The sequence below is a fragment of the Castor canadensis genome, chromosome 2 (genome assembly GCF_047511655.1).
Source record: "Castor canadensis chromosome 2, mCasCan1.hap1v2, whole genome shotgun sequence".
Classification (NCBI taxonomy): Eukaryota; Metazoa; Chordata; class Mammalia; order Rodentia; family Castoridae; genus Castor; species Castor canadensis.
Window position 1 is genome coordinate 96,659,509 of NC_133387.1, and position 488,285 is coordinate 97,147,793.

Sequence of the window (488,285 nt, forward strand, 5' to 3'; positions counted from 1 at the left end):
TGTGTGTGTGTGTTACTTGGGTGTTCACTCTTTTGACTTAGGAGCACATACCAATGCTGTTGAGGCCTTACCTACACTCAGCATTATTAACTCATCAAAGCCACACAACTCCAGGAGAAAAGACATTCTAATATCATTTTACAAGAGGAAATTACAACAGAGAGAACTCAATTACTAGATATCACCCAGATGCTAAATTACAGCCCCAGGATTGAAAGCCAGGCCCTCTGGGTCCTGAAACACGCTCTGAACAACTCTGTCACAATGAGACTAAGACAGTTCTTGTGGTGACATTTTGAGAATGAGGAAACATGACACTGTGAAACACCAGTACAAAGCTGAGACACAATAGGAGTCACATCGTAGGTTTTCCTGTTGCCATCAGAATGTCTCAAAACAAGGACTTGAAAGACCAGCACCATGGACATCTGCACTTGGCTGTGCCTTTTCCTGGACCCAAGACCCCATGGAAAGCATCATAACCACCATCTCAGGGACAGAATTAGCCTGTGATGTTGGACCCTTGTTAACAACCAACACTGAATGTCATTGTCATGCTGCTTCTCACCTTCAACTTTCAATTCAGTTTCATCAAATTAAAGCATTCCTGGACCAAAGCAGGCTTTAATATTTTTATTTCTGTGTTTATTAAGAAAATCAAGTCACAGAATTCAAGAGGCAAAGAAAGCTCTGCAGGGTGTGTAGAGTGGTAGCTTTCTGGGGGTTATCTGGTTAAATGGCATCAAGGGCTGTGACTAGAGGCTACAAGTTGTGCACACTAGGGCTGGGATGGTTTGGGATGTTGAAGGGACTACAACTGGTTTGAAAATCTCAATGTAGTACTGTCAAAAAAATATGCAGAGGACCTTAAGGAGTTAGAAGCAGGAAGACACCGTTTGGGACAATAGTTGATGAAGACTGTTAGGATCTCTTCCCATCTCCACAGACAGTTATTCTTCTAAACAGGCAGAAGGTGACGACAGCCAAGTATATGGTACTCTTGAGGAGTAGGAGGAGGTAGGTATAGTAGTCAGAGGTCCTTGTGAGCTGCAGCTGAAACACATCTAAGAGAAGTTGTGTATTAGTTTCACTTGTTCTTTCAACAGCATAGCACACATTTTTGGGGAGTCTCAGGTTTTACTTCTCATGACTTACAATGAAGTGGTACCCTCTCCCAAAATGCAATACTTACCACTCTCACCAGATCCACCAAGAACAGGATTCACCTCGCCAGTCAAGTTAATTACTAAACTCTGCTAAATTCACTCAGAACCTTCCCAATATTAAGAAGCAAGCTTGCATTTATACTGGATGAGTCCATTGTGGACAAAAGTAAGTGTGCTAACAAGGTTTTAGAATTTCCTTACCCCAACCTGTCTCCATGTAGTAATTAGAGATAATATTCATCAAGCACTAACCAAATTTCAAATAAGATTGTGACATCTTTGAATGAATAGTTTAGTCTTATTTAATATATATAACAACCTTTGACAGGGACAGTGGGATTATTTCCATTTCCAGTTTGCAAACAGAGGGCACAGAAAGAAGTCATTTGCTTCCAAACACATGAGATCATGTGTTTAGTTAGTCAAGTACAGATTTCATCCACAGCAATATAACTTTAAAAAACATATTTTTATCTACTTGATGTTTCAAATCTCCCAGTACACTAAATATCCCAGACATAAAAAGGACATGTATAAATGTAAAGTTGCATTTCTGGCCTGAAAGTACCTGATGGTTTGCAGATTATGCATGCAAAGAGATCTGTAGGAAGGTACAGTCCATGGAAATTTGAGGATGTTGACAGTTTGGGGCAGGAGAGATTATAGAAGAGGAAAGTACAGAAAACAGTCAATTCCAGTTCTCTGAGATGTTAGGTGGTTGTGTTGAAGACTTGTACAGTCTCAGATCAGAATATTTTGGTCCTTGTGCTCTGATGAGGAGGAATCCAAGCAGACACTTGGATGTAGTGAGAGAAATAATGGAGTTTTATTGTAAGAAAGGGGAAAGTGGATAACAGGTAGGGTCTCTGCCACAGAATGGAGGCACTGCATGTAGGAAAAAAAGGGAAAACCTATTATTCTAGGACATTTTAGTATCATCCTTAACTTGCAGGTGGGGAAGGTGACATGGGTCTTCAGGCTAGGGGGAGGATCTAGTTGGACTCATGCATAGATCTAATGCTAATCCTCAGGTACCCTAAGTCCATGCAGAAGGAAATTTCACTCTAATTTAGCAAAGGATTTGCAATTGAAATGGAGCTCTCTGGGCTCAGTGGTGATGGGTAAGGGAGGGCTGAGCAAGGTGTTCTAAATCAGGCTGTATGACTTTTAAAAGTCCTGAGAGTACCTCAGTTGTGGCACACTTAATAGTCTCTCAATGTGTGTTATGATTATGGTGTTATTGGAGTCAAGATTCCTTGAAATTTTGTAAGATATATGAGATGGCAAGTAATATTAAAAATAAATATGATAGACCCAAGTGGCTACTTAGTGAGCCACAAGGTCTAGTTTCTCCCTATGAAAATTTCCACTTTACACGGTCATTGTCCATAATCAGAACTGAAGGATCACTAGCCCTTGGCAGAGAAAGAAATTTCAACAAATGTGTTTCCATTTCTTTGCCTGTGGTTAGGTGAGGATTCCTGCTCCCACTTGCTCTGAGACTCAGAGCCTTGTAGATATAGGAAACAGAGGGAATGTCTGCACAGCTGGAGCCAATGCTTCATGTCACATTCTTGGTTCACACATAGGGAAAAGGGACCAGAAACTAGAATTTACTCTGAGTCTGTTAAGTGAGACACACTAGGCTGAGTATTTCACATTTGGGCTCTATCTCTTCAATAACTGAGAGTTTGGATTAAGTATTCACAATGTGCAGATGGTCAAAATATTACAGAATGGAAGTCCCTTACCCATGTCACACAACTGCTCATTGAGAGACCTGGCTGCAGTTTAGTCTGTGGTAACCTGTAATCCATGCATTTCCCCACCCAAACCAGATGTCCATGATTTGGGCCTTTGCTTTGGAATTTCTGGCTCTATGAATCTATCTCAGAATAGAATCATACAGAGAAGAATAGGGACATGTGTAAAAGTATGAAGCCTTCACTCGATAGCCTGAGTTGAGACCCCAGATCTAGCTGTGTGGCACATGCAAGGGACTCGATCAATCTTAGCTCAGTGTCTTCATCTGTAAAATGAGGGAAGCTGCTGTATCATGTGATAGCAGTATTACATGGATTAAACAAATAACTGCAGGAATGGAAGAGTACCTGCAAGATCTTGTGTGTAAAATGCACTCACTAGTGCCACTTCATGGTTTTAAGAACTAACTAGAAGACTTCAAAAAGCTAGAATGAACTTGATACATTTTTGTTAGTCATTACAAACAATAAACACATGGATGAATGAAGTTGCTTTGTTAAAACAGCTCAGAGCATCTCCCTGTATCCTTTAACTTACAGTCACCTCATTAGCAAACCAGTTGTTCATTATGACAATATGATGACTAAGAAATGATGAATTAATTTTAAATATCACTGAGTCTATTCTGTAACATCCCACCATTCTGATTTTTCTACCTTAAGCAAAGGGTTAGCTTACATTGTTAAGATGATCTGGAGCAGATAATATGAGAAATTATAAAATGAAGACAAGCATACGTTAAAACTTACCATTCTCACCTTTCAAACAAGCTTTAGGATCAGTATTATTGACACCTAGAAGAACTGAAAACAATCCCATTCAATTACTTGTGACCATTATTTGACAGTGTGTGTATATGTATGTCACTATATTCACATATACTATCTGGCTAGACAGGAGAAATAGTCAATCAATATTAGTAAAAGCTAATTTCTAACAACTGATCATTGCTATATCAGGCACACTATGTTACATATTTCACATTCATTGTGTTTAATTTCCCAATAACCCTTAAGTGAGTTGAATTCTGGATGAGCAAGTAATTAAAGTTGTATAGCAGAAAGTCTAACAATTTAATTTTTCTTAGCAAATGTGTATATATATAATGTACATGTAAATTTATATAATCTGTTGACACACAGACAGGAAATAGTATAACTGTCTAGTCATTAAAAATATGAATATAGAAATTCCAAAAATAATTTGTCTCACTCTTTGTAGTTCAGTAGATAATGTTCACATGAAGATATCAAAGTCAATACATTTTTTTCTTTTGAATCACACTGAAGTATAATATTTATGACTGTTTTTCTTCTGTATTCATGGCTCCTAGCACAGTAACGCCACAAAGTAATTAAATTCAAGTAGAAAATTAAACAGGAAACTGGCTCTTTTCCAGCCTCAGTATACACTGAAGGCCAAGGCATTGCATCCCAAAGGGACTGTCCAGATCTGGAGTCCATTAGAGAGTTATGCTTGAAGTCTGATTTAGAGAAATCATCTAAGTGGAGGAAAACAGCCATATCTTTCCAAATCATGCACATCCCTAATGTCCTGGATTTGTGCATAAGATTTTCTGGAGATGAGGATGACAATATTATTAAAAAACTGATACCTATCACTGTTATACCAAGTGCTGTATTAAATGCTTCTCATGCCTCATCCTGTTTACTTCCCCAATAACACTTAACTGAGTTTTATTCTGGATAGCTTGACATTATTAATGAGGAAAAAATCAAAGAGTGCAGGTAACTTAATAAGGGAATGGTAGAGAGTATTCAGAGAATTATGTGTGTAGAAATATATTGTAAAAATAATCATATAATATAAAAATATTGATTATAAAGAAAAAAATAACACCAACACAATGGACAGTAAGAAAATCTTCTAACATCTTAATTATTCTTAACCAAAACCCTTTTTGCTTTAAGTGCTGAGCATTTAGGTGCAATTCATTCTGGATATAGAAAAATAGGCCAAGTTACATTTCTAGTACTCTAGATAAAACCTGAGGTGTGAATTGTAACTTTCTATGATTATAAAACAACTTGATAGAATAACTTGATATCATGCTTTTCCCAGTCATTACAAACAAAAGACACAGGAATGCTTGAAGTCCTTTTGTTGAAATAGGTTACAGTATATCTCTGTATTCTCTAATTTATTTATTTCTCTTTATTTTTATTTATTTATTTTTTCTTTTTTTATTGTTTTATTATTCATATGTGCATACAAGGCTTGGGTCATTTCTCCCCCCTGCCCCCACCCCCTCCCTTACCACCCACTCCGCCCCCTCCCTCTCCCCCCACCCCCTCAATACCCAGCAGAAACTCTTTTGCCCTTATCTCTAATTTTGTTGAAGAGTATATTCTCTAATTTATATTTGCCTCAGACCAAGGTCATTAGTTTATTGTGTTAACATGACACCAAGGAAAGGATGGATTAATTTTAAATGTCACTCAGTCAGTCCATTGTACATAATTCATCACTTCAGGTTTTTCTACAATAAGCTAGGAGGTTTCAAAAATTAAAATGATTATGAGAACACAAAGCATGCTGTACCACATTGTCAAAAATAAACTACAACTCACCACTATCATCTTTCTGACCAGCTTCCCTGGGATTAATGGTGGTGGCAACTAAAAAAAATGAGAGCAGGAGTCAGTCAGTTAATAGTGCCCATAACTGAGAGTGTGTGCATGAGGGTATAAACATATAAACCTATGTATGTGAATAAATATATCCTGTCAACAGAGAGACAGCCTGGCAAAGACTGAAATAAATGGTTGCATTCTATTAATTAAGTAGTATCATTCATATATTGCTTCTCCACATGAAGACTGAAATTCATGATTGCTATATTATTTTGTCACAAGTGGAGTGTAACATTCAGATATTGACCTTCATGAATATTACAGTTATTGCTTTTATTACAACTGGAGTGGAATATCCAACACTATCTGCTTTCCTCTATATCCAGAGCTCTTAACACAATGTCTGCTACAAAATAGGTGACATAAAAACCAGTATATTGGTCACTTTACGGGCTTGAGCATACATTGTTGACACAAAGTGTTTCACCCACAATGAACCTGTTCCATCTGTTAGAATCTTAATTACTTTTAGCCAATAGCCTTATTATGATTATAAGAGCAGAGTATTTCAATGCAATTCTGGGGAGAAAAAGGAGGCCTAGTCACATTTCCATTTTTCTCCATAAAACTTGAGGTGAGAGGTATATATGAGTGTGTGTGTGTGTGTGTGTGTACATATACATATGTATATATGTGTATATATATATATATATGGTTTTAAGAGCAAAAAATTAAGATGAAATTATTCTAAAATGCTTTGTTAGGTTTACACCTAGATATTTGATTTTTTTTGAGGCTATTATAAATGGAATTGTTTTCATATATTCTTTTTCAGTTTGTTCATTATTAGTGTATAGAAATGCTAATGATTTTTCTATGTTGATTTTATATCCTGCTACCTTGCTATAGCTATTGATGGTGTCTAGGAGCTTCTGAGTAGAGTTTTTTGGGTCTTTAAGGTATAGGATCATGTCTGCAAATAGGGATATTTTGACAGTTTCTTTACCTATTTGTATTCCTTTTATTCCTTCTTCTTGCCTAATTGCTCTGGATAGGAATTCCAGTACCATGTTGAATAGGAGTAGAGCTAGTAGGCATCCTTGTCTCGTTTCTGGTTTTAGAGGGAATGGTTTCAGGTTTTCTCCGTTAAGTATAATGCTGGCTGTAGGTTTGTCATATATAGCTTTTATAATGTTGAGGTACTTTCCTCTGTCAGAAAAACAAGTCACAAGTGTTGTTTTGCTAATTCTTTTTCTACTACATGTTTCCTTGTCTATATGGATATGCTTCCACTGTGTAATTTTAGAGAACATTGATTTCTTTTGTGTGTGTGCTTTAAAGAATGGATTTGAGGAATAGTTTTTTGGGGTAAGTTAAGACTGAGAACATTACTATGGTCATATATGGTTTTAAAATATACTTACGTACAGAGTGATAGACATGGATCTAGTTAGTTTCTTGCAGATGGATAACCACTTTTCCCAGCAGCATTTGCTGAAGAGGCTGTCTTTTTCCATTGTATATTTTTGGCCCCTTTTTCAAAAATAAGGTGTGTATAGTCATGTGGATTCATATCCAAGTCCTCTATTCTGTTCCACTGGTCTTCATGTCTGTTTTTGTGCCAGTATCATGCTGTTTTTATTGCTATTGCTTTGTAATATAGTTTGAAGTCGGGTATTGTGATACTTCCAGCATTGCTCTTTTTGCTGAGTATTGCCTTGGCTATTTGCTGTCTCTTGTGTTTCCAAATGAACCTTAATATCAGACCCGAAACTCTAAAGTTAGTACAGGAAGGAGCAGGAATCACTCTGGAATTAATAGGTAGTGGCAAAGAATTCCTCAATAGAACCCCAGCAGCCCAGCAACTAAGAGAAAGAATGGACAAATGGGACTTCATAAAAAATTAAAAAGCTTCTGCACAACAAAAGAAATGGTCTCTAAACTAAAGAGACCACCCACAGAGTGCGAGAAAATATTTGCCAGCTACACATCAGACAAAAGACTGATAACCAGAACATACAGGCAACTTAAGAAACTAAACTCTCCCAAAATCAATGAACCAATTAAGAAATGGGCAACTGAACTAAATAGAACTTTCTCAAAAGAAGAAATTCAAATGGCTAAAAAACACATGAAAAAATACTCACCATCTCTAGCCATAAAGGAAATGCAAATCAAAACCACACTAAGATTCCACCTCACCTCTTTTAGAATAGCCATCATCAAAAACACCATAAACAGCATGTGTTGGCGAGGATGTGGGGAAAAAGGAACCCTTGTACACTGCTGTTGGGAATGTAAGCTGGTGCAACTACTCTGGAAAAAAATTTGGAGGCTTCTTAAAAATCTAAACATAGATCTGCCATATGATCCAGCAATCTCACTCCTGAGGATATACCCAAAGGAATGTGACACAGGTTACTCCAGAGGCACCTGCACACCCATGTTTATTGCAGCACTATTCACAATAGCCAAGTTATGGAAACAACCAAGATGCCCCACTACTGACGAATGGATCAATAAAATGTGGTACTTGTACACAATGGAATTTTACTCAGCCATGAAGAAAAATGAAATCTTATCATTCTCAAGTAAATGGATGGAACTGGAGAACATCATTCTGAGAGAGGTTAGCCAGGCTCAGAAGACCAAAAATCATATGTATGTTCTTCCTCATAGGTGGTCTTTAGATCTATGGCAAATACAGCAATGTTGTAGGACTCGGGTTACATGACAAGGGGAGAACATATATGGGAGGTACAGGGTTAGATCGAAAACCCAAAACATGAAAGCATTTGATGTCCCCACTCCAGAGGAAATAATACAGAAACCTTAAAGCAACAGAGGTCAACATGAGAAGGGGATCAGAAACCAGTGTAAAGATCAGTTAGAGATGAATCAACCTGATTGATTCACCACATTTGTACATGAAAGCAATGCTAGGAATCTCTCTGTATAGGTGTCCTTATCTCAACTAGCAAAAATGCTATGTCTTCCTTATTGTTTCTTATTTTTACTCTTCAATGGAACTGGAGAAAAGCGCAGAACAGGACCTGCCTGGAAGGGAGGGGGGAGGGAGTGAGAGGGTGAGGGCAGGGGATGGGGGGAGAAATGCCCCAAACAATGTATGCACATGTGAATAAATAAATAATAATATGTAAAAAAATAATAAAATAAAATATCCTTACGAACTGTGTTAATGGGTCTAAATGTCTATTTTTTTCCTTTGTGATGACATTATTCATTAAAAGACAAATGAAAATTCCTATCAGCATGAATTGACTAATGTAAAAATGTCAAGAATATAGTTACTAGTAATAAACTCCTTGTATATTCTTATTTTTCTCAATCAAGCTTGATTGCAAACTTGGAGCAAATTAGCTTTATATTCCTTCAAAGTCACTTCATGATTCTGTCCTTCATGTGTTATTTTTTAGATTTTATAAAAAACACAAAACCTTAGGGAAGTAGCATCATGTATTTGCTGTAGCGTGCCATTAACAGGAGTGTCCTCTCTAGGGTTGTTACTATGAGAAGCCCACAAAGGACAATTATTTTAATACTGGTACCAAGAAGAATTGTAAACTAGATTCTTCTCCTGCATGATATTCATCCCTATTCTTTTAATTTTCCCTGACCACTAGAAAATTATTATATATGCATTTGTATAAATAAATACAGTTATGCTTCATTATTGAAAGCAAACAATTTTGTTGACATCATTCATTTGGTCTTCATCAAAGCCCCCGGAAAAGTCAGGAAACTGTTCAGACCTCACAAGTCAATGCAGAAACTATGGAACCCAGAGGCTGAAGTCTTACCTAAGATATCCAGATAGGAGAACCCGACAAAGGCCTCCACATACTTTGTCATGTGTGTGTGCCCCACTGGTTCTAAAGGGCTTGTTAATTATAGGGGAAAGAACAAGATGATTCTTCTTCATGCTCACTCTGGATCCCTTTGACTATTTTTTCCACTCAGAATTAGGACATACAGTGAATTAGTGGGCCACAGCCAGGCCCTCTGTACCTTCAGCCCTCTGTATGGTTGTGTAGATATGCACTTCACCACATCAAGGGGTTTCTTTGGGACATGGTGCCTGATTCATGTGTGACCATGTGTGACCATGTGTGATTAGCAAAAGCGTAAGCTCTCTTCTCCACAGCACATCTACCTGGAACACTAACTTATCCTAGACTATTCATCCATGTTCCCACTCAGGCTGTAATAAACTAGTGATAGAATCCATGTTTGTGTAGCTGCATTTACCAATGTCATCATGGAGAATGGATGTATGTTCACATATGTTAGCCTCATCCAAGCTTAAATCATTATTTTGTCTAACAGTGAAATATATAATAAACTCATAAAAACTCACAGCTGACATAAAACCTTAGTGACAAATGTTATTCTATTTTTTTCTTGAACCACATTTTAGTGCTTTTGTCTGAGCACAATTTAGTCAACTGAAACCACATTGTAGATTACACATTATTCATAGAGAAAATGTTTACTTACAAGGAGGAACATTTCTGAAAGAAGCATATTGTTCTTTTTTACTTCTTTCTTTATTTTTATTATCATATTATTGTTGAGCTGGGGGTACATTGTGGTATTTATAAAATTTCTTAAAATATATCATTGTTGAATTCATCACCTCCATCATTGTCCTTCCTTCCTCCCCCATTCCTGGAATAGTTTCAACATGTCTCATTTTTTCATTTTCAACATGAGTACACAAGATTTCCACACATTCATCCTCTCACACCCTTTCCTTATATCCTGCCCCATCTCACTGTAACCAACCCACAGACAGGATCTCTTTTATCTTTCTGTTCTCTGTTTTTGAAAAAAGACATTTTTGTTTGTGTAAGACACCTATAAAGGGAGATTCATTGTGACATTTCAATGTATATGTGTATTAAAACCCGAATTGTTTCATTTCCACTATTTTTCTTCTTTCTACCTTAGTCCCCATCATATGGTGATTTCAACAGGTTTAAAAATTCTACATTCATTCCTGCATAGAAAGTACATTCACAATATGCACCTTCTTAACAAGTATAATTTTTCTTAGTTTTAAATCAAATAAAGTCATCAAAAGTTGAAATACCTTTCAGCATTTAACATGCTGTAAGCTGCTAGGTGTTTCCATGCATACTGCTTCTTTTAACACAAATAACAATTCTAAAATATCTTGTGATCTGAATATGCAATAGTGTAATGGACTAATAAATCTTAAGTAAAATTTTCAAGTTCTTTCTCCAAAGCTATTTTCTACATCTTAATTCCATGGGAAATATATCAAGGATTTATGCTATAGTAGATGTAATGAGATTTAAAAAGATTTATGTTTGTTTTTCATAAATACATTTTCTGGAAGTTTATATTTTCATTGAGATACACATACCTTCCATTATTGGAGGGAATAGAATCTCTTGATCAACTCCTCTTTTATTTTTCTCATGCTTGATGATACATCTGTGTTCCTTATTCATTGAATCTTCACTCACAGTTAGCCAGCTGAACTTCATGTATGTGTCCTTAGTCTTCATCGTGTTTCCCTGCTGGGATTCCAGAATCTTATCACCATCCCTTTCTTTCCAATATACCTTAATAACATCAGGGAAAAAATTCTCAAGAAGACAAAGATATGTCCCGGCCTTATGGCGATCTATTTCAGCAACTGAAGGAAGAAAAATGGTGGGCTTGGGGGAAATATCTGTATCAAAGCTTTTATCTGTGGGAGAAATGGAAAATTAACAAAGAGAATTATTAGAGAAATCCAAACATTGCATGGGCTGGAACACCCTAGTGTATAATACTAAGATGACAAGTTGCCATTGTGTTAGTGACTATCATGGTCCTTCAAAAAACATAGGTTGTCAGGTGGTTATTATTGTCCTGACTTTAGAGCTGTGCAGAGTTTCAATAGCTTAAGTAAGTTTGAAATATCACGCTATATATATATATATATATCACAGCTATATCACAGCTCACAGCAGAGCTTAGATGGAAACCCGGCTTTGCCTTTGTCCACACTCCAAGTACCTAGGATTTAGGTTTAAGCAATTGGCATCCAACCGTATCTGAAATCTACTCAAGTCAAGAACAGTGCACAGAGAAATAAGGTTAATGTTCATTTTATTATTCTAAAAGGCATCTAACATCTTTTCATTACTGGGATAAAAAAAGGAAAATGTTACTTACCTGAGGTGGTTACTATGAGCTTAGTCCCTTCTCCAAATACCATGATCCAATCTGCCCTATCACACTGCTCACAGCTTCTACAAAAATCTTCTATCAGAATCTTCATGGAGTGACCAGAAGTTTTTTGTGTTTGTCCTGGCAATTTGATTTCCTGGTTTCTGTTGGAAGTCTTCTAATATAGGTTTTGTGTCATTGTTTGCAAGTTTCCTCATAAACTGACCTCATCAATTGTTTTCCACTAGGGCAGCAATTATTGGAAAACACCAACCGAAAATGGAAATGTGACATCAGGAAAGAAGAGAGCTGGGTCCACTGGTCAAACAAAAACTTTTCCAAATTGCCAGGAAAAGAACACTAAGGTTTTTGCTTTTTGTTTTTAGTTTGCAGGTGTTCATTTGTGTGGAACTGCTCAGGATAGCCTCTGTTCTCACAAGCATCAACCCTCTCAGTTGGTAACTGGGGAAGAGTTTCTAAAGCAGGAAGCTCTGTAGTAACTGAAAATGCAAATAGCAAATGAGTCAACACATTTGAGAAATGTGAGCCACTGTCTCTATTTTCAATAAAACCACACTTACCTTTTGGCATCATGATTCATTATCAGACAATGCCAAATGAGAAAATAAGTTCCCTGGTGACTTAATATCTTTTCTTACAATAACAGAATAAACTTGTAGAACTGTGCCTTCTATAAATTTTTAGATTCCCTTTTAAAACTAGAATGTGGAAAAATTACACTTGTCTGATACGCTGAAAGAAGGAACCATTTGAAGGCAGTTCTGTAATCTTATTCCAGACCTGTGAGAATAGGAAAAACAAGTTTCCAGAATCATCTGGGTCCTCACCTGAGGTCAGATGAGGTGTCCAAATTCAAGGACTGAGGAGAAGAGGGCCTGATGATCACCATGTCCTTCAGATCCACGCTGTCCAGGACAGAGTTCCATGAGCAGACATGGCCTCTGGCCAAAGACAAAGGGATGCACGTGCTCATGGTGGACCACTGCCATTCACAGCAGCTCACAGCCACAACCCAACTGGAGAGGACAAGAAAATTAGAAGGACATTATGTTTGGAAAGAACCATTAAATATTGAAATTTTTAGTTTTGGAAAGTTTTTTTTAAGCTAAGAATTCTGTCTATTTTTAATATTTAGAATTGTTGATTACCAATTGCATCTAAGGCAGACTTGAATGATGCTCATTCAAATCTTTTTGTTTACTATTTTTCCTCATTCCAAGAACTATCAGAAGCTTTAAGAATTTTCTCTATTTTCAGAGTCATGATGTAATAAAATTCAGGATAATAAGCAATAAATTATAAAATATTTCATTATTTTAACAAGGAAAACGTGAACTCTAAGGATAACACAGTATAAAATTTACTAAAGATCTAAAATAAAACCTGAATGGAGATATACATAATTGTGACGGCAAAACTTCTATTGTAAAAAGGCCAATACCCTATAAATTTGCATGCAAACTGACTGACATTCCTGTGAGAATTACTATAATGTTTTATTGATTTGTTCTGAAGTTTGAGTGCTAGTGGTGAGCTGGGTAAGTTGACTTTCAAATTCATAAAGATGAGAGAATTTGATAGATATTTATTTTTATAAAAACAGTAAATAGACATTGGACATAGACTATAATAAGCTATTACAAAGTACCAATATGACAATGATATAAAAATAATGAAATAAATAAATAAATCAGAAATTCTCCAGCCAATTCCAAGCATATGTAGATATTTAAAATATGATACAAGACCAGAGGTGTGGTTCAAGTGGTAGATCACCTGCCTAGAAAGCACAAGAATCTGAATTCAAACTTCATTACTGCCAAAAAAATTTAAATATGATACAGCATTTTTGAATTATTGGGAAATACTTGAGTATTTTAAAACTGATATTAGAATACAAATATCTGTTGGAAAGAAAAAAATATCTCTCCCTCCCACCATATAAATTAGGTTCTAGGTAAATTAAAATTAAAACAGCATTTGCAAATCCAGATATGTATAGAACCAATATCAAGGAGAATACTATCCTTTGTTGGGGATGGGTAGGTGACCCTTCACTGAATGTGTCATTTCCTAAGAGGTAAGAATATGGAGAATTTTTATTTTCAAATAAATTTGTATTTTTGAATAAACATATTAAAAGTGTAGATAAGGAGGACTTACTGAAGATGTAAGGAAGAAAGTAACATTATCAGCCCTGAGCCTTAAGAAAATTAATGCATTTGTAGAAAGAAAGGAGAGCAATTCCAGTAACACACACATGTCTTTTAGGTGATTGACAGAGTCAACAGGAGGCAAGCAAATACCTCCATAGCTGAATATATACAGAATGGCTCCTGTAATGAAAAACAACAGGTTCAACAGAATTTTAAAGAGATTGCATGAAAATAAAGTACAACATTAAATGTCATGTTGCCAAAATGCCTTTTTCTGTCCTCAAGGGTCTAACCAAGCCACTGAGCAGTGGAAATCAGCCAGGAGTGCAAAATGAGAATGCTCACCCCAGCACACTGTGAAGCAGAGGCACTGCCATTCTCTGTAAGGGGAACCTGCTTCCTGCACATATGCTCAGTCACCTATTTCTTGGACTGCTGATCATACAAGGACAAAGCAAGTCAGCAAGTTAATGATGTGACTGCTTTTGCAGTCTCACTTACACCTGGGATAAGTAGTGTGGTAAAGACAGCACTGTGCACAACACAAGTGTTCTTGGTCAAGGCTACACCACTGGACCTAACAGTGAGTTTCCTGTGCAACCCACACCCCTGTACTCCCTTTCTGCTAGCATGTTTCAATGAACTTTATGTCACACATGTGGTCTCTTGGTGTTTTCTTCTGTTTGACAACCCCTACTGCCTTACTGCACCTGTGCTAGGTATATTACAAACAGCAAGCCACACAGTAGATTGGAGAAATCCCCAAACCGCAAAATCTTGGAATGAGCTTCCAGCTCCGTGTGTTTGAGCGATCCTATTATGGATGAAGTTCAGATCCCAGTCCTTCCCCTACTGTGATGTGACCTTGGGTACCCACACTTCTCAGGACTTTGGTTCCCTCATCTTTAAGATGGAGATGATGAGGCCCATTTCTCAATCCTTTGTAATATTCAAATGAACTATTGTGTCTAGAATAGCAACTGGAAAATAGTAGACATTCCAAAATTGTTCATTTTTCTCTAGTGATTGATATAAAAGTTCAGGCAAAGGAGATTTGTTTTTTTAAAAAAGAAAAGAAATAGCATAGACTTGTGTATAAAAATCAGTATTTTGATTCTCACCCTGCTTTATGTAACATACACACATCCTACCCAGTGCATCCTGAGAGAACCAGCACAGACTACTTCAATCCTACTTCAAATGTAAAAATGGGTAGTAAACAAATTTTAAAATGACAACACAGTCACATGGGGTAAAGAATGAGTTTTAACTTAATTGTGAAAAGTTTTTTTACATCTTTTTCCAAGTTTGACATTGACAATTTTCATAATTAACCAACTTCAAACAAATTTGTTACAATATCAAAAGTTATAAAGATATATCACATTTTAATTTCAAGGAACAGTTGCTAACTTGATAAAAATAGTAATATATCCACTTGTTTCACATTGGTTTATCTCCTAGTAATTTTTATGTCCTTTTTTAAAAATTTTATTCTTATGTACATACAATGTTTGGGTCATTTCTCCCCCCCTTCCCCCGCCCCCTCCCTTAACAACCCCACCCCCTCCCTCTCCCCCCCACCCCCTCACTTCCAGGCAGAAACTATTTTGCCCTTAAATTTAATTTTGTTGAAGAGAGAGTATAAGCAATAATAGGAAGGACCAAGTGTTTTTGCTAGTTGAGATAAGGATAGCTATACAGGGCATTGACTCACATTGATTTCCTGTGCGTGTGTGTTACGTTCTAGGTTAATTCTTCTTGATCTAACCTTTTCTCTAGTTCCTGGTCCCCTTCTTCTATTGGCCTCTGTCGCTTTAAAGTATCTGCATTAGTTTCTATGTGTTGAGGGCAACAAATGCTATCTAGTTTTTTGGGTGTCTTACCTATCCTCACCCCTCTCTTGTGTGCTCTTGCTTTATCATGTGATCAAAGTCCAATCCCCTTGTTGTGTTTGCCCTTGATCTAATGTCCGCATATGAGGGAGAACATATGATTTTTGGTCTTTTGGGCCAGGCTAACCTCACTCAGAATGATGTTCTCCAGTTCCATCCATTTACTGGTGAATGATAACATCTCATTCTTCTTCATGGCTGCATAAAATTCCATTTTGTATAAATACCACATTTTCTTAATCCATTTGTCAGTAGCGGGGCATCTTGGCTGTTTCCATAACTTGGCTATTGTGAATAGTGCTGCAATAAACATGGGTGTGCAGGTGCCTCTGGAGTAACCTGACTCACATTCTTTTGGTTATATCCCCAAGAGTGGTATTGCTGGATCATATGGTAGATCTATGTTTAGATTTTTAAGAGGCCTCCAAATTTTTTTCCAGAGTGGTTGTACTAGTTTACATCCCCACCAGTAGTGTAAGAGGGTTCCTTTTTCCCCTACATCCTCGCCAACACCTGTTGTTGGTGGTGTTGCTGATGATGGCTATTCTAACAGGGGTGAGGTGGAATCTTAGTGTGGTTTTAATTTGTATTTCCTTTATTGCTAGAGATGGCGAGCATTTTTTCATGTGTTTTTGGCCACTTGAATTTCTTCTTTTGAGAAAGTACTGTTTAGTTCACTTGCCCATTTCTTTATTGGTTCATTAATTTTGGGAGAATTTAGTTTTTTGAGTTCCCTATATATTCTGGTTATCAGTCCTTTGTCTGATGTGTAGCTGGCAAATATTTTCTCCCATTCTGTGGGAAGTCTTCAGTTTAGAGAACATTTCTTTTGTTGAGCAGAAGCGTTTTAGTTTTATGAAGTCCCATTTATCTATGCTATCTCTTAGTTGCTGTGCTGCTGGGGTTTCATTGAGAAAGTTCTTACCTATACCTACTAACTCCAGAGTATTTCCTACTCTTTCCTGTATCAACTTTAGAGTTTGGGGTCTGATATTAAGATCCTTGATCCATTTTGAGTTAATATTGGTATAGGGTGATATACATGGATCTAGTTTCAGTTTTTTGCAGACTGCTAACCAGTTTTCCCAGCAGTTTTTGTTGAAGAGGTTGTCTTTTCTCCATTATATATTTTTAGCCCCATTGTCAAAGATAAGTTGAGTATAGTTGTGTGGCTTTATATCCAGGTCCTCTATTCTGTTCCACTGGTCTTCATGTCTGTTTTTGTGCCAGTACCATGCTGTTTTTATTGTTATTGCTTTGTAATATAGTTTTAAGATGGGTATTGTGATACCTCCAGTGTTGTTCTTTTTACTGAGTATTGCCTTGGCTATTCATGGCCTCTTGTGTTTCCATATAAATTTAAAGGTAGAGTTTTCAATCTCTTTGATGAATGTCATTGGGATTTTGATGGGAATTGTATTAAACATGTAGATTACTTTTGGGAATACAGACATTTTTACTATGCTGATTCTACCAATCCATGAGCATGGGAGATCTCTCCACTTTCTATAGTCTTCCTCAATCTCTTTCTTCAGAAGTTTATAGTTTTCCCTGTAGAGGTCATTCACATCCTTTGTTAAGTTTACACCTAGGTATTTGATTTTTTTTTGAGGCTATTGTAAATGGAATTGTTTTCATACATTCTTTTTCAGTTTGCTCATTTTTAGTGTATAGAAATGCTAATGATTTTTCTATGTTGATTTTATATCCTGCTACCTTGCTGTAGCTATTGATGATGTCTAGAAGCTTCTGAGTAGAGTTTTTTGGGTCTTTAAGGTATAGGATTATGTCGTCTGCAAACAGGGATATTTTGACAGTTTCTTTACCTATTTGTATTCTTTTTATTCCTTCTTCTTGTCTAATTGCTCTGGCTAGGAATTCCAGTACTATGTTGAATAGGAGTGGAGATAGTGGGCATCCTTGTCTGGTTCCTGATTTTAGAGGGAATGGTTTTAATTTTTTTCCATTAAGTATAATGCTGGCTGTAGGATTATCATATATAGCTTTTATAATGTTGAGGTACTTTCCTTCTATTCCTAGTTTTCTTACAGTTTTTATCATGAAATGGTGTTGGATCTTATCAAAGGCTTTTTCTGCATCTATTGAGATGATCAAATGGTTTTTTGTCTTTGCTTCTGTTAATGTGGTTTATTATGTTTATTGATTTTCATATGTTGAACCACCCCTGCATTCCTGGGATGAAGCCAACTTGGTCGTGATGAATGATCTTTTTGATGTGTTGTTGAATTCGGTTTGCCATTATTTTATTGAGGATTTTTGCATCAATGTTCATTAAGGAGATTGGCCTATAATTCTCCTTTTTAGAGTTGTCTTTGCCTGGTTTTGGGATAAGTGCAATACTGGCTTCATAAAATGTGTTAGGCAGTTTTCCTTCCCTTTCTATTTTATGGAACAGTTTAAAGAAGGTTGCTATTATTTCTTCTTTAAAGGTCTGATAGAATTCAGTAGGGAATCCATCAGGTCCTGGACTTTTCTTTTTAGGGAGACTCTTATTGCTGCTTCAATTTCATTTTGTGTTATAGATCTATTGAGGTGATTACTGTTCTTGGTTCAGTTTTTGATGATCATAAGTATCCACAAATCTGTCCATTTCTTTAGGATCTTTGAATTTATTGGAATATAGGTTCTCAAAGTAGTCTCTGATGATTTCCTGGACTTCCATGGTGTTTGTTGTTATCTCCCCTTTGGTATTCTTGATTCTACTAATTTGGGTTTTTTCTCTTCTCATTTTGGTCAGGTTTGCCAGGGGTCTATTGATCTTGTTTATCTTTTTGTTTCATTAATTCTTCATATTTTTTTTTGTTCCTGTTTCATTGATTTCAGCTCTTATTTTTATAATTTCTCTCCTTCCACTTTTTTGGGGATTTTCTTGTTTTTGTTTTTCTAGGAGTTTGAGATGTATCATTAGATCATTGATTTGAGCTCTTTCAGTCTTTTTAATATATGCAGTCATGGCTATAAACTTTCCTGTCAGGATTGCCTTTGCTGTGCCCCATAGGTTCTGGTAGGTTGTGTTTTCATTTTTATTGACTTCTAGGAACTTTTTAATTTCCTCTTTTATTTCATGAATGACCCATTGTTCATTAAGCAGTAAGTTATTCAGTTTCCAGCTGTTTGCATGTTTTTTGTCTTTATTTTTGTTGTTGAGTTCTAGTTTTATTTCACTGTGATCAGATAGAATGCATGGTATAATTTCTATTTTCTTGTATTTGCTGAGGCTTGCTTTGTGCCCTAGGATATGATCTATTTTGGAGAAGGTTCGGTGGGCTGCTGAGAAGAATGTATATTGTGTAGAAGTTGGGTGAAATGTTCTGTAGACATCAAGTAGGGCCATTTGATCTATGGTGTATTTTAGATCTAGGATTTCTTCATTGATTTTTTGTTTGGATGACCTATCTATTGATGGTAGTGGGGTGTTAAAGTCTCCTACGACCACTGTGTTGGAGTTAATATATGCTTTTAGGTCTTTCAGGGTATGTTTGATGAAATTGGGTGTGTTGACATTGGGTGCATATAGGTTGATAATTTTTATTTCCTTTTGGTCTATTTCCCTTTTTATTAGTATGGAATGTCCTTCTTTATCTCATTTGATCAATGGAGGTTTGAATCTACTTTGTCAGAGATAAGTATTGCTACTCCTGCCTGTTTTTAGGGGCCATTGGCTTGGTAAATCTTCTTCCAGCCTTTCATCCTAAGCCTATGCTTATTTCTATTGGTGAGATGGATCTCCCGTAAGCAACAAATTGTTGGATCTTCCTTTTTAATCCAGTTTGTCAAATGGTGCCTTTTGATGGGGGAATTAAGTCCATTAACATTAAGTGTTAGTACTGATAGGTATATGGTGATTCCTGTCATTTAGTTGTCTTAGTTGTTTGAAGGTTTGAGTGTGCATACCTAAATTGAGGTTATTCTCTAATTTCTTGCTTTTTCTTTTCTTGTAGTTTGGTACTGCCTGCCCTTTCATGGTTATGTTGGGTTCACTTTCTGTGTGCAGAATCCCTTGAAGAATCTTTTGCAGTGGTGGCTTTGTGGTCATATATTGTTTTAGTTTCTGCTTATCAAGAAGATTTTTATTTCTCCATTTATTTTGAATGATAGTTTTGCTAGGTAGAGTATCCTAGGATTGAAATTATTTTCATTCAGTGTCCAGAAGACCTCACCCCAAGCTCTTCTTGCTTTTAATGTTTCTGTTGAGAAGACTGCTGTTATTTTGCTGGGTTTACTTTGGTATTTTATTTGTTTTTTCTCTCTTACAGCCTTCAATATTCTTTCTCAAGTCTCTGCACTTTTTGTTTTAATGATAATATGCTGTGGGCTAGTTCATTTTGGTCAGGTCTGTTTGGTGTTCTGGAGGTCTCTTGCACCTGTATAGGCATAGATTTCTCTAGATTTGGGAAACTTTCTGTAATTACTTTGCTGAATATATCATGCATTCCCTTTGCTTGCACCTCTTCTCCTTCTTCAACCCCCATGATTCTCTGGTTTGGTCTTTTGATGGAATCAGTGAGTTCTTGTATTTTCTTCTCCCAGGTCTTGAGTTGTTTAACTAATAGTTCTTCAGTTTTTTCCTTTAATTACCATTTCATCTTTGAGTTCTGAGATTCTGTCTTGTGCTTGTTCTGTTCTGCTGGATTGACCATTTTTTTTGCAGTTCTGTTTCATTCTTTTTTCTGAGGTTTTCCATATCCTGAGTCCCTTCCTCTTTAATATTGTCTATTTTCTTCCTGAGTTCATTTATCTCTTTATTTATATTGTTCTTTGTTTCACTTTGGTGTTTATACAGTGCTTCCATAGTTTCTTTTATTTGTTCTTGTGTTTTCTCAAATTCTCTATTTTTGTTGTCTTGGAATTTCTTGAGTGTCTCCTGTGCATTTTGGTTGACCATATCCAGTATCATCTCTATAAAATTCTCATTGATTACTTGCAGGATTTCTTCTTTCAGTGTGTTCTTGAGGGCTTCATTGGGTTCTTTGGCATAGTTTATCTTCGTTTCATCAGAGTACGGATCTGAGTATCTGTTTTCTTCATTTCCCTCTGGTTCCTGTACAAATTTATTACTGAGGGGAAACTGGTTTCCCTCTTTTTTCCATCTTCCCGTTTTGCCCTTGCTATTGTTACTGTTCCTGTACTGTGTGTAATTCAGTATTGTCTAGCTTGTAATAATAACAATGGTGATTTCTAGAATGGAAGGGTGAGAGGAGAAGGAAAGCAAAGACAGTAAAGAAAAAGGGAAAAACAAACAAACACACAACTAAAACAAACAAATAAACAACAAAAAATCCACTGCCTAAGAAATAAACAAGGAAAGATAATGTACTAATCAACAGTAAGCTAAACAGGAATTAGAAAGACAGAGAGAGGATTAAAAAAAAATCCCCAAGTTCAAATGCAATAAAGTTTCATTCTTAATAATTTTGGTTTTAGTCCCTTAGTTTGCAATCCTGGAGATAGTGTCTCAGAAGTAGTTCGGTCATTGTCACATCAAAAGGGAAAAAAACAAAAAATGAAACAGACAAACAGAAAAAACAAACAAAAAACAAAACAGAACAATACAAAAACCCTAAGTTCAAATACAATGCAGTTTCAGTTAGTCCTTCAGCTTCCCATTCTAGTTCTGTTGTCTCATGAAAGGAAGAGAAAAAAAGAAAAAAAAAGAGTCTGGAGATAGCTTTGTGAATGTCTATCTGAGGCTGTGGCTCACCTGCCCACTACTGTCAGCCAGCTGTTGCTGGAGGCTTTATTTCTGCAGATCTCAGGAGTGAGCTTAGCACTCACCTGGCCCCTCAGGCTTTGTTTACTTAGAGTTCTCCTGGGCACAACCGCCACTGCTACAAGCTTTCCCCTTTCCAAGCACACTGGGGGAGGTGGCGCTACACCCGCCTTCTCTGGCCAGCTTGTTTATTTACAGATCATGTGGGAAGTACCCCTTCCCTGCTCACAACAGTCACTGTTACAAGATTTCCTGCTCCTGGTTGCTGGGCGGGTGCCGCCACTCCTGCCTTCTCAGGCTGGTTTGTTTATTTGTGAGGGATTGCCCCTCCCCTATTCTTTGGAGCTCAGGGCGCCCGCCCTCTTTGCTACATGTCTTTTTGTTGTTGTTGTTTATTTAGTTTGTTTTTTTTTCTCTTTTTTCCCTGGGTGGGGGTCAGCCTGTCCAGGGGACTATGCTGATCTGGCCCAGGGTTGTCTGTGGGAGTACTGCATGCCGCTTAGCTCACCTTGTGGTCTGTTTCTCTCAAGCCAGTAGGAGCTGGTGTCTGGAGGCACAGAAGCCCTCCTGGTTTCTCTGTTTACCATGGAGTGGGGATGATATGCGTGGGCTGGGGGTGTGGAGGAGTTGGAGTTTTACCTCTTCCTGGTGGTTTTTCCTGCAAGGTGTATCTCCAGCATCTCTCCAAGATTTTACTTTAGGAAGCATGCTTTCTGCTTCCTCCCTCTAGTTGCCATCTTGCTTTCTCTACTGATTTTGATGTCTTTTAATGAAATCTGATCCATGAGTTAGACATGTCCAAAAAGAGAAACTATATCCAATCATATTAAACACAATAAGCATATCTTAAATGCTTAAATTAAGAGATTAAAGCACATACTTTTTATAAATCAGTTATTTTATAGTCTAGCATAATTTAATTTCACATATGACATTGTTTAAGTAGTACTCTATATGATCCTATGTGGTAACGTACATAGGTGCATAGTTTACTTCGTTGTGGAAACTCAAGGGTAGTGTTTGGGAAAGTTGAAGTCACTTCAATTCTCAGCAGTTTCTTCCCTTAAGAAATTTTACTGTCTGTCTCCCTTGTGAATTTGTTGATCATCTACTCTCTTGGGGCTTCTTTTTCACTTGACATGCACCTACATGTGTTATACATTCATGCAACAGCCACAGGGAAGCAAGCCTGGTAGAATCCCAGTTTCTTTTTAGCAAACAAGTGATGTCTGTTCTGAATAGGGATTCATGGAAGGTACTTCTGCATACAAGAATCTTTCTTGTGTGTTTAACACTCTACCCACAACTCCAAATCTCCTCTCTAATTCCTTTCTCCCTGTTCCAAAATGACAAGGTCCAAGGATCTCTGGATTGAACAGGAAGAAAATTCATAAATGTATTGAGGGAGATGTCACCTGTCAATTTCTTTCTCAGCTTCACCTGTAAATTGTTATGATCACTAAAAGTCACATGGGAAATAGTGTTTGCAAATTCAAATTGACCTGGGTTTTGGGCTCAAGGTTGCCAGAACCTAGACCCTGCTCGTTCAGCAACTTTACACTGTATAAAGCAGTTGGAAGGACAGTGTGGCTGGGATCCTCTTCAGGTGCATGCTAGATCCTTAAAAGACAGAGGATTTGCATCCAAGCTAGCCATACATTATATTGAGTTTTGCTTTTTGAGAATCTCAGGGAACATCCAAATAAATAAAATGTTGATAAAGTGATTTACTTTTTTCTCATATTCTAAACAGCAATGTACCAATGATTGTAGTGTGAATAAATGCACAGAATGGTGACTATAACTAACAACAATGTAGTACATATTTCAAAAGCAGAAATAAAGGAGTCTGAATGTTTTCTCCATAAAGAAATGTTAAATGGACTTCTAAAATGGCTGGTTATGAACTCCCAATACATTCCCAATACATCTCCACAAATCTGAAATAGAACCTTGAATACATAGTTACAAGGAAAGGCAGGCATTTAGAAAGGCAGTGGAGGGTACAAGTAAAAGAAAAGACAGAGATGTAGGAAAATTCAGAAATACCAAACTTTGATACAAAGGAAAAACTTCACACAGTAGGAGCCCAGAACATCCCATGTTCTGAATCCCACTGTCTAGTGCTAGCTGTGGGAGGGGGCAATCTCTTTGGAGCACATCCTCAACCATGCCATACATTGGTCCACTAACCCATGTAATTGTGCAGTGAGGGTGAGCTGTGTGCTGGATACTGTTTTCTAGAGTACCAGCCTGGTGGTCTAGTGGGTAAATGTCAAACCTCAAATAAACTGGAGATTCCTGGTGCCCCTGAATCCCCCCACCCAGGGCATGGCATGGCATGAACACAAAGAAAGCCATGGGATTGGCAGTCTCTATGGAAATGCATCCTGGCCTAATCCTAGACCTACCAACTGGTATGTTTGTGTAGTGGGAGGGAGTTGCTTGCTAGATGCACTTGAGCCAGTTTAGGCTGAATAATGGGTAAACACAGATCAATCTGAGGTCTGATGCAGGACAAGGAAATGTTTCTCTTAGCATGAAGCTAAGACCCACAAGCAGTAGGAATGTGTTCCAGAGTATCTCACCAAGACCTCCTATGGAAATTAACATTCTAATTCAATTTACTATCCAATGTCTCTCATTATTTTTACTTCCTGAAGATGTTAATGTAAAGAAGTAATTTCTTGTTAAAGAACTACAGTTCTTTACTTGTATAAACCTGAGGTGGAGCTAAATATAGAGATAGAGAGGTAGTGAAAGATACAGAGAGAGATGGAAATGATAGAGAGAAAAAGAAAGAGAAAGAGAGAGAGACAGAGAGAGAGAGAGAGAGAGAGAGAGAGAGAGAGACTCTAAGTCTCCATTTGTCATGCTTCCTGGGAAACTTTTTGGTAATAACACATAGCTGCTTATAACTACACTTTACCTGTCATTTTTGACACAGGTTAAAGAGAGAACTTGTATGACCCAACTTCATACTTTGGACTATCCAGCCAAAGGAAACATATTTAAGCAGCTTTTCTTGGTTTTAAATGTTAAATGAACCACTAAATGAACAGCTTACATATGACATGCTCCTGGATCACCATAATATACGTTAAAAACAAAATCCATGTGTGTTACTTACTTCTCTGTTGCTGTGACACAATACTTGAGAAAATCAACATGAAGAAATGGGTTTTTTTGGCTCACAGTTTCAGAGGTTTCAGTTCATGGTCCTCATTTCAGGGTCTATTGTTTGGCAGATTGTCATGTCTGGGAGTATGATGCGGATGGGAGCTCCTCAGCTCATGGCAGCCAGGAAAAAAAGAATGAAAGAAGAGGTGGCAGGAACAGATATACCTATCCAGGGCATGACCCAGTGACCAACTTCATCCAACTAAGCCCCACCAGATAGTGTTCACCACGTCCCAATAACAACATCAAATTATTAATTTATCAATGGATTAACCCACTTTTGAGGTTAGAGCCTTATGTACCAACTATCTTCCCCAAAACCCATCAGATGCAAACCAAGGTTTTGACACATGAGCTTTTGGGGACATTTATATCCAAACCATAATATGACAGTTTTTATTTCCTGTTGAAAATGAGCTCATAACTCAGTAGGGATCATAACAAAACAAAAGAAACAAGTGAATTTTATGTGATCACCTAGAAACAGTTATTGCATTAGCATAGCACTTAGCATTTCAGATGAGTTTCTGCTCATCCTTTTAACTTATTTCATAAATGGTATTCTGTTCCATACTCATTTGTGCTCTGTCCTTATCACTTAGGCAGATATCAGGAACATATTCTAACTCTGCAAATTCTTCCTTGCAGCACTCTGACTCTAGTCAAGATTCCCTAGTTCTCCTATTCATTGGTCATCAGATCATTTAGAGGCCCTGGATTGTGATCTTTTTATATGGCCAGCTCCACAACACACAAGAGAAGAAAACACAAAGTAACTTCTTTAAATCATTTCACAACTTTGTAGCCACTGGCATGCTGTAGTCACTCACTTTGTAGCTGGTAAGTAGAGCATGCTTTCCTGCCTGCCTTCCTCTCCCCCTTCACTCTTGCTAGTCTTTTTGTTCCTCTGGTATGGACTGTCTATGCTCAATGCCTGAGGCTCACCTTTTGGGGGAACTAAACTAAGACAGGCAGGTCATGATTTTTAACTAAAGGCCACAACTCCTGTTAGGAACCCTCCAACACAGACACCCCCCCAGCTCTCATTCACCGCTGTGACCCACCAGACCTAAAACTAGCAAGAACATTTGTTGCTGTAATGCTGTGGTGAATGATTGGGACAGAGACTCTGTGGCCCCCAAATCAACAATGTTTTCTATTGGAAAAAATAATCTGCATGAAGGGCTTAGCACATCCTTTCATTCACTTCTTTCTGGAAAGAGTCCATATTCTAAGAATATTCTACCCATTTCTGAGACCTTATCTTTGTGTCTATTCACACACTAACATTAGTTGACAGGAGACATTTGTTAAGACTTAGTCAGGGGATCTACTCAATCCCACTGTGGAGCACTAGGGACAGTGTGTGGGAACCAAGGTCCTCAGTCTGCCCTGGAAACCTCTAGTGTCCCATCCTTTGGCTTTTGATGGTGTCTTTGCACTGGTCCTTATAGGTCCTTATAGGGACAAGGGATTAGGGAGCATGAATGGATCACATTTATTTCAAGGACTTAGGTCACCTCCATGCATGGCTACTATGTGGTAAGATAACATGTCCATATTACAAAAGGTGTTAATAATAGCTGAAAAAACTTTCTTCTCTTTTGTTTGCTTTTTCATTCTTTTCTTCCCATTTCTTTCTTTCCTTCCTTTCTTTTTTCTTTCTTTCTTCCTTTAGATTTCATTTGTTTTCAAAACAGGGTCTCACTCTATAGCACAGATTAACCTCAAATTTGTGATCCTCCAACGTCAATCTCCAGTCATGGGTTAAAGGCCTTAACCCACACACATGGCCAAGGGTAATTCTAATGTCAGAACTATTCCTTCTTAATTTTCACCCTGTAAGAAATAGATTTCAAGGAGGAGGAAGAACAATCTTTATATTTTTACTTTTGACATTTTGTTATAACATTTCTTATATGTTCTCAACCATTCATCTACTGATCAGAGAATAAACCCATTAAAGTTATTAATAATTTTTTATTTTGTTGATGTTTAAGGGATATTATATTTTTATCCCTATAGATGAGAGAGAGAGCAGGTATTATCTCTTCTTTGAATTCAATGATGCTCTTATCTGAGATTTTCAGTGTTCTTGGCAGGATTCTGCAGTCAAGGTCTTTAAGGCCTGGGACTGGACCAGGACTTGCTTTGTCCCAGCCGTGAGCACTAAGTGTAATTGAGCTGCATCCTATTCTACCAGACTCAGGGTTTGTATTTTAGTCTCTCATATCCCCAAAGATCTGACTGTTTGATCACTGGTGTATGGGCACTAGACTTCTTCAGGAAGGATTCAGAATACCATTAAAATGCATGCAATTCTTATGTTTGGGGGATCATTTAACCTGAGAAACTCCCCAATGCAACAGAATGAATTAGGAAAATAATAACCAGAAATATTTTCATAATATGTACACTTCTTTCCTGGCACTTAACCTCCCCCCTTCATTCTAAACTATTGAGCTATCGCACAATCAATTAACAAATAACTAGATTAGGTTGTGAGTTTTCTGCCTGTATTTTCAGAGTTCTCAGGTAGCCAAATTTGACCATAATTGTTGACCCCACGTGGGACTCACTGAGAGAGCAGAACCCACAATGTCTCCCTGGGAAACTCTGGAAGTGCCACACGGTGGAGAAGCTCAGGGCTGATGTTCTGTGTAGCAGCGCTGTGGTTACCCATGTTGAGAAGGATGTGGGTGGGCACAGATGTGGGAATGGTTCTTGGGTAGGTTATTCTAGGAACTCCGACACTGTGCTCCATCCAGAGGGCACAATAGTACATGGCTTCATCTTCTTTTGTTAGGAAATTTATCTTCAAGGTTGAAGTGGAAGTTTGAAAATTTTTACTTGCTTCAATTTTCTTGCTTTTTCCTGCTAAGGGGCGTTCGTTATAACTTGTTCGAACATATAATAGATGTTCCAGCCTTTGATTTGATTTCTGTCTGTACCAATGTATGTCTACTTTGTCAAAGTTTTGGAAGGAAATGTTACAAGACACCTGGGCACTCTGATGAGTTGCTTTGGAAATTGACATTTCAGGCTGCTCCACCTGCCCAAGTCCATCTGCAAGCAAAGGAGAGAAACCCCATCAACACAGGACACACGAAGAAGCAGCAATAAGGAAAGACTTTATCTCAATAGGTGGAAGTGATGGAGGCAACTCACAAGCCCAGAGAGAGAAGAAGACTGTTTCTAGGAGTGGCATCCTGTCAGCAGGGTCAGCAACACAGGGAGAAGATGAGACAGTGTGGACCTGTGAGCTGGAGGCCTCAGGTCCGTAGCACGAGGGTGGGGCTGTCCTAGTATATCAGAGGAGTGGAGGGTCAGGTGATCTCCTAGGGTTCTTCATGATCTACTGCTGTTACAAGCAATTCTGGGGTTTCCTACACCACAGTAGCTGGGCAGATGGGGTAAGTGGGTTAACCGTCTCGGAAGTCATTCCTGGTATGAATGTGTTCATCTGTGCTGTGGCAGGGCAAGTGAGTGAGTGTCACCCTCTGCAATTTCATACTGTAGTAATGATGTTGCTTCACAAGTCTGAAGGTGTACCTGCTCCATTCTGTTCTTACATCTATGTTTCAATGATTTTCTGTTCATTCTGACTCAGGTGAGAAACTCAATGCATATTTTGTAACAACACAACCAAATAAAAATCAGATATGAAATATTTCATTGATATAATTTAATATGTCATAGGTAAGATCACATGGAGTATTTTCATTTTTTGTTTCAACTAATTGGGATGTCACCCAGAAGATTATGACCCAGATAAATGACACTTCATTTGTAATCTGGATGCCTCTAAGGAGGAACTAGACAGTAATTCTTGACATATATGACCAAATAATCTGTGGAAATCAGCTTCTCCTCTCTCTGGACCTAGGAAATGTGAAAATGTGATGTAGAGGAGTATTTTCAAATCAATATTATGTTTAATATGATATGATATTTTTATAATTAATATAGCATGTAATAACCATTGAAGACATGCCATTTGGTAGGTATTATACTAGACATTTTCTTGTATTATTTCATTTAGCTATTTCCACAGCCCTTTGAGATAGTTGTTATGTTCTTCTCCATTTGACACAGGAGAGCAGCTAGAAAGAGAGCTAAAGTGGCTCAGTAACACAAAACTATAAAATATGAGAAGTCAGATAAGCAATAGTCATTTGCTAAAGAAAATCTGAGATTTTCTTTGGCATAAAAATGTCAACAAAGACCCATGTCATTTACGTGTTCTTCAAATTTGTCTATATGTGTATGAATGGTAGTAGGATTGCTTCACTACTGTGCATATACCCAAAGGATCAGAAATGAGCATGTCAAAGAGAGATCTGCACCCTCATGTTTAGTGCAGAACTATTCACAGCAGCAATTAACTTTGGTGTCTATAAATGTATGAATGGATAAAGATGTTGTATATATACATATGCAATGGGATATTTTCCAGTCATTCAAAAGCAAGAAATTCTGTCATTTGCAGTAATATGGATGGAACATGGCTCAAATACCAAATATCATTCCATTTAGCTTATCAGACTCCAATTGTTTATATAAAACATTTATAAAATTGAAACTAAAAATAATAACATGTAATTCCAGTACTGTTATCAGGATTTAATGACATAAAGTGTGCTAAGTCATTATGGCATTGCTGGTACATAATGTGTATTGAATGAAAATAGCTATTACACACTTAACAGAACATTCATTAGATTGTTTAATTTCATATAGAGCTGAATTCTTTCAGAGAATTCTTTGCATATTCTACTTTACATATATAGATTAATTAATATTTCAGTTTTTTTATTGTTGTTGCCTTAACACAAAATATATGGGGTCTAGAAGTCTGAATACCCATGGACTGCAAATTTGGATTCTGTCACTTTCAGAATAAAACTGAATTTTGGAGAATTACACGGCAAATGTATATGTTAAAAATGGACAACAGAAGGGCAGTGGAATACTAGTGATCAGCATGAAATGGAATAGTTAAATATACCTCACAAGGGTCAAAAAAGTGGAGGAAATCTACAGAGGACACAATTCAACAAAAACCATGTGCAGATAAATTTTAGATTATAGAAATGTGGCAGACGTTTCTCTATATTCAGCTTTTAAATAAGAGTTTAGCTTGATTTTGCTACCCTGTACTTATTAATTGCTGTAAAGAACAATGCAGAATAGTATTGTATAGTAGTATTGGTTCACAAAGCATGATAATCACTTATCTAAGTGTGGATATGCTTATGTTACTTATTTTATTCTACTCATATGCTGGTGATTTACCTAAGAGTCAATAAATATCTGAGAAGGTAATTGTTAATGTATTGATCCATCACCTAACCCCAGACCAAAACCATTGTAAATAACCAACAAGCTCCTCTCTACTAAGTAATGGACAAGAACAGAGCAGAATTTAATTATATCCTCTCAAGACATGTCCAGTTTTTCATTTGTTATTGAAAGAACAGTGACACATATGTCATGTCAGAGGTCAGATCTTTCTGGCTTTGTAGAAAGTGAAATGAATTAAACTGGATGAATTCATCTTCCTGCTCCCGGGGTGTTGTGTTCATTTGGGGACAAGCACAACCCACATCCTTAACTTCTTGTTTAATGTTTTCCTCTGCAACTCTGGGTCCATTTTCCACCTCCCTCTGCTCTCCACAGGCCTTGAGTTTCTGACCCACAAGCTGAGTTAATGATCACTTCGCCCTCCAGGTGATGTTTGGGAGCAGCCAATGGAAGTATCAGCAGGAGGCCAAGGAGGTGAGGGTTCCCTCACTGACAGGTGGCCTTGCTTTGACTGTATCTTCCCCAGTGTCCATGATACAGTACTATCCACCCCAGAAGCTTCCTGTCCAGGTACCATTAGGAGGAAGTGGGAATAGCCATTCTCTTCCAGGCCAGTGAACCCACTGGAGTAATTTATTTCTCTTTCCCCAGGACTCTGAATTCACAGGCCTCAAATCCAAGGTGCCAAAGAAGATTTAACACACCCAATAAGCTACCTGAGCACCCAAAGTGTTAGCAAATGGTATCAGTAGAAATTGGGATAAAATGCTAGATTTAGTTATTTTCAATTAAAGCTATATTATATTACATAGAAAAAAGAAAAGTTTAAAATAAGTAAACATGCAAACAGATAAAATATTACTTTCCTCATAAATCAATGCTTGTCCTGTTATGAGAGGGAATACCAGTTGTTTCTTAATAGTTACTCTCTTTTATCTTGTATTTTATTCAAATTTTAAAATATTAATTATCCTATAATAGTTGTACAGGGTCATACATTGTGATATTTACATATGTGCTTACAATATATCTTAGTTAGATATACCGCCCCCCCATTCTATTTCTTACCTGTTTTCCCTTTCTTAGAACAATTTCAACAGGTTTCGTTCTCCTTTTTCATATATGGATACAAAATGCATGCATGATATTCACCCTTATCCCCATTTCCTTGTGCCCACCCACCTCCCACTGGTATCCATCCCTAAAAAGGACCTATTTTTCCCTCCTGCCCTTAATTTTTAAAAAGTATACGTCAATACTCCAAGGAGGTTTCATCTTGGTATTTCAGGTTTGTATATATCATCATTTAATCAGATTAATCCCCTGTTCCCCCATTTCTTACCCATTCTCTATCATCATGCTCTCCTAATATTCAACAACTTACAGTACAGTGCTTTATATTATATTCATATAGAGATGGGTTGTTTTAATGTTTTTCATTATCTAACATTTTCTTTACTTCTCCCACCTCCTGTAATTCCCTCAGGCAGATTTACTAATACAATTTTGTTCAGGGCAATAAACATTTTTGGAGAAAAGGAAAAGAAGTTTGACCAAGCAGAACCCTTCACAGGGCTTCTAAACAGAAAGTTTCTTATGTCATCAATATTGGCTCAATAGTATGAAAAGATAATTTAATCATGAACCATGTGTGTCTTTTGAAAGAAATCAAACTTCTTTGTTAGACAGGATCTCCCTGTGTATGCCTGGCTGGCTTCATAATCAAATCATCCTGCTATAGGTTCCATGGTGCTGAGATTATGGGTTTCTGACACAAAGCTCAGCTTTGAAAACTAAACATTAAAATAATATTCCAGAGTAATAAATGTTCCTATTTGACAATTTAGAAAATACAAAATACTATAGAAGAATCCTAGTATCAGGAGATAACCCTAGTAAGAATCCTAGCATCAGGATCCCGGTATCTGGAGACAACCCTTCAAGTCAGTGCCCATTCCTCTGCCCCAGGCTGCCTCTGATGAACCACTCACAGGATGGGCAGCAAGAAGCACCCAAAGCAAATACTCAACTTGGATATCCAGATTAGTGATTTCTAGAACTGTGATTTTTATGAGATGACGCCTAGGAAATGGACACCATTTTACCCACAGGACTAGTGTGTATGAGGATACGAAAATGTTATTTCTTTGAACTGTAATAGCCACATGATGGCAAATGGGGGGGCAGGGGGCTAAGTCCCTGGCAGTAAATAGAACCAAAAAATGGAATAAAAAATATACAATTGAAGATATCAGTGTAAAGTAATGTGATCAAAGTACATTATATGCATGTTTGGAAATGTCATAATGAAACCCCTTACTATGTACAATTTAATATATGCCAATACAATCTTAAAATAAATAAGTATAAGGAGAAAAATAAAGTAATTGTGAAAGCAAACAAATATAGTCCCAAGGACTACCAGAGCTAATAGCTACAGCTGTCACAGCATGGCTGGTGGCTGTCCTCTCCTTCAGGGCAGTCTGTCTCACCACTGAGAATTTCAGAGCCTTGTGTCTTTGCTGAATCCACAAATCAAACTCCCCATTGTTTCAGGGAAATCCAAGCCTCCTCTCACAGCTCTCCTGCCTCATGGTGAAAGGGGGCTCTCCCCACTTGATAGCATATCCACTTTGTGTAAAGACTGTCATACCAGGACATCACCTACATCAAAGCACCTTGTAGAAATGTCCACCTCAGAACTACAAGGGCTGTAACAGAACCTGTGGAAATGTGGACTTAGGATATTTAGTTAAGGTTTAGAGGCTGTGTAAGAAATGAGAAAGTCACCCAATAGTGCTTTGCCAAATAGATGATTTGGTTTCTCTTTTGCTTGACTTTGTCCTTATGTAGCAGAGTGGATGGAAACTGTTACTTTTGCCTTCCTCTCCCAAATGTGTCACATGATGTTCTAAATTCTGGAGAGGCCTCTGTAACTTCTCCCCCTGTCCTCAGTTTACAGGAATTGACTTGCAGAAACATAATTTGTCTAAAAGAAAATACAAGTGTTGGCCCCAGGAGGCTGAGGTTGCCTAACCAATGATTTTAGAAGAAAATAAGAAAGACTGCATTTGCTCTGGAGAAAGAGATTCTGCTCAATGGGGATTTTCTACCCTGTATCTCATTGTAATCCTTGTGTCCTGTAAGGGCTCTTCACAACCCCTAATCCCTTCCCAAAAGATGGTGATCTGAGACAGAAAAGTCTCTTCTATTTTCCTCAGGATCAGCCTTGAATAAATCTATTTCCTTCCACTCATTTCTGCTTCTCCATTTTTCAGTTGAGTTTTAAGCAATAGGAAACTTAAACTCTGCTCAAAAGATGACACATGCACACATTTACATTCAGTGTTCAGTAAGGTTCCACTGTGTACAAGGTGTGGAGCATCCTTCCTTGAGACATAAATGCAGTGACATGGCACCTGAACACAGTGGGCTGTCTAATGGAGAGAGAGCATGACTTACATCAATGGTCTTATTCTTCTGTTTTTTCTTTTCTTTTTTCACCTGATAACTTTCCTAGAGTAAACACTCAGTAATACCAGTGAGCTATCAGGCCAGTGTGCAGAGTAGTCAGGGGGATGAAAGAGGGATGATGGGGAATATGATAGGTACATAAAATCTGCTTTTATTAAAAAACACTCACTACTTACTTGGTCACAAGCTACCCAACCTAGAAAAGAATGGCAGAGCCTAGAAGGACAGATCACTCCCAAAATGTGGACAATTACCTGTCATGACGAGGCTGCACCCTAAGAATAATCATCTCAAAAGAAGCAATTATTCCCCTCAAGTGGTGACAAGACAACAACTTCTCCATATCTCCCCCCAGAACCAGAACTGAGGTAATGATCAACCAGGCCAGACTTTTCCTGGGACTATTTAATTATGCATACTTCTCCCTCGGTTCTTCCTCCAGTTAAACCTGAAATTCATGTGTTGATATCTAAGATGGCTTGAAGTTCTTACTTTGTGTCTTGTGGTGTGCCTGTGTCATAAAGTAAATTACTTTTCTCTGCCTTTCACCAATACTCTTCTCTTTATTTAGCATATTGGGGCAAGTGGCATCTCAACATACTAGAAACCCTGGAGTTGGGACTCTGGCTACAGAAACATACACACCCATGTTTATCTCACACCTGTTTCCTGAGACACCTGGGTGTATATCTACATGACCAGAACCTCAAACTGAATGTGTACACAGTCAAAGTGAATTCATTCCCTCATAATAACCTATCTCTTAACTCTGAAGGCATCACTACTAGAAACTTCTACCAGCCAGGGAACTAAGTGTCACCCTTACTCACACTTCTAGCTAATCCATCATACTTCAGTTCCTGTGGATAGTTGTACCCAAATAGATCTTGGCTGAAACATGTGTGCTCCATTCATGCATGACTTCAATATTGCCCCTCCTACCAATTTCCCCTCCACCTGGGACGGATCTCATCTGCTCACTTCCCTGCTTAGAATTGCTTCACCGTTCTCTACCCTACTTCTGAGATTGAAGTCCAGAGTTCTTAAGGACATGAGATAAGACATAAAATGTTCCAATGACAAGCTATGAAACTTTGAGCCATTTTCTTATCTGCTTCCAAAAGACCACAGAAGAATTGCACTAAATTTATGGAGTTCAAGATGATAATGTCTACAAAATACATAGCCCATTGAAGGCATTCAGCAAGTGCCATCACTTGCTAACTCTTTTCAAATGTTATATTTTCAGTGGTGATGTTACTGAAATGAGAATAAAAATACATCAATACCCATTATTCCACTTATCCTGTCACTCTTTCATCTATTCCAGAGATATCTGGGAATAAAAGGAAAGTAGGTATGGCCTCACTCCCCTGGGAATGTTTCCAGGCTTTACTAAGAGAAAGCAGATTTACCATTGTTCACTTGGGCAGAAAGGGCAATGAGAGAATGAGACACGAGTGGGCAGCACTAAGATGCAATTAGAGTCACCACCAAGTTTCTGGTGCAGGAAACTTCTAGAGAGACAGTGACTGAGCTGAGCCTGTGCCCTTTAAATAGCTACCTCTGCTTCTCTTTTCTCATTTATCTAATGAGAATCAAATCAGGACTCTTTTAAGTTAGCCAAGGTACTCTTGCACACAAGGGAGGGGTGAGGATAGGTAAGACACCTAAAAAACTAGCTAGCATTTGTTGCCCTTAACGCAGAGAAACTAAAGCAGATACCTTAAAACCAACTGAGGCCAATAGGAAAAGGGGATCAGGAACTAGAGAAAAGGTTAGATCAAAAAGAATTAACCTAGAAGGTAACACACACGCACAGGAAATTAATGTGAGTCAATGCCCTGTATAGCTATCCTTATCTCAACCAGCAAAAACCGTTGTTCCTTCCTATTATTGCTTATACTCTCTCTACAACAAAATTAGAAATAAGGGCAAAATAGTTTCTGCTGGGTATTAAGGGGGTGGGGGGGAGAGGGAGGGGGCGGAGTGGGTGGTAAGGGAGGGGGTGGGGGCAGGGGGGAAAAATGACCCAAGCCTTGTATGCACATATGAATAATAAAATTAAAAAAAAAAAGAAAATAAAGTAACTTAACAATGTCAAAAAAAAAAAAAAGTTAGCCAAGGTAGAGAGTTTACAATGGTGCCTGGGACACAGCAAGCCCTCAGAAACTACTGATGATTTCTGTCACACTGGGCCATGAGGCCTTCAGTGAATCTTCCCAGATGGCAGCAGAAACATACCAGTCCGGCTCTTGTCATGCCAAATTCCTCAGGTAGAGACAAGTCAATAGGATGTTCCCCAAGTAAATAATCATGTAGAGAAAGAATTTAGGACTATTTGCTGAAGGTAAATGATTATGAGTCCATAATCATAATGAGTTATTACCATAACACAAAAAGTTATTATATCTTGGTGTCTAAAAGTTTTCCCAAGAAATTGTCAATCAGGAAAGGAAAGAGCTGGACTAACACTCTAGATGTTGACATTGAAATCACATAGTAGAGTTCAGGGAAGATCAATTTTTGGCACTTTTGTTTTCTTCTTGTTGGAGATGAGACAACTGATGTTTATTGGAGCCAAGACCTAGCTCAGGTCACAGGGTTCAAAGGGTGAAGCAGCAGTGAAGAGGGATGAGGCTCCTAGCACTGGCAGAGTCTCCTTTGGGGAAAGTAAAGGGCCTTGCCTTGTGAGGATGTATCTGAGGAGCTTGGTCCTCCTGGGCCATGGCCCCATCATTAACAGCTCACAGAGCTTACTCCTGTTGAGAGTCAGGCACTGGGAGAGGGGGAAGGAGGTGGATAGGTGACTGTCTAGTGGGGAAAAGAAATGAAGGACCAACAAGAAAACAGCATCAAAGCAAGTTTCACCCACCTCCCACATCCCTTCTCATATGTGCTAGAATGTCTTACCTTTGACATAGATCTTCAATAGCTGGGAGTGGAAAGGTGGATGAATGGTTTTTTTCAGGAGCCATGCATGTCTTAATTGTAAATTTCTAGCCACAGAAACCAAACCTGACAGAGACAATGAGTTAAGGAATCATTGAAGATCCGTCTCCTCCAGAATCATTTGGATTTTCTGCTATCGATCATTGCTTTTACTTTATTGAATTTATGATGTTGAGATCATACATAAATGCTAAACATTCAACTGAAAAGAAATTTAAAGAAAGCTTTGACTTCAAAGAGCTTTGGTTTTGCTTCCCGTCCATTCACAGTGCACCAGAGAGATTTGCTGCATGATGCTAGAGAATTGGGAATTCAGGTGTTCTTCTTTTCACGTACTTTTCTGTTTAAAAAGTTGAGTATTATAGGTGAAGAAGTGGGTATATTGATATTTTAACTGAATGGCTGTGCTTTAATACAGAAATCATGGTCACATAACTTTGCAATCATTTGGTTAAGTCTCTTCATTTATCAGATGAGAGAAGAGAAATCCAGAGCAGCTGGCATGCCTGCATACCCTACACTGGGGTGACCTCAGGGAGAAGTGGAAGGCCACAGCCCCACTGTGTGTATCCCATCACTGTCTTGACGATTACTTCCTAACATCAGTTCCTGTGCCATCCATGCCAGTGGATGGAGGACTGCACATGGGCACAACTGTTTCCTGGGCTTCCAATCACTGCCTTACTCCCACATGGGACAGTCCCTGGGAAACAACCTGGAAGCTATGAATCAGAATAGGCTTCTCCTCTCATCTTTTCAGAAACTGTGGGGTAAATCCAGAGCCTTTTCATCTTTGATATCTCTTGCAAAATGTTTTATTTGTGCAAGTTTTAGGGGGGATGACCAAATTATTATCATCAGTTTCTAAAAGTGCTGTCTATTAGATAAAAATGTAAGTCACCCACGAGTCACAAGTGCAAAAATTTCTAGCTACTGCATTAAAAAGTAAAAATTGTTAAGATTGGTTTTATTACAACTGTTATTTAGTCCAAGATATCCACAATCTTGTCCCTTCAATACTCAGTCAATTAAAAGTTGCTAGTAAGTTATTTCACTTTTACTACAATAAGTCTTCCAATTACATGTTGCATGTTTGACCTATAGCGCATCACAGCTTGGACCATTGCAGTAGCTTATTGAAGCCCTCAGAATCACAAGAATCCAGAGGTACCTGGGTGGAACTGCACAGGATATCCTCCAAATGGAGCAAAAGCACTAAACTCAGGAACTTTAAAGGTTCCTTCCCACTGAATTGCTCACTCAAGTCTGTGCCACACTGAGAATACACCTCTCTTTATTCTTATCCTATTATCCGCAGTGAGAGTGGGGAGAGGCAACCAGGAAAACCCATGATGCTGAGGGACGGGAGAAAGACTTCACTTTCATACCACTGAAACTCACACGGGGACCAAGAGTCAGGGGAAATGTGCAAGCCCTGACTGGATCTGGAAACCAGAGATCTTTTGTTGCAGAGGCCGGTTGCTGTGCATCCCTCCTGAAAGTGGCCATTTGGAGGAGCCTCTGAGGAGCCTGGGCCTCCTGTTCTTTGTAGATGTGGATATAGCTGACCTTGATGGGAACGAAGTACTGCAGGATGACTGAGCTTTCCATGGGCCCCAATACCTGGACCAACTGCTCCAGGTTGATGAATGACTTGCCAGGAACCAGGAAAACAGCAGTGAGACAGAGGTCTCCTGGAAACTGGGAACCTCTCTGCCAATTTCCAACCTGAGGGAGGTCTGAGATTCACCTGAAAACAGGAGGGCCCAAAGAAGGGTGGCATGACCCAACATGGTCCTGCCTCCTGACCATGGAGAGAGAAGCCCAGGGTGACCTTTGTCAAACTGCTGGTATGATGCACAACCTGGTGGGTGGTGGAGGCCAGGTGAGAGTCTGAGCTGCTACTTCTTTGGTATAAAGAGGTAACTGGTAAGAAAAGTGGAAGAGGGAAGACAGAGTCAGAAGAAGACACAGAAATCTGACCACAAGGGGAAGCAGTGGAAGAGGAATAGCTAGAATTGTGACAAACATCTGCCTACCACTGACTTAGCTGGTCTTCTCTTATTCCTGGTATAATCCTGGCCAATCCATACTCACTGAGTCTTGGATTTTGAAATTTGAATTCCTGTGCACTGACAAACCACAGGCTTGGGATAAATTCAGCTGGCCTCTTTAATAAAGGTTTTTTCTTGCCTATAATTTTTTATTATCATATTATAGTAGTACTGGGGGTACATTGTGGCATTTACAAAAGTGCACAAAATATATCTTAGTTAAATTCACACCCTCCATCATTCTCTTTTATCCCCTTCCTCCAATTCTTAGGTTTGTTTCAACAGGTGTCATTTTTCCATTTTCATAAATGAGTACCTAATATTTCCACCATATTGACCCTCCTACGCCCTTTCCTTATATCCTTCCCCATCCACTTGTACTAACAACCTGACAGGACCTCTTTTACCTTCCTGTCATCTGATTTTGAAAAAAAAAAGACATTTTTGTATGTTTAAGATATTTATACAGAGAGTTCATTGTCACATTTCCATGTATATATGTATTGTATCCCAAATCGGCTCACCTCCTCCATTTTTCTGCTTTCTACCTTAGTCCTCTTCTTTTGGTGCAATTTAATAAGTTTTATCACAACACAGACCTATCCATAAATTTACATATTCCCAGGTAAGTTTTGCTAAGCCTTACCTATGTATTAATTACTACCTAATTAACTTAGATTTGTTAAAACCATAGAGGCCAATGATGTGACAGTAATGTAGTGTCCCTTTTTATAATTTGTTCTCATTAAAGCCAAGGCTTAAAGTACTGAATATTTTACAAGATAATATATTTTCAAAACTGAGAGCTGAGTAATGATAAGCAGGAAATGCACCTTTCCTCCTGGAGATTCTTAAAAGAACAGATCTCTCATTGGTCAGAGGATGGGAAGGTTTTGGTTCTTTCCTGAGCTTCTTTGGTCAACTCTAAAGTAAACTAGACTTCCAACTTGAATGAACAATTCATCATGGCCGGGGTTCCTGGAGGATTCTCTTCCCTATTCACAACTTAGAGTGATAAGAAAGGGGATCAGAGTGACAAAATGGCAGAAAATGCTTCCTTTTTATTTTTTAATACCTTGAATCAAAAGGCCTTTATTGATACTTGCTATCTTTAAAAATTATATTCTAACACAATAAATTACATTAGCACTGGCACGCTTCTAAGTTGATGTGGTTCTGCCATGGCTGACTATGGGGCCATTGCCAAGCCAATTAATTTCTCTAAGTTTCTTTTTTTAAAAAATAATTTTATTAGTATATAACAACTGTACATGGGAGTACATTGTGACATTTACATTTGTGCTTACAAAATATCTTAGTTAGATTTACCCCCTCCATCCTGTCTCTCTCCCCCTTCTTGGAACAATTTCATCTTGTTTCATCCTTCTATTGTCGTAAATGAATACAAAATACATCCACCTTCGATACCCTCAAATCCTCCTTTCTTTGTGCCCACCCAACTTCCCTGGTACCCATCCCAGGAAAAGACATATTTTCTTTTTTTTTTTGCGGTACTGGGGTTTGAACTCAGGGCCTACACACTGAGCCACTCCACCAGCCCTTTCTTGGGATGGGCTTTTTCAAGATAGGGTCTCTTGAACTATTTGTCCCAGCTGGTTTTGGACCATGATCCTCTTGATCTCTGATTCTGCCATACTTAGAATTATAAGCATGAGCCACCAGCACCTGGCAGTTTCTTAATCAGTCCCCTGAAGTAATATCCATCTTGCCTTCCTTGTAGGTTCTTATGAGGATCCAATGGAATAATGTATACAGAAGCCCCTCTCAGTTCTGAACCTTTACCAACTATAGGTTGCATAATTTGATAATAATTAAAATAAATGTAACACAGAAAGAGAAAAATATTAGCTGCTATTCTGTCTCTATTGTTTCATTTGAATTACCAGTACTTATCACCTCCTAGGTTCCAACTTGAGTCTATTGCTCATTTTCGCTGTGTTCAGTAGGTGAACTGGGAAGAGAATTGCTAATGGAAGGGCAGTGAGAGGGCTGGGCTCTCTGAGGGAGTGAGTGGGAGATGGGCTGTGAGTGGGCTGCAGGAGGGGATGGCATGTGAACCAGGAGGAGAACCTGGGATTGGGTTGTGGAAGCAGTGAGGCGAGTGTTGAGCAGTCAGGTGAGCAGAAGCACTGAGGTGGGAGTGTGGGTGCATGCATAGATGTGTGTGCATGTGTGTTCACTGCAGGATCAGGGACAGAGCAGAGGAAAGACTAGCCTGGCTAGAAAGTGAGGCGTGCAGAAGAAATGTCATGGCACAGGTCGCTGTCACTGTTATTAAAGTTGCCAGCTCTGGAGTTGTGTGTATACTTGCTTCAAGGCCAGCTGTCAGACATCCTGTGCCAAGTTGGAAAGTATGGTTTGAGACCTGTGAGAAGTGGGTCTGTGTCCAGCCTCTATCAGTCTACAGACTCAATATGCTCTCCCAAAGAGCCCTGCTTATTCTTCAGTAAACAAACTCATTGCTCAGGCTAAACAGGAGATCCATCTTTATAGATCTGCTTTTTCTTTCCATGCCACATAACCAGTCTAAAACTACATCCAATTAAATCTATCTGAAAAATTATTATCTTCCCTTGTAGTATCACCACTGTCAATCATGCTGGCAGACTCACTCTTTTAGACGACACACAGTGTTCCTGACTGGCTTATCTGCTTCCATTCTTGCTCTCCTATAATCCCTTGTCCCCGTGGTAGGGAGAGTGTCCATTTAAAAATTAAGTCAGATGGTATTACTTCCTGTGACACCACTCACAGGCCAGCCAGAGCACTTAGAAGAAACTCCACGTGCTATATCTTGCCTTGCACAGCCTGCTGGAGACTCCACAGGCATCCTCTCTACCCTGTGTCCAGGCTCTCCACAGGACAGCCATCTATGCCTCCTGCTGCTCTGATTGGAGCAAGCTCTTTATTGTCTTGGGACCTTTGTACCAACGGTGCCCTCTCTTATGAAATGATCTTTTTCCTTTTTCCTTTTGTAGATTCTGAGAGCCTATCAGACCAGTATCAGTTTAGTCTTCATTGTTTTATTGCACTGTTCTGCTTCTGTTCTCTGCAATGCACTTACTTTCTTATTTGTTGTCTCTCTCACTTTGCAAGAACATAAGCTCTATGAAGAAGGCAGATGTTGTTTTGTTTACTGCCATATTTCCTATAATCGGAATGGTGCCTGGCACTCATAGGTGCTCCGCAGATATTTAGCTATGGACAAACATCAACATGACAGTGGTGAGTGGCTGCATTAAACTAGGGGCAGGTGGTAGTAAGAATGCTAACTCAGAAGCTGTTTAAGGAAAGCCATGGGAGATGGTGGGAGAAAGAGGAAAGAGCTTGCCTGAGAGAAACTAAGGAAGAAGTAACAGAAGACTTGCTGAAAGGCTGATTTTATCCAGAGACAATGCTAAGGTGTCTAATGATGAAATGTAGAATATCCCTTTTCTGAAATGCTTGGGACTAAAGGAGATAGGAGTTTTTAAATTATTGAATATCTAAAGAATGAGATATCTTTGGGATAGAACGCAAAACTAACCCCCAAATTCACATGTTTCATATGTACTTTATACACATAACCTGGAGATGGTTTGACACTCTACTCTTAGTGCTTATGGGACTAGGACTCGTCACAAGACTATAACGTAGAGTTTTCCACTTCTTACGACATGTCAACACTAAAAATGTCTCAGATTTTGAAGCATTTTGGACCTCAGAGTTTTGGGTTTTAGGGATGGTCTGTTTGTATCAGAAAGAACTGTGATTTGGAAATGATTATTCATGAAACTAAAGATGACTATCTGAGACATCTTCAGCTAGACAAATACTGTGAAATAAGGTTTTAGGGTACAAGTTAGTGTTACAGGTATAAATTATAACTAGCTGTATTTAAAGGCAACAGAAAGTGATGATTTTCTAAAGTATGTAGATTCCAGAGAAAATCTTTTCCTTCTGGCAAATCTGCACTGGCAGCTTTACTCCTGCTCACTTAGGAATGGAAGGGAGGTGTCTGTGGTAGAGATCTCTCGTGACTTTGGCCACTTGGAATAATTATTCCTTTCATATTGGAAGTTTTGTGAAGTTCATGAATTTGGAGAGACCCAGCGATGAGGTAAGTGACTGGCTGACTTTTAATAATGTTTTTCCCTTGCTCCCAGAGTTTCAGTTCTATTCATTTGTATGGGTCTGTAGCCATGTAGTCTGTAGCCAATCCATGCTAAACACCCAGAACACTGATAGACACAGAGTAGTGTCTATCAGCCCTTTGTTTTGTCTTTTTCAGAGCATTTGCATTTATCTCCAAGATCGTGTCCAAAATCAGAAACTCAAATGGACTGCTGCCTGACATGGTCCTTCTGACCAGGAGGATCCACAGGCCCTTCAGTGACAGAAAGCCCACCTGGTGCTGCATCAGTGGCCCAAGGCACACTTTCTTACTAGAGTTTTACAAAGACATTATGCACCATGCTTCATTTGTAGGATTTTAAGTTGGTCATTTAAAACTCATTTCAAAAGTAGCATGAGGAGAGGTTACAAAATTCATCCTGCTGGGTTTGATTTTCATTGCTTATTTTGGCCTTATTACATATATTAATAAGTCTACTCTGTTCCTGGTGTTTTTAAACTAAACTGCATATTTAAGTTGATAAGAGTGGAGAATTTTTAAATGCAAGGAGAAAATACAGACAAAAAAAACCCTAGAGAATTTTTAACTTCTCTGCTGCATCATAGTAACTGCTCTCATCAATGTTTGCTGTGAGTCAGGGGACCCTGGGGCTTCAAGAGCCCAAGACATTGTGATTTGGAAGAACATCAGAAATTTTCTTAGGTGGATCAGTATTTGTAATACCTCCAATTAATTTTATCCATTGTTAAAATAAAGCACAAACTACTTGCATGAAAATTAATCTTTGCTTTCACCTTCTAGAATATTTGCAAGGCTACACTGTGGCTTTTTCTTTCTTTCTTTCTTTTTTTTTTTTTGTTCAGTACCAGGGATTGAAATCTGGGCCTCATGCTTGGTAGTCAGGTTCTCTACTTCTTGAGATACTCTGCCACCACTTTTTGCATTTGTTTTTTTCAGATAGATTCTCTTTTTATGCCAGGCTGACCTGATCCATGATTCTCCTATTTATTTGCCTCACAGAGCTAGGCTAACAGGTATTCACCACATGACCAGAGAATGGTTGATATGGGGTCTTGAAAACTCTTGATCAATCTCTGCCTCCCATGTAACTAGGATTGAAGCTTGTCCACTGCACCAAGCACCTGTACTATGAACTTTTAAGTCTAATTATAAGAATTAATTTTTTCAATGAAGTTGGTCAAACTTCTTGTTAGTGTTTGTTATAGTCATTAATTGTTACAATTTGAGATGGAACAAAAAGGTTTTTGATGATGGATTAATCAGCAGAGTTTACTTACTTTATTAGTGTAACTGGTGTTATGAATAGGAATTTTTTATTTATGAGCTGCATGCTAGTATATATATATATATATATATATATATCTGATTGCAATCATTAACAGTGTAGCAAACTTACACTGAACTTCAGTTCTTCAAAGAAGATGGTCCCTACTGGGCTTTAATTTTTTTCCTCATGGTAGTATGCTCTATATAACAGAAAAAGAAATTTTATACTGATTGGAGTATATAACTCATTTCAGTCGTCAGACCATTTTAACTACAGGGAGATATTTTACTAGGACATGTTATTACATATTAGGGGCCCTTTCTAGTTGTTTCAGGATAGAATTCCTCAAGTTACCTTCAGATAACATAGTGAAGGGGGACAGTACACAAGTACTGGGATAATAGGAATATATTATCTTGAAGATAATATAGTGCAATGCACTGAAAGCTGTTGAATAGTAGGGGGACAGGGAAAAAGAGAAAGAGTTAATAAGGAGGGAGTTAACCTGATAAAAGTACATGTCTGAAATACCAAGGCAAAAGACCCCTTGAATTATCATTATGCACTTGAATTATCATTATGCACTTAAAAATGAAGGCAGGGAAATAAAACAGGTCCTTTTCAGGGGTAGGTACCATCATTTGGGGAGGGGCAAAAAGAGGGTAAAGACAGTGAATTTGGTAGATCTATTTTGTATTCATATGTGAAAATAGAACAATGAAAGCTGTTGAAATTATGCTAAAAAGGGGTAGAAGGGGGATGAAGGAAGACTATGGAGGGGGTGGATCTAATTAAGATAAATTGTAAGTACATATGGAAATGTCACAATGTATCCCCTATGTAGATCTATTGTATGCTAATAAAAGGCAGAAAGTTAAAGGACTAGCACAACAGAGGTTGTCTCTGAAATCTCTGTTGTAAAAATACTAGCATTAGGTAATGTCTATTGAGAGTTTAGTTTGTGTCAGGCACAGCCTAGCCCTTGTACAAGCATTTCCCTATTTAGGCTTTATGCGACCTATCTGAGTAGGCATTATGATCACGTAGGAAACTGAGAATCAGAAGATAAGAAACTTGCCCAAGAACACTACGATTCTCTGCCTTTGTTTTGCTCTAACAAAGACCTTGATCTGCACAGAGCAAGCTGAGATACCGGGGAGGCCCTGAGAGGCACAATGACTTTTAGTGGCTCACATACCTAGTTGGAAGGAAGGGGTAGGTCTCAACCCAGCTCTGCCTCCTCAAAGCTGAGGCACTGGACTGAAGGTATGACTAGAGTTAGAGCACCTGCTTTGAAAGTGCAAAGCCATGAGTTCAAAAATCCAGTCACACCAAATTAAAACAAAAACAAAAGCATTCCTGTCTTCCTGTGCACTTACTGACATTTTGCCACCGCTCAGCAGGTACTGGACCTGCTCTTAATTAGGTAAGTGCTATGTCCCAAGCTAGAGGACTTCTCACCAGCTGCTTACGAGTTGGGCATGCCTCATGCCTATCAGGCCCCAGTTTGATTGTGGGAAATTGTGTACTCAGAGGTCATCTCTCATTGGGTATTGCTCAGAGCTCTGAGCTATTCTGGTGTCTTCCCCTCCCATGAAGCAGCTCTCTGCCTGAACCTCACTTATCTTAAGCATTGGGCCAAGCATTTTCCCCAATTGTAAAAGTGTTTCCACATACCATCAAGGGAATCCCTGAACTAGCAATCACAAGGCCCCAAATACCACAGTGCTATCCATGAAGAAGCCAATTGGATTTATTCATTGCACAAATATATAGGTAGGACTTATTGTGTATGGGTACATTTTTGGACACCTGGTATAATTCAGTGACATGAGCAGGAAAAATCTCTGCCCTCCCTGGCTCCATTCCTGTTGGGGAGTCAGCCAGTAAGACCAGACGTCATAAGCAGATGGTAGATGTGACATCCTCATGGTCTCCTCTAGATATGTCTCCTTTGTCCTCTACTCCAGCAAGGATGGTGGACACAGGAACAACTCAAACTGTGAGTCGACTTTGGGTCAAGAGGGAGGGTACCTTTCTCCAGAGTAGAGACATTTGGAGAGCCGGAAGGATGGCCAAACTTGGAGTTCCATATCTCTTGTAATTTCCACTAGAGGGCTTTGGCCTAGGGCTTCACCTACAGGTGGAGAAAGACAGAGAGCTGTCCTGAATGAGCACTGTGGGTAGAGTCCTGAGTACCTGGGGAACAGAAGGGAGGTTGAGGATTCAGAGTTGGCCCTGTGAGAATCCGTCATCCTTATCACAACCTATCACAGTTAGACTTGGCACACCTGTTCCACATCATAGCCACATAGAAGGTATGAGGCCCTTTCTCTTTAGTAGTGGGCACCCAGCTAGTTCCTAGGGGCTCAATGACTTCTCAGGGAGCAGGTTGTGTCACTAAAAGAATAGTGTCACAAGAAGATAGCCTACACATGGCTCATGCAGAACGGAGCAACAGGCACCACAGTAGGTGAGTGCTGTAGAGGAGAAGCTCTTGTGGAATTGACAGTGTAGACTACAGATGCCAAGGACACAGGACTCACAGAGCAGGGCAAGAAGCTTCACCAAAGGGAGATCTGCTCACATCTTTGATCTAAAGTTTCCTCCAATGGAGATTGTCTGGAGCAGCTGCCTGATTACCAAACCTGACACTGTCTGGAGAGCCAAAGGGGCTTGGGTTAGGGTATTCTGGCCTCTGGATTCACAGGGCCAAGCACAGGAGTTCATCTCCCTCATGTGTGCTGTGGGAAGGCTGGGGAAGGAGAGGCCGAGCCTGACTCTGCTGTCTGTCTGTCTGCCCCCAGACCCTTGTCCTTCATCTTGGCAGCTCAACATGTCTGACTCACACGAAGAGTGCCATGTCCAACTTCTCCTTGCCCAGCAGGAGCACCTGGAATCCAGCAGGGTAAAGCCTGAAAGTGACGAGCCTGAGGAAAGCAAATAGAGCACAGGAGGAGGGATCTATGCTGGGCCCCATGTCCAGGAGGCTCCAAGGCTGTCATTGGGCCAAGAGTAATTAAGAACCAGGGAGCCCACAGTGAGTGGACTGTGGTCTGGCAAGACATCCTGTGAGCTTCTCTGGCAGGCAAGGGCCTTGTCTCTCTATGGAAATTCTCAGCACAAGGCAGGTTTATTAGGGGATCTTGTCTTCCTACTGCATCTCTCTCTCCATCTCCAGTGCTTTTTCTGAGAACAACTTCAGAAGCAGAACCTGTTGAAGCACCAGTTCTGGCACACAGCCCAGTGGCAACACCACCATCAAATCCAGAGCTGGTGTCATCAGAAGACTCAGAGGCAGAATCAACTGTAGCACCTGCCCTGGAGCAAGATCCAACTCAGAGCCTGAGTCATGTCCAGCACCTGCTCCAGAACTGGCTACAGCTCGCTCACACACCCTAGAGTTTGATCCAGCTCTGGCATCATTTCTATCAAGGGATCCTTCCTGGGAATCCCTTATGTCCATAGAGAGCACAGTGAGCAAGGAGAAACCTTCCATCTTGGCCTTCCCTTCCCAGCTGGTAGCAGAACAGTTAACACAGATGGATGCTGTGAGTGCTTCACCAGGGCAGGGTATAGGTGGGCTTCCCTCTGGACTCTGGTGCCCAGACTGGCCAAACCCTGGTCCAGCAGGGATTTCCAGTCCAAATACCAGTGCCACTGTTGCAAATTCCATGGCAAGGGTTTAAACCTAAACCCTCCTTTTCCATTTGAACAGTGGAGTTGGGACCAACTCTCAGTGACTATGAAGATTCAGGGATTGCAACAGGGGTGCAGCCAGGCCCATGGATCACTTCTGTCTGTCCAGGAGGCCTCTCTAGCCTCAACACTCATTGAGGGCCTGATGTACACTAGAATCATGGCAGTTGCAGGACTAACCGCTGGTTGTACAAAAGTGATTGCAGACTGGAGACAGACAGGTTTGCCTGGAGGGCAAGGTGCCACCTTGACTGTGTAGTCTGAGTCACTTTGTGATAAGTGGAATAAGAAATTTGTAGAAAATCTCACTCTCCCTTTTCTGGCATCTTTTCATTTTGGTAACTCATGTGCCGCATGTTCTCAGTAGTCAGGGAACAAAATCCAGACATTCCCATAAGACTCAAGCCACATCCTCAGCATCCCAAGTTCCAGCCCATAACCCTGGAATCCAAACTGAGGCAAAAGGTGGCAGTTTGCATCAGGTCATGTAACAGTGACTGCTCCCCAGGAGCTGTTCAAGAATGTGGTACCCTACCACTGCCTTAACTATATCTGGTCCCATTGGGACAAGAATGGCAAGGGACATCTGGCACCCACTATCCAGGCCACTGTCACTCACTTTAATTGTGTCTCATCACCACCTGCCTTAGGGACCAGAACGTGAATGTTACAGTCAGAGCCAAGGTGGTAGAGCACTGGATCAATGTGGCCTAGGTATACTTCAGGAGAGTTCTAGGGACACAGTCCTTCCTTCTCTGTTCTCAAAATATGGGTTGTGGTTAAATCTCCTGCATGGATAGTGGCCCCTCCTTCCCAGGGCCACCCTGACTGGACAGTCATAGTAAACAGCACTGAGTCCCCCTTGTTGCTCTGCCCTTGGGTTCAGCTGACATCCTGGTCTTCTTACCTCTTGGTTCTTGGCATGTGCATGGAGCTTCCTGCAGCACAAGCATAACAGTTGAACTTACTTAATGCACATACAGAATATTTTATCCATTCTACCCAGGCATTAGATTCTCCACATTCTGTCTCAACTTCTAGGGTTTTTCTTAAATCTGTAATTTTAACTTACTGAATCTTAGTCATGGCATTAGCCAGATTTGAGGCTTGAGCTCAGAATAGGGGACAGCTACCCATGCCTCCTTCTCAGGGTTTTGGTCTACAGTTCACCCACTGAATTCTGTGGCACATCATACATTATCCCAGGTGCCACAACTGTCCTTATTTTTATATTCCCAACTAAGTTCAAGACATAGGTAATAACGTATTTCCCATGTTAGACTCCACAGTATGTTACATGACAACATCAAACTTTGTGGTTTGTGAATTTAGGTTAGCAGTTACATTAACTACCAGTAAAGCAGCTGCCCATGGCTTAGCAACAGTCTTTATGGACAGAAGTAGAAGGGGCAGGAGTTGCAACAATAGCAGGCTCATGCTGTCTCAAGGTGACTTTTAGGGGATTGTCTGAGTTGTTGTGGGTGGCCCAGTAGTCCTTTGATAGGCTCTTAACTTGCAGTGTTGATGGTTAGGAGCACTTGATAGGGTCCATCCCTGGGTGGCTGAAGCTTCTCTTCCTCCCAGGTTTTGAATAAGACATAATCTCCTGGCCTGTAGGGATGGACATTTGGTAGTTTGGGCCAGAGACCCTTTTTAGTCTATGTGACAGAAGAGTGGTTGAAATAGCCATATAAGCTTTAGTTTCCACAGTTAATTACCCACAATGGGTAATTCTGAGGATTGTCCCACTTAAGGGAGCCCATAAAGCATCTCCTGAGGGGAGATCCCACATCTTTTCTGGGAGCCATTCTAGTTAGAAGTAGAGGAATAGGGAGGCGTTGAGTCCAGGAAACTTTTGTTTGTCTGTTTAAGGTTTCCTTCAGTCATTCCACCTTTCCTGAAGAAGGAGGGTGCCAAGAAGTATGGTACTCCCAGTCTATAATAGAAATTTTTCATCAAACTGAATCTGGGTACACTCTGCTCTAGGACCACTTTGATGAGGCTCCCTCCTGTGGCAGTAGAGTGGGGGAAGGCCTCTACCCAATTGGTGAAGTGATCCACAATTGTCTGTGGATTACATTTCTGTGAAGTATACCTGAATGTTCTGAAATGGTTATAACCCGGGTGGTCTTCCTCTCTCATCTGTCTCCTTACTGCTGTTTTGTTTGTTCTTTGGCAAGTCACACATCCCCCATACACCTGTTTAACAATCATGTGAATACTAACAAACCCATAATTTTTCAGAATGGCATCTCAAGTAGCTGAAGGACCCCAACACTCCCCCTATGCAGTATGGACATCAGTTCCCTCATTATGGATTGTTTAGTAGGATCTGAATTAGGATTTTAATAGAACAAAACATATTAAGATCTTTGTCCACATATATCTTAGCAGTCTTAAATAGCTTTACTTAAAAATAAGTTTACTTTAATATTAAATACTTAAAAGTTACCTCTTGAATACCTGTTCTTTTGATGACCTTGAGTATCACATTAACCTTATAATAGCAGTTTAAGAACTTTCCTGAAGATGTTTGTGTACACACATATGTACGTGCACACACATACCCAGACAAAAAGTTTTATAAGTTAGGCATGCAAAAAAAAAAAAAACTGTCAATTTAAGAATGCATAAGACGAGCTGGAATTCCAGGAGCAAATTAAGTTTTGCCCAATGCTGTTTTAGAACTCATTTTGTTAGAGACTTATCTAGGCAGCTGAAGCAAAAGTAAATCTCTAACAAGACTGTTACGACACCTCCAGGGTGAACACAACTGCCCACAAGCACACTGTCTCAGAGTTCTCCATCGCCCTCTACTTTCTGTCTCTCTGTCATTAGCAGGAGGGGGACAATTGTGTCATCCAGGTCAGCATGGGTGAAGATAATTGCAACATTTCCTAGAACATTCCAAAGAGCCAGAGGGCAGGCCATTCCCTCAGTGTCCTAGCTCAGCCAGGCTTCAAGCATGCATGGAACCCTGGACACTGTCCCTGCCTTCTTGTTGACCTGCTCATGTTCAGGAAGGAGAGACAAGCCTGCAGAAGAGAGTGTCTAACACTCAGAGGTTGACCAGCGAGGAGGGAGGGAGCAGAGGGCTCAGACTGCAGGCATGTTTGGGACAATAAAGAGGACTGAAGTGAAGGAGCAGAGTCAGAAGCGAAGCGGTCAGGACTGTCTCAGGCAGAGTTCAGTCGAAAGAGAGTCAAAGTCGGGAGGACTTTGACTTTCTCTTGGAGGAAGATGGAACTGTCAATAGTAAGATCATAGGAGGTGAGCAGTGACTGTTGGCCGATCCACGGGTTTTGCCCAAGATGGAGGGATGCTACTTAGAAGTTGCCATGGCAATCAGCCTGGGAGAGTGGGGACCGCAGCAGGCTGGTGGCCATGGAGGTGGCCCGCAATGTCAGCATCTTGGTGTCACGTAAGCCTGGTGCCTACAGGATCTGCTCACATGTGATTATGTATCCAGGGAATGACACTTTTCAGGTGCTGGGTTTCCAGCTACACATGAGTCATTAGTAGCCCTGCCCTCCCCTGAAGGTTCAGGTGCCAAGCCTCGTTGATTCTGTCATCCTTGTGGCCTTTCTGAGGTGCCCTGGGAAGAACTGGCAGGCTGTTGTGGGAGACTTCCACTAGGAGCATAAAGGCCATTCTCAAGAATCAGGAGAAAGTGAGGTCCCCTCAGCCCAGCTGTGAGCCCCGTGCTCAGTGCAGAGATAGGTCCACAGGGTCCCTGGACATTGTATATTGAGAGTTACCTAGGGTTCTTGGCTTGATGCCTTCCCCTCTGTTCTGGTCCAGGTCAGCAGCCAGGCTTGTGCTCTAGCTGTGATTCACAGGGATGTGGAAAAACACACCTGAGATCAGGACAAGTCCAAGGACTCTAAACTGCTAGAGATCATGACTGCCTATTACAGTAAATGGGAGAATCAGAGAGCCACCAAGGACCTTGGCCCCAGAACACTAGCCTCAAGGTAAGGGTGCACAAAGTGACCTAATGTAGGAAAAACCTTTATATTCCTGGGCCCACTCACTACCCTAATAGCTACTGTGCCCGTCTACCTTGCTAGGCCTAGGCGTCAATAGGCAGAAGGGCGGAATGAAGAGATAAGTCTGATTTCATGGGCAGGGTGTCCAGACAGCCCTTTGTAAGGGATATTTTCTGGGTATGATGGAAAATATATGCTTCAGAAAGAATCAGGAGTTGAGGATGGAGCTCCATCATAAAGCATTTTTGTAGCATGCACAAGGCCCCATTTATAAATCAAAGTATACCTTAAAAAAAAGAAAAGAAAAATCACCGAAGAATAGGGATTGTGTGATATGAAATGCTACATGTTAATATTCATGCATGTGACACAAAAATGCACAAGTGAGAGCCAAAACAATGTTCTAGACAATGGGAAAAAGAATCAAGAAGAAGCCCAGGCTCAAAGCCAGCAGTCTGAGTTCGGAGACCTTGGGCAAGTTCTAAGTCATTTGTACCTGTGTCATTATCCGCAAGAAGAGGCAAAGTACTCAGGCTTTTGAGGTGCAGGTCACTGCCACTTTTTAGTGTGGGCTCCCCTCAGGGAATCCACTCATATAGCATGGCTATCTATCATGGTTCTCTTCTGGTGCCTACCAGCATTGTCTAGTGACCTTCAGCCTTCACAGCATTATGGTCCCTTTTATCTTTTCTACAACCTCACTCATACTGCACCTGATTGCACTGTTATGGCTGACAGAGAGTAAAGGAGTCATCCCATGACAAACATCACCATTCCACAAGACAGAGAAGTCCTCTGTAAGATCACAGTACTCAACCCTATGATTGCATATAGTCCCACTGCACTTCCCTAGGGCAGGCACGGCACTGCTGAATCTGACAGAGGGTTACTCAGACAGAAAAGTCCATCAGATCTACATGTACCCTGGTGGGAAAGAGGAGACTAGCAGAAAGTCTTGCTGGGTTCCTGGAGCCCACTGGGTGTGGATGTCTCCCTGGAACACAGCTCAGGTTCCCTGGGGAAATAATTGCCCCTTTCAAATCCTTGGAACCTTCAGACTTGGGATAGCAGCATTCAGCACAGATGGCAAGAGACTAGAAATCCTGCTTTTGTGGGAAATCCTGACCAGCCAGAGACCAGTGAGGGGTATGAAAAGACACTTTGCCAGCTCCAGGCTGAGCTAGGGTATATGGGGGTCCTTTTTAGTGTCATTAGGTTTCCTCATGGCCATTGCACAGTCCACCCATAGTTAGGAGTCCCTGAGAGGGGCCCTTCATTGTCCTGGAGCTAAGCTAGGGATATGTCAGGGCCATGGCCCAGATCTGGTTGTCTAGAGGCTCTCAAGTGGCAGGGGTGTCTCAGCCACCTCTGTTTCTCTCCCACCAGACATGAACATCCAGGAAACATCAAATATGTCAATATCCATGTATGATTTCATCTAGTTAAGGCACACTTTCACTGAGGGAACTAAAGTCAAATGTGGAACAAGTTGGACCTTCCCTCTTAGGAAGCATAGGAGATGTACACTTGAGAAATGTGCATCTCAAGCTGTTTTGTGCAGAAGTAGGAAGAGCTAGCCATTACTACCATGCTCTAGGAAAACAGAGCAAGTGTCCATTTCTGGATCATTAACCTGGGTAAGGCACACTGGCCCCTCAGGACTCTGGTTAGAGGTTGGAGGTACTATCACAGAACCTAGAATGACCACTGGAATTTGGGTATCTTTAAAAATATCATTTGCCAATGAAATAGCTGAGGGAAAGGGCTGGTGAGCAGGGAAGCATCCATTAAACTGAGAGGGCATGGGATTCAGAATCAGCAATGTGAGGACTCTGGAAAGTGATCAGACACAGTAACAAGGGGAGGCTGCAGAAAGGGAGACACTGCTGAAGTTCAACCACAGATAAACTCCGTAAAACCATAACCACATTTCTTGAAGACAAAGCAAATTTGTAAATCTCTAATCAGATTGATTAAAGAAAACAAAGAGGAAACATGAAAATTATCTACATTGGACATAAATAAAGAGACTCATTGCAGATGGCATAGCTATTCAATGACTAATAAGGAGCATTGCAAATAGTTTCAACAACAGATAAAATGAAAAATATTCTTCAAAGACACAGCCTACCATAGTTCACTAAAAGTAACTGGATCAAGTGAATAATCTTATATCTATTAAATAAGATAAATTTATAGTTAAGAACCTTCTGACAAATCTCAAGGCACAACTTAATAAATTATAGAAATAATCTAAGAAAATTAATATCATTTGTACATAAAATATTCTAGAAAGTGGAAACCACAGGAGCATTTCTCATTTTACTCATTATTGCCAGTGTTCATTAGGACCAAACCACCAGGATGCCAAAATCAGAGAAAGCATTCCAAGACAAGGAAACCAGAGACCAACACTCCTCTTACTGCAAAGGACAGATCCTCAACAAAACATCAGCAAGTGGACCCTAGAAATATATCAGTAGGATGAGAACTTATATTCAAATAGGGTGAATCTGGGAATACAAGAGTGTCAACATTCAAAAGTAAGTTTGAGTGTATGTATCCTTATTAACACATTAAAGAAGAAGCCACATGGTCATTTTGTTAGCTGTAGAACAAAGAAGAACCCAATGTAAATTCCAAGCATGATGAACATAGTCCACAAATCAGAACTGAAAAGATTTTTTTTAACCAATGACACATTTTGCATAAGAATGAATTGAAGCCAGGCATTGGGGATCCCGTCTATAATCCCAGTGCTTCTGAATGAGGCAAGAGGAGCTCAGTTCAAGACCTGCACAGGAAAGGTCCTGATGAGGTCCTGAAACTGAAAAGAAAAACAAAAGGATTGCAGGATACCTCCCAAAAGAACATTTGCCTAACATGCACAAAACCCAAGGCTCAATCCATAGTACAGAAAAAGATTGAATTGAGCTATTTGCCTTATATATTTCTCCACACAGGTGACCTTGCCAAGATAAAATATTTTCAAACTACTTTTTTTGGAAATAATCAACAATCTTCACAGAAACACAGGATATGCTATAATCAAATTCTGTTTGAACTGAAGGAAAATGAAGTGAAATTAAACCAAGTCTTGTTTACACCTTTAGCATCAAGTGCAATATTTGGTAAGTATTAAGCATTCCCTTGGTAATTAATGTATAAAGCCATCTATTGTTTTTCTTGCATGTAAGTAATTTTATTTATGCTATCTGTTCTTGAAAATATATCAAAGTAGGAAAAGAAATAGAAATGAAATCCATTCCTGTTATCCCAAGTATTCAGTAGGCAGAGACTGGGAAGACTATGTTTTAATGCCAACCTAGACAAAAAGTTAGCAAGACCCTATCTCAAAGAACAAGCTAGGCATGATGGTACTCATCTGAACTCCCAGCTACATGGGAGGATTGAAGTAGAAGCTGAACTCCAGAAAAAAGGAGAGAGAACCTCTCTGAAATACAACTAAAGAAAAAACATCTGACTGTGTGCTAAAATGTAGGGTGATGCCTAGTGATTGTAAGTTCCTATGTTCAAAAATCCTATACTGCCAAACACAAAAAGGAAATTAAAGTAAGTACTCACAGATATTTGTACCCCTGTGTTCATAGCAGCATTCATGGCTATGGCAAGTGAGGAAAAACAACCAAAATGATGATAAATTGATGAAGAATGGGGAACAAAATGTGACCTGTGTTTCCAGGGGGATGCCATAAATCCTCAAAAAGGAATGACATTTCGACATGTGCTGTAATGTGTTTGACTTGTGCAAACATGCTAAGTAAAATAAGCCAGACACAAAGAGGCCAACCTGTATGATTCCACCTTGATGCTGTGCTAGAGGAGGCCAATTCAGAGTCGAAGTATGCCAGGAGCTGACAGGTATATTGAATAAGCTGCGGGTTTGAGTTTGGCACAGCCCCAAACCACACAAGGGAGCAAGTATAGTTATACCCAGTAATTGCACTCTTTATTGGCACAGCCTCAGCTGCAGAAGTGGACAAAATGCAGTACAGCTGTTTTTCCTAAGATGTTTATGTTCAGAGAGAAGCTGTCACAGGTTCCTGCTTTTCCTGAAGATCACTGTGTCATGCTCCCTCCCCAGAGAACTGCCTCTCTGCCTTGTGTCATGTTGCTACTGTATATAATAAATGCACTGGAAGTGGGGGGGCTAGTGTGTCTCCATCCCAGCACACAGCCTACCTGGCCCCAGCTTTATGCATGTTTTGTCTTCTGTCTGTTGTCCTTCCTGCATCTCCCTCAGTTAGGTTTCTAGAACAAGCTCGTGCAGGACATGAGAGAAGTAGAATTTTTGCAGGGAGGGCAGCAGGTGTGGAGTGTGGTGGCAACTGTTACATAACAATGCAGATGGCCTTACAGCACTGAATGGTCAAAAATGGTTAATATTGTAAACATTATTGTGGGGAGTGGATTATGAGAAGCCTATGAGAACTGGACATAACCAAGGTGAGACACAGCTTAGTTGCTTTCCCTAAGATGTTTATCTGTGGGCTGATTGGTAGAGCCTGGCCACAGAAGAGGAAAATGCAGAACAGCTGCTTCTCCTAAACTGTTTACTTTCAGAGAAGCAGGAATGCAGGTTTCTCCTGTCACAATGTCACACCCCTCCCTGAGAACCACTGCTCCACCCTGTTTACCACTGGATATAAAAGACTCACTGAAGGAGGACACGAGGCTTTTACTTTTGGGCTTTTTGCTTCAGAGGCTTTTTGCTTTGGGGGCTTTTGCTTTGAGGCTTTTGCTTTTGCCTTTTGGCTTTGGGCTTTTGGCTTTTTGGTGTGGGAGGTTTTTGGAAGGGAAAAAAATTGCTGAAGGGAAAAGGATTGGTGAAAAGGAGAATTGCTAAAGAAAGAGAGGTTGATAGAAAGTCTGCACCGAGAACTTTACACATAGGCTATAGGAAAGCTAAGCTAAAGAAAAGATAAAGAGAACATGGGACAGTGCAAGTCTGAGCACTAAGACTTTAAGAAAGCTAAAGAGAAAACATGGGACAGAGCAAGTCTAAGGAAAGAGGTTTTAAAGAATAGTGAAGCAAGGTTTTATTTATTTATTATTATTTTTAATTTTTATTGTTTTATTATTCATATGTGCATACAATGCTTGGGTCATTTCTCCCCACTTCCCCCACCCCCTCCCTTACTAACCACTTCCACCCCCTCCTTCTCACCCCTACCGGGTATCTCTCATCGATACCCGGCAGAAACTATTTTGCCCTTATCTCTAATTTTGTTGTAGAGAGAGTATAAGCAATAATAGGAAGGAACAAGGGTTTTTGCTGTTGAGATAAGGATAGCTATACAGGGAGTTGACTCACATTAATTTCCTATGCTTGTGTGTTACCTTCTAGGTTAATTCTTTTTGATCTAACCTTTTCTCTAGTTCCTGGTCCCCTTCTCCTATTGGCCTCAGTAGCTTTTAAGGTATCTGCTTTAGTTTCTCTGCATTGAGGGCAACAAATGCTAGCTAATTTTTTAGGTGTCTTACCTATCCTCACACCTCCCATGTGTGCTCTTGCTTTTATCATGTGCTCAAAGTCCAATCCCCTTGTTGTGTTTGCCCTTGATCTAATGTCTGCATATGAGGGAGAACATATGATTTTTGGTCTTTTGGGCCAGGCTAACCTCACTTAGAATGATGTTCTCCAATTCCATCCATTTACCAGTGAATGATAACATTTTGTTCTTCTTCATGGCTGCATAAAATTCCATTGTGTATAGATACCACATTTTCTTGATCCATTCGTCAGTAGTGGGGCATCTTGGCTGTTTCCATGATTTGGCTATTGTGAATAGTGCTACAATAAACATGGGTGTGCAGGTGCCTCTGGAGTAACCTATGTCACAGTCTTTTGGGTATATCCCCAAGAGTGGTATTGCTGGATCAAATGGTAGATCAATGTTTAGCTTTTTAAGTAGCCTCCAAATTTTTTTCCAGAGTGGTTGTACTAGTTTACATTCCCACCAGCAGTGTAAGAAGGTTCCTTTCCCCCCGCCCCCCGCATCCTCGCCAACACCTGTTGTTGGTGGTGTTGCTAATGATGGCTATTCTAACAGGGGTGAGGTGGAATCTTAGCGTGGTTTTAATTTGCATTTCCTTTATTGCTAGAGATGGTGAGCATTTTTTCCTGTGTTTTTTGGCCATTTGAATTTCTTCTTTTGAGAAAGTTCTGTTTAGTTCACTTGCCCATTTCTTTATTGGTTCATTAGTTTTGGGAGAATTAAGTTTTAAAGCAGACTTTTAGAAGCAAGTTTTAAAGAATTGTAAAGGAGTAAGGCCTGAAAGATTAAAGATAGAGAAAAGAAGGAATGAGGCTGCTGGACGTCTCCATCTGAGCGCCCAGCACGCCTGATCTCACCCTCTGTCTGTCTGTCTATCCTGTGTCCTTTCTGAATCTCCTGTTGCCGCCCAGTTAAGCCCATTTAGGTTCAGTAATAACCAGGAGTGAAAGCTTGCTCCAACAAGGGAGCAAGAAAACGCTCACTTCACATTATGTTAGATGTATTTTGTCACCATGAAAATACTTTCAAAGTTGCTAAGACCTTATAGGTACCAGGTGCTGTATTCTGAACTTTACCAACATTCCTTCATAACTCCTCATAGCCACACTGTGTGTTAAACACTTATTATCCCCGGTGTGGGAATGAGAAAATTGAGACTGAGAATGGAAGTGATCCTCCAAGCCTACACAAGTATACTAGTGGAGCTGGGATTAGAACCCTGGCTCCAATGTGAGAGTCCATTCTGACTTAACTGCTCAAGTTTAAGTCTGTCAACAGCCATGAAAATGTAAAACTAATCATGTCAGCTTTGGATAAAGCACCTTCATCTAAAATGTAAACCATAGAAATCAGAATTAAGTATTAAAGTGCCCACTACTTCATTGTAGGGATTTGTTCCTTCAGATGTTTATGTCCAAGGACTTAATTTTTAAGAAGAGCAGTTAACATTTTTCATGTTTTTCTGCTTTTTCTAGTACTAAAAACTATTAGATACTACTTTCTAAATCTAATTCACTTTCCCAGTACTAATGCATTAGTTTAATTAGAAGCCAGCTCAGCCCACTAATAAGGATGCTAGGAATCCACCTGAAGCCTTTCTTCCCCATCAAGCTTTCTAGTTTGGGATCTCTTGGCTTGTCGCTGACGCTCATTACCATCTAGCGGTCATCTGTGACATTACCTTTTTTTAAGTTAGAATCTGGATGGGTCAAGAGGTAAGAGTGCTTGCCTAGAAAACCTGAGGGCCTGAGTTCAAACCCCAATGCTGCCAAAAGAAAAGAAAAAAAAAGTTAAAGTTTTTGGCCAGATGCCTGTAATCCTAGCTATTCAGGAGGCATTGATCAAGAGGATCGTGGTTTCAAGCCAGCCTGGGCAAATAGTTTGTGAGACCCTATCTTGAATAAACCATCACAAAATAAAGGGCCAATGGAGTGGCTCAGGGTGAAGGCCCTGAGTTTAAACCCCAGTACTGCAAAAAAGAAAAAAAAAGAGCAATCAAGACACTCAATGTTCCACTGGACAGCTGTTTTGCTTGAGACAAAAATGCAGATGAATAGTGGACAGAGAAGGAACACTAACACGTCTTGCTTTATTCTATTCTATTTGCATTGTTTGAAAGTCTGATATTGATAACAAGTAAAATTGAAAATTATTACTGGGATTGAAATGCCTAAAAATAGAACACTAAAGATTTTTCATTATGCCTATACCTAAAAAATGAAAGGCTGTTCAATAGCTGAAGGTATAAGCTGCTGTTTCCCTGGCCCAACTCTGCCTGCCCTAACAGATGTGAGGGCATCTGAAAGGCCAGCTTGTCTGTCCTGCCTTCCTTTCCCCCTGGACAGTACCTGGTACATAATGGATTTTTATCACTTGAAGGGGTCAATTAAAATAAGAGAAAAAAAGTGAATACAGTTTAATATAAAATGCTAGCACTTTTCTTTTTAAATGAACAGCTTAAATTTTAGAATCAAAGCAATTAGGAAAATGAGTATATTTCAGCAGATGTACTTTTGTTTTGGTGGGACTGGGGTTTGAACTCAGGGCTTTGCTCTTGCTCAGCAGATGTACTTTTGACAGGAGTTGGTTTTTGAGCTTGCTTATTGACAGAACCACATCCTGCATGCCGCTGTACTTGGTGGTAAGATGAGGACCTATAGTCTTCCACTAGTTAGAGTTGTCCTCTGTCTTCAGAGAGCATAAAGGAACCATGTGTGACACGGAGGTCAGGGGGCTCTTCACCCCAATCTCACGGATAGCTTGACCTCAAATGAGGAATAGTTCAACCGCATGATATAATCTGCTTTAAGAAAGTCTAGACAAACTCATTAAAATTCCAGTTGAATGCCCACCATGAAGACCCCATGTTGTGGTTTGCCTGTGTCCACTTTGCCTTATTCCTATCACCTGGGGGAATTACTATTTTTTTTATTATTGTTATTATTAGATTTCCTTTTATCTCTCATATAGGAGCTTCATTAGATGATCAGGTACCTGATCACACTATGAATAGTGAATTAATTTGAAATAACATTTTTCATCATTTTTAAATGTATTGAAAGCTCATTGTCAAGGATTTTTAATAACCGTTTTTTTTTTTTAAAAAAAACTGCACTGAGAGCTCTGAGAAGGAACCCATCTAAATCCCTTCCCATCATGAAATGAATGTCAGCCTCATAGATACAAGGAAAGGAAGTACCACATAAATTGTAGCAGCAATGACTCTGCCTAGTTATTTAGCCACAGAAGAAAGCAGGAGCTGTGGGACTGTGAGTCTTGGGAAGCCAGGACAGAGGCAGGCGGGCTGCTGGTCCTGCCAAGGTCATGGCAGATGAGCACCGTGTCAGCAGCAGCATCTGCAACACCTACAAAGCCACAGCCCCTCTCCACAGCAGCAGTGTACACAGGAAGCAGAAAGCCCAAACCAAGTAGTCCGACTTTTCTAAAATGCTTTAAAATAAATTATATGTGTTCACCCATGTCCTTTATGTGTCTCTGTCACAGCTCACCTTCAGCACAGACATTATGGAAATGTCAGGCAGCACAGCATTTTGTGTCAACACCACAGCTCAACACTTGTCTTCACTCTTTTTTCGAAGTGTGAAGAACCCTCACTGAAGGTTATCGGAGGGAAAGGAATGGAAATCACATCTCCCATTGACAGTGGAAATAGTGGCATCCCCGATGCTATCACATTCACTTCCAGCCTGGGCCATAGGAGCATGGCATGACTTTTGCTCTGTTCAGTGAAACTCAGTCTGATCTGTAAGTAATTGAAGGAAAGTCTTTTCTGCGGCTGAATCAAAGCATTTTCTTTCTTTCTTCCTTTTTTTTTAGCGGAACTGGGGTTTGAATTCAGGGCTTCACACTTATGAAACAGGCACTCTACCACTTAAGCCACATGTCCAGTCCAAAACACTTCTTAGTCTATTGAAATAACACTTTTGTAGTAAGCAAAATACCTTTTTGTTTTAAATCGCACATGGATATTTTTGGTTTCATATCTCAGATATTTTTGAGTTTGTTTTTAAACAAACATAAAATAGAAACGGGAACCCCAGTGTTTCCATTGGGCTTTTAAACTCGTGTGTATGTTCTCTTTATTAAAAAATAATTATTCTTTTTATTAAAAGGTAATAAAATCTAACATAGCAAGATTATCACTTGTGACTGCCTTGGTGTGCATTATGTATTTCTTCTAAAATGTTGGAATCACAAAAGGCAGATAAGGAAGAATAATGAAAACATGTAAGATATCTCTGTATATTTTGCATATGGAAATAGAGTTCTGAAGTGTTATAGCTCATCTTATTAGGATTTTTTTAGATAACCTGAATTAAAATGAACTAAATTTTGAGTTATTCTTTCAAACATGAACATTCACCTTTCTTTCTGGCAGAAAGACAGAATGACTATTAGTTTTCCTTCATCACTGGTGTGTCACTAATTATGAGTGCTGGTGATGCTGCTGGTTTGGGTGGAAACTGAGCACTTGTGCAGATCCAGTAATGCACATGTGGTATACTAGAAGAACACCAGATCCCAGAAGTACCGCTGGGAATCTATCTGGGACTGGGAGGTTATGTTCCCTGCAGGAAGAGCCATTGCTTCTCATGGCAATGAAGGCTGGGGAAACTCTCCAAGGGACAGCTTTAGGACAGGACCTCAGGTACTCAATGGTGCTGTCTTATGGAAAATTTTCTGTTTCAGGAGAAGACTTTTATATACCCCAAGCTCAAAAATGAGCCCTAAGTCAAAAGTCAGGATATTAATTCAACCTGAGAAAGAGTGCTTCCTGAGATATGCTGAGTTGAACCATTAGGACAAAGGTTCCTTTTAGGAAGAATGCAAATGTTGCCTACAGGTTACCTCTCTGAGCACAAACCCAGGGGAAAGTTGTATGTGATTTGGATGTACCAGCAAGTGAGACTATACTTGGGTCATGAACAGATGAGCCCATGGGCCTAGATGTCCAGCCTTCACCATTACTTGGCAGCATGGAGGTGGGTGTATATACTTTTTATGCCGTGATTTTTGAACAACTCTCCTCTAAGTGTTCCTAATACCTCACTTACCTGATGCGTATATTCTCTATGAAGCCTTGCTCTGGTTGACTCTGATGTCATTTTGTCCCTTTAAGGAAACGGTTATCTCTCAGTGTCTGACTTTCTGTTACACAGTTGAACTCAGCGCTTCTGTATCTCTGTGCTCCTGAAGCACCTCACCATTGCTTATAGATGTGTCTACTTATGCTACAGAGTTCAAGACTTGGTCATGTGCCACTCTGTCTACAGAAAGAAAATGAAACCAAAGGGTGTTAACATCAAAAATCAAATCCCAGAGAAAATTACAGATACTTGGTGAAATGCTAAGATTGGGTTGGTGCTGAGGACACACTTCTTTGCTCTTCAGGAGAGAAGGGTGATGAAAGGCACAGTGTCTATAGTTCTGGGCATCAGATTCCAACCCCACTGCAGCTGACACGCTTGTTTATCAAATGTAGGGAGCCCAGCCACCCACAGCTTGGAGAGTGAGTATGACAGCCGTCTCCTCTGTGTGGAGATGAACGCTTTTTTTCATCTAGCCATGGCATTTTGAAAGTGAGCAAAGTCGGTTGTGGTTTAACTGTTCCATATTCTTTTCTAACACTCCAGCCACTGCCGCACTGTTTTAACCAGTAGAGGCTGGTTTGGCTTTGAGCATTTTCCAGGAAGCAACCACACTTGTCAGAGCAAGTAAACAAGAGAAAATAAAACACCACTAGGCACAGCAGCACCCTCAGTCCCCATGTCTGTCCCCTCCACCACCAGTGTTCTCCTTCTCTGTTCAGGGCATCCTAGGTGGGCAGAGCAAGGAAGGCTCTAAGAGGTTTGAAGTCACAGGAGACATTGCCTAGCATGCTTTCCAGTGTTACCAGGCCCACAAAACTCTGGGTGATGGACCGTTTCCAGTCTTCCTGTCTGAGTTTCCCCAATGCAAAAATGGTTCCACATTTCTAAACAGGGGCCAGGAGTTTGGCCTAAAGGAGACTGATGCATTCCATATGCATGAAGGAGTAGATCTAAGTTAAATTCATCCTTTCTTGAGATTGGTTGTTCTTATGTTGTTTCTTTTGCCTGGTCTCTAAAATAATGTGTTTAGCTGAATCTGAAACTGATTGTAAAGAAACAAAAACCCTCAATATTAATAATATATTTTAAAATTATGATTATGAAAGTTTCTTTTAATGGAAACCAATTTATTAGAGCCACTTTTGGGGAACTCTGAGCTCTAACAGGTTTGAAAGAAAACCTGAAGTTTTCTTTCAGGTAGCAAGAGTCAAAGAACCTGACTTCTTAATTAAGGTTCATCCCAGGGATGCAGGGATGGTTCAACATATGCAGTTCATTAAATGTAATACAACATATTAACAAGAGCAAAGACAAAAACCATATTATCATCTTCAATAGATGCAGCAAAAGTCTTGAACACAACTCAACATCCTTTCATGATAAAAGTTCTGATGAAACTAGGAATAGAAAGAATGTACATCAACATAATAAAATCTATATAGAGCTACCTATCCAGCATCATACTAAATGGGGAACAACTGAAACCATTTCCTCCAAAGTCAGGAACAAGACAAGGATGTCCATTCTCTCCTTTCTTGTTCAACATAGTCTTGGAATTCCTAACTATAGCAATAAGACAGGAAGAAAAAAAATAAAAGGAATTCAAATAGGAAAGGAAGAAGTCAAGCTACCCTATTTGGGAATAAACTTAACAAAGGAAGGGAAAGATCTCGGTAATGAAAACTATAACACTGAAGAAAGAAATTGAGGAAGACTACAGAAGACAGAAAGATCTCCCATGCTCATGGATTGGCAGAATCAATATTGTGAAAATGGCTATATTACCAAAAGCAATATACATGTTCAATGCAATTCCAAATCAAAATTCCAATAACATCCCTCACAGAGATTGAAAAGTCAATTCTGAAATTCATATGGAAGCACAAAAGACCTTGAATAGCCAAGGAGCAAAAAAAGCAATTCTGGAGGTATCACAATTCCTGACTTCAAACCATACAGAGCCATAGCAATAAAAACGCATGGTACTGGCACAAAAACAGACATGAAAACCAAAGTAACAGAATAGAGGACCCAGATATGAATCCAGGCAGCTATGCCTACCTGATTTTTGACAAAGATGCACAAAACATACGATGGAAAAAAGACAGCCTCTTCAGCAGATGTTGCTGGGAAAACTGGATAACTGCATGCAAAAAACTGAAACTAGATTTATGTCTCTCCCTCTGTATAAATATCAATTCAAAGTGGATAAAGGACCTTAATAGAAGGCTTGACACTTTAAAACAGCTACAGTAAGTAATAGGAAATACACTGGAACATATAGGCATAGCCAACGACTTCCTAAATAGAGCTCTAGTGGCTCTGCAAATAAGAGAAAGGATGAACAAATGGGATTGCATAAAACTAAAAAGCTTCTGCACAGCAAAAGAAACATTTAGTAGACTTAAGAGAATGGGAGAAATCTCTGCCAGGTATTCATCTGATAAAGGACTAATTATCCAGAATCTACAGGAAGCTCAAAAAACTCAACCCCCAAAGAATCAACAACCCAATGAAGAAATGGGCACATGGATTGAAGAGGGAATTTTTAAAGGAAGAGGTAAAAATGGCCAATAAATACATGAAGAAGTGCTCAACTTCTTTGGCTACAAAAGAAATGCAAATCAAAGCTACACTAATATTTCATCTCACTCAGAATAGCTATCAAGAATAGCATAAACAACAACAAATGTTGGAGAGGATGTGGGGAAATAGGAACCCTTATATGCTGTTGGTGGGAACATAAATTACTACAACCGTTATGGAAGGTAGAATGGAGATTCTTTTAAAAACTAAAAATAGAACTGCCATATGATCCAGTGATACCACTCCTTGGCATATATCCAAAGGAATGTAAGTTGGGATACAATTCAGACACTTGCACACCAATGTTTATTACAGCACTGTCCACAATAACTAATCTATGAAAACAACCCGGATGCTCTAGAAATGATGAATGCATTAAGAAAAAATGATTCATATACACAATGGAGTTTTTAGTCTGCCATAAAGAAGAATGAAACTTGTAACACATTTGTACATGAAAGCAATGCTAGAAATCTTTCTGTATAGCTTATCCTTAACTCAACTAGCAAAAATGCTTTGTCTTCCTTATTATGCTTATGTCTTCTCTTCAACAAAATTAGAGATAAGGGCAGAACAGTTTCTGCCTTGAAGTGGGGGAGGAGTGGAGGATGGGGGGAGGGGGGAGAAATGGCCCAAACAATGTATGCACATGTGAATACATGAATAATAAAAAATTAAATAAAAAAAACAAGAATGAAACTATGTGGTTTTAGGGTAAATGGGTGGAATTTGAGGACATCATGTTAAGTGAAGTAAGCCAGGTCCAGAAAGACAAAGGCCACATATTTTCTTCCGTATGTGGAAGATAGATCCAGAAGATAAACCAATACACAAAAATAAACATGATCATATTCTAATTTGTATGTAGAACATGTTTGTAGTAGTGGAACTACTCTATGGCACTCTGGGGAGGAGGAAAGGAAAATAGCATAATAAAGAGTCAGCAATATCTAAATGCTTTGCATCTCTGAAGATAAAGGACATGATGATTTGTACTGAGAGCTGTTGAATGAGGGTGTGAGAAGGAAGAGGTAAGAGAGAGTAACAGAGGGGGTCAAACTGACCAAAGTAAAGTATATTCACAGCTGGGATACATCAAGAAACCCCTTTGAACATTGACTAAATGAAAGACAGTTATTGTGTGTGGAGAGAGGATACTTGTGGGAAGGGGGAGGGTGAATGAAGCAGATGAAAGTGAGGGAATATGATTGATGGGCTTCGTATACATGAAATAGAATGATGAAACTTCTTGCAATTGCTTTTTAAGTGGGGTAGGGAGGGGTTTGCAGGTGGGTAGATAGTGAGGGTGATCTAACTAATGTATGATGTAAGGCTATTGGGAATTGGCACAATGAATCCCCCCATACAGAGAATATGTGGTAATAAAAATGAAATAAATAAATACAAAATAAAATAAAATGTCAAAAAATAAAAACAATAGAGTAGCTATTACTTCAAAAGGACTCATTAATGAAATCAGTTATTTATTCCCCTTTTGCCCACATATCATAGAGTGAAAATCATGTTTTATACATTTGTCTCAAAAATGCAGAGATACACAGCAAGTGTCATACTTCATAGAAAAAAGTCAAAGATATGAACAAATATTGGCCAAAAATGTAAACAGTCAAACACCTGAAGAGATGTTTATCTTCACTCAAAATAGAAGAAATGCAAGTGAAATCCAATGTGAGATCCTATTTTCATATGTCAGATTAGCAAAATCATGATGGTTGAAAGCTCACTTTAGGGCAGTCCCATACATGGCAGTAGATAACATAAAAGCAGCTCCTGTAAAGGGCTAGTTGGCATTGCCTATCAAAATTACCAATGCACATGTTCAAAATGACATAACACTTGGTATTTATTTCAGGATTTTCATAGTTCCAAAACACTGGAAATGAACCCAGCATCTATTAGGGAGAATTTATGAGATAACACTTTATGTTCATTAGTGATATATCATGTAGCTATCAAAATGTCCATATATATGGAAATAAAACCTGAGATTTATACATGGAAAAGTGCAGAGTAATGCATGTTCTATCCTATCTTGTGAAGAACAGTGACTGTATGTATATATATATATGTATACATATATATATATGCATTCATGTTTACATAAATAAAAATAGGAATGATTTGATTTTTTTGAACCTTGTAAATGTACTGTCTTATAATTTTAATAGTTTCATATGATACACCAGGACACCATGTCCTGATTATTTTCCATTTCTTTAAAGAATTTGCAATTTTAGAACATGCATATTGATCTATCTTGTGACATCCTTTAGTGATTTTTGTTTGGGCATTTGGGTTAATTTGGAGTTGATCTAGGAAGTGCTATAATGAATGAACACCCTTGCACATGATGTTAGAATATACATTTCAGTTCCAGAGTACATTGATGGATGAAATGGTGAGAAAACTTTTTAGCAGAGGCCTGTCCCATACCTGGTAATGTGCTCCATGATGGCCCCTCATGGCTTGCAGTTGTGACAGCCATACTGGAGTCCAGGGGCTATTTCAAACATGTGCAAGCTTTAATCCTGGCTGTGCATTAGAAGTACTGAAGATTTTTTTTAAGTCCATATACCTCTGGCCTGTGAAAAAGTCCTGCCTCATGTGGAAACTATACATTCAGACACATAAGATTTTGTGACACGTGAATACGTTGACTTTCTAAGCTTTTAGCTGAATGATGTCATCTTTGTGCAGTATCTATGGGTGTATCTGATTGTTCAGTATTTCATACAGGCAGATATATAGGACTTTGATTTATATAACAAAGAAAATAAACTGGCTATATTCTGTTTGATAGACAAAAAGCCTTCAAAAAATGAAGTTTATGAGGTAAAGAATTGCAAAGCAGTAGAGAGAATGCATATTTGAGAACTGTTTCCCTGAAGTTTTCCCATTTTTTTGTAGTTGAGAACATATAGATTTTGTTTGAGAAACATATGGAGTACTCTAGCACCGTAATGACCATTGAGATATGGGTGTCTTCACAATGCTTACATAAACCTTTGCTTCATTTTTCCATTGAAGAGTTGAGGGTGCAGCCTGCTGGACTGGTATGTATTTCATCCATCCATGTGCCCTAGACTTGAGTCATAGAAGTCTTCTTGGTAGGAAGTCAATGTGTATGTCTTCTCAGCACCAAAAATCCTGTAGCAGGGCTGGGGATATAGTTGAGCAGTAGAACCCTTGCCTTGCATGTGAGGCCCTGGGTTCTATCCCCAGACACACACACACACACACACACACACAAGCATACACACAAATCCCTTGCCACATTGGCTTATTGATCTCTAGTGGTAAGAATAGCACAGGAGTCAGGAGAGGAAGTTGGGCCCACTAATGGGGTTGTTTTCAACAGCACTGAGCCTAAAGAGAAAGGAGATTTTCCTAAACAGAACCTGTTTCTACTTTTGGAGCAACTGTTGTAGAGGGTAAACACAGAGTTCCTGAAGCCAGGCAGCTTAGATTCCAGTCCTGGCCCTGATGCTCATTTGCTCTTTAGCTAATTCTGCCTCAGTTTCCCCAATTATAGAACAGTGACAATTTAATTCTTGTTAGAATTAAATAAGGTATTGCACACTTAGACCAGTACCTCTGTGTGGTTGCTATTACTACCTCATAAAGGTGTTAATCACTGAATTTGTAACTTTGCACAGAAATCTGGTATTATTTAATTTGAATACATTCTTCTCAAGGTGGATAAATGAGGTAAGATGGGAAAAACTACAGATAAAGAAAATTGACTACTTTTTAAAAGCTAGAGGAAAGGATTTTGAATGTATTCACCACAAAGAAATGGTAAATGTTTGAGATTGATACTCTCATTGGACACTCCACTATGTATACATATATCAGATCATCACATGGTACCACATAATTGCATGTGGTTTTATGTGTCATTAAAAATAATAAATAATTTAGGTAGTTAGAGCCAGACCAGGTAGCCAGGGCTCTAACTATCTGTGAAGTGAGGCTCCGAGTCCAGGATCCACCCACCACCCGATATGGCTTTCCAATAAGTTTCTTACCACAGCTGTACTGTGGAAAGAAAAGTCCTGTACCACGAAGGATGTAGCATCTCCTTCCAGTCTCAGACATGCACCTCACCACATCTGACTTCACAGGGTGATTCTGAGGACCTCAAGGTTTATTCAGTTTATGGAGGTACTGGGGTGTCAGAGCACTGCCCACATCCAGAGAAAACCATTACGGGTCCTACCGTGCCTGAGGCTCACAGTCCACTTCATTAGAACTTGCCCCAAAAGACCACATGTAAATCAAGAACAAACATTCAATGGAAGAGAGAATTTCTGCTCTATTTTTTAACCAACGGAGTCAATTACAGTGATTCCAGAGTAAGTCACAGTTTTACCAAAGAGGAAAGAATGAAGAAATTAGTGACAAACCAGAGACCTGGACTATACATTAGGAGAAAAAGAGCTGCAGTCACAGTCCCTGAAGGAAATCCTCACTGATTTATGGGAATATGCCTTCAGTAAAGAAGATATGCATATTTTGTTTTGGGTTTTCCCAATTGAAAGTAAGTGAAATAAAAAGATACTTGATACTGGGTGAAATCAATATGTATACAAACACACACACATGGGTCAGGGAACTGAATTTTAGATTATAACTATTATTTAAAAGTAGGGGCCATGGGCCTGGAAGTACTGCAAAGTGGTGGAGGGCAGTCTTAGTGAACATAAAGCCTTGGGTTTGATCCCAAGAACAAAATCAGGAAGGAAAAATGTGACCTTGAGTAGGTAACAATTTTTCTAATGCATATACTGTAGACCAAAATTGCATCTACTTGGATTTTGGAAGATTCATGGGTTGCCTGTTACATTGTAGAAGCTGAGTTCCTATTCCATCCCATCCTACCTCTCTGCAGAGTAATAGGAAGAGAGATCATCATTATTACTTTTGTGTGTGTGTGTCACTGTGGTGTGCACCATTTAAAGTAAGGAGCATATACAGTGCTTTGAGGACTCGCGTGCACCAAGCATTAACTCGTCTAATCCACACAACTCTAAGAGACTAGACATTCTACTTTCATTTTATGGCACAGGGAATTAATTTATCTGAGGTCACCCAGATACTAAACTCCAAACCTAAGCTTGAAAGCCAGGCCCTCTGCTTAAATCCTCTATCATACTGGCTCTCTGCTGTGAAACACCAGTACTGAGCTGAGCACGCAGTGTGAGTTTCCTATTGCCATCAAAATATCTCAAACCAAATGAACTTGAATCTGGTGACCTTTAAAAGAGCAGTAGCATGGGCATCTGCAGATGACTGTGGCTCCTCTATGACCCAGTGCCCCATGGAAAGAATCAAAACCACCATCACAGGGACAGAATTAGACAGTGGTGTTCAACCCTTGTTAACAACCAACACCGAACTTCATGGCTCAATTGTCATGTTGCTTATCACCTTGGATTTTGAATTCAGTTTCATTAAATTAAAGCACCAATGTACAAATGCAGGTTTTACTAGTTTTATTTATTTGTTTCTTAAGAAAAACAAAGCACAGAATTCAAGAGGCAAAGAAAGCTCTTCTGAGTGTGTAGAATGGAGGCTTTCAGGGTATTACCTAGTTAAAGGGCAACAAGAGCTGTCACTAGGAGCTATAAGCTGTGCACACTAGGCCTTAGACCTTGGATGGGTTGGGATGCTGGAGGGGACAATGGAGATAGTGAAGAAAGGCACTGCCATGGGTTGTTCCTTTTTGCAGAGTGAAGCAGCTCAGTTTGTCCACTAATTTGAAAACCTTTATTTAACAACAAGTGATGATACACATGTGACCTTAAGGAGCCTGAACCTAGCAAGCAAGCCCAGCTGCATCCTCAGCAGACATTATTGGGATAATAAACCATGAAGACAAGATGACCCTTTGTTCCACCATTCATCAGGAAGTCTTCTCATTGCCACACATATCTGTTCTTCTGTACAGGCAGAAGATGACGATGGCCAAGTGCACTGTACTCTTGAGGAGCAGGAGGAGGTAGGTGTAGTAGGCAGAGGTGTTTGTCAGCTGCACCCGCAACACATCTAAAAGAAATTGTATAATTAGTTTCAACTATTTTATGGGGTGGGACATATCATCATGATGGATGTCACAAATAGTTTTCTGATGACCTACATTGACATGATACCACCCCACCAAAACCTAAAAATCAACACCTACCACTGTCACCAGAACCATCAAGAGCAAGATTCTGCTCGCAAGGCAAGTCAATTAACAACCCCTGCTTAATTCCCTTAGAACCTTCCTAATATTGAAAAACACCCTCTAATTAAGGCTACATTGTTAAGGAATAAGTTAAATGGGGGAAATTATTTGTGATAACTAGGTTGAAGAATATCTTCACCCCAACATGTCTCTATATGAATATACTAGATAGCATTCATTGAACATTCTTCTAAGAGCTTTGTATGTAAAGCTTTAATTTCATTTAATGTTTATAAGAACCTATAAATGAGGGAAACTATTTATATTCCCTTTTTGCAAACAAAGAAAATAAAGACAAGAAGTAACTTGCCTGGCACTTTACAAAATGACTGTCCCAGGATTTGACCCCAGGATGACTACAAAAACACATTCATCTCTTCTCTATAACTCTGTTCTCCAAGTGCAATAAATTCATAGGACATCACAAAGTTAAACCTAAATATGAATTTGAATTGCTGATTTAGGAGCACCTGGACAATGACATGTTGCACACTGAGTGATAATCCGGTTCAATCCATGGAAATTTGATGAGTTTTTCAACCCAGTGGGTGGGAGATTTTTTTTTTAAGGGCACTATAAAAAATGAAAGAAAGTGGTTAATCTAAATTCCCAAGATATTCCATGGCTGTGACATACTCACAAACCTTTTCTCAATGTCTCTCATTGGTGCTATAATATTACGGGGTTATTGCACTTGATATCCCTTCAAATTTTATAGAAATATATGTGATGTCAAGTGCCAATTAGAGATAATTAAAGTGGTAACTTGAGGACCCAAAGAGCAAGTCTCTTCCTGTGGAAATTTCCATTTTATATGTTCCATCTTCCATATAATCAGAACTCAAGAATCATTAACCCTTTGTGTAGAAAATATTCTCAAAAATGTGTTCATAATTCTTTGCTCTTGATCAGGGAAGGGTTACACCTCTTCCTGCCGGGTATAGAGGCTGAGTTCCAGAGCCTTGTGGATGTGGGAAACGGAAGAAATAGGTAAGAGAGGAAATGTCAGCATGGCTGCAGCCAGTTTCAAGTCACATTCTTGGTGTATAAGTAGGGAGAAATGCACAGAAACTAGAATTTACTCTGAGTTTTCTAAATAAGAAAAACTAGCCTGCATATTTCACATATGGACTTTTATCTCTTCGATAACTGAGAGTTTGGGGTAACTATTCTCAGTGTGCAGATAGTCAAAGTATTACAGAATGGAAGTCACTGGCCCATATGCACACAACTCACCATTAAGAGATCTGGATGCAGTCCAGTCTGTGGTACCCTAAAGCCACCCAAACCAGATGTCAATGACTGGGGGCCTTGGCTTGGGAATTTCTTGCTCTATGACTCTGTATTAGGACAGAATCATACAGAGAAGAAGAACAGAGACCTTCACTTGATGGCCTGTCTTAAGGGCCCAGATCTAGCTATATATCATGTGTGAGAGACTCAGTCAATCTCAGCTCATTTTCGTCATCTGTAGGATGAGGAAATCTGCTATACCATGTGATACCACATGATAGGAGCATTAAGAGGATTAAGCAGATAACCACACAGAGCAGAGCCCAAACCCTTCTGCGTAAAATGCACTCATTTGTATCAAGTCATGGTTTTAGCCTTAAAAAGTCTAGAATGAATTTGATAGTATGCTTTTTTCAGCTGTTACAAACATAGAACACACAGAATGAAAGGAATGAAGTTCTTTTGTCAAAATAGTTCAGATAATATCACTGTGTCCTCTTATTAAAGTCATCTCATATCCAAACCAGTAGTTTACTGTATTAAAAAGATGCCTAGGTAGTGCATGTTATTAATTAAAATATCAGTGAGCCCATTCTGCAACATCCAGCCATTCTGATTTTTATGATTTAAGCCAAGGCTGTTCAAAAGTTAAAATAATCCACAGTGACAAAATGGGATAGCACAGTGTGAAGGTCAACATACATTAAAACTTACCATTTTCATCATTCGAGCAAGTTGTTGGATCCATAGAAACTAGGAGAAACAGAAACAAAGACTAGATTATTATTCAGGCTCATTATTTGACAGTGTGTATGTATTTTTGCATATATGCATGTATCTGTATGTGTATATAAATAAACATATATCATCAGTCCACAGAGAGACAAGAGAATTCAGAAGATATCATTCATATTGTGGAAGTTCATGGAGGATACATGATATTTTTTACCCTAACTGTAGTATAATGTCCAAAGATAGTCTACAATGGAAAGCAGCCAAACCATGCATAGTCCTGAGGAACTATAAAGCCCTCATTGATCAATGCAGAGACTAAGGATTCTAGAGGAGGAAGCCTCAATGAGAAATCCAGACAGTGAAAGCCCAGAAGGATTGCTCTTCATAGTCATTCTGGAAGCTGTGAACTATTCTTTGCACATTCAGGACTGTGACACAAAGTAAGTTACCAGATCACAGCCAGCCCTGCACATCCCATTGTCTGCCCAGCCATCTAGATATGCACCCTATTGCATCAAAGGGATTCTTTGGGACATGGTGCTTGACCCCTATGAGACTCTGAGTGATTAGAAGAGCATGTTCTTCACTATAGCACATCCTCCTCGGGATACTAACTCTTTCTAATCTACCACCCACATTTCTATGTGGGCCAGGCATATGCTACTAGTGTAGCAATTGGTTTTTGAGATGCACTTACCATTGGCAAGAAATGCATTCATTATGGAGGATGGAAGCATGTTTGCATATGTCCATTATCCTCACTTAAATCTTTAATTATGAAACTCTGTCCAACAGTGACAAATGAAATAAAAACTCAAAAAAAAATCAAAGCTTCCATAAAACTGCATGGGTCAAGATTATTCTAATTTTTATTGTGCCATATTCTGGCTCATTCATTGAGCATTTTGTCAAACAGGAATTAATTCTTTGTAGGTTACATGTTATGTATAGCATCCTTGCAGTGAATGGCTGCTTATTTGGTATATCATTCATAAAATACTCATAATTATTATTTCCCTGTCAAGTCATTAATAGTGGAAACTTTAGGGTAGTGTTTATCATGTACTGAGTTGATTGGAGCTTTCATATAGGCTGTTTCATTTATTCACTTAACAGTGTCACCTGGTGCCTATGCCTCATCCCTGTAATCCTAGCTAGGTGGGAGGCTCAGATCAGGAGGATCATGGCTTGAGGCCAGCGTGGGGAAATAGTTTGTGAGACCTCATCTCCAAAATAACCAAAGTGATATGGACTGCCTGTAGCTGTGTGTTCAAGCAACAAAGTGCCTGCTTTGCAAGTTCAAACTCCAGTTCCATCAAAATAATAAATGAATAAGCATAGAAAACATCACTTTGGATGATGAAAATAAAATTGAGAAAGTTTAAGCAAGTTTTTCAACTGTTTCTCTCCAAAATGTCTATAGTTATAAATAGGAAAATATCAGAGTATTTATGTTTCCATTAAATATAATATCATTTTAAAAGTACTTACATCCCTTTTCATTGAGACATGATAGAAAATGTGGAATAGACCCATTCCTGTCCCTTTTCTGGAAGGGCATTTTCGCATTGAGATATACATACCTTTCTTTATTGGAGGAAAGAGAATGTATTGATCAACTCCTTTTTTATTATTCTCATGTTTGACGATACAGTTGTGTTCTTTATTCATTGCCTTTCCACTCACAGTTAGCCAGCTGAACTTCATGTATGTGTCATTAGTCTTCATCGTGTTGCCCTGCTGGGATTCCAGAACCTTATTGTCACCCTTTTCTTTCCAATGGACCTTAATAACATCAGGGAAAAATTTCTCAAGGAGACAAAGATATGTCCCGGCATTATGGAGATTTGTCTCAGCAATTGAAGGAAGAAAAATAGTGGGCTTGGGAGAAATATCTGCATCAAGGCTTATATCTGTGGGGGAATGGAAAATTAATAAAGAAGAATTATTAGAGAAACCCATACAATGAATGGTCTGGACACCCTCATGCATAGCATTAGGAAGAAAAGTAGGCACTGAATTAGTGACCTCCATGGCCTGACATCCACAACAGGTCGCAACGTATTATTATTGCTATTACTTCACAATTGTGCATAGACTCAAGAAATTAAGTAACTTCTAAAAATCACAGGTTGGAAGTGCAAAGCCAGATCTCAGCCTTCACTTTATTCAACTGCTAAGATGGGGTATAGTTTTTTAACTTTCAAATGAAGACTTCTAGCCTTCACGAATCACTTTGTCTTTTTTAAATTCCCTTTGCTTCTCATAGTTGAGCATGTTATCATAGTGGCTGGCAGAAGAGGGGAAGGAGAACAGGTAACTTTCATGATCTCTGTACAGATGAGGATCTGAGGTCCCTTGTAATGTGCTTCCCTTCCCCATTCTTTATCACTTATGCTCTCTCGGCATGTAACTCTCTTTCCATACTCTGCAGTTCTGAGTAACCCAGTCTTCATTTAGCTAATTCGACACTGCACCTTATTTGTCTGATTTCTAGTACGAATAAAAGTCAGAAGGAAGGTTTTCAGTTTTGTTTGTAGTTATATGCAGTCTCTTGTTTTAATGGGGATCTACTTCCATGCATATTTACAATCTATGAATTTGATTTCTTTGCTTCAAATGCAGACCCCATGCTGCTCTGTTCTGAAATTCCTGTAGCTCTTCTAGTTAATCTGTGTCTTTACCCAACATCTCATTTTCACACCTGAACTACTTCAGGTTTTGGGGTCAGGCAGTATTTAAAACTGTGCCTCCAAGTTATTCACAGTGTCTTGAATTTAAAAGTAAAATAGCAACATTTCTACAACGCCTAATGAAACTTTGAGGATTATTTTGAGAAATGCTCTGGTGTTAATCATAACATCTGATGTGATTATGAAATTTTTGTTTTGCTTTGGAAAATGTTCACCAAATCCACATTGCTTTAAGATTTCATTTAGGTTGAAGCAAGACTAAGAATACACCTTCTCATGCGTGCTTTAGTATGAATTGACTGTGTTAGGAGAGGGTCTTTATGCATCTGCAAATCCGTAAATCAGTATCTCTCCACAAATTAACATCTATCCTATATACTACTTAACTGTTTTGGAGCTCTTAATGATTTTCATCTTAACCTGCTGATTAAAGTCTGGGTGAAAATGATGTAATATAAAATTTATGGTTTCAGAATTTCTTGAAAACATAATGTCAAAATATATAACCAAGCATCTTATGTTCACAAAGACGTATCACATGTATCTGGAATGTTAATTTGTTATACATTTATTTTTAATCTAATGATTGAAAATATAAATATTGGAATACTTTCTAAATTCCAATTAAAACTCAAATGCTTTACTAACATGCTTTGGGCTAATTTGGAGTGCCTCTAATAATTAGGTTTCTCATTTGATAAGAAATGAACAAAGGCTCTTGATCTATGACCATATAGCAAATATCCTAATTTTTATACAAAACAGGAAGCATACAATATTAGTATTTTTAGCATGCTATAAATAGAATTGAGTCACAATGTGCTAATTTTAATTTCTTGCTTTTAGTGCACATAGTAAGGTACTGTATATTTTTTCAACCACATACTTTACTTTTAATTTTAAAAGCATGTTTTAAAAGATAATATTAGTTTTCAATTATACGTTATATTTCTATAATTTGTGTCTCTATTCCATATATTAATAAATCTAATTTTCATCTGAGGAACTTGTGTTTCTTCATGGGAACACTTCTCATTCATTATAATTAGGAACTGAAAATCCATTGAGGAACTTATATGTGTAGAGTACCACGCAATTTGCTCTTTTCTCTCTCTTTTTCTTTGATAGATTCTTTAAAATTTCTTGTTTTTGAGGAGGAAATGAATCTTGGATTTCTAAAATTTTCTCAATGTAATAGTTGACTCACTGTTAAAGAATGCATTTGACTAAATCGTAAGTATCTTCAATCTGTTTGAAAGACATAACCATTTACAACTTTTCCTTTAAATGTATTTATTAAGAGTGTTTTTCATAATCAAAATTGTTTTTCATGAAACATAGGATGGCAGCTATCCTATTTTATTTGAACAATGAAAAGTTCTACCATATATTTTATTCATTGAAAAAATAAATAAACCTGTCCAATTCATTTAGGTATATTCATTTGCACAATCAAACAATATTTTATGAGTTAAATTGCTTAAGAGGTTTGTGTGCTAAGACGCAGGAAAATGAATTTTATACAAATTTATCTTTCAAATGTATCTTCTATTGAAAGTATATTTCAAATATAAATATGAGGATGTATCTTTTTGAGGATGTATTTGAGTGCTCTCTGTTTTTTGTTTTTGTTTCATCAAATAAATAGCTAGAGCTATTTCATATTTAAATATATTTCAGATTTATGATAACATTCAAACTATAATTAATCTTATATTATGAATATTTTCTAGGAATTTAAAGTTGTTTTCTAATATGAGCAGAATCCTAATCTTACTGGCTATAAATTGTAAGATAGTAAATACTGATGTTAGAGAAATTATCAATTAAGATAAAAGATTAAATTTCAAAGTACATAACACAAAAAACTTTAAAACACATTTTTGTATGATTTTTCTTGACAAGTGATGAAAATATTTGCTAGAGAAAAGCAAATACCTAGAGATTAAAACCTCTGTGTGAGTTAATGTTAAGGCAACCTTCATTTTTAGCAGTTAAGGTAGAGATGCATCATCTGGAAAATTTTCACTCTGTAGTAAATAATATTGGCTAAGAGCACCATTGTGGAGACAATTCTCCATTTCCATTTGAATGTGAAAATCATCTATTGAGCATCTATTATGGTTTAGACAATGAGCCGAGAGCTTCAGTCATATTATCTCACTCAATTCTCACATAATCTTGGTGAGTTTATACTGTTATCTCATATTATGAATTAGGAACTGGGAGCAAAGTAATAATGTCCAAAGATTACTGAGTCAGAGCCAGTGAAGAAGCCAGAGCTCCAGGTCTGCCTAGCTGCAAAGCCCAGACTCTTTCACATGACACTTAACCATGAGAAAGGGGAACATATCTACTCCATTGATTCTATTACATAATTACCTGTAATAGTAAACTTTATCCCAGGGTCAAACACTTTAATGATATCATCTCATACATTATATTCGAGCACTCTATAGAATTCCACATGTACACTATATCAAATCTTGTTAAAATAACTGTACAATGTTCTCCCTCCTCTACTTTAGCACAGGACTTATATTAAAATCTCTTAAGTTTTCTACATGAAATCTCAATCACATTCCTGTTTAAGCATTCTTTTAACTCTCCCAATATGATCATTTTTTGCCTTTTCTTTATTGACTTTTGCATTCTCCCGTTGGATACCCACCTGTGACAACAAGATTTGTTCCTCCTCCGAAGATTTTCTGATAACTCCACAGTGACTTGGACCATATCAAAAACATGTGATTAGTTTAGTGTTTCAGAATGCTTTAAATTCCATTGGAAACATGATGGTCTGGAATTTTTAAGAGACTAGGGTTCTGGCCCTGGTTCATTTTGCTCATAACAAGTTCTGCAGCTGAACAAGTCAAATGACTTTAAGGTTATAGTGGTTTATTTATTCGAAAACAATGATGTTACTGCAAATAAGTTCAACATTACTACCAGCACTGAAGTGAGACCCAAATGAAACAAGATAAGAAAACAAATTGGTTAAAAATATTGTAGAAATACAGAGGGTATTATTGTCATCATCATTATTATAAGTAGCAGTCTGCCTGCAATGACTGTTATTGAACATATTTTAACCTCAAAGGGCCAAACCTTGACATTACTCACAGAAATTAAGCAATAAAGTAGATATATTCCCCTTTTGCTTTCTACTTTGCTCTAATATACTTAGAAGCCATCATCACAGGAAGCCCCCCTTGCACACACCAAAGCTTCAATAGGCTCCCATCTGTGTGTGCTGCCCTTTAGGACAATCAAGAGAACCCTGGCTCAAGCCAGCATGTAAGTCAGTGCATGGAACTGCTTTACATCTGCTATCCAAAATAATGGCTTTTTGCCCATCCAGCAGCACAACACGTGAATTTCAAGCCTTCACCAGAATGTTCAGCCATAAACTTTTCAATCAGCTCCTGTGAAGCCCAGCTGGGCACATCCTGGCTTGGCCCTTCCGGGCCAAATGACTAGAGAATGGCAGGAAATTTGGTCCTTAGAGTCAGTTTGTGTCACTCAATGTTATCTGCCTGGCTTTAGCTGCTGAGGGTCCCCATGTACATATGATGTTAAACATTGTAAGGCCCAGAGCACTGAGGCAGTGGTGATAACAATGAATTTAACAACCACTTCCTGAATTTTTCAAAATTAATGTGGATGGTAATGTCTAATTGATATCTACTTTCCTCCTAAAGGATTCATGCATTGAAATTCTTTCTAATTTTATAATAGAACAAATATCATACTGAAATTTTGGGGTGCTTCTTTTAATAAAACATGTGTGTTCCACTACATTTTCTTTTACTTTTGAGAATAAAATTTTACACGTCCATCTCCCATGTATCCACAGTTGCTCTGAACTCCTTGTTAATGTATCCCATGTGATATTACATACAATATTGCCTCTTAGGACATGGACCAAGTTGCCTGGTCTTTCTGGATAACACACTATGAAGAGTGATCAAACCAGGATGAATTCAAGAACTCTGAACCAACACCTGCCCTGGGGCCTGAAGCACCTGCCTGTCTGCTTCTCCTCTCCACTTTACCCAGCAGGATCGAAAGAAAATTTACCTGTAATTTGAGTTTTGTGCCAGGATCACACTTTGATTGTTGTCATCCATTACCCATTATCTCAAAAGCCTTAAAAAAACTCCCTTTGTGCTTGTTTTTAAATTGCACCAATATTTTGTCACTATGTAAATAAATAGTAATTGGCCTTACTGATATTAAGCAGAAACAAATCACATTAGATCTGTGTGTAATCAGGAATTAAAGGACTGAGCCTACACTGTGTAGCAGCTTGGGTTTTCACTGTTCTCTTGCATCACATATGTTGGATTTTATCTTTTCTAGGGGTGTTCCAGCATCTTCTAAATTTGCTAACTTAAAGTCTTTATCGGGGCTGAGCTTGTAGCTCAATGGTAAAGCACTTGCCTAGCATACTCAAGACCCTGGTTTTGATTCTCAGTAGAACCAAGAGTTTTCATTTGGGCTAGATTAATATTTCTATAATTTTCAAATGGCAACAATAATAGTAATCACATATGAGTATTTAAAGTGTATATTCAAAATGATTAATGGGTATTTTCTGATTTGTATGAATGTAGAGATGGGTATCTGGATCGATTATAAAGTAAATTCTCTATTTTTTTATTGTTATGCTGGAGGTATATTGTGGCCTCTACAAAAGTTCTTACAATATATTAATATGTCATGCTTGAATTCACTCTTCTCCATAATTCTCCTTTATTCCCCTTTGAGTTATGCAACTGAAGAACATAGTTTTGTACAATTGCCACAACTCTTAGAAGCTTCACTATTTCTGGCAAATTTGATGCCAATATAAAAATAAAATTCAAGGGAATACTGCCAAAATGACTTGTCATTCTATAGAAGTACCCTAATAATTATATCTTGAGTAGTTAATAAATGCTTATAAATATGATATCCATGATCTTCTGAACAGGAGAAAAAGGTAACTACAGTACCATACTACAATAATATAAATTGTGAGTTGTTACTAATTAGTCAATGAAACAGTCCATATAATAGGTCAAGATATAGAAGAGGAACATTCAGAGCCTAAAAACACAACTTAATTTTGTAATATCAGGTAAGTTCCACACTAGGTGTTTTAAAATGAACAAATCTCAATTGGGTCCCAAGCTGCCCAATTACTAGTATAGTGATTAAGAAGTAACTGCACCTGTGCCTCAGTGTCTTCACTTGTCAAAAGGGAGTAAGAGGTTCTATTTTACAGGGCAGGTGATTAATGGCACTAACATGGTATATTTTAGCATGGTATCCTGCCTGAAAAAAATTAGCTAATATTTTTCTTTTTAATAGTATGATATTGGGCCATTTCATCAAATTCTTCCACTAAACAAAGTACATATTTAACATTCCATACAAAAAGCTTAAGACCAGAAACATTTCAGAGCTTGGATGTTTTTGAATTTCACACTTTTGGATTAAGGATGTTCATCTTGTTTATGAATTTTATAATCAATAACTACTACACAAATTAAGAAAGGAAAAGAGCCCATGAACCCAGGACCTCTTCTCTCTGCCTCTGTGGCAGCCTCAAGCAGAAGAACACGAGGAGGCACAATCAGCCCAAAATCTGGAACACTAATCCAATCACTTTAATTGTTAGGTACATGTTTTGTTGACAGTTTTATATCCTGCATACACCACAAAAACTGCCTTCAATAAATATTTACTGAAAGAATGAATAAGCAAATGAGAATGTAAAACCATGAAGAGTCAGAAATGGACAGAAATGGTTTGTGAAAGCTACAAATCCCAGTAAACTGGGCAATCTCCAGGCAATATAACAAGAGTCACAGGGACATGAATTTTGACTAAAAAATCAGCCTAGCCTACACAAAGTTAGAGAAATAAGAAGTATAATTCATTTATGTCCTCTATCAATTTACTGTACAATTAAGTTTTTCACTATTCTTGGGTAAGAGATCAAAACTAAGAATCCAGATTTTTCAGGTTGTCTAGAGAAGGGAGCAGAAAGGAAACAAAATTCCATTTTGAGGATTCTTACTTACAAGAACTGCTACAAAAAAAGCACCTTTAAAGTAATAACTTACACTAATTGCCTAAGGACACGGTCCTCAAGACATTTTAATGTCTAGTCTGAGGCTTTCTTTTGTGATGTGCATTTTAAATTTAGAATTTCAATCTACTCACTGAGAGGGAGGGAAGAAATCACTTAGAAAGTAGTTTTCCTTCCACATCCAGTAGGTAGTACCTGCAAACTTTCTATGCATGGATAGAGTTAGATAAGAATGGTCATCATTGGTTTTTGTCCTAAAAAGCACCTATCCATTTTTCATTATTAGGATAATAAGAGAAATTTACTTACCAGGGGCAGTTACTATGACCTTTGTTCCTTCTCCAAATATCTTGATCCAGCCAGTGCTATCACAATGCTCACAGCTTTTACAAAAATCTTCATGACATGACAAGCAGTTTAACGACTTTGTCCTGACATGTTGAACTTCTGGACTCCTTTGAAATCATTGAATATAGGTTTTGTGGCATCTGATAGTTTATAAATTTCCTCATAGACTAATCTCATAAATTGGTTTCTACTGAGGCAGTGATCATGAGAAAGTGCCAACAGAAAATGGAAAAAGTTAGAGCAGGAAATAAGATTGCTGGGCCAACTGGTCAACCAAATACTTTTCTAAGTTCCAGGAAAAGTGTTCTAAGAATTCTTTTTTCATTTCCAGGTGTTCAGTTGTGTTAAAACTGCTCAGAGATCGCATCAAAGAAACATTCCCCTTTTCTCATAAACACCAAGGCATCTCCCTTAGCAATTTCTGAATGGAAGAAGTGCTGTGGTAACTGAATATGCAAATGTATCAACACATTTGAGAAATATGATCCAAGGTCTCTATTTTCAGTAAAACCACTTTTTCCATTTGGCATAATGATCAGATCAATGCAAAATGAGAAAATATGTTCTGTATTAACTTATTATTTTTCTTGGATTAAGAGAATAAATATATAATTATATCTCCCATGAAATTACACATTCCTTATGTAAACTACGATGTAGAAAAAATTCTGTTCTTTGATATAAAACTCTTGAAGGCAGTTTTCTGATCTTATGTCACTCATTTCAGAATAGGAATAAAGGAGTTCCCAGAATCAACCAGGCATTCCCAAGAGTGTGCATATGGTGTCCAGCTGCAAGGACTTAGGAGGACAGGTTCTGATGACCATCTTCACTTCAGACCCACCCTGTCCCTGCCTAATTTCCATGAGCAGACATGGCCTCTACCCCTGAGAATGAAGGAATAAATGTGATCATGGTGGACAGCTATCCATTTTTGAAATCTCAGAACCACTAACCTAATTAGAGAGGATGAAATGGCTGGATGAAAATTATATCACTTTATAATATTATATTGACTTATAAAGAATTTTTAAACTGAGAATTCCAATTTATTACTTGAAGGGGTTGATTACCCTTTCTTTGTACTTTTGGTACACATCAATGACCCATACTCAATCTCTTTTTGTCTATTCTTTTCTCTTGTTCCAAGACCAGATGTAACATTTTATAAGTCTTAAGAATTGTTTAATCCAGTACTGATGGCTCACACCTGAAATCCTAGTTAAAGAGAAGGGTGAAACCAGGAGTTTCATGCTTCCAGGATAACCTAGGCAAAAAGTTTATGAGACCCCCATCTCAACCAATGAAAGCTAGGTGTGGTGGCACATACTTGTCATCCCAGCTACTGTGGGTAGTATATATAGGAGGATCATAGTCCTTGCCAACCCTAGCAAAAAGCAAGACCCTATCTAAAAACATGAGCAAAAAAGGGCTAGAGGCATGGTTCAAGTTGGTAGAACACCTGCCTAGCAGTCATGAAGCCCTGAAAAAAAAATTATCTGTATTTCTAATATTTCTAGAACCACAGGATTTAAGTAAGAAGAAGCAAAAGAATAACTAATGAATCATAAATTTATTATAATTAAATAATTAAATTTATTTACTTATTAAATTTATAAGAAAATATAAAACCTATGAAGAACACAGTACAAAGTTTTAGTAATGGTCCCTAGTAAAATGCAAATATATGGAGAAACATTAATAAAGAAAAAAGTATCATCATAAGGAGGCCCATGTCTCTGAAATCCAAATATAAACTGACTGCAATTCAAATCATAATTGCTACAATAGCTTATCATATGTTCTACTATGGGAAGATTAGCTATAAGAACTAGTGTAAAAAGGGGAAAAATCGAGGAGATGAACCTATTTGGGTTAAAATACATATACACATGGAAATGTCACAATTAAACTCCCTGTATATTTATCTTAAACAAACAAAATGTCTTTTTTCAAAAATGGAGAATAGGAAGGTAAAATAGGTCCTGTCTGGGAGTTGGTACAGGTTGGAGAGGGGGGAATATAAGGAAAGGGTATAGGAGGTGAATATGGTGGAAATGTTATGTACTCATCCATGAAAATAGAAAAATGAGATCTGTTGAAATTATTCCAGGAAGGAGGGAGGAGGATAAAGGAGAATGATGAAGAAGTGAATTCAACTATGATATATTGTAAAAACTTTTATAAATGTCACAATATACCTCCAGTGAATTAATAATATGATAATAAAGAAAACTAAAAATAGTAGTGAGTAGACATTTGGCATAGTAAACCTTAATAGCTATTACAAAATTCATGACATAACATGATAATTCTGTAAAAATAATGAAATAGGTAAATACAGCAGAAATCCTCCAGAAAAAAAATCTTCTAACTATACATGGATATTCAAAATATGAGGTAGCATTTTTAAATTAAAGTGAAATGAAAGATCACTTTAAACTGGCATTAAACAATGGTTATATGTTGGAAAGTTTAAAATGTCTCACTACCTCATTACCATATGAGACAGGCTCCAAGAAGACTAAAGTTAAAATGACAATGGAAAAGTTACACATGAAAGAACATTTTGGAGAATAATTGCATCCACTGAGTAGAGGAACATGGGTTGGGAATGCAGTAGGACAACCTTCATTCAAAAAATAATTTTTTAAGAAATAAGAATGTAGAGAATTTTAATTTCCTGTACTGTATGTTCAAATAAATGATTATAAAATAATAGATGAGAAACTTACAAGAAAGCTGTAGGGTAAAAAGTGGTGTCATCTCTCTAAGCTTTAAGAAGATAAATGCATAAGGGAAAAGGAAGGGGAGCTGATGGGGGAGAAATTCTGATAACACATACTTAGGAGGTAACTAAGGACTTACCTTGCTGCTATGACACAGAGGGCCCACCATGGCTGGTGCTATAAATGTTAGCAGGCTTTCAAGAGTTTGAAGAAGAATTTCATGAAGGAATTCAAACGACCACCTCAGAAGATCGAGGGTGAAGGAAAAGACCCATCAGAAAGATGAGTTCAGACCCTTCTCTGTTCTTGGCTATGTGACCTTGGCCATGTCCATGTCTCAGAGCCTGGGTTTCCTCATCTTTATGACAGAAATAAGGAGCCTCATTTCTCAGTTCTTTGTAGAGCTCAAATGAAATAATGTGTCTAGAGTAGACACAAACACAGAAGGTGTTAAAAAATGCTGCATTTTCTCTTATCATTGATGCAAAATTCAGGAACAGATAATTAACTTTTTAAGAAAGAATGGAAATATTTTAGACCTGAGTAAAAACATCAATAATTTTCTATCTCATTCTAATTTATATAACACACACACACACACACACACACACACACACGTCAACCATGTCCTGAGATGACCAGTAGAGACAACTTAAACTCTACTTCAAAGTGAGAATGAATAAATAACGATAATGATAGCAAAGCTGAAGTTTGAATTTTGCTGGGTAAACTTTTGCATCATCTTCTAAAATTTGACAATGACAAATTTTACAGTTGACCAAATTTGTTATAGGATCAAAAAATATGGAGATATGTCTCATTTTTCACTTCAAGGTTTAGGTGCCATCTCAAAACAAAAAAATAACATATCTACTTTTTTCACATCTGGTCATCTTCTGGAAATTTGTGGGGTTTTTACTAAAATCTGGTACAGGAGTAAGCTACAGAGACTTCTCAGTGAAAAAAGTAACAAAATAAACATGTTATTCAAATATACAAGAGTTAAAAGTCACATGCTTCTGTAAACCCTTACTTTCACAGTCTATCATAATTTCAATTTCACCAATGACATCACTTAAATAATCTCAGATGTGCTCAGCAGATGAAGTCCAGAGTTTACTTCTTTATAAATATTCAAGGACAGTATTGGGGAGAGGCTAGGCTTCTTCACGTTCAAGCATGTTCTTCTGTTTTGCAATTTTACTATCTTCCTTCTGAATTTGATGGCCATCTATCTCTTAAGGATTCTTTGGGGGAAATGCAAATTAAAACCACACTAAGATTCCACCTCACCCCCGTTAGAATAGCCATCCTTAGCAACACCACTAACAACAGGTGTTGGCGAGGATGTGGGGAAAAAGGAACCCTTTTACACTGCTGTTGGGAATGCAAACTAGTACAACCACTCTGGAAAAAAATTTGGAGGCCTCTTAAAAATCTAAACATTGATCTACCATATGATCCAGCAATACCACTCTTGGGGATATACCCAAAAGAATGTGACACAGGTTACTCCAGAGGCACCAGCACAACCATGTTTATTGCAGCACTATTCACAATAGCCAAGTTATGGAAACAGCCAAGATGCCCCACCACCGACGAATGGATTAAGAAAATGTGGTATTTATACACAATGGAATTTTATGCAGCCATGAAGAAGAATGAAATGTTATCATTCGCTGGTAAATGGATGGAATTGGAGAACATAATTCTGGTGAGGTTAGCCTGGCCCAAAAGACCAAAAATTGTATGTTCTCCCTCATATGTGGACATTAGATCAAGGGCAAACACAACAATGGGATTGGACTTTGAGCACATGATAAAGCGAGAGCACACTTGGGAGGCATGAGGATAGGTAAGACACCTAAAAAACTAGATAGCATTTATTGTCCTCAATGCAGAGAAACTAAAGCAGATACTTTAAAGCAACTGAGGCCAATAGGAGAAGGGGACCAGGAACTAGAGAAAAGGTTAGTTCTAGAAGAATTAACTTAGAAGGTAACACATGGACAGGAAAGCAATGTGAGTCAACTCCCTGTATAGCTATCCTTATCTCAACTAGCAAAAACCCTTGGTCCTTCCTATTATTGCTCATCCTCTCTCTTCAACAAAACTAAAGATAAGGGCAAAATAGTTTCTGCCTGGTAGCAAGGGGCTGGGGGTGTAAGGGAGGAAGCAGGGGTCGGGGTGGAGGGAAGGGGGGAGAAATGACCCAAACATTGTATGCACATATGAATACAATAAAAAAAGAAAAAAAAAGGATTCTTTTGCAATTTGGGTAATTAACAAGAAACAACAGGTATTACACATACTTTCCAATTCACCTATAGGCCCACAGGCCTGTTAGAGTCCACGTTTCTTTTTGGCAAACAAGTAATGTTTGTTTGCTCTGAATAGGGATTCATGAAAAGTACTTCTTTGGGGGAGAATCATGAGAAATTAACACTCTACAATCAGAATTTGAATCGCCTTTCTAATTTCTTTCTCCCTGTCCCAGAATGATAAGCCCTGGCTCCTGGCTCTTTGGTAGTGAACGGGAAGAAAATTCATAAATATAGGAGCTACCATGAATCAGGCATCATTCGCACATTTATTTCTTTCAGCTTCATCAACAATAAATCATTCTGACCACTAAAAGTCAAATAGGAACCTGAGAGCTTGATAATTAAGAAAAGTGAAGATTTTGTCAATTAGAAAAGAAGTCTTATTGTACAAGTCCTTGAAATGAACACTGACTAAAGTAAAACATAGTTACCTGCAAATTAAAAAAACAAACAAACAAAAAACACTGAGAGTTTGAGAGTTCAAACTGAGGCAGGACTTGAGATGCACTTGTGATCTCTTGTGCCTTCAATTGTTCCACACTTCATGGGTAGAGTTAGAAGGACAATGGGGAGGTTTGCAGGTCTGTAAGACAGAAGATTTGCATTTCAACTTGCCATGTATCATATTGGGGTTTGCTTTCTGAGAATCATAAGAATTATTAAGCCAAATAAAAGGAGGTAGAAGAGTTGATTTGTATATTCATAAAAGCAATGTTACCAGTACATGTCATTGTGAACCAAATACATGTTAGGGTGACCACAGAGAATAATGAACTGTGTGTTTCCAAAAGCTAGAAGAAGGGAGTTTGAATATTTTCACTACAAAGAAATGATAAAAGTTTGAGAGAATAGATAATGTTTGCCCTGATTCGAACATTCACATGAATGTATGTATGTATCCAAGCTTTATATGAATATTTATGCATTTTGTTTGTATATATCATTAAAAATAAATGTAAAGAAAACATTGAGAAAAATAAAATTTTTCTGTTAAAAATTTGATGTCATTGAACTTCTAAATGCCAATTTTTAATATTAATGATACTCCATGGCTTTTCTCTAAAAACTATTTTTGAATTTCCTCAATCCATAGTTTTCCAATTCTATTTTCTGCAGAATAAGAGATTAGTGTGACCCCTATAGGTACAGTGTTTATAATGATGGATATTCACCACTCAGAAATTTAAATGGTCTAATGACTAGGTTAAAATAAAAACTTCAAAAACAATGAGCAGATGTGCAAGCACCAAGGGGGGAAAAAAATCTATGAGGAGTAGGTCTAGTTTAACCTGAATATCCAGTTGAATCCTACAGGTTACTTCATTTCTTTATCTGTGAGTAATACCAGGTGATTGTAACATCCATAGGCTATGAATTTATGAATCACAATTAGCTCATTATTATAGTCCTGGGTAGATTTTTACCATGCACATGCACATGTATGTCAGTGTGAACATAAGGAGATGAAAATTAGAAAAGGATGTGGAAGTCCACTGCAACGGTATTTAGAGTTTTGGTTGAGAACTCTGCCTTGACAGCAAACTATAGTGTCAGGTGTTTGGTTTGGTTTGTGGTTGACTTTCTTTCTTTTTTTTTATTGTTTTATTATTCATATGTGCATACAAGGCTTGGGTCATTTCTCCCTCCTGCCCCCACCCCCTCCCTTACTACCCACTCTGCCCCCTCCTTCTCCCCCCACCCCCTCAATACCCAGCAGAAACTATTTTGCCCTTATTTCTAATTTTGTTGTAGAGAGAGTATAAGCAATAATAGGAAGGAACAAGGGTTTTTGCTGGTTGAGATAAGGATAGCTTTACAGGGTATTGACTCACATTGATTTCCTGTGCGTGGGTGTTACCTTCTAGGTTAATTCTTTTTGATCTAACTGACTTTCTAACAGGTAACCAGAGTTCTCAGGATCCTGTGACCTTCTTTCAGATTTCACATACAGAATAGTTGCTTTTTCTCCTCTTTTCCTCTCATCCCTAGCACAGGCAAAACATGTGCAAGGACAAGAAAATACTATCCACTTAACAAAACTTCCTCACTATTGGGATATAGGACACAGTATACCTTTACTACTACTAAGATAAGAAAGTTTGAAGTTAAATGTTGGGGAAATTGAATTGAGGAACTAAGATTGGAATCAATAACTTTGCTTGGCTACTTATTAAGCATTCAAAAAAAAAGTATTTCCCTAAAATACATTGACATAGATTTTGTTGTTTCTATTCTTATTATTTTCGAGGTGTGACTGGAGAGACATTATACATGAAAAAGTCCTGCATCACTATAAGAAGGTGATAACAGGCCAGTGGCACCATATTTGAAGAGAGCTTATGATCACTGAGTTATGATTTGTATCAGATTTCACAATGAAGACAAGAAAATCTAGTCCTTATACCAAGAGTTCCTTCCAGAACTTCACATGCCATTATGGTTGGTATATATGCAAGGAGACTCTTTTAAGTATTAAGATTTTAGAATAAGCAGGAAGCTACCAAAATTAAGGGCGGTAAGTAGCCATGGCATGATGGTAGATGGAGCGTGGAGTCCATCTGCTATCAACATTCATCCCCTTCTCAATAGGGTGGTAACACGTACTTGGCCTATGTCAGAACTGGTTGAGACAAGGGGACATCACTGGGGAAGAAAAAGCATAGCTATTACACCTCCTTTTCCAACAAAATGTGATGTTGCTGAAAAAACCTTAGCACTGACCACAAGAGAGGAAGAAAGAAGAACTAGTCTGAGACTCTGAAACATAGAAGTACAGCCTGCCTCTGAGACAAGACCCTGGCCCTCTCTGGGCCCCATCCTTCCCATGTGAAGGGGAAGCTTTGGGTAAATACATCTCAAGGACCCCACCAATCTCTCCACCCCCAATCCTGTTCCAACACCTGTGAGCCAATGGATGAGAGCATTGAAGAGTTCACAGTTGGTTGCAGGACGATGAACACAGCTGAGGGCAGAAAATGGCATGGTTTTCTTACAGGTCCCTTCCGGCTCTATGACACGCTGAGATCCCAGCAGGCACAATGGTATGTGGCTTCATCTGCCATGATGAGATTATTAATGATCAGATAAAAGACATCACTGTCTTTCTCATCTGTCTCCAGACGGGAATTGGGCTTGTCTTGTTTGTAATTCTTGGCTGAGGGGCTGCCCTTCTTTCAGTTGGTACCAGTGCACAATGGTATTCTGGAAGGGGACCCCAGAGAGCTTACAACTTATGTGCACTGTTCTGTCTGGTCTTCGAGATAGTCTCATGTTGGGTTCTCCATCTGAAAAGCAAGAAGTAAAATCGGAGGTTTTAGAATTATTTTTGTCCATAATTAGCTCTGTACACACAGTAATGAAATAAGAAAAAGGAAGGAGTAAAGTCAACCTACAAACACAAGCCAAAGGCACAAGAAAAAGCCATGGGCTTGGCATTTCCAGTCACTTGTTGGAAGACAGCATAAATAGAGCCTCAGATACAGTGGTAGCCCTGGCTCTGTGGAGGAGACAGGAGGAGGAAAAGGCTTGTTTTTGAGCCAATGAAGATCCTGCCCAGAGAGATGTGTCACAAGGCCATCTTATCATGTCCCCAGTGTAATGCTTCTGGAAGACCTCAATGAAATACCTCTGTTAGAACAACACAATGTTACTTTTCCCTTGAGACAATTCTCCCTCTGGTGCTCTTCCCCAAAGATGCATTGCCTCCTAAGACACCTATCCTTGAAGTCTTTTTCATTCCCTGAGTTTTATATTTTGCTCCATATTTTAGAAGAGCTCTGGGTAACTAGGTATGCCTCTCATCAGCATGGAAGAAAACTAACATCATTGCATATAGTAAGAAGTGACTAATTTCACAATCTTATGCAGTACCATGTACATTTTATAGATCAGTAGTTTGTGCAAAGTTACTAACCTTGTAACTGCTAACAGTCAGTGTAGTAGTAGATACTGAAAAGTTATCTTCCATTATGAATGAAGCAGTGTTGAATGAAAAAGTTCTGTTTTTCATTACTCTCCACTCTTGTCCAAAATAAGAAAATATTTCAGAATGAAAGTTCCACTTTAATGTTGCTTGGAAGAGGATGTAGATGCAATTTGCTAAGACTTTCTGAGTATCCCCACATGAGCTGAGATAACTCAATGACATTATTAAGTTATAATGGGGAAGACACTGGGATTTGTTGAACATGATGGTATGAAATTTCAGATGTGACTTCATGAAGTACTCAGAAAATCTGTGCAGTGTTTAAGCTATGTCCAGGTAAAACTGAGAAAACAGAATGAAAGGCTCTAATAGCTTTCCCAGGTAACACTGTCAGCCAGTGGCACAGAAAGGTGATATGCAGGTCAATCACATTCAAAAGGCCTTGCATTCTCCCTCATTCACTCACTTGCTCATTTGTTCAGAGTCAATAAACCATCAAGTACACTGGATTATTTCCCAGGAGTCTTCTTAGAGATGGGGAAGCAGGGACCACCCAGACATTTACAAAAGCCAGCCCAGGACTGGAGGGTAAGGAGAGGTGATGCAGTTCCTAGTGATGGAAGGATCACAGCAGGCCCTTGGGCTTCTGCTGAGACCCCGCTCAGGTGTAGAAGTACAGGGCTGTATGGACAGAACCAGGACCCCCGGAGGTGGAAAGGAATAGGTGTGTGTGTCTGCACAGGTGAGACACACCTGGAGAGTTTTGCTAGAGTGCATACCAGCACACACAGTAGTACATCCCTGCATCTTCCTCAGCCACACGGTATATTTGAAGGCTAGAGGACAAATTACTGCATCTCTTCATTGCTTCATATCTTTCCTCACTAACACCTGACTCATGGACAATATTTTCATTTGAGGAAATAAACAGAATTCTTTTCAGGGGCTGGTCTGGCTTTTGTCAGTACCAGTGCATATACACATTCTTTTTTATGGTATTTGTCTTCAGTCAGCATTCTAGAAAGGCAGTATTTCCCTTTTTCTTAGTGATATATGGTAGAATTTGTAAGAAAAGAGTGTCTCTACTTATATCTGAAACATAAACAAAAGCCAAAATTTTTGAAAAGTTTTAACACTGTGAAATGTTGAAGTTCATTAACATAGTATATATTTGATCTCTATGCTACACTTAGTATCTGAGCTTTGTGTTTTCTTTCTGAAGAATTCAAGGTCACGGTGGAATTTTCCAGCTCAGGTGAATGACACGTGACTGTCTTCCACCTGCATATGGTGTGGCTTAACCTTCCTTTCTTTCCACTGCCTCCCTTCCAATGGTTAAGACGATGTCCCTTGCTGAAACCAATCACATGTCCAGAGGGAAGCTCGCCAGACCTGCAGCAGGAGCAGCATTCTGCCAGCATTCGGCCCAGAAGGAGCTGAAGAATGGGGCAAGCGAGCAGCCCAGAAGAAAAATAAAACCCAGGGCTACCCCATTCAAATCTGAGTTCTGATGCAGAAAGAGGAAATGGTACTCTGAATTCATAGCTAAGATCTGAGGACTGCAGGAAAAGGGGCCCAAGGTATTTCACAAGGATCTCTCATGGAAATTGGTTTTCTAGCACAATTTATTAACAGATCTTGTTATTTTTTTTACCATGAAAGATGTTAATGCAAAGAAAGAATTTCCTTTTTTATTAACAAGTATCAATTGTATACATTAGTGGAGGTTCAACATATTGCCGTACATGTATATAGCATGCACTGATAAACTCCCGCCACCTCTTTTCCACCATTACCCCTCTTCCCCATCCTTACAGGATGCAGGTAGGGGAGAGTTCTTCCTATGAAGCTGGGGATGTGGGAAGGTGGTGACTGTGGAAATGAACATCATTTTCCCCTCCCCTTCCCCCGGTCCCTGCTATTTTGATTTCAGTAGCAACAGTCCCGTAATGATAACACAAAATTTTTGTGCTCAACACAAAAAATTACTCTAACTCATATAAAAAAACCAAGTAAAAGAAAGAGCTGTGTTTTCAGGAAATAAAATGCCAACTGAAAATTTGCACTGATTTTATGGTGCATTTTTATAAATGAAAGTAAAAATGCACATGCATGGACAGTGGAGTACATCATTTTCAAGTTAATTTGGAGGTTGTCATACTTTTTGGGTTTGGAGACACCAAATAAACAACCCACTATTTCTATTGAGAAATCAGAGACGATGCTAGACAAGCAATTCAATGGAAATTGAATAAACTCTAGTTGTCTTGGACAGAGACTCATCCCTGGAAGAGCCTGGCACTTAGACTAAATTATCTCAGAGCATTCATAGGATTCTGTGAAATGAGATTTGGACTTAGCAGCTCTGGACTGAGGCTTGATTTTCTGCGTGTCTTCTGTGAAGCTGGGGCTTCTGGTTCACAAGTCAAGCTTTTAGTGCCAATGATTTAGAGTAATATTCTAAGTAATTTACATTCAAACATGCACTAAAAGACATAAGGTCAGTCTCTTGTCTCAATTATTGAACACAGTAGCCATGTTGCACACAGTTGTAAGAAGTTCATATGTATCTTTTGAGTTAGTCCTCTCAACAGTTCACTTGGGTTAATATTATGTTGTCCATTTCAAATGAGGAAAACTAGTTAAATACATGTGAAATAACTTAACCAAAGTTACACAGATAATATGGGAAGGATGGATTTGTAACAGGATCTTCAAGGAAATATTGAGAAACAGGAAATTATGAAATAAAATAACTATCATTCAAAAATATATCATTCTGAGCATCAATTGAAAATATGTTCTAAAAAAGAGCCAAGTGGTAACTACTTTAGGCTTTGTGAGCATTTGTTGCAATTACTCAACTGGTCCACTCACTGCAAAATCAACTGTTGGTACTATATAAACAATGAGCAAAACTGTGCTTTAATTAATCTTTATTCTTTATTCAAATAAACTGTGGGTTGCTGGGCCTGGACATAGACGATGACCCTCTACTTCACAGAAACCACTGGTACTCGTCATGTTTATTTAGTTCGTAGTTGTTTTTTCTTTCAGAGGGCTATCAAGTAGTAACATGATTGAGTAAGAAAATATAAATATATAGCAACTTTAAATGTACCTTATATATATATAATTATATTTTATATGAACAATTACTTTACTTTTGTTTGTTTTGATTTTATGGTATTGGGTTTGAACTCAGCACTTTGTGCTTGCAAGGCAGGCATTCTACCACTTGAGCCATTTCTTCAGGCCACAATTCCATTATTAAATGCATATATCAGTAAAATGTTGAATCTAGTATGCATACATAACTTTATAGTTAATAGAAGCTTTTTGCTAAAATACATAAATTCTATGACAATGCCAAAAAGTTAAAATCACCTCTCATTTCACAAATATCTACTCTTAAATTTCAGAGAATTTCCTTTTATTCAATTTTTGTCAATATTTTATATATTTTAGTTTTTAATTATTATATTTTAGAGATTACTATATAAACCAGGTCTTTGTTCAACATTCTCCATTCAATATTTTCAACTTAACTAGTAATTCTTCAAAAACCTGTTAAATGGCTCCATGGTATTTTTCTCACTGTAAACCAAATAAATAACATGTATAATTCCCTACTGTTTAGCACTTGAGTGTGTCACCAAGTTTCCATCCCCATCAATGTCTAAGAAAGTCTAGCCACCTTCATCTCTGAGCTATGACCTTATGTAGCCACTCAAATGGGGCTCTTCATTTGTCTTTTGAGGACCAAATAAAATAATCTGCCTGAAGAATCTAGCACAAATTTATTATAAGATCAATTCCATCCTTTCATCCATTTCTTCCTGGAAAGGGTTAATATTCTGTCTTCTTGATTTTCTTCTTTTCTGCAGTATTGGGGTTTAAATTCAGAGACTGGGGCCTGTTATGCAGCTGCTCTACCACTTGAGCCACACCCCTAGCCCTTCTTATGTTTGTATCTATGCATACACTAACATGAGGCACAAGGCAAAGTCTACTGAGACTTAGTCAGGGCTCTGGTCATTCCCACCGTGGAGCAATGGGGGCAGGAATCACCATGGACAGGGTAGGGTGTAGGACCTAGGGGTCCTCAGTCTGCCTCTCGTGAGGTACCTGGACCTCCCTAGTGTCCCTTTCTTTGGCTTCAATAGAAAGCCTCTACACTTCTTAGCACAACCTGATCCTTAGAGTAGAAAAATGGAGCATGAATGTTTGCAGTTATTTCAGGGACTTAGGTCACTGCACACATGGCTTCTATGAAGTAAGATGTCTGTATTACTAAAGGAATAAATAAGGAAAAAATTTCTGAAGGAAGAATTTTTTTCATTAATTTTCACCTTGTTAAAAGTCTTAAAAATTTTTAAGAAGATGGAAAGGAATGTTTCATCGTTGTATTACATTTAATATTCTCTGCCACTAATCCTTGAATGGTCTCAAAAATCCAACTAGTCATCAAGGAATAAATAGTAATTGTCAATAATTGTTTTTTACTTCACTGATTTTTCAGGGATATTATCTTTGTTTTCTCTGTAAATGGAGGAACAGATAATGTCTTTCTTCTGAACAGTCTGATTCTCTTATTGAGGAATTTGATTTTCCTTGCAGAACCCTCCAAGGCAACCCTCAGAGCTTGCTTTGTCCCTGAGTGGAGACATAGCTGCATTCTATTCCCTATGACATAGGATTTCTATTTTGGTCTCTTATATCCCCCAAAGCTCTGATTGTTTATTTATAGGAGGAATGGTAGCTACATTTCTTCAGCAAGACCCAAGGATACCAATAAAAGCTGTGCATTTATAATGCTTCACATATCACTCTACATCTGAAACGCTCCTGAGTAAAATGGGGTACTATAATTAACAAGCAGTATCTCTGCCATATGCACACTTCTCTCCTGGTATATAGTCCTTTCTTGCCTTCTTTCTAAACCACTCAGTTACTGGAAATCTCTGTACAGTCAAGAAACAAATAACCAGATTACGCTTTGAACCTTCTATCCTATATTTACAGAGTTCCAAGATACTCTGATTTAGTAGGAAATAGTGCCCAACTGTCTTTAATTTGAACCATAATTGCTGACCCCATTTAAGACTCACTGGGAGAGCAAGGCTCATGATATCTTCCTGGGAAACTTCAAAAGTGCTGCAGGGAGGGGAGGGGAGACTGAGTGCCTAGTTGAGCAGCCTTTTGTGGTTACCCATGTTGAGGAGGATGTGGGTGGGCACAGACCTGGGGCATATGGTTCTTGAGTAGGTTACTTTAGCAACTCTAACACTGTGCGGTAGCCATAAGCACAGTAATATGTAGCCTCATCTTCTTTCTTTAAGAAATTTATTTTCAAAGTTGATGTAGAAGTGCTATAATTTTTACTTGCCTCCAGTTTCTTGTCCTTTCCATCTAATGAAAGTTTAGTATATGCTCCAATAACATATGTTATATACTCTAAACCTTGGTTTGGCTTCTGTTGGTACCAGTGTATAGCTACACTTTTAAAGCTGTTAATGGATGCCTTGCAAGACACCTGGGCACTTCCATCTATTGCTCTGGAAATTGAGAAAACAGGCTGTTCCAACTGCCCAAGTCCAACTGCAAGCAAAGGAAAGAAACCCCATCAACACATGACATATGAGAAACAGCAATAAGGAAAAACTTCATCGCCTCTAGATAGAAGCGGTGGAGACAACTCACAAGTCCAGAGGGAAGAGAAGAAGACTGCTTTCAGGAGTGACATCCCCTCTGTCAGGCTGGCTTCCCAGGAAGAAGGTAAGAAAGTGAGCTGATAAGCTGGAGGCTTCAGGTCAGTGGCAGGAGGGCGGGGCTGTCCTGGAGTCTCAGAGAAGAAGAAGGTGAGGTGATTTCCTAGGCTTCTTCATGATCTGCTGCTGTTATGAGCAGCGATGGGTTCCCTGCACCATAAGAGCTAGGTAGGTGGGGTAAGAGGGTTAAATATGTGGAGAGACACCCCTGATCTGTATATGCTCCTCTGGGGCTGGGGCTGGGGCTGGGGAAGGTTGAGTGTGACCCACTCGCCCTTTCTCTTTGCAACTTCCTACTATAGAAATACTGCTCACAATTCTGAAGGCATACCTGCTATGTTCTCCTCCCATGGCTATGTTTCTGTGATTTTTTCTTGATTCATGTCTTGGGTAAGAAAACTGATGTTAATTTTCAACAACAAAATTAAAAAAAAAAATCAGGGCTGATGGAGTGACTCAAGTGGCAGAGCACCTGCCTAGCAAGTGTGAAACCCTGAGTTCAAACCCCAGTACTACCAATAAAAAAAAAACCTGAAAGTACACAGAATTTTAAAAAATCAGTTACTGAAATATTTTATTGATATTACTTAATATGCCCTAGGAACAAGCACTGAGTATTTTTTTTCAGTCAGTTGGGTTGTCATTGAGCAGCTTATAACTCAGAGAAATCATTTCATTTATAATGTGGGTGCCTCTAAGAAGTAACTAGATTGGGAGGCAGAGGCACGATGGTTGCAAGTTCAAGCCAGCTCAGGCAAAGTTAGCAAGAGTGTATCTCAAAAACCAAACCAAACAAAAAGTGCTTGGGGTATAGTTCAAGTGGTAGTGCACTTGCCTAGCAAGTTTGTTGTCCTAAGTTTTACCCCTAGTATTGAGAAGGAGAAGAAGGAGAAGAAGAAAGTAGATAGTGATGATTGAGGATGTGAACAGCAATCTGTGTAAATCAGCTTCTACTCAAGCTGGACCATAGAACTATCTTGTGAACGTGAAGGTAATATTTTCAACTGAATGTTATATTTAATATGTAATAGCAGCTTTAAAGTTAACCTAGTATCTAATAGACATAGAGGAGTTGCTACACATTGAACACTGTTCTACATGTTTTTTTATATTATTTCATTTAACCCTCTCAACAGCTCTGTGAGGTGGGTGCAATGTTCATCTCCACTTGACAGATGAGATGAGACAGTGGCAGAGAGAAGTTCATGACATATTCCAAGACTTTAATTCTTTCTTCATGTTTATGAATAGAAATAGTGTTGCTTGGTACTATCTGTATGAGCATAGACATAACTATTTGAGTGGTATGTGGATAATTGGCTTTTTATTCTCTTCTTCTGGTTTATTCATTGCATGTAATGGTGTAGGTCTTCAAATATCTATGTGAACATTATATTTAAGAACTAAAGACAAACACGATTCTACAACTCATAACCCTGTAGAGTGTTGGCAAAGGTTTTTAAGCTTTGGGGGGCCTTAATTTCCACATGTGTACCTTGCCTACATACATTTTTACAAGTATTAGGTGGCTTACATTAACATATTCCACAAGGGCAACACATAAAGTGGTCAGATATTACTAATCTACACATCCTGAGTCTTCAAGGATGTTATCAATTCTTGGTATTACTGTGTTTAGCAAACAAGATAAAAATATGGGCTGTGGATGTAGCTCAGTGATACAGTACTTGCTAAGCATGCACAAGGCCCTGGGTTCTATTCCTAGCATTGAAAAAATAGAAGGAAAAGAAAAGAGAGAAAAAAAATTTTTTAAAAAGAGCATAGTGTCTTATTTATGAAAACATGTAAATTTAGGGAAAGTATGAAGTTAGCACATCTATTTTCTTCAGAATTATTATTAAAGTTTTGGAGAATACTATTATCTTTTCTAAAAACTTGTTTTATCAAAAACATTACATTATTCAGTGATTACTAAATACTTCTTTATATTTAATCATGAATAGCTCCCAATTTTATTGATAAATGCATAAAACATTGATCTCAAAGGCTGCACGGGGCTCTGTCTCTTGCAGTGTGTGAATCAGCTATCTCATTCCCTGTTGGTCTCTATTTCACCTGAGGCTGGAAAGGCAGCTGGAGAGCATTCTTCTGTGATTTCACCTGTGGACACCTCATTAGAGCCTAGGTAGTGCTCTTTGAGGCTCTTTGACTACTAGATAAGGCAACTTTGGAACTTTCTCACAAACATTGTCAAAGATAGGGATATTTTAAAGTAATGTTTAGTTTTTATTTGTTGTAATAATCCTATACAAATAATATGTTAATATTATTATTACCTAGTGTCTACTGAGAAAGTGCTAACTTGTACTGTGTCATTTTCAATTTGTCCAAATTCAAGAGGTATGTGATCTCCCTCTGACAGAAGAGAACAGTGGAGTAAAGCTGACCTGCCCTAAGTCATAAAGCTGGTACCTAAGTAACAGATGTTCACTAAGCAGATCCAAGTAACTGTGTCCCAAAATGACAACAGTAAAAAACATCATTATTTACATTCAAGCATTTTCTCCACATATTTATAGAGAAATAGATTTATATCACTGCACTTTTTTTATTTTAAATGGACTTACATATGCAGCTTCACATTCTGTTCTTTTAGTTAACTTTACACTTGAAAGTATATTACTTAATAAGATTATGTTAATATCTTAAATCATGACCTATGACAATAAGCACTTGTGCTGGTTCCTAATCCATCTGATTTCAGCTGAGTTGTAACATATTTTTGTGCCTCAGTTTTTACATCTATAGTTACATAAATATCTTTCAGAGACTTAAAAAGAATGATAATGAACATGAAATGTAGATAATACTAGCTGGCATATACCTACCCTTACTCATGTTTTCAAGTTGTATTTCATTATCATTTTAAAACAAAAGAAAATTACTTTGTTATATAATATTTTAAGTAAAATTTTTGTGCTTTTAAAAATTTATATATAGATAGATATAATCAATAAAAATTTAAGAAGAAAATTGCTCTATAAGGAAAAACGTCTACCCTAATACTGCAATATTTCTTTTCCTCTTGTTTCCTCTAACAATTTAGACTTTTGCATCTTTCCGAATTAATACATACCTATTCATACTTCATGTGTTTTTGATATTTTTATTAGGATAAATTTGTTGTATGGGGGGGATTCATTGTGACAATTCCAAATAGGCTCAAATTGTACATGGGTTAGATCACCCCCACCATCTCTCCTCCTTAACCCCCTCCCCCACCCCACTTAAAGCAGTTGCAAGAGGTTTCTTTGTTCTATTTTGTACGTGTATATGAAGTCCACCCACCATATTCCCTCACCTCCATTTCCTTCGTTCACCTTATCTGCTCCCAGAAGTACCCCCCACCTTGTACCTATTTTACAGTTCTGTCTTTCAGTATTAATTTCTAAGTTATTTTCACTTTCATTAATAATGCCTCAAAAATGTCATTTTTAAGACTTCATATATACTACCATTTGAATGCAACACAAAGTATTTGCCCATTTGCTTTGGTTCATCATTGGCACTGTCATCATATTTTCTAGGGATCACATTAAGAAGGTTACATAACATTTTCTCCTTAAGTTTGTCCCTCAGTCAACATTGCATCACTAAGAAGCACTGATAAAACCCATGCAAAGAATTTAGCAAAGATACTTCGAGAAGACAAATCCATATTTTCCCATACATTCCTCATGGAAAAGGCTCATCTTCTCCTATTTGATGTGTTGCCCTCAGTTGATGTTTTCTAAATTTGTATGTATAAAATGTAGGAATTAAAGAAGGTTACATAAATATAACCCACAAAAGCAATGCTACCCATTGAAAATGGTTATTGTCAGAAGTAGTATAGATGAGGATGAGAATTAAAGAAAGATGGAGTAACAAAATTAGAAGCAGGTGGAATATGTGTCAAATTCCAACTTCTGTGTCTGCTTAGCTTGCAAATTTGTTTTTATTTTCACTCAAATATTTCTCACAATTAAAAAATAGGCCATGGATCCCTGAAATAGGGTACAGAAAAAATGAATATTTTGATGCTATCTGAGGGATACTTAAGTAAGGTGTACAGGAATATGTACAGGAAACATATAAAGAGATATGTATGTTCTTCCTAGAAGACCATTGCAAACATTATTATTAAAAATAGACCACAAGGATTTTGTATTGTTTTATATTGAGATGTCAAATGGAAATTTATTGACATTTCACTTATTTTGTAAAGACACATAATCTCTCAAATTCTGGGCACATGCTTCAACATTTAGTTATAAATTGTGTCAGTTAATGTTCGGTGATGTTTCCATGTCTCCTCTGTGGAAGGGGAACAATGTGCTGATTCTCTGTTCCCTCTGAGATGAAGAAACAGTTTAGTGTAGTAGACAAGAGGGGTCCCTCCCCGATCTACCACGTAACAGCTGTGTGTCTTAGACAAGTACCTGGAACTCTTAGTGCCTCTCGCCTACCTCCTGAGTAAGATATGCTGGACTAGAAACACAGAGCCTATGGGTAGTGTGGGCTAAAGGAACAGATATATGCAAAAAATAGAGGACATGAATGGAGAATTTGCACACACATGATGCTCTCTCTTGTTAGACAGGAACAGAAGTTGTTATCTCAGTGTCGTGGACTCATCTAATAGCCTCAGTGACTCCAGTTCTTTTCTGATGACATTATCCTGGAAGAATCTTCTTCCTGACACTTCACAGAAAACCAGAAGTTGCTCTATCCCTAATGTAGCCCACATAACCTAACACTCACTTAAGGAATTGCAATCCTTAGACTTCTCGGTGTGACCTTGCAGTCCAGTTTGAAAAACAGAGCCTTGTCTTTGGTGTCTTTGGTGCTTCATTAGGCTTCAATTCTCTGATCATAAATTCTTCAGTTGAACAATGGACCATTTGCAGAGGGGCTGTCTTGATGACATGTGAAAACAAGGACACACTGTGGTTGCTGCTCTCAACCTACACCCTACCACCGATAGAAAGTCTGGATGCTGATATTCATTACATCTGATACAATGATGTAATGATGTAATGAATATCAGCACAGCCTGTGTTCTCTCAGTCCACACTCAGGACTTGAAATTGTTAGGAAATAGGGTCAAATGAAGATTTGGAGAACACCATAACCAGGTCACTGAGAACTCATGTGCAATCCCAATCCATGAGAGATTCCTGGAAAGTCCAGGATTGAGGCACGGAGGCTGCCTGAGGCTGGGAGCCCAGCTGGGAACTGTCTGTGGTTGCCTCTGTTAAAAAGGATGTGGTGGGCACAAAAGCAAGGAGTGGAATCTTGTGTGGGTTGTCTCAACAAGTCAAATACTGTGGGTCCCACCCAGCACAGTAGTAAATGGCTTCATCTTCTTTTTCTATAAAATTTATGATTAGAGTTGAAGAGAAACTTTGAGGATCTTTTATTGCTTCAACTTTGCTGCTCCCCCCAACCACAGAACCTCGAACTGAGGATTTTGCTGGGGATTTTGTTGAAGCAACGTGAACCAGATGCTCCAAAGCCTGATTTTGTTTTTGCCAGTACCAGTGAATGACTTCATTTTCAAAATTTGTGCTCCATATCTTGCAATGTATATAAACACTTTTTTTTACTTCTGAGAAAACAGATATCTGAGACTGCTCCACTTTTGACAATCCAAGTCCAACTGTAAGGAAAAGAGAATTGTTAATGAACTTCTAAGTATAGAGCAAGGAAACATGGAAGAATTACTCTGGTTCCACCTCAAGACTGAAATGGGCAGAGAGTGACTTACGAGTCCAGAAGGAGAAGAAAGTGACTGCTTGCAACAGTGACATCCTGGATGCCAGCTAGTATCCTCAAGTAGAAGACAGGAAAGTGAGGACCTGGTAGCTGGACCCCTCAGGTCAGTGTCAAGAGGGTGTGGCCTGAATTAGAGAGAGGGAAGGAAGTGGTGGGTTGAATGTTTCTTGGGCCCCTCAGAGTTGGCTACAGACTCAACACAATGTGCCCTGTAGAGCTCAAGGTAGGGTTGTGAGTACCAGAAGGCTCTTTCATATATGTGATCTTCCTGAACCTGGGAAAATTTGATCATCTCTGCCACAAATTCTTCATCTGAGTGGATACAATTATTAGACTTTATAAAAATGATTGGTGCAGGCCAATAATACACCTTCTATCGCTCCTGTCATATTGTAAACTTGCAACAATTATTAACGATTATTGCTGCTATATGTTTAAAGTTTAATTGTTACAATGCTTTGGTGGCTTCTTTGAAGTAGTGACTTGGATAGGTCAAGGAAAACTAGTCAAGTGCTTTTAGCTCTCCATTTTCCTATGTTAGGAAACTGACTTTTCCTCTATTCTTTCTTCAGCTAAGCTTTTTCACTTCCATGTTATGATTTCCATGTAGCTTTCTCTGAAACCTGGGCATACCAGAGCTCCTTTAACCCTTATCATCCCTGACCTTGTGTCTGGTCTGTAATAACCATATAGGGCTGGTGTAAACTCAGACTGGTATGGGTCCTCCAGAGAAGAATGGAGAGGAAATGACTGGCTCAAATGGCTGGATTTCCCTTCTAAGTTTGCTTTCCTGATTTCCCCCTTGTCTGTAAATATATTTTCTGAGGTCCCCAACAGTGGTAAAGGAACTGTTAAGGAGGTAGATTGCAGTAGACCAGAAGGTTCTTGGGCTCTGACTGAAAAGATTCTCTCTAACCTTGCACAAATTAAGTCCTAGTATGGGAAGAAGGAGGAAATGATGTGTGGATGCTGCCGCCAGTCAGTCTGTGGGTGTCAGCTCAGGATCTTGGGTACTGCTGTCAGTAGGGTGGTCATGGCCACCTGAGCCTCACAAGGTCCCCCTTGTCATCATGGCTGCCAGACAGCTCCTCCCACACCATGCATTTAGGAGCATGTGTGTGCTGTGTGTGTGAGGAACAAGAGGAGTCTGTTGTAGGAAGTGGGTCTAATTGATGGAGCCCTCTGTACCTGACTACCTAAAATAAAGACTAAAGATATATTACATTTTTCTTTCCTATTGAGGGGAATGAATTCATTCTTTCACCAAGAATCATGAAGTGGAAATTCTATAAATTCAGGACAGGTTTACTAAGAGGCAAAAGAAAGACCAACAGCCATTTCAGACACATACTTTTATTTTTTTATGAATTATTTCAAATAAAGACATTTATTTTTACTTATTATTACAAATACTGTAAGTGTAGGTATTTTAATTGTATGCTATTTGTTTCTCTTAACATTAATAGCTTGCATTCATTTTGAACATTCTCTGTGAATGGTACCTGCTACAATCACTTTTATCCATTTCGTATTGAGAAGGTACTCTTACTGTTGTTCCCATATTTCAGATGGAAAAACAGAGGCTTTGACAGAGCAAGGTCTTTTGTTCCAGATCAGCCAGGAGCAAGTAGAAGAATGGTAACTTGCATCCTAGGGTCTGACTCTGTAGAACAATTTTTTTTGGTAGGACTGAGGTTTGAACTCAGGGCTTTGCACTTACAAAGCAGGCGCTCTACCACTTGAGCCATACCTCCAGTCCAGGGTCTGACTCTGGAAAGGGTTCTAGTGGGAGGGGAAGGGTAAATGAAGAGGATAACAGAGGGTGAATATGGTTAATGTATTTTCTACACATGTATGAATAAGGAATATTGAAACTTGTCCAAGTCATTTTAAGAAGGAGGAAGGGGAAGAGGGAGAATAATGGAGGGGATGAACCAAACCAAATATATCGAAGTGTCACAAAGAAAACCCCTTTGCAACTATTATATACTAATAAAAAACAAAAAGACAATCAACAACAACCTGTTAGATGCTTAGGCTAAAAACCAAAAGGCTGGATCTCTAAGAAAAAAGTAAAATTTCAGAAACAAATTTTTCCATTCCTGTATGTAAATGGTGCCCAAAATGCAAGGGGAACATTACCGTAATCCTTCCCAGCCAAAAAGTGGCATGTAATGTCTTCCTCAATGATCCTTCCAAAGATTCATTTCTTGCAGTAAATGTTCATCAAAGATCCACTCCAGGCATCATTCAGGTCAGGGAATGGCGCAGACACCATCAGAGGTCTCAACTTATGTGATACTTTTATTCTAGCAGAACTTGAAATCTTCTTCATTCGTTTGGTACAATACTTGGACCTCAAAGTCACATTCTCAATGACCAAGGGTGCCCACCCTTCATTGCAATTCAGCCTGTGTCAGCCACATTCCTGGACATGTCAGGACAAAGGAATGATGACGCCTAGTTCACTCATACTATTTCCACAATTCTTTGGTAGAAACTCTGATTACAAGGAAATCAGCACAAACGAGATTTAGAACACAAAACTCCAAATAGTATGTGATGTGAGTCCTTATAGTCATCATCCTACTACACTATGAGTCCTAAGCAACTTCCAGCACCTTGGCTCTCTGTTGTCTGCGATTTGGCTTCTTCCTCTGAATTGCTAGTACAAAACCAGACCTCAGTTTACCATTATTTACCTCACTTCATGCCATTGGGATTCAAAATCCCAGCCTGTGCTGTGTCCCACTGATACTTCTGTACCTGCTCAGAGACACTGAGATGTGTTTGGATTTCCCATTTGCATGCAGCTTATGTAGAAAGGCAATGCTGGTTTGGACTCAACTTTTCAAACACTTTCCAGTGTGGATGAAGCTCTACCCTGGCCATTTGGGGGAACTGGACATCAACTGATGTCTGAGTCTCCCTGTCTAGTTGGTGTTCTATTGGAGTTTCTTTCTGCTCTGGATTAAGGCAGTCATGGGTAAGGGAACTGGGAAGGAGCTTCACTTAATTCTCTTCATCTCTAACTTTCCCCATCATCTTACAATGCTGCCCAACTAGAAGTGCTACCCTCTGTCTGAGTGGATGCTGACTTCACTGACACCATATACCAACTCTTCTGTATCTGTGATCTGAGTTTGCTAGCTTTGTTTGTTTGTTTTTTTTTCCCACCTCCCATGAATGGGAGATTTAGACTTTAGAAAACCCTTTTTGGTTTAAACTTAACCAAAGTTAAGTTTTTGAGTTTTAAATCCACTTTCTCAACATTAATTAAAATAATAAATTTTTCTGGGTACATGTAGCTTCTTCTTTGCAGGTCTTAAATCTTATGGGTTAGTCTTAATAGAGGAAGGGGTAGAGGTGACATGACTTACTTATGTGGGGGAATAAAAGTATGCTGATGACATATTTGCCAAACAATCGCCATTACACATTTTGAACATTTACTTATGATCAGACTGCAAGGTTTTGACCCCGCTCTATGGATTCCCCCCATAAAACTTCTAGCTATAGAACTTCGTAAGAACAGAGAGGTTTTCTTAGCTCTTTCCCCTCCAGTAAGGTCCTGTGGCAGAATATCCAGAAAAGGCCCACTTCTAGATGTGAGATCAAGGTGACCCTTGGCCCTGGCTTCTTGAGTGTTGGCATTCAGTCCTGACTAGGTTCTGCTGGGCTAGACAGTATTTCTGGGGGAAGCCCACTTTTGCCCTTAAATGCTATAGTATATTCTTAGGAAGTTAATAAACACTAAGGTTATTCAAAGTAGCTGGAGTACAACCGAAATGTCATGAACTATTTATTTAAACAGTGTACTGACCCTCTGTAAGCATCAGTTCTTTTTTCTCCTAACAAGTTTATCTGCAGAATTTTTATGATGCTCAATGTAGGTTCTGAGGAGAAAGAATATTTATTACATTATGTGGCAATGAGGGAAGTTGAAGTTATGTGAATTCCATCACGTACCTTCTCATTGCCTTTCCCATGAGATTTCATCATTACTAGGAATTGCTGGAAAGGAAATAATGAAACTTGTTTTCTCTCGGAGGTAGTCAGACAGTTTCCACATGCTTAGTGTCTAACTAAGTCAACCAGAAACGATTTCGAGCAGACATTTGGGCATAATTATTAACACCTGTGGGGGGCAGTGGATAGCCATCAGACTCCTTTTCTGGCTTATTCTGATACAGATGTCAACCTGAGGAACACAGGAAGTGCTGCAAACTAGGACTGAGACCTAGCAGGGCTCAGAGATAGATTAGCTCCCCACTGGGAAGGAAGTGGTTACAGACCTGCTGAGTGATGTAGGTACTCATTATCTTTGCCCTAATGACATGGTAGATTTCTAGGGGCAAATTGGCTTATCATTCTTCTTTTTCTGTGAATTTTACTTTAAGGACCAAAAGAAAGACAGAATTTTATATAACTTGTGATTGGAGCTCTTTGCCTGTAACTAACCTTGAATAAGTCTTTTTATTTTCTCCAAAGTAAATATCAGATTTTCAGAAACCTGATTTGAAGTTTGTTGGTACCTAAATGTTTAAGAAAAGTTATATCTGGATACTGTAAGTGAAAAACATGCCTTCCTTTCTGCTACTGAAATATTTTCATTTACTACACTAGATGGCAGTAGTGCTGCCACCTGCTATGACAGTCAACAATGTCTTCACATACTGCCAATGTCCCCTGGAGCAGGGAATGTCTCCAGCTGAGAACCACTGGCTTAGTAGCTTTTTTAAGAAGCAGGTAAGACTTAGTATTGTTGTCTTGAGTTTGGGTCTCAGCCATGATAGGAGCAAAATGAAACTCTCACTAAACATCCAGCATGTAAAAATCTTACTCATTAACTAAAGTATCACTTAATCTTGTGGCCATTACTCTTCTTGAGAAATGGGAGTAAACATAACAATAACTCCATCATTCAGTATATAACACTGCTCCTTGTTCATCTGTTGTTACCTGTTACTTCAATTTACATATGCTAAATTCCTTTGCACTACATGACACTATATGTTTTAGTAGTGGTCAAATCCTTTTAGTGATTACATAGAATGACTTCCATATAGTAGAGCTCAATAAATAAATATTGGCTATCATTAAGAGGCAATTATTATTGGAGATCATTTGGAATTAATAGAAATGATAGACCGATAATTTCTTATTTTGATGTGGTATTTGAAACTTCCATAAACACTTTCACATACACTGGTTCTTTCTATGTGATCAATGATAGCCTGGGGTAGGAAGGATTGCAGAGGGAGTGAGCTAGCAAATGATGGAGCTGGAACTCCGTCCTGGTTTTTTGTTTGTTTGTGTGTTTTTGTGGTACTGGGCGTTGAACTCAGGACCTTGTGCTTGCTAGGCAGGCACACCAGCACTTGAACCATTCTGCCAGCCCTTTTTATGTTGGCTAGTTTTGAGTTAGGGTCTTGCTTTATATCTGGGCCATCCTGAACCACAATCCTCCTATTTGTGTTTCCCTGTGTAGCTGGAGATGACAGGCCTGTACCACCAATCCTAGCCATTGGTTGAGATGGGGTCTTAGGAACATTTTGCCAGGGCTTGCTCCAATAGCTAGGATTACACACTTAAGCCACCATGCCTGGCTGAATCCTATTTCTTTTTTAAACACCAAGGCCATATGGTCAGTTACACTCCAATTCTGCCTGTTGTCAGTTTGACTTGTACTCTGTCACTCAGTGCCCTCCAGTATAAAAATGAAATAAAGTTGTCTACCTCACAGCCTCAGTTTAAGGAAGGAGCACAGCAGGGCACTTGCATAATGTACAACTCAGTGAATTCCATTCCTTCACTTCTTCTTTCCTCTGCCTCCTTGTTGAAGTAGTTTCAGGACAGAACTACTATTGGGAGGCGTACTGTGGATCTCATATGCACTTCACGTGATTACTTCCTTGACTCAAATGGTGATATCAATAGCGTTTACAGCAAAAAGATGCACTATGGGGAGCTCAGCCTTGCCCTCAGCAAGTAGTGGACACTCAGTGAGGTGGAGGCTTATGGTCAAGGTCCTGGCCAGGACCACCCTTTTCCCCCAGAGACACTCCCATACTTCACCTCACAGAAGCTATGAGTAGAGAGGGACCTGGTGTATTGTACTATTTTTCCTGTATCTAAGGAGGTTGTGGAAAATAATTAATACAGAGTTTGCTTAAAAATAATACAAATCTATATGAACAGCATATTTGGAAATTTGAGATATTATTTTTCCAAGATTTGTCCTTTTGGTATTTGAGGACTTGATAGCAAAAGCTGCTTAACTAATAATTCTCCTTACTATTTCGACCAGCCTGTGTGACAAAAGTTTGCTTTCTTACTTTATTGTGATACTTTTACACGAATCTTCTAGCATAATAAGTCTTACACAACAATCTGCTAATTTCTGTCTTCTTGGGACACTTAGATACATCAAGGAATCAAGGAATTATTACTTTAATTTTTTATTTCCTTTAAGGTATACAGTGATTAGCACAGTGCTATTGTTACCATTGATTACTCAAATATTCAGACTATTTGATTTCTTAATAATGTGTACACAACATGTTGTAAATCTCTCTGTTTCATTTAAGAACTAAATTGGGTATACTTCTAAGAATGTCCTCTGCATCTTCGTGAGTATACAATCAAGTCTGACCCTTTCTCTTATTTTCCTGTATTCCAGTCCTTGTTTAGTCAGTGTGGTGTAGTGGGGAGTATAATGGGTTTTAACGACAATTATACTGGACTTGAAATCCTTCTCTGCTAACAATGCCTGTGTGATCTTGGATGCTTCAGGGTCTCTCTGACTCTACATTCCTCCTCTATTAAAGGAGATAATAATATATGTCAGAAAAACATGTAAAATTCAGGATCTGACAACTACTTGGCCTTATCCCACACCAGGTCCTCCCTGGATGGCCATACAGGAAGCAGAGCAGAATATGGCTGTCTCAGACAAGGCTGCAGTTTGGTTCAGCGCTAAGCTCTCTTTTCCATACACTTTGAGTAATATTTCTCTGTTCCTAGCAGGTAGAGTGGGAAGTGCAGTGTCAAAGGTAATAATCAAGGAACACATCCTTGTGATCCACCTTGGAGTTCTTCTATTGCTCAATTGTTATGCCCTTTCTTATTTGTAGCAGAAATCCTTAGAAACTATATGCCAGAAAAAAATTGATTGTGTAATAAATTTCTCAACAGATAGTTTCTAAGAAAATATTTGGTTTAAACACTAATTGAAATAAATCATAAGGCAGATGAGAAATTTTCCTACTTCTCCACGAAATGTCTCCATTAGGCAGATTTTGTATTGGTGGCTCATCACTCTGATAAGGCAATCAGACAAGTGGATTAAAATACCAGATTTCAAGTCATCTAGTTTTTCAAAGCCTCTAATCTGTACTTATCAAATATCTATAAAATTGAGTGATAGCACCAATAATAGCTATCTATTATTTTTAACTAGCATTAAAAGATAAAGTACATAAAGTGCTTATTTCTGTGGCTTGCATATAAACACTCCATAAATAGTGGATATTATGATGAAATTCTTACGAGAATACTTGACTTGTTTTTTAAAATATTTTCCTACAGAGCTGAGGTGCTACTGTGAATACTCTGTATATTCAATTTTGTACAATTAATTAATTTTCCTTTAAATTTTTCAGGTTCTTTTTTTGGCTAAGCAAAGAAAATAAGGAAAGTCCAGGCAAGCTGACAATCTGTAGACTGTAAATTTGATTCATCCTTTTTACAATATAATTATGGATTTTTGGTGATTATTCTATAACTTCTTAAGTCAAAAATAAATATAAATTCAAAAGGACTACAATAGATTACTAGTGATCAGCTTATGAATGAAATAGTGAAATGTGACTCAAAGCTATCAAGAAAATTGGTTAAATGTACAGAAGAGACATCAAGTATAGCAACTGTGTAGGGGAATGAATTTTAGATAACATGAATGTAGAAAGCATCTCTCTATTCTTGATAGCTAAATACGAGTTTTTGATCCCCAGCATGACAAAAAAAACCGACCTGGAACACAGAATTATATTTATCATAACATTGGTTCATGAAGCATGACAAGCTTTCTAGACCTCTTTTTATGCCAGTTATGCTATACTATTTATGTGTTGGTGATTTATTTAATAAGTTCATGAATATCTGAGAAGAAATATTACTGAACTTGTTAAGTTACTCAGCACAAGAACAAAAGCATTACAAATGTCTACTATCTATATCTATTAAATAGACAGTAAGATAAAACAGAGTTTAGAGAAAACCTGTCAAGACTTTTCCAGTTTCCTGTTTGTTATTGAAGAAACAGTGACACATCTGTCAAGCTAGAGATAAGATCGTGGTAGGCTGGTAGAAAGTGAAATGAAAGCAGCTAAAATATTCTTCCTCCTGTTTCCAAAGTGTTGTGTTCATTTGGGGACAAGCATATAAAATTCACATCCTTTACTGCCTGCTTGATGTTTCCCTCTGCTCCTCTAGGTCCATTTTCCACCTCCCTCTGCTTTCCCCAGGCCTTAAGAGTCTGACACACAAGCTATATTAAGGGTCACCTCATCCTTTAGGTGATGTTTGGGAGCAGTCAATGGAAGCATCAGCAGTAGGCTGAAAAGGATGAGGTTTCTTCATATATAGACATTTTCTTTATAAACTTTATTAATCAGTTCCACTAGGAGAGATCTGATGGTAAATCCTGGGTGTACAAAGTTTTCTATGTGTTTGTTCCTACATAGATAAGAGATAGATAGATAGATAGCAATAGGTAAATATTTATATGTGTTCTAATTGTTATTTTTTTCTATTGAGCTTTATTTTTTTTTTTAATCAACTGATACTTACTGAGCTCTACACTTCATGGTCACTTACAATGTGCCAGGCACCAAGACAAACTCTTTACATGTGTCATTTCAAGAGGCTTCACCAGAACCCATGAAGTAACTATAGCACCTTTGCTTTAGAGGTGAGGAGACAGGCATACAGTACATCCAAAGACTATGCCATGTCACACAGCCTGTAGACAAGATAGCCTGAGTCTGACCTGGGTCTCTCTGATGTGAGAGGTCTAGGATTTGCCACTTTGTCTGTCATATGCATAGCCAAATTAGAATTGAGTTGCTACACCACTAAAAACAGGGGTTGGCGAGGATGTGGGGAAAAAGGAACCCTCTTACACTGCTGGTAGGAATGTAAACTAGTACAACCACTCTGGAAAAAAATTTGGAGGCTTCTTAAAAATCTAAACATTGATCTACCATATGATCCAGCAATACCACTCTTGGGGATATACCCAAAAGACTGTGACTCAGGTTACTCCAGAGGCACCTGCACACCCATGTTTATTGCAGCACTATTCACAATAGCCAAGTAATGGAAACAGCCAAGATGTCCCACTACTGACGAATGGATTAAGAAAATGTGGTATTTATACACAATGGAATTTTATGCAGCCATGAAGAAGAATGAAATGTTATCATTCGCAGGTAAATGGATGGAATTGGAGAACATCATTCTGAGTGAGGTTGGCCTGGCCCAAAAGACCAAAAATCATATGTTCTCCCTCATATGCAGAAATTAGATCAAGGGCAAACACAACAAGGGGATTGAACTTTGATCACATGGTAAAAGTGAGAGCACACAAGGGAGGTATGAGGAGAAGTAAGACACCCAAAAAACTGGATAGCATTTGTTGCCCTCAACACAGAGAAACTAAAGCAGATACTTTAAAGCAACTGAGGCCAATAGGAGAAGGGGACCAGGTACTAGAGAAAAGGTTAGTTCAAGAAGAATTAACTTAGAAGGTAACACACGTGTACAGGAAATCAATGCGAGTCAACTTCCTGTATAACTATCCTTATCTCAACTAGCAAAAACCCTTGTTCCTTCTTATTATTGCTTATGCTCCTTCTTCAACAAAATTAGAGATAAGGGCAGAATAGTTTCTGTCTAGAAGCGAGGGCGTAGGGGAGGAGATGGAGGGGGTGGGCTGGTTAAGGGAGGGGATGGGAAGAAGGGGGGAGAAATGACACAAACATTGTATATACATATGAATAAAAAAAAGAATTGAGTTGCTAAAGAATCAGAGTGTATAAGAACTACTTGAGAAGACAAGATTAATATATTTACCAGCATAAACTTCATTTTATCTGTTTCATATGTGTAAGATCCTATTTCAAGGAAGGAGCTCATGGAAATAATTGAAACAACGATGACAAATCATAAGCCATGAGTTGTGCTAGATATAACCACAATTCATAGATACTATATCCATGGGATGTATTTAAATTGAGTGCTGTCATTTTAGAGGTGCAAGCTCTTCCAAAGGCTGTAAGTCACTCAACAGAAGCAAGCTCCAGCCGTGACAGAGCAAATGAGTACTGTGATTTCTGCTGTTCATGATGCGTGACTCAGAGCAATCTATCAAAAACATATTGTCTGGTAAATGGTGCATTAGGCCAGAAAATAAACTATGCATGAGTCCAATGGAAAGCAGACTGTGACTTGAACTCCATTGGTAGATTATTCATAACTTTTGTGAAAAATCAAATATCACCACTGCAAGGCATGCATGAGATACATTTGTCATTGCAATCTGCTTCGGCTATTAAGATCATGCCATGTTTGTTACAATTTAGCCTCTTGGAAAACTAATACTATTTAAGTTTTTTGTTAATAGAGGAAGATCTCTGGATCTGAGATAACTAATGTAATGCAAATTAATACAAAAGAAAATTTTTAAATGTATATAGATATATATCTTAGCAGAAAAAATTACAGCAAGTGAGGAGGTTGACCCAGATGAATATACCTGGATGACCTAGAAAATCAGTTGGACAGATAGCAGATGTCTGAAAAGATGATGCTGATAATTTCCACATTCTATGTAAAACTTCTTCCAGAAATTGTAGAATATGACAATTCCATGTAAAATAGGAATCTATGTAAAATCATACTCATAGTAACTGTTTTTCTAATTCAAAATAATGAATGAGGACTTGGTGAACATTTACTGAATGAGATGGCTCTAAGTGCCTGCTACCGTGTACCTTCCAGAAGACACAATAATCGACAGCAGAGTCTTGTTTCTGTATCCTGTGGATGGTGAGAGTAGATGCAGAAGTTACAGGAATCTTGTCTGTGTCAAATTTGCCTAATGTAGTGTCTGATTCCACATTGACAGTGCCACCAGCTGAAGTATACAACAGATGCTGCATAATATGACCAGGTCTTTCCTGATACCAGTGTTAGACATAGCAGAAATGGTTACTCCAAATATCACACATTCCAAGCACACTGTTTTGACATAGGTGCAGTAATGAAACATTAAGGTTGCTCTAGATGACAGGCACCATGCACACACACTGGAAAAAAGGTAGATGAACCAGTAAATATAACAAAAACTTGGAATGTTATAAAAGCACAATCTTTTGGGTATATCCCCAAGAGTGGTATTGCTGGACGAATGGATTAAGAAAATGTGGTATCTATACACAGTGGAATTTTATGTAGCCATGAAGAAGAACAAAATGTTATCATTCGCTGGTAAATGGATGGAATTGGAGAACATCATTCTGAGTGAGGTTAGCCTGGCCCAAAAGACCAAAAATTGTATGTTCTCCCTCATATGTGGACATTAGATCAAGGGCAAACACAACAAGGGAATTGGACTTTGAGCACATGATAAAAGGAGAGCACACAAGGGAGGGGTGAGGATAGGTAAGATACCTAAAAAACTAGCTAGCATTTGTTGCCCTTAACGCAGAGAAACTAAAGCAGATACCTTAAAAGCAACTGAGGCCAATAGGAAAAGGGGACCAGGAACTAGAGAAAAGGTTAGATCAAAAAGAATTAACCTAGAAGGTAACACACATGCACAGGAAATTAATGTGATATGTACTCTCTGTATAGCTATCCTTATCTCAACCAGCAAAAACCCTTGTTCCTTCCTATTATTGCTTATACTCTCTCTTCAACAAAATTAGAGATAAGGGCAAAATAGTTTCTGCTGGGTATTGAGGGGGTAGGGGGGAGGGAGGGGGCGGAGTGGGTGGTAAGGGAGTGGGTGGGGGCAGGGGGGTAGAAATGACCCAAGCCTTGTATGCACATATGAATAATAAAACAATAAAAAAAATAGAAACACAAAATTAGTGGACAGAGTAATTAATTAATTAACTTAAGAGGAAAACAACTTACAGGCCCCAAGAACTGTTAGAGCTAATAGCTGTAGCAGTGACATCATGGCTGGTGGCCATCTTCTTCTCCAGGGCAGCCTTTCTCACCATTGAGAAGTTCAGAGCCATGTGTCTTGGCTGAGTCCACAAATCAAATTCCCCACTGGTGCAGGTGGAACAGGGCCTCCCCCACACAATTGTCTTGTCTCATGGTGAAGGGGAGTCCTCACCACCTATCAGCACATCTACCCTGTGTGAGGATAGTCAACAAGATCCTCTACCTTACATCAGTGAAGTACAGGTGGCCACCGAGAGTCACAACATGATCCCTTTATTCAGGCAATATAAGTTCACCTCCCACTTCATCTGCAAGACATGGGGCTTTATTCTTTGGAGCACAGATGCAATGTTATGACATTTCACCACAGAAAGCTGGCTAGAAGAGAGAAGCATGACTTACATCAGTGGCCTTGAGTGCATTTTCTGCTTTATCTACTACATTTCAAAGAGTAATCCTCACTATCCCCAGAAAGCAGTCTGGTTAGACTGGTGGACACTCTGGACTGTGCATCATTTGGCCAACAGACAGCCTGTCCTCCACCAGCTGGAGATTTTGCTTCATCAGTCTGCAGAACCCCTTTCAGCTTCCTCCACATCTTACAAGGTTGCCTTGGCCACCTTCACATGTCTGAATGCTACATCTCAGGTGGTTTGCTTTGAGATTTATGCCTTCCCTTAGCTATCTGAACTATACATGTGCACTAAATCCAGGCTGTCCTCTGTGAAACAGAGGCTTTTCTTTTTGTGGGTTTTTTTCCCTCTAACCTAAGACTAGAGTCTTAATCTATACTAGAGTATTTTTACAAACTGCTCTTCCCAAATCTACCCCCTAAAATTTGTTATTGTCTAGATTTCTGTTTTTACTGTATCTACTCTGTTTAAGTGGTCTCCCCATTCTTGGCTTTAATTATCCTGGAGGAGAGAAAGGAAGGGATGATGGGGATATTGCATGTCCATCTTGATCTCATACTGTCTCCGTATGCACATGTCCAACTGACAACAAACCACTTTAAGATTATTTAACAGGAGCTCAGGCTTAATATGTACATAGCAGAGGAGACTCAGTCCTCATCTTTCTAACTCACAGGATATCATTGCTTCACAATTTACCCAAGCCGGAGACCCGAGTGTCAGCCTCAATTCTTCCCTCTAACTAATTCATTACACTTCAGTTCATTATGTGGATTCTGCCACCTAATGATTTCTTGGCTCACCTGTCTCCCTACAATCTTCACCATGTCTTCAAACTTGCTCCTCCCACACAACTTCCTCTCCCCTGGGGCTGGCTTCATTTGGTCACTTCCCTGCTTAGAATTCTTCACCCTGCCTACCCTGCTTCTGAAGTTGAAGTCCAGAGTTCTTAGGACAGGAGGTACTTTGGGGTATGTCCTTTCCTTCCTCAGTAGTTCCCTGCTTAGAATCCCCTGATCTGGATCTATGGATTGACTGGCAGTTTTTCCTGTCTGGATTGCTATATAGCTCACGCTTTCTGGCTAACTCCTATTTCTTTTTGGGCTCACTCAAGTGCTGACTCCTGCAGGCAACATTAATCCACCAGTAAGTCAGGGATTGAAGTACCAATTGTCTGAAAATGACTGCCTCTAGTGTCTCCCTGTCCTATGGCCCTTCCTGATCACTTACTCAGTTGTTCTCTCTTCTAGAAATCCTCTGGGCACCATTAGCAGGGGAGTGAGACCATGTCTTATTTTTCTTTTATTCCAAATTGTCTGTGGAACACAAGGAAGAGTGAAGGAATGAGTGAATTTGTAGACACTGAAATATTTTTCTGTCAGTGTAAGATTACCATTTAAAGTATAATTTGTTAAAAAGAGTACCAAGTAATAAACACTTACAAAATGCATTTACTATGACAAACAGTTTGTAGCTTCCTTCATATTGAACTCCAAAAATTTAGTGTAATGCCCCTGGAACCCTACTAGAAGAAGTTATGAAAATAGCTCAAGGTATCACAACTTATCAGTGACAAATTTAGGATTGATTCTGTCTGGCTACAAAGCCTGTTACCCTTTGAATACTCACCTGTATTTCTGTTTCCTTATCTATCCCATGAGAATCAAATCAAAATCTTTCTCCCTGGATGTTTTGAAGAGCAAATAAGTTAGTCTTAGTAGAGTGTTTAGAACGGCATGTGACAACCAATAAGTCCTCAGAAACTAAAGTTAATTTTTGTCATAATGGGCCATACTGCCTTCAGTAAATGTGCCCAGGTGACCACAAAAATGCACCAACCATTCTCTTGTGATGCCGAATCCCTCAGATTGAGGGAGATCAGTAAGAGACTCCCCAAGAAAGTGACAAAAAGAAAGAACTTGGAATGACTGGGAGTGTGGTAGAACATTTGCCTACCGAGACAAAGACCCTGGATTCAATCCCAACACAGAAGAAGGGAAGAAGAAAGAAAGAAAGAGAGAGAGAGAGAGAGAAGGAAGGAAGGAAAGAAGGAAGAAAGGAAGGAAGGAAAGAGGGAAGGAGGGAGGAAGGGAGGGAAGGAAGGAGGGAAGGAGGGAGGGGAGGGAGGAAAGGAGGGAGGGAGACTTAGGACCACACTTGTCTTTCACCCTAGTGGGTGAAACTGAAGTCAAGTGCTTTAGTTCAAAGTAGGAAACATTTCATAAAAGGTAAAGCAGGAGATGGTAGGGATGAGGTTTCCCAGTACTGCCAGAGTCTTCTTTGGGGAAAGTGAAGGTCCTTGCCCTGTAAGGAGTTGTCTGAGGAACTTGTTCCCCCTGGTCCACCCTCATCAACACCAGTTCACAGAGATCACTCTTATTTTGGAGCCAAGCACTAGGAGAGGAGTAGGCAGGTGGGCAGGCCTCTCCTCTTTGTGCTGTTTAGTTGGTTCTAACAACAAATGGAGAAGAGGAAATGAAGGAACAACAGGAAAACAGCATGAAAGTAAGTTTCAGCTCCTCTTCCTTCCCCATACTGGGAGACCTTAGCCCTGACATAAGACTTCAAAAGCAGAAAGGGATGAGGGGCTTTTTGAGGAGCCAGGAATGTCTTAATTTAAAATCTTCACCCACAAGGAGAGGAGAAGAAAGGGGAGGGAAGGGAATAGAGAGGAGGGGGAGGGAGGGGAAGAAAAGAGAGAAGAGAAAAGGTATTTATTTCTAAACAGAATTCAGTGAGCTTTTTGTGTGTTGTTTTTCTTGCACACACATTAATAGAGTGGTTTGCTGTGTGGTGCTGTAGGTTTGGGAACACAGGTATTTGTATTCATTTTTTTTCCACTAAAGAAGTTGGTTATTTTATATTAAAGTAATGGACATAGTGATAGCTTACCTGTATGACTTTGCTTTAATGAAGAAGTCATGGTCACATAACACTACAGTCTTTTGATTAATCTCTTCATTTGTCACATGAGGGAACAGTAGGCCAGAGTAGCTGGGATGCATGCATATATCACACAGGGTTGACATTTGGGAGAAGTGGAAGGCCACAGTCCCAATGTCTCCTCCTTGTTTATCCCATCACAACCTTGACAATCACCTCCTAGCATCAGTTCCTGGCCATCCCTGCCACTGGACTGGGGACGACATGTGGGTACAACTGTTTCTTGTGCTTCTGATTGCTGACTGTGCTCCCACATGGTTACTGGCCCCGGCAACAACCTGGAAGCTGTGACCAGGATAGTCTTCTACTCTCAGCTTTTCAACAACTGCAGGCTAAATCCAGAGTCTTTGTATCTTTGAAATCTATTGCAAAATGTTTTATTTGTGTATTCTTTAGAGGGTAGTAAGATTATTATCATCAGTTTCTAAAAGTGTTATCCAGTACATATAAATATATGTCACTAGCATGAACCACAAGCTTCAGTTTGTAGTTACTGAATTAAAAAGTAACTGTTAAAATTAGTTTTGGTGCAAGGGTTCCTTAGTTCAAGATATCCACAATATGTTCATTTGAACATCCAGCCAATATAAAAGTTATTAAGGAATTATTTCACTTTTATTACAGTAAGTCTTCCAAGTGTGCATGTTAGACCCGCAGTCCATCACAGCTTGGATCACTGCAGTAGCTCATTCAAGTGCTCAGTAACCACATGGACCCGGTAGCACCTGGGTGGAACACACAGGATATCCTCCACGTGGGGCAGAAACACTAAACTCACGAACTTTAAAGATCTCTTCTCACAGAATTGCTCACACAAGTCTGTGCCATGCTGAGAAAGAACCTCTCTTAGTCTTACACGGCAATCTGCAGGGAGAATGGGGAGGGGCATCCAGGATAACATGTGATGCTGAGTGATGAGAGATGGGGTTTATTTTCATGCCACAAAAAATCCCTAGGGAACCCGGTGTCAAGGGAAATGTACAAACCCTGACTGGATCTGGAAGTAAATGACCTTTTAGGTGGTGCAGAGGGCTAGGCTGGTCCCAGGCAACATAATAGTACAATGCCTGTATAACACTGTTCCAGTCTGGGCACCATCACGGAACAGCCACTGCCATTTTTGGTGTTCATGGCTGTGATTTTGTCCCCTTTCAGGACCAAATCCCACTGTACATCCTCCTGATCATGGCCATCTGCCGGAGCCTCTGGGGAGCCTGACCCTCCTGCTGCCAGTACTAGTACATATACCTGACACTGGTGGAGACCTGGCACTGCAGATGATGGCACTCCCCTTGTGCCTAAGGACCTGTGCCAGCTACTCCAGACTGATGAGCAACTGGCCAGTTTCCAGGGAAAGAGCAGAGAGACAGGAGCCTGTCAGGGCCCGCCAGCCACTCTGCAGGCTTGCACCGTGAAGGGAGTTCAAAGATTTACTTGAATACAGGAGGGCCTAAAGTAGGGTGATGCAGCCCAGTATGGCTCTTTGTCCTCACCAAGGAGAGAGCAGCCCAGGGTAACCTTTGGCCTCAAACATGGGTTGGCACGATCCACAACTTGGTGAGTGGTAGAGGGCCTGAATGGCTGTTTCCCTAGTGCAAGGAGTTAAATGCTGTAAAAAATAAAGGAAGGAGGGACGAGCCAGAGAGAGGAGAGACAGAAATCTGACCACAATGGGGGAGGAAGCCTGATTAGAATTCTGAGAAACACTTAAAGAATATTGTTAGAATAGTAAGAACAGATTAGGAAATTGGTTGGACACATCTGAACTCTACCATTGCACTAATTGATTTATAGTCATTGTTTATTAAGTCCTGGAAATTACCAAGTGGAACCCATCTTGAGCTTAGAATATTTTTAGGAACCTGACAAAGGTGACACGCCTCAGGAATGAGTGTTGGAACATGAAGTCAGGTCTGGCTGGTGCCATGTCTTCTGCTTCATTTAGATGCTATACTAGGAGAGCCATGCACATGGTGCTTGCCTTGGAAGAAGGGATAAGCCCAGAAACAAAATTGCTGCCCAGAACACCTACTACCCATCTGAGCTGTTACTGGAGTGTGTCACCCAGAGGTCATGTTGAAGATCTTCAGTGCTGTGAAATAGTAGGAGAGCTGTGTGGTCTGAGACAAACTGTTTCTTCTCCTTTTCCTCATCTGTAAAATGGGGCTTCATGGGGTTGTAAGAGGAGCTAATGGAATTCTGTGAGCACAGATTCAGATGTAAAGAAAACACTGAAGACATGGGGTTTAACATAATATAAACTCTCCTAACCATGGAAGGATATTTAAAAGGACTTGTGGCATACTATTATTTCACTACCACCTGGACAGATCAGTAGATGACCTCTGGGGATCCTAAGAAGAAGAAATCACAGGCAATGACACAGTTTCAAAGAATTCTTTCTCTCTCTCTCTCTCTCTCTCTCTCTCTCTCTCTCTCTCTCTCTCTGTGTGTGTGTGTGTGTGTGTGTGTGTGTGTAAAGTAACAAGTCTAAGACGTAATCCTGAATAATGAATAAGCATCTTTCACAAGCATTATCTCTGGATCATGATTGGATAAAGACTTGATACAACTGGGCTTCCCACAATGTTCTCCTAATCAACTGCCATACAATGATTCAAAACTGGATGACCTAGGCTTCTACCAGTCCATAGGAGAACTGAAGGAGTGATGCTATCAACCATACTACCAGGCCAATGCCGGAGAAGGTATTTTGTGGTTGGTGTTAGGGACAGCTGTTTAAATGAGAGTGGGGTATGAGATGGGGGTTGGCTGTTGATCTCAGATTTTTCCTTTCTTCAGAGTACAGTGAAACTGGGGCAAGAAGTAAGATGGGGGCAGGATAAAGCTGGTTAAAGGAAAATGGGGTTAATATAAGGAGGCAGTTTGAAGTTGGCCTCAGATTTTTCTTTTGATCTGATTATAGTAATGTCTGGGTGAGGAAGGGAGATTGAGATTGAACTGATTTGTGCACCAGGAACAGCCACAAGCCAAATTTTCAGTAAAGATAAAGACAGATATGAATCACTGTGGTAGTCCAGGTGGCGCAATAATATATTCCAGTATCACTTTCATCTGCATTTCGTAGTACAAATTTATAGTTCTTGTCTGTGCCTGCATAAGCATGGTACTTCTTTGAACTGAATTCGGAATCTATCACAGGTCTAGAGTAGAAGAAGTCATAGTAGAGAAGGCGTTGTGGGGCCTTTCCCTCCTTGGATTGGTACCAGTGGATGTAACTTCCTTCTTCATAAAAATCACAAGAGATTGCAATAAGTGACCCAGTTGACCTGGTGATTGATATCATTTTCCCTTCCAAGTTGGAAGATGTTTGACTGCCTGCCGTGATAACAAAAAATGATAAGAAAGAAGGAATAGGAATTCTTTAATATGGCTTCCCCGTGGAAAAGAAAAAAAAAATCCCATGAGCCCTAGGTCACATACTTACCAGGGGTCAAGAAAGGTAAAAGTAGGGCTAGAGCCAATATCATGTCTTCTTTCCCTGGGCCTTAGAAGGAAAGGGACCAGATGATAGCAGGAGCAGAAAACCCTCTCAGAACTCAAAGTCTGCTCAAGAGGGAATTATCCTGTGCAAGAATGAGTTCAAGCTGATCTTCCTGATTGAGTCCCAGACTGGCAGAAGTAACTGAGGCTATGTTTAAGAAGGCAACCAGCTTCTAACCCAGAACTGATAGGTACCTGGGAGGAGCTCAAGCCTCTCTGCACTTCAGAAGTGACCCCCTGTGGCAAATGAGAGCAGGTCCTATCTAGAGAAAGAAAAGCCAGGAGCACTGAGAGCTCAGAACTGAGCTCAAACACAGTGGGCAGCAGAACATGGGATGTAATTAAACAATCTCTTTTGTTGCACATTTCAGCATTTGCATATGTTAATGCTGATGCTATGGTTTTAGATCACTAATATCTATACTGCATTTGGGGCCAAGATCCACAGCAAATCAGATAAGTCTTCAATTTACTATATTAAAAGAAACTAGGGTCAAAGATGTATATACTTGACACTCCTCAGAGGAGTACAACAAAGGTGTGTGGTGTGTTTCTGCCCCCCTCCACTATTTTGTGTGTGTGTGTGTATACAAATCAACTTGTTAGACCATCTCTCTTCACCCTCAAGTCAAAGAGCTTCTTCAGGTATGGTTGCAAAATTTACCAAAAAGTAAACAAGTAAGTACTTAGTGGCATGCCATTCAATGTTTGGGATAGCTTGAACCAAAAAAGTTATATTTTCTGTTTATCTGAGTTTCAAATGTTTCTGAGAATTGTATTTTCCAACCCTAACCCCAAAAACTATACTGACAACTAGAATTAATTTGACCAAAAACCAAATAAATGATGAAAAAAGTATTGTACAATAATGATAGAATTTAAGTGGTGCTTATATAGATTTCCTCTCACCACATTTATAAATACATTTCAATATATGCTTAAAAGATGCATAATTAAATGTAGAAAATGATTCTCAATCATTTTTTGGTCTCTCCTAGATAATTCATTTTTCTGTTGCTTTGTTTATTTAAAAGAAAACAGATCTGGTTCTGAGCTGAATTCCAGTAAGGGTATTGAATAAAATTTATGGGAAGCCACTGACAGAGACTAAGCTCTGGTCTCAGGATCCCAACAGACTAAACCAAAATGGAATCCCTCATGCTAAGATTACATGTCATCAACCTAAGCTGTTTACTTGAAAGAACTGAGCTTCTAAGAAACTATGAGAAATACAATAGGCAAAGGCCTAAAGAAGATAATTTGCTGAAAATGCCAAAAGAAAGGAACAAAAAGGAGATGTACCACAACAAATTACCAGGGGTCCAATCACCTGAGGCAGTATGGAAATGAAGCCCCTCTTCTTCATTCCATAGGAGGAGAGTAGCCAGTGTCACCAATCTTCTTTATGTACTGTGCTACATCCTTTTTCCTGCTTAGACTGCTATGCAAACCCATAACCCTTTCCCATTCAGTTGAGCTCCCATCTGTTTGCAGAATGGATGCCCCTAGTTCACGAATCACTGAGAAAATCCAATTAGATCATTGAAATTCAATTCATTGAAGTTTTATTCTCTGTCACAGTGTGAGTAGATACTAGTGTGCACATCTACAATCACTTTTTTCTAAATTCTCATTCCAACAATACCGTGCTTGATTATGGTGAGGGAGATAACAATTTATTCAAAAGACAATCAATATGACTATCTGCATGAGGTCTCCATGAAACACCAATTTTTCATTCCATCATTTCTCATAACCCTAAGTAAGTTATAAGCATCATTCCCAGCCATTTTCTCTGGATTGTGATTGGATAAATGAATCCATACAAATAGCTTTCCCATATGGCCATATGGTCTCATAATCATCTCATGTAAGAGATAGACCCTAGGTGACTTGTCTGTCTGGGTGACATCAAATTGAATGAGCCTGCACCAGCCCCTGGGAGAACTTGGCCAGACTGCTTGGCCAAGTCTTGGATATGGTAGTTGGCCTTTAGGAAAGCCCTGGAGGTACAGTTGTGGGCAAGGTTCAGTTGTTGAGATGAGAGTGCTTTGGTGATGGTCTCAGATTTTTTTCTTTCTTCTGAGTACAGTGATGTCCGGGACAGGAAGTGAGATGGGGGCTGGTCTAGCTTGTGCACCAAGAAATGCCACAAGGCAAATTTTCTGTGTAGATAAAGGCAAGTCTGAATCACTGTGCCAGTCCAGGTGGCACAGTAATAAATCCCAGAATCACTTTTGTCCACATTCTGTATTACAAATTTGTAGCTTCTGTCGGTGCCTTCATAAGAATCATATTTCCTTTGACTGAGCTCAGAAACCAATACATGTGTGGATTTCAAGATGTCATAGTAAGAAAGGTATTTTGGGGCCTTCCCCTCCTTGAAATGGTACCAGTGGATGTAATTTCTTTTTCTGTGAATATCACAGGTGATTACAGCATATGACCCAGTTGGCCTGGTGATTGATAGCATTCTTCCTTCCAAGTTGGAAGACATTTGACTGCCCGCTGTAGTAACAACAATGAGAAAGGGGGCATAGGAATTCTTTATTATGGCCTCCCAGCAGAGAAAAAGCTTCCTATGAGAATGTATGAAATGTACTTACCAGGTGGCAAAAAAGCTAAAAGTACAGCCACAGCCCACAGCATGCCTTCCTGTCTTGGTCCTTGGAAAGAAAGTGACCAGATAATAACAAGAGCAGAAAACCCTCTGGAAAATTAAATAATCCCTACAACAGTGAATCAGGCCTGATCTTCCTGCCTTAGTCACATGCAGGGGAAGAAACTAAATCTCTGTTTTATAAGTTGACCAGCTGCTTACCCAGAAGGACCTGGTGCTTGGGTGAAGCCAAGGTTCTTTTCTTCTGTGCACTTCATCAGCGCCCCCTGTGTCAGCTGAGAAGAGGCCCCATCAAGAGGAAAAGAAGCCAGGAGTACTGAGAGCTCAGAACTGGAGCAGGCTGAGTGCAAACATCATGGGAGGCAGAGCTCTGGATGAAACTTGTGTGTCCCCTTGTGGGAACAGATATGCAACCTACAGTTCAGAGTTCTATATGTTAATGCTGCTGACATGGTCTTGTCCTGAAATAAAACTTCCTTATTACTGCCCTGAACCATGCTCACATACATCTGTAAATAGACTTTGGGGACCTCTGATGAGACTTGAATCTAGTGTTTTAAAAAGAAGTTAGGATCAGTGATGTAGATTACCTCTGGCAGTCTTCAAAGGTAAATTGATGTGTGTGTGAGTGTGTGTGTATGTGTGTGTTTGTACATAAGTCAATTTGTTAAAAAAAGTTCAAACTGGGCATGGTGGCTCATTTCTATAATCCCAGCACTCAGGATGTTGAGGCATGAGGATCACAAATTTGAGGCCAGCCTGTGTCACATAGAGTTCCCGTCTATTCTGGGTTTCATATTAAGACCCTGTCTTTCCCCCAAAAAACCATATCTGATCATCCTAAAAAAAGGCCTCCTCAGATCAGATAGAATACATAGCTCAAAAAAAAAACTAGTATCATTTCGTGCAAGATTCACTTAAATTAAAATTATATTTGCTGCTCATCTGAAATTCAAATGTATCTGGCCATCCTGCATTTTATTTGATAACTCTACCCTTAGAATGTATACAGACATATTCAATTGACTTGGGCTGATTAATGATTAATCAAATAATCATAGTAAAATAAGGATGGAATTTAAGTGGTGCATTACAGATTTTCATACACAGCAAGTGTAAATATATTTGGATATATGCTTAGAAGATTCATAATGGTAATTCATTTCCTGCTGCATTGACAGCTAGGAAATCAGGAAGGTATGGGGACATCAGTGGTCTTACTTTGGCTTATAGGACCACAAATACTGGGACATGAGTCTGCTGCAGGGGCCACTCTGATTTCGGAGAGACCAGGCCACATGTAGGATGACTGCAGCCCTGGAAGGTCCTTTCTGGGAGAGAACGTTCATGGTTAAAAATGAGGTAGGGATAAATCGTGATAAACCTAAAATAGAAAGAAAATTCTTAAGAGAGAAAATCAGAAAAGAACAGAAATCTACCAGATCTATAAATGTTACATGATGAAAAAGGTCAGTACTATTACAGAATGGAAAGATCTGTGGAACACAATGGAAAAACCACGAGGAGATCCACGTCTACGTCAGATTTTAAAACTATGATGAGGTTGTGCATGCAGGTCAGCAAGGAGACACTTGATTACTCAATAAATTCTCTTCTGGAAATTGGCTCACTATGTGGATACAAATGTTGCTAATGTGCTATCTTAACACTTAAAATTAGAAGTTTAGCTGTAAAAACCTGAAAGCAGAAAGCGCTACAATTTAACACTGACAAGGATTGCAGGATGTGTCTTTGCTGTGCCTCACGTCCAAAGCAAAGGCTGGCATGATTCTCTCACATGTATTTAGGGAAAAACAAATAAAAAGTTGGTTGTTTAAACCAGGTACAAAATATTTAAAAGAGCAAATGTTGTAAGGAAAAACTGGTAGATTTTATTAAAAGCAACATTGATATTCTTATTCACCATAAGGTGCCAAAAATAAATAGTTAATGAGTGGGAAAGTCTTTACAACACATTTGATAAAGTTTCATATCTCTGAAATAGCACATAAGACCTCTTATAAAACAGTAAAAATGAATATACCAATGGAAGAATGGGTAAAGGGAATAATTCACTAAAGAAAAAATGAAAATGTTTGATGAATTATGAAATAATACTCAGTCTCATTATAAATAAATGAAAATTGAATTTTATAATCTCATGTTTTAAGCACAGTGTTGGTCTTAATATCTCCACCACTTCAAAGTCTATAGTCTTGAAAATGTCAGCTAACCCCTTCTTGCTATGGTGTTTATTTGTAAGACCTGACCTTCCAAGAAATCAGAAGAGTATATTAGCTAAAGAAGAAGCCAATTTTCAGAAAAATCACAAGCAACAAACAAAATAGTCATAGCAAGGAATGAGCAGCAGCCCAATCCACATGGGGCAGCAAGGTAGGGAAGTCTCTTTGCTTCCCTCCATAATAGGAGAGTGACCAGTGTCACCAGTCTGCTCTTGACACTGTGCTGCATCCTTTTCCACTCAAGTTGCCATGCAAATACCACAGCCTTGTCCCATCCAGATGATTTTCTCCCTGTTTGCAGACTGAATGCCCTGGCTCATGAATCACTAACAAAAGTCAATTAGATCTTTGAAACTCGGTTTGCTCAAGATTTGTTCCCTGACACAGTGTGAGTAGATACAATGGTAGGCACATCTACAACAATCACTTTTTCCTACATCCCAACAGTACCATGGGTAGTTATGGTGAAGGAGACATCAATTTATTCAAAAGATAAAAAATATGACTCTAAGCATAAAGTTTTGGTAGTCCTAGGCATCAGATCAAATGGACCTCCTCCAGACCTTGGGTGAGCTGAAAGGAGGATGCTATCAGACATAGTGCTCAGCCAAGGCCTGAAGGTGGAAGTTTGGCCTTTAGGAAATTACTGAGGGTGCTGCTTGGGCAGGGTACAACTGTTAAAATAAGAGTAGAATATGAAATGGGGATTGATCTTTGGTCTTAGAGTTTCCCTTTGTTCAAAGTACATTATGTCTGGGGCAGGAAGTGAATTGGGGGCTGGTCTTTCTTGTTCACCGGGAGAAGCCACAAGTCAACATTTTCAGTATAGATAAGGGCAGGTTTGGATCACTGTGCCAGTCCAGATAGCACAGTAATACACACCAGAATCATTTTCGTCCAAATTACGTAATACAAATTTACAGCTCTTCTCTGTGCCTTCATATGCATGGTATTTCCCTGAACTAAGTCCTGTATCCACCACAGGCTGGGAGATGAAGTGGTCATAGTAGAGAAGGTGTTGTGGACCATTCCTCTCTTTGAGTTGGTACCAGTGGATGTAGTTTGTTTCTCTTTGAATATCACAAGTGATTATAATAGATGACCCAGTTGGCTTGGTGATTGACATCGTACTCCTTTCCAACTTGGAAGGACTGCCTATAGTGATAACCAAACCAAAAATAATTAAGGAAGAAAAATTCTTTGGTGTAGCCTTCTCATGGAAAAGAAAAGAAAATCCCATGAGTATCTATGCCGCATACTTACCAGGTGGCAAGAAAGGTAAAAGTAGGGCTAGAACCAACAGCATGCCTTAAGAAGGAAAGGGTCCAGATAACAGCAGGAGCAGGAAAATCCTTCAAAACCCAGCCTCTTCTCAAAAAGAAAGTGGTGCCCGATAATAGAGAGCTCAAGCTAATCTTTCTGACTGTCATAGACTGGGAAAAACAACTGAAGATCTCTCTTAGAACTAAACCGGTTCTAAGAAGGGGAAACGGGTGCCTGGGAGGAGCCCAAGCCTCTCTGCCTTATGCACTTCATCAGCAACCCCCTGTGGTAGATGAGATCAGGCACTGTCCAGAGGAAGAAAAGCCAGGAGTACTGAAATTTCAAATTTGGAGTAGGCTGAGTGCAAACATGGTGGGAGACAGAGCTCTAGGTGAAACTTACCTATCCCCTTGTGGAAATGGTAAGATAATAAATATTCACTTTCCATACATCAGTGCTACTGCCATGGTCTTGTCCTGAGAGAAAACCTCTTTATTATTACCCAGAACCATCTTCCCTTACTCTGTAATTAGACAGTGAGCCAGCCATCAACAGCAAATCTGGTAAATCTTTAATTTATTTAAAGAAGTTAAGATCAATTACATTGGCTCCCTCTGACATTCCTCAAAAGTAAGTGAATGTGTGTGTATGAGTGTGTGCATGTGTGTGTGGTGTGTGTACACAGATCAGTTTGTTAAATAAATTTCTCAAGTACTTTATCAGATGGAAGGTTTTGTTAAAAAATAAACACATGGAATATGTGATCATACTTAAACTAAAGAAATTTCTTTGTTGTTTATCTGAAATTCAAATGTACCTGGGCATTCTGCATCTTGTTTGAAAACACAACCACCCTCATAAAAAGTGCTGATATCTGCAATTGATTTGGACTGACAGATGGAAAGATGGATGATCAAACAAGTATAGTAAAATTAGAATAGAATGTTGGCAGTGCACATACAGATTTTCAACACCAACTTACAAACATATTCAGATATATCATGAGAACATTTATAATTAAGGTTGTATGGCAGTTTCTCTCTCAGTCATTGTTTTGGTCTCTCAGGTAATTCACTTTGCAGTGCTATGACAGCTGGGTAATCTGACAGGCAATCCCTCTGGCCTGTGAGAACACAAGTGTGAGGATCTTAAGCTGCCACAGGAACAGCTCTGAAGTCCAAGGACTCCAAACCACATGCAGGATGACCATGCAGGATGACCATGCAAGCTCTAATGTCATGGAGCCTGGAAGGTCCTTGCCTGGACAGAAGGTTCATGGTTAAAAGTGAGGAAAGAGAAAATTGCTATCACCCTAGAGTGGAAAGAAAATTCTTTAAAAGTCACATTCCTCATCACAGGGAGCTTGTGAGCTCTGTCTGTCTCTAATTTCATGTGATATATCTCAAAATAGAACTTCTGGCTTGTAGTGATGTTTTGATGCCCAACTACTGCTTTAATTTGCTATTTCTGTTCTTCACAAGAATACATTTTAAGTCCTAGCAAATATATATGTGGTTTTCCTTACCATTGATGAATCTAGTGTTGGGCTCAGAATGCATAATCATGACATTTTTTTGTCTGAAATGAGTAGAAGATACTGCAAACACAGTTCAGGGTAAATTACTCAAACAGAACCAAAAAGTAAAGGCTAAAATACCAGGAGAATGGGGGATCTGGTGAATTCATCCTTGCTCTACGTGAGCTCCAACCCAATTATTTGTATTCCAGTAACTGCAAACAAACAAAAAAAAGTGATAGATCTTTTGTTACCATATTTGGTATTGATATTTTTGTTTGGGGGTTTCCATCTTTTATACATTTTAATTTTCTTTTATTTTCTGGCATGTGAGTTTCATGCTCTACCTAAAATGATGCTCTCACTTTAAGAACATACAGAAAGAAGCCCATGAAATCCTTTTAATATTTTTATTCACTTAATTCACTTATTATATAGTTTTGGTATCATCAATCCATCTGAATTTCCATGCAAAAATTGTTGTAGCAAAGGTCACAAAAATAATGAATAGTAAATGTGGGAAACTCCTTCTCTGGTAGCTACTGTGATAAGCATTCCACATATATTGTCTCATTTATGCTTTACAACAACCCTATTGAGGATTCAAGTTTAACTGACGTTTTTAAGGTTATAGAATGTGAGGTGGTACACATATTAATGCCACCGCTGTGCTCAAAAATGAGATTAATTTAATTTGGATTTTCTCTGTAATGAGACTTAGTATTATTACACAACTCTATTGATCATTTACATTTCTTCTTTAATGAATTGACTTTTAGTACTTCTTATTCTTCTATTGGGGTATCCATTTTTTCTTATTGGTTTGTGAGAGCTCCTATGTACTATTTTATGCCTTTATCAATTGTGTTGAAAAGACTTCCTCTCATGGACTGCTTAGTTTGGGCACCTCTTGGTGAATAAAATGTTTTAATGTTATTTTAAATAAAATCTAGCAAGTTTTCATTACAGCTTAGCTTTTGATGTCCAGAATAGAGAAGACTGTCTTTTAACTTATATGTAATAAATCAGTGTTAGTTTTTAATGATTTCTGCTTTCAGTACTGGGGTGTGAATTCAGAGGTTGGTGCTCGCTAGGCAGGTTCTCCACAGCTTTTTTCTGTGGTTATTTTGGAGACAGGGCCTACACCTTGAGGTTTGCTTTTTTTTTTTTTTTTTTTGAGATAGGGTCTCACACAACTATCTGACCCAGCTAACTTTGAACTGCAGTCCTCCTGATATCTGTCTCCTGAGTAGTTAGGATACAGGCATGAACCACCAGCACCTGGTGATTTATTACTTTTAAGGTGACAGAGTTTTCTTGAATAAATTTAAAAATGTTAAATTTCCACAACAACTAATAAAAATATTGTAACTTTAGGGTGAGGAAGAGGGAAGAGAAATCTAAGAGGAAAGGATCTTGTTTTGTAATTTTGACTTTAGATTACTTATATGAAACCAACATTAAGAAAACCAACTCTAAAATTTTAAAATACAAACTGAAAGAAACAAAGCTACCTACACAGCAAAGGTGACACAAACATACAGAGCAGAATTATTTTTAAGATAGAATTTTACGTTTATACCCTAACACAAAGAAAAGAAAGAAAGAGAGAGTGGGAAGGAGGAAGGGTGGGAAGGAGGGAGGGAGGGAGGGAAGGAAAGAAGGAAGGAACTTTAAATAGTATCTTCTTTGCTGAGTGTTGCCAGTCGTATTCATGGTATTGTTTATAGTTACATTTTTATGTACTTAGGTTGTTATTCTTATGAACCAAGATTAATGCAAAAATCCAACATAAAAAGTAAAAACCCTATGACCTACAACTTAGTTCAATTTTTCCTAAATAATGCTTACTTTTAGCAATACACTGAAAAAAAATCCTAGAAAGCAACGATAATCCAAAAATAATGTGCTTTCCTAGCAACTATATTGAGGTATCTGAAAACCAGTTCTTATTAAAATTTCTAGGGCTGAACAGAGAAATGGTCAAATCCAGACCAGGGCACAACTGTACAGCATAAGGCTAGGTAGGACATCTTGTCTACCTGAAAGCAAAGAAGCCAGCAGACTACTGAGTTGTGTTAAAGAACATGGAAGCCAATGCAGTGGTTCTCATTGTGCATTGTAAATCCCAAAAATAAAGCCTACGTAGACATTTTTAAGAAACATGAAATTCAAGACACAGGAATTCACAATAAAACTAAAATTTAAACTGAATTTAGCAACCTTGGAGGTTACTAAGGCACTATATCATTATTTTGAACACAGAAATAAAAAGGAAAAGAAAAAAGCATACTTCCTTATGGAGTTATTACAACCAGTAAGTCTAAGAGAAATAATAAAAGTTAGGAAGTCACCACGCAACCCCTGGGGGTAGAGACACATGAATTGCTTTATAGCTCTGTATACACGTTGGCTCTGTTTTCCTTTCACTGCATCTGTTCTCTAGCTCCCTCATTGCTTTCTCTGTCGTTCTTTACATTCTTCTGTCTTCCATCTTTATCTCCACATTTTTGTCTTCTTTTCTATTACCTATTGCTGTTTCTCCTATTCTTTCTCTCTATATCTCCCGCTCCATTTCTCCTCTTCTGTCTCAGCTTTCTAACTATCTCTCATCTCCCTAGGTTTCTGTCTCTCAGTGTTTCTGTAGTTCAGCATCTTCTACCCACCTAGATTTACAACCTATCTTTCTTTCTTTATTTCTCCCTCGTATCTCTCTTGCCTATTTTATTTCCTAATTCTCACATCCTTTCTTTCATTATTTCCCATGTTTATGGGGCACGATGGCTGCTTTAAAATACGTGTTGCTCTAACATCTGTGTCATCTCTAGGGTGGCATCTGTGGATGACATTTGAATTGTGAGATGTAGTTTTCTGGTTCTCCCTGTGATGAGGAATGTTTAGATTGTATTCTGCACATTTGAATACTGTGTATAGGGCATTAGTAATTCTTTGAATGCAGAGCATCGAGGTGGTTTGTTTGTTTGCATGTTTTTAAAGCAGACCCTTGATCCAGTAAGGATTGAAAATTCCTACCTGCCTCTGGTGTGCAGTTCCAATCAGTTCCTTTCCAAGCTTTGCTGTGCTGTTCAGATCTGTGCTCTGTGTGTGCCACTCAGTGGCCACTCTTGATCCTGGGCAATGTTCTACTCCTACTTCAGTTACACAGTCTGATAGGTGTCATACTCAGGCATGCACAGCTCTCAGGAGTCCAAACACCACTGCAGGATATTTCAGGCATTCCCCCCAGTCCTCCAGCCGAATGATGGGAGTTTACATACTGTTGTGCTGTGCTGTGCCTTTGCCACCATGGTGTTTGCCTCTGGGCCAAGAAATGAGAGGACAGAGAGAGCAGACGCCACCAGGTTTCTCTGTAGGGACCATAAGTTCTCTAGTGAATGAGAAGGCACCTTTTCTGTACAGTTTAGGCTCTAGTGCAGCCACCACTGCTGTCACTGCCCTGGGATTACACAGGAGCCAGGAGAGAATGGAGAAAAAGAACAGAAGCACAAACCCAAAACAGAAAACCAGGGCACTCTGACTCACAGAGCTCTTTTCTTCTTGAGTCTCAGTTTATAGGTCTATAATTGCTTAAATATCTTTCAGAGACCGAACAAAGACGCACTACCACATAACAGTGATGATGAATAGAAAGTATAGGTAACAGTATCAGAGTCTCATACATGCTAAGCAGGTGCTCTACCACTTTGGAGTGATGCCCCAAATTTTGAACTGTGATTTTTCAGTAGGCTATCAATGTGTGTGGTAGGTTCTAGCAGTAGCAGCAAGCTGTAGATCCAGCCAATCCCACCATCTTGAAGGGAAACAACTAAAACCCCACATGGTGCTGTGCTCTCAGGCTAGGATGATCGGTAGGTTAGAAACATTTTTACCTCATAGTTTCAACTTATGAGAGATTTAATTTAAGGAGGCTATATACATAAACATACACATATCTCTAACTTAATTTTTCCCTTTAGAAGTATTTTCTATCTAAATATTTACTGTATTTCTGTATATCTGTTTCTATCTAACTCTGTTGTACTGTGTACTCACTCTTGCCCTTCCATCTCCATAGCCCTATCATGTCGGTTTTTTTTTTCGGTACTAGGGTTCAAACTCAGGGCCTACACCTTGAGTTACTCCACCAGCTCTTTCTTGTGATGATTTTTTTTGAGATAGGGTCTCACAGCTATTTACCTGGACTGGCTTTGAAGTGCGATCCTCCTGGTCTTTGCCTGCTGAGTAGCTAGGATTACAGGCTTGAGTTACCAGGCCCAGCCAACTCTATCATTGTAAATCTTGAACTCCAAAGCTCTTTTACTTTGCCTTTCCTATTTCTGTATCTCTGTGGACATGACAAACTCTGTCTGTTCTCTTCTGTTTTCTCTATCTCCATTTTTCCTTCCTTTTCTGTATCTTCCTCTTTCTCCCTTTGTTTCTGGCACTCCCTGTCTGTCTTTTTACTTATCTATTTTTCTTTCTCCCTCTCAGGATAGATAAATACATCTTTCTATGAATATTTCCAACTTTCACTAATTCACTTTATGCATATATGCCATGGTCTTAGCTTTTCCCTATTTTTCTGTTAGTCCTCTCTTCCCCTCTCCCTATCTACTACAAGTTTCTGTTGCTTCAGTGTCCCTGAATTACTCCATCTCCCTGCTCATGCTAACCTCCATCTCATCTCTGTTTCTCTTTCTCCCTCTGAAGTTGTGAAGTAGAGGCCCTGAGTCTGGCCAGCTCACTCTGATGGGACAGTGGATCCAAAGTCATCAAATTAAATTTACTTCACCTGCTTCTCCTGATAATTATACTTGTCTCATATCAAGAGATCTGAATTACTATGGTGATGGAATTATTTTAAAAAATGTGACACTGCCTTAGAGAGAAGTTTATATCTTGTAGATTATTCTTTATATTTCTGTTTTAGACTGCTGTAAGATGTTACCTGGCAATGATACAAAACTAGTCTATTCACAGGAATTTTTCTAACAAGTTCCCTATGGTTTCAGGACCTCTAAGTGGGTATCAGTTCCTTTCTATCAGGCTGTGACCCCAGTTAGGTAGGTCACCATTGTTTATAGCAAGCTCCCAAGAGGCACACATCTCTCTAACTAGAGCACTCAACACAAGACCTGGAACATTGTCAGCACTTAATATAAGTCCATGAGAAAATTATCATGCATATCTTTTGGGAAATTACAGGGGCATCGGTATAGCTAAATCATGTAATGTGTGTTTTTTCTACAGAACATAAAAAGAAACTGTCAAAAACAGACTTTCCCTACTGTCAGCCTGGGCTGGAACGTGGATGGGAACCAGTGACTCATGAAAACCATACTGATGCTAGTGAACTAAACCAGAAGTTGATGGGGAGCCAGAAGAAGTAGAGAAAGAGGATTCAGGTCATGTCCTTGTACCTATGCAGCACACAATGTGCACAAGTTCCCAGAAAGCAGTGGCATCTCCCCTCCACGCCCCTCCATGTGTGGATGGGCTGTGTAAGGCATCATATCCAGGAAGTTGAGTGTGTCCCAGGAATCTCAGCCAAAACTTCACATCCTGCCCACTTTTCCCAGTTTCTGGGGCCTCCAGATTCATGAGGATATCAGGAAGCTACCAGTTCTGATCAACCTCTGTCCATGCCTCATGGTCTTCCAGGCTGCACATTTCTTTTCCCTGTGTATTGTTAGGTCTTGTGTAGTCCCATAAACAGTGACCTGAGGATATTTCTCAGGATGGATCTGTCAAAAAAGAGACTTTTGGAAAAGTTTGACAGGAGAACTCATAATTCTATGAGAATGTATTGCTTTGGGAAAGAAAGAATGACAGCTCAAGTCCAAATGCCACCACCTGTAGGTTGTGTATCCTTTGAAAAGTCACTATAAACAGGAACAATAAACCCTTACTTTGGATACACCATCCAGGAAGTGCTAGGAATTCTGCTAACTTATTGGTTTCTATGATAACTGTTAGTCTTTAGTAAAATTAATTCTTATAACATTTTAATTCTTATAAGGAGATATAATCAAACACATTTGACAGACAAGAGAGCTGAAATCTTTTTTTTTTATTCATATGTGCATACAAGGCTTGAGTCATTTCTCCCCCCTGCCCCCACCCCCTCCCTTACCACCCACTCCGCCCCCTCCCTCTCCCCCCGCTCAATACCCAGCAGAAACTATTTTGCCCTTATTTCTAATTTTGTTGTAGAGAGAGTATAAGCAATAATAGGAAGGAACAAGGGTTTTTGCTGGTTGAGATAAGGATAGCTATACAGGGCATTGACTCACATTGATTTCCTGTGTGTGGGTGTTACCTTCTAGGTTAATTCTTTTTGATCTAACCTTTTCTCTAGTACCTGTTCCCCTTTTCCTATTGGCCTCAGTTGCTTTAAGGTATCTGCTTTAGAGAACTGAAATCTTAAAAAAATTTATCTGCACTAAGTTCACTTAAGAAGTAGGTAATCACGCCTAGACTTAAGCTCAAGTCTAACGAGTTCCAAAACCCAAATGACTGTCCATTTAATATATAAAGAATGCAATATATAAAGAATTTCCTTCTTTTTTTTCTTAGTTCACAATTAATTCTTTTATTTATTTATTTTTCCTCCTCCTTCTCTCCCTCTACCCCCTCGCTACCCGGCAGAAACTATTTTGCCCTTATCTCTAATTTTGTTGTAGAGAGAGTATAAGCAATAATAGGAAGGACCAAGGGTTTTTGCTAGTTGATATAAGGATAGCTATACAGGGAGTTGACTCACATTGATTTCCTGTGCATGTGTGTTAATTCTTCTAAGTTAATTCTTCTTGAACTAACCTTTTCTCTAGTTCCTGGTTCCCTTCTCCTATTGGCCTCAGTTGCTTTAAAGTATCTGCTTTAGTTTCTCTGCGTTGAGGGCAACAAATGCTATCTAGTTTTTTAGGTGTCTTACCTATCCTCATACCTCCCTTGTGTGCTCTCACTTTATCATGTGATCAAAGTCCAATCCCCTTGTTGTATTTGTCCTTGATCTAATGTTTACATGTGAGGGAGAACATATGATTTTTGGTCTTTTGGGAAGAATTTCTTTCTTAAACTAGAAAATATGAAGGATAAAAATTTTTTCAGAAACTCAAAAATAACTCTCAGATATTCTGGAATAGTAGTAATTCAGCAATCATGGTGGCCTCAAAAAGTGGTAGAGTTAAAGTTAATAGTTTACAACCTTTTGTGTTAAAGTTAGCATGTTAAAGTTAATAGTTAACAACCTTTTGTGAAAGATTAACTCTTGATCCATGAAATGATAACATATCCTTTATTGAATGTTAAATGTTGAATATAGTTATTCCTTCTTTGCAAGCAAAATTTGATGTAGGTGACAATGAGGCTTAAGTAGGTTAAATAACTTATTGAAGTCACCTAGCTATCAAAGAGCACACAAAGAATTTGAACAAACCATTTAGTCTCCAAGGCCTGGGCCCTGCATAAATTTCTTGGGTGTTTATGGTTCAGAGATTAATATCTGGCTTCATTGGGGTGTACATTTCACCACAAAATGTGATGTTTTTATACTTTTTCAACTTCATGTTTCCTGCTTTTAAAAAAATAGTGTTTTGACAGCATTTAGTTATTTACACTAACTTCTAGCACCCCCTCCTGGCCACTGCATGTATAACATGCATGCTATGTTGAAGCCTCAGTAAGTGACATCTATTTAAGAGCAATGACTGCATGATGACTGGAAAATGCCCTGAAATACAAGGCAGGTTCCAATTGCACACCCAGTGTGCTCAATAGTTTTAGATGGGAGATTCCTCTTTGAACACTCTTATTTCCCCAGCCTGAAAGTGAAAGGTATGTGTGACATTTGGGGCTCTTTCAGATCTGACAACTTGTGATTCTGGCTTGAACTGATGCTCCAGATATTGAAAAAAGAAGTGTGGTAAGATGAAAAATGGAAGTGTATTAATTTTGATCCAACAATAATGGCATGTTGCTTGCTTGCTCGCCACTTGACACTTCTCTAGGAAAACTATTCTGCATTGTTTCCTTAAGAAAACATAGATCTTTTGAGTGTTTGAATGGCCAATAGGTTTGAAACCCAGCCTGGCTACTACACAAAGGTAGGTGACTTCAATAAACTTGTTTCAGGCCAATGTGAAGATAATGCTCAAAAATCTTACTAAGAAGAAGACTGAGGCTTTCAGAGGTAAAACAAGCACACATGCACACATACACCCATGTGGACACAGCTACAATCCATACAAAAAGCTGAATTGTGCTGATTCTTATTGGTGCTTGCTCTACAGCTGTCTAGAAACTAAAAGAGAAGAACCTTTGTAAATTTAAGTATGCACGTAAGGTAGAGTTCTCTTGGGGATACTCAGAATTTGTCAACTGTCTGCATCACTTCAGACACCTCACCATGCTTCAGATTTATCTATAACTTTGAGTATTTCATGTTTCACTAGCTTTAAAAATCACAAGAACTATCAGCAATGTATTTAATATGCCTTGCTCCTGAAGGACATGCAAATTGCCTATGTTTGAAAAATGTCTTGGCTGGAGTCATATTCTCACCCTTGCACCTCTCATTTTCATATGACAGATCCAGAAGTACTTGGATCAAAGACTGACTTAGTATTCTTTTTTTTATTTTTGGTTGTGCTGGGATACGAACCCAGAGATTTACACTTGCTAGGCAGGTGGTCTACCACTTGAGCCACTCTACCAGCCCTTTGTTGTGTTGGGTATTTTTGAGATAAGGTCTCATGAAAGATTTGCCTGGGCTTGCTCTGAGCTGTGATCCTCCTGAGTAGCTGAGATTATAGACACAAGCCATCCACACTGGCTGAATCAGTGTTCTTAAATGAAAAAGTGTCCTTATTCCAGATTGCCTCAGTCATCTTGGAGAAGAAACTGCCTTGAGGGTGCGACAATTCCCTCTGAGTCTAGAGGCCAGTGGCCAGGGCCAGCTAGATAGTGGTTGGCAGCCAATGGACACAGATTTTCCCTAAAGAAGGAAAGTGTCGCATTTTCCACAGACCACTGAAGAAAATGAATGAATTCCCTTAGGGTTACCCTGATCTTGATTTAGCAGTTGAAACCACTCTCTGTGATTGATGGGCTACGGATTGTCTAAAATTAAGTCTCAAAGCTTAAACACAAAGTTTTTATGGGTTATCCAGAAATTAAAGCCTGGTTTGTTTGGGTTTTTTTTTAAACCTTGGTTCTCATATGTTTCTGTTATATTTCTGAGCACATGAAACAGTATCATCAATCCATGCCAGCTATTTTGTGTAGTTTTGCTTATTTTTGCTTCTTCATTCCCATTATCTTGTAGGTACTCCATCTAATGTACTTGATGTATGTCCTTAGAGTCTTTGAATCTGTGAAAATGATGTAATATTTGTGATTAGTGTGTTTTTAATCCATGTAAATAGCACACTATCCTCATCGATCCACTGGGCGCTGTCCATACTCCTCGTTCACTGCTCCTCCCTGCTCTCCTTTCTCCATGGCTGGTAACCACTTGCATCCTATTCCTCCATCCCCCAGGGTTGGACACTTTGCTACCACCAGCAATGCTGTGATGAAGCCCTCAGAGCCTCTACACCACCATACGCACTGACCCCGGAATGTAATTCTAGGATTTCTGGCCAGAGGGCACACACACACACACACACACACACACACACACCACCATTTTCACTAAATACTGCCACTGCTCTGTGTTATGGTGTTACCTGAAATTTGTATTTTTGCCAACTCGATGGCCATCAAGCAGGATTGCATTGCTTAATAGGCACTGATCTGATCATTAGGAACTAAGAGTCATTTTTCATTCCTGGCCTGTGTCCCCTCCAGGGTCCTGTCTATGCATGTCCTTTACTTACAGCAAAAAGGAAGTTGAAAGCAGAAAGGTAAAGTCAGAGCCAGTTGGCCAGGGTTATATATAGCTTGCCATTAATTGACTGCGTCTGTATGACCTTCCTGTTAGTATCTCTTAACTTCCTGGTCTGGAGTAAGTATAAGCAGCAACTTCCTCATAGGTTTGTGAAGATTAAGTGAATTAAAACATATGAAACCCTTAGAGTGCCTGGAAAATAACAAACATGAAGCAAATACTATTACATTCACTATTCATGTTAATTTATCAGTATCAGACATGTTAGTAAATAAATATAAATAAAATATCATAAATATAAATTAGTACAATAGCAATTATTAAAATCAATTTCTGCTTTTATAAATGGCTTATTTATTTTAGAAATTTATCGTTTGTGATTTTGGGGGTCTTACAAATATAACAAGCTTGTCTGACAGCTTATTATATTATATTACATTAATAATAAGTACAGTTAGTAGACAGGTTGTCACCTATCTCCTATATATTTTCATTACATAGAAATTCATAATTTTGTACTCATTCTTTGTCTTATACTTTGTATACTTTGTTTAAGAAAATTTTTCACTCTCCATTATAACAAATTCATTTTACATTTCTTCTTATATTCAATTTTTCCTTGCATGCTGATCCTGGGGTTAGTTTCTGGACTAGCTGATCAATTTGTCTCTCTTGGCTCACTCAACACACTTATATATGAGGTCCTAGTCTGGTTGCAGATTGATACAATTTATTACTCTGTGAGGGAAACAAAGGGCTGAAGGATATCCTATCCACTCTACATGCAGGAAAGAAGACTGAGTGGGGAAAAGCATGAGTGAACAGGTACAGAGGCCTTTGTTTAAGAGGTAGAACTTGAGCTGTTGCCTAGAGGGAAAGAAGTTGGAGGAAAATAGGAGAGGGAGGGGCATTCCAGAAAAAGGAGCTTGCAGCAAGATAAGCAAAGGTATAGTGCTGTGGTAGAGAAAGCAGGATGAGGCAGTGAGGATACTGACTTGATCTAAACAGACAATATTGGTGAACCTGTGGTGACTTTGAAGGTCAAGTAGTGGCACCAGTATTTGACATGACATACACACATTCAATAGATATTTATCACTAGTACGTGTGCATGAGAGAAAGAGACAAGGAGGGGAAGGGTAACATGCCAGCATTAGTGTTAGGCATGTAAAATAGGTTGGGGAGTGGGGCAAACTGGGAAGGTAGGAAGTAGGCAGACCAGGAAGGCAAGAATTACCAAAATCATCTTCACTCACTATGGGAAGGACCATTACTAGAACAATTCATAGAAATTAAAGTGGCATGATGTTTTGAGGGAAGAAATAATAGCAGGTGCTTGTTATCTGGAAAATGAAAGACAAGAGAAAGCTCCCAAGTCTACAGGAATAGGAGTCTGAAGAATGGGGAGCCCCTGAACACAAGGTCTAAGTCTTATACAATGTGGCCTCAAGGCACAGTAACTCACACTTTGCAAGAGCTTGATAACCATTTAATGAGCAAAGAAACGTGGACTTGGAGGCAATCACTGGACCTTCCAAAGGGAACATGCCTTGAACAAATGGGTTACAACCTGAAGGATAGAGATTGATACCACCCACCCCATGCCCCACTCCCAGCACCTACAGGAAGAAAGAAAAACAAAGGTGAAGAAGGAACAGTCAGAGGCATAGGAAAACAAGGAGAATTATTATCCTGGAATCTTAGGGAAGTTTGGAGACATTTGATGGCATTACCAAATGCCACAAGTCACTTGGTGGTTACAGGTAGATTTGTGGAAAACAGAGGATAATGACAGAGTTCAGTAATATTTATTGAAGAGTGTAAGAGTACCATTCATGTGGCAAACTGCTTATGGATAAGGCACTTCCCTATTGCACTGGATTTACACAGCTTTAACATAGTAGGATGTGTTTCTCTAGAGCTAACTGTAGACACTTGTCAGTGCTGCAGGGAGAGAGAAATTAGCTTACAACTTCAGTTTGACCTGAGCTAAGAGGGCCCTGGAGATCACAGGGCCCTGGGAGTTCATTTGACTTCAGAAAACTAAGAGAAAGTTTAGATTTCTTTAGAAAGACCTTCAAAGTATTCATGGGCCTTTCTTTCAACTTGCATAGATTTAGGAGTTGTGTCACAATTACCTTTAGAGCTGAAAAAGTCAGTGTGGCCTTCCAGTAGGTAATTTTTGGAAAGTATAGCCAATGAGTCACAAAGTATTTGGGTGGACCATTTAGTTTATTCAAGCACAGTTTGCTTGATGTTATGAATAACTGACCCATCTCTTGCCATGTGCCTTGAAGAATGCTACAGGTGAGAAGCTGGGTGGGTCTTAGCCTGGTGGTACAGGACAGGTTAATCTCAAATCAGGTCTGAGATGGGCTGAAGAGCCACCTCAAGGATCAAAACAGAACCATGTGGCTCTGAATTTTCTACATTTGACAACTGAGTACTGTCATTGTCTTCTCCACATAGCCTCCAAGTATTTGATTCTATTTATTTGAGTCCTCAGAAGAGGTAACATGCTTGGGAAGACAGTAGCTACACCATCACACGAGGAATGCCGTGGCCTGTTAATCGCCAAGGTCTGACACATAGTGTTTAAAAGGATTTTCATTCAGTCCCAAGTTTAAAAAAAAAAAAAAGGCAGTGTTTCTAGTTGGGCTCCTTTGAAAAGACTAGTAGAGTCCTGGAAAGTCAATCTGTTGACCAGTCTGTTTCTAAGACTTCAAGGTGTCAGCCCTGCTATCATATGGAATAAACACCGAGCCCCAGTCATCTTTAAACTTGTTGGTTTCTCCTGTATTTTGTAGTTCCCCAAGGGTGTTTTCTTTAATGGATCATCTAAATTGGCCAGGGAGACATGCTGAAATTTTTCTAAAATGGCCTGATTAAAGGCTCCTTTATGTCACCAAAGAACTCTCAGAATTTTGACCCTGTATCCTGTACCTGACAGCCCAAGATGTGATGGATGTGGTTTTCTGATTCAAAGCTTCCTAATTTTATTAGAAAGAGCTTGTGCATGGAGTTTCTGTCTCAGGGGCCCTGGCTACCCTGAGATATCATTAAAAATTCAAATTTCCAGAGGACTTTGCTTTGCAGTATCCACATCACACAGATTTAAGAGGAACTACAGGGGCTGGTGGAGTGGTTCACATGGTTAAGAGCACCTGCCTAGCAAGTGTGAAGCCCTGAGTTCAAATCAGTGATGCCAAAAAAAAAAAAAGAGGGACTACAGGTAGTATTGGTAGGAGGACCAGGTAGGCATATGTCCTATAAGAACTCCAGGCTTCCTTTATCTGACTTATTACTACTTGGAAATCTGTATACCATTGAGCTTGTAACAGGAAGTTTCCAACTTGGAGAGGATGCTCAGACAGGGCTTCCTGACTCCAGGTCTTTAGGGTAAAATGTAGGTACAAATTCACCAATATATGACTAAGTAAAGTGAGTATGATGGGTTGGTGGTATGAGAACCTGAATTAGACTGAGGAAAAGAAGTGGAAAGAGCTCCACACTAGTAAACACAGAAGTCCTTGAAACTACCTACATAGCCTTCAGAAAGTCTACTGGAATGGAAAAAGAATATTAAGTGCATATCGAGCAGGGGGGATTTCTGGAGAATATCACTACCACCCACCCTCATTTCCAGCTCATTCATTTTCAGTACATTGGGAATTCTTGGATCTTGGCAATCCCTGAAACAAGGAATCCAATTTACTTTTATTTAGTAATTTTTTTTAAACTCCAAAGGAATTTTTAAATATCAGGACTAAATATTTAAATGAAAAATTATCTTTACAGAACATTAGGTGCATTGCATTGTTAGAGCTAATTTTTCATTCTTGGCCTTTACCATCCCATGTGTAGTCTCAATGTCAGGATTGACTTTCACTTATCATCTCATATTGCTGCATTTCTCTTGCTGAATTACCAGTCCCACTGCTGAGTAGGTAGTGGCATGTTATTTTCTTACACTAGACTAGTATTCATTATGACCCAGCCTTCCTGTAAATCAGCCTGTAGAAAAATGGTGAGTTAGTAATAGATATTTGCCTATTGACACTTAAAACATCAAAATCAGTAATCCTCCAGAGAATTCAAACCATGAGTCAGAAAGATATACCATAGTTAAAATGTACATTCTCAATTAGCCCGTATAGAAGCATATATGCAGACAAAAAGTCTAAATCAAAATGCATTTTTGTTTGAAGAATTTTCTTCTGGCAACAATGGACAAATGAGTTGACTCTTCTATTCCATGAAATCTAATTTTTAATGGACCTATGAACATAAACATGCCAGAAAGAAAAGTGACTTAAAAATGAACCTGGCATGGGAAGAAATTACTGATTATGGAGGTTGTAAGATTGTCAGTGATTCACAGCCTGTAGTCTACAACCAGTGGTTTTAAGGAACCTCCCTCCATAGCTGTTATTTGTGGTACAGTAATTGCTGGTTATCAGGGAACACTGAGTGACCAGCAATGACTGGAATGAAGGGGGAGGAGTGAGGCAGGGCCATGATGCACAACCAAGGGAAGAAACAAAAGTATATCTACACAAATAACAACTCCAATACAAATTGTCTCAAGTAGTGTGTCCCACTGGAACAAGATTTCAGAAAAATAAGACTCATAAAAAGGAATTAGGGTAATTGTTGGAGATTACCAAAGGTTTATTTGGAATGACACAGCACTGAAAACATAATCGTTACAGATGATTTGTGAATACAGCATACATCACCTAGTATCTTTTAGAATGATCTGTGAAGATGAATTGCATAAACATAAAGAAGTGGAAATATATAGGAGCTTTTTTTTTTTAAAATAAGTTCTTTTGGGGGTAAATTCATATGTCCCCATCTTCTGGCCAATCTCATGGAAGCAGAAGTGAAGACCACATAGCTGCTGGTCCCAGCCTAGCCTTCCTCCAGCCACAGTGGCTGGACAGCTGCTTGATTAGGCAGGTGCTCTCTCTAATGGGGCAGCAACTTGGAAGTACTATCTGTCATCTTATCCTGAAAACTGCACACAACAAACACAGATACTGTCGACTGTTTTGGCAATGGGATGGCTGGTTTTGCCCAGAAGCAAAACTGCAACTGTAATGCCAGACAGAATAAGAGCAATGCATGTATCAATGACACTTGAGAGGCAAAGAGCTACAATGGAAAGGAAAGGAAGCAACTATGTATATGTAGCTTTCTGCATACACATAGATCCGGCAGTCATGGGAACTAGCTTGAGTGACTGTGTGTCCATATATATGTCTATAGAGGTGTGTTGGAAAAGACCATTGAAAACATTTGCAGTAGTGTAGTTTTAAACACAGTAAACCTGAACAGGAGAAAGAGCACGTGCTCACACCTGGGAAAGGAAATAAGGTAATCTCGGACTACACGAAACTTCATCACATCTGCAGGGCGGCCCACTCAATACCACATACTTGGTGCAGAGAAATCAAGGACTGGTCTGGAGAAAGCTATTTTAGAACAGGTGGGAGGGGACTTGAGTACAAGTGTCCACAGCTTGGACAAAGCACTAACAGACCTGCTATTGACCACATGGGAACAAAGCGAGAAGTTTTTCTTTGATTTGCTTTGTTTTTCCCCTCTTACATTTTTTTGCACACATGCTCTGCTGACAGGTCTTCCTTTGTCTGGCCTCAGTTTGTAAGTCATTAGGCATGTAATAGCAAAAGTGAACTCTTCAGGATTCCACGGAGGTTGAAATCCCAGTCATCAAGCTCTTTTCTACAATACTTGCAACTCTACTCTAGGCGTCGGGTGAAGTTCTCTGGAAAGAGGCCTTTGTAAGTGGCCAGGTCTCTGTACTGAAGCCAGTCTGATTCCTTCACTCCCACCAGCCAGCCTGCGTCCTGCAAGATAACAACAGGTTTTCAGAGCACAACAAAGTACTGGAAACATCTGTACTGCCCACTAGTATTGTGTCTCAGACTGTCACACTGCATATAAAGTAAGTGTTCCATAGTGATTAGTGAGAAGGCCTGTCCCAAATAATTTGGTAGTTAAAAAAATTAAGAAATAAAACATTTGAGAGTATTTCTTTACTATAAAAGTATACTTCATTGAAGATTAATATTGGCATTCTGATTTTGTATATAGCATAGTTAATTGATGTTAACTGGATTATAATATGAGTTCTTAAGGAAGAGAAAAGAAATTCCATGACCTGTTGCCCTATGGGTCAGAGTGAAGTAAAACTTGGGTTAGAAAATAATGCTGAGGCAACAGACAGTCTTACTTATAAGAAATGACTCTGTCCACAGCTCACATCATGCAACCCCAATAAATCACCCTAACACAGGGCTCATCAAATCCTAAAAGTTAGATATGTGCAGTCTGGTATTACTCTGCTTATTGTTATTATTAATACCGGATTTTTCAAGTTTATATAAGCTACAAAATACTCCAATGTAGTGCCATTCTTGTTGGAGACAGTCATATGTTCTTTATAAATTAACATTTGTTTGTCATATAAGAGTGCCATCATAAAAAGAAAATATTTAGCCATAGAAAGCTTAGAAAACAATCATTCATGGCTGGTCCTACTAAATGGGAGATGATACTTGAAACTGAGAAACTATGGCTATAATTCACCCTCGGCCTTCTGAAGAAAAGCAGAGCCTTGCTGAAAACAGCTGAGTTGGAAGGAACACTAGGAAGTGCAGAGCTGAAGGAAGTGAAGCCAGAGGGAAGACTATCTTTATAATGTTAACCAGTGCAGGAAAAGGATCCCACTTACAATGTATTGGGGTTTAATTTGAGTCAAACCCCAATACAGCTCAAGTACATCTGATAATATGAGGTCTCAAAAATTAAATAAAGGTCTGAATACATTCTCTTTTGATATAATCTGAGACTATAAATTGATACTGCCACATAGACAAGAAATATAAGTCTTAGAGAGGCCAGTTTTTGATGAGAGAGATAGAGGGAAAAAAAAAACAAGGAAAAAAATGACCTAATAAAATAACAGATAATATTCTTGCTGATGAGGAAAAGCACTCCTTTTAAAATTATGATGTCATATGTGTGAAGGACAAAGCTGCACTTAAAGGAAAAATTGATAACTAAGTATTTTTTAACTGCTATATGCATATAAAAGGTCAAAATTTCTCCCCAACAAGTATCTGTGTCTGATTTTATTTATAGTGAATGAAAAATCTAATGGGGCAAGAGGAGTCAAGCATGTTAAAATTGAGAAAAACAGGACTTCCATAAACCCATAATCAAGATGTATTTCAACACATAGACTCTGAAATACAATTTAAATCGTAAAGAGAAGGATATTAGCCAACATAAATCTTTAGTGGAGGAAAATTAAATTTAAACTGCTTAAGATGTGTGGTAGACAGTGATTTCCAGTTTCAGTAATAGCAGAATATCTTGTATTAGACAAATGCTTCCACACAGAATTTTTATAAATACTGTAATAATTATGTATACATGTATACCTATCTGAATCTACATATAAGCAACTGTTTGCTACAAAATCTGTAGGTTTATGAGGCAGATATAAATCCTGCACACAACTATTTGAAGGCACCAAGAGTGACTAAAAGCAGGAAGAGATCAGAGAATATTTAACCAACCCCTGAATGCAGGGAAACGCAGTGGTGAGACCAAGCTAACACGGCTTTTTCACCTGGATTGTCCTCACATCCTGTGACACAGAGCACTCAGAGGACAGCGTTTATGGTGACAGAGCAGTTGTGCATTTGTGAGGGAATATCTTAAAAAGGAGGGAACCACAGGAAGGAGTCCCTAACTATGAAGAGAAACTTCCTTGAAATCACGTGACCTCCAAACTCACAAACATAAGGGGTATTCCTACAAGCTAGAGATAAAACAACAGCAGAGTGGCTAAAAAAGCTGATTCAAAATTTAGGCACTGCCAAAGGAGAGGGCAGGATTTAGAGTTTGGGTCTCACCAAAAAAGGAGAACTGTAAGCAGTGCAGGATTTCTACTTAAATCCTCCAAAAACCCATTTTTTAGAGGTAGGGGCAATGTCTCAGAAATAGGAATTTATGTAGAGACCAAAGGCGCCCACTTTGACAAAATGTGAAATAAACTTCTACAATTTTATGGTAATTTTTCAGTAATGGAAGTGCCTGTTAGTACACAAAAAACAATCTTCAGATATGAATAACTGAGTCCACCCACTATGTCTAGTATCAAGAAAAATATTACTAGTCATGAGGAAAAAGATAGGAAAAAATGACCCAAAATAAAAGGCAGTCAATAGAAATACGCCAAGAAAAATTCCAGCCTTTGGAATTATCAGCAAAAAATTTAAAGCACCTATTAATAAATATGGTCAAGTATTAAAGTTGAAAGACAGTAATAATGAGAGAATAGATAACAAAACTTAGCAAAATAGAAACTGTATTAGTTGGACTCTGGTGGCTCACACCTGTAACCCTAGTTACTCAGGAGGCAGAGATCAGGAGGACTGTGGTTGGAGGCTAGCCCGGGCAAATGGTTCGTGAGATGCTATCTTGATAATACCCAATCAATACAAAACAAGGCTGGTGGAGTGCCTCAAGTGGTAGAGAGCCTGCCTTGCAAGCATGAGGCCCTAAATTCAAACCCTAGTACTGCCAAAGAATAATCTGTATTAAAGCCAAAGAATATTCTGTATTAAAGAATAACAAAGAAATTATACAATTATGTAGGTATAATATGTGAAATGGAAAAGTCACTGGAGAGGTTAATAACAAATTTAAAGTAGCAGAAGAAAGAGTCATGGTACTAGAACACACATTAACAGAAATTATACAATCTGACTCCACAGTGAAATTAATATTGATAAAAAGGAACAGAATCTTAGGTATCAAGAAGTTGAACACATAATGGGAAATGGAGAGAGGGAAAGAGTAGGAGGGATGGAAAGAGACAGAGACAGAGAAAAAAGAAAGAAAATGAGGCAGAAAAAAATTAGAGAAAAAAATAGCAAAAGTTTTCTAAATGTAATAAAAAATGTCAAGTTACAAGTCTAAGGAGCTCATTGAAAACCAAGTATGAAACCCTCCCCCTACACAAAACAAAACATGAGCATATTACAATCGATGGTGAAAACTATAGACACAAAGAAATTCTTTATATCAGTGAAAGTTATATAACATATAGAGAAATTAAGCAAATGATAGCTGACTTCAAATTATAAATAGTAGAGACCAGAAAACAATGGAACAACATCTTGAAGAGTAGATGGAAATGAAGTCTATTCAGAATTCTTTCCCTAGTGAAATAAAAATCTTTAAAAATGAATATAAGTGAAGACATTTTCACATAAACAAAAGCTTGGAGGGTTTGTCACCAGCAGATCAACATCACAGGAATTGCTAAATAAAAATTTTTAAGCAGAAAGGGAATGAGAACAAACCAAAACTCATTTATAGGAAGGAATGAGGAACACTGGAAATAGATAGTAAGTATAAAAGACTAGCTTTTTTTCCTCTAACTTATTTTTAAAAAATATATCTTATGGCTAGTGCAAAAAATATAAACTTATATGATAAGATTTTGATGTTTTTGAGATAGGTAGAAATGTCAATGCTTTTGCCTTTATATTAATAATTTGTGCTTTTTTTCACTTTTTTCTTAAAGTCAAAGATTGCAATAAGAATTTCAATATTCTTTTCAAAGAACCAATGTTTGGGTTTGTTAACTTTCTCTGTTGCATGTTTTTGATTCCACTTCTTTGTGAATTTATTTTTATTATTTCCTTCTATGTACTTTCTATTTAACTTCATGAATTTTTGTATTTTAGGCTTACTACTTAGAATCCATAATCATTATGAAATATGTTTAACTTACACTATGATTTCTTTGACAAATGTATTTAGAAGTGTATTTAATTTTTAAAAAAATTTGGGGCTTTTAACAATATGCTATTTTAGTAATTTCTAAATTAATTTCCAATTAATCAGGTGTACCAGCACCTGATTCATATTCGTAGGTGAGTGAAATGTTGGATATGTCCGTTTTAAGCTTAAAAGCTATGGTGCTTTTTAGGAGGAAAGAGTCATAAATAAAATCTCTTTAAAATAGCATGGACATTATAGCTCTTTCTCCAGAAAAACATGTTCACAGACTCGCACAAATTTCGCCTACCATTTTGAGTGTTCACAAATCACAAACAGGGACAAAATGGGAGATCCCAGCACCAAAACATCAGACCACTCTGCGAGGCATCTCTGTTACACTGAGGTGTAATTTAAATACTGTATCATGCAGTGTCGTTAGGTGTACAGTTCCATGACTTTTAACAAATGCATACACACATGTGACCACACTGCTACTGAGATAAACAGCATTTCCACCTCCCCAGAAAGTTCTCTCATGTCCTTTTCCCGTCAGCCTCCCTATCCCTGGAGACATGCACAGTGCCAGCCTTTCCTGAAGACTGGTGTTACAATCACAACGTCCCTAGGAAGTGATTGTAAGATGAGAAAAGGTCACCTAGTTGTATACAAAGGACACAGTGCAACAGCACTCCCAAGGGGTATCCTGAAAAGCAGGTGAGTGAGGCACTGTGGCCACAGCCCTTAAGCTCCTCTCAGCCTTGGTGCACAGCATCTCAGAAAACAGAAATGCTTCCAGAAGGAACTGTGCCCAACTGACCCTCAGGAAAAACGAACATGGCAGAAATAGCTTCCGGTCTTGTCTTTTACCTGGTCAGCTTCCGAATCTGAGGGGACCACCAGCACCACATCACCCCTTTGTAGGTTAAGTTCATCAGAATTTGCTGCCTCAAAATCATGCAGTGTTTCCACCTGCAAAAGGTTTTAAAAGAACTGCTTAATTTTAGAAAGAAAAGAAAAAGATGTAAAAATCAGTTTCCCAGTCAGATATAAGGAGGCACTCATAGAAGCACTTTCCAAAGGGGATAAAAAAGATGAAGATGTATTTTCATCCTGTTGTGGATTTTTTTTTTTTTTTGTGGTACTGAGGCTTGAACTCAGGGGCTACACCTTGAGCCACTTCACCAGCTTTTCTTTGTGATGGTTTTTTCAAGATAAGGTCTTGTAAACTATTTGCCTGGGTAGGCTTCGAATCACAATCCTCCTGAGTAGCTTGGATTACAGGCATGAGCCACCAGGGCTTGGCTTGTTATGGATGGTTTAGATGTGGTTTCTCTCCCAAAGGTTCCTATGTTGGAAGCTTGGTTCCCCAGTGTGGTGGTGTAAGAGGTGAGGGAACCTTTAAGGGGTAGAAGCTACCAGGAGGTCATTAGGGGTGCTGCCTTCAAAAGGCATTCATGTAATTTTTATAGGATCCTGAGTGGTTCCGTGAATGGGTTATTATAAAAGACTATGACTAGCCCTTCTTCACAGCTCTGGGTTCCTGTCTCATCATGCAGTCTCTCTCTGATGCATGATACCTTGTGCCATGTGATACAGCTAAAGCGTCCTCCCCAGAGCTGAGCCAGTGCCTGTGTCATGCTCTTGAATCTCCAAGACTGTCTGCTAAATAAACCTCTTTCCTTTATAAAGCATCTAGTCTCAGGTATTTTATTATAGTAACTGAAAATAGCTAATAAACAACCCAAGGAAAAAGAAGGCCTCTAAAGACAAAAAGGGAATACTATTCTCTCTTTACTTAATACCCTTGGCTCTTACTAACTTACGTAAAGCCATTTGGATGTATATTTGTTAATGCAATGTGCTCTTCAATAGCTGAAAGTACTATGTTTATTGCATTTTGATTACCCATGTTTTTTATAGAAACTTGCCTTTTAGCATCATTGATATTTTATTATTATTGTTTGTCATTTAGCTTGAACTAAAAAAAAATGCCTACCTAAAAGTTCTTCTAACCCTGGCTTCTGTCAAATAATTAAACATCAGGAAAACTACCACTTGAATCTTATATGGAAATTACTATTAAACCCTGTGATCAATTTCTTTGTAAATAAACTTGTTCCTTTTCATATCCTACCCTTCATGACATCGCAATCTGCTTTTACTTTCCCCCACCCCCCAAAAACAAGATTCCTATAGAATTATATTGTAGAAAAAAGCAGAAAGAATAACACAGTGAGTGCCCCATACATCCATCTCCCACCTTGAACAGCAACTACATCAGTCCTAGACAGTCTTCATTCTCTCATGTCACTCCCCCCTCAATCCCCTGGAGATTAAACAACTGACATTTTTTTTTTTTGGCTGCACTGAGGTTTGAACTCAGGGCCTACACCTTGAGCCACTCCACCTGCCCATTTTTGTGATTTTTTTTTCATGATAGAGTCTCACAAACTCTTTGCCTGGGCTAGATTCAAACTGTGATCCTCCTGATCTCTGAGTAGCTAGGATTACAGGTGTGAGTCATAGGCACCTGGCAACAACCTACTTTTAATTTGTGTATTTTACATATAGAATTATAAACTATTAGATATGGAAATTACTATTACCCCAACATTGACTTCTCTAATGAGAAAACTGATGCCCAGAGAGAGGGGTTAAGTGATGTGCGTTAGGTTACGCTACAGATAGTGAGGAAGCCCGAGATGGGCCTCTCGAGCTCTAGCCTTGCCCGGCCCACGGCTTCAGAGTTCCTGAGTGGTAATTAAAACAAACACAGCTGGACACAGACGACCCCCTAACCCACAGGTTCATATTTTTTCTCCATATTAATTAATTCATAAATCCATTATACCATTTGAGGGAGCAAGAGAGGAGTTACTTTATAAAAGTATGTATGTGTGTGTGTGAGTGAGAGAGAGAAAGAGAGAGAGAGAGAGAGAGAGAGAGAGAGAGAGAGAGAGAGAGAAAATGACTATGACTGTTCAACTCCAGCCCCATGAACATACACAGATTTAACATTTTAAAAAATATCACAGAGAATGTGGCTAACTTTTGAAATTAAATCAAATTAATATAAATCTATTAGGGAGCATTATCTACCTTCAATACTTGGGCTTATGCCAAGGATTATATATTGCAAAAAGCAAAAATAAAACATCAGAAAAACCAAAGGTTGGAGGAAACAGGACTCAAAGTGAAGAAAAGACAAAAGGTCATGGGGTTATAGTAAAAAAGACCTTGTAGAGAAAACCAGGAGGCACATCCTGGGTGGCCTCCCCTGCAGATGCGAACTGGTCTACAGCACCCGCTGGTGCAGGAGGCACAGCGTGAAGGTCCTCCAGGGGCTTCTGATCCGTGGCCAGCTCTTGAGTCTCCCCTGTGGAAACTACAGGATCCACATCCTTGGTGGCCTCCTTAATCTCTCCTATTTCGTGATCTCCCTCCTCTTCATGGTTGGAGGCAGGCTCAATGACGACGGAAGGAATGACCTGGAGGAAGAAGGTAGTGGTGTCCAGCAGGGCCTGAGAAAGAAAACATCTGCATCTCCCAGAACCGACTTTAGCCTCTGTCATCCACACTTCCTCTACCCCACTAACTTTCCCAAATCCAGCAGAATCTCAGCCTCTAGGTCTGTGCCTTGAGCCTTGGCCTGGCCTCATTTTTGTCACTGAGTAGCGGGGTTCATGGCTGGGTCCTTGAGCAGTCACACAGTCAGGATGGGAAAAGGACAGGATGTGTCAAGAGGGGTCAGGAAAACCATCCTGAAAAGCAAATCCAATTTAGTATCCCATGTTGAACGTCTCATTTTTGCACAGTCTATTCTTGTCTCAGTCACAGCACATGTCATTTGTTGCATTTGAGCTCTGCTCTGAAGCAGTGAGGTGCTAGGCTAGCTCCAACTTCATGTGCATAGGTTTGGGTTGGTCCCCTTCCCTTTTGAGAGTGCAGCAAGGCATAGGCTCTTGGTGAAAGGAGACGGGTGGTGAATCTGGGGCACTCTAACAATAATAAACACAAAACAGAGACAATAGCAATAAAATTTCTCACCACATGCCTGCACTGACTTAAGGCCTTTGTGGGTATTTTCTCACTCCATATATATATATATACATATATATATATATGTATATATATATATATATATATTATATATATATTTATATATATATAATTTGATATATATATTCATATATATATATGAATAAGAAAACTGCTATAAACGTATTCCACATGTAAAGAGCTATCATATCACCCTTCACCAGCAGACAGAGCACTCTACTGGGCCTTCTCCCCAGAGCTTCTCTCATGACCACACTTACTTGAGGTGCTGCTGCTGCTTCTGTCTCTGCTGACTGAGGTCTGTCACTGTCTACAACCTCGGTGGTTTCAGTATCAATTATGGCTTCCTCTAGCTTTCCTCCTTCCCCAACAGGGAGAGCTGCCTTCTCTGCCTCTGCTTCCTCCACCAAGGCCCCCTCAGCTGACACGGAGGGTCCCACAGCCACATCAGCATCAGTTCCAGGTAAGACCTGTAAGACAAAAACCAAACAGGCCATGTGTGTGTCTCCAGGCCTGCACTTGGCCTCAACCTCTACCATCTCATTCTCTTCCCTCTACGGAGGATCATCAGATCACGAAGCTTGCATTGTCCTGTGCTGAATCCCAGCATTCAGGGGCAGCAGAATCTGCCATCTGTTCACCACAACTCTGACTCCTCTTCTTCTTGAGAAGATGCAACAATTCTGTATCCTCAGCTTTCCCAGCAGTCAGGTGTAGCAAAGGAATTGAATGGAAGGGACACACGCTATCCCTGAGGTGCTACTTTCAAAGTGTGAGTGGTCCCCTTCCACAAGCTATTTCCATTTGTGTTGACCAAAATCAGATGGCAATGGATGAGTGTTTAGGGGACATCTCAATCACAAACAGAGGGGGCTGAGCCGGGTCATGGAAGGTAGCCAGCTAAGTAAAGCATCCTCACCGTGCAAAGTCAGAATTTAGAACAATTGCATTTAGTATAAATTTTCAAATCTTTGTGGAGAAGGTTCCAGAATCAGTATAGCTTTCAGAGATAAAAAGAAGGAAGGCTTTCTGATTGAGAATTCTTGAGAATGAAGGAAAAAATAATTTTCATAATCAAACATGTATTATAATATTCCACATATCGGTACAGGCCACATGCTGGCTAAAAAAAAAGTTAAATCAATTTAAGATTTTTCGTGGAACAAGCAAAAAGAAAAGAAAAAAATTAGTAGTATTTAAAATGTACAACAGTGAAAAATAGAAAAAGAAAGAAAATCAAAAGGTTTAATCTTGAACAAATTGGTTTGGAGCTTAACAATCAGGTTGGCAGACAATAACCTGTATGGAGCATGTTTTCTACAACATAATATTTTACTTTGGGGATGAAAAAATGTTAACAGATATACTATTTGTTTCATGACCAAGTGTTATTCACATTCTTAGAAATTTACTTCCCTGTCTTATGAGAATTTCCGATTATGAGAATCTGGCTCTTCATATAATGTGTTTGCAACGATCCAAAATGTAGCCACTAGCTACAATATAGCCTTTATTTATTTTTTTCTACCTTGCCCTTAAAGTACATGGCTCAGAAAAGAAAAATATTCTTTTATGTGAATTGTAACAGATACTTATTTAAGGTGAATTATGAATGTTTATAATTACTGGAACAGGATAACAGCTGTATGGACATTTATATTTTGGTGAGCGACTGAAAATTCTCTCAAACTTTTAGTTAAAAGTTTACCTTTTAGTTCAAAGTTTAGGAGAACTGAGTCTCTTGTTTGAAGTAAATACTGATCTTTTTGGATGTTGTCACAAAAGGAATAATAAGAACATAAATAGGAGGGGATCTTAATCCCACGAAGAGCAACGAGCAAGTGCTCATAGATTTATTGGAGGAATCAACAGGCTTCACCATGATACTAAATACCTAGCAAAATTTCTTCTGTGTCGGGAACTATTCATAAAGAAAGAGTGCATATAATGGACTTATAGGCTCAAATTAGAAGGCAGTTTGTGTGATCATAATTCTGAGTTATTTCTTCTTCCCATCTGTCTGGAAAATCACACCTGTGAGCGTGCCAGTGGTTAACAGTTTTGAACCAGATGGACTTTATATACAGGTAGACAGTATGGGTGAAGATAGCATGCACACACACACACACACACACACACACACACACACACACACTGCTTTCAAAAAACAGATGTTGCTATTTCATAGGCTGCTTCCCCAAGTATACATACAACTCTTCTCTAGATATATTTTCCAAGTACCATATATTATTAACAATTGGATTTTCCTCTCAACTGAACTGATATTTCATCTTAGAAAGAGGACATATTTCTGTGACGTATTAATGGTATTACCAAAGGTAATTTTTAACTTGTTCCATATAGAGTATTAATCATGAGCTCATAATCTACATATCTATCAACTGGGCTGTATCAGATTTTACTATCACATAATATACATAATATTACCTTTCCTTTGCTAAATAATTTCAAGAGGCATTGTTGCCTGGATATGCTTCAGCACTGACAGCATAGCTGCTGTGATGCCACCAACAGGTGGAAGATAAGAACTCTAACTGCTCTGAGGTTTCCTGACCTCATAGGAACAAATAAGTACTCCAGCCTCAGCACCTCAGCAATTCACCTGATGTCTGTTATAAAAAAAAAAAATGCATCTAGAAAAGTGTTGATAATTATGATGGCAATAAAAATCACTAAAATAATGAATTAAACAAAGCTGGCAGAGGGAAAATGGCAAGGAAACTAGCATTTTGACTTTACAGAGGAAAAGACAATTTGAATGATCTACTTACAAAAAAGGAAGAGAAATCAACACTCCCCCATTCTTTTCTGAGTTCATTAGTAATGAACTCCCATTTGTCTAGCTGCTGCTTCATTAACATTCGGTATACTTTAAAAACAATACAGAAACAGAGAAGGATGGTCTGTCCACTCACACATACTCACAGCTTTCTGTTTCTGGCATTGGCCTGGCTTTTAAGGGTACGTCAACCCTCCTTTGACATCTACCATCTCTTCTATAGTTTTCGTTCTTACCAAAAGTTTTTTTCCATGGGGCTGATCCCAGTGCCACCAAAATAAAACCAACATTTTCTCAATGCATATTCACTGAGTGCGCTACAACAACATAAAAACACAATGGGAAGTAGGAACAACCTGTTCAAATCTAAAACAAGGCTCTAACCTTGTTAACTGTAGATAAAAATCAAGGAAAGGGTGGAAAGTTTTTCAGTCCTAAACTTACCCCCCTCTTTTGTTTTTATTTATTCCAATTTGCTAGCTATTTGGAAATCTAGAAAACAAAAACATTTTCTATGCTTCACTTGCTACAGGAAATGTTATACCTGACAGGACAAACCACACTGATACATAACTATTCTTTTTTTAAATTCTGTCAGGGAAGACCAAAGGACAAAATCTATGGGAAATATCTCAAGCCTTTGATACTATCCAATTTTTCTCTTCACTCCAACTGGTAGAGTACAGTTCGGGCAGAAGGTAAGATACTGATAAGAGAAACACTAGTATCTTAACTTCTGCCCAAACTGTACTATCTGTTGGCAAAATATATTGATGTGGGCAATATCTAATACAAGGAGAGAGACTAAAAGAGCACTCCCTGACCTTACATACATGTGGTTCACTGTATTCCCGAGGTCCATGAGACACTGGTACCAGGATTACTGCCAACTTGCACATGCATCCCCGATACCACACAGGCCAGGGTGGAACCCTTCTTCGAGATGGTGACCTGTGGCTCTCACTTTAATACATCACACACACCTCCCTGCTTCTTATCTTCTGCCTTGGAAGAAAGTATCAGGATTATAACACTCATGTCAGACTCCTTTAAATACCAGGAACTACATTAGCAAAACTTTTTGGAAGTGGAATGACATGGAAAAAATGCAGCAACAGCCTCAGCATCAAACCTGTAAAGTAAGGAAACACCACTGGGTGACAGAAACCAGCCCGTCCCCACCAGGAGGCTGTGCCATGAAAATAGGTCCACCTGGTGAGACCCCCAAACACATGAGACCAGTCACAGGCTGAAGGAGAATTTGTAATCTCTGGGGATTAGGTCATTTATTTACTTATTCACTCATTCATTTGCTTTCTTGGCAATATTAGCTATGAACAGCGCCTGAAAAACAGCTTGTCAATATGAAACTGTTGTGGATGTGGACTCTACAGATAATTTGATTCCCTTTCAACTAACTATGAAATTCCATATGTATTCATAAGGTAGGTTATTTTTACTGAAAATAAGTGTTTTTCTAATTAAAAAAATGGATATCAGAAGTGTGGATCAAGTGGTAGAGTGCCTGCTTTGTAAGTGAGAAGCCCTGAGTTCAAACTCTAGTTCCACCAAAAAAAAAATGGATATCACAGACTTAATAAAAGAAATAATGTACAATAACATTTTGGTGTGTTTATTTTTATTCATTTTCTAATCATCCAGGGGCTTTCTTACTTTATAAATTATGGATCATATTTATTAAAAAATTTATCAATGGCTATTATAAAACTTATATTGCTTTTTCTGTTCGACCATTTATTTTGCTTGTTGCCAGTTTTAAAAATCTTATAAATAACACAGATAAAGATATTTATTTTGGTGTGCAACCACTCCTGTAGGCTGCCTGTACATTTAAATGAATTAAATACTCAACTTGCTATTATTTTTTATTTATGATGCCTCCATTGAGTTTTTTTGGTTCCTGACCAACATTTCATTACGAAAAATTTGAAATAAAAAAACCCTGAAAGATTGTTCAGTGAATATCCAAGTACCCACCACTTAATGTCTTCAAGTGACAAGTTGCTACATTTGCTTGAACACATCTGCCACCTTATCTATATTGATTTGATTCATCTTTCAGTAGATTGCAATATATCTTTTATAAAATGTTTTTTCAGGAGTTTTGTAGGGATTTGATAGCCCCTACGAATGGGATAATGTTTTTTTTTATTTTACTATTTTCATAATGTCCAACTATTGACTAACATTGCCCAATATGGTTTTTTCCTGAGCTCAATATCTATATGCTTTTCTCAAAACATCTAATCTTGCATTGAGAAGAATAAGTCTGAGGCCAGAATAATTGTGGTTCTATTTTAGTGCCTCTTTATTTCTGATCTAGATGCTTGCATCATTTTGTTTTCAACTTTGACCTTAAAAAATTTAAAAGAATACATTTAAATGCTATTCTCTCCTCATTAATTTTGCCTTTTCTTGGTGATTTCTTATGATCTTCATGCAGTAAATCCTTCAACTAAGAAAATTTCACCTTAAGCACAATCAAAAAGGTTGTTCATTTGTCATTGTTATTCTGGCTCCTGTTGCTTCTACAAAACTCTTTAGTCTTTGGTTGTGCCTTCACTCTGGCCTCCCAGCTTACCACCTTTGCCTGTCCTTTTCCTCTGTGTTGGGAGGCCTCTTGTGCATGCTCTTATCAAGTCACTGTTGCTTCTGGCCTTTAACACTTTTATGCAAATTTTAATTATAATATTGCATCTCCTTTCCTTAAAATCCTTTCTTATATCCTTGTGCTCCCTTTTCATCTAACTCACAATGACTGTCTTTTCTGGCTACCTCACATCTCACTTTTCATCTTTTGTTTCACATATCCAGGTCATCATGAATTTCACTGAAAGAAAGGGAAAGTAGTCTTCAAATTTTTCCCTTGTTTTTCAAGCAATATTTTTCACACTTTGTTCCCTAAGTAAAATTTAGTTCTATCCAGTACACAACTCTTTCCTTTTTTTGTGTTGTTCTATAGCTTCTATACTACTTTTAAAGTGTACTCACTTGTATAGTTATCTCGAATAAAGTGAAGCCTCCCAAAGGCTGATGTTTTCAGCAGATACAGAAACATTTTCTTTGTTCCATTTTGCTCACTCTCTGGGGACTCTCAGGTGTCTTTTTCAGATCAGAAGCTAGAGAGGGATTTATCAAATCTTTATATATAGCCACCTATTTTGAATCTCCCAAATACACATGTCAAAGGGTGTAATTGTGAGGCAGTAACAGCAGGCTTCACAGGCCTGGATGCTTTAGAAAGGCATGCTCACACTTATGGGGGCCTAGTCACCACTGTCTTCTGTCTAGGTGGGAATGGATGAAACTCTCATGCATCTTTGTAACCAGACTCTGCTCAAGGCCCTGTATGCTTTGGTTTGTGGAAAGTTTTTCTGGGTTTGTCTTATGTTTCTAGACTACAATACTATTGAAATTTTGACCTTTATTTTTTTTTTTTGTCAAAATGCTCTTTTATTTTTAATGCAAAGAAAAAACTGATAAAAGTGAATTTTATTTTTTGTGTACTTTTTTAGTGTTTTCAGTTTTCTCATACCATACCATTTATGCATTTCATTTTCTTTAAAATGTTCCTGGGGTAAATGACACAAATTTTAGATAAATGACACCTTTTTTTTTTTTTTGGTGGTACTGGGGCTTGAACTCAGGGCCTCTTGCTTGCTAGGCAGGCACTCTACCATTTGAGCCATTCCTCTAACCCCTAAATAACACCTTTTGATGGCTATGAGACTAGAGTCAGAGTGTAGACACCTTCCTGACATTTGCTCTTACAGAAACACTTGACTAAAAGATCACTGAATGCTAGGATTACCAGTTTACCCCAAATGTGAACAACAATGATGATGCACAGAGAGGCCTCTGCTTGTCAGTTTCTATGTATGTATATTCTGCCACTTGTGGGTAAAATGACATTTACTGTGTATCTACAGTTTTCTGGGTGCTATCTCAGAGGGTTTACATATATTGGATATTATTTGTCTAACAGCGCTAGTAGAGATCATTCCTATTTTCTAGACTAGTTAACTTAAAGAGTTTAAGTAACACCCCATCAGCAAACCAGGATTGCAATGGTCTATCTATATTCTGAGTTTCTCACACCAATCTGCACCCAAGATGACAACATACCTCTCAAAATAAGGAGTTTCATAGCAGTCCTGAGACCTAGAGCATCTCCTACAAACCCACTGGTTCTTAGTCCCAAGCCAAGTGACGTTTAATGAAGAATGTCAAGGTATCCTTACAAACATTGATGCATTCCCTTACACTCTTGGAACACTACTCTTTAAAGAGAACTGCATATATTATAAATAATTTTGTCTTAATTCATGTTCTACTTGGGCTCTTAAAATGTCATAAAATCCCTCTTAATAGCAAATAATATAGAAAGAAATCAAGAAGAGGTTAGTTGGATAGACATTTTGTATACTACCTTTGCTAACTGTCCTACTGACTCACTGTTTAGAAAGATATGCACATAATGGGAAAGTGGGGAAAATGGCCAAGTGATTTTTGCAGCACAACTGGGAATATTTGAAAAGTGGACAGCCTGACATTCCCAGTGATGTCCACAAGTTAGAGACTAATATTATCCCAATGCTGGAAGGCTTATAGGGCCCATGTCCTCATTTTATAAATCATATGAGGACATATGATGGAGTGGAAGGAGTGCTAGAGGCAGAGCTGGAGATGGAGTGTTAGTTCCAAGTCTTCCACTAATTAACTATGAAGTTGGAGCAAGTCGCTTTGGCGCTGTCTGTGTAAACTCACAGGAAGAAGCAACAAAGGGAGATAAATGCAGTGGCCATCCTGGCTACAGGTGACTGTTGCCTTTTCCTGCCTGCCCCTAACTCAAGATCCAACTTGAGTTTTTGATTTGTCTCAGGATCCTGATATTTTTATAAATTCAAAAGGATGAAAATTCAAGATTAAGGATTTTCTTCAGGGTCAAAAAGAAGCTCAAGAGGCAGCTAGTCTACAGAACATCATTATGGCCCCAGAGAAAACATCCCTGTACTAAGAAACAGGATGGTACCTGGTACTCCTCTTTACACAAATATATTTAAAACACTGCAGGTCATAATTACCTCCAGCAAGACTGTAGGGCAAGGTTTCCCCTGGAACACCAGGTCCCGATGGCATTCCTTTCAAAGGTAGCACTTGGAATTACAACTCTCATTTGACATGTTTATGCCCTTCCTTTCCAATAAAGAAATTTAGTAGGAGTTTCCCTCCCTAAACTTCATCTGGATCATCTCTTTCAATGTGCTGCCCTTGTCTTGCATGGAGCTCTTTCATAAATCAGCAGCAGCCTGGTCCCATTGCATCTCAACTGCCAGCAACAGTGTCACCATAGCAAAGTGTGTTGGAATTAGCTCTACAACGTCCATGGAAAATTATCTTCTGCAGAGATGGTCATATTGTCTTTCACATTAGGCTATACACAGTACTTCTCAAAGGTAGCACTTGAGCTGCCTGAGACTTGATATTGGAAAAGAAAAAAAATTTGCTAAGGAATATTTAAGGATCTCTGATTTCAAATCAAGCACTTTTTCTTGTTTACACTTGTGGTTTCTGCCTTTGTATACTGAGGTCTAAGGAAGAACGGTCCACGAAGCAAGGGGCCTTTTGACCTAGAGGTGTTGAGGGGATGGATAGAACAAAAAAGGACAAGAAGTAGGTACAAAATCAGGACACATACTGGTCTAGATATTGCACTGCATATTGCACAGATTAAAGAAATCTTGGCACTGTCACCTATCCAGCAAGGCAGGTGGGCCAATGGAACATATCTATGGTTCTCTTCCAGGTCTGAATTCTGACTCATGTACTGGGTTGGACTAGGCTTGATGTTGGGGTCGAGGGCTTTATTGTCTAAACACAGTTGTGTTTTTGACATTTGATTAGATCTGGTCTTCTATGAACTCTTCAATTGTGTTCACAGCCACGAAAGGTTTCAGTACAGGCTCATGAATTGAGGCCAATATGCACTAAGAAGAGATAGCAAGAATTTTGTGAGTCCTGAAATTAATTACAGCCAAGGTCACACTATATTATTAAGGTAAAGCACTAGATTTGTTATGTGACAAAAATGGTGCAAAGTAGGCACAAAATCATCACATATTGTATGATTCCACATATATGAATATCTAACAGAGATAAATCCATAGAGCTGGAAGGGCTGAGCAAAGGGACAATGGGAAGTAACTATTTAGTAGATATAAGGCTTTTAATTTGTGGTGATAAAAATATTTGTGTCTAGATGGAGTCGATAGTTATACAATTGTTCACTTTTATGTTATGTGAATTTCACTCAAAAAAAGTATATGCAAAAAGTAATACTTAAAAATCACTAGGCATCCGTATCTATAAAGGAATCCTTCAATAATGGTAGGATAGTCTGAATCCTGATATTCATATTCACATATAATTATAATAATGTCCTAGAGAAATGACATTATAAAATTCTCACTGGAACTTGTTTAAGAAGGGGCTTTGGAGGATCAGACTTCAGAAATCAGGGAAGGTGGTTTATGTGTGCCACTGCTCCACAACTGGTAGATGGCTAACAAGTACTGATATCAGTTACATATCAAAACATAAGTGACTCTGTATTCCAGAGATGGGATAACTAACAAAGCCAGGTCAACCTGCTCTGAGAGTGTCAGAAGTGGGCCACCATGTTTTTATCTTCATTTTATTCTTAGCTAAAATTATTTCTTCCTATGATTTGATACAAAGATAGAAAGATCTAGGACCATTCACTTGAATTAAACTTAGATGTATTTGAAGATGATCTGCCTTTTTTTCCTCCTTCAATGACCACCTTAAAGGAAGACCCAGCTAAAACGACTGGTATTGCCAATTCTTGGGGTGCTCACATCCCCCTGGTGGTAAAGGCAAGAAATTTCCTATTGATGGACTCAGTATGAAGGACTCCGTATGAAGGACTCCAGAAGAGAAGGGCCTTCTTAGGAAGGACAAGGGATGCTGATGGGATACAGCTTCTTTAAGAGCAAAAGGGAATTTGTGCTGGTGGAGACCAAACAGAGGTGCCAGGTACCTTGCCATGTCTGACAGGTAGCAAAACTGAAAAATGGATTGTTACCGTTCATATCTGCTACCTTCTCTTTCCCAGACTTCCCACCTCTTCTTATTTGCTTTTCACCAACTTTTGTGATGATGATGATAATGATATCATAAAGCCAGTATTGATTGAGATACCTCTATGTGACAGATGCTGAAACAATAAGATGGATTATTTCTAAGCCCTCATAGGAAGCTTTTAAGTTAATTATTATTAACTTTATTTTATATGTGAGGCAATTGGAGTACAGATGTCATAGCTATTGTGTAGCAAATGAGGAAACTGCCATTGCTTTTTTTTTCTTTTTGGTAAGACAGGGTTGTGCTATAATATATCTCAGGCTGACCTCAAACTCACAAACCACCTGTCTCAGCCTCCTGTGTGCTAGGATTACAGTTGTAAATCACTACACCTGGCTTGGCATTGATTTGGATAACAATAACTGGCTTACTTTTCCTAAATATAAAAACCAAGGTATCTGAATAGAAAAAACAGAAAGAAAAAGGTCTTTATTTTCATTTAAAGTGACCAAGATACAGATCCTTTAAGGACTTCTACATTATATTACTAATCAACAAACAAATCAGTGAATCAGAATTTTCTTGGCTTGTATTACCCTTGGAAAAAGAGAAACAGTGCCACTTTTTTGAGAGAAGGGCCCTGATAATATGATTAATTGCTAAAGGGAATACAGTCAATTTCAGAAAATCAACATTTCTGCTATGTTTTTTTTTCTGGGAAGGATAAAAAAGATACATCCATATCCAAGGCTCTTGTACATACCATTAATTTAAGCCATGCTTTAATCTGAGTACTTAAGGGCTGAGAGGTTATTCTGTGTTAACAAAGGGTAGACAATAATTCCAGCTCCTTGGCTTCCTGGCCTCAATGTTTTCTCTGACATTTTAGTAGATCACATCTCAAGGCCCAGTATAAGCCCCCACTCTTGTGTTTACTCTGCAAAGAAGAAATTCAGACTGTTTCCCATGCACACGACTGCCACGGAAGGGTGCCTGGAGCCCCATGTACTATTAGTCTCACCCACCAGTCTGTGGAACCGACAATGCAGGAACCATATCTATTTACTGCATTGCTGTGTCCCTGCGCCCACAGTAGAGCCTGACACCTATAGAAGACTTCTGCCAGCTGAATGAAAGTGGAAACGACCACAGGCATTGCATTAAAGCTATGAGAAATATTCCTAGCAGGATAAAGTTCAGAGACTATAGACTGTAAACTCGTGTGTTTATACTTTCTGGATTTATTGGTCCTGACAGATCAACATAAGATTGGTGCAATTTTTTAAAAAACAAAACAGCAAAACCAAAAGCAGTTCCCAAAATAATGGGTCAGCAATGTTTTCTCTTCCAGAATCTTCAACAATCCAAAAAACATCTTTGCTTCAGGTTCTTCTTTATTTATGTGTTTTAGAAGTTGTGCTAACCTTAAATTTAATTACAGTATGTTATTTATTTTGAAATAAATAATAGGTAAAAATGGACATTGATCTAACTCACATCATTCGAGTGAATACAAGATTGGACAGGAATTACATTTTCTTTCTTTAAGAAAATGAAATAAATGTCAGATTTAATTTCTGAAAAGAAGTGACATGCATGACAAATGATTAACTGTAACTAAAGACTACATTATGAATTGATTCTATACTTATCTGCTTTTAAACCCAATTCTCTGATTTATATCCTAAAACAAACATTAAAATTATTTTTCCTAATAATTATTTTCATTATTCACATAATTTAGAAACATCTGGAGAAGATGAAATAAGAGTGTTTTTAAAATGCATCCTGTAGACATATCAGTAAAGTTAGATTGGTAAAACTAAAGGAGACATTAGCTATGTTTGGGAATAAAACAACACACAGAACTATAACAATTAAACTTTGCTTGAACACCCTGGTTTCTTTGTGAACTACTACTAATATTTCCTGATTTTGAAATTGCACTTGAAAGTTTCTTTTTTAACAAAGCCACCACAATCTTCACTTCAGATGAAATGCCTTCTGTCAAAACCTGAACTAATAACTGTGTGGTGACATTTCCGCAGCAGAAAGGATTACCTCCAAAGGTCATGCCAACTCAACAGATGACACCACAGCCAGCTAAGAACACGAGGTGGATTGTTATGTTTTATAACCAAATAGACACATCTAGACATAGTGAGGCCCTTCTTTAGAAAAAATAACCCTAACATATTACACTATTCTGAGTAAAAGAAAGAAGATATAAATTGCCTTTAGGAAACAAAGAAGCATTCCATGTGGTGTGATTCTCCTAAGTAGAAGGAAGAACAGGGGAAGCACTGACTCCATCTAAGTATGTTCATTTTGAAAACATGGAAAAGAGGCACTTTTGATGCACATTAGGCAAATTGAATTACAGTAACTGATCCTCCTGATTAACATTATTACTATTATTTTTCATTCCCAATGAAGAAATCAACTGGATGGATATTTTCTCTTTGGAGAGAGCAGATCAGACTGTGAGTTCTGCACCTATGTGCTTACTATACCTATGGGTCTAGGAGGTGTTTACATCAAAAGACTCTAAACGGCCATATATTTCACAAAGAATTCAATTTTTTGATTCTCTAAAGTCACCTATAAGCTTTAGGAAGAAAATTATTGCTAGAATGAAGAAGACAGCCCTTAAGAATTGGTAGCTATTAATATTGTTTATTATAAAACCAATGAACTGGGATTCAGTGAAAACCAAAAACCTAATCTATGGAAGTTTATAATGAGGCTGAGTGTGAGGGCAGGTGACCAGGGCTTTCTGAGAGGGAATCATACAGAATCCATGTCCAAGTCTATTTCACATCTCCCATCTACTGCAAGACATCCAACACTGCTCCTGCTTAAAACCACAGGCGTTAGAGCATGAAGCCTTCACTGAATGGTCTAGGGCCTGAGATCAATGGAATTTAAAACATTAGTAAAGATAAAGTCTGTGTTGCTATTAAAAATGGAAATTTGGGCCAGGTGTGGTGGCATGCACTTGTAATCCTAGCTTCTGAGAGGCACAAGTAGGAGCACTGTAGCCCAAGGCTGACCCAAGGCTGACCCAAGGCAAAAATGCAAGATTATCTGAAAAATAGCTAAAGGAAACAACAGCTAAAAACACGAGTATAGGAATTTGACAAGAACTTCTCAAAATCAAAATGATTCCTTCAAAGTCTAAATCAGCATATTTCTAGCTCCCTGGCATCATCCATGTTCATTTTATAAGAAATCATCCCCTTGATTAAAACAGTAGTCAAAATTTCAACAGAATTTTCCCTTCTATCTTTTAAATAATCATAAAGTAAAGTGGATAGACAGATTATAGTTTGCTGTCACATGGAATGTGACATCTGCACAGAATTGTTGAGATCAGGAGGGTAGTCAAGAAGAAACCCTGGACACAGCACTCCCCAGTCTGAAGTCCACCCAAGCAATGGACACTTCTAGGAGAGATTCAACCCAGCAGAACACATACCCCTTGTTTTCTCTACAGGACTTGGTCCAACTGTATATCTTCACATGGAAAATGTGATAATCTTTCTTGAGTCCTTATTCATAAGTATTTCCCATCACTAACTTGCCTTGCTACATTAATAAATGATTGATTTGACAAATGACTTATCCTTTTCTCAGTAAAATGACCTCAGACACCAACATCATTTAATAAAATTTCCATTTCTCCATGTATCTGACCTAGGTAATGTCGTATTTGGTAACAGGGAAATTGGTTTTCCTATTTGTATATATTTCATAATGTCTGCAATAAATAGGACCCTCACTAAAATTGTTGGGAGACATTTATTGTATTTCATAAACATTTTTCACTCAATGCGTTCTTTTCGACATTCTGCCTTCAAGGGAGATACATTATCTAATTGAACTTGGTGCATTTTAGAGATCATCCCAATTTGCAGTATAGTGTTCTTTATGGCTGCATGGATCAGGATAAGAGTAGGTGTCCAAGCAGACAGACTAATCTCCATCCTAACACTAAATGCATACTCAAGGTCCCCTTATCAGAGCCTGCATGGAGCAAATGGCTGTACATAGAGAAAACCTAACAGACTCATAGATTTGTAAAATGGATTTCAGTCCCTCATTTGGGCCTTCACAAATTTATAAAACTAATATTATAAGTAACCACTATGTAGATACAACCAACAAAGTTATTATTCTTATGTTTATCTCATGTAGTTTAGTCCTTATTTAAAGATACATCTCCAGCCATCACAAGTAAAACATAGAATTAAAGATCTGATTCTTTGCATGTGCTATGACCTATCTACCATGAAAGGGAAAGTACCAAATAGAATAAGACATCCTTTTTTAAAGAGACATCCCTGTGACTCTATGAGACTTTTGTATAGATTAGAAGATCATTTCTATGATATCTCATTTTGCAAAACATGAGAGGGAATGGAGTTTCACTATCAAACCAGTGAAGGCTATTTGAACCTGGGGAGCCAAGACAGATAGATATGCAGTTAGTTTGGCCCAATGGAGGCATGCAGGAGAAGCGATACACAGGGTCATGAGATGAGCATGACAGTGGCAGCAAGGCAGGTGGAGGGGGACAGGAGGTGGCTCTCACTTCAGTCTCCTCTACTGGCTCCTCAGCCTGAGTGTCCAGTTCAATGTCCAGCCCAACAGCAGGTGCAGCAGCAGTGGTTGGAGGTTCCTCTGCTTTCGGCTCTGTGGGGGGAGCCTGTTCAGTTTCGGCCTTGGATTGTTTGTTTGGAGATTAAAGAAAAAAGGTTCAGCATGTGAGTAGGTAATATTACAAAATACTGGACAATTAAGATATTGGCAATTTCTTTGTCAACCCACTGGTGACTAGCTTCATTAGATCTGTACTAGAAAACAATTTGGCATCATGAGCCTTTACAGAACTGAAAAAATCTTGGAAGAGAATCTCATTAAAATTCTTTTTTACCATCATCAAGAACTGTTGTTTTCCTTAAAGTTATGCAAATACTACCATTTTGGCTACTCATTTACTTACTTGCATCATTTTACTACTTAAGAGATCCTAAAATGGTAGAGAGAGAAAGAGAGAGAGAGAGAGAGAGAGAGAGAGAGAGAGAGAGAGAGAGAGAGAGAGAGGAGGTCCCATATTTGCCAGGTAGAAAAAGGGAGGAGAAAAAAATCACAGGACATACAGTTATGGGATCTTTCAGTCCTATAAATGTTACTACACCCCCCTAAAATCAAGAGGTCATCTTAATATTCAGATTAAAATATGTTAATGTGGCCCAATGGGTGACTATGAAGCTGGTGTGTAACTTCCAAAGCTGGAGGGAACAGGCTCAACTACTTGGCTAATAATCCCTACCAAGAATAGATGCTTTGTGGCCTTGTTTTAAATTCTTGTTTAATTCCTCTTTTTCCTTCTCCCTCCAACAAAATCCTTAGCAATCAATTTATTTCATACAGTAAAGCAGTTCTTTAAAGAACCACAGGCAATATTCGCCATGTTCTAAATTAGATCCTTTTAAGTGTGCAACCAGGTGAGGTCTTTTTGTGCCCATGGGGCCTCCACACATAGCTATTGTCCTAATTCCAATTATATGTTGAATTAGGCCTCTAACATTTCTTTGCTAAGAACTTTTCAGTTCTAAAATGGTACTATAAAATAACAAAATACTATGGCCAATGCATCTTCAGATGCATTTCACATCTGAAATTATTCCCTCTTTTTCCATTCTTCGTAATGTAGTGTGTTTATCTAGCATGATTATTTCATTAAATGGATGACCTCTAGAGGGCTCATTAAGACCCTTTTCCACCAGAACATTTAAACTAAAAAATTTAAAAGTGGTTTCCCAGTATAGTACAAAGTCTATAGTTATTACATTGAATAAATCAGCACTTCTACCAGATTCTCACCATAAGTAACCAAAAGCTACTTCTATTTCTTCTGTAGGTTCATCTGAGTCAATGGACATGACAAGTTTCAAAGAAAAGTAATGGGAAAGTTATATTGAGATTATAGAAAGTAACTCAGTGTTGAATAAATATACAAATTTTCTTATGCCCTTCACTAAATCATTCATTGTAATTCATGCCATGTCCACATCACTGATCATTTCAAAGGGCATGACAAAATTAAAGGACACCTTGGTAGACAATTGTACAAAGACTTTTGTATTTTTACAAGATTTTATAACCTTTAAGAGGTGGCACAACTTTTAAGAAAGAATGAAGTAAAATTCACTCTAATTTGCTCTCAGGAGCCCTTTATGAGAAAAGGCATCACTTTTGTTGTTTCAAAAGAATTATCTTTATAATGGACCAAGTTTTCATAGCTGTAGCTATGGTAAGTGCTTCTATGATCTTTCCATTTGGATGTCAAGGTGATTTGCTATGACAGAATGGTACCAAATGACCTGCACAATGGAAGGTACAATGGGCAATTTGAAAAATCAAGAAGAAAGCTATGAGCTCCTCCCTGGCAGGCTGAGGTTATGCTAAGGAGAAAGTTTGAAACCACATAAGGAGCCAAGACAAGTTTCAAAACACAATACATATGAATATACTATTATGTGTTTTTTAAAATGCAAAGGTAACTTAAAATACAAAAAAAATTTGCATTAGAATCTAAGGAAATTCTGAAGTTTTATGTAAGGCAAGAATAACTAGGGTGACTATATTTATAAATGAGTTTAAATGCATTTGCTTGCCGAAATTTGACAGTGTAACTGTAGTATAGTATGAAGAGAACACAGGAATGTTATGTCCTCACAAGTCACAACACATTTCACTATATTAGACTACAACACCAAAGATTCTAATATGGCATGGTGGCTTAAATTCTAGGGAGATTAATGTAACTCACTGAATAATGAGTAAGGATGAAGCATGAATGTACATAAAATTTGCCTCTCAAATTCAGAAATAGAAGTCACTCTTTTATTCCTTCTGAGATAGTGTAAAATTGTAAATATTTTGTCAAAATCAAGAGAAAACAAAGACAAATTGTTACATCCTGCCTCTAGCAACATCTTATGGAAAAATCTAAAATAGTTCAATAGGAATTGCACTCTCCCTCAGCCATCTTCTTTCCTAAAAGATGTCTCGACAGATGTTGCTAATGGGTCTATATCATGCTATATTTGTTTAGGAAATGATCTCTTCTTGTTTGTTGGAATAGCAACCACTACATATTCAGAGAAGATATAGAGTCTTTAAATTTATTGGTGGCAGCTGGATGCTGTAATGGTTTACGTCTGAGAATCAGAAAGAGATTTTTTCCTTTAGAATAAAATGAAAGTGTTGCCTTGGAACACATATTCTGGAATCCTCTGTGAAAAGATGAAGCCAGGACAATGCAGAGGCAGAAGGAAGAATTTATTCACAATCCAATATGGTGCTTGCCTTCTAGTTCTGTTTCTCCAGTCCTAAGAGAGCTGTTCCAAAGAGACCTGCAAATAGCCCTGGGGTTAACTCTGACCCTTAGGCAAAGGTGCAGATTTAAATGGGTTTCTTTTTTTTTTTTCCTTTTTCTTTTATTATTCATATGTGCATACAAGGCTTGGTTCATTTCTCCCCCCTGCCCCCACCCCCTCCCTTACCACCCACTCCGCCCCCTCCCTCTCCCCCCCCCAATACCCAGCAGAAACTATTTTGCCCTTATTTCTAATTTTGTTGTAGAGAGAGTATAAGCAATAATAGGAAGGAACAAGGGTTTTTGCTGGTTGAGATAAGGATAGCTATACAGGGCATTGACTCACATTGATTTCCTGTGCGTGTGTGTTACCTTCTAGGTTAATTCTTTTTGATCTCATCTTTTCTCTAGTTCCTGGTCCCCTTTTCCTATTGGCCTCAGTTGCATTTAAGGTATCTGCTTTAGTTTCTCTGAATTAAGGGCAACAAATGCTAGCTAGTTTTTTAGGTGTCTTACCTATCCTCACCCCTCCCTTGTGTGCTGAAGCTTTTATCATGTGCTCAAAGTCCAATCCCCTTGTTGTGTTTGCCCTTGATCTAATGTCCACATATGAGGGAGAACATACGATTTTTGGTCTTTTGGGCCAGGCTAACCTCACTCAGAATGATGTTCTCCAATTCCATCCATTTACCAGCGAATGATAACATTTCGTTCTTCTTCATGGCTGCATAAAATTCCATTGTGTATAGATACCACATTTTCTTAATCCATTCGTCAGTGGTGGGGCATCTTGGCTGTTTCCATAACTTGGCTATTGTGAATAGTGCCGCAATAAACATGGGTGTGCAGGTGCCTCTGGAGTAACCTGTGTCACAGTCTTTTGGGTATATCCCCAAGAGTTTCGATGTGTACTCAAGGGATCTTCTGTAGAGTCATATAATACAGGCTGAGAGATGTAAAGCTGAATAGCAGCTTTGACCCCCACTTTCCCTCAGTGTAGTCAATGAACCTAATGCTGGGTTGTTTTCCTGCTCCTGGCAAGATCCTGTATAATCACAACTCACTGACAGACATACATTCACTGTGATTTCCTAGTCCCTCACAGAATGAGGAATGTTAGCAGCATTGGCAATGAAGGGCATGACACCCTAAATTCCCCAATGGACAGAAGAAGCATGGTGATGTCTGCTTCCAAGACTACGTATTGAGAGAAGGGAAGGACAAACATGAAAGCTCCTCCAACTAGCTGTGGAGCATGAGGAGGTACCCAATTCTTCCCATCAAACATCACAGTGCTGTAAATAAACTTCACAAATTTAAGTCCTCTATAGTGCAGCAGTGTCAAGCTCATAATGACATCATTCAAGGTCTCTCTGAAAGGAATAGGAGGTCTCAGCGGGCCCCAATCCCCTTGTTGGAGAAACCAGTACCAAACACCCCGTGTAGATAAGATAAGCAATGCGGCAGGGCTCGGTTAGGGCATATAGAATGTGGGGAATGTGAGCGGGAGGTACATGCAAGATGTGAGGTACGCGCAAGATGTGCTCTGCCTGCTTGCCCAATGTTGATAACGAAAATATGCACACCACCGCGGTCTATATAAGATTTCCCCTAAAGAGGCTCAGGGTCGTGTTTTTCCTAACCGGTCCTGCGTGTCCGTGTGGGAGCTCGACCCTGGCTAGCCAGCCCAATAAACTCTGCTTTGTTGATTGCATTCTCGCCTGGCTCTCTGTCTCTCGGGGGAATAGGATTCCGGGTCCTAACATCTCCAGTCAACTTTATTACTAAGTTGCTGCTTAAGAGGATACCCACGATAAGTGCAATGCCAGTCTTACAAGAATCTCCTCTCAAGCCACAGTGATTCTTTCTGCTTCTTACTTCTTCCCTGATATTTTCTCTCCCACGATTTAGGACTCAGAACTCTACTATGCATTCTTTCTTTCTACAACTCACAAAATGAAGGGATGAAATAACAAATGAGGTAGTTCCAACCGCAAGATAAAAAATGCAAGGCTGTATTTTGAAGTATAAATTCTTGAGGCAAATTCATTTTGAACCAAGTAGCCTACATTATAGTCACATGGAAAGATCCATACCTTTTAAAGAGTCACTGTGTTCCACTGAGGTCCCTAACTAGGAGACCTTGGTTTTTGCTAGGATCACTGTGACTTTATGAATGGGAGTAACTGAATTCAAAGTCACACTGAGATTTTAGAGATGCTTTCTTTCCTATTTTCTAGATAAGAGGGAGCTTCAGAAATCACATTCAACTGTAGCCAATCTAGCACAGTCAACTTACTTTCAAACATTTGGTGGTAACTAACAACTTCTCAAAGACACACTGGCATCAACTTACCAGGCTGGAGACCATGCTCTGATCTGCCTGCATTGCAAATAGTGAAGTGTCCTGGGGTTGAAAATGGGAAGAAGACAGAAAACCTTTAAAAAGATACTTAAGTTAGCAGCCATCACTTGCATCACTAAACACATATTAAGTTTTTAGGGTTCCCTCTTAAATCATTAAAAGAAAAAAGTGCAGAGTAAGTGTTAAAAGTTATTCCACATATGAATCTTTGTCAGCAGAACATAACAATAATCATTAAACAGAGGGCGCTGGCTTTGAATACCTGGTCCAAAGCTTCTCTTCTGGATATTGACACAAAATTAGAAGTCTCAGGCTGAGTATGCCCGTTTTAAACTTTTCAAATGATGGGAACGTGATCTCATTGTATTACCTAAATGTGTGTAATTTTTCTGAGCTACATGTTAAAAAATTATAAAATATCCTCATTCACCCAAAAACTCCAGATGGAATTAAGCTAAAGGAGAAGCTATTGATCTCTAATTACACTGGTAGCCAAATTCTGATTCCCAGATGGAGACCAAATAGTCCTTCCTGGAAAATCTAAGCAGGTTAAGAAGAAAAAGAATGCCTGAAGAATCTGAAATCAGAGGCTCCCTAACAGAAAAGAGAGCCAGTGACTTTTGGTAAAAGATGATGGATTGAACGTATGTCATTACCTCTGCTACCTCCAGAAGTCAAACTAAACAATACAAAGGGGAATTTTTTAGAGGCATAAACCTACAAGGATGAAAGAATTGAGAAAAAAGGCAATGTAAAAGGATTTGAAACTAGAAAGCAGATGAATGAGCTATAAGTAACTTGGTTACAAATAACCTGTATCTGAAGCTGATGATAGAAGAGCCAAGAATCAATCCAATTCATTGCTCAGATCTCCTAATGGGTCAAGAATCAGAAGCTTGGGTAACCATGGGAAATAGGAGGTAAGGGATGCTGATGACAGGGGAACAGGTTGAAAGTTGATTAAAAAGTAAATAGACTAAAGGATATTCTCACTTATTCTGAAAACCAACCAATGTCCCTTCCTACCCAGCAGAACACTTGAGATTAATTCTACAAAGGCTGAAACCCTGGGGCTATGGGCTACAGGACATACAGGCAAATCAGGAACTAGAAGGATAAAGTGAGTATTTACATATTAAGTGTTGAAAACATGTTCTCCCATAAACACACGCGCACACCTTCTAGGTCACCTCCTTCATAGGCCAGCCAGGCTTCTACTCCTCAGACAGGAGACCACAGGAGTCTTCCTTAAGGACTCTGACTTAGCCCAAGCAAAATGTCTAAAAAAAATCTGATATCAGAAGTTCCCCATTAGAAGTGAGCTGGAAATTCTATAATGATGCAAAAAGTTAATGAGGTCCACCTAACTATACATATTTCCAGTCAGATTTTAACATCCTACTTTTAAAAATGAATATTCAGCCAAGACTACCAAACACTGAGAAAAGTACCACTATGAAAGGGAGAAACTGAATATTAAAAACTATAAGTAGAATAAGAAAAGACTAAATACTGTCAAAAATAATTATTAACACCCTAAGAGATATAATGGAAGATGCTGTATTCATGACCCCAGAAGAGGATGCTATTTGAAAAAAAAATGCAGAAATAAAAAGAGCTCTTAGAAACTGAAAAACCTGTAGCAATGAAAAAGTTGGAAAAGATAGAAAGCGGAGAGAGTGGAGAAACATGACAGAGAAAAGGAAACAGCAAAAAAAAATAATTAGACTCGCCTACAATGCCAGCATATGAAAAAGAGAAGCCGAGAAGCCTCAGAGAATGACAGATAAGGAAAACAAAAGAGAGAAATCACTGCTGAAATAATAACAATTTAAAAGTATTACTTATGCTTACTTTTTGGTTTGATTTGCTTATTTTTAATGCTGCTTCTTGATTCTAAAGGCTTATGTATTGACCCTGTCTCTGGAAGGTGAAGACAGTGTTTGACACCCCTACCCTCCAAGTCTACCCCTCTTCTTCTTCCTGCCTGTCCTCTGATAGAGTCTCATTATGCCCATCTAATCCATCTGTGGAAATATTTTAATGACATCAATGTTATCAGCAGACAAGTTCTGAAGTTATGTTTCATTTCATGTCAACTCTGTTTTCCTTTCAATAATAATTGTTGATCTTGTTTGCTTGTCCATTGGTTGGTGTACTTAGTTTTCTAGGTATGTTCTTATCACCTGGTCAACCACATATGCTGTACTTATATAAACCTTTCTTCATTTTGATGAAAATATTGGCTATTCAAGTAGTTTCATCTTCTTGAAGAAATTGCTCATTTGTCCTGGGCTGCTGAAGTTGGAACAGAACTGTGTGCTCCATGACATAAAGTTTTAGATGAACAGGACATAATCTAATAGGTGAAAAAAAGACTCAGGTTATACCCCATCACTGTAAAATTACAGAAACATCAAGTTTAAAAGAGGATCTATAAAGTTATAGAAAGAAAGTGAGAAAGAAAAAGAAGGTAAGAGAGACACAGAGAAAGAAAGTCAGAGACAGAAACAAAGTTACTTCAAAAATATCAAATGTCTTAATGGGTTTCTCAAAAGCAATATAAAGAATTAAAATTGAGATGAGCAATGACTTTAAAATTCTAGAGACATGGTGGCATTGGCCTGTAAGTCTAGTTACTTGGGAGGCAGAGATGAGAGGATCACAGTTTGAGGTCAGCCTGGACAAAAAGTTGGTGTGACTCTATCTCAACAAACAATCAGGGTGTGGTGCTTCATACTTGTAATCCCAACTATGCAGGAAGTGTATGTAGGACAATCATGGTCTGAGGGCAGCCTTGGGGAAAAACGTGAGATCCTATCTGAAAAATAACTAAAGCAAAAAGGGTTGGTAGAACACCTGCCTAGCAAGCACAAGGCCCTGAGGTCAAACCCCAGAAAAAACAATTCTCTGGGAAAATGATCTATAACTTGTAATGCAATGTCCAAATCAATAGTCCTTCATGCATACAGGACAAAAGACACGCCACAAAGATGGGTAATGTCACAAATATACTTCCTATGCACATTTTCCTCAGTTAGGTCCTGGAGGATGAGCTCCATCCAAATGAGGGATTAAATCACAAAGAAGGATGGTTTGCATGCAGAATGCAGTGGTTGTACAGCAGGAGGGGTGACAACAAGTCGCTGGGTATCTACCACAGGGCAAACGTAAACCATAGTCACGGAGCACACAGTTCTGACAGTAGCAGCCCAGGATAGATAGGCAATTTGTTCAAGAAGATGAAACTGCTGGAATAGCTAATATGTTCATCAAAATGAGGAAAAATTTACATGACTACAGGGTATGGGACTGACTAGGTGATAAGAACCTAGAAAACTAAATAAACCAACCAACAGATAGGCAAACAAGATCCACAATTTTTATGGAGAGGAAAAAAAGAGCTGACATGAAAAGGATACATAAACTTCAAGACTTGTCTGCTGATAGCATTTATATCATTAAAATATTTCCACAGCTGGGTAGATGGGTTTTATGGAACTCTGTCAGAGGACAGCAGACAGAAGAAGAAGGGTGAACTGGAAGGTAAGGGTAGCAAACACTGTCTTCATCTTCCAGAGACAAGGTCAGTAGATAATCCTTCAGAATCAAGAAGTAGCCTTAACAATAACCCATACACACATGGGTGAAACTAGAGAATGTGTTAAAAGACATGAAAATATCTACCTCTAAGAAACAGAAAATGGGGGGAGTATGATGGTCTGAAGTTTTAAAATTAAAGCCCTTGTTATTTTACAAACCATTAAATATCTCTGATAGAAATACAAATTTGAAAAAAAATGAGTAAAAGATCACTATGTCAAGCTTCCAAGAGTTTTCTGCAGCTGGAAAAGATGCATTGTTCTTTATCTTCGTGATTGTGTGTTCTGTGCTTATGGTTTTGTCTTTTTTATAAGTAACAGGGGAAAAGGATAAAACTTGTAAATAAAGAATTCTATTTGTGAATATATTGTAAATATTTATTTAGAGAATTCTAAAAGCTAAAATTATTAGAAACTGTGCATGCTGACACAAAGCATTCATCATGAACAAGCCTCTGGTTGAGATCTCCTGTAAAGACATTGTCAGACTGAATGGAGGAGCTGGATAGCCATGTAGCCTACCTTTCACATGAGTTAAACCTGTCTGTCTATTGGGACACACACAGTGAATGGGACCATCTTGTGGTTCCTTCTTTTCACACCACCAAGGAAAACACCGCCATAGTAGACGGAGCCCATATATAGTTTATGACCTCCAATGGCTCCTTTCTGGAGAACTGCGGAAGGGTAAGGCTCTGTATATGGAAACTGAATCTTTAGAAGAAGGATCCTAAAAATCTCTCAGTATTTTCTAAAGATCCATTCACCCCTTTTGCAACAGCTGAATATGGAGAATCTCTCAGATCAGGACAACTTCTAATAACTAATATAGAAATCAGCAGAAAGTATAAGTCCATGATAGCTAAGACCATTCATAAAAACTAGCTGAATTTATATGTGCTAGGTTGCTGGGTAAGTGGCCTGTGTGCATATCTCATTTAATCATCACAACAATCCTACAATGTTGCTACTATTCTGTTTCCATTACTTAATTTGTAAATACTGGGGTCAAATTTTGTACTGACACTCTTAATCATTATTCTAGACAAGTGGTACAAGATTTGTATTAAAAAAACTTCAGTATTCTCTGCAGAGGGATCTTGCTAGAAACTTGATTCCTTACCTGTGTGAACCCATTAAATGAACCACCAGAAGCCTGAACAGAAATAGAAAAGATTGTATTATTTTCTCCATCATGTGTATAGGATTAGTGAATATCCATTAGACAAGATTGGAGAGTAATGACTACTATAAATTTTTAAATAATACAAAAGGGTACTGTGGATGGAAGGGCTTAGGAAATGTAAAAGGCCATGCTGTATTATTTTAAATAGGCTGACAAGAAATCAAAGATTAATTTTACAGTTATTACTGGTAAATGGCTCAATGCTAACTGAAAATCTACTTGCTTTGTCTTTTTTTGGTGGCAGTCAGACTTGAACTCAGGCGCTCACAATTGCTAGCTGGGTGCTCTACCACTTGACCCACTTGGCCAGCACCCAACTTTCTCAATAAGGAGAGAATGGATGATTCCTAAGAAGAGCCATAGGGACTTAACAACTTATGAAAATGAAAGTAGAAGGGATAAATTTAGAATGTGAAATGGTGAGATGACTATAATACTAAACACAATTACTCAGATTGTGTAGAATATTTTTTGTCAACCTATTTGTGTTTTGTTTGCACATACTTCAAGAGGTACATAACAATCTGTTCAAGGAGATCAAAGGATGGATAGTGAAGAAGGTGAGAGATATTAGGAAAAACAGAACCCACAGAAGTCTTCTGCTAGTCTATGCTACATACTGGGGAAAGTACCTCGTCTTTATCAGCCTCTATTCCTTGATACAAAAGTCCATATCTCTGGTTAGAAATTTCATCTTCAGATAATTCTGAGTTGTTGATGTCATTGTCTCAGGAACTATCAGAACTCTCAGTATTCCAGGAAGTTCCCAGAACCAATGGTCTAGCTATCTCCTGGCTTTGTTCTAAGTAGTTAGCATGGTTTGTTCCCCACATGCACGTGCTATGGAGTCCATCTGCAGTCCTTTCTTACTTTCAACTATATCTAAGTGTTCCCAGCAATTTTCTAAACCTTCCATATCTCTGAGAGGCCAGTTGTTGTTAGAATCTAGCCAATCGGCAAAACCACTTGGTTGGCCATCTGGTATACCAGAGAATCCTGATACATCTGTATTATTCACTGCTAAATTCAAGCTCAGCTGCCAGATTTGAACTGGATCTGTTTCCCAAGAGGCTGTCCTTGCAATTCTTGGCAAGTCAATGGTATGACTGCAGTTCCCAGTTGCTGCACTTTCAGACCCCACTAGGAGTGACTCTTCTCCCTTACATGAACACTGATCTCTTCTGGTTGCATTAGTTTCCAGAGAATAATTAAGGTCTGTCCTAGACTGATCTTCTACTGCATATTTCATTGATAAAATGACTGCCTGGTTTTTATTTTCATCCTGTACATGAGCATTTGACACAATGCCACACCGAATTTCTTCAGCATCTGCATTACCCTGTGCTGGGTGACATATTATAGCATGACTAACAGGGTCTATTACATTATTCTTTACATCTTTTCCAGATAAATTCCATTCTCCAGACAGACATCTTTAATAATAGATACGGAGTTGCTGTGGAGAAGTGGAATCAAGATATCTACATAATTGGTAGATTTAGGTACAGAGCCTTCTACATTTTTATTATTACTGATTGGTATTTGAATCCCATCATGTAGCCCTTGCCTTCTGTCTGTCAATTCATCTGCTGTATTGAGTATTTCCATGTCTTTTTCTAAGGTCAGCTTCCTCAAAATAATTTTCATAGGTTTCAATACTTTCCTTATACCTCTTTCTTAGATGTTCCCTAGTTTCCATTTCATTAATTTTGCAGGTCTCCTGTTCTTGCTCTGCTATTGTTTGGAGATCTAATGCCCTGTCTCTTATATTTTCAGATACTTTATCTTCAAACTCCTCAGTACTTTCTAATGCCTTGATATCAACAGCTCTAGTGTCTACCTTTTGACATGTCTCCACACCTGCCCACACAGAATCTTCTGTCTTCTGCTTCTCTTCATCTGACTGTTTGGTATCTTCATGGCCTTCTTTGAGCAGGCCATCTGTTTCCATGGCTGCCATCTCTGAGTCAAGTGATTCATATGGCTGATACAGCTCCATGCATGCATCAATGGCAACTTCAGTCCCAGACATGGGCTTTGGGAACAGCTGTTCATTTCCAAATGCAGGGTCTGGCCCCAGGACATGCTCACCCTGTTCAGCTACAGTGGACCAGTCAGCAGAAGAGAATATTCCAGTGGAAAACTGCATGTCTTGCTCTGCTTCAGAGAGACATGCAAAGTCTTCTTGAGACCCACTTGGGGTAATTTCCTGGCTGACACTGTCTGTACTAGCATCAAAGCCCCAAGTAAATGCACCTATATCTGTGTAAGATCTTTGAATTTCTTCGGCCGACCCACTGTCTGGAGTCTCCTCCATGATCAGGTTACACAGAGAAAGACTTTTTGACGAGTCAGTCTTTAAAGAATGCAGAAGAGCAAAGAAAAAAAAAACATAAGATGAAACACACCATGATAAGATTTGATGAGAAACACAAAGCTGTTCAGTAGGGTAGCACCAGTTAAACAAAACTACAAAATGTTAAAATTAATTGGCTTAGGGTTAAATCTATGACTAGCAATGCCATTGGTAAAAAGTTCATTCTATAAAACAAACAAACAAACAAAAACCAAGCATGTACATTAAATATTTTAAAAATCCAGAATTTTCTGGATATTGACCTACCGGTTGTGCCAAATCAGTGCTTGTCTGTGTGGGTTTAAAAACAGAATAATTATAAGACAAGGAAAGAAAGTTCACTAGCAGATTAAAATCTTACACTATTCAGAGAAAATATTCTGTTGATGCATCAACAGGAATGTTTTATGCTTAATATACAATTTTTGCTTTAGTAGACTCTGAAATGCAAATGCTTATTCAAATAAATAAGCAAGTCTGAGAATACTAAAATGAGATCAAGCATTAGAGGTGAAGAAATTACATAATACCATATACTCCCCTAAACTCTTCCTTCGCTGGGTTCTGCCTTTGAGGTGGGTGTTTAGATATGGAATGATCTGCTATTAACCATTCTAATAGCCTTAAGAATTCTTTTGACTTTCTTCCCTCAACCTAGAAGTCATTTTCTGTGTATAAGCAAAAACCCAAGAGTAATTGAGAGGATTAAGAACAGTAAGCAATTATGTCTAGAAAGCCATCATTTTGCATTCTTTACTTTTTGTCTAAGAATTTTTTAAAATTGGGATATATCCACTGTACAGGAGGGATTCATTGTGACAAATCGGCTTATATTGTACATTGGTTAGATCACCCCCACTGCTTTCTCCCTCAACCCCTCCCTGACCCACTTAAAGCAATTGCAAGAGGCCTCTTTGCTTATTTCATATAAGTATATGAAATCCATCAACCATACACCCTCACCTTAATGTCCTTTATTCACTCTCCTTCCTCCTACAAGTAACCCCCCACACACATACACTGCACATATTTTATAGTCCTATCTTTCATTATTACTATTTAAGCCAATGTTCAAAGGAGTTTCTCAATGTATCCCCACTGTGAGTGTATTTTACTTTGGTCCATTCAACTCCTTCCATTACTTTCCTTACCCTTTTACCTACCACCACCCCTTTTCAACAGCTTTCAATACATATCTTTATATTCTCTACCTTCACAGATGTTCTGTTTTACAGTATCACTGATGCTCTATCATTCTCTTTTCCTTTCCCTCCTTCCCCAAGTTCCATAGAGTAGTTCCACTTTTACAAACATGTTTTACATATGAGTTTCTAAGTGATCATGTTTGTTTTGGTATATATGTTTATCTTTTTGCTATTGTTACTATTCCTAGCAAGTTTGTCCTCTGAAACAATCAAATGCTCCTTCTAGATGATATCTTCACCCATACCATACCCTTTCTAGCTAAAGATATAAAATCCAAGAATAACAAAAAATAGCATTATTCCTTTAATCACAAGGAAAAGTAACACAGAGTTGAGGTTATAATTAAAATATCCTGAATTCCAATCCATCCATCCATCCTTGTTTGTGATTATACGGTAAAAACAACTCACTATAAAAGATACAACTTAATCATGGATGGTTTCAAACAACAGTACTAGGTTTTCTCTTGAAAGGCTCTCTTTATGCTACAAGGATCCTGAAGAATGAAATGTAGGAGTCTTCACTTCCATTTCCTGCATGGGGAATGAGAAATGTTTCTCTTTTTTTCCCCACTTCTCCATACTTTCTCCTGTTATACTAAAATAAATTCTTGCTAAAACTTCAAGGAAAAAAAAAAGAACGAACTATAAACCTGCTTTTGCAGATGGGAAGGAGATCATTGTCATCCTTTTGATTTTAGGGGGAGAAAGTAATAATATCACTTCAGAAGACGGAGCCCACAAATAGCTAGATATATCTACTGTTATACCACTATCTCACTAAAAAAGAAGAAAACATGAAATTCAAGCTATTCTTAAGATCACAGGACTAGCACTTTTCTAGGACAAAGGCCCTACTAAGCGGTATCAGGTTTGGCACAAGTGCTACCAGTCTCCTAGTTACACAGTGCTGATGAAGCACCACAAAGCTCTCTTCATATCTCTTTGCCAACTCTAAATTCTGGAAATACTCATTAGATTAGCAGAATAAATAACATTAGTAATAAATAATATCTACCTTTTATTGATACGTAATATACATTGAGCTAAATACTCTACAAGTAGTGTATTAAATCCTCACACAACTCTCTGGGGTAGGTATCACTACCTTTATTCTACAAATGTGAGGCTTACAGAGTTTTAGAAATTGCTCAAAGTCACAAAATTATTAGTCCAAGGCTGTGTGGCTCTAAAGTTCAAATTGTTATTAATCAAGCCTCATTGAATATAGTAATGAAAAAATAGTTGCCATCACCTTCCATTTTGTCACCCACACTTGTTTATATTTTACTGTAAAGCAACCATATATGTGTGTGCAGCTCATCTTGTCACCAATCTTCACAGGAAGAAGCAAAGAGGCACAATGTCACGTTCTTGGTCACCAGTCATCCAGAAATCTGGGCCACTGACATACTTTTCTTTACCGGGATTGCCAGGTTGTGGATATGTACAGAACCTTTGGGTTCTGTTCTAGGAGAATACATTATCATCAAATGTATGGTTCTTCTCACAAGTGAGATAAAATATAAGACTTACAAATTTTTACAAATCAAGGTACATAAAAAGTGTTATTAGAGGTCGTACCGTCCATAAGTCCCAGGGCAATGTCTGAAAGAAACAAACAAAAATGTTGTTAGTATATAAATTCCAAGCATGTAAAAAATGCATAAGTGATGATAAATACAAAGAGGCAAAGAAAACTTCTTGAAATCATAAACCTTGTTAAGCATTCATTACAGCACTATTCCATAAAACTTCTCACTGGTGATGGAAATGTTCCATTTCTATGTTATCCTGTATGGTAGACTATAATCTCTAGTCACATGTGGACATTGGGAACCTGAAATGTGCTAGTCAAAGAGCACCAAAAATTCAATTTTGCAGAATTTTACTTAAGTTTAAATAGCTGCATGTGGCTAGTGGATAACATGGCAGCTAGCACAGGTCTAACCAATCTGCCTTTTGCTCTGTAAGTGGCAAACTATATCATATAAAGATATATCTGATATATGATGAATGAGGTCACTGTAATACACACATCATTTAAGTAAAAAGGTATCCAGATGTTGGAGTTTATCACATCACTGAGGAAATACAAATTCTAATCATGTGAGTGCCCATCGTCACATGCAGGAGCCTACATTATGACCAGTTTGATGGTAAATGAATCCCAGAGAAGTAGTTCTTTAATATGCTAAGTTAGATAACACACAGTTAAATTAATTGGTACTCATGCACAATAGCAGGATGCCCTCTATGACATATGAATGAATTACACTTACTACTGGGATTTTAATTATAAAGGTTACTGACCCTGAAGAATGAATCCAGGTGGTTCAAGTGACTTCCAATGTTGGTGGGGATGGTGGGGGAGACCTTTCTTTCTTAGACTGAGAATTGCTGCTGAAGTCACATCCTTTTATGTACATGTTTTTGTGACAGATCTGTGTTTGCCCACTTGTTTTTAATCATTAAATGTGAACACCAAGGAGGAAAGTTAAGAAAAAGTTCCAATAAAGAAATCTAGGCAAACTAGGAGCACAGATCAAATGGTAGAGTGGTTGCCTAGCCAGCACCAAGCACTGAGTTCCAACCCCAGTACCAAAAAAGAAAGAGAGAAATAAATAAATACATAGGTAGGCAGATAGATAGATAGATAGATAGATAGATAGATAGATAGATAGATAGATAAATCTAGGTGAGCGCCTCTAGCCAAAATTGCATAAAAATCAATCAAGAATGGAGATTTGAACAGTACCAAGATCAAAAGGTCACGAGGTCTTCAAAAACCAAGGAAGAAGTCCTAATAGTACAATGCTATAAAAGATGTTAAAGCAAAAATGAATGCAAGCAAGTACAGAAAATACGAGTCTCTTCCTAAAGTCGAAGACAAGTTCATTGGTTATGTGAGACTTTCTTCCAGATGACTGATCAGGAAGCCATTAACAATCTGTCAGTAGAGGGATCTTTTTAAGAAAATGGTTTAAACAGACTGTTAAAAATGCCATCTTGCTTCATTTCTATGACTGTTGATATCTGGCCATCCTTTTTATAATCCAGGTTCTCTAGGTTCTACAAGTAGGAATACATTGTCCAAAATACCTGTTTAGATTTTAAACACAGAACTCCACCCTTTGCTTGCTTTTAAGTACGTAAGGAATATTATGTAAGGTTATTTAAACAGTGGTGGTCAGATATGGGAATGGTGAGGAGACAAAAATATATATGTGGAATAAACTCAGTATTTTAATAAAGTATAAAGCAGAAAAGAATGTGAACAGCAAACTAGGGAGCCTGGCATTTCCACTTTAAATTGTGACAGTTTCCAGAGGAGAACATCAATGTCCCATTTGAATTCTCCACTTTAGAAAGTGGGCCTTGTGGTTCTGACTGATGAGCCCCACTTGGTCTGGGCCCATCCTAACTGCACTGAGCTGCCCACCCAGCATCTCTGTGCTGCTTGGTTTATCACTTGCTTAGCACCTTCTCATAAAACTCAGGACAGTTCAGTGGTTCCGTGGAAAGCCACATTTTTTGTATGTGGCCTCCTTCTGCATCTAATATGCCTTTTCTGATTAGCCAGATGGTTTCTGTTTCCTTATTCCACAGACCTTTAACAAATACCAGATAATAAAACTACTGCAAATTTCTGCATAAATGCAGACAGCACCAGAAATTTCTTCAAAGGAAGGTGTCAATGAGAAACATCAGGTTTACTACCCTCCTCAGGATTATGAAAGGATGTCAGCTCACATGGACACTGTGGGGATCACAAGATCAGGTGTTCTGCTGGCAGCAAGCATGTCAGCTGATAATAAGCGGTCAGTGTTGGGTAAAGAAGACCATTGTGAGTGAAGTGGAAAACTGGCTGCAGAATCTATTATCTTTGTGCTGTCTGTCCCTCTGCCTCAGACATTTTCCTTAGCAAAAGAGGAGAGAGTAGAGGTACTACTCTGTGGAGAGGTGACTCATTTATGGCCTACAGGAGGCAATAGGAATTTATTACTTGTTCTGGAGGGATGACTGGGGACACAAAGCTTGCTCTAACTGCTCTAATGTGCTTCCTTCAGTACGAAGACTTTTGAAGACATCATCAAAATTACTTTTGGTTTATTTTTTGTTTTTTAATTCTGAAAGAATCCATTAAACCAAGTGCAGTGGCACACATTATAGTCCCAGCTACTCTGGAAGCTGAGGCTGGAAGATCACTTGAGCAGCATAGTGAGAACCCACATTGAAAAAAATGAATAATTTAATCTTAACTCCACACAAAGTTCCATGATTTATGGATTCTTTTAAACATGACTTGATATAGAAGACATTTTTCTCCTGATTCAAATTTGCACACAGAAATGGTGTGGACTCTCAGCCACTCATTGCCTTCTGCCATGAAAGTAATAAACTGTACAGAGTAAGGCAGAGGGAGTTCCATGGATACTGCTCTCTGTCTCTATAGTGACAAAACTCTGAGAAGGGAATATACTGAATTATGTGGACATCCATTGTCCACTCTTCTTAGCTACCAAGGCATAACTTTCTTACAGTTACTTTCACATCTCCTAAAATCTGGTTAACAGAACATTCCAATGAATGGTAAGGAAAATTTCATTAAAACAAATTTCTAAAGTCAAACACACCTTGGAAAATATAAGTTAAACAATCTGAACAGTTTTTTTTTTTAAATAATTGTATGACTTCTCAGAGTCCTTAGTAGTCTAACGCATATGTGACTCTACTAGGAGGGAGTTAACAATTTCCTCAACCATTTGTCTAGAAGACCAATTTTTTGCAAAGCACTTGTAAGCTAGTGACTGGCCTACTTAATTCCTCTACCTATTGACATATTTGACTTTTATTGTCTTATTTTATGACAAGGAGTCCTTCAGAAACATAATCACAGTCTAGAACAAAGCATATTAGAGAGAACACTTATTTACTGAGGTTCATATTGAGTGATTCTCCCTGTCCCCAGTGGTTTACTATAAATGAGGAAGAAGACTTCAAGACCAGGAAATTGAACAAGGTCACAATACCTAAATGGAGTTTCACTATATACTTTCATTAATTAATTTGCAGCAAATTCTAGTTTGGATTTGCCCAAATTCAAATGTAAGCCACTAGGAACATCAAAACTACTGATATAAACTTTGAATCAACTTCCTCTCACTACCATAGACAATTGTAAACTAACTATATTCCAGAAAAACCAGTAGAGCAGCTACCACTGGTATCCCTCTGACAGGGAATCTTATTGCAATAACTATTGGAGGGGAGAGAAGCTGAGAGTGAAGAAGTGATGAACAAGAATAAGCATGGGTAAGCAGGGGCAGCTGTGAAGTCAGGATCACAAAAGGGGAGTTTCTAAAAGGTAAAAGATGAGCACAATGCCTGCAAGTTCTGAACAATCAAGACTGCAAAACATGTCTGTTGGGGCACAATTTCATGGCTATTTCAAATATGCCTTCACTTGCAAACTATGAGAAAGAAAATTAGAGAAAATGAGAAGAAGAATAAACAAGGCCAAAACAAAGAGCCTTATTTAGGGAGGTCATAAAATGTATCATCCAAATCTGGACACATTTGAAAATAAATAGGGCACTGTTAATTACTCTGCAAGAGGTGATTCTTTGGCTATCATCAAGAACACAAACAACAACAAATGTTGGCAAGGATGAGGTGGGGGGAAGGAACCCTCTTACACTGCTGTGAGGATATAAATTAGTACAGCCACTATGGAAAACAGTACGGAGGCTCCTTAAAAAACTAAACGTAGATCTGCCACATGAGCCAGCAATCCCACTCCTAGGGATATACCCAAAAGAATGCAACACAGGTTACAATAAAGATACTTGCACACCCATGTTTATTGTAGCATTATTCACATTAGCTAAGCTGTGGACACAGCCAAGATGTCCCACTACTGATGAATGGATTAAGAAAATGTAGTATTTATTCAGCCATAAAGAAGAACAAAATTTTGTCATTTGCAGGTATATGGATGAAATAGAACACATTTTAAGTTAAGTTAGCCAGGTTCAGAAAGTCAAAGGTCACATATTTCTCTCATAAGTAGAATACAGGCCCACTACAAATACAAGCAACATTACGAAAAACAGGTCACACTAAGGAGAGGTCACTAGTGGGAGAGGGAGGATAAAAGAAGGAAGTTAACAAGGTGAATATGGTTGATGTACCTTCTATACAAGAATTTTTAAACCTGTTGAAATCATCATAAGAAGGAGACTAAGGCAGAAAGGAGAAAAATAGAAGGATGAACCAATTTTGGTTATAATACATATATATATATATATATATATATATATGGAAATTTTGGGTCTGGAGACCTAACGCAGATGAGTGAGTATCCCATTCCCCATGGAGAGCAATATCATTTTTGCATGCTGAGGAGGTGGAGGCCTGCATTCCTGCATCCTAAAGGAGAGATACACATCTGCCACAGGGCTGATGAGCAAAATGCTCTCAAGATTGTTTCCCCACCCCCAATAAAGGTGCAAACTAAACTAGTTCACCTAAGAAAAACCACAAATCCACAGCCAATGAGAAAAACCCACCTAACCCAGAGTTAAAACGTCCATAAAAGCTCCAGCCTTCACCTTAGCAGCGAGCTACTGGCTTCCAGGTTTTCCTGTGCTTCTCTAGCTGTAGCCTTTCCTTTCTCTCTAATAAATCCTACTTTCTATACTGGCTTTGGCTCATTATTCAGCTGCCTCACAAGCCAGTTCTCTGGCCTATGAAGATAAGGACCCTTGACACCAGCCCACAACACTTTGACACTGGCACATAACAGAAATGTCATAAGGAAACTCCCTGTATACTATCTTAAACAAACAAAAGTGTCTTTTTTTCAAAAAACAGAGGATAGGAAGGTAAAACTGGCGCCGGTAGAAAGGGGGAGGGTATATGCAAAGGGTGTAGAAGGGTGAATATGGCAGAGCTATTATGAACTCACATATGTAAATGGAAAGATGATATCTGCTGAAACTATTCCAGGAATGGTGGGGGGAGAGGGTAAAGGAGAATGATGGGGAGGTTGAATTGAACTATGATATATTGTAAGAACTTTGGTAAATATCACAAAGTACCCCGAGTACAACAATAATGAGAAAGAAACAAAGAAAGAAAGAAGTGATTCCTGAGAAACAGGAATATATGTTTATGCCAGCTCTGTGGGAAGAGACAGCTAATGGAATGGGGGAGGTTAGAATAACTGATATTGATAAAGTCTTCTTCCTACTCCTCCTTCTTATTAGGAAATATTTTTCAACCAAAATAACAGGTAATACTCATTTGAAAAGGATAGGGATCATTGTTTACCTTACTGAACTTATTAAGATTCAGAAATATCATGAATAAACATCCAAAAATCACTTGGTACCTGAGACATGGGTGAGTGAGTCACTCCAGCAGAACCCACAGGTGCCACCTCAGGCTTGAAAGGGTCAAAGTCCAGATCTAGCAAAGTCTCCTCTTTCTTCACCTCTGGGATATCGTTCTGCTAAAACAAAAACAAAACAAACCATTTATTGGCTTGAACCTGTTATGACTTACTTCATGATATACCTTATTTGAAATCCCTCTAATATCACTGTTTGGTATCCCCTAAGCATGCTCTCATAGTTTACCGTTTGCTGGCTTGACCGACCATGTGCTCCCAGGGTCACTCAGATTAATGTAGTGAGAGGAGAGATAACTACCTCTGATCAAGTATAACCAAAATATCCCTGGAACATACCCAAGGCTATACTTTCTATCTTTTGTTCATCTCCAAGTCCAGCCAACAAAGCATGTCTAAGAGAAGTATCCAAATATCACCAAGATGTGAGGAATCTCTTTTTGTTAGCTCAGAAAATACAGATTAAACAAAAAATTACAGATGACCAGAAAGATAAAAAGGGCCAAGACTAGGGCCCATTACAACAATTCACTGCTGTGATGATCCTTTATGATGCTAAAATTTAAACAGGAAGGAACCAATACATACTGCTGACCACATCTTATCTGCATCTTCCTCCCAATTGTGCCCTATCTCTTGAGTCAGTAATTGTATAATCCATATCAGTGTCTGTTTCCACCCTTTGTACGTGGGAGAAACAGTGAAAGGGAGAAAGAGAGAGAGCCATGTCCCTCAACTCAATCATTCCCTGAAAAATTATCCCTAACCCCTTAGCATTCTTAGAAAGCAGGTGAGCCAAATAAAGCATAGAATGAAAGTCCTGCTAAGTTAATAACAAAAAATCTATAATATCAAACAGAAACATTTGTTTATTTGCTTGTATCATGACATAGGAAAACAACATGGACTTGAAACCGGGTCTCTCTGGGGTCAAGGTTCACAGTCAAGGGCAGAACTGAGACAAAGTCTCCATAAACAATATCCCAGTAAAGAGAATTGGGGTTAGTTTCACACAAATCAAGTTACATGTTTTTGGTATTTGGTAAATTTCATTTTTGAACATTTTGTTTTCCAGAAACTGAAAGGTCACATCAATGGGTAAAGAATTTCATAAAAGTAGAAATGTCTGGAGAAAGAGTTTAAAGAACGGGAGTTGCTTTCATTAATATTGATCATAAACATAAGCTTTTCAAAACCTAGAAATGCATGAAAACTAGGGAAAAAGCAAAACAGATAACACCTTCTTAAACATATTCACACTCATCATAGAAGCAAAGCTGCTTATATGTCATGCTATTTGCCTTGAGTTTTCTATTCTGCAGCATGATTGCTCCTCATGTAAGTCTTAAAATTTCATAAGGACAATACTCTTCTGAAAACCCTTCATAGTTAATAATCACAATCACAAAATTTATTGCATTGTCCTCTTCAAAATCTGCATGAGCTTTGTTTTCCACCAATGCTTGTATTGGTCTCCATTATATTTTTGGCTTATATAACAAAAAGGATGTGCTAGGTACTGCTCCAAGAACTTGTTGCACACAAACATTACCCCATGCCAGTGCCTTTAAAGCAGTGACTTTACTGTGAACTCCAAATTGCATTTTACCTTCATTCTCTAATATAATCCCTACAAAAACTCAAGGGTATCTTGTCATCATCTGGAAGAGTAAGAGTTGGTTGAATGATACCAATCTATTACCCTGAGTTCAGGTGCTTCTGACTCCAACACTTTTCCAGGCTGCAGCTGAGACTCATATCACATCTGTCAAATACAAACTCCAAAGACCTCCAGAGGAATCCTGCAGCAAATTCAGGCACATGACTATGTTCTTTATTCCCTTATGGGTCTAATGGATCCCCTTAGGGAGGCTCAAATGCAGATTTAGAGATCAAGGCTGAAAAGAAGCATTCAATTATAATGGGCTATGCTCAGATTTCAATAGCGATTAGTCTGGGTTTGCACCACAATTTTGTCATTTGCTAGTTGGATTTGCCAGGGCAATTAATTCAGCTTCTTTGAATCTCAATTTCTTCATGCATAAAATGCAGTAACTAATAACAAGTAGAATTACCATGAGTAATAAAGACAATAAATGCAGTACACATAACATGTAGAAGATACTAAAAATGGAAGCTACTGTTACTAATTATTAGGAATAACAATGTATTATCTGTAACTATGTAAAATTGCTATCATCAAATATCCATAGGATTCACTTGACCATCTTCAAAATGTGTTTTGGGCTTCTTCAGGCTCAACTTCTATTAGTTACCCTCTTTATCTTGAGGGCTATCCTTTAAGCTGCACACCTCATGCTTTGATAGAGCTACAAAAAGAGCAAAAACGGGTTGGTATTTCTATTTAAAGAGGCAGAATAGTGCTCATAACTTTGCCATTGTATGTTGAAACATAGTGCAACATAATTTCCCTTAACACAGCAAGAGAAAATTGGTATTTTCCCACCCCTTTCACTTACATTGCCTTTAGAGTAAGTCTGGTATGGTACCAGTGTTCTTAAGTTTTGGGGAAACTTGTTCTTAAGTGCTATTTTACCAACAAAAGTCTGGAAGAGGTGATCTGGAATATGCTTCTAAAAAAGGAGACAAGCTGTAGAAACTACAGCGGGGGAGGGGGGAGCCATCCAATGGCCAATTCTGATCATCTTCTGCTACAGACATCCAAGTTTATCAAAGTACTAGACTACTTCTAGTTGAACAATGCCTAGCCTTGTCATAGCTTCATGACAGATGGGTTTACGTCCCTGTTCCTTGTCTTGGGATTGACCTTATATCATGATTTTGTCAATGAATATTAGTTAATATTATGCAAACAAAGTCCTGAATTGTGCTTGCAGGGTCAAATTGATTCTTTTTCTCTGATATTCACAATAAAAAGTACAGTCTTGGATAGCTATTGGTCCAAGAAGAATGAAAGACACATGGATACTTAAACTTATCAAGCATACTTAAACTTATCATAATCAAATTTCCCAAAACCAGTATTAAAATGAAATTCTTAAAAGGCACCAAAGGGAAAAAAGAAGATATGTTACTTACAGAGGAACAATTAAAAGATAGCAAGAAGATTTCATACCACAATTAATAAAAGCAAAAAGATAGTGGAAAACATTTGTAAAGTTATGAAAGGAAAGCACTGCCAACTTAGAATTCAATGGCTTTGAAACTATTTTTTAAAAAACAAAAATGAGCCAGATGCAGGGTGTGCACCTGTCATCCCAGCTACACAGGAGGCTGAGATTGGGAAGATTGCAGCTCCAGGCCAGCTCAGGAAAAGTTCATGAGACCCCATCTCAACAGAAAAAACTGTGCATGGTGGTGTACACTTGTCTTCCTAGCTATGGCAGGAAGTTATAAATAGGAGGACTGTTTTCCAGACCGGCATAGGCCAAAAGTGAAACCATATCTCAAACGGCTGGGACCATAAAGGGCTGGGAGCATGGCTCAAGTGGTAGAGCACCTGCCTACTAAGCACAAAGCCCTGAGTTCAAACCTCGGTACCACCAAAAATAAAAAGAAATGAATACTTTTTCAGACACACACACACACACATAAAAGAATTAATTACCATTAGAGCTATATTACAGCTAAAGTAAAAAGATATCCTTCTGGCAAAAGGATAAGAGCACATAGAAAACAAATCCAAAAAGGAGATGAAAAGCACCAGAATTGGTGAGTATATATGATTTACTCAAAATTTACATGTCTTTAAAGGATAGCTACTGCTTAAATAAAACTACTTACAAAGTAATATAATTGGAGTTTATAACATAGGTAAGAGTAAAACTCATGACAAAATAGCACAAAAAACTGGAAGAAAAGAAATTAAACTATGCTATTTTAAGATTTTTATACTATACCTGAAATAGTATAATACCAATTAGAGGTAGAATATAGTAAGTTAAAATGTATATTATAAACCTTAAAGCAATCTCAATAACAGCAATACAGTAAATTACAGACAAAGAGCAAAGAAAATGAGTAATAGTAATGATGATGATGTTCAATTACTCCAAAAAAATGAAAAAAAAAAACAGGCAGAAGGATTTAAATGATCATATCACATAACAGAATAAAAATCTCAGGTGCTAGATTAAAATCTTGCCACAAAAGTAATCACTTCAAATTCAAATGATCTAACAGTGCAATCAAAAGGCAGAGATTATCAGAGTTGATAAAAAGCACCTAGATTCTGTCTACAAGATAGTAACTTGAAATATAGAAACAAGTTCAAAGTAAAGGGTTGCAAAAAATATATCATGCAATCTAACTAAAAGGAATCTAGAGTAGTTAGGTTAGCATCAAAATAATTTAATATCAAACAATTTTACCATAGGTAAATAATGCCATTTCCTAACAAAAAAATGTCAATTCCTAGACACTTACACACTCAACTAGAGCTTCAAAATACACAAAACATAAAACCAAGATACTGCAAAGAGAAATAGAAAAACAGGTAACCTTATAGGAAATAATTTAATATTCCTCTGTCAGTTATAAAAATGGTAAGAAGGAAGAAAATCAACAATATTATAAAACCTTTAGGCAACATATGCAACATATGACCAAACATGATTGAATTTATACCTATAAGACCTCCACCTAACAGTAGTAGAATATACATTCTTTTCAACTGAGCATGGAAATATAACACGAGAGACAATATTCTAGTACACAAAATTTTACGAATATTCCAGTCATTCAAAGTATGCCCTCGGACACTAGAATCAAATTAGAAGTAACAGAATAGACTCTGGGAAACTCTACAAATATTTGGACTATCTAGAATGAACTCTAAAAATCCACAAGCAAAACACTTCTAAACAATGAGTCAAAGAGTAAATCAAAGTGGAAATTAAAAATATGTAAATTTAATGAAAATGCAAACAAAATTTGTAGCTTATTCCAAACAAGAACTTAGGGGAAATTTATAGAACTAAGTCTCTATATTAGAAAAACAAAGAAAGCACTCAAATCAGTAACCTCAGCTAATTTCTGGATTGTAAACTAGAAAAACATTAAAATCTAAAAAGCAAACAAAACCCAAAGTGAAGGGGGAAATTATGCAGATCAGAGAGGAAATCAATGAAATAGAAACAAGAGAATGAGTAAGCAAGACAGAAAGAATTCATAAAACCAAAAGCTACCTCTTTGAGAAGACCAATAAAGTTAATAAACATTTATCAATAAAATTATTAGCTTGACTGATCAGGAACAAAAAAGAGTATTCAAATTGCTCACATGAGGAATGAGAAAGGAAGCATCATCACAGATTCTACAGATATTACAAAAAAAATAAGGAAATATTATAACCCACTTTATTCCAAATACTTTTGAAACTTTAGATGAAATGGACAAATTACATGAAAAATATGAACTACCAAAGTCACTTAAGAAGACATAGATGTGCTAGGTACCAGTGATTCACATCTGCAATCCCAGCTATTTGTGAGGCTGAGATCAGGAGGACTGTGATTTGAGAACAGCCCAGGCAAAATGTTTGCAAAACCCCATCTCAACCAACAGCTGAGCATGGTGGCACACACCTATCATCCCAGCTTACTTGGGAGGTATACATGCACACACATGCTCATGCATGCGCACACACAAACACACACACGGTGATTTCTTAAATCATAATGTATTATTATAGTAAGCCAGACTGCCATGAGGCTATAGCTACTACTTCTTCCAGAAATTTTTCATCTTTTATTCTTATATTAAGCATATTTTGATGCCTGCTTAGCATGTGTGAGGCCATGAGTTCAAGCCCCAGTACTGCCTATAAACCCATATTTTGAGAATGTTTATTATATTCTAAGTATTGTACTAATCTCTTATAGAGGAGGGCAAATAGGAAGTTTAATATGGAAAGGATAAAGCTTTTAGAAACAAGGCTGATTAAGAGTTATTTTTCATGCAATGTAAATACCTTTCACTTACAGGTCATAAAATAACTTGCAATTTCTAACAGTGAGTGACGTTTTAGCATGTCATCAATAAATATGATGAAGTAGTGGCCTAGAGAAAGCTAACTTCATGGTTGGGAGCCTATTACAAGATTGCTACAGACAAAGCATTACAATTAATGTGAATAATGCAATTTTCTATAGGGTATTGACAGGGTCTAAGCACTTTAAATTTCCAGTCTTGACACAGAACATCTTTCATTAATATAAAATGATGTTGGTCAAGTGTTTGTTCCACAGCATTTATTATACAGAGAGTCAAAAGAATAATACAAGGCAAATCTTTTTACCCTCAACCTAGAGTAATCAGTTGTTCTCCTGATGTCAATTTATATGACCCTGCAGTGCCCTAGGAGTTGACACACAATAAACTCAGCTTTCTAGGGCACTGTTTCCCTAGTTGTTTTGCATTTGTTTGCATGGAACAAGTTGGTCAATTGCAAAGTTATTTTTAATGTAGCATGTCATGGACTTTGTACATTGCTCTTACATACATTGTGACTAAGTGTGAAAGTTAACAGTAATGAGAATAGGGTAATAAGAATAGGCAGGATAAAGCGTAGGATTAGAATGAAGTTCTGTTAAAACTAGTGGTTTAGCAGATGGCTAAACTGGTTATGTTAAGACCTTCCTATCACTGGATGCTGATATTTACTAATAATATTGATGATGCCAACAACCTGAAGAACTCTACAAATTTTGAAAACCACATAAATTCTAGAGAATGTGCATCCTAGACATTGAGGAGAGGTGTAGATAAACAGGTTTGATTGTGTACTGGCTGTCTAGCATACGCTACCTTTCAAGTGCTGGCACAAGGTGTCTGTGGTAGAATACTTTTCATGTCCGCCCACAGACAGGTTCGCTCATCTACACAGCAGGGATAATGACATGTACATCACAGATTTCATGATAAGATTAAATCACGTGGATGTTGCACGTAACATATCAGGAATGCAGATATTTTGTTAGAAGATCTGGAGTCTGAGAACCTTGCAGATTGTGAGGCCAGATAACGAAATGGTTTAGAAATATTTTTAGGACACCAGATGATAAGTGAACTGCATTGCTTAGCTATCCTTGCTGAAGAAACACAGCAACGATGTTGACATCCCCCATGATAGTAAATTAACTGAATTTTGGCTTGAAACACCTTGAGTAATTTTCTGCCTTACAATTTCCATCTTATTAATTCTTTCTGTATTAAAATAATGTTAACATGCTTACTTTGAAGAATTACGAGTAAAATGAGTCAGCTGATCCAAAAACATGTGACAATGTAAAGAAAAGCCAATGTCCTTATTCCATACAAGGTTACAGACACCCAATTTGTGAATGGTGTATGCGTCTATACCAGCAGGCTGGGCTCATCTGGATTGCAGAGGTGAAAGGGGTCTTTTATGGACTGATTTTACAAGCTTAGTATCTATTTCTATTTGATTGGCTAGGAAAAATATGATGGTTTCACAAACTTAAAATGTAAGATTCAGTGATGGGCTAGAAAACAGATATTTGAGGGTAAACTTAATGGTGCTAAATTGGTCACAACACTCACAGAACTGAAAGTGTGCTCATGTCTTGCCCCAAGCACTGCACACATTTCACAGGAATGATGGACACAGCCTAGGGGAATAAACCTGGATGTTCAAAGAATAATCTCTCTGCATCAAAGAGAAAATACGTAACATCTTTGCTGAGAAAAGTCTCAGGAAAAATAGTTGGGGATATCTGCTATGAAAAATTTCTAAAACAGACAACTTTTTCTTCCTCTCTGCCACTGGGCATAGAAGGACCCCACCACCTCTGACCCTGCACCTCAGGGTGCCCTGTACTACTGAGCACCTTTCTTGAAATTTTCTGAGTCCCCCTCTGGAGACAGGGATCAAGTGTAGCTGGCAATGCTGTCTGTTCAGGGAACCACACATCTGCACCAGGACCTCTATAGAACCTGGTCCCTATTTCTTCTATTTGAGCATCTTCAACTCCATTCCATATGTACTAGAATACTGCAAGAACTCTGGGGCTCATAGCCAGAGAGCTGTCCCAGAATGTGGTGCTATTTGCATGAGGACAGCTGATGAGTACACTGATCCCTGAGTCTGCCATGACATTTCACTTATGGGATCCCATGAGACTGCCACCAGAATATTGCTGATAAGCACATTTCAAGCGACCCAAATTTTTATATGGGTTCTCAAATTGCTTAGGCCCCATAATCCCTAAGGAAGACTCTAGAGGGAGGGGAGATGAATACACTGGATGTAAAATCAAGCATCAAGTTAGACTAAAAAACAGTTCAAAACATTTTCTGAGGAAAAGTGAGAGAGGATCCTGCATATATACATACATGTGTGTATACACAATTGCTACCAACACACTGAAAGCTGTTAAACAACACAGGATATAGGGAAAGGGAGAGGAAGTATAGTAGAGGAGTAGCAAGGCAAAAATCCCACTGAACAAGAAACAGATACCTAAACAATGAAGGACATGAATGAAAAACAGGTCACGCTAAGAGGAGGGCACTAACAGGAAGGAGATATAAAAGAAGGAAGTAAAGAAGGTGAATATGGTTCATGTACTTTCTATACAAGAATGAATATAAAATTTTTAAACTTACTGAAATCACCATAAGAAGGGGACCAAGATAGAAAAAGAAAAATAGAGGAGATGAACTAATTTGGGTTATAATACATATATACATGGAAATGTCATAATGAAACACCCTGTATAACTATCTTGAACAAACAAAACTGTCTTTTTTCTAAGACAGAGAACAAGGTAAAACAGGTCGCTTGTGGGGATGGTACTAGTGGAAGGGGGGAGAACATGAAGCAAGAATGAAGGAAGGTGAATATGGTAGAAATATTATGTAGTCATATATGTAAATGGAACAATGAAACATGTTGAAACTATTTTAAGAAGCAGAGAGGGATAAAGGACAATGATGGAGGGAATGAATCTAACCAAAACTTATTGTAAGCATTTTTGTAAATGTCACAATGTACCCCCAGTACAACAATAATATGCTAACAAAGATAAAAATAAAATAAATGAAATGAAAGTTCTGATATCAAAATAGAAAATAAAATGGAAGCTGTAACATCAAAAAAGTCTTATTTTTATGCATAGATTCCGTTTCCATGACATAGTATTTTTTAAATCTTCATTTTTAAAAATGTTTTTCCAAGTTCCCATTACCCAGGAACAGCAAGTTTGCACAGGGTAGGGGTAAGAAAGGGGGGCTGTTAGAGAAAGTCTGGCTTAAACAAGGCACTGTAAAAGCAGACAGTCCCTTTCCAGTCTTGTATGACCAGGGTCTCTTTTATCACAGGGTCTCAGATCATCAGTGTTCTTCAAGCACACATTTTGGAAACTGCTGTCTGAAAAGAATAATGCAGGGACACATATACAGAGGACATCTTCCTATTGAGGTTCTTGGTAGAGAATCTCAGTGAAGGATGAATTTGTTCTTTAGAAGTTTGATTTTTGTAAACAATGAACCAGGAAAGCAGGATAAGCCTTTTGGTCAATCCAGCCTCTCCCTGTGAGAAAGTGAAGGCCTCTCCTAGAGAAAATTCTATGCTATAGTCAAGGTTTGGGCCATTAGAGGGCTCTCTAGGCCTGATGGATTTTTATTTTCTATCCCAGACCACACCAAGGAGAGGATCACTGCTGTGGTAGACAAGAAACAAATGCATCAGAGAATGGATGTATTTCAACCACTGCATTTGTAGCTTCTGGGCAGGATTAGCAAAAAAAAAATTTTTCCCCTTTAAGTGCATGACAAAAATCAGCAAACTGAGGACATAAACTTATCTTCTAAATATAGGATAACTCATTTAGAAAAAAGTATCAAAACACCATTAAATGGACCGTTTGATGTTAATGTATCAGAGGGAAAACCTTTTCAGACACCTCTCAGCTCTCTAGTTTTTAGTACTTCCCTGTAGCATCTTGTTTTCTCCAAGAATTGCTGTTAATTCTCTTTTATCATTCATCTGTACACTGCAGACACATTATTTTCCAGATGACACAATTCATTTTCTGATAAGTCTTGACATACAATGCAATCACATTTCATATTATAAGCACATACATAAACATTTATGTGTCCAATAGACCTAGACATGGACCATTTAAGTCACATTATTTTTAAACAGGGCAATTATAAATGGTCAGTCATAACATAAACTTAGGTTGGCTGGATATTTCTCTGGAAGAAATCTATTAATCCACTGAGGTACTTCGTTACTGGTCACAGCTTTGTACCATGCAAAATTCTGACAGTTTAAAACAGTCATTCCCACAGTGGGATCGCAAGACCACAGCATCAGCAGCACCTGGAGCTCATTAGAGATGCAGATTCCTGATCCCAAACTTGCTGAATCTGGAATTGCTAGAAGGGTCAAAATAACACACAAGGCCTATTCACAGGCACAGAGGAACAAGAGACTAAGGAAATTGTTAAGACACTGCAGTAAAAGGTAGCACTTGTCTATTTCTAAATAAAGCTAGTTATCTTCCTCTATAACCCCAAAAGTAGACAGAAATATAAATCCTGCTTCACTTCCTCTCTTGACATGAGATGAGTGGCCATTAGTCAATAGAAATGCTTCATATCACATTCTGTGGTCCCACTGCTTGAACCAGGCTGTTTCTCAGATTCAGAGAAATAACAGAAACCCCCTTCTGTCTCCTCCCTAGATTAAAAGAAAATGACATAAATACAGTACACCCCCCCCCCCAAATGCACCCTCACAATGTCTCTGGTGGTTAGTTCTCTCAAATTCAGTCGGCACACTAGGGGACATGACAAACAGCCAATAGGTTATGAAAGGTGCTGCTGGGAGGCCCCTGTAAGGCACCAGCAAAGCCCAAGCTAGAGTGGGCTTCCAGTGAGTTGTGTCTAGGCAGGAGCCACAGATGGAAATGAGTGCTTCCATCTTTAAAGGATTCCTCTCCCTCCCCCCAACTCTTAAGTGTTTCCATCATTCTCTCTCAACAATACCAGCAAAAGTTAATGCTCCCAGAAGTACACAAGGGCCTCTCCTACCATTTGTAATTTTCAAAAGTGCTTTGATTCTCTACCACCCACCCCCACCTCGTTATGAAGGGTCCTTATCTAGGAGCCAACAAACTGAAAGTAAGAAAACATTTCAGAAGAAAGAACACTCTGGGACCTCATCTTTACTTCAAAACTTCTAAGTGTCATGTTTTCGCCACTTGAGTTGCCTCATCTCCGAGAAAAGAATGTTCTCAGCTAAGTACATAGGCTTCTAGAGGACCAAAGCCCCTACTTGTGGTGGAATTGAGAGGAGGCTTCAGGATGGCCCTGGTGAAAGCAACTGAGGAAAAGCATTATCACCCTAAAACACTTTCAATGTGAAAATTCATGTACCAAAAAAGAAAATGAAGCTAGGTAGTAGCAAAGGTAAGGCACAGTACAACTTGAAAATAAAGACTGCTGAAGTTTGGTGTCAGGGCAATTGGCAGGTGCTGGGTAAGATAATGTGGTCTAAGACAGCCATCCCTGGAGCAAGTGTACGTCCACTAACATGCAATCTGACCACACAGTGATAAACATACAATTCCCCTTATGCAAAGGAGCTGCTAAACCACACTTCAAACTCCTAGCTTATCAAAATCAACATCCTGTAAACACAACAGAAGGAAGAAAACAATAGCTCAAAGCACTATGCCTTTTAGTAAATGTCCTCAAAAGGGACGATAAATCATGATCTGCCACCACAATGCTCCTGAGATTGGATTTTCTGAGCTTCTTGTTATTATCAATTGACTACTTCAGTAATATCAATGGGATGTGATCAGAGCTAGGATATTAAACACAGTATTGTTCTGACATGCTCAGTGATTAGAGTATGGTGACAGAAACTCCTGCAAAATATAAATATTATTTCTGAGCCTGAGAGGAAATGGCATTGGCATGAATTTTCGGGGACTTTCACTTTTTTAATAGTTTTATTATATTTTGAATTAGAATACATTAATAATATGAAAGCATTTCATTGTGGTAATTCCATACAGGTGTATGGTGTAGCTTGAACAAGTCCATATCCTCTATCAAATTTTCATTCCCCCTTACTTTACCCCACATTTTACACAGTTTTTGGTGGGTTTCATTATACTGTATCCAAACATATACATGTAGCATACTTCCATTTACTTCACCCCTCTGTATCCTTTCCTTTCCCACTCCCCTGTCATGTTGACCCCCCAGATCACCCCATTCACATTCATGTCTCATTATCATTACCATCACCATTATCATCATCTAGATCCAGGTTCCACAACTGAGTGGGAATTGCAATGTTTAGCTTTTTGAGCTTGGCTTATTTCTTAGACAGCTGGTTTCAAGCTGTACTAGGAGCAGTTCTGGAAGACACGACTATTCTTGAGTTCAGGAAACAGTTGGCCAGTGGAACGGATAGGTCTTAAGGTTGACTATAGGCAAGACATGTGTATCCAGGTGTCTTCAAAGCAGTAGGAACCCTGACTTTCCCATTTACTGAGTCATACAAATGTTACAACCAAGCTGAAGAGCATAACGCTAACAATTATTCACTTACTTTTATCTTCCTAAGCTGGACTAGGAGTCAATATAAAAGAAACAGTAGATGGCACAAACATGAATTAATATATGTACAGATATTCACTGAAGTGTTGATGAAGCAACAGAGTAATTACAAACAACCTGTTGCCAAGAACCAGGGGCTGGTATATTTAATTGACAGAATACTAAGGTTAAATATGTCTTTCCTGAGACAATTATGAGATGAAAAAATGCTCAGTAAGCTTGTCAGGACTATGTAACAGTTCAATCTGAATTTCAAAGTGACAAATGATACAGACTTAGGGAAAAAAACCTAAAAGAAAATAGACCAAAGTGCATTAGTGGTTATGTCACAGTGGGATAATTTAAGTGATTATAAAAATTCATCATTTTATGCTTTTTAGCATTTTTACAATTTTCTGCAATAACTATGTATTACTCTTAATAAAAATAAGAGTATTCAAATACTGTACATCTTCCATTTAAGAAGCCTTAAGACACACAAAGTAATTAAGACAAACCTGAGTGACAGCTAAAATGATATAGTGGCCACTTTCTCTAGGGCCAACCCGACAGTCCTTGCACCAAGGTACTTTCATAGGCATCCCGGCTCTGTACCCAGAACTCACCTGGGAAGGAGTTGTTACACTGATTTCTGGAACAAAGTTGTCCTCAAAGAAATTGATGATGTTCTCCTGCTGCAGTTCCTTTGTCGGGGTGACTTTAGGCAGAGGTGGGACAGGGGGACCCTTCCTTGTCTAGGGAACATTAAATATAAACAAAAAAGCAGCAAAAGATGTTGGTTGAGACACAAAGAAATGTCACAGGGACAGAGCTAGATGGACAGGCTGATCTCCAATTAAAACTTAGATCACTGTTAGATATAAGTCTTCTTGATTTAAGCCAAGAATGCTGTGTTCTTGGGTGCCTCTCTGAGCAGGGTTAAGCACTGGAGCAATAGGAAAAACTCAAGCCATGAGATGAATCCATTCATCTAAACACAAGCACCAAGCACAGGACTCCAAGGTCTATAAGGTCAAACTGAGGCAATACCATCTTTGAGCTAAACTGGAAATGATTTCTTACTTTAGCAAAAACTTAGAATTTTGAAGTTAAAATCAAGAAAGCTCTTCCTTGAATCAGTGATACAAACATAGGCAACTTCCATTTCACTTTCCACCATAAGACTTTGAAATAAGAACTTTTAGAATCTATTATATTTATCTTCTTATGACTTTCCTTAGATTCTACCATAGTCACAGAAGTTTGAACTGGACTAGGAACTTCAAATTTTCCTACAAGAATTTTATTTTCACTCCAACTAGGTAATGTAAGGGTGGCAATTTTTCTTTTCCAACCCTTACTGCTTCTTTTCAATCATTTGTTCCACACAGTTTTGTTGAGTGGATACTCATGTGCAATGCACCATGGGTGTTATAAAAATATGAAATAATGCACAAACATAAGTGCTTTCCTTGACAGTACTTGCTTCAAGTATAACCTAAAGCGCTAGAAAAGAGGTTTCAGGTAGAATTAAGAAGAGCTTTGGAAGACAAGATTCTTTTTTTTTTTGCAGCCCTGGGGATGGAACTCAAGGCCTCTTGCATGCTAGGCAAGTGCTCTACCACTGAGCAACATCCCCAGATTTTGAAAGATAGGATTCTGAGTGGAAAAGATGGTAGAGGAGGACCACATTGTAGCCTGAGGAAGCTGAGGATATGGTCAGAAGTCCTAAGATTTAAACTCAGAGCACAGGAGGAAGTATAAACATCAAATGAGAAAAACAGATGGATTCATTAGTGTTAATCACAATGTCTAAGTCTCATGCCTCAGTCTCCTCAACTGGAAACTTCTCTTACTTCCTTCACAACATGGGATGTTCCTGGATGGGGTCACCACACCATTAGTTCTCCCACACTCCCAGTTGTGTGCCCTTTTCCTACCTGTGAAGGCGATCTGGGCCGCACTGGTGCAGGAGATGCAGGTGCTAGCGTGTGATTAGGACTGGCTGTTGGGCTTGGCAGGGGCGAAACCTCCTCTGGTGGTGATGGTGTCTTTGCAATACGGAGAGGTCCAGAATCACTGTGTGAACACAGGGGATCAAGCAATGACCTTCTAAGAAACAGGGCTCATTCAATTAGAGGTTCTCCAGCCCAGAAAAATTTTGTCTATAATTTTGTACCCCCTTTTCCAGGTTAATTCTGGTTAGTAGAATCAGTGATGGTAATAACTGTCCATTTATTGTCCCCTGTGAGTCAGATTCCATTCATATATTATCTCTTTTCTTCACAAGAACCATGCATTATTGTCCCCACTGTACAGGTAAGAAAAATGGAGCATAGAGAGGTTAAGGAAAAACCCTAAAATCACTCCATGACTTAGTGCAGCTGAACTCGAGTCTTAGTAATGCAAGCCTCTTTTTTTTCTAATATGCCAAAAAAGCTCAGAAGAACCTTCCAAACTTAAACTGAATTAATTTAACTAGTTTCAGTTTTGATGTACAAGAGAATCTTAGCATGTCACAATCTATTGACAAACCTACCCAGAAAATTGTAAATTTTGTATTGAAAGGCATCTCAGAAGAGTATTAATAAATCCTTGGTAGGATTTTTGATAAAAATCAGAAAATTAATTCACTAATTCTTTCCTTCTACATATTATGAAACAGTGACTCAACTCAGACACCTTGAAATGTGCAAAAAAAAAAAGTGATGAATGAGATTCACTAATGTTTGCTGACAGCCCACCATGTTCTTGGTACTAGGCCAGATGCTTGGGAACAGCAAAACACGATGACTAAGACAGCACTCAGGACACATCCTAGTCTCTAAGAATTTCTAAAGACTATAGCTAGAAGGAACAGAGTCAGTACCCTAAAATAAGAGCACAAGCATAGCAGCTTTGTGTACATATTCAAGGGCAAACAGAACAAAGTCTTTTTAGATAATAGAGACCACATGATTAGGGCTACAAGCCAGAAATCATGGCTCTTATGGGAAACACAGTCCATCTATTATCTAGAGAGGTTCCACCAAGCTCACTCACCACCTTGTTCTGCAGAGAAATGTTGGAAAAAATTAAAAGAACATTTGTTAAGTGGTCAAGACCCTGCTTTCTTTCTCCTCATTTTGTCTGATTTAGCAACCCTAAAATTTTCAGATGTAGGTATGCATTAGTTTATAGGGAAAACCCCTTAATTTTTAGTGAATTGCATTTTAATGACATCAATTTTGATATACTTGTGCTAAATCTTCCTTTGTTTCCAGCTCAATATTAAAATAACCATATTGGAACACTAACAGTGCCTTTTCATGTGTTCTTTTAGGTAATATTCTTTCCCTTAGAGAAAGAAAATATGCTTACTGCCCACTTAGGACAGCAGTCATAACAGGGAATACAAGGATAGCCAAACCAAAGAGCAAGAAATAAGAAAAATGGCAGTCTCCACAGTGTCCAGGCACTGACATATGTAGATACTGGTGTATGTTATGAATATGTGTGTCTATAAATGCATGTGCATAAGTGTTTTCACTGTTTGATATTAAACTCACAACTACACCATGTCAGGATGGCCTATAGCTTTAGAGGTTATTTAGTTTAATGGTATCTTACTTTTTTTTACATATTAAAAAGATATGAGCTCTTTAACCAAAGCAAATTAACTACAGAGGCATAAAACTGAAAACTGGGGCTTTTGACTTCCATTTCAATGCTTTCTAAGCTGCATTTTCTGAGTATACAGGGATGGAATGACAGAGATTCCAAAATCACAAAAGAAAGTTGTTATGAAGCCAAACCGTGGCAAAGTGGACAATTCACCTATGAGTCACTGGGCTCTTGGTGGATTTGAGTGTCACACTAATATCAATAATGTGCATTTGCCAGAGAAATGCCAAAACAGAGGTAAGATGATCGTAAGGTCTCTCCTACCTCTTTCTTCTCCCAAACTGGGTAAGAATCAGTACTCAGTGATGGATTTTAAAAATTCCTTTCTTTTCCAGAGGAGGTAACAAATACACAAGAAATTACTGCAACTTCACACTATTGCTTATAGGCCTCATGTAAACCAAAGAGAGGCAGCTAGTTAATTTTATTGTGACATCAAAGACCCTAGTGGGATAACTGAAGGCCAGAAGTAAATGTGAAAGCACAAAAGTAAGGCTGCTGTCAGCCTTGGGATGGAGTCTAACTCCATTTAGACTTTTACAGGATGAATAAAATAGGTAGACTAGTCCACAGACTACATGAAGTGTCACAGGTACATGGAAATGAACTCTGCTTTTATGAGCAGCAGCCTACCTGGGGGCCCCTTGAATGGTGAAGGCCTTGTCAGCATGCTGGTCACCCAGTTTCGTCATCACTTCATAGAGTTTGTGGCAAAGCTAAGGAAACAGAAGTCATTTGTCTATTAGCTACAAGTCATCCTAGAGCCAACCCAGCAAATTCTCCCCAAGAAAGAAATTGTTTATTGAGAAAATAAGACTCTTATGAGAGTTAGGGTAGTCTTGGGATACTTGAAATTCAGTAAGGTGCAAATTTAAAATCCACATCAAAACTGAAATAAAAAACTAAAATAACTGAAAAGTATATATGTTTATTCACCAGAGTACAGAGTAGAAAACAAAAGCTTATTGTGCACTTTGACTCTACTAGAAATTAGTCACATAGCTACTCTGTCACACTAAGAAAATATCAATCAACAACAGAGCTGCTGATTATCTAAATATTTTGAGACCAATCTTTCCTCAGCCACAAGTACCACTTTGAAATTCCAATTTTATAAACCAGCTGAAAAGAAAAAACAAAATGATGCGGCTGAGACAAAACACTTAAAAGATAGAGAACTATGTGGTCACCAGAAAAAAAAGACAAGAGTACACATATTAAAGAATAAAAACACACTATTACAAGAAACATGCAAGGGGAGAATTTCTGTTTTTGGATAATGCTATGTCATCTTATTTGTTTCCAAAACAAATGTTTCTTTGCATACTTCTGCTCCATATGTAAAAATAATTGTCATCACTCACCACTGCAATTTCCTTATGAAACTTGGCCTCAAGGCTGGAGACGTTTTTGAAAGTATTGACATAAAATCCAACTCGTCTGCCATGTAGAAATGAAGAGGAGAAGAAGGGTAGAGGCCATTTAGCAAAAATGGATTTTTTTATGGCAGTGAAGCATATTAAAACAAGTTTTTTATACAATCATGAATGACATTGGATTAAATAAAATACTTAACCCACAGTATACCTGACTTTTCCTCATCTGGTAATGAACAGAAAATCATTTTTTGAAATAAGCACAGCCTCTGCTGAAATTGAGTTCCCACCCTAAGACAGTGGTTCTCAAATCCTTTGTGTGCACCCAGATGGCCTGGGATGCTCGCTCTGTCTCAGTAGGTCTTGGGGTGTAGGCTGAGATGTATCATTCTAATAAGTGATGTCTAGGTGACTCTGATGCTCTATTCAGAAACATTACTTTTGGAACCACTGTCCTGACAATTTGTTTCTATTTTTAATTTTTATAAAATATAAAGGGTCTAGGGCTGTGGAGGTACTTCAGTGATAAAGTGCATGTTATGTGCAAGACCCTGAGTTATATCCCTTGTACTGCCAGAAAAAAAAACAACATAGACAGTCTAATTTTATACATTTGAACTCCCAAATCTGTTAATAGAGGGAAATATAAAACCCACAAAATAAGTCCAATTGTGCAGCAAAAGTAAGAGTGCACTCTCATTGGGCAAACAAAAACATAAGCTGCCTACTGGCAATATCTCCAATCTGTTTGTGAAGGACAGCCATTGGGCAGTGTTCTGGTATATGAGCAAAGTCTCACCGGTCCTCATTTTTTTAGTCTTAAATATTAAATACACCAGTCAGATGTGGATGCAGACCAGAATTCCCCAAGATAAGTTCCCTCTAAATGATGAATTTAAATGATGAATCTTTGCATGCTTTATTAACTTAATTCTACTGAATATATCTGAGAAAATTACCACTTTATTTAATGTTTTGTTTCAGTGTCATTCTCAAAAATAACCCCGGTACCCCAATTGTTGAATGAGACTCTAAATCTTAATCAAAACCAAGTAAGGACTTATGTGTCAGAAACACTAGGAAGATCTAACGTATGCAATAGCACACACTCAGGATTTATAATACGGCCGGGGAATAAGCTGTTCCTGCACACAGCACAGTGAGATTAAAGTCTGAGGAAACTTGGTGAATGTCCTGTGGTTGAGCTACCTTGTGGCAAGCACAATACCATTAAGCAAAGGGAGACAAATGTCCCATCAGCATAAAAGCCAGCAAAACAACAGCTGTCCAGGTACATGTATAGGCTCCCTCATGGAATTCTCATAACTGTCCCCTGATCTCCGTTTTACCATGAAAGCCGAGACGCAGAGAATTGTCCAAAGTCACACAGTCAGTATGTGAAGAACTAGCATTTGAACCCAAAAGACTAGAGGGCAACAGAAAATCATGCCATACTTCACAAGAAATCCTGCTGAGCCTGATGCTTGAATTAGGTGGTTTAGAATTTTAAGCAAAATAAAGGCTTGAAATTCAATTTAAAGACTCAGAAATGAAACAGTAAGTGGTAAATTCAGTCCCATCTACTTATTCATACATCTGTGTGTATACGGTTGGCTCTCCAGATCCACAGTTTGTGCTTCTTCTGATTCAACCAAACACTGATCAAAAATATTAGGAAAAAGTCAGGTGTGTGTTGGCTCATGCCTATAATTCCAGCTGCTCAGGAGACAGAGGTGGGGGATTGTGGTTTGTGACCAGCACATTAACGGTTAGTGAGATCCTATCTCAAAGAACAAGCTGGGTATGGTTGCTCATCCTGTAATTCCAGCTATACAGGAGGCATAAGTGGGAGGATCGTGGTCCAAGGCTAGCTTAGGCAAAAGCATGAGACCCTATCTGAAAATACCTAAAGCTATAAGGACTGAGGCCATGGCTGAAATGGTAAAGTGCTTGCTTAGGAAACACAAAGCCCTGGTTTCAAAACCTCAATACCACAAAAGAAGTGAAAAAAATCGCATCTGCACTGAATATATACAGATATTTCTTTCTTTATTCCTTAAATAACAAAGTATAACAACTATTTATATAGATTTACATTTATTAAGTATTATAAGCAACTCAGAGATGATCTGTAGTATATGTTAGTATGTGGTGTGTAGGTTATTTGCAAACACTGCATTATTTTATGTAAGGAACTTGTTCATGGATTTTGGTGTCCATGAGGGGTTCTGGAATTAATCCCTTGGATACTAAAGGATGACTGTGTATATGTACACACTATATACACATAGGCGTACAGATATATATTGACAAAGAAAATCCTGGCACAGTCTGCTTAGGAAATAGTAAGCATTCAGAAAGGTCAGACCAGGGCCTGGGAGATGAGAACCCTTGACAGGCTCCAAGTACTTTTATTTGCAGGAAGGGGCAGCACCTATGAGTGAGGTAGGGGAGAGTGGAGCATGCTAACTAACATGGCAGCTGGATGGCAGGAGAGATCCTGCAGCTTTCTGCCAACACCATGCAGAGGGAGCCCACTCACTGTACTGTCTGGTGAGAAGTCCTCTTGGTGTTCTGAGTGGCAACCCATGACCCCTGTCTAGAGCCCCATCATCTCAGCCAGTATTCTTAGCACCTTTACCCCTTCACTCACTCAGCACAGGACCTGTCCAACGCTAGGTACATATGTAGCTGTGGGCTTATGAGGCTCCACAAATTTACAATTCAGTTCGAGGAGCACCCAGAGGGGCTTGTTAACAGGATATGCTCCACTTGTGTTTACAATGGGATTATACTGTAAGAGGAAGCAAATTACAAAACCACATGTGAATGTTAAACTACCACAGAAGGCCAAACACAAGTAAATGTCAAAAATGAGTTCATGTGGGTACTGAGAAGAGAAGGAATTAACAGACCCTGTGTCATCTTCCTAAGAGGACAAACTTAGGCTGCCCAAAAGGATGTCAGATTGAAGAAGGTGGATACAGATGGGAGTTAATTGGCAGGTATTGTTTCATCGGTATTGATTCATTGTGATAAACAAAGCCCTAATAAAGGTCTACAATTAAGACTTTGTGCACAGCTTATTATTTCCTTAGAGCAAGGTTCATATGTGTAAATGCTGGTGAGAGGCGTGGAGATTAGAAGCTTTGATGTTCACTGTCAACTGTTCCCACCAGGCCAGTCCATTTACATTTCTTCAATATCACCTTAAATACAACCTTTGTAAAGTCGATAGAATCTTTTAAATTTTTAATTTTTATTCCTTTAAGTAAGATTAATGCTTTTTGCTTATTTATTGCCCATTTTAATCACCTATTCATATTTTTGCTTATTTCTTAGTGCTTTTATTATTGATTTCCAAGTGCATTTCCATTAAGCATATTAAATCTTGAATACATTTAGCAAAAAAAGAGTATCTATTCTATTTTAAAATTTTGCTATCCTGTTCACAGCTTATGTTTTTATATCAATTATTTCTTTCTGCAATTGCAATATCAGTTATTTAGAACAAGTACACAAACATCTATACTTTTCTAATATTTTTATTTTCTTTTTAGAATGAAGAAATTAAATTTACTAGTATGTACTTACACAGGAAGAAAATGTTCAATGTTTTTGATAAACTTATCAAATAGTGATTTTTCTCCAGTTTATGAAATCAGGAGCTCTATTAAAGTTGGGAATGCCTTTGACTCATCCTCAGTTACAGGCTCAGCACCTGCTATGCAGTGAACACTACATGCATGCATGCATGCATGAATGAATGAACAAGTCCATGAAAGATCAAACTTGGCACTCATTGGAAAGGAGTAATCTGATGTACCCAGCTTGTAAAAGACTATTGTCACACCAGCAAAATACACATTCACAGAGTGCCAAGTTCTAAATTCTGATATTATCTGCTTGGAAGGCTCTTTTCACAAGTTCTTCAGAACAAGGGACTCTGAGGCATTACCAGTTCCCCAAAGGACGTCTCTATGGCTTCACCAGGGCCCTTCAGATTAGCTGTCAAAATCAATTTCCTTATTACCTGTTTCCTGTTGTTGGAAACAGTGGAAAGAATTAAATGTGATCTGATCACAGCCACAGTCTGCAGGCCAGAACACTGTCCCCCTAAATGTGCTAAGGGAAATCTGTCTTCCCGGAAAGGGTTGTTGCTGCTTCCCCAGACCACCTGTGGTGGACGAAGCATCCTCTGCCAGCCCACCTGGCATGGAGATGGAGTGAGAGAAAGAGGAGCTTTCTCCTAAGTCTCCCTAGACTCTGAGCTCACTCATACCTACACTGTTACATATTCAACCTCCTGTCATTCAACAGCTCATCTATCAGCTCCCAGCAGCACCTCCATCTCATTCATTGTGCATTGGAGCCCCCTGATGGCTTCCCTCTTTCTCCCTCACTCAATCCTAACACCAACACAGCAGATTTCATCATCTATATGAATGCCTGGCTGAAAAACAGGCCCCAGCTCATCACCCAGCATCCTACTTATACACATTCTGCCACCACCACTGTCCAGCCTGAATCTCGCCATAATTTACTACTGCTTCACCTCTGAAATGGGGTGATCCAGGGGTCCACATCTAACCTATGCTTGACATAAAATCCCCACTCCTTCATTTCCATCTACCTGCTGAATTTTTACTTTTAAACCCTCTGTAAGATCACTGCCCCTTTTTTTCCAGGTGACTGTACCCATTTGGGTTCCATTTTTCCTTTTTTGAGCTTGGGTCCTGTAGCTTAAGCTTCAGCACTCTCTGGCTAGCCAACACCCTCACGCTGTCCATATCCCCTGTTTGCCCTACATATAGACAGATATAGATAGATAGATAGATAGATAGATAGATAGATAGATTTTTTTTTTCAAAGTCATCCTACCTTTGCCACTGCCCTTGCTATCTTCGCAAAGTGATGAGTTACTTTTCTAAGGTTACCCTTACCCTATCATCTCCCCATATCTGCCATAATTCCTCAAGGCCATTATAATCAAGATCCTCAAAACAATGGATGTATCCTCTGTGGCTGCTTCCTCATCTCCAGTGGATTCTCCAGTGCCTACAGCTGAGCCTGATCCTGCCACCTACTGAAGCCTTTCTGGAAGTGCAGTAAAGGCAAAGTAACTTTAGACTTCATCTGCATGATCTCTCTACATTGGAAATAACACTCCATTATTATGCCTTCTCCATTCATGACTATTTGATGTACCACTCTCTTGGAAAGCTCCTTGTATGTCTCTAATTGTTTCTTCTTTGGTATTTCTTCCGGGGCTTCTTCTGTGCACTGCTTTAACATTGCATCTCCTAAAGGTTCTGCCTTTGGCTCTCACCTTTCCATCTATGCCACCCACATGCTAATGTCTTCCAATCTATCTCTTGTGCTCCAGATCTAGTTATCTTAATAGACATATGCCTTTGAGTTTCTAAATGATTCTTCAAACTCAGCATATATAAAATGGAACTTAGTGCTTTTGCCAAACTTCCTATTCTTTATATAATGTCTAAGTCTTTGAGAGAAGTCTTTTCTAACCACCATGGATACTCTGGCTATCCATTCTGTGTCATTCTCTATTATTTTATCTGGGTTCACTTTCTGCTTAAGACTTAATTGCCTGACATTTTAGTTTTCATTTCTTTTCTTGATAATTGCTTTTCCCCGTCCTTCAATGTAGGCTCCAAGAAAACAAAATGTGTTAGTATAGATCTGTTACACCTCAAAGAAGGTTTGACACACAGTGCGTGATCAATAAATATTTGATGAATAAATGACAAATGAATCTGACCCTGCCTTTCCTGCTTTCTTACCACAATCCCCTCCTGGGTATTCTTACTCTGACCTCATGCTACATTAAATTAATTAAAGTTCCATGAACCCACAGATCTGTTTCAATCCCCATGTCTTTATTCATACTCTTCGTCCGCCTAGAACATTCTTTCATCAAATGCTGACTTTACTCATCTTAAGAGATTCAGTTCACAAATTCCCTTTGGGATCCCTTCCTTCTTAATAATAATATGTCACCATCATCTCTTGTGAACTGTAAGCTCAAACAAACAGGGATGGGGTATCTGAGTGGTAGAGTGCTTGCCTAGTAAGAGTGAGGTCCTGGATTAAATTCCAAGCATGGCAAAAACTTACAATGAAAAATAAATAAAAACACAAACACACCCTGGCATTTCCTCTTTTGAAATTGAACCTATATCACCCAATAGGTAGTAGCATATTTATTTTCTCTTTCATCCATCCAAACTTTTGAAACAATTTCCTACACATAGATGCAATGGTGAATAGAGGGACAAAAAAGACGTAAACATACTGAAGGCAATGGTGAAATGGCACAAGTAAATCCTAATTTATCAGAAACTACATTAAAGGTAAATGGACTAAACACACCTACCAAAAGGCAGAAGTTGGCAGAATGAATAAAACACAAACACTTACACACATACATGTACATATACACCAATAAATCATAACACTTCATACTATCATCAAGAGGTACATTTTAGATTCAAAGATGTAAAGGTGGAAAATGAAAGAATAGAAATATATATACCACACAAAGAGAAAAAATTAATATCAGACAAAATAAACAAAATTTATAATTGTAGACAAAGAAATACATAAAGATAAAATGCTCAGCCATTATGAAAACACAGCAATTAAGCTGGGCATAGTGGTTCAAGCCTGCAATTCCAGCTATTTGTGAGGAGAAGATGAGGAGATGAGGAGGATCATGGTTTGAGGCCAGTGTGGACAAAAAGTTAGTGAGAATCCCCATCTCAACCAATAAAAGCTGGGTTTGGAGGCGCATACCTGTCATTCCAGCTATGTGGGAAGCATAAATAGAAGAACTGTGGTCCAGGCTGGCCTAGGCATAAATGTGAGACCCTGTCTCAAAAATAACCAAAGCAAAGGGGGCTGGGGGCGGCCTCAAGTGATAGTGAAGCTACCTAGCAGCACAATACCCTGTACTATCAGGAAAAAAAAAAAGAAATGAGAACATACTAATTTCAAACGTATAGAGACCTAACAATAGAGTTCAAAAGCACACACAGCAAAAACTGACAGAACTGAAGAGAGGGGTAGCCTAATGTTAGTTGGAGGCTCCAATACCTCACTTTCAGTAATTAACAGAAAAATTAGGGGGAAGATTAGTGAGAAAATAGGAGAACGTGAACAACACTGTGGTCCAACTGGACCTAAGACACATACAGAACATTCACTAACATTCTGGATGGCTAACTGTGGACAGTTCACTGCAGGATTTCATGCATGCATCATGTAATCCATGTCCATTACAGAATATCCAATGTTTTGCCTTTCCCATGGGAGGACAGAAGATTCCAAGTACTAACTTCGATTTTAAGGTTGAGCAATATAGCTGGGAAAGGAATGTAAGTACTTATGAAATAACTTGAAAAGTCATGACTGAATGCAATCTCATTGTGTTAAAGAGTGGCCCTAGATACAGGCTGAAGGATTTATGGGGAAAATCCACAGAAGTATTTGTACATACTACCTTTGGGATACATAAACTTTACAATCTTAGGCAAGGTGTTTAACTGATAGGACCCTTAGCCTTCTCATCTTTAAAATGGAGATGTCTATAATTATAATAATTAGAGCCTATATATGTCAGATATATAAAATGATATCCAGGAAAGAGAAAAGAATCAACAAATACTCACACACACATACACACACCATATAATAACTGTGGCTGAGTTATCTGGACTTAGACAAGGAACAATATACTATAGAGAAAGGAAGGCCTAGGACAAATTTTAATCAAAGGGCAGGCTCTGAATTGACCTAAGATAGAACTCTTAGAGCCAGAATGATAAATTAGATTGGGTTATAAAGCACTGAAAGATTTATACTGTGTGTGAACTAAGAAGAAGAATGGGTTCCTTCTAATAGTATCCTTGAGGTATTTATTTCTTTTGCTTTTAAGTTACAAAGTCAAGTGACAAGACACTCTAACAATTGCTCTATTTTTAATAGGCAAATGCTATTTAGGAAGGGCACATAGAACTGAAATAACATCAATTAATGCTGGTTCTGGATCTTTATAGAAATTATGAGGAAAAATATTTACATGCCTAACACATAGTAATGAAAATAATGTATTTGGTTCTGGGCAATTTTTCCAAGGGTATTACTTCATGATTGTCAACTAGCAATTTGCCAGGTATATTATCTCATAATTGGAAGTTTTGAACTGATTAGTTTAAAAAGCAATGGGGTCAGGAATAGTGGTACATGCCTATAATCCAGCTACTCAGGAGGTAGAGGAAGGAGGATTGTTGTCTTAGTCCAGCTTGGGCAAAGTTAGGATAAGACCCGATATGTAAGACAAATTAAAAAACAAAAAGACCAAGACACAGCTCAAGTAGAACACCTGTTTAGCAAGTGCGAGGAGCTGAGTTCAACCCTCAGTACCACAAGATAAAAGATTTTTTAAAAAGCAGTGGACTAAGTGGGGGATCACACAAATTCTTTACAGAAAAAATGAAAAGAAAAATGGTTTTATTATATGAAAATGAAAGTAAGTTAGGAAGGGAATATCTGTTAAGGACAATATGAACTATAGGAAACCACTGGTGACTTGAATATCTTCAACGAGGATAAAGCCTATCATGCCAAGAACACATGTAAAATTTTCAGATGCAAGTATTCTGTGAAGTGTGACAGCAACATAAGGCCTCCCTTTCACCCAGCAACTTCTGGATTTTCCCATCGAGCAAAGAAAAAAGAACAAACTACATAAAATGCACTTGATGTCATGCAAAATACAGAATGCCTGTAAGTAATAAGCACATGCAGTCCTTGAAATAGGATTGGAATTCAGAGTAAAATTTCAAGGCTGAAAGCAACATCAAAGCCAGAAGACTAGATGAGCTCTTGGAGTAAAAGAAGTTCCACAAGAGCTGCAAGCAACTAGCTGTAAATTTTAGGCTTGAGGATAATTCTCCTAATACCTCTAACTGAGGTTTGAGTTTCCACTTGAGAAATAAATCAAGATCCAGTGCTCACTTTAACTGCACATATACTAAAATTGAACAATTCAGAGAAACATCTCAAGAAGCACATCTGTGGTATCTGACATGGACAGCTGCTAAACACATGGGTTATTTAAATTAAAATTAATTAGAATAAAATAAATTAAATGAGAGTAAAATAAATTAAATGTAAAATTCATTTCCTCAGTCACACTAGCCATATTCCAAGTACTCAGCAGGCACATGTGGCAAGAAGCTGCCATATTGGAAAGCAGCAAAGTGTAGGTATAGAACACCTCTGTTGGATAGCACTGAAGCATCACAAGACAATGAATACAACATAAGGGATAGTCACTCTTCTTGAACTGCTAAAAGGGATATGCACAACTAGTACAGAAACATTTTTACCTTGACCATAATGATGGTAACTCTTCTTGTAGGTCAACATTGAACTCTTCAAACACTTTCTGTGCTTTCTGAAACTCCTCTTCTGCCTAAAAATGATACATAATACATGTTTACACAAAAAAATCCATTTCTATAAACAATATTGTTTAACATAAAATAGGAATAGTCTTATGGCATCCTGAATAGATTTTGAGGAGAGACATTTATTAAGGTACACATCATTCTCTCAATTAAATGTGAAGACTTACTAAAACAAGAAATTGGATTAATTACAATGGTTTCTCTTGCAATAATCATCAATGGATGACTCACTTGTTCTTAAAAACTATGGTAACTGTCTCACATAGAGTGTTGCTGTGGATGTTGGACATGAATGCTCCCCCAAGAAAGTCCAACCTAGTGAAATAGCTAAACAACTGCAAGCTGTATTTTCAGAGGGAAGATATTCCATTATAGATCATTCTATAGGGACGATGGTGCAGAGAAGAGGGAACACAGCCAAGGGACATTTTTGATGAATTAGAAAAAATGGAAGAGGGAAGACATCACAATACATAAAGGTGGTGGTTCTAGCTTGCTTAGGGTGTGAACTTAGTTTGCTTTTCCTTCCTGTATGCCAACAGTTGTGATGACTACAAAAGAAAAAGAATGTGCGTGAAGTGTTAAACAGTGCCTTGCCTAGATAAAGCCTCTTGTGAAGGTAGTTGTCATTGTGGTTTCCCAGACTCTGCCTAGTGTTTGCAAGGGATAAGAAGAGGAGGGGAAAAGACTCGAACACTGGTAAAGATAGACGACATTTTAAGTTATAACCAAATTGTGAAGGTCTTACATACCGTGCTAAGGAATATAGGTCTTTTATTTTCCTACAGGGAATGGGACCTATTACAAGAGGTAAGTAGCAGAGAAACATATCTAGATATCTTATACAGAAAGACTATTCAGGCAGCTGTGTGTAGGCAGATAAGAGAAGGCGAGACTGAAACCAAAGGGAGTAGTGGGTAGGCGAAATAAGTTAGTTGGCATCTGTAAATTACTGACATACATAATAAAAACTACTGAGATGGGTTCTCTAAAAGAAAATTAATTAATGTTAAGCAATTTTAGCATATGTCTGTGCATTCCGAAAATCACGATTTATGTTTGAGAATTTCAAGTTTGGTTTCCCATCTGAATCTATATTTTAGCACTAATTATGAGCCACACCACATAAGGAAGTGCAGACACACACACACACACACACACACACACACATTCTTTAATCCTGCAACTCTGCAGGAGACCAAAGTTTATTCTGATCAAAATGTGTGAGTCACTTCACTCACATGAACTCTGTAACAAGAAAATCCTCCTTTTAATTAAAAATAATGGAAAGGGACTCAGAGCACCATGTTTCACTTTAAATCCTGTCCTGATTTTAGTTTTTCTTTAAAAAAGAAAAATTTAATTTTATAAAGCAAACCTGACACAGATCATAAGATGTGGAGAGTGGCATCAACCGTGGGATCAATCCCTACCTTAGAGATCCGACTCTCATCCTTCCTTTTGGAGCTCTGCAGAGCTTCCAGGTGGTGGCGGGCACTGTCGTAGTCCACCAGCTTCCTGCTGCGCTTGGCGATGCGATTCTGCCAAACGGACGAACACATGGATTGAGAAAGAGACATGGTCATAAAGTCTCTATGACTGTCAAATGTCAAAATGGGACTGGAGGTGTGGCTGAAGTGGTACAGAATCTGATGTGCAAGCATGAAGCCCTGAGGTCAAACCCCAGTCCCACCAAAAAAAAAGTCCAAATGCTTTCCTTGTCCAGAGAAGCTGAGGATTTTGAGTGGATATAGAAGTGAGTAGAAATTTCAGTAGGAAAAGGACCCCTGGAAACCAGAATACAGCTTCCAGTCTTTCATATGAAAATCACTAGGTAAATATCTTCCCTTCTGGTAATAATGAGGCCAATCATGAGGAGTTGTACAATCACAGACCAGGAAAATTCCAGAACTTATTTGAGGAAGCAGGCAAACCTGTACTCACCACTAGTCTCTAAATCTTGAAATATTCCAGTTAGAAGATAGTAGAAAACTATATGAGATTTGATTTTGTAATTTTAATAACAAACTACCAACAGTTCTATAAAATAAATTTACTTTCTAAGAAACTCCCTTTCCTACAATTCTTTGTTCATTAGAACCACTTGAGCTAATGCATCAGTTTGGAAGAGATGGCATGACTGCTCTAAAAGGCAGGCTATTCCCCATGGGCCTCCATTCATTGCTATGAGAAAGCAGGGGACAAGACATCCCTTACAGTGCAAGTAAAAATGAGGTGAGTTGTGGCTGGTAAGGAATGGTCATACAATCCTCATCCACATGGAACATTTTTTCTCAACTATGTAAAATCTCTAAACTGCTTAAGGAAGAAGCACCAAACCTCCTCCCCACAGAGGCAAGGAAAAGATCCCCTGTTTCTATGGGAAGGCAGAAGGAAAACCAACATGACTCACGGGAGCTGAAGGCATAAGCTGGTGATTGTAGAAAGCCACTAACCAATAGGATACAGAGAAACAGAAAATATTCTGTATATATGCTATGATAATTGCTATATGCAGAAGGGTAAAAGGAAAAAAATTCAACGTTCCTGGGCCCTATGTCCACCACAAGCCTAACACTGCAGAACAATCAATAGCTGCTGACCGCTGAAGGACAAAGGCATGGGAAATAATGCAGGCATGGAAGGACAACTGAAATATGATAGAGAACAGGAAAACTGAGAAAAATCATCCAGCACCCAAGGGTTCACCATGGAAGAAGCAAGCTAAAATGAGACTTCAACCCAAGAGACCAAAAATACTGTGATTTTAGACATTGGAATATAAGCATAGCATTCTTATCCCAATTCTAGAAAGCTTGAGAGACATAGTGTGCTGAAAATAACAACCACAACACAATCCAAATCCCACTCAGGTGCTAATTAGAATGTTACCAGGTCTCACATCAATGACATGACAAAAAGATTTTCCAATTTCCAGGAAAATATATTACTACACTGTCCTATCATGATGTCTGGCACTTGATCAAAAATTACAAAACACACAAAAATAAAAGAAAAATAATCCATAAGAAAAAGCAATCAACAGAACCAGACTCAGGTAAGCCAGATGTTGGAAGGAACAAATGAGAATTTAAAAATAAACTATGGCAACGACTGTGTTAAATTATCTAGTTTGGCAAAGTAGACAGCATATATAAACATATGAGGAATTTCAGCAGAGACATGGAAACTTTAATACTCAAATAGAAATTGTAGAATTTTGGGGGAGGATGCATGTGGAACTGGGATTTGAACTCAGTACTGCAAACTTGCTAGTCAGGCTCTCTACCTCTTGAGCCATGCCTCTAGCACTTTTGCTCTGATATTTTTTGGAGACAGTATCTTGCTTTTTTGCCCAGGCTGGCCTGGACAGTGATCCTCCTATTTTATGCTTCCTGCCATTTCTGGGATGATAGGTGCATGCCTCCATGCCAAGCTTTTTTATATGGAGATGGGGTCTCGCAAACTTTTTTGGCCCAGGCTGGCCTGAACCAAAATCTTTCTGATTGTGTATAATCCCAGCCTTCCAAAAGACTAGGACTACAGGCATGGGCCACCATGGCACAGTAAAACGCTAGAAATTGTTAAAAATAATTATTAGAGTGGGGAAATGTGTCCGACAGGCCCACCACTAGACTCAAAACAGCTGAGGAAAGAAATAAAGCATTTGAAGAAAGGACAAAATCAATTATTCTCATTAAAAACACAAAGAGAAAATAAAGTTGAAAGAAAAACTCAGAGAACTGAGCACACAAGACCAATGACATAATACCAAATGGTCTAATAAAATGTGATTGTGATTGAAGTCTCCCAAAGAGATGAGAGGGGGATACAGAAGAAAAATTCAGGCATTCAACCCTCATCCAACCATCCACCTCAGCGTTTGAGGTGAGTTGTTTCTGTTTAGGTGAGTGACTCTCACTCAACTGTGTGCCTTACACCTGGAGATGTATTTTTACTTTCCTAGATAAATCACTCTTTACTATCTTCCTACTCTTATGGTTCTTTTTCTGCACCTGGAGAAGTGTCTTAATCATAGACATTGTACTCAAGAACCAAAGAACATCAGGAACACATCATCAATTGGTAACATTGTGGTGCTATGACTTAGATGATAGGATTCAGAGGACAGGTATGGGTCTCCCTCCTTAAGGTAAAGATGAAATTATTCTCCAGGTCAGTCTTTTTGTGTGCTCTTAGGCTGGGAATGCCACTTCCTCTGCTTTTCTAAGTACCCATCCAGTACCTTTGAGTGATTTGTCCTTGCTCAGTATGCTAGCCTCATGCTTGCTGTGTTTATGCAACTTATCAGAAGACAAGATATGCTGTTTTGCCTTCCCATGGGAGTCTCTCTGTTCTTGCTTTCCTGATTTCTTCAAAATTTTTTAAATATGCAAACAACATTAAGTCCGTGCAACTGTTACTGGATTTCACTGTGTGGTATGCTCCAAGACTGGGTTTACTTTCACTTTTTCTGACAAGTGGATTTGTAATTTCTTAGTCAGAAAAGTAGCCCTAATCTAAAAGCATATTGGACCCCAAAATGGCCTATTAGTACTTCATTACCTACGTGGCCACTGAGATATTCCCAAGTTCTTTCCTACCTTCATGGAACTCTCTGCCCCTATGTTTAGAAAATCTCTGGGGCTGTCTACCCCAGAGATGTCTTTCTCCAACTCAGGTTGGAAGGTAGGGTATTTCCCTACCCTCTTTCTCAGGCACCTCACTTGTTGAACCCAACTTCTCCCTACTTGCCATAGGACCTTCCACTTTTCAACATCGTGCATCTATTACCTGAATGGCTCTTGAACAAAGAAAGGATAATTTATCCCCATGCTCATCCACTAAGTAGGAAGAATTTTGATGAGGGTATACTTAAAGTTAGACAAAAGGATATTAAACTTAAAAATAAGAGATGGCAAGATAGAAACATAGAAAGGTGAGTGGATCCCCAAGGGACACCATGGAGGTCATTTCACTGTTCATAGGACAATACTCATGGGACAACCTCCCATGGTTAGCTCTTGAAAGGCCAATTGGGAAAAGGACACTTGAACCAGTAAATAGCCATGGCTCTCTTCTTGTTTCTTTTACAGTTGGGGAACACTGACCAAAGAATCATAGTCTTAACTACAATATGGTCCATCAGTTAGATTTGTTTTGTAAACAAAAAGGAAAGTGGGCAGAGGTCCCACGAATGTCCACACATTCATGGTTTTATGCACAAATCCAGGGTGTGGATCACAAAATACAAAAGACAGTTTCTACTCTGGCCATTTTCTCAGTTCTGAGCCCTTTTATCACCTCCTAATACAGAAAGCTTCCCGACTCAAGTGGAGACAAGTCAATTCCCTCATCTGAGAGAAAGATGATAAATCCCTTGCTCTAATTCTTTGTTTTTAAAACTAAACCTCATTTCTGTATACCAAATATGGGGTCAAAATGCTTACCTCTTTCCATGTGGTAAGATTCTCCCTGAATCTTAACCTAATTCCATATGTCTACACCAACAAAGCTTTCATAAGAACACTGAGCTGCTCTTAATAACATCTGCAAAGTACTGGCCTGGAACTCTAGGGATTTTGTGTTCTATCAAGATAATTGCTTGTGTTTTCTCTAATTTTGTTGGACTTTTGACTATTTAGGTAACATGAGTCCTAAATAATCAGAGTTCATTTAAATATCTGTTTACATAAAAGTCTTTTAAATAATAACTTAATAACTGGTTAAGTAACTATTATTTTAATAATCCTAGTACATGTGTATAACTAAGAATATGAGAGCTATGTGTCTAAATTTTGAGTGTTATGCAAAAGATTACATGAGATTAGAAATATGTAAGTTTAAAAGATACAAAATCCTCTAGATGTTCTACATATAAAAATGGTCAATAAAATCTTTGGCATTTCTGCTGTCTGTGAGCTATACTACTCAGACAGGAAAAGAAATCTGCCATTTGGGCAGTCCTGCTTTTGAAATCTGGCCTACACTTATTTGCTCTGGCTATAGGAGCATTTTGTTATTATATATATATATATGAGATGCACTTGTACACCAGATAATAAGGCCATTTGGGGTCAATGGCACCTTCCTAACTTGTAAGAAATTTAAAGTTTTGATTTTTCAGTGCTGTATACCTATTATCTTACCTCGCCAAAGACTCAAAATTTTACCCAAAGGTAAATACGTATTTTAGATATGGATAGATATACATCTGTGTGAATATGATGTTACTTAATTGTTGGTGGTTCATTTAAATGCTAAATGTATATATGTCCTTCCAAAATAAATCTAAAATGCAAAGTTTAAGAAAACATTTTACCAAGCTGGTATCCTCCAAATTAAATTTATTAGTGGTTCTAGCCTTTTCCAGGTTTGTGTCCATGTACTCAGTGTTTCATGACTAGACATACCCAAACATTGCAGTCCACACTGTGCCAATTTAATAGTTAAAAAGAACAGGTATTGTTCACCTATACTGTACATCTGTAAATAAGTACATTCTTTATGCTAAAAATTGAAGTATATCTTTAAGAAGATAAGTGCAGCATGATGATCCTGGCATAATTTTGTTAATGATAATTACTATCCTAAAATACTATCTCCAAGCTGGTGGAGTGGCTCAAGTGGTAGAGCACCTGCCTAGCAAGCCTAGCAAGTGTAAGGCCCTGAGTTCAAGCCCCAGTACCACCACCAAAAAAAAAAGTGTTTCTAAAATGTTATCTCCAAAAAACAAAAAATCTACATTGTTTTGTTAATTACTGTCTTTTTAAAATTCTCCCGAAGGCTATTCTGAGTCTTTCATCAACTACAGTTCTGATCCCTTTCTAAAGCATTTACAATCAAACTCATGAAAATTGACTCTAGCAAGTACTTATTTTTCAAATGAAATTATTTTCTTTAAGTGCTCTTATTTGTCTTTTGTTTTCTTGTATTTCCCTTTTAAGGGTTTTCTGCTGACATTCTACAGGAAAAACTTCTCAGATTCTCAGAAAATAGCTTAGTCAATGTTTCAAGGTATCACCTATGCAACAAACAGAATTAAACTTAAAAATGGATGTTCGAGAAGCACAGCCAAAGAGCCATTCCTTCTAAATCTTTTAGTTGCTTAAATTCAGTCTTATGGCTCTAACTACCACCTGAACTTCCTGTCATTTCCCCAGTCCAATGTAAGATAAGATCAGATCATCCAGGAAAGAGCTATCCCCATGATGAGAGACTATTAAAGTCAAACTACAGAATGATTAATCAGTAAAATACTCAGAAAATTGTCCAGAGATAAGGGAAAATTGTCAGAATAAAAATGGAGTTGAGCTGGGCATGGTGGCACACACCTGTAATTTCAAGCACCTAGCAGACTGAAACAATAAGATGATGAACTAGAGGTGAGCCTGGCCTATATATAGTGTAGCAAGGAGAGGGCCAGAAAAGAAGCAAGCAAGTCTGTGTTCTGATAATGTAGCAGCGGGGTGGAGATGGCATAGCAGGGAGATAAAACATAAAGAATCTAAACACGAAGAAGAAGGTCACATAGCAGTGAGGGTTGAAGCAGCTAATAGAGTTTCATGCAACCATATATGAGTTAAACCTTGTATATAAGGTAAGGCCCATTTGTTCTTAGGGCTCGGCCTTTGGCTAGGAGTCCACTGAGTCTGTGCCCACACAATAAAACATTGGTTCCTGCTAAACTGTCCCATGTCTCTGTTCAAGAATTCCGCAACAATAGAGTTCCAGATCATCCTCAACTACATAGTGACATCCTGCCTCAAAACCAACAGCAAAAATGGAGTCATTTGGAAGGATTTGTGCAAATCCTTCCAAAAGTAACTAAAGCCTAGATGTTAAGGAAAATAAATTCTAACACATTGTTATCTGACACTAAAGACCATCCACACACCTCTCACAGAAGGTGAACTTATATCCTTTGACTTTTATTCCCTCTATGTTCTGCTTTATAATGGTGCTTCTAACTTTAGGCTTAAATGGGCTCTTTGCACTTGTATATTGCAGTCATTACAACTTGTCCCCTTCTCATATGCTAGTTTTCCTCAGCCGAGAATCTATAAAGATAGATTGGCAGATACCCCAATTCTCCCACAAAGGGGCCATAACTGGTGCTTAAAACTGCTTTTGCTAAATGCTGTGACTCCTTAGGTGGACTTGCAAATACTCTGCTCCATTTTGTGTCTGACACCTTTGTTCTGAGTCATTGTATTCCCAGGTCACCATGGATCCCTGCAACAAAAAGAATGACTCACAAACTTCTTGTGACAAGAGGTAAATCTTCCCCCATCCTTTCCCACACCACCAAAGACACCAACAACATAACTGGACCCCACCCCACACCTTTGACAGAGACTACTTAATTATACATGCCTCCTGCTCCCAATTTTGCTACTTGTTTCATTTAGGCTTCTAATTTTAACACCCTTATTAAACTTCTCACTTCTAGGATACAGAACATCTTTTAACCCTTGGATATGAGGTCTGCTTTGTTTCATGACAACTATAGTCCAGCTGGTCTAACAACAGAAAGGCTACCTTCTCATCAGCCATCTCTGCCTAAGCCTAATCACCTTTCCTATGTCCTCACGGAGAGCAAGACTCTGAACCCTGAGTTGTCCCACGGCCCCTGGGACAAATCAGCCAGATCTATGTCATCACCCATACACCATCAAGATTTCAGGGTCCTGAGCTTTTGGGGGCAGAATGCAGGCATACGGGAAGACTTAAGAAAGAATGAGAAAATGCCCTGGGCTCTGAGACTCCATTCTAAACTCCTCCAAGGCCCACACAATTAGTACAATGGCCCATGCCCTGGGATAATGATTAAGATGATGGCCCTATATTCTGTAGCTTACTCTTCATTTCAAGGTTCAACTGGGAAGGCAAAGATGCTCAAATGGAAAAGGTAAATCAAATACACAGGCATATGTCTTTCCATATTCAGGCAGCCTCTGCTTAGTGCTCAGTTGAGGAGGGCCACCAGGGCAGGGCCTTTGGTTTTGTGCCATACAATAACCCCACACTACTGGAAAAACACCAAGCCCCAACAGCTACCACAAGCTTAGCCCTTATCCAAGGGTCTGCCTCACCCCTGAGAGGAATTGTGTCTGATTAGGTAGTTGACTCTCACTCATCTGCCTACCTCACACCTTGAGGTTTACTTTTACTTTCCTATTAAATCACTCTTTGCTCTCTTCAAAAAAAAAAAAAGAGAAATAGTGACTGAGAATTTTATAAAATAATGGAGATGTGAAAGTACATATCCAAGAAACACAGAGAATCCTAGTGAAGGACAGACTGCAGGAGGTCTCAAGGAGGGAAAGTGGACCGAAGTTCTATATGTTCAAATGTTCTTTTTCCTAAGAGACCACCCAGGAATGGCTTAGCAAATGCAGGCTAGATACCCAGACTATGGTAACCCTTTGCAAAAAGCCCCCAAACTCCCTTGAACCAAAGAACCCATCTGATGCTCCACCAGCTCCACCTCTTCCCCCTTACCCAGCTACCTCACATACCAGACATCATCCCACAGGACTCCACCCCCTCCAGTTAATTCCTGGAGGGGATAGGGTTCATGATCCTTTTAGAGTGAGTGAACTTAAAGAAATAAAAAAGGATTTAGGAAATTACACAGAAAACCCAGATCAGTACATCCAGGCATTTAGAGAAGTCAGCCAAAACTTTGAACTGAGCTGGAAAGATGTAATGCTACTGTTATCTCAGACCCTTACTGCTCTTGAGAAACAGCAGGTACTAGATCAGGAAGTCAAAGCTGGAGACAATTGTCACTTAGATAAATGTGGCCCTACAGGCCTGTCTCAGACTGGGCCCTCACAGGAGGAGGAGGGGGAGGGAGAAAAAAGACAAAGACACTGGATACCTAAAAGGGAACCTCGACTCCCAGTTCCAACAGGAGATCAGGCAGTACCGAGGTATGACCCTAAGTGGGACCCTGAAAATGACAAGAATGAATGGAGTCATAACCATTTCATCCAATGCATTCTTGAGGGACTAAGGAGAGCCAAGATAAAACCTCTTAATTACTCCCAAGTCATGGCCGTACAGCAAGGACCCTTAGAAACCTCAGTAGCTTACCTACAGAGACTTAAGGATGCTTTACAAAAGCATACCAACATTATACCAGAGTCACAGGAAGAGGAAATCATCCTAAAAGATAAATTTCTAACACAGTCAGCACCAGATACCTGTAAAAAGCTTCAAAAACTGGTGACTGAGGGAAGCAGAGATCCAGACCAATTGGTCCATGTAGCCACATCCATATACTATAATAGGGACTTAGAAAAGAAAAGAAGGACTTGGAGAAGGAAATGAGAAAGGACAAATGGCAGGAGGCTCTGATTGCAGCACTCATAGAGGCTTCCCAGGGCAAAGTCCACCCGAGGACATGCTTTCAATGTGGACAGGCAGACCATTTTAGGAGGGTGTCCCCAGAGAAAGCTACTTCTGGGACCTTGCCCCATTTGCCAGGGAAAACATTGGAAGGCACACTGTCCTCAGTTCCCAGGGGAACAAAGGCCAGAGCCTCCCATGCAATGATGGGTCCCTGGGCCTCCCATCCAGGCTCTGTAATCACCATAAAAGCAGAGGAGCTCCGGGTTAAGCACAAGGTCAGCCCCCTTATCGATACTGGAGCCAGCATCTCAATTATTCCTTTCTCTCCTGGACCCAGGTCCTCTAAGAAAATTACTGTTTGGGGCATCACTCCCCAGCCAGTAGGCTACTTAAGCAAGGAATTTATCAGGTAGCCAAGGGATGGCCAGGATGTCTTAGAACAGTGAGTGCAGTAAGCCTTCTAGTGCCCGAAGCTCAAAAACTTAGCCTAAACTGCCCCCTAACAGTTTATACCACACATGACCTAGGGGAATTTTAAACTTAAAAGAAGAACTTTGGTTATCTGACAGCTGTCTACTTAAATACCAGGCCCAGCTTCTGGGAGGGACAGAAATAACTTTAAGGACCTGTCAGAGCCTAAACCCTGCATCCCTTCTACCAGAGGCAGAGGGAAATCCTGAAACTCACGTGAGGAGGTACTTATGAAAAATTATGCTGCCTGACCTGACTTAACTGATCGGCCCTTAAAAAACCCAGATCTAGAATTATACACTGATGGCAGTTCTTTTGTCAAGAATAGTGTCAGACATGCAAGGTTTGCAGTTGTGACAGAATTTGGCATCCTCAAATCAGGTCCTCTTCCTCCTAATACAAGTGCTAAATTGGCAGAATTAGTGGCCCTAACAAAAGCCCTAAGGTTGTCAAAAGAACAGAGTCAACATCTATACAGATTCTAAGTATGCCTTCCTGACCCTGCATGCTCATACAGCCATCTGGAAGAAAAGACAGATGCTAACAACAAGAACAACTTCCCATAAAAATAAAAGAGAGATTACTCTAATAGTTTTAGGGATAACAGCATTAGTTGCAGCCCTAGCTGGAATCAGCTATGGCGTAATTGCCAATCATGTAACTGAAAAAAACTTAACCAAAGTAGTAGAGGACACCTCAGACCATGTAGGCCTTGCCATTAAGGACATGTAAAGGTCTTTGTCTGTCATCCTTGCCTGTATGGTTAAGGACCACCACCTGGGCCTAGATTTTCTTGTGACTAAACAAGGAGGGGTAAGTGCCATTGCCAATACTTCCTGGTTCACATATATAAACATTTCAGGCATTGTAGAGGAACATGCAGACTACATTCTCCAACAGGCTAAGTGGCTCCAGGAGCAATCTCTTGAAACTCAGGTTTCTATACAGGTATGGGAACCAAAAAAAAATCCTGGCTCCTCTCCAGGACTTGGTTCCTACACTTTCTGGGGCCTATAGTTGCCATTATTCTCTTGCTTGTGTTTGGGCCTTGCATTTTAAACTTACTTGTCAAGTTTGTTTCTTCTCACCTAGAATCCATCAAACTACAAATGCCTCTGATGGAGATTTAAACGACCTACTACTGTGGTCCCCTTGACAACCCCTCTTGTGGTCAGCCCTGATGCTGTGGGCCCTTTCATCACCCCCTGTCAGCAGGAAGCAGTTACTGAATAGACTTCATCATTGTCCCTATCCCTAACAGCAGTTAGGCTGACCATTGTTGGGGGGATTGAAGGATGGACTGCAGGAGGTCCCAAAAGGTGATAAGTGGTCAAGGAGACACCTCTCCTTCCCAGGAAACTTCTGCCTGTACCTGAGAGACATCTCTGCCCTCAGGCAATACTCAGAAAGGCTATAAAAACCCAATCCCCAATCTGACCCACGGGACCACTGGTTTCCAGGTCCCCCTACATTCCCCACTATGAAGTCTTTCTCTTCTCTTCTCTACAAATAAAATGTTTCTGACCTCTGTTGCTGGAGTCCACCTGTGCTTTCATTCTCAGAGCAGGCTTAAGGACCCTGAGCATCTGAAATTCCTGCATGACCAGGAAGGACAAATACCAAACAATATACATCTAGCTATGTCATACTTATACTGCTTGAAATCAAGTATAAAGGAGAATATAAAGGTAAAAATTACAGCAGGCTAATCTTCACAAACTATGCAAGACAGAACACAGTGGAACACATGCTTACATAAGGAAAAACTTTAAAAAAAATAGGGGTGGGTACTAGTGGGAGGTGAGTGGGAATAAAGAAAGGGGAAATGAGGGTATATATGGTAGATGTATTTTGTATGCACACGAAAATAGAAGAATTAAACCTGTTGAAATTTTTCTAAGGAGGGGGAAGAGAGGAAGAGCGAAAACAGTGGAGGAGGAGGTATAGCTAACTAAAATATTTTTGAAGTACATATGTAAATATCACAATGTATACCCCTATACAACTATTATATGCTAATAGAATTATTTAAAAAAAACTGTCAATTCAGTGAAAATACCTTCCCAAAGTGAAGGTGAAGTAAAGGATTTTTTCATACAAGTAAAATCTGAGGGAATTCATTGCAGGATAAGAATTAATCCTAATGAGGGCTACACAATGAAATGCGTACCAGAAAGGATAAAAATCAAGGTAAATATACAAAATTGTCTTCTCTAACTTTGAATTACTTGAAAAGATCACTGATCATTAGGAGAAGAAGACATAAACAATGTACTGTGTGGCTCATAACATATGTAAAGAAAAGTCTATGCCAGTAATAACACAAAGGGAAGGAGGGAAAACTAGAAGCTACTGTTGTAAGGTTATAAGATGATGCCTGAAGTGGAATAAGTTGTTTGATGTTAGATATGGTCATTGAAAGATGTATATTTATAAAAAGTAGGGTAACCCTAAATTTAAGTTAAATAAAGAGATACAATCAATATGCAAGGAGGGTAAAATATACTGATTCCTGAGCCCCAGACTAAGCTTCTGATTCAATTAGCCTAAGACCTAGACATCTATACTTTTTATCAAGTCTCTCCAGTGGTCCAGTTGTGCCCTCTCACCTAATAATGAGAAGTACTGCAGGAAGAGACACTTTAAAAGCTATTAAATTTTATATGGTAGTAAGAAGAAAGAAACAATAACACTACAAACATTTATGGTTTTCAAAATGTAGTCATATTCCATGGATCCTCATAGCAACCTATAGTATGGTGTTGAAGGGATGAATTATCTCCATTTTACTAACAGAGAATTTGGAGCTGCATGACATTAACCTCCAATTGGTCCAGAATTGATCAGTAAATCTGTGACAAAACAAGAACTGAATTAGAAATCAATGCTATTGACCAGCACCAGGAGAAGGCTGAGGCAAGTGAAACAGTTGGAATACAAAATTTAAGAGGGCTACTTCCTCATAGGTTTGTGTGATCACAGATTTAGCAATTGCCAGTAAGGTCTTGCTTCTGCGTTGTACCATCAGACTCCTGCCTGCCTCCCTTTTCTCTGGAATCATAGTTAGTGACCCTTCCAGTAGCCCAGACTGTGTCTGTGACAGACTGTTAGTAAATGACCACCTATTCTTCCTCTAAATTCCCCAGGACTGGTGACAGGTTGGTTGTGACAGTTACTCTTAACTGAGTTGCTCATGTTTTTCTCTAATCACTGATATTTTTCTTTGCACCTACCACTTCAAACTGGTGTTGGCTTAAAGATATATGACGACATAGCCCAGACAGGGTAGAAAGAAGCCCTTCAACAAGGTTGGTGGGCACCGTGTGCCAATGTGATGAAGTTGATTACTTTTAACAAACATCTGTTACCTTCAAAGGAGCCCTTTCCTTTGGAGCAGAGGCCAGTGTAACTATATGCAAACTCCTACAGAGCTCTTCTTTATGGCCTTGCCTTCTGGCCTGGGGACACCCTTAATATCTTCCAGATAGCAACTCTTGATTGTTTGAAGGTGGATTTGGTTCTTGAAAATAGTTGAAATTCAATTGCTTCTAAGTCTGGGAATAAGATGGAAGTGTGCACTGGGTAATCTTATTTTTGGTCAAAAACAAGAAGTGAAGTAAATAATGTGACTTATTTTCTTGTGCAATTGACAAGTCAAATACAGAGAACGGCTTACCAGGGTAGAAGTGATACTTTAAAGGCCAACACTTATTTGATGCACACATTTTTATATTGGAGAAACAAATCAATCCTATTTCCTTTCTCATATGACATTTGAAAAAATTTGTGGAGGGGGAATCTCATAAGAACATTGTTAACACAGAATAGTTTTCAACAGAACATGACACAATCTTTTATTTCACTGCCCAATAGTAAACTTAGTTAAATAATAAATAGGTAAATTTAATTAATAGTAAATTTACTTTAATAAATTTAATTAAAATTTCTCACTGTGCACTGAATTTCTTCAATTAAGAAAATAATTTACTATGCTTTAAAAATTCTAATAATAGCCCCAATTTAGAATTCATTTTGGTACATTGCAGTAAATATATGCTTAGTTGCTCATGCATGATTGCCAAGTTAGAATCTAAACTACATTTTACAATAACTACTCACAGCTGAAAGCCTGCCTGGGTTGGTGACAAGCAGGCTCTTATTATAACATTGAATTTCGATGTCAATGCTGCATAATGGGAACCATAACACAAGGTGCCCTGCCAATCACATCTGGAAAACACAAACACCATCCTCTTGTGAATGGTACTTCACAGCCCTCACTTATGGGCTGCAGTAAATATTTGGAAATTTGCCTGAGGTTTTAACTGCATATGGCCTGTTGATTTTAATGGGAGTCAAGGAAGTCAATTATGTTTCATGCTTTGAAAATTCTCCACTCAGTATTTTTAATTGCAATCTTCCTTTCTATCAATAACCCATTTATTACATAATTACTCTTTATGAACTGAGTATATATCTAATTCTCAATTCCATTCATTGAATAAAGACATGTAGAATAAGTTACGCCCATTATCACATACGAAAAGTTCTTTAAAATGTTAAATATAGAAATCTGCCACTCTCCAATTCCACATTGTCTCTTCTCCAAGTTATTACTATTTCTTCAAATTTTTGTCATGTTTCATGACTTCCCAATTCTCTATCTTGGTTGACAGCTCTGAGTGTGCTCCAATCTTCTAAATGTGGCTTGAGAGAAAGGGAAACAAGGAGATAAGGGAAGAGGAATAGAGATTAATTCAGTCTCTTTCTGTGATGCATGTAACACCTTGACATATATTTATCTTCATAGAATCTAGCAAAAGACCTAGATGCTAGTATTCTCAAATCTCCAGAGGTTCAACATCTGGAAGATCATCTTTGTATGTCAGTTCAATGATGGATGCCAAGAAAGGAACTGCTTAGGTAAATGGTCTACTGAGTTCTGTATCTTTCTAACATGGAATAAACAGTAAATACTAACCAGTATAATATATTACAATTTTGTTTTATATTTCTGTGTCTCACCACAGGTACTTTTGTGTGTGTCTTCTGAAATTGTATGCTATAATGGAGTATAGTCAATTTTTAAATACCTGTCTTTGGGAAGTACTATAACAACTGAGATCTTCATAGTTTGTGGATGGTACTAAGTTTTCATTCATAAATTCAACAACCTTTCAAACATCTACTTCTCTAGTCAATTTCAACCTTCCTTTGCTTAGCTAAGTCAAACTATGAGTATATAGTGAATTGTAAGCTTCTTTGAATTTCACATAGTAGAACAGTTTTTCTAATCCTCTTCTGATTTATTTTATTGATTGTTATAGAAGAAACATCAGAAAATGGAGGAATAAGAAACCCTGGTTTCTCTTTCTCCCTTGGATGTACTGATTAAACAGCACCCCAGGAATAAATGTCCTTTGAGAGAAACACAGAAATTAGTAGAAAGGCTCCTGCACCTTAGGCAAGTGCAAATTGAAGCTGTGCCTGGAATTGTTTCAATTAGCCCGCCGCCATGTGCAATAGCACCACAATCTGAGTTGGATAGTAAAGCCCAGAATAAATGGATACTAAACCCCAGATCCCAGCTTTTACCTCGTGAGGGAGAGTTGAGACATCTGTCCAACAACTCAGCCTTTCCAGGGAAAGTCAAATAACGTAGCTGTGTCTTGGAAACACTATCATGACCCAGTTTATTCTAACCACCTGGGGGCTAGTAAGAACTACGAAGGTAATTTGACCACACAATTAGTCACCTCAGCCCCTTCCACTAGCTCAGTGCAGATGTTTTTAAACCCAGATCATAACTTTTCCCCAGGGAAAGAAAATTTTAAACAAGTATGCAATAATCCATCTTTGGGTTAATTGCCTGTTTCACTGGTTTCAGTCTTGCTTGTCTCCGAGCACTGATGGGACCCAGCATACTCTAGCTAAGAACAATGAAAGTGGGCTGGAAAAGTTTGAGAAGCCTCTATAAATCTCTAACTGGCCAGATGGGTGAGGGTCTTCTGTACAGGGACAGTATGCAAAAAATGAGAGGTGACTATATGGACCAGTGTACATAGATATCAACACAGTCAAAGAAAATGAAGAAACAGGGAAAGCACTGTCATCTGTGATGAAGATAGTACCTAGAGGAGAACATCACTGCACATCCATCATTTGGATTTGCTCCATTGTACCAACAAAAGTAATACATCTAGATCGACACATTTAGGTTCTTATCCAGGACTCTGGAACCCCCAAAACACTCTTGTCAGTTGCCCTTAGCATACTCTGTGGGAGCAGGAAAACTAAAGTTGTTGCTATGACTGGTGTTTGGTTAAGAAGCTTCATTACATCTCAGTGCCAACACCAAAGATCATTAAAACAGTTACCTTCCTGGTGTTTGACCATGACCACAAAGAAGGCCAATTAAAAGTGAGATTATGCATCAGAAGACAGGTAATGAGATACTAATGCAGATGCCAATCATTGCTGGTTCATGGCCTCCTCACTCTACCAGGATTGCACATGGTTGTCCTACCTGGTTCTACTCCTTGACAGAGAAAACAAATAGGAGGACAAGTGTGTAATGCTACCCATTTGTTGTATATAACCTGAATCTTTGTTTAAAAACATGCTTACTTCCAGTGTTTAATTTCAAATCTACAAGCCAATACTTCATTTGTGTATTCACCCTTGTGATGGATCCAAGTGTCAAATAAGATATATATTTCAGAAAATATATTTTTAGGTCCAGATGAAAGTATATTTGAAATGCTATATCTTACTATTTCAATTTGAACCTGAAAATGTCAAGGAGAGGAAAAATATTAAGGTGCACTATGACCATATGCAAAATAATCAGCAAAGGGGGAAAGATCACATTTTGCCCTCATGTTTATAATGAATTTTTCCCTTCTCTGTAGCCATTGTTAAAATATAATGGAAATCCTTGTCCAATGTTATAAATAGAAGTTTTAAATATAATGAAAATTAAAATGGTTGGTACCTTTTATTTATTATTTTATATTAATAGGTGTAAAAAGACTTATGGAAAGAAATAAAAGATTGAAGAGTTCACTAAAGTAGACAATGTGATTTCTGTAGCTAGATTTAATTTTAAACTGACAGAAATAGAACAAAAATTCCATGCTTTAATACATGAAAAGTTATGAAATGTCTTTAATGTCAGTTTCAGGACTTTTAATTCTCCTTATCTTGCCCATGTTTCAATAGCTACATGAGACCATTCAATTCTTCCCTTTATACACACAGAATAAAATACCTTTATGTCAGGAAATTGGCCCAGATAAGTGTCCAGTGTCAGCAAGGACCCATCCACTAGTTTCTGATGGAAGTCTTCCCACAGCACATCACATTTCTAAAAGAAAAAGTAAAATAAAGAGATACCTACTGCATTATTTTCATTGGATACACTTCACTAAACTTCTAAAATATCTGAAATTATGAAGTTAGGAAAGTATTTTCCCAGATATTAGATGCTAGGGAGAACGTGGATTACTTAGGAATACAATAAAATTTTAAGACAGTTTATCCACAATTTTAATTGACAATACGGGCTAAGAGCTCATCTCATTAAAATATATGTATTTCTGATTCTGAATAATAAAGAATGTAGAAGCTTTGAAAGGTCCCAAAACCCCTGTAGATGGACTTTGGAGCTAAAAGACTGAGAATCCCATTGAAACAACTAGTTTATCTGAAGCAATTCATAAAATTAGAAATCAGCTCAGATAGAACAAACAGCAAATCATTGCTGAAGCCTTTACAGAGTGAGCAGAAAATTTACAGTCATACTGGGAATTTACTTCATCTGGCTCTTGCCATTTATGAAGTAACTACTGTGATAAACACACAATGAATATTAGTTACAAAGTTATTAACCTATTCAAGTAATAGGTTAAACACTTTATTTTGGGGGGGAAGGAATGGGCAATTAATTCTCACAAAAGTTTTATTAGGAAAGACTTGTTATTTCCAATATACAGAAGAAAATAGTGAAATCTAGAGATGTCACATAATTTGACCAAGGTCATGTGGTTGATAATTGAAAGATCCAGCCTTCAACCCAGCACTATCTCCCTGATTCAAAGCCTGTGTTCTATTACACCAGCTGCCTCACCAGAGCAGGGTTCACATCCCACATCCCGGTAGTGTGACTGCAGGAAAATGAACCTTCCTGGATTTTAACTTCTCCAGTTAAATGAGTAGGTGAAATAACATGCTTCACAAATTCTTGGGCCATAGTGATGCTCAAGAATGTCATCCCTACACTCCTCTCACTTCTACATTTGGGGTCTCCTAACAGAGTTATTTCCCAGTATCTACCCTTTCTTTTTCAGTAAGTGAGCCTCCAATGTTAGCTGGGCACATGACTGTCTAGGATAGATGCTCTACTTCCCAGATGCCTTTGCAACTAAATATAGCAAAGTGACTAAGCTCTGGCCAATGGAATGTACCTTCAGGAGTGGGCCCATCTTTCCAATTTTATCCTTCTGCTAACCGGAATGAAACAATGAGAGGCAATGGCCAATCTTCAGAGTCATTTTAACCCTAAAGCCTAACGATGTCAAAGACGAGCTCCTCGTACTTGTGGTTCTACCATGCCATACCTTGGTTGCTGACCTTCAAATTACTTTATGTGAAAGCTAAGTTTTCATCCTGTTAGAAAACACTTGTTTAATTTGTATTTTCCTTTGTGTTCTTCAAAAATAATACTAGTTGTTATGACAAGAATTTTATGCAAACAAAAACATTTAAATGCTAGGGGTTCAGATCAGTGGTAGGGTGCTTGCCTAGCATGCCTAAGACCCTGAGTTTGATCTCAAGCACCACAAAACTTTTCTTCTTAAACCCACTGAATAAAAAGGCCCATCCTCTGATAATAAGTAGACACACTGAACATGCAGTATCTAGTCCCTTCATCAGTAGAGCCCACATTTGCATCTGCAACTAAAATTCCAAAAATCTTGGCAGGGATGAAAGTATGATAGCAGTCATGTCCTTAAGGAATCAACGTTGCTAGTGTCATTACCATACATAGACAGTAACGACCTCACGCTCTACAACTATGAACACAGGTTTCCATTATTCCCTTAAAACTCCTCTTTTATGATTAAGTTTTGCTAATTCACCTTTAACGGGAAATTTACAAAGTGAGATAAACACTTAACAACATGTCATTGAAACACAGTGTCTTTATATTGGAAAGCATGTAAGAAGATGCACTTCCTTATTAATTGCACTAGAAAATGATGTTTGGAAAATGATTTTGCCAAATTCACATACTGAAAGTTTTTGGAAGATGTAATAGGGTCAATGAGAGGTTTCCTCATAAATAAACATCTTTTTAATCTCAGTCCTGATGAGATTGTGAAGATAAACACTGGTATGTCACAGTGGTCATGGAGTAGCCCCGGGTTCCATTGTTAATCCACCTTCCCCAAGGCTGCAAAGATATTTGGCTTATCACATTAGACCTTCCCCTGAGCTATGGATGCCACATGTAGTTCAGGTCTTCTGTGCCTAAATGAGCTGCAATAATGCATCCAAAGTGAAGAACATGACAAACAACTACTCTTTGTTTCAACAAAGAACACTGAGGTAAAAGAATCCATGGCTGACAGCGGGCTTACATCAGTTATCGTAATGCACTGAGGTCTATCTAGGTGACCAAAAGGCTTCATATGTGTTATTAGTAAGTACGTTATTACCCTCATTTTGTAGATGAGGAGACTGAAGCCCAAGATGATTAAAGAACTAGTCCAATATCACATGGACTTGGTCACTGTCCAACTCTGCTTTCCACAAAGCAGCAATACCCATTTGCCCGCTTTCTACAGGCCAGAAGGACCTGAGCTAGTTTGGTTTTAGATGTTAGGAAAAGTCTAGGGCCAAAGCTTCTCTGAAACTTAATTCCTTTTTGCAGACTGATTTTGTATGTGTCCTCAAACTCTGCAGATTGGGAGATGAACTGGCTACAGTTCCAGTGGAATGGATGCTCTTCTGAGTTCCTGTCCCTGTATTCAGGAAGAGTTGGTTAAAAGGCGGACTGGAACAAAGTGGTGAAATTACTTCATAAAATTGCACCATAATCCAGTTCTGCTAGAAATGGTATGGAACAGAAAAATGCCATTGCTGTTTTGAAGAAAATAATCTTTAACCAACAGCTTTCTACACGAGTGGTTTTTATAATCACTTTCATCTCTCACCATGAGTTTGGGATGGTTCAGGTAGCAGAGCTACATGTTGCTTTCTGAGTACCTGATCTTCCCTTGTGATTAAGACCCTGAAGTGGGAAGAAGAGGATTAGGGGATAGGCAGAAGAGCAGGACTCAGCAGGAGCCTTTTCCCAAGTCTCCTGGGCACTGCCACACCAGCTCTTACCTCACCCACCATTTTCACATCTTCCCGCCCATACCAATCTGGCTCATAGACTTCATGCAGTGACTCGGTGAGCTTCATTGAGGCCTCCTGCATGCCTGGTATTGGAGAGAAACAACTCTTGTTACATAGAAATGTGTGAGGAGTCTCTTCCCCCATCCCTGCTTTGATAAGTAAGAGAGGGAAGAAAATTGTGAAGGCACTACTGCCACTAATATTCATAGTCACATTTTTATCTGAGGGTCTCTGAGACCACATTGTGTATTTTCTATTATTTACACGGTGATGGCAAATACTGGAGGTATGCAAAGGGTTGAATACAAAAGGGAGAAAACTTAACACTCAAACCAAAGATGAAAACTCAGCTACATGTTTGTTGGACAGAGGATAGTCAATTCTGGGTTCAACAATGATTCAAAAAGGACAAATAAAAGAGCCTGAAATGATAGAAGTGAAACATTTACGAATCTGTATAAAAGTCAACATGCAATTTGATATTTTATCATACTGTTTTTCTCTCTAGGCATAGAACTTTTGCTTCACTTGGAACTGTAGACAGATATTCTTTCCTTGAATCCTACAGGTTTAAACATGCTTCAGAGCCACCTGAGGTGTAAAAGCCTATAACCTTCTCTCCATGAATAGTACATCATGAAACATGGCCAAAAATGTTCTTGACAGTGACGTGTGTAGCCCACATGATTTAAGTGACTTGACTATTCCTGGCAGAGGAAGGTAGAGGTCAAGGTAGGAAAAAGAACAGTGATGACCCAAGTTTCTGTGAATGTTAATGAAACAGTTGAATATGTGTAGAGACAGTCAAAACGGATATAAAAACCTGCTTCCGGCCCCAGAAGTGTGAATCCAAGAAAGTGAGAAGACTTTCTTATGATATGGTCACCACTGAGGTGACAGTAACATTATCGCAAGTGTCATGTTCACCCCCACAGAGGTACAAGCAAATTCCTACCAAGAAATGCACCTCTTAAATTCATGCCAAAACCTAGTCACTGACTGATCTTCTTTTGTAATTTGATACCAAAAATCTTCTGAAGTTTTCCTTAAATCTTTGTCTGCTTCCGATGAAAATATGAATAGCTATGTAAATAGGTTCTTGACAATCTACGACAGCTAAGTAGATAGGTTCTTAAGAAGAAAAGTAGGAAAAATGGCATTGTAGAACAAATGACCTTCGTGATGACAAATAAAATTGAACATAATTCTTATTTATTTTTCTTTCTTTTGTTTTACCATTTTTACATTTATTTACATGTGTATACATTGTTTGGGCCACCTCTCCCCCACTGTTCCCCTCCAGCTTCCTTTTGTTCTCTGATTTTATTGAAGAGAAGACATAAGAGAGAATAAGAAAACCATAGCATTTTGCTAGTTTGAGGTAAAGATAGCTAGCTATACAGAGATTCTTAGCACTTGTGTGTTGCTTCCATGTACTTGTGTATTGCAATCCACATTGGTTCATCTCTGCCAGACCTCTTCACTACTTCCTAGTCCCCTTCCTATAGTGGCCTCTATCAGTTTAAGATACTATGTTAGCTCCTCTACAGTGAGCACATCAACCACATTCAAATTTTTTGTTTCCTTCCCTTTCCCTATTCCTCCCATGCCTGTTCTCCCCTCAGTGTGTGACCCATATCTAATAATATTACTGCACTTATTTTAGGTGTATAATCTGCATATGAGGGAGAACATGAGACTTTTGGCCTTGAGTCTGGCTAACTTCACTTAAGATGATGTTCTCCAGTTCCACCCATTTACTTGCAAATGACAAGATTTCATTCTTCTTTGAACATAATCTTAAAACAAAATTATATATGACATTACTCATTGGGGCAAAAAGCACAATGTTGCAGTAAATATGTGTATTAGTAACTAAATATAACTATTTATCACTGTGTGGATAAATAGTGACAGACAAATTTGGTAAGAAGCCATTTTGACATATAAATTGTTTCCAGGTCATTTACTCTACAGAAAGTACTTTGATGGATACATAGGTGAGTAAACATAAGCCTTGTTCCTAAGGCACAGAATATTGGCAGAGATGGTAGCAATTGAGAATTATTATGGTTTGAATGTGTCTCCCAAGGTTTATGCTTTAGAAACTTAATCCCCAGTGTAACAGTGTGGGGAGGTGAGACCTTTAAGGTCCTCAGGAATGGATTGTTATTGTCCAAAGAATAGGTTCACTATAGCAAGGATAGGCCCTTATAAAGGAAGGGCTTGACCCTCTCTTGTTCTCTGTTGACCATCCGATGCCTTCTACCATGTTATAACACAGCATGAAAGTCTTCACCAGATGTGGCCACACAATTTCTGTTCTTTATAAATTACTCAGAAGCACAAAATAGACTAGGACAAGAAGTTATTCTGTTGACAGAATATAATAGAGGAAGTTCTCTTTAAAGTAATTAGTCAACATTAGAGCAGAGTACATTCTGGCATTTAACAGTACCTAATATCCAATATTTTCTTAAAAGATTAGTGATTTATAAAACCACAAAGCAAATGATTAGCATCATTATAGAAGAATCATTTCTTTTCTGTTGGATGGCAACCTCTTCCCTCTGTTCAAAATTTTTTACCTTCTCCAAAGCATTTGATATAACATCCTCTATTTCCATCTGTAGCCAAATTTGTGAGCTACCCTTTTCATTCTCTAAGATTGGTTATATAGATAGCACTGCTTACTCTTTGCTTGCATAGTCTGAGGTTATACATTCTAGTCAAAAATAACATCAGTTTAAATATATTATGACAACAACCAGTAGCAGCAATAAACCATTAAAAGAATACTGAAAATATAGAGAGCATCCATCAGCTTTGACCCATGATTTAGAAGATAGCTATTTAAGAGACAGCAACTGCCTCAGAAGAAAGCAGGAAGAGAAGTGTGTCTCTCAGAGTCTCAAATTGGTGAGCAAATACAAGAGCAAGAGTGGAAAAATCAGGCAGATGGGGATATGACTCAAAACTATCTTCCCTACCTCTCAAGTCTTGCCTGCACATAACAAGTAACATGCAACTAACACATATAATTTACACTACCCACCATGTTCCATTTAGAGAAAGAACCCATGAGATCTCTGTCCCCTGTGTCTGGCCTCCATGCCCACCACATTCTAATGACTCCTAATTCCAAATCCCTACTAAATGTCACCACTTGTATGTCTTACCAGTATCTCAAACTTGACTTAACCGAACAAACATCTAACTTTCTTATCTAAACATGTTTCTACTCCTTTTCCCAGTCCTCATGAATATCCCCCAGTTGTTCCAGGTAAAAAAATCTGGAAGTCAAGTTAAGTTCATTCTTTATAGTGAATGTGTCACCAAGATGCACCAATTCTGCCTGATTCTGGAATTCAGACCCTCCATTCTGTGACCACTTCTACTGCCCCACATTAGGTAGTCATCATCTATTATCTATATTAGATGAGATCTAAGCTATAGAAATGGTCGAGCAAAGTAATTGGCACACAGCAAACATTTAAATGTCAGCCATCATTATAAAAATGTTTTTGGAGCCAAAATGGCATGGGAATTAAGACTATTATTTACAATCAGTAAGCCTTTGCTAACTTCTTGGTTCCATTGCATACCATCTGTATGACTTCTTTAGGCAAATCACTAATATTCCTGAATCTCAGCTTTCCAAAGTGTAAAATACCAATAAATAAAAATAGTACTATCATAATTCTGTATTGAGAATTATAAGAAAGGAAGCATGAAAAAGGTTATCTTTGTTCCTGGCATATAAGAACTCAATAAACGTTACCTACTACTATTATTGTTAAACTATTGGACTACATTTCTCATAAGTCTCCTGATAGTTTTACTTCCTGTAGCCTGAACTCAACATAATCTCAATAACTCTTTTCCTAAAATGAAAATTTGATGATGTGAATAATCCCTTCCCTGCAATTGCTTATTGACTTGCTTCTCCATTGATAGGAAAAACAAAAAACAGGCATGATAAAAAAAGCACTTCTTTATACAAACTCAGTATATCCTTCCACATCTCATCCAGCTCAGTTTTTTACTTGCATCTCAATAGCCTATTTGTTGGTTTAAAAGACTATGTTTCCTGCTGCTTCCCCTTGTCCTTTGACTGATTCTCCTACCTAGAATGTCCCTCCAACATCAACCTCTTTCTGAAGTATACTTACTTGATGACCACCTATTCCCTTGGGTCCACTAAAGATTAAATTCCTTGGAAGGACCATTCCTGACCCAGGCCCCTGCCTTTCAGGTAGTTAAAAATAACATAGGCTTACTGATAACTCAATCTAAACAACTGTACTAAATCATAAAGATTCACAAAGGTGAATGCTACCCAGAGACCAAAGATAAGACAAAGTGTAGAACTCATTTAGCCAATTTCACAGAATACCAGCTCTAGAACTTTGGGGATCTCAGAGAGAAAATGTAGCACTTTCTAAAAGAGCACTAGAAGAAGCTGGGAGACTCAATGTTTTTTCTACAATTGCCTCAGGGGCCAGAAGTCTCCAGAGTTGATCTCACTCACATTGCTCCTAAAATTCTGCTTTGATGCTGCCTGCACTGCAGTACTATTAGGTAGCTAGAGTTCTTTGTGGAAAAAGAAATTGGCCATGAAAGCACTTAGAAAATGCAAATTATAACTTACTTACTACATATCCCCTGTCTTTAAGTGTGTTCCCAAAACCCAAAGTGTATTCCAAGGAACCCTACTAATTCTTCATGAGACATAATTCTTCAGTGAAACATTATCCAGTCAAATAATTCAGAGAAATCCTGCCTATCCTACAGGCTTTCTGAAGATCACATTAGCTTGATAAGGGCTCTGAGAAGCTCAGTAGTAACATTGTTAAGCATTCATTATTTTTGGAGTATCATGTATTAACATAATTCAATCAGAAAAACCCAAAAGGGGCAAAAGCTGATTTAACCATTTCTCTTTCATAGGACAGAAAGACCCAGACTCAGAGAAAAACTGCTCATATGCTCTACCCAATTTCTCCCCAGATCTATCACTTCACTCTGAATGGATTCCCTTCTGGGCCACATTAAAGAACAAAATAATGCTAGTCTTGCTAAGTAGCATTCTTCATACTAAGGAGAATAGACCAAGTTACATAGATGGTCAAAAGAGAGAGCTCACTCATTCGTTCAACAAATTTATCCACATAAAATGATCAGCTAACAAACAGAAAAGTCCTGTGCATAAAATAATAAATGATGACTTGTGTTCATACCCTAAATTAACAGTGGAAGAAATATTTAGAATGGCTTCTGCCCAAATGGTTTGCAAAAGCATATTTATGATTAATTTTGTAGCAGTTGATTATGAACTCTTTGAATCTGTGGAATTAAACTCTTTGAACCTTATTTCTTTGCAAATGTAAAATAAAGTTATTAGTGGCATTAATCATGTAGCTGTCTTGGAAGGTTACAAAGAGGTAACAGGCTTAAAATGCTTAGCCTGGAGCCTAACACACAGGAAGTGTTCATAAGAAAGTAATAGTAGTACGTCCCATTTTTCCATTGTAAAAACGAACTAGAATTTTTTAAGTCAATACCTACCATTTGCCATGTAGCTCAAAAGCAGTATAAGACTGAGGATGAAAGGAAGAACAGAGCTTGTGCCTTGACCCTGTTGTTTCATTAGGCATTCAACCTTGGATAGCTACTTAAGTAGCTAAAAAATGAAGATAATGAAAGCACCTACCTTACAGAGCTGTTGAGGATTAAAATTATATCCCTGGCATATGAAGGCTTACATTTGACTTCAAAAATCAGCTGCAGCAATTACCATGACTAATTTTTCATCATTAGGACTTTCACTGTTTCATTATTTATCAATATATTTGTCATCAGTTTCACACATTCACATTGAAACTGTAAGAATAAGTTCTTAGAGATGGAATTGCAATGCTAAAACGTATGCCAAAAAATTAAATACTCACTTCAAGGCTTCGGCCAACTGCTCCTCAGGAAAAACATCCTATCATCAATGCACGGAGGTCTCTGCTCTGTACAGATTTGCCAGTGCTGGGCATTTATGGTTCTTTAAATTTTTCTTTGAATATTTGGAGGAAAAATTATGGTATCATCCTTTTAATTTTATGTAATATCCTTTGATAACTCATGAGGATGAGCATTTTTCACATTTATTACCCATCTTTAATTCTTCTTTCACTAATTTTCTCTTCAGGTGTTCTGCCCATTTGTTATTTAACCAAAGAATCTCCATCTAGTTTACTTAACAAGCTTCTTATACCTTAGTTCAATTTTACTAACTATATTATCAAAATGATGGTAATTTAAAACATAAGTCTGTAAGCTTTACATATTTTTAAAGCCAAATCTCTCAATGTTTTTGGTTCATGGCTTTTGGGATGCCTTATAAATATTTCATCACCCAGGACAAGAGACTAAATCTACTGTTTTATTATAGTACTTTAGCACTTTAGAACTTTTCTGGGTAGGCATATTTAAATCTTTATTATATCTGGAATTGAGAAAGAGGAAGTAAAGTGACTGGGACTCTCATGTTTGTCTAAGTAGCCAGTTTTCCCAAGACCCCTTGTGAAATAATCCATTCTTTCCCCACTCATCTCAAAATCTGATATACCATATAGCATAGTTGTGGGTGCACTTGGCTTGAACTAAGGGCAGGGGACCTGATGATGATTGAAGAGCAGACACAGGCTCAGCTCACCTCTCCATAGCTGTCTATTTATTCCCTTTTCCATCAGTCTCACTTCTTCGCCTTGCATGGCAAAGGCCAGAAACCAATGCCAGGGCCTCTCTATTCCCTGTGTTGCACACTGGCAGAGCTGCATGTGCAACTGGGGTGTGTAAGTCATAGGCCATGTTTCCTTGTAGTCCTCCTCCTGCTCCACTGCCACTCTAGCAAGAGGGTACAAGTGTGAATCTGCGAGTGTTCTACTCTTGGGACTGGCCTTCTGTAGGGATATAAGCCAGCTGCAGCTTTGCTTAAATATGTCTCAAGCTCACTCTGTCCAACAAGTCTTCCTAGAAATCTCTGGCATGTGGGTGGCATTTATTCTTAGTTTTCGGCAGAAGGGCAGATATATATTTGTCCTTGTGTATTCTTATTATCACTTCAATGGGAATTTGGAGGTGGTGGAATGAAACACCTGTGTTCAAGTACCCTACTTGCCAGAAAGCCAAATGGCTTTGTAATTAACATTCAATCATCTCTTGCTAATTCCAAGAACAATTTGTGCTTGGTAATATGCAGTAAACAATGCATACACATTACCTTTGATTGCTGCTAAATATCCCCGGAGTTCTCGCTGAAGTCTGGTACCCTCTGCCTGAAAAATACACAAGCACAGAGATGGTAAACATCTTGTCTATATTTTGCATGCAAACATGTAAGAAGTAATAAGGCTCAAAGTTATGGCCAGAAGCTCATTCTTGAAAGAACACAAATATATGGACACAGACTAGACAAAACCAAGTATTTCCATCAGTCTAGATTTTTATAGGTTTTATTCAACTTAAAAGAAGAAAAGAAGGTAAGTAAGCTTTTGCTAAAAATAGAAAATATGAGATACCATCCAGTCTCAGATATATATTCAAGAACTGTCACTTCTTGTAATTTTGATACATGGGGAACAATAGTACAGAACTAGTCACCTCTGTCCAACATGGTAGTCACTAGTTATATGTGCATTGTAATGTGTCCAGTCAAAACTGGACTACATCATCAGTGTATTTTACACTACAGATTTCAGTACAAAAAGAATCACGTTAATATGTTATACCAATAATATTTTAAACTGATAAAATTCATATGAGCTGAATAAGCTGTATTAGTATTTTTCATGTTTCTTAATGCAGCCTCTAGAACATTTTAAATTATATGTGTGATTTGCACTGTTTTTCTATTGGACTGCCCTAAATTAGAGAAATTATTGAATCATAAATTTTGTTTTGGCTTGGATTCACCCTAGAAACTCTAAGACTCTGAGACGCAGGTTACATTTCAAGTAGTGTAATTTGGAGTAAATCTAGGAAATGCCAATGGGGAGTAGAAGACAGAGACATGGAAGGGAAGAGAACCAAAATGGGTGCATTATGAAATAAGTTAACCACTGTAAGCAACTGGACCTTGGTCCCAGTAAGGAACTCAGGGTGATAGTATCAACCAAACATCTTTTTTTTTAAATTCTTATTTTATTCATATGTGCATACAACGTTTGGGTCCTTTCTCCCCCCTAACCCCCCTCCCTTTCTCTTCCCCCTTTCCCTACTCCCTCTCTTACCCCACCCCTCTTACCCCTCTCTACCCAGCAGAAACTATTTTGCACTTATCTCTAATTTTGTTGAAGAGCGAGTATAAGCAATAATAGGAAGGACCAAGGGTTTTTGCCAGTTGAGATAAGGATATCTATACAGGGAGTTGACTTGCATTGATTGTGTGTTACCTTCTAAGTTAATTCTTCTTGAACTAACCTTTCCTCTAATTCCTGGTCCCCCTCTCCTATTGGCCTCAGTTGTCCCAAATTATCTGCTTTAGTTTCTCTGCTCAACCAAACATCTTATAGATACTCTAAATGAGGGCCATGGGAACTGGGAATTTATCCATTGACTGCTGTCACTTGATGGGCAAGGGCTGCACCTAAGGGTCATTAATACAGTATGTCCATTCATGGACAGAGTTCTCCAGCAGTGAGAGAAAGTCCTCAGGCAAATAGCTGCCAATTCTGACAGTTATAAGTCGGTCCAGTGAGCTTGGAAAAGGTGGGTGCTGGGATCACATGGCTGGGCACCACAGTGTCTGCTTTGACACTGCAACTGAAAAATATAGAAACTACATACATTTTAATTGCACAATCATTTCACAAAATTGCAGAGAGAATGACTTACCTTGAGTTCAATAACAGCAACTACAAACCATATGCAATTCAACAAGTATTTGTTAGTTTTTGCCCCCTACCCCCAAAAAGGTAGAGAACGAAAATATCTAAGCAGAAATACTGCAAGATAGATAACACTTAGTTCTGCAACAGCTATTCAAATTATGGGATATAAAATGACCATAAAATGCCCATCATATTTAAAGATAGATTGGGATTAATACAAAGAAACTCTCAAAATAAGTATTTACATTAAGACCATGCTTGGCTATAGAGTACAGGTATAGTGACATTATTACTGTGAAATATATATAAAGTTCAGGCAGGGTTGTCTGTATTTGAGGTACGTTCAAGTTATTTTTTATATCTGGAAACTAAGTGACTACTAGATAAAAGGCTAGGGTTCATTCATTTGCTAATACAGTTGAGTTTCAACCAGGATGGTTCTATTCAGAATGGATAAACATAAACGATCTCAGTTCTAAATAACTGACTCCCTTTCTCGTGTCTCAATATGGTTTATAGTTAAAATTCCAGGTCTCCCTTATCTTGCTGAGCCATTCAGAAATCTAGTGTGAAGGCATACTGCCACGCAGTAAGAAAAAAACAACCTATCATGGTAGACTTCTAAAACAGCAAAGTATAGTGGGAAACTATTTCCACAGAGGAGATGAGGAGAGTGAAAATAAAATGTTGATGGCAAAAGTTGAGAAAAGGTAGATGATGAAGATGATTTGGAGAAGAAACACCTAGAGTCCTCACTATTATCAAGAAAAATATTGGAAGGAAAGAAGGGTCTTTCCCCTACTGACACAGCTAGCACAATGTCAGGTTCTGAAGAGAGTAATCCCCGCTGCTCCTAGTTTCTCTTTCCATAGCTTCAGTTACCTGAAATCAACCATACTAGAAAAATATGAAGTACAAAATTTCAAAAACATTCATAATTTTTAAATAGTGTGCCATTCTGAGTAGTATGATGAAATCTTGGGCTGTCCTACTCTGTACTGCTCAGGAATATGAATCAGCCCTTTGTCCCTGCTATATAGGTTACTCACTTATTAGTCACTTAGTAGCTCTCTCAGTTATCATATCATTGTTACTTTATCATAGTGTCAAGTAACCTTTATTTTACTTAATAATGGCCCCAACCACAAGAATAGTGTGGTTGGCAATTAAGGCAAGACAAAGAGAAGCTGTTAAGTGCTTCCTTTAGGTGAAAAGGTGAAAGTTCTCAACATAAGGAAAGAAAAAAAATCATATACTGAGGTTGCTAAGATCTATGGTAACTTACTGCTGTTAATATCTTACTGTGCCTAATTTGTACATTCAACTTTTTCATAGGTGTTTCTGTATAGGAAAAAACCATAGTACATTTATAGTTTTTGTACATTTGTCTTTTCAGGCATCCATTGGGGGTCTTGGAATGCATCCCCCTCAGAAAAAGAAGGACATTCTACATATAAAAGATGAAAAACTTAGATTTGGGAAATTTTATTTTGGTCAATGTACACCTCCCTACCAGTTCTCACCCCAGCAACATCAGACTTGGCTGTAGGAAATTCTGAAATTTCCAAGGAAATGTGAATGGAAGTGGCATATGTTTTAAACCAAAGCTATAAGAGTCATCATGCAGTTCAGGCATTTCTTTTCCCTCTGCCATGAGCCCAATAATATGTTACAGATAAGGATATTTTCATCAACATGGATCTCCAAGTCAGGGGAGAATGCAGCACTGTTGCTGTTCACATTTTCATTAGAAAGACAAATTGTCTGTGTGGACAGCCTGTGGTACTACAACCACTGTGTAACTTAGCTTAAACTGCCTGATGAAATGAGTCACTACCAACAGTGGAAGGCTGACATTTGGAGAAAGCTAAAATCTAACAATGGATTTAGTGAACAGAAAAGCACTAAAGGCATTTACAGAAGCATTTCAGAACATAAATCAAATTGGAAACACTGGATGATTTGTCAATGGAAGCCCAAGAGATAGGAAGCGGTGGACAGGAACTGAGAGAGTGAAGCCAGGCCCCAGAATCATCTCTATACAGCAAACAATTTACAGAGAATCACATCTGAAATCAGACACGTGATTTTCCTGGCAGATCTAGAACCAAACCAATATGAAACCTAGCACCTGAAGAGGTTTATTAGGAGGGTTTGGATCCCCCAAGGCCATATTTCTCAAACTCGGTAAGTGTACAACCTGGGGAATTACTTGACAGTTTGTCTATAACACATAGAGCAACAAAATAAACCAAAAACATCTCTTTGGAACATCAATTTATTGAAGTGGAAGGGAGCAAATGGAAGAGATGTCATTATTTTACAACTACTGGGTCATCTATTATGAGGTAGAATGAAAAATTGCACAGATATGAGACCCAGAATGTCATAGACATTTCTGGTTTTTAGCTGTCTGCTCTGGCACTCATGGGTCTTCCATGAAAAGTATGAAAGGTGCTGAGGAAAGATAAGGCTCACTTCCCACCCAGAATGCTTTGCCCTCAGAAAGGCATGCAAAGATCGCCACAAAAACTGATGGTTATGATTCACCTGGATTGTTCAGAGTATCTAGAAGTAGCAAGACTAGCAAGGAAGGGCATTCTTCTTCCCAAAACTCACAGAACAAAATATGTCACATGAAGCCCACAATTAAGTCACAGCCTTTCCTTTCAGAACAAGAAGGAAAATGAAGTAATTCGGGCTCCAACCCACGTACTGGATTTATCTCACCAAAGGGAAACAATAATGGTTTTTAAAATAATGAAATGAGAATCTCAGAAGAGATTTTTTATGTGTGTGGAAGAAAGTTCAAATTGTACAATAATGCCTTGCATAGATGAGTTCAACTTAAGCAGGTAAACTAGAGGCTAATTTAAATGACTTTCTTCTTTTCCAATTATTAAAATATTTAATTTTCCCCCTGAGTATTAAGGTATCATAAATCATTCAGTAATAACCACATTAAATTTCATCTGAAATTCTGCCTGAATAAAAAAGATGAAATGCTCTGGAGAGGAATTCTTCAGGTACAATATGACACAGAGTAGTTTCTTCTGCACAAAACTTATCATATAATGAAATTTCCTCAACATTATTTTTGTGTGAGGCACAGGTATTTGTAACTAACAAATTTCTCATGTATATGTATACATCTTCATATTATATTCATCTATAACATATGCCAGGATCTCTGCCATTAATTAGCTGTATGATCTAGAGAGACTAATATATAATATCTTTAAGGCTTAAGGAAGATGGCTTGTCTGAAAACAAGGAATAATGTTATATCCCCCTCTAGCATTATCTTATACTTTTCTGTAATACCGTTCTCTGTGACTTTTCTTTCCTTCATTCCCCTTGTCTTCCTGTTAGTTACATTTGATAGCATTGATATGGCACTCTTTCTGGAAAATGTTCTTGCTTCGTTTGTTTACACTGACATCACACTATCCTGATCTTTGTTTTCAATCCTTTTCTAATGATCTCTGTGCTTTCTTTAATGCTTTCTCTGTATCTTCACAGATCCCACCTCTCAACATCAGTTCCCTTTGATTAAAACTAACAAATTCTTACCACTCTGCTCAGATTTCACTGAATCTGCAGTTCATTCCAAATTCCTCTAACAATTACCATTTCAGTAATACAGTTTTGAATTATGTATTTCATGCATGTGTGTGCAGAAAACAGATTCAAAGTTCCACACCTGTGGGAACCATACCTGTATTTTTCCTCCTATTTCTTTATGTCATTCTCGACAAGAAAAGACTAAGATTATTATTCTGTCTCCTGATCACACTCTCTTCAGGGCTCATGGCAACAGGAGAGCAAGAGAATCTATTATAATTTAGTTGTCTGAATTGCCTAGCAATACTCTTCTTTGGACAAGATTCAAGAAAGATCTTCCACCTACAAATTCCTTGCCCTACCATATACTAGAATAGAATAACACAGCTCCAGTGTTGGTCAGAAGTTATTTATTGTTTCAACTGAATCATTCATCATTGTGTCAGGAGTGGCAGTTTCTCAAGACCAACTGGTCCCCCAGGCTCACTTTCTTCCCACTCAGCCCAAGGGAGTTGGAGCATTCCTCCTTCCTCATCAATGCTACGCTCACCCATGCCCTCACATAGGGTCTCACAGTCTCACAGAGTCAGCAGCGGGATGCAGCTTCCCCTCTTGAAAAAACGAGCTAGGGTCATTTTAGGTCTCAACATGAAGATATCAAAATTAACAAGAATACACAAAATGTACATGGTCAAAAAACTCTACAAAGGTCTGAGAATCACTGCCTCTAGTCAAAAAGTCCTTTTATTCCCTTATTAAGTGGTACTTAGAAACTATTGCTGTAGTCCCTTATCCTCTGTGTATCTCTCATCATCTCACCCCCTAAAGATTAGATTGAAGCTAAAAATCAAATTAAATAGTTAGAGAAGCTGTGCAGCAGGCATATCAGCAAGGAATATTTCAGATATCTTTGTTACTCAATACAAAGAAATCATATTCCATGTCTAATTCCATGTGCTTCTCTGTTGTTTAGTACCAGGTTGGTCTTCAGTAACAAAGATTCCTTAATTATCTATCTATCCATCTATCTATCTATACATATATAAACACACATACACATGTACACACACACACACACAACTCGCACGTGCAGTATGTGGGCAGTGAGTGATTCTCAGACAGCCCTGGGCTCCAGGACAACTGATTTCTAAGACTCTTCAGCACTTTGGACAGCTCCAAATACCTACTGGTTCTCAAATGTTAAGACATCCTCTATGTAATACCAAAGGAAAGGCTACAAATGCTGGTGAACCAAAATGTCCTACTATACTTTGGTGAGAGCACGGAAGAGTTTCAGGCAAGCTTCCTCCAAAGTGAGCCACTCCTCTGATATGAGGAGTTATTGCAGACTTTGACAATCTCTAGGTATTGAACTTTAAAACCAGGATTACATTAAGGTATAATGAATGACATTTGCAAATTGATGAGCAAAGTTGTTTAGATAACTTTTGAAGCATTAAAAAAAACAGAAATGTTAGTAAATACTTATGCTTAAGACTTTGAGTCACTAAAGAAGAATAATTTTGTTAGCTTTACCTTTATCCCAGTTACATATTCTCAGAAGAAGCCATAGTTGAATATTAATTTGATGAAATTGTGAACAAAATGCATAGAAAGAATTAACGATTTCCAGTGAACTAAATTCAGGGCAGCAGCAATCCCTGCACAATTAGTTGCAAAACCAAACCTAGTAGGTAATATTAGTGAGGTTATGCAGGTCTGGCAAAAGCCTTATGGCAACAGGCCTTTAATAGCTACTAAACATTAGGTAGCTCATAGAATAGTCTCATTAAAATATGGCAAATGTAGTTACTTTCTCATCTTTATAGGTAGCTTTTGTCATGAAGAAGAAAACAAGGAGAGAAGAAGCATAGCATCACACAGATAAAAAGTGTTTTCATTAAGCTACCTCTCTAATTCGGAAACTGTTAGCTGGCTTCAGAACAGGGCCCAGGTAGAAAACTAGCAGTACTAACAGATGCATGAAACCTAGATCTGAGAAGACAGAACTTCACAAAGTTCAATTTCATAAAGATAACTCCTGTCATTTCATCTATGACTGTAACCCTATACAAGTTTCCATCAATAAATTATGTTTGGCCCTTGCTGACATTTTTCTCTTGAAATTGCTGAACTAATATATCAAAATTAAAATTTGCTATGATTTTTTCAGTTCAGACAAGCTAACTCGATCATGAAAGCAATGTGAATAAATGTGCTTATCATTTTTGAAGCTTATAAGAAATTAGTTTACCAAGGAGATGAGATTTAATAAGGCCATAATCAGCACCCTGATTGCAGGTGATTAATAAGGCATAATATCTGAATCCACTTATGATCAAAGGCACCAGGCAGTATACTAAGCACTGCAGGTACTCTTGGTGTGCAAGGAAACAGAGCTCTCCCTATGACAAGTTCAGGTGCTGTTAAATTGGAAAACAAGAGCATTTCAAAGGCAAAAGCAACCATGTCTCTGAAATTTACATTTCTATCTCCTCACTGTGAGTGCTTTGTAGTAACAGGAACTGTCATTAAGAATCCAGACCTAACTTCATAAAACAATTTCTCTGATCATTTGGATGCCTTCTGGTATATATTAACACAGAAGATACAACACAGAGAATAAATAAGAGATGTCTGAAATCCTGGTCCTGGGCTTATAGGAGGGGTGAGGAACAGTATACAAGCAAGGGAGAAAAGCACCAAAGAAACCACATCACTTTTCATAATTTTAGCAAATATTTGTGGAATAATTTCTAGCTCTCCTTGTCATCAGAACAATAATACCTACCGTCAGAAAATTAAATCAAACATACTTTCTACTTTTCAACAAAACAAAATTAGATTGCTAGCTAATACTCACTACACAATTTCTCCATTAATTTCCCTTAGGTCAACTAACAAGTTTATACCAATCTGTATTCAGATCTCTTGGAAAAGCTAAGCCACTGTGTGTGCCATGGGCTAGAAAAGCCTAGTTAGAGCTCTAAAGCTTATCACTGCCTGCAGGCATGGTACAGCTGGAAGACGTGCTGCACCGCCTTTAGGCAATTGAGTTTATGACTTGAAAGTCTACTTGGTTTTTCTTCCTTTAGTGTGTGTGTGTGTGTGTGTGTGTGTGTGTGTGTGTGTGTGCGTGTGCACGTGCCTGTGTGTGTATAGAGACCTGACTTGTAAGGTACATTTGTATTGAAATATATTTTCAACTTTTGCCTTCATACCTACAGCATAGTATTGAGTGTATTGGGGAGCAGTGGCTGATCCAGAAATCAAAGGAAACTCAAAGGAGCCCCACCTCAACAACTCTTCCTGTGGCTCATTGATCAGCATCCCTTTCTGTGAGTATGGATGGCAGCTCTACCTACTGTCTTCTTTCATGACCAAATTGGACAAGGAAGTAAAAACCCTAGAAAAACAGCTGTGTGTCAAGGTATGGGAATGCACTAGTGGGAAGGAAGGAAATACTTCATCTATCATTACTCTAGTTGTAATATTACATCTATAATGTTTCTTGGCTGACATTTACAATGTCTACATTAGTTTGCTAAGGTTTCTGCAACAAAGTGTAAAAGTTTAACTGGGAGAAATTTATTTTTCTCAAGGATCTGGATGAGGGAAGTCCAAGATGACAGTACTGACAGGTTAGTTTTCACACAGGTCTCTCTCCTTGGCTTGGAGATGGTCACCCTCTCACTGTGGCTTCACATGGCCTTCATCTGTGTATGTTCTTGATGTCTATGTCTCTTATAAGAATACCAGTCATATTGGGTTAATGATCGCCCCCTGACCTCATTTAAACTTAATTACCTCTTTAAAGATCTCCAAATATAGTCACATTCATGATATGGGAGTTAGCACCCAACATAGGAAACTGGGGTGAATATAGATCACTCCACATTTGAACAACGTCCTCAATAAAGACTTTAATACAGCAATACAATCACATAGGCTAACACTTACTAAGTGATGGTTTTGTTCCAGAAACTGTCTCAACTATTGCAACTGTGCTGTCTCACAACTCCACAAGGTTGGTACCTTTGTACAAATTAGAAACTGAGGCACAGAGGCTAAGAATTTGCCCAAAGTCATATATATAAGAAAGTCAGGAAGTCTGGGTTATTTAAGCCCTATGTCTGCCCGTATGCTTGGCCATGCTCAAGCCACTTCTGTGCCCCAAGCTGTGAAGACATGGATGCCAATAATGAGGGATGAGGCTCTCTTAGAAGAGCCAAGTATCAATCAGTGAGGACAATTTAACTATCTGCACCATTCCCTGTGTACTCACGATACAGTCTTCATCTATAAATAAAGATACCAAAATAGCTTTTCTCAAAAGCTCACGATTCCACAGATTTATTCAATGTGATTCTTTATCACATAATGAATAAGTCTGTGGGTGCTAAGATCATACAGCCTGGCTTTTAAGTAAGAGATCTTCCACTTCTAACTGTGCAGTCTTGGGGAAGTTACTTAGGCTAATTCTTATGTGCAAAATGAAGATGATCACAGGACTCACCTACCTGAGCTATCATGAAGGCTGAGGCAGACAATCCATGGAAAGTCTCAGCAGAATAAACATGGGGCATATCATGCACTCAGTATATATTGGGTGTCAGTATTATTATTGAATATTTTAAGTGATAAACTGTGCCAAGTGTAGGTGTTTTATAAATGCCTGATTGAACTACGTTCTGCTACATGTCATAGTGCAAAAGAATATCTGCATGAGTAATATATACAACTTCTCCAAAACAAGCACCTTGGGAATTTATAATGATTCCTCATTTTCTATTTGTACTTGCAAGTTTCCAACACACAGTCAAATTTTTCAGAAAGTTTTTTTATAGCTTTAAATATTGCAGTAATAAAGAGTCCCAGGGTACACAAGAACAATTTCTACAGATGTATGAGAATCATTTAACAATGGATATGAGAAAAATCATGTCAACATGATAAATTGCTGCTTAAGAAATAGAAAGCATGAGAACCAATAACCAAAGGAATATTCAAGTTCTTTCCCACAATGAAAGTTTTATGACATATGTAAAGTATGTATGAAAGTTTTCTCATATGTAAAGTAGAACTGCAATTACTCATCACTATGAGAATTAAGTAGATGGTATACCAAACATTTTATAAATTCCAAAGCTATTCTTGAGAAAAGTCTTAAAAATAAAAATATTTTGTCACTGCTTTTGTCTAAGGCAGACTAGCTAGATGTGGAAATTTGAAAAATTTTGAAGTTCCTTGAAAGATTCTTTTAAATAATCAGGTGTGGGCATATATCCAAACAGACACAACATTAAAGAAACCATTATCTTTGCTATCTCTGTATAATCTCAGGCATAAACCTAAGATGTTAACATCAGGGTGACGCCTTAGAAACACCAAACATATGACCTGATTCAGAAGTTTGGAGTAGGACCCAGAAATCTATACTTTTAAAGGCCTGCAGAAGATAGCTATTGGGAACCTTTACTATAAATTTTCACTGTTTATTATTCAATGAACACTTAATGTATTCATGCATATGCTAATATAAGAATTTGGTATAGATTACTTTAAAAGACACTGAAATACATGCCTGGCTTTTGGTTTTAGTCAGTCACCATAAGACATTTAGATTCCACTCCAATGACAAAGTCAACTATGAGGTTTGCAGCCAACTATGGGCTACAAAGGCCACTATGGACTCCTAAGTCACCCTGACAGTCTATGGGAACCAGTAAAACTGATGCAAATCCAAAATCCACTGCAGCACACATATGCAGATGCTTACAACCATATCAGATAGTCTCCCTAGACTAGGATAGCACTATGCCAAAATTTCTGCATCTCATTCCAGAATGGTATAGTCAACATGGGGCTCATTTAGAGAACAGCCTCCAAATGAGAAAATGATCATTCCTCATCACGGAAAGTAGAAGATACATGGAATTGGTTTCTAAATGAATGCTAGTCTCTCCAAAAACAGAGTATCTATTAGACATTACTGAAAAGAACATAAAGCTGCTCACATTGTATACTAAATGGTCATGAAATATTTTGTAATTGGCTATGAGGTCCTGGTTTAACTGATTTACAAGTAATTATATCCACTATAAGACAAACATAGCAAAGGAATTTGGCCACCAAGCTCTTAGTTAAGACTGTCACTCTCCTTTTTAATAGTGGCTTTATAGAAATATGTCTTTGGTTGATAAAATCTTGATTTAAATTCCTTTAAAAAAGTAAGTCTAACCCACAATGACTGACTTCTGTGAGACAGACCAGATAGTGAATACCTGTAGGTGTCAAAGGAAATGTACTGGCCCTTGCACTTAAATCTTTTCTGCATTTCTCTATAGTGTCTATTTATTTCATTCCTAACACACCCATTAAATCTATTCTCTTTGCTCATTGGGAAAAATGTCTGTCTAATTCATCCATGGAGCCAAAAGAAAAAAAAAGAAAACAAAAACTTTGTTTCATTGGTTGGCAAACTTGACCATCTATTAATCTTATTACATTTATTCTATTCCATTAACCAGAATATATAACCTGAATAAATCAAAAGCTTTAAATTGAACTAAAATTTGACCTAGCAAAACTATTGATATTTCAAGCATGAGGAGACTAGCCAGAAATGGGATTGTGGAAACATAGAAATCATTTCTTTTCAAAGACTACCAATTAAGATAAAAGTACACTTACATGCTAAAGTGAAGTGAAGAAATTAGGATACCGAATCATACCATTATGATGGAAGTACCAAAACATCATGTAAATATTTGCTTTCTTTTTTTCTACCACTTTAATTGCTTCAAAAGATAGCTTCTTTGCACTAGAGCACAGCTTGGCAAAGCAGAACTTATGTCTGAATTGTCCATCACTTTTTCCAGTACCATGTACAATGTTCTGAACTTAGTAGGCACTCAATATGTGTAGAGTCAGTCCAGAATGCTTTTGATGAACATTTACCTGTAGGTAAATTATTCTCTTTTACCTGTTATCTTTAAATGAAATGTCCTCCTCACTCAAACCAATCCCCCTACTCCATCCCACATCCTCCTCCTGCCCAAGGATACATATCTGCTGATCACTCCTTTGTCTGAGGAATTACCACATTTTCCTTGTAGAATAAGTGGGGTCCATTAGTACACATAGATACATTTGCCATTTTAAGAAAATGTTTTCTTTACCCCACTTTCTCTGCTGTCTCACTTCGTTGTTCCCATTGGAAACAAAACTTGAAAACTGCTCTCTTCAAGCATCCCAGTATCAGGCACCTTACTCTTTTTATTTCCTACTTACATGCTTTCCTCCATAGCTCTCATCATTTTCTAGAAAACAATATAATCTATTTATTTATTATATTGTGTCTATTGCCTTAGGATGTAAGATCCACAATGGCAGTAATTTTAATCTGTCTTTCTCACTGAAGTTTCCCAGTGGCCTACATCTGCTCCAGGCTTATAAAACACCATCAATAAATGTCTGCAGTAGCACTTGCTTGCTACTGTTCTAACTAAGCCTCCATATGATATCACTTATGAAAGACTACTTTGAAAGCTGATATTAAAGTAAAACACTTTAAATCTTGTAAAAGATTTGTACCCTAAATTGCTTTCAGTATTACAGAACTTCTAATGAAACTAGAATTAAGAGAACCTGTTAATTCTAAGTAAGAGGTTCTAAGTAAAGTAAACTTTACTTCTAGAGATGGAGATGTGTACTAATTCTCTTATGGAATACTATGTGATTATTGAGTTTGAACTTTAATAGAAACCAAGTATAAGCTTGAGAAATAAGAACCGGAAGCAATTCATTCAATTCTCTCAGAAGCAATTCACTCAAATAAATGAAATATACTAATGTTTTGCAATAAAAGTGTTTTCTTTTCAGAGAATATTGAACTTCCTCCAAAACATAGTAAATAAAAAAATTTAATTAGATAGAGAACATAATTGGGATTCAAAGATAAGAACAACATCCTTCTGCATAATTAAAATTACTTATTATAAGATTATAAAAGTATGTAAGGCTCTTTGAAGATCAAAACCAGTGTATCTGCCAGCAGATACTATGGGACAACAGGACTACTAGGGCAGCTTCAGAACCCAGATTAGATCATGTAAGAGACCTCCCAATGAGTATTTTGCTGCTACAAATTAGTATAAAGGATGTAAACTAAGTGACAATAATGAGGGGCTCATGAGAATATGTTTGACAAGGAGGGAAGACAAAACTGGGATGTACTTATTAAGCACCTAGCAGGTGCTAGAGGCTGTGGAAGATTTCTCAAAATGACGAGGACAGACTGCCTTTCTTTAAACATTTTATAATCTAATGAGGACATAGACACACATCTAAATAACAGTCATGAAGGAAATGTAGAAAACAAATCATGTACTAGTGTATACCCACACAGAGGAAGAGAGACTCCTGACTTGGGGAACTGAAAAACATCAAGGAGACTATATCTTGTGAATCTTAATGAAGACTGGCCTTGAACATGGACTTGGCAGGTTGGGTAAGGGTAATCCAATCATGAGGGAGCAGGTACAGTGGGGGAAGTGAAAAAGCTTGGGAGTAAGCTGTTGAGACCTTAAGAGACATCAATGGACAGTAATTACCAACTATTCTCTGCACCAACTTCCTATCTGCCTTTAGTTACAATAGAGCACCTTCATTCAGATGGGTCTCCTTAAAGTGGTTCAAAAAGAAAATTCCTTTGCTTCGCTAGTAGGCTGTAGAGCTCTGCCAAATACTAAAAGGCAAAGTGTAATCAAATGCCTAGGTATAACCAAAGAAAGGTTTAATGCTCTGAAAGCGACAGGAAGCACAGCTAGCCTACAAAGGGGACTGAAGGAAGACAAAGACCAAAGGAGCAGAATTTGCTCCCAGTCATGTAGATATACATTCTTAAGGGAGTAATTTAAGGCAAATCCCCCATAGATTATTCATTCTCTGTTGGAGACTTTGTTTGTAGCCAGGACTTTCAGAAGGTGCTTCCCTTACACATTCATTATTGAAATGTCACCACAAGTCTTCCTCCTTGTTTCCATGCCCATTAAAAAACCTCGGGGGATTTTCATCCTGGGTCAAAACATTTTCCTTTTCTGCTATTTAACACCCTTGCCCATTACAGAAAGGACCCAAGGATAAACCTGATCCAATTTAAATGTGTTGTTTTGCTAAAGGTTGTCTACAATGGTCAATGAACTGAAGTAGCAAGCAGCTACTTCATCCCACACTTGCTGGCTTACTCTTGAGTGAATGTAATGAATGCTGTGCCATGGTCTTTCAAATATTTTCACCTCTGTGACTTTAAAGAACCCTGCTCTATCCATAATTTAGATATTTTATTTTTCCACACTTGTCTGGCTTAAACAAATGATTCTTTTCTCAACATGACCTGGAATAATGTTTATTTTAGACAAAAGTGCTCAAAATAGACAACAGAAGAAATAAACAAACCTGTAATTTGTACCAGAGCTGCTCTGGCTGAGTGCACCTTCATCTCAATACTGAAAATCCCACTGTGATTTCTCTTAGTGGTCACAACAGAACAGGGACAATAAGGTCATTTCTGCCATTCAGTGAAATTTACTACTACACTTCTCATAATAATTTCCTGATGAAAAATTACATATGGCCAACTTGGGATCTCTGGGGTTGCTGCATGAGGCAGAGACAAAGAAGACCTCAAGCAGGGAGCTCGTACTTTGAAAACTGAAGAAAGACATTTCATTCTTTAAGGATAAATGCAAACGAATCATACGCTTTTAACTAACTGCATAACTACTAAAGTCTAAAAGCAGATTACCCACTGAGTTAACATTGTATTAACTGCTAACTTTCTTTTAGGACAGTATCATTCAGTATAATTGTGTGTGTAATAATACTTACATGTTTAGTATAGAGCAGCACGAGGGCCAACTTTGTCCTGTAGACATGAATATTTAAAAAGTCCTCATTAAAAAGTTAAATTAGGTGACAACATTTAATATAAGTAGGGTATTTCCACTTGTGCACAGCCAGAGTTAGTGGACAGGGGTGGGGGATACTCTCCAAAGGCATGGTACCAGAGGTTTGGGGCAGGGGGTACTCAGCAGATACAGCACCAGGCAAATGGATTCTTGGCTGGTGGGTGAGCGGATGGGGGTCCTTGGCCAGCAATCCTTGAGAATGGAAGGGAGACAGTGCAGTAGGAATGAGTCAACCCACAACCTGAGAGCAGGGGACAACACAGGAGGGAAGAAGATGGCTCAAATGTCAGGAGACTGATTACATCAAGGGCATTGCACACATACATCACATACATGCATACACGAACAGTGGAAAGCAAGTTTCTTACTCTCAAGGAAAGAGGTACAAATACAGAGAGGGGTATAAGGTCAAATAAAGCAGGAAATACTGAATAATAATTGGAGGTATGTTATAGTTTCCAGAAAGAAACTGTATTTTTTCCTATTTTCTGGAAAAAATGTGTAAAATTGGTGTTAATTCTTCTTCAAATGTCATAATTCTCCAGTGAAACCACCTGGGTCAGGAGATTTCTTTTTTTTTCATATTTCAAATTAAAAATTCACTTTCTTTAATGGTTACAGGACTATTCAGATTGTCTATTTCATCTTGGTAGTTTGTGGTTGTGGAGGAATTAGTCCAATGTGACTGTCAAATTTTTAAGCACACAGTTGACCACAGTATTTCTTTATTATCCTTTAAATGGCTAGAGGATCTAAAATGATAACCTTTGTTCATTTCTGGTACTGTTGATCTGTGTCTTTTTGTTGTCAGTCTTGCCTACAGGTTTATCAGTTCCATGGATTATTTTCAAAGAATCAGCTTTTTGTTTCATTTATCTTCCTGTACTGCTTTCCTGCTTGGGTTTATTGATTTCTGCCTCCATATTTCTTGTTTGCTTGTATTTATTTTTCTATTTCTGGGGTAAGAACTAGGTTATTGACTTGAGGCCTTTCCTTGTTTCTAATGTATGCATTTAATACTCAAAATTTCCCTTCTAATGTGACTCCAGCTGCTTGGAGAGATGTGATGCTTTCACTTTCAAGACCTTCCGTTAGTTGCACACACCTGATTCTCAGAGAAATACTCTTCCTTTTTATATCCCAGGATCCTATCTCTAGAGTTCTAACACTTTCTGTACCTTCCCCTATTAAACCAGACAATCTAGAAAGAGCCTCATTAAACTCATTCTCATTATGAATATTTTAATTTTAGTAAGGTATCCAGCTTCCAACTTGGGAGAGAAGAAGCGCCAACACTCAAATCACAGCAGTTAAGGATCAGATCCTCTGGCTGATTTGATCTATGCAAACTATAGATAATCCGGAACAGGACCACCAATTCCTTATCCGTATTTTGTCTTAAAAAAAGTAAAAATATGCACCAAACATAGGATTGGAAGCCTCCAACACTAACCAGAGGGAGCACTTAGAAAAACTGTATGAGTAGATATACTACACTAGTCCTTAGTGTTGTACCTGGACGAGCATCATCAGACTCATCTGGGAACCTACAGAGGCAGAAACTCTGGGGTTGGGCCCAGGAGTCTGTGCTGTACCAAGCCCTTCCAGATAATTCACAAGCAGCTAAAGGGTGACAAATACTGCTCTAGTAGGCACAAAACTCAATGCTTGACATCTTTATTCTGAATTCAAAATCTCTAGTAACCTGACAAGAAGAGATTTGGGCCGACTGAGGTTCACCATGCTGTCATTTAGAACTGGACCATCATTCAAAACAGATATGATGGTCTCACATTTAATCAAGGCAGTGACTTTCCCAGAAAAAGGTCACGATTAATGTTTAATGAAAGGTGAATGGGCCAGTATGTTCACATCCGTGATTTAAAAAAAAAAACAGCCTGAAGGTAAATGGTAGTCCTATCTACTCAAACAAATTGCAAACATTTTCAGAGTATAAGTACAATTTACCATAAATAAAACAATTCATCTCCACATTAACACATGGTGGCAGCATACATTTTATTTATGTGCATTTTAAAATCTTCTATTCTGAACTTTTCCTTTTTAATCATTATATACATATACCAGGTTCTAAAAACTGGCATAAAACTGCCTCCAAATCTGCACACAATATACATTATGTTCAGTCCAGAAGTGAAAACATATTCTAGGAATGCATTCACAATTATAATTTCTGCCTCAGGTTTAACAAGTATTTGTTAAACTTCAGTGCAAAGCATTTGGTCCTGTGGGAGTCACAAAGATGAAACAGGCAAGGTAAGGTCTGTGGCCCAGGAGGGTCAACTCAGGGAAAGAAGAAACCATGACCCTCACTTCCAAAAACCTGTGAGCTGCCTCCTAACCGGAGTTCCTGGCTCTAAATTCTTATGGCTGGAAAGGATCTCAAGATCCCAAGATTTCTTTCCTTCTTCATTTGGACAGGTTAAGCATCCCTAATTGGAAAATCCAGAATCTGAAATGATCTGAAATCTGAAACTTTTTGAGTGACAATATGACAGACAAAAATCTTTGGGTTAGTTTTGGATTCAAGAGCATTTCAGATGTTGGATTTTCTAACTAACCATGCTTCAACCAGTAAAGTCTACACAACTATTCCAAAATCCAAACATCTCCAAAATTTGAAACAATTCTTGTCTCAAGCATTTTAGACAAGGAATATTCTTATCCTGTGTGTGATGCCAAAATCAGGGTACCCTCAAGAGTGGACATAGACAGAAGCAGCAAAAGAACACTGCAGAGGTATCTTGAAAGGAAATGGAAAGCTACGGAGGCAGGAGAAGGAGAATCAAGGCTTTCTTTTCCTATATTGGAAGTATTGCTCTTAGATCTGACTAGGGTTAGGATGCTCACATCTGTACTCACTGAGGTATGTATGATCCAATAGTAGCTGATTTGGGCTCAGCCAGCCACAAGGTATTTTGTTGCTGTAATTAGCGCTGTTGCCAAAGGTGAGTTTATTATCTGGAAGGATGAACTTATTAGCAGGAAGAATGAGTTTATTAGCAAGAAGGACAGAGAGAAGCAAGGGACCCTCCTTGCACTATGGGACCTTTTCTCACTAAGGGGTCTGTCAACAGGCAACCAGGTGAATTGAAGGCAGTTGGTGTTCACACCAATCAATTTTGCTACTTGTTAGCAGCTCTGATAAAAGAGAGAAAATAGAAAAGTAAAAAAAGCCTCTGGGGAGATAGGTTTAAAGTCAGGTTTTGTTTGTTCCTGCTAGATTTCTCTAATCCTTGTTCTACTCTCCTTAGCTCGCATCATGGAAAATTCCAAGATTTTTGTAGAAGAGTTCACAATATTACTTTTGTGAATATTACCCTCACTTTTCCCTTTCTTACTTAAGCAGTTTGAAATATGGGCCACAAAAACCACAACTGGAAGTCCAATGAACAACCAGCAGAGTACACGCAGACATTTCATCTGTGCTCTTTCTCACATAAACCACCTTTCAGGGAAAGAAGTTTGGAATCAAAGGGAAACTGGGGATTAGAATAAATTAAAAGCTAAGCTCCAAGCCAGAACTTAAACACAGACCTCTATGTCACCCTTGTTTTCAACATGAACAAGCAGCAAACCCACTAGTAACTATGAGAACTCTTACAAATTTATAAAAGGGAATTTAAAAACAAGATCATTAAGCCCCCCGCCCCCGCAAATGCTTAAAGACTTACTAAAACTTTCTAGAATGATCTACTTTTTATCTACTTGAGTGTGATCAGATGACCATAATATAATGCAAAAATTCAAGTATAGCTCATTTTATTTTGGCCATCTGGACCCCCAGCCTATGAGGATTGTGTTGACTACACTAAGGGCAGACCTTTTCCCATTAGTTAACCCTCTCCTGAGTTGCCTGCACAAGCATACCCAGAGGTGTGCTTCACTAACCTCATAAGCACTTCTCAATCCAATCAAGTTAATCATCATGGGCTGGGCGTGGTGGCTGATGCCTATAATCCCAGCTACTGGGGAGGCAGAAATAAGGGGATCTTGGTTTAAGACCAGTCAAGGCAAAGTTAGAGCAAGACCCTATCTGAAAAACAAACTAAAAGCAAAATAGTTGGAAGCATGGTTCAAATGGCAGAGTACTTGCCTACCAACAAAAGGCCTTGAATTCAATCCACAACAAGAAAAGATTAACTATCACAATCACAAATATATATTGAAGGTAAAAAAAGTTTTCTCAATGTTAAAGCATTAATATATTTCAGCCTTAAGCCATACTTCTCAAGATTTAATGAGAAGTCTTCTTTTCTTCCTCTAATACAGGGATAGCATCTTCTATCTTCCTTGCACTGTAATGACTACAAACTTATTCCTTCCGATTACAACAAAAATATCAAGATGAGGATATACAGATACAAGATGTTTTTGATGACAAAAATATTTTCAAAGTCAATCAAAAAAGCTCATGAGATTCCTTAAGAAATCACATTTCCTACATTTCCAGTCTATTTGCTTCACTCTTATAAAACAGAATTACTTGTTCAAATTTCCCCCAAATTTTGAAGTTTTACCCAGATTTTGAAATCTGTTAATAAGCTTGAGAGAACTAAGGTATAAGCCTTCAAGAGCATTATGAGCCATTTGACCCACCATATTTAGAGATGGCAGAATGGCAATGTAAAGTCACCCCACACTGCTCTCTTAGTGACACAGACCATTTAAGTGGTGTGATCAATGATTTAACCAAATGCATTTTTTCTAGTACTTTAGAAAAACAATCCTTACCTGGTTCAGAGAAGAAAGTCCATAAAAATAAGAAGAAAAATTAATGATAATTGGAAAGTGTTTCCTAGTCATGAATGCGTTACTCAACCAGATAGATTTCCTAGGGTTCCTAGGGTTCTAACAACATCAAAATGCCACAAAAGTGATAAAACAATCCAAGGGCAAAGAACTAATTGACTCCATAGAGATACACCAGACAAGGAAGGACTAGGTTTCCAACTAGAGTATAAATCCTCAGGTATGAAAAACTGTAACAAGAGTCACTTCTTCAATCTAAACCCAAACTCTTAAAGCAGACTTTAGGGATTGTCTTGCAAAGTAACGTGGCATTGATTGACAGGTTTTCCTGTGGGAAGTTCTTGCAATCCAAGAAAACAATCTGTGTGAGTGCCACTAAGTATAGGAGAGCATGTGTTGGCACTCCCCAGGTAAGAGCAGAAGGTGACCTACAGACTCTGTTCTCCAGAGGGTAAGACTGGAGACAATTTATCCATATCCAAACCCATTTTCCAGAATCTGCTGGCCCTACCTTCTTCCCAGCTGCCCTCAACTATGATCTACACTGAGGCTTCAAACTTCAGAGGCCATAACCTTTTTTCCTCTTCCTGACCCCCTCAAACACGCTCTTGGAAATTCTAGCCAATTATCCAAGCCTTAATGATCAAATCATTTAAAAAATAGTTGTTTCTTAAGTCATGTGTCAGTTAAACACAAAGTTGTCCAAAAAATGAACAAGTACCACAGATAGTGTTTTTCAACCTTTATTTTTTCATTATCACCTCCTCTAAGGTGACATTTTTTTTCTAATCACATGCTTCATGAAAATCGTCTACCACAGATGTCTTACATACTTACGTATCTAATGCATGTTTATCTATGCTTTATGCATTAAAAGAGTAAGATTTTTTTCACCTACCAAGAATCAAGTTTCACCCCCGTAAGGGAGATGTAATCTGTTTTAAGAATGCATGATTCTGAAGCACACAATAATGGAAACCATTTTGCCAAAAGTGTTTATTGCCTTTCTAATATTTAGTGGAATATGAATGATCAAGAACACTATCTTTCCTTTAGATCAGTCATCTGCGTTGAAGAGGTTCAGAGTAGCAAAGCCTTTATCTCCTGAGATTGCAGGTGCCACACTCACTTCTTACAGTCCCTACAGGTTCTTTCCTTGTCTTCCACTAGGGTATGCAGAATTAGCAGTTATTATCTACAAATTAATACCAACCTCACTTATTGTTAGTGCTTTTTAGTTATAAATGGTGTTGGTCCAATTTCTTTGTCATTAACACAACACAACAGACTAAGTGAGTTATAAAGAATATATTCTGGCTCATGGTTCTGGGGAGCTCGAAGCTGAGGGGTTACATCTGGAGATGGCCTTCTTGTGGGCAGAGTCCCACAGCAGCACAGGGCATCACATGACAAGAGGCAGGAAGCATGCGTGTCTCTGGTCTCCGTCCCTTTTCTTATAAATGCACCAGAATTCAATCCTGGGGCTCTACCCTGATGAATTTATCTCATTCTAATCATCTCCTAAAGGCCCCTCCTCAAAATACTGTAGTTGGATTGAGTTTCTGTCCTCGTATTACTCACAATGAGGATTAAACTTTCACACATGAAATTTGGAGGACACCAAAACCATATCCAAACCATATCGTGTACTAAAATACAACCAGTTAAAACAAGATAAATGGACTCTAGAAACTAGATGAATGGACTCACCTCCTGTCGTTTGAAGTTCTGCACATATTCTTCAAACTGTTCATCTTTTGTTTCATCAGCTTTCCCCAGCTTCTGGAGGACCTAGTTTGTGAATAAAACAAAATGGTTTGATTTAATGTCTTCAGATGAAGATGTGGCTTTTCAATATAGACAAAAGAAGGCTGATGCTTTGCTCTGAGCAGTCTGAGAACAGTCCACCCTCAGCACTAACTTTTCTGTTCTCAGAGCCTCCTGGATTGGTGGCTTTTTGCTGACTGGACCTGGATTTCAGTCACAGACCCATCCATTACCCATGGGTTATGTGTTTTTGAGTAAGGACCATGCTACATTGTATTCATTTATATATATCTATTTTCTACAGGAGGCTCTGCATGACTTAAAGACTGAAGCTATCCCTTACTTATCTTTTAGTCCAAAGCAGAGAGCACAATGTTTGATACAGAACAAATACTAAATTGTGTGTTAAACAATAAACCAAAGCTATTTGACTCAAGTATTTACCTGCTTCCTACTTCTCCTCAAGTGTCTTCTGATACTTTCTTTGATTCAATAAATAGTCAAAGAGGCTGTGGTATACACATGGCCTCATACTAACCATTGACAATCCAGAAATACAAAGAGGAATACACACGGCTTAGCACTTATTCTTAGAAATTTATACCAAGTGAAATAGACCAGGCAAATCCATAAATAACAAATCTAAGATAATGGGTTATAAGCAATGAAGGTGGTTACAAAGTCTTCTGAGCAATATCTCTTAGAGCTGAAGTCTTCACAGAAAGCATTGCAGAGGTTATTTACATAATTGCTATCAAAAATTCCAAGAGGCAGGAGTGCAGCAGAGTTCATTCCATCCAAGGAGGTGGCCTAAGCAAAGACCACAGGAAAACTCATCCTGTGTCGTGGGATGGGGTATGAAAAGTTCTGTTTGCCTAAAGCACAGGATGTGCTACCAAGAGACACTTTTCTTAGAAACAGGCAGAAAGTCACTTGGGGACAGAGTAGAAGGATCCTGAGAACCATGATTTGGGTTCACTATTCACCATTCAACATTCTCTATTCTTGTATATAATACACCAATTTACCCAAGAAAACGAAAATTCAATTTAGCATTGCCTCCTAGAAATGCATATGCCCTAAGACATTATCAAACATTTTTTTAAAAAATTAAACATTTGAGCATTAAGAACATGTAATTATACAGGGGAGAGTGTATTGGTGCACACCTGTAATCCTAACTAGGTGGGAACCGTAGGTGGATCGAAGATAGTGGTCCAAGGCCAGCACTGAGCAAAAGCTAAAGATGCTATATAAAAACTACTTAAAGCAAAAAGGCTGGGGACATAGCACGAATAGTAGAGTGCTTGCCTAGCATGTACAAGGCCCTTAGTTCAAACACCAGTACCACCAGAAAAGAAAAAGAAAAATCCATAGAATTATTAAATCACATTCTTGACTAGGGTTTGCTTTATGCTAATTTTTTTCTCAAAAGTCAAAGCTTATAGAAAGCCTTACAGAAATTGAGAAGTTGTTTTGTTTTGGAATTTTTTTTATTCTTTTATTATTCATATGTGCATACAAGGCTTGGGTCCTTTCTCCCTCCTGCCCCCACCCCCTCCCTTACCACCCACTCCACCCCTTCCCTCTCCCCCCACCCCCTCCCTCTCCCCCCACCCCCTCAATACCCATCAGAAACTATTTTGCCCATATCTCTAATTTTGTTGAAGAGAGAGTATAAGCAATAATAGGATGGAACAAGGGTTTTTGCTAGTTGAGATAAGGATAGCTATACAGGGAGTTGACTCACATTAATTTCCTGTGCGTGTGTGTTACCTTCTAGGTTAATTCTTCTTGATCTAACCTTTTCTCTAGTTCCTGGTCCCCTTCTCCTATTGGCCTCAATTGCTTTTAAGGTATCTGCTTTAGTTTCTCTGCATTAAGGGCAACAAATGCTAGCTAATTTTTTAGGTGTCTTACCTATCCTCATATCTCCCTTGTGTGCTCTAGCTTTTATCATGTGCACAAAGTCCAATCCCCTTATTGTGTTTGCCCTTGATCTAATGTTCACATATGAGGGAGAACATAGGATTTTTGGTCTTTTGGGCCAGGCTAACCTCATTCAGAATGATGTTCTCCAATTCCATCCATTTACCAGCGAATGATAACATTTCGTTCTTCTTCATGGCTGCATAAAATTCCATTGTGTATAGATACCACATTTTCTTAATCCATTCGTCAGTAGCGGGGCATCTTGGCTGTTTCCATAACTTGGCTATTGTGAATAGTGCTGCAATAAACATGGGTGTGCAGGTGCCTCTGGAGTAACCTGTGTCACAGTCTTTTGGGTATATCCCCAAGAGTGGTATTGCTGGATCAAATGGTAGATCAGTGTTCAGCTTTTTAAGTAGCCTCCAAATGTTTTTCCAGAGTGGTTGTACTAGTTTACATTCCCACCAGCAGTGTAAGAGGGTTCCTTTTTCCCCGCATCCTCGCCAACACCTGTTGTTGGTGGTGTTGCTAATGATGGCTATGCTAACAGGGGTGAGGTGGAATCTTAGTGTGGTTTTAATTTGCATTTCCTTTATTGCTAGAGATGGTGAGCATTTTTTCATGTGTTTTTTGGCCATTTGAATTTCTTCTTTTGAGAAAGTTCTGTTTAGTTCACTTGCCCATTTCTTTATTGGTTCATTAGTTTAGGGAGAATTTAGTTTTTTAAGTTCCCTATATATTCTGGTTATCAGTCCTTTGTCTGATGTGTAGCTGGCAAATATTTTTCTCCCACTCTGTGGGTGTTCTCTTCAGTTTAGAGACCATTTCTTTAGATGAACAGAAGCTTTTTAGTTTTATGAGGTCCCATTTATCTATGCTATCTCTTAGTTGCTGTGCTGCTAGGGTTTCGTTGAGAAAGTTCTTACCTATACCTACTAACGCCAGAGTATTTCCTACTCTTTCCTGTACCAACTTTAGAGTTTGGGGTCTGATATTAAGATCCTTGATCCATTTTGAGTTAATATTGGTATAGGGTGATATACATGGATCTAGTTTCAGTTTTTTGCAGGCTGCTAACCAGTTTTCCCAGCAGTTTTTGTTGAAGAGGCTGCTATTTCTCCATCATATATTTTTAGCTCCTTTGTCAAAGACGAGTTGGTTATAATTGTGTGGCTTCATATCTGGGTCCTCTATTCTGTTCCACTGGTCTTCATGTCTGTTTTTGTGCCAGTACCATGCTGTTTTTATTGTTATTGCTTTGTAATATAGTTTGAAGTCAGGTATTGTGATACCTCCTGCATTGTTCTTTTGACTGAGTATTGTCTTGGCTATTCGTGGCCTCTTGTGTTTCAATATAAATTTCACGGTAGATTTTTCAATTTCTTCAATGAATGTCATTGGAATTTTGATGGGAATTGCATTAAACATGTAGATTACTTTTGGGAGTATAGACATTTTTACTATGTTGATTCTACCAATCCATGAGCATGGGAGATCTCTCCACTTTCTATAGTCTTCCTCAATCTCTTTCTTCAGAAGTGTATAGTTTTCCTTGTAGAGGTCATTCACATCTTTTGTTAAGTTTACACCTAGGTATTTGGTTTTTTTTGAGGCTATTGTAAATGGAATTGTTTTCATACATTCTTTTTCAGTTTGCTCATTATTTGTGTATAGAATGCTAATGACTTTTCTATGTTGATTTTATATCCTGCTACCTTGCTGTAGCTATTGATGATGTCTAGAAGCTTCTGAGTAATTTTTTGTGTCTTTAAGGTATAGGATCATTTCATCTGCAAATAGGGATATTTTGGCAGTTTCTTTACCTATTTATATTCCTTTTATTCCTTCTTCTTGCCTAATTGCTTTGGCTAGGAATTCCAGTACCATGTTGAATAAGAGTGGGGATAGTGGGCATCCTTATCTGGTTCCTGATTTTAGAGGGAATGGTTTCAGTTTTTCTCCGTTAAGTATGATGCTGGCTGTAGGTTTGTCATATATAGCTTTTATAATGTTGAGGTACTTTCCTTCTATTCCTAGTTTTCTTAGAGCTTTTATCATGAAATGATGTTGGATCTTATCAAAGGCTTTTTCTGCATCTATTGAGATGATCAAGTGGTTTTTGTCTTTGCTTCTGTTAATGTGGTTTATTATGTTTATTGATTTTCATATGTTGAACCACTCCTGCATTCCTGGGATGAAGTCTACTTGGCCGTGGTGAATAATCTTTTTGACGTGTTCAGAAATTGAGAAGTTTTAAAGAGGACTTTTAAAGGAAGGACAGTGCGTGTGAGAAAAGTCACCTAACAGTTGAAAAGAAGCAAGAGAGATCTCTGGTTATTCTTCAGTTCAGTGCTTACTTTGCACTATGATTGCTTTCCTCCTAACTGGGCTACTTTACGCCAACTACTCTGCAGGGGCAGAGATTAACTTGAAAATTTTGTCCCAGCAGAGATGCAAATTATTTCTGTCCAATGGAAAAGATAATCCCAAAGATGATGGTTTATGACATTAACTAGCTAAAATTCCTTTATGAAATAGTCCATAAATACCTAGCTCCTTGAATACACTTTGAGCCAGTTTTAATATCTAACTGCATGCCACATTAATTAATGAGTTGAATAAAACCTTTAAAATGTTTATTTTAAATTTATATGAGAAATTTTATCTTAACTTTTAAAAAATTGTACTCTAACAACTTAGAAGTGTTATGCAAATAGAAGATGTTGCTATTTTTCATTTGCAGGATGTATAATAGTTTTAATGCCTTTATTGATAAATAGATTATAGTTATATAAGTAGGGTGATAGTGTGTTGAGTAATGAAAATTAAAGCAGGAATGCATGTGGTACACCTGTAATCTTAGCACTGGAGAGGCTGAGGCAGGAGAATCATGATTTCAAAACCAGCCTGGCCTACATAGTGAGCTCAAGGCTAGCTGTGCTACATAGTGAGATCCTATCTCAAAAAATATGGAAAGATGGATGGGAGGGAGGGAAAGAAAAGAAAAACATTGAAAAAAATTTTGAAAAAAAATTCAAACTGAGTATCATGTTCCCTTGATACAACCCTATAGCTCTCAGCTTCTGCCTTTTTGCTGGACAAGTTGGACAATGAGTCCATGGTCCCCTAGGGGCCTCCATCTTCCTGCTCAGGTATATAAGCAGCAGCTCAGACCCACTGCACTTAGGAGGAGCAGCTGCCTTGACTTTGAGCCTCTCCCCAACACCCACAAAGTTGCCATGTTAGAAGCTTTGGCTTGGTCACCGTCTTATCTTTGGTTGAAGAAGCAGCACCATTACTGACCTTGATGGCCCTGGGGTTTGAACTCTTACTATTATTTTTGTTACTATTATTGTAACAGAGATCTAGTAAAGTAAAACTACACAAGCCACAGTTGCAAAAGCAGTGAAATTTAATGACATAGGGATTCTTGTCCCCACCCTGTATTTTTATTTTAAATATAACTTTAGGAAATAAGAATTCAGCCTTATTGCTTCTGTATTTTTTTGCCTTTTTAAAAAGATTTATTTTAAAGTTAATCTACCAAATGACCCCCCCCACCCACACACACATGCCTAAAGGTAACAAGGGGAAAGGCTTTTAGCACATGGCTTTTCCCCCTAGTTCTCTGTGTACTAATTCATATATTTTCAGATATCTTCTGACTCACGTAACTCCTTGAGAAGCTGCAGCAACTCATCTGATGACAGCAGTTCAAAGCAAGGAAGGCTGCCAATCTCTGCTGAGCAACTGAATACTCAGTTCTGCTACTCTATCTAGCAGTGAAAGAGTGAGCACTACAGTCTTAGTGAGTAGGAGAAAAGAAATGTAGTACTTACTGACCACCCGTGATGAGCCTGAAACTGCTGAGGTGATGTACACATTACATCCTTACCCTCACAACACTTCTATCTGGCATTTAGGTTATACATATGGCAGCAAGGAAATAGGTTCACACAGTTCGTAAGTGATTTACTGTAGACCCTCAGGAACCCCGAGGCTTTATGCTACTCCCAGCTCATGTACAGTAGGCCCTTGGTATCAGTGGGTACATGATTCCAAGGACACCACAATTGAGGAAAAACCATGAATGCTCAGGATGCATCGAGTTCAGTGCTGCACTGCAGATGTTTTACTCATTTTTCCCATAACACCGCCCAACTTTCACTAAAGGTGTGCAGCATTTCAGTGAATCTAAATTTTCTCTATATTACTTAAATAAAGCACATGCACTATGAGCTTGTGTTGGGGGCAGCATTTGCACTTGGGGAGGCATATTTTCAGAAATTAAGGGCAAGAAAACACTCAGCTGATCACCCAATAACTTAAACACAACTGAGGAAAACATGGGACTGACTGAGAGCTTCTCCATATTAACTGAATGCCATAATACATGCAGGAACTTAAATTTTTTGTTTCTGAAATTTCTTTTGATTGGTTGGTTGATTTATGGCACTTAGAACTATATGTAATAAATCCATAAATAAGCTGGGCTTACCATATGTATAGCTTTTTTCCTTCTCATGATCAACAAATGGGACACACACACATCATAAATATTTTTTTCATTTTCTCATGCCAAATGCCTGAAAGGTCACTGTGTCCTAAGAAAGCCCTGTCTTCTAAGCTGCATGACTATGCTAGTGGGAGGATCACTCACAGATTCCTGCATAAAGTCTTCTATTTAAAATTCCAATCATGATTCCTTACTTTTCATGTTTCTAAAACTGGTACAGTATAAATAAAACAACCACAAAAACTGCTCCTTGGTGCAAAGAGAGACAAAAGAATTATTGTTGGATTGTACCATTGGCTCACACTTTCTCATCTAGGGAAGATAATAAAGTATCTTGAATTCTGAGTTGTAGCATCCTGGCATCTTGATGGTAGATGCCTTTGACAGAATTAGTGACTGCAGAGAGATGGGAAAGGCATGGAACAGAGGGACTTGGAATCTAGCTTTTACTAGGAATATCTTCCATGCCAGTAACAACACTGGGGGAGTTGGGTATCTTATTTCAGCTGATGCCCATAACAACCTGCTTGTCCCTAATTTAGAGATGAAGAACTAGAGACTGGCGTTGTGAGGACTCCCTGCTCAAAATCATTCCCTTTGCAAATAGCACAACCCACATTCAGACCTATTCTTCCCCAGTGCCTTCCCCACAAGACAGTATCACCAAGGGCTAATCCGCACAATGAAATAGATACCTATAGTAAGATCCTGAGATATAAATGCCAAATTTTTCTAGATATTAAAGTGTTAATGTGTTCACAATAGGCAGTATCTATAAGAGGTGTTAAATTATTTGCCTTTATTTTCACGTATCCAATCCATACAACACCACGATGACTCTTCTTACCAGTAACTCTTACCTTCTGGTTTCAATCTTTCTCTTTTTTTGTTTCTACACAAACATTTTAAATCTGTAATCTGAAGAACAGAAAGATCTGCCTTGCTCTACCACTAGATTTTACTATCACCACCTCTCTTCTTGTTTCCCTAACGTTGTAAAACTTTTTCTTTTTTTTTTAATTTTAATTTTTTTATTATTCATATGTGCATACAGTGCTTGGGTCATTTCTTCCCCCTTTTCCAACCCCCTCCCTTACCCCACCCCCCGCACTCTCTCTCTCCCCCTCACTCCCTTGCTACCCGGCAGAAACTACTTTGCCCTTATCTCTAATTTTGTTGAAGAGAGAGTATAAGCAATAATAGGAAGGAACAAGGGTTTTTGCTAGTTGAGATAAGGATAGCTATACAGGGAATTGACTTGCATTGCTTTCCTGTGCATGTGTGTTACCTTCTAGGTTAATTCTTCTTGATCTAAGCTTTTCTCTAGTACCTGGTCCCCTTCTCCTATTGGCCTTAGTTGCTTTAAAGTATCTGCTTTAGTTTCTCTGCGTTGAGGGCAACAAATGCTATCTAGTTTTTTAGGTGTCTTATCTTTCCTGATACTTCCCTTGTGTGCTCTCGTTTTTATCATGTGATCAAAGTCCAATCCCATTGTTGTGTTTGCCCTTGATCTAATGTCCTCATATGAAGGAGAACTTAAGATTTTTGGTCTTCTGGGCCAGGCTAACCTCACTCAGAATGATGTTCTCCAATTCCATCCATTTACCAGTGAATGATAACATTTCGTTCTTCTTTATAGCTGCATAAAATTCCATTGTGTATAAATACCACACTTTCTTACTCCATTCGTCAGTAGTGGGGCATCTTGGCTGTTTCCATAACTTGGCTATTGTGAATAGTGCTGAAATAAACATTGGTGTGCAGGTGCCTCAGGTGGAACCCGTGTCACAGTCTTTTGGGTATATCCCCAAGAGTGGTATTGCTGGATCATATAGTAGATCAATGTTTAGCTTTTTAAGTAGCCTCCAAATTTTTTTCCAGAGTGGTTGTACTAGTTTACATTCCCACCAGCAGTGTAAGAGGGTTCCTTTTTCCCCGCATCCTTGCCAACACCTGTTGTTAGTGGTGTTGCTAATGATGGCTATGCTAACAGGGGTGAGGTGGAATCTTAGTGTGGTTTTAATTTGCATTTCCTTTATTGCTAGAGATGGTGAGCATTTTTTCATGTGTTTTTTGGCCATTTGAATTTCTTCTATTGAGAAAGTTTTGTTTAGTTCACTTGCCCATTTCTTTATTGGTTCATTAGTTTAGGGAGAATTTAGTTTTTTAAGTTCCCTATATATTCTGGTTATCAGTCCTTTGTCTGATGTGTAGCTGGCAAATATTTTTCTCCCACTCTGTGGGTGTTCTCTTAGTTTAGAGACCATTTTTTTGTTGAGCAGAAACTTTTTAGTTTTATGAAGTCCCATTTATCATATGCTATCTCTTAGTTGCTGTGCTGCTGGGGTTCCATTGAGAAAGTTCTTACCTATACCTATTAATTCCAGAGTATTTCCTACTCTTTCCTGCACCAACTTTAGAGTTTGGGGTTTGATATTAAGATCCTTGATCCATTTTGAGTTAATATTGGTATAGGGTGATATACATGGATCTAGTTTCAGTTTTTTGCAGGCTGCTAACCAGTTTTCCCAGCAGTTTTTGTTGAAGAAGCTGCTATTTCTCCATCGTATATTTTCAGCTCCTTTGTCAAAGACAAGTTCGTTATAATTGTGTGGCTTCATATCTGGGTCCTCTATTCTGTTCCACTGGTCTTCATGTCTGTTTTTGTGCCAGTACCATGCTGTTTTTATTGTTATTGCTTTGTAATATAGTTTGAAGTCAGGTATTGTGATACCTCCTGCATTGTTCTTTTGAATGAGTATTGCCTTGGCTATTCGTGGCCTCTTGTGTTTCCATATAAATTTCATGGTAGATTTTTCAATCTCTTCAATGAATGTCATTGGAATTTTGATGGGAATTGCATTAAACATGTAGATTACTTTTGGGAGTATAGACATTTTTACTATGTTGATTCTACCAATCCATAAGCACAGGAGGTCTCTCCACCTTCTGTAGTCTTCCTCAATCTCTTTCTTCAGAAGTTTGTAGTTTTCCTTGTAGAGGTCATTCACATCCTTTGTTAGGTTTACACTTAGGTATTTGATTTTTTTTGAGGCTATTGTAAATGGAATTGTTTTCATAGATTCTTTTTCAGTTTGTTCATTATTAGTATATAGAAATGCTAGTGACTCTTCTATGTTGATTTTATATCCTGCTACATTGCTATAGCTATGATGGTGTCCAGGAGCTTTTGAGTAGAGTCTTTTGGGTCTTTAAGGTATAGGATCATGTCATCAGCAAATAGGGATATTTTGACAGTTTCTTTACCTATTTGTATTCTTTTTTATTCCTTCTTGCCTAATTGTTCTGGCTAGGAATTCCAGTACTATGTTGACTAGGACTGGAGATAGTGGGCATCCTTGTCTAGTTCCTGACTCTCTAAAATTTTTCTATTATCACATTATTGTTGTAATGAGGGCACATTGTGACTTAGTGCTTACAGTATATCTTAAATTCAACCCCTCTAGCATTCTCCCTCCCCCCATTTTTAGAATAGTTTCAACAGGTCTCATTTTTCCATTTTCATACATGAGTACATATTATTTCCACCATATTCACCCTCCTACACCCTTTCCTTTTATTCTCCCCCTTCCCACTGGCACCAACCCCCAAGCAGAACCTGTCTTCTGTTTTTTTCTTTTTTAAAGGACATTTTTGTTTGTTTAGGATATCTACAGAGGGAGTTTCATTATGACATTTCCATGTATATATGTACTATATCCTGAATTAGTTCACCTCCTCCATTTTTCTACTTCCTGCCTTAGTCCCCTCCTTATGGTTATTTCAACAAGTTTTAAAATTCTATATTCATTCTTGTATAGAAAGTGCATCACCCATATTCACTTTCTTTACTTCCTTCTTTTACCCTCCCCCTCCCCTTAGCATGACCTGTTTTTCATTCTTACCCTTCATTGGTCAGTGGGGTTTTCCCCTCAGTATTATACATGCATTTTGCTTCCCCCCAATCTTGTGTCGTTAAACAGTATTCAGTGTGTTTCCTTTCGCCTTGTTCTTATACAGATATGATGTACTTCATTATTATTCATTATCTTTCTTTCCTTGGTGTCTACTGGGCAAAGGATGATGGAGATGATAGAGTGGTTTTAAAATTCTGCTTTCTCCAACCAATGTGGCATTTCTGAGACCTGGGTTTAAGTCTGTGTTACTACACAAGCTATGTTATTATGCAGTATGGAGCCACCCTGAGTCTCTCCTCATCTGTAAAATGGGAAAGTTTCTGGTATGTATTAAATGTGTTTTACTGTTATTAGGCCCTGTCTTCCTTTTATTTGCTTGCTCTGTGCAAGTATGAAGGCATCGTGCTCCTACAAGTTGAGGTGACACTCATCAAGAGAACACAAACCTCACCAACATGCAGAGTTACGCAGACCCACTGATAAGCAATGGGAGCCTCATTGTAATTATTCCTCTGGCAAACAGAGCACTGAGCAGCAGAAGTGAGGTCCAGGTAGTGCAGTAACAAGTCCTGAACTGCCAGCTACTCTGGAATGACCTGGAAAACCATGGGTCCAGCCATTCTTCAAAGAAAAGAAATATACCTTGAAGGAGCTTGTTCTAGGGCCAGAGAACATTAGTTGATTCAGAAATGCTTTCCAGATGAGAATATGAAGAGGGGTGAGAGAAAACAAGTGAACTGGAAGGAGACATCCCACTTTGCAGGATCACTCAAGGATGGAAATAAAGATCAGATGTCCAAACAGATCTCACTCCAATGCTGCTCAAATAAATCAGAACTGTTCTTGGCAGAAATGAGTATTCTGGAAAAGCAAGCAGCACATATGCAATAGTGAAAAAGACCACTTCCAAAATGTGTAAATGAGTCCATCAGAGGAAAGTAATTTACATGGACAGAAGCAAGAAATTGTCCTTACTGTATTTAAAAAGTAAGGCAGGAAGAGGATAATAGGATATTTTAATAATAAATAGAGAAATCTATTAGTTTGAGTAACAAAACAAGCAATCAACATGTCTTGTGTACTAAGCATTCTCTTTTTTTTTTAATGGGATCAAAATTTTGTCCTGTCCTTAATTTTTAAAATGTAAACATTCTCAGTGCTGCTAACAAAAGCTGCTGGAATATAAATGGATCCAAAGTATTTGGAAATAGTTAATATAAATCAGAGGCCTCAAAAATGACTCTGCTCTTTGATACAGCAATTTTACTTTCAAGATTTTTATTTTTTATTTTATTTTATTTTCATTTTTCTTTTATTATTCATATGTGCATACAAGACTTGGTTCATTTCTCTGCCCTGCCCCCACACACTCCCTTACCACCCACTCCGCCCCCTCCCTCTCCCCCCCTCAATACCCAGCAGAAACTATTTTGCCCTTATTTCTAATTTTGTTGTAGAGAGAGTATAAGCAATAATAGGAAGGAACAAGGGTTTTTGCTGGTTGAGATAAGGATAGCTATACAGGGCATTGACTCACATTGATTTCCTGTGCATGGGTGTTACCTTCTAGGTTAATTCTTTTTGATCTCACCTTTTCTCTAGTACCTGTTCCCCTTTTCCTATTGGCCTCAGTTCTAAGCATTCTCTTAACTCATATATTTTCTCCCAAATCCAATTTATGATGGTAACAAACATGTCAAGTTCATTGCCCAGTAAGACAGAATCCATGTAGATTTCCTCAAAAACTAAATTTTCATTTCAAAAGTCAACATTACATATAAATAATATGAAAGATATGTTATTTATCAATGCAAACTTGCTAAACATAAGCTAGAGGGATCTACTAGCATAAATATAAAAAAGATATCTAATAATTGTACCAACTCATAATGTCCTCCCACTTATATAAAGAGTTCCTTTGAAAGATAGACCAGAATGCACTGCATTTTTTGAAGAACTGGACACTGTAACTAGGGAAGAGATAATAAGCATAAGAAACATGAGATTATGTATACATGTTTTATATAATACTAAAAATATGTTTTAAAAATTAACTGGTTATTTCCTGCATGAAAAGATTAAAGGTGATGTAACATATACTTTTTCACAAATTTCTCAATGGTTATATACTACTAAAGTATTCAGAATCAATCATAAAGATAAATAGGAATATTTTTTATACTATATCTTGTGTTATGACTTGGATTTGAAATGTTCCCAAAAGTCCCTTGTGTTAGTCCCCAACCAGTGCAGCAACAGTAATGTTTACAGGCAGGGCTTTGGGAAAGTGATTGGATCGTGAGGGTGCAGGCATCTTCAATGGATTAGTCCATTGATGGGTTTGTAATTTGATGAACTATTGGAAGGTGATGGACAATTTAACAGATGGGACCTAATTGAGGGGAGTGGGGACCTTAAGGACATGTCCTTGGGAACTGTAAATTTTCTCTAGCCCCTTCTTTTCTCTTTGTTTCTGGGCCACCAGATAGTGAGTAGCCTCTTCTTTCACACTCCCAATGTTCTGCCTCATCTCAGGCCCAAAGCAATTTGAACATAGATCGAAATCTGAAATCATGAGCCAAAGTATATCTTTCTTCCTTTAAGTTGATTTTCTCAAGTATTTTGTCACAACAATGGGAAGCTAACTAACACATCTTGCATATGAAATTTTTATGTATCAGATTCTAGTATAGGTAAGGGAATTTGTGATTAAGGGAATTGGTTAAAAGACTACTCAAAGATCTGATGAATGAGCAAATAGCAACTGAAATTAAAATTTCCAGAGGCAGCTGTCAGGAACCTATATCCAACTCAGCAGCTCATGTATCAGGAAAAGGTATTAATAGCGTCTACTTCACAGTATTTTGTGGAACTTCCATAGATATACATGGAAATGCTGAGCTATAATGCCAGAATATAGTTAATGCTCAATAAATGGTCTATTATTATTCAACCTCCTTTTTTTTTGTGGTACTGGGTTTGTACTCAGGGCCTTCACCTTAAGTCACTCCACCAACTTTATTTTTATGAAGGGTTTTTCAAGATAGGGTCTTGCAAACTATTTGCCCAGGCTGGTTTCAAACTGCAATCCTCTTGATCTCTGCCTCCTGAGTAGCTAGGATTACAGGTGTGAGCTACTGGTGCCCAGCTTATTTAACCTCCTTTAATGATTTCCTCAATGATATAAGTCTACACTGATAAAAGGCTGGGCCAAATATTAAAAATGTTACATGATGAGAATCAGAATTCACAAAAGAACTTCTCTAACAAGATGAAATTGAACAGGAATAAAATTTAGGTCAAAATTTAATTGTACAAGAACCTAATGTATTTATTTGACTTTCAACCCAAATGCAACTTGATATATGTTAGGGATACATAGTTTCTACCCCTAAGTAGAAACAAGAAATGACTTCAGCAGGTAGTGGATAAGATTCAGCAAAGTGTTGCTGTTGCTAACATATCTAATGTCACCTTAGGCTGCACTAATGAAGCTTAACACCTATCACAAAAACAGTCCAGAAAGCCCTCTAAGGTGCACAGATGGTAAACACATAAATATACTAATTATACCCACCAAACTAAAGGAGGCCTACAAGGCAAATAGAGTTGACACCATGTAGTAAGAAGAATATTTGATATACCTTTGAATATTATCAGAGAGAGAAGACAAAGGGAAAGAGTATAGATGTCTTCAGATATTTGATGGACCATCATAACAAAGCAACATCAGACTTATTCTGCCAAAAACCAAGACACCCAAGCATCATGGTTCATGTCTATAATCCCAACACTCAGGAAGCTGAGCATGTAAAAGCTATATAAAGAAAAAAATTTCACAAAACAGTTGTCATCAGAGTTTCTGGAAACTAAATAATCTGTTGTCATTGTTAGTAGAGATAAAGAACTCACTCCCCTAGAAGTTATTTGAATTTAACTAGAAGTTAAAGTACTAGAAAAGAGACTTACTCATCAAAAAATTAAATAGAATAAGTCATATTTCAAATTCTTTCTGAACCAGGGAATCTATCATATTTGATGTTTTCCTTAGTAGGCATAGAAGAAAGCTTTGTCATGCTTACAAAAGACTGTGTACCAAAAAAAACCCACAGAAAATGCAACCTGTGAGGGTGTGATTGTACTAAAGCATAGGTTCCAAGACAGTTGGTGTGACAGGCAGAGGGTAGATTAAGGAAAGGTTTGGTCAGGAAGATTAAGGACTTTAATTTTCTTATATGGACCATGAATCGTCAATGAAGTGTTTCCCTGGAGGAAGCCACACGATTAGGTCTGTACTCCTTGGTGACAGTGTTAAGAGCAGATAAAGAGAAGCAATGGAATTATAAGTCCCAGTTAAGAGGCTATTTAAATAGTCCAGGCAATAATTGACAGAGCCTGAGCTGAGGAACAGATAAAACAAATCTTTAACACACAGTACTTAAGAGCATATGAGATGAAAAGGATAAAGGACAAAAAGGAGTCAAAAATGATTATGCTAGGGAAAATGAGTAGGCAATTCTACCTTCAAGCAAAATGGGCACCATTTTATACCTGCAAAGTCTGAGACATGCCTGTTTCATCCAGGTAGAGATACGGTAAATATCACAAGATGACCAAGGTGCGGAAAGAATATCTCAGACATTCTTTGAAAGGCTTCAGGATACATCAGTATTTTCAGCTACTGGAATATAGTGGAGAGCCCAGAGAAAACATGGTGTGAAGAAAGAACTAGACCAAAAAATGAATCCAGGACAATCACTGCAGAATGGGCAGCAGAAGAGGATCCTTGCCAGGAGACAGGAGACTAGGAGGTGTGGTCAAAACAGGAATAAATTCACAGAAGGCAAAGAGAGAGACAGTTGTAAGTGCTACAGAGAAGCCAAACAAGGTAAATAACAAAAGACCTTACAGTGTCCACTGAATTTATCAACCATGGAAACCCTGCCAGGAGATACTTAGTGGATTTATAGAATCAGAAAACCAATCACAGTAGGCTAGTAGCAGTAAGTAGTAAGAGAGCAGGTGCTCAAGAACTTGGGGATTGCAGAATCCAAGGAGAACTTTCTAAATTGGGTGCCGCTTAACCATGTTTCTCTTCCAGGAGTAACTAGCTGACAACTGAAAGCAAGAGCTATGAGAGAAAGGGTTGCACGATAAGGACTTTTTCAAATGGTCTGATAATAGAAGCATGCTGGTGACACATGGGAAGAAGCACCATTATCCCTCAGGAACACAAGGAAGGATGGCTGGAAAGGCAGAGCATTCTGCTATGCAGAGGGAAAATTTAAAGGAGCACATCCACAGCAGCTTCATCTTCATCTGCAAAGAAATGAGGAATATCCAGTCACAGTAAATATCCAGGAGACAGAAACTGTTCAGATACAAAACTGGACAAGGTAAGAATCAGAACCCCACAACAAAACTTCTGAATGGATCTGAAGGCCCATCTCAGGCAGTAACCATGGAGAGCAGAGATACCACTTTTTAAAAAGAGTTTTGTGATTTTTCCATAGCAGCCTCAATATGGATGGTGAGATTGAATGTTACATAGAATATGTCATTTTTGGGGGGGGATGTACTGGTGTTTGAACTCAGGGCTCTGCTCTGCTAGGCAGATGCTTTGTTACTTGAGCCATACCTCTAGTTCCTTTGGAGATTGGGTCTCATCTTTTGTCCAGACCAGCCTGGACTGTGATTCTCCTATTTTAAGTTTCCCTATATTGAGGATGACAGGCGTGCCCCACCATGCTCAGCTTTTTTCTGTTGAGGTGGAATCTCACAAACTTTTAGTCCAGGCTGGCCTGGAACTGTGGTCCTCCTGACCTCAGCCTCCGAAATAGGAAGGATTACAGCGTGAGCCACCTGGACCTGGCTTACATAGAAAATATCTTAAGGCACCAGAGACAGTGAAACAGAGAATTGGGTTGACTAACAATGCATCTTTTGCATTATTTTAGGTCACTAATATTTTATGGTGAGTCAAATTTAACTGACCTTTCTCATTCACTACTCAATCAGCTATGTTGAAAATACCAATGTAGTCTGAATGTTCTGTCACTATTGATGTCACAAGAGGGTTGGTACATATTCGCACATCTGCTATTCAGATTTTGACAACATGATACATCTTCTACCTTCCAGCAAAAGAAAGAAAGTTCCGTGACTCCCATGTTCTGTTTAGGACTCAAATCTTTCACTTCAATGACAATGTCATCTGCATTGACTCTTTGCTATTGTAGAATAGCAGGATTTTTGTCATTACTGCCATTGCTGCTCTTTTTCAAATGCCAAACAATGTATCACGTTGAATAAGCTTTTCAAATTTTCTTTCTTTTCAATGGGATTCTGAAATACTCTCCCAGGGCTGTGTAGTCATCCTTGATTTAACCTCAGAAATTCTAGTTCTAAAATATATAATGTCACAGGCAAATAAAAAATCAAGTAGGAAGGAAAAGCAAAAATATGGTAACTTGGAAAGTTTCAGAAGCCCTCTTTTCTTTCAGTTCCCCAGACTGGGTGGGGATGAGACCTGCACCAATGACATGGGTTTCACATTCTTTTCTGGGACAATTGCTCCTATATAAAGACCCCAACAAAAGTCCCTAAGAATTTAGAAATCTTGTGTTGGGCAATTTCCTGATACTGTAAGGCCAACATTCCAAAATCCTGATAGTTTTAATTCTTCATAATCCAAGGCAAATTAAATACTGGCTAATGCAGCAGTAAGAGACTAACTGCCCTGTCCTAATTTTTAAATGAGGAATGGAATACTGTGTTGACTGCTTTCAAAAAAGGAGCTGGCATTAGAAGTCAAAGAAAAAATTCACAATCTTTCATTTCCTGTGGAAATGACATCTACTAATTAAATGAAACGATTGAAGCAAAGTCAAGCTGTGGTTAAAACCAGTCCTACAAATAAAAAAAGGTGGAAAGTTGACAAAAGTAAAGGATGCAGACTAAAAAGAGGTTCAAGATCAAGGCTATGTGGGGATGTCAGAGACTTGTTTTTATGCATGGCTTGATACTGGGACAAGATCAATCGTGAAAAGAACTTGGCAAAATTGGCCTCTGGGTTACCTCAGAGAGAGTCATGTTGTAGATAAGGGCTCAGACTAGACAATGTTTGAACTCTGGGTGACTCAGGCTTCCTTGAGCCATACTGTAAAAATCAAGGGGAGAATCACACAGCTTAATTAGTCTTCTCTGAAAAAGAAGTCATCCTTCACACTTTCTGTCTTTGCAAAAAAAAAAAAAAAACCACGTAGAATTATGTATACATTATCCACTCATATCAGTAATCTACATGAAATGACCAAGGCCTCTTATGGTCAAAACAAGAAGATGGTGGTCTTCCCCTTTGCCCACAGATGACTCATTCATTCCTCTATCCATATGCCCACCAGCCACCTGCTCACCAAGACAAGTGTCTTCCAGTGCTTGTTCTGACATTCCAAGGTCTCATAACTCAGGACTCGAGAGAGGTCATAGGGGACGGTGAATGCAGTCTAGAGACTTACTACTGCATTCTATTAGGCATTAAGTTCAGGGAAGTTTGGGAAAAATCTTTTGGTCGTTTTCTGGGAGTCTTTCAAGATGTGACAAAATGGCTTTAGTATAATGATCCTCCAACCTCATTAGATAAATTAATCAGCATGTTCCTTCACCAGAGAATATGATGAATCACCCCCCCCCAAAAAAAAACTACTTTTGGTGTGATTCATGTGCCGTTGAAGGTCCTCACATTGTCCTTTGGCCTTTCTTCTAGGAGATTTATTTATGTACAATTAGAGCCATCCCTGGCTCTGGCATATTCAGAATTACATTAGCCACTGCATCATCAAGGTGCACAGCCTGGCCTGAGCCTTTCTGCTAATTCTGGAAATACTTTTGAGAGAGTAAGGAAGAATGGATAAGAGGGAATGTTCAAAGCCTTGATCCCATTTCAGAGCCTTTAGACTTTAACAGTCTAAGAATAACAAACAACAGAGAGAACCTACACATCTCCAACATGAGTAGGCTTTTCCTAAGTAGAGCAAAGGAAACTGGAAATGAGAGAGCTATGGAGGAAAGAAAATTCAGTGGCTTAGAAGGAAAACAGAAGTAAATGAACAGGTCCCTCGAAAGCAGTGATAGTAACTACCAGCCAATCCCATGTCTCCCTCATAAGGGATTCTGTTCTCTTTTCTCCTTCTAAATTCTTCTAAGTTAAGGACATCTAATCCTCTGACTTTAAAGAAAAAATCTCAGTGGGAAAAGATAGCATGATATTGATCTTTCAAAGAAAAATGGAAGTTAAGCCTAGGCATCCAAGGTTCTCCTCTCTTTGGATTGGGTAACCTTATTTCAGAACTACTTTTCCATGAAACATGATACTTACAATACCCAAACAAGAGTCCAACATGTACACCAAAATTCAGTGGAAGTTTGCTAGTCTGCAAGTCATCCCTCAAATCACTGAGATAGACCAGGTCTTCCTTCTCCAGAGGCCCATTCAAGGGCACAGTGCTGTATTGTATCAAGATTGCACAAGATAATACAATAGTCCTCCAACATCATTAGCTTATTTAAAGCAATCCACATTAATTCCCATGGTCTTTAGCTGAGGCAAGAGATTTCTCTACCACTGCCCAGATGTTTGGGAGAAAACGTAGGTCTACCAAACAGGTAGAAATCTGTCCTATAGAGAAGCTGCTCCAGACACATATGTCTGGAATCCAGCAAGGTTCCACACCCAGCCATTCACCATATTCACTCTGTTCCTGGTTGCTTCATACAGATTCTTCAGTCCAGTTTTATGGTGTCAGTCACCCACTGTACCAAGAGAAGATGAATCAGCAGTTTGAAAACATGGACCTGCAGCACAAATGTTACAGAAAATATTGACTATGTGGGACAAAATGTCCACAAAGTCCTACCCAGGACATCAGTTGGCAGCTGCAAGTTTCCTTGGCAAGAGAGGGCTGTTTGGGTGGATGAGCAGGAAACAGTTGAAAAGGGAGACTCCAGAAGATGCCCCAGGTTAACTCCAGTATTCTCTAATTTATTAGCTATCATCTACAGAAATATAAAACGCATCCAGCATTTTATATTTTATCAGAACAAACATACTAGAGGCTCTAGGAAGTCCTGCCATAAGCAAGCTTGTGTAACATTATTTAGCCCTGTGAAAATGTATTTGTTTGCTTCACAGTCTTATAAGGCTGCTGTTCCTTGGAGCACAGTTTGGAGAACAATTTCTTCTCTCTACATATCACATGACATTGTTTAATTTCCCTATGAGATCAAGTGTAAAACTATACAGGAATCCAAAATCTCCAGATTTCTTATGAGGAGATTCTCCTTGTTTATAATTAGGCTTCTTCAGATTAAAAAAAAAACAAACAAATTTCAAGAGTGAGAGGAATTAAGACTGACACAGAGAAGCAATTTTTTAATTGATTTTTTTCAGTATCATGTGAATTCTGATTTTGAAGAAGTTTTTAAGGGAAAAGTAGAAAATTTTCAAAAGAGCTAAAATAGCAAATGTAGCCATGGAGAGGAACAAATGACATTGAAGTGGCATACTAAAGTGAGAAGAGGACACTGGTTCCAATCAACATAGACCCATCCCTTAATGTCTGGGCCTTGGCAAGGTTCTTCATCTTCCTACAGAAATTTTCTCATCCTCAAATTAAGGATAATACTGACAAGGTGAGGATATATAGGTCAAATGCTAAAGTATGTGCAAAAGTTTTATTTCAATGCCTGACAGTAAGTGTTGAATAACATTAGTTATCGGAATTATCGACATCCTAATACAGAATAGTAAGCAATCTTTTAGATGGGGCATGTGGGTAGCTCCTAAGGAACACAGCTCTCTTGAGTTTCTGTGATTCCTCAGCTACTCTCTAAAGGAATTCTCCCTTCTTTTGATGAAGACAAATCTAAGGAACCATCATACCAACATGGCATCTCTTGATTGGGACCTGAAGAGTGGATAACAGGAATGCTGACAGGCTGTGTTCTTTGAACACAAGACTGAACATGGTCTGTTTCTAGACAAGGGCTTCTATATCTAGCATCTGTGGCTAAATCTCAACATGTCTAGGAATAACTTGAAATTTTATGGCTCATATATTATGGATGTGCCTTTTATTAGTAGAGCATTCCTGGCTTCCATCAGATGAAGAACCACTGCTCTGAATTGTAAGAGACTTCATGAATACAGTGGAGAGAAAATAAGTGCTAAACTCAAAACAAAACTGGGACCACCTGAGCACTTTTTTGGCGGGGAAGAGGTGGTGCTGAGGATTGAACTCAGGGCTTTGCACTTGATAGACAGTAGTAGCTTTACCACCAGAGCCACACCCCAGTCCTTTTTGCTTTAGTTATTTTTCAGGCAGAGTCTCATGCTTTTTCTCCCAGGGCCTGGCCTCAGACTGTAATTCTTCTACCTCTGCCTCCCAAGTAGCTGGAGTTATACCATATTTGGCTTCGTTTTTAAGACAGGTCTTGCTAACTTGTTTCCTATGTGGGCCTCAAACTGTAATCCTCCTACCTACAGCATGAGTCACTATGCCCAGTGTTGCTCAATCACTTTTGAGAGCTGGATAACCTTTGGAAAATTTTCAAGTTTATTTACTCTTAGTTTTTTTCATCTTTAGAAATGGGGGGAGGGAGGGGGCGGAGTGGGTGGTAAGGGTGGGGGGTGGGGGCAGGGGGGAGAAATGAACCAAGCCTTGTATGCACATATGAATAATAAAAGAAAAATGAAAAAAAAAAAAGAAATGGGGGGAAAACCAATTTGGAAGAATTAAATGAGAACACTAGCAATAGCACCTCGCCAGTATCCAAAAAAATGTTTAATGACACTAGATTCTTTCTCTTTGATATTTAACATCTTTACTTTAAGATGCCATATGAAAAGGCTATAGTCTAGTTCATTAATCCAAATGGATGAGACTTTTCAGAAAGCATAATGTCAAGGTCACATTTTCAACCTTCTATGATACAGATCAATCTTTTAGAACTAACAGGATGCTGTTAAAAAAAAAACAACTATGGAACAATCTAGATTTAGAGCCTGATTTTTCTGGCAACTTTTTCTGTAGCTCAATAAATATCTCTTGAGTGATTTACTAACTCTAAGAATGACACATGCACCAGTGACATTGTCAATACAACCAAGAGGGCCTGCAAGAGCTGCCCAGGTTCCTAGACATCATCACTACTGGTAACTGCTTCACATTACACAAAGCATTTGAGGTTATTTCCTTGCAGCAACTATTTTTAAAGTTCAATCAGAATGAAGTGAATTACTAAAGAGAAGACACTATTAAACATACTTCTTGTACAAGGCCCACACTTCAGATGTAACTGAGACTTTTCAAACTGGAATTCCCATGTTCCTGTATTTTATAAAACTGAACACAAAACCACAAATTTTTAAAATAAAATCAGAACTTTGAAGAAATACTGTACTAATGTAGACTGCTTCAGGGCTCTTTGTTTACCATTTGGGAATTCTTAGGGGGATGTTTTAAAAAGCAAAGTTTGTTGCATAAGAAATGCCACATTACAGATAGGGAAGAAGAATATAGCTGTGCTCTGGAAACCTTGACAATCCTTACATAAGTGAACATCAATTCTAGAAGAACCTTCAACTAATTATTCACATCCTCTGTAAATACTGGAAGACTTTTGTAGTACATTCTCCTCATTTGCTCCTCTAGACACACATTCCCTTCTCCTAAGCACCTTCTAAGTGCTCCAAGAATTTCATCCCTAAGGACTGCATCTCACCCTGGCCTTCTCCCTTCTATCTGGAGTCAACCAATGGGGAGAAAGGAGGAGAGGAAGAATGATCTGGGTCTGGCTCCCTCAGGTGCCTCCCAGCCAGCACCACCAGCAAGAGGCTAATTTCTTTCCCCCTAAGGTGCCCACCAACAATTATATCTTCTCCTTCTACATTTTGAGAACAGTAACTTCCCTTCATAAAGTAGCACCAGCCCCCCACCCCCATTGCTGCTGATCTGTCTCCGACTGGTTTACCTTCACCTCTTGCCACAGGTAATCCTGGAATAGAATTTGGGCCTCAAAAATTCTCAAAATTTTCCACTAACCTTTACTTCTCAACTATGAGAAATAATGAATTAAAACCCAACACACTTCTAAAACAGCAGAATAGTGTTCACAAGGAGGGCATATAGAAAGTGGTTAGATAATGGATTTAAAAATGCAGTCAGACAAGAAAAATCAGCTCTGGTGTTCTATAACACAATAAGGTAATTATAGTTTACAATTTATTGTATATTTCCAAATAACTAGAAGAGTTCAAAGGTTCCCTACATACAGAAATGATAAATGTTTGAGGAGATGGAAATGCTAATCACTCTGCATGATCATTAATGCAATGTATGCATGTATGGGATTATCATACTTTACCCCATAAATACATACAAAATATTATCTATCAAATTCAAAATTAAAGTACCACTGTTATGTCACACTGTAAAAACGATCTAAAAACTACCCAGGACAACTCAGCCTACCAGAAACAATGCATACTAAGCAAGTCTGCATCTACTAATCCCACAACAATGGGATTTTGCCAAAGACATCACTTTCCAGGAAAGTGAAGTTGGCAACAGATAGAGTAATTATCTTTAAAAAGTGTTTGGTAAGATGTTTTTGGCCCTCAGTTGAAGGGATTTCAAAGGGCAGAAGCTGATTTCCCATTTTATCAATTCTGAAATTTGTATTGTGGACGTTTACACAACATAATCTCATCAATAGGGTTAAGCTGTTGGCTTTCCTTCTTTGAGAATTCAATGCAATTGCAACCAAAATCCCGGCATGCTCTTTTTAAGAAACTGATAAGCTTATTCTAAAAGTTACATGGAAAAGTAAAAGACGCAGGATAGCCAAAACTATTTTAAAAAATGGAATAAAGAAAGATCCCATAGAGACTAGGCAGAGGTCCTCAGAAATCAAACCTACAGAAAACTAAACAGGTGATGACATACTTCTGTCCCACCAAAATGGTATTTTCACTCAAAACCTTCAACTTCACACCTTGTAAATCCTGAGCATAGAAAACAACAGCAAGAACAAAGAAGTAACTTTTCACTAGTTGTATTCCATGCCCATGAGAAAATTAAACTCTACACCGGGCCTTGGTCCTAAGCACGGAGGAAATCAATGGAAAACAAATCTTTAGCCTATTCATGCTTCCAGGACAAAACCTCTCTCCAGACTGCATTCGCATGAGCTGATGACTTCAGATTCACCAGACACAGGGACCTCACCCCTTAGGACATGAAATATCAAAGGAGCATTTCTTTGCCTTCTGTTTAAAATGATCAAGTTATGTTTGCTTTCTAAAATGTTGGTACAGTCCTGTGTATCTGTTAAAGCCATAACTTATAATACCTAATAATGGATTAGTCAGAAAATTGAGATAATATAGAAATTTGAACAATGTGATGTCCAGGTGAACTGAAAGAAGCAAACACTCTTTCAAATCTCATTTTTGCATAGTTTCCAAGAATGAGTTATTCATCTTGATGAATGTATTAAATAATAAGTATAGTCAATTTCATATATGATGGAGTCTTTTCATCCTACTGAGTTTTATCCTGGAACCCCACGCCACTTAACATGGGTCTTCACACAATCAGCATCAGCTGGTATGCTGAGAACTTGTTAGAAACGCAGAATCTCAGGCTCCATCCCAGAGTGAATCTGTAGTTTAACAGGATCTACAGGCATTTCATCTGCACACTGAAGTTTAGAAGCCTGCTCTAAGTTACAAACTCAACCTTGAGCCCTCAGGTAAGTGAAAGAACTAAGGTCATTATTCTGGGCATATGTTAGGTTGATACAGACAAAAATCAGGATAACCAGTTTGAAGTCGTAATGATCACAAAATGCACCCTGAATGCTGGCTATTAAGGTGAATGCATAACGTCTGGTTGTGTTTCCCCCATTCTGTTAAAGCAGAGAGCTGAAAAATTTCCAAATGCTTTAGTATTCTGGATGGCTGACTGGGTTCTGGGTGTTTGTCATTTAATTTGAATTTTAATGAAGCTATCACAATTAGATTTTTAGAAAAAGATCATTCTGTAAACTATTCCATAGGCAGGGGATTCAATCTGACTAGTCATATTTTTGTCTAAAATATGTGAATTAACCTCAAATTTTGGGCTCAGTGACATTCAACAGTTTCACATAAAACAAACAGTAACATCCATGAAGCTTTTCCTGGCCACGACCCAATACAATAAAAAAAAAAAAAACTGACTCTCAAATCACCTGATGACTTATCCTGCCCTTCCAATGGAAATAACAACTTACATCTGGGTTTCAGATCATTGGGTTTCAGAACCAATGATTCAAGCAACTCAAATTACAAGCAGAGGATTTCAAACTCAGGTGATTAGTGATCCCAGTTGTCAATAAAAGCAAATCTATACATCAAATGTCTATGAAGATTTTTTACATAAATTAATACAGAGGCTTTAATCCAATAGTTTGCATGCCAAAACATCGCTAACACTGTGCTGGTCTTTTCTTCTGTATGACATCATACTACTTTAATAAGCCAAGTGGTACATTTCCAATCTCCAAGAGGAAGATGTAGATGTACTGTTTGCCACCTTCTTGCTTGAGCAGAGAACTGTTTTGTGAGAGGAGCATAATAGAAGACTGATATCAACCAAATGCACTTGGAGGACCTCCTGGGCCATCCAGTAGAGATCAGACCTCAGGACCCTTTGCACTTCTAAAGCAGTGCTCCTCGGCTGCTGGTGCAGGCTCACCTGGCAGGCTTCTGATGAAGCATCTGCACAGAGCATCCTGACAAGCACCAAAATGCCTCCTGCTTGTCAGACATGGGGAAATCCTTAAATATATCCTAAGGAGTTGTTAATACCCATTTTACATACAACATCCAGAGGCAAGCCATCTCTCAGGAACATAGGCTAATAATTGCTGTCCTGGTTGAGCCAGGCATCAACTCTATCACCTCAGTAAGTCACCAAGACTTTGCGAGTCTCCTTTCCTGTTTGCTGACCTGCATCTCACACAAGTTCCTAAAGGCCACTTGTTCTAAAACCCAGTCCCTACATTGTAATCCCTGTCACACAAAGTTCAGATTACCGGGAAACGTACATCAACATCACTCATTCTTCACTTTGTGAAGAATTCCATCTGTACCAGCTTCAGATGAAGGGGAGAAGAGCTTTGGAGAAGATTCAGGACCAAGTTCTGTCCAGCACACAGGAAGCTTTCTCACCTTCTTTTCTTTGCCATCACTCTTTCACTATGTAGGTAACAACTAGCTAATTCAATAAAACTATTTGTGTGGCACATGCATACTGAGATCTTCTAAGGACAAAGATCTAACCTGCCCATCCTGAATCCATTCTCTGCTGTCCTATGGGGATTGACCCAACGCACTGCTTCCCCAGGGTCCCCCCCTCAACTTCCAGTGGGCCAATGGCAGCAAGAGGGAGGTGAGAGGCCAAGCCCAGCTTTTTCCCTGCTTTAGCTGGTGCTGGCAGCACTTATGTCCCTTCACACTTGTCTGGAGATCCCCTCTTTATGACCGTAGCTGTCCCTCAGTCCAGTTGTACCATTTCTTCCCCTTTCCTCTTCAGACCATGTGGTGGTTGTAGCTTCATGCTGTTCTGTTTGGTCTATGGATACCTCAGTATCTACTGTCAGTTACCTTAATGTTCCCCATACTTCTCTAAATAGTCCATTCAGTAAAACCTCTTATGAACCTGAGCTGGACTCTGCTTCCTACAGGTCTGGCTAATAAAGTGCCCTTTAATCTCTGGTCCTGTCTCAGTGTACCCATCCTCAACACAAGTGTGGTTCAGACCAACCACTTACGATTTTAAAACACACCTGTACATGTGCATGGTCACCGAACAAAAACGGTCTCTCAGAGTAGCTTATAGAGGGTTTGACATGCAGTTTTCATGCACACTGAGTAGTGTACACTTAAGCATGCATATATATATATAACTCAAAGTTCTCAAGCTCCAAATGCAAAATAAGCCTGCCTCCTATGAAGAGCAACAGACATTTATTCAGATAAATCCCCTTAGAAATGTCCTCCTAAACTTTTGCTAGATCTGATGGGGCCTTGAGTGCTGTCAGAATTTGATTTCTGTACAATAAGATTCTCAAACTCAAACTGATATAAATGGAGCCTGGTGATTTTCAAAGAAAGACCCTCTAGGGTATGGGGACAGAGTTATATGCTTAGAAATCTCATCCTCCAACTCACAGACTGGGAAATAGTTCTGCTTTTCCTATAGCAGAGGAGACAGGTCACTTACAGGCTTTACTAGAGCTGTTAAAAGTACTAAGCTTATTAGTGAAGTTACCAGCAGAGAGTCTGGTTCTCCAGGTATCACTAAATGCTGCCTCCAAAAACGAACACTTCTCTAATGTGATGGAGGAATTGGTGGCAGACCCAGCCTGGGATCTTGCTGCTTGCATCACTATCCATTATCCAAATTCCTTTATTTCATCCACTTGGTGGGGACTGGCTTCCTCACACCAGGAAGATGCATAAAGCATCTTTCAGGCATGCTCATCAAATCCACTCAACCCTTGCTCCCTTTGAAGCCCAAGAAGGATTTGTGTCTATGATGATGTCTGATGGCTCCAATGTTCAGTAAATAACAGTGTAAATCTGAGTCTTTAGTAACTCCCAGGGCATCCTAACCCCATATACCAGTGTCAAAAGAATTCACAGTCATGGTCTCTAGAGGCTTAAAATAAATAAATGAACACTGATGTGAGGGCATAATCTGATTCAGTCTTTGTGGAGTATGGAGCTATGGAGCAGCATCTATCAAAACGTCTATATTCACTGTCCCAGCAATTTTATTTACCTGAATACATGCAGTAATTAATTAGAGATATGTCCAAATATATCTTTACAAGAATGTTCATTATAACTTCATGCATGCTCGCAAAACACTACAGACACTATCCCCAAATACTGAATTTATTAAATATATTACTGGCATTTCTATTTCCCACATTATATAGTGAGTTAGAAATCTAGAACAAACCTTGTACCTCAAATTTACAGACAAAATACAATTAGCATTGTTTTCAATGTATTGCTGAGCTGGCAAGAAAGTCAGGAATTTCAGGAGACCGATAGGAATGGTCAGGCAAGCTTTACCCTGAGGACAGCTTCCACTGTTTTGTTTGACAGCTGTCCAGGTTGAGTAAAGCTTGGATAGGCTAAGCCAGGGTGAGAGTGCCCCAGGATACCCACACTCTCTTCTCCCCATCCCTGCCTCAGGCTGAGTCTCCAGAGAGCCACGTTTTCAGTCATGGTGAATTAGAACTATACCTGCCCCCAGAAGCAGAGCACAAGAAAAACCTTCTGTTTTGACCTTGCTCCTGAAAAAATGAGAAGTCCATTCTTCGAAATAATGAGCTCAATCTGGCTTCACTATATGTGAAATGGCTGTGAGATTGCACAGCCCCACCAGCTCTGGGGTCAATGGCCAAAACCCAAGTGGAGCATTTAGTTTAAGGTAATGATGAGTGATGAGATGCCAAGGACCTGGCTTTGGCAAACACAAATTCCCTCTGGAAGAATTCTGCCCCATCTTCTGATAATTCCCACAGCTAGGTTCTAAGGAATATTATAATAAAGAATTTGATGCTTTATAATAAATGTGCATCCAGAACCTTCTAAAATAAGGAGAAATGTTCATAGTGTTTTATAATGTGAAAAGGTTATGATGATAAGAAAATTACAAATATATAGAAAGATAGATAAAATAGATCAATTGATCTGAAGGCTATGTAGCAAATATGCTATCAATGACTAAAGACCAACAGGGATAGACTTACACATGGGTTTTCTCATTTGCTTCTCATAATTTATAGTATTTTCTGATCTACAATGCACACAGATTTTGGAAATCAGAATAGTTATTGAACAAAACTTTACTGATCTATCTCTTGGCATCTTTTAGTTCCCCTAAACCAAATACTAGCAGAAGCACGGATGTGAGCATTTCCAAACTTTTACTTTTACTGTTATTAGACACCTGTTGTACACCAGACTCTGCAAAGCATGAAAAATAATAAGTAAGACCCAGCCGCGGATATCAGGAGCTCACAGCTTACATATGCATTCCAAATGTAACAAGTGTAAACCCCAGCCATGCCTGATGGGCTCACACTGAGTATGGTGGAACTCCTGGGGGGCAGGTACCTCACTCTACATGGGCAGGCAGTCAAGGAGGACTTTCTGGAGGGAATGAGTCCTGGCCTTTATCTGAAAGGATGAACTGAAAGAGACTCCGAAGCACAGGGAAGGGAAAAGATGCTTCAGGCAATGGAGAAGGCGTATTGTCCTTACCTCCCCCTACCCTTTAACTCTCTGCCTCCTGTTCTACTTTATTGTCCTTCACAGCCAGTATCACTCGCCCACGCTCCATTATCAATGTAGTTTTTTCCTCACTTGCTGTCTCCCCCACTCCATCAGAAGCTGAGTGAAGAAGAGGGCTTATCAGAGGTACTGCTGTATTCTCAGAATCTAGAACAAGGTCCAGCACATGATCAGTGTTCACACATCCGTTGAATACAGTAATGAAAGACAGAGAGCTGAGAAACAAGTGTGAGCTCAGAATACTATTATTGTTCAGTGCGTGTTGTTAAGAGTATTAGACAGACTATGACATGAGATGAGGCAGAAAGGAGACATGGACCGAGGATGGAGGTCCAGGCAATGGGGGTCCTTTGGTTATGGTGACAAGGGAATGATACAGTCTAGGACAGCAAGATAGAGAACAGATTGAAGGATGGAAAATAAGGGAAGCTTGAGGTGACTGAGATGGCTATGGCCATAGAAAGCAAGGAAGAGAAAGATGGGCTGAACCAAGATGCAGTAATAGGCAACTCCATCATTCATGCCACAACAGCTTAACAAGAAGACACAACGGCACTGGGTATTACTGTAGCTTTAAGTATATGCTAGGCTCTACTTTAACTCTGGAGACACAGCTGTAAAAGAGACAGATAAAGGCCCTTCCCTTTTAGTATTTATATTCTATTGTGGGATATAATTTAAAAAAAGAAAAAGTAGATAACAGAATAGAAAAAGAAATATAAGAAAAATAAGAGAAAAGAGAAAGAAGAAAAGTCTTTGAAACATACGAGGTTAAAAATGCAGGGGAAAGTGACCACAAACCAGACTGCCTAGGAATATTTAGAATGCTCCATGTTGACTTCACTGCTGGAGCAGGGAGTGTATTTTCTTGAAACATTCTCAGCACAGATTCTAGAGAAAGTCAATGCAAACAAGAGCCCATAACAGATAGCTGGAGAAAGGAATCAACAGCACACAACTCAGGCCAGTGAGACAACAGGTGTGCTCATGGAGGGGGTGGAATACCAGGTTATATAACAATTTTCACATTTCAAAAGAGCACTGGTGCATGTTTGGTGTGATTACCATGACACATTCCACAGCCTAGGATACTCCGGTAACCCAGTGAGGTCAACCCCAGGGGAAAGGCAACTTGAGCAAAGGAAAACCACAGTGCTCACTGCTTCTGCAATGATGCAGATGTGTAGAATTAACCTTCTGCCCAGAAGCTTGTTCTGCATTCTTCCATTTGGAGTCACTCCCCTGACTTTATGCTTGGAATGGCATGCCATAGAGAAACAGATGTAGAGAAATCACACAGATTCTGCACCCAAGAACAGTTTGCTTAATGAAAAATCCAAGTCACTGAGGACATGCCCTTTCCATGATCACATTGTCAGAATGTATAATTCATGTGTTTTCCAACCTTTCAGGTCTCTAGTGGGCACAACACTTGCAGCTTGCCAGCTGCTGGCATTTTAAAATCCAGCCTGTGGGCAAATCCAACAGGCATACTACTGAAATCACAATCAGGCACCAGCCACATTTCTCCAGCTTATCCCTCGATTATGACAACAGCAAGTGACAAAGCAGTCAAAGTTCTACCTAATGTATAGCCACGCACACAAGATGAATATAGATGAAGGATCAAGAGGTACAAATCTAATTTTTAGGCTGGGGAGCAGGAGACTGGCTTTTACAGAATGTCCTGGAATAAAGCTACACTGAGTTCCCCATGGAACAGGGAGCCAAGGATTGTGGTATGTGCTCAGTCAGCGATCCCTGACAATAGGTTCACATGCCCAGCTGGGTTCCTGATTCTGTTGTATAGAAACTAATAGAGGGTCTACCTTGTCTCATTAACAAATGGGGACATCCTAGCTTTAACAACGACGGTTACGGAGTGCTTACAGTGCCAAGAACTGTGCTGCATGCTTTATTTTACTTAAGCTTCAAAAATATTATATAAGTGAGGGACCATTATGAGACCCATTTTACAGATAAGGAAGCTGAGGATTACAGGTGTGAGTAAATGGTCCAGTGTCACACAACTAGTAAGTGATAGAGCTGGGATCACAAATCTAGGTCTGCGCTTTTAATGTCCTATTGCGTCATGATGCTGAGCTTGTGGATCATCACAAATCAAGAAAGTACATGGTCCTTATGCTGTGACAGCTGTGACACCTACAGGCATGACTCCTGGGTGTAATCACTTCACAAGATCTTGCCTAAGTTATCATAAGTCCTCTCAAAACACAAAAGCAAGATGATACATGGATGGAATTGGAGAACATCATTCTGAGTGAGGTTAGCCTGGCCCAAAAGACCAAAAATCGTATGTTCTCCCTCATATGTGGACATTAGATCAAGGGCAAACACAACAAGGGGATTGGACTTTGAGCACATGATAAAAGCGAGAGCACACAAGGGAGGGGTGAGGATAGGTAAGACACCTAAAAAACTAGCTAGCATTTGTTGCCCTTAACGCAGAGAAACTAAAGCAGATACCTTAAAAGCAACTGAGGCCAATAGGAAAAGGGGAACAGGTACTAGAGAAAAGGTTAGATCAAAAAGAATTAACCTAGAAGGTAACACCCACGCACAGGAAATCAATGTGAGTCAATGCCCTGTATAGCTATCCTTATCTCAACCAGCAAAAACCCTTGTCCCTTCCTGTTATTGCTTATACTCTCTCTACAACAAAATTAGAAATAAGGGCAAAATAGTTTCTGTTGGGTATTGGCGGGGGAGAGGGAGGGGGTGGGGGCAGGGGGGAGAAATGAACCAAGCCTTGTATGCACATATGAATAATAAAAGAAAAAGGAAAAAAAAAAAGATGATACAGTGTATGTCCACATACAGCTCTTCTGTTTCACATGCAATTCTGTTAACTGGAATCCTGTGACTACAAAAATCTTCCTTGTCCTGTATGTCCACTACTTTCACATATGACCCTCAATATCCTCCAATGAAGAGGTGCAGGTTCTGTCTCCATCCCTTGAACTTAATCTTTGGCCATGTGAGTTCCTATGGTCAATGAGAATTTAGTAAGCTACAGGTAAGTTGAAGCTTGAAAAAGTCTCAACTAAATAAAGCGATTTCTTTCACTTTGGAACCCTCGGTCCACTTCTCTGGATAAACCCAGGCTCATTTGTAGAATGATGGGCACATGAAACCAAGTCACCCCACCACCCCAGGCAACAACCAATCAACCTCCTGTCAAGTGAGTGGGGCTAACCTTGACCACCAGCCCTAGCCAAGATAGCCCAGACCATGGACTCCCCACTGACCCACAAATTGAGACATGATAAATGTTTGCTGTGTTCTGCCATTAAGTTTTGGAGTGGCTTGTTACACAGCACGAGCTGGTGGAACAGTATTTAGAAAGGAGCACTCTGACATCTTCACTGTGCTATCAGTAGCACAACATGAGTCTGGCTGTGTTCTTCTCATCCAAGACACACTTCTTAATAGGCTATACCTCTTCAAGAGAATCTGTTCTAAATCCAAGATGGTAAGCACAACGTGCACTTGTTCATATTGCTTGCAGCCTTTCTTGTTCCCCAAAGCTTTCAATTCAATGCCCCTTCACAGATGGTTCCCACCTGGCAAGCCTCTAAACAGTATTAGTATCCTATCCTCAAAGGCTCAGATTTCATTGTTCTGAGCTGAGGCCACAGGACGGCCATTTTATTCTCTAGAGCCAGACCATGGCGGTTTGAATTCCAGCTTGGCAGTTGGCTAAATGATATGTTATTTCTATCATTGCTTGCTCAAATTTGGGCTATCAGAAAACCTTAAAGAAACTTAACTCTCTCATCAGAAAAAGTTATCTTTGATGAAATGGCAGACTTTTGACCTTTTCCAAAGCACCCTTTGATTCCCAGTATTTGAAGGGTCAGTAACCAAGCCCATCAGCTGGGACATGGCCAAACCCACAGGGCAAATGTGTGGTCGCTGCTATGAGATCTCAGCACCGTCACTAGCCTTTCCCACATTCGTCTTTCCCATCTGGAAATTGGTTGGTATCAAAAAATGAGCCAGGAAATTCACTGCCAGTTCTGAAAATATGATTGTGCAGTGGTTAGCAATAATTCCCAGCTAAATGATCAACACCTGATTCCTCTCATAAAGTCAGGCAGCAAACTTATCTTCCTCTCTGAAAAGTGCCATGCTTATACGCCAGGGAGGAACAAACATGGATCAAGAAGTACTGAGTGCTTCCAGGGATGGTAGTTCACATCTGTAATCCCAGTACACAGGATGCAGAGGTAGGAGGATCATGTTTTGAGGCCAGTTTGGACAAAAGTTAGCAAGACCTTATCTCAAAAACAAGTCAGTTCTTGTGTTTCACACCTGTAAACCTGGTTACTGTGGAGATGGTGGTAGGAGGATCTCAGTTCAAGGCTGGCCTCAGCAAAAGCACAAGACCCTACCTAAAAAATAAACTAACAAAGGAAAAAGGACTAGAGGCATGGCTCCAATGGTAGAGAATTTGCCTAGCAAGCATGAGGCCCTGTGTTCAATCACCAGTACCACCAAATGTAAGGAAAGAAAGAAGGAGGGAGGGAGGGGGGTGAGGGAGGAAGGAAGGAAGGAAGGAAGGAAGGAAGGAAGACCAAGTACTAGCTATGTGTCAAGCATTGTACTAGATACCTGCATGAGTGAAAGAGAAGGCAAAACATGAGATTCCTAAGCTAATCACACTTAGAGAAGAATGGATGAAAAAAGATAAATCAACAGAGCTGGTGACAACCCCTAAAAAACAAGGAAGATGGGCCTACTTCTGACTCAATGAAGGAAGGCACCAAGAACTGAAAATCTTCCAAACTTCACATGTTGAAACCCTAATCCCCAATCCTATGGCATTTGGAGGTGAGGCCTTTGGGAAGTGACTGGGTTTAGATGAGGTCCCAAGGGTGGCACCCCATGATGTGATTAGCACCCCTTTAATAAGGGACACCAAGGCTCCCCCCACCAACAACAAGGGACATGGCAAGAAGGCAGTCATCTGCAAAACAGGAAGAGGTTCTTACCAGGCCCACGTCAATCTTGGACTTACGAGAAATTGATTGGTGTTGTTTTAAGCCACCTGGACTATCACATTTCATTACAGCAGCCCAGGCTAAGACAGTAGGCTTCCCAAAAGAGGTAGGGCTTCAGCTGAGAAGCCCAGTAGGAAATAAGGGAGGTAAGTAAGATGGTGAAAGCTAAGCTGGGGAAACAAAAGGAAGGCATTTTATGGATGGAAAGGTGAGCTTACAAGAGATAAATGAAAAAAGTCAGCAAGACAGCATGGGACAGCCTCTCTATACAGAAGAAAATAACCGCCCTGTTTATTCCTCTTATGTAAAATGAATGGACACTTTCAATTCTTTCTAAAACATGCTGACATTCAAAGAGAAAGCCACCATCGATTGACTGGCAGCATGATGCAGCTGCTTGACTGCAAGAGGCCATGCCAACTGCTCTGTGGTTTCCTTTTCTAATTAAATCAATTAATTTTAAAGCACGTCTTAAATTGGGGTTATGTCATACATTATAGTGCAACAGCATGGAGATGGAATCACTACTTTATAAATAATATTACCACCTACTGACAAAGTAGAGAAGAGAAGAAAGACCTACAGGTATTTTGTTAGGAACAAGGCAAAAGATTAAAGATTTCTAAATATGTGAAGCGACATTAAGATTCACAGAACTGCTAAGGCAATACTGGGTTTGTGCCCAATACCAAAGGAATCATTATTTGATTACAAAAGAAGGAGAAAAGGAGATGGAGGGGAAAGGATTGGGAGATAAGAAGAGTGGAAGGATGAGAGAAGGGGGAGGAAAAATAGAAGCATCTATTTTTTGTGATCTACCGTTATAAGACTACTGCAGCTGAAGGAGTAAGCAAACCAACCAGCAATGCAAAGGGCATGTCTTCACCTCTGCTCTTCCTCCTTTTCAGGGAGTAAGCTTCACTTGAGATAGGCATTAGTCTTGGTTCCAGCTTACCTGAACATTTCATGAGTTCTCTTAATGAAGCCTAACCACTGGTATCTAATTTAATAGCAGAACGTTGAATCAGCTACACTTTCACCAAGCTGGGAAAATAATTTCTATGCATATTGTGTTTACCTAATTGAATTAAACTGTATTTCCTGAGGAAAAGGCATTACGGCCTTTCACTAGATGTACTAGATTCTTATTAAGCACTGAATGATGAATGAATGAATGATGAATGAATGAATAAATGAATGAGTTGGTTCTATGGTTCATCTAGGGAAGCTTGTTAATTGTACACGTAAATGCCCCCCCAAAACCAGCCATTCTCTGCTCTTGGGGAGAAGGCTTTCAATACCAATCTTTTTCACTCATTTATTCCGATCATTTATTCTTTGTTTATTGCTGTGCTGGGTGGAGATACATTGTGGCATTTACAGAAGTTCTTACAATGTATCAATATATCATACTTGAATTCACCCCCTCCACCATTCTCCTTTATCCCGCCCTCCCTCATGTATCCTTGAATAATATTTGAAAATTTTCTAGGCCAGATACCACTAATAAACATAACATGATCAGATTATTTCATTTTATGGCACTTAGTAAATATCCACACCACATTTCTTCCAGGAGGCCATGAGTTCCGTAAGAGGAAAGGCCTGAATTAAATAAATTACAAATGTCACACATTGCACACAATTATTACAGAAGTAATAACTGATATTTGAATCTAGAAATCTGACTTCCAGAGCCCACACTTGTTGAATAATAAGCTCCATGGTCTTCCTTTTAAGGGCTCGGTAAATGTATGACTCATAATTTTTATAACACCCTACAGAGAGCAATGATACACAGATTTTTAAGGTGAATCATTATTTGAAAGAAATAACAACAGGGCAATAAAAGTAATTCTGACTTAGGTATATAAATGCTCTATTCCATAAAACATGGAAAGTCTAAAGAAAACAAATCTCTTACAATTTCAACAAACAGAAAAATTCACTATTATCATGAGGCATATTTCCTTGGTTTGTTTAGTTTTTTGCCATCCCCACAGGTATGTCTCCTTTCCAATACGTCACTACACTGCCTCTATTCCAAGGAACCCCCTTTGAATTGGCTACTTGGGGGCTGGAGGTGTGGCTCAAGAAGTAGAGAGCCTGACTAGAAAGTGCAAAGCCCTGAGTTCAAACCCCAGTACTAAAATAAAATAAAATAGAATGGTTATTTAGGAATTGAGGTAGAGAAAAAACTTATGAACCTAAACATGAATTTTATCTATAAAAGCATATTGTTTTAAAAAAAGTCTTTAGCTTCCTGGGATTGAGCTTGCTTCATCCTAGTAAATGATTATTTTAAAATATTGCTTAGTTTGATTTACCATAATTTGGTTAAGGATTTCAAACCCTGTTAGCCTTTTGGTCACGGGCTATGTTGCTCAAGGTAGAAAGCGGATATACTAGACTGCTAGGACTGTCACAACAAATACCTCAGGCTGGACTGAGAAACAGAAACTGGTTTCCTCACAGTTCTGCAGGCTGGAAGCCCAGATCAAGGTGCCAGCAGGTTGCTTCCTGAGTCCTCTCTCCTCGGCTCATGGATGGCAGCCCTCCTGTTGACGCTTCACATGGTCTCTGTGTGTGTCTCTATGTCCTAATCAGGTTTCTTTTCTCCTTTCTTGTCTTGTTTGTTTGGGTGTTCATTTCTTGGTTTTGTTATTTGTTTTGTTTTCTTCTGACACAGGGTTTCACTTTGTAGCCCAGGGTAACATTGAATGCACGATTGCTATGTAGGCCAGGCTGACATTAAATGCATGATTCTCCTGCTTCCACTTCTCAAGTACTTGGATTACAAGTGTGTACTACCACACCCAACCTACTTATGTGTTTATCTGTTTGTTTGTTTTTGTGGTGATGGGAATCAAGCCCAGGGCCTTGAGCACAATAGGTAAGCTACAACCCCAGCCCTTCAAATTTCTTCTGTAAGGATGCCAGCCAGAATGGATCAAGGCCCACTCTAATGGCCACATTTTAACTTAATCATCTCTGTAGAGACCCATCTCCAAATACGGTCATACTCCATGGTACCAGGAGAAAGGGCTTCAGCATACAACTTTGGCAAACATGCTTCTGTCAATTTTGGGGTACAGGGGTGAAATCAAGGGAGGCTGAGCGCCAAGAGTTGGAGGTCTTCACCTCATTCAAACCATCCCTCTCTTCTAATAAGCCTTCATCTATTCTCATCTTTCTCCCTATTTTTATCAGGCTTTTGTAAAACAGTTTTGTACTGAATATGGTGGTACCCACAATTCCAGCTACCCAGAAGGTGGAGATCAGAAGAATTGAGGTTCAAGGCCAACCCAGGCACAAAGTTAGTGAGACCCCATCTCAACAAACAAGATGGACATGGTGGTTCATATCTGCAATCCTAGTCATGTGGGAAGCAGTAGTAGAAGAATCACCATACAAGGCCAGTCGGGGCAAAAAGCTTGAGATCCTATGCAAAAAGTAACTACAGCAAAAAATGGTTGCATTGTTGGTCAAGTGACAGTATGCCTGCCTAGCAAGTGTGAACCCCTGAGATCAAAACCCAGTACAGCAAAAAATAAAGTCAAACTGTTTACAAGAGAAAATGGTAAAAGGCCCAAAACACTGAAACAAACAGTCAGCACAACATCTACACAGCATCATGAAACAATTTATAAGAAATGTGTTTCTCAAAACTCTCTTCTTACATTTTCCCCCCTTACTCTGATTTTTGTTGTTTTTCGTTTTCTTTTTGTTTTATTCTGGGGACACACTTACTTTTGTAGCATTTTCTTCCTCTTAACAGCTAAAACTTCTTTTTGCTATGACAAAAAGCACCTTGAGACAAATAAAAATGATGTCTTCATTTTGTCAATCTAGAGAAGGTAAAACTCTTGAAGTTCGTTGGCTTTTAAAAAACATACAAGGGATAGAATTATTATGACAATATATTTCTATATGTAAATGCTCCAAACCATATTCTTCCCATGCAGAAATATGAGGTAATCAAATGGAGGTTACCTGGACCTCCAACTGCAGGAAAACCTTATGTTCTGCCTGCTTTGCATTGTAAATAAAATCTCAAATTGAAAATAACTAGAATGCATTATAAACCAGGCAATGGAGTTTTGTGTTTATACCATGCCCTCCCCCAGGTGCAACAGTAATAATAATGATAAAATACCAACAACAATAATGAAACTATAGGATCGTGTAGCTCTCCTTTTGAATCTAGACTAAAAATATTTATGCAAAAAATTTTCTATACCACCTCAGAAACAGGCAATGTTTCAACCTACCTTTTAACTTTGGAAGCAAGAATTATAACAGGTATAAATGGGATTATTTATATATTCTATTATTTACATTTATATTGTCCCATTACACATAATTTATCTATTTTTTATTGGCCACATCTCTAAAATCTTATAGATATACTAAGCATGGCTCCAAATTAACTTTCCCAAATATCTTCATGCTTTGCAAGATTTTAATTAACAGTAACTTGAAAGCATAACCAATTCTTGCTTATTATTATTGGGGATTCTGTGCAAAGGCAAATTCAATGAATTTAATTAGACCATTACATAATGTGTGACTGCTATTTTTTAAATCCTCCTTTTTAAAGTCCTGATTACTCCACAATGGATTGGAGTTAATATTCACTCATTCTTTTTTTTTTTTTTTTTTTTTTTTTTAAAGTGGAAAAGGTTTCTTTCTTTTTTTTTTTTTTTTTTTATTTTTTTTTTTTTCATTTTTCTTTTATTATTCATATGTGCATACAAGGCTTGGTTCATTTCTCCCCCCTGCCCCCACCCCCTCCCTTACCACCCACTCCACCCCCTCCCGCTCCCCCCCTCAATACCCAGCAGAAACTATTTTGCCCTTATCTCTAATTTTGTTGTAGAGAGAGTATAAGCAATAATAGGAAGGAACAAGGGGTTTTGCTGGTTGAGATAAGGATAGCTATACAGGGCATTGACTCACATTGATTTCCTGTGTGTGGGTGTTACCTTCTAGGTTAATTCTTTTTGATCTAACCTTTTCTCTAGTTCCTGGTCCCCTTTTCCTATTGGCCTCAGTTGCTTTAAGGTATCTGCTTTAGTTTCTCTGCGTTAAGGGCAACAAATGCTAGCTAGTTTTTTAGGTGTCTTACCTATCCTCACCCCTCCCTTGTGTGCTCTCGCTTTTATCATGTGCTCATAGTCCATGATATTGCTCATTCTTAAGCAATAAGTTCCATCACACCTGACTGCATGATGAACAGGTCAAGAAATGGCCTGAGACCATTGTGATTACCATGATTATTCTGGAGATGACTCTTGACTTAACAGGAAAAGTGTTGATTATTGGTGCCTGCCACAGGTGCAACCACTCATGCAGTGTGCAGTGCCTGTTTTCCATGTCTATCCTATTCCAGGATCATGATGGATTTATTACACCTCCTGCCCCAAAGCAAGAAACATGGTTTACATTAGTGCTTGTGTGTGGTAGGTTCCATGGAGTTAATGGGAGCTGCTTAAATATCACAGACATGTTCACACACACACACACACACACACACTTTCTCTTCTGTCTTTCTCTCTCTCACACCCCAGCCCCCCCCCACACACAGAGTCCTGTGACAAAGGAAGGTGAGGGCCTCTCCTGCACAACAAAGAAAAGCTTCAGGTGAGACAGGACAGGAGTCAGAAGCAAACTGTGCAAGGATGCTATGTCAGGGATGTGGAAGAGGTAGAGGTGTATTTACCCTCCCAGGGCTGGAGTCTATTCTCTCTTCCAGCCAGACTCAACCACTCCTAAAATATCCAAAAAATCTTTTCTCTCCTTAAAGCACTAGAGAGGATATTGCTACCTGTTTCCTAGCTTATCAGCAAGGAAAAATAAATCTAAAAAGAAAGTTGTTATTTCTACATCTAGAACAAACCCAGTCATCCTTGGAACAAGGCTGTTGGTTGGTTATACCTGCTATTTTCAACGAGCAAATCTTGGCCTTTTACCTGTCCCCTCTGGCCTTTGTGTTTCACTGTGTGCCCTCCTGCTTCTCTGCAAGCAAGTGACTAAGTGTTCAGCCTCTGCACCTGACTCCCAGGACTACTGAGGTGATAATTCCACCTCCTGTAAACTATAATGATGCAGACAACAGCAGTTATGAAACTCTTCCTGACAGGTACTGTGCTAGGTGGCTTATATATACCGTCTCATTAAACAATCTAAACGAGCACTTCTCAATAAAAATATGTGAACCACACACATAATTCTATACATGATATATTAAGAAACTAAGTTAAAATAAGACCTAATACTATATTTCTAAAATGTTACAATTTAATGTATAATCAATAAAGAAATTATTGGTGAGATATTTACATTCCTTAGGTACTCAGTTTTCCAAGTTGAGTGCAGAGTTACATTTAGAGCACATTTCAGTTCAACTCACCATACTTTATGTGCTCTTAGCCACGCGGCTAGTGGCTACCATGCTGGACAACACAGGTCTAAACAATGGGTGATCTGGATGCTACTGTCATTTAGTAATGCAAAAACTGATGCTTAGAAGGAGCCAAGGTTACACACATGGGTCAGAATGAGATTCATAGTCAGGTCTGTCCAACAACAAAGTCTATATGTTGAGTTGGTAACTATACTGCCATGAAAACATCTGTGTTTTAACATTGCACTTTAAAGTGTTAGAACCATTTAATAATTCAGCCTTCATCTGCTTTTGCTGACAAGTATAATCTGTATAATATTAACACTGAAAAATAATTTACACTACCTAAGACAAAATCTAAACCCAAAAATAATTATGTATAAGTATTCTCATTACAATGATTTATAAAAAGAAAATTTCCTAAAGTAAAGTATGATGGGGCAGTATGCAATTTACAATCATAAAAAGTAATTTTTAAAATTACCATGCTCTTCAGCAACTTCTAGTGCTACCTAACATTTTAATATAAGTGGCTTAAGTTTAAATGTTTATTTGCATCTACTTGTACCAAACTATATTTGTGTGTTTATACATTTGTACCTAAAGAAAATAAATATCAGCTCACATTATATGAAAAAGAGAACATCCGATAAAAGTACCTGCCATTAATGAAAACAGTACAAATAAAAATGAAAAAAAAAAATCAAAAGTCAAGTAACAAGGAAAAAATAATGGCTGGGATAGAACTGCTTCCGTTTTCTAATAAATTGGTACAACTTATATATAAAAGTATGGAAAACTTTTTACAAAGGAAATTTGTAAAGAGATTAGAATTCAGAAAGTCTTGAGATAAAAAGCAAATCCTGGCTCAGGATTTTGACAGCTGTGGAGGTACAGAGTAATCAATGAGAGAGGTTGGTTCTGGCCAAAAAACTAAGGATGATAGGAAAGTGACATTTATATGTCCTTTAAAGGGTTATTTATATGTTCTTTTTTTTATTAAAACAGAGGTGGAAGCAATTTTCATGAAACAGGAAACCAAAATGTTCCAATTACGCTACATTTGTCAGGCTATAAGTTTCTTGGAAATAAATTACTGAAACAAATGAATTACATGTCTTCAATCTAAATGGTAATTCTCCATGACAGCACAATTTCTTACATAACACTGCTCCGTGCAAATGGATGTTCAAGTAACCTGCCTGGAAATTGCTCTGATGAGTTCTGGAAACTGAAGGCCCAGAACTCCAAGTGTGTTGGCAAGGCTCATCCCAAAAGCAGCCTCTGGGTAGAAAAAGAGCATACTCAAAAATGTAACACAAAGGACAACTCTGAAACAAGTAAGGGATCCTTCGTTAGCAATAGACTTGGTAAGGCCAGTCTTCAAGCTTCACATTTGTTTTATTTTGTTGATTAGAAAGATGATATATTTCAGTTGAGTAAAACAAAACCACGTGAGTGTTTATAATACAGAGCTTGGAGAAGCCTAAAAGCCAAAGGGGAACAGTGAAGCATTCCAAAGATTAGCAAACGTGAAAGAAGTTGCTCCCACACCTGAGCTCAAGGTCAACATCGCCTGATAGAAGTTGGATCCCACAGAAGCCTGTCACAGGCAAGCTGCAATGGAGTAGCCACCACAGGTGAAGTAGGAAAGGAGTACCCTGTATCCCCTTTCTACTCTCTCTCCAGTCTCCAGTAGTACCTGTCACTGGCCAATCCCAAGCTGGAAGCCAACTGACACAGAGCCTGGGATGTGAAGCCTGTCGAGTCTAGCCCCCACTCCAACACAGAGGACAGAGGAAGGGGTGCGGAACACATCTGAGGACAAGCAAGCCAAGGACCCGTGTGTGACACCTGTATCGCATCACAGTATTACCACCCTCAACTCTGAGAAGAGCTTTCCACTAACCTGCTAGGAATTGGTGCCAACAGTCTACACCAAGACAATGCATCATTATTATCCTTAGAGACAAAATGTGGCAAGATCGCTACTCATTACACAGTCAAGACTCTCCAAGGAGAAATTGTTCTGCTGGTCCTAACATCAATGATATTTATCCTTCCCTGATGTAATTAGGGAGATTGGAGCTCGTGGGCACTGGATTGTGGAACTGCTGTTTTCCTAAGTCCCGCTCTTAATCAAGGCTGAGCTGGAGCAGTAGCCTTGGTCCCACCTGCACTATTTCCGTTTTTCTTCTTTTCTCTGTTTTCCTATCACACTAAATTGGGTGTAAAGCTACGTTAATCTACACTGAGCAGATAATGTTGCAACTATTTATTCTGCTTTTAATTTCTGTTGTAATATTGTAAATACTTTTGCTGTACCTTTTTGAGCAACACAAAACAGATTTTTAATGTTTATATAACCAAATAAATCAATTATGGTTGCTTACATTGATTGCATGTATAGAAAGCTTTCACCAATCTTAAGATTAGATAAGTAATCACTTATATTTCCTCCTGATTTGTATAGTTGTTTTAAGTTAAAAGATATTTAATGCTTTGAAACAGAATATTAACAACAAATGTATGGAACCTGCTTTGTATCCAATACTGTCCTAAAATATAGTTCCAAATAGTAACAAACACAGTGACTCCATTTTCATAAGCAGCTAAGGTAGCAGCTACCACCGCCAGTACCACTTTGCAGACGAAAAAACACGAGGCATGCAGAGGTGAAGTAACTTGACCAAAGCAACCCAGACAGTAAGTGGCAGAGCTGGGATCTGAAACCAGGTTCTCCACGTTCAGTGCACAAACACACCACCCTGCTCTCTCTGGACTGGATTCTGATGGTAAATGTAAGACAAAGAGCTCAAATGCTCTCTTCAGAGCAGTTAACAACCAACCTTAGCAACATTAACAGTTACATCATATTTACTTTCCACAATTAATGATGTCAGCTTTATCACCTATCTTATTTTCCTTGGCATCACAAAAGTGTTAGACGACAGAGATGAAAACAGGGCTTTGTTTTTCCCATCGCAAGCATAGTCTCAATAACCAAGACAACTGAGAAGGTGCTTTATCAAAATCCCACCATTGGAGGATTCAATCCATGTGCCATCTGGCCAGCAGTCCATGAATCAGCCTCTCTTGTGTCCCCACTCATGCAGCAGGACCATCAAGACACAAATAAACACTCTTAACAACATAGAAAATTAGAATTTCAGCCAAATTATTGTTGTCTCATTAAAATTCCTCTAATTACAAGACTTGGGAAACGGAAATGAAATTGACAATTGCAGCTGATGGTCACCTAGCCTTTGCCACTTATAAGAAAAAAAAAAAAAAAAAGACTGCCCTGACAAATAGGGCAAGCAAACCAAAACCCCACTAATAAGTTTTTATGGGATAAACAAGGAAATTTACAGAGGTGGTTACCAATGTTACCTTTAGGTGGTAGGACTATGGGTGTGTTTTTTATCTACTTTTTTCCTAGGTGCTCCAATTTTGTCATTCATTACTGTTGCCTGAGTAAAAATCATTATTAAAACATTTCACAGTGATAGAAGAATATAAATGATCCTGAATTTCAGGTTTCCTGTCTCATCCTTCATTTGTGAACAATGTGCCCTCAGCCCTTCTCTGTGTAGACTCTCCACTGGGCACTGGAGATACAGAACCAAACATGTTTAGCCTGAAAAGTTTGACTTTTTGTCATAGAATATATTTATGAATATTCATGTAGTGAAATATTAATTTTTTAATGCTTATGATCATAGAAAATGGAGAGTGAACATTATATGGCAGTGCCAGGAGTCTGAGGAAAGTTTTCAAAGGCCAAAGAGATGCTGTCCACCTTGCCTGACCTGAACCACCACTCACTCACTGCCCTCTTTACTCTGTTCTTACAAGGCATTCACCTGGAATCAGAGCCATATATAGGAGGAAGCTGCCTTACATGTCCTTTCTAACCTAGTAGGGATGCAGGGTCAAAGGAACACCCTATGGTCTCCTCACCCACCACTGTAGCTTTTACTTACATTCCCTAATTAACTCTCTTAAAAGGAACTTTCTAATCTGACAAACACTTTGCAAGCCTCTGGGCTAGACTGTCACTAGAGTGTCTGAACACCTGTTGAGAGGTGCTGCTGGGTAAGACCACAAGTGTGAAGGGACACAGGAGATCACTGAAACCCTTTCACAACAAGCCTTTGAAGTGGCAATGCCAGAGAACTCAAAACACTCCAAAAAAGCCCATTCCACTTTAGAAAAGTCTAATTTTAAAAAGGAAAAAAAAAAAAAAACCACAAAACAATTTCCTAATATTGAGCTCTGCAACTCATGCCTGTAACTTCTCTTTATTAGTTTCCCTAGCCCATCTCTCCAGAGAAAAATTAATCCCTTCTCCACATGACTGCCCTTCCAAATGCCTGATTTAATATCCTCAGATATTAAATTATAGCAATTTTCCTGATAATATGTTGCTGTTCTTTTCTTTTTTTCTTGTTTTTGTATTTATCCATCTGAGAACACCTAGAATGAATCTTCTGGGACCTCCAGGAAATCATTTTGAGTGTAAATTAGATACTCAGACAATCACAATCTCTGTCTTATTTATCAATTCAGGGTATATAAGAAAAAGCAGGGGGTGTGGAAGATTGCTGCCTGTTTTCTTCTATTTGTATTTCCAAAGTAAAGGCTAACGAAAACAGAATACAGCCCTCAGACTCAAGACTGAGAAATCTCCACTTAACTCTTTACTGTGGCTAACCCAAGGAAAATGTGTTGACCTTATGATTATAAATCTTGATTCTGTCACACAGCAGTTGTGTGACCATTGGCTTAACCTTGCTTAGCCTTTCCAGAATTAGTTTTCCCACATATAAAATTGATATATATGATAATATCTACCTGACAGGGTTGTGGTGAGAAACCAAATGAAAAAATAACACATCTAAGGCCCATGATGTGATCTCCATAAGTAGCAATGATTATTATTATTTAAAGTGGAGTTCCAGCTATCCACTGTATTCTCTTCTGGTCTTTATATAAATCAGCTCTACAGAATGTAAGGATATTTGGAATTTTATGAATCATGAATAGGCAGATGATTGCTGCTTTCAATACAAAACTTTATTATAGTTTTAAAATGTTACTCAACAAATTACACCCAAAAACTAATTTTAAAAAACCAAAAGGAATAAGAAGAATAGCCACATGTGGATGAGCAAACTCTTTGTTATCCAGGTTTTCAAACTGCATGCAGACAGGTAAAATCACCTTGCTCCCGGGGCTTCCAGGGAAGCCCTGGCCCTGTCACTTCCAGGTTTTCAAGACAGTCTTCCCTTCTCCATATGCAGATGCTGTGAAATAGAACCCAAAGGAAAGAATAATCCCCTCATGCAAAGTAATGCATTTACATTCTTCAATCTCTTGTACCCCATAATTACTGGTATAAGTCAACTGCAAAGAATTCAGGGATACCAACCAAGCTTCCTAAAGGCAAAAACAACACCTTTTAAATTTTCTCCTGAAAACCAGTCCTGAACAACAGTAACCCACAAATTGCAGAAGGGAACCAACCCACTGTTGTAGAACAAATGAGGGGGAGAAAGTGAGAGACAGGAGAGGGAGAGGGAGAGAGAGGGGAGGGGAAGAAGAGGAGGGAGAGGGAGAGAAAGAGGGACAGGAGGAGGAGGAAGAGAGGTGTTTTAAGGGGAAAGGGAATATGAGAAGGGAGAGGAGAAGAAAAAAGGAGGAAGAGGAAGGAGCAGGAGGAGAAAAAGAAGACGAGGACAGAGATGGAGAGAGGTAAAGAAGAAGGAAGGAAAAAGGGAAATAAAGAGAAAGAGGAAAGCAAGAAAGGATAAAGGAAGTAGGGAAGAAAAGAGGATAAAGAAATGAATGGATAAGCAAATTAATGAATGAATCAAGATAATGCCAGTGAAACCTCTTGGAAGCCAGCTCAATAACCCTCTTTTGGCAAATACCAAAGACTTAACATTGGAAACAAACACAACTATGCCTAGCATGCAGGCCCTGCTATGAATGACAACAGACACAGCCATGTTGTACTTGGTAATTAATGACAGAGATAAGTCTGCTATCAGTTGCTGACACTGCTGCATCACAGGTCATGCCCTTCAAGCATCCTCTATTCCTCCAGGAGAAAGTCACATCCAATACTGCAAAGCCAAAAAGATCAGGAATAACCCACTGTGCCCTTAAGTCATCAGAGCTTGCTGAGCTGGCCACAAATTAATAAGCAGGAAGAGTTTCATTTTCTCTACCCTCTTCCCAAACGGTCGGGCTAAAATAAGGCCTCTTTGCAGAGACAAAGGATTAGCAGGTAGGGCTGCCAAATTTAGCAGATAAAAATATATTCAGTATTTGAGATGTATTTATACTAAAATAAATACTTAAAGAGTTTTGGGTCACGTGAGTAATAACATCAATATGTACCATATTAGATCTTAGCGAAAAAGCATTTTAAATATTCATCAAGCAATTTAATATATCAAAAAATTTCTAACATGTCAATATAAATAACACTGTAATATTCTATAGCCTTCTGTTTTTACATTTTTAAATCTCTTTATAGATTCTCATATCTACTTCTGCATGCAATCTGTTGAGCTACCACCACACAGCCACTGGAGAATTAAACTATATGCTTATGGGAAAACGAGCATGATAAAAGCAAACAACAGCTTATGGTCATAGGCTGGCCTCACAAAGTTCCTGAAAGGGTTCCGGAGTCCATGGACCACATTCTGAGAACAACTCTTAAAGCAACTAAGGACAAATGGAAAGAACAGGAAAACCCAGCAAACATAAAAGATGACTTCTCATTATCAATTTTGATTATTGATCCAACCCCACCAGGCTGGTTTCCACAGTTGATTCAAACTTTTCCACAGAGTGCTGTGTCCACAACAGTGGGAAAGACAAAACACCCACTTTTTGCTCCAGAACAGGGCCATATTCAGGGTCTTATCTACAGGGTTACTCTCCTTTGGACTGCCAATCCAACAAAAATCCAGCCAGACCCTCCTCACCACCTATTGGCTCTGATTTCCCTCCCAGAGCCAATCTTCAGAGAATGGTGTTCTAAAGCTTTGAAGAAAGTACAGATGACAAACCAACCACACTGGTTTCACTTGGCTTCATAATTCCTATGTTGCTCAAAATACATCAAGTGCAGGCTATCTTCTCCTGAGTGGTGTCTACAATCATTGGGGTGTATTGTTTTGGCTTATACTCAATGATGAGTTGGTATATACTGAAATTTTAAAGGACAACTTAATGTTTTAAGATTTAATAAATGGCTGGTCCATAACTCTTCTTTCAAAGGAGCGATAATTGTGCAGTGTGTGCAGTGACATTCATATCAATGGCTGTACTGCCAAAATAAGTCCTTAATGGAGAAAGGAATAATCAAAATTTATAATAGGAAGATATCCTTTACATCTGTAGCCAAATCCGAAGTAATGACATTAATCCTCACACCTAAATTTTAATCTTGAGCCCCTTTCTCACCAACATTTTATATAAATTATATAAAGGGAAAAAGATGCACAAAGGATGGAGAAAATGTAAGATCAGTCCCTCACTTTATAAAGAAACAGCATGTGAATCTCCAGAACATCCAGTTGGCTTTTGATGTTCACAGACATTTACAGATTCTCATCAGAGCACTGCTCCAATTTCATGTACATGAAATATCCTCCTAGACTTTGTTCCTACTCAGGGAAAAAATGCTTAATTTCAAGACCTTTCTACTCAATTATTATGCCTTCTTCCCGGTGTTGGAGGCCAGAAAAAAAAGATAAAAAATATTTAGCATATATGAATAGTAAAGGCTTATTATTCTATTCTTAAATTCCCACAGTGAGATGCTACAGGAATAAAAGGCTTTGTATTGCAGTGACAGTGTGAAGCCCTGCATTCTGTGTCTGATCCTGGGACGTTTACAATGCACAATAGCAAAATAAAAGCCCTGAAAAGCAGAAACCTTAACTGATTACTTTCCAAATCACATTTTCTTGAACTTCACCTCTTTTTCCTTAGCACCTACCAATACTGCCAAATCCCATATCTCATACTCTGGATTACATATCCTCTGATATCAACCTGAGGTCACCAAACCCCACTGGTATTGGACATGATGCTCTGAGTGGATGGGCCAGATCTGTAGCTAGAGTTATTTTCCCTCAGCCAGTGTCCTAAGGAACCAGGGCTATTCCTCTCCATGTTGGAATTATTACCTGAGTGTGAGACGTTACAAGATGGTTGGAGACATGACAATGATGGTGGCAGTAGTGATGATGATGATGATGATGGTAAGGCTCTGAGAAGCCTGGAGTTCTTGTTCTCAAAGGAAGTCTTCCCCCCACCAAAAACAATTACTGTATTACAAAAGCAATTTATACCCAAGGCATTTAATCATACAGGTATGCATCTACATTTCAACCTCAACATAAAATCGGGGCTTTCCTATGATCAAATTCACATCTTATTCTAAAAGACATTGTTTTTCCTTTTTCTTTTATTATTCATATGTGCATACAGGCTTGGTTCATTTCTCCCCCCTGCCCCCACCCCCTCCCTTACCACCCACTCCACCCCCTCCCTCTCCCCCACCTCAATACCCAGCAGAAACTATTTTGCCCTTATTTCTAATTTTGTTGTAGAGAGAGTATAAGCAATAATAGGAAGGAACAAGGGTTTTTGCTGGTTGAGATAAGGATAGCTATACAGGGAGTTGACTCACATTGATTTCCTGTGCGTGGGTGTTACCTTCTAGGTTAATTCTTTTTGATCTAACCTTTTCTCTAGTACCTGTTCCCCTTTTCCTATTGGCCTCAGTTGCTTTTAAAGTATCTGCATTAGTTTCTCTGCGTTAAGGGCAACAAATGCTAGCTAGTTTTTTAGGTGTCTTACCTATCCTCACCCCTTCCTTGTGTGCTCTCGCTTTTATCATGTGCTCAAAGTCCAATCCCCTTGTTGTGTTTGCCCTTGATCTAATGTCCACATATGAGGGAGAACATACGATTTTTGGTCTTTTGGGCCAGGCTAACATCACTCAGCATGATGTTCTCCAATTCCATCCATTTACCAGCGAATGATAACATTTCGTTCTTCTTCATGGCTGCATAAAATTCCATTGTGTATAGGTACCACATTTTCTTAATCCATTCGTCAGTGGTGGGGCATCTTGGCTGTTTCCATAACTTGGCTATTGTGAATAGTGCCGCAATAAACATAGGTGTGCAGGTGCCTCTGGAGTAACCTGTGTCACAGTCTTTTGGGTATATCCCCAAGAGTGGTATTACTGGATCATATGGTAGATCGATGTCTAGCTTTTTAAGTAGCCTTCAAATTTTTTTCCAGAGTGGTTGTACTAAGTAGCAGGATATAAAATCAACATAGAAAAATCATTAGCATTTCTATACACTAACAATGAGCAAACGGAAAAAGAATGTATGAAAACAATTCCATTTACAATAGCTTCAAAAAAAATCAAATACCTAGGTGTAAACCTAACAAAAGATGTGAAAGACCTCTACAAGGAAAACTATACACTTCTGAAGAAAGAGATTGAGGAAGACTATAGAAAGTGGAGAGATCTCCCATGCTCATGGATTGGTAGAATCAACATAGTAAAAATGTCGATACTCCCAAAAGTAATCTACATGTTTAATGCAATTCCCATCAAAATTCCAATGACATTCATTAAAGAGAATAAAAGATATTTTAAAATTATACATTACTTTGAATACCCTGGCAAAGCATGTAGCTTACACTCAGTTAATCTAATTATAGTTCATTGATATGTTTACTAAGTTATCAACTTGAGTGGGTAAAATAATTCACTTTCTACTCATTTATTAGTTTAGTGAATATTTACTAAGAATTTAAGGTATGCCAGGTATATCATAGGCACTGAAAAATAGGAGAACCAGACCAAAAAAAAGCTACCTTAATGAGTTGTTTCTGTGCTTGGATAATAGATTAAAGACAATATTTTTAATACAAAATAAAATATATATTCTATTAAATGGGAAAAATGCTGTAAAGAAGAATAAAGCAGTAAAGGGGGCAGGAGTGTTGGGAGAATTATAATCTTTTAATTAGCATTTTATTGTTTTACTGGGAGTATTTTATGACAGTTACAGAAGTGTTTAAAATATACCTTAAATCTGCTCCCTCCATCATTCTCTTTCACTCTCCCTTCCCTTTTTAGAATACTTTCACCAGGTCTCATTTTTCCATTTTCATACCTGGATACATAATATTTCCATACCATGTTCAGCTCCCACACCCTTTCCTCATGTTCATTGCCCTTCCACAGACCAACCCCTAGAGAAGACTTGCTTTACCTTCCTGTCCTCAGTTTTTGGCAAGAGACATTCTTGTTTGTTTAAGATAGCTATACAGGGAGTTTCATATTTCCAAGTATATATGAATTATACCTGAATTGGTTCATTCCCTCCATTTTTCTCCTTTCTACCTTAGTCCCCTCTTACGCTGGTTTCAACAGTTTTAACTATTCCATATTCATCCTCGTATAAAAAGTACATCAACCATATTCGTTCTTTAGTTCCTTCTTTTATGCTCCCCCTTCCATTAGTGCCTTTAGAGAGAGCTATTTTTCATTCTTGCCCTTTGCTGTTGAGGGGTCTGTTTGTAGTTCAGTGGGATTTTTGCCTTGGCATTTTATCTGTACACTCATTGTGCTTAAGTCAGTATACACCCCCTCCATTGCGCTTCCTCACCCTTTCCCCCTCTTCTGCATTGTTTACAGTTGTCAGTGTGTTTTGTTCCTACACAGATGTGATGTATTTCATTATTATTTGCTGCTTTTCTTTCCTTCTTTTCCTCCTCTCTTAGTCTCCTCTACCAGTCCCACTTTTGGTTACGTGTTCTGTTTTTACTTGTAGTTATATATAATATTGCTTGTATTTGTATTGGGCCTATATCCCACACATGAGAGAAAACAAACAACCTTTGGCTTTTTAAACCTGGCTAACTTCACTTAAGATGATGTTCTCCAGTTCCATCCATTAACCTGCAAATGACAAAATTTCATTCTTCTTTATGGCTGAATAAAATTTCATTATATGTAAATACATATTTTCTTAATCTATTCAACAGTAGTGGGGCATCTTGGCTGTTTCCATAGCATGGTTATTGTGATAGCAGTAAGCATGGGTGTGCAGGAGCCTTTATTGTAACCTGATTCATGTTCCTTCAGGTATACCCTAGGTGTGGTATTGCTGGGCCATGTAGTTTTTTGAAAGGAGAATTATAACCTTAAACATAGTGTTGATGGAGTGTTTCATTTGAAAAGGTGATATTTGATAATGGTTGAAGGATGGTAACAGAGTGAACCTTACAGAGAGATGGAGATGGGAGCTCAAAAAGGATGATAATGTAAGTGCAAAAGCATAGAGTTCCCATAAAGACGGCAATGTGGGTGGTTGGAAATTTGCCAGAAGGGTTATAGAAGTGATGGAATGAGAGGGCATTATAAAAGAGGGCATTTTAAATGTTGAGGCTGGAGGATGTCCACTCCAAATGAATCATGAAAAGAAGTCCAGGAGCTGAACTACTTGGCACTCCATCATTAAGAAGTCCAGGAGATAAGGAGAAACTAGTGAAAGAAGAAATGAGTCTTGTCCCTTAGATGCCAAATGAAGAAAATATTTCAAGGATGAATGGGAGATGTACTATTTCAAAAAGTTTTGAGAGATTGAGTAAGATAGGGAATGAGGACTGACTACTGAATTAAGCATTGTGGAAGTCACTGATGAACTGGATAGGAGTGGTTTAAGTGGCACGCTCACTTAAAACTTGAGTGGAGTGGATTCAAGAGAGAAGAAGAGAAATTAAATACATACACGTGCACACACAGAGAGACATGCACACACAGAGGAATTAATAAAGTGTGGTCAAGGCACCCCTGGAGGGTGCTCAAGACCTTTCTATGGTTCCATAGCATCAAACTTATTTGCACTCTTATTCTCCCCTGAGTGTATAGTGGACTTTTCCATAGGTTCCATTGTGGATGATGACATCCTGTGCTGACAGCTAATGAAATATGTGCCTGCATGTTTTTATGTTTGAAATTTTTGTAATTTAATCCCTAATATGGGAAATATTACTGTATATAATCCAAATAAGCCAAAACTCTCCGGGGTCATTGTTTTTTGAAGTCTGGTACTGACACGAAAAAGTTTGAGAACTCATAATTAGATAGATATGTAGGTAGATTTGTAGGTATATAGATGGATGGATGGATGGATACATACACACAGATGGCTGATTGATAAGACACTGAAAATGGGAATAAATGTCATGCTCCTCCACAAATTGGCTTGAGGCAACACAGTAGCCACAAGAGTTGGCATATGGCACAGCTTCAGCTCCCAAGGAGATGTAGAGGACACACAGGGCCCTAGTCTAAAGGAGCCCCCAGTCAGTGCAGTCTGTGAGTTTGAAAGGCCCAACTCTGAAGCAATCTTATTTATACAAGGGTAAAGGGTGTAGGAGGGTGAATATGGTGAAAATATTGTGTACACCTGTATGTAAATGGAAAAATGAGACCTGACAAAACTATTCCAGGAATGGGGGAAGAGAGGATAAAGGAGAATGATGGAAGGGATAAATTCAAGTATGATATATTGTAAGAACTTTTATAAATACCACAATGTACTCCAGTATATTTGATATATTGTAAGAACTTTTATAAATACCACAATGTACCCCAGCACAACAATTAAAAAATAGAAAATAAAGAATAACAAAAGAACACAAAATGATAAAAATAAAATAAATAACAAAATGCATATGCCCACACCATACTCAAGCACAATTGGATCCATGGATTCAAATTACCTTTATCTTCATTAGATTTTTGTCTAAGGGGAAATTTAGCTTAGCATGGTTTGCCATAATAATCATAGACAACATATTGACAATCTCATGGCTTATTGCTGGCAGAACAGAGAATTTGCATAATAAAAATGTCAACATTAAAAGAATCACCAGCTCCCTGTTTAATCATTATCAAGGATGAGAGTCATCAAAACTCCATTTTATCCAAAACATCTGATGAGTCAAAGATTATATTTCTATAACTCAGTGTCGTAAACAGAATACAGACCTTGGAGCCCAACAGACCTGGGCTTGACCATTTCTTAGCAGAGTGACTTTGGCAAATTTCTTGACATCTATAAGATTCAATTCTCCAATTGCAAGATACTGATTTCATAGGTTTGTAAGAATCAAAGAAAAGAAACCATACCAAAAAAAAATACCTAATCTAAAGCCTCACTCATGGAGTCTCAATTTTTTGAGTATTTTGGCAATTAAGCATAAGCTGTACACCTTTTAATAACTAAAGGTGAAGCAACAGTATGAAGATGTGTAATAAGAAGAGACATGTAATAAAGGATTTATGGGGACTGATCTTATCTGTAGATATTCCCAGTGAAGCTTTCTGCATCCATTGAGAATGAGTCCTCCTTAGAGACAGGCACATCTATCAGGCACTTAGTCAGCACATAGTTACTGAGTGTTGCAGCATCCAGACACAGCTGCAGACAACAGGAGTGCAGGACAAAGCATAGCCTCCCCGCAAGTCCACAGTCTAATGAGGGTCACACTCTGGGTGCCATGGAGGCAGAATGATGGGGAAGGAGCCATTAGAAGTTGCTATCCACTAAGTCCTGTGACTTCTTTTAATTTGAGAGTTGTCCCTAAAGAACCCTCCCTCCCACCATCACCACTGCCATCTCCTCTGATCACTGAGTTCTCTGTAATGACGGAGTTGCAGAGATGAGACTGACATTGTCTTTGGGGTTTAGGATTTCATTCCCATCTGCCTAAATCCATGAAAAAGACTTATTTACAAGCAAATTCTTTCTTTCTTTCTTTCCTTCCTTCCATTCTGGGGGCTGAACTCAGGGTCTTATATTTGCTAAGCAGATGCTGTACCATGTAAGCTGCCCCTGACATTTTTGCTTTAGCTATTTTTCACATAAAGTCCTGTGGTTTTTGTCCAGGTTGGCCTCGTACCATGATCCTTTTACCTATACCTCCCATCTAGCTAGGAGTACAGGCATAAACCACTACCACCACACCTGGCTTGTTCTTTGAGAGTCTTGCTAACTTTTTGGCCAGGCTGACCTCAAATCATGTGCCTCCTGTATCTGCTTCCCAAGTAGCTGGGATTACAGCTGTGAGCCACTGTACCCAGCCCACAATTTATTTTTATATGTGCATTTATCCTTTAAATTTTAGTGTTATTAAGTGATCATGTGCCTTTATATATTTGATGTATCTGAATACATTTTAGTCATCGTCTTTTTGATGCTATCATTATGGTGTCTCAGGCCACTGGGAACCCCTACAAGGTGACATCTATGTTCTTTTGAAATGACCCCAGGAAGTCTTTGATAGTTTCCTTGTTTTAGAGGATAAGGAGATATTGCAAACTCCTCTTCTATATTTTCTTCCCACACAGGGAGCCAGTTATTTCTTCAAGGAGCCCCGGCAGTTTAAGAATACCATTGAGAAAGTTAAGTCTATTCACATTTTAGTAAAATAGATATCCAGAAGTTCTTCATCTTACAAATATGAAGTTCTTACCCATCAAATAGCGACTCCCCCTTTAACTTTCCCGCAGTCGCTGGCCTTTACTTTGTTCATTCCTGAAGTTTCATCCATATGATAGCATATGATAGAATTTTCTTCTTTAAGCCTGAATAATCTACATATTTGCCTCATTTTGTTATGTTTGTCTTCTATGGACATTTGGATTGCTTCCAAACCTCTTGACTCTTACGACTAATGCTGCTGTGAATGTGGTTGTGCAAATATCTTTTTTAACACAGTACTTTATTAATCACTTATTTTATCACATCATAGTCAACTTTATTATTAAAGGATTTTACAAGAACCCAGCTGTAGATTTGTATATGTCTGTATTGTTCCTCCTATGCTTAAAAGTCTCCAATAAAATCTATACATCCTCAAAAAAAAAAAAAAAAAAAAAAAAAAGAGCCCCGGCAGTAGAACATTTTAGCAGGGAATGGTTCCTTTCAATAGGAAACAGGCACTGTTGTGCAGTCGTCTTTGCTTCTAGGCCTCTTCAGTAGACAGCTGATGTGACCATACTCATGGGGGGTCTCTGCAGGCACCTAAGTCATTTACTCCTATCTAGCACCTTCCTTTCAACAATGCCATCCAGAGGGAATGTCTCTCAAAGGCAGTTGTTCTGCAAAAATTAAAGCTCCCACAGGGATATGGTATACCTTCTTTGGTTAAACTCTTTCATTTAACCAGGAGTAAGAGCGTGTGGCAGAAAAGAGAAAGGACCTACGGGAGATTTGGAAGTTGGTTTCTGACAACAGAACTGGGAAATCTACACTCAAGGCAGCAGGCTTTCTGGCCATGTTCCCTGCAAACTCTCTCAGGCACATGACCAGAGCAGGTGGCACAGTGTCCTCATGACTTCTACCTAAATAAAACACCCATTATGTAAAGAGAGGGGCTTGGCTCCAGTCTGCAAGGGCAGGTGTATTTTGGCCAAATAGATACCAGATCATTGTATTTCCCACATGCTTCAGGCTTTAAACTGAGCTTTCTGATCCCTTCCACAAAACAGTTACAAAGTACCCATCTCTAAATTCTCCATGACAACCAAGAAAAATGGATATTTCCAGCTTGGGAAGCAGCAAGCTACATGTTCAATTACTCAGGTTTCTAGGTCAATTATACAAATTATACATCTTCCCAACAATAATTCACCCAAATTTGTATCTCAATGGTGCCAGTTAGGTGGTTAAGTGAAGAACAGTGTTTTATTTTGCCTTAAAACCTCCTTATAGGTTGATAACCACTATTACTCCTACCATATGATGAGGACTCTGAGAATTTGTGGGCTGATGTCAGGCCCAGGTCTACCTGACACTAAGGCTCATGGACCACTCTCTTCAAGAGTGGCATGATGGAGGATAGGGGACATAACTTGGCCATTAGTTTTCAGTTGTGGTAGGAAAAGAGATTCATAAACCCTGTTAACTACAGCAGAACCCTCACAGGGACTCTTAGAGCTGACAGTGACTGCAAAGGATACCTATGGTGAGGACATACTCCTAGCCTAAGAAAAGTACATGCCTTTCCACACATGGACCTTTGAGAAAACAATGCAGTAAAAGTGCTTTATTTTTAGCTTCTGCATTATTTTTCACATCACAGACCCAAATTTAGCCTAATCTTTTAATATACAGGTCTATTAGATAGCCCCAGGGTGCACTGTGCCAGTGGAAATTTCCTGTCTACACTAACAGGCTAAATGCAGCAAAGGCTATTTTTGAAATAGCTTTCATCATTTAAATGCAGTATATGGTACAATTTCTAAGTCTCAATAAGGCTTCAGCACTGATTACTTCTCCTGATGGGAACATTAAATCTAAATGTATGCATAGCTATGGATACACAGAGGATTTCACTTACATAATCCTTAAACCAAAGGACAGTGGGGTTTCAGCAGTATTGAGAGGGTTTTTTTTAAGCTTCATCTCTTTGCACTGAGATAACTGTCTCACATTTCCTTTGATTTTAGCTTTCATCTCTTTTACCCTTTTAAATCACCTCATCCTACAAATAATGACCCAATACATCAAACAACACTTAAAGGTGGGTGCATAAAGACCAGACAAGAAATTAAAACATGCTTACTATTTCTAAATACTTCAACAGGAAAGCAACCATTCAAAACTTTGTTTCAATGTGAAGTTTTTATTGTGGAGTTTTCCACCATACACGCAAGGAGAGAGAAAAGTATAATGAACCCCATACAACCATCACCCAGGTCCTTCAATCATTTTAAACATTCTACCATTCTTGTATCATGTGCTCATCCCATTCACATTAGAACTCTTACTTTTTTTTTTAACTTGTTTTTTTCTTTGAGACCAAGTCTCACTAAGTAACCCAAGCTGGCCATGAACTCACAATTCTCTTGCCTCAGCCTTCTGAGTACTGGGATTTCCAGGCATGTGCCATCGCACACAGTGCCATCAGAGTTGTTTAAAAGTGCATTCTCTGAACAACAAAAAAAAAATCTTGCATGAGAAGATTTTAGATGCAGTGGTATCTAAAATTTTATGTTTTGTAACAGCAATAATTTTTCAGACTCTTGTATCCAATGATATCACTCATCAAGAGCATCTAGACGGTACTACTTCACTAGTAACTCACTCTTGGAACAAACCACGATATGAAAGTGCTAATTGCTAGTAAGTCAGCTGTAAGCAACAGGACTTGTGAAAAACACAAGATGGAGATGAAAGGGGTGGTTTGAGGCAAATGTAGTGCACAAGTTGAAAGCAGGTGCCTCCGTCCAGGAACAGAGAGGGATATACACAATCCACATTCTGCACACCACATACTTGAGGTCACAGGCCAAGTTTTGTATCTCATCAGCACACCCTTGTCAGAACTCTTTTCTGATAAACTACACTATCCTACACTCGTGATAACTGTTTTATCATGAGGATAAATTGAGGAATTTTTTATCCTCAATTTGCCATTGAAGAAATGAAGACTTAGAGAGATCACATGACTTTTGCAGCAGAGTCTAGATTAGACAGACACACCAGGTGCTCCTGAGGTCAAAGCCTGCATTCTTTTCCCTATAACACACTTTGGTCCCAAGTAATACTGACCCAAATATAAACACACACATATACATACACACACAAATTAATGAATTCCACACTTATTCTGAATCTCTTGGGTACTACTGGGCAAAATGATCGGTACTTGTGATATCTGAGATTATAGTGTCCCTTAGCAACTTTTTTGACTCCTTATGAGTATACAAATAAACCAAGGAGCTTGAAGCCATTCCAGTCTGTATCCTGGGTTACACATACTTCATTGCAGCTCCAATCATCTTTATTAAGAAACCGCTATGGGCATCACTGTTTCCTAGGGAAGGTGGGGCAGGAGGTTTGGTCTCTATGACAGTTTAGTACCATCAAAGACCAGTCTTGACATCTAACTAGAAGTGCTTTGGAGGAAGTGCTTCCAAGGGAAATCATCAGTTAAACTCACTGAGTTGTTAGTGGTGTTTAAGCCCAGGTAATAAAAGACCTTCTGATACTTAAATAACACTTGATACTGAAATCAACTGACGGGATTTGGAGAGATTGTGAGAGTTAACTAATGAAAGCTGGCATTACATTAGAACCCAAGATATTCACTGGAGGCAGGAAAATGCAAATCACAATCCCTTCAACCTAATTCTTTGAAGAAAATATTTAATTAGCAAATTTCTGAAACAACGAATGAAACCTTCAAATAGCACAAAAAGATGCTTCAGGGAAAACCAGATTTTGGTCTATTAAAAACATCATGCTATATATATATGCCAATGCCTTTGGCCATTCCAAAAGAAAATCTTCAGCCAACTGTGCTCATTCTCTTAGCCCTAAATTTTAACACTAACCCTGCTATTAAGCTCCTCTGTGGTCTTGGATATCTCCTAGGCTTCTCAGCTTTACAATTCTGAACTACAATCAGCTTGTGAGTTATTAGTAATATCTTTTTCTATGATATCTTCCATCTTATCCCAAATAGTCATTTTTTCCTTAACTTTCATTTTGCATCATGCTTGCAAACACTCATACATAGTGGGTTTCCCTATTACCTTGAATTTTTTCTATTGAATTTGGGTTTCCCAAATATAAAAAAGTAAACAAACTCTGGGCATATATACTCATTATTCTGCTTTTTATCTCTGGGTAAACTGATCTGGGTTAGTAAAGAGCACAATAATTTCTAAATGTCAACAGATATGTTAGTGGCACAACATAGAAATGAACCTGTCAAAATGCACACTTTTTTTTACTATATGTCCTACTAACATCCCTGACTTTATTCAATGCCCAGCCAGCACTCCAACTATGAGGGGCTATATTGGATTAGTTGTTATGCATATTTATCCAGGAAAAACTCCAAGATAATCACAAAAAATAAAAATCAGGTAGTTCCAGAAAATCTGTTAGAACTGACTTCTGTTCTAAAGGTTATTATTTCTTAACCTTCAACCAAAGATAATAAAGGGTTCTGATGATACTAACTCTAATATATATTTTGCTGAGTGTGGCAGTAATAGTTAAAATTCAATTGATGATTTTATGGGCATTAGTTCAAACACCCCTCTCTGCCTCCCACACTAACCCCTGCCTAATAGATATCCAATTAAATAAGAGAAATAATAATTTAATGATAAATTATAAGAATAACAAGAACATCTATAAAAAGTGGGTCCATTCTTTAGAACACAAAGCACCATGTAATCAAATTGTAGTTTCATTGAATAATACCAAAATCTAACTAAAAGATCACTGTGGTCCAGATTATATAAGAGGCAAGTGTAAGCAGATATTTTGTAAAGAATGTTACTGTCATTTCCTGGAACAAATAACACGGTCAACACACAACTATTGGTTGTGTGTGGTTCAGCAGCACTAGTTCAGATCTAATTCTCACACTATCACTTCCCTTACCTCTGAATTACACTAAAGTCCTCACTTTTGCCATAATCTTCATCTCAGGGTTGACATGACTTTATGTATGGAGACACATATTTATCTATTTTGCAGTGTTGTCATCAACCCCAGGGCCTAGACATGTTAGGTGTAAGTAGCCACTGAGTTACACCCCAGCTCCCAAAATGATGTGACTGTAAAGCCTATGCACAGGATAAGGATGGGTGTTTTATACACTACTTGGTGACGTTTTTTAATGTCTTTTCTAGACTATGTCACCCCACCCCTACAGCTGCACCCAAATCAGAATGGCCATGTCAAATGTCACATTATCACCATTACTGGAGTTATTTCATTATAACAATCTTGTTGAATATGGTTTCTGCCCACCCTGAATGAGGTTTGATTAAACAAAATCCTCTCTCTAAGAATACAGACCTTGCATTTAATTGCTTACACAGTACTTCATGTTATATAGCTCAATTATTAATTGAAAATGAAAAATTTCACTTTAGAGTAGACACACTAAACAGACACAGCAAGTGTTGTACGCCAGTGGTATATGTCAGAGGGCACACAATTGCAAAAGTGGTACTTTATCAGGCAAAACTTTAGAAAACACTTACAGTAATTTCCGTGGTGGAAACCACAAACAAGCCCAGTAGTATGAGGACAAAACAGCAAACCACCCTAATAGGCTCTTGCTGCTTGGGATAAAATTTTCAGGCACAGCATCCTACAGGGCTTCAAATAAAACTTATCTCAGACTAGAGGTGAGGCTAAAACAGTAGAGTGCCTGTTTTGCAAGGCAAAGACCTGAATTCAAACTTGAGTTCCAAAAACACAAACAACCAAAAAAAGAGCACTTATCTCAAACAACCTTGACAGAGAGTTTTAGTCCCCTGAGAAACCACTCAAAAGTGGGCTCTGTTGAGAACAATGACATCAAGGTCAAAGATGAGTGTAAAATAACAAAAAAATATGTTTCATAAAGTGTAAGGATTGGAAAGCTATACCTTTAAGATAAGATGTGATTAAGATATGATTTTATAAGAGATTTTTAAATATACGTTAACAAACTAATATATTAACCTTATACATTAACATTCAACTATTTCAACTACAACCTTAAAATCCATAGATATCTCTATATGTTATATATATATCTATCTCTATAAAAATATGTATACTTATATCTATCCTTACATACATGACTATATATATACAGAAAGGAAATCTGAGCCTGGTTTTTTCCAGTTGCCTTATATTTAGGAGAATAAATAATACTAATAACTATTATTATTATTATTTTAGAGAATTCAAGCCATACCACACAACTGCTCACTAGAGAGAGGGAATTAGTACCTACATTAATCTGTGTCCAAAGCCGAGGCTTGTTGTACCACTATTTCATAGACCAATTCCAAAAAGAAGTCCCATTAAAACTCTGGCTCAGTCTAGGGATTACTTAGCCTGGGGTTGCATTACTAGGTCTCTTCTGACTCTCTCCTCCACCTGTCCAGTTCCCTAAAGCTCAGGCGATTTCCAAGCCAAAAGTATTTCAACCCATTCTTCTCAACAAAGAATAATTCGCAAATCAGAACCCAATGCCTTCTTTTTGTAAGCCCTGCTCTCCTAAGTTGGAAAGGGTCCCATAAGTAAGGATATTCTGCCACCTTCTCCAAAACCAAACCATCCCCTCACTACTGATGGTAAGTTCACAAAACATCGACAAGTCCACAGTCATACTCCGCATGCTGCCTTCACCACTCCCACTCTTCTGTACCACCCTGACATTTGATCCAAGGGGACTGTTATCCATCGCTCCAGGTCCTTCAAAGGACAGTTCCTCTGCCCAACTTTCTCTAAGGTCTCTCACGACATTTACACTCTTTCCCTCCCTCCTCATGTCTATCATGGCACTTCCTTGGCCAAGTTTGAATGGAAAGAGAAATGACCTTGAACTCAAATGACTTGGGGGTATAATGATCTCAGGCTGTGATGATCTTGGGAATCAAAATGAACTCAATTACTATTCAGTTTCTCTCACTGTGCAATTCTATCTGTGTCATCTTGACTGTTATTTAAATTTTCTACATCTCAGTTCACTGATCACTAAGGAGGCAGTAGCAACACCTAGTTCATAGCAGACTAAATGAGGGCATGAACTTTAATAAGGTCTGATGGCTTTTGGCATATACTAAGTCCCCAGTAGCTGTTGAAGCTGGCCTTCTTTGATCATGTGTAATGACACACCTTTTCTCCTAGTTTCCTGTGTACTAAATTGCAAGGTACTCAAGTGCAGACATTCTCTTAGTACCTCTCTTTATATCCTCCAAAACACTTGGCATACAGCACAAGCAGAAGAAATATGTTGGACCAAATAATGTAAATGAATAGCTTTCTGAAGGAAACCATAAAATATCTTAACAGTAGGTCAAACATCTAATGATTTTTGTACCTATAAAAGGATCTATTTCACTCTAATGAAAGAGAAACTGTTCTTGCAGTGTAAGACCATTTCCACTTATTTGCTTTCATATTCTAAAAAAAGAAAGAGGGAAAGGGATGGAGGGAGGGAAAGAGGGAAATGGGAGGAAGGGAAGGGAGGAGGGAGGGAGGAAGGAAAGTAGCAAGGGAGGGAGGGAGGAGGGAGGAAGGAAGGAAGGAAGGAAGGAAGGAAGGAAGGAAGGAAGGAAGGAAGGAAGGAAGGAAGGAAGGAGAGATGGAAAGAGAAAAGGAAGAAAAAGCAAAATTGGGAGGAACTCCCCAGCCACTTTCACAAATGTGTATTCTAACAGTACAAACACTACTGACTTAACCAAGACTGCATCCACAGCACCAAAGAATAACAAGCAGTGTCCCTAGGTGGCTCTTACATTTGATCAAATAAAAAATATTAAAGGACCTGTAATTTTCCCTTTATTGCTCTCAGTTCTATCACAGGAGCTAACTGCCTCTTGTAAAAATAGCAAGTGTTAATTTGCTACATTACTCCATAGCTTTGCTTTAGAAAGAAGAATGTCACATTAGGGCCTGCACAGTGACATGCTTTGATTAGCTTTCATTCTGTTATCAACAAACATTCACTGGGCACCCTCTGAAGTGCCACATGCTGTTCTGAGCACTGACTATACAGTAGTGAACTCACAGTTAAAAATCCTTGAGCTTACATTCAATAGGGGAGAGAAATAATAATAGGATAAATAAGAAAATTCAGTGTCTTGGGTGGTAGCAAATCTTGAGATACAATAAGAAAGCCAGACAGAAGAGAAGGAGAGCAGAGAGAGCAGAGGGAGAATGGTAGGAAATGAGGTCAAAGAGGGAAGAAGGAGTCAGATGGTAAGGGCTATGAAACATGGTGAAAACAGTGGAAAACCATGGGAGGGTTTTGATCAGAGGCCTGACAGTCTCTGGCCTTACACACTGGTGGTCACATGGAGGGGGTTAAGGGCAGAAGTAAGAAGCTACATTGGGAGATTTCCATACTCAAATGAGACATGTCAGCAGGGTGGTGAGGAGTGATCAAATTTCAGGTATGTTCTGAAAGTGGAGCTGCCATGACTTATTGATGGATTGGATATGGGGCAAGAAAGAGAGGAATCTCAGGTAACCAGGTTTCTGCCCAGGATGGCCTATAAGATATGTGGATGATCCTAGTGAATTCCAATTCCTTTCAAATACCTCTTCTGATGTCCTCAAAACACTTTCTCTAACATACCCACCATCTCTTCACCCTGTATACTAGCTGTGTGGAGGGCAGAAACCTACATTTATTGCCTACTGGTTTCCTATCATATAGTATTCTAGTACTTTGAAGGTACATGATCCACATTCAAAGCCTCTGAGATGCTGGTTATCATCTTATTTTATAGTGAAGAGGTCTGAGACTCATTAGACACTGGTGATCTGTCAAGAGAAAAGACAGGCCAATGTGGTCACGTCTTATTTTGAAAGCAATCAGAAATTCAGATTATTATGTGGACTCTCCTGATATTCAAATGTAGTTAGAAGAAAAACTCATACAGCATGGGCCCAAAAACCAAATCTGCACCCCAAATGTCTCTTAAGGAACTCCTATACTAGTAAGACTGTTAATTTTACATTATTTCTAGGGTTTTCAACAAGCAATATTTTTTCAAATGATCATCCTAGGTGATTCAGAGGCAAAACCCTTTAAAAAAATAAGTCAGGGATTAGACATAAACAAAAAAAGTCAATAAGCATTTGAAGCCTAACATCTGTACCACCATGTTTCTATATATTGCATAATAAATGTACCTGAAGGGAAAACATACCAAAGATCTCTGACCTTTAGTGGGAAAACTTGCTATGAGGAAGTGGCACAGGAAGCCTGCTAGCAGCCAGTGCTCTGAGCTGCATGACTACAGAGGGATATGGGATCCTTTTCTCCAGTTACACCATTGACAGACTGACTCTGCTCCATACACCCTAGTGTGGAAGCCACCTGCTCCCCAAGGTCCACTCTTGTGTCTTCCTTTCTCTCTTTTATAAGCATCTTGACTTCCTGCAGCAGTAGGCAAACTACAGGGTACAGTTCTGGGGCTGGTGTTCAGGATGGGAACTACTAAGGAAAATGAAGGTTACGCTTAAAAAGGATTGCATTAAAAGATAATGTCTGGAATCTGGGCTGGGGGACTCCACAGCCAACAGGACTATAGACATGGTTCTCCTATAGACAGAAAGGACATCAGAATTGCCAGTAAAGCCCAAACACAGCAGAGCCTAACACAAAGCGAGAATTCTCCTAAAGGAATTTATGTCAAATATAAATCAGAGTGTCTAGAAAAGTCCAACTTTAGTCTAGATATGAGTAAGTGCAAGAGAGAAGGTACTGATGTATAAGATTCGAAAATAGCTGCAAAGGAGGAGAGTTTACTTGCTGTGTGGTAGAGTAAAAAGGAGTCTACAGACCAGTATAACTTGTTTACAAGTAACCAGCTTCCAGAAGACACGAGTGGGGCCTCCTGCAGTCTCCTGCATCAAGTCCTGACCCAAGTGGAAGCACACAGGACTGGCTCTTAATTATCAAAAACACAAAAAACAACAAATGTTGGTGACAGTGTGAGGAAAAAGGAACCCTCATACACCATTGGTGGGAATGTAAATTAGTACAACCACTATGGAAAACAATATAGAGACTCCTCAAAAACTAAAAGCAGAACTATCATACGATCCATCAATACCACTCCTAGGGACATACCTGAAGGAATGTAAGTCAGGTTACAATAAAGGCTTCACACCCATGTTTACAGCAGCACTGTTCACAAGAGCCAAGCTATGCAAACAGCCAAGGTGGCCCACAACTAATGAATGGATTAAGAAAATGTGGTATTTATACACAATGGAATTTTACTCAGCCATAAAGAAGAATGAAATTTTGCCTTTGCAAGTAAATAGATGGAACTGGAGAGCATCATCTTAAGTGAAGTTAACCAGGTTCAGAAAGCCAAAGGCCACATGTTTTCTCTCATATGTGAAATATACAATACAAATAATACAAGCAATATTATGAAAAGCAGGTAACACTAAAGGAAGGTCACATATGAGAGAGGGAGGGTAAAAGAAGGGAGTTAAGAAGGTGAATATGGTTGATGTACTTCCTATATACAAATGAGTATAGAGTTTTAAACCCACTGAAATCACCATAAGAAGGGGACTAAAGGCAGAAAGGAGAAAAACAGAGGGATGAATCAATTCGGGTTATGATACATATATATACATGGTAACGTCACAATGGAACACCCTGTATAGTTATGTTAAACAAACAAAAATGCCATTTTCTTTTTTATAAAAATGGAGAATAGAAAGGCAAAACAGGTCCTGTCTGGGGGGCAAGTACCAGTGTTAGTGGGGAGGACATAAGGAAAGGGTGCAGGAGGGTGAATATGGTGGAAACAGTATGTTCATATGTATGTAAATAGAAAATGAAACCTGTTTGAAACTATTTCAGGAATGGGGGAAAAGACAGCAGTGGAAAGCACTGGGAATTCTTGGACCTTTCAGGAAAAGCAGCTCCAGGCAAGATGTGTGGGCAGCAGGAGGTTCAAATTCTCTATGATACACAGAGACACTAGGAAGACTGGAAGACTTTATGGCAAGACAAAGACTGCACTACTCACACCCTGTGTTAGTTTGTTGCTGTTACAAAGCAATTTAAAGGGAAACAATTTAAAAAGAGGAAAGATTTACTTTGGTCCATGGTGTGAGAAGTTTCAGTTCATAGTCAGAGGATTCCATTGCTTTTAGGTCTGTGGCAAGGCAGAAATATCGAGGTAGAAGGGCATGGCAGAGGAAAGCTGCTTACTTCCTGGCAGACAGGAAGCAAAAAGTCGAATGAGTCTGGGGAAAAGATACACCCTTGAAAGGACTACCCTCAGTGACCTACTCCCCCAACTAAGTACACCTCCTCAGCACCTCTTCTTTTTGCTTGGGGGTAGTAGGATGGGTTGAGACTGGGTGTCAATATGTAGCCCAAGCTGGTCTGGAACTCACTATGTAGCACAGGCTGAATTCAAATTAGTAATCCTCCTGCCTCAGCCTCCCGGGTGCTGGGATAATGATCCAGCACCTTCATGATCCAATCATTTGCAATAGCACCACCCTAGCCGACACACCAAGCTTTCAACACATAAGCTTTTTCAGGGGACACTCCATATCCAAACCATAACAAATCCCAGTCCCATTCTTAAATTAAAACCTGACATCATAAACATGCTCAGAGTGTGCTTTTGAGTCTTAGCTTTATAATTTTATGTTTGTATATAAGCATGATCAAATGAAACTGAAACTAGTGAGCAAAGGTAATGACGGGAGGCTGTTCATGATGGGTCCAGGGTCTCCAGCCTTTTTCCCGGTTGAGGTCCTAGATCCACATGCAGTGGAGGCAGTGGGGCTGGAGGTTCTTGCCAGTGTGAAATGTCTGAGTACAAACTGGTGGTGGTTGGAGCAGGTGGTGTTGAGAAAAGTGCACTGACCATCCAACTAATCCACAACCACTCTGTGGATGAATATGATCCCACCAGAGAGGATTCTTACCGAAAGCAGGTGGCGATAGATGGTGAAACCTGTCTGTCGGACATTCTGGATACAGCTACACAAGAGGAGTATTGTGCCACAAGAGACCACTACAGGAGGACAGGCGAAGGCTTCGTCTGTGTGTTCACCATCAACAATACCCAATCATTTGCAGACATTAACCTCTCCAGGGAACAGATCAAGCTAGTAAAAGACTCAGACGATGCACCTATGGTGCTGGTAGGAAATAAGTGTGACTTGCCAACAAGGACGGCTGACCCGAAACAAGCCCATAAACTGGTGAAGAGTTATGGGATTCCGTTCATTGAAATCTCAGCCAAGACTAGACAGGGTGTCAAAGATGCATATCACACACTGGTCAGAGAACTACGCCAGTACTGAACGAAAAATCTTAGCAGCAATGATGATGGGACACAAGGTTGTATGGGGGTGCTGTGTGTGGTAATATAACAAGATACTTACATAAAGTTCAATCATCAGAAAAGAGCCACTTTCAAGCTGCACTGATCCCCAGGTCCTGACGTCCCTGGAGAAGTGTCCCTGTTGCTGTCTATATCGGAGAAACTTCTGCCACTTCCTCACCTCTTGGTAGATGAGCACACAGCATCTATTTGAGAACGTCTCAGTGTAACTACCTCCTCACTCGGGTCTCTGACCAGAGAAATGCACCTCTTGTTACTCTCCAGTAGTTTTCTGCCCTGAGTTCTCTCCCCACCCCAGAGATAAACAAACCTCCACCACTCAGATTTTTCATCTGAACAGTGATTCATGCTCTGAAACAGAGAACCAAACTGTAGACATGAAATTCTGTTGAAAACAGTTTCTTGAGCTCTATGTAGCAACTGCTGATGATTTTTTTTTCTTTTTATGTTAGTTTTTGGAGAAATATCATAGATTGTTGTTTGCCAAGAATATAATTAATATTGCTGATTGGTTTGGTTATGATATTATCAGCTATATTTTATAAATTGGTATCTGCTCTTTATTCATAAATACAGAAGTGAATTCTGACTTTTGAGCCCATCTTAGTCATCTTGACATTCATGAAATTAAATCCGATTTTCACAACAAAGTGCTTTTTTTCCTGGAAGAGGTTCATAGATTTCCTTACAGTACTTCAGTGGGATGTATGTCTCAAAAACCATGATACATGAAAGTATCTGTAATAGATCTATTCTTGAGGGAAAGACACCTACATACTAGCAGGTGTCATTTCTTAATACATAAAAATTGTTTTCCAGAGGCCTGCATTTTGGGGTCTCCCAGGAGAAAGATGAAACTGGAACCATTTAATAATAATTTCACTTAATTTTTATCTTAATCTCCACTTTTTGTATGTCATTACCTGTAAATGTGTGTAATGTGTTTCTTCTAGCTTACTCATAATCTAATATTCAATGAACTTCCATTTATAATAAAATTTGGGTTATACCAGAAAGTTGTAGAATTGCAGTTACTCAAATATTACAGAAATATTGGTGTGTTTTATTGCTATGATCAGGGATTTTCCTAACCTCAAATATGTTAAGAAATTACACCTTCACTGCATATTCTAGTCTGTTAATGATATATGTACTTGCCCCAGGTCCCCTTACCCCACCCTCTGCCTCATCCACAGTAATGGGGGCTTGATTGCTTCAGTTTAGTAAACTGTGGTGCCAATGGACCAGGCTCACAGCTTCAAAACTGAACAAGCCACTTTCCATCATGGAAAGAAAAAGTCTTCCATGTAGTTTTGTATGTGTCTGCTGTTAGCCCTGCAAGACAAGAAGAGGTTAATTAGTACTATCTTTATTATGACTAGAAAAGCTTGATATCCTAAGGAGGATAATTAGAAGTCTTTATAAATACGTAAGACTTTTTTAGTACCATGAAAACTAAAAAGCCAATCTTTTTTCTCAATTTTTTGAGAATCAGGACATGTCAGATAAAAGCATTTTAAAGTCTTTATTTATAATGTTCTTTGAAGGGTTCAAAAGAGATGTTAATAGATTAGTCTGCATACTAGATAATGAAAATGGATGAATTATTCACAACAGGAAGTAGACTTTGAAGTTGCTGTTTGAGCAAAGAATAGAAAATGTAATTGACCAATAAGAGGATGTGGAAGCCTGGCAATTCCCTGGTGTAACTCTCCAACCCCCCTTGGGATCAAACCAGTGCCTCACACATGCTCAGCATGTACTCTGTCCCTGAACTGCGTGCCCAGACACAGTAATTGCAATGACAAATGTACTTGGATAACTTGATAACAGATTAATTCCAAATGGCCACTTTCTCATCCAGTCTTCTAATGTCTAAATACTTATTGGTGTCCTTTGTTTTCTATTATGAATTTTCATTGATTAAGCAAATTCCACATTATCTTGAAATGAATTCAGAAGAGGTGAGGAAATGCATGTTGTGCCCAGAGGATGATAAGCTCTGAGCAGTGCTCCGTGATGCTGATGCTGGGATCATTCGCAGTAGACTGTCAGCCGTAAGTGGAACTACTGCTTTGTTTCTGCGCCTTTTGGAGCACTGCTCTGTCATCTGCTGAAGCTAGATTGAGGCTTGTTACCTCAGTCATGTTCTTTTGTTATGCGTCTATGTGTGATTCTTTCCGAAAAGTCAATTAAATTTAATGTCAAGTTATAGAAAAAGATAGTTACTCCTCCTAGGCCCTCAGGACCTTCCCTGGTATGTAATGTATCTCTTGTTTTCTCAAGTGTGTTCTGAGCACAGAAGTGTCCAAATAGGGCCAAAATTCAGGTTTGAAAATGCTGTTTTAGCAGCTTCTCAAAAAGTTACACTCAGGTAGGAATTTTGGCAGGACAGAGTGACAAACTCAGAGATAAAAGGAGAATAAGTTCAGCTAGTGTGGTATAAAATTCAGTTTTTGGAATATGTTTGTAATTGCTGAATATAATTCAGATTTATCTCAAAATCACTTTCCCCAATTTGAAGTGCCTGGCCAGCTGTCATAAATTACATATTCCTTTATCATTGTTGCTTTTGCAGGGTTGCAGATTGGAGAGTATAAAAATAAGATGTTCTGTTTAAAAGCTACCATGCCTAATCTGTAAATGAATCTTAAATGCTATGCTTGCTCCAATAGCTTACTATGTAGAATGCTAACTTGCTAATACAGCATCATACTTATTACGGTTTTCCTTAAAGAATGCCATATGTAAAAATTAATCTTGATTTTGTTACAGTGGGCCTGTCTTTACTCTTTCACATCCTTTAATACTGATGTGAATTCTTTGTCGTGACTTGATAGCAAAGATAGACAAAACTTTAAAGAGATTTTATCCTTCTTCCCATTCCACAATTTAGAAGTGTCATCAAATTTTGCTTTGTATTTAGTCATGAACTCAAGCTGGCAGCTACAACTACAACCAAAAAATGGTGCATTCTGCTTCTTGTAACACATCTCTGCTAATAAAATATAAGAAGTGAGGTAAATTAATAAGGGATAATATTCGGATGTTTTTTATAAACCAGGCATTAATTCTTGTACACTACTTTTCATCTTTTTTGTTTCTTTAAGCAGTCTAATGTGCCATGAGATTTTTTTTTATTGTTTTATTATTCATATGTGCATACAAGGCTTGGGTCATTTCTCTCCCCTGCCCCCACCCCCTCCCTTACCACCCACTCCGCCCCCTCCCTCTCTTCCCCACCCCCTCAATACCCAGCAGAAACTATTTTGCCCTTACCTCTAATTTTGTTGAAGAGAGAGTATAAGCAATAATAGGAAGGAACAAGTGTTCCTGGTTGAGATAAGGATAGCTATACAGGGAGTTGAATCACATTAATTTCCTGTGCATGTGTGTTACATTCTAGGTTAATTCTTTTTGATCTAACCTTTTCTCTAGTTCCTGGTCCCCTTCTCCTATTGGCCTCAGTTGCTTTTAAGGTATCTGCTTTAGTTTCTCCGTGTTAAGGGCAACAAATGCTAGTTAATTTTTTAGGTGTCTTACCTATCCTCACCCCTCCCTTGTGTGCTCTCGCTTTTATCATGTGCTCAAAGTCCCATCCCCTTGTTGTGTTTGCCCTTGATCTAATGTCTGCATATGAGGGAGAACATAAGATTTTTGGTCTTCTGGGCCAGGCTAACCTCACTCAGAATGATGTTCTCCAATTCTGTCCATTTACCAGCGAATGATAACATTTCGTTCTTCTTCATGGCTGCATAAAATTCCATTGTGTATAAATACCACATTTTCTTAATCCATTCATCAGTGGTGGGGCATCTTGGCTGTTTCCATAACTTGGCTGTTGTGAATAGTGCCGCAATAAACATGGGTGTGTAGGTGCCTCTGTAGTAACCTGTGTCACAGTCTTTTGGGTATATCCCCAAGAGTGGTATTGCTGGATCAAATGGTAGATCAATGTTTAGCTTTTTAAGTAGCCACCAAATTTTTTTCCAGAGTGGTTGTACCAGTTTACATTCTCACCAACAGAGCCACGAGATTATTTTAAGGTATTTGTTTTCTGTAAGAAAAGTATTCTGATCAGGATATATTTCAAAATGTAACTGATTTTTCAAAAAGTCTGAGTAATGACCTAAGAAGCAAGCGTTTGACTCTACTCTGGAGAAAAGGAAGTGTGTCAATGCAAGTTGCATGACCTATATTTCTGTGCCATCAAACATAGGTAAAAATATCAATTGTGCAATTTTGCTGTTTAACTGAGAACTATTGGCCTCCTTGGTCCTAACTGAAAGGGCTGATATTTTAAGTTGATTATTTTACTGTAAATTAATCCATTTTAACATTTGGTTGAATGTTTCCTTGATAAATAATGTTTAAAAAATAAAACCTGGAAGTTCAAAAAAAAAAAAAACCACAAAGGTAATGACAGGATGAGAATCCAATCAATCTCCTTCTTTATTTAATTTCTCAAGTCAGAAATCTAAAATTGTCCTTAGTCTTTGTTCTTACCCACTCTTTCATACCAAATCCTGTCAGTTCTATCTCCCAAAGACCACCGAATTCTATCCATCTCCCTCCAGTCCACCGGCAATGCACCAGGGAAAATGCACCCCAAACCCCCACCTATCCATCCCCCCATCCCTACATCTCCCCATCTTGAGACCTCCTTATCCATCCAACTTATTCCCACCACAGTCAAAACAACCTCTCCTGCTTCAACAGCTTCCCATGCCCTTAGGACAAAGCCCAATGCTGCCTGGTCCATAGCAAAACTGTGATAAATCGCCATTGAATAAGTAGAAAAAAATCTATTTAAGATCATTTCTATGTATGTTACTCCATTTTTAGTCTATGATAAACAGCTGAGCTGATTATTAAAAAGCATAATGATTGACAACCAAACTGAGAAAAAACATGTAATTCATCTTACAGTTTTGATACAATGAGCAACAAAAGTTTGAGATTCATAGTCAGCTTTGTGCTCATTTGTAAAACTGTAAATGATCGTGACATACATAATTAACAGGAATTCATGCAAATTTACATATCTTAACCACACTCCCATATAATAGGAATCTGCCAAGGTGAAGGTTATGTTATGTTAAATAATTGATAGCTATTGAATATTTTTCCCAAAGAGGAATAGGAAAAGGACTAGGCTGAATGAGGTCACGCACTTGATGTACAAGGCTTTAAATCATCTATTACTAGAAGTTCAAGATAAAATAGATACATGTTTTTATACAGTCAATTATGAATATTTAATTCAAGAGATATACTTTGAAATAATTCATTGCCTGATATTTCTTAAACAGAACTAGATATATACGTGCCCCATGCGTCAGGAAATATATTTTTAATTTTATTCCACAATTAAAATACTTTTATCATCTTTCATAAGCAGAGGCAGAAACTACTCCTACCAAACACTCAGAATAGCCATAGAAAGTAACATTAAGGTCTGATAAGCTGGGCTACTTTTAAAAGCTATCCACTTGCCAAAACTCAAAAGAACACAATGCTACCATATGCTGTGAGTTCTCTTACAATTTGAAAATATCTTTATCTTTTAACTATGTTTGTGGGTAAATTTTATTCTTGATTTGGTTTTTAAGGAGTGAACTCTGTCAATCTTTTCAGGTCTAGTGTCTTCCTAGGTATCTAGCTCAAAAGATTACCCTACCCTCAGTTTTCACATATACTCAATCTGTACTCTCTGAGAACACTTATCACTTTATTGTCCATACATTAATCTTCATTCCAGCTGTGAATTTATTTTTACATATAGTATACAAAATAAAACTGATGTCATTTGTTCTCAAATGATAAGCTGTTGGGACATCAGATGTGTTAAATAATTTGGTCCTTTAAATTGTTTTATGTAGGCTCAAAGTCCTACGTATCTTTGACTTTATATTTCAACTTGACACAATTTTCCACTGATTTATCTGTTTAAGTTTGTAATATTTCAGTAGCTGATAAGATGAGGACCATGTCCTCATTTAAATTTTATTGGTTTAGGACATTCTTTGTGTTTGCAATGTTTTAACATCTGATAAGGCAAAGTTTACTTCCTCTCACTAAAATTCTCCAATTAGAGAGTTTGTATTTTACATTTTTTTCTAAGTCTCATCTTATTTCTTATTTTCTTGATGTATGGTCTAGTTTTTGTTCTCAGTTCATCATCTCAGAGTTATGTTTATTTTATTAGTGTTTTTTAAAGAACTAACTCAAACTTAACAGTTTCATTGTATTTCATTGTACTCATAGAATGTCTTATTCCTTCCTTATGTTTTTTTTCTTTTTATTATATTATTGTACTAGGGGTACACTGTGACATTTACAAAAGTTCTTATAAAATATCATAGTTGAATTCACTCCTCCATCGTTCTCCTTTATTCCCCTTTTCCCCTGTTCCTGGAATAGTTTCAACATGTCTCATTTTTCCACTTTCATACATGAATAGACAACATTCCCACCATATGCACCTTCCTATACCTTTAATTTTATTTCTACTTTTAGCCTTAGGTTGTATTTCCCAGCTTCTTAAGTAGAAGCTCATTTTATTTCATTTCCTCCTTTCCTGTATAATGTAAAAGTGACTGCTTTTTCTCTGACTATAAGCATAGCAGGTGTCCTGTGGCCCTTACAGTGTGACATGGTCACTGCCTTTTATTTCTACATAGTGTCTAACTGCAGTTGACTTCTCTTTGATGTAAGTTACTTTTTCAAATACTTGAATTCTATGCATTGTTTTCTAATTTACTGTATTGTAAAAAAGAATGTGGTCTGTGTAATTTATTCTTTTAGCAACATAGTGAGATGATCTTTATAGTTTATTTTTATCTATGTAAATATTCTTAAAGCACTAGGAAAGAGCATACATTCTGAGTTTATAGGACAAAATAAAACACATACCTTATCCAGTTTATATGAAAATATATATTATATTCTTGTTATAGGTCACAATAAATCACTCATGCCCTCCTATTAATATATGAATATATACCTAAATGTTCAATATAGACAAATTGACATGTTCATTCACATAAATTATATATACAGTCAATAGCAAGTACTTGTATTAATATTTTATCATTATTATTAAATGAATTTATAATATTTAAACATTTATTTAAATCTTAAATTTTGTAAATGTTATTTTGATAATAACATAATAGTGCATAGATTTAACATAAATGAATTAACAAAGCTTCTATTTCTCAACATTATTTATTCCAACATTTTACTATTATAAATTTCCCCACACAAAGCATCATGGTATAAAATATCCTTCAATCTTTTTATTTTCTTATAATGTATTCCTGAGAGCAAAATTATTGAACCAAAGGTTATAAACATTTTTAAGGACCATACCTGATTGGCCCTCACCAAGAGAAAATAAACTGTTTTTTTTTTAAATGATAGTTTAAAGAATTAAAAGATAAAAAATCCCAACTTATGTTTATTTCCTCTATTACAAATTAAACTCTTTCATATCTTTGTAAATAATTTTATTGCATCTTTTAAGAGCAATTTAACCAATCGTTGACCCATTTCTCTGCTCAACTATAAACATTTTAATTTACTTTTAAATCAATTAAAGACGTTTTGGCATAACAGGAAAATAACTCATATATATTGCAAAAAATTGATTTTGCTTATTGCCTTTTAATACTGGCTAATACATTTCCAGCAAACATGTTTCAAATTTTTGTGATGAAGATTTAGAAACTTCATCCTCATCACCAATTTAGTAACACATTCACCTTCAGGTTTTGTGTCTTATCTGATCTGATTTCTTTTTGTCTTTTTTCTTCTTTTTTTTGCTATTTTCCTAGCCCACCTGATTTCACTTTTATACTTAATACATCTGAACAATATTTTCATTTTGGTGTAAGATAAAGACAAATAATTCATGATTTTCTTACTTAAGTACTTTTGCTATGATCAATTATTGACTATTATTTCTCATATATTTTGGAGGGTTTCACTTTCTCATAGTGATGTTTGTTTCTCATAGTGATGAGTCTAATTTTTTTGGAGTTTATATTCAAATCTCAACAATTTACAGATTTTGAATAACTACCTCATTGTTTTAGTTATTTATCTTTATAATAAATTACATACAAGGATAAGTTCTCTGATACTACAAAAGAATTCAAAATAGTCATATATACTCTCATATTTTATCTGCTAAGACTTTTTAAAACTGAGATTAAGCTGCAAAGTGCTCTAAAATGGTCAGTCTTTCTGAAAGAACTTAGTACATCTCTCTACATATTCAGATTTTTTATATTGACTAGCTTATATTATAGTTCTCAGTAGGTAATTTTCTTTATGTAATTCTAGCACATTTCTTAGCAGTGTTCACTATAGTCTATATTTTTGTTGCTATAAATAAATTTTCTTCACTATCTTCTAAAATTGATACTGTATAAAGAAATAGTATCTATGTTTCTTTATCTCATATGTACTAATAACTGAATTTCTTAGTAAGTGATTTTGTCATGTGAATTTTAGTTGAATATTTAAATTTTTCTTTATATCTGTTTATTATGTCACATTTATGCTATAACTATTACTTCCATTTTATACCTGTTTGAGTTAATCAGCAATTCTAAATCAACATTAAATGATAATGTTAATTGGATGACTCCTTTTCACATTACTGAGCTTTTGGTTGTTTTTTTATTATTGTTGTGCCGGGGGGACATTGTGACATTTACAAAAGTTCTTACAATATATCATCATTGAGTGCACCTCCCCATATTCCTGATTTTTAAACAGAATGTCTTAAATGTTACCATGCCCTGCTGTTCACCATAAGATTACTATTAATGCGAAGAAAGGTTTTAATCTTTAAAGCAGGAATGAGTGGTACATCTTATCATATAATTTTATATATCTATTGAAATTATTACCCATTAATTGGTGACATCTTTCAGGTTGAACTGTAGCAAAATGCAAATCTTTGATCATTTTTACCTAGAAATAATGGTAATTTTCTATTATTTAATTTAATATATTAAATGATATGCTAAATATTCAAGTACCCTTGCACTAAAGAAACAAATCTTACCTGACCATGGGAAATAATTCCTTTGATGTTGCTCTAAACTCAGTTTGTCAATGTTCCTGTAAGGCACTTTTGTATCTACATTCATTATTTAGCTTGGGCTGAAAATTCTTTATTCAACCTTTGTTATAAGTCACTTTGCATAAAGCATTAAGACTGTCATGACAGGTACCACCATAAACAAACACTACCCATGCTGGCAGGGAGCAACAGGTCCAGCATGTTCTTCTGCACCCGGGGGACTGCATTCAAGAGACCATTGCAAAAATTGCTCATTATGCTAATTCTAATCTTTTCCTTGAAGCCCATTAGCACTGAGACTCCAATCTCTCTTGAGCTCCTTGTCTCCAGTGGCTGCTCTCTCCAGATCCAAAGCAGATTTCCCCACAATGAGCATGAGATAGTGCCTTACTTTCCATACCCAGCCAACACCTTCCCTGCTGCCCTGGAGTTGAAGAGAAACTGTCCAGGCATCCAGCTCCAAGTCATCAGCTCCATCATTGGCTCTCCCTGCAACACCTGTCCTCAAAATTGACCCTGACACCAACTGGAAGTACTGGTTCCCAAGAAGCAGGTGTCAGTCTTCACTCTTCTCTCCAGATCTGTTATAATAACATAACAACTTCCTTTGAGAGATGAGACCAAAGACTTCTCACTTCACAATTAAATTCACTTTTTCCTTTGTCCAAAATAAATTCCATTTTGTCTTCAGCCCTTTAAAATCAAATGATTACTTTTTTTCATGACCTAGGACATTTGAAGGTGTGCTTAAATCATAAAATATTTAGGAACCCACAGGCTGCCTTATGAATTTTCCTTGTCTTCTAAGTATATTTCTGCTCTTTTAAGGCTTGCTGGATTAAAAGTATTAAACTCATCCTCTTTCTTAGAGATAAGATGTGTAATGGAAAGACAAGAGTATCAGAATCCTACAACCTGCCTAGAAATCACTGTGTGACTATGTAATTGCCTCACGCCCTCAGGGTCTCTGTTATTTCCAATTTTGCAGTATGGCCTAATCATAACCACCTCTTCTGAACACTGACAGCTCTCAAGAAGAAAGCAAACATAAATGATTACACCTAACAGAGAGCAAGCATTTTCCTTACCTTCTCAATTCTCTTGTCTTTATAACATTCAACAGAGCCCCAGAAAACTACTGAGGAGCTGTGTATTGCTCAGATTCCCCACCCCCTAAAAAAGCCATAACCACATGTATCAATGTAAACCAGCACATTTTCTACATGGATCTAAGAGAAATTCCAAAGCAAGGCAGCAGAAGTACATACCTGAAGCACCTCTACCTTCACTCTTCACAATGGAAAATTATAAGAATAAGCCATGCAAGATGGTCAGGACCACTGAACTGACCAACAGTAGACCATGCTGCAGTGGTCAGTGAGGAAGAAGGATGGAACACCATGTCCTGACAGCTACAGAGGCCCATCCTGACCACAGGCAGCACTCTCTCAGAGCCCCTCTACAGGTCATCTCAGTTGCCCAGCTTCTTAAGTCTATCTGTGTCTGTTTCCCACTGCTGATATAACAAATTACCACAAGTTTTATAGCTTAAAACATCTCAGATTTATTATTTGTTCTGAATGTCAGAAGTCTAAAATGGGTCTTACCAGACTGATAACATCAGGCTGTTAGCAGGACTGTACTCCTGGAGGCTCTAAAGAAGAACGTGTTTCATTGCCTTTTCTGCTTATAACAACGCTCATATCCCTTAGCTCATGCCAACTTGTGCTTCTGAAGTCACATTTCCTTCTCTGACTCCCCTACCTCCCTCCTGCCTTTATAAGAATCCCTATGATTACATTGAGTCCACCCAGATGATCTGGAGTAATCTCACAATCTCAAGATCCTTAATCACATCTGCAATGTCATTTCTAGGAAAGGTAAGATATTGACTGGTTCCAGGTAGTAGAATGTGGACATCTTAGAGGGTGCATTATCTGCTTCCTGTAATCTCCAAGTCCTTAACTGGATGCATTGAGAACACTGTATCACTTCTATGGTATTCCTGCCAAGATCACATATCCTGACTTGCAGAATCATGAGGAAATAGACACACCAAATTAAACAATGCTCCACAAAATCACTGGCATAAGGAAAGCCTTCAAAAATACCAATGCTCTAAACGAATCAAAGGCTGCCTATTGCCTGAGATCCACGAAGACAAACAAGATACAGTGCTCTAAAGGACACACTGGTGAATTGTGAATCAGTCTACAGATCAGATAACGGAACCAGGCCAGGTTCCTGATTTTAAATATTGGACTACTTTACACCTTTTCTATACATCTGAAATTATAACAAAACAAAAAGTTGACGAAGTAAGGCCAAAAAATATCACATAAAATCGCATTAAAAAACACAGTAGTCATTTCTCAGAATTCCAAAGCAAACAAGAAAGCTACTCAAAACAGTTTGAAATTCTTTTCTATTTTCTCAACTTCCTTGGACTCCAATGGGAGGCAAATTCTTCCTAGTGTTTAAACATTTTTGGTTGTAAGCTAGGTACAAGTTATAGCTACCAATGTACATTATTTCATGGTGGCCTAAAAAGAGGATGCTGGTTGGTTTCCAAAGTCTTGTGACAATGCATATGGAGTAACTGAAGCCACCAGGAAAGCCAGTCTACCATGCTGACTTTGAAATCTGACATGCCATGAGGTTCTCACATGCAGAGTGATAGCTCACTGCTAATATCAAGCATCATATAGTGCCAGCTCTCCACTCACACGGCTGGTCATTTTTGTGACACCTTCCTGAGACTAAGACTATTACTGGCTCCTAGAGTAGAGAGGCTACCAAACTCCACTGAATTGTATCCAGGACCTGCTCTCATTCTGGAAACAAAGTTAAGAAGAAAAGTATAGGTTTTGACCAACTTGACAAAATATGTGAGTATGTACTGCAGGGTGGTCAATACTTTTCCTTTTCAATGAGCACAGGACAGAAAAGAAAGGACTAAAGTTATCTGGCAGAAAGAATTAGCTCAGCAGGAGAATAATATTTCCTATTGATAGAGATGTTCAGTAAATTTCCAGAAAGCTTCAAAAATGAGGAAATAATAAGTGTGACTGTGTCTGACAGGAATGGCCCAATGTAGAAAGAGAATTAGGCCTCATTGACTTAAGCATAAAGATCTTTCTAAACAAAAAAAAGGACATATTTGCACTGTCCCCAAGAAAGCACGAACAGAAAAAAAATGTACAGTAATCAGGTCTAGAAAACCAAGAATAATCACTCATTGGGCAGGCAACCACTGCCTCCTAAGGATTATTACTGGGAATCCTGCCTAAGGTGAAATTGCAACACCAGCTTCCTTAGGAAGAAAGACTTTGTCAGCTAAAGTATATGAGGCTGTTCAAATTCCTTTCTCTTTTCTTTCCTCACACTCTCCATAAGAATAGAATTCTCTCTCCATGTGGAGTACATGGTGATTAGTCAAAATGGCAAAGAACCAACAGGTAAATTGTTTTGAAGCTGGTGAAGATTAATGAGGGGTATTTACCACCTAAACACAAATTTCCTGTGACAAAGAGAAAACAATTTGCTTTTCTTCACTGGAGTCTGAGGGCTCTTAGGATAGGGCTTGGGATAACAGGTTCTGTGTCAAATTGCAAAAGCCTAGATCCAGGTCAAACTGGTATGCAGTAAGAAGCAGGGAGCCACTCAGCACAGAAAAGAGGGAATAAAAGGAGAATGTAGATCAAAGTTTGGGTGTTGAGAGAGAAATCAAGAGGAGAAAGGACTTTTAGGGGCCACAATGCCCTGACAATGGTATGATAGGAAATGGATGAGATAAACAGCATTTACTGTGACTTACTCAAATATGCTTTTCCTTTGATCCGTTTTTCAGAAGTCTTTCTTAGGCTTTTATAAAGGGCCACATTTTGTTCCTCTTGAAAACCTAGAGGCACAGTCTACTTAATATTTCTTCCCATTGCAGCATCTAGATCCGATATTCATTTGGAACATGTAATGTTACTTTGAGTACCTGCAGCTAAAACTTGCCAGAAAAGGAACCCCATCACTGAGTCTAGCACCATTCCTTAGACATGCAATCTCACTTGATCCTCACAACTGTGTAGTGCAGAAAATGCTATCATCCTTACATTACAAAGGAAGAAACAGAAGATCTAAGAGATCAAGTAACTCACGCAAGCTTGCACAGAAAGGAAATGGGAGAGCCAGGACTTGAGTTCAGGTAAGTCTATTTTCCAACCATGTTTTGAGGTTTTGGAGGGGTTTTCATTTTTGTTCTGTTTTATTTTTGCTCTTTTTTTTCCTTCAAATTGTGATGAAATTCAACATAAATTCATCATTTTGACAATTTTAAAATGTACAGTCAGTGAAATTTATTGCATTCACATTGTTGTGTAACCATCACCACTGTCTAGGTCCAGAACATTTTCATCACTCAAAAGGGAATCCTTTATCCATTAAGCAGTGAGTCCCTATTCTTCTCTTCCTCCACCACTAGCAAACCCTAATCCACTTTCTGTTACTATGGATTTGCCAATTTCAGACATTTCAATAAACAGAATCATACAATATATGCTCTTTTGTGTCTGGCTCCTTTCTCTTGGCGTAATTTTTCCCAGCTTATCCATGCTGTGGTATGTATTAGAATATAATTTCTTTTTGATGCCAAATAATAATTCATTGCTTAGGAGCCATATTTTGTTACCCATTTCTCATCATCTTGACATTTGGGCTATTTCCACCTTTGGAAATTAAGAATAATGTTGTTATGAATATTCAATTTATAGTCATCATTTGATGTATGTTAGTGATAGATTACAGGGCCCCCAATGAAACCAAAATCTATAGATGTTCAAGTCCCTTATGTAAAATCACATGGTATTTGCATCTAACCCCCACACATCCTCCTATGTACATTAAATAATATACAGATTAGTAAATGCTATGCTAGTTGTATCACATAGGGAATTAATGGCAAGATAAAAAAAGTCTGCATATGTTTTGGACATTTGCAATCTGTGGTTGGTTGAATCCATGGATTGAACCTGTATTTACAAAGCATGGAGTTTACAAATTTTTGTTAAAAGATCTATTTTCAATTCCTTTGGGAAGCCCCCATGTTTGTAATCAGAACCTACACCACCCAACTCTTCAAAATGGACAAATTTCCATGACAACCACTAATCTTTGAAGTACCAAAGAGGCTTACAAAGCATTTGCTTATGGGGACAGTGGCTATGAAATGACCTAATTATACCAACTGAAGCTTTGCCAATTTCATTCCCGTTTCTGAAGGTACAAAAAGTGATAGTGCACCCAATACCCAAACATCTAACCTCATTTTCTTTTTTTTTTCCATTTTTTATTATAATATTCTTGTATTGAGGGTACAATGTGACATTTACAAAAGAACTTGCAATGTATCTTAGTTAAATTCACCCCCACCATCATTCTCCTTTATTCCCTCCTCCCCCTTCTTAGAACAGTTTCAACAGGTCTCTTTTTTCATTTTCATACCTGAGTACACAATATTTCCACCATGTTCACCCTCCTTCACCCTTTCCATACATCCTCCCCTTCCCACAGGTACCAACCCACAGACAGGACCTGTTTTACCTTTGAGGGGGAAAAAAAACATTTTGTTTGTTTAAGATATTGATACAGAGTTTTATTGTGACATTTCCTTGTATATATGTATTATATCCCAAATTGACTCATCTCCTCCATATTTCTCCTTTCTATCTTAGTTCCCTTCTTATGGTGATTTCAACAGGTCTAAAATTCTATATTCATTCTTACAAAGAAAATACATCAACCATATGTACCTTCTTTACTTCCTTCTTTCACCTCCCCCTCTTGTTGGTGCCCTCCCCTTAGCGTGACCTGTTTTTCCTTCCCTGTTTAGGTATTTGTTCATTGGTCAGTGGGATTTTTGCCTTGGTATTATAGCTGTATAATCATTATACTTAAGTCAATCTAACTCCCTCCACTTCACTTCCTCACCCTTTCTCCCCTATCCTGTGTTGCTTAACAGTTTTCAGCATGTTTTCTTGTATCTTGTTCCTACACAGATGTGATGTATTTCATTATTATTTACTATCTTTCTTTCTTTGCATTCCTCCTCCCTTGGTCTCCTCTACCAGTTCCACTTTTGTACACATTATCTCTTTCTCTCTCTCTCTGTCTCTTTCTCTCTCCATATATGTGTGTGTGTGTATACACACATATATGTGTGTGTATATACATATATGTATATACACATATATTTAATGTTTATATATAATAAATAAAATATATATTATATATTGCTATATTTGTATTGGGCCTATATTCCACATATGAGAGAAAACATGTGGTCTTTGGCTTTCAGACCCTGGCTAACTTCACTTAAGATGATTTCTCCAGAAGTCAAACTATCCCTACTTGCAGATCACATGTTCTTCTACCTAAAAGACCGGATAAACTCCACCAAAAATCTTCTAGACATCATAACCTCATTTTTTAAATTATGAACTCTCTTTTAGCTAAATTTCTAAAGCAAAACATGCAAAATATTTTTAGTTATACATTAATGATGCTTTCAAATTCTGGATGCAAAGTGTATTTATGTGTTGTGTCTAACTTCCATCCAACAGGCTACAGTGGTCAAAAGAGGAAAGTGAAAAGCCTTTCAGAAGACGGTGGCCTGCCAGTAAAGCAAGGCAGAGCCATAGGAAGGTGGAGGACAGGAGGTGATGGACAGAAACCAGAAGGGTTTGTTTCTGTTATTGGAGAACAGTCTAACATCTGCTAAGTCATCTGTTCCCACGACTGCATGATATAGTGAAAGTGCAGGCAGTCTAGACAGTAGAAGGATGAACATCAGGAACTTTGCATAACTTCTTTGAATTGCATTGACCACTGGAGGTACTAAAAAGGATCCAATATTTCCAATATTCAGGCCTTGGTGGAATTAATTTGGATGTTATAAACATTGAATCTATTAAAAATTCCACTTAATGAGCCTTAGAAAAGTATTTCCAAGATAGAATTTTCTTTTATTTTATTCCTTGGTAAAAAGTGGATATATACAGTCAGCAGCTCTTGATGGCTCTTCATGAGGTCCCATTCAGAGCTGTGGGTATGGCTGTGCATAAGGCATGAGACTGAGAGGTGGAAAAGACCACAGGTATCAGAGCATAGCTCCCTGGGCACTGTCCCAGGTGCTGTCTCATGGCTACTGCCAGCTGTTCTGACCACTCCCCGCTTTGTCTTATCACATCTGGGTGTTCTCTTGGGGAAAAATAAAGCTCTCTGTAAATAATGCTGTGAAGAATCAATTTAGACAAATAACCAACTCTTAGCAAAGGCACCTTTTCTACCTTGGCCCCTACTTCTGCCTTCTCTCCATTGAGTAGCTCCCTGCTTTCCTAATATGTCACTGTGACCTAACATTTTTGGGTTCTGTACCATACCTATCATTCTTATCAGCCTCTCCCATATCCACCAAAACTGAAAGAAGAAAAACTGATCATTTTACCTGTTATGTGTTTCCCCATGCTCCAATATACTAATGCTACTAATTGTCAGTATGGACATCAATTATCAACCCTAACATCCAACAGAAGAAACAGAGCAGAGGCTCATACAGAAATGAATGGAGATAGGGGGACTGGTCACTGCATGTGTCATCTGTGACATGAAGCACTCTGAAAATGTCATCTGCCTATATCTCTGCTATGCACAATAAAAATGCCTTAGTGTCTCACTATTCTAACCTAATATCCTGCCTTCATTATCCATCAAACTCAGGTAATGGCCATTTCCTTTCAACTTGTCCAAGCTTACATTTGGAATGTTCCTTCAGAGAAGGGGTGACAAAGAAAGTATGTGTTTTCTGAGTAGCATACTAACAATTTAAATGGATTTTTATCTTTTTGTTGCCATATTAAGCTGGGCTTTAAATAATAATGATAAATCATTATAAAGTGTTATTTTAAGACAAAGCAAAGCATAGAACTTAAAGACCAATGGATTTGTACCAATCCCATTTGCTAGAAAGGTAAGATGATGGTGGGGAAAGAGAGATCATCAAATTACAAGGCTGAGAGGGGAACAGACTGCTGAAATCAGCTCTCCACTGTCAGGCTTGGCTCAGATAAGCAGGAACTATTTTCAGTGCCAGTTAGCAGTATCAAAGGCAGAAATGTGTGTACAGCACACACGAAGACACAGCATAGTTGGTGGTGGATGAAAAAAGACTCTCATCTTCTATGGAGTTTTTTGGTTTATTTATTTATTTATTTATTTATTTCTGATCAGGTGCCCATAAAGCACTCCTAAGTCAACTTTAGAGACATCTGCTTGGCCTCCTCTGATGTTTGATTCGACCTAGAAATAATCCTGCCCAAAATCTGCCACACTGTGCCCTGGCTCAGAAAGCTCCCAGACATTTGTTGGAATAGCTGGCATGCTGCAGAGTACCTGAAGCTATCCCTAGAATTCCATGAAGACAGAGCATAAGGAAACTGCTTCAAACTATTGTCCATCTAAAGACAGCTACATCCTTCAGGTGTACTGAACCAGGAACAAGTGCCAAGCAAGAAGATCTAGATCCAAAACTATGTTCTATAAAATCTCAACTATTAACACCTCTTTCTCTTTCGACAAATTTGAGGTCATATGGTATAAAGCATATATACTTAAACAGTGGTTGCCCCAAGTGACAGATTGTAGATGCTCTGTTTTTCAATGAGCATGTGTTAACATTCATAATGTCAAAGCATCTAATTCTAAAAATGAGAATTTAGTTTCATATCACATTGAAAATACCTTGATAACAATTAATTCATCCAGTCCATAACCATTTTCTAAAAACTTAACTCTACTGAAAATCTAGTGAAATGGGGAAAGACCATGATATAAAAGAAACCCAGTGTCTTACAGAAAAGAAAATTTCATGAATGACACATGTAAGCAAAAAGATGATGAAATTTTATTCTAAGAAAAATATAAAATGCTAGTCTTATATGATTTAAAAATAGTACCAACCACGTATTGAAAACTTATTATAACTTCCAGGTACTGTGCTTGGCACTTTACTTTCATAATACACTAATCTTTCCAATAGTCCTTTAAATTAAGTATTTTATAATGTTCACAAATAAGTCATTTAGGAGGTTAAATGACTTCTCCTTAGACAAACAACAAGGAATTAGAAGAGATATTTTAAAATTGGGTTTGCCCATCTATGACTACCTTATAATAAATGAAATGGAATGTAAAATACTAATATGGCAAATAAAAATATCACGTATCTTCATGTGATAAGCACATATAGAAAAGCATCACAAACTGGCAGGATAGGGCAGCATAAGGACAAAGCAGAAAGAAATTAAAATAGAAGCAGGGTAGTAGTACCCAAACACTAGGTCAAGTTCAATGATCCAGAAATCCCACTTCAAAACAGGGCCTTGAAAAGGTGCTAGTGCTCCCATGATCACTGCAGTATTATTTGCAATGCCAAATGAAGAAACAACCTAAAAGTCCATCAACAGGTAAATGGATAAAGAAAATGTGGTACATAGATACAGTGAAATGTGATTCATTTTAAAAGTCAGCAGTATGTAAGAGTATCCATGAACCTGAAGAATGCATTGCTAAATGGAATAAGCCAATCATAGAAAGACAAACATAGCATGATTCCACTCACGTGAAGTATCTTAAATAGGCAAATTCCTGGAATCAAAGAGTAGAATAGTGCTTGCCAGGGACTGAGGGGAAAGAAAATGAAAAGTTGCTAGTCAATGGGTAGAAAGTTTCAGCCAAGCAATATGAATAAACTCCAGTCTGCTGCACAGCACTGTGTCTGTAGTCAAAAATAAGGTATCCTACACTTAAAAATTGTCAACAGGGTAGATCTCAAGCCAAATGTAGTGGTGCATACCTGTGAGACAGCAGGATTGTGAGTTCAAGGCCAGCCCAAGTTACTGTCTCAAAAAAAAACAAGAGGGAGAGGAATCTCAGGTTATCTCATTATAATGTTTTTAAAAGGTGGTAAACTCCTTTTATCCTCTTATCTGGGCAATAGAATATTTGTTTTATAGAACTACAATATTTGACTAACCCTGTGTACACCTCTGATCCCTAAACCTTAGGCCTTCATTGAGGAAGACATAGTCACAGTAGGAAATAGACTTTCGAATTAGGTACACTGAATGGAACAATAATTTCACACCTGTTCTTTGCAGCAGCCCAGAAGAAATCAAAACAAGAGTTGAATTCCACCCTTGGCTTCACATTGTCTCACCTAAATTTATGTATGTAGATTAGCTCATCTTGTCTGCAGGTATCAAGATATCCTCCCTGTACATTGCACTTAGACAAAGAGTTTAATTCCCTATTTCAAAAAATGTCGGTAATGGAAATTAATTATTAAAACCTTGATTTTATTAGTGAACCCCCAGAGAAAGAGATGAACCCAGGTCCAAACAGAGTCAGTCTACAATTTAATAAAACAAACTGAGCAAATGACACAGACCTAAGTATATATCTCTGATTTATCACTTCCCTCCCAGGTCTAAAATTCTAAGCCTCAGTTCAATAAACTCTCTGGTAAGACTGATATTTGTTTTTGTTTTTGTTTTTAATACTATCATTGTGAAAATGCCACTAGAGTTTCAAAGGGGACTTCAGAGCTTGAATACAGGACAAAGCAGATGTCTTTTAAATCTTACCACAGGACAGAATCAAACCCTCTCCTGCAGTCTGAACAGTTTTCTCTAAGAGCCTCAGAAGTGTTGGTATATAGAGCGTTTGAAGAGAAAAGGACGATGTCTTTCTATCTCAGTTTCACCTAAAGCTGGTTCTCAACATGAAGAGGAATTGTGATTTTCTAAAGGTCCTGTGGGTGTTTTTCCCTGTGGCTGAGGATGTGGGCCACACACCTCCCTTTGAGGTCCCTAAAGACAGCAGATGACGTCAAATGGTCTGCTACACCTGTGGTCTAGGGCACCTCGTTAGCACACTTGAGTGAGAGCTAAGGAAATATGTGTTATGTACATATTTCTCAGTTTAAACAAGGCTCAGATACATGTATGGGTTATTGATTTAGAGCCTCTTTTTGCCATCTATTCTAAAGGAAGATTTAAGTATATAAATAAGGCATGAATCTGCCACCTTGAGAAAGGCACTGAAATCCAAAGAAAATAAAAATAGCTACCATTTACATTCTATGAAAATACTATATACTGTGCCAATACTTAAAATATTAGCTCTGATTCTAACTGCAGGGGGAAAACTATAGCATAACTTCTGCATTTTACTGTGGAATCATGGGTTCAGAAAGCCTTGTCCAGGACCACCAGGCTTGGAAGTGAAAAATCCAAATTCAAATCCAAGACAGACCAACTCTAGTGCTCTTCCAATTATCCTGAACTGCTTCTACTTGAACCGCTTCTAAATGGTGGCTAAATCTTCCTTTCAGTCTAACACCACAGCTTACAGCTTATCTTTTACTAACATGTCATGGACAACTCCTGATAGACCCCTGCCATCGTCATCAGTGCCTACCATTGACAGGTAGACCATTCACTCACAGCTCAAGTGGAAATACTGCCCAGGTTCAAACCCCAAAGCCACCAACTGATATACCCCGATGCTGAGGTGTCTGCTTTCCAACTAATTCAAATAAAAATGCCTCCCAACACTTCCAAGGATGACTTACCTAAAGAGATCAATCTTTGCAACAGATAAACTGGATATTTGAAACATCTGCATATTATCTCCTATCCTGATAGCACCACTTTACTGTGCCTATTGTCTTCACACTTGCCATGAAATACTTTCTACTTCCACCCTATGCAGCCTCAGATACTAGGTTCAACATTTAGTGAAAAACAAATACATATTTTGGGGTTGAACTGTATGTAACTGCTGATATTTAACAAGTTTTGATTCACAAAAAAATGGTGATTTCAAATTGATCAAGCTAAATCTTAGAAAAGAGGTTTAGCTTTAGGAATAAACTCCAAAAACAAAACAAAACAAAAAGCCACAGTAGCTTGTGCAAGTCTCTCGCTCTTTCTCTCATATAACTGTCCTGGTTAGTCCAGGATGCCATGGAGGTTGCGTGATGTAGAGGACACAGGCTCCTCCAATCTCGTTTTCCTACTCTATTGAACACAGGGGATGGTATGAGTCCATGCCCTAGTCTAAGTTCACAACTCCACCTCTCTCCAGGGTGTCCACATCCAGACAGTGAGAAAGAGAGAGGATCAATACCTGGAAGGTATTGCACCTTCTGTGTTCATCTCCCATTGCTCAGAGCTTAGTCATACAGCCATACCTGGAAGTAGGAAAATGCTATTTGTAGCTAGATCACCATCACCCAGAAAAAAATAACCACTATGAAAAAGGGAAGAACTGCTGTTGTGGAATAACCTGCAATCCCTGTGACATAGCAAGGAAAAAAAAGTAGAATTGTCACACAATACTACAGAGTTTCTATGATGAATCATGTGAAATTGACTGAATTGAAGAGTTCTAGAAACACATCTGGAAAGATGAAAATAGTTATTGAAGTGAGCTTAAATGCACTGGAAATCAGAATTCTTAGCATATGCACATTGCTAAAAAGCAGGTGTAGCAAATGAAAGAGTTTTCTGATGGTTTAGGAAACACCTTCCATTTGTAGAAATCTTTCCCTGGCCAATCTGGTAGTGTACATACAACCATGTTTTGGTCTCTTTTTCCTCAGTTTGTGAGGCCATGTTTTAGTGACACATCTTTCTCTCACTTCTCTTGCCTCTCAATTTGGAATGAGCTATAAAGATTTTACATGATGTTCATGTTGTAAGAAATAAATGAACTCCGATACTCAAAGTTATTTATATTTCCAAATCATCTTTTGAGACACTAATACCCCAAAGTGCCAGGGTCACCTTTAATAAAACTGTCATAAAACCAAAATCAGATGATTTTCACACCAGTTTTCCCCTCATTTAAGAAAATACAGTATTTTTTTTAGAAAATCCTCTCCAAAGTTAACAAGAAGATAATTGAGAGGTTCTAGAGAAATAGATATAATAACATATAAAGAATGAATGACTATAAAGGAATGATACCTAAGAGTGATATCACCAAAATGGCAGAGCAGAAACAATTTGGCTCCACTCTCCCCCACAAAAGACCAAATACAACTAGCCAGGAGCAGAATTACTACTCTAGGGGGGCTGAGAGTATAACTCAGTGGAAGAGTGTTTGTCTAATATGCATGAGACCCTAAATTCAATCCTCAGAACATCAAAATAAAGTCATCACCCAGAATATTCTACAACCTAAAACTGAAAATTTTCAGGTACCAGAACACTTGGAATTTCTCACTTCTTTTGAGCTAGTTCATGACACCCAAAATTCTCAATGCTGCAGAAAAATATCACTAGCACTGATGAAAAATATACCACACTGAGAAGTGTTCAATCATTGCAGAAAATGTGAGCTTTGTGAAAGCAGACTTCCAAGAGCAAATTCCAACTATACTTAACGAACTACGTATCCTCAAGCTAAATGTCTAGCCTTTTCCTTTCTATGTGTCATTTATCTGCAAAATGGAGGTAATAGTAACATCTACTTTACAGATTTGCTATAAGGATTAAATGAATTAATATATGTAAGCCATAACATATATAAAATAAATATACGTAAAACATAATAATACCTGAAAGATAGTATACACAAAATTCTTGATGTAATCAAGACAGAACACAAGAATTAAGATACTTCAAGGGCAAATTTTCCATTTTTAATTTTTCTCTTTAGTATATCAAAGGCCATAGAGTAAAATAAAAATGGAAGGCCCATCCCATCCTTCTTCCTATGATGGTATGAAATTTCCCCTTCATACATGTCAGCTTGGCAAGCTCTGTGGCAGAAGGATGTAAGAAAGTGAAGAAGAAAGTCTTCCCCTTCACAGAGAAGAGAAAAAAAAGAGGTGGAAGTAAAACATCCCAATCCCAAGTTCAGACAGCTGTGACCCTTATGCCCCACTGACCACTCTGGAAAGATCCTAGTGTGCAGCCACATCACTGTGGCAATACTGTGCAACCAGGCAAGGAAGACTGAAAATTTATGTTCTCCAAGCTGTCCATGACACTCATGTGGTAAAGACACGGTAATCTAGAAGGTTGGCTTGGAAACTTGCCAGCTTGGACAAAGGTGCCTGTGTCTGTGGCAGTGGCCATGCACTGCAGAAAAGACTGGGGATGTGAGTCCATCACTCCAGCAAGATGGCAGGGGAATAAGCAGTGCACGGAAGAACAAATGTGAGGCCAAGCCAGTCAAAGCATGCCACGCCATTTGGCCTTGCCTGAGCCCAAAGATGCAAATCATGAGTTAATCAACCATATATACCTGAAGTGAAAGCCACTTGTGTGGGCACACCAGAACTTAGCACACCAAAGAAACCCTACCACTATAAGACTATATGCACCAAAATCCTCCTAATCCCCACCCACCAGTCTGCATAGACACCATCTGTCTAGATCCTCTACACATGTGAGTTGTAATGTGAGTTACAAATGATGACCACCTCCAAAACCCAGTTTGAACACAAAATCCTGAGAGAAAAACGTTCCTAAGATTAGATATAAAGTATATAAACATAAAATAACTAATTCAATAAATGAATATGAGCCCTCTGAGCCCATAATAGTAGTCAAATACAATTTGGTCCAAAACATCAGACTTACAACTGAACGATACAAGTTTCCTAAACCCTCACAATTTGATGGGAATGGAATTTGTTACACCACTTTGGAAAAGTGCTTGGCAGGATCTCCAAAAGCTAAACAATAAATTACTAATGAATTAGTAATTCCATTGCACTATGATTTGAGTGGTTCCCCCAAAAAATTCATGGTCTAGAAACTTGGTCCCCAGTATGGTGATGATGGGGCAGTAGAACCTTTAAGAAGTGAACCTAAGTGAAACCTAATTAAGTCACTGAGGGCGCCACTCTTGGAAGGGATTAATGTAGTTCTTGTGGGACCAGTGAGTTGTTATTAAAAATTTTTTTTAAAAAGAGCAAGCATGGCCCTTGAATTCCTCTTGCTTCCTGTCTTGCCATGTGACTGCTCTCACTCTAGTCACACTCCCACCTTGACACCACCTGCCATGTTCTGTTGGAGCCAGAGGTCCTCACCAGAGTTGAGCAGATGGGACCACCCTGGGCATGAACTTCGAGCCTTCATAACTGTGAGCCAAATAAACCTCTTTTCTTTATAAAGTTCTCAGTGTCAGGCATTCTGTTAAAGCAACAGAAAATAGACTAATACCTCTTCTAGGTATCAATGCAAGTGAAATGACTATTATTGTCCACCAAAACACATGTGTAAAAATGTGTGTAGCAATTTTATTCATAATAACCAAATATGAGAAGCATACCAAATGCCCAGAAAGGTAAATGAGTCCAGCCATGTCCATACAGGAAATCAATATGGAGAGTCCTCAAAAAACTAAAATGTATATTGAAGCACTAGTCACAATAGCCAAGTTATGGAAACAGCCAAGATGCCCCACTACTGACAAATGGATCAAGAAAATGTGGTATTTATACACAATGGAATTTTATGCAGCCATGAAGAAGAACGAAATGTTATCATTCGCTGGTAAATGGATGGAATTGGAGAACATCATTCTGAGTGAGGTTTAGCCTGGCCCAAAAGACCAAAAATCGTATGTTCTCCCTCATATGTGGACATTAGATCAAGGGCAAACACAACAAGGGGATTGAACTTTGATCACAAGATAAAAGCGAGAGCACACAAGGGAGATAGGAGGATAGGTAAGACACCTAAAAAATTAGCTAGCATTTGTTGCCCTCAATGCAGAGAAATTAAAGCAGATACCTTAAAAGCAACTGAGGCCAATAGGAGAAGGGGACCAGGAACTAGAGAAAAGGTTAGATCAAAAAGCATTAACCTAGAAGGTAACACAGATGCACAGGAAATTAATGTGAGTCAACTCCCTGTATAGCTATCCTTATCTCAACCAGCAAAAACCCTTGTTCCTTCCTATTATTGCTTATACTCTCTCTTCAACAAAATTAGAGATAAGGGCAAAATAGTTTCTGCCGGGTATCAAGGGGGTGGGGGAGAGAGGGAGGGGGCGGAGTGGGTGGTAAGGGAGGGGGTGTGGGTGGGGGGAGAAATGACCCAAGACTTGTATGCACATATGAATAATAAAAAAATAAATAAAAAACCCTAAAAATAGAGCTACCATATGATGTAGCTATTCTACTCTGGGATCTAACTTAGCATACAGTGGAGACACCTGCATACCCATGTTTATCGCAGCACAATTACAAAAGCCAGCTATGGAATAAGCCTAAGTGTTCATCAAAAGATGAATTGATAAGGAAGTTGTGACATATATACACACATATATAAATATATATAATGGAGTTTTATTCAGTCATAAAGAAGAATGAAATTATGTCATTTGTAGGAAAACGGATGGAATTGGAGAACATCATGTTAAGCAAAATAAGCCAGACTAAGAAAGACAAGTATATATATTCTCTCGTATTTGAAATCTAGATTTCTTTAAGACATGAAAGTAGAAGGGGAACTACTTGGGAAGAGAAAGTGACCAGTGGTAGGGGGCAAAGGGACAAGAGGAGGTAATGGGGGGGTGAGTATTAACAAAGTACATTATATACATGTATAAAAATGTCATAGTGAAACCCATTAAAATATATACAAAAGTATAGAATTGATAAATAAATTGGGGGGTATTGTACAGTATAAAGCTATTTATTGATAAATAAGAATGAACTACTCTAAGACATAGTAACATGAATCTCATATTCATTATGATGAGCTAAAGAAGACTCAAAAGAGGACACACTGCATGATTCAATTTATCCAGAATCAAGAACAAGTGAAATTAACCTTTGGGATTAGAATCAGAACAGTGGATACCTGACGATAGGAAGTGAGCAGAGAAAAATGAGTATTCCCTGGGATGAGGCCTGAGGGAGCTCATCTGACTGGCAGTAGGCTATGTTATATATAGAGAGAGAGAGAAAGAGAGAGAAAGAGAGAGAGAGAGAGAGAGAGAGAGAGAGATTGTTGATGCTTACTATATGCATGTCGTATCTCAAGTTCCAGGAATATACATGCATACACATGTGGACAGTCTTTCTACTTCAACTGGAGGAAGCAATCTTTAGTAGTGATAAAAGGGTTATCAATGTTACTATGTTACCCTAAATAGGCTGCCCTATACCCAAACTATACAGGGTGTCAACTAAGGCACTCTAGAGATAGACTTCTCCCTGGTCAACTCTGACAGAGATTTCCTCCTCATCCACCTTGGCTACCTCCACATAAAGAGCTCTATTCCTTAAATAATAGATCAAAATAATTATTCTAGAGGTGTGTAATGAAGGTCCTGGAGTGAGGGAGGCAAAGCACCACACATCCATGCTGAATATAATTGTAAAACCTGGGAGAAATCCTGAGGGACCCAGATACTCTGAGTCATCAAGGGACAACGACCATGACCATAACCAAAAAAAAGCAAATTTGAGTGTCTGAGTACCAGTATTTCTACTATGGACAAATGGCTTTATTCTTGTTCCTGCCCTTCAAGGAGCTTTGTAGAAAAGTTTCCATCAGAAGAGTACCTTAACACCTCAGACCATTGACGTTGAAGCTTTTTAAAGTCACAGATCTTTTTGAGTCTAAGGAAAACCTATGGGGAACCAGAAAAAAAATGTATTAAATCTTGCATATATTTTGAAGTGTCAAACATAATACTTAATTGCTCCTAACCAGAGAACTATAAAATGATAAAGAGGAATATAAAATATTATCTCTATAATGTATTTAGCAGAATATAATGGTACATTTTAAATAAGTCCTTATACTTGTTTTTTAGCTAGAGTTGTACTTAATAAACCTGCTAATAACACCAGGTATCTCATATTATGATCTTACTTTACCAATTAAAATGGGTAAATGAGCTAATTACTACTCAATAGGCCTCATTTCATAAGAAAAAAATATAATGCAGTAACTAAAAAGGTTAATGTAAAAACAACAGAAATGTATGTTTGTAACTTTCTAACTCATCTTATATAAAAGACAGCTACATAAAACATTATAGGTCTTGTAGATGGACATACAATATTGAAAGATATAATTTGTTTGACAATCAGCACAACAGTGGGAAAATGAAAGCTACACAAAAGTAAAGTTTTGTATGGTATTTAAATTTTTGGCATCAATATGAACTAGATTTGTTACAAATTAAAATGTTAATTATAATCCCAGGACAATCACAAAAAAAAACTAAAAAAAAATAGTAAAAGAAACAAGGGAAACACAAAGAAGACAGTAATGAGAAATAGAGGAACAAGAAGGAAAAGGTACAAATGACAGAAACAAATCCCACCTTTTCATCAGTTACATCAAACATAATTAGAACTCTCCAATAAAAGGTAGTGAATGGCAACAGACTTTTTAAAATCCAACAAAATACTACCAACAAGAGATATCATTTAGAGTCAAAGACACAAAGAGGCTAAAGACACAAGGATAGAAAAGATAGATGCAAACAGTAACCAAAAGAGAGTGGAAGTGGCTACAGTAATGTCATACAAAGTAGTCTTAAAGACAAAAATAATTCAGAGACAGAGGAAGAGGTTTTATCATGGCATACAAGTCGATCCATGAAACAGACATAATAAATATAAACATTCATGTATCTAATATACACGAAGCAAAACTGACAGACCTGAAGAACATCAAGTAAAGACTCCAATACCTTACTTGAAGTAACAGATAGAATAACTAGAGAGGAGAGCGACAAGAAAACAGAAGACTTTAACACTATAAACCAACTAGTCTATGGAACACCCCACCCAACAGCAGCAGAATACAATTCTTGGAGTGTACATAAAACATTCTATAGGATACATTACATGTCAGACTTTAAAATAAGCCTCAATAAATTTAGAAGGATCAAAGTGACTTGATGTATGTTTTCTAGCTACAACTAAATAAAATTATAAATCATGAACAAGAGAAATTTGGAAACTTAACAAGTATGTGCAAATGAAACAACACATTAAACAAACAATGAATCTCAAGAGAAATAAGAATATACTCTGAAATAAATGAAAATGAATACATGACATACTGAGATGAAGATAAAGCCGTGATTAATGGACAATTTACAGCTGTAAGTACTTCTATTAAAAAAAGAAGAAAGTCGTCAAACAATCTAGCCTTCTGAGTTAAATTAAACACAAGCTAAACCCCAACAGAATAGAAGTATGGAAATAATAAATATTATATTGGAAATAAGTGAAATGGACAATAGAAAAAATACATTAAATCAATTAAACAAAAAGTTGGTTCTTTTAAGAGATTAATAAATTGATAATCCATTAGTTATACCAATCAAGAAGTGAAAAGAGAAGAACTTCAGACCCAAAACCATGTAAAGAAATTTTATTAACAATCCAAAACTTTCCTCCCCAAAATACCCAGGCCTAGACTGTTTTACTGGTGAATTTTCCCAACATTAAAAAAGTAATACTGATCTTTTACAAACTCATCCAAAAACAGAAAAGGAAGGGCCACTTCCCTGTCCATTCAGGGTGGTTCCCACTCATCCTGATTTGAAAACCAAAGACATCACTAGGAAACTACGAAGCAATATTTGTTAGGAATATAGACACCAAAATCCTCAAAAATACCAAAAAAATATAATGCAAGTTCTTAGAAAATAGGGCTTCTTCTACAGCAGATGAAAATCCTCCTCTGAGTTCTGATCACTCTCCCTGTTTGGCACATTAAGCAACTGAATTACTATTCATTGATAATAAAATAGATAAGACCAATGTAATTAGTAATAAATCCCTCAAAACCACTCCACCTCCTCCTCTCTCCCTACCAAAAGTATACAGCAGTTGTTTTTCTGCCAGCATTTTCTTATTGCATATTCTGTGATTACTGCATTAACCAGCATTACTTTAAAATATAATTTTCAACATAATCAGCTTACATAGAATGTGTAATGCTACACAGCACTCCATGGTATACACCAGTCTTAAGGAAGCCATTTAGTCCTGGAAATGTTTCCAATTTGGCTTTCAGAACACTTATTTTCTGTGAAATTTAGCCAGGCTTTTATATATATATAAATATATATATATATATATATATATATATATATATACCTATGTATAGTATACCTATATATATATATATACCTATGTATAGTGTATCTACCATGCTCACCCTTATTCACCCTCTCTGTTTACCCTCCCCCCTCCCACCAGTACCTGGACCTGTTTTACCTTCCTGTTCTTCATATTTTTAAGTGTATATTGATTGTTCAAGGAGATTTTCCCTCGGTATTTTACACATGTATATATTGTGCTTTAATCAGATTTACTGACCCTATTATTCACTCTTTCTCTGTCGCTGTGCTCCCCTATTATTCAACAGCTTACACTGCATTTTGTTACACTGTCGTCATATACTGATGCATTATGGGCACTACTTTTTACCTTTCTCTCTCCACTACACTGGAAGTAACCTTTTAAAGACAGAATAATCTTTCTAGATGTACTTAAGAATTTTATAGACCATTTTTATTTTTGAATTTCTGATGGTTTAATTATCTTAAACACAGATCTTTGAAAGCAAGTTGGGATTGAGTTTACTGCTGTTGTACAAAGGGGTCTTTATATGACTAGTAATTCAGAGGGTGAGTCAGCTCTGAACCAGTGTCCTGCCTCTGTGTCAAGAGAGCAACCAAGACTCAGAAGGACCCTTCAGACAGTAAGATCTGATACACTAATGAGATATTATGATGACAGTACGATCAGGCTAATTGGGGTCCCCTTTGCCTAGTTAAATATCCAACATTTAGGGTCAATTCTATAGTCTACATTACAGCTCTTAATTATGATCAATGAATATGGGCAAAGAGCCAGAGATATGGAGTTCTTCCTAACATCTGCCTGCACCCCATCCTTACCAGACACCTCTTGTTTGAAGACTTCATTTCACACTTCGGTTCATAACTTCATGCCTACCTCCTTCATGCAAGTGTGTACAATTCTCTTTCTCTAGGTTAGTTCCCTAGTTATATACCAAACTATTTTCCCCTTCCAGAATTTTTAATTAAAATTTTAATGAGTAACTGTGTAGTTTCTAGTATGTGCAACGGTTCATCTCTCTATCAACTCCTGCTGGTCTATATGTGTAACCAGTACACTTTGTTGACTGCTATATTATAAGCACAGGAATAGCTTGGAGACAGTGTGGGTTCAGTTCCAGACCACCACAATAAAATGAATATTACAATAAGCAAGTCACCAATGTTCTGTTTTCCAGTGCATACAAAAATTATGTTTACACTCTACTATAATCTACTAAGTATGTATGTAGTAGCATTATGTCTAAAAACTTTAATATACCTTACTTTAAAAACTTTATTGCAAAACCATAACACTGGAGATCCAAGATGTTGACAGAGACAGAGCCACAGACCTCGTGAGCTCCTGAACCAGAGACTGTGCTGAGAAGCTGGACACACGCCTGGCTGAGGTAAAGCACCAAGGAGAGCCCAAAACATGGCACCCTAAACCCTTAGATCCTGGAAGGCTTCTCAAGCCACGATCTAATAAAAGAACAGACGGCCTGCCAAATCCCAGTCCTGTAGGCTTCCAGAGCCACTGCTCCATTCTGCCGGGCTCTCCACCCCTCCGGCGGCGCCAGGCCACAGCCCAGTGCCCGACCCATGCACGGCAGGATCCCCGCCTCTTGGGCCGCACAAATCCACGTGCCACCGGGATACCCGCCTCTTGGCTGCGCCATGCCTCAGCCCCATGCTGGATCCACGACCACCAGGATCCCTTCCCATTAGCCACTCTGGACCCCAGCTCCTAGCCAGACCCACACCCCACCAGGATACCCGCCCCTCGAGCCCACCACCCCTCAGGCCCTGCTGGGCCCCAGCTACACGTGGGAGGACCAGAACCCTGCCTCTTGGGCTCCCCACCCCTCAGGCCCTGCCAGCCTCCAGCTTCGTGTGGAATGACTGGAGCCCCACCCCACCAGGACAGGCACTAGCTTGGCGTGAGACAGCGCATCCCCCAGCCTGCCAGCATCCCCTCCCCTGGGGCAGAGCTGACCCCAGCTCTACAGGCTTTCCAGATTAACAGTTCCACCAGGCTCCAGCTCAGGCTACCACTAGAGGGAGATACACACAGACAGGACTGGACACTAAAGGAGTAACAGAACAACTAAGCCTGCTATTCTACTGTACCAGAACGGGTGATTATTTTTTTCCTTCTCTCCAGTCTTTAAGGGTTTCGCTGTCTGGTTTGCTGCTTCATCCCTCCTATTTTTTTTCTTTTTTCCTCTCTTTTCTCTTCTATCTTTCCTTCTCTTTCTCTTTTTTATCCTTCTCTCACGATTTTGTTAGTATTAATATTGTAACACAGGTAATACTAAATTACACATAGTCCAGGGACAGAAACAGTACCTAGTGGAAATATGGGAGGAAGAAAAAGGGAAGGAAACCATTCTCCCCCCAAAAAATAATGTAGTACAAGATTTAGAATGAAAAGAAGAAAATGGATACCCAGATCCAGACTCCAAAAAAACAAGGATAAACTATACCAAGGAACCCAATGAAGATCACAAGAACACACTGAAATAAGAAATTCCACAGTAATTAATGAGAATTTCATAGAGATGTTACTAGACATGGTCAACCAAGACGTACAGGAGGCACTCAAGAAATTCCAAGACAACAAAACTAAAGAATATGAGAAAACACAGAAACAAATAAATGAAATCCTAGGAGCCCTAAATAAACACCAAACTGAAACAGAGATCACCATAAAGAGAGATAAATGAATTAAGGGTAAAAATTGACAATATTAAAGAGAAAGTAACCCATGATATGGAAACCTCACAAAAAAGAATGGAGCAGAAATACAAAACAAAATGGAAGGCCATTCCAGCAGAATAGAACAAACAGAAGACAGAGTCTCAGAACCGGAAGATGAAATGGCAATTAAAGGAAAAACTGAAGAACTATTAGTTAAACAATTCAAGACCTGTGAAAAGAAAATGCAAGAACTGACTGACTCCATCAAAAGACCAAACCTGAGAATCATGGGCATTGAAGAAGAAGAGGTGCAAGCAAAAGGATGTGTAATATATTCAACAAAATAATAACAGAAAATTTCCCAAATCTAGAGAAAACTATGCCCATTCAGGTACAGGAAGCCACCAGAACACCGAACAGACCTGACCAAAATAGAGCTACCCCACAACATATTATCATTAAAACAACAAGTACAGAGAACAGAGAAAGAATACTGAAGGCTGTAAGAGAGAAAAAACAGATAACATACAAAGGTAAACCCATCAAAATCACAGCAGACTTCTCAACAGAAACATTAAAAACAAGAAGAGCATGGAGTGAGGTCTTCCAAGCACTGAATGAAAATAACTTCAATCCTAGGATACTTTACCCAGAAAAACTTTCATTCAACATAGATGGAGCAATAAAAGTCTTCCATGATAAGCAGAAACTAAAACAATATATGACCACCAAGCCACCTCTACAAAAGATTCTCCAAGGAATTCTGCACACAGAAAGTGAAAGCAAACAAAACCATGAAAGGGCAGGCAATATCAAACCACAGGAGAAGAAAAGGCAAGAGAGCAGAGAGTAACATTGATTCAGCTACACATAATCAAACTCTTAATCAACAAAGACAACTACATGACAGGGGTCAAACATATTTATCAATACTAACACTGAATGTTAATGGACTAAATTCCCCCATCAAAAGGCACCAACTGCCAAACTGGATTAAAAAGGAAGATCCAACAATCTGCTGCCTACAGGAGACCCACCTCATCAACAGAAATAAGCACTGGCTGAGAGTTAAAGACTGGAAGAAGATCTACCAAGCCAATGATCCCAGAAAATAGGCAGGGGTAGCAATACTGATCTCAGACAAAGTAAACTTCAAATCTACATTGATCAAACGAGATAAAGAAGGACACTCCATACTAATAAAAGGGGAAATACACAAAAGAAATAACAATTATCAACCTATATGCACCCAAACATCAATGTACCCAATTTCATCAAACATACTCTGAAGGACCTAAAAACATATATAAACTCCAACACAGTGATAGTGGGAGACCTTAATACTCCCCTATCACCAATATAGGTCACCCAAACAAAAAATCAATAAAGAAATCCTAGAACTAAATCACACCATGGATCAAATAGACCTAGCTGATGTCTACAGAATATTTCATTCAAGGTCTGCACAATACACATTCTTCTCAGCAGCCCATGGAACCTTCTCCAAAATTGATCATATATTAGGGCACAAAGCAAGCCTCAGCAAATATCCCATGCATTCTATCTGACCACAATGTATTAAAACTAGAAATCAACAACAAAAACAGCAGTAAAAAACATGCAAACAATTGGAAGCTGAACAACACATTGCTCAATGACTAATGGGTCATTGATGAAATAAAAGAGGAAATTAAAAGATTCCTGGAAGTTAATGAAAATGAAAACACAACCTATCAGAACTTATGGGACTCAGCAAAGGCAGTCTAAGGGAAAAGTTTATAGCCATGAGTGCATATATGAAAAGGACAGAAAGATCTCAAATCAATGACCTAATACTACAGCTCAAATTCCTAGAAAAACAAGAACAATCAAATCCCAAAACAAGCAGAAGGAGAGAAATTCTATCAGACGTTTAAAGAAGAGCTAATACCAACTCTCCTTAAACTGTTCCACAAAATAGAAAGGGAAGAAACACTGCCTAACTCATTTTATGAAGCCAAAATTATTCTCATCCTAAAACCAGACAAAGACACCTCCAAAAAGGAGAGCTATAGGCCAATTTCCTTAATGAATATAGATGCAAAAATCCTCAATAAAATAATGACAAACTGAATCCAACAACACATCAAAAAGATCATCCACCATGTTCAAGTCAGCTTCATCCCAGGGATGCAGGGGTGGTTCAACAAATGCAAATCTATAAATGTAATACAGTACATCAATAGAAGCAAAGACAAAAACCACTTGATCATCTCCATAGATGCAGAAAAAGCCTTTGACAAGATCCAACACCACTTCATGATAAAAGCTCTAAGAAAACTAGGAATAGAAGGGATGTACCTCAACATTGTAAAGGCTATTTATGAAAAACCTACAGCCAACATCATACTTAACAGTGAAAAACTGAAACCATTCCCCCTAAAATCAGGAATGAGACAAGGGTGCCCACTATCCCCACTCCTATTCAACATGGTACTGGAATTTCTAGCCAGAGCAATTAGGCAAGAAGAAGAAATAAAAGGAATACAAATAGGTAATGAAACTGTCAAAATATCCTTATTTGCAGATGATATAATCCTATACCTTAAAGACCCAAAAACTCTTAGACACCATAAACAGCTACAGTAAGGTAGCAAGATACAAAATCAACCTACAAAAATCATTAGCTTTTCTATACACCAACAACAAATAAAGTGAGAAGGACTATATGGAAACAATTCCATTCACAACAGCCTCAAAAAAAAAATCAAATACCTAGGAGTAAATTTAACAAAGGATGTGAATGACCTCTACAAGGAGAATTACAAACTCCTGAAGAAAGAGATCAAGGAAGACTACAGAAGATGGAAAGATCTCCTGTGCTCATGGATCGGTAGACTCAACATAGTAAAAATGGCTATGCTATCGAAAGCAGTCTACATGTTTAATGCAATTCCCATCAAAATCCCGATGACTTTTATCACAGAGATTGAAAAATCTACCCTAAAGTTCATTTGGAAGCAAAAGAGACCACAAATAGCTAAGGCAATACTCAGCAAAAAGAGCAATGTTGGAGGAATCACAATACCCGACCTCAAGCTATATTACAAAGCAATAACAATAAAAACAGCATGGTACTCACATAAAAACAGACATGAAGACCAGTGGAACAGAATAGAAGATGCAGGTATGAATCCATACAACTATACCCACATCATTTTTGACAAAGGTGTCAAAAACATGCAATGGAGAAAAGATAGCCTCTTCAACAAATGTTGCTGGGAAATGTGGTTACCTGTCTGCAAGAAACTGAAACTAGATCCATATCTATCACCCTGTACTAGTATCAATTCAAAATGGATCAAGGACCTAAATATCAGACCTGAAACTCTGAAGTTACTACAGGAAGGAGCAGGAAACACTCTGAAACAAATAGGTATAGGCAAGGACTTCCTCAATAGAACCTGAGCAGCCCAGCAACTAAGAGAAAGGATGGACAAATGGGACTTCATAAAATTAAAAAGCTTCTGCACAACAAAAGAAATGGCTCCTAAACTGAAGAGACCACCCACAGAGTAGGAGAAAATATTTGCCAGCTATACATCAGACCAGGGGCTGATAACCAGAATATATAGGGAACTTAAGAAACTAAACTCTCCTAAAAATCAATGAACCAATTAAAAAATGGGCAACTGAACTAAACAGAACTTTCTCAAAAGAAGAAATTCAAATGGCAAAAAGCACATGAAAAAATGCTCGCCATCTCTAGCCATAAAGGAAATGCAAATCAAAACCACACTAAGATTCCACCTCACCCCTGTTAGAACAGCCATCATCAAAAATACCACCAACAACATGTGTTGGTGAGGACGTGGGGAAAAAGGAACCCTTGTATACTGCTGGTGGGTATGCAAGCTGGTGCAACCACTCTGAAAAAAAAATTTGGAGGCTTCTTAAAAATCTAAGCATAGACCTGCCATATAATCCAGCAACCTGACTCCTGGGGATGTATCCAAAGAAATACAACACAGGTTACTCCAGAGGCACCTGCACACCCATGTTTATTGCAGCGCTATTCACAATACCAAGTTATGGAAACAACCAAGATGCCCCACTATTGATGAATGGATTAAGAAAATGTGGTATTTGTACACAATGGAATTTTACTCAGCCATGAAGAAGAATGAAATCTTATCATTTGCAAGTAAATGGATGGAGCTGGAGAACATCATTCTGAGTGAGGTCAGCCACGCTCAGAAGACCAAAAATCGTATGTTCTCCCCGATATGCGGACTTTAGATCTAAGGCAAATACAACAATGTGGTTGGACTGGGATCACATGACAAGGGGAGAGCACATACAGGTGATATAGAAATAGGTAGAAAATCCAAAACATGAAAATGTCTGATGTCCCCACTCCAGAGGAATAATACAGAAACCTTAAAGCGACAAGGGTTATCATGAGACGAGGATCAGTAACCAGTGTAAAGATCAGTTAGAGATGAATCAACATGGGTCATAACGTGCACACGAAAGCAATGCTAGGAATATTTCTGTATAGCTATCCTTAACTCAACTAGCAAAAACACTTTGTCTTCCTTATTATGCTTCTCTCTTTTCTTCAACAAAATTAGTGATAAAGGCAGAACAGGACCTGCCTGGAACTGAGGAGGGAAGTGGGGGAGGGGTGGACGGGGAGACGGGGAGAAATGACCCAAACAATGCATGCACGTGTGAATAAATGAATTTAAAAAAAAAACTTCAATCTGGAAAAAAAATAACACTTATCTGGGCTGTTGTAAAAATGACACAGACTTGCTCAAGTTATTGCAGAGTTAACACAAACCTTCAATTTATAAAAAAAAAAACCTGTATCTGTGAAGTGCAATAAATAAATACCTTTCACATATTAGATTCTCAATACATGACTCAAAATGAATAACTGGATTCCACCAGATTGACTTGACAATAGAATAACTATTAGATCTTGTAAATTTAACATCCTTTACTCAACAAGTGGTAGGTGCCAAGACACAAGTTCATTTATTCATGGATCCATGGATATTTTATTAAATCATTACAGGCACTTCAAGTTAGGAAAAACCACATATATGTGACTATCAATGTTTTCAATTATTATATGTTCAAGCTGTTCCCACTCGTGTACTAAGCTCTCAACTAACATCCTGCCTCAGAATAACATGAAAATGTCCAAAACAGTGGTGCTCTTGTTTTGTTTTGTTTTTTAACATCTGTTCTAAGTAGCTTCAAAGTGATCAAAGTGGATATATGGCTGAGGTATAAGAAGTACTTCAAAACTAAGAGCATTATCTATGGTTTCATATGCCATCACTCCAAATAGAGGATTTGCTCAATATGTGCTCAGGAAGTAAAACTACAGTCAAACAAATACGTATGTACATTTAGATCTTAAATGAATGAGAATGAAATTTCACCATTTCTATGTTAAAAGCACTCTCACAAAAATCATGATTATTATGACCTTAATGCTGTGTAATTACATATATATATATATATATATATATATATATATATATATATATATCCTTATTGTAGCCTTTCATGGGTAGATTCCTTGAATTCTGTGATGACAACACTTTCATTTGATAAATATTAGCCTTTATTGAGAATGTCAGAAAAATTATATCTGCAACATAAAGAATCTTTACATCTTCCATTCCAATCACAGAAGCTAACCAGCCCACTTATGACTAACCAGCCCGTTTATTTTCCAGATGATCCTCACTGTAAATATCTAGATTTTTTTTTTTTTGCAGTAATGGGGTTTGAACTCAGGGCTTTGCACTTTCTAAGCAGCTACTTGAGCCATGCCTCCAGTCCTTTATGCTCTGGTTATTTATAAATAGAGTGTCACTTTTTGCCTAGGCTGCTGTGGACTATTATCTTCCTATTTTATGCTTTCTGTAGTAGTGCTGATGACAGGCACATGCCTCTGTGCCTGACTGTTGGTTGAGAGGGGTTCTTTCCAATATTTGCCCCTGCTGACCTCAAACTACGATCCCCCTCATCTCAGCCTCCCAAGTAGCTAGGATTAGAGGCATGAGCCACTGACACCAGGCCCTTACAGTAAATATCTAAAAATTATTTTAAAATTGTGTTTGAACAAGAAGGCAGAATTTTCCAGACTTAAGAAAAATCAAAATGATATATAATTTTTTAAATACTGTTTCTTTTGCCTACTAATTCCCTCCCAAGTTGCATCACAATATTATTTATTTGAAACTTCATCACGAGTATATATGTACATACATATACATCTATAATAATATATATACATCTATAATAATATATATATACTATATGTATGTATTACATACACATCAAATGTGCCATTTTGTTAAGGAAAATGGTAACTTCTAATGTGAGAATCTGAGTTCCTATAGTTCTAATTTCCTACTGCAGTCATTCTGGGAAAAGAAGGATGCATGGGTATATATGTCTGTCTTTGTGTGGGAAAAATGGAAGAAGGAAACCTTACTCTGACAAGAATACCCTCACAGCTATTATTTTTAACTTTGGCAGTTTCTTATACAACCAGATAAAGTTACCTTAGTGGAAGAGAAAGTGTCTTAGGTCAGTTTGTGCTGCTGTAATAGAATACCTGAGAGTGTATAATTTATAAATAACAAAGATTTATTTATTACAATTCTAGTCTCAGATGGAGGTACCAGCAAATTACCAGAGCTGCCTCCATGCTGCTTCATCCCATACAGGAAGAGAGAACAAGAAACCAAACTTGCAGGCTCAAGTCCTTTGAGTCAACACTAATCTATTCAAGAACGTGGGACCCTCCTGACCTAAACGTCTTGCATTGGGCCCCACCTTCCAACAATGCAGCCCTGGGGATTAAGTGTCTGACACATGCTTTGTAGATGGCATGTGCAAACTTCAAAAGAAGGTACAGCTTTTTAAACAAAAAGCAGGCAACCACAAAGCCTTTTACAGAAGACTCTCAAAGAGGAAACACTCATGTGCCTAGAGGTTCAGCCTCCAAAGTGCCCTCAGTCATAAACACAGTCATACCAGTTACTCTTTTACAGACAAGACTGTGCAGCCACAAAAAGGAATCTTCTAGACAGAGGAAGGTTTTCCTTCTCCATCCTATTTACATACATAGATGCATGCATGCACCACACACACACACACACACACAGAAATGCCATCCACATTTTTCTCTTTGAGAACAAACCTAAATGTGGGAATGATCCAAATGTCACATAACTAGCTATGTGGAAAGAGACAACATTCTTTTCCTTACCATCTCATTTAATCAGTAGTTTGTCGAACCATATGATTCCAACAAAATTTGATTGACTTATAAAAATGACAACTCCACACAGTTCAACCTAATATTTATAAAGTTTCCACCCATAAGAATGATTACATATGATGTACAACCTTCACAAAATGACAAAGCAAATGGCAGCAAAAGCCTTAAAATAATTTCACAAAAGTTAGAGAAAGAATAATATGGAAGAATTTTCAAGACAACGTGTTTGTAGCATGGAAAGTAAACAATTAAGAACACAGAAACCAAGTCAATACATCATTTCATTGGGCCCTGGCCTCAAGCACCTTCATTTAGTTGAGAAGATGTATCGCATGAAAAAAATTACACCTAAATTATCACATAACAATCACTTGGTCCAGTTAAACTAGCATATAGCATATTAAACTGGACAGGTCCATAAAACTAAAATATTCCAGCTCCCTTATTTTAAAAAATTAAGGCTTAAAGAGGTTAGTACTAATATATCTAAGGCTGCCTTGCTCAGTCAGGCCATGCCACAAAATGTCTAAAGGCAATGCTTCACCGATTTAAATATTACATCAAGGTCAGGAGAGTTAAGACCAAATAAATGTCACTGTATTTCCCAAATAGAAGAAGATGGGGAAAAACACAAATACAGAGCAATCAAATACTTAAAAGGTTTCTAGTTAAACATGACAGACTGCATATGCTTAGTTCTATCTCCTCCCAAAGCCTAACTAAAATGACAGTAAAGGAATAAAAGATTTTTAAAAATTATAAGCATACAAGAACAGAAAAAGCAGCACTAGAAAAGAAAGGAGTTGATATATTTTATAGAAACAGAAAGGAGAGGGGAAGAATGAAAACAAAATTATTTTTTTACAAAAAAAAGTGTGCCTGTGCAGGAACAACCAATGAAAATGCAGCCAGTTCTCACTCAAACACTCAGGCTTAGGACCTGACTCCATGCAGTACTGTAGGTAAGAATGAAGCTCTGCACCCACAATAGGAGGCTGTTTCAAAGCTGGGGACTATAGAATATTTGAGACTCCAGGTCCTTTGCTCAATCCCAGCCCTGGTGAAGGAAGATCCAGGATTACTGCTACAGAGCAAGTTATCCCTGAGGAAACAAATCACTCCCAATTATAGCACAAGGGCAGAGGCTCCAAAACAGGATGTCTCAAAGTGAGAAAACTGAAAAGTTACGTAATCTGATATATTAAACCTTGAATAATAATACTGATAGGCATTTGACAGATCTTATCAAGCAAGAAGAAACACTTTTAAATAATTCATAGAAAAATAAGCAAATTTCAAAGGCAAGCAACTATTAACTCCAGGGAAAACAAAAAGCTCCATAAAACATGGTAGCTTTCTTCTGTAGTCCCAGCTACTCATGAGGCTAAGGCAGAGATCAGTTGAACCAACAAGTCAGAGACCAACCTGGGCAGCACAACAAAACTCCATTTCAAAACTTTTTAAAAAGCCAGGTGCTGGTAGCTCATGCTTGTAATGGTAGCTGCTGAGCTACTCAGGAGGCAGATCAGGAGGATCACCTTTCAAAGCCAGTCCTGGGCAAACAGTTCACAAGACCCTATCTCAAAAAACCCATCACAAAAAAGGGCTGGTGGAGTGGCTCAAGTGGTAGAGAGCCTGCCTAGCAAGTGAAGGCCCTGAACCTGAGTTCAAATCCCAGTGCTGGAAAGAAGGAAAAGAAAGAAGGGAGGAAGGGGGGAAGGGAAAAGACAGACAGCCATTTATAAAGAAATTCACCAGCAGAACACTGAATATTTGTACACTTTATTTAAAAATTATACTGTTATACAATTGTACGAAACTCTAAAAAAAACTGTACTTCAGTCTTTTAAAATATAATCTCCAGCAATCAATAATTTTGTTATAATGTATGATGGGGAAGGGAAAGTAGAGAGATGAATGCAAGTAAACAAACTTTTTACTTATCTTGGTCAAACATAAAAGGATGATATAGATCGATAGATAGCTACAAAAGCAAATTTTTAAGAAGTCTTGTGGTTAGTAAGAGGTGCTTCTGGGAAACAAAGTTGGAGGTTGAGGAGAGAAAGGCAAGGGACTATTGCTTTTCCTAACAAGCCTTTTACTAATATTTGATTTTTTTAAAACTTCGTATTCATTAATTTGATCAGGAAATTTTAAACAATTTTAAATTTTAGTGATTATTTAAATTTTTTAAAGTTTAAAATTATTTTAGTAACAATTAAAATTATTAAATAATAAATCAATTGTAATTAAATGATTAAAGATGTGGTTATTCACATAAACAGAATGAAAAGGTTGTTTGGGGTTCCTCAGTGACATCTTTTATTTTGCCAGCTCAGTCTCCACTCTGCCTCCTCTACTCTGATTTTCCCTCTTCCACAATGAGTCGTATGGTTCAGGTGATCCCTCCATTCCTTGTTTCTTAACAGTGGCTTGTGACTGAGGCCCAGTGCGACCATGGTCCTGGCCCTTGGTTGTGGAGATTCTTTTCTTCCAGGGATAGCTACAAGGCCCATTTGGGCCATTGAGAGTTACAGCAATGAGTTCTGTGAAAATGCAAAAGGGAAGACATGAATTTGCCTGGAGCTGCTGGCAGCCATCTTGCTACCAAGAGAAGAACTTGACCAAAAATGGGGCTGACAGAATGCACAGCCCATTTGGGGGTGGGGAGACACATGAGCACTGATATCTGTGGGTGAGCCCCTGATTCCATGCAGGCCTGATGTTTGTCTAGTCCCACCCTTTTCTTTTTGTATATGGCTTAATATTTTATTTAGCATTTTATTTTTTCCACACTTTTCTTAATTAAAAGTGGCAGTATGATGGAATGGGAAAGTACTGAACACTGGAGTGCAAACCTCTGAGACATGCTAGCTGTGTAACCTTGGGCATGTCACCAACCTCTTCCTCATCTGTAAAGTGTGAGTAGGAATACTCATATTTCATTCTATCTCAAAGAATCAAATGAGTTCATATGTGCAATACACACACATATGCATGTGTTTATGCATAAGTAAGACAGGTTATATATATAATATATATATTAATATATTAAAAATGTATTTAAATTTACATGTACAAGAACCAAGCTTTAATTTTTAGCTAATTTTATTATGGCAAATTAAATTCCTTTTATCTTAAGCTAGTTTGAGTTTTCTGCCACTTGCAGGTGACTTATTCCCACCTAAAAGAGAAGTCATACAAACCAATCAATAGGCTTAAGCAGAAACACATTAAAACATCAACAGTCTATTAGAAAAAAAAAATCGTAGGTCAGCTGTGATGGTATACATCTATAATCACACTTACAAGGGAGGTATAGGTAGGAGAATTGAAATCCTAAGCCAGCCCCAGGCAAAGATGCAAGAGCCTGTCTAAAAAATAACTAATGCAAAAGAGGGCATTACAGGGGGTCTGTGGCACAAGTAGTTGAGACCCTGCTTAGCAAGTATGAGGCCCTGAGTCCAAACCTCAGTACCAAAAAAAATCACTTAAAAAAATAAATAGGGCCGGGCGCCAGGGGCTCATGCCTATAATCCTAACTGTCAGGAGGCAGAAATCAGGACTGCGGTTCAAAGCCAGCCTGGGCAAATAGTTCACAAGACCTTATTTCGAAAAATCCTATCACAGAAGGCTGGTGGAGTGGCTCAAGGTGTAGGCCTTGAGTTCAAACCCCAATACCATAAAGAGAAACAAATAAATAAATAGAAAAGGAAGAAAATGTTTATCACTCTTGGAAATGATAAAGGTTTTGCCCTTACAGATGAGACTGAGATACTACAGAAAAGGAGTAAGAATATAAGCACACAATTCATGAATGAAAAAAAATAAGAATGTAAAATATGTTTGGCTTTTAATATCAGGATCTAATTTTTTCCAATAACCGAGCTAACAGTTGTTTTACATTTTATTATCCAGAGTTGGCAAGTGTCTCATGGACTGCTGGAGAGAATGGAAAGTGGTGCAGCCTTTCTGGAAGGCAGTCTGACTGGAATGAAAAGACACACACCTTTGACACAAAAATTTTCTTTCTAAGAATTTACATAAGGAAATAAGTAAGGATGTGTGCAGACGTTCTCCCTATGAGTTCTCTTATTGACTTGTATTTAAATAAAGAAACACTGAAAAATGAATATCAAAAAATAAAGGATTCTTTAAAATCATACATTCAAAACTATTGAGTCATTTGAAATGCTGATGTATAATGTGTACATATGTAGAAGGCTGTTCAAGATTATTAAGTGAAATAAATAGGTCACCTAACCATAAACAGTAAGCCTGTTTTCGTTGCATAAATATTTTATATACACCTATGGGAGATCTGCAATGTTACACATAAATGATAATGAAATCTCTGAGAGGTAGAATTAGGTAGATTCCTAATTTGTTGGATTTTTTCCTGCTGATCTGTATGTTTCATTCTTCCTCCAATGAACCTTGAATGACTTTCAATAAGAAAATGTATTTTAAATTCATAAAAAGCCATTAAGTTACCTCCCAGGGTAACTCTAGTGATGCATTTGGAGCCAAAATGCATGCAAGCTGTCAGATGGAGTAGAGGTGGAAGAAAGTCAAGGAAGTGGACTCTCCTTCAAGGAAATCTGCATATAACCCAAGGAGCACAGGGTCTCGAGACCGTGAGAGGCATACAGATGTTGAAATGGAGAGTCTGCCTTGGCGAAGAGGAAGAGGCTGAAGAAGCAGAAAAAAGGGATCAATGGCAGGTGTAGAACGAACGCCAACAGCCTCGTACTGTGCTTTCCATTCTTCTGCACCTTCTGTCTGGGCTTCACTGGGCTACTCTTTTCCCTTGGTGACAACCATATTCCATTGCTGCTCGGGTTCAAAAAGAGGGCAGAATTTACTGGGGACAGAATCCCTACTCTCAGCCTTTTGAGTACAACAGGCACATTTCATCAGCAACTATCTCCAGGGAAGAAAATAGGAGGCTTGAAGCTCCAGTCTCACAGGAAAATGAAGACCATCCACAACTGCAATCACAATACACGCTTGACTTTAATCGTGGGGGAAAAAGTGAGTTTTCAACAATTCATACAGGCTTGAATGCCCTGTCAGAAAGATTACATTTTCTTTTCGTTTATTTTGGGCATATTAACAGCTGGTGACCTAGATTAAGAAATAATTTAGTATGTGGAAAGGCAGACCATATCACTAAATTCCTTTACAGATGGAAAGTGGATTGAGTAAAAAGCTGCAAGCAGAAGATTCAAGTGATTATTGTGGGCAGGGGGTTGGATGATGACAGAGTCTCATGCAGATCTCAAGGTCAGCAAATAAATCCCTGACTATTTTCTGAACAAGTAACCAGGAACAAGAAGGGAAAGGAAGCCTTGCTAATTCGGCTGCTGAGGGAGAGGCAGAAGGATCCCATGAGTTCAGGAGGAGCTTGGGTAGATATTAAAAGAAATACAATCCTCTTAGTGCCTGGAGAGTGTGCATGTGTGCAGGGAGGGAGGGACTGTCTGCAGCCACCCAGCCTCTGGGCCTGGGGATTGGCAAAGAGCCAGTGCCCAGCTTCTGGGGGGCACTGGAACTGGAGGAAGCCTGAGCTTGGGTGGGAAGAGGGAACTGCTACAGTGAGCCACACCACAAATCTGACTTCCAGTAAAACAGAAAAACACCAAACACCCCATATCCCAGGGATGGAAAATAATGCCATGTGAAAGCAAACCAGGTTCAACTGATACCAATCCCAGGGCTCATTTTCAAGTGCAATGCTCAACCTATAATACAAATGTCCTTTGCTCAGGACACAAATGAAGACCTTAGAGCCGTCAGATATTACCATCACAAGGGAAGCCCACTGCCTGTACAAAACCCTCCCAACTGCTCAAGGCTGCACTTGCTATAGACATAGGTTTCATTTGTGCTTATTGGTGGGGGGACAAAAACCAATTACTATGACCAGTTTACTCGGGGACTTTCAAAACAACAGGGGCCCTAACCCTACAATACGGTGATTTTTAAAAATGCATTAAAACACCCCTTTGTACAGCATGTGCAGAGAGGAACAGTTAGCTTCGGGTCATTTGTTTTTGACCTCCCAGAGAAGGACACTGGCGTCAAAGGGGACACAAACACATAGGGTGAAAAAGTGTATTCTCTGTTTTGAACTCCAAGATTCACAAGAGAGCACTGTGAGAAGGTGCTGGTTGTTTGCGATCCAGCCTTATTGATCCAAGCAGATATTCTGGGGGCTTTTCTGCTAAATCGTTCCTTTTTACCGCGCTCAAATAATGTAGCCACACAATCCCCAGAGGAAGGAGGGCTGGCGCAATCTCCCGCCCGGATCTGCGGCCCGTGGCCCGGCGAGCTGACTGCAGGCGACCGGGAGCGGGGATGCAGGCGCCGCCAGGATGTGGGCACTGGAGATGTGGTCCTCTCGGGCGCAGCGAGCGAGCCACCGCACCTGCCACTGCGGGTCCCCGGCGCGGGCCCAGGAAAGCGGCCACCCACCCCTGGGCGGGCTCCGGGGGCCGGGGTCTGCGGGTCCTCGGCATTTCCCCGCGTCGCCTGAGTCCCGCCGTGCTGCAGCCGCCGCGCGGACAGCACGAAGTCCCCTCGTCCCGGGTCCCGGCCCAGCCCCGCAGCGCGCCGCACCCCGAGCGCGGCCCCGCACAGCCCGCTGCAGCCCGAGCCCCGCCGACCGCGCCCCCGCCTCGCGCCCTCTGCCCCGCCGCGCTCCGCTGACCTTCTCCTGCGCGCGGTTGAGTCGCTTCTGGACGTTCTTGGCAAAGATGCCGGTCTTGATGTCGGCCATGGCTGCGGGTCCGGGAGCTGAGATGAGCAAAGCTCGCAGCGGGGCCGGCGGCGAGGAGGAGCGGGAGGAGGAGCGGGAGGAGGAGGAGGGACAGGAGAGGTGGCGAGGAGCAGCCGAGCGACAGCGGGGTGAGGGAGGGGCGCAGCGGCAGGTCAGGCTTAAAGCGACAGAGCGAAGGCGGGATGCTCCGGGACTGGTGGTGACACCAGGGCGCTGGGGTGGTGCAAGAAAAAGAGAGGGAAGCAGCCAAAATGTCCAGTGTCCACAATGATGGAAAAGGAGGCAGTAAGCGAAAGGAAAAAGGATGCCACACGTCAGGCTCAGGGTTGGGGAGGCAGCTGGGGGGTTCTTTTAAATCAGAGTTCACGTTGGGGGAAGAGTCAAAGGGTGCTGATCCTTTCCAGCATTAAAAAAAAAAAAGAAAGCAAAAAGGAGGGGAAAGGAAGGGGAATCCCTGGGTTCTGGAAGAAGCCAGTGCAGTGCCATCCGAGCTGTGCTGATGGCTAATTCTCTGCTGCCCTCCTGAGTACCCAGCTGACTCCCTGGCCAGAAGCCACTCCCTTGTCCACCCAAGGTGTTGGAGGACTGGATGTTCATCTGCCATCAGTTGGCTGACCTTTTAGTGTAGGGGAACAGACTGGAAAACCACCCAATTCACTGCATGGTTGTAAAACTGCAGTAGAACAAGAGGGGCAGGCGCCACAGGTACACTTGTTTAAATTTTAAGACTTGGAGGGTGGGAGGCCCATGTTGAGAAGGGTCAGCTTCTACAGAAAGGTGCTTCCCCTTGCCGCCTCTCAATTTCCTGCACTTAGCAGGCACCCAAGCATAACTGCTCCTGGAGAAATGGTGTGTAGGACTTCAGGTCAACTCAGGGCTCCTAACCTGTTGCTTCCTTCCTTACAAGCCTTCTGGGAAATGTAACAGGAACTTGCAGTCTCCTGTGTGCCTAGCAGAAGCAGGAAGGACAGGAATAAACTTGTCCTACACTCACCCAGAGCTCCTCAAGGAATATTCAGTTCTCCCTTGGAGTGCGAAGAGAAAGGCAGGTGGCAACCAGCAAACAGAGGTCAAAGGTGGATCAGGTACTAAGTCCTAGTGAGCTCCTGTAAGTGCCCTGCTGCTCCTCTGGACAACAGTTACTTTGGTAGCCAAGGTGATTCACTTGGGTATGGTCTGAAGTCCCCACAACTTGACCTGAACAATGCTGTGGCCAGCTTTAATCAATAAGACGTTGCAGAAGGGCAGGTCTTGCACTCTGGGGAGCCCTGGGTCACCATATAGAAATTTAGCTACCTTGCTGTTTAAATTCTTTAAAAACAAAAGGCCATGGAAAGGCCATATGGGAAGACAGAAGCTATCAGGTTACTTGGAGAGGGAGAGAAGCCCAGGTGTCCCAACTCACTCGCTGAATGAAGCCACACAAATACTCATCGGCAAGACCAGCAGAAGACTAGGATCCCAGCCGAGAGTGCAGAATGGTGAGCAAACAAAACAGTAGCTGTTGTAAGTCACTAGCTTTGGTCATCATTTGTCACAAACAGTTGGCAACTGGAGAACCTGAGCAATTTGCGTGGCTCCTGTTTCCCTAGAATGACTGACCATGTGTCCCAATTTGCCTAGGAATGAAGAGATTCCCAGGACACAGGACTTTCAGTGCTGAAATTGGGAAATCCTAACAAAACTGGGATGAGTTGACCACCTGTCTCTAACATCCTAAGTAAACAAATTTACTTCAGAAAGAAGTCAGAAGAAAGTTGATTCTTTCCCTTAGTCAACATTCAGTGGGAAAGACTCTGCTCAAAAACCAGGAATTTGAGTCAGCTCCCTCCAGTGGGGGTCTTCAGAACTTTAGCTGTACCTAGGGATTTTGACCATGAGAATACAGGTATAAGAATGCTGGAATACACAAGAATGTTCTGGAGCTTATCAGTCCCTTTCCCCTGTGCTCCAACAGTGGGCCAGCTACATACTCCTCTGCAGATATGATTGCCCTCTCCCTAACAAGCCTGGGGCAGGTGTTCCAAGTACTCTATACAGCCCAAGCCATCAGTCCCCAACAGGACTGGCCTTTGTCCCTCTTGTAATTATCCCCCACCTACATTTTTTGGAACTCAATAAACATCTCATGAAATAAAACTGCAAGTGATTAACTTTTCTTATTACTCAGATGCCATAATCTAGTTCTGTAATGTGGGAGTCTTGTCATTTTTTGATACTTCTATTTGGAAAGCATGCTGAGCATATTAAAAAGTTGTTATGTGCAAACTGTTATCAAATCATTTCACTTCAAATAAGAAGTAAATCTGTGTCCATTTTCAGGTTGCTATGTGCTCATTCTAGTCACTCTCAAAATACATTGAGTATGTAGTAGGTGTTCAGTAAGTATTTGTTGAACATGCATGTAACACATGAGACTAGCTTGTGAGCATTCATCATGCTAGGCATTGGTCTAAGGGTGACAGATACTCTCTTAGAAGCCTGACCTGGGATTCCTAATTCTTCCAGTACCTCATTCAAAACCTTTTAAACCCGGCATGCTAGAGCTGCAGAGGTGTTAATAGAGCAGATGGATCCAGTTTGGCAAACATGACCATCAGGTAAGAGACCCTTAAATGCGTGCCGAAGTGCCATTTGTCAAATCTTTATTTCTTCCTATAATTCTGCATTAATACCACTCAAATAGGGAAATGAGGAGGGCCACATGCAAAGATGTAAACATTTTTATCACATACAGAGGTGTCTTTGTTCATACAATACACTACACCGGACCCAAATATATTAATCATATGGGTATCTGTTTGTAGAAGGTGCTGGATGCCCAGACTCACCCACTAGGTCACTCCTTTGCTCCCACAGCTGTCTCTAAGGGCCCTCCACACAACTCCCCACTACAAGTAAGGATCTCAGTGGTTTCATCCAATACCTAATGGTAGGGCTATGCTTTTGTGTACACTTCCTTCATTTCCAGCACCACCGGGCATGCAGACCATTTATCAATTGCTTGTACCTCTTCTTCATATTAGCTATTCATTTCTCAGTCAGGCCTGCCATCTATGTTTTATAATAATGAAAAGTAATCATAATTCTCTTCAAGTGGGGGCAAGCCTGTATATCAAATTATTTTTAATATTTAGGTGAGTTCAACAAAAGGAACCATGACTCCAACTCCAGATCTTCATCCATGCAAGGCAAAATTCCTGAATCGGTCTTTACTTCTGATTCGTCTCTCTTCTGCATTTCAAATTGGTTGATGAGTCAAAATGTGAATTAGGGGAGGTTTTTGTAATGGCTGAAGTAGGCCTAGAATTACTACTGCACTATCAGAAAACTCATTTTCTGTATGTTTGAATAGCACAGAACTTTAGCCTCTGCTATTTTTATGTCCCATCAGTCTAACTTATGGACCCACACAGATTTTTAATATACCTAGCTTTTTGCTAACAAACCCTAAGGGTTGCAATACCATATATACTGTTACTTATATCCTAAGACATATTCTAATTAGTTACCTCTTTCTAATTATTGAGCTCTTTGTGTCCTTTTATAGGTAATCAAGGAGATATTCCATTTAAACATTTGACTGAGCTCAACTGGAATTTTGGTCTCGACCAAATATACCTATACTTATACTCCTTACACTTACTTCTTTGTTCAAAAATTTCAAAAATTTTCTCCCACAAATGCTAAATGAATGAAAATGGTAGTAAAATCAGGATGCTCTTAAAAATTATTTTGGTTGATTATCTTGTAAACTATCAAGCATTGACATAGTCAACTCTTCAAATTAAGCCAATTATTTACAGTTTATTTTCACCATATTTTGCTTGAATGACTACCCTTTTCCTTTCCAAATTTAACCAGGTCTAAAAATAATAAATTCCTAGCTGCATTAGTAGTGCATCACTAATGTATTCTAAAATGCTAAATAGGCAGCAGAAGCTTTGTTTTTCACAGTCACTGGTCACTAAAGAAAACAATGATGCTGTGTTGAATTGCCTAATAACTTTAATGTATTTCAATACCATATCTGATGCCTCTATGAAAAGTAAATGCAAAACAGCTCTTCTACCCCAAAGAAATTACTTGAACATCACCTAATAGTGTATAAGCCAACAGAGAGGTCAGGGAACAAAACAAAATTGAAATTCTAATTAGCCACAACTCTTTCTGAAAAAAAAAAAAAAAAGACAAGTTCCTGCAAATATTTTGTGCTATTTTCTGTCCACAAATTAGCTATAAAAATTCCATGTACAATGTGGAAATCAGCACATTTGTGCTTCTGAGAGCACTTTCTTAATTGCTTTTCTATTTTGATTGTTTTATAAGGAATAGATTTTCCAGCTTGGACAAACCCCAGCTTTTTAACAGTGCTCTACTTCAAAACATCTTAACAAATACTTAATTTGTCATATATAGATCCTCAACTTCCCATGGGGTTGCATACCAATAAACCTATTGTACATTGAAAATATTCTGTCAAAAAAATGCATTTAATCTACCTAACCTATAAACATCACAACTTAGAAACAGTACACTGCACAGTGTTGGTGTTTCCCCCTGTTATAGAGGAGCTGAAAAGGAATCGCCACTCACTGTCATATCCAGCATCTATAGAGAGGATCATACCACATATCATTACCCTGGGTAAAGATCCAAATTCAAGCTAGTTTCTACTGAATGTATATTGCTTTCCCACCATCCTGAAGTCAAAAATCATAAATCAAACCTTCAAAAAGTGGGGACTGTCTATATTGACAGAGACTTCCTTGGTTCAAGAAGCCATTTTTTGATTAACTTTACCCATGTGTATATTTTTCAGAACTATAGTTACCCATATGCACCTACCTTTGACTACATGACTGTGTCTGCCTGCTCACCCACTCACTTCTGCCCCCCACCCTCATCTAGCATAAAACTGTGGCCACTGGCATAGCAGAGACATTACTGTCTATGGTGGAAACCCTCACAGCAGTGTCCCTTCTCTCAGAATCCTCACTTCAGCCAAAGCCCCTGAGCCCTGAGTTCACTGCTGACCCCTTTTGGGGTTATGGTGTGATTCCATGTGCAGCTGGACTCATGTTCTCTCTGTTACAAAAGCATGTCTCCTCTCCTGCCGAAGTGCCTCTTCCTTCTTGGCCCTCCAGAAGCCACATGGCCTTTCACTTGTTCTGACATCTCAATTTTCTTAACTTCTTTTACCACTTTTCTCTAAAGACCCTCAAATTGGTGCTGCTTGGAGTCAGCTCCAGGGAGGTCAAGGGAGTTGATAGGGGTAATAGGAATTGTTTCTGCAGTTGTTACACTCAGTATGACTGAGCAGTACTGTCATGGGTAGCATGGGTAGCACAGAAGCCAAGAGGCTTCTGTGTGCTTTTATAAGATAGAATCTCTTGTGGATGAATTCATGACCCCTAAAAGGTATTTGAAATGTTGAAGTCTTTTTTTTTTCTTTCTTTTATTTTTCCCCCCCAGTACTAGGATCAAACCCAGGGTCTTGCACATGCTAGGCAAGTTCTCCACTACGTGAGCCACACACCCAGCCTTTTTGTTTGTATTTTATTTCTGAAATAGGGTCTCACTACCTTTTTGCCCAGCCTGGTCTCCAACTTGCTATGCTCCTATCTCTACCTTCTAAGCAGTTGGTATGACAGATGGCTCACCAGCAATATATTGAAATCTTAACCCTTGGTAGTGGGGAATGTGATCTTATTTGGAAATGAGATCTTTACAGATATAAGTAAAATGTAAATTAAGATGAGATCTCACTGGAGTGAAATGGGTCCTTCAACCATACAATATAGTGTCCTTATAAGAAGAGAGATACAATGACAAACATCCACGCAGAAGGAAAGGCCACATGAAGACAGGCAGGGAAGATAGCCATGATGACAGAAGCAGAGACTGGTTATAGAGCTGCTTCCTAAGAAAACCCAACAACCACAGAAGCTAGGAGTGAGCCTGGCCCTGCTGACATTTTGATCTTGCACTTTGGGCCTTCAGAACTACAGAAGAACAAATTTTTGTTGTTTTAAGTCACTTAATTTGTGGTACTTTGATATGGCAACCCTAGCAAATCAATACAGAAAATCCAACCTGTTTCTCTCTAAACTGTATCTCAGAAAATTTACCCCCCAGTCCAAAGAACTGACAAACAGATTTCCAAAACCAGATCTTCATTAGCTAGAACAGCCTGTGTTCATCTGTTGCCTTCTTTTGAAAGAGTATTTTTGTAATTACATCATTTGTCCTTATTTTCCTTCTTAATTCAGTGAAAAAATCAGCTTTGGAGTGAGCCTATTATAGGTTGGGTTGTCTGGAAACAGAGGCTGGGATGGAGTCTGGGGTACAGTTGATAAGAGATCAATGAGCCAGTGAAAAGAAAAGGAAGAAAAAAGGTTGGGCAGAGAAAGTGCAAGTATCAGACATGCCTGAGGAAGGCTTGGCCCATCTCTCCAGGGCTATGGCCTGAGCACCAGTCACGAAAGGTAGGTGGCCCAGGAAGGGTATGAATGAATATGGGTTAGATGGCTGTCTGCTGCTAGGGCTGGTCCTGAAGGAGTTGGCAGATGGGGGCTGCTGCAGACCGTTGTGGGGCTGATATGGGGCCTGTCCATATCAGGGGTAGAGCTCCTTGCATGTAGTAGGCATGTGTTCTTCACTTCTCTCTAGAACATGATCTTCTGTCTCTTCACTCTCTCATATTTTCATGCCCCCTACCTACACGGAGATGTTTCTGAAGGTGTCTTAATACTGACTTGGCCATACTCTCAAAGTCTAAGGTTTTATATTTGAACTTGGTCCATTTGCCCCTACCCAATGATGTTAGTTACAGTCACCAGTGTCATCAGGTCTTACCACTCTCATTTGTCCATTTGTAATTTTTCTACTTGTAATAAATAATACACTTGTAGAGATATACTTTGAGACTATGTGTATATCATATTTCTTACCACAATCAAGAAAGTATAATAATTTGCCTAAATCTGTTTTTACTATGGTAACTTTTAAATGGTGGCTTTCCAATTTCTGCACTGCTACTTTATTGATTAGCATTCTATGGCATAAAAGAGGTTTCCCCTTCTAATTTATTTAATTTATTAACTAATTAGTGTCAGCATGGAGTTGTGGATTCTTATTTTATTAAATTTAGTATTGTTGTTTACCTCAATGTGTGAATTATCCCAGAATTTTAATTTTTTAATATATTCTCTTTTAATTTTAACTTTTTATTATTTTATGCCACAATAAAATGTTCCAAAACCATCTTGCATTTTCCCTATTCCAGTCCTTGAATAAGTCATGTGTCCATGGACTTCTGATTCCTTTTGGTAAAGAATATTTTGTAATCCAAGACCTGGACACTAGGTTTGCTCACACTGCTACTGAATGTCATTGCTTCTAAGGGAAAGGAAATTAGAACCATGGATAGATTCAAATTAGAGGTCTCAGTACAAATTTATTATATCTGTGTATAATAAACATGTACATATAATATGTATATGATAAATATATATGTATTATATACAGAGATAATAAATTTATACTGAGACCTCTAATCTGAGTCCATCCAAGGTTCTTGCTTGTCTTCCCATTCCATATTTATATCTCCTATCTTCCATATTACTCTGGCTCTCGATCTTACTAAATGCACTCATTTGTTCAAGTCTATAACCCCCATGAAACAGTTTCAGAATCTTCATACCATACAGCAAACAAGCCTATAAAGAAGAGTTCAAGAGTTGTTTGCATTTTTTTTTTGTTTGTTTAGACTGAAGTCAAAGTTTTGAACCAATGGAATGGAAAAAGAGAACAAAGAGCCAAGAAATAAACTCTTACATGTGTGGTTGATTGATTTTCAACAGTGCCAAGGCCATTCAGTGTAGAAAGGACCATCTTTTCAGTTGGGTATAACACCACAACAGTCAACAAAAGAAAAAAAATAAATGGACTATATTAAATTTAAATGCTTTAGCTTCAAAGGCTACTGTCAAAGAGTGAAAAGACATGGAATCACAGAAATATTTCATTTTCTTATATTTCTGATAAAGGATTAATGTCCAGAATGTATAGAAAACCCTTACAATTCAAAAACAACTAACCCAAATTAAAAATCTGCAAAGAAATTTAAAAATCATTTCTCCCACAAAGACGTACGGACAGCCAATAAGCACATGAGAAGAACAATAATCACTATTCATTAGGGATCTATATGTCAAATCCACAGACATCTCCTCCCATCCACTAGGGTAGCTACTATTTTTAAAAGAAACGAATGGAAGAGAAAAAGAAAACGGTATTGGTAAAGAAATGGAGAAACTGAATCCTTGTGCCCTGCTGATAGGAATATAAAATGGTATGGCTGGTATGGAAAAGAGTAAGGCAGTTCCTCCAAATATTAAAAATAGAGCTATCATATGATCTAGGAGTTCTACCTCTAAGAATATACCCCTCAAAATTATACAATACTCTCAAAAAGATGTGTGATCCTCCTGCTTGTGATAGTATTACTCGCAATAACTAGGTGAAAGCAGTCTTAGTGTCCATCAACATGACTGGCAAACAAAATATAATATAGTCATACAATGGAATATTATTTAGACTTAAAAAGGAAATTCTGGCTTGTTTCACACCACAGATGAACCTTGAAGACTCACTGCTACATAAAGTAACGCAGTCAAAACAGGACAAATATTATATGATCCCACTTTATGAAGTAGCTAGAGTAATCAGATCCATAAGAACAACAACAAAAAAAAATAGAATGGTGGTTGCCAAGGACTAGGAACAATTGAGGGCTGTCACTTATAGAATACATAGTTCCAGTTTTGCAAGATGGAAAGACTTGTGCAGATGGATGGTGATGATGGCTGCAAACCAGTGCAAATGTATTTGATGCCAGTACACTGCAATTAAAATGGTGAAAATGGTAAATCATATGTTATATATATTTTTACCACAATAAAAACTTTTAAAACCCAGGAATTTACTTTACTTACTTGAAACAGATTTATTTATTACTGTTTGCATTTAGGTTAGGCAGTTCCCCATCTTTGTAATTTTATTTCATTGGCTTTATGGAGCATTAACATGAATTTAACAGTCAAAATTAAAAGAAAAGTATCCCCAGTAAGGTGTACTTCCTTCCCTTGCCCAGTCAACCTCAGCCTCTCATCTCCATCACTTGTGGAGAGTCATTTTCATTAGTTTTTATTGTTATTAATATTATAATTCCTCTGGGGTTTTTTTTGCAAAATTATAGGCATGTGTGTATGCTTTCTTATTTTCTTCCCTTTCACAAAAGTAGCATACTCACAAATATTTTTTTCAGTTTTCACTTAAAAATACATTCTAGAAATTTCTCTCTTTAAGCTCATGAATTTTTCTCATCTTTTCCGAAAACTACTTTAGAGTACCCCATAATGTGCACATACTAGTGTTTATTTTTTTAAAAATGTTGTTTTTCTTATTCATCTTGATGCTTAAATTATTCCAGACTTGGCCAGTGAAGTAAGTCTCTTAAATTTGAGCTTTCAGGTCATTTACAATACCTTACCATTTCAGATAATGTTGCAATGAATAATTTTTGCATATATGTTTTCATATTATTAAAGGTGAATCTTCAGGGTAGATTCTTAGAAGTAAAATTTGTAGAACAAATAATACACACATAAGCAGTTCTGCTCAGTATTGATAAATTTTCTTCCATGGGATAATACCATTTTATATTATTTTTGAAAGTGCCTCTTTCTCCATGTTGGAAAGACATAAGCTTTCCAAACTTGTCCAGATTTTAGTTTTTGGCAATCTGATAGGAAAGAAAAAGCTTAAAGAAATTATAAACTTCAAATAAATGCTATTATTTCCTATAACTCTACAAGGTTAAGAAAAGAGATTGGAAAGTTCCTGTCTCTTGTTCCACATTCTGAATCATCTGCATATGTAGGTCTGCTTCTATATAAACTAGATTACAGGTAACATTTTCCTGCTTCTTCATGGGTCTTATACTGTTTCAATTTATGCTAAAAGTAGAGACCAAATCAAATAATATTTTTCTAACATATGGTACTTGCTTTTCTGTCAGGCAGCTAAGGTGAGGGATCAGTTTCTTTGATCTCACTAGGAGATGAGCAGGGTGTGGGATTAGCAGCAGCACAGGTTGGTTTCACTTCACATCTGGTCCTCTTGAGAGTGAAGCCAGGACCCACCCTCCTGCAGGGCTCAGCAAGAACTTCACCAGTACAGTCTGCCCTCCTTATCCTCTGATTTTACATCTATGGTTTCAACCACAAGGATGGAAAATATCTTTAAAACATCATTGCATCTATACCGAACATGTGTAGACTTTTCCTCATTGTTACTCCCTAAGCAGTACAGTACAACTATTTAAGTAGAACTTACATTGTATAAAGTAATATAAGTAACCTACAGATGATTTAAAGTATGCAGGAGGACTACGTATGTATGTCAAATACTACGCCATATAAGGGACTTGAGCATCTTCTGGTTTGGGTATGAGGGGTAAGGGACGAATGTCATAGAACCAATCTCAATGGATGCTGACTTCCTCAGGCTGTGGCAGCTCACACCAATCTCTGCCTCCATCTTCATACATCCTTCTCCTCCTCTCTTTTTCCTGTATGTCTCTCCTGCATGCCTCTTTTCAGGATGTATTGGTTTAGGGTTCACTGGAACAATAATCTAGGATAATTTCATCTAGAATCTTCAACTCAATTACTGTTGTCCAAGTAAGTTAGCATTCAAAGATCTAGGATTAGGAAGTAGATATATCTTGCCAGGAGGGAGGGGGACAGGCACCATTCAGTCTATACAGGAAGGTAGAAAACAGGAATTGGGCAGAGGGAGAAATTGAGGCCCAACTGTCTCTGCAAATCAGGCAAAAAGCTCTGGAACTGAAATGTTTCATAATCTCTCCTGAATTTTACAGAAATACCTAGACCTTTATCCTCCCTACTCATAAAATCACTGGCCTCGAGTCAATTATAAGGTGTGTGCTGCCCCTGGAAGGTCAAGACAACCCCCCTGTAGCAGAGCCAGCTCTGTAAGGCTGAGAGCACTCCACAGCTGTATCAACAGTTCTCTTTTGTGAGGGAATCTGGACACCATATCTCCTTGACCATAACAGTCTACCCTTGTGCTACTCAAATTCACCTCTCTTATTCTCATCTGGGGCACACCTTGCCCCTCATAATGATAGCAACATCCACCAACCCCTGACACCTGCCTTCTGCTGTTCTGGAGCCTTGTCCACATTGCTATCAGTGGCTAGCTAGTCCTATAATGGCTTCCTACCAGCCATTATTCTTAGAGAAGGGCCTCCACTGAGTTCCTTAGTGACACCAGTGCATTCCTGATGACATTGGTAAATGTCAAACCTTCCAGGCCTTCCCACTGAGCAGGATCATCTGTTGAGTTGTCTGAACTTAAATGGAATATCCAGTCCAGAATGTCTCCTTCCAGGACAGAGTCTTTTATTTATTTATTTATTTATTTTATTCATATGTGCATACAGTGCTTGAGTCATTTCTTCCTCCTGCCCCCACCCCCTCCCTTACTACCCACCCCATCCCCTCTCTCCCTCCAACCCCCTCAATACCCAGCAGAAACTATTTTGCCCTTATCTCTAATTTTGTTGAAGAGAGAGTATAAGCAATAATAGGAGGGAACAAGGGTTTTTGCTAGTTAAGATAAGGATAGCTATACAGAGAGATGACTCACATTAATTTCCTGTGCATGTGTGTTAACTTCTAAGTTAATTCTTCTTGATCTAAGCTTTTCTGTAGTTCCTGGTTCCCTTCTCCTATTGGCCTCAGTTGCTTTTAAGGTATCTGCTTTAGTGTCTCTGCATTGAGGGCAACAAATGCTAAATAATTTTTTAGGTGTCTTACCTATCCTCACCCCTCCCTTGTGTGCTCTCGCTTTTATCATGTGCTCAAAGTCCAATCACCTTGTTGTGTTTGCCCTTGATCTAATGTCCACATACGAGGGAGAACATACGATTTTTGGTCTTTTGGGCCAGGCTAACCTCACTCAGAATGATGTTCTCCAATTCCATCCATTTACCAGCAAATGATAACATTTTGTTCTTCTTCATGGCTGCATAAAATTCCATTGTGTATACGTACCACATTTTCTTGATCCATTCCCAGGACGGAGTCTTAAAATCTTTTCCTCCACTGTCTGCCACAGCAGCACTGGCATTTTGCTCAATTATCAGAATAGGCTACCAGGAGCCATCCAACTAATTAGGGTAGAGTCCTTGATAGGCTGTTAAACTCTTTTTCTTGGGAGAAAGTAGCTAAATTACAGTCTTCCTTATCCAACCTTCCGTTCTAACCTCTTTTATCAAACATCTTCAGAATTCAGTCCCACCCATCCTCCCCGACTCTGCTATCTGGAGCTCAGGTTCCTTTGTATTGTATACATATCCCCCCCTTTTCAGGCCCTGCATGCCCTGGCTGAGGCATCCTGTGACTTCTCCCCATTGTAGGCATTAGTGAGGAAAGACATGTGGGGGAAGAGGGGTGTAGAATCCTATGTAATTCCCTGACTCCTAGGGGAGAGACTTGTGGATTGTCTTCAAGAAAATGACTTTGCTAGCTCTTGATAGGGAAATAGACTGCTTTGAAGGCTCAAAACTTTCAAGGAAATGTTTGTATTTAAGACTTTCAGGGTATTCAACCCAGATATCTCCATCCTATGTGCCAGTATTACAGTCTTTCCCAATCAGGGCTTTGACCTTGGCACTACAGGTCTGTATGGCTGGGAGTTTAGCTTTGTAATTCTGCTTCTTTGATGATGAAGTCCTGAGCTTTATCTGCAGATTTCTCTGCTCCTCCATTGTAGTACATGGTGCAGAATATTCTTCATTCTACCAAATGGGTATTATGAAATTCACATGAGTCTTTCAATTGCTTTTAGTCTTTCCTTATCTATGGCTAGAATGTTAAATGAATTTAGCAATGAGCATCTAATTTCATCATCTTTTTGGTTAGTACTTATCATACTTTGTAAAGGTAAGCAGATGAATTTCACTAGTTAGGGCTTTCCTTTTAGTGTGTACCTTCAGCATTCCTCACTAGTGAAAGTTTTCACAACTGTTCTGTTACCTCTTACAACAAACTTATTTGTGGGAAGGGGAAGAGAAGCAGATACAAGTAGAGATAAGTCAACCTACAATGCAGACCCAATAGCCTCAGACAACCTCACAAGAAGTTCTAGAATACCATGACCAGTTACAGACTTTCCAAATTGGACAAAAATGCCTCAACCAGTCAGTGGATAAGGGCCATTCCCAGAAGAGCATGGCTTTGGGTAAGTTGACTTTCTGTAGCTGACACCAACAGGCCCTTCCTTGAAAAGAGTCTATTTATTTTCCCTTCGGTGGTACTGGAGATTGAACTCAAGGCCTAGTGCTCTACCACTTGAGCTGCACCCCCAGTTCTTTTCAGATAGGGTTTTGTGCTTTTTCCCAGGCTGGGTTTTGACTTCCCTTCTCCTGTTTCTGCCTCCCAAGAAGCTTGAATTACAGGCCCTGGGCCCGTTGAAAGGGTTTTGAGTGGCATATCCATACTATTGGACAAAACAACTATCCATATGTTTGGAAATGGCAGTCAGTCATTCCTCATCCAGAAAAGGTTTGCCCTCCTCTGCAATGTACATTATTCATACTTCTGTGTGTCTGCAGCCCTTAATGTTATTAAAGAAATGAGAGATTATTTTTTAGTTTATTTAGCATGTTGTTAGGGCAAGAACAAAGAAGTTTCACAATTTCAACACCTTAACCTGTAATGAAATAGCTCTAAACTTTGACTTATTAATTTCACTTGTTTTATATTTCAGTTCTGGAATTTCCATTTAATTCTTCTGTGTAACATCTAGTCTGTGCTAAAATTTACCATCTTGTCATTTAATTGCTTGACTGAATTAATCATATCTATTTTAATATTCTATTCTGATAACTCTAATATCCAGATTTCTTGTCCAAATATTTGCCTTTTTTCCGTTTTGTTTTTTCTTTTCTATTATTACTTCTTTCTTTTCTCCCTTCATTTCTTTTTCTTTCTTATTTTTGCATGCCAGGTTACTTTTTATTTAATGTAAACATCATATGTGACATATTGCCAAGTTGAGGCTTTCAATGATGATATCTTGCTCAACATGGGATTTACTTTTGCTTTGGTGAGCAATTAGCTAATCACCTTCATGCCAACAGAGATTAAGTACAGAAAAACATTATTTTTTCTGAAGCTGGGAAGTTTGAAGCATCTACCCTTTGGTGCTGCCAACAGAATGCTTGAGGTGTTTACCAACTCTCTTCCTCCATCATGGGTCTATACTCCTACTGTCATACCCCGGACCCAAGAGGCTTCTAGAAGTTCTGCTCAGCTTTGTTCTCCCTGACTTTCAATTTTATACTCAACTCCCTAGCCTTGGAGCTGTCTTCTATTCAGCAAAAGCCTGGAGAGGAAATAATTACACAAATGTCAGCCTCAAGTACCACTTTCCCTTATGATGCATAGAATCTTGCCTCCTCAAGTACTCAGGGCCTTAGAGCTTCCTGAGGCCTTAGATGGTGTGTGTGAGTGTGTGTGTGTACTTACCCATGCATGTTAAATTGTGCTCAGCATTTTTATGCATTCTTGGAATCTAGCTGATCTAATACAAAATATTCCATCATTGCCAGAAACACAATTCCAAACTCTTGCTTTATCAAACTCATGTTTTCAGTATCTTTGTTCATAGCAGAAACCAGCTCTTGATTTCCTTCTGTCTCTAAGTTGTGCTTTCCATTTATGTCGTGCTCTGTTTGTCTTTGCATGAATGATTTCTCACTTTACCTTTTTTCTATGACATGTTTACAGGTCACTGCTTTGCTTCCTTTCATCTTAATTATGTTCTTAGACATGCTCTTAGATCTGACATAATGGGAATGATTTCTTGACTTTCTTCCCATTGTATCTGCACCCAGTTTGTTTGTTTGCTTTTTTCCTCCAAGTCTAATTTGAGAGCTGAGAATTTCTATCTACTATTTAAAAGCTGAGTGTCAAGGGGTGGGAGAGACTTTAGAGGAGGCCTGTGGAGTTGTTCATTCAACAAAGTTTTTTCATTGTCTACTATGTCCAAGGCACTATTCTAAGCTCTTGAGATTCATCTGTGAACAAACATACAAAATCCCTATCTTTGTGCCTTACATTTTATTGAGGGAGGCAGACAACACACACACTAGCAGTAGATGAGTACCATAGAAGGCGATAAATGCTGTGAATACAAGAAAGAGAATGAAGAAAATTGAAAGTGCTAGAAATAAAGACTCTGCAGTTGCCATTTAAATAGGGTAGAGTGTGAGTCTCACTGAGCAGGTGAAATTGGAGGATAAATGGACAGAAGATATCCTCAGCAGTGAGAATGGTCATTACAAAGGCCCTAAAGCAGAAGCCGCCCAGTAAGTTCCAGGCATAACACAGAGGACACTGGAATATGAGTGGAACAACCAAAGTGTTTAGAAGGACAAGATGAAAAACAGGGAACAGGGAGCAGATCACATAGAGCTTTTAGGCCACTGTAAGAATGTGACTGTTACTATGAATGAAATAGAGGACAGTCTTTCCATCTACCTCCCTCCCTCCCTCCCTTCCCTCCTTCTTCTGCTTTCTTCCTCTTTGTATCAAGTTATAGCACTCATACATAGAATACACAAATCTTAAGTGTATAACTTAGTGGATATTTGCCAATATAAATAAATAACCACCACACATTACTGAATATCAACAGCACTGGAAGAGCCTTCCCACTAACCACTCCACCCCACATCCTCTCAAAGGAAAATACCCACTGGCTCAAGTGGTGGAGTGCTTGCCTAGCAAGTACAAGACCCTGAATTCAAACTCCTGTAATATCAAAGGAAGCTGGTGTTCTGTCTCTTATGTTTGAAGATTAGGTTTCTTTTCTGATTTTGAAGTTAATATAAATGGAACCATTCAGTAGGGATGTTTTTGTGCCAAGCTTTTCACTCAGCATTATGCTATGTGGAACAGTAGCTCATCTTTTTCATTGCTATATGAATGTCACATGAATATGGTTTTTTACCCAATTTTCTTTTCTTTTTCTTTCTTTTTTTTTTTTTTTTTGCAGTACTGGTGTTTGAACTCAGGGCCTCACACTTGTCAAGTGGACCCTCTACCACTTGAGCCACTCTACTAGCCTTCCCAATTTCCTATGGATAAGCATTTAGTATTTTTTTTAGTTGGGGCTACTATGAATAAAAGGCACCACTGGCACTCCTATAGGTCTTTGGCACACACATGTACACATATCTACCTGGGAGTGAAACTGAGGCCTTTTTTGAGCACAGTAGTGATACTATCTGATTTAATTTAGACTAATTTACTTGGGTTATTTCATTGATCATAAATGAAAGTATCAAGGATGTAAACAGAGGCACCAGTTAGGAGTCACAGTGATGCAGGAATTGGTGATGGTGGCTTGGACCAGGTGTCAGCAATGGAAGCAAACAGAGAGGTCCTTGTGAAAAGTCAAAAAGAGCAAAAATAAGGAAGGAGGTCCGATCAAGTAAGCTTTTCTCCAGAGTGGAGAACACCAGAAAATTTTACAGGATTTTGGAGTCTGTACTCCCACTTCCTGCATGGGGGGAGGGGGTGGGGTAGGAAATGTTTCTGTCTTTTTTTCCCCATTTCTCCCCACTTTTATCCTGTTCTACTAAATTTCTTTCGTAATAAGCTTTACTATTATTTTTACTACAAAAATTGTGACAGGATTTTATTGACTTACCGATATGAATTCTGGGATAGGGAACAAACATGGCATTAGGAGCCCAGCCTGGGTGGGCGGGGCGGTGGGCTGGGGCGGGGCTTCACTGCCCGCCATGGGGGAGGACCCCTGGAGCCGGCCTGGCCTCAGCGTGCCGGGGGCGCTTCTCCTCGTGGTGCGGGGTCCTGAGACCTCAGGACCAGAGATCATGGAGGCCGTTCTCCCCGACACCTGCGGAGAAGAAGCCGGGGTGCTGGAGGCGGAGGGACAACAGGAGCCCGAGGCGAGGGTCCACTTCCGAGTGGCAAGGTTCATCATGGAAGCAGGTGTCAAGCTAGGGATGCGGTCCATTCCCATTGCCACTGCTTGCACCATTTACCATAAGTTCTTCTGCGAGATCGACCTGGGAGCCTATGACCCTTACCTGGTCGCCATGTCTTCCATTTACTTGGCCGGCAAAGTGGAGGAGCAACACCTGCGTACACGCGACATCCTCAACGTGTCCACCAGGTACTTTAACCCGAGCAGCGAGCCCTTGGAGCTGGACTCGCGCTTCTGGGAGCTCCGAGACAGCATCGTGCAGTGTGAGCTCCTCCTGCTGAGAGCGCTGCGCTTCCAGGTGTCCTTCCAGCATCCGCACAAGTACCTGCTCCACTACCTGATTGCCCTCAAGAACTGGCTGAATCGTTACAGCTGGCAGCGGACCCCCATCTCCGTCACAGCGTGGGCCCTGCTGCAGGACAGCTACCATGGGGGACTGTGCCTTCGCTTCCAGCCTCAGCACCTAGCGGTGGCCGTGCTCTACCTGGCCCTACAGGTCTACGGAGTCCAGGTGCCTGCTGAGGCCGAGACTGAGAAGCCGTGGTGGCAGGTGTTTAGAAATGACCTTACCAAGCCAATCATTGATAATATTGTGTCTGATCTCATTCAGATTTATGCAATGGACACAGAGATCCCTAAGGCCCTGGCCCAGGCTTGCCCAAAGTGAAGCCCAGGATGGTTGACTGCCTGGGGATAGTGCCACCACACCGCTGTGAGGTCCTCAGAGGACCAGCTGGGAGGACTGGCTATGCTGCTGGATGTGGGCTGGTGAAGGCGATGACATGTTGTGGCTTTGACTGTCCCCAGCAGGCCTGATCCAGGCCATATCAAGAGCTGTGCCTCCAGCAGGCAGACCAGGAGCTCACAGTGTGTGGCTACTTTTGCCCTTTGAGAGGACTCTGACTGCAACTATGTCCTGATGTCACTGACAAGAGTTGAAGAACAGATGGGACTGTATCCCTAGGAATTCGTTTAAAACCAGACTTATAGAAATTATGAATGTGCAACATAGATGGATTTAATTTTCTGTAATAAAAATGATGCAAGTTAAAAAAAAAAAAAGGCTAGCCTGATGTGCTCCAGGATCTTTAATTTCTTTCTTTGGACATTAGGTTTTGAATTACTTTAGGGTCCTTTCCTTCTTTTAGTACAATGAGCTGTTTTTAACCAGTCTTACTCTTAGCTATTAGAAGAAAAGAAAATATTTAAATTTTAATTTACTCTTTTAAGGAAGAACTCATCTTTTAAAAAGAAGAGAACATTTTCACACCCACTATAATTAAAAAGTCAGATAACAAGTGCTGGCAAGGATGTAGAGAAAATAGATCCTTCATACACTGCTGGTGGGAATGTAAAATAGTGTGGCCACTTTGGAAAACATTCTGGCAGTTTCCAAAAAAGTTAAACATAGAGTTACCATATGACCTATTAATTACACTTTTCTGTATGTACCCAAGAAAGATGAAATCATATGCCCACACAAAAACATAAAAATGCTCATAATAATTTTCTTCATGATAGCCTAAGTGTAGAAATAATCCAGTGTGCATTGACTACAGAATGGATAAATAAAATGTGACATATCCATGCAAGTGGAATATTATTCAACAGTAAAAAGGCTGAATTTATGCAACAAGAATGAATCTTGAAAACGTTAGCTAATTAAAGGAGGCCCCTTCCATATAATTCCATTTATATGAAATGTCCAGAATAGGCACATGTACAGAGACATTTCAGAAGTAGGTTAGTGGTTGCCTAGGTCTGACAGAAAAGAAGATAGGAGGATAAGTGGGAGATAGGTAAAAAGTTCTAAAATCAATGGTGGTAATGGATGCATAACTTTGTGACTGCTAAAAAAAAGTCATTGATTTGTACACTAAATAGTGAATTGTATAGTATGTGAATTAAATCTCAAGAAAGCTGTTACCCAACACAACCAAACAGAAAAAAAACTTACCACTTTTTTAATACAGAAAAATAAAAAAGGTTCATAATTTTATCATCCTATAATTTCTGAGGACATTTTGAGATGAAATAATATGTCATTACAACAAACAATAGAGAAAAACACAAAACAGCGAGACCTTTATATCTGTGACTACTGATTTAGTATCCATTATCAAAAATTCCTGGGACCAGAAGTGTTTCCATTTTAAATTTTATTTCAGATTTTGGAACGTTTCCACATACATGATCTTGAAGATATCTCGCAGACGGGACCTAAGTCTAAACCCAAAATTCATTAATGCTTTATATGGACCTAATATTTTTAGTGTGTCTGTGTTTTGACTGCAATTTGCTGCATGATGTCAGGTGTAGAACTTGTAGCATCATTTTATTTTATTACTTTATTTTTGCCATACTGGGGTTGAACTTGGGGCCTCACACTTACTAGAAAGATGCTCTACCACTGGAGCCACGTCTCTAGCTTTGTTTCTGGGTTGGATATTTTCAAGACAGACTCACAAACTATTTTCCCGGGCTGACTTTGAACCGCAACCCTCCTGATCTCTTTGAGTAGCTAGTATTACAGCTGTGAGCTACCAACACCCAGCATGGCATCATTTTAATTCTCAAAAAGTTTGGATTTCAGATTTTTGGAGCAGGAATCCTAGACTTGTATCATCAAGATCTATGTCGATTTCCTTTCAGAAAGCATCTTATACATGAACAGTACATACTTCACAGATAGTATCTTTATTTTGAGCCATATGAAGCTCACACTATTCAAAATACTTTACACTTGGCACCTCCCTCTTTTTTTTTTTTTTTGATAGTATAGGGTTTTGAATGCAGGGTCTAACAAGCACTCTATCACAGAGCGACAGAGCAACACCCCTCCCAACATTTTCTACTCTCCTCCTCTCCTTTCCCCACTTCCTCCTCCTCTTTCTTCTTCTTTTGTGTTAGTTATTTTCTGATAGGTTCTAATGTTTCCCCTAGGGCCCATCTTGGACTGAGGTCCCCTGCCTCCACCTCCGAGGTAGCTAGGATTAAGGCACGAGCCACCACACCTGGCCTTCACTTACTATTCTTTAGAGACCTTTTCATAGAAGCACACAAACAGATGCTCCTCATCTTACGGTGGAGATCACATCCTGACAAATCCATTGTAACTTGACAATACAGGAAGTAAAAATACACTTAATGCATCTAAAGTACCAAACATGACACCTTAGCCATCCCTCTCCCTCCCCTCTCCCTACAGTGAACATGATCGGAACATGTACATTAGCTTACGGTCAGGCAAAATTATCTAACAGGAACCCCATCTTTATAACAAAACGTAGACATCTCCTGCAATTTATTGAATACCTACCTGTATCCAGAAAATGATGCCAACAGAGTTCACTGTAGACTGTCATTTTTCCCCTTGTGATCACGAGGCTGTCTGCGAGCTGCAGAGAGAGGCTGCTGTTTGGCTCCACTAGTGAGTATTGTACACATATCACTAATCTAAGAAAAGACCAAAATTCAAGATGCAGAGCTCATTTTCTATTGACCGTGTACTGTTTTTGTACTATTGTGTCAACCTAAAGAACAAACAGATGCTTCCAAGATTATGAGTTTACAGGAACGGCAGAGCGTTGCAAGGGAAATAGACATGCCATACAAAACTATAGGTATATCCAAAGAGGGAAAGAAAGACAAGGGTTTTAAAGGTAAAATGAGGAGGGTTACATAAGTTGTTTTGAAACTATTATCTTTGGCTACAAAGATCAATAACAAAGGCGGCATCCATCCAAGTTCAGACAGATAGTTTCAAGGGCAGATGTCCTTGCAGAAGTGTTCTGTGTGTAACATCACAGAAGCCTTTGTGAGCAGGCATGTTTTGGGCAGACTCTTGTGATAGTTCTTGTTATTAAACATAGTACAAGAGGTGCTCTCCTTCATAGCCTCGTGGTTTCTTTTCTTATTTAATATTTTATTTTTGGTTAGGGTTTGACCCAAGTGACTCCATTTTGATTCTGACAACTTTCACTGTTGAAAGGTAAATTAAAAGTTAAACCGGAGGCTGGCTTAAGTGGTAGAGTGCCTGCCTAGCAAGTATGAGGCCCAGTGCCACCAGAATAAATAAATAAAATTAAACCAGGGATATCTTCCTCTTTTTCTCCCTTCCTTATTCCCAACTTGCCTCCTACCCTCTTCTTTTCTACACTTACTTCCAGAGTTTTTCACTCACATGTTATCAAAAGTGAAGGGAAGACCTTTTAAAACTATTCGTGTTGTTGTTGTTATCATAGGAAATCCTACCATAGCTGTTCTTGGTTTTGTTTCTTTAAATTTTTCATGTTATATAAATAGCATCTTCTCATTACAACAAAATAATGCAGTGTGCGAGTGTTCGTTTAATACACACACTGCTTCCTGTGTACCAGGCCTTGTTCTAGGTGCTTTAAATAATGACACATTTAATTAAATTCTTGTAACATCTATGAGTTAAGTATTCCAAATCCCTTTTACCAATGAGAAAACAGAAGGAAATTAGATGAATTTCACCACTAGAAGACAGCCAAGTTAGACTTCAAATCCAGTCCATCTGGAGCCAGAGCTCACTGTGCTCTGTGATTGTCCCAGAGTCAGTTAGGAACCTCATGCCCTGCAGTGACCACCAATGGCCTGGTAATGGTCATTTCTCGTGATCTTTTTGTGTGTATATTTATGAACAAATGTATATTTATAAAGCTAAAACACACAAATATAGAACACACATACATATATAAAATCAAGTGTTTATTTTTTGGTCATTAGCTGTCACAAAAATGAGATAATAGAGCTGAAGGAGTGGCTTAAGTGGTAGAATGCCTAGCTAGCGAGCTTGAGCTCCTGAGTACCCCAGTATGACCCCCCAAAAAAAGAGACTATATATATTCCTCTGTTATATAGCTTCCTCTATTCGTATTTTTAGGTTAACAGTCTCATAAAATTCCTCCATATCAATTAATCCTGTGTTGATTCAACTGCATGATAGTTCTCTAGTCAGATAGATCCATTTTATTAACCATTCTTTTGTTGATCACTTCATTTACAGGATTTTTGTTATCACAGTTACATTAAGAAAAACATCTAAGTACACATTTATTTCTTTCTTTCATTTGGTCATTTTTACACTTACTTACATGTATATACATTGTTTGAGCCACCTCTTCGCTCTTCCTCCTTCTTTCCCCGCTTCCAGGCAGAACCTGTTCCATCCTCTTCTCCGATTTTGTTGAAGGAGATAATAAGAAAGACATAGTGTTTTTTGCTAGTTTGACATAAAGATAGCTATACAGAGAGATTCCTACATTTCCTTTTGCATTGGTTCTTTTATACTTAGGGATTTCCGGGAGTTAGGTTGCGCTTTTTTTTTAAAACAGATTTCTGCCAGATTGTTTTCACAAAAAGCTGAATAACTCCTTTGCTAATCAGCATTGAATAAGCATTTGCTTTTTATGACAGCCTCACCAGCAGTAGGTAAAATTCCTTTTTAATTTTTGCCCATAAAGTGATGATTCATTGCCACTTGAATTTGTTTTCTCCTGACTACTATGAAGCTTAAAGACATTACTGTTGGGTTTTTTTCTGGGCCATTTGGGTTTGCCTTTCTGTGACTGGCCTGTTTATAACTGTGCCCATTTTTCTATTGAGTCTTCTATTTGGAGTTTTAATGTATTATGGTCCTTTGTGCTTAATACACACTTGTGGTTGTTATATCCATTGCACATTTTTCCCAATCTGTCATTTGTACTTTGCTTTTGCATTTGTTATATTTTAGCTTTTAAAATGAGTTAATATTTATCAAATCATATATAGCTAATTTCTGTAATATCTTGTAAATTTCCAGCCTCACCAACCTCCAAGATGCTCATATGGTCTCTCACATTTTCTTCTAAGACTTTATGGTTTTGTAGTATACTTTTAACTTTTTAATCCATTTGGAATATACTTGAGTATAAGAAGCAGAAGTCAAACTTTCTTTGCAAATGCATAGCCAATTTTGTCAGTATTGTTTATTAAATAAACTACTGTTTCTTGCTGAATTGAAATATATTTTCCACATACTAATTTCTCACAGGCAGCAAAATCTTTTGGGACACCCTGTTTTACACAGTTTCACTTACCTTTTTGCCTGTTTCTATGATAATATTATGCTGCTTTTGTTACAGAGACTTTGCCTGTTTTAATTTCTCATAAGATCCTATTTCTCATAATATTCTTTATCAATCTTGAATAGTCATTCTTCCATAGAGACTTATGTTTATTTAATCCACTTCAAACATATGTACCAGGCATCTAATTTGAATTGCCTTCAAGTTCTAAATATAACAAGAAAATTCTTATTTTTGTGATATTAAATTTTCTCATTCAGGAATGTGGTACTGTTGATGGCAGTGGTGCAGTCTGTGATCAGAAGTTTTCCAGATTCCTTGTGTCCCACGTGGAAGAATCAATGGCAGGACACGTGAGTGTACTGGAGTTTATTAGCAGTTTGGGAGGGGAATTACAAAAGGGGGCATGGTGGGACCAGGTAGAAGCTGGAAGTAGAGAGAGTTTTTCTCTTTTCCAGGTGCTTTAAAAACTTACACTAACCTATGGGAAGGGAAGATCCTGGTGATTCCTAACCAATGATTGGAATCATTGGAGGGGCAAGGGTGGTCCCTGTGCCAGGTGAGGGTGTTTTGAGCTGTCTCAGAGCTAGGGTGTGAATAACCTACACAGATTTGCAACTGAAAAGAAGGCTCAGAGAAAGAGAGGAATGTTTCACCTGAAATACAGTATTAAGTCATATTTTTTCTCAGAGTCCTAAACTCTCCCTAGTTCTAGCTTGCATAGTACACCTCCCTGTTAATTCGTGTTTTATTTTATGCTCTCTTATGGAACTGACCACCATATGCCCTCATATGGAGCCATTAACGATAGGTTTGTCAGAAATCTAAGTCCACCTATAATAGGAGAGAATCTCAAAGCACCTTTTGTATCTGCCACATAATGTCAATGTCCATAATAGTGAATTTAACTGATCTAGTCCCACACTCTTATTTCTTCAAAAAATACCTTCACATAGTCTCATTTTTTGTTTAGGGGGGGTATGCCTTCTGGTACCTGAAATCTCTTTTGGTTCCTTGCCATGTGTTCATCTCAGTCACCTCTTCCACAGCTCCCTCTAGTGTAAGACCTACAGTGCTCCCACATCCACCCCTCCATGGGGAATGAACCAACAATGGGAGCATCATAATAGTGAGCTCCTTCCAGTGATCCCTGACCTAGAGTCACAAGAAGCCTGGGGAGCAGGACGGTTCTGACTGAAGACTGTCAGAGGAACCCTCAGCTGCATGTTATTCCTGCTGCTGTTCTCCCATGCTCTCAGGTGACATTCTTTCATGTCTGGGGCCCTGTTGATCCAGCTGCCACAGGAGTCTTATAGCTGCTATTCAGTGTTTTCAGGGGTTTGTACATTTGTCCCCCTAACCTTTCTTATAACAATTCATTTTCTGAGTATATTTCTGTTGTCACTAACATTCATAATTTTGGCTCTTGTCAAACTGCTTTAATTTTAGATATCTCTGTCACTTGAGAAGTGAAGCAAGCCAAGCAAAGAATGTCCTTTTTCTCTGTTCTCTCTGCAAAGAGGAGATGGGTGTTCTAGAGTGCCATGCTGTCTGGGACTCACCTAGATGATGACCCAAATGCTCTTTGGATCCAAGAAAAATGATAAGGATCCATATTTAGAGGGATTGAGGACCTACGGTCACAATCTCTCCAGGTTCCCAGATTCCACTGTACCCCAATGTTTAAATGTATCACTTTTGAGTTTCACAATGATCCATTGGCTTCATTCTGAAATATCTTCCTTATCTTTTTAATCAGAAAATATGTTGAAAGGAATCTCATGAATGTTAAGACATAGATGAATATATTCACCCTTAGAGAGGGCAGATTTGTAAATAAATTACTATGGCTTCATTGGTTCCAAAGTCAATAACCACCTTATTAATTAAAGCTTAAGTCTGAAGTCATTGTCAGGTATCTTCCCATATGCTACAATTTGTTCATTTTATGGGATACAATATGGGATACTAAATTGATCTTTTGTTGAAAAGTTCATCACTATGGAACAACATAAAAAATCTTGGGCCATCTATCTAGCTCCTTTCTGCCCTTGTTCCCTCATCAATAAAATAAAGTCAACAATAATGTTTTTCCATAAGGTTATATTGAGGATTAAAATGGTTGATCTATGTTGAGCCTTTGAGACAGCACCTGGCTCATGGCTAGTACTATACAAATGTTTGTCACCATCACTCTGCTTGTCACTGAGGTTTCCTACTCTTTCTTCTCAATGTAGAATCCTTTACATCAGTCTCCTAAACCTGGTTACCATTCCTCTGGTTGCCATTGCCAGGGCCCTTCTTTTGTGGTCTGTCTGAATCCTTTGCGAATGTACAAAAAAGAAAGATCAGTCTGCTTCTTGAACCTTAGAACACTCTCATGGTCCTCGGTAGGTCTTTCACATTCAGAAGAGCTAGCATTGCCACATTGAAATCCTATATCAAAGGAAGAGACAATTACCCAAAGTTTATTCAGACTAAGCCCCTGTCTTCTCAAATCACGTCTTTGCCTTCATGGTGCCACAATAACCCGCATCCCAAAATAAACTTTCAGCTTTTAGCCAGGTAGGCTTTTACACAAGAAAGGAAGTCAATGGGTGACTTTCAGTGTTCCTGTTCAGAAACACTTTTCTTTTTCTTTTTCCTGTCAGCTCCTAGCATCTTGTCCTACAGCACCTGCTTTTAAGTGTTAAGACGATTACAGGTGCATTAGTATGTCCAATATGTCACTGAAATCAATATCTCCCCTGACATTAGCCACACCAAAAAATAAACCAATCTGCACACCAAAATAGAGAAAGCATTCAAGTTACAGTCAGCCGTCTGTGTCCACAGATTCTCCATTTGTGCATTCAATCAACAATGGACTGACAATATTTTTTAAAAGTTAATCAGTAATAAACATGCACATACTTTTTTCTTATTATTCCCGGAACAATATATCAACTATTAACATTATGAGTAATTTAGAGATGGTTGAAAGTATAGGGAGGATTGTGAAGGCGTATGCAAATACTCTGCCATTTTATATCAGGGACTTGAGCATGTGCACATTTTGGTATCCTCAGGGGGTGCTGGAAGTAATGCAGGTGAATTTTACAGAAAGTGCAAGTAGCGTCACACTGTGTGCTCATCATGAATTCAGGTATGCCTAGACACACATGATGTAAACAAGTATCTCTGAGCTCCATGTATGTCAAGCACTACCCCAGGCACTGACACATATTGGAGCCATAACAGGGACGGTCTATGTGGAGGCAGCTAAGATAGATTGGAGGGTGGGATCCCTGAGAGTTCATGAGTAACCACAATACTTAATAAATGCAAACATTGAAACTTAGAAAACTGCTCCAGGGAAAAGGAACGTAGTAAAGAAAGCTGGCCTGGGCTTGGGGACATGGAAGATTTCTCTGAGGAAAAGACATTTGATGTACAAAGGGTGGCTGAAGTTACCTAAGGAATAAGAAGGAAGAATATTCCCTGCATCTAGGTTGAGTGATGGGAGAAAAGATGGATGAGACATTCAAGAGACAGAAACCACTGGCAGATTTGTGGAGGAGCAACCTGTGTTTGGTCTTGGGCATGGGTTCTCTGAAGAGTCTTTGAGACAAATCAAGGGTCATTATTAAGTAGGTGGTTGGATATAAGCATCTGGAGCTCAAAGGAAATTTCTGAGCCACAGATCTAACTGTAGATATAAATAGCGTGTAGTTAGTACTTAAAACTAATAATCTTGCATGCAATTGCCTTAAAAAAAAGGTATATATTGAAAAAAAGACCTGGGTCTTCACAAGCTTCAAGTTTAATGGTTGAACAAGAGCTGAATCCACAAAGTAAGTTAAGAAGGGGCAGCAGATCTTCAACAAAAAACTGCTGGGAAAACTGGTTAGCTGTCTGCAAAAAACTGAAACTGGATCCATGTATATCACCCTATACCAATATTAACTCAAAATGGATCAAGGATCTTAATATCAGACCACAAACTCTAAAGTTGATACAGGAAAGAGTAGGAAATACTCTGGAGTTAGTAGGTATAGGTAAGAACTTTCTCAACAAAACCCCAGCAGCGCAACAACTAAGAGATAGCATAGATAAATGGGACCTCATAAAACTAAAAAGCTTCTGCACAACAGAAGAAATGGTCTCTAAACTGAAGAGACCACCCACAGAGTGGGAGAAAATATTTGCCAGCTACACATCAGACAAAGGACTGATAACCAGAATATATAGGGAACTGAAAAAACTAAATTCTCCCAAAACTAATGAACCAATAAAGAAATGGGCAAGTGAGCTAAGCAGAACTTTCTCAAAAGAAGAAATTCAAATGGCCAAAAAACACATGAAAAAATGCTCACCGTCTCTAGCAATAAAGGAAATGCAAATTAAAACCACACTAAGATTCCACCTCACCCTTGTTAGAATAGCCATCATTAGCAATACCACCAACAACAGGTGTTGGCAAGGATGCAGGGAAAAAGGAGCCCTCTTACACTGTTGGTGGGAATGTAAACTAATACAACCACTCTGGAAAAAAATTTGGAGGCTACTTAAAAAGCTAAACATTGATCTACCATTTGATCCAGCAATACCATTCTTGGGGATATACCCAAAAGACTGTGACACAGGTTACTCCAGAGGCACCTGCACACCCATGTTTATTGCGGCACTATTCACAATAGCCAAGTTGTGGAAACAGTCAAGATGCCCCACCATTGACGAATGGATTAAGAAAATGTGGTATCTATACACAATGGAATTTTATGCAGCCATGAAGAAGAACGAAATGTTATCATTCGCTGGTAAATGGATGGAATTGGAGAACATCATTCTGAGTGAGGTTAGCCTGGCCCAAAAGACCAAAAATCATGTGTTCTCCCTCATATGTGGACATTAGATCAAGGGCAAACACAACAATGGGATTGGACTTTGAGCACATGATAAAAGCAAGAGCATACAAAGGAGGTGTGAGGATAGGTAAGACACCTAAAAAATTAGCTAGCATTTGTTGCCCTTAATGCAGAGAAACTAAAGCAGATACCTTAAAAGCAACTGAGGCCAATAGGAAAAGGGGAGCAGGAACTAGAGAAAAGGATAGATCAAAAAGAATTAGCCTAGAAGGTAACACACACACACAGGAAATTAATGTGAGTCAACTCCCTGTCTAGCTATCCTTATCTCAACTACCAAAAGCCCTTGTTCCTTCCTATTATTGCTTATACTCTCTCTTCAACAAAATTAGAGATAAGGGCAAAATAGTTTCTATTGGGTATAGAGAGGGTAGGGGGGAGAGGGAGGGGGCGGAGTGGGTGGTAAGTGGGGGAGTGGAGGAGAGGGGGAGAAAGGACCCAAGCCTTGTATGCACATATGAATAATAAAACAAAAACAAACAAAAAAAATTAGAAGGTAAGACACTGCATTCGGAAAATCCTCCTTCAGAGAATGGATCACACAAACACATGAAAACCAGAAGAAGTAGGGTCACCTTAAAAGTCCAATCTTTCTTTCACTATTGGTATGTATATTTTAAAAATATTTCATTAGATCTTTATAAAATTTTAACACCCTACTTGGTAATTAAATTAACATTTCCTCTTTTCTCTTAAATTGAAATTAGCACATGTTATCTTTTCTTCTTAGCTGTCAATAATTCTTGTATTATTGTAGAACATTCTAAATATTATTTTTACATTTTCTTAAAGTATTAGCCCTTTTCACATTAATTGTTTTGGTATCTAACTGCTTAAAGTTCCCTGGATATTGCCCAAATTCCTTGCACTTTTGTATATTTTATACTTATAATTTTATATTATGATTTTAGTTTTTCTGTTACTGATGTATTTCACATGATATAAATACTCTGATTTTTATTTATAAAAAAAGAAAAAGAAGGGGCAGCAGAGAGGTAGAAGGCAACCAAAGATAAAGGTAGTGCTAAGTTAAATTATAAGAGGCTATGAGTTTGCACTGTGCTTCTGCACTGGGCCCAACAGACCTTACCAATTTAGAGTTCTATCATACTAACCTAGCTTTGAACGGTTTCAAGCAGCCCTATAGCCAATTTAACTAAGCTATAATCTATTGGCTGTTTGATTAACTAAGCTATGGCCCAGTTATGGCCAATTAGGTTGTTTTCTATGCCTCACTTCTGCTTTGGTTTTTTTTTTGTTTGTTTGTTTATTAATTTATTCATATGTACATACATGGTTTGTGCCATCTCTTCTCCTTGCCACCCACTCCTTCCTTTCCCCCCACCCCCACCTCACTCACTTCCAAGCAGAACCTGTTCTGCCCTCTTCTTCAATTTTGTTGAACAGAAGACATAAGCGATAATAAAAAAGGCATAGCATTTTTGCTAGTTTGAAATAAGGATAGCTATACAAAGAGATTCCTAGCATTGCTTCCATGCACATGTATATTATAACCCGAATTGATTCTTCACTACTTCCCAGTCACCTTCCCATAGTGGCCTTTGCCAGTTTAAGATTACTATATTAGCTCCTCTGCAGTGGGCACATCTCAGGTGGGCACATTTTTCAAGTTTTGGATTTCCTACCTTTCCCTATTCCTTCTGTATGTGTCTACCCCTCAGCGTGTGACCCATGTCCAATAATATTACTGCATTTGTTTTAGGTCTAAAGTCCACAAATGAGGGAGAACATATGATTTTTGACCTTCTGAGCCTGGCTAACTTCACTTAAGATGATGTTCTCCAGTTCCATCTATTTACTTGTGAATGACAAAATTTCATTCTTCTTTGTGGGTTTTTAGCTAGGTTAGTGTGCTATTTCTGTCCCTGGTTTGGGTGTAATTTGGAAATAATTATTTCACAGGTTTAATACCTGACCAGTAGTTTATATGTTACATAGAAGACCCCATTGTCATACTATCTATAAGCAGTGGGAGTTGGGGGATTAACGTTTGTAAGGATAGCTATAGAAATTTGGGGAGTTGGATAGGGTAGCACTAAATGGGGAGGAAGGAAGTGGGGTGAGTGTGTATGGGAAGCAGTGCTGGGATTGCTGGTTTTTGTGGTCTTTGTGTATGTTTGGGTGTATTTCTGTTGTCATAGTAGAGGGTGCTTGTGTCAGGGTTTACAAGGGTTTGGAGTTGTGTAAAGTTGGTATAATAGGTTGATCAGCAAGTTGTTAATGTGTAGGAGGGAGGTGACAGGTTGGGGGAGAATGGGAGGAGAAGGTGAAGGTAGGGGGATAGAGTGGGTGAGAAGGGGCAGAATGAGTTGTTGGAGAGGAGAGCAATAGATTTTAGCACAGGAAAAGGAGGGAGAGTGAAGGGGGTGAGAGTAGGGATGAGAAGATGATGGTAAAGTTGATAGTATAGAAAGAAAAAGAGATAATAAGGATAGAAGTAAAAATAGAAAGCCCACAATAACAAAACAAACAAACAAAAGAAAAACATCAGGTTCAGGAACAATAGAATTTCAGTCTTAGTTTATATTCTGGAGTTACTCCTCCAGCATCCAGTCATGGTGTTGGCATATAAGCAAAAGCTCTGATGTGGTCTCACCAGGTCATTGGCTTGTGAGTAGTATTTTGTTGTTCTGTCTGCAAGTTAAGTTGAAATTGTGAGGTGAGGTAGTTTTGCCAGATCATGCAGGGTGGTCAGAGCTATTGATTTCCTGAGCTGATAGCTGTGTTACCCTTCAGCTCCTCCCCCAGCAAGGTGGAGCAGTTTAAGTTTGCATGCTGCCTTCTGGTTCAGAAGATCAGCTCTGCAATAAGTACCTCTGAGCCCACTGTGCTCACTGTTTTCTTGTAGCAACTAGGAATTGCAGATTATTTCTCTCTAGGATTCCAAAGCTTCACAGATTTGTGTTTTGAGCTATCAGAGTTTGAGCAGCTTCTGTGGCCCAAACTGGGTTTAGAAGTTATGATGGAAATAGGACTGGGTCCTGCAGGAATGTCTCAAGTGTCTAACTGGCTCAAACAGTAGTGGTAAGGTAATTAAAAGACATGTAATCATAGGTTTATGTGGTCCTGGGAAGTCTAGAACTTGACTTTCTGAAACTGCATCAGTTTGGTTGATGCTATGAGTCAAGAGCATAGCTTTGAGGTACTTTGACAGGGCATGTGATTTTGTGGAATGTGGTGGTGCCTGGGTCAGACATAAACTGGACTGGGTCCAGGGATTATAGTTCTTTCATTTTGACCTCCAGCCAATTTCATATCTAAGAATTCCCAGGACCTGTACTTAGAGAAATGAGTGAACTTTACCAAAAATAGTTTAGTTATAATAGTGGCAATGAGAAAATTTTAAATTAGGTAAAAATTGTTTATTTGTGGGAAATATTAGAAAAGGAAGACTCAACAAACCCCCACAGAAGAGAGAATAGTGGGAAGCATTTTTAAATAGGTTTTTAGACTACAGGAAGGGGAATTATTTCTAGAGGCTGAGCCCTTAGATCAGTGGGGTTTGCTTCTATAACACTTTTATGTCTTGTTTAAAATTGTAAGGTCAGAAAAATAATATAAAGTATCTTGGTCCAAATGGAAGAAGAATCTTTGTCTGTTCTGTTTGTTAATGGAGCCTGTTCTGAACTCAGTAATTAAGGAAAGCGGCTGTGCTGGGCCACTGCTGTTTTTTTGGTAATTATTTTGAGACCTATTTTTAGTGAAAGAAACTAACATGTATGAAGGAAGTCTCCATTTATAGGGATATCTCTGTGCTGGGAAGAGAAAAAGAGCTGTCATTAGAAGCTTTTATAGTGAGGAAGATGGAAAGGTTTGGATCAATATAACAAGCTTCACTTAGGACCATTTTGTTTTAACTCAGCTTCATACTTGTACTTTTCTTTGTCTAGGCAAACAACAATATTGAGGCCTGAAATCTGATTACAGTGAGCAACCTCACTAGCAATTACTCTGTACAATAACCAGGCAGGCCAATCAAGAAAGGGAAAAGTGTCTTTTGTCTCAGTCCCCTTGTTAAAATGAATAAAATGGTTGGTGAAGTAAGCCAGGCTCAAAAAAAAATCTAAGGTCACATGTTTCCTCTCATCTATGGAAGCTAGACCTATGTATATGTGATCATATATGTTTCTAGATATACATATATAAGTGTGTATATATACAGCGAGAGAGGTCAAAATTGTAAGAGTGAGTCCATCTGAGAGGGCTATGGGGGGTGGAAGTGATGTAGAAAACGTACAATATTGTGACAATTGAAACAACCCATCTATAAATGAATATAATATAACTCACTGTACACTTAGCTGTTGAATATTAGGGGAGCATGGTGGTAGAGTAAGTAATGGAGACATGGGGGTTAATTTAATTAAAGCACAATATATACAGCCCTGAAGTACCAAAGAGAACCTCTTGTGTTTGGAGGAGTGGAGAAGGTAAGCGATTTGGGTCTGCTGGGGACATCTGGGGACATTGAAAGGGTTGCATCATGAGGAAACGTGGAACATTATGAAGCAGTGCTAATCTACAGAACACCGATTCAAAATTGCCTGTTTTCTAAGTGTTCACTAGAAATTAAAATACTGTATCAAATTCTAATATGGTTGTTAAAGCTAAAAGCAATAACAACTCCTTATGCAAGGAAATTAAGACGTTTTGGGTAAGAAAGGCTACTGATCATAAAAGACATATTTTAAAAGAGAAAACAAAGTCATTTTTTGGTGTAAAACAGAATGACTTGTTTGAAAATGAGAGAGGAAAAGTATATGATGAAGACGTCAGTGGATAAGAAGGTCATATAGCAAGTATGAATACAGAATTTTTAAACCTGCTGAAATCACTATAAGAAGGGGACTAAGGGAGAAAGAAGAGAAATAGAGGAGATGAGGAGATGAACCAATACAGGTTATAATACACATATACATGGAAATGTCACAAGGAAACTCCCTGTACAGCTATCTTAAACAAACAAAAGTGTCATTTTATTTCTGTTTTACAAAATTGCAGAACAGAAGGGTGGAGCAGGTCCTGTCTGTGGGGAGGGTGTTATTAAGAGCAGAAGTTGTAGAGAAAGGCTATAGGAGGGTACATATAGTACAAATACTGGGTATGCATGTATGTAAATGGAAATTGATACCTGTTTAAATTACTACAAGAATGGGGGAAGGGGGGATAAAAGAGAATGATGAAGGAGGTGAATTCAAGTATGATATATTTGATATATTATAAAGAACTTTTATAAATGCCACATGTACTCCTACCCAGCACAATAAAAAAAAAAGACATTCAGTTTTAAACGAGATTGGGAACCATGAGTAGCAGGAAATATATATTTGAATTCATACTGAATGTGGAAACACACCTTCAAACTCTATATAACAAATAGCATTTGACATTTAGGAAGTACTTAATAATTTTGGAGCAAGCATATGATAAATTTAACAGGTCAAAAGAACTATAACTAGTAAGACCAATTGTCTCTTTTCAGGCTAGGCTTAGATATTTGATTTTAAAAATCATAAATATAAATAGCAGATATTTTCTAGTCATCCAGGGGCCTCTCCAACCATTACCTTTGGTTGATCTTATTCAAGGAACTCATTTGTATTGGTAGGTTATGAATTATCTGTCTAAAACACTCATCTCTGTCAAAGCATAACAATAATATTCATTTATGAAAACTGGATACTTCTTCCTTGATTAAAAATTAAAGATATTTTCTTAAATTAACAAACAAATTAAAATAAACTTTATTTCAACAATGTAAAAAAAAAGGTTGTATAGAGCTTATGAGAAATGAAGACATTTTATATGTGATCAAGCTGGAAAATGAGAAGGGAATTTACAAATTTTTATAAGAATTAAACAAAATAAAAAATACACCCATGCAAAGTTCAAATTTTATTCCATATGTTAAAAACAATTTTTATTGGAGAATGGGTTTCTTCTAATGGAACTTTATTAGGTCTTTTAACCACTTAGAAAAACCAAGTCCCCTGCGTGAAGAGATAAATTGTTTCCATAACTATTTAGCTTTCCACATTTGCTTTTAAAACCTTTGTTGTTTTGTTTAAATGACTATTGTCCATGATGACCTGTGATCTTTTGATCAAGAGTTTTGAACCTTTTGTATATGGCAAAAACGTCCAAGAATCAAATTCTAGATTAGGTCTTTTGGCTTTTAATTAACTATGGGAGATCCCAGGGCCCCTGAGATATCCAAAAAGAGACTTGTCAAACTAATTACGTTTACTTAGTATGTTAAAATGTGTGGGGAAATTTGTCAAATAAAAAGTAATGCTAAATCTTCTTTGGGTTGTATTTGAATGAATGTATTGTTAATATGGGTTCCAAAAATATATGAAATTCATAAAGTCTGATAGTATTGATGTAATGCTATCAGTCATAATTTCAGTTATTATCTTAAGCTGTATAAGCAACACAAATAACTGAAATCCTTGTTACTGTAACAAACTCCTGAGGTTTTTTGTCTTTAAGGAGACTCATAGGAAAGACTGAAAATGCAGGTTTTTCATATCATCGATCTCATCATTAGACTGGGTAAGAATTCCTGGGACTCTGATGGAAAGACTTAGTTCATAAAACTGCTAATCCAACATTGGGAACAATAGCGACTGACTGAGTACCAGGGAGGTGCTTCAGCAGATTCTCGTGCTGGCTTAGCCAATGCTGAGATTGTTGGGACATGTGATTTGAATGATCTACTTCAGACTGACCACCTATGGTATTCTATTTAATAAACAGTGCTAAATGATGATAGAGAAAACTGGTATTTAAAAGGATGAAAATTCAATCGTAAGCACAGACTGATGGACAGCCTGGACAACTACTTGGTTATTCTTGAGTCTTTAAAGTTTTATTATTAAAAGTTTATTCCATAACTCATCTTGGAATGAATAAAGTAATACAAATTGTGGAAAAATATTGGTGACAGTTCTAAAATAGCAAAAAACGATCTGCGGTCAAAATTTGGTTTTATAAAATATGTAATACTGCAAGATAATCAAAACTTCAGATAGTATGTATCTCTGCTACCTGATGAACCATTTGAATATTTACAGATGGATTTTGTTCAATGGCTGCAATTAATGGATGTGTGTATATTCTTGAAATAGTCTGTGTTCTCTACTTGAGAGTTTAAGTATCTTTATTTTCAGCAGTACTGCAAGTCTCTTTTTGAAATAATCATTTCCTCTACTTTGGATGTGTATCCAGTAGTGGAATTGTGAATCATATGGCAGTTCTATTTTTAGTTTTAAGAATCTCCATATTGTTTGCCATAATGACTGAACTAATTTACATTCCTACAAGCAGTATCTAAGAGTTATTCTTTCTCTACATCCTCACCAGCATTTATTACTTTTTCTTTTTCATGGTAGCCATTTTAAATGGAGCAAGATGATATTTCAATGTGATGTGTTGTTGTTGAAATAGTCTTGTGGAGGAAGATGGGAGAAATGACCCAAACATTGTATGCACATATGACTAAAAATAAATAAATAAATAAATAAGTTGATGAGATTTAGAATTAAAAAAAAATCTTTCTATGTAGCTTAGGTTGCCCTTGAACTTGTGATCTTCCTGTTTCAGGCTCCTGAGTGCTGGGGTTATAGGTGTGACACCACACTTGGCACTCGATGTGGTTTCAATTTGCATCTCCCTGATGATTAGTGAGACTGAGCACTTTTTCATATACTTATTCATTTGTATGTCTTCTTTTGTAAGTATCTATTTAGTTCTTTTACCCATTTTAATTGGATTATTTGAGGCTTTGGGTGTTTATCTTTTTTACTTCTGTATATATGATAGACAGGGATATCAGTCCCTGAATGAATACCACTTGATCATGGATTAATTGACTTTGATCAACATAGTTTTTTGATGTGTTGTTGAATTCAGTGCAGTAGATTTTATTGAGAACTTAGCATCTACGTTCTTCAAGAATATGAGTCCACTGTTTTCTTTTCTTGTTGTTTCTTTGGTTTTGGTATCTGGCTAATGCTGATCACATAAGAAGAGTTTGGCAGAGCTCATTTTATTTCAAAGTTTTGGAATAGCTTAAGAAGAACTGAAATTATCTCTTTACATGTTTTGTAGAACTCAACAGTAAATCAATCAGGTCCTGGATTTTTTTGTAAATGGAATATTTTTAATTACTGCTTCAATATCATTACTCATTATTGATCTACTTAGGTTTCTAGTTTTCCTTGATTCCATTTTGGTAGGTCAGATAGGTTCATGAATGTACCTATTTCTTTGATGTTTCCTAGTTTTTAACATATAATTGTTCATAATAGTGTATTGTGATCTTTTGAATTTTTGTGGTATCAGATGTAATGTCTCCTTTTTAATTTCTGATGTTACTTTTTGGGTATTCTTCCTTTTTTCTTTAGTATAGCTAAAGGGTTGTTGATTTTGTCTGTACTTTCAGAAAACTAAGTCTTTGTTTCACTGATCTTTTGTGTATTTTTAGATTTTATTTTATTTATTTATATCTTCATCTTTATGATTTCTTTCCTTCTAATGTTTGATTTGGTTGATTCTTGCTTTCCTTGAGGTGTTTTCTTAGGTTGTTTATTTGACAAGATTTCTCTCTCTCTCTCTTTCTCTGATGTAGTGGGATTTTGAACTCAGGCCTTGTGCTTGCTAGGCAGGCACGCTACTTCTTAAATCACATCCCCAGCCCTTATCCTTTAGTTTACTTTTCAGATAGTGCCTTTCACTGTTGTCTGGGGCCAACCTCAGACTGGGATCCTTCTATCTCTACCTCCTTTGTAGCTGGGATTATAAGCATGTACCACCATACTTAGCTTGTTGTTTAAAACAGGAACTTGCTAACTTTTTTGTCTGATCTGTCCTCAAACATCTATCCTCCTATCTCCTATCTCTGTCTCCTAAGTAGCTAGGATTTCAGGCATGTACCACCACCCCAGCAGAGACCTTTCTCTTTTTGATGTATGTATTTATTGCAATAAAATTCTCTCTTAGAAATATTATATGGCTATTTTCATTTATGTCTAGAAATTTTATTTCCCTTTTAATTTCTTTGATTACTGGTTGAACATTTTGGAGTATGTTATTAAATTTCCATGTATTTGTGTACTTCCCTTCTTTTGAAGTTCTGTTCCATTGTGAGAAGAAGCATGATTTCTGGTTTTTTTTTTAATTTTATTGCGACTTAATTTATGGCCTAACATAAGATCTGTCCTGGAAAATGTTCCATGGACTGATAAGAATGTTATGCAGCTGTTGGTTAAAATGGTCTGTAAATGTTTACATCCATTTGCTCTATAGCATGGTTTACCTAAATGTCTCTTTGTTGATTTTATGTTTGGATAATCTGTCCATTGAGGAAAGTAGGATGCTTAAATTCCTACCTATTATTATCTATCTCTTCCTTTATATCTAACAAGATTTGCCTTATATATTTGGGTGGGCCAACGTTGAATTCATATATATTTATAATTGTTATATGTTCTTGCTGATTTGATCTTCTCTCAATACATAATGACCATCTTTTGATAGTTTTGTAGTTTAAAATTGCCTTGATATGAGTATAGCTATTCCTACTCACTTTTTGTTTCCATTTGCATAATACATCTTTTTCTAACACCTCACTTTTAGTTTATGAGTATCTTTATCATTTATCACTGTTATCAACTTATCATTTCTTAGAGGCAGAATATACTTGGTCTTTTTTTTAATCCATTCTGCCAATATGTTTTTTGATTGGTGGATTTAATCCATTTATATCCTAGGTTATTCTTGATAGGTATAAACAGCCTCTTGTCATTTCATTAAGTGTATTCTGCTTGCTTTGTATAATTTTGTTCTTTATTATTTATTTTTTGTGATTTGGTAGTTTTCTATCATGTTATGATTTGATTCTCTTTTGTATATTTGTTTTTTAGTGAGTTTTATATTTTCAAGGTGGTAATTACCATACTGTTTCTAGTGTATGACCATGTTAAGTATTTATCTTAGGGTTGGTCTGGTGGTGATGAATACCTTCATTCCTGCTTAATAACAAAAACTTAATTTCTCCTTCATTTGTGAAGGATAATTTTTCTAGCATTCTTGGTTGGCAGACATTTTTTTCCTTTTAGTATTTTGAATATGTCACCATACTTTCTTCTGGCCTAGAAGGTTTCTGCCGTGAAATAAGCTGTAAATCTAGTAGGCATTCCCTTATTTGTGGCAGATGCTTCTTTTTCTGTTTTTAGGATTCTCTTTGTCTTGTACTTTTGACATTTTGACTATAACACAGTTTGGTGAAAGCTTACTTTGATTTACTCTGGCAGAGATCCCTTGAAATCTTATATCTGGATGTCTGTCTCTCTACAAAGACTTAGAACGCTTGGGGCGTTGCTTTTCTCCTTTTCTTTATCTTTGGGATTTTCAATAGTGTGAACATTTGTTTGCTTAATGATGTCCCATAAGTCATAGGTTTCTCTCTCACCCTCTTTCACTCTCTCTCTCTCTCACACTCTCTTGCTCTCCTTTCACTGGATTTTAATGGAAAAGATCTGTCCTTGAGTTCAGAAGTATTCTTTCTTCTGCTTATTTTAGTCTATTGTAGTATTCTCTACTGTATTTTTCCTTTCATTGACATTTTTAGTTCTAAGGTTTCTGACTAGTTCTTTTTTCTAATGTTTTCTATCTGTTTGGTGAAATTCTCATTCACATTCTGAATTACTTTTTCTCATTTTTTGTATCGGCTATCTGTATTCTCTTGCATCTTACCGAGTTTATTTAGTATCATTATTTTGTATCCTTTTCAGATATTTCATAGTTTTCCTTCAAGTTGGGATCTATTTCTGGGGAATTTTTGTATACTTTTGGAGGTCTCATGTATCCTTTCATGTTCCTTGTGTCTCTACATTGATGTCTGTACATCCAAAATAATGTTCTTTTCCAATTTCATGAAGTAGCTTATGTAGGAAAATATCTTTTTCATTTACATGGAATATAGTATCAATTGGATAAGTGGTTTGGGTACAGGGAGTGCAAAAGTATAGTCTCAGCATGATTTCTCATCTTTGATTCATGTGAACAGTGTTTATGAGTACCTCAAAAGGCTATACTGCACCAGCTACATGAAGATAGTTGTTTCACTGTAGTGGATATAGTCTTCCAAAGGTGTGTGTCCTTAGGCTGTGTAGAGTTGAATCCTAATGGCATTGGAACTTGTGCTGGCAGCTGTCACTTGTCCTTCAAGGCAAGCACAAGTGAAACTAAGGGTTATTTCACTAAAATCCACGATCCCTGAGCCATAGGGTATGAAGGACACATTCCCTCAGGACTCTCAGGGTATTCATCCTGATGTCAGAGATGCCTAGGTTTGGGCACCAGAAATCACAGTCTTGGAGCCATAGAATAGGAGAGGACCTTCCCCCAGTCCTGTAGGATGAGTACAGGTGATACTGGGTTCTATGACACTGGTAGCCATGGAGCTGAGGTCTTGAAACAGAAAGGGGAGCTTCTCTAGGCCCTGTGGTGACTGACTACTTCAGTTAGCCCTTGGGATGATAGAGCTGTTAGCCACTTTTGTGGAGCTGCAAGAGCCAGATGATGCTGTCTCTGGGTACAAAGGGACATGAACAAGTAGAAGTGTTTTTGTCACCAGGAGATCCAGACTGCAGAGGAGACCTTCCCTAGATCCCTTGGGAGCATGTGCACATAATGTTTTGGTTTGTGGCACTAACATCCGTACTTCTGAAGGTGTAGGACATCACTAAATCCTTCAGTTTGAGCATGGGTGATGGTAGGGCTTGTGGCATTAGTATCATTGGTCCTGAAACTGCAAGATGTGATGGGAATGTCCTTAGATTATGCACGCAAGCTCTGGTGGGGCCAACCAGAGCTTGTGGCATTGTCATCCATCATCCTGGAGCTGTAGGACATGGATGGGACCTTCCTCTACTCCTTTAGGACAAGCTTGGATGATGCATGGGCTTTTACACTAGAAGCTGCAGTCTCAAGGCCATGCAGTGGAAAGAAGACCTTCCTTTGTTCCTTCAGGGCAAGCACAGATGGTGGCAGGGGTGGAGACCACTGGTAGCTGCATTTCTGGAGTTGTGGGATCCAGCTGGAAGCTTTCCAGTTCATGATGGACAGGAGCAGGTGAAGCCAGGACTTTGCAATAGTAGCTACATTCTCAAGGTTGTGCACTGCAAAGGATACCTCCTCCAGTTCCTGGGCGGCAAGAATGAGTGGACCTTAGGTTTGTGGCAACAGAAGCTGCTGGCTCTGAAGGTGCAGGATGCTGAGAGGCTGCCTTCCACCCAGTGAGGTGCGTGATGGCCCTAGGCTTCTGGCATCATCAAGGGATGGGATGGCCCTTAAGGCAAGATGGTGACTGTTGTAGGAGCTCAGGTTCTGGGCCTTGGGAGCAGCCAAAAATGGGTTCCTTCCTTGGATCAGAACAGTCACTCAGACCAGAGTGCTCCCCAAAATGGATTTGAAGTTTGTAAGGACCACAGAACTCTCCTACAGTGAGAACTCAAAGGCTACTGCTGTGATCAGGGTTTGTAGCACTTTTCTGTTTACCTTTTTCCTGGTAATGCCTGGTTTCCCCCAGCCCTGAAGTTGGGTTGAAGTTGCAAATTGTTTTGTTCCTTTTTCTAGGTTGCCTTTCCAAATCTGTGCTGTTTAGGATTCTGCCAGTTCCTAACTGATTTCCAGAGTTCTCCCTAATCACTTTCCACACAAAAACAATTTATCCTTTGTTGTCCTGGTTCTTCTCTGTGGAAGAGTCACACACAGAGCACTTCTCAACCATCTTGGCATGCACCCTGATCATGTATTTTAAATTATATCAACCTGCACAATTACATCTTTCTCCAGGTAATGTAGATGCAGAAAAATGCCCCAGAATTTTATAGGGTTGTAGTTCTGCTAGACATGAACTACAAGTAGATCATGGTAGAAGAGACTGTAAACAAGAGTTTTTAAAGGAATTTACACTATAATATAAGCAAGATGAGCAAAAGGCTAATATTCCCAATTTTAGAAATTCCAGTAAGTGTAAAGGATGGTTGGCCAGAAATAGAATGCTTGATTTAATGATTTTGGAGACAAAGTAAGTTTGAATGATAACATGGTCCAAACTGAGGTCAGGAAGAATCACTTAACCCACACTGCTGGACATCACTTTTCAGGTGGGAGCAGCTCTTTCTGTCCTTCATTCATTTCTATGCTCTAGGATGAACAGCTCATCCAATTGGGTGGTTGAACAGGAGAAGGTAATGATGAGCAGCCAGCTCCCTCTCCCTCTTATTTATCCCCAGAAAGTACTTGCTGATTTGCTTCTCTGACTTCTTCATGATGTAGCCTGTACTTAGTCAGGAAATGCATTTAATTCTACAGCCCATGACCAGGACTCTGATTTCAGAGTTTCTATGTGTAATTAAAATTAGTATTTCGTTTCCATCTGTCTTTCTCCTGCTCTATCTTTTAATTGCCTGGAACTTAATTAGAAGAGTGTGAATATCTATTGCCTCTCTTCAGTATGACACCATGACTTTAGGACACAGTAACTTGAAAGTAATATAGAAGAGGGTTGTTAGAGATTAAGTGATCAAAGAACAGAGAAACCAATGTCAGATGGTTTGTTCCAACATGTGTTAAAGTCACTCAGGATGCAGGATCTGGGGCCAGAGAAAATGCATACCAACTAGTTTTCAAAATCTTTAATAAATGAGGAGGACTGATCATGAAATCAGATCAAGGGTGTAGTTCTATTTTGCTTTATTTTGAAACTTGGTGGTGTCTAATTTTTGGAAATGGCAATAGAAGCAAAAAAGAAACCAACTCCATGCCCTATAACAACATCAAGAACAGAGTTATATGGAACTTTACAGAGATGATGGCATAGTGAAAGATTAACCTCCAGGAGAGCTTATGCCTTGGCACTGAAAGACAAAAGCAAGGATTCAAGGCAAGGTTGATTGAGTCTAGACAGTTTCTTTGAGTAGTCATTAGCACCCTCAGCACAGAATAAGAAGGTAGAAAGACTCATTCCCACAATTTCCATCCCTACTCATGAACCCAGGCTGTGACTAACCTGAAAGTTTAAATTCTTTGTGTTCATTCAGAGCTGGCCCTATAGGTTTCAAGCCTAATACTTGTGACATGGGTAGGTGGTCCAACAGCCTAGTGAATAGAGGTGAGTCCTGTGACTAGAAACTCATGAAGCAGCCCTCCCCACACTGAGGTTCTGCTCTCCCTCTGCAGCCATTTTTACCTGTGTACCTACATACATCAGCTAAAAGGGATGGCTCTCCTCTTAGAAACAGAGAGATTTAAGAAGGCCATCAGAATATTCACTTCTTTTTTATGGGTCTTAGATAAGACTGTGGAGACCAACAGGCCAGGGTGTCTACAATGAGGAGATCTAACTAAAGTTATACAGAAAGCAGAGGAAGGCATGTCAATTGCAAATTTAGTATCTTCTGCCCTTTAAACAGGTAGTGAGAGTAGTGCCCAGTATGTGACAAAACATGTATGCAAAGAAATAATTTTTCTAGCAACTTCCATTTCCCTTTACGAACCCCATTCTTTCTCAGAAATAGATACCTGGCTATTTATCTTGTCTCTTCCAGATACTCTAGTTGCTTGTGTTTTGAACTCCATCTCATTTTGCTGAATATTACATTGAAATATAGTATTACCTCTGTCACATCTCATAGTCTCCTCAATTACTCTTTCTTTTCCTAAGATCTTCACATCACCTACAGGTCCCACTTGTATTTTCACAGCTTCAGTGTTTTCTGGACATCATCAGGAACAAAAGTGCTTCCAAGTGATGCCACACTTGGGTAGAAATGTGGAAGAGTCATGCACACACATCTTCATTTTCTTCCATACTTGTTTGGCCCTGGTGCCCAAATGCAGCTATAGGTGCTTTCAGCTCCCTCGCCTTGGACATACCGTGTTGGGTTTTTCATGTAGCAGATGATTTTCAGGTACCTAGGTGGGCCCTCTTGTTGGCTCCATCATTGGCTGATCCTATGGAGTCATAAGTACCTTCTCCTATACTCTGATGTCTCTTTCCCTTGCCTGAGTGGTATGAACACCTATAGATGGTTTCTCTCAGCAAACTCCAGTAAGAAGCAACTACTAGTCCTCCATTATCTTGAGACAGATTCCTCAGCAGAACATTCTGAGCTAAAGATTGGGGTGCAAGTGATTTATTAAAGAAATGCTTTCAAGAGGATAAAACAAATGAGGAAATGAGACAAGGAGAAACAGAGGGCCAAGGGGAAGAAGGAAAGCAAGGGTGAGTTTTTAGGCAGCTTCCTAGAGGGATGTCTGCAGCCTGATCTCTTTGGAGAACAAATGAGTCCCACAGATATGAGTACTTGAGACAGGGTGGCCAGACATTCATTCTCTCAACCACAGCCCCCATCAGTCATTGGTAAAACCATGGGAAAGGGACACCAACTCCAAGTCACCCAGGGTTCTGTGCTCCTGCAGATAAGGTCACTTTAAGAGTCCAAGGAAGTCATTTCAGGTGTGCAGCTTTGAAGGCCAAAGGATGCCTCCAGTAATTCCAAGGGCCATGCAGAGCAAGGGATAGCATGGGTATTCCTCCCTCACTCACAAATTATGTTCCTCAAACTTTCCCTCTTCTTCCAATTCTTCCATCATAACCCTCTGTCTTAACTCCAGAAAGACCAGAAAGCAGCTCTTCTAGTCCATTTACCCCCCGACTCAGTCCATTTCTTCTCACAGCTGTCAGTTTGTCATTGCCAACCCTGTCATCTTCAGCATACTAGTTTTTTGAGTGTTTCTGTGCGTCCTTGTGTGTACACTCATATATATGTGGGAAAGCATTAGCCATGGAGGAAAGGAAAGCATAATTCCCCATCTTTGTGTCAAATGATCAATCACTTGTATCTTATCACAGGGAAGGAGCACTGCCTATTTTTGAAGCCCATCTTGGGCTCTCCCTTCTTCATCCAGTTGCCATCTTGTCTTAGTCCATATTACTTGGCAGAACTTCAAGCAGAGCTTGAGTATTCACTTTTAGCTACTTGACCATTTATTTCCCTCTGCACATCTTTTTTGTTTGTTGTTTTGCTTTATTTTGTTTTGTTTTTGTAGTTCTGGCAATCAAATCTAGGGCCATGGACATGCCATGCAAATGCTCTACCTCTGAGCTGCATCCTCAGCAGGGTTGGTGGGCAGGTAGTCATTCTCTTATATAGCCTTCTATACACCTTGCGCATTCTGTTACAAACAGGACGCAAATGTCTCTTACACCTCTCTCTTTATCCAGACTATACCCTGGATCTCTCCAGTTGTGTTTTATTTCTTGAAAAGTTTCCTTTAAAACACACCAGTCACTCCTGCTTGCCTTTGTAATCCTCCAGTCAGTTGATATGTATTATGTATGTACATTCAATTCTGTGCTTGTTGTAAGTTTAAAAAGCCAGACATGAGATTTCTCAAATTTTCCCTACTGGTCACATCTCCTCTTTCCCCACAGAAACACCATGTACAAAAATGGTAACCACAGGAACAACAGCACCAGAGAAACCAAAGTGCATTTTGCTAATAGATGTGGGATGGAGCAGTGTTACAAAGCATTAGCCAAAGTGTTCCTGTGTTTCCTATACTGCTTATGCATGAAACTTACCCACTCAGGCCACCAGACTGAGACCTCCATTACTCCAGGGGAGTCATTATGTCAGAAACAGCAAAGCCAGTGCCAAATTCTTAAATTCCAAACTTGAGGTAACTTACTTGCTTTCTATAGCAATAGAAAGCTGTCTTTCTGACCCATCTTTTCTTACAATATTGGGATATGTCTCTAGAACCTAGATTCCCTCTGTTGCTTCCTACTTTCTTCAAGCAGGTCTGGATGATATAAAAATTTAACCAGCTTGTTAATTTGTCTTGCTTCCTCTCTAGCTCATGTAGGACCAATGTCCTGTACTGGACCTGAGTGATGTCTACTTTTTGATTTTGGTCTTACACATTTATTTTTCCAATATGATCACCCATAACTTATCTTCTGATAATATACACTATAAATGTATCAAATCTAAGTCTATTCACCACCTATTCCTCAAACATATCTTGCTCACTTCTGTACCTCTGCTTATCTAAATGAGGCAATTTTACACAGGAAATATCCTTCCAAGTATCCTAGACTGGGATTACATTATTGTGATCCTGCCTAACTTGCCTTTAATGTGGTTTTTATCCCAATCTTCTTTGCCTCTTGTTGCAACCCTGTTTCCCCCCCATGAGCAAAGTGTCTAGACACACCTACATTTTATTGTTAGCTTTGGATTTGTAATAATTTTGCATTAGTTAACATAGGTTAAATTGTGTTACAGTAACAAACAGTCCAGGCTTTAGTTACTTACAATGACAAAGATTTGTTTTTCACTCCTGTCACATGTCTATTATGGGACCAGCTACTGGAACAGGCTACCTGAAATATTGCCAGTTGCTGGGACAGAGAGAAAAGAGACATGAGGAATCACAATTGGCTCTAAACACTTCTGCTCAGAAGTAATACATCCTGCTCTTATTTCACTGGTCAATGCAAGTCACATGAACAGTCCTGAGTTAACTGTGTGTATAGAAGCACCTAAGGAAAAGCTAAAATATTGGCCAACAATATTGCACTTTATCAGCATCCACATGAACTCAAAATGATTTAGTTCTTGTATAATAAGACCCTCAAGATTCCTTTCCACCACTCACTGTGATCGAAACCACAATCATGAACAGCAGCAAAGGGTTAAGCACTTAGCAATGCAAAGTCAAATAGACACATGGGGAGGGAGAGAGGAAAAGGAGGAAGGGGAGGAGGAGGAGGAGATAAATCTACGTGGCGCACAAGCCACATGGATGCAAAAAGTGAGCATCATGGTTCCCTTCTTGGCTCTGGATATCCAATCTGGGGATACTGACTGGGGACACCTGCTACACCCAGAGCTAATGAGACAAAGGCTCTGAACATCACATGCTAGAAGCTGCTTTGTGCTTTTTAATACTCCTGTATGCTGTCCTGAATGAGGAACAGCTTAAAGGGAAAATAAGCTGTAATAGCAAAACAGCTTTCTCTTCATGGCTGCCTAAAGTTCTGTCAGAAGCTCAGCTTGCTTTGACATCAGCACTAACTGGAACTAAAAGGATTTCATTTCTCAATAATTTCATACCAGCCTCAGCAGTTCTACAACTGCACAGTGGAACCTGGGTGTGCCCTGAAGTACATGGGTCCTCAAATGCTTGTTCTTGCTAGAGTCTGCACTTGGCCAGGCACCAATTCATTATGCTCCACCACCCACTACCTCCTGCTGAGGGACTAAGGACTAGTAACCCAATGGAGAATATGCCAACTGCATAAACAACTAAGCATATAACTTATTATCTAATCAAGAGTGCTTTTGAGGCTGAAAACATTTGCTTAGTTGCATGAATTATATAATTTGAAGTATTTATTTATTGACCTTCAAATGGTTATACATTAGATGGGTTTGTGAAATAGTTCTACAAAAACTGTTTTAAAAATCAAATACATTCTAAAAATCATTTCCATGTGCCTTAAAGAATTTTTTAAAAACCTCTCTGTATTAATTGAGCATTTGAAATAATAAAAACAAAGATGATTATTTTTGGAACATATTCACTTACTGTAATCTTTTTCTTAGCTATATCTGTTTCTCTGTCACTGATACTTTTCTAACAGTTTTTAATAATTTATTTTTTTCAAAAATGCCACTGATGTTTTTTCAAGTATGCATTTTATGTTTAACAAACTGAAAACTGTATCTTCATGTGATTCCTCTCTGTATATGGTACTATATATTTGATTTGAGACCATAATTTCTTTATAGGTCCTAAAGTGTCAGGTGATCCCAGAACCACAACGCAGAGCACTAACCACTTGTACGATCATGGCACGCCACCGGGAGCCACCTGATCCCAGAACCAATACTGTTAGATGAAGAATATACTCAAATCTAATTATTTTTGTATTGAAATATATAAATATTTTAGCCTAAATATTCTCACAGTTCTTGACTTTTGGTTCCATTCAAAGTATCTTTCTTCTCAGTAGGGGTTTTGCATTTTTAAATTGTGGTAAAAGGTTGTAATATAAAATTTATCATTTTAACATTTATGAATAGAGTTCAGTAGCAGTAAATACATTCACATTGCTGTGCAACAATCTATCCACTGAACTCATTTCTTTTAACAAAACTAAAACTCTAGACCCACTAAACAACAGCTTCCCATTCTACTCTGCTCCCAACCTTTGCCTTCTCTATGAATTTGACTACCCATATACACCTCTTATACAGTATTTGTCCTATTGTGATTGGCTTATCTCACTTAACATAATGTCCTGGGATCTATTCATGGTGTAGCATGTGTCAGAATGCCTTTCCTGTTAAGACTGCATAATGTTTTACTGTTTGATACCACGTTTTGTTTATCCATTTATCCATCAGTAGACAATTGGGTCTACCTTCTGGCTATTGTGAATAATGCTGGAATGAACATGGCTGTACAAGTACCTCCTTGAATCACTGATCTCAAGGGAGGGAGAGGGAGGGGGAGAGAGAGAGAGAGAGAGAGAGAGAGAGAGAGAGAGAGAGAAGCAATAGCTCAATTATACTAGTTTATTTTGAAAAAATTGACAAGTACAGCTGTTTTGATTGTAGCATGTCTGAATGCAATTGTGAATTACATGCTCCACAGGTTTCTTAATTTAAGGAGAACATTTTTTTTTACCATGACTCTGATGGATCAAAGTGTATATTTATATTAGTTTAACAGAAAACAAATACCATATTGCTTTCTTAGGTGCATTTCTCCAATAAAAAGACACTAAGGCTGACTGTGTGCACATAACTTACATGGAGTTTCAGCAGCCCATCAGGAGTGTAGAAGGGTGACATGAAAAAAGGAAGGCAGCCAGTAAGAAAATGTTCCTAAGCCAACTAACACAGTAGGCTTGGTCTTGCAGGAAGCTGTGAAATGCATGCTTAGAGTTACCCCAGTCCAGGTTAAGGGATCCCATGAGGATAAAGACCCAAGCACTTCCAACATTCAGTGTGTGGCAAAGAGAGTTAGAGTTGCTCTAAATAGCAGTCTACTGACAAATATATATGCATTAAAGAGCACATGAACTGAGGCAATTTGAACACAACATTTATGGATGCTACTTCTTTTTCTTTTAATGTTGAACTCTTATTAGTCTGAGCCAATCAAGAGACAGAACCCAAAAGGTAATTTAAATAAAAGACATTTGATACATGTTTCAGAAAACTGTGCTCATGCCAAATTCGGGCCTGCTTTTGTAAATAAAGTTATAACTTAACTATGCTCATTCACTGGCATATTGTCTGTGGTTGCTTTTGTGTTATAATGGCAGAAGTGAATAACTGACAGATGTATGGCCCATAGAATCTAAAATATTTAAGATTTGGTCCTTGATAGAAAATGTTTGCCTCCTCATGGAAGGGGTTGAATGGACCAATGTAAAGTAGACTCAGAGTGGGGACACATTGAGGAATCCCGTGGAACATCGACTTAAGTATTAATATCAAAAGATAGTACTGTAAAATAGGTACAGTGTGTGGGGGAGGGAGGGTGAATGAAGGAGATTAAGGTGAGAGTATACGGTAAGTGGAATTAATATGGACTGCATATACTTACATGAAACAGAACAAAGAAACCTCTTACAATTGCTTTACGTGGGGTGTGGATGGACTTGAGGGGGAGAGATGGTGGGGTGATCTAACCAATGGAATTGTTATAATGAACTCCCCTGCCCTGTGCATTGAATTTATCCTAATAAAAAATAAAAATAAGTAAGATTCTAAAAAGAAAATGTTTGCCTCCTCTTGATTTACCAACTAATTAAGCTAAGATAGGATAGTCACCATGGAGACAGAAAGAGAAATCTAAAGCATTGAAGGGAGATATATAAAGGAGGAACAAATTGGAAAGAGGGTGCCTCCCAAAGGGTAGCCTCAGAATTCATTACAGAAGGTATGGATAGTGGAGATGTTTCTAGTTTTCCGAAGCAAAATAGTCCCACATTGCTTGGCAAGCAGGCACAACCCTCCATGAACAAGGCCTGATGCATTCTGTGTTTCAATCAAGAGGGCCACAGAATCAACCCTCCTAGTCAAAGGTGAGCCAGGGCAGATGGATAGGCTCTCAGAAGGGTCAGACACCAGGAGGCAGGGTACTGTTGCAGTTATTACAATAACTGGAACAGAACTGCCTGTCCTCTGCAGGAATCTACAGTTCTTAAGTACATGATTTGGCCTGAAGCGCATTGCTGGTTGGGTGTGATTAAGATCAGGCAGCCAGTTCGGTAGATAACCATCCCTGTGGGACCACACATGTGCCCATAGTTGGAGCAGAGGAGAAGAGAGGGTACAGGGAGCACTGACCTTGGCTTAACACAGGCTTACATTGTCTGGAATTCCTGGGTATGCTGGTACTCCCAGAGTTGAGGGATGCAGAAAGCACAGCCAAACAAATGATAGAAAAAAACCACATTCTGTATGAACTTAGCATCAAAGAAATTGAGAAAAAGTGCACTCTCCAGAAGTGAGTCAGCACAGGGGCACAAGGACAGAAAAACCCTTCCTCCTAAAATGTCTTTCCAGGAATTGCTACTTATGATGCTTAATATCATGCCAAATTGTAAAGGAAAAATATATATAAGCCTCAGATTCATTATCACAAACCAGGCAAAAAGGGTGAATCTGGAGCTGAAAGGAAATAAATGGTCAGGCAGCATAAGGCTGATGCTTCTTCAACAGGGTTCATCTGGTTCCTCACAGTGCTGTCAACACAGCCCCTATGTCAGCAAACATTTTGTGTAAATTTCATGTTCATCAATTTTCCAGAAAAATCGAAATTTAATAATTTTTTATTAAATGCACACCTTCAATTTTTCCCAATGCAATAAATAAAAATAAAATCAGTGTGGCAAGACCACAAGCTTTGTGTGTTCTCTGGCAGGGTTATTCAACCTCTATTTCCTACACATTTTTACACATTTCCTACTTACTTTGATAATTACCGGGGACACTTCATGTATTGTGCACCCCCAAAATATGGGCCATAACACAATGTACTGGTACACCAAAGAGTCAACATGGGTGGTAGCATTAAATATTTCTCTACCAACCCCAGAGAGATGAAGGAATAAGTTGTTACAAGCTGCTTATAACAGAACACGTTGTTTTATAGGTGCTACTTGATAGAAAGTTGGCACTTGCCAACTTAAAAAGGAGGTAGAATATTATTGTATTTCTGTCCATATGGGGAAAGAGTAACAGGTTATCTCTGATTATTTTCACTTGCTAATGTGAAAACTATGCTCACTGTACAGGCAAATCACCCATTCCTGGATGATGCCATGGCAGCAGACAAAAAAAGTGCAAAATGTGATCTACCAAACCTGTTCCAGCTTATTTTAATATTACTACTTTAAAACAGAAATACAATGCCGGGCACCGGTGGCTCATGCCTGTAATCCTAGCTACTTGGGAGGCTGAGATCAAGAGGATCATGGTTCAAGGCCAGCCCAGGAAAATAGTTTGTGAGCTCCTATCTCCAAAATAACCAGAGCAAAATGGACTAGAGATATGGCTCAGGTGGTAGAGCACCTGCTTTGCAAGTATGAAGCCCTGAGTTCAAACCCTAGTGCTACCAGGAAAAAAGGAAAAGAAAAATGAAAAATATTCAAATAAAAATTGAATTGAACATGTATAATCTTTTTTCTTGTGGATGTTCCAAGCAATATAACAATTATTTATGTAGCACTAACATTGTGTTAGGTATTAGAAGCCACCTAGAGATGATTAAAGGTATTTGGGAGACTGTGCATAGTTTATATGCAAATAATCTATTTATATAAGGGCCTTTGAGCATCATGGATTTGCTTATATGTGAGGATTACTGGACACAATCCCCCCACTCACTGATACTAAGGAACCATATTTAAGACACAGGATAAATTGGCTGTGTGTTAGCCAGGTCCTTCCCAGACAATTTGGGATGAATAGTTACCCTACTGATTCCACATAAGAAATGCTAAAAAAAAACAAACTAGAGACTGAAGCTTAGAATAGAATGACCAAGAAAGATCTCTTCTATCTATTCTCCTCCCATGAACCTAGAGGTCATTTTATCCCAATAGGCTGCAGAGAAAAGGTAAGGTATACTTCATCCACCCAGGCAGAGTAGGATTGTGAGGACACAGAAGATTTGCAGTGCTATTCAGGGTAATGTCTACCCCTGTAGTGAAATATGGTCCAAAGAGTTCTAGCCTTGTACCAGTCACATGGCTCACTCTTCCTACCACAGGGATGAGTGAGTGGAGGAATGGAAACAGACAGGATTGGGACACAATACTCCCCACCCAACACCCCCCCCCACTCAGCCAAGTCCGATTCTCCAGGCATGTCTTTGTCTTTCTTCTTCAGCACCTGTGTCCTCTAGCTACAAATCCAGTCCTAGCACCCTGTCTCTCCTTCTCTAAAACACACCAGATTCGACCCTTCTCTCCATCCTTCTTGTGTTAAGTTGAAGTGTGGCTTCACCTTCTCCAGTCTGAGTGCTTGCAACAATTTACTCAGTTGTTTTTACCCCTTCACTGGCCACCAAGGTTATCCTTCTAAGATATATGAAGTCTGCTCCATCTAATGTCCTCCCAAAACTCATGGGATGAAGTTCAAACTTCTTGCTCCTCAAGGCAGTGGCTACTAAAGCTGATTGAACATCCCTGTTATCCAGAGTAGTTTCTGAAACCAACAGAGTTCTCCATCTCAGCAGCGTTGAATCCATATGTAGAATGCTATCCATTCAGTGCCTTTCATGTTGTGGCCTCACTCCCACTTTGTCTCTCCCTGCAGCCCTACATACTCTGTAGCCACTTTCCTACCATGACATACTTTTAATGGAGAGTACTTTCTTTATATTCTCTTTTCTAGCATATTCTTTCCTGCCCTCCTTGCTTTCATATTTCCAGATGCTTCAACATCCAGCCCCAAAGACGTCTGCCCTGGGAGCTTCTCACACGTCATTGTGAAGAAGTGGTCTCTCCTCTGTGTCTTGCAAAATGTATGATACTTCACACAAGTCCTGTTTTTCTTGTACATTCAAGAGGCACATCGAGTAACCTCTCTTCATGCTTAGTTCTGAGAGAGAAACACAAAAAATATAAAGTGAAAGTCAAATATCAGCTTCCAAGTGCAACTTGGAAGGTCAGACAAGTTGCATGTGGTCATGTGGGTTACTACCCTACTTTGGCTGAATTAAACTACTTCCATATGGGCAGAACTCATCCTGCTATGTGTGTTCACTTTCTGTCTCTGTGACAAAATATCTGATAAAAACAACTTATGAAGAGGAAAGGCTTATTTGGGCTGATGGTTTTGAGGTTTTAGTCTATGGTTACCTCGTCCTGTTGCTTTTGGCCTATGGTAGCACAGAACAGCCTATGGAGCATGTAGCAGAAAAGCTTGTTCATCTCATGGCAGTCACAAACCAAAGAGAGAAGAAAAGGGGCCAGGGTTCCAATATCCCCTTCAAGGGCATGCCCCCAATGACCTAACTTCCTTCTACTAAGCCCCACCTCTTAAATGTTCCATTATTTCCTAGTAACACAAAAGACTGGGTACCTAGACTGCAACACATGGGCCTTTGTGGACATTCATGATCCAAACTATATCACGATGCTTCCTGGTAGAGTAGCAGAAAGCTTAAGGATAGGAGGTAGGAGAAAGAGGGAGGAGAAAGCACAGAGAGGAGAAGTTCAATTTCTTCTTTTCCAAATTCTCCATCTACTCAACGTGGTGACTACTGAAGGGCAGAAGAGAGAGGATGAAGGAAAGGCTGGTATTATTTACGGACACGAGCATTTAGGAATAGTGTCTCCTTCAGATACTTTAACTTGTTTGCTTTTATGATTATATCTCTCTCCTTGTGGTCCTAAGGCAATTAGAATCTCAAGGATACTTCCATTTGTATCCATTTGCATTTCCTCTGCCCGGTATGAAGCTCAATAAATATTGTTAAATGAATGCTTAATCCTGAAGTGTTGTTTAATATTTTCATTTTTAAAGATAGCCATAGCTCAAATTTCTAAATCAAATTGCTGCTAGTAGCTTCTAATTTCCAGTAGACTCTCTAACATAATTACATGGTTTATTGGATATGTTTGGATATTATTTACAAGTATTATTTGATGTACAATTTTCCCCTTCAAATAGCTGAGTCTTCCATTTATTTTGACTTGTTTTCTTAATTTAAATGCAAACAGGACAAAAGCTAACATCCCATGTCCCACTGCTATGTACACAGCTGAAGAATGATTTCTAAATATTTGCTGGCTTCTATAAAAGAAAATGACCTTGCAAGGCATTACATATCTAGATTGATTGGAGCCAGGTAAGAAGCATATGATATTTCTTTCTAGAATCCTTCACAAGAAGAAGGTTAGCAGGTGACATGTAAACATTGTCCTGAATAAGCTGGTAGAGGGAAACTATAATGTTCCCTCTGCCTTAACTATTCCTAGTGAAGTTGTGGAATAGTTTGGAGAACAGTAAAATTGGGGAGAGGCTAAAACATGCATGGGGCATTGGAGAATGAAATGGAAAGAACAAAGGCATTGAAAATAGAGACCCCTGGCTTGGAATGTGGGCAAGGGAATTTATACCTAAGAACCATGGTTTATTCATCTGTGAATAAACCTTTTTTAGAGTTGACCATGATCACTGAATGAGACCTGGTGTGGTACCTGGGCAAGCAGAAACCATTCACTGTCATGTGTACATCAAGGTAATAGCATACCAGTGTTGCAGAGAAGCAACCCTGTTTCTCTGTCAGCTCTTGTGAAGCAGAGACTGGAGGTGTTTTCTGGACTGGAAACTGGAAATTGACTGGAGGCAATTTCATTTTTCAAAAACTCCTTCTAAGGCATCACCCATATGTTCTGTAGTTGATTTTTTTTCATTTGTGACAATATAAATACACATTTGGGCACTTTCACCATGTTACCAGTGCTGTACTGTTTACTTTTTTACTTGAATACAAGCTGTGAGTCTCAATGCTCATCTGGTTTACTTGGCTAAGAGGATGACATTTATTCCACTTAGGGGTGGTTGACATTTAAATCTTAACAGAAACTGTTGGAACATTTCCAAGTTAATGTTAGAAAATTGATTTAAATTAAACTTTTTAACCTTCTGAAAGGAATCATAAGAAACAACTAACAATGGTTACTTTTGGGTGAGGGGGATATGGAGGGAGAGGTGGTATGGCAGGCAGTATCTACAAGCCCCAATGACTGTACAAGCTGATAGTCAAACTGCTGTGTAATCCTTTCCAATGTAGGCTGAAGTTACTGACTTCCCTTTAATAAACAAAATTCAGCAAATGTGACAGAGATCATCTCCAAGATTAGGGTATAACAGGAACGGGGCTTTCTTCTTGGGTGATTTCTGTTGCCTCTCTCTCATCTGCTCACTCAGAGATAAGTTGATTGCCATGTTGTGAGCTGCCCTTTGCAGAGGCCCATGTGCCAAGGAATTAAGGAAGGCTGCTGACAACAGACTGTCAGGAATTCAGGCCCTCAGTCCATTGCCTGTCAGGGACTAAATCCAACCAACAGTAAGCTTGAGATCCGCCTACAGCATAGTATTTAAGATGAGACTTCAGTCAAAGTCAACAGGCTTGACTGCAACATCATGGTAGACTTTGAGTCACAACCAGCCAAGCAGTGCCTGGACTTCTGACCCACAGAACCTATGACATAATAAATGCTTTGCTAGATCAGGCTGCTATATTTTGGGGTAATTTGTTACACAACAGTAGGTAAGAAGTACAGGAAAGAAAGGATGCAAAAGGGTTATCAAAAGCAGATTTTCTTTTATACTTTCTATACCATGTGAATTTTAGAAGCTTATGTATTATATTTACTCTTTAAAATACTGTTAACAGGTGTTATTTAGGCTGGTGGATTGTGACAAATACCACAAATTGCTCATTGACACAAATTCCAACAGTTTTTTTTTTTGATACCATAGAAGCTCGAAAGCAGTAAATAATGACAATAAAATAAAACAAAATAAACAAAATATCTATGTTTCTCAGATTCTCTTGCATCTGGGAACCCATATGTGACAAGTTCCTTCCAAGCAGACATACTGCATAGGAAATCTTAGAGAAAAGAAAACAATTTGGGATGTTGGCATGTTCTGGCAAATCATCAGGTAGAGATGATGGTTATCCTGCGGTAGCTGTGGCAGAGGTTCTATGTTCTAGAACCTCTAGACTATAGTTTTAGCTTCAAAAGTGCCAAGTGACAGAGTGAGGTGGCTGAGGAATTTCCACCTTACTGGGCATTATTATTTGGTGCCATGGTTTCTAGATGGCTGGATATCTTCCAAGACAAAGATTTAACTCACTTAACGCTTTTCATCGTTCTCTGCTCCTTTCCAAATTTTAAATTAAATTGCATTCAGTATTTTTAGAGTCTTCAAACCCTAAATGATATACATAAAATTTTACTTTTTAAATTCAATTTACTTTAACCTTGTTGTTTTAAAATGTCCTTCACAGAATGACACTGGTGCCACCTATGTACCACTTTCCATTGTATAAACACAGTATAAATTATCTGATCCATGGCTGGTCATAGACAAAGTCATTGGAGTCCCTTGTTTCATCTCTAATCTATCAGTCACCCAAAGAATTGGATTTCAGGAGAGCTTTTTCCCATGGTGCATAAAGCTTAGGAAAACCATCACATATGAGGGATCCACAATGGAGGTCAACATGTGGATAGCTATTCCCTAAAGTAGAGGATAAAACAAATGAAACAAAAGTAAATGTATACTTAAGCATGTTTTCAGAAAAGTTTTTCTCTAAAATGAAGGAAGCGTGTTATGGTCACATCAATAGGAAAATTTACAATGGGCACTTAAGCCATAATGTGCAATTGGCACTCCATAGCCAAGGAGGATTTGTGCACCTACAGATTTTGGTATCCTTGGTGTGTCTTAGAACCAATTCTCTATGATCCCTACAAGGACAACAATATTCTGGTGAATTTGCTGAATTACAAGGTAAAAGATAAGAGTCTTATAAATATTTATGTCATTTACTAAACTTAAAAACTGAGAGTGGAGCCTGGCACCTGTGTCTCACACATGTAAGCTCTGCTACTTGGGAAACTTAGATTGGAAGGATTGTGATTCCAGGACAGCCCAGGCAAAAAAGTAAGTTTGCAAGATTCCATCTCAGTTAGGGGTGAGAAGAGTTGTGTGGAGTGGCACACATCTGTCATCCTGGCTATGGCAGAAAGTATAAAATATGATGATCAAGTCTTGGCTACAACCAGACTATTACAAAAAATAGCCAGAGCAAAAAAGGCTAGAGGCATGCCTCAAGTACACAAGAGCCTGCCTAGCAAGCATGAAGCCCTGACTGCTGCCAAAAAAAACCCCTGAGGATAGGGTTTGGGGTGTAGTTCACTGATAGAGTACTTGCCTAGCATGAGGTCCTAGGTTCAATTCCTAGAACCAAGAAGAAAAATCACAAAAACTGAGGGTATAGCATTAAGTGTTTGCCAATAAGGGAACAACTTTCTGAGAAATTCCACTCAAGCGTGTATGGCAGACCAACAACTTCATTGTCACCTGAGATCTTGTTAAAATGCTAACTTTGGGAGCCTCGTCCAGACATTTCAAATCTCCAGCAGTGGGGGCCAGAAACCAGTGCGTTAATAAGCCTTCCATCTAGTTTTGATGCAGGGTGATGTTTGAGAAGCACTGCTGGAGTCCTGTGAAATAAATACCACTCAGCTCATGAATTCTACACAACTACTTGGTAATCATTTGCATGTGACAACCATTTCTTATCTGTATAAACTCAGGAAATATACTTCATATGAGGGTTTGAAAGATGGAGAGTTGAATAAAGGAATTCCATGATGTAAGCTAAAATAACAGCACAATAAAATACTTCAAGATGAGCAAAACCCAGTCCTTGGACTGCAAGACAAAGGAGCCCTAGAGGCAGAGTTATCTAAAGCAAGCTGGAGACCTAGCAGGCCTATGCAGGGGAATGGTAAGACACATGGGAGCTGCTCTCTGAGATGCTGCCTGATTTGGTCAGGCGGAGAGAAACAAACTCTGTTTGCCCTTCCTCCATCCTCCCAATTTTTTTCCAGACCCTTCTGTTGGCCAAACCTAGCTTTGAAAACCAGCTAACTCAAAACCCTGAAAGAATGTCTTGCAGAGGAAATGCCCTCTCTGCTTAAGAGCAGAGCAGTGGAGGTGGGGACAAGGCAGGACTGAGAATCAGCAGGTCCAGGACTGGTGCAAAATCTTCCATCCACCCAAATAATGAATCAAAATAAGTAAGAAATGGGGAAATGTCATGAAAAGACTGGCAAAAGGGCTGTCTTCATGGACTTGGGATGTCACTGCATGGGATCTTGTACTTAAAATGGCCTCATTCGGTTTAACCGAATTGTCATATGAAAATTCTTGAATAGAGATCCCACATTTCCTTTTGCACTGAGCCCTATAAATGATGTAGCCAACCCTGACTAACAGTATTTAATTATTTAAACATAGAATAATGTTCACAATACAGAATGTAGATGTTACACTTATTTGTAGAAAAAGTTATATAATGTTAGAAACAACAATAAAAGCCTTAAATAAAAATAGTGGCATATCCCAACAAAAACTTGGAGCTTAGGTAACTGAACACAATAGGTTCTACTTTTGATGAGTGGAAAGCCAATAACAACTATACGATAAAAGAATGGAAAAAGATTTATTACCTGCAGCCGGTAAGGAGAGCGTTGGAGTTATTCCATAAGCAGTGCCTCCACAAACAAAGGAAGCCTGGAGAGTTTGTTTACTTGAGGAGCCTATGCAAACTCACGTAAGAAAGCACTTTAGGGGCAGACACATTCCTGAGCATGCTCAGATTAGGATATAATTACTGAGCATGTCCAGCTTAAGGTCATTGTTCAAGAAGAAAAGATGCCAGACACATTTTTGAACATACTTAGTTCAAGGTCATGGAACACATGCTAGGAAAGGTTAAGATGGAAGACATGAGCATTTCTGGGCATGCTTGACTTGCATCATAAAGGCATTGAACACAAATGCCTTTGGGCATGCTCAGTTCTCTCCAAAAAGTTTAGTTGCAACCAAAGGAAAGGACACTTTGAACATACATTAATATAAGAGTTTGCCCCTAAAGGTGCCTGCCTCACTTAGTGGCTAACACAGCAGAAAGAAGTATAAGTTGGGTGTATTTCCTCCTCCTCGATAGTGAGAAGACTAAAGTAGATTTTGTTTTGCTTATGAAGTCAATGAAGTTGATTAGAAATGATCACATTTAAGTATGTTACTTAAAGCTGAAATGAGATCAGTCTTAATAACTTTCAAATTACCATAGAGAGAAGAGGGAGATGACCTCAAAGAAAATACAGGCCACATAATAAAGACAGGAAATTAGAAAAGAGAGAAACTGACTATAGTAATCATAGAGATGGAATTTACTTGTATATTCAGTCATAAAATTAAGCCTGGTGAATTAATGTCTGTGACACTGTAAAATACATACTTGATCTTCCTTTCCTCACGTGTAATTCCTAAAATCCTTGTACTCTATAAAATGATATGTCTTTTGTATGCTAACGAGTTGGCCTGTGGCTGGCAGTCTCTAGGAAGCTTCAAATCCGGGCTTGTCACCAGAAAGATCAAGGCCACCCATGCCCCAACTTCCTGGGAAGGGAGATGAATTGAAGGTAGAACTGGTCATCAGTGGCCAGTGATTTAATCACTCATGCCTACGTAATGAAGGCTCCATAAGCAGTCCAAATGACAGGGTTCTGAGAGATTCTTGGAGTGTGTTGCACCAAGGGAAGACATGGAAACTCCAAGCTCCCATGAGGTCACAGAAGACTTCTTAGTTGAGGTAAGAGTATAGAAGAAACTGAATTTTTTGTTATATTACCACTGTCTATAAGAGATACAATTTTTAAGAAGGTCTATAATTATTAGCGTCTATAAGAAATAATCCTAAATTATCCAGGTGCCAGTGGCTCACACCTGTAATCGGAGCTACTCAGGAGGCAGAGATCAGGAGGATCATGGTTCAAAGCTGGCCTAGAAATAGCTTGTGAGACCCTGTCTCGAAAAAATCCTTCACAAAAAAGGGCTGGTGGAGTGGTTCAAGGTGTAGGCTCTGAGTTCAAACCCCAGTACCAAAAAAGAAAGAAAGAAAGAAAGAATCCTAAATTAGACAAGAGCAGTAAATTTTAAATTAAAAGATGGGAATACCAAAAGAATAAAACATGGGATATAAGATACTATCAAATTGATATCAAGCAAAAAACATTAAATTTACCTAAGAGTGTCAGTTTATAGGGACAAAGTTACTAAGAGCTTCCTAATTGCCATGAGTATCTAGCATCAAAATATGATACAATTTATATTTTGCAAGAAATTCTTGAAAATGTTAAAATATAATATGCCAAAGTTGGAAAACACTCTAAGTTGCAAAGGAAATTCCCCTTTACAATAGCCACTGGCTCCCTGTGAGCACTATAGAGCATTAGAGAAGGTGGTGAGTCTAAAGTGAACAGGAACTAGAGAAAAGGTTAGTTCAAGAATTAACCTAGAAGGTAACACACACACACAGGAAATCAATGTGAGTCAACTCCCTGTATAGCTATCCTTATCTCAACCAGCAAAAACCCTTGTTCCTTCCTATTATTGCTTATACTCTCTCTACAACAAAATTAGAGATAAGGGCAAAATAGTTTCTGCCTGGTAGTGAGGGGGCGAGGGAGTAAGGAAGGGGGAGGGGGAAGAAGGGGGGAAGAAAAATGAATAAATAAAAATAAAGTGAGATGCACTGTACATGTAAAATAAATACCAGCTTCCTGAGGCTTAGCATTGAAAAAGAAATGAAATTGACATAAGTAATTTATATGTATTATATGCTAAATGATAAAAATTTTGATATATTGGGTTAAATGAAATACTAAATTTCACTTGTATCTTTTTACTTCTTTAATGTGACTAAAAGAAAAATTTTAAACTACCTATGTGGTTTTATATTCCACTGGGCACTGCTGTTCTATTAGGCAATCAAACTTATTGATATAGTTTTGATGCAGTTAATGTAGTTTCTTTCATTTTGCCTTGCCTTACTTTTGTAATAAATGTCTGATTGTGGTCAGGGATTTGCTGCTTTGAGTACATCTGATGGATCACATCATTACTGCAACAAATTAAGCTACAATATTTCCATGTTTGGATCATTTTTATAAAATAAGGATGAAATAATATTTAGATAAATTCCTAAGACCTAATGGTAATAGTATGACAAGTGCATTAATGGCTGGCTGACAGGCACTATTGCCATGAAAAAACTCAGGGTCAGTTCATGTAAAACTCTGAATGCAGCATTTTAGAGCTGAAGTAGAAAAACTAATTCAGTTAAAAATGGGAAAAATTTAACTTTCAGGAAAATCAAATGTAAAAAAAATCAAGGATTACCTATAAGACAAAAATCTATTAAATATAGAGACTATGGCAAAAACAGAGACATAAATCTGTCTGTATCTCTAGTCTAGTCCAGTGATATAATTATTTATTTCTATTATTATAGCTTTATAATGCTTTTTAATATCTGCTAGGGGAAGTTCACCCTTATTACTTTGTTTCCAAACATCTCCTTAATATTCTCACAGTTTTACTCTTGTATGTTGATTATAAAATCAATTTTATCAGTAATTGTTTGGAATTTTGACTAGAATTGTGTCATATGTTCAGATGAACATGGGGAATATTGGTATCATTATAATTCCATGGAGAATCAGGGATACCTGTACATTTCTTCAATTATTCATGTATCACCATAAGTTTAGTTGTGTTCTTCACATTTTTCACATTCCTTTTAAGTTTGCTTCTCATCTTATAATTTATGTTTCTGCCATATTTTCTTTCTCCTTGAAGCTTGATTACACAGGTTGAAGTTCATTATCCTCATTTTTATGATCTGATCACTTACATATTTATTTGGTTAGACTTCAGTTGCAGTGTCAACTGAAGTGTATTTAATTTGGGGGTGTATTTAATTTGACTTGACCTTGTTCTTTAGAATGACTTGCATTGGTCTTGGTCTTCCTGGTGTCTTACTCTGCAATGTGCACTTTTAAGTATCCTCAAAGGTGAATCCTATGCAGATTGGGAGATTCCTTCTGTATAGTTCCCTTTTCCCAGAATTTGGCTCCTCAATCCATAGCTTACCTGAACTACAACTTAGGTGTCCCCACTCTCATAAGGCCAGCCATCCTCCAGTTCTGTTGGACTCTGTTGAGTCTGCACACCAGAATTCTGAGACATAAGCTCTGGAAGGGATCACCTCACCTTTTTCTACCCTAAATCCTAACTATCTTTTATTATGTCTAAGACTTCTATTATGTCTTGTTTTTTACCATGGGTCTTAGGATGTGGTTTTCTAACTTTTATAGTTGAGTGAATTAGATGTCAACTCCTCTGTCATGGCAAACACAAGCTCCTCCAGTAGCATTTAATTAAATTACACTGTATCCTTCCACTTTAAGTTACAATTGTGATAACATTTTTATCCAGTGGGAAATTGAAGTTAAAGAAATAAATTGTTCTAAAACATGATGTCCAGGTAATGTGGTCAAGATTGTGTGACTAGACTCTTGGGGATATACCCAAAAGACTGTGACACAGGTTACTCCAGAGGCACCTGCACACCCATGTTTATTGCAGCACTATTCACAATAGCAAAGTTATGGAAACAGCCAAGATGCCCCACTACCGACGAATGGATCAAGAAAATGTGGTATTTATACACAATGGAATTTTATGCCGCCATGAAGAAGAACGAAATATTATCATTTGCTGGTAAATGGATGGAATTGGAGAACATCATTCTGAGTGAGGTTAGCCTGGCCCAAAAGACCAAAAATCGTATGTTCTCCCTCATATGTGGACATTAGATCAAGGGCAAACACAACAATGGGATTGGACTTTGAGCACATGATAAAGCAAGAGCACACAAGGGAGGGGTGAGTATAGGTAAGACACCTAAAAAATTAGCTAGCATTTGTTGCCCTCAACACAGAGAAATTAAAGCAGATACCTTACAAGCAACTGAGGCCAATAGGAGAAGGGGAACAGGAATTAGAGTAAAGGTTAATTCAAGAAGAATTAACTTAGAAGGTAACACACGCACAAGAAATTAATGTGAGTCAACTCCCTGTATAGCTGTCCTTATCTCAACCAGCAAAAACCCTTGTTCCTTCCTATTATTGCTTATACTCTCTCTATAACAAAATTAGAAATAAGGGCAAAATAGTTTCTGCCAGGTATCAAGGGGGTGAGGGGGAGAGGGAGGAGGTGGAGTGGGTGGTAAGGGAAGGGGTGGGGGCAGGTGGGAGAAATGACCCAAGCCTTGTATGCACATATGAATTAAAAAAAAAAAGACTGTGTGACTAGAAAGACATCTGCTTTAAGAATTTACAAATTTGATGAATATTTTCTAATTTAAAATCTAGCACTGTGGGGAGGGTCACTGCCCTTCTCTTTCCCAACAAAAACCACCCTAACCCCATGGTCCCACAGGCTACAATACTAGAAGGAAGCCTTTGGACTGATCGTGGTGGCTGGTATTGTGTAACCAGCTGCCTTCCTTTCTCTAGAACATTCTGACTCAACCAAGTGGAGATGACAGAAGCTTTGCTTGAGTCTCCAGCATATATGTGGTATGGAGAGGGTTCAAATGAGGTACTGTGGGGAGGGGTAAAGAAAATTGGAAGAACAGGAGGTTCCAAGATGGCAACTAAAAGAAGGAAGCAGACAGCATGAGCTCTGTAAAGCACAAATCTTGCTGAGATGCTGCAGACACACCTGGCAGGAAAAACCACCAAGAAGAGGCAAAACTCCAACACCCCTGAGCCTCCAGCCTGCACATAGCTTCCCCAAGCCACAATATACAGAGAAACCAGGAGGGCTCCCATGCCACCAGATGCCGACTCCTAACCTGCTTGGAAGATGCAGACCAACAGGTGAGCAAGTAAGCAGCACGCAGCATCCCCATAGCCATTCCTGGGATAAACCAGCATTGCCGCCTGGACAGTGTGACCCCTGCCCTGGGAAAAAACTGAATAAAAACAAGGAAGTGAAAAGGGCACATAGCAAAGAGGGCGGGGTACCTTGAGTGCTCTGCAGAAAGAGGGAGGGGCAGGAACCTGTGCAAACTTTAAATAAAGAAGCCTACTGGAGAAGGTGGGTTTGGCTGCTCCCCCCAGCCAGCTTTGGGTGGACAAGGCTTGCAACAGTGGCTGATGTGCAGGACACTCCACAGGAGAGTGGGGGAAGGGCCGTTCCCTGCACAAACTCTACCAGCTTGCAACTGTAGCAGGCTGGTAGGACTCTACACTGGAGAAAAGGGGAGAACTCTAAATAAACACAGCCTGCTGGAGTAGGTGGGTGTGACAGCTCTCCCCAGTGAACAGCAATAAATAAAGCCTGCAGCAGCAGCCAGCTGGCAGTAGGTGACAGGTGACCCTCAGCCTGAAACAGGGCAGAGAGTGGTTCACAAAGCTGTCTCCTGACCCAACCACCTGGCGAGACAACCACAGTGCTACTGATTAAATACCAACACCAGGACTGGATGCTGAAGGAGCAACACCAGAACTACTAAGATTGAAACGTCATGGTTTCTGGACCTGAAATTTTTTATTCTTTTATAGTTTTATATAACTTTTCTATTTTTTTAAATTATTTTCTTTATTATTATTATTATTTTTTCCTTTGGTGAGACAATGACAGAGCTACTACTCAAACACCAACACCAGGACTAGATGCTGAAGGAGTAACACCACAACTATTAAGACTGAAACTGTATTGCATTTGAACCTGGAATTTCTTTCTTTTTTTCTTTTTCTCTCTTCTTTTTTCTCTGTCTCTCTAATGCTTTGTTTAGTTCACTGTTGATTAGTACACTATCTCTTCCTGTTTATTTCTTTGACTCTCTATTCTTGTTTTTCTTTTTTCTTTTATTTCCTTGCTTTCTTTCTCCTTTTACCTTTCCATTCTTGATATCATTATTTTTACTATTACAAGCTAGATAATACTAAATTACACAGTACAGGGACAGTAACAGCACCAAGTTACTGGAAGACAGAAAAAGAATGAAAACCATTTTCCCACCAATAACAAATTAGTACAGGAACAAGAGGGAAATGAAGAAAACGGATACCCAGATCCAGACTCCAACAAAACGAAGATAAACTATGCCAAAGAACCCAATGAAGCCCACAGACCATTCTGAAAGAAGAAATCCTGCAAGTAATCAATGAGAATTTCATAGAGATGTTACTGGATATGGTCAACCAAAATGTACAGGAGACACTCAAGAAATTCCAAGACAACAACAAAAAAGAATATGAGAAAGCACAAGAACAAACAAATGAAACCATAGAAGCTCTGTATAAACACCAAAGTGAAACAAAGAACACCATAAATAGAAAGATAAATTAACTGAGGAGGAAAATTAACAATATTAAAGAGGAAGTGACTCATGATATGGAAAACCTCAGAAAAAAGAATGAAACAGAAATACAAAACAAAATGGAAGACCACTCCAGCAGCCTAGAACAAGCAAAAGACAGAATCTCAGAACTCAAAGATGAAATGTTAATTAAAGGAAAAACTGAAGAACTACTAGTTAGACAACTCAAGACCTGTGAAAGGAATATGCAAGAATTCAATGACTTAATCAAAAGACCAAACCTGAGAATCATGGGCATTGAGAAGGAGAAGATGTGCAAGCAAAAGGAATTTGTAATATATTCAACAAAATAATAACAGAAAATTTCCCAAATCTAGAGAAAACTATGCCCATTCAGCTATAGGAAGCCTCCAGGACACCAAACAGACTTGACCAAAAGAGAACTGTGCCATGATATATTATCATTAAAACAAGCACAGAGAATAGAGAAAGAATATTGAAGGCTGTAAGAAAGAAAAAACAAATAACATACAAAGGTAAACCCATCAAAATCGCAGCAGATTTCTCAATGGAAACCTTAAAAGCAAGAAGAGCATTGAGTGAGGTATTCCAGGCACTGAATGAAGATAACTTCAACCCTAGGATACTCTACCCAGCGAAACTATCATTCAAAATAGATGGTGCAATAAAAGTCTTCCACAATAAGCAGAAACTAAAACAATATATGACCATCAAGGAACCACTACAAAAGATTCTTCAAGGAATTCTGCACACAGAAAATGAAAGCAAATAAAACCATGAGTGGACAGGCAATATCAAACCACACAGGAGTAGAAAAGACAAAGACTCAGAGAATAACATGATTCAGCTGCATACAATCAAACCCTTAAACAACAAAAAACTAAATGACAGGAATCACCATATACCTATCAATACTAACACTGAATATCAATGGACTCAACTCCCCCATCAAAAGACACCATTTGGCAAACTGTATTAAAAAGGAAGATCCAACAATGTGTTGTTTACAGGAGACCTATCTCATTAACAGAAACAAGCACTGGCTTAGGGTAAAAGAGTGGAAGAAGATTTATCAAGCCAATGGTCACTGAAAATAGGCAAGGGTAGCAATACTTATCTCAGACAAAGTAGACTTCAAACCTACATTGATCAAATGAGATAAAGAAGGACATTCCATACTAATAAAAGGGGAAATACACCAAAAGGAAATAACAATTATTAACCTATATGCACCCATTGTTAACACACCCAATTTCATCAAATATACTCTGAAGGACCTAAAAACATACATAAACTCCAACACAGTGGTAGTGGGAGACTTTAATACCCACCTATTATCAATAGATAGGTCATCCAAACAAAAAATCAATAAAGAAATCCTAGAACTAAATCATACCATAGAGCAAATGGATCTAGCTGATGTCTTCAGAACATTTCATCCAACTTCTACACAATATACATTCTTCTCAGCAACCCATGAAATCTTCTCCAAAATTGATCATATCCTAGGGCTCAAAGCAAGCCTCAGCAAATATAAGAAAGAAAATAGAAATAATCCCATGCATTCTATCTAATCACAATGCATTAAAACTAGAATTCAATAACAAAAATAACAGCAAAAAACATGTAGACAGTTGGAAACTGAACAACATTTGCTCAATGATAATGGGTCATTGATGAAGTAAAAGAGGAAATTAAAAGGCTCCTGGAAGTAAATGAAAATGAAAACACAAACTACCAGAACCTATGGGACACAGCAAATGAAGTCCTAAGAGGAAAGTTTATAGCCATGAATGCATATACTAAAAAGACAGAAAGATCTCAAATCAATGACCTAATGCTACATCTCAAGCTCCTAGAAAAACAAGAATAAGCAAATTCCAAAATAAACGGAGAGAAATAATAAAAATAAGAGCTGAAATCAATGAAATAGAAACAAAAAAAATACAAAGAATTAATGAAACAAAAAGTTGGTTCTTTGAAAAAATAAACAAGGTCGACAGACCCCTGGCAAACCTGACTAAAATGAGGAGAGAAAAAACCCAAATTAGTAGAATCAGGAATGCAAAAGGGAGAACAAACACCATGGAAATCCAGGAATCATCAGAGACTACTTTGAGAAACTACATTCTAATAAATTTGAAAATCTTGAAAAAACAGACAGATTTCTAGATACTTTTGATCATCCAAAGCTGAAACAAGATGACATTAATCACTTGAATAGATCTATAACACAAAATGAAATTGAAGCAGCAATAGTCTCCCCAAAAAAGAAAAGTCCAGGACCTGATGGATTCTCTGCTGAATTCTATCAGACCTTTAAAGAAGAACTGATACCAACCCTCCTTAAACTGTTCCATGAAATAGAAAGGGAAGGAAAACTGCCTAACTCATTTATGAAGCCAGTATTACACTTATCCCAAAACCAGGCAGAGACACCTCCAAAAAGGAGAACTATAGGCCAATCTCCTTAATGAACATTGATGCAAAAATACTCAATAAAATAATGGCAAACCGAATTCAGCAACACATCAAAAAGATTATTCACCACGACCAAGTAGGCTTCATCCCAGGAATGCAAGGGTGGTTCAACATACGTAAATCTATAAATGTAATACAGCACATTAATAAAAACAAAGACAAAAACCACTTGATCATCTCAATAGATGCAGAAGAAGCCTTCAACAAGATCTAACACCACTTCATGATAAAAGCTCTAAGAAAACTAGGAATAGAAAGAAAATACCTCACCATTATAAAAGCTATATGTGACAAACCTACAGTCAACATTATGCTTAATGCTGAAAAACTGAAACCATTCCTCTAAAATCAGGAATGAGACAAGGATGCCCACTATCCCTACTCCTATTCAACACAGTGCTGGAATTCCTAACCAGAGCAATTAGGCAAGAAGAAGGAATAAAAGGAATAAAATAAGTAAAGAAACTGTCAACATATCCCTATTTGCAGACAATATGATCCTATGCCTTAAAGACCCAAAAAACTCTACCCAAAAACTCCTGGACACCATCAACAGCTATAGCAAGGTGGCAGGATATAAAATCAACATACAAAAATCATTAGTTTTTCTATACACTAATAATGAACAAACTGAGAAAGAATACATGAAGACAATTCCATTTACAATAGCCTCAAAAAAAAAAATCAAATACCTAGGAGTAAACTTAACAAAGGATGTGAACGACCTCTACAAGGAGAAATATAAACCCCTGAAGAAAGAGATCAAGGAAGACTACAGAAGATGGAAAGATCTCCCATGCTCATGGATTGGTATAATCAACATAGTAAAAATGTCTATACTACCAAAAGCAATCTACATGCTTAATGCAATTCCCATCAAAATTCCAATGACATTCATCAAAGAGATTGAAAAATCTACCCTAAAATTCATTTGGAAACACAAGAGACCTCGAATAGCTGAGGCAATACTCAGCAAAAAGAACAATGCTGGAGGTATCACAATATGCAACTTCAAACTATATTACAAAGCAATAACAATAAAAACAGCATGGTACTGGCACAAAAACAGACATGAAGAGCAGTGGAACAGAATAGAGGACCCAGATACGAATCTACACAACTATACCCAACTTATTTTTGACAAAGGTGCTAAAAATATACGATGGAGAAAAGACAGCCTCTTCAACAAAAGCTGTTCGGAAAACTGGTTAGTAGTCTGCAAAAAGCTGAAACTAGATCATGTTTATCACCCTATACTAGCATTAACTCAAAATGGATCAAGGACCTTAATATCAGACCCCAAATTCTAAAGTTGGTACAGGAAAGAGTAGGAAACACTTTGGAAGTAATAGGTATAGGCAAGGACTTCCGCAATAGAACCTCAGCAGCTCAGCAACTAAGAGAAAGGATGGACAAATGGGACTTCATAAAATTAAAAAGCTTCTGCACAGCAGAAGAAATGGTCTCTAAACTGAAGAGACCATCCACAGAGTGGGAGAAAATATTTGCCAGCTACACATCAGACAAAGGATTGATAACCAGAATATATAGGGAACTTAAAAAACTAAATTCTCCCAAAACTAATGAAACAATAAAGAAATGGGCAAGTGAACTAAACAGAACTTTCTCAAAAGAAGAAATTCAAATGGCCAAAAAAGCACATGAAAAAATGCTCACCGTCTCTAGCCATGAAGGAAATGCAAATCAAAACCACACTAAGATTCCACCTCACCCCTGTTAGAATAGCCATCATCAAAAACACAACTAACAACAGGAGTTGGCGAGGATGTGGGGAAAAAGGAACCCTTGTACACTGCTGGTGGGAATGCAAACAAGTACAACTACTCTGGAAAAAAATTTGGAGGCTTCTTAAAAATCTAAACATAGATCTACCATATAATCCAGCAATACCACTCTTGGGGATATACCCAAAAGACTGTGACACAGGTTACTCCAGAGGCACCTGCACACCCATGTTTATTGCAGCACTATTCACAAGAGTCAAGTTATGGAAACAGCCAAGATGCCCCACTACTGACGAATGGATTAAGGAAATGTGGTATTTATACACAATGGATTTCTACTCATCATTCACAAGTAAATGGATGTAGCTGGAGAACATCATTCTGAGCGAGGTTAGCCAGGCTCAGAAGATCAATAATCAAATCTTTTCCCTCATGTATGAACTTTAGATCAAGGGCATAACAGCAAGGGGATTGGAGTTTGGTCCCATGATAAGGCGAGAGCACACAAGGGAGGTATAAGGATAGGTAAGAAACCCAAAAAACCATGATAGAATTTGATGTCCACAATGCAAAGGAACTAATGTAGAAAGTTTAAAGTGACAGAGGCCAATAGGAGAAGGGGACCAGGAACTAGAGAAAAGGTCAATTCAAGAAGAATCAGCTTAGAATGTAATACATATGTACATGAAAGCAATGTGAGGAATCTCCCTGTATAGCTGTCCTTATCTCAACTGGCAAAAACTCTTGGTCCTTCTTATTATTGTTTATACTCTGTCTTCAACAAAATTAGAGATAAGGGCAAAACAGTTTCTGCCTGGAAGCTTGGGAGCAGGCGGGGAGAGTCAGGGGAGGGGGGGAAAGGGAGGGGGCAGGGGGAAGGGGGGAGAAATGACCCAAACATTGTATGCACATATGAATAAAAGATAAAAAAATAAGCAGAACACACACACACAAAGAAAATTGGAAAGGGTTTCCCTGCTGAGTGGATAGTGTAGCCATGTGTGACACCAAAGGAATTAGCTCTAGCAAGTTTTCTGGAAATTCAACTATTATAAACTAATTAGAAGACTTGGGGAGACAATTAGAGAAGCTACTTGCGTATCTCTTCAGCACTATGAACTCTGCATGGGCTGCAATATGCCAACTGCATTCAAAGTCAAGGGCAGTGCCATTTTCTGTGTACTGTGTGTGTGTCTGACTGGCTTTGAGTGTGACCATATGCTTTGGAGAGGACCACCCCAGGTTCTGAATCAAGTCAGTTCATGGGTGCATCTGATTGTGAGGCTATGGGGTTTTCAAAATCTATCTTGTGAAGTCAGACTTTCCATGCTGGGGAACTATCCAAAAAAAAAAATGAAAAGGCGATTCAGGAGATCTGGAGCACTGTGAATGACAGGTTCTCCTATGGATGGAGACCCCAGGGATGAAAGCAAAACTCGACTGCTCCTGACCTGAAAAAGAAAAAGAAGACAATGTAAAATCTTAAAACATACTCAGAATAGATAAGGCAATAGCATTTATAAATCACTGAAAGATCATTCTTCACCAAGCCGTTTGAGATAGGTATTAATATCTCAATTTTACAATGGAAGACACAGAGGTGAAGTAAACTGTCCTATATTCGCACAGTTTAGACATGATGCACCAGTATAACCACCAGTGTCTCCCTCTGAAAGAGGGACCCCTCGCCATCACACCACACTGTCTCTCGTTTCTCTGTTCACTTCAATGGTAAGAGAAGTTCACTGTTCCATGTTGGTGTTGATGGCAGTTAAAAGCTGTTTAATATGTGAATGTTCCACCTGTAGAAAGATGTCCGCAGAATATTTTTAAATTTTTATACTTCTAAGGGGAAATTTAAATTATTTACAAATTTTCTGTATGCAGATAACTTCATTGTTATGACAAATCAAAGAATTATCTACAGTTGTTATATGAATGCACATTTAAGCATTCATGGTAAGTGGAAAAATCTGTTTTGGGCCTCAAGTACTGTTCTTGTATAAAAATTTCACTTCACATGGATCTTGTTTCAGTAATCACCAGCACAGGAGCCACCTGGCAGCAAGCCCTGGCTCTGAAGGGCAAGTGAACTACACAAGATTTCTCACGCTCCGTGGAAAAGTCTGCCCGCTACGAGCTAAAAGTGTTTCACTGGTCCAAATTTAGAACTTTCTCTCTGAGTCTTTTAGAATAACAGGAACCTGGAGAGGAAGGAAGACCATGGGGAGGAATGTGAAGAGCCAGCCGAGACTCTAAAGCAAGTTGATGCTCAGTCAGGCCCAGGTCTGGTAATTGATATCCACATGGCTTCAACAAGTCAGGTTACCTTTCTGGTGTCCATTTTTCTTGTGATCCAGATGTCTGGACATCTAGACTTTTTGTATTTTAATGTGCTTTTTTAGTCTCCAAGAGGGGGAAAGAGAGTTTGCAGTGTTTCCTATTTATCTTAACACAAAATCCCTTGCTTTTTGAGCTTAATGGGGGACTGATGTTCCGTGGGACACTACTGGGAAGCACTGAGACAGAACAAGTTCGGAAGACCAATTGTAATGTTCTACGTTTGTCTGAAGGTGATGATTGCTTTTGTGTCCAGAAACATTCATTCTGCACCTCCTTAAAGAAGACAAAAAGCACAGGAAGCAAAGGAAAAATTTTCATGTATTCATTCAACAAACCTCAAGAGCCAACTAAAGGCCTGATAGATCATGCTCTGTCTTCTTGTTGGTTGGCAGAAGTAAGAGTAGTAAATGGAGGTCGGCTAGAATCATCATTGCTCACCTGCAATTTCCATGGAGAGGAAGGATTTACTTTGGGCTGAGAGTCAGGGACTGGTATCATAATAACTGACCCCCCCCAAAAATGGGAAAACCAGAGCCTCTAACAATAGGGCAAGAAAGTTGTTTACATATTCAAGGAAAACTGGGAAAATTCATTTCGAAGTTTTAACAGTGGTTACTGCTAAATGTAATTATGAGCAGCTTTTAGGATTTAAAAAAAACTTTTTAAATGAAAATATAGCTTTTGTGATCAGAGAAAAATAAAGAAAAACAAAACAGGAGGAAAATAAAACAGCTATGTTTTATTAACATTTCCATGTTTATTAAATGACTCTATGTTTAATTTTTAATTATGGTAGGACATTGATCTAAATGACAAATGCATTTCAACCTAATGAAATTCCCAAGAAAGTAATCTTAGGAGACAGGCAAATAATTTAATTTTTTAATTTTTTTTTTACTATCTATATTTAGCAATACTGAACTTTGAACGCAGAGCCCTGCTCTTGCTAGGAGGTGCTCTACCACTTGAACCACACCCTAGCCCTTTATTGCTTTTGTTCTCTTTTAGATAAGGTCTCATGCATTTTTTTTGTCTGAAACCTGTTTCAGAATGTTGATTATCCAAACTACGCCTCCCATGTAGCTGTGCTGACAGGCACAAGTCACCTTGCCTGGCCTGTTTTTAGGGATAGGATCTTGCTAAACTTTTGCCCAGGCTGGTCTTGAACCATGATTCTCCTATCTACACCTTCCAAGCAGCAGGGATCACAGGCACATACCACCACATGCTCTACAGATATTTAGTTTTTCTATAACATTTTTATTAACATATATTAGTTGTAACATTTCCATATATGCTTGCAATTTTCCATGGCTAGCTGCACCCCCTCCATCATTTTCCCTCATCCCCCACCCCCCCTTCTTAAACAATTTCAGCAGGTTTCCTGTTGCATTTTCATACAAGTATACAAAGTACATCAACCATACTCACCCTCCTTCAGCCTCCAGCTTGACATTCTTGTCCTTTATTTTTTAAGTGTATATTCGTTGTGGAAAGGGTTCTGCCATGGTATTTCACACATGAACATACTGTACTTTAATCAGATTAGCCCCTCTATTACTCTCTCTCTTCCTAACCTCCTAGCCCTAATGTTCAACAGCTTTCAGCCCATTTCCTTATACCGTCTTCATGCCCGGATGCAGTGTATTTCAAAATAAGGAAAGGGTGGAAGAGGATGAATATGATGGAGATATTATGTACTCATGAATGAAAATGGAAAGATGAGACCGGCTGAAATTATTCTAGGAAGAGGGAGATAAAAGAGCATGATGGAGGGGGTGAATTCAACTACGATATAATGTAAGAACTTTCATGAATGTCATAATGTACCCTCAGTATAACAAATAATATGATAATAAAAGACTAAAAAAATTCACCTTCTTTGTTTTCCTCTCCCACCTCCCCCTAGTTTCCTCAAAGAGTTCCACTGTTACAAACATGTTCTTTCTACATACATATGATCAAGTATGAATTTATGTATACATTCATCTTTTTTTCTAGCTTCCACATATGAGAGGAAATGTGAACTTTCACTTTCTGAACCTGACTTATCTCACTTAAAACGATGATCTCTGTTTCCATCCATTTACCTGCAAACAACACAATTTCATTCTTCGTTATGGCTGAATAATACCCCATTGTGTGGGGTGTGGGATGTGGGGTGTGTGTGTGTGTGTATCACTTTTTATTAGTCAATCATTCATCAGTTGTAGGGCTTTGTGATTTGCATTTCCTTTATGGCCAGGGAGGTTGAGCATTTCTTACTATGCTTATTGGCCATTGTACTTCTTCTTTTGAGTTTTGTCTGTTCAGTTCATTTGCCCATCTATAATGGGTTGTGATGCTTTGGGAGTTTAGTTTTTTGACTCTCTGTATTTTTGGGTTATTAATCCTTTGTCAGATGTATAGTTGGCAAAGAATTTTTCCCATTCTGTAAGCTGTCTGTTTGGTCTAGTGACTGTTTCCTTTGCTGTGCACAAGCTTTTTAGTTTGATGCAGATCCATTTGTCAATTCTTTCTCTTATTTTCAGCTGTTGGAATTCTACTCAGGAACTTATTAGCTATGGCTATGTGTTTCATTGTTTTCTCTATTGTTTTCTGTACTAGTTTCAAAGTTTAGGTCTTACTTACAATGTTTGATCCACTTTGAACAGATTTTAGTACAGGATGAGAGACAGGGATCTAGATCCAGTGTTCTACATGTAAATATCCAGTTTTCCCAGCACCATTTGTTAAAGAAGCTCTTTTCTTCCATGTATGTTTTGGTCTCCTTTGTCAAAAATCAAATGGCTTGTAGCCATGTGCATTTATCTCTGGGTCTTTTATTCTGTTCCGTTGGTCTTCAGGTCTGTTTTCATGCCAGTACTATGCTGTTTTTATTGTTCTGATTCTGTAGTATAGTTTGAAGTCACATATTGTGATACCTCCAGTGTTGCACTTTTGTGCTCAGGATTGCTTTAATGATTTATTTGTGTTTCTTTATGAACTTCAGGATTAATTTTTCTATCTCTGTAAAGAATATCATTGGAATTTTGATGGGGGTTGCATTGAACAAATTGATTGCCTTCAGTAGTGTAGCCATTGTCACAATATTTCTCCAGGAACATGGGAGGTCTTTCCATCAAATTCTGATGTTTTCTTTGATTTATTTCTTCAGAGATTTATAGTTTTCATTATAGAGGTCTTTCACTTCCTTTGTTAAATTTATTCCTGGATATTTTGAGGCCATTGTGAATGGGATTGTTTTCCTATTTTCTTTTTCATTCTGTTCATTGTTGGTATATAGAGAAGCTACTAATTTTTGTATCCTACTTTGCTGAACATGTTCATGACACCTAAGCATTTTTGATGGAGTTTTTAGAGTCGTTTAGGTATAAGATCATGTCGCTATCATATCATCTGCAAATAGGGATAATTTGACTTCTTCCTTCTCTTTTAGTTTCTTTCTCCTGCCTTATTGGTCTGGCTAGGAATACAAGTAGCATATTGAATAAAAGTGGGGAAAATGAACACCCTTGTCTCCTTCCTGACTTTAGAGGAAATGGTTTAAGTTTTTGCTCACTTAGTATGACGTTGGCTATAGGTTTGTCATATATGACCGTTATGATGTTGAGGTACATTCCTTCTGTTCCTAGTTTCTTCAGAGTTTTAACCATGAAAGAATGTTGAAATTTGTTAAAGGCTTTTTCTGCACCAATTGAGAGGATCATGTGATTTTTGTCTTTAATTCTGTTTATATGTTGCATTATATTTATTGATTTATGAGTGTTGAACCATCTTTGAATCCCTGTGATGAAACCAGTTTGTTCATGGTGTATGATCTTTTTGATGAATTCAGTTTGCATGTATTTTATGAGAATTATTTTTGCATCTATGTTCATTGAAAAGACTGGTCTATAATTCTTTTTTTTGTTGTTGTGTTCTTGTCAAGTTTTGGAATGAGCATAATACTGGCTTGCTAGAATGAGTTTGGCTGTGTCCTTTCCCTTCCTGTTTCACTGAAAAATTTGAGGAGTATTTGTGTTAGTTCTTTAAAGATCTGGTAGAATTTGGCAGTGAATCCATCAGCCCCTTGGCTTTTCTTTGTTGGGAGACTCTTTATTACTGCTTCAATTTAATTGCTTGTTATTGATCTATTTAGCTTGTTTATATCCTCTTGGTTCAATCTTGGTAGATTAGCTGCATCAAGACATTTATCAATTTCTTCTAAATGTTCCAGTTTATTTGAATATGTTTCCAAAGCATTCCTTCATGATTATCTGTATTTCATTGGTATTTGTTGTGATAGTCCCTTTTTTATCTCTAATGTTATTAATTTGGGTGTTTTTGCTCACTAGTCAGGTTGGCTAAGGGTTTATCAATATTATTTATATTTTCAAAGAAAGAACTTTTTTGTTTCATCAATTCTTTGTATAGTTTCTTTGGTCTCTATTTCATTAATTTCTGCCTCTTTTATTATTTCTTCTCATTTTTTAGTTTCAGGTTTGATTTGCTCTTGTTTTTCTAAGACTTTAAGGTTCATCATTAGGTTATTTATTTGTAATCTGTTGTTTTATATATATTCTCAAAGCTATAAACTTCCCTTTCAGCCCTGCCTTTGCTGTGTCCCAAAGTTTCTGGTAAATAGTGTTTCATTTTCATCAGTTTCTAGAAACTTTTTGAGTTCCCCCTTATTTCTTCAAAGACTCAATTCAATGACTCATTCAACAATGTGCTGTTCAATCTTTATGTGCTTGAATATTTTCTGTAGTTTCTTTGGTTTTTGATTTCTAGTTTTATTCCATTATAGTCTGATAGAATACAGGAAGTTATTCTAACTTTCTTACTTTTGCTGTCACTTGCTTTGTGTCCTAAAATATGATCTGTTTTAGAGAAAGTTCTGTGGGCTGCTGCAAAGAATGTGTGTTGTAAAGCTGCTGGATGAAATACTCTATAGATGTCTATTAAGTCCATTTGGCCTATCATGTCTATTAATTCTGATATTGCTTTGTTCATTTGTTCTTATTGTTGTGCTGGGTGGAGTAACATTGTGGCATTTACAAAAGTGCTTACAATATATCAAATATCTAATACTTAAAATCACCCCCTCTATCATGTTCATTTATTTCCCCTTTCCCCAATTCCTGGAACATTTTCAACAGGTATCATTTTTACATTTACATATGTGTGTACAGTTTTTTTGTTTGGATGAGCTATCTATTGATGAAAGTGGAATATTGAAGTCTTCCAGTATAACTGGGTTGAAGTCTGTGCTTTTAAGCCTGGTGGTATTTTTAAATGTAATTTAGTGCACCAATTGTTATTATCTCCTTTCATTAAATGAAGTGACCTCATTGTCTCTTCTGACGAATTTTGGTCTAGAGTCTGCTTTATCAGATACCAGTATAACTACTCCTGCCTGGTTTGGGGGTCCATTTTCCATCCTTTCACTCTGAGCCAAGATGTAAGATGTATTTCTTGTGAGCAAGAAATGGTCAGGTTTTGTTTTTTAATCCAACTTGCCATTTTATGTCTTTTGACTGGAGAATTGAGGCCATTAACACTCAGTGTTAATATTGAAAAATGTAAAATTTCCAGTCATTTTATTGTTTTTCTGATGTTTACTTTTCCTTCTTCCTTTTTTGCTAATCTAGTCGGCTAGTGAGGTTTATTCTTTCTTGCATTTTCCTGGCTGGGTCCTTTAAATATTTTCTGAAGCACTGGTTTGGTGATTTTCAACTCTTTCAGTTTTTGTTTACTGTGAAAGGTTTTTATTTCTCTTCAGTCATAAAGGATAGTTTTGCTGGATAGACTAGTCTAAGTTGACAGCTGTTTTCTTTCATGGCTTGAAATATAACATGCCATGCCTTCTTTGCACCTAGAGTTTGTACTGAGAAATCTGCTGTTATTCAGATAAGTTTACCTTTACAAGTGACTTGTCACTTCACTTTTGCAGCTTTTGATATTCTTTCTTTATTCTGAATCTTTAGTGCTTTAATTATAATATCTTTGGAAGTGTTTCTTTTCTGATCCTGCCTGTTTGGTGTCCTGAAAGCCTCCTATACCAGGATGTCTCTCCCATTCTCAGGATTAGAGAACTTTTGTTCTATTACATTATTGAATATGTAATCTATGCCTTTAGTTTCTATCTCCTCTCCTTTTATACCCATGATTCCTAAGTTGGTCTTTTGATGGTGTCCCAGAGGTCTTTGATGTTCCACTCATATTATCATACTATTTTTTATTATCTTTGACAGATCCAATTCCTCTACTTTATCTTCAAAGTGCTCCACTCTGTTAACAGCACTTTCGATTGAGATTTTTATTTAGGGTATTGAGCTTTTCATTTCCAAGTTTCAATTTGATTTTTAAAATTTCTTTTATTATTATTGTTGTTGTTGTTGTACTGAGGGTACATTGTGACATTTACCAAAGTTTTTACAATATATCAGAGTTGAATTTACCCCCTACATCATTTATCCTCCTTCACCCCCATTCCTGGAATGGCTTCAACAAGTCTCATTTTTCCATTTTCATACATGAACAAATAATATTTCTACCATATTCACCCTCCTATACCCTTTTCTTTTATCTTACTCTCTCCGACTGGTGCCAACCCCCAGACAGAGCCTGTGTTACTTTACTGATCTCCGTCTTTGAAAAAAGACATTTTTATTTGTATAAGATGGCTATACAGGGAGTTTCATTGTGAGGTTTCTGTGTATATGTGTATTATAACCCAAATTGGTTCATCCCCTTGTTTTTCTCCTTTTTACCTTAGTCTTCTTATGTTGATTTTAGCAGGTTTAAAAATTCTGTAATCATTCTTGTATAGAAAGTACATCAACCATGTTCACTTTCTTAATTTCCTTCCTTTACCCTTCCTCTCCTGTTAGTGACCTCCCATTAGCATGGCCTGTTTTTCATAATACTGCTTAAATTTGTATTGGGTCTATATTCCACATATGAGAGAAAACATGGAGCCTCTGGCTTTCTGAACCTAGCAAACTTCATTTAAGATGATGTTCTCCAGTTGTATCCATTTACCTGCAAATGAAAAGGTTTCATTCTTCTTTATGGATGAATAAAATTCCATTATATATATATATTTTATTCATTATATATATATTATTCATTATATATATACATATATCACATTTTTAAAACCCATTTATCAGTTTTGGGGCATCTTGGCTGTTTCCATAGCTTAGCTATTGTGAACAATGCTGCAATAAACATGGGTGTGTAGGTGTCTTTATTGTAACCTGACTTACATTCCTTCTGGTATATACCTAGAAGTGGTACTGCTGGATCATGTTGCAGTTCTATTTTTAGTTTTATGAGAAAACTTCATACTGTTTTCCTCAGTGGTTGTACTAATTTACATTCCCACCAACAGTATATGAGTGTTCCTTTTTCCCCAAATCCTCACCAACATTTGTTGTTGTTCTTGATGATAGTCATTCTTAGAGAAGTGAGGTAGAATATTAATGTGGTTTTGATTTAAATTTCCTGGCCAGGGATGTTGAGCATTTTTCCATGTGTTTTCTGGCTATTTGGACTTCTGAGTTTTAGTTTTATTCCATTGTGATCAGATAGTATGTAGGGATTATTTCAATTTTCTTATATAACAAATATAAGAAACAAAAAAGACTTGCTTTGTGATCTAAAATATGATCTATTTTGGAGAAAGTTACGTGGGCTGCTAAGAAAAATGTATATTGTGCTGTTGCAGGATGGAATACACTGTAGATGACTGTCAGGTCCATTTGATCTATGGTATCATTCAATTCTAAAGTTTCTTTATTGATTTTTTTTTTTGTCTGGATGACCTTTCTGTTGGTGATAGAGGAGTATTCAAGTCTCCCACTATCACTGTGTTGGGTTCTATCTTTGTTTATTGTCCAAATTTCTTTCTTGTTATGGAGAGGAGTGGGTTTCCTCTGAGTGCCATGAGTGTTCTGGGCACTTCCCTCCAATTTTCTAATCCTGGTGCTGTCCCCTTCTTAGGGTTGATATGCTAGGCTCTGTAGTAATCAATGGTACCCTTTTCTAGCAACAACTTTGGGGGAGGTTCCACACAGGGTGGGCAGTCAGTGTCAGCTTGTTTGAATAAGCAGGTTCCCTGAAGTGGTCCTGTGAAGAGCTGGTGTGTGAGCAGTAGCCAGCCCTCTTGCCTGCAGGGCAATCTGGGAGCTAGAATTGAGCTGTTTGGTAGAATATTCTTTTCTGGGAAGGCTGTAAGTTTCAGCTCACTTCTAAATGTGTTCTTATTTTCACCAGTGTGTGGCTAGGCCACCTTTCCCCCACACAGGCTGGATCAACCTAGAACTTTATAAAGTTGTGGTGTGGCTGTGGTGGAACTGGAATTTTGCCTCCATTTATCAGGCCAACAAGTTTGTCCAAGAGGGGTGCAATCTGCCCACAAGCTGCACTGGGCTATGTGGTGGTTTCCTCCAGAGAAGATGGTGTGGCATGCTCACCTGAAAGGGTTGATGTTTCTCTCTGTGGTATCTGAGATCCACTTTTGGGTTGCAGGCAGGCAGCAGTCAGAGGTTCTACATCCACAAATTTTGATGAGTCCAGGACAGTACAGGGGCTTTCCGAATTCATTTGCAGTCCTCTGTGTTGAATTTTTGCTCTTCAGAAAGAGGAAAAAAAAAAAAGAAAGAAAGAAAAAAACACTTCAGTGGACTGGAGTGAAAGCCATCAGCTTGCAGCATCTGGCCTTCTGGGGGTGTTATGTGCTATAAAAAGCTAATTTAAAGGTTAGTCATTGTACATTAGTTTGGCTATGAATTGGTGGTATCTTACTTGGTGAAGAATTCGGGCTATCTGACCTCTTACTACCATGAATCTTAGGTTTTCTCTCAGACTTGTGAAAGCTTAGAGTTCCAGGTTCTACCAGCTCTCAATCATCATGGTGTCTTCTTTTTTTTTGGATTTCTATATCTTTATTAAATTCATCTTTCATATCCTGCATTGCCCTCTTTATTTCACTCAGCTGTTTGAATTCTCTGAGTTCAGTTAATATTTATTTCTATCTTCTTTGAATTCATTCAGTTGCTTATACATATTTTCTTCAATTTCATTGATTATTCTTGTCAATGTATCTTTGAATTCATTATTTGTCATTTCTTTCTCTTCAGTGTCACTTAATACCTTTCTTGTGGAGTTGTCTTTTGAAGGAGACATGTTGTTTATTTTTTCATGGAATTTTTTTTTATGCTGGGATTTATGCATCTGGGCCTGAGTTTTTGGTTGAGGATTTCAACCCTCTATGTCCTTTTAGTTAGGAATTTCTCATAGATTATTTAAGGCTATGCAGTGGCTGGGTTATAGTGTATATGCTTGTCACCAGGTTGGTGGTTTATGGCTCAGTTGTCAAACATTTGACATCAATGCTTCAGATACTGGGTGCAGCTCCCTACTCCACTGGGAAAGGTGTAGCTTAGTTTCAAGAGCTATCACAGGTGGTCAATCACAACCTGAGATTATGGTAAACTCTAATGAAGTCCAATCATTGCTTCTGTTCCAGTGTATTTAAAGGTGTGTAAGTGCAAAGAAAAATTTTCATGATTTAGAAAGACCTAATTTATTGTGTTAGTGGAAAGAGATAAGTGAATATGAATAATGAGTAAAACATGGTGCATGGTTTTATAAGGCAGGAAGGGCTGATGGCTTAGCTTACCAATAGGGGTTAACAAGAAAGTGAGGTAGGTAAGAAAGATCTAGTTAAAGTTGTGTTGGGGATGAAAGGAAGAAGAAAGGTGAAGAAAATTAAATAAACAAGCAACAAAATTTAAGGAAAAAAAGGTGATCTGGCAATGAAATTAACCTGTTAAATACATAGGTAATAAGACATATTATAGATGGAAAGAAAGATAGAAGCAACAGAAGAGGAACAAAGTGGTTCTATTGCAGAAGACTGAAAGTATAAATGGGTAGGGTGATAGGAAAATGGTGTAGATTAAGATTGGATACTGACAGGTGGATGTCGTGGTTCATATACAATGGCTACAGAGAAAAGGAAGAGAGGAAAAGCAGACCTAAAAAGAAAATGAGTATAAAGTTATCCTAATCAGATATCCCCCCCAAAAACAATACAAACAAATGATTAAAGAATCAAAATAATCAAAACCAAGTAGTGACAAGACAAACATTTTTTTTCCTTTTTCTTTTATTATTCATATGTGCATACAAGGCTTGGTTCATTTCTCCCCCCTGCCCCCACCCCCTCCCTTACCACCCACTCCGCCCCCTCCCTCTCCCCCCCACCCCCTCAATACCCAGCAGAAACTATTTTGCCCTTATTTTAATTTTGTTGTAGAGAGAGTATAAGCAGTAACAGGAAGGCACAAGGGTTTTTGCTGGTTGAGATAAGGATAGCTATACAGGGCATTGACTTACACTGATTTCCTGTGTGTGGCTGAAAAACAAACATTTTAAAAAATCAAAATTTTCAGTCTATTTCCTAAGCACCTGTCTGTCTGTCTGTCTCTCTGTTTATCTATCAATATCTTTTTCCCTGAGTTCGAGTCCTTCAAGACAGTAGATGGCAGTCTAGTTTAAGACTTGATTGGAATGGAGTCTGGGCTCTTTTCCAGCATGAGGGCAGGGGATTTGGAGATCTGAATACAATCTCCAGTGAAGGCTTCTGATGTCTGAGCCTCCAGCCCACCAGTCTTGCATTTCCTACTAAGTTTGTAGTTTCTTCTCCCATGTTCCCAGGAGCTCAAAGTCAGCTTTGTGTTCCAGTAGTGGTCCTTTCCTATGTTAGAAATGGCTGAACTGTGGTCCTGTGTACAACACTGCAGTTTCTTAGCTGTTGCTAGTAGCTGTATCCTGTCCACTTGAAGGGCTATATCTTGTGTCTCAGCAGGGTTTCTATGTAGGTGTGTCCATTTCCTACTGTTTTTCTTGCTGAATTCTCTGCACATTAAGAGTCAGAGTAAGGCATGCTTTGAGGCTTCTATGCCCACCTGTGGGACATGCTTACCAGACAAGCCCAGGGTTCGTTCTGTTTTTGCCCACAGTCACTGATGCACTCATGGACTATTGGACTCAAAATTACTTTCTCTCAGCACTTACTATCTAACAGTTCTACAGGGAGTTAGGCGAGAAAATTGCTGTTTATTGAGTGTATCCATGAGAAATAATGGTGGGCCTTGTTACTCCATTGTCTTCTTGCCATCTCTTCTAACATTTAGCTAAATAGTAAAATAAGGGCAGACAAATGAAGGGTTGGGACTCTCACCTAAAATACTATGAGTATTCACATATGTCCATGCCAGGGGGCAGGGTGCCACAATGAAAATAAAGGCTTTCTCCCTTACCCCAACTGTATCCCCTAAAAGGACATATGAGTTTACAAATATGTATGCCAGAGTTTACAAGCTGGACATTTTTTTGGTGGTACTGGAGTTTGAACTCAGGGCCTTGTGCTTTCTAGGCAGGCACTTACTGAGTCTTGCCCCCAGCCCTTTTGTACTTTAGTCATTTTTCAGATAAAGTCTCCCATTTTTGCCTTGGCTAGACTTGGAACATGATCCTCTTACCTGTGCCTCTGGCATAGCTGGGATCACAGGCACATGCCACCACACCCAGCTTGTTGGTTGAGATGGGATCTTGCCAACGTTTTGCACAGGGCTGGCCTTGAACTGTAATCCTCCTGATTGCCATATTCTGAGTAACTAGAATTATAGGTGTGGGCCACTGTGCCTGGCCTAAGCTGGATCATTTGTACCAATTTTTTATTCAGTTTTAGCTTTCTGTGCAGTTTTACTTCAGTTGATTCCAGAATCCACATCAAGTGTGAGGATTGTCTCTCGCATACCCATGCATGAGGCACACTGCTCACTAATAGTGGGTTTTGTTTTCTTTTCTCACATCTTTCCTTAACTGGATCAAACCAGACTATATTTTGTTCTTCTCAAAAATGTTACTTCTTGGACTGCTTTCTCCATGTGGAGAAGGTACTTTTATGACCTTTTCTCCAGGAAATGATACATTTTCTTCCAAGTGACTTTTTATCAATAAGACCATGTCCTGGTTCACCTCCATCACCCAGAGCATGTGCACCCAAGTGCACTTACCCAGAAAATAACCATCAGCTTCATGGAAATCCATACCCGCCCTATTCCTTCCCTTTGAGCCTCCTCTGCTCCCCTCCCAATTAAATCTTCCTTCTGGAGTTCTCGCACCCCCATTCCATGGTAAATGCATTCCTCTCCACCCTAGAATGAGTCCTCCATGTTCCATATACATCCTGCTCTATCTACTCCAAATCCACTTTTCCAGGCATTTTTATTGATATGGGTAGCTTGCATCAGCAGACTCTTTGTCAGAACGAAGATTCCATGTGTTCTTTACCCCTTCCGACCACTGCTATCTGCTCAGATCATCATCTCTCTGTGTGTTGTAAAGCGTCTGGCTGCCCCGACTCTTGTGCCAGTTCTTTGGCACCATCTCTCATGGCACAATGGTGAATTCCTGGCCTTGTCCTAAGCTTCCTCCTCATCCTTGCTGCATCATCCAGATAAATGGGCCAAATGAACATTTGACTTACTTCCTCACATGCCCCTCTTGAATGACCTCCCTTCAGTTACCTACATCCAAGGCTACACTACACACCTTGCGGCTATCTTACTCACCCTGGAAATCTGTAAATTTCTGACTGTAACCTCCTCCTCCATCAGTCCAGCATTCCTTAATTTGTTTCTTCCCTCTGCACCTTGCCTTCAGTTCCATCACAGCCTCGTAGTGTTTGGCAACTGGTTAACTATGCTCTAGTCAAAACCATTTAGTCCCTTACACTGGATCCAATAACAAGTAGCCTATGTTTTTACTTCACCATTTTCCAGTCTCCAGGAAATAAGCACAGTCTTGTGTTCTCTGACCTCATTAGGTCATCACATAATCTTGTGAATTTAACCCTTAGCTCTCCTTTCTCCTCCTCTGTTTTCAGCAAACAAGGTCCTCTTCTTTTCCTCAGAGAACCTAGCAGTTAATGGGCAGAACTCACCTTTCTGCATCTCCTCTACCCATTGATCTGTATCTCCCATGGCAACCATAGTGCAAGAGACATCTCAGCCACTTCCTCTGCCCAGGAATCTGGACCACTCATCTCTTGCCTCCTCAGTCCTCACTGCATCCTGGTTTTTTGTTCTTTTTTTGCATCTTCAACCACCTCCTCTGCTTAGCTCTTTTCAGCAAGCATTAAAGATGCTCTAGCCTCTCTCATCTGAAACAGATTCTTTCAAGTCCACATCCTCTTCTAGTTCACTGGTTTCTGTCCTTGTCCTACTCCTTATGTTTTCAATATTGTGAGTTTGAAGTGACTGGGGAATGTCAAAGTGGAAGTGGCTAGTGGGCATTTGGTTATGTGAGTCTGAAGGTCTGAAGAGCTCTCTGAGCTAAAGGCATGAAACATAGCAATTGGCAAACAAAAGATGATCATTGATGCTGCAAAAGTTGAGGGCCAGGACTGGGGTCCAGAAAGAGACAAAATCTAAAATAGAGGAATGACTGAGATGCCATAATTTCTATGAAGCTTGGAAGTCACATCAAAAACAAAGTCTTAAATATTTAAAAATTATAATAGCTAATGAATGAGCAATAACTTGTGCCATTCTTGTTCTAAATCTTCATAATCCTCACAACAACTCCAAGAGTCAGTTATTATCAACAATCCCATTTTACAGAGGGGGAAGCTGTGGTTTATAGATGTTGTGTTACTTTAGAGAAGTTGCAGCTAAACAAAAAAGGGTACTATGCTAGAGAATTCTGAAATCTGCTGTTTGACCATATCCTGTATCATAACATCTCAATAGAGAGCAGAGAAATATAAAAGATCAGAAGAGATTTATTTACTTTGTGTAATAAGTTTTGTATATCAATAGACAGAATTAATGATAGAATGTTTTCTTGTATAATGGTTTTAAGGATTTATTTGCTGAGAACTCCATCAATATACAAACTACCACCAAGGGTCCTGAAATTGGTTTTTATATTGTTTACAATTCATTCAGTTAATATTTGAGTATTTTTATCATGTAAGACATGCTTGCGCTAGTATTCTATCACTATAACAAATACCTGAGATAACCAAGTTATAGAGAAAAAGGACTTTATTTATTTAAGCTCATGAATTTAAAGGTTCCAGTCTATGGTCAGGTATACTTATTCCTTTTAGGACTAGTGGGGATGTTGGATGGCAGTGGTGTAGCATGTGTGGCAAAGCAAAACCACTCACTTCATGGGCAGGGAAAAGTAAGAGGAAGAAGCTGGAGGTCCTACATTCATCTTTGAGGGAACCCCAAATAACTTAGGACATCCCACAAGGCCCCACTCCTTAAAATTTCTACCACCTCTCAAAGGTTACACCATCTCTTAAAGATTTCACCACCTCCCAAAAGCACTAAGAGATGAGGCCCAAACCTTCACGACCTGGACCTTTGAGGGATACTTATCCAAACCACAGCAATGCTGGACAGCACAAATGCAAAGATGGTTGAAAGATCCCCAATTACCTACAGGCTCACTGCCTTGTAAGGGATACAGCTATGAAAATGCTAACCACATTGGGGAAAGGTCCATGAAAAATGTCACTTGCAGCCAATCAACTTTCTGTTTGGATTCCTGGCTCAAGTCAGGTGGATTGAGTCTTAATTGCTGCATACCACAGAAGTGGGAACATGAAGAGTCTCTTTGTTATAATTCCTCAAAATTATTAAAAATAGAATTATTATATGATTTAGCAATTCTACTTCTGGATATATATATACACATATATATGCAAAATAATTTAAACATTGTACACCAATGTTCATACGGCATTATTCATAATAGCCAAAAGGTTGAAGCTTTGATGAATCAATGGATAAATAACATGTAGGGTACGTGTGGATGGATGGATATTATTCAGCCTTAAAAACAAAGAAAATTCTGACGCATGCTACACATAGATGAAGCTTGAGGACATTGCACTAAGTCAAATAAGTCGCAAAAGGCCAAATAACATATGATTCCACTGATAAGAAATTACTAGATTAGACAAATTCATAGAGACAGAGAGTAGTGGTTAAGACAGAGAGTAGTGGTTACTGGCTGCTAGGGGAGGGAGAAGGGGGAACATTTTTTGATGAGTATAGAGTGTATTTGGGATGAGGAAAAGTTTTGGAGGTAGATGGTGGTGATAGTTGCACAAGAATATGAATATACTTAAGGAGAGATAACTGCACACTGCAAGAAATATTATGAAAAATAGGTTACACTAAGTGAAGGTCACTAACAGGAGAGGGAGGGTAAAAGAAAGAAGTTAAGGAGGTGAATATGCTTGATGTACTTGAATATAGAATTTTAAACCTGTTGAAATCACCGTAAGAAGGGGACTAAGGTAGAAGGGAGAAATATAGAGGAATGAACCAATTTGGGTTATAATACACACCATATATATACATATAAATGTCACAATGAAATACCCTGCACCCTACATAGGTAACTTAAACAAACAAAAATGTCTTTTTTTCAGAAACAGAGAACAGGAAGGTAAAACAGGTCCTGTCTGGAGGCTTGGTAGCAGTGGGATGGAGGAAGGTATAAGGAAAGGGTGTAGGAGGGTAAATGTGGATGTAGTGGAAATATTGTGTTCTCATGTATGCAAATGGAAAAATGAGACCTGTTGAAACCATTCCAGGAATGGAGGAGGGGGGATAAAGGAGAATGATGGAGGGGGTGAGTTCAGCTATGATATATTGTTAGAATTTTTGTGAATGTCAAAATGTATCCCCAGTACAACAATGATATGATAATTAAAAAAATAAAGCTAGATTGTAATGATGGTTTCACAATTCAATAAATATATTTAAAAATATATTTTTAAAATTGACTCTATAGTTTAAAAAACAATGATTAGAATGAGTTGTGTATAGTGGCATATGCCTGTAATCTCAGCTCTTTGGAGACTGAGGCAGAAGCATTGTTAGTTTGAGTCCTGCCTGGGCTACGTAGTGAAATCCCGTCTCAAAAACATGATTAAAGTGGCAAGTTTTAGGTCATATGTATTTTACTATTCCTACACAAAGAAGAGTTAGGCAACCTGCTGTTCTTAACCAGGGTCATTATCCAGTAGCAAGGCCACTATGTCCATCCCAAGTGATGGATAGGGATTTAGCATGGAGCTTCTGTCCTCAGTGCAGGGTTCTCCTGGAGTAGAACAGAGGTGACCATGGTCTTGTCCAGGTCCATCCAGATCTGGCCAGGCAAGTGGCACATTCACTACTCTCTGTAGAACAAGGGAGTGGCCTGGATGGTATCTCAGCTTCCTGCAGGGCTCACCTTGTGTCCTTCCATGGGCTATTCTGCTGCCAAGAGGGGAAGAGGTCAGGCTCCTCACTTGGATTTGAACCCTAGACCTGGCCGTCCCTAGCTTGATGATGTTGGGAGTCACATGTCTGATGGTTGAGGCTGGCCATCCAGTGGGACCAGAGTTGGGCCTTTCCTCTGGACTACTACTCAGAGACTCTTCAGATGCATGGCTGGGCTTTCTTAAAGGTACTTGAAGAAGGAAGCAATTAAGGGTTTTTCCTATATCACAAATTGTCCCAAGTATAATCTGGAGGCCATTCCTGTCTTGTATGAATTTCATTTACATAGCCGTGTTTTGTCTACATAGCCAGCAGTGGTGGTGAGGTGTATATAAGACTGGAACACAGCAAAGGACAAAGCAATTTGTGATTTCTATAGTTGGAACAGACAAAAGACCTTAGACATATTCACATCTTTCCTTGTGCTGAGAAGTACTGCCATGGGTATTTCGTCTAAAACATGGCAAAATGTTCTTTCATCTTATCTGTGACCAGCATTCTGGAATGGATACTTTCTTCTTCCTTTTCTATTTCTATAAGAATATCTATATAGATCTTTAGTAGCTTTCTTTTAGGAAAACAAGACCAGTGTTTATATCATGATCTTGGCTTGGCTGGTGAAAGTTTCTAGATTATCTACTTTAAAAGACTATAGAAACATGATTTTTACTTTCTCTGTTAATGTAGCTTAAAATTGAAATAGTCAGTTGAAAAGATTAATCCTACCTACTTTCCCAATATCCTAACACTGATCATAAGATATGCAGTTTGAGAAAATAAAATCCCACCTTTCAAAAGAAAGCAAGCCATATTTTGCAACCTTCTTTACAAAAGTATATCACTGATGAGCCTGGTGATCTGGCAAATGCACAGCTCTGAGAAAATGCCTTAGAACATTTATTCTAAAAGTATGTCTTGACCTTATTAAAAGCAAGACCACAAAGTCATGGTGGTATGGAAAAACACCAATGTAATAGCCGATATGAATGTTTGCCTTTGGTGTCATTAAGAAACACACCAACCAATGACATTCAACATGATTTCTTTGTAGGTCAGAATGAACTTGGAATTGAACCTCTGGAAGAACTGGCAAGACCATTTAATTTCTTAGTCAAGCAAAACACTGGGGAACAACTATCAATTAGAAGATGTAACAACCATAAGGAATATTTACTTTCAAGAAGGAATGATACTTACTGGTAGAAAGGTATTGATAATGCTAAAAATCATAGCCTGCTACTGATGTCCCCTTTAAAATTATACCTTTTAGTCACCCAAGTAATGTATAAGTATATTTTTATACAAATAATATAGACAGAGGCAAAGGAAAACTCCCCTCTTTCCTAATTCTTTTCCATTGGCTCTCCTCCATCTCAAAGGTAATTTATTCCTATTATTCCTAAGCATTTATACCTAACTATGCATCCTTGTGCTTAAATACAAACCCGAAGAGTGTGATTTCTTTGTTTGATTGCACATAAGTACAATTCTATATATAATTGTGTAGCATGAAAACATTTTATATGTGCTGTATTGCGACTTGCTTATGTATGCTTCACAATGTCTTGGTCCTTGGTTGTTCTTTAGAATTTCATGGCATGAAACCTAATTTTGAAGCCTTTGCTGATTGATATTTAAAATAACTAGTACTGGTCAGGCTTTTATGTAAAAGTGTGAGAATTTCTCCAGAATAGCTAAAGTACAATTACTGGCTCTGTATATTTTTAATTTTAGTTAATTTTGCCAAATTACCTTCTAAAAACTGAGCAATTTACACCTCCAGCCTACAGTATAGAAATGTATCCGTTCTCTGTCCCCGTGCCAGCAGCCTTGGCATCCTTCATCACACTTTCCAAAGCATCAGTGAGATTAAGCTTTTTCTATCTGTCATTTTGTCATTTGTTTTTGTTTTTCAGTAAATTGCTTCTTTCCATCTTTTGCCCATTTATTACTTGGGTTATTTGACTCTCCTGCCCCCCTTTATTATTTTAAAATTTGATCTTAGCTGCTTATATGCTCCAGAGATTTACAGAAGCTTCTGGAAGGCAGGTGTCATGTCTTAGCCTTTTTGTATTCTTTTGGATGTGATACTGTACTAATATTTTGGTGGCGTTTATAAAATTAATGGTACAACCAAGGACAAAATGGACCAAGACATTTTCAAGTGTAAATAAGCAAGTTACATTAAAGCACATACATTTGGCTAAGCCTCTGTAATATGTGAAACTGCAAACTGACCCATACACAAAACAGACATAGTAACTAGATGAAAAGTTGATGCCCTGGAAAGGACTAGCAATGCACAGAAATATCTGGCCAGAAAATGAGAAAGATTTATGGACCTTTTTCTTAGGAAACTGGTACATCCTTTTTTATTAGAATTTCTTGAGGAATAAAGAAAAAACCCTGAAAGACAGTCATATTCAAGGACAGACATATAGAGTGATTTGCACTATCAGAAAGGCTTTTGGATGAATGGAATTTTAAGGCCTTTATCTAGACTTGCTTCAAGCAGATGATATCCTGTGATTGATCTATTCCTCATTTTAGGTTAAGTTAGGGGTGAAGACCTCCCTGACTTCAGTTTCACACTTGGTTCCTTTTTGCCCTCTGAACACAGAGGACAACTCCTACCCAGTGAAGGACTGCACTTCCTTGCTCTTACCACTGAGTACAGAGGCATGGTAGACGTGGTTCCATCAATAAGCAAGCCTGAAAACAAACTCCCTTCAGAAGTACATCTGCTGAAATGTGCTCACTTTCCTAATTGCTGTGATTCTAATATTCAAGCTGTTCCTTGTGGATCCCTATCTGCTGCACAGTATCCTGCTGGCTGTGTCAATTGTGAGTCAAATACCCTGCTTCAAGCAGATAGGTTCTTTGATTTGAGCAGACCCAGGGTTCAAACAGGAGCCAGGAAGGAGTTTATATGCTTTATTATCCATTGCAGCCATCAGCCAGTCAGTCAGCCCCAGCAGTAGCAGCAGCAGCTCTTGTGCAGCTGTTCAGTGTAGTGCGTTTTATGCCAATATAGACAAAAGTGGCATCCAGTCAAGTTATTACATCTACTGGGCATGGGAATCCAGCTATTAATTTCACAGCTAGCTGTCCTTGAGTGGTCACTTGGTAACAGTGTACTAACCTCTACCGCTTGCCTGGGTACAGGCGATCTGCTCAATAACCGCTTTCCTTACATCCTTTACAAAGAAAATGCTAATTAACATTTTACATTATTTTCTCTCTCTTATTTTCATCGATCCCTCCAAGCAATGAAACTCCACTATGTACCAGGTACTTGTCCACAGTGGAAATGAAGATAGGACAGGTAAACCAGGCCTTTCAGATGCCCTCACATCTGTTAGGGCAGGCGGGGCTAGGCCAGGGAAACAGCAGCTTATACCTTCAGGTGCTGAACAGCCTTTCATTTTTTAGCTAGTGTCATAATGCAAAATCATTACTCAGTGTTCTATTTTTAAGCAAATCCGTCCCAGTAGTAATTTTCAATTTTACTTGTTACCAATATTGATATTTCAGACAATTTAAATGTAATAGATTACAGGAAGCCACTTTTAATGTTCCTGCTTATCCACTGTTTATCTGCATTTTGTCTCAAAGCAAGTGCCCAGTGGAACTAACACCGAGTGATTTGGTTGCTCTCCTTCAGTTCTTAACCTAAAGAAATGGTAATACCCCAGATGACCACTAGGTGGTGATGAGCGTCAGAGACAAGCCAAGGGATCCCAAACCAGAAAGCATGATGGGGAAGAAAGACTTGAGGTGAATTCCTAATGTCCTTATTAGTGGACAGAGCTGACTTCTAATTAAGCAAATGCATTAGTACTGGGAAATTGCATTAGGCTCAGAAAAGTAGTAGCTCACATTTTTAGACTTAGGAGAAGCAGAAAACTATGAAAAATAATGTGAACTGCTCTACTTACAAGAATGAGTCCTAGGATATAAATATCTGAATGAACTAATCTCTATAATGAGGTAGTGAGCACTTAAATTCTTACTTCTGATTTCTGTGTCTACCTTGTAGATGAAGGTGCTTTATACAGAGAAGACGTGATCAGTTTTGAATTTTCATGGCTACTGACCGACAAGCTTGAGCATTAGGAACCTGTACTCTCACACTAGCGTCTGGGTTCTAATCCCACCTGCACTGGTATACCTGTGTGAGCTGGGGGAATCACTTCCATTCTTAGCCTTCAATTTGTTCATGCCCACACAGGAATAAGTATTTAAAATATGAGGATTTATGAGTGAGTGTTGGTAAAGCCCAGAATATAGCTCCTGGTACCTCTAGAGTCTTAGCAACTTTGAAAGTAGTTTCACTATGATGAAATATGTTAAAACATAACGGTTATCATTTTCACCATTCTTAAAGGGACTGTTCAGTGCCATAAGTCCATTCCTACTGTTCTGCAACAGTTCCCACCACACTCCACAACTGCTGCCCTCCCTGTAACAATTCTTTCATTCTGAATTAATCTCCTCTAGCACAGCACCAAGGTGGAATCATAGAGATGGTCTCTTCATGTCTGGCTTATTTTACTTAGCATATTATGTGTCCACGATTCAAACACATTACAGCATATGTCAATATGTCATTCCTTTTTAAGGATTAATGGAATCCCACTATACATAGATCTCATGTTGTTCAACATTCTTTATCCATTCATGGCTATTTGGGTTGTTCCCACCTTTGGCCATGACCACAAATGCTGCTGTGAGCAGCTTATAGCTTTAGTTTTCTTTTGTGGCAGTATAGCATTTTGAACACAGGACCTTGCACTCACTAGGCAGTCCCCTACATTTAAGCAACACTATCAGATGATTTTTCTTTAGTTGTATTTCAGAGAGGTTCTTGCACTTTTTGCTTGGGCCAGATTTGCACTTAGATTCCCTGCGCCCCCATGTAAGAGGAAGTACAGGCATCTATCTTCTATGACTGCCTTGTTCTTTGAGATAGGGGCTCACTAACTTTTTGCCCAAGGTGGCCTTGAACCCCAGTCTTCCCAGTCTCTCTGCTGGATTAGCTGGGATAACAGGAATAGATTCCAATTCTATTTTTTCCTATTTTCAAGAACAGGTAGTATAAATAATTTACATGCAATAAAAAGAATAGATGGCTGCATACATAAATTCATTTCCAAGCTAACGCACACATTGCTCTTGATACATACTAGAGGTATAAATAAGACTTGGTTCAATTTCATTTCATTTTAATTCAGTTCAAGCACAATTTGATTATGGCATACACTGTAATTCTGGGAAAGTTAATTATTTGCAAAAAAAATAGTTTGAAAGAATTTATCTAGGCAGGGTCACCAGAGTGGGGAAAAATAAAAGCCAAATATTTCAATTCATTCTCTCTTGCTGTACTGTGGATGGTACCCAGGCCTTCTCATACCAGGCATGTGCTCTGTTGGGCAGGTCACCTACAGTACTTTTGCTTTTGTGTTCTGTTTGAGACAAGGCCTCATGACTTGCTACAGCAAACCTTGAACTGGGATTATAGGGTGGCATTCCAATGCCGGCTTAAATTCAATCTGAAATGCAAACTGTGGCATTGGTTAAGAAAGTCTTTTCTAATCCTGATTTCTGAAGTAGTTTCATCCTTTGTTCTTCATCTGTTGATGACCACGTCTTCCTTCCATAGTGTGATCATAAGCAAATATACACTCTTTACTTTTGAATGCTGATGCATTCTTGTATTCCATATTAATCCTGCTTGCACACGATTTCTTATTCTACTGGTATATTTGTGAGTCCATGTGCTGGTATTTTGTTGAGGATCCCTCCTCTGCACTAAGAGGACTATTGGCCTCGGGAGTGCTTTTCTTGTAATGCTGTATCTAGTTTTGGCATCCTGGTGATTTATTTGTTCCAAATGAACTCTGGTAACAGTGAGTAAAATGAGTTGAGAAATGCTTCTGTGGTTTCCACTATCTGGATTTTTTTAAAAATGTAGAACAGATATTTTCCTTAGATAATTTTATAATTTATTAATGAAGGTGTGCCTTGACTTTTCTTTGTAAGAAGGTTCTTAGCTATAAATTTGTTTATAAATATCAGATTATTCACTTAATCTATTCTTTAGTGAGCTATGGTAGGTTGTATCTTTGAATAACTGTTTCATTTTATCTGTTATTGAATTTATGGACATAAAACTGTGTGGAATATTCCCTATTAGCCTTTGAATATATCATCTGCAGTGAGACCCTTGCTTTCATACCCGATATTGATAATTTGCATGATTCCTTTTTTGTTTTCCTTAGTTGGGCTGGTTAAAGATTTATGAATTTGTCTTCAAGAAATGTGGTTGTCCTGGGGGAGTGCCTCAAGTTGCACAGCACTTGCCTAGTAAACATGAGGCCCTAGTTCAAACCCCAGTACTGCCAAAAAAAATTGTGCTTATGCTTTTACTGAGTTTATCTGTTGTTGAACCTTGAGCAGTGTCTCCTTTCCTGAAGCTTCCCCTGGTTACTATGTCTGATCACTTCCCAGAGTCCTGAGATTGCTGATTCTGATCTCCTCCCCCTTCAGCTTAATGGGTGCTTTCCTGGAGAGACTGAGTCCAGTCGTTCCCCCTCAGCCATTTCTTTAGCAAATGGCATTTTTTCAGAACACCCAAATTCCAGTGGTTGTTCCAGGCTCTGTGACAGCACCTCCAACCTCTAACCAGGAGTCCCTAGGGAGCAGTGTGCCACAACCAGTTTCATGAGCCTGAAATGAACACTTGCTCTGGGCAAGGTGGATGTGTGTTTCCTCCAGCCTGCTTGACAAGAGGGCTGGCCTTTCCTAATTCTGCACAAAATAGTGTAAGAAATCTGCAAGATTTCTTATTTCCTCATGAAATGTGAAATTCTGTCTCATTATTAACACAGGAAATATAAGAAAAAAATGATAAGGACCTTGGTATTTGTGAAAACTTACTTTAATATTAAAATTTAATGTTACATTCCTATTTATTCCATGTGCACATTACACCAGGTAATCTGTAGTGAAGGTGACAGAGCCTAGTATAATTATTGTAATATGATGCCCATGGCAGTGTAACTTTCCTAGGCCTTCTCAGAGGGAAGGTCCAGCTGGTTCCACACTTGCCTGCAGGGCCCTCCATGAAGGCTTTTGAATTTACGATATGGTCCTGTATGGATGTAGACATATTTGAAGTCTCTTGGATGCTGAGCTCTGGTGGGAGAGTAGCAGAGATGTAGTCAGTGGCAGTCACTGGAACGCCCCCACCATTACAGAACCTCTACTCAACCAGGTCTGCCCATGGCCCCAGTACACCTCTAGCTCAGCTCCTGGACACAAAAGGCTCCCTCCCAGTGATTCCTGGCAAGGAGTGGACTGTGCATTGGCCCTGAGGAAACCTAATGACACTTTCTCAGACAAGGACGCTAGCACACCCTGCTTAGCCTGGAGCTGGCAAAGGGTCATCACACACCCCTTCACTGGTGCCCATCTGGTTTGCACTTCCCACAACAGCTGGTTTACTGGACTCTAGTCATCTGTGCTGAAATGCCACCCTCTCATAGGTGAAGATTCCAAGGATTAGAAAAGGAAAATTCTTGCCCTAGGTCGCCTAAGCCTGGGTCTTGGGAGACCTTCATATCCAGTGGGCTCCAGGAATCCAGCAAGTCTTTCTACTGGGCGGCTCTTTCCCACTAGAGTACATGGCCTAGAGTCTTCTCTCAACAAGCCCTTCAATGGGATCATGCTGCTGTGGGCATTGTCACTTCTGATCCTCATTTCTTGCCCTCTCTAGGTCTCCTCTTTCTATTCTGTATGACTGGAGCTTCTCCAATTCTATCTCCATAACCAAAATGGTGCAATAAGCTCCAGGGTATTGGAATACAATGTCTAGGGATGGGTGGTGTCACTGCTCATTGTCTAGCCTAATGTCAGGACTGGGATGCTTAGCTCCTTAGAAAGAAAGCAGAAAATGGACAACATGGACATTGACTTTTGGGGTCCATGTAGATCCAGTGTACTTTTCTGTGTGATTAAGCCCTCTGTCAGATTCTCCAGTGTCCTGTGTGCCATGGGGCACTACAATGGGATTGTCTGCTTTCGTGGGGTGAATGTAGAGGTCTAGGGAAAGGTTTCTCTGCTCTGGGGGGAGCCCTTAGGCTAATCATGGGCAGGACTTCCTCACTTTTAGTGAGCAGGAATCAGGTGTAGCATGAGAAAAGCTGGAGAAGAGGAAGAAAGTCCCAGGAAGACACAAAGGTGACAAGACAGGGCCCGTGGGCACAAGGAGAGGACTAAGATAATCAGCCATGCCGTTTGATGGATCCCCTAGGGTGGACACAGTCACAGGGGAAGGGAGCTGCACCTAGGAGGACTGTGCACCCTGCCTCCTTTTGGGCATGAACCTGCAGGTACAAAGGACTTGGAACTTTCCAAGGTTTCTGAACCTGAACTGCTTGCTCTGAGCCTGGGCTCCTTCATTCTGTTCTTCTTGGGGTGCCTTGGCTCCCTACAATGTGTGTTTCTTGTCACACACATCAATTTTAACATGTCACCCTTCAAATAACACAATTCCCATTCTTTTGTGATTTTTCTTCTTTTAGCTGTGCTATGATTTGTAACAGGGGCCTTCTGGGAAAACACTTTACCACAGAGCTCCAACCCCAGCCCCTGATTCTTTCTGAAGTGTACATTTTCTAGGATAGTCAGAAAACCTCCCTACTGGGAGTGGTCAGCCTGGGTCCTCTGCCCATGAGACAAAACTTTCCTGTCCATTCCTCATTTCTACCCAATCATATTCTTGGCTGTGCAAAGCCATGGAGGTTCAGCAGGCACTGGGGTAGTGAGGAGACCCGGGAACATGAAGGGTTTTCCTTGTTCAGGGTACTCTGTGCTCAATTCCCACTCTGATCCTGTGTCCACGTGTTCTGGGACAGAGGGCCTTGTTGCCTATCTGATTCTCCAACTTACCGGAATCAGCTGTGATGACCTCCAGCCATTTGCCATCCTCAGACTCATGCTGATCCCGTGTGGGTCTCTCCAAGGAACTGGAAATAGCAGCTGGGGTAATATCCAGGCTGCTTACCTGGATCTGAACAGACAACAAGCCATCAAGCCAAGGGCCCTAGAGTGGCTACCAATTTATAGTGGCCAGGCCCCTTGTGCTACAAACTGAGCTCTAAGTGCAGGGCTCACGGCTGGCTCAAGTGATCCTCACTTTTTCCCCATCAATGACAGTATCCCCTATGTAATGAGGTAGGCTCTTGCCAAATGCTCCTAGCCCGCGTCTCTCACAACAGCCTGTGACCTCCTCCCATGCCACCTTGGAAAGGTTGCAGGGATGACAAGATCAAAGAGCCTGGCCAATTGATACATCTATTGTGCAGCTCTAGGAGAGGGGGAGACAGTCAGATGCCAAGGAGCCTTCTACAGGTGGCTCCTAATGGGAGCCAGAAGCTGCAGCAGTGGACAGCACAGCCTTGATTCCCAGCTGCCTCTCATCTGAGGTTCAGAATGCATGTGAGACTCAGACTCTGTGCTATGCAGTGGCTGCTAATGACAGCTCTTGCAGAGTCTGGCAGCAAGAAGTTCAGTCGTGCTGGTGTGCCGTGGGGCACCTGACAGATCATGGGGAAGGCAGGGCTGTAAGTGACTCACCTGTCGCCGGAAACCAGCACACGCGAGGAGCCACCCCTTGTATGACTAAACATATATGAGCAGGTCCCATGGCCCCAGGTTCACATGACATCCAGACCCTGACACTGCTGGTCGTCTCCAGGGCCATCAGTCTGCTGTGGCTCCCACTCTCCCAGGCTTGATTGCAATTGCAGCTCCCTCAGCAGCCTCTCTGTACCTTGGCCAACATCCCATGGGTAGGCCATAAGCCACTGCTGGCCCTCTCTAATCTAACTCCTACTAGCTCCGTCTTCCTCCAAGAGAAAGTCAAGGTCTTCTCTGCCACTTGGCCCTAGCCCATTCCCGACCTCATCTCCTCCATTTCTGCTCCTTCACTTCTGGCCTCTTTATTGTCCCCTTGGCCTCCTGCAAGCTGGGCCCTCTGCTCCCTTCCACACTGCTGGTCAGGAAGTGAGTAGTAGACACTCCCTTGCGCTGGCCTATCCATCCTTCCTGAACATGAGGTAGTCAGCAAGAGGGGACGAATGGTGTCCAGGGTTCCATGCTTGCGTGCAGCCTGGCTGAGTGAGGACAATGAGTGAGTGGCCTGCCATCTGGCTCATAAGGATGGCCTAGGGTCTGCTGACATCATACATGTTGACCCAAACGATATAACCGTCACCCTTGTCTTGTTGTACAGCAAGGAGAGGGAGATAGACAGCTCTGGGACAGGGTGCTGTGGGCACATGTGTTCACCACAGGGGTGGTGGAGCCTGACATTGGGGAGAGGCTGCTGGAGGCCGACATGATGTGGGTGCTCCTGTCGGGATGAGGGGGAGGCTGACTGCCAGAACTGTGGGAGACAGAAACTTCAGTAGAAGCTCAGACCCTGCAGGGTTCCTCAGCATGGCACCAGATCTAGGTGCTTCTGGAGCCATGTTCATGAGCTGGAGCTTCCAAACTCCTGTATGGACATAAGAGGGAAGAAAACTGGCAATAGGAGAGGAAGGGATGATCAGATCATCACCTTCTCTTTGCTGTCATCGCAGGCTTCCAGCATAATGCTTTTTCAAGGTCCTCCTTGTCAGTGCTAGATGAGCTGGCCGAGTTCAGGCTCCATGGGTCACTGATGTTCCCGCTGCTGAGATCAGGACTAAACGTCATTTCATTGCAGGGCTTGCAGAGGGAGCTGCCGCTCACTTTTATGCCTGTCTTGGAGTCCTGGTGGCTGAATATAGGGGCTGCCTTACTTCAGGGCCCTCTCCAAGTACATATCCCAACCCCATTACCCAGCTGGACTCTGCTCAAGGTTCTCAGTTCTTAGATAATGAACAGGATCTCATTCTGAGGGATCACCCCATTTCTCAGATGAGGACACTGAGGCTGACAGATTGAGGTCACACACCCCAGACCCAGGGTGGGTCAGAGGTGAGGTGGGATGCCAAAACTAACCAGACAGGTTCACATTTCCACTTCCCAGGACCTCTCTATCCCTCCACTACCTGGAATCAGGCACTTACTTGTTCAGGCATTTCCCCACGGCTCTCCTCCTCTTGATCTTTAGAGTGAAGCTGGCTGTCTTTGCCAGGGGCTCCAATGCACAGGATAGGTGGTAGCTAGGACACAGGTGGCTGTGAGCCTATCAGGAGCCACACTCTGGTTCCTACTCAGTGCCTGTCTTGGAAGTTTGTGCCCAGATCCCAGACATTACCAGACAATAATGTGACATAGTAACAGAGCAAAGGCTGCAGGCTCTTGGGAGCCAGCCCTACATGTGCTCCAATCTCTCTTCCCCCAGTACCTGCCCAGCCTCACCTCTCATCCATGCTGAGGGGCTCCATGGCCTGGAACAAGGCCAGGAAATGCTTGTCTGGCATGATACAGTCATGATTGCAGGCTGACTGCAGGACACTGATCTTTGAGATGATTTTGAATTCCTGAGCAGGGAGAGGACAGGATGGTGACAGGCCTGATTCATTGTCCTCAGTCATTACTCTGGGTCATTACTCTGCGTCACCTCTCCTGTCACTCCCATGCAGGCTCCTTGCTGTTCTCACAGCAGGATTCAAACAGCCACTCCCAGGAAGCAGTCCTAGCTCCTACCTCAACATCCCACTTTCCTGTGCATGGCCCATCCTTTCTGCATCAAATGTTCCCATATCTCAATAAGCAAAGTCCAGGGTCCCTATTGCTGACCACATCTCAACTTGCCTCTAGCCACCACTAGGGCCTCCCAGTGAGAATAGACTAGGGACCAAGGCAACCATTCCTGAAGCTCTGTGTCCTGTGTACACTTCCCAGATTGGCATTTGTCCCATCTCCCTCCCCACCACCTCCCCTTAGGTTCTGTAGTCCCTTCTCTGGTGCCTGCAGGACATCTCTTAGGATGCCTGGTGTTCAGTGTGCAGGAGGTGGGAGGGTCCAGAGGCCATGTCAGATGGGCATTTCAGGCAGTGCTACCACAAGTGGGAAGGTCTAGTGGAGCCATCTCCACTGCTGCTTCCAGGGTGCCCCTGGTTTTGGGCATGGTCACTCACCCTCTCCTGTTGCCCATGTCTTCTCTTGATGTTCATGCACATGGTGGCCCATTTGGAAGTCTCTCCCTGCCAAGATTGAGACAGTGTTAGCAAGGCCATCCTCCTCTCAAAACTCACTTCTTTAGTTCCCAATCCTTGTGCCTGGGAGTGTCCCGAATGGCTGTGGCAATAATCTTGACACCTGCTATGGCAGTTCTAGATTAGGCCCTGTCAAAACACTCACTGAAGCCAGGTGTAAGTGGTTCATGCCTTTAATCCTAGCTACTCAGGAGGCTGAGGTCAGGAGGAAGGAGGTTCGAATCCAGCCTGGGCAAAAACTTCTCGAGACCGTATCTTGAAAAACCCATTACAAAAAAGGGCTCAAGGTGTAGGCTCTAAGTTCAAGCTCCAGTGCACAAAACAAACAAACAAAAACAACGTGCACTGATGGCAGTCCTGGTATGGTAACCTGGCCTCCCTGTTCCTGTTTCATCTGTAAAATGCAGATGACCATATACCTGTGTTATGGGGACAGTGAGGACTCAATGTCTCCTTCTTCCACTGGTGCTGTGCTGACTCACCCCTATGGCCAAATCCACTTCAGGACTCCTGTACCTTCCTTTTCTCCCTACCCACTTGTCTCTGATGAAGGTAGAACCCCAGGCTCATCACCCATCCAAATGTCAGATGAGAAAACAGACCCAGAGAGATGTGTTGACCTGCACAGCATTTGGCAGGGGGTGAAGGGAGCAGGAGCCTAGCTCCCATTTGTTCCTGAACAGAGTCCTGTCCTACAGCCCTTCCATGTGTGCTATGGTTCCTAGCAGAGCGGAACCACAAATGGAGAGAGAAAAAATGTGAGTCTCCTGCCTACCCCAGTCCTCGGTCACTGTTCCCTGAAGCATACTGAGCCTGTGCCAAAGGTTTACTATCTCTGTGGTGACACTCACGATGTTCTCCACCATGAAAATGCCCTTTTACTCCCTCTGGTATCCAATCCCCTAACAGATAACTCCCCTGGGATGTGCATCCCACACAGAAAGGTGACAGAAACCTGGATTCATGAGAATCGGATGGGATGGTTTATGGAGGCAGCGCCATTTGGTTCAAACCACTCAATAGTTGGGCTGATGCTACCCACTAGCAGGAGCCCACAGACTACCTCATTTTGCTGCTTCTTCCACCTCCACAAACACTTGACTGCCTCAACGGCATTCCATTACTAGAGATTTCCTATTTCCAAACTCTACCCCACCTGCCTGAACACAAAAACTTTCTTCATCCAGAAGACAGGGGCCTGGACTTACTCAGAAACTTTTTCTCTTAGGAATTAACGTCCCTGCCCCCTTTGCCTATTGTACTCAGATTCCCACCTACCTCAACGAGCCCTTCTTTGCTCAGGCAGTAGATTGTCTCAGGAGTCAAAACACTGGACAGACTTTGGAATATCTGAAGGCTGTTGCTGCAGGAAGGGCAGAGAGAAGGTGACAGTTAGGTAGGGTGGGGAAGGATAGGAGTGTGAATCCATTTTCTTTTAGTAGCAAGACTAAAAATCTTCCAATCTGATTGAAGAAGAGGTTTGCAAATGGTTCCACTGAGCACTAAGGTCGCATGGGTCTGGAGCAGGAAGTTCCTGCTTGTACAGTAGGGTCCCTACCCATTAACTTGAGGGGTGATAATTTGGGTTTAATCCTCAAATGCTGTGCCTACAATGTAAGTGTGAAAACCTCCCGTGTGACCCTGCCCTGTGTGAAGCAGTCTAGAAATCCAAACCCTGTCACAGACTTACTGGGCTCATGTACAGTTGTGGACATCAGCAGCCCCTGTCCCCCAGGATTGCAGCTGGGCTCATTGAGGGGTGATGGCAGCCCAGGTGCATCTTAGGAGAGAAGTACACTCACCTGGAGACGTCTTTCCAGGTCTTCCTCAGGCGGTGGATGGCCTTGCTGTGCAGAGCAGCCACGATGGCACAGAGGGAGGAGAAGTTGTTGAGAGCTCGACATTCCTGGAGATGAGGACACTGTGAGGCATGGGTGGAGCTCCTGCCTCAGGCCCTGGGGCTGAGCCTCTTCTGATGAGATGCATGGTGGGGAGCTCCAGGGTGATGTCATAGAGCAAGGGGTAAGCAGAGGATCATGTTAACGCAAACCAAGTATAGAAAAAGAAGAGGGACTCTTGCTGTGGCTGTGCACTATGACTTTCTAGCCAGTGTGGCCCTAGGCCTGGGGCCCTGGCATCCATGTTGAGGTTCTTGAGATCAGAGAAAGGAGAACAGGGTGTCCCCAGCCCCTCTTGCAGCATACCCAGGCCACCGCAATCCAGTGCTCCACTACTTTGGCCCTGTCTGCAGCCTCCATGCTCTGGTCCCCCAGGCAGGTGGTGATGACACAAGTGGTGACTTTGTGGAAGTGAGTGACAGTGGCCTGGATGGTGGGTGCCACATGCCCCTTGTCATCCTTTTTCCAGTGGGTGCAGATATAGTCCAGGCAGTGGTAGGGCACCACCTTCTTGAACAGCTCCTGGGGATGGGCTGAATGTCACCTGCCCTGATGCAACTACTACCCCGTTGTCCAGGTTGGCTCCCAGTGATAAGGGCTGGAACTTGGGGAGCTGAGGATGTGGTTCCAGCCTTATCCACTGTCCGGATTTTGCTCTCTGGTCACTGAGGACACCCAGCACATGAGTTACAAAATTAATAGATGCCAGGGAAGAAAGAGTGGCATTTTCTAATAAAAATCTCAGTTCACTCATCAGAAAGTGGCTCAACCTGCACAGCCAAGGTGGCACCTCTGCCCTCCACCAGGAAAACCTTCTGTCTCCACTCTGCAAACACTTTTGGTACAACCAGTGGGTAGAACAATGTCTGCCATGGTTCTAGTGCACTTCAGGCCCCCAATGAGTGCTGAAGCTAGAAAGGCATCCAGGACAGATAAGAAGTGATCCATGGGACTTGGATGCACCTCTGATTCAATCCCTAAATCTTCATAGTTACTGGGGCTTGGTCCCAACTCCACTGTCGGAATGGGAAAGGAGGCTTTAGGTTTAACTCACTGTCATGGCTTTTGCACCAGTGGAGCTGGGATTTGGACTTGAAAGTGGCTTGGTACCAGGGTTTGGCAAGTCTGGGCAGCAGAGGCCAGGAGGAAGCCCACCCATACCCTGCCCTGTGGAGGCACTCACAGCATCCATCAGTGTTAACTGTTCTGCCACCAGTTGCGGAGGGAAGAACAAGATGGAAGGCTCTTCCTCGCTCAATGTGCTATCTGTAGACACAAGGGATTCCCAGGAAGAATCCCTTGATGAAAATGGTGAGAGAGTTTGCTCAAACTCTATGGCATATGAGTAAGCTGGATCCAGTTCTGAAGCAGGTGCTGGACATGATCCATGCTGGGAAGGTAGGAAATGAGTTGGCTCTCGCTCCAGGGCAGGTGCTAGAATTGACTCTGACTCTGAGTCTTCTGATGACACCAGCTCTGGATCTGATGGTGGTTTTGCAATTGGGTTGTGTGCCATAAACGGTGCTTCAATATGTTCCACCTGTGGAGTTGTTCTCAGACAAAGCACTGGAGATGGAGAGAGAGATGAGGAGGAAGACAAGAGCCCCAACAAGACTTCCTCGTGCTGAGCCTCTGCAAAGGCAGAGAAGTCCCCTGCTCGCCAGAGAAGCCATCAACAGGATGCCTTGCTGGAATGTAGTCCACCCCCTGCAGGGCCCCTGGTGCTGCCTTACTCCTGGCCCCATGGCAGCCCTGGACCCTCCTGCTTGTGGGGCCAGCACAGACCCCTCCTTGCATGTTCTATGTTCTCCCCAGGCTCCTCACCCTCAGACTTCTCCTTGCTGGGTGCCAGGTGCTCCATCTGGGCAAGGAGAAGTTTGGCATGGTTCTCTTCATCTGACCCAGGCATGTTGACTTGCAGGTAATTCACCAGCTTCTTGAGGCAAGGGAAGTTCAGAGGTTCGGTGAAGTCTTCTGAGTATTGTTTTAGCCAAGTGCCCACGATGAAGGACATGGCTCTGGGGACAGACAGGCAGGCCTGAGAGTCAGAGGCCTGGCCTCTTCTTCTCCTGGCCTTCCCGCAGCACACCTGTGGGAACTGGACTCCTGTGACTGCCCCGTCTAGTCAGAGGCCAGCACACCTCTGAGTCCAAGCCCCTTTAGCAGTCCAGGCAGTGGCAGGCCAAGTAAACAGGCAGGAGCCACAGACAAACTCCACGGGGGCCACCCTAGATCAAAGGTGTGAGCTGTTCTTCCCCTTCAGGGAAGCTCCTCACCCTACTCCGTGTGCCATGCGTCCTAGGCATCTGTATCCTAGACTGCCACGTCTACGAGGCCTGGTCCTCCTGTGTGGCATCTACAGCACTCACCTACTGTGGTGCCTGCTGCTCCCTTCTGCATGAGCCATGTGTGGGCTGCTTTCCTGTGACAGTGTTCTCTTAGTGGCACAGCCTTTCCCTGAGCAGTCCTTGATTCCCTGGAAACTGCTGAGTGCCCACTGCTAAGGAGCGAGCGCTCACACCTTCTGTGGGCTACAATATCCAACAGGGTGGGCAAGTCTGGCTGCAATGGGCTGTGGTACAGTTGATGGCTTCTCACAGGCAGCTCTGAGGCCCCAGACCATCAACTTCCCAAGAACTCAGTACCCCACCCACTCGCCCTGTCAGGACAGCTCTCTGTCTTCCTCCACGTGCAGGTAAAGCCCTAGACCAAGGTCCTTTAGTAGAAATTATGAGAGGTATGGGACCACAGTTTGCCGTCTTTCCCCAACCCATCCCAAATGACCTCACTCTGGAGACAGGCAACCACCCTATTGTCCGAACGGCTACTCACTGCTTGACTTGCTCCTGTGGTCCACCATCCTCAGTGGAGTAGAGGAAGGAGTCATATCTAGGGGAAGTTGTGAGGGTTTCACTCTACTGTACTGCTTGTGATGTCTAGTGACCCTGTGTTACTTCCCAATAGCCATGGAACCACTTAAGTCAGGGATTTTTCTGCTCCTCTTAGTGAATTTTACTAAGTGTCTGGAAATGTGACCACACAACAGGTGCTACCTCTATATTTGTGCAATGAATGAGTCCAACTGTCTCCTTCCAGATACCTCAGTGGGCTTGGGGCCCCTTGGCTACATTAGGTTAGGGACCCCCGATGTTAGCTCGAGCCACCTTTAAAAGTGGGGAAAATGCTTTGCCCAGTTCTCAGGGAAGTGAGGCCTCAGGCAAAGAGCTTCTTCATTGGGGAGGGGAAGTCACACAGAGCAGCTGAGCGCACCCTGGGCAGCCCACCATGCTGGGGCAGTCCTCCCCCGCCAATACCCATAAGCACTTCCAGGGTCCATCCCATCTATCCTGTTAACTCCCAATGAGGGTTGATCTCTGAGTAGCCCAGTACCCACAATCACACTGGGCACAAGAGACGACAGGCATGCCCAATCCTAGCCAGTAGGTAGGGAGTCCTCTACCCTGCAGGTGACCCTTACCTAGTTAATAGCAGGTCCAGCACCTGCTGTGTGGTGGCAAAACGTCGGTAAGTGCATAGAAAGATAGGGATGTCCATTGGGTCCCCGAAGAGCAGGGCAGGCACCAGGTGGTCCACCAGCTGCTGCAGAGTGCCTGCTTTGAGCATCCCTGCCTTGCAGGGGTCAGCCAGGGTCGGGGCCAACTCTTTTGCTCCCTGGGATGGGAAAAGTAAGAGACAGCTGGTCACACCATCAAACTGGAGAAAGACTCATCGCCATACTGGAAAGTGAAAACAGCCTGGAAAGAATTTTCCAGAACACACGCCCACATCAACATCCACATAGACACACACACACACAGACACACACAGACACAGACTCTCTCTCTCTCTCTCTCTCTGGCAAGTATTTGGTGCTTCCTGGACACATCTGGGTGATGGGCTGGCCCTCCTTCACCTGCCCTTGGTTGCCCTGAGTCACCTTTGGGATCCTGTGGCAAAATCTCCAGAGACGGCCAGAGCGAGGGCTGACCCAGCGTCTTGAGACGTGGTCATGACCTTCACTCGGGCCTGAGCCTTCGCATACACGGAGACAGCAAGAGAACATGTTTGCCTCTTCACGTTCTCCAGAGAAGTGAGCTGGGTGGGGTTGTGCTGGAATGGAAGTGCCTGGTACCCAGGTTCCATGTTCCACTTTGCCCATTGTCAAGACTGTGAGGTCATTTCTGGAGGTGCCTTCATTTCAGCCTTTTCCTTAAAGAGCCCCCCAGGGATCCCGTGGGCTACTGACTTCCCCACCCACAACCTATGTGAGAAACTGGACATTGGCACAGCCACATTTCCCCAACACACAGTCAGGGGCAGACTGGGTGCCATCAGTGCCCCAGCTTTTTTATTTGTCTTAACTGGGGTTTAAACTCAGGGCTTTGCACTCTACTGCTTCCATCATACCTTCAGTCTGGTGACCCAGCTTTGAAGAGACACATCAACATTCAAACCCTACCCTCCTTCCAACCACTGTGTGTGACCCAGTACAAGTCACTGTGTCTGTCATGACCTCCCCAGTCTCCCCACTGCTGTGTGGGGATCAACTTAGCATCTGGTTCCTAGGATGTCACCAGTTGTACATGGCCACAAGTTCCTGGGTTCCCTGTAAATACGATTGCTGGTGTCACTTGGTGATGGTGTACTAACTTAGAGAGAGAGATACAGAGACACAAAGAATGAAAAGTTACACAGACATCCTCTGTCTCAAAACAAAAATAGGAAAAATAAGCCAACTAAGACTTGGGTTCCACAGTGGAAGCTAGGGAGAGTCACAAGTTCACACAACCATGTGTACATGAGAGGCTTATATAAGCTTACATTCACATGCCAGAGATACATGGACATGCACTCCCAGGTATACCCGTGCATAATGTGTGCACACTCACACAAAGACACACTGGGAGGTAAAATGACGTGTGCACACAACACATGTACATGTGCAGGAGGAAAATGATGCCGTGGCTCTGTGGTGCAGGTGGGAGCAGAAAGGAGGGTGAATGGGAGGTGGGGACAAGAATGCAGTGTGGCACTTCATTCAGGGGCCTGTCTCCTGAATCCTTCTGGGACCTGGAAGAAGGGATGAGGTGGCAGTCTTGCAAGGAGGTGGATTTGGGGACATTCTAAGGGCCTGAAAGACAGACTGATGGACTCCAGACCTGGGGGTCAGGAGAGTCAGTGATTTATGTCCTCACAGAAACGCAAGTGGGAAGGAGGTCAAAGGAGTCAGAAATGCAGAGGAAAACAGGTCAACTCAGCTCACAGGGGTTGGGATTGAGGGAGTCATTAGGTATCCTAGAAGGGGTTTATAGAGCCCTGGATGCTATCCTTGGATTTTGGAGATCTGTAAGGAACGTAGAGGTGTGGCGACTTTGCTTAGGGCAGGAACTGGAGCCCTCTTGTGTCAAAGGTCTTAAGGTGCCTACACAGGGAGGGAGCACAAGGAACGCTTGTCATTGTCTGGATTCCTAGGTGAGGCACCTCTCTCTCTGATCACTTCTTCCCTTCACAGGCACTCATGATGGCTAAGCACAAAAATTAAGCATCCATTCATCCATTCTAACAAATCTATACACTCAGCCCGGCAGTATTGATGGGTCTGAGGGGCCACAAGACCCCTCGAAGATGATGCTGACGTAGCCAGGTGCATTGCTGAGGCAGGAGGGATGTTATGTGTCCTTTGTCCAGAACATTTCCAGCACAGCGTAACGGCCACATTCAGGAGAGCCACGAGATGTGCTGAGAGATCCTAGACCAGGAGCCCCGCTTCACAGCTCATGGCGCAGATACTTAGTGAGCCTCTTACTAGCAAAACTACTTGTGGTTTTTTAATGACACAGAAAATTGTTCACGGCTATCTTATACCATGTGCTATTTCCATACAAAGTATACACTTTGCTTAAGGATGCAGTTGGGGTAAGCAATTCAATCTTTTCCTACAGTGATTGTGCCTTCGTCATGAAAACATTCAACACCTTTTCCTTCAAGCTTTCATGTGATGTACATTATTATTACATACAGCTTGTTCCCTTTCTGCAATTGTTAATAAGAATTTTTAGAAGGAGGTTTTCAAATTAAATAATTTCAGATTTCGATGCAATGTCACAAAATCAGTAATTGACATGTTCATGAAATAAGACTATCAATTACTGCTATAGTGCTTACTGGTTTAAGTACTCATTTAATTCTCACAAGAACTTTGTGAGATGGGCAGATTTCTATAGAGGATAAACTGAGGCAGAAAGGACTAAGGAATTTCCCCATAGCTATAGTTTTAAAGAACAACAGGGCTGGGGTTTGAACCCTTTAGCCTGGATTCACCAGTTTCCTTATGTTACTTTATCCCAGGCTGGGAAATGTGTCACTCTTCTGCTCTGACCTCATTTGGGTCCCTAATGAGGGACCTCTTGGTCTCCGTGCTGTTTTCACAATTAGTGAGCTGGAGGCAATCCTGCCACACAACACATCATGCTAAGAAAACTTTTTAAACACTGACCTCCTGTTCACCAAGAGGACTTTGTGACTCAAGTCCATGGCACATGGTTAGATAAGTTAAATGCCAGAACAGAAGACTACATTCACAGGTATTCCATGAAAAAAAAATGATGCAAATGTTTGTATCAATGCTATATTGTTTATTCTGCATTAAGACACTATCCCAATTCTCTCAACCATAAAAAAAAACTATTAGAAAAACAGTCCATATGTTCTACACTATTAAAAGAGGGAAAACTCTAGGGCAACAATTCTCAAAACATTCTCCATTGTGCGTTCTTTTTACTGTTCTGGAATTTTTTTCCCCATGGACTTCACTATTTGTAGTTTACTGTCTGTCAAACAGTCACAATGAATAATTGTTCATTTTTCCCACTATAGGAACCAAAGTCCTACATAACTGCCAATTAGGTATTCTGAGTTACAAGATATAACCAAAGATACTACTTTGCTAGAATTCTGTAATATTATTCAGTCAAAGCCAAAAAGTTAGATATTTTCATGAGATATCATGACATCTTATTGCAACTGAATATATGTCTTCCAGTACTTTCTGTAAGGCTTCTTTTTGTTTGCTTTTCAGAGTTAAATTGTAGTAACTTCAAATATCTACCACCTAGTGAGCATCAGTAATTCTGCAAGAGACTTGTGTTCTTCTAATATTCTCAAATTGCACCAAAGAACAGAGTAATTTCACTAAGAAATCCAGATCTAAAGACCTGACACTAAACATTGAGTAAACCCAAAGTCCACGTGGTGCTAGGTGTGTCTGATTTAGACCCATCACTCCTTCCATTTTACAGGTAGCTCTCTCTCTCATGGGAGCCCTTAAG

General features: G+C 38.8%; 4 protein-coding genes, 1 pseudogene and 1 gene segment (V, D, J or C); 2 read left to right on the forward strand and 4 right to left on the reverse strand.

Annotated features, from left to right (window-relative positions):
- Positions 1 to 617: 617 nt before the first annotated feature.
- LOC109681106 (T-cell receptor gamma chain C region C10.5-like) lies at positions 618 to 28,031 on the reverse strand. The segment is given in 7 exon segments: positions 618 to 1,064; positions 3,680 to 3,733; positions 5,522 to 5,569; positions 10,935 to 11,264; positions 11,735 to 11,785; positions 27,466 to 27,777; positions 27,880 to 28,031. Coding segments are annotated over 7 exon segments (978 nt in total).
- Positions 28,032 to 70,323: 42,292 nt separating this feature from the next.
- On the reverse strand, positions 70,324 to 97,070 carry LOC109697730 (T-cell receptor gamma chain C region C10.5). Of its 2 annotated transcripts, XM_074065347.1 has the most exons (6): positions 96,842 to 97,070; positions 96,429 to 96,739; positions 82,122 to 82,188; positions 74,624 to 74,953; positions 73,020 to 73,058; positions 70,324 to 70,891 (listed from the first exon to the last, which is right to left on the reverse strand). In XM_074065347.1, exons 1-6 carry the CDS (start codon positions 96,882 to 96,884, stop codon positions 70,749 to 70,751), a joined length of 933 nt encoding a protein of 310 aa, XP_073921448.1. In that variant the 5' UTR covers positions 96,885 to 97,070; the 3' UTR covers positions 70,324 to 70,748. The 2 variants fall into 2 exon arrangements, with proteins under 2 accessions (XP_073921448.1, XP_073921447.1); XM_074065346.1 differs by lacking the exons at positions 82,122 to 82,188; positions 96,429 to 96,739; positions 96,842 to 97,070 and adding an exon at positions 78,405 to 82,110.
- Positions 97,071 to 143,958: 46,888 nt separating this feature from the next.
- Positions 143,959 to 379,470, reverse strand: Amph (amphiphysin). 5 transcript variants are annotated; one of them, XM_074065351.1, is made up of 22 exons: positions 379,114 to 379,470; positions 265,880 to 265,960; positions 244,253 to 244,307; positions 236,968 to 237,062; positions 233,846 to 233,941; positions 217,179 to 217,286; positions 215,665 to 215,750; positions 206,240 to 206,315; positions 205,509 to 205,591; positions 203,153 to 203,291; positions 201,839 to 201,967; positions 188,628 to 188,744; positions 182,816 to 182,839; positions 180,294 to 180,317; positions 179,535 to 180,026; positions 177,596 to 177,640; positions 172,874 to 172,924; positions 167,725 to 167,853; positions 153,466 to 153,675; positions 152,383 to 152,634; positions 150,014 to 150,115; positions 143,959 to 145,191 (listed from the first exon to the last, which is right to left on the reverse strand). In XM_074065351.1, exons 1-22 carry the CDS (start codon positions 379,180 to 379,182, stop codon positions 145,084 to 145,086), a joined length of 2,571 nt encoding a protein of 856 aa, XP_073921452.1. In that variant the 5' UTR covers positions 379,183 to 379,470; the 3' UTR covers positions 143,959 to 145,083. The 5 variants fall into 5 exon arrangements, with proteins under 5 accessions (XP_073921452.1, XP_073921449.1, XP_073921451.1 ...); XM_074065348.1 differs by lacking the exon at positions 179,535 to 180,026 and having other exon boundaries at positions 177,608 to 177,640; positions 379,114 to 379,449; XM_074065350.1 differs by lacking the exon at positions 179,535 to 180,026 and having other exon boundaries at positions 177,608 to 177,640; positions 188,628 to 188,747; positions 379,114 to 379,440.
- Positions 332,600 to 333,100, forward strand: LOC109681105 (GTPase NRas pseudogene; annotated as a pseudogene).
- A 16,528-nt stretch (positions 379,471 to 395,998) lies between the features above and the next one.
- Positions 395,999 to 396,961, forward strand: LOC109701307 (cyclin-Q-like). The gene is made up of 2 exons (XM_020186797.2): positions 395,999 to 396,844; positions 396,905 to 396,961. The coding sequence occupies exons 1-2, from the start codon at positions 395,999 to 396,001 to the stop codon at positions 396,959 to 396,961; spliced, it is 903 nt and encodes a 300-aa protein (XP_020042386.2).
- Positions 396,962 to 473,820: 76,859 nt separating this feature from the next.
- On the reverse strand, positions 473,821 to 485,100 carry LOC109701306 (ral guanine nucleotide dissociation stimulator-like). Its single transcript, XM_074058064.1, has 12 exons — positions 484,895 to 485,100; positions 484,436 to 484,654; positions 483,790 to 483,846; positions 482,782 to 482,975; positions 482,141 to 482,541; positions 481,264 to 481,479; positions 480,862 to 480,965; positions 480,338 to 480,422; positions 477,965 to 479,047; positions 477,472 to 477,672; positions 475,800 to 475,920; positions 473,821 to 474,044 (listed from the first exon to the last, which is right to left on the reverse strand). The coding sequence occupies exons 1-9, from the start codon at positions 485,098 to 485,100 to the stop codon at positions 478,901 to 478,903; spliced, it is 1,629 nt and encodes a 542-aa protein (XP_073914165.1). The 3' UTR covers positions 473,821 to 474,044; positions 475,800 to 475,920; positions 477,472 to 477,672; positions 477,965 to 478,900.
- Positions 485,101 to 488,285: the final 3,185 nt, after the last annotated feature.

Bases quoted from the DNA above. Each gene is read 5' to 3' on its own strand.
- LOC109701306 (XM_074058064.1), bottom strand. From the start codon at position 485,100: ATGGAACCTGGGTACCAGGCACTTCCATTCCAGCACAACCCCACCCAG. The intron at 484,655-484,894 runs GTGACTCAGGGC...TGGTGTGACCAG, and splicing joins TTTGCCACAGGATCCCAAAG to CTGTCTCTTACTTTTCCCAT. The intron at 483,847-484,435 runs GTAAGGGTCACC...AACTTCCCCTAG, and splicing joins CTGGACCTGCTATTAACTAG to ATATGACTCCTTCCTCTACT.
- Amph (XM_074065351.1), bottom strand. From the start codon at position 379,182: ATGGCCGACATCAAGACCGGCATCTTTGCCAAGAACGTCCAGAAGCGA. The intron at 233,942-236,967 runs GTAAGAGCTGGT...TTTTTCTTTTAG, and splicing joins ATGTGAAAATGGTGGGTGAG to AAATGTGATGTGCTGTGGGA. The intron at 215,751-217,178 runs GTAGGGATTGAT...TATCATTTTTAG, and splicing joins ATGAGAGTCGGATCTCTAAG to GCAGAAGAGGAGTTTCAGAA.
- LOC109697730 (XM_074065347.1), bottom strand. From the start codon at position 96,884: ATGTCACTCCTGAAAGCAGTCTTCTTCTCTTCCCTCTGGACTT. The intron at 82,189-96,428 runs GTGTTAGAGTTG...AAAAGCTGTGAG, and splicing joins GTGCTTATGGCTACCGCACA to CATTGTGATAGCACTGGCTG. The intron at 70,892-73,019 runs GTAAGTTTTAAT...AATTTCTTTTAG, and splicing joins TTGCTCGAATGATGAAAATG to ATGTGTTGCGGGTGCAGCTG.
- LOC109701307 (XM_020186797.2), top strand. From the start codon at position 395,999: ATGAATTCTGGGATAGGGAACAAACATGGCATTAGGAGCCCAGCCTGG. The intron at 396,845-396,904 runs GTGTTTAGAAAT...GATCTCATTCAG, and splicing joins CTGAGAAGCCGTGGTGGCAG to ATTTATGCAATGGACACAGA.